At 41.6% G+C, this 558,838-nt stretch overlaps 2 protein-coding genes across 5 annotated transcripts; one reads left to right on the forward strand and one right to left on the reverse strand.

The window, feature by feature from the left end:
* Positions 1-23,740: 23,740 nt before the first annotated feature.
* Positions 23,741-345,294, reverse strand: LOC144595583 (protein diaphanous homolog 3-like). The gene is made up of 30 exons (XM_078403147.1): positions 345,065-345,294; positions 335,776-335,808; positions 332,032-332,205; positions 327,329-327,433; positions 326,456-326,592; positions 314,444-314,518; positions 314,281-314,350; positions 313,524-313,660; positions 298,728-298,833; positions 295,501-295,611; positions 292,004-292,122; positions 287,277-287,393; positions 273,032-273,150; positions 271,733-271,797; positions 270,000-270,144; positions 269,210-269,225; positions 260,254-260,479; positions 249,627-249,741; positions 232,423-232,428; positions 195,720-195,809; positions 195,516-195,610; positions 192,248-192,349; positions 173,802-174,041; positions 164,536-164,665; positions 136,692-136,816; positions 126,053-126,217; positions 125,330-125,465; positions 100,112-100,207; positions 98,497-98,556; positions 23,741-24,000 (listed from the first exon to the last, which is right to left on the reverse strand). Exons 1-30 carry the CDS (start codon positions 345,194-345,196, stop codon positions 23,741-23,743), a joined length of 3,507 nt encoding a protein of 1,168 aa, XP_078259273.1. The 5' UTR covers positions 345,197-345,294.
* A 22,035-nt stretch (positions 345,295-367,329) lies between these two features.
* tdrd3 (tudor domain containing 3) lies at positions 367,330-435,842 on the forward strand. Of its 4 annotated transcripts, none has more exons than XM_078402751.1 (15): positions 367,330-367,553; positions 372,313-372,397; positions 373,914-373,979; positions 375,235-375,267; positions 386,394-386,554; positions 389,059-389,200; positions 389,992-390,063; positions 392,832-392,978; positions 400,475-400,621; positions 402,342-402,498; positions 403,362-403,487; positions 407,908-408,761; positions 410,877-411,002; positions 431,675-431,806; positions 435,623-435,842. In XM_078402751.1, the coding sequence occupies exons 1-14, from the start codon at positions 367,516-367,518 to the stop codon at positions 431,792-431,794; spliced, it is 2,274 nt and encodes a 757-aa protein (XP_078258877.1). In that variant the 5' UTR covers positions 367,330-367,515; the 3' UTR covers positions 431,795-431,806; positions 435,623-435,842. The 4 variants fall into 4 exon arrangements, with proteins under 4 accessions (XP_078258877.1, XP_078258878.1, XP_078258879.1 ...); XM_078402754.1 differs by having other exon boundaries at positions 367,336-367,448; positions 375,164-375,267; XM_078402752.1 differs by lacking the exon at positions 375,235-375,267.
* The last annotated feature ends 122,996 nt before the right edge of the window (positions 435,843-558,838 follow it).

Here is a 558,838-nt window from a genome sequence, read left to right on the forward strand (position 1 = left end):
TCCGCGGGCTCTGCGAACCAGAGCCCTGGAGGCCGCCAGCTCCAGGAGTTGGGCCGATGGTTGGGCCGCAGCAAGAACGGAGACAACACCCAGAAAACAAAGGTCGGGTCTCTGTTCGGAAGGGACACCTATTTACAATTTTACAGTTCCCCCCTCCCCCCCACACCCACACATAGTACAAAAACACAGAAACACGACATCATATCGACAATTAAGACACAAAAAAACAACAAAACACAAAGACAAATGGACCGCAGGTAAGCCGCAGCTGCTATGGCAGCGCCGCCATTTTGCGGGGGAAAAAAAAGAAAGAAAAAAAGTTTGCTTTCTTCACTACCGATTCGACTTGCAGATTAACCTTTTGGGAATCCTGCACTAGCATTCCCAAGTCCCTTTGCACCTCTGATTTATCATATATCATATATCATATATATACAGCTGGAAACAGGCCTTTTCGGCCCTCCAAGTCCGTGCCGCCCAGCGATCCCCGTACATTAACACTATCCTACACCCACTAGGGACAATTTTTACATTTACCCAGCCAATTAACCTACATACCTGTACGTCTTTGGAGTGTGGGAGGAAACCGAAGATCTCGGAGAAAACCCACGCAGGTCACGGGGAGAACGTACAAACTCCTTACAGTACAGCACCCGTAGTCAGGATCGAACCTGAGTCTCCGGCGCTGCATTCGCTGTAAAGCAGCAACTCTACCGCTGCGCTACCGTGCCGCCTGGATTCTGGATTCTGGATTCTGGATTCTGGATTCTCTCCCCATTTAAAACATAGTCTACGCCTTTATTACTATATTACTAAATACAAGTCTCCACACTTTACTAAACTATATTCTATCTGCCATATCAAGTATCCCAATGGGGTTTGGAAGGTGACTGCCAGCTAGAGAGTGACAGAGAGATGTGCTGGGACTACAAAAATAATGAAGTACTGTGAAAACGGTCGTGTGGTTGTCCGGTGAGAGCAGAGCTGCAGATAACTTTATGGCGATAGTGAGTGTCTTGAGAAAGTGTCTTGGAATGGGTATTCTCCAAAGTGATGAGAGTGAAAATAATAACAAGCAACATTTTAATACAGAGAAATGAGAGGTGTTGCATTTTGGGAAGTCTAACATGGGCAGGACCTACAGAGTAAATGGTCGGGCTCTGGGGAGTGGTGTAGAGCAGAGGGATCTAGGAGTGTAGTGTCATGGTTGCTTGAAGCTGGCATCACAGGTATATAGGGTGATCAAAAAAGCTTTCGGCACATTGGCCTTCATCAGTCAAAGTATTAAGTATAAAAGTTGGGCAGTCATGTTCCAGTTAAATTAGACGTTGGTGAGGCCACATTTAGAGTATTGTGTTCAGTTCTGGACACTGCGTTATAGAAAACATATTGTCAAGCTGGAAAGGGTGCAGAGAAGATTTACAAGGATGCTGTCATGATTCAAGGGCCTGAGCTATGGGGAGAGGTTGAGCAGGCTAGGACTCTATTCCTTGGAGCACAGAAGGACGAGGGGTGATCTTATAGAGGTGCACAAAATCATAAGCGGTGTCCAACTGCTTGGTTATGGTCAGGCTCTGCGCAGTCTTCGCTGGAGGAACGCGGCTTCTTAATTGGTCATCATGCCGTCGGCAATGTCCTTCTTGTCCTTGGACGGTGTACATTTTAGTTCCAAAGTGAGCCATGATCCTGCCAGCGCACCATTTGTTTCGCTGGGTCGTATAATTGCGATAATATACGTAGTCGCCAATGTCGAATTTGGACTTGTTCGACTTCGTTGGCTGAGTGCGCGCCGTGTAAGAGTTACGGGTCGGGTTCAAAACTGATAGGGGAGAGTGCATTTGACGTCCGAGCATCATCTCCGCTGGAGTTCGACCGGTAGTGCAGTTTGGAACAGTTCGATACTGCTGTAAGAAATCGCGCAACGCCAATTGTTTCGATTTCTTTTCAATTTCTACAGCACGTTTCATGGCTTGCTTTGGAACATCGATGAGCCGCTCTGCCTCACCATGTGAGGGTGGATGAAAAGGTGCTGATGTCAGATACACGATTGAGTGATGTTTGCACCGGTCACTGAACATTTGCGAGGCAAATTGGGGTCCATTATCGCTTACGATTGTTAAGGGCAATCCCCAAATGGCAACAAATCGTCGAGCACAGAAGTGGTTGTTTCGGTGGTTGGATATTTATTCATTTGGATAACATGTGGCCATTTTGAATGGGTGTCCATGACGACCAGCCACATGTCCTCCAGGAACGGTCCGGCAAACTCTATGTGGATTCACTGCCATGGTTGGTCGGGGACGGGCCATGGGGACGTCTATTCCGGTGGATTCGACGCTGTTTCGCCACATGGTGTGCAGTCCTTGCAGTGGACGGCTATATCGGCCTCAATATTCGGCCACCACACATACATGCAGGCGTGCGCCTTCATTCGCACAATTCCAGTGTGTGCCTTGTGCAACATTTTCTGAATTGGCGATCGCAGTTCCGTCGGAATGATCACTCGACAGTCGCGGAGCAGAATGGCATCCTTTGAGGAGATTTCCGTTTGCGCATTCTGGAATGAGCGGAATTCCTTGTCCAGCTTTGGCCATCCCTGAGTGACAAAATGTCGTACCTTCGACAAAATGGGGTCTGTGCTCGTACAGTTGGCGACCGTCCTTGCAGAGACGGTGAAATCGGCGATGACCCGCGTGTTGAGCAAGTTCACGTCCATCTCAATTTCCATAATTGCCTCCTCTTTATCGAACGTCAGGTCGGGTCCAATCGGTAGACGAGACAGTGCATCGGCATTGGCATGCTCGGCAGACTGTCGGTAAATGATGCGGTAATCATATCCTATCATGATCAGGGCCCAACGTTGTAGACGCTGCAACGTCATGACAAGCAAACTTTTCTCCGGACTGAAAATAGTCAGCAGCGGCTTGTGGTCGGTGATGAGCAGGAAATGTCGCCCACTCAAATATTGGTGGAACTTCCGGACACCAAACACGATCGCCAGTGCTTCTTTCTCCACTTGGCTGTAGTTTTTCTCAGCGGTCGTCAGTGCTTTGGATGCGAACGCAATTGGTTCTTCCTTGCTGTTTGGCGCCTTTTGTGAGATTACAGCTCCAAGAACATATGGCGATGCATCGGCGGCCAGTGAGATCGGCTTCGATGGGTCATAGTGGACCAAACGCGTCTTCTGGGCGAGTATCTCCTTCAACCTGGTGAATGCATGGTCACACTCTTTGGACCAGTGCCATTCGACATCCTGTTTTCATAGGTTGTTCAATGGTGCGCACAAGGTCGAAAATGCTGGTATGAACTTGCCATAGTAGTTCACCTTGCCATTGAAGCTTTCAAGCTGCTTCACATTTTCGGGTGTCGGTAATTTCACAATGGCGTCCACTCTTTCTTCCGATGGCTTCAGTCCACTTGCCGAGATCACATGTCCGAGATATGTGACCTGTTTTTGGAAGAATGCGCACTTGTTCATGCGCAACTTCATGCCGTAGTTGTTCAGTGCCGTGAGGACCTGTTTTAGGTTCTGCAGGTGTTCTTCCTCTATCTGGCCAGTGATAATTATGTCATCCAGGTAGGCGGCTACATATGGAATCCCAGCAACCAGATTGTCGACCAGTTTCTGGAAGGTATTTATTCACAAAATGCTGGAGTAACTCAGCAGGTCAGGCAGCATCTCAGGAGAGAAGGAATAGGTGACGTTTCGGGTCGAGACCCTTCTTCAGACTGGAAGATGGCCGGCGCCGGTGCCGGTCCAAATGACAACCAGTTGTATCTGAACAGTCCCTTGTGTGTGTTGATCACGAGCAGGTTTTTTGTCTCGTCGTCCAGTTAAACTTGGAGATATGCGTCGGACATGTCCAATTTGGAGAAGTACTGTCCTCCTTGCAGCTTGACGAACAGCTCGTCTACTCTTGGTATGGGGTGTTGATCAATGTGTAATTGAGGGTTTACAGTCACTTTGTGGTCGCCACAGATGCGCACCTTGCCGCAAGGTTTCTGAACGACAACTATGGGTGTGACCCATTCTGAATGGTCAACATGGGTGATAATTCCCATTTCTTCAAGACGGCAGAGTTCCTTGTTAAAAGCGTCCATCCGACTGGACGGAACTGGTCTTGGTTTGAAGAACATAGGGACGGCATCGTCTTTGAGTATGAGCTGTGCCTTCATCTTTGTGCAGTGCCCGAGTCCAGGTTATTTGAAGTCCATGGTTTGCATGCATGGTTAAATAACTCGAATGCTAATAACGATTAATTGTACTGAACCTTGGTTTAGAGTCTTCTGTTCGACACATCAGTTGATATCCTCTACAGGCAGTTGGGTCAACAATGGCTTCATGCACATAATTCACACCCAAAATTCCACAATAATTTAAAACATCTAATTTTCTTGCAGAGTGGAAATCAATAAAATACAAATTCGGACGGTGCCTAGAAGCTGCAATGGACTGGATTGCAGAGTTGCAGTTTGACATACAGGTCAGTATGTGAGTTCAAACTCCATTTTTTTCCTTTCATTTTATTTTAACTGACAAAAAGTCCCATGGGCTTCAAATTGGACTTGATGACCTGCATCCAAATTCCTGATATATGTTTCCACAACTTTATCATTGCGCCAGAAAAATTACTTCAATAAAATTCCTTCATCAGCTTGCCAAGGTGAATCTTTGTAAAGTTTTAGGCATTTTACTACCTGCTCAGGATACTTAGGGACAAGATAAGAGGACACACCGAGAGAATAGTGTGAATAAAAGGCCTTGAGGTAACTTGCCTGATGTTAAAGTAATACTGAAAGCATTAACTATGAAAAAAGTTGAGAACAACTAAGGGTGGCGTAGTGGAGCCACTGGGAGAGCTGCTACCTCACAGTGCCAGAGACTTGGGTTCGATCCTGACCTCGGGTGCTGTCTGTGTGGAGTTTGCACATTCACCCTGTGTCAGCATGGGTTTTCTCCAGGTGCTCTGTTTCCTTTCACATCCCTAAGACGTGCAGAATTGAAGGTTAATTAGACTCTGCAAAATTGTCCCCGTAGTGTTTGGAATGGATAAGAAAGTGGGTTAATATAAAATTAGTGACAACGGTTGATCGATGTTTGGCATAGAATCAGTGGGCCGAAGGGCCCATTGTATCTGTTAAAATAACATTAAACTCTTCAGCCACGAAATGAGACAACTAAATGGGGACTTTGTAATGACATAGAAATTAAGTGGAACAAAGGACATTAATTCTGAGCGTATCTCATGTTGAACAAGAATAGCAGTACAAGGGCGTACGATTGCTCTTATACACGTGGAGAGACAGAGGACCAAACCTTGTGGGCATTCACTTAGAGTGTCCTCTGAGCCCAGAGGGGCAGAGGCTACAGGCAAGATTGGTCCTCCGCCCATTGGTATAAGAGCAGTTCAGTGTGAATACCAGGAAGCATTACTGCAGATAGTGAGGACTCCCAAGAATGAGCTTCTGGACAGGGTAGTGGAAACAAAGAACATGTAAATAAAAGAAGAGTGATGGAAAATTACTACAATTCTCCTTGGCCTCTGTCACATATAACAAGTACAAATTTTGAGTGAATTTCCAGTTGACTTAATGAGATAGATGTTAACAGTTATTGTGAATGGTTCTGGAAATTTTAAGAATTTAAAAAATAATAATTAATTTCAATTTTAAGTTTTCAATGTCTATAAATGCTAGAGACATTTAAAAATATATTTTTAAAAAGCTCCCTCAGATTTTACATCTGTAATGCTGGTTCAGTTTTGCCAGCTTCAACATTTGAGAGCGGTTCAAGAGTGGAAGATAGACACAAAATGCTGGAGTAACTCAGCGGGACAGGCAGCATCTCTGGAGAAAAGGAATGGGTGACATTTCACAGAGCGCTGGAGTAACTCAGCGGGTCAGGCAACATCTCTGGAGAAAAGGAATGGGTGACGTTTCACAGAGTGCTGGAGTAACTCAGCGGGTCAAGCAGCATCTCTGGAGAGAAGGAATGGGTGGCATTTCGGGTCGAGGCCCTTCGTCAGGCGTCCTCACTGGCTGCTGTCAGTGTCTGGGGTGCTTTGGGGCAGCAAGATTGGTTCTCTGCATCTGGACCAGAACTCTACGGCATAGAAGGATTTTAATCTGTGAAGGGGCAGGAGCAAAAAGGCCCGGAGCAATTCCATTCATAATTTACCAATTGTTTTACATGACATTGAGACACAATTATGTATCTTCGACCACTTCTATTTATCAGTATGCATCTTCCAAACTAGAGGCATCTATCAACTCTGTTACTGCATTGAAAATTGGTCCATGCAATAATGGTCCATATGATGACTGGCAAAGTGCAGGTCACTTGAAAGGGAAAGATGTAGGCAAAGTTAAATGCATCATCTGTGCCATCATCTGGTATTTATCGACTGATGAGTGTTCCTTTAGGTGTGTCCTGTGAACTCACACTGGTCAGGACTCCAGCAGCATGAGCTTCTTGTATTTCTGCATTGTTGGTGCTTCCTTCAAACTCACACCATGGCAATACTTCCGAAGAAAATGAAATAATTTTATCAACAGCTTGGCCAGCACTTTCACAAGGGAATTGTGACTGGTACCACTGGCATGTATGTATATATGCTTCTATGTATGTATGTGTGTATATGTATACATGCACACACTGAACTGGCATGTATGTATATATATTTATTTTTTTCGCGCTTATGATATTGTTTACAGTGTACTATGTTTACATATTCTGTTATGCTGCTGCAAGTAAGAATTTCATTGTGCTATCTGGGACATATGACAATAAAACATTCTTGACTTTTGGAGAGTGACGCAGAAGACCCAGGACTGATTACCTTCACTGCTGAGATCTGCAGCTTATATAGTTATTACATATCACTGCAGCCATTTTGTTCATGAAAGCTTTGATAATTACCTCTGGCTTTATATTGTTCTGCAGCATTCAGATAATTGCATGGAAAGTTTGTGCTTAGAAGTTATGGGGAGAAGGCATGGGAATGGGATTAGGAGGGAGAGATAGATCAGCCAAGATTGAATGGCGGAGTAGACTTGATGGGCCGAATGGCTTAATTCCATTCCTATCTCATTATCTTAAATAGCCCTTGATTCTTTACAGAGCACCGGAGGCTAACCCCTGCATCCACCAGATTCCTGCTCCTCTCCACTTAGAGCTTCACTGATCTCCATGTATGCTCAACTCAAACCATGTTAGATTGAAAGATCCATGTATGTGAAGCTCAGTAACCATTTGTGATAGTATTAGGTCGAAAGAAGAGTCATAAAAGATTGCCATACATAGTAACAAATCTGAGGCATGGAGACTCAGCTCAAAGAAGGAAAAAATAAATTGGACGGTAGCAAAATATAGAATGTGAGTAAACTTACTGGGAACATAAAAGTGGACTGTGAAAAGTCCACCAGGGGGCGCCGCACAATGGCTGCCTCGCCTACAGTCTGTCTGTCCTTTTCAAACTCCTTTTGTTATTTTTGTTAAGTTTTAAAAGTTTGTGTAAATGTTCTCTGGTGTGTTTTATGTGGGGGGTGGGTGAGGGGGTCGGGGGAAACTTTTTTTCATTCTCTTACCTTGCCGGAGATGCGATTGTTTTCCGGATCGTATCTCTGGTCACTCTGCGGCCTAACATCGTGGAGCTGGAGGTCTTGCCTGGGATTGACCTTGAGTCCCTGCGGAGGTGTGGACATCATCTGAGCCTGCGATCTCTTGCCTGATCGACGCTCCAATGCAGCCTGCGGACTTTAACATCAGGAGCTCGCAGTCTCGGGTTGAGACCGGTCGGGAGCTCCAAAAGCTGCACGAGGTTCGACTGGTCCCGACCCGGGGTAGATCGCCGGCGCGGGGGAGCCAAGATTCCCTCCCGATGAAGGAGCTTGATCGCCCCGACGAGGAAGGCTCGCTGCCGGCTACGGGAATCAAGATCATCCCGTCAATGGAAGGTTAGAGCCCCCGACCACCGGAGGACAAAGAAGGGAGAAATTGATCTTTTTTCCACCTTCTATCACAGTGAGGAATGTGGAGGAGTCACTGTGGTGGATGTTCATGTTAAAATGTATTTTGTGTGTCCTGTTGCTTTTTATTGTTATGACTGTATCGCAAATGAAGTTCCTCGTATGTTGCAAAACATACTTGGCTAATAAAGTTTTATTGTGATTGATTTATTGTGATTTTATTGTGATTGTGATTGAAAATATTGAAGTTAAATCTAGGTCCCCTACAATCAGGAACAGCCGAATTGATAATGGGGTGCAAAGAAAAGGCAGAACAATTTTGGTTCTATTTTTATGGAAAAGGACATAAGAAATGTTCCAGTAATACAAGGGAAATAAGAATCTAAAAAAGGTGAAGAACTAAGTATTTGTAAGAAAATAGTGCTGGAGACATTAATGGCACTGAAAGCTGGAAAATCTCTGGGGACGAATAATTAATATCCCAGAATATTAAAGGAGATAACTGTGGAAATAGTGACCACATTGGTTATCATTTTTCAGAATTTTGTAGGCCATTGAATAAATCCAGCAAACTGGAGAGTGATAAACGTATCCTCACCATTTGAAAAGGAGAGAGATAAAACAGGAAATGATAGATCCTTAGCCTACCATCTGTAAGAGGGAAATTGCTGTAGGCTATTGTACATATGTTGGGAGAGCTGGAGAACCAACCCTAAGTATCTAGCTTCCATATGAGCCCATGTATAAATAGTTTTGCTGGCTATCTACTTTGTGATCTTAACATCTGTGCAAACCAGATGCATGTTTCAATGTCAGCCAAATATATACTCGACCACATGTTACTGAGCTTAAAGCAAATTTGAATGCGTGCATGATACTTGGTGAGGTAGTGTCCAGGTGAGAATAAATCTGCTCGTCTGCTCCAATGTCCGAGAATGTTGGCAAGCACACTGAATTTTTCAGCTCTTCTAAACATTTCTCAATGAAGACAGATGCCACCATGTCCATATGGGACCATTCAGCTGTGCAGTATTACCCAAATACAAACTCCAGAATAAGCTCTCCAGATATTTTTTGGTATCATCTCCAGCACTTCTCAGTGAGTCTGTAACTTTTGTTTCTCAGAAATCTTGTTCAACAGAGAGTAACGCAGCAACAGCTTCAGATTATCGGATCTCATAGATATTTCACTCAATGCATCAAATCCCTACATTACTTATGCAATGCAGCTTCATTGCACAATATCCAAGCTAAATGCCTGGATCTTCGCTTTGTACCAGAGGAAGTCTTAGATGCCTACCTTCGAGGGATCTGGATTATACACACTGCACTCTCAAGTAATCAGTACCTTCTCTGAAAAAAGACTTGGATGTGTTGGGTGAGATTTTAAGGGGAGATGGATGAGAATTTTAATGAGATCCAAGACAAGATTTTAATGAGATATGACCAGCAATCTTGCTTGAAATTGTGTTCTTAGTCATAGAGTCATAGAGTGGTATAGTGTGGAAACAGGCCTTTCGGCCCAACTTGCCCGCACCGTAAACACTTGTACAACTAACCCCTGAAATTAAACTTAACTTTTATTTTGCAATGTGCTGTTGTTAAAAACGGGAGTTTGAACAATGTAACCAAAGAAAAAAAAGTTTAGGCCCATCATCTGTAAAGGGCCTGTCCCACTTTAGGCGATTTTAAGGCGACTGCCGGTGACTAGGCTGTTGCCGACAGTTTGCCGGGTGTCGCGGGCATGATCGTGAGGAGTCTTCCAAGAATCGTAGTGGATCTCAGCGCGTCGCTGAGAAATCATCCGGAGTGAAATTTCTCGGCGACAGCTGGCTTGTCGCCAGGTATCGTTGCTTATTGCGGGCGCTGTCGCATGCTGTCCCCAGGTTTGCTAGGTTCTCTTAGATGCATTTAGAAGCACATTATATTAAAATAAATAAAGTCATTTCAAAATACCATAAATGCTTGTGTTTAACCAATTTATTTACCGTCAGGACATTTGACAGGTAGATTGGAGGCGACAGTTTGACGGTCAGGTAAGCGTGGGAATTTCGCGATGTTTATGGCCATCAGCCATTACATTTAAAGTGGGCTCCCAACCCAGATATGCAACCCAGAAACCAGATATAAATCTTCCGTACATTTTCAAATAATGCCCACACACTTTTCACAAAAATCCACTTAACCACTTTTTAAATTATTTTTTTAAATACAGCTATTAGTAAACTGGAAGTAAATCCAGTTTATGTCTTGTTACAGTGATGCTTGGTTTTTAAGTAACCCATACAAGATGTTATAGTTCAAAACTCTCAAGTACTTACCGACTTGTCAGCGATTTCAGCGAAGATTAGGATGCCAGAGAAGCATTGACAGCGTGGGAATTTCGCTATGTTTCCGAAGACGCTGTAATCTCGACCTGACTCGGCATTGTCATGGTCATTGTCGTTGGGTAAAAGAAAAGTTCGGCGATCTGCTACGACTTTGACAGTCGCCGGCAGTCTCCTTAAAATCGCCTAAATGCGACAGGCCCTTAAAGCAATCTGTTTTAAATTGTTCAAGAAGAGGGTGGCACGGTGGTGCAGTGGTACAATGCCGGGGACACGGGTTCGATCCTGACTACGGGTGTTTGTCTGTAAAGAGTTTGTGCATGCTCTCTGTGACCTGCGTGGGTTTTCTCCCATACTCCAAAGACGTACAGATTGGTTGGCTAATTGGCTTGGTATAAATGTAAATTGTCCCGAGTGTGTGTAGGGTAGTGTGAATGTGCGGGGATCACTGGTCGGTGCAGACTCAGTGGCCCGAAGGGCCTTTTTCCGCTCTGTATCTCTAAACTAAACTAAACTGAGTTGTCAAGGGTGTTTTATTGTCATATGTACCAAAATGGAACAATGAATTTCTTACTTGCAGCAGCACAACAGGTTTGTAAACACAGTACTCAATAAATAGAATAAACAAGCAAAAAAAAGAAGCTCATTAAATATAAAAACAATATAATGCAAGAACAAAACAAAGCCCAAAGTCCCTAGAACAACTAAGGAAGTCGTAGTTTGGACTTCAGCTGGAGTTGTAGTGTTTAAAAAGCTATAAGGAACTATTTACTAATTTTATCAGTGTGCATTCATAAGATTGTCAATAAATTAGGTATTTTTATTATGAAAAAACTTTTAGAAGCAACCAACTGATGCTGAAAACAAGACATAACTTGAAATAACTAGGCTCCTTGAGCAGGAGTAGAGACACAGCATGTTCAGTATTCCATGCTGGGCTCTGCACTAACTTTAAAGGTGAACAGCAACCAGCACAATAGTTCCGAAACCTCTGAGAATATGCAACTTCAATTTATGTTTGAGGAAAGCTCCTCTAAAATTGTACAACCTGTTACTTGAATTCAGATGGATTGCACAAACACCCTTCATGTATGTAGATATCTTAGCATTTTGTGTGGAGCAGTCATTGGAGCTTTTGGAAAAGGTCTACATTTAATTTTGTTGAACAGCAGCTTCATTATTTTCTGTTCGTTAACTTCTGGTTACTAGGATTTGTCTGAATTTTACGAATAGTTCTAATAAATGATAGAACTAAAAGACACAGTAGACATGGATATCTGGTATGACTTAAGAAAGTATGGACGGTCAGAATTGCTTGAGTGGGGCATTTCATGACATGCTCTGTTATTTGAAGATATAATTCTTGCATTTCCAGAAATGCAACTTTACAAGAGAGCAAAGAGAGTACAGGGTATCCAGGACATTGCAGATCAATGAATCACCAACTGTTCTTCTTTAACCAACTAAATTAAAGGATTTAAAAAGTAAACAGTAGAAGGATTAATAATAAATTGGCTAATTCATGTCAAATTAAAAACAGAAATAAAACCTGAAATTAATAAACAATTGAGACATTTCATACCCAAAATAATGTGACTCCCTCACTTTCTCAGCAATTCAGCAGGTCAGGCAGCATCTCAGGAGAGAAGGAATGGGTGACGTTTCGGGTCGAGACCCTTCTTCAGACTGATGTCAGGGGGGCGGGACAAAGGAAGGATATAGGTGGAGACAGGAAAATAGAGGGAAATAAATTTTGTGAAATAAATAAATACCTTCGATTTGTACCAGCATCTGCAGTTATTTTCTTACACTTTCTCAGCAAGATTAGTTAGTGACATTAATAACTATCCCACTATTAAAAAGGCACCCACTTGGTTAATTATGCATGTAACATAATGACATGGCCTTACTTCCTTGCTTATGTGTACAGTACATACTGTAATTGATCACCAGTATCTCTCTCCTGTCTTAATCCACATGCCTTGATTTCCCTCAAGGATGATTCCTTTCCACCAGTTGAAAAGGCTTTCAAACTATAATAAACTATTTAATATTTTTTATCAGTATGCACTTATTTAGTTTAGTTTAGTTTATTGTTGTCATGTCCATTGGTCCTGAAAGGAATAGACAGGGTAAATGTAGAGCCTTTTACCCAGAATAGGGGAATCAAGAACCAGAAGACGTAAGTTTAAGGTGAAGGGGGAAAGATTTAATAGGAATCTGAGGGGCAACTTTGTTACACAAAGGGTGATAGATGTATGGAATGAGCTGCTGGAGGAGGTAGTTGAGGCAGGTGCTATTACATTCCCTACAAAATATTTAGCCAGGCACATGGATAGGATAGGATAGGATAGGTTTAGAGAGAAATAGTGTAGACTAGTGCACACGACTGTTGTAGATGGGGCATGTTGGTCAGTGTGGACAAGTTGGGCCAAAGGGCCTGTTTCCACGCTGTATGCCTCTGTGACTCGATATGTACTAAGGTACAATGAAAAACTTTGTTTGTGTGCTGTCCAGTAAAAGAAAATACTATATATGATCATGACCGCAATACTATATATGATCATGACCACAACAACCTGACCGTGGGAGAGGACAGCAGGAGAAGGGAAAGACATTGTGGCCTTCCATCACAGTGAGGAGAGAGAGGACTGGAGGAGGAGGAGACTCACTGTGATGGATGTTTCTTTGATGGATGTTTCTTTTTTGTGTGTTTTTGGGGTTGGGTAATTTGAATGCCTATTTAATGCTTTTATTGTTGGACTGTGTTTTTGGGGGTTTTGGGGTTGTGTAATTTGAATGCCTATTTAATGCTTTTATTGTTGGACTGTGTTTTTGGGGGTTTTGGGGTTGTGTAATTTGAATGCCTATTTAATGCTTTTATTGTTGGACTGTGTTTTGGTTTTTTTTGGGGGTTGTGTAATTTTAATGCTTATTTAATGCTTTTATTGTTGGACTGTGGGTGACTGAATTTCGTCCAATATTGGATGACAAATAAAGCTATCTTGAATCTTGAATCTTGAATAAAGCCGTCCACAATGCATAAAGGATAAAGGGTGCAACATTTTGTGCAAGATAAAGTTCGATAAAAGATAGTTCAGTCTCCAAATATGTAGATGGGAGGTCAGCACCGCACTCTAGCTAATGAGAGGATAATTCAGTTGCGTGTTAACTGCTGGGAAGAAATTGGCCCTGAGGTATGTGTTATCAGACTTCTGTACCTCTTACCTAATGGGAGTGAAGAAGAGGGAGTATCTGGGTTGAGACTACTTCTTGATTATACTGGCAGCCTTGCTGAGGCAGTGTGAAGTGAATAAGATTGGAAATACTGTTTGAACGGTGCAGGGTGTCATTAATGTGACGATCATGTTGAGAAACATGGCAGGAAAGGGATATCCAGCAACTTTCCTTTAAGATTTAATTATTTTCGTTGAGACTATTCTTCATTCTTCTAAAATAGTATTATGTTCAAATTATTCAATCGCTAGACCATATCGATCATCCCAGAATTCAATTTAGTAATCTTTTGTTACACACTTATTATATCCTTGTTTAGGTAAAGAGAGCAAAATAGTGCCACATATATGCTGTAACCAAAACCTTAAAGAACACTAATATTTATTATTATGAAGAAGGGTCGCACCCATTCTTTCCACCCACAGATGCTGCCTGTCCCGCTGAGTTACTCCAGTATTTCGTGTTATCTTTGGTGTAAACCAGTATCTGCAGTTCCCTCCTACACTAATATAAATTTCTGATCTTTAAACAGCTTTTGGGTTTTTACTTCTTCACATTAAACTGAGTGAATTCATCCTTTTTTGTAACATTATCCTTAATTATACACTGCCCAACCAATGAGCAAATCTATATTGTTTTGCAATCTCTTTATATCCTCCATATTATCCTACTCAACTATGTATCATGAATATGCTTTGTTCCATAGTTCCATTCATTAATATAGGTCTTCACATTGTTCCTAGCAACTTATTTAGTTGCATTTTACTGACTTGAATATGACCTAGTTGTTCTCACTTTGGTCTCTGCCCATTAACCTGTTCCCAATAGAATTATACCCAATTTCAAGATGACCAATATTGTGCGATAACCTTTAGTGAATCACCTAATCAAATGCCCTCTGAAATTTAAATATACCATATGTACATTGTTCATTATCTGCCTTCTAAGCTACATTCTTTTAAAAAACATTAAATGTGTCACCACACAATGCATAAAATATGATGTCAGTATTTTTCCAATGATTTTGTCATTATGGTTTTCATAATATCCGCCCATTTCCTCCACCCTTCATTTCAAGCTGACAGAAGCCATTTTTCTAAACAGTATTCAAGGGACTAGTTAATGGAGAATTAATGTGGAAATGCAGAAACTTCATGAAAACTAGAAGGAAGTTAAGAAAGAGATATTGTTTTTACCTCAATTCATGGATATGGCTTCACTGCCACGTTGCTGGATAATCTGGACGTTAAGAGCACCTTGCACTGTTCAAACATTTGGAAAAAAAATCACCAATTCATTGTTTGCAACAATGAATACATTTCCAATTGCATTGCACATGTGGAGACAAATCCAGTCTTTAGATGCTGCCAAGGGAGAATTACATTAAACCTCCTCGATGTAATGCATGAAGTGTCCTGACCCTAAACATCATTTGTCTATTTCTCTACTCAGATGTTACCTCACCTGCGGACTTTCTCGTAGTTTGTTTTCTGCTCACAGACATAATACAACTTTCTTTTTAAAACTAAGCGTTATGTTCTAATTTTCAAATTTCCCAAGATAAATGCCGACATTAATAAATGGAAACTGCCCAGAAAACATGAAGATTGACACAAAATGCCTCAGCAACCCAGCGGGAGAAGCAGCCTCTCTGGAGAGAAGGAACGGGCGAGACCCTTCTTCAGACTCGGGTCGAGACCCTTCTTCAGACTCGGGTCGAGACCCTTCTTCAGACTCATGACGTGCAGAAATTATGCTGCACAGCAAATGGTGGCTATCTATACTGGTTAGGAGTCAAATGAGGTACTACATAAATACACAGTGGGTGACACAGTAGCGCAGCAGTAGAGTTATTGCCTTACAGTACCAGAGATCCGGGTTCGATCCTGACTATGGGTGCTATCTGTATGGAGTTTGTACGATCTCTCTGCGACCACGCGGGTGATCCGGTTTCCTCCCACTTTGGAAAGTGCAGGTTTTTAGGTTAATTGGCATCTGTAAATTGGCCCTAGAGTGTAGGATAGAAATAGCATATGGGTGATCACTGATCAGCACGGAGTCGGTGTGTTGAAGGGCCTGTTTCCATGCAGTATCACAAAACTAAACTAAACATGTTACTTTATGTTGATTCAGTGGTTTACAGTGCAAAGCTGACAGTAAATGTGTAAAGCTACTATCCCTAACCCTAGAGTGCCCAGAATTTACAATTGTAATTATGTTTAACTACTGACTATGCCTATCATGTCAATGGCTATACTAGCTACCATGCTGCTATAGCAACCTATGGATTTCTCAGCATTTTTAATTTAATGCTGAAATCAGTATTTAATCATGTATTTCATTCGAAACGTAAAATATTAACAAATATGACAAAATGTAATTATAAAATTAAGGTTTTCCTGTTGATTTGCTGCCTGTTAACAACTTCTTGCATGATTGACTGTTCAGCAAGCTCAATGATAGAGCTGCTGGATTTGTGAAATCCCTGTAAACAAGTGTTCAGCAGCCAACCAATGTTGGCAATGAGCAAATCCACCCCTTCAATGCAGCCAAGTTATTAAGAGGAGCTTTCCTTTCCTCCAGCATCTAAATAGATGAGGTTAACTGGGGTACTTGGCCCAGAAACCAGTTCATGCTGGCATTTTGTTCCACTTGCACCTCCTCCAATCCTGCATCATCTAAACCCAGCAGTGAGACCGTCTATTCCCCTTTTCCTTTGTGTCTCTCAAACCTTCCTTTAGTAAGTTCCATAGTATAAGTGTGTTCTGGGCCAATAATTTTTTTTCCTGAATTCTCTCGTCTTTTTTTGCGACTGCCATGTTCTGATGGTTTTCACTTATGCTTTTCCCTATAACATTATGTCAGAAACTATCATGTTAAAGGCCTCTATACAACATACCATCCAAGCTTATCACCAAACTCGTGGGACTTGGTGTCAGCACTCATCTCTGCAACTGGATCCTCGACTTCCTGACCAACAGACCACAATCAGTTTGGATAGGGAACAAATCATCCTCTACGGTAATCAACACTGGTTCTCCACAAGGTTGTGTTCTCAGCCCCCTTCTTTACTCCTTGTACACTCACGACTGTGCAGCCATGTACAAATCTAATTCAATTTTCAAATTTGCAGACGACACCACCATTGTCCAGCAATGTGATCAGCCATGATCACATTGAATGGCGGTGCTGGCTCGAAGGGCCAAATGGCTTACTCCTGCACCTATTTTCTATTGTCGGCCAGATATCAAATAATGACGAGAAGGAGTACAGGAAGGAGATCGAGAAACTTGTGTCCTGGTGTAAAGACATCAACCTTTCTCTCAATGTCAGCAAGAGAAAGGAGATAGTGATCGACTTCAGGAAATGAAGCATTATACTTTACATATCCCAGTTTGCATTGATGGTGCCGAGGTAGAGATGGTTGAAAGCTTCAAATTCCTTGGAGTCAATATCACGAGCAACTTCTCCTGGACCACCCCTATTGAAGCAATGACCAAGAAAGCACACCAATGCCTCTACTTCCTTAGAAGGCTTAGGAAATTTGGCATGTCCCCTACAACTCTCACCACCTTCTACAGATGCGTCATAGAAAGAATTTTATCAGGATGCATCACAGCTTGATTTGGGAACAGCTCCATCCAAGGCCGTAAGAAATTGCAGCTAATTGTGGACGCAGCCCAGACCATCACAAACCAACCTCCCTTCCATTGACTCCATTTGTACCTCATGCTGCCTCAGCAAGGCCAGCAGCATAATCAAGAATGAGTCACACCCTGGCCACTCCCTCTTCACCCCTCTCTCAACAGGCAAAAGGTATAAAAGTGTGAAAGCGCACACCTCCAGATTCAGGGACAGTTTCTTCCTAGATGGTATCAGGCAACTGAATCATCCTACCACAACCAGAGAGCAATGCTAAACTACTGTCTTCCTCATTGGTGACCCTCGGACTATCCTTGATCGGACTTTACTGGCTTTACCTTGCACTAAACATTATAACGGCAGCGGCTGACTAGCAGTCTGTCCGTCTTTTTTTTCCCCTTTTTTTGTTGTGTGTCGGTGTTGGGATGGTTTTTATATATATTTTTTGGTTGTGTATGTGTGGGAGGGGGTGGTGGTGTGGGTGGGTGGGTGTGGGGGGGGGGGGGGAACTTTTCTCTTCCTCACGGCGCGGGGTGCGGCTTGGCTGCGGGGCCTAACATCGCCCGCTGCGGCTCGGCCGCTGGACTTTACAGCACCCGGTGCGGCTTGGCCGCTGGACTTTACATACCGGTGCGGCTTGGCTGCTGGACTTTACATCCCGGTGCGGCTTGGCCGCTGGACTTAACAGTGCCCGGTGCAGCTCGGCTGCGGGGCTTAACATCGCCCGGTGCAGCTCGGCTGCGGGGCTTAACATCGCCCGGTGCAGCTCGGCTGCGGGACTTTTCACCGCTGGTGCGGCTCGGCTGCGGGACTTAACATCGCTCGGTGCGGCTCGGCCGCGGGGCTTAACATCGCCCAGTGCAGCTCGGCTGCGGGGCTTTTCATCGCTGGTGCGGCTCGGCTGCGGACTTGACATCGCCCGGTGCGGCTCGACCACGGGACTTAGCTGCGCAAAGCTTGGTCGCGGGCCTTTCATCGCCCGGTTCGGCCGCGAGACGTTTCAGCGCCCGGTGTGGGGACTGTGCGGGTCGGTCGGGGACGAGCTGTCTGTCCGTGGGCGTGGGGAAGAGAGTGGAAGTTTTGTTGCCTCCATCACAGTGAGGGGGTGTTTGGAGTCACTGTGATGGATGTTTGTGTTGGGGTTATGTGTCTTGTGGTCTTTTTTTTTTCTATGACTGCTATGTAGTTTCGTTCGGTACTTCGGTACCGAACGACAAATAAAGCTCTGTTATATCTGTTATGTATCTATATTATAAATCGCTCGATTGTAATCATGTATTGTCTTTCCGCTGACTGGATAGCAAGCAACAAAAAGATTTTCACTTGGTCCACGCGATAATAAACTAAACTGAACTCTATTCAGCCATTCCTTCAGCTTTTTTTCCCAAGAGAAAGGAGGCTCAGTCTGATCAACCTTTCCAGATGTGTCCTCATATGTTTGGCATCAAACCTCTGTAGTCCATTCACTCTTTCCATTGCCTCGGTACCCCTGTTATAATATCACAACCAGAACCAGACAGTATCTTAAGTTTAATCAAGTCCTCCATTCCTGGTTTCTAACTTAACGTCTTAGGTTAAGAGAACTTCACACAATACTCAAAGTGTGCTCTCATTAATCTGAGTTTTTTGAAGATGTCACCAAAAAGGTTGATGAGGGCAGAGCTGCAGACGTTGTATATATGGATTTCACAAGGCATTTGGCAAGATTCTGCATGGTAGGCTGCTCTGGAAGGTTAGATCGCATGGGATCCAAAGAGAGATAGCCGACTGGATAGGAAATTAGTTTCATGGAAGGGGAGCAGAAGGTGATGGTAGAAGGTTGTTTTTCGGACTGGAGGCCGAGGACTAGTGTGCCTCAGGGTTTTGTGCTGGACCATTGCTGTTTTTCATTTATATCAATGATTTGGATGAGAACGCATTAGAATGTATTTGATTAGTAAGTTTGCAGATGACCCTAAAGTGGGTGGTATTATAGATAGTGAAGATGGTTTCATTTGTGGCTCAGCGGTGAAGAGAGTTAGCAGGCTCAAGTTCCTGGGTGTGAACAAGTCAGACATTTTGTCCTCGGCCCAGCACGTAATAGAAACACAAAGAAGGCATGGCAGCACCTCTACTTTTTTTAGAAATTTAAAAAGATTTGGCATGCCACGGACTACCCTGACAAGCTTCTACAGATGTATGGATGAAGGTATCCCAACTGGTTTCACATTGGTCTGGCATGGCAATTCCAACGCAAGAGATTGCAGAGTGGTGGACTCAGCCCGGTCCATCACAGGCACAGCCCACCCCAACAACAAGTGCATCTACAAGAGGTGCCATTTCAAGAAGGTGGCATCAATCATCAAGGATTGCCATCATCCAGGCCATGCTCTCATCTTGCTGCTACCATTGTGAGGAGATGCAGAAACCTTAAGTCCCACACCACCAGATTCATGTGACTTTCCAACAACCATTATGTTCCTAAACTGACTTGCACAATCCTAATCCTATCTCACCACCGGAACACTATGGACCTCACATTACCTTGGTCTAGTTTTCTACATGTTTTGCATTAATGTCTTGGTTTCTTGCATTGTCTTTTTCCTTTCACTGTTGTTCAGAATTTCTGTAATTTATGTGTTTTGTATGTTGTTTTTGTGTTTGTCTGCATCTACATGACTGTGATGCTACTCCACGCAAGATTTTCATTGTACCTGTATCTTATATAGCAATAAACATAACTTGACTCATCCTTACCTATCTCAGTTCAGGTAGATCCTGTCTCTCAGACTTCCCTCCAGTAACTTTCCCACCACTGATGTTAGTCTCACTGGCCTATAGTTTCCAGGGTTGTTCTTGCACCCCTTCTTAAAAAAAAGGAACAGCACTAAACACCCTCCAGTCTTTTAGTACCTCACATCTGGCTAAAATTGATGCAAGTATCCCTGCCAGGGCTCCAGCAATTTCTTACCTGACTTCCCACAATTTGCTATGATACACTTGGCCAGGGCCTGGGGATTTATCCTCCTTTATGTGTTTAAAGATCACCAAAACCACCCTTTTTCCAATGTGGATATGTTTAAAATACATCCCTGAGCTTTCATAACCTTCACCATGGTAAATACATATGAGAAATATTCATTGATAACCTCACCCATCTCTTGTGGCTCCTCACATAGAAAACCACATTGATCCTTTGAGGGCCTGGTTACCCTTTTGCTCTTAATATACTTACAGATTCTCTTAGAATTCCTCCTTTAATTTCTTGGAGTCATCCTCAGTGGTGACTATCCCTGCAATTTTGTATGTGCAAATTTAGAAAATGTGCTCTTGGTGTAATTGTGAACAACAGTGGCCATGTGCTGACCCCCTGCAAAATCATAATTTACTTACTTCCACTGTAAACAGCAACTCTTTACTGAGTGAGAAGTTTTTTTTCAGCTTATGGACACTTTTGGTTCATAATCCTCTGCTTCTTGCATTGAACTCAGCTAGCAATTCATTCTGGTTCTCGACTCTACATTTTTTTATCCTTATGTACCACTCTATTATGGGGTACCTCACTGAAAGCCTTTTAAAAATCTAGGTAAATTACATCTGCTACTTCATCATTCACTATGTTATCTCTTTAAAAAAAATAATGTTAGACAAGTAGGATTTTCCCCTTTGAAATATATGCCGACTATTCATTATTATACTATTCATCATAACATTTGGGGTAATTTGATCACTGAGCAAGACATTGAAAAATTTCAGCTTTAAGCATCTTCCCCTTGGAACCTTTCAAAGCAATAAATCTTGAGCAAAATTATAAGATGGACCATCATATATCTTCATGTCAATACATTAACGAATACATGATATTTAGTATTTGTAATGGGCTAAATAGCATTTGATTTAGTCTAGCTCGGGCTAAATTGCATTTGATTTAGTCAATAAATGTGCTAACGTTGTGTGTTTGACTGGATCCAATTGCCTGAGCTCCCTGATCCTGTCGTCTGGTGACAATTTGAAGTAATGCCTTCGCTGATATACCATTGGGGTCCACCCTTAGAATCGCCTTGTAGGATCAGAGAAGACCAGGGTACAGTATTGTCTATTACCAAAATAGGTGTATTTTCGGAGTTGTTATACTGTCCTTAATGCTCAGAGTAAGTGAAGGACACCTTTATCTGCGAGTAGGTGAACACCAGTCAGAGTCACCTTAATTTTGCTAATTAGCTAATGTAGTCATGCATTCATGGTAAATGTAAGTATGCATCTATTCTGATGCTTTTGGCAGTATGGACAATAATGGAAGGATCCAATAAAGCAATGGGCTGTGACATGTTTAGTTTAAAGACAATATTATTTGGTGTTTCAGAGACACCTATCTGAAACTAGAATACAGCTCAGTTTATCTTGTAAATGTGACAGGAACAGGATTTCATTTGTTATTAATATGTGGAAAAGACCTTTTGCAATGGAAATATCAAGTTTATTTTGATAGAAAAGACCAAGAAATCTCTATTTAACTGCTAATTGCTACTCAAAAGAGTAATTGGAATTTATCCAGCTAATGTTTCTATTTTATCACTGCTGTTATATACCCTGTGAAATTAAAAAAAGTCATATAATTGGTGTTTATGTTAAAGAATTATATCAATTCTACACAATATTCCTTGTTCCTTAATCAACTAAATTATCTATTACCTATTACATTTAGGAATTAAGACAGGAAATCAGATCAGCAAGCAATGCACATATCTTTGGATCTTGTAAATGTCTACTGAGCCTATTTTACAATGGTGCACATACAAATGTTATATGTAAGAATTTTATTCGTATTTATGTTTTACAGCAAAAACTGTTTGAATAATATGCAAATATTACATTTCCTCGTGAAGTTTGTTTGCAATGCTAATCACAGAAAAAAAACCATAATTCTATACAAAACACATCAATGGTTTGAAATAGATTATGAATACATTCATTAATTCACAATATTTGGGTATGTAATAATGGATGTGCATACTGAACTACAAATTTGTGTGCAATTGCATGTTAGTGCTGGTCTGGGTCTGAAAAAGGATCCCGACCTGAAACATCACTTCTCCATGTACTCCAGGAATGTTGCCTGACCCGCTGAGTTACTCCAGCACTTTGTCTTATTTTGTAAACCAAAATCTGTGGCATCCATCCTTGGTGCCACATTTAGCACTGGTATACCATTTGGTCCAAACAAACCCAAATTCAAAGGGTAGTTTTTAAAGCTTTCTGCTCTGCATTCTTAGATCTTTATTAATTTGCATAATATATGCAAAGGTATTTTTTCCTTCTTATCAAAACCGTTCCTGAAAAGTGGATGATAACCAATTGATAGTGTAAGGAGGGATGAGCAGCCTGCTTGCTATGAAAAACAACGCATATACAAACTCAGAAAGGACATGGAGAGAATTAATAGAAGTCTAATAGGAAGAATCCTTGTGATCAGATGTAATCCATCGCAAGCTCGGAATATATGTGGAATAAATTACCTTACATATCAAATTCTAATCGATAGCAAAGGCATTTATCTAATGATAGTAAACAGCATTTTGCACTACTTTGAACCAAATGACCTAGATGCTTATATATTTTTCATTCAAACAATAAAAGTACTTTAAAAATTAACAATAAAAAGTTGCTCCAATCAGTGTAAAATGACCTGAAATAATGAATATAAAGAATATATTTTGTATATGTAGAGGTAGAAAATGAATATTTTAGAGAACACTCTTCTACGATTGTTATATGAATCATATTTTAAACACAATTTTAAGCATTTATAATATTCTTTGGTACATAAGCAATGTTTCTATTGTGCAATCCCTGCTGAACATGCAACCCACTATAATGTATGTTTCAGAGAAGTATTGTTGCGATAGGTGGCAAAAAAAGTACAGTACTATTTATATTGGGTTTTAATCAGTATTTGCCTCATCCAGCATTGTTAAAAACAAAATATATTCCACTATGAAGCAAGTAATTGAACAATTGAAACATCTGTTCACATTTTAGGTGCTAAGTTAGTCCCCTATCTAATTTTTATGATTATGTATTGGAGAATTCACTGTTGCAGTTGAATTACATTTAGTATTTGATTTAAAAGTGATTAAAATTAAAAATGATATGAGCAAAGTTTGTGTTAATGGTCCAATTTGAAATCTTGCTTATTTTCTGAAACTAACCTCAATGAGTTACATTGAAAATAGTTAAAACATTATCTGATTTTGAAGCAAGATCCTGGATAAAAAGCAAGGAAAACGGAAGTCAATTTTGATCAATACATTTCCCAGATAAATAGGATCAATAGATTTCCCCAGATAAATGGATAAATAATAGCAAGCACACAAGGCAGACAGGCACAAAATCCTGCAGCTTTGCTATCCCAAAACTGAAAATGGCTTCATCTCAAATTCAGTCATTTACTGGCTTCTCTCAATTTACAAAGCGTCCATACCAATAGTTTGGGAATTTGCATCTAACAGGAGCCATTGGCGAGATGTAATTGTGACTTTAACATTGTTGAGCTTTTTTGGTATAATAGATCTGTATTACGCTCAGCTCTATAAAGCACGTAACCTAGCCAGAAGAGCTTCTACTTCAGGAACAGCATCACTCTTAGCATTGGAACTAATAGCTTTCATTTCCTTCTTCCCGATGTCCAAAACAGCATGTCCCTCCCTTTTTCTGACGACTTTGCTCCTTGCAGTAGATGAATGAGCCTCTACTTCATAACTGAGCTCCTTGCCGATTGGAATTCTTGTTGCGTTTAAGAGGATATTCTGGCGAGAACGTGACCTTTCCATTTGTGCCTTTTGATTTTCTGCAGTGAGAAAGAATTTAAAGGGATATTAAATCGCAGAACTGCGTTCAACGTATTAAAAAAAAAGCAAAGAAATTAGGATCAAACAACATGCATGCAGCAGGGAAGAAAACTGTAAACGTGACAGAAACTAGATGAAATGTCAATTAAATATCACCAGGTGAGTGGAGGGTTGATATCACAAATCCGATTATTTTATTTCAGAGGTTTGTCCCTCATCGAGTGGCTCGCAAGAGAATGCTTCCACTGCAAAAATGCTCCTCTGGTAAATTGATTGGCATCCATACTAACATCTACATGTTGAATATGGTGGACATATGATAGGACGAACATAATAAAACAATGATAGCACCAACTTCCAAACATAACTCCGCAACTGAAGATAATTTGTTTCGCAACTGCAAGGTTTTTAAGATTTGCCTTTGAATCTTAAAGGGTTAGAGATCTAACAAAAGCAAAATTTAATTTTGATACATAATCCATTCTCTATCTATCAGATATCTTTGCAGCATGTTACTAATGGGTGACAGTGATCTTGACTTATCACACTTCCTGTAGAAGTCAGCTGTACAGTTAATGATTAAATGGCTTTGGCTGATTGACTTTCCATTGGAGCAAGAGACAGAAATTTTATCTGCCAGCTTGCAGACATCTAACAAACATTATGAATGATCCTCTTTCACATCTACAACTATAAAAAACGGACACTCCATATTCATGTAACCTTCAGCATAGCCTGAAAACTGCTTCAACAAACTTGACATGACATTTAAAGTTTTTGGTTATTCTCTGAAAGATGTTCTATCATCCAAATAGTAATGACTTTGGAACAGAAAGCAGTCACTCATGACGGTATGTTTTATGTGAAAGCTGAAAATTCCTACAGAAAATAGCTTGTACTTTAAAAGGCAACTGCTGAAGATATTTACCGCACTGTCATTTCATGACCAGGGGGTTCGTAGTGATGGATGAGTACTTTACTCAGTAGCTTGGATAATCTTGGCAAACCTTTGCAGTATGATCATCTTTAACCCAGAAGGAAATAAATAAATGCCTTTTCCAAAACTCCATCGCCTTGCTAGTTATCGATATATTACAGTTACTTTTTTGGTGGGGAGTAAGCATTAGCCATAAAGGGGTTTGGGGGAGCAGCATGAAATACTGAACTGTAATGCACTGCCATCTGCCAGGATAACTCCCCTCACGACATCAGTGAAGTCCTCCTCTTTGCACTTATTCGAGCGTATTCAGGCAGGAAGGAAACACACATGTGTTCCAGATGTGCTCGTGCATATTTACATATTAAAGATGGAATCTCTATATTTTTGAAGATTTATTATCAATAATTCCAGTGAGTTATCTTCAATTGATTTTGATTGAACAAATAATATTAAAAATATTACAGCATTGATGTTGACATTACAAAATCCCAAGAGGCTACATGGCCCATTCCAGCTTATATTTCTGATGTCCTTAAAATGGCAGCGCAACGTAGCCAGCTGGACTCTTGCAGATATTTTCAAATAAAAGCTTCTGTTTGGCATTTTGAAGACAATTTAATTGCAGGATTCTACAATTATTTGTCTCAGACTTTCTTTGGATAGAATTAGAATGCTGTAATTTTTCAAGCAGTAAAATATTCGCAAGGAAAAAACAAAACAACCTTATGAAATGGCACTTTACTTGTTGTAGAGGAAGAATAAAATAACATTATGCTGTTCACCTGCAATTCATGCCTGGAATGCTAATTATTATTGTGTAGATTGTGTAAAATCTATTTCAATTTCTCTTCACATACTGCATGCTGATTGTTAAGACTGGCATGGATTTTGCCTGGACCAACATTTGATATTAGAAAGAAAGGTTAGGCATCATCAAGGGACTTTAATTATGCAAAAGCAAGCAAAACGAATTTGATCAGAAACAGATAGGAAGCTTTTATTCCTCTCCGACAGCTGAGGTTAGAAAAACATTTATGTTAATACTGGAGCATCTGCTGATTACATCTGAAGCTGTGGGACACTGACATTAAATCACTGAACCATTTTGGCAGCTTCTAGGTTCTTCAGCTCTACAGGGGCCTAATTTCACTGGTAATTTGCAAAAGATTTCACCAAAGTTTGACAGACAGCCAAAAAAAAACTTCATCATAGAAAGATATTGTTGGCCATTTAAACATCAGACAATTAAAATACGAAATTTAAAAATTGACCAAATGGATTCAAGTCTTCATAAATTGCTGTACTTACCATATCATTAAAATATCAAAAGGTCCTTTAAAAGTTAGAACACAGTTTGTTGATGACCTCATGCAGTTTAAAAAAAATAAGATTTATGATAATACATTTTGCACTTGTTTAGAAAAGGGCTATTTTACTGTCTATGACAAATCTGGTACTTTCATCACATCTTCAGAGAGGATGCAGAAATCCACAGGCATTTTTCAAAAGATTAGAATATGAAAAAGCAGAGAGAATTGCATTTAAATACAAAGAGCATTTAAGTTGAAAGTTGCACCTATTATGACTAAACAAGAATAAACCCAGAAAATTAGATTGGATTGCAAATCCAAGTTCCCATTGGAGCCATGTGAAAACAATAAAGTTCTAGTTTAAACATCTCTTGTTCAGGATTAATAAATTTAGGGTATTTATTCACAAAATGCTGGAGTAACTCAGCAGGTCAGGCAGCATCTCGGGAGAGAAGGAATGGGTGACGTTTCGGGTCGAGACCCTTCTTCGACCCGAAAGGTCACCCATTCCTTCTCTCCCGAGATGCTGCCTGACCTGCTGAGTTACTCCAGCATTTTGTGAATAAATACCTTCGATTTGTACCAGCATCTGCAGTTATTTTCTTATACTACTTAATAAATTTAGGGAATTAGTTGGAACAATTAGAATGCTGTGATGCAAAGTTATGATCTTTATCATAATATATAATTATCACAGTAACATATTGCAAAAGTCTTTGACATTAGATTCAACTTAAAGAAATAGGCAGATTACATGTTTTTAATAATCACCAAATGTAAATAAAACAAAAAAATCATAAATTTTGTAAAAACTGGTAGTGTGCACACATCAGCTGTAATATATTTAGGTAATGATGCATGTAATAAAGATCAGAAGAGATAACAGCTTATTTTTCTCTCATGCATAACAGTTTTGGATAAATGGCAAAAAACAGTGCTGGAGGAACTCAGTGGGTCAGGCAGCATCTGTGGAGGGAAATGGATTGATCCCTTCACAGATGCTGCCTGACCCGCTGACTTCCTCCAGCATTTTGTTTCTGCAGTCTCTTGTGTCTCCATTTGGAAATATGGCAGCATGAAAACCTTACCGTGCCGAAAAATCAGGTTGCTGATCTGCCTTCTAAGTTCATCGAAGCCAGAACACAAGAGATTAGTTCAACAAAATATTGTTTTATACAATGGACTTCATACATGATTAATGTAGACTTCCAATCTGGTCAGAAAGCAATTTTAACAAGCATTTCATCTGGGTCATCTGATATGCATGAGCCTGTTAAAATGAGAATTTACTTTCTTTTCGTTTTGGAGAATGATCATACGGCAGCTTGTGCATCTAGCCCCACCTGTCCCTGTTCATAAGTTCATAAATGATAGGAGCAGAATTAGGCCATTCGGCCCATCAAGTCTATGCCACTATTCAATTATGGCTGATCTATCTCTCCCTCCTGACCCCATTTTCCTGCCTATTCCCCATAACCCCTGACATCTGTACCAATCAAGAACCTATCCGTCTCCGCCTTGAAAATATCCATTGACGGCCTCCACAGCCTTCTGTGGCAATGAATTCCACAGATTTGCCGCCCTCTGACTAAAGAAATTCCTCCTCATCTCCTTTAAGGTCCTTACAAGGTAAAATGCAACTACTCTCAGCTTTAGTAGCAACAATGAATGGATCGACTGGAATTTTGCAGGATGAGAGGGGATCTTCTCGAAACATATAAAATTATTAAAAGACTGGACCGGCTAGATGCAAGAAAAATGTTCCCGATGTTGGGGAAGTCCAGAACTAGAGGGGTCACAGTGTAACAATAAGGGGTAGGCCATTTAGCCAAAGAGTTGTGAATCTGCGGAATTTTCTGCCACAGAAGGCAGTGGGGGCTAATTCACTGGATGTTTTCAAGAGAGAGTTGGATATAGCTCATAGGTCTAACGGAATCAAGGGATATGGGGAGAAAGCAGGAACGGGGTACTGATTCTGGATGATCAGCCATGATCATATTGAATGGTGGTGCTGGCTCGAAGGGCCGAATGGCCTACTCCTTCACCTATTTTCTATGTCTAACATTGACAATATTTTATAAAATATCACCATTATTCTAGGATATTAAAGAATTAAGTATGGAAATTAAATTTGCATTTGATGTGAACCAAAAGTAAACGTGGAGCATTTTTGAATATAATGTCAAAAATACATTATGAGGAACAGGATTGAACAAAAACATGCTTGTAAATATTCTATATAATACCCCAACATTTAGCTCTCATCCCAATATTTGTGTCAGTATAATCACAAAAATGTTCAAAGTAATTTGATAAACAACCCACAGCCAGCAAACTCATCCCTGTTCAGAAAGTTCTCCTGCTAGGCCTCACATCTCACCTCACCATTAAAAATGTTGGCAAGGGGCTGATTGACGCTGTTGGAAAGCATAGGTTATTATCAGCATAAACATCACACTCTAAACTTGCAGTAAGGAACTATCTATGCTCATGGTGACCCATGATAAAACATTGCAGTTGCTTTACTGGATGCCTCCCCTCCCCAGTCTGAATCTGGATGATGCTAATAATCTTCTCATCAGGTAGAGCCATGTGAGATAAAGCTTACTGGGACATAAAAGGGCAGGAAAAGCCTTGCCCACAAACCTGCTGAGAAAAAGTTAAACAGTGAATCCAAGATCACAACAGAAAATGATGCAATTACTCGGTGGGTCAAGCAACATCTGAAACATTAACTCAGTTTTCTGCTTCGTACAGCACTGCATTAACCTCCTTACTATCTCCAATTATCTCCTATTTTCTGATTTCATTTTAGATGTTCAGCATCTGTCGCATTTTGTTTTCCAGGCTAAACGAAGGTTCAGTTGGCTATTAAGTCTGTGAAAATCATGAATGCTTTTGAATCATCCTGACTTTGAGGAACATTTCAAACCAAATTCAAAATGAAATAATCTACTGAAAAAGGTGATAAAAATTAAAAACTGAAACACGATAAACTCAAACAATTTTCCACCAAAATCAATGGGACTACCTTCCATATCAGGCCAAAGCAACGTCTGTTGTTTCAGGGATATAAACTTTGGTGTGTATGACAATAAACTAAACTAAACTAATCAAACAATTGTCTTTAAAAAAGAATCTCAGGCAAATGAAAAGCTGGATATCTCTCTTTTGTCATTATTGTTTCTTTAATCCAGTGCAAGAAAAAAGTGCATATTTTTTGCTTGATTTTGAATAATGTTCAATTTGTTGACATTTGCATTTGACTTATCAACCCTGATCAAGTTTAAACTATGTATCTATGTATTTATGAAAGTGGGACTTGGGCACTAATGTTGGAACAGGAAGGAACCATATCGATAAGATGGGCTCCTACTGAATTGCAATAGAACTGGTGTCCCAGCAGGTAGGGATGTTTCCCAACATAGCATGTAGTGGAGGAGGAGGAGGAGGCTAGATGGAGAAAGCTGCAAGAACTGAAACAAACCTTAAATATGAAACAAACTAGAAAGACAAACTGAGCAATGTGAGGACAGAAGTTGGGAGTTCTAGTTACTGAAAATAAATTAAAAATTGAAAAGTTCCACAAGATGTCCATGATAAAACATACATGTGGGAGGCAATAATACATCACAAAGAACCAAATAAAGTCAGAATTACTGAGAAAAATCAGAACTAGGATGTAAACACTGCAAGACATAAATTTGAAAAGAGGAGAGTGGAAAACGGGAGGGTGGTTTAGCTGTTCTTGTTAGAAATAACACAACAGTAGCACAATGAGGCATAGTTATATGCAAAACATAAATATAGAACTGAGGATCGAATCATATCAAGCTGCTGATCAGTTAGAATTAGAAATGAGGTGGCAAAAACTGCATACAAGGAAAAATTATGTTATGTAGAATTTTAACATGAGGGATTTCAATAATCCTAAAAAAAATGTTTGTCTAAGATGTCAACTAAACCCCAAAAAAGTTGATGGAGACAATTCCATCCAACAAAATGCACAAGATAATAAGTGTAAAACAACCAATGTCACAGAATGAATTAACGACTGGACTCTGACAGTGGAGGAGGCTCAGGGCAGAAAGGTCAGTTTGGGAATGGGTGGGGAGTTCAAGTGTTTAGCAAACGGTGGACTGAGCAGAGGTGTTCAGCGAAATGATCGCCGAGCCTGCGCTTGGCCTCACTGATATTTAGGAGCTCACACCTGGAACAGCAGATACAGTAGATGAGGTTGGAGGAGATGCAAATGAACATCTGCCTTACCTGAAAGGACTGTCGGGGTCCTTGGACAGAGTTGAGGGAGGAGGTACAGAGACAGTTGTTGCATCTCCTGTTGTTGCAGGGGAAAGTACCTGGGGAGGGGTTGGTTTGGGTGGGAAGGGATGAGTTAACCAGGAGGTTGCGGAGGGAATGGTCTCTGTGGAAAGCGGAAAAGGGTGGAGCTGGGAAGGACATTGTTCTTCATGCTGAGAGAGATGCCAGGAATGGTCAGGATAATACAAAACTGGTAATAGCAAAGTAGCAAAAATCTTTAAACAATAACTTAGCTTCACTATTGACCAATGAATTGCAGTCCATGGACATGATACAACAGTACGGAATAAAAAAGTAATAAACTCATCAAGCTGTATTTCATTTTGATTGATGAAATTTTAAATGATTAAATTCTGAGATTAGAGTTTTACATCCATGGATTCCAAATGAATCTAGGTAATAGATAGCAATGAATCTGTTAGGCATTAACTAGTTCTTTAGTAAAAAGTGCAGTGTGAGAGAATTTAAATGCTAGTTTTAAGAAAGGATATAGAATATCTCCAAGGAACGATTAGTCAGACAACTTAAAATTGGCAGTTGGAAAAAGATAGTTCCAATAAATGAGAATAAAGAAAACTATCTGGAAATTTGAAATGTCATGATGACTACTCAATATGGGCTTCAAAAGCTAAAGTCTTGCTTCAGCACCTTTATTAAATCCTTTGAAGAGATAACAAAGAAAGTTCGAAAAAAGGCATTGCAGTAAATGCAGACATCATGGTTCGAAGACATTATGCTTCAAAGAGGTTTTAAGAGTCTCACAGCAGTCTAGAATTCAACAGATCATAAGGATTGCTCAAGCACCAAGAAGCACAAATTGGAATGATAGTATTTGTGATACAACTATTGTCACTCAAGCAATGCCCTTGCTGTTGTATAACAACCATCTATTACTGTTCTTGACATTATGGCAACATTTGAAACTGGGCCACCTGGTCATGGAACAGATGCCTTTTGTTTTTCAAGACTATTTTCAATTTCCCCCAATTGCTACAATGGAGTGGGCTTCCAATAACCGTTCTGCAGCAATTTACATTCACAAACACAACACTTTATGTACAATTCAATGGCTAATGCTGCAATTGTAGCACTTGGCATATCTCTAGCAACCTCTACCTCCAGTACCTCCTCCTTCGACTCTCTCCAGGGACCCCGAGTCCTTCAGGTGAGGCAGAGGTTCATTTGCACCTCCTCCAACCTCATCTACTGTATCCGTTGTTCAAGATGTGGACTCTTATACATCAGCGAGAACAAACGTAGACTGGCCAATCGTTTCGCTGAACACCTTCGCTCAGTCCGCCTGGACCTACCTGATCTCCCGGTTGCCAAACACATTAATTCCCTTTCCCATTCCCACACTGACCTTTCTGTCCTAGGCCTCCTCCAATGTCAGAGTGAGGCTAATCACAAATTGGAGGAACAGCATCTCATATTTCGCTTGGGCAGCTTTCAACCCAGTGGTAAAAATGTGATTTCTCTAACTTCAAGTAGCCCTGGCATTCCCTCTCTCTCCATCCCTCCACCACCCAAGTCGCACAAGGTCTCACCTAACAAACTGCTAACAATAGCTTGTTTCCTGTCATCGTTACTTCTTTGCATATCTTTTGCATTTGTTCTATATCTCTCTACATCACTGTCTATATCACTTGTTTCCCTTTCCCCTGACTAGTCTGAGAAGGGTCTCGACCTGAAATATCACCCATCCCTTCTCTCCAGAAATGCTGCCTGTCCCGCTGAGTTACTCCAGCATTTTGTGTATATCTCTAGCAACCACCTTTGAGAAGCAGAATCATCCAACTTATATCCTTCAGTTAAGGTGCACCGTGGGAATTTAAGTGGGAGTTCACAGACTCTTGCAAGTCAGAATAATTCTCCAGCCTCATCTGTTAGGTTACCCTGTTTTTTTGCGGACCTCATTTTTTCCTTCCTGTCAAGCCTATCCTTGTCCACCAGAGATGCTGCCTGACCTGCTGAGTTACTCCAGCACTTTGTGTTCTGCCCCTAGTGTAAGTAGGTGATTGGAGAATCATGGGGGTGTTGATAGCACAATGATAGCTCCATGGCAAAATGGTCTCTTATGTTGCACTTTCTATGGTAAATCAGAAGATGCGCACCCTACAGACTTTTGCATTGCCTGTAAAATTCATCCATCACCACATTATTTCATTCGTTATGTAAGGAGTTGAACTAAATATCATGTGTTTATAATAGTGAACAAAAAATTGGAAGGTGTTTGTAACTGAAGCATCAAAGAAATGGTAATAAGCAACACATTCATTTGGCCTAAGAGTGGTTATTAATTTGTATGGAAGAGCAAATCAAGAGCTCATCACAGAAAACACTAATAAACAAATAAATAATTTGTTTCTAGTAACATAATTAGGTGCCAGAAAGGTCTCAGACATACGCATAGAGTCATAGAGTGTGGAAAAGACCCTTCGCCCAACTTGCCCACGCCGACCAACATGCCCCATCTACAATATTCCCACTTGCCTGCGTTTGGCCCATATCCCTCTAAACCAGGGGTCAGCAACCTTTTTTTGTAAAGGGCCAGTTTGAAATCATTTAGGCTTTGCGTGCCCAGAGACAAAATCGAAGATATTATGTTGGTACTTATACAACAAGGAAATCAAACACGATTTTATTAACTCACCATCGGTAAACAGTTTTCCTTGCTTAGCGAACAAATGCACCACTCGGAAACTTACTTTGGTTGCAGCCTAATTTTCATTTGCTATTTCTTTGAAAAAATTCTGCCGTGATGAGATATTACGTTTTAAATTTTTAATTTTTCTGACCGTTGCTTTCCTGAGAGTTGGGAATATCGTGATGAGTGCTTAGTCTAGTAATGTTGACGTATATTGTATTCTTTTAGCATCTATCGTGTCACTGCAAAATCAACACAATGCTGTCATCTAATTCGGCAACAAAATAATCCACACTCCACTGTTCTTTAAAAGCACGACATTCCAAGTCTACTTTTCTCTTCTTTTCTTGTTTTGACATGATGGGTATAAACTGGTTAAATAATTTTTAAAAGTGGAATGTAGTTGTACAGAGAGGAGTGTAGCACTCCAAACGCTCTCGAGTTATATTTGGTCACTGAGCGCCTTCAGTTTTGTAGTGCGCAATGCGAAGCGATGAGAACATGTCTAATACGTGAACGATAGGTACACAATATGTAGACAATACATAAACGAATGATCTTGGCTGTGTTCCAATAAAACTATCTATGGTCACTGAAATTAGAATTTCATATCATTTTAACGTCTCATGATATATTATTCTTCTTTTGATTTTTTTAACCTTTTAAAACTGCAAAAATACTTCTTAACTCACGGGCCGTACAAAAACAGGCGGATTTGGCCCGTGGGCCGGAGGTTGCTGACCCCTGCTCTCAACCGATCCTATCCTGGTACATGTCCAAATGATTTTTAAACATTGTCATCGTACCTGCCTCAACCCTACCTTCTCTGCCAGCTCGTTCCATATATCAACCACCAATTGTGAAAAAATTGGCCTCTCAGGTTCCCTTTAAATCTTCAAGGAAATGTTGGCACTCCAAGGAATAAAATCCTAACCTGCCCAACCTTTCGCTATAGCTCGGGCCCTCAAATCCTGAGATACTAAGATGTATTGTAACAGAAAACCTGAGAAAAAGTACCACTGGGCATAATTTTATCCCAAAGTAATTGCTTTTATAATCTAATCAGGGATAAATTGCTTTGATCAGTGATTTGTATGCAAAACAAAAACAGGTATTTCAACTGATCAAAATTTTCAGCTAAATTTCTGTATCCAGAGACTGGTGAGTATGTGGAACTTAGCAACACAGGCAGTTATTAAGGTAAATAGTACAGATGCACCAAGAAAAGAATCGGAGGGAGAAGTGAAGAGGCAATTGTACTGAAAAGAGTGCACATGACACATTTAAGGAATAAATATCAACAAAGATTGCTTGGTCCGAATAGGCCTATACGTTCCGCATGTAGATTTAATTCAAAATAAATTGCAGTGAATGCCACGTGAGGGATAGAGTAATCTTTCAAAGACAAATAGTTCAGCTCCATTGTCTGTGTCAATTTCTAGAATGGATTCTGCACAAAATAAGCAAGGCCAGGAATTTTGCATCCATTTCATCCTCAGAAAAGAGAACTCCAAGCAACTCTGCTTTCAAACAGATGTTTTGAACAGTGAACTTTATACCTTTCTGAGACGATGATATTGAATAGTTTAGTTTAGTTTAGATACAGTGAGGAAACAGGCCCTTCGGCCCACCGAGTCCGCACCGACCAGCAATCTCCGCACATTAACACGATTCTACAACTAGGGACAATTTACACATACACCATGCCAATTAACCTACATACCTGTACGCCTTTGGAGTGTGGGAGGAATCAGAAGATCTCGGAAAAAACCCTCGCGTTCACGGGGAGAATGTACAAACTCCATACAGACAGCACCTGTAGTCAGGATCGAACCCGGGTCTCCAGCGCTGCAGGCACTGTAAGGCAGCAACTCTACTGCTGCTCCACCGTGCCGCCCAGGTGTTGCATAATTACTTTCCAAAAGCTGCAAAATCTAATTGATGCCCTCAGATGTTAGTTGTCAGATGTCCAGCTCAAATAACATTACTATATCAAGCTTTTAAACAGCTATACTCCCTGTTTTTGCATGCTCATGAAGTTATCAAATTTAATGACTTGACTGTTCAAGTATTTGTTGAAAATTTATCTTTGGACTCAGAAAAATGCCACTGTTTTCAGAAGGTTCAGTTACTGCAGAAAAGCCATAAAAGCTGCTTATCTACGGCACTCAGTTCCCACCTCAGTGGTGCATCTGGGTCAGTTTTAGAACAATACAAAAGTACCATCAGAGATAAGCCAATAACTTTGTGAAATAAAGTTCTTGTGGCGCAGCGATTAGGCCCGAAATGAAGGCGAGGAGCCAGGTGCTTTGGGAGGAATTTTATTTGCTGTCATTCTCTTGTCCAGATGGGTCTGCAAGAGAACGATCGCGCCTAAACCCCTGGCATTTATCCCTGTAGCTAGGGGCCGCCCCCGGACTAGTCCATTCCCGTGCCGAAGGATTCGATAATGGAATGGCCCGACCCTTGGGAGCCGCCACATTTTTTAATTAAAAATATGTTTTTTTGTGCTTAAGAGGCTACTTAAAAGTGACCTAATTTATTTTGACAGACTTCTTTAGAACCATTTTTAATCAATTTGTATGGTATGCAAGTTCCGGTGAAACTACCCCAATAAAAGTCTTAAAACGTAGAACAGGACAGTATTGGATAGGGCCTTTGGCCTATCTTGACTGCGCCGACCAAAACTAATTCCATCTGCCTACAATAGTCTGTACCACTTTATTCCCTGCCTGGTTATGTGCCCGTCTAATCGTTTCTTAAACATTGCTATCGTATCTGATTCCAGCACCTTTTGGCGCAAGTTCCAAGCTCCTTCTCACTTTAATTCCATGCATTTTAATATGTGGTATTTCCACCCTCTGAAAATCTATGTCTCTTATAATTTTTTATACTTGTACTAAGTCGCACCTCAGCCTCCAACACTGCAGAGAAAGCAATTCAGGTTTTTCCAACCTCCTGTTATAGCAAGTACACCCCAATCCAAGCAATATCCTTCTTACCACTTTCTGCACTCTCCCCAAAGCTTCCACATCCTTCCTGTGGCGTGGCAACCAGGGGGTCTCCAATGAGGCCTAACAAAGTTTTATGCAGCTGCAACATGATATGCAAACTTTTACACATGATATCCCAAGTGATGAAGACAAATACAGACGCTCCCCAACTTTACGCAATCTATCTAGGCCCCCTCAAAATGTTATGCAATTGAATAATGTTGCCCCTCATTATCCTCTGGTTGAAGAGACGGTTCCTGGTTTTCCTTTATTTAACTAGCATGCAATCTTTTATGATCATTGAACATAGATTCCAAAGTCTCTCTGTTGCCCCACATCTCTCAGTTTCCTTGTCTTTCCTGTGTATACCCTTTCCTTGTTGCACCCCACCTTGAATACCTCAAATTGTTCTGGATTTTCTATTTGCTATTTTTTTGCTGAATTCACCAGACCAGATTTTCCTAGAGTCAAAATCCTTCCTTCTCATAGTCAATCACAAACCGATTTTTTTTCCGTATTAACTGCAAATATCATGCCCTCTAAAGTTTACAACATTAATATATTCTTCAAAAAGCAAAGGACCAGGTTTTTGATGACTTGAAACCCAATTTGTAAATGTCTTTCTGTCAGAAAAATACTTTACAACTATTACTCTTTGCATCCAGCTATTGAGTTAATTTTGGATCTTCAGTATATTTTACTGATTTGTTTTTGCAGACTACCATGGAGGACTCTGTGAAAGGTCTTACTAAAATTCATAAACAATTATATCAATGACCTGACTCGATACCGCCTCCAAAAATCCAATCGTTAGTCAGTCATGACCTTCACTGAACAAACACATTCTGCCTGTCCCTAATTAATCTGCACCTTTCAAACTGAAGATTAACACTATTACATAGAATGGTTTCCAACAACAATGGTAGTTATCACAATTCCATTTAATGGTAATGAAAAAAAGGACAAAGAAAGACTTAAGTTCTCAAGATGGGAAAGGTCAATTTTACAAGACTGGATAAAGGTGGACTGCGAACAGCTGTTTGAAAATAAATTCATGTCAGAGCACTGGGAAGTGCTCAAGTAGGAGAAGGTAAGGATTGAGATCAAATATCTTTCCACAAAGGAAAAGTATAGACTACCAAAACTAAAGCCCTGTGATGTCAAGGCAAAAATAGTGGGGAAGACAAAAAAAAAGAAATGTATGTAAATACCAAGAGTACAATAAATGAATATTAGAGAAGTAACCAAGGGGCAGAACAAATAAAGGAAGATTCAAAGTCACATAATAAGTTTATAAAGACCAGGGGGATGACTGTAATGATGCCCAATGAGAGATTGAAGAAAACTAACTTCTGTGTAGAGATGGAAGGCATGGACATGATTTTCAATATAAATCCCTGGCAGGAAATAATAAAATACATTAACAGTGCTCTCTGGCTACATGCATGCGTAATAGTGATCTGCTAACGATTTTGGGTGAAATGGATGAAATGAGTGATTAGTGGCAGTCATTCTAAAGGATGCCAGGCAAACATTACCTGGTGTGCCAGATGCTGAAACATTGGGATTTCCGAATAGTCAGTATGCTGGTTATTTGAGTTCTACTGTCTAGGTTTATTGTCACAAGGAATGTACCGTACCCATTAATCAAGGCAGTCAGTATGGATTTGTTTTGGGAAGGGCTTTTCACCATGTAGATTAAATTTTTGTCAGTCGATGCAGATGGCATATTTATGTGGTCTACATGAATACTGCAAGGATCTGGATAAGGGTTTATTTGACGCAGCAGTTAATAAAGTAAATGCTTAGGGAACCCAAGGAAAATGTCTTCTGAATCAAAATTAGCTCCATGATCAGTAGGAAATAGTACTGGGCAATGAATGCTTGTGACTGGCACACTGAGTGTAGTGAGGCTCAATATAAAATCACTTGCTTATTGTGTAAAAATCAACAATTTGGACATGTATCTAAAGGACATGCTTATGGACATGCAGATGATACTGAAATTTGCTACATGGTTGATAATGCAAATGCCTGAATGTAAAAGGCAAGTAGATATCAATTGGCTAGATCTCTGAATGTAGTTGGTAGTGAAAGTAGTTCAGGTAGCATACCAGGGATTCAGCCCAGGCTTAAAACATAAGGGTGGAGTGATTATGCCAAAACTACTAATTAAAACTCTAGTTAAGGCAACCCTGTAAAATAGCAAAGCTCAGGTCTGCACAGATGGTGTAAAAGCAATTTATGATTGACTGTGACTGTGATTCCCAGTTGACTGTGCCTGTGGATCATCAACTTCCTGACAGACAGGAAGCAGCACGTGAGGCTGGGGAAGCACATCTCGGACCCGCAGACCCTCAGCATAGGAGCACTACAAGGCTGTGTACTCTCCCCTCTCCTTTACTCTCTCTCCACCAACGACTGCACCTCCAGACTCCTCTGTCAAGCTTCTCAAGTTTGCGGATGACACAACCCTGATTGGACTGATCCAGGATTGGGAGGAATCTGCCTACGGACAGGAAGTGACACAGCTGGCATCCTGGTGCCTTCGTAACAACCTGGAGCTCAATGCTCTTAAGACAGTGGAACTGATTGTAGACTAGGAGAGCTCCTACTCCCCTCACCATCAACAACACCACAGTCACATCTGTGGTCATTTAAGTTCCTTGGAACCATCATCTCCAAGGACCTTATATGGGGGGGCCACCATCGACTCCACAGTAAAAAAGGCCCAACAGAGGATGTACCTCCTGCAGCAGCTGAGGAAACACAATCTGCCACAGGAAATGATGGTCCAATTCTATACTGCCATCGTAGAGTCTGTCCTCACCTTCTCCATCATGGCCTGGTTTGGCTCAACCACCAAGCACGATATCCGGAGGCTGCAACGAATCGATCAATCAGCTGAGAACGTTGTTGGCTGCAACCTTCCCCCCATTGATGAACTGTACACTGCAAGGGCCAGGAAGCAAGTGGGCAAGATCATCTCTGACCCCTCTGACCCTGGCCACAAACTCTTTGAAGCACTTCCCTCTGGAAGGTGACTCCGGACTGTCAAAGCAGCCACAGCCAGACATAAAAACAGCGAGTAGTAGCTCTACTCAATAACCAAAAGTCAGTAGTCTCTTTTTGCTCTGGTTTATTTCACTCACATGTTTAAACTGTAATGTTGTATTCTTAATGTTTTATGTTTTGTGCTTTATTTTTAATTGTTTACTGTATGTTCGTGTTGTTACTTGCGAGCGGAGCATCAAGGCACATTCCTTGTATGTGTACATACTTGGCCAATAAACTTCTTTATTCAATCATTCATTTATTCAATCATTCATTCATTCGTTACCATGAGCGTAGAATTTTAGCTACGAGGAAGAATGAGATACACAATAGTTTTAAGGGTCCTGTTTGGATTTGGTGTTAACTTCTCTATTAAAGGCAACATTATGGGATATTTAAAGTAGCAGGTAGTTGTGCACAGGGAGCAAGAGAAGAAATCTTTACACCCGCAGATTGGTAGGGGATTGTATTTGTTGCAAGGGTATTAAAAGTAGAAACCTTTGCCATCCTTTAAACAGGAATTTGATGTTGAATTTTTGTTCTTTAGCCTATGAGCCTGAAAGTGGAATTGAACTCATTTTTGCTTTTATGACATACAGAAAACGGCTGTATATCTTCCTTCCATGCCATGAATTTCTGAAAATACTCCCACATCCTCTTTGACCCAAGTATTATCTACTCCATTCATTAGGTTTGCAAAATCTCTGAACATGGAGTAATATTATATAGACTTTTCTGCCACTCTCTTAAAATGTACCATTCTGATAATCTAGACAGGTTCTTAATGTAATCCATTAAATTGTCGTCAAGTATGACAGGTAGTTATTAGTGTGAATCCCTTAAATACTGTTGTTGCAATGCATTCACACCAGAATATTTAAGTAGATAACACTTAGTCTAAATGGAACATTTTAACTTTAACTGAATTATGCACCTACTTTTACAAGATTGAACATTGAAATATGTTTTGAATGTATTTACTTTCCACTGGAATTATTCTGGAAACATTAAAGGCAATACAATAACAATAATAATAAAGCATTGGATAGCTGTATATTCTGTAATGTTTCAAGCATTATTCAAATGCACCCATAGATTGTATCTCTAATTAAACAGTGCAATTTACAGATATTGTACTGAGATTTGTTGCCTCATCGGTCACATTTGGATGAAGGCATTTTAGCTGAAACATTTCTGAAATGCTTTTCCATAAAATTTACAATAAATGTACATCAATTAAAGCCAAAAGGAAATTGGACAAAATTATTTTTAGAGTAATTTAAATAAATTATAAACAATCTTAAACTTTACAAGTAAACGTATTAAGACTTTGACAGCTGGGTGGCACGGTGGCAGAGCGGTAGAGTTGCTACAACGCTTGCAGCGCCAGAGACCTGGGTTCGATCCTGGTTACGGGTGCTATCTGTACTGAGTTTGTACCTTCTCCCTGCGACAGTGTGGGTTTTCTCCTAGATCTTCGGTTTCCCCCCACACTCCAAAGATGTACAGGAGTGTAGGTTAATTGGTTTTGTATAAGTGTAAATTGTCCCTACTGTGTGTAGGATAGTGTTAGTGTATGGGGATTGCTGGTCGGTACAGACTCGGTGGGCCGAAGGGCCTGTTTCCTCGCCGTATCTCTAAACTAAACTGTTGTCTTTCTTGATAGGAAAAAAATAGGTGATTACAAGAACTGCTTAAATCACTTTTGTGGCTCTTTTTCATATTTCATGGCTGATGTAAATATAGCATACAGCTACATTCTCCAAATGTACAATGCTAGGTGTTCGTACTGCAGGAAGCTAAAGTAGGGAAAAGAATTTTGCAAAATATTTGCTGATCAATTGAAATGAGCAATGCAGTGGGTTAATGTTGCTGATTCACAGATCCTGGGTTTAATACTGACTTCAGGCACTATTTGAGTGGAGTCTACATGCTTTCCCCATGACTGTGTTGATTTCTATGAGTGCTCTGGTTTCCACCCACATGTCAAAAGAATGTTGGTTGGTAGGTTAATATGTTGCTGTAAACTGCCCCTAACCTAGGTAGCTGACAAGAGAGTTGGGGCGAGGGTGAGCTGATGTGGATGTGAAAAGAAAAATAGAAATAGAGTGGATGGGCACTTGATGGTCAGCACAGATGTGGATGGCTGGAGAGCCTGTATCCATGCCACGGAGAAAGTCTGTTTAAATACCAGTGCATATTTTTACAATCTTAGAATAATGTAAGAATTAATTTGTCACTTTTAGAATTAATAAAGTCACCCATTCCTTCTCTCCTGCGATGCTGCCTGACCTGCTGAGTTACTCCAGCATTTTGAGAATAAATACCTTCGATTTGTACCAGCATCTGCTGTTATTTTCTTACATATTTAATAGGGAGTTAAGTTTAAAAGTAAGTTGTGAAAGAATAGGTACATAGATAGCTCTGATGTGGAAGTTGACATGCAGCAAAGCCACAAGAATCTGAATAATTATGTTTATGCTGAAATCTCTTTAAATCTAAAATATCATCTTTATTTTAGCATTGCTTAAAAATAAATATGGTCTTAAAGTTCAGTTCATGTCACTTGCTTTATCCAAAGAAAATGGGCTGCTTGCTCTGGTTCAGAGATTGACAGTTATCTTAAAAGCAATGTTAATAGAAACAATGGTAATTGTCTATTGGATAAAATAAATAGTTGACAGGGAGTAATTAAGATGGAAGCTGGATCTGATGAACAAGAGCTGGTATGGAGTGCTTAAATGGGGACAATTTGACATGGAGAACAGAAATAGTCCTCAGATATTGAAATAAAACATTAAAAAAGGCAGTAAATACTTAACAAAGTTAACGTTGCTACCATCACATGCAGTTTTTTGTTTTATAATTATTAAATGATGCATATTGATGGTAGGTAGATAGGTGAGAGTGTTCATGTGTGCTTGAGTGTGTTATTAATAATACTACATTTTTAATTAGTCTCCAACCTGAAGCCGTTTCATTCAGTAGAAGTAGAATTTTGAGAAACGATTGCAGACATTAATTCAACTGCAGTTTCAAATGATCTGCATCTTAAATAATATTTGTATTCCTTTCAAAACAAGAATCTATGGCAAATGTGAAGTTGCTGAAAACATACCTCACAGAATATTTTTTAGTTAAAGATGATAGCATGGAAAAGGGAACCTCAAAAGTGAGAGTAGACACAAAGTGAGAGGATGACCAAAAGCAAACTGAGATCACTGTGGAAGGAAAATCTATTCCCCAGATCATGCCATCTTGCGAATTGAGAAAAACACATTTTTGTGCTTCTTTCTTAGCAGTAGACAAACTGGAAAACATAACAATCACGAGGAAATCTATAAAATCACCATACTTTTTTGACATTTATTTTTCAATGCTGACCTGTTGAGTTTATTTGGTGCTAGAGCAAAGAAAAAACTTTGCTAAGTGCGGTGCCGGTGACTACAGTGATTAGTGGGGTGCCGCAAGGCTTGGTGCTGGGACCCGTTATTTACAATATATATAAGATTTCGACAAGGGAATTAAATGTGACATCTCCAAGTTTGTGGATGACACAAAGCTGGGTGGCAGAGTGAGCTGCGAGGAAGATGCTATGAGGCTGCAGGGTGACTTGGATAGGTTTGGTGAGTGGCAGATGCACTATAATGTGGATAAACGTGAGGTTATCTACTTTGGTGGCAAGAACAGGAAGGCAGATTATTTTGAATGATGTTAGATTAGGAAAAGGAGAGGTGCAACAAGACCTGGGTGTGCTTGCACATCAGTCAATGAAATTAAGCATGCATGTACAGCAGGCAGTGAAGAAAGCTAATGGCATGTTGGCCTTCATTGCGAGAGGATTTGAGTTTAGGAGCAAGGAGGTCCTACTGCAGTCGTACAGGGCCCTGGTCAGACCGCACTTGGAGTATTGTGTGCAATTTTGGTCTCCTAATTTGAGGAAGGACATTATTGCTATTGAGGGAGTGCAGTATAGATTCACTAGGTTAATTCCCGGGATGGCGGGACTGACGTATGATGAAAGAATGGGTCGACTGGGCTTGTATTCGCTGGAATTTAGAAGAATGAGAGGGGATCGTATAGAAACATGTAAAATTCTTAAAGGATTGGACTGGCTAGATGCAGGAAAAAATTTCTCGATGTTGGGGGAGTCCAGAACCAGGGGTCACAGTTTAAGAATAAGGTGTAGGCCATTTAGGACTGAGATGAGGAAAAACTTTTTTTACCCAGAGAGTTGTGAATCTGTGGAAATGTCTGCCACAGAAGGCAGTGGAAGCCAATTCACTGGATGTTTTCAAGAGAGAGTTAGATTTAGTTCTTAATGCTAAAAGAAACAAGGGATATGAGGGAAAGCCAGGAACGCGTACTGATTTTAGATGATCAGCCATGATCATATTGAATGGCGGTGCTGGCTTGAAGGGCCGACTGGCCTACTCCTGCACCTATTTTTCAGTTTCTATGTTTCTAAAAAGAGCATTTGACTCACAGACCCTGACCTCTAGTGCTGTGTGTGGAGTTTGTACACTCCTCAGGCAAAGATTTAATCTTATATTCCAAAGAAGTGCAAGTTAACTGGCCACTATAAATTGCCATGATTGCATAGGTGAATGGTAAAAGGAACTGCAGCTGCTGGTTTACACAGACCCAAAAAGCAAGACAAGCAGCATCTCTGGATAGGAATGGTTGATGTTCCGGGTCAAGATCTAAAGCATCACCCATTCCTTCCATCCAGAGATGCTGCGTGTCCCGCTGAGTTACTCCAGCTTTTTGTGTCTAACTTCAGCTGACTTGAGATGGAGTGCAAAGAGAGGGTTGGCTGAGACAAAATAAACATTCAAACTTAATCCTGCCACAAGATGAACTACTGGTCCAGAAACTTACAGTGTGTCAGGAATCCAGAAATGGGATCTTCAGTGAATTACGAGGAAGCAATGTTGTGCAGGAGAGACCATCACTCCATGGAACAGAAATCTGCTATAGTTTCTCAGGTTAACAACATTCCTTCTATCCATGCCCTTTTCTGACATCTGTCAGCCCAGTCTGTTGTCCTCTCTGGTGAGATGCAGTTGAAAGCTACGCCTCTTGGCCACTGTTTCCATTCTGAAAAGGATAGGCTCCACCTTCTTTCAACCTCGTGGCAAGTTTGCACTGACCCTCTGGTAGGTTTTCCATGGCACTTGATATTGATCATCTACCAGCCACGTTCTGTAGTCTTCCCAAAATATGTTTTCAGCAACAGAACTCATGTTTGACCTTGTTTTCCATTAAACCAGCATCCAGTCCTTTCCTTTGTCCTTTCCTTAGTGGTAGACCACTTATGCCTGGTGTCTCACCCAATGCAGATGCTTATGGTATCCTCTGATTTGAAGACAACGTCTGTCTGAACTAGCATTCTACATCATCACTCTTTCTCCTTTTTCTCTGTGAGGTTCTAAACCATCGGGTTGGATTTTTGCCTTTGCTCCTCTGCTCATGAATTTTGTGCAGTCATTTTGTGTGAATTTAGTCATGGTTGAACATTTGGCAGCTTGTGCAAGTTCTGAAACCTACGTGCAAGGCGTGAAGTTGTATGAGATAGCACGGTGGCACATTATTTGGTGTGAGCCTCGATTGATAAAGATGATGGCTGAGTGATGTGTGTTTATTGTATATAGAGTAGTGTCTGAGGTCAGCAATTCCATTTTAAGACGCATTCACAGACCTCAACCAATTTCTGCAATGTTATTCAACATATTCTGGCATTGGATCAAGGTTTTTGGAGAACTCCAAAACAATCAATTCCCGCTGGAGGCCTTACAGTTAAGGGCCTGTCCCAGTTACGCGATTTTTAAGGCGACTATCGGCGACTGTCAAAGTCATAGCCGATCGCTGAAATTTTCTTTTACCCTACGACAATGACCACGACAATGCCGAGTCAGATCGATACAAGTTACTTTTTTTGTGGAACTAGCACCTGGCTAAGAGATTACACCGTCTTCGGAAACATCGCAAAATTCCCACGCTTACCTGACCGTCAAACTGTCGCCTCCAATCTACCCGTCAAATGTCCTGACGGTAAATAAATTGGTTAAAGAAAACTATCTTCTGGTGTCTTCAAATGCCTTTTCTTAATTTAATATTACGTGCTTCTAAATGCATCTGCGACAACCTAGCAAACCTGGGAACAGCATGTGACAGTGTCCGCATTAAGCTACGATACCTGGCGACAAGCCAGCTGTCGCCGAGAAATTACTATCTGGAAAAAATTTCCGCGACGCACCGAGATCCGCTACGATTCATTAAAGACTCCTCACGATCATGCCCGCGACACCCCGGCGAACGTTCGGCGACAGCCTAATTGCCGGCAGTCGCCTTAAAATCGCCTAAGTGGGACAGGCCCTTAAGCCAGCTGAGCGAGCATAGCCTGCAGCAATGGCATGGAATGGCATGGAAGGAACCAACACCATCGCGCTGGGCCAGGCCAATCCCTACATCATCAATCCAGTGCTGCCAGGACACCTGGCTTTGAAGTGAGAAAGCAATAACTTCTGAGGACAAGATCAGACTTGTTTTCAAAGACCTCAGAAATGAAAGTTACAAGATGGCGTCAGGACATAGCGACTCTTTTCAAACTGTACCTGAACAGGATGTACTATTATCCATTACGATTGTTTCATTCTTAGACGTGTATGACGGTACTCATGATTTGATTTGAATGGCAAGGAAAACAAAGCTCTTCACTGTACATGTGACAATAAAAAACTAACTAATACTAAAGTTGAAAAGAGCGCAGAAAATTCATGAAGGATTCAAAAGGAGTTTATTTGGACTAGCAGACGAGTTATAGGGAGAGGTTGGATGGGCTGGGACTTTTTCTTTGGAGACTGAGGAGTGACCACATTGAAATAAACAAAACCATGAAGGGTATGGATAAGATGACACTCGTGTTTTTCCCCAGGTTGGAGGATTCTAAAACTGGAAGTCACAGCTTTAAGGTGAGCAGGGAGATATTTAAGAGAACCTCAGGGACAGCATTTTCATTCAGAGAATAGTCTGCATCTGGAACAAGCTGCCAGAAGAAGCGGATACAATTCTGGCTTTCCAAAGACTTTGGACTGACGGATAGGAAGGGCTTAAGAGTGAAATGGGCTAAATACAGACAAATGGGACCAGCTCAGAATGCTGGCTTGATCAATATGGACAAGTTGGTGTGACAGGCCTGTTTCTCAGATGAAGCCTGAGAAATCCAGTAATCCCATAGTAAGTGTTGCTGGATGTGAGAAGTTATTATATTAGGAGCCACTCCAGCACAAAGATCTCCAAAGAATTCCACATGCGGGACCAAGGACCCAACATAATTTATAATTCTATTATGGTGTTGCTACCACAGTTGTAATAAGAGCATTTAAAATGTAGTTGGAAAAACAACACAGATTCAGATTAGTTTATTGCAGATCCAAGAAACTGCAGATGCCGGTTTACAAAACAACACAAACTGTTTGAGTAACATAGCGGCTCAGGCAGCATCTCTGGAGAACATGGATAAATGATGTTTCAGGTCGGGACCGTTCTTCAATGGTCTGAAGAAGGGTGCCGACCCGAAACATCATCTATCCATGCCCTCCTGAGATGCTGCCAGACCCGCAGAGTTACTCCTGCACCTTGTGTTTATTTTCAGATTAGTTTATTGTCATACACACCAGGATGCAATGAAAATCTATAGGGGCCTGAGGAGTCACACTGGTATTCTCCCTTTCGAAGCGAGGGCAGAACACATTGAGCTTGTCCATGAGTGTTGCTTCACAGCCACTTGAGCTGCCACTTGGTTTTGCCTTGTCGGAAGGAAATTCACACCAAGGAAGTGGAAGAATGGAGATGGAAAGATTGACGTAACATCTGAACACATTTAGGTCAGCACATACTTAGGGTTTATTTCAGCTTCAAGGCAAAAAACATCATCTTTTAAAAGATTTGTTTCTATTCTGATGTGAACAAATACACAGATATTGTGACATATCCAAAATGTCCTCTATTTAGCCTGCACAGGAAGAAATATCTGTAATGGGGAAGCATGCTGAGACATATTTTATATTATTTGGGAAATGCTGCTTAAAATGCAACTACACATACATTCATAGATCTTGGTCACCTCATAATTCTTTGCTGTGCAAATCTTTGATCTGGCACCAGTTTCAGATCACACTTGAATGATTCTTTGCTCATCGCTGGATGAAATGCATATTGAACCTTAAAACACAGGTACTCAAAGAAACATAGAAAATAGGTGCAGGAATAGGCCATTTGGCCCTTTGAGCCAGCACCGCCATTTAATATGATCATGGCTGATCATCCAAAATCAGTATCCCGTTCTGGCTATTTCCCCATATCCCTTGATTTCCTTAGCCCTAAGAGGTAAATCTAACTCTTGAAAACATCCAGTGAATTGGCCTCCTTTGCCCTCTGTGGCAAAGAATTCCACAGATTCACAACTCTCTGGGTGAAAATGTTCTTTCTCATCTCAGTTCTAAATGGTCTACCCCGTTATTCTTAAACTGTGACCCCTGGTTCTGGACTCCCCCGACATCGGGAACATTTTTACTGCATCTACCCCGTCCAATCCTCCGAGAATTTTATGTTTCTGTAAGATCCCCCTCTCATCCTTCTAAATTCCAGCGAATACGTCAGTCCCGCCATCCCAGGAATTAACCTGGTGAACCTATGCTGCACTCCCTCAATAGCAATAATGTCCTTCCTCAAATTAGCACACAATACTCCAGATGTGGTCTCACCAAGGCTGAGTACAACCGAGTAGGCCATTGGCTTTCTTCACTGCCTGCTGTACCTCATACTTACTTTCAGTGACTGATGTACAAGCACATCAAGGTCTCATTGCACCTCCATTTCTCCTAATCTGACACCATTCAGATAATAATCTGCCTTCCTGTTCTTGCCACCAAAATGGATAATTTCACATTTATCCACATTATACTGTATCTGCCATGCTTCTGCCCACTCACCCACCTATTCAAGTTACCATGCAGCCTCATAGCATCCTCCTTGCAGCTCACACTACCACCCAGCTTTGTGCCATTCGCAAACTTAGAGATTTTACATTTAATTCCCTCGTCTAAATCTGTGGATCTACTCAACTATAATGTGCGGTCATTATAATTAATGCTCTTAAGCAAAATACAAACATTCTGTTTTACATTTTGGTTTAATCGTAATTTAACCATCAATTCATTCCATAATAACACTGGTACTATAGCACTGGTATAATATTCCAGAGGCATCATCTGGTGATAAATTGAAATTAAAATATATATTTTCCACCAGTGACATGTTGTCCCAAAAGTTCAAGCTAGTTACATTTTCAAAGTTTACTCTCATTTCTTGGGTAATTAAATAAAAAATAAAATAGTAACATGTAGTATTAATGTATGTGCTGTTTATTTATCCTTAAAATTGTCTTCACTGTGTATCCAGTAAAAGCCAGGGTCTTGATTTTAACCCCAAAAGGTCTTCCTGGTCTCCGACCACATTGTTCCCACCTGCGATGTCACGTCCAAGAATTTGTTATCAAAGGAGCCGAAAAGTATTATCAAATGAGTAAAGGATTCTGCAGCTTCAGATAAGGATACAAAAGAAAAGGGTCCTACACCAAAACGTTACCTATCCATGTTCTTCAGAAATGCTGTCTGACCCGCTGAGTTACTCGAGCACTTTGTGTCTTGTTTTAAAAAAACAACTAATTGTAGGTATTTAAGGTTAATGGCCAGAAGAGCAAGTTGTATTTAAACAACATAATTGTTATTTGCTAACAATTTATTTTGAATATTAAATCATTCATTCAGTTTCTGAATGTTTCAGGATGATTGTAAAATTGCCAAATCTTATCTTTAATTCATGTTTGCTCTCTTAATGTTCATGCTCTCTCCTTATTTCTCTTTCTGCAATGTTGCTGTCTAAACTCTTCCTGTTGCAGGCAGAACTCTCTAAACTGCAGCAATGGTTAATTCTAGGTTTATTTCCCCTTTTTGGGGTGACGATAGTGATATTGCTAGCCATCTTGTCCGTTTTAGCAGTTGTGCGCTTCTAGTGCAAAAACGTATTGTACTCTAGTCACATCACGTGTGCCTTAATAGATTGGGTTTAACACATACAGATTGCCAACGGAACAAAAATTTCCTGCATATTTTCATGAGTTTCTAAGTCACGCACTTCTTTCTCTTGTCAGCAGAAAGATAATAGCTCAATTACTCTACAAGTGAAGGGCAGCATAAAAAAATATAACACGTTGACCAAATAATTTCTTTTCAGATAGAAATGAGAACTTGAATTCAATGAAGAGATATGCTCAGGTGACCCCTATCAGACAAATATATTTTCTTTAGTTTTACATAAGAATTCAACAAGCTATAAAAGAAGTCTAAAGAACCTTCTGAAAGGAATCTGACCTGTCAAATGCAGCAACTAACATCAGCATATGATAAGATGAATTTACTTAATGCAAGGGAAACAAAATCAATTCTAGATGTAATTACTTTTATTCTAATCACCATTTCTTATTCAGAACGATCATTTTGGTTAACCTTATCTGTCTTCTTTCAAACAAATATGCTCTGGTGGGAATATGAACAAAATGAAATTTCATAAAAAACTTCAATCTTTTCATACAAATTTAATTTTCATTCAAATCAAACAGGAATCATGTCTAGTATTTTTATGTTAATTAAGTAGCTCCCAGTGGCATTTCATGATTCTTACTAATTTATTAAAAAATAATTTGTGAACAAATGAAAAGTAGAAGTATGAACAAACATTCCCTGTAAACCTGACCACAATGTTATAAAGGAATCGCAAAATGCAGGACAGCAAAACTATGCATTGTGCTTAATGATCTTGGATCTTTCATCTATATTCCAATGTCAGAAATCTGAACGAGCGTCCCTTGTGAGATTCAATGAGATAGAGATCCATATTAGGTTCTTGTATTAAATGCACAATTTAGTATTCTGGTTCTAAGACACAGTCCCACTAAAGTTAACGATTCTCAATTTTGCAAGCAGATACAATCATTTCAAATTGAATTCATGCTGTCAGCATGTATGCGGGTATTTTTTAAAAGTATTAAGTTTTGTCATGCGTCTGAAGAAGGGTCCAAACCGATAACATCACCAATCCTTGTTCCCAGAGATTCTGCATGAACCCATTAATTTACTCCAGCATTGTCTTTTTTTGTAAACCAGCATCTGTAGTTCTTTGTGGCTCTCTTAAGATTTTTCACACTAGGATTTCAGAACATGAGGTATGAAAGATCCTTACTCAGCCTAAGCTTGTAGGTATTTTCAACTTTGCACTAAAAGCATTACAACTCACGTCAGTTGATAATGAAAAAAATCCCCAAAGAAACACTTTTCAAATGTATCCCTTAAATATGTGCATATCAAACAGAACAGAACATTAATGCAAAATAGACTTCTACAATTGTACATTTTGTTTCAGGCTGGATAAATGGACCCTAGATTCATCTGCTTCTATGAATATGTGACCAGGATGCAGTGTGCAAATGGAGAAATATTTATTTTTAGGCAGCACCTCAGGGTTAAGGATGACATGTTTAGACTATGAATTTGTAGGTTATGAAATGTGTATATATCAAACCATTGAAGTTCTTCGTGGAGATATGAGAGAGAACCAGCTGTATTTGGATTTTCAGATGGCTTTCAATAAGATCCCATACTGAATGTTTATATATAACATTGGAAGGCATGGAATTGGGAGCAACATACCATCACGAATTGAGAAGTAGATAAAAAAAATACAGGTAATAAGGTCATTCTCAAGTTGGCAGGCCTTTACCTATCGAATATTACACTTGGATCCCAAATAAATCTTTATCAATGATTTGGATGAAGGGATCAAACATTCTTTCCAGGTAAAGCAGCAATTCACTTGTTCTTTCAACTTAGTATACTGCTGTTGCTCAACAGCTGGTCTCCTCTAATGGAGAACCAAAAGAAAATTGGATGACCACTGTAACTTCCTCCCACAAAATTGAACATTAGCATCCAGTTGCATGTCACTTCAATTCTCTATCATACACCCCCATTTTGAACTCTATCATTGGACTGTTACCAACCACTAATGTAAGCTTAAGGACCACATCTCATCTTCTGACCTGACAAATTGCAGCCCTCAGGACTCAATACTGAACTAAATTATTTCAGATAACCACCTTCTCCAGATTTCATCAGAACTGCATGCTCTGCTGAATATTTCCAGCATCTTGCATTTTTATTATAACATTTAACAAGTTTTCCTTCTTGTGTTTTGTAACTCATAGATCCAGCATCACCAATGCCTTTTTTAATCTTAGTTTCCTTTCCCTCCTGTTCCCTCTTTTCCTTTATCACCATCTCCTTCAGAAAGGTCATCTGCGATTAACAATCCCTCACTACCCTCCCTCAGTTGGCAGCACCACAACCATCTGTGTCATTCAGTCACTGACCGATCATGGGCATTTCATTTGTTCATCAGCCTTACGTTAAGTCAATTTCTCTTTCCACAGATGCAGCTTGAACTATCATTTCCAGCTTTTTGTTTCTATTTTCTATTTTCTAGCATCACATTTTTTGCTTTGCTGGCCTACCGTGATGAAAATAACTGTCAGCACTGAAGGTTGCACCTGCTGTGCATGTTTCAGATTGCGAGGGTTTTAAAAAAGGTAAAAGATCATACTTTTTTTCCAAAGGTTATCTTTGTTCTCAAATAATCCTGTATAATATTGTGAATCTCACCCCAAAATTAAATCCCATAGTTTTTAAAGGGAGAAGGCAACAAAGTACAGTTAGTTGTATTTTTAAAGTCACAATTCTGGTTCTGATAAGAACTGTATTGAATCCCATTGGGCTTATGAATCAATCCTTAGATTAATTTTTTTCCTAAAAATTAACATCCTTGATTTAATTTCTTTATTTTTCTTTCCAATTTTCACAATAATAGGTGTAGGCATTTTCCGCAGGCTCAGCATATGGTACAATGTGCACAGCTCTTCAACCGTTACAGATTTTTGCAATCCAGGTAATTCAATTTGTGAAGAAAAATGGATGCAAGTATAAAGCAGTCCAGTTCATCAAACTTATGCAGGAGACAACAGCTGGGGCTTCCAGCAAGAATAATAGATCTTGATAAAAGCCCCCATGATCATTCCCTATCACATGAGAGAGCTGTACTCGCACCAACGCAGTAACTCACGAGCTACGTTTTGGCTAAATGCCAAAATGCTTTGAAGTAGGATTTCAAAAACAGTAACAACAAATTGTATTCAGATGCCTTCTTTACAGAAAAAGACTCTAAAGATAAAGACGAATCCATGCCAAAGAAATAAATACTTGGTTATATAACTAAAAGGTTGATCAAAAAGATGAGTTTTACTTTAGGCTGCAGGATCCTATTCTTATTTATTTTCAGCTAACAGCATCCCAAATAGAACACTGAAAGAAAAGCATGGAAAACAGGAAAATATTGAATCAATCAGGAACTGTCCTATTGCAATATGATTTAATAAGTCAGAGCGCAAGATGTTTAACTTCAAGCATTAACAATCAAAAATCTACATCCTTTGCAAACCAGGGGTAAATTGACAAAGTAATTACGACATATGACCATGGAACCTGTTTGAACAAATAAATACCAAAATATTCTGCGCAGCACAGCAGCAATGTGCATCTTGAATGACTTCTACTGGAGGGCCACACGTGGCTCAGAACAAACTTCAGAAGTTGGCAATATTTGTCAAAATGACAATTTCCTCAATAAAAAGCACCACAACCACACTTTAAAATCAATTATTCACAGATGCTATTTGTGAAGGAACAGAACAACCAATGATTCTGGAAGCAGAGAAACACCAACGTTTCTAGTCAGAGGCACAAGGATCAATAAAAGTCATATTTCAGCCTGGTGAAATAGTTTGCTTACTAAGCAACAAAAAATATATATTTCTTTACATTTCATCTTGATATGCAATGCAAAAATAATTATTTAAGGAAACACTAAAATCCAATAGTGTAGGGAGGAGCAGCAGATGTTGGTTTAAACAGCAAACTGAAGCTGGAATAACTCAGCGGGTCAGGCAACATCTCTAGAGAAAAGGAATAGGTGATGTTTTGGGTCGAGACCCTCCTTCAGACTGAGAGTCAGGGGAAAGGGGAGCGAGAGATATAGACGGTACTTAGGAAAAATGAATGGAAGATATGCATAGAGCAACGATAATCAAGGAAATGTGGGGCACACAATCGGCCATTGTTTGCCATGGGATAGGTGACAACGAGTATACAGACAGAGGAACTCAACTGGATGACAGTAAACCTAGTGCGATGATGAGGGGGGGGAGGAACGGAGAGAGAGGGTTGCGAGGGTTACTTGAAGGGAGAGAAATTAATATTCATATTGCAGGGTTGTAAGCTGCCCAAGCGAAATATGAGATGCTGTTCTTCCAATTTACGTTTGGCCTCACTTTAACAATGGAAGAGGCCCAGGACAGAGAATTGCCTTTGCTTTTGTGAGATTATTGTTGAGGTCATGCAAACATTATTCAGTAGGAATTGTAAGAGTGTGGGGAACAAATAATACACGAATGTGTTGACCATTTGTCAGCTGTGCTTTGCTACCAAGTTGCACAGTGGATTGACGAAGGCGCAATACAATGAGTTCATAAGCACAAAAACATGTTTTGTTTGTCTTAATTTGAAACTCTTCAGACATTTGATAGTACGTGTCTGGAGAAAAGGAATAGGTGATGTTTCGGGTCACATGGCACGTGTCCTGTTAAGATAAACCTTGAGATCTAAAGATACGACCTACTTGTTGTATTCTTGTTACAAAGAAGTAAGGCAAGAGATCTCTAGCGGAGCATTGAAGCACAGAGGCCTTATTCAGATTCATAGTTCAGACATCATGACACGTAACTCATTATAAACTACCCAATTTCATGGATTTATACCTACTACTCAAATATTTTCTATGATCATTTGAAAACAAGCCACAGAAATGGAGACTAAAATAACATGATGGGGAATGCCATTTGGGTTGACAAAATGCAATTTATTGCCTGGACCATTCAAGCAAAATTTGTAGTATAAATCTATAGATGGTCTCCTGTTATACTTTGGTCACAACATTATTATAAGGCAGCCATAGTCCTTGCCAAGTGCAAAAGAGCAGCAGGAAGAGGTGGAGGCAGGAACAGGAAGAAGTCATACCGCCACGGAGGGAGATCATCTCTTGATATACTGCCAGGGGGCATCTAATCTCTATGCAGTTGAGATTAGAATCCATGGATTAAGGGCACAGAGAGGTAAACCATTTATGAATTCAGCAAGACCATCTTTACGACTTTGAATATAATCGGTGATATTTAATACCTGTGCAGTGCCATTTGAGGTGCAGAGACAAAATCAAGGTCTAGAAGTTAGACACATACCTATGAGTAAATAAAAACGCCCCACAAAACTGATGTGCAAGAGGAACACAGTAAACAGTTTTTGAAGTGGACTTCAGATCTGCAATCTGAAAGTGAGTCTTTCACAGGTTCCTGACAGTTCCTGGAGCATAAGGAGTTCTAACTAACCAACTTTTTCACACTCCCTTCCCAGAGGTGCTGCCATGTAACCGTACTCTGAAATCTTTTCTCATGCGGTTTTCTGTTGTCGCACTTTAGTACTTTTTTTGTACAACTTCAGTTTACAAGGCAATCTTTGCACTATTCACCTGTTTTTACAATTAACGAGGTGTGTATTGTGTACTTATTGAATATGCTGGCATTCACATGAACAAGACATTTCATTGTACCTTCATGTATATGCCAATAAATTAATCTAAACCTAATGTGCGGTATATATATATATGCACAGAATGAGTGGATGCATAACCCAAGGTACTAGATTATCAGTGCCCAATTGTTGAGTGAGAAATAGCATACAAATTAGTGAATGATGATAAATTTGCTTTTAAGTTGCCACATGAATTCTAAATGCTACCACTTTTGAAATGTGATCATCTCCAACACAAAATATAGATACAATATAAGATTGATGAAGATGGACACATGCTCGCGCATACAAACAGTATCAAAACAAAAAACATTTAAAAAATGACATTTGTCGATTGCACTTCCAATCATGTTTGAATTATTAGAAAGTAATTTCCTGTATTCTCTGAATCATGAAAATTCATGTGTTGGAAACTGAGCATTTTCTAAATTTGCAAAATTAGCAAACAATAAAAATCTTTAAATGTTAATAGCAAGAGAGACTTGCTCCCTCTTTTTGTTTTCAGTACCCTCAGAAACCTACATGTCATTGCACTTAATAATCTAATGTGTGTGAGAAAGATAATTTGCTCTGACATCTCTGACCTAGCTCCAGTGACATGTTTCATACAGGAGAGCATCTTCATTCACCAGTCCTGAGATGGATTACCATCATGCCCTATAACTTACATTGTGAATGACCTGCACTGTGCTATCTGACATGTCGTGTGACTGCGATGTTCCTTGTACCTACTCCAATTGTCAGTAACACTCCCTTCCGCTAATCTACTTTGCAGGTACTCTCCTCTTCAGACCTGCATTTTAGATCAATGATTTTGAGGCAACTGACATCTTAATCTATCATTCAGGATTTTGAATATTGCCGGAACTATAACCAATTTGTTTACTTCCCTCTCCAATTATATGATTGGCATCGTGCCCATTCATCTGCGTGATGAAGAAAATGGACAGTATTGTGTGAATGTCTGTATTTTCAGTCACTCATAGCTAACCTGTGAAGCATTAAAGATATTGCTACAGCTGCAACTGCACTCACCTGAAGATCCCCTGATTACCTGTCCACGAAGGATTACATGTCCAGAATTACTGGTGGAGAGAATCCTCTTTCTTGTAAACATGCATCTCGGTTGTTACTGCCAGTGATAGCAATAAACTTACAATTCTGTTTAATATTAAACCAAAGAATAAAATATCAGGTAGGTAAGGGTATAACAAGTGTAGAAGAATGCAAGTAAACGATGTGTCACATTGCACTATATTAAACTTACATCAAAGTTGCCCTGTGAATTATTTGCAGATTTTCTAAGGACAATCATTAATAAACTGAGAACCCTTCTGGTAACTTACATATTTAACCAAATAACCCTTCATATAACCTAAAGGTAATTTGTAGTCTTTGGTTTAAAAAAAGGCATGTCCTCACAGATATTTCTAATTAGTTTTTTCCATTCCTTCTATTTGAAATATGCTGTATCAAAAATTGCAGTGTGAATCAGTGTACTATTAATTACCATTTGCATGCGGATTCCTATGTGCCAGTTATTCCCATTTTGTCGTTAGTTATTTATTTGCACTGGGATTTTATGTTTCTGTGCTGCACTTGTTAGTTTTCCATCAATCTATTATTTATATGCACTATTGACTGAATTTTTCTATTCGATGTTTGCAAAACTATCTATTTACCTTCCTTTCATAAATTGTTCATTGCTCTCCCACCATGGCACATAAAGAAATAATTTGCCTCCGAAGAAATAGTTAATCGCTTTTTCTGTCACTTCTCTGAACTAATATCTCTTTGTGTTCTATTGCAAATACCGTTGCTCACGACAGACTAAAAATACATAATTAAGATCAAGACAAGCTGACGCTTGACAGGCAAATAGTTCCCTGAAATATCTTCATGTGTTACCTTCACCATAGCTGTATTATTGAGATTATATGAAATAAATTTATTAACACAAATAGAATAAATATTCTATATCATTTTCATGTTTTTTTTTCAGTCATTTCTTTGAACTAAAATTTCTATCACGCTTAAATTTACTCTTACATTTCAGTTATTTGCAATGCCATTAAGTGAATTTTATATTAATTTTATACCATGAAGTTAAGGTAATTTTGGAATTATATTTTCTTGGTGCCAAATGCATGAATTTTCTTTTTCCTTAAGATTACCCCAATGGCCCCAACTGACACTGGAGAGTCTGAAACCTACGGCATCTGCACTTAATCCCTCCTGGGTATTTCTTTTGTTTACTGCTGCTCTGCCGTCTTATAAAACTGTTGTTCCAATTTGACATGGGTTCATCTCAGAAGGCCTAATGTCAAATTAATCTTCCCGTCATCACTCATTTTCTCCCAAAAGGTTCTAACCAGTATCCGTTTGCAAATCCCCGATCAACAGTTGGCAGTGGTGAAGCCAAGATATCCTTCTGCCCACACAGCAGTATTGCAAGCAATCCTGGCTGCTTGAACAACTTTGAACAGAGCAGCCGGTTGCCTTCAGCATGTGCTTTCAGGAACAGTTTCATGCTTATTTTTAATGCTGCGAGCTTGGAGATTTGGGCAACCCTGCAACTGTGCAAGTTAAAAGAATGACAGAAGGATCAACAAATGGCTACAATGAGCATTTGCCTTGTTCCACGGCAGAATTGCAGCACCATGGCAACCAGAGTAACCAGGTGATGCAGAATTCTAACTGAAAACGGAGTACTTCTCGGGCTTCATGCTTTGCATAACCTTGATATATGGCCTGATAATGTTGTGATAAAGCACTGATAATGGAAATATGGCCATTCATGCTCTGCTTACAGCAACTGGAATTGGCTTTCAAGGAGCCATAAAACGAAGCATTGAGATGTTAATTGTCATAACTGGGAGCAATTTTATACTCTTAATATACATTGGTCTCTAGAACACACATCAGGGTTGGCATTTCACCAGTCTGTCTAATACAGATTTTTTTTCAGAAAATGTAAAACCATTTGCAGGTACTGCGCTCTTGTTTCATAGAGTTTTGGAAAGGAAAGTATTGATATGAAAGCAGCAAAGTCACATAACACAAGTGTTAGCAGCAACAAAATCTGCCTGATCTATGTGGTTGGGCAGTAGCTTGCATAGAAAACAGAGATAAGAACCAAGCACAATTTAATTATCTTGAAGCAAAGCAGCAATTAATTTGTCATCGAATACCATAGCCTGCAAATATATTCCTGGATTTTTTAAACTGTATGTAAAATTTATCAGGACTTGGCATAACAAATCATGAACTGAACAATAGGCAATGCAAAATAAAAAGAGAATGTTGGAAATGTTCAACAGGTCAAGCAGCATTTGCAGAAAGAGAAGCAGCGGTAACATTTTAGGTAAATAATCTATCAGTAGAACAAGGAAAAGTTTAAAATCAGTCCTTTTAATTGCAGAGAAACGGAAGGCTTGGACCCATTGGGCCGAAGGGCCTGATACCATGCTGTATCTCTATACTAAACTAAACAAAACGAAGGGAATTGAATTGAAATGAATACTTTATTGTCACACGTGATAAGCCATAGAGAAATTCTTTGCTTGGAATACCCAAGGTATGCAAGAGTCGCCACATAAAGGGCGTTGAACGTGGTTTGTGGTAGGGTGGCACAAAAAGTGACTGAATGACATAAATGGGGTTGGAGCCAGCTAGGAGTGGAGATTAAATCAGTTCTGGTCACCTTATTGCAGGGAGGATCACATCCTTTGGAGAGGGTGCAGAAGAGTTTTATAAGAATACGGCCTGGATTAGGGGTTATTAGCTACAGGGAAAGGTTGGACAAACTTAGATTGTTTTCTGTGGAACGAACGAGGTTGAGGGTAGACCGAACTTTATAGTATACAAGTATATAAAATTATGAGAAGCATAGATAGGATAGACAGCCGGATCCCTTTTCCCAGGGTAGAAACATCAAAGACGAGGACGCATTATTGAGAATTTAAAGGAGATATGTGTGGCAAGTTTTCTTTTTACAGAGAATGGTGGGTGTCTGGAACATGCTGTTGGGCGGTGGTGGAGGCAGATACGATAATGGCATTTAAGAGTCTTTCAGATAGGGCACATGAATATGCAGGGAATGGGGGGACATGGACACAGGCAGATGAATTTATCTTGGCATCGTGTTCGGCACAGACATTGTGGGTCAAAGCATTTGTTCTCGTGCTGCACTGCTCTACTATGTTCTTTAAATATAAGAGATGAATGAGAAGAGCAGAGAGATAAAATGCTGGAACTATTAAACACAGAACAATGCAGCTGTGGAAAGTTGACATTAGAGAGAATGCTGCAAGTACCCAGTAGATCAGGCAGTATCTAAGGAAAATAAATGTTAATGTTACAGATAGATGACGTTTCATCAGAAGAAGCATTGCTGATTTAATTGCTCCACAGGTTGTAGTGTACCTGGCTGGAAGATGAAATGCTGTTGCTTAAGTTTTCGTTGAGGTTCATTGGATTGGAGGGAGAGGTCAGAGTGGGATTGGGATTAAAATGTAAAGTGACAGGGAAAGGCACACTCAGGGCTACCTTCCAGACTGAACGCAAGGGTTTTCTATAAAACAGTTACTTTATACAATAGAGAAATTCGATCAGGTTTTGCATGGTAGGCTGCTCTGGAAGATTAGATCGCATGGGATCCAGGGAGAGCTAGCAAACTGGATATAGAATTGGCGTCATGGAAGGAAGCAGAAGGTGGTTGAGGAAGGATGTTTTTCGGACTGGAGGCCAGTGAATAGTGGTGTGCCTCAAGGATCGGTGCTGGGCTCAGTGCCTATATCAATGATTTGGATGAGAATGTATAAGGCATGATTAGTAAGATTGTAGATGACACTAATGTGGGTGGTATTGTGAATAGTGAAGGAGGCTATCAAAAATTACAGCAGGCTTTTGATCTGCTGGGCAAGTGGGCTGAGGAATGGCTAATAGGGTTTAATGCAGATAAGTGCGAGATGGTGTATTTTGAGAAGTTAAACCAGGGCAGGACCTTCACAGTGAACGGTTGTGTCCTGGTGAATGTTGTAGAGCAGAAGGATCTACAAGCACATGGGCATAGTTCCCTGAAAGTGGCATCACAGGCAGATAGGGTGCTCAACAAGATCTTTGTTGCATTGACTTTCATTATTCAGGGCATTAAGTATAGAAGCTAGAGCATAGAACAGTACAGCACAAGAACAGGCCCTTCGGTCCACAATGTGCCGATCATGCCAAAACCATCAAAAATCTACATGCACTTAACTTGGATAGGTACATGGATAGGAAAGGTTTAGAGGGATATGGGGCAAACGTGGGTGGATGGGACTAGCTTAGATGGGCCAGAGCATGGACAAGTTGGGCTGAAGTGCCTGTTTCTGTGCTGTATGGCGTTAACTGTTCAAATTGTACACTTAACCAACAGAGAAAATTTCACTCATATTAGCTGTGTCCTGGTCCACATTCCACCATATTCAACGTAACATCTGCTAAATATATATACAAATAAAAATCAGGTAAATTTAAAAGAGAACGGCTATACTCAAAACTACTTCGTTCAATTCAATCAAATCAACCCCACACTCAACCCAGACCAACATAGCAAAGTACTCCCAACTCCACTAATTAGCAGAGATCCTTTATATTCCATTCATTTCCTTGATGCATATGTATTTATATGTCATGTGCATAAAAAGTCACCAAACTGCTGAGAATACCAAGTGATTTTCAGTGATTCAGAGGTGGAGAATTGGATATCCTATTTGAAAGTGCTTGTATTGCTGCTAAACTCAATTTCAGCTGAAATAAGTAAAACTGCTCAATAGTATTACTATTAACGGGAAGAAAGTAAAATAAATGCTTACGCCTGATTATACTGGCAGGTTGCTTTGATTCGTGAGAGAATATGTAAATGAATTATTGCAGAATCTTGAACCATAGGAGTGCAATTTCAAATCAAATGCTGGAAGTACTCAGCAGCTCAGCTAGCATTTAGGGTAAAAGAAACAGTTACCAATTCAGGAAGATGATCTTTCATTTGATCTAGGGTGTTACAGATATAATACCTTTTATATAAGTACAGCAGGAAGAAAAAATAGAATGGGCAGCATGCAGTTCGGTGATAGGAACAACAAATATCAAAGGAGTCAAAGACAGCAAAATAAAACAGAACTAAGGAAACAGTATATGATAACACAGATGATGTGCAAAATATAAATAGGTGTTGGTAATGATATTAAGTTGTTGGCCTCAATGTTTAGTGTGGAAGGTTATATTGTTCCACAGTAAAAGATGAAGGACTGTTCCGTAAGCTGTATTTTAGCATAGAAGCTGTTGACACGATGGAGAATTAAAATGACCAGTGGCTGTGAGCTCCGAGTTATATTTACAGACAAAACAAAGATATTCAGCAAAGTGACAAATCAACTGGTTTCCAAATTAGATGCAAAATTTGTGATCAATGGATAGGAGTTGTATTTGATAGTGTCATCACGTTGCAAGAGAAACTGTGGTGGATGAACTGTTGAATATGGACTCTGGTGAAATGCCTGGTGAGGCCAAGGAAACATTTCTGTGAGGATGGGAATACTACGGAGAGAGAAATGAAGCAGATACATTTAAGTGCCTCATTGATCACACTGGAGGGAGGAAGTTTGGTTGGAAGCAATTTCAACCACAGCTTGAATGTAATTTCTCCATTGCACACAAAACAGAAACTGTGCCAATTATTTTCCAAGCTAACTGGTAGTAGTGCCAAACATCTTTTCACAGATCACCCTAACAGATTTCATATGGAAGTTATGCAGACACTTCAAAAACTTAAAAGGAATGTTATTTAATCCTCGAGAAATCATAGTTCACAGACATACTACAGTGATATAAATGCACAAATATTGAATGAGAGCTGTTAAATGTAAATGTCTTTTACATAACAATAATAATAATAATAATAATAATAATAATAATATTCATTTATTGTCATTGCAACGAGTACAACGAAATTAAAAAACAGCCAATCCTGACGGTGCGTACAAACATATATGCAATAAATGCAAAAACAAATAAATACATAAATACAATTAAATTAAGTACAAGATTTTTTAACGGTGTTGCCTAGTGCACAGGTAGTGTTCAGTTCTCGTATGGCCCTGGGGTAAAAACTGTTCTTAAGTCTGTTTGTTCGGGATTTGATTGACCTGAAACGTCGACCAGAGGGCAGATGAACAAACAGACGGTGGCCGGGGTGGGATGGATCTTTTATTATTTTGCCTGCTCTACTGAGGCAGCGCAGGCTGAACAGGTGCTCCAGGGAGGGCAGTGAGCAGCCGATGATTTTCTGGGCCGTCGTGATGACCCTCTGAAGGGCCTTCCTGTCCTTTTCTGAGCAGCTGGCATACCATGTGGTTATACAGTATGCCAGCACACTCTCGATGGAGCAGCGATAGAAGGACAACATGAGCTTCTCCTGCAGGTTGGTTTTCCTGAGGATCCTCAGGAAGTGGAGTCTCTGCTGTGCCTTCTTTACTGTGGTGATGGTGTTGGTAGACCAGGTGAGATCCTCTGCGATGTGCGTACCCAGGAACCTGAAAGCTGGTACCCTTTCCACGCAGACCCCATTGATGTAGAGTGGGTCGTAATCTCCACTGGTTTTTCTAAAGTCAATTATAAGTTCCTTTGTTTTGGAGGAGTTCAGGACCAGATTGTTCACTGAACACCATGCTGCCAGCCTTTGGATTTCATCCCTATAGGCTGTCTCATCTCCTTCTGAGATAAGTCCAACCACAGTCGTGTCATCCGCGAACTTGATGATGGTGTTGGTGGGATGGGTGGGGGCGCAGTCGTGAGTGTAGAGGGAGTAAAGGATGGGGCTCAACACACAGCCCTGTGGTGAGCCGGTGCTCAGTGTAATGGTGGAGGAGAGGTGAGGGCCTATTTTGACTGTCTGGGGGCGGTTGGTCAGGAAGTCCTTGATCCATTTGCAGATGGTTAGGGAAAATCCAAGGTCGGAAAGTTTGGTGACCAGTCTGCTCGGGATGACCGTGTTAAAGGCAGAGCTGAAGTCGAGAAAGAGCATCCTCACATAGCTCCCCTGGTGTTCAAGGTGGGTCAGTGCAGTGTGAAGAGCAGTGTCGATGGCATCCCCTGTAGACCTATTTGCTCTGTAGGCAAACTGGTATGGGTCGAAGGTGGGTGGGAGGCTGGCTTTGATGTGCTGCAGGACCAGTCTCTCGAAGCACTTTGTGATGACCGGTGTGAGTGCTACCGGACGGTAGTCGTTAAGACCGCTGATGACAGGCTTTTTCGGCAGTGGGATGATTATGGCGGACTTCAGGCAGGGAGGGATGGTGGATTTTAAAAGGGACAGGTTGAAGATTTTTGTGAAGACCTCAGATAATTGGTCTGCACATTCCCTCAGCACTCTGCCCGTCACACCATCGGGGCCTGCAGCTTTCCTGGGATTCACTGCTCTGAGCACTCGCTTAACGTCATACTCCTGCACAGTGAAGGTGTTGCTCTCAGGTGCTGGAGAGGGTGTAATGTCTGCCACTGTAGCTTTCACCTCGAAACGAGCAAAGAAACAGTTAAGTTCCTCAGCCAACGAGGCGTCGCCGTCGGCAGTCGTGCGGTTGCTGGTCTTGTAATTGGTGATGTGCTGGATGCCTTGCCATACCCGCCGTGGGTCATTGTTGGAAAAGTGGTCCTCAATCTTCCTCTTGTAGGACGCTTTGGCATCCTTGATGCCTCTCTTCAGGTTGGTTCTAGCAGCACTGTATAGAGCTCTGTCACTAGACCTGAAGGCGGTGTTACGGTCCTTGAGGAGAGACCTGACATCCTTTGTCATCCAGGGTTTTTGATTGGGGTACAACCGGATGCGTTTGTCGACGGTGACATTGTCAACGCAGTTTTTGATGTAGCAAAGTACAGTTGATGTGTACTCCTCCAAGTCCTGATCCTCAAAAATATCCCAGTTGGTCCTTTCGAAGCAATCCTGCAGCTGCGAGGAAGCTCCTTCAGGCCATGTCTTCACAGTCTTTATGGTGACTGGAGCTTTCCTCCTGAGTGGGGTGTATGCTGGGGTTAGGAATATGGACAGGTGATCTGACTGCCCCAGGTGTGGTAGTGGTGCTGACCTGAACCCCTTCTTAATATTTGAGTAAACCTTGTCTAGTGTGTTTTTCCCCCTGGTAGCACATCTTATGTGTTGTTCAAGTTTCGGGAGAACTGACTTTAGGTCTGCATGGTTGAAGTCCCCGGCTATGATGTGGGCTGCTTCTGGATATGTGCTCTGTTGTGAGTTTATTGCACCTAGCAGGTAGCCTAAAGCTGTGCTAGCGTTAGCATTCGGTGGGATGTAGACTGCTGTTACTATAACCCCTGTAAATTCGCGAGGAAGGTAAAAAGGCCTGCATTTAACTGTTAGGGACTCCAGATCAGGAGAACAGTGGCTATCTATGGTTTGGATATTAGTGCACCAGCTGTTGTGCACATAAATGCATAACCCCCCCCCCCTTGCTCTTACCGGAGTCGATGTTTCTGTCCCAACGAAACGCTGTGCGCCCGGCTAGCTCAATGGCTCCGTCTGGGATAAGTGGATGAAGCCATGTCTCTGTTACTAAGAGAATGCAACAGTCCTCCACGAGTTTGTTTGCTGATATCTGTAGTTTAAGTTCGTCCATTTTGTTGATGATGGATCTGGCGTTGGTGAGGAACATGCTAGGTAGCGGTGGTTTGTGTGGCTGTCTCTTTAGCTTGGCAAGTATACCGGACCGGCATCCTCGCTTTTGCTTCCTGTTTCTCCTCCGTCTGCGACGCCTGTTCGCGCCGACAACTATCCACGGAGCGCCCGGTGTCCTGGCAATCTCTTCCGGTATATTTCGCGGGTGTGGAAATTCGCGCACAAGGTCCCGATTGCACTGGAATCCGATGATCAGAAGGTCCTTTCGGTTGTAGGTAGGATTTGCCTGATTTTCCTGGTTTGAATGACTAAATTTGACTAACAGACATAACACAGATAACACACATAAAACGCACCGAAAGGGAGAGCTGTGAGCCGCTGTGCTGTGAGCCGCTGCGTCCGTGCGCGCCGCCATTAAAGTTCTTATATACTTAGCCGAGTTTTCTTTTTAGAGTTTACAAATGCCAAATGCAAACTATTTTCTTTACACTTTTGGAAGTTGTTTAAGTTACAGTAAGCTGAGCAATTCATAAGTTGTGCACTTTTTTGCAAAATATTACTGATGCTGATGAACTTTATAAGAATAAATTAATTCAGTTTAATAGTGCAAAATAATTGTACAATGTGTTTTCATGAATAAAGCTATGGATAGCATCTAAATGACCTCTTCAATGTGATGATCAAGTTCCAATTTACCTTTTTGTGAACTTAATAGCTAACTTCCAACTTCAGACACTTCAAAACAATCAGCAGTTTGTGTACTCCTCCTCTCTGGAGATGATTGATTTTTTTTAGACAGACATCTATTTTGAGGCAAAAGGAAAGTAATTTTTTTAATGTTCAATGTAGTCTACTGAGTTTACTTGCTTAGATTTTTTTAGTGATATATTGGAATAAAGTGGACCCGTTGGGTCCAATTCTCTCCTGAGGGAGCCACTCACCCCGGCCCCGGCTCCGGGCGGCCATCGCGGCAGGTCCGCCTCTTCTGCTCTCCTCCCCCCCGTCCTCATTGGCCGCCATTCCCGTCACTCGGGGGGGAGGGCCGCCCCCGGAGGCCAACATGGGCCCCGCCCCCAGAGGCCAACATGGGCACCCCCCTTCCATCATTGGCCGCCACTCCCGTCACTCTTTTTATAATGATATGCTCCCTTGGGATATGATGCCAGAAATGTGCTGTAAACTGAGTTCACATTCTTTTTGCCAATGCTACTTTAAAGATTTCTTACGCTGAAATCCATACGATTAGCAAAAAAGATACCTAGTTTTAATCTCAGTATCCCGAGTAGCACTGAGTAGAGTGGAATGCTGCACATACATAAGCAGCTTCAATATGTCATTGGTGCACATATAAAAGTAATTGGGTTAGAATTCTTTAATTAGAAACACACACTCCGGTCCCAAATTGTGGTCAGCAGTAACTGAGTGATTGCCACTGACCAGAAGGAAATCTTCCCACAAAAATTAAATGAGTTCTGCAGTGAAAACTTTACTGATGTGTGTTGTTGTCAGATATTACCTAAACGATGTAGCTTCCCAGATCGTTTTATGTTACTATTTTGGAATGCAGATAAAAAAGTTGAAGTCAGATAGTAAATGTAGAACACTTAAATCCAGGTAAAAGATAGTGAACCACAGCAGGCATGAGGATGATTTACAGAGATTCGGTTGGGAAACAGGTCCTATCGGCCCACAGAGGCCATACCGATCATCAACTACCCATTTACATTAGTCCTTCCCCAACCCATTGTACTCTGCCCAAAGTCCATTCACTTGCCTCAAAGCTTCTACCCCTCACCTAAACACTAGAGGCAAATAAACAGTGGCCAATAAACCTGCCAATCCTTCCCATTTTCGGCGTGTGGGAGGGAAACCAGAAGACCTGAAGGAAACCCGCACCATCAGAGGGAGAACAGGCAACTTCCACACATACAGAACCAGAGGTCAGGTTCAAACCCGGCTGGCTGGAGTTGCGAGACAGCGGCTTTACTATACGCATCATTTTACTGCCCTATTGACTAAAACATGTTTAAGTTCTTTTATTTGCGTTATAAGTTCTTATGAATACACCAGCACAAACTAACAAATCTGAGGAAGGCATCATTCTAATCAATGATCAAACACCATTTTCACCTAGTAGTAGGTGCATCCAGAACAAAATTTAGCAGCGTAATGAAATTACAATGAATATAATGGAAGACATAGCTGTAAAAAGTATTTGCACACTCAATATGGGGTGCTGAATTTTGTTCTGGATGCACCTTCTACTCAGGATAAAGGAAAATGGTGTGGCGCCCGTTGGTATTACTGCATGAACTGCTGTGCATCATCATGAAAGTTTGATAATGTAATAAGTGCAATGAACAAGGTTATTCTTGATTTGAATGATACCCTCCTTAGGTCAATGCTGCACAGCAGAAACCCCTTGAATTGTGAGGTCTTCCGAGCTCCAAGGTTATTTTCTTCAATCCAAATTTTCTCCCCTGCTAGTTTTTAACCTGCATATTAATTACCATTGCTTCTTCTTAGGCGGGGGCTTATGGCAGAGGCAATAAAATAAGAGCAACATTACTTGCTGAAATGGAAAATATTTTGTAATGTGCCCCTGAAGCCTGGACTCCCTTTTCTCACAGGAGAATTCAATGGGGAATCTCAGGTGAAAGAGCTAAGTGATGGATTTTGCAGAGAAGTTGCACAGTGCATTGATCTGATCAATTGCTGGGAGCTCAGTGCAACACAATGTGCTTACACCTATGATTATCACCAGTTTTGCCTCCCTGGAATGGTCCATTTGTGCAATGGATTGACAAGGCCTTCAATTGGACTCGAGGGATTTCTCTTTCGTGAATGATGTCGACCTTGATCAGCTTGAAATGTTAATCCCTCAGCATCTCTGTACCCAGTGAATGCCAATCTGATCAACCTGCTGTAAAGTGTATTAGTCTCAGCTGCTGTGTCCACATAGATTACTACCAGTCATCTATGTTGAACAGCAGTCAAATGCGTTCAGCACCTGAAACAATGTAATCACTTGCTGAGCATACAAAAGTTTTCCTTATATTTGAAAAGGTCAGTTAAGTAGGTGGCACCTGCAGCAAACTACTGAAATTTTGGGTAATTGATCGCTTCATATTTGTGTAATGAACTGCACAAGAAAGGTTATAAAGGATAAACAAATGTAATCCCTGCAGTTGTGACTTACTTTGATAAAATATCTGGATGAGAGAGATTGTTTTGTGTGGAAAGTCACCTGGTCTGGAACAATTCAGAACGTTTCTTCTGCCACTTCTAGTGGTGACGGCGGGCTGTTCAGCAGTGAATTTCCTCCTACCTGCAATTTCTTTACTCATCCTCTCCTCAATTCTTCAAATTCTAGATTCCCTCAAAAACATTATTTTCTTTTGATCTATATTGATATTTGGAAGGCTTTCAGCAAAGTTTTACAATGAAAATTGAGGCCTGGAATAAAAGGAGCATTGCTAAGAAAGTACAGCATGCGAAGTATCATAAGAATGAATTCATAATAAATAGGAACATAAATAGGAACATAAATAGATAGTATGACTCCAAAGCCTGTTCTACTATCCAATGAGCACATATGATCATTGGACCGCTGATATGGATGAGATCACCCATATCACCAATGTTCATTAGTTTTGCACCTTTTAAATAATATTCTTCTCACCATTCTTTCAACTAAAGTGATGAACTCACATTTCCTACATATCGCATCTGCGATCTTATTACACTTGGTATACTTCCCTCTGCAGATTAATTGCATTTTCACAATTCATGCTTTCCTTACCACTCTGGTTCAGCAAAATGGAAACAATACAGGTAGTAAACAATTTTTTGGACTAGATGAAATGTATACACTGATGAGGCAAAACTTTATGACCACCTTGTGGCGCGTCGAAGGAGACAAAGATTCAAAGAAATGGTGAAGAGATATGGTGTCGGGGTCAGGAAAGAGGTGTGAAGGTTGAGAGGAACCTTTTTTTCCTCAAGCATTGGTCACACGTGGAACTCACTGTAAGGGTGACAGAGAAAGTCAAATAGAATTTCAAAAGAGAATTTGATAGCTACGCAAAGTATAATAATTTGAATGGCAATAGACAAAATGCTGAGGATTGGGACTGATTTGATTGTTTCATAAAGATTTAACATGGCCTCAATTGGTTGAGTTTCTGTTTTCTCCAATGCAATTTTTCTATGATGCTATATTTAAGAATTATTTTATTACTTTAAATAGAAGCAAGAATAAATTAGAAGAACCAAACATAACAAAAACAAATATACATTTACAAGAATTGAGACTAATTTGAACCATAAGGCACAGTCAGAGAGAAGATTTGACAATATAATATTAAGAAACTGTAGATAGACACAAAATGCTGGAGTGACAGCGGGACAGGCAGCATCTCTGGAGAGAAGGAATGGGTGATGTTTCAGGTCGAGACCCTTCTTCAGTCTGAGGATCAGGGGAGAAAGAGTCTAGAAATATGGAAGGGTACGGTGTGAAAATGACAGATCAAAGTAGATGCTGATAAAGAAAATGTTGATTAGTTCATTGTTAGCTGGAGGAAGGTGACAATGTGGCATACAATCAGTAATGATTAATCAGAAGGACAGCAGATGCTGGTTTACCAAAGACACAAAATGCTGTAATAACAGCAGGTCAGGCAGCATCTCTGGAGAACATGGATAGGTGATGACAGGTTGGGACCCTTCATCAGACTGATTACAGGGGAGCGGAAAGAAAGCTGGAAGAGAGGAGGGGCAGGATAGAGCATTGCCAGTAATAGGTGGACACAGGTGATGGGTTTCTTCTATCGGTAGTTTGTTGGACAAAGGCCAGATATGAAAAAAACAGGTTGTGAGATCACGTTGACGATAATGTCAGAGGATGTTCCCGATGCACAGTTCCTTGTTTCTACGCTTGTTGCATCTGAGGGGAAGGGGAGCGAGTGCACAACTACGGGACAAAGTGGTGAAGCAGGTGAGGGATCAATCTGTAACAGCTGGGGTGGAACCACGCTCACTGAAGAATGAGAACACCTCGGATGTCCTCAAATGGAAAGTCTCATCTTGGGATCAGATGCGGCAGAGGTGGAGGAATTGAGAGTAAGAGATAGCATCTTAGCAAGAAGCAAGGTGGGGGGAAGTGTCGTCCAGATAACTGAGGAAGTCGGTAGGTTTGTAGTAGACATCAGTCGATAATCTGTCCCCTATGATTGAAACAGAGAGGTCAAGAAAGGGGAGAGAGATGTTGAATTTGTGGGCAGGATGGAAGTTAGTAATGAAGCTAATTAAATCAATGTGTTCTGCACAGGTGGTAAAGAGGCAGCCCCAATGCAGTCGTTGATATCGTAGAGAAAGCGTTGGGGGATGGTGCTGGTGTATGTATGGAACAAGGATCGTTTGACATAATCAACAAAAAAAATTGACGATGTAGTTCAATGCATGGAATGGCCTTGCAGAGCCATTAACTGGAGACTCATGTAAGAAACAGTCAGTCTAATGTCAGAAGGGTTTGACTCTGATTCTGTCTGCAGAATAGTTGCAAATATCCAGCAGAGAGGAAGGAGAAAAATGATGGACACACAAGAAACTGCTGATGCAGGTTTACAAAAAAAGACACGAAGTGTCTGGAGTAACTCAGCAGATCCAGCAGCATCTCTGGAGATCATGGATAGGTGACGATTCGGGTCAATACCCTTCAGACTTCAGAAAAATAATTACTTGATCATTGATTAGTATCTAAAAAAACAAATTGTATCTGCATCAATAATGTGGTCTAAGAATACAGCAGGTGAGGAAAAACCAAGACATTTCTTTTTGAACAACAAATCTGATTCACTTATTTGATCAACGATGAGGTTTCTACACAGATTTAAAATATCATTTATGACCACGTGAATATGTAATCATAATAAAAGCATATAGACAGAGGACTATGGAATATTTTGAAAGGAATATAGATGACACCAGACGTTTAATTATTTTAGCCCATCTTTCAATTGGTCTTTGAGCTAAAATAGAATACAGATCTAAGTAAATGACAAAGGGAAACATCAAAATTAGTTTTTCTTAAAAAAATGCTGGATTATGCCTGTAGACAGTTCTGTTCTTTAAAGCTTTACATGAATAAAAAATCAATTACGACAGCCTGTAGCATTTTCACATTTCTTGCTGAACTAACCGAAATAAGAGAAAACGTTTTGAGTTAATATTTTAGGTGCCAGGTAGCAATCGGTTAACTGGGAACCCTAGTCCAGTAATAGAAATCAAGATACGGAGTTTAATGAAACATTAAACAGAAAGTCACAACAAAGCAGAAGCAGGAATATCAATGAATAGAAAATCTCAACTGTATGATGGCCACAATAACTGTAAATCAAATATAAGTGAATATTGAAAACTAGTGAAAAGCTTAGAGTTACCAGAATATTACAAAAAGTGAAAGAGCAAAAGAAAAGTGATTGTGACTAATAGTGTTCTGGCAAATTTTAGTTATGCAAAGAAATAAAGGTTTGCTCTGGGCACCACAAAAATAGGTTCTGACCACAAAGAATTAATATCCCTTTCCAGATAAGTCAATAACTAAGAGGATTCTTATCTTGATATAAGATAACTGATAGAAAGATTAGAGAATCTGAGGAAATGAGAAAGAAACAGTCCACGTCATATTTAGAAAATATTGGGAAGAAGTGTTGAAATGCTGTCAACAGCAGCCTGAAATTTGGGAAATGGGTTCAAATTAATTAACTTTGCTAGCCACTGTGGACATGATGGACCGAATAGCCATTTTAATAGATTAAAACACAACCACTAGGTAACATATGGAGAGTTTTCCTCTCTAATTTGACTGTTTGCATCCCCATGTTACTGAAATCTTTAAAGAATAACTGGCATACAGTATTTTATTAGTTTAAAATTCAGCACCCAACTGCCTGCTTTGAAATCACTCACATAACATTCATCACATTCACTTTCTTCTCTGCAATGAAATTCTGCTCCATTGAAATAACAGTTGCTGCAAAAGCTATGGTAGCACATGACCCCCCCCCCCCTTGCATACAGTCAGATCACAAATGAGCCAAGGGGTGCACATCCTCCCTGCTGAGATCTTTTGAGGAACTTGATTCCATAACCTAATGCAAAAGAGGGACTCATTCCTGCAGAAAAGGACAGATGGGACATCAAAGAAAATAGTGAGACAAAAAGATACTGAAGATAGTAAGTCCGAGTTCAATGAAGACACAAAGAACTGCAATTGCTGGAATCTAAAGCAAAAAACAAAGTGCGAATGAAAGTAGCATGTCAGGGAACATCTGTGGAGGAAATGAATAAGCAACATGTCAGGTTGGGACCTTTCTTCAGAGTGATTATAGTGAGGCGGGAGAGAGCTGGGAAAGAAGAGTAGAGGCAGGACAAAGCATGGCAAGGTGATACAGGTGATGGGGGTTTGATTGACAAATGTGTGCAGAGGATACTAAGGCTAGAGATGAAAAGGAGACAAAAGGGTGTCAGATGAGAGAAAATGAATGAGATCAAGGCCAGAAGGAGGGATATAGGTGGAAGGGGATGGGGCGGGGTGGGAATAAAATGGAAATGAGGGACTTGTAATGGGAGAGGAGTGTACGAAGGAGAAATGAGCAGGGTGCCTAGAGCGGGATAGTGGAAGGAACGGGTATGCATAGAGTTGGGGTTGTGGGTGGGTGGGTGGGGGGGCTGAGCACAGGAAAGAGAGCGGGTAGGGGGTATTATTTAAAATTGGGGAATTCAATGTTTATACCTTTGGGTTGTAAGCTATCAAAGTGGAATATGAGGTCTTCGACTCCACCTCCTCCCACACTGTCTCTTGCAAGGACACCAAACCTTACTCTCAATTTCTCCATCACTGCACATATGCTCCCAAGATGAGGCTTTACATTCTAAGAGATCCGAGATGCCCTCTTCAGTAAATGTGGTTTCCCCCCTGCTGTTGTGGATGGATCCCTAACCTGCATCTCCTGTGTCCCACATACCTAATGCTCCCCCTCCCACCAGACAGAACAAGGTTACTGACCTGGACTTCACCTTTCACCCCACCTCCCTCCGCATCCAATACCTCATTCTCCAAGATTTCTTCCCCCTTCAACGTGATCCCACCACCAGTCCCTTCTGCTTTTTGCAGAAACCACTCACTCTGCAATGCCTTGGGTTTCGTCATCCCTTTTCATCCAACCCAATCCCGACCCAGATACTTTCCTCTGCAACCACAGAAAATATAACATATATTATTGCACCTCTTTGCTCATCTCCATCCAGGGACCCCAGCAGGCCTTCCAGGTGAAATAAAGATTCATATGCACTTCCTCAAATCTCATCTAATGGGCATCTTTTACATCACAGAGACCAAGTGTAAACTAGGCAACTGTTTCATCGAACACTTATCCTCTGCCTGAGAAGCCCTCCTAGATTTCCCTGTTGCTAACCATTTTAATTCCCCTATCCATTCCCATACCAACCTTTCTGGCCTGGGTCTCCTACATTGCCAAAGTGATGCCACACTCAAACTGGAGGGACAGCACTTCATATTCCGCTTGAATAGTTTACAACCCAACGGTATGAACACTAAATTCTCCAATTTCAAGTAATTGCCCCCATACTGCCCTCTGTTTCCCATGTCCCCCTCCCCAGTCACCCTTCTCCTTTCCCATCCTTTGTAATCCACCCATCTGCCAATCAAACCCCTCTCATCTTCATCTACTTCTCACTTGCCAGGGTTTGTCCTACTCCTCCCACCTCCCCGCTCCACACTACAATCAGTCCGAAGAAAGGCCCCGACCCAAACCACCTGTCTATTCCCTCCACCGATGTTGCCTGACTCGCTGAATTCCTACAAATCTTTATGTTAAATTCAAGTTGAGTTTATTATCATATAAACAGTAACGGTGAGGTACCGGAGTTTATATGGGAGAAATTTGCTGTGAGTTACAGTTTAAAAAGCAAATCTTTGAAATGTAGAGAAAGATCTGGAGGTTTTAAGGAGAAGCTGATGAGGTTTTCAGTGAAAGCTCAAGATAGAGATAAAGAAAGAAATTGCAGCAGTTCAAGTTGGCAGCTGACCATCACCTTCTTAAGGTCAATTAATCTTTACCTACATTTTAAGTGTCACCGCATGATATGCAAGTTCAGAATAAAAGTGTGCAATGTAAGTTATTGGATACACCATTGCATAGATATAGTTTGTGCTCTGAATGGATGTAATGTAACATGCCCCAATATTCATGTCATCCATGGAACTTCACTCAAATTTTTGTTTAATGTTGATGCTGTAAGCAAAATTTCACACCAACAACTCTCAACATCCAGACTGCTTGATGAAGGTTGGCAAGATTGTGAGAAGACAGGTTTTCTTGAGAATAATTAGTACAGCCCCAAAATTCACACGACATCGATGGCTGCCAGTGTTAGTAAATATCACTCCCTTTAGGGTGAGAAGGCAGTCAGCCATACTTCGGGATACGAAAAGTTCCTGACTAACCTCAACTCTAGCTGCATGTAGATATTGTCCATCTACCCAGTAGTAGTAATATGGTTTTAGAAATAATCTATAAATTGGATGCAACTGTCCAATATCTCTAAATTAAAATAAACTAAACCTCCTGAGTAAAAATAATGTCCAACTGAACTGTAATGGCAGTTTCTATACCTTCTCAAAGTCCAACTTCGATAGCCATTACTGCTCGGGGATGTGGTGGAGATATAGCTTACGCACACACCGCACTCTAAGATCGCAAAAATTAATCTTCCAAATGCTGTTTCTTGATTAATTGGTCTTTATTAAAGTAGCACAAATCAAAAGAATAATTCATAGCTTATCGTTCTTATCAACTGCTTCCTCTTCAAACAACACAGTCGTTATCGTGTGGTAAAAAACTGTTTTCTCTCCATCCTCCGAGACTAAACTGACTCCCAATCTCTGTGGCCAGGCGAGCCTCCTCAGATGTAGACACGCCCCTCTACGTATCAAATCCCACCTTCCAAATTACAAACAGGTAGAAACTTGAAATATAAAACATGGCCATAATATAATAACAGTACCTAATCTAAACGTAAATGACTCCTACATACTGGGCCCTAATTGTTCTACGTATATAACGAAGCAATTACCAATAGATATTAAAAGGAGCTATAAAAGCTTATCAAAAACAAAAGTAATATGCATTATATGTTAACATTCAGACTTCTTTAGCGATTCTGCGATCTTCTCCTTCATCTTCTAGAACCAGACATATCTCAGTTATCGGTCCTATCAAGATGTCGTTCTTATCTGAAGTCGAACAGTACGCACAAAACCTTGTGCATCTGGTACAGTCTCCAGTACTCTGTCCATTAGACAGAATCTTCTTCAGCCTTCTTCTCTTCCAGCTTAAGAAGCGGTCTGCTGTCAATCCTCTAGAGGCTTCATCCGCAAGATTTTCCTTGATATTAACATATTTCCACTGTGATACATTATAGCATCCCTTACAAAAGTGATCCTGTTTGCTACAAATGTTTGAAAGCGTTTATTTTCATTGTTGAAAATATCATGTCATGCTATCAGTCCAGAAGGTGGATTCCTCCAGCTCAAGCTGCAGTTGTTTTTGCAGCATTATGTCAATTCTGACAGCTAAGACTGCGGCTGTGAGCTCCATTCTGGGAATTGTAATTTGCTTCAATGGTGCCACTCTGGCCTTTCCCATTAAGAATGCAACATGTAAATTGTTATCATTTTCCAGTCTCAAATATGAAACAGTACAGTAACCACTTTCACTTGCATCAGAAAAATGATGCAGCTGTGCATATTTGATTTGACCAAAATTTGTAGGCTTCAAACACCGGTCCACTCTGAACTCCGAGATCTTGTCGAGATCTGCTAACCACTCTGTCCATCGCTGGAGAAGATTTGCATTATACTCTCATCCCATCCAAGTTTCTTCTTACAGGGATCCTGCAAAATTAACTTGGCTGGTAATGTAAATGGTGCAAGAAATCCCAAAGGGTCGTAAACAGAACCAAGCATAGATAGGATGCCCCGTCTTGTACATGGTCGCTCCTGAACTTGAACACATCTGTTCCAACGCACCAGTGCAATCCCAGTGCTCTCTCCACAGGCAGATTGTCTTTGTCCAAATCCAAGTCCCGGGTCTCCTTGGCTCTGTTATCTAGCGGAATGGTTTCCAATACAGCACAGCTGTTGCTGTTCCATTTCGATAGCATGAATCCTCCCTTGTTGCAGAGGGAAGTCAGATGTTTAACCATTTGGATTGCTTCCTGTTCCGTAGACATGGATTTTAAACAATCATCCACATAGAAATTGCTCTTTGCTGTGTTTGTCACTTCTTCTGGAAAGTGAGCTTTATTGTCCTCGACGGTCTACCTCAATACTAAGTTTGCACAACTCAGTGATGATGCTGCACCAAAAAGATGTACCTTCATCCGATATTGAACGAGATCTTGTTGTGCATCACCATCAGGTCACCACAGAAATCGCAGTTATATGACATGCTTTTCCGATACCTTGACCTGATGAAACATTGCCTTGATATCCGCCATCAAGGCCATCGGCTCTTGTCTGAATCTGATGAGAACTCCAATGAATGAGTTTGTTAGGTCTGGACCCTGCAGCAGTTGACATTTAAGTGATTTACCCTTGAAAACCACAGCACAGTCGAAGACCACTCTTAATGTTTCTTTCTTCGAGTGATACACCCCGTGATGAGGAATGTACCAAAATTCTCCATCACTTCGATTCAGCTGGTTCTCTGGTACCCTTTCAGCATGACCATTATCAATCATTCTCTGTGAGGAAAGATGTGTATTCATCATGAAATTTCATATTCTTGCTAAACGTGCATTTCAGATTCTGAATGCGTTGTTCTGCAATGCAACGGTTATTTGGCAGACTAACACTTTCTTGTTTGAAAGATAAGTCGAGACAATAGTGTCCTATAATTTTTACGGTGATTCATAATACAAGAACGTTACCTCTTCTCTGAACATTTCTTCTGATTCCTTACTGGTTCTTTCATTGAAGTCGTGATTGTATTACTTGATCAACAATTCCTCTAGATTTACAGTAGATATTTGATTGACAGCAGCAGCAGGGTAGTTATTCCTTTTCCTCCTTTTTTGCTCCTTCTAAAGGAGCCATAGATAACCCATCCGAGTAGGGTCCTCATGGCAAATGGTCCATCCCCTTGACTGCTGACAAACTCCTTGGGTTCCAATGCCCTCAAAGCATTTGTTCTGATAAGTAGGCCGATACCAGAATTTATTTTAGCTATCTTAACATCCTTCAAGTAAGGCCATTGTTTCTTCTTGCTTAGGTATATTTGGATGAGAATCGGGCATAGTCTCATGTGTAAACACATCAGATATTTGTATAAAATTGTCTTCCTCCAGCTTAGATACATCCATACTTGTGATATGATGACTATCGCAGAATCTCTCTTCATTCACACACGAGTAGCTTAATCTTTTCTCCTGTGATGTCCATCAAGCTTTCCGTGCAAAAGGTAGCCGAACTTCCATGATCCAAAAATGTGTATGTTTGCAACAATGTATTCCCCTTGCTGCTCCTTACCTGTACTCGTAAGATGGAGAAAACACAGGTTTCTACTCCAGCCCCAATATGCATTTAGCTGAGGTGAGGTAACAACATCACTCATAGCTGACCTCTCCTTTTATTCTATTTGCTCCGGCGTCTTGTCCGTATTCTTCTGTTCAGCGTGAAGTAATTCAGGATGACCTTGTTTATATATATTACAAGCTATCCGACTCCTGCAGTCTTTAACCATGTGTCCTTTCTTCAAACATCCATAACAGATTCCCTTCTCCTTTAAGAAGTCCCTCTTTTCTTTATATTCCTTCTTCTTGAATTTTCGACACCACCTTATGGTGTGACCAACTTCATTACATGACAAACAAAACTCTTGTGGCCTAATGATAGATGCATCTCTTTTCATTCCGCCTTTTGTTTCTACGGGTATTAAGGCAGCAGCAAAACTGCTCCCCTTAGGTCCTGATCTTCCCTTTGCTTTAGTAAAAGTAGAACCTTTGCCAGTTACTGGTTTAGGATCTTGAATATTGCCATGGCGTAGATTTGACATTAACTGTACTTCCCTTTTCATGAAATTCACCAGGTCAGGAAGCATGGCCTCTCTGTCTTCAACTTCCTGTATCAGACCTGCTTTATCTCTCCACTTTTCTCCAAGCCGAAAGGACAATTTCAGAATGATAGCCCTCATATTACCAACGACATTCATTTCTGCCGTATGGTTGATATTTCTCGAGTTACAACCCCGAAGAAATATCGCAAGCTCATGCAACGCTTTCACATCTTCCGCCTTGATAACTGACCAAGCAAAGGCCTTCTTCATGTATGCATTAGCAATCTTCTGTTCGTTACCAAAATGCTCTTTAAGCAACTCTCTTGCCGTTCGATAGCCCAAACCGCAGGCAAATGTCGACACCTTTTAACAAGCTGGTTCGAATATCCGCTTGTGTAAGCGATCTCTGTCACTAGTAGTTTTCATTTCCACTTCTTCAAACGCTATTATGAAAGTTTCATATTGCAAAGGATCACTGCCATACTTAGGAATTTCCATTGGGGGTAAGGTGGGAGAGAGATTTTGTTGAGCTAGGAACCCACTGATTACTGTTTGATTCCTCACCAATTCATAGAATTCATTTTGAGTTTCATGGCTGGGCGCAGATGAATGATGAACAGGCCTTTGAAAAGAGTACTGGGTCGCTGGCTTATTACGAGCCTCAACAGACAGCCCAAAAGTTGTTTGCTTTGGTCTAGCACCCGGTTGCTTTGGTGAAGTATTGTCGCCCATCCACTTACTTAGTGCCAATTCTGCACCACGAGACCAGACTGGCTCTGGCTGTGGGTTGACTTTAGCTGCTGTTTCCAGCTTAGTAGCTCCTTCTTGGACTAAGGAACTCTTCTTCTGAGATACTCTCGAGCTGCATTTTGATCTTTGTCCTTCCAGTATGTCCCTCCTTGCTCCGGCAACTGCCAGCTTCATGGCTATTTCCAACCGTTCATTCCCCTTCCTCAACAGCCTTTTTTGTTCCTCAGCCTCTCTCTTCAGCTGTTCTGCTTGTCTTTTCAATAGACAATAGACAATAGGTGCAGGAGTAGGCCATTCAGCCCTTCGAGCCAGCACCGCCATTCAATGCGATCATGGCTGATCACTCTCAATCAGTACCCCGTTCCTGCCTTCTCCCCATACCCCCTCACTCCGCTATCCTTAAGAGCTCTATCCAGCTCTCTCTTGAAAGCATCCAACGAACTGGCCTCCACTGCCTTCTGAGGCAAGGAATTCCACACCTTCACCACTCTCTGACTGAAAAAGTTCTTCCTCATCTCCGTTCAGCTGTTCGTCTCATTCTTCAGCCTCCCTCTTCAGCTGTTCTGCTTGTCTTTTCAGCTGTTCATCTTGTTCTTCAGCCTCCCTCTTCAGCAGTTCTTCTTGTTCCTCAATCTCATATTTTTTCTCCAAGGCGGCAGCTTCTAGCGAGAGAGCAGCCATCTCAGCCTCGGCTTCCATTTGAGCAGAGACCCTTGTAGTTGAACTGGCTACAGAACCAGATTTATGTCTTGATCTTCGTGTTGAAACGTTCAAGACACTATCCTGAGGTGTAATTTCTTCTCCCATTTCAACACCTTGTTGAATAGCTTCTCCCACTTCAGAGCACAATGTTCGGGCTACGATTTCAGACAACCACTTCTCCGCGTCTGCCATGAAACCATCAAAAAATTCCACCCTTTCTTCGAACCACTTGATATGCCTTTCACGTTGCTCCTCTGGTAGTTGTAAACTCAGTATTGAGTGTTGATTTTCTCCAGCCTCATGGCAGAGGTAGAGTAATTGATCCAGATTAGATTGTACTTTCCTCGCATTCTCATCTGATTGCATTAGTTCCTTCTGGCATTCAATTGATTTGATGACCTGCTTCCGCAATTTGTCGCTATCCTTCTGGCATCTTTTTGCTTAAATTTCCATTCAACCTCATTTACCGATTGGTGAATATGTTCAATGAAATGTCTGGCACCATTTTCAAACGCAATGTTCAAAAGAAATGTTGTTTTTAAAATGGATATTAGAAAATCTGCAACACTTTGGTGCACAAAAAATAAATTCTTTAGAAATTTAAAAATGAAATGTACAGCTATAAAAAACACCCCATAAACCAATTGCATGATCAGCAAACAAATGCGATGAACAAAATTAGGACTGATGATTAACTTGGTCTGGGACAAGGTCAGTTTTGTTGGAAGTGTCAACTTCTGGTGAGACATTTTGAAAATGAGCTACTCAAAATACACAATTAAAAAGCAACATATGGTCAACTAATTTTTCTAAACTCGAGATTAAACGAAGAAAACAAGAAAATAAATAAGTAAACAAGTTAAATTGAAAAGAACAATTTCCAGAATAAAAGAAAATGTATTCTGGTCCATAACATGCATGGCACCAGGGAAGAAGGTACCTTAGTTCAGTAGGCCCTTGAACATTTTGATCTTGGGTCACTGTTACAAAATTCTCTCTAATCAGGGGCTCAAGACAATGATTGCTATAGGTTGGACTCTATACACTAAATACTCTTCTTTTGTGTGCTGCACCATAACAGAGAGCAAGGCTTCGATCGGCAAGGAAGAACTGAACTTTGTAAACTGGGTAGTATTATCAAGAAAATGTTAAGGATGTCAAACAACTAATTGTTGGGTTAACTATAGAAATGAAAGGATCCACCTGTGGAGGGTTCTAAACACCAGATTTCAGATGTTGGGACCTTTAGATGTGGTGGGTCTCTTTTACCCTGAAAATGGTGAAGGCCTGCTTCTGCACTGTCTTCTTTAATCCATGTGAATCCGATCAAAGGTCAATAATTGTGCATTTGTTCATATTGTGCGAAAATGCAGCGGGTTGTGGATGCTCAGTCATAGAGTCAGAGTCTCTTCAAGGCCGAGACAGATATTTGGAAGCAGAGAATATGGGGATGACGCATAGGTTCAGCCACAATCATGCTGATTGGTGGAAAAGGCTCAAGGACCCCAGTGGTAGAGCCTTGCTCCTGTTGCTTTTGTTCTTGTGTTCAAAATGTTATAAAATCATAACTGAATGGAATGTTGTTGATTTTTGAATTTATGGTTTATTGTTTTGTTTTATGGACAGAAATTTATAAAATAAGTTGGTTTCTACACTATGAAGCAGTGAAGAATAGAGTCACAATAATATGCTGAAGATTAGCCTCAGTCTCACAGACATAAATTGGGTCGGCAATGCCAATCATTAATTTTAGAAATTCAGCCGGATACATCACATAAATCCATTCTCTTTATTTGTTGCTGCTGTGGTAATTATCAACTAATCATTGCTTATTTTTTGCCATGAGACAGGAGCTATTCAGTTATTCTTTTCCTTGGGTAGTACCTCAGGAATTGTTGCACCTGCAGGCTAACTTTTTGAGTTCTATGCACAAAAATACCTGCACCTCTCTGTCCTCTGTTCATTTGCAAGCTCTCCATTCAGATAATAATAGTCTTGGCTTTTGATTCCTCCTCTACTGAAGTGCGTGAACTAATTTACGCACATGAAACTTCATTTGCCAAGTTTTTGTCCATTTACTATCTATATCCTTTTGCAGAGTTGGAATATTTTCATCATAACATATTTTCCCATCTGTTTTTGTGTCATCAGAAAACTGACACTTTTCACCTTCATATCATATCATATATATACAGCCGGAAACAGGCCTTTTTCGGCCCACCAAGTCCGTGCCGCCCAGCGATCCCCGTACATTAACACTATCCTACACCCACTAGGGACAATTTTTACATTTACCCAGCCAATTAACCTACATACCTGTACGTCTTTGGAGTGTGGGAGGAAACCGAAGATCTCGGAGAAAACCCACGCAGGTCACGGGGAGAACGTACAAACTCCTTACAGTGTAGCACCCGTAGTCAGGATCGAACCTGAGTCTCCGGCGCTGCATTCGCTGTAAAGCAGCAACTCTACCGCTGCGCCACCGTGCCGCCTCTTATTTCCTCATTTTAATAATATAGATAATAAATAAGTGAGGACTGTCTTGAAAATCTTCAACCAGTGGCGCTCCTATCTACTATAGACAATGTTGACTCATTCACTGAAGTATACAGGAGAATGGACCTTCCACTCAACATCTGCAAACCAAAAATCCTTTACCAACCTGTCCCTGTTGCTCTACACAGTTCTCTGATAACAACAGTTTAAGGCAAGATTCTGGAAAATGTGAACACTTCCCATGTCTAGGGAGCCATCCTCAGCAAAATCAAACTTCAATGAAGATTGTTGTGAATTTCATCTTTGTGCCAACACAGCCTACGGTCGATTGAGGAAAAAGGAATTTAAAGGTCAGCCTGTTCGGTGGATATACCTCCCAACAGAGCACTCAACACAATTTTCCCTTTCATTGTAATCCTGCAACTTATTCTCTATCATGTCCATGAACCTGTTTTTTTGCTATTTTACTACATGAATGGATAATTTATAATGGTCGTGTTTATGGAGAGATCATGCAAACTCCATGCAGACAGATCAGGGGCACCAGGAGCCCCCAAACATGTTTTTTTAAAAATTAGATTTGCTTCAGTTAAATATAGTGGGGAACTAGATACGGCTGCTTGAATCAGTTTCTTATGCTCCCTGGATGACATATTGCTTCCTATTTTATTTGTGTATTTTTAGCATTAGCTTATAGGCAAATTGAGCAGTGAGGCTTCACATGCTTAATGATGCACAATGAAAGTACAAAATAGGCAATGGATGTTATCCTTCTCCTGAAACATTGGCTTATTAGTCGTCCTGCCAAACTGGAGTATTCCAGTTAGTAATACGAGTTATTGCGCACAGGAACACTGTCACCCAACATGAAAGAGACATGTGAATGACACTCAGATTTTTTAGTTCTTGGATAGGAGACCAGCTCACGGATGAGAAATGTGTTGAGGAAATAGAATCACTTATCTGTATAGTGTGTCCTGGATGGGACTTGAAAAAAGTGCACTTTTCCCTTTTGTTGCCAAAAATAAGCGCTTCGCAGCAGGACAGAAACGAGGAGAGAGCAACTCAAAGAACTGGTCAGGTGGCCAAAAGGAGGCTCTCATTCTGCATTGGACTATATGGACAATAAGGACATGAACGTTAGACTGTTGTTCATCAACCACAGCTCAGCGTTCAACACCATCATCCTCTCCAAACTTGTTAACAAATTCAGGGAACTGGGTCTCAGCACATCCCTATGCAACTGGATCCTCCACTTCCTCATTAGCAGATCACGATCAGTATGGATTGGTGATAATTACTCCTTAATAGCCAGCAGCAGAGAACCTCAAAGCTAGACACAACGTGCTGGAGTAACTCAGTGGGTCAGGCAGTTTCTCTGGAAAACATAGATGGTTATCATTTCAGGTCCGGACTCTTCGTCAGACTCAAGATTGTGTGCTCAGTCCCCTGTTCTTCTCACTCCATATCCATGACTGTATTGCCAAACACAGTCTTTAAATTTGCCAACGATACCATCATTGTCAGATGAACAATGGGTAATGATGAGTCAGAGTATAGCAAAGATATTGACAATCTGATTGAATGGTGCCAGAACAACAATCCAGCAAGCCCAATGAACTGATTGTTGACTTTAGAAGGGGAAAGCTCAGAATCCACGAACCTGTATTGGATATACAGGGGGTATGGGGAGAAGGCAGGAACGGGGTACTGATTGAGAGTGATCAGCCATGATCGCATTGAATGGCGGTGCTGGCTCGAAGGGCTGAATGGCCTACTCCTGCACCTATTGTCTATTGTCTATTGTATTCACCGATGGGACAGTGGTGGAGAGATTAAACAGCCTGGGCCTGCATATCTTTGAAGATCTGTCCTGGGCTCAGCACACAGATGCAATCATAAAGAAACCCTATCAAATCCTCTACCTCCTTCGAAGATTAATGTCAACAAATACTCTCTTGAACCTCTGCAGGTGTATAGTAGAGGGCCTACTGGTTGCAATATGGCATGGTTTGGCAACTTGAATGCCCAAGAATTAAGTGAATTACAAAGAGTGGTAGAAACTGCCTGTTCCATCCCCTTATTCGTGCCCTATAACAATCATTGCAAGAGAAATTTACCAACACTCCAGCAGTATTCAAAGTTCACCTCAGGATAAATTATAATTGAAGATTGGGAAAGTTTAAAAAGAGAACAAAAAGTTGGAGAAAAAGAATCAGCATTGTGTCTTTCTCACTGCGTGAACTATGTGAAATATTCATTATTGCAAAGAAAAAGAATAACAGTAAGCATTGGCTGAATTGTGAATGATCCCATTGTTGTACTCAAAAACCTATTAAGGAGATGCAACTTTGGAGAGTTTCTATACTGCGCAGTCAGAGACAGTTTTGTATGTGATCTATGATCCAAAAGAATCCAAATGAAGTTGTTCGACCTGATTTGGTTTTCAAGAATGAGGCTTCAATGGAAAATGCAACCAAGAATGCTTGGGAATGCATCTATTGTCAGCAACAGATGTAAGAGTAGACTACATGCAAAAGTTAACTCAGAACGATTTGGATGAGAAACAAGGACAGTAACACATCGCTAAATGATGTGTCATTCCCCACACAATTGTTCTTTTAAAAGCATCTGAATTCTGTTTACATCAGAAGAAAGGGAAACTCGTAAAATGGAACACAAAAAACTGACAGGAGTTTAATCTCCAACGCAACCTCAGCACAGGAAGAATGAGTTTCTCATAAAAGTCACAAAAGGGAATTTGCACAATTATAGATGAAAGAGAATTTACTTTGTATAGTATCGATATTATGAAGTACCTATGTTATGAACATTCGCAGTAAAAGATAGCAGGACTAAAGACTAGTCTTCTGGAAGGAAAGTCTTTTAACAGCAGATGTACACAGTTCCAATCTATTCTGAAGAAGCGTCTCAACCCGAAACGTCATCTGTCCATTTCTTTCCCAAATACTGCCTGACCCACTGAGTTCCTCCAGCACTTTGTTTTGTTCAAGATTCTAGCATCTGCAATTTCTTGTGCCTGCAGTATATTCTACTGTATGGGGTATGACACAAATGACCAGAAGTTCTATCTAACTTGAACAAGGCACAGGGTTAGCCTTATGACTTTGCAGAACAAATTTTGAAAGTGTAGGGACACATATGGTGGCTCATGTCTCAAGCTACCTATACTGTGGGTGACCAGTCATAACAGGTTAAATTGGTTGACAAGGTCAGATATTGATTGGCATAAGTGCTTACTGCACAAATGTGGCTCTGAACAGAGCACCAATTCTGCTGAAGGGTCTTCAATCTAAAATATTAACTCTGTTTCTCTTTCCACAAATTTGCCAGTATTAAGGGCTTCCGATACTTTGTTTCCTCTCCAGAATCCGATTTTTCACTAAAGATCGTCTGATATTGGTACTGAAAATTCAATTTTCACAATGTAACATGAAGACTAAGATCTCACATAAAAGGCTCGAAGATTACTAAAGCAACTCGGTATGAGGTTGTATAAAAACATGCCTTGAGAAGTGAACTGTCTTGGATAAGTGTCTTCATGAAGCCCTTTCATCGTAGGATTCAACTACCAACAGACCATGTATGTTTAACATTGAACAATTGCTCTAACTGTTCTCAGGTAAAGAAATGAAGCTACAGAGTAAAAATACAAGATGAAGATCATTGCCAGCGGTGTTGTGTGTTGGCTAACATTGTTCAAGAGTTGGAGGAAACTGTTCATATTTACCATTTGCCAACACTGCCGAACAATGCCCTCAAATTCATGGACACAACCATTTAATTAGCTGATATGACCATTCCAACGTCAAATGAAACATGATCACCTTCTTGCTACACATTAAAGAGTCGAGGCAGATCTTTGCTGCGCATGGAATACCAACAGATATATTTTCCAATAAAGGACCTGTGTGCTTTACATTTAATTGAAGGTTTCATGTAAAAAATGAATGCAAGGTAATGACATGAAATGTCTACTGATTCCTCCATGTCTTCCTGCTTGGGATAACCAGAAAGAAAAAAGCCACAAATTACACCAGCTTTGCAACAAACATCGGCTGACCAGCTTCATCTTTAAATGTCATGTAATCCACACGCTATTAGTTGTTTTACATTAATGCATTATTGAGTTTGCATACAATTGAGCTAAGCACACCCAATCCTAAAGAGGAGAACAGGAAGATAACAACAGAGAAAAGGTCAACATCAAGGAAGAGAATCATAACTCCGATAGACAGAATTGAAGTCATTCAACTGGTGACCAAATACAAGCTTTAGCAATTGGATTTGAGTGTAATCATCCATATCTGTACTCTGAAAAGGTGCAATGAAACTAATTCCTCAGACATTTAGTGATACCGCAATAACAGGTTTTCCGGATTACCTCCTCCATTGCCAGAATGAGGCTACATGCAAACTGGAGAAACAACAGGTCATATTGCTCGTGGGTAGTTTACAACCCAATGGTATGGACATTGAATTCTCCAATTTTATGTATCATCATATCGTATCATATATATACAGCCGGAAACAGGCCTTTTCGGCCCTCCAAGTCCGTGCCGCCCAGTGATCCCCGTACATTAACACTATCCTACACCCACTAGGGACAATTTTTACAATTTTTACATTTACCCAGCCAATTAACCTACATACCTGTACGTCTTTGGAGTGTGGGAGGAAACCGAAGATCTCGGAGAAAACCCACGCAGGTCACGGGGAGAACGTACAAACTCCTTACAGTGCAGCACCCGTAGTCAGGATCGAACCTGAGTCTCCGGCGCTGCATTCGCTGTAAAGTAGCAACTCTACCGCTGCGTTACCGTGCCGCCCACCCCGCTTCCCCCTCTCTATTTTTTGGGCCCCCACCTCAACTCCACACCCCTGTCCACAACCATTTCTCCCAATATCCGGCTCCTCTTCTTTCCCCCCACCTATACCATTCACTCTGGCTTTATTTTTCACTGCTTTTCTCGCCTTTAATCTCTATCATTGTCACTTAGTCAACGCATCAACCTCATGTATATTCACCTATCACTTTCTAGGCTTAGTTCTACACCCCCCCCCCCCCCCCCCCCCACGTCTTTTCCATCATTTTTCCTCTTACTATAATGATTCTGAAGCAGGGTCCTGCGCCGAACGTCACTTATCCATGTCCTCCATAGATGCTGCCAGACCCGCTGCGTTACTCCAGCACTTTGTGTTTTGCTCAAGATTTTCCAAACTGTTGGATGTTGCTCTTAATATGTCAACACACCTATTTCACTTTTACATGTTACTGTATGATAATAAGTCTGCAGATACATTGGTGAACCAGAGATGGTGCCTCAGCAATCCCTGCAGTTCAAGAGCAGAAATTGCCAGAGTGCTGCATCACCTTCAAAACCCTATTGCACAATGTTACCCAGTCATGAAATTAGCAGTCTGAGCATGAATGAATGAATGCCAAAGCTTGGACTGTACCAGTCCGATGTTAGCCTATGTCTTAATCGTGTTGGAATGGGAAGTTACGTCTTGGCCATTAGATGCTGTGCAAGGGCTGGATCTACATTGCATACAGCTTGCCTCTACTTCCATGATGGAAATGTTAGACTCCAGACTCCACACAAAGGCCTGTGAAAAGATATGGAGTCAATGCTCCTTGACATTTTGCACAGACTTTTAGGTAGGTCTTATCAAGCAATTTGGTGAGTATGTCCATGAACCTTGACGAAAGCCAGATGCTTCCGAGTATTATAGTGAATGACAAGTACTCAGTCCTGATGCTCAGTTGCCATTGCATCAGGTGGGAGCTGTAGTTTACTTCAAAGAAGAATAGCACAAGGGTAGAATCGCGAAGGACAAGAACAATTGAAGGGTAAAACTTAAAGCTTCTGCAGCTTGCAAATTTCAAGAGTGTGAAGCAAACTGGAAATGATATGCAAAGAAACAGATTAGGTGCCAAGATATCAGTATCCATAATGATCCCTACCACACTGCCAGCTACACGTTCTGAGGAAGTTGCATCCATAATAGTCATGGCTCTCCACTGCAGAGTGTTTTGCCAACAAACATATATGCCTCCTGTTGGTTTATTGCTGCTGCCGCAGGTTGCGTGTCACCTAATCTTGCAAGGGAAAGCTAAGTGCTTTGGCAAGTGTCCGGTAAACTGTCTGGATATGACAGATGGCGCAACAGCCAAGAATGCACACCTCTATTTTCTGAGAGGATTGAGAAAATTCATTATGTCTCTAATGACTCTTACAAACTACTACAGATACACGACAGAAAGCAAACTGCCGGGTTGCATCGCAGCTTGGTGTGGGAACAGCTCGGCCCAAGAGCGCAGGAAATTGCAGAGTTGCAGATGTACCTCAGTTGATCACATTGACCACACTTCCCACCACTGACTCCATCTACACTTCACACTGTCTTTGGAAAAACAATTAACATATTCAAAAAATATTCCCATCCCTGTCATTCCTTCTTCACCCTTCTCCCATCCGGCAGAGAGTACAGAAGCTTGAAAGCACGCACCACCAGGCTCAGGAACAGCTTCTTCCCTTTTATTATTAGCAGACCTCCCAACATTTGATTTAACAAATTCATAATATTGATGTCCAAAATTCAGAATTTTACATCAAAATTCATAATATGGCGCATAATGCAACTTTCAGCAAAAAAAAAGTATGCACGCCAAATGCGCATACACGTTGACAACATTCATGTGTGAAAAACGACTATTATTTCCAACAGTCTGTAGTTCTTGGACTACATGTACAATGTCAGGCCTATTACGAGTATATTCTGCTATTTATAGAAAGGTTATTGAACAGAAATACCTTTTACAACACAAAGAAAAAATTGTTTTGTTTTTTCTATTTTGCTTTTTCCTTACAAATCCCAATTCGCTTGGCGTTGAATAAAAGAACAATGGTCATAAAATGTATGACTAAGTTATGAAGAAAGAGTTTCATTTAAAACCTAACTTAATTGAAGACATACTTGCTCCAGTGGTCTTCAACAGCAAATCACAACGGTTCATGTCTCACCCAGCCCCCCTATTCTCCCCCCACTACCCTCCCCCCACCCCCATTCTACCCCACACCCCTCCACCCCTACTCCCCACCTCCACTCCCATTCCTCCCCACCCCTCCTCCCCCACCCCCCCTCCCGTCCTCCGCCCCCCACCGCCTGACCCCCATTCCCCCTATCCTTCCCCCACACCCCAACCCCCCCCATTCACCAACCCCATCCCCTCTCAACATCAACGGGCCTCATGCTACGCAGCGAGGCAGGCCAGCGGCGAGGCCAGGCCAGGCCAGGTCAGCAGCGAGGCAAGGCCAGCGACAAGGCAAGACCAGGCCAGCGGCGAGGCCAGCGGCGAGGCCAGACCAGCGGCGGGGCGTGGGGCGGGGCGAGCGGCACGTGTTTTGCGGAAAAATGTGAGGTGAAATCGGAATGGCGGAAATGAAATAAGAATGCGGAAACTTTCCGCCAAATTCAGCAGGGTTGGGAGGTCTGTATTAGGATTCTGACGGTTGCTTCCATAAGCCAGGATACTGCCTGATTCACCTCTACCCTACTGTGGACATTGAGCTTTGCCCATGGAACTGAAGCGCTACAATGCTGAGGCAGTTAATGGGGATAAGTGTGAGGTTATCCACTTTGGTGGTAAGAATAGGAAGGCAGAGTATTATCTGAATGGTGTCAAGTTAGGAAAAGGGGACGTACAATGAGATCTGGGTGTCCTAGTGCATCAGTCACTGAAAGGAAGCATGCAGGTACAGCAGGCAGTGACGAAAGCCAATGGAATGTTGGCCTTCATAACAAGAGGAGTTGAGTATAGGAGCAAAGAGGTCCTTCTGCAGTTGTACAGGGCCCTAGTGAGACCGCACCTGGAGTACTGTGTGCAGTTTTGGTCTCCAAATTTGAGGAAGGATATTCTTGCTATTGAGGGCGTGCAGCGAAGGTTTACTAGGTTAATTCCCGGAATGGCGGGACTGTCATATGTTGAAGGACTGGAGCGGCTAGGCTTGTATACACTGGAATTTAGAATTTAGAGATCTTATCGAAACGTATAAGATTATTAAGGGGTTGGACACGTTAGAGGCAGGAAACATGTTCCCAATGTTTGGGGAGTCCAGAACAAGGGGCCACAGTTTAAGAATAAGGGGTAGGCCATTTAGAACTGAGATGAGGAAAAACGTTTTCAGTCAAAGAGTTGTGAATCTGTGGAATTCTCTGCCTCAGAAGGCAGTGGAGGCCAATTCTCTGAATGCATTCAAGAGAGAGCTAGATAGAGCTCTTAAGGATAGCAGAGTCAAGGGGTATGGGGAGAAGGCAGGAACGGGGTACTGATTGAGAATGATCAGCCATAATCACATTGAATGGCGGTGCTGGCTCGGGGTGGAATGGCCTCCTCCTGCACCTATTGTCTATATTCTGCACTCTGCGTCTTCCATTTTTCTCTATCTATTGTATTTGAGTTACCTAGAAAATAGGTGCAGGAGTAGGCCATTCAGCCCTTCGAGCCAGCATTGCCATTCTATTTGATCATGCTGATCATCCAAAATCAATATCCCGTTCTGGCTTTTCCCCCCATATCCTTTGATTCCCTTAGCCCAAAGAGCTAAATCTAACTAACTCTCTGTTTGAACTGATTGTATCTATATTTGGTTTATCTGATCTGTCTGGGTAGAATACATAACAAAGCTTTCCACTGCACCTCAGTACACATGACAATAATAAACTTCATCTAATAATGATACCCCTTCCACAAAACTGGCATGGTCAGTAAGTGAAGATATGGATGTGATGCTTGGAGTAATGGTATGTCTAGAATGTAATGGATCATAACAATGCTAGTGAAGGGATCTGATGGATAACGATTGTTGTTCAGTTAGTGAGTAGGTTATACTGCACAGAGCTGTGTGTGCGTTTGATGGAGCAGTTGTTTAGAAGCTGGAGCTAGACTCAAAAAGCTGGAGTAACTCAGCGGGTCAGACAGCATCTCTGGCGAAAAGGAATAGGTGACATTTCGGGTCGAGACCCTTCTTCAGTTGGTGTTCCAAATGAAACTGACCACAAGGGAATCCATTAAATATTCTTGGCTTAAGTGAAATGTTCTTACTATCTATGTGGATAATGCCTATGGCTCCCTGTAAATTAATTACATCTCTCCTACTTGTCAATCAGGCTGTCCTAAGTCACATCAAAAAATTGGAATAGCTGCTGTCACCCTAGTTCTGCCATGGCTTCTGCCAACCTCTGAATTATCAAATAACCTCCATCAGAGGATGCAGCCAGCAAGATGTCCTTCAAGTGTAAAGATGCGGACATGGTTTCAATTAGAATTTGCTAGTTTCAACATGCTTGTGGTTGCATCTTGTGAATAACCACTAAGGCAACAAATACTAGATTTGGCATAATAAAGAGATGGGTGTATAATTTACAGGAGCATCTGATATGAAGTCAAAAGAAAAGTGTAAGAAGGAACTGCAGATGCTGGTTTAAACCGAAGAGAGACACAAAAAGCTAGAGTAACAGCGGGACAGGCAGCATCTCTGGAGAAGGAATGGGTGACATTTCTGAAGAAGGGTCTCGACCCGAAACGTCACCCATTCCTTCTCTCCAGAGATGCTGCCTGTTCCGCTGAGTTACTTCAGCTTTTTGTGTCTATCTTCATGAAGTCAGAAGAGTCTGGGTTAATATGCATAAGAATTTCTATGCTTTCCTGAACTATCCAATTTAGCCCCTTTGCCTTCTGGCTCTTAGTATTGATACAATATTACTGTGTTTGCTTTTATTTAAAACAAAAGCAAAATTACTCATGTCATCCTCACAAAGTCTAGTAATCCTCGTATGTAATACAAAAGAATAAAAATTGAACATGGTCAGTAAGTATACTTAACACAAAAACTGATCTATTCTGCCAAACAAACAAATTCTGTTTTAATTCAGTGATGGACGAAAATAGAAAAAAACAGACCCGCACCAGCAGGGGAAACCTGATTAATTTGTGAGCTACAGCTAAAACCAGTGAGCAAGACATATTCAGCATGTTTTTTCCTCCTTCATAATGGTTCTTTTTGCCTTGAAAGAATGCATTGTAAACCCCTTAAACGACTTTTAGCTGCATGTAAACTTTTAAACAAAGCAAAGTAATACTTTTTTGACTACAAAATACCACAGGGGATCAAGTCATCTATATACTAAAACTCTCGCTTGTTTGTTTGTTTCTGAACTACAGCCAAAACGGTACACGATAGCGCGACAATTTTATGCCCACCTTACTCATCGTCGTTCCTTTGGTGCTAATGGAAGACTTTTCATTAAAATTGGTGTGATATTTTTAAAGTTATTCACATTTTAAAGTTTAAATCTATCTCCTAGGGAGGGTGGAGGGAAGAAGGGAGGGAGGAGGGACAGAGGGGGGGATGGAGATAGAGTGGGGGGGGGAGGAAGGGAGGGGGAGCAGAAGGGGGTGGAGGGAGGGAGAGAGGGGGGGAGAGAGGAGCGAGGGAGATGGCGTGGGGGGGAAGGGAGGGGAGGGGTGGAGGGAGAGAGAAGGGGGGATAAGAGGGGTTGAGGGGGATGGAGTGGGGAGGGCGTGGAAGGAGGGGGGAGGAAGGAGGGGGGAGGGGAGGGGGGAGGGGAGGGGGAGGGGGGAGGGGGAAGAGGGGAGGAGAGGCTGCTGCAACAATGCAGGAGCGGTTTGGGCCCAACAGGTCCATTTGGTCTCATTAAAACTGAAAGTTTACAACCCATTTCACGATTACACAAAGATAAATGGGACATTGCATTACTGTTTAGGATTAAAAATGTCCAATATCAATAGTTTAACCAAATGTACATTGTAAATCATTTTGTTCTATACACTTTTCTCAAAATAAGCTCAAGAACGATTAAACTAGAAACATTTGATTTTTTCACCATTCATTTAAACCTCTTTGTGGTGAGGAAAACCAGCAATGGAAGTTTTGAACCAGTTTATTCATATTAACATCAACAATTCCTAAATTAGATATGGCAAAGGTCCCATGTGGAGTGAGACCCACTCTTTTGTGTTCCAATAATCTTTCTGCCCCTTACTCTGCTACAATATTATTGGTCACAACAGTAAAATTGAAGTATTTGGTAAGGAGGCTTTCAATCAATAACAATAAGTTGACAAGCAGAAGAATGTATAGTTTAGAGAAGCACTGAATTCGGTTAAACTTTGCAAATATTATTTCAGATGGTATCCTCACTGCAAGTAATAGTGTTGACTCAGCAATCAGACCCAGATTCCTGAAATGACAGTGATGAAAATAACACACTGCAACACCGATTTATCATACTTCCATGCACTTTGGTATACTTCTGCAGGGTATTGATTAAGTGTACATATATGTTAGACAAAAACGATGCAAAAGACCACCGGAACTACAATCAGCTAGTTTTAATTAAATAATCACAAATGTTAAATTTATTTTTTGATGGAGATGGCAAAAGAAGAAATAATACATTTTAAGCCATCAGCAGTTATTTTTCCTGAATATAATTTTCAAAAAAAGTAGCGATTCTTTGCACCCAATTCTGCGAAAGTATAAATTCTCTAATCCTACACCCTGGGGACCTGGCAGGTGCCAGACCATAGAAAATGCAAACCACAGAAAATCTGGATAAGAGAAATTGCCCCTGATAATCTTCCTCTGAGCAAGAGATTTGTTATTTTTAAGTACAGACAGTCCTCACATCACACAAAAGCTACGAGAACCATCTGTAACCCAAAGTTTCTTTAAGTTTGAAACGCCGGCAGCTGTGATTGCAAAAGTTGCAATGGTATGTTAGTTAGCCATTGATTAACAAGTGGAATTCTCTGCCTCAGAAGGTAGTGGAGGCCAATTCTCAGAATGCATTCAAGAGAGAGCTAGATAGAGCTCTTAATGATAACGGAGTCAGGGGGTATGGGGAGAAGGCAGGAACGGGGTATTGATTGAGAATGATCAGCCATGATCACATTGAATGGCGGTGCTGGCTCGAAGGGCCGAATGGCCTCATCCTGCACCTATTGTCTATTGAAAAGAGGAGATCACAGTTCATTTTATATTTTAGCTAGAATTAATAGTTAATATAGATCTAAGCTACAGATTCAAAACATGGAGAGATAAGAAATTGCAAATGCTGGAATCTTGAGCAAAATAAAGTGCTGGAGGAACTCAGCAGGTCAGGCAGCATCTGTGGCAGGAATGGCAGACTATGTTTTAGATTAGGACAATGTAGGACAGCAGAGTTTCAACCTGCTATATAAATCACTTTGCAGAATTGGGTTTAAAGAAGCACACTGATATGCTTGTCGCTACTGTGCAGATTAGTTATATCACTCCTAATTAACCAGGGACCTCACAGAGGTCCCCCCACACCGGATTCTCCGTTGTTCCTCACGGCGATTCCCCCATGCCGGGTCCCCATTGCCTTCCTTGCGCCCTCTCCCCCACGTTCCATCACCACGGAGGCTCCCGCTGCCGCTGAGGTTCCCGTCACCGCCAAGACTACTGCTGCCTCCGAGGCCCCATCACCGCCGAGGCTCCCATTGCCGTCGAGGCTCAAGCTGTCGCCAAATCTCCCACTGCCTCCGCTGACTCTCCTTCGACCCAGGAAGGCCTCTCCGCCCGGCTTCTCCGCAGTCCCCCTGGGAGACCTGTGTGACGAGTCAGGCCAAACGGGGCGCGTTCCAGTCGTCGGCGCCATGGTTGTTCGGCGGGTGGATTGGGTGCACACGGCTGCCCGAGACTCTCCCGCCGTGCATGCGGCTCCCCAAGACACATACCGTTAAGTTCAGATGCTTTCCGAGAGTCTTCTGACGTTGGCCCAGGTGACTGAAATTGCAATGCTTTCGGGGGCCATGAGGGCCGAAGAAAGCACATCAAAAATACAAGCTTCTCGTAATATAAACCCTTCAGATCCAATAGCACCCTCATAAACCTTTGCAGTTTAATGACACCCTACGTATAGCAGGGCAACTAGAACTATACACAGTACTTCAAATGTGGCCTTCCCAACTTCTTGTACAATAGTAACATGGCATCCCAGCTCTTGCAAATAATTGACTAACATAGGCAAGCTTGCCACATCAATCCTGGGCCCACCCATCCCAGATCACTCTGAGCTCCACCCTGCTAGCACCACCTCTCACTGGCAGCCTTTCCATAACAAGCTATGGACAATTTATTGAAGCAAAAGCACCAGCACAGGAAGGGAAGGATGGGGGTGGGGGCTACGATCCACATCAGGCTCCCTCGTACAGCAGAAGTAATGGTACGGCTTTGTACCATGTTCCCAGCACCTTAGTCTTTTCAGACCTCTTATAGCACTGAAATTTATTTTGGTTCTCATTACCAGGAACATAGTATCATAATAGAAAAGGAAACCTAGAACAGGTTTTGCAGAAATGCACAAAAATGTCATGAGACTAATCGTTCAAAATGAAATATCAATAATTACTAAGTTATTGTTGGTGCTGTAATTCTTGGACCTAATGCTCATTTGTCTTGAATGTGGCATCTTACTTTTGTCAGTATTTTTGTCCATAATTAAGGAATATTTTGGAATAAATATCACATAAATAAGTTACATTAAGCTAAATGATACAAATATTATAGAGGTACAAAATGTAAAAAGTTCCTTGAATATAATGTCAAATTAAATCACTGATGAACCGACAGATGAACCAAATATGTAACTTGAAATTTGATAGGGATTCAGATATAGGCTTATAATAAGGATTTAAAGTATCTTATTAAACTGAAACCTGCTTATAAATTGCATTTTTAAACTGATAAAGCTCTTGCATTATATTTTATAATACCTATAAGAATAATATTATAATATTCTATAAGAATGCAGGAGAAAAGGATAATGTGCAAAGATCATTCTGGGCACAAAAAATGCTGATTAGGGACCTGAGTAGGTAACTTACAGACAAAAATCCATGAAATAATAAAAACACAGATGGCAAAGGATAATATTATTAATAATAAGGTCATTATTATCATTAGCAGTTATAGAATTATTTTTTTTTGCATTTTCCCAACGTTTTTTAAAATAACTAAAAGTATCACTTTCTGCCAAACAATGCTCACAATCAGAAGTGGTATAACATAGAATATGTGTACGGACGGTCGATGGTCAGCATGGACTCAGTGGGCTATATCTCTAATCTAAACTAAACCTGCAGTTAACTAGAAAAAATAAAATTTATAAACTCTCCTTAATTATATCTCACTTTAGGAAACTTCAACATTTTCCTTTGTGTACCAGAAGAAAGCATTCACTTGATCGTACATTAATTTGTTTTTGTGAATATAAAAGATATGTTGAAGTGAAGAAAGTTATGCAAACAATGAAAGAAAAAAATGGGAATTGTCAATTATTGATTTGTACATATAAGATGGAAATTACCTAATTCCAGCAAATAATCAAAAGTGCCTGCCGGCCATGGATGAGTTAGATGGAGAGCCGACGGTAGAAGAGCCTGGCCTCAGGCAAGGCCCCAGGCAGCGACAGGATTCCCCCTGACCTGATCATGCACTGCAAGACTACCTTACTGCCTCCTTTGCATGAAGTACTCTGCCAGTGCTGGCAAGAAGGAGCTGTACCGCAGGACATGAGGGATGCCACGATCATTACCCTCTACAAGAACAAGGGTGAGAGAAGCGACTGCAACAACTACAGAGGCATCTCCCTCCTCAACATCGTCGGCAAGGTCTTTGCTCGGGTCATCTTGATCCGCCTGCAGAAGCTGGCAGAACGTGTCTACCCAGAGTCACAGTGCGGTTTCCGAGCTGGAAGGTCAACAGTAGACATGATCTTCTCCCTTCGCCAGCTCCAGGAGAAGTGCAGAGAACAGCGGATGCCCCCATATGTTGCTTTCATTGACCTCACCAAGGCGTTCGGCTTCGTCAGCTGGGATGGCCTATTCAAGGCTCTCCCAAAGATCGGCTGCCCACCAAAACTGCAGAGCATGATAGAATCCTTCCACAGCAACAAGAAAGGGACAGTGCAGTTCAATGGCAGTTTCTCGGAGCCCTTCGACATCCGCAGTGGCGTCAAACAAGGCTGCGTCCTCGCTCCCAGACTCTTTGGGATTTTCTTCGCTCTGCTCCTGAAACATGCCTTCGGCACCGCAACAGAGGGGATCTACCTGCGTACTAGATCAGACCGTAGGCTCTTCAACCTCACCCGCCTCCGAGCCAAGACAAAAGTACGTGAAGCTCTCATCAGAGACATGTTGTTCGCCGATGACGCAGCAGTTGTGTCCCACACCCAGCAGGAACTACAGTCACTGATGGACCGCTTCTATTGGGCTTGCAAGAACTTCGGACTGACCATCAGCCTGAAGAAGACGAACGTCCTGGGACAGGATACAGAGGCACCGCCTGTCATCACCATCGACGACTACGAACTCGATGCCTTTCACGTACCTCGGCTCCACCATCACCGACAACCTCTCCTTGGACACAGAGATTGACAAGAGGATCCGGAAGGCAGCTACAACTATCGCTCACCACACAACTCGAGTGTGGACCAACCCAAAGCTGACAGTGAAGACAAAGACAGCAGTCTACAGTACAGGGCGGCACGGTGGCACAGCGGTAGAGTTGCTGCCTTACAGCGAATGCAGCGCCGGAGACTCAGGTTCGATCCTGACTACGGGCGCCGTCTGTACGGAGTTTGTACGTTCTCCCCGTGACCTGCGTGGGTTTTCTCCGAGATCTTCGGTTTCCTCCCACACTCCAAAGACGTACAGGTATGTAGGTTAATTGACTGGGTAAATGTAAAAATTGTCCCTAGTGTGTGTAGGATAGTGTTAATGTGCGGGGATCGCTGAGCGGCGCGCACTCGGTGGGCCGAAGGGCCTGTTTATGCGCTGTATCTCTCTAAAAAAAAAAAAAAAAAAACAACAACAAAAAAACCGCCTGTGTCAACTGCACGCTGCTGTATGGCAGTGAGACATGGACTACATATGCCAGACTGGAGAGAAGACTCAACACCTTCCACCTTGGAAGCATCCGTCGTATCCTGGGTATATCATGGCAAGACAGAGTGTCCAACGTCGAGATTCTGTCTCGCGCTGGCCTTCCTAGTACGTACACTCTACTCAGGCAGCGCAGGCTGCGGTGGCTGGGCCATGTCCACCGCATGGAGGATGGCCGTATTCCAAAAGACATCCTCTATGGAGAGCTAACATCTGGGAGGAGAACCATCGGCCGCCCCCAGCTACGTTACAAGGATGTCTGCAAGAGAGATTTGAAGGTGCTCGACATCGATGTAGAGTCCTGGGAGAGCCTTGCAGCTGACCGTACAAGGTGGAGAGGTACCCTGAACCAACATCTCAAAACGGGGGAAGAGAAACTGATGAATGCAGCGGCAGACAAGCGGGCACGCAGAAAGGAGCGCAGCAACTTCAACAGACCAGAGACCACACACAAATGTGACCTTTGTGACCTTTGCGACAGAGACTGTCACTCCCGCATTGGTCTCTTCAGCCACAGGCGACGCTGCTCTAGCCGAGGTGTGGAGCAAGCAGCCAACTAGGATGCATCACCCATGGTCAGCCATGACCGAGGGGGATTAAGAAGAGCCCGACGCAAAGAAAGAAGAACAAATATTTTTGTTTACCTTGGTTCCACGTCTTCAGAACAGCATAATGTGAATTTGGACTAGTACTCTGCCGGGTATCTGTAAAAGCCACAACATAAGAAAGTAAATTGAGATGGGATTTTCCGACTCAACATGTGTTTTTGTGCCACCAAAACGGGGAAACACATACATTTTTTTGGATTTCTCTCTGGTACTTACAAATTGCTTGTAAATACATTTAATATCTTACTCATTGGGTAACTTCCTACATTTTGAGAGTTGTATTAAAGAAACAGCGCTACAATCTATACACCTCGTGAGGGTGGACTCTTATAAGTACCTGGGTGTCTTCAATAATAAATTGGACTGGACCGAAAACAACGATGCGCTATACAGAAAGGGCCAGAGCAGACTTCATCTGCTAAGGAGACTCAGGTTCTTTGGATTGCAGGGGGCACTCCTAAGGACCTTCTACAGCATGGTGGTTGCATCAGTCATTTTCTACGGAGTGGTCTGCTGGAGCAGCAGCATCTCAGTGGGGGAAGGGAAGAGACTCGACAAGCTGGTCAGGAAGGCCAGCTCTGTCCTGGGTTGCCCCCTCGACAGTGCAGGTGGTGGGAAAGAAGAGGATGATGGCAAAGTTAACATCGTTGCTGGACAACGACTCCCACCCCATGCAGGACACTGTCACTGCACTGAGTAGCTCCTTCAGTGACAGACTCCTTCACCCCAAGTACGTGAAGGAGAGATATAGGAGGTCCTTCCTCCCGCTGCTGTGAGACTGCACAACCAGCACTGCTCCCAGCAGACGAGTCAACAGTAACAGTTAAGAACACACAGAAAACTGATGAGAATTTATCCTTGTCTTTACTTTTATTTATAATGAATGATCTCTTGCTATCCACTTCGCTGCTGTAACACTGTAAATTTCCCCGGTGTGGGACGAATAAAGGAATATATTATTATACTAAAACTCTTGTTTGTTTGTTCATGAACAACAGCCAAAATGGTACACGATAGCACGACAATTTTGGCCCACCTTACACACCGTCGTCCCTTTGGTGCTAATGGAAGAAGTTTCATTAAAATCGGTGTTATATTTTTAAAGTTATTCACATTTTAAAGTTTAAATCTATCCCCTAAGGAGGGAGGGAGGGGGAGGGAGAAGGGGTGGATGGAGGGAAGAGGGAGGGAGAGGGGGGGATGGAGGGAAGGGGGAAGGAGGGAGGGGGGATAAAGGGGGTTGAGGGGGATGAAGAGGGGGGAGGGGAAGGGGGGAGGGGTGGGGGAGAGGTTAGAGGGGGGAGGGGAGGGAAGGAGGGGGGGGAGGGAGGGAAGGAGGGGAGGGGGGGGGGAGGGAGGGAGGAGAGGGTGCTGCATCATTGCAGGAGAGGTTTGGGCCCAACGGGTCCACTTGGTCTATTGAGCACATAAAGTTTACCTCACAGCATTGATTTGTAAACAAGTACTGACAACAGCCAAGTAAAATTAACATCTTCCTGACATGAGTGATCAGAAGTGATAATTATGTAAGCTGCTGGCATTACAAGGTTTTGTGACCTACAGCACTGTGCCTCTCTATTTTAATCTATTTTCAAGGAAAGTTGGTGTCTAAGCTCCTTTGGAAATAAAATAAAAAAGATACAGCTCTTACCTTTAGGCCTTGGTATCCGCTTCCTTCGGTCTCTGAAAGCAGCACCCGATTGTAGCGCCTCCAGCAGGCTATCCATCACTCCTGTCTCATCGCCCTCTGTGAAAAAGGATTCAAGGGGTATATTAGTCCAGAGGGTTACCATAGCAATGTCAAAGGGAACAAGGTAAGACCATGGTGTCATTACTAAACCACCAATATCAGAACTAGACCTTGGTCATAAATCAGCTTTCTTTTTTACGAATATCAGGCATGTTATAGGTTTTCTCATAACCAATAAATAATGAACAAAATTGGACTGATTCAGCTGTAATTATTGCTTTCAGTTGGGCAGATCAACGGCTACATTGAATAAATTTTGTCACCGAATGAGATGCATAACAACTAGCACTGGCTGCTTCTTTTTGCATATTAAAGAGGTCTGCTGCTAATAGAATGAAGTGTTGATTGAAAAATTGTCATGGAAAATGAAAGGACTGAATCTCGCAATCAGAAATAAAGGTCAATGCAATCTACTATTTATGTCATATTCTTGTTCTGTTCTCTCTCCACTTCACTGAGCTCATGGAGATGATGAGGCTGGCATTACTACAATCAATCATTCTTTAATATATCTCAAAAGCTAATACTTCCAATATTGGCATTCTGTTTTACAGACAGACAACCTTTTACCAGGGAACAAATGCTTTATCTAAAAGAATTACCTGTGAAAGGTTGAGAACATTGTTGACCTTTATTAACTGTACTTCATTTTAAATAGAATCACTGACTCATGAATTCATCCGTCATTTCAAGCAGACAAATTATCTAAATATTCTTTGAATTTCACGTTAGCCAATCCTACCTGAACAAACTCATTAGAAAATAAAATGAGATGCAGATATTTCCTTTATAAAGTATAACATGATACCATACATTGCCTGGTCCATGATGATCCACATTAAAAGATCAGAATAGGAACTTAGTATTGATATAATGAGCAAGGTTTTCTAGCCCAGGGAAGAAACAGGACTCCAAAAATAACGATCGGAATATACATATGGGATGAAAGTAAATGAAATATTGTGAACAGGAATAAAAAGCAGAATGCCGGAGTCCTGATGCAGGGAGTCAACCCAAAATGTCAACAATACTTTTGACTCCATAGATGCTACCTGACCTGCTGAGTCCATCCAGCAGTTTGTTCTTTGCTCTATATTACAGCATCTGAAGTCTCATGCATCTCTGTTGTGAATAGTCTTTGAAATAATAAAATTAAGGCTGTATATTAATTGCATGTTAATGTCTTGTACAGATCAGAATAGGAACTTAGTATACAGTTGCACCACCAAGTGTCTACCATCACATACAATTTTCAATGTGCTTTTTGTAAATGAACAGGTGTGGTAGTTCAGTTCATTGGAATGTCTGAAGATGCTCCACCAGATCTGCTATGTGCATCATGCAGCAAATCGTTTTTTTGTCTCTCATGAAAGCTATTTATATAGCACAAGTCTTGTAGAAGATTAACCATAGGTACATGCAAAAAGCTGGAATGAATGCCAGACATTGATGAATTTAAGACTGGAGGAAGTTACAGACAGACAGGGGAGAAACAGACAGAGGGAACAAAGTGAGAATTTTAAAATATTTTATTGAATGATTTGAACACAAAGGATTTTGATTAGGTCATGCAAATTTAAGACCATAATGTTTTTTCTTCTGAGGATTTCAAAATGCTGATTTTCTGTTCATGTTAAAAAGTGCAATTTAGGTTGTTGAGCAATAAAAAAAATAATCGCGATTAAGCCTTCATTTAAAAGAACATATCTATAATAAGGGCTTCCTTGTTGTTTCTCATCACCATCACCAATCACTATTTTGAGAGACAGAAGACAAACGTAGTTAGAGCAAGGGCCGGTGAATAATCTATACTCGCTAACTAATTTATTTGCATGGCAAACTCATTTAATTACATTTTTTAAAAATCTGAGAATATATGACATTGAGTAAGGTTCACTGAAATAACTTTAAAGTGAGCTCATGGAAATGAAATCATCCAAATTAAATGTCTTAGAAATTAGCATTTTCACAAACGGGGTAAAGTATTGGATTGTATGTTAATGATTGAGAAAACAACTGGAAGAAGTAGGTATGGAAACTGCAATTTAAATGCAAAAACAAAACAAAAGCTTGTCTGCAACTAATTAGATTAAATTAAACATGAACAAGTTTGCACTTTGTGTCTTGATTGAACTTGGTAATTAGCAGATGCCCCCCAAGCACCACACATGGGTGCTCTGCTGCAAAGTGCATTGCTGCTTTTTATGTTACAATTAGCAAACAAAACTGGATCAACTGTGAAGGGATGAGATTCTGAAACTGAATTGAAGATTGTTCTGAAATAATACTACGGGCAGTATATTTGTAGAAGTCTGGATTCCTCTCAAATAAGTGACTCTACTAAGCTGCACAAAAAATAGAAACCAATTTTCTTGAACTAAAACTGCGAAGAGTATGCAGTACCTGTGTACATTTTAACCAAATGCCATGAATTTGAAACAATAGTTAACTAAGAGGTTAATACTATGCTTACGTATATGGACTGGGAGGTGCCATGGGCAGGGCCAGATCATTAGTATAACTTGCCCCACACTGACGTAATGGTTCAGTGTGACACCAGAGCCTGCTAAGATAATAAGGTCTTAGTGGCCATGCAAATCAAGCTTGCTAAGATAATAAGATTTTAGCAAGTATAACAGGATACGAAGGAGTGTCGGTGAGAAACCAAGTTTTTACTCGAAACAAATGTTAATGACAAGAGATATGTCAATATGTTTTTATTGCAACTTCAAATAAACGACTAACTAACTGCAACATCGTGAAGATCTCTCTGTTGTTATTATTTGAATCAAGGATCACCACTCCCATTCCTTCGTCAAACGGTAAGCTTGGGGCTCTATAAGGGAGACTAAACTTGCCGCTACAAAGGCTAAAGTCCCTTCACCCCTCAATGTCATTACCAACACTCCCAACCCGTCCGAATTTGGCGGAAAGTTTCCACTTTCTTATTTCATTTCTGCTATTCCGATTTTGCCTCACATTTTTCCGCAAAACACATGCCTCACCATTCGCCCTGCCCCTCGCCCCGCCCTCGCCTCGCCACTGGCCTGGCCTTGCCTCGCCACTGGCCTGGCCTATGCCGCTCGCTTGGCCTCGCCGCTGGCCTGGCCTCGCTGCGTAGCGTGAGGCCCGTTGATGTTGAGAGGGCATGGGGTGGGTGAATGGGGGGGAGTTTTGGGGTGCGAGGGAAGGGGGCAGGGGAGGGGGGACGAAGGAAGGGAGGGGGGGAGTGGGGGAGGGGAGTGGGGGAGGAGGGGGTTGGGGAAGTGGAAGTGAGGGGAGTGGGGGTGGAGGGTAGTGGTGGGGAGGGTAGTGGGGGGGGGGGGGAGGGTAGCGGGGGGGGGGCTACCATCTTAATCTGGGATAATGGAGAAGTGAGTTTAATTGTTCTATCCCAGAACGTGTCGTTCAAGGCACAAATCTATCAAAATTTGCTCCAATTTGGCTTCTACATAACACAAATTATTGCAATTCATGGGAGTTAGCTACACAATACTTTGGGCCATCCTCAGTTTGCAAAAGGCACCATATAGATACATCTCTCTTTTTGTAAACTGATCAATTTATTCATTGGCACAAAGATTAGGTGATATTAAATAAGACAATTTCACAGGAGTACTTGAGGAACAATGTTTAACGTAATACCTTGTTTTACAAACCCCATCAGATGAGCGAGTCAGACTAAATGATAATCCCTTGGACAAGTTACAGTTTGCAAAAATGAATATCGAGTCACTCCTAGGTCTACTACACTCCCCAGAGCCCTGCCTGTGTACGTTCTGCCCTGGTTTGACTTCCCAAAATGCAACACCTCACACCTCTCTGTATTAAACTCCATTAAACATTCCTCAGCCCAATTGCCCAACCGATCATGATTCTGCTACAATTTGTGATACCCATCTCTGGTATCGAAAATACCACCCACTTGAGTGTCATCTGCAAACTTAATAACCGTGCCTTGTACATTCTCATCCAAATCATTGATATAGATGACATACAGCAATGGACCCAGCATTGAACCCTGAGGCACACCACTGGTTACAGGCTTCCAGTCTGAAAAAACAACCTTCTACCATTACCTTCTGCTTCCTTCCATGAAGCCAATTTTTTATTCAGTCAACTAGCTCTCCAATCTAATCTTCCAGAGCAGCCTACCATGCATAACTTTGTCAAAGGCCTTGCTGAAATCCATATGTACGTCTACAGCTCTACCTTCATCAACCTTTTTGGTCACATCTTATCCAAGTTAATGCAATAGGTAAAGCTCAATGCATCTTATGAAGAAGTGGTAAGCATGAAAATAAATGCATTAGTATAATTGCTTATTTACCATCATGGATATTCCACAGTTAGCTACGTCATTGAATGGGACTTGGATAACGAGTAGAGATGGAATTTATTTTGAATGTTAGTTACTCTAAACCAGGACTCATTCAAGTAAGGTTGACAAACAAATTCTAAATCAAGGGATCTAATCAGGTTGACAATTCAGCATTATTTGAAGGAATGCTGCACAGTCTGTGATGCTATCATTTGGCCAAGTCTGTAACAATATCTGCTGCATTTTCATCATTAAACAATAACTAGACTTCTAAAATAGTTCATCAGCAATACAATACTCTGCATCCCCTTAAGACTGAAAGGAGTTAAGATTTTCTTTCTTTGAATATAGTTTGCTGTCTTTTACATTATCTATCGCATATCTCATACATATTAATTTATTCAATTTCTTTCACAGATTCCAAAACTATTATGAGATCGCATTAATGTGTATCAGTCAGATGTTTTGAACAGATGGATGAAATGTGTAAAGGGTTGTGGATATTACACAAGGAGTCAATCAAGGTGGAACATGAGAGAACAGCTTAGAATGGGAGGTAGTGAATGATTATTAAGACAAGATAGACAAAAAATGCTGGAGTAACTCAGCAGGACAGGCAGCATCTCTGGAGAGAAGGAAAGGGTGACCCTCGCTCTGTTTCAAGAAGCATCTCGACCCAAAACGTCACCCACTCATTTTCTCCAGAGATGCTGCCTGTCCTGCCGAGTTACTCCAGCATTTTGTGTCTATCTTTAGTTTAAACCAGCATCTGCAGTTCCTTCCTACACATTATTTAGACAACGTGGATAAAAGCAACAAGCATTCTGACCTGATAGAAAGTGAAGCAGCTGAAGATGGAAGTGCTCTTGTACAAGATGGTGAAAGAGTACGTTATATGATTGCATTAAAGGAATAATGAATCCCACAAACTAGACAACAGGATTCGGTGGATTGGTTGGGAAGTATGAGAACACCACAAAATGGGATTTACAGCCTAAGAACGGGGATCTGCAAGTTTCCCAGGGCATGGGAGGGTTTGAAGCCAATACTTTGTTGAAAAATCTCCAGTTATTAAGAGGCACAGATATTTTTTACACAGGGAGCAGAGCAGGATTCAGCTGTGAATTCACAGTACAATGACACAAGCAAATGAAGGCAGGCTTAGTCGTATCATACAAGCACCTGTGAATAAATTGAATAGCTCAAATTTCTAAGACAATTGAGATGTTTTGTGTTCAAGTTTATGTATCTCATAAAAAGTTATAAAAAGGTTGGTTACACTACATTTTTGGAGATTAATGCAGCTTGGAAAACTAATTATTACAACCATTTAACAGGTTTGAATTTGGAGTTTTCATTTTCTCCCTGTGAGGATTAGGAATTTTATCTAAGAACATGCTGACCACTGCAAGTTGTTCTTGGTGTAGCAGGTGGCAGTTAATAGAATAGGTGAGAGGGAAAATAAGCAGGAGAATGAGACCGAATTGCTGATGGACTTGATTGGTCGAAAGCATCTTTTTATGTCAATAAGAAATGTGAGATTTGGATAACTAAGTAAACCTTAAGGGCCTATCCCAGTTACGCGATTTTTAAGGCGACTGTCAAAGTCGTAGCAGATCGCTGAAATTTTCTTTTACCCTACGACAATGCCGAGTCAGGCTGATACAAGTTTTTTTTTGTGAAACTAGCACCTGGCTAAGAAATTACATCGTCTTCGGAAACATTGCGAAATTCCCACGCTTACCTGACCGTCAAACTGTCGCCTCCAATCTACCTGCCAAATGTCCTGACGGTAAATTGGTTAAACAAAACTATCTTCCGGTATCTTCAAATGCCTTTTCTTAATTTAATATTACGTGCTTCTAAATGCATCTGCAACAACCTAGCAAACCTGGGGACAGCATGCGACAGCGCCTGCAATAAGTTACGATACCTAGCGACAAGCCAGCTGTCGCCGAGAAATTTCCATCTGGAATTTTTTTCCGCCACTCACCGAGATCCGCTACGATTCATTGAAGACTCCTCACGATCATGCCCGTGACACCCCGGCGAACGTTCGGCGACAGCCTAGTCGCCGGCAGTCGCCTTAAAATCACCTAAGTGGGACAGGCCCTTTACAATGCAAACTCATTTAAAAAAAAGTTATGCAATTATAAACCTCTGAAATTATGTGCAAATAGATCATTCCAAATTACTAATTGCAAATTCTTTTGATCGTTACCTAAGTTATTGGAAAGTATGCCACTTAGGAGATACTTCAACGATTGATTTTCCAATTATGCTGCAATATATTTCCTTCATGTTATCAGCATTATAAGGTTTTTGCACTGATAAAAATCAAACCAATCGATTAGCATTCTCCTCAGAGATCTTCAATGGCGCAGGTGAATTAAAAAGTCATTCATACTAATATTGTGGGAAAAATCTAATTTGCATTGACCTGACGATCTTTCATTAGCCTTGCTTTTAATGTAGGAGCTGATCTTTCATTGCACCACAGGGCCACAGGGAAAGGTTTGGAGATGAGAGAATCTCCTGAGATATGCTAATATCATTGTTTTCAATTAACTTTGTTTTTTGTACTCCAACCTCATTCACTGTGACTGTAGTTCTTCACAGATTTCCCCCACAGTTTATGCTTAATTCCAATTTGGGCCTCTACCTATCAAATAATAATGGTCTTGATAAAAGCTTCCGACAGGACACACTGATACATTCTCCCTGCAGATTCTACCAGACCTATTTAGTGTTTCCAGCATTTTCTGATTGCGTTTCAAATTTTTCACTTCTGAAGTTTGCTTCTAGTCATTTCTTCGTACACAAACTTCTCACCAGAAGTTAATTTTCTCACGGCCCAAAATCAATTCAAATTCAGGATGATCCCCATCATCCAGCATTGAAAACGGGTCAGTAAGTAGGATTATTAAAATAGGGACATAAATAGTTTTTCCAGTTAACAGGTTGTGTTGGAAGACATGTAGCCAGTAGACATTGTGATAACAAATATTCAATAAGTTTAAAAGCCTTAGCACTGCTAATGGTGTGTTAATTATTTCTTTGTAAGACATAAATATTCAATTAATTTGACAATGCATGGCCATAGCAGACTTAACAAAATTGTATTGAGATGGATATTATCAAGTCACACAGATTGTCCCAAATGGCAATGTAATAAATTACTCCTGTAAATTGTTTCCGCAACATTAATTCAGGCAAAGTTTTGAGGAAATCATTTTCCTTTTTTTCACGATCTGTTTGCGAATATCAAAAAATTAACATGTCACTATTTATAATGAATCATTTATAATTCAATTCAACCTTTCTGTAAGTTAACATAATGTAATACCATGATTAAAAATCTACTCCTGTTACATAGAAAAAATGGTTAGAAAGAAGCAGAATTGATTTTTAACACCAAGCATGACTTTGGTCTTGAACCCAACCAGCTATCAGGGGAAGGAAATAAAATGGCAGTCTTTACTGGTTATGAGAAGGCAGTGATTGGTGAAATTGGTTAACTGAAAGAGACCTATCTGGTTGTAGGGCAGGTTGTAGGGGCTGTGCAACTTGGGAAGAAAATTGAGGAAAGTCATTTTCACGAAATAAATATTTTAGGATAACTGATGGCTGAGAGGACGACACAGGCAAGAACAGGGCTAGCCTACATTGGGAGTGCAATGCAGAACTTCCACATTACGACTCCACCAGCTGACTCAATAAAGGCAATGCTATATGTTGATGTGATTTCTTCATTTCCCACACCTTTTAATATTTTGTGACAAACTAAATAGCATAAATAGAAGTGGCAGTAAAACTGTGGTTGTAATAACGGAGATAATCATCATTTATTGTTGTTACTATGACAGTAATTTGTAATGGCTCCAATGACATAGTTAAACAAGGAAATTTAATTTAAAGTCAGTGAAACGCTGTTTTTATTTAGGGTGGACTGCTGCATTATTTTGCAGTGCAATTAACAATGGACCGACCTGAAGGGCTGCCTATCATGTCCTCCAGAGAAGTTGCCTGACCCACTGAACTACTCCAGCACTTTGCATTCTATGCGTAGGAAGGAACTGCAGATGCTGGTTTACACCATAGATAGACACAAAATACTGGAGTAATTCAGTATCAACTGGCAGTATCTATGGAGAGAAGGAATGGGAGAAGGAAGGAATATGACTAAAGGAAATATGAAAGTTGGCATGTATTTTAAGAAAGGTCTTTGGAGCAGGTTTCTTAATTCACATGAAATATCATTATGAGCACACTCCAAATACACTAAGCAATTACAAACATAATATGAAAGTAAAGGGTTATTTTGGGGTGTGAAGAATTCAAAGAGATTGCAGACTCATGAATATGATAGAAAATAAATTATTTCACCAAATCTAATAACTAACTTCCAATAATTTACTTTATGGTTGATTAAAATTTTGAACCACCAAGGTGGAAAATAAATGCACACAGGAATTGAAATAGATGAGGCACGGTCTCAATCCAGTGTCACCCATTCCTTCTCGCCAGAGATGCTGCCTGTCCCGCTGAGTTACTCCAGCTTTTTGTGTCTATCCTAGGCTTTTAACATGCTCATATGAACTTGTGCTAAAAGCAATGCTTTAAAAATAAATGATTGGGGCAGGTTTTTCATCCCGCTGCCAGCTCTTCCACGTGGTGTCACCCAAGTATGACATGAGAACTCCATGCACCGATTTCCGACGATGGTTTGCGCAAATGCCAACATCAAGCCATTCCCCCCCCCCACTCCCGCTAGCCATACAGCTCCTATATTGCTCTGGTGACTTTACTAGAGTGAGCCTATACTGGCATCAGCAGACGTCCCCACTAAAAATAATGATTAAATTCATTATTAATTTTTCACATGTAATTTATTTTAGTATTTGAAATGTACTTTTATTATTTTTAGAAACTTAAACAGCGGCATGGTGGTGTAGTGGTAGAGTTACTGCCTGACAGCACCAGAGACCCGGGTTTGATCCTGACTACGGGTGTTGTCTGTACGGAGTTTGTACATTTTCCCCGTGACCTACATGGGTTTTCTCCGGGATCTCCTGTTTCCTCCCACACTCAAAAGATGTACAAGTTTGATGGTTACTTGGCTTGGTGTAATTGTAAATAGTGTGTAGGATAGTGTTAGTGTGTGGGGATCACTGGTCGGCGCGGACCTGGTAGGCCGAAGGGCCTGTTTCCGTGCTGTATCTCTAAAAAACTAAAAATGTTTTGTTAATGTGTCACGTTACTGAAGTTCGTAGTTATTGAAGATATTCACATTCACTGGCCCTGAACAGAGTGACAACTTTGATAATCTGCTAGTCTGGTGGGGTGGAGATTTGGCAGCTGTCACTGTGGTTCTGTGAGTCCAGCCAGATGCCTCTGCTGAGACAACACTCTATGCTGAAGTGCTTGGAGCTGGGTTTCCAGTGGAAGAATATGCTGAGGGCCAAGCTGGATCAAATAGTGTGATGCAAGGTCAGGCAGACAGCTATTTTACACAAACTAAGCCAATATGGACAAGGTGCTTTGTATATCTGCCATATCAAAATCTACACTACATAAAAGATACAAATATCAAAGAGAATTCTTCAAAAATCTGTTTTCAATGCTAGTTTCAAAAGGGAATTTCAAAAGCCTTTTTTTCAACAGGTTTAAAGATGATCTGCTAGGCTGGTGGGGTAACTTTAAAATACTTATTTGTTTCTAAGATAAATTTGTCTGCTGTACAATTTTATCCAACTGATATGAAACCTAGTGCTTCACACAATCACAATCATACTTTATTAGCCAAGTATGTTTTGCAACATAAGAACTTCATTTGCCATACAGTCATAACAATAAAAAGCAACAGGACACACAAAATACATTTTAACATGAACATCCACCACAGTGACTCCTCCACATTCCTCACTGCGACAGAAGGCAAAAAAAAGTTCAATCTCCCTTCTTTGTCCTCCAGCGGTCGGGGGCCTCTAACCTTCCATTGACGGAACGATCTTGACTCCCGTACCTGGCGGCGGGCCTTCCTCGTCGGGGCGATCCAGCTCCTGCATCCGGGAGGAGGGGGGAGATCTTAGCTCCCCCGTGCTGGGCAATCTACCCTGCGACTAGTCGAACTAGTTGTGCGGCTTTTGGAGCTCCCGACCGGTCTCAACCTGAGGATGCGAGCTCCGCGACGTTAAGTCTGCAGGTTGGAGGTTGCAGGTTGGAGCGTCGATCCCTGGCAAGCGATTGTATGCTCAGATGTTAAGTCCACGGCCCCGCGGTTCCTCAAAGTCAGTCCCAGGCAAGGCCTCCAGCTCCATGGTGTTAGGCCACAGAGCGACCGGAGATACGATCCGCAAAACAATCGCATCTCCGGCAACGTAAGAGATTCAAAAAAGGTTTCCCCTGACCCCCTCCCCCACATAAAACAAACCAGAGAACATTAACACAGACTTTTAAAACTTACCAAAAACAACAAAAAAAGTTTGAAGAGAACAGACAGACGGCAGGCGAGGCAGCCATCGTGCGGCGCCCCCTGGTGGAATGCCTTACTTTTTGAGTCTACATTAACTAGAATTGCCACTTATAGTCTGTATGTTTGCACTTAGATCACTATTTCTCTGTCCCGTTGAACTCCACAATTTCCAAGTTGTGCAAAAATTTACATTACGGTGGCAGTAAGCTTCTGCTGGTGTAAGCGGCCATTTGTTACAATGGCGGCAAAAAAAACTTTAAACAATCCCATTGCATAATGGAATGTGTTACATGGTCCCATTCCGTCAATGACCTGTGTTATTGCAGCCATGTTTATAGAATAATTTCAGGGCAATCTAAATGGAGAAACTACCGATTCTTCCCAAAACCTTTTTCCATTGTAACTCTACTTTGAAGGAAAATGTTAAATTGCAGCTGTATAGAGAATCGAGCAAGTTCAGCAAAGCCCAAGCTCGCAACACTGAGGGATTTGGATGCTTTGCAGCCGGAAGGTCAGAACACAGCAGGTTTAGAGGCGTGGCGGGCGGGTTTTGCCCTGATCCGCGGATTTAGAAATGGCACTTTCAGTGCGACACTGGAAAGGCAAGCGAGAACGGGGGAGGGGGTGGAGAGCAACTCCTAGCCGTGGGTGAGAAACACAAGGTGGAAGATGTCGATGACTACGGGAGAGAAGGAGGAGGCGACGGTAAAGAGGGGAGGAGTGGACAAAGTGACAGTCGACAGGAAGTAGCCGTAGCGTCAGCGGGCGCTGCAGGAGGAGTGACAGCCCCTGGGTGACTGAATGTATCCTGTTGGTGGCGGCAGCCTGAAGGAAGCTCTGTCGGTCAGGGGCTACAATGTGAGCCGCAACAATAGTTGTGTCAACCAGACTGGTGAAGAAGGACTTGCTGGTGCAGACCAGCAGCGTTGGTGCCTAGTTTTAAGCTGATTCCAACATGTTAAACATGACTTACATAAAGGTTTATGGAACTTAAGTAAGTCAAGGTGCCTGGTATTTTGTTTTTCCTTCATTATTACATCTATTTTGTGTAAATCTTGGAAATGTCACTCTGATTTCATGTTCAAATAGCAAATGTAAATTTTGAACCAGGGATGTACTAGAGATTCTCATGGAACACCACTTCACTTCCTTTGCGGGTGTTGAGTAATTAAACTCTAATTTCTGTTTTTCTACTTACCCCAATTCCACGTTTTGCCCTTACTCGAATCTACTAAGTGACAAGTTTTGGTGTCATGTGTGGCGGCGCCTAACGGCTGCGGCTCGCTGGCAGTCTGTTTGTCTTTTTCCCTTTTTGTTTGTGTGTTGGTGTTGGGGTGGTTTTTGGTTTTGGCTGTGTATGTGTGGGTGGGGCGGGGTGGGGTGGGGGTGGGGGTGGTCGGGTGGGGTGGGGGAAACCTTTCTTTTTTTTAGGTCTCTTCCTCGGGGCGAGGCTCGGCCGCGGGGCCTTCCATCGCCCGGCGCGGCTCGGCCGCGGGACTTAACATCGCCGGTATGGCTCGGCCGCGGGGCCTTCAATCGCCCGGTACAGCCTCGGTATCGAATGACAATAAAGCTCTGTATGTATGTATGTATTGATATTCTTTTTGAAATTCAAAACACATTATATTACATTTCCTTTGTAAGTTCTTTTCTGACCTTTGTAATTTCATCAACTGACCTTTGGAATTACATCAACCGTCTGCCAGTTGTCTGGCATCTTATCCGTTTCCAATGAATTTTAATATGTATGGAATGATGCCGTAACTATATCTTCCCTAAATTCTTTTAATATTCGTGTATGCGTTCCATCAGATGAATGGTTTCACCCCTTTACATGTGATTAGACTATCAAATATTTCAAATTTCTTATCGTATATCTTAACCATTTTCTGTTTTCTTCCATCGTACCTATTCTATTAGCCCAGCTAATAAATAATCAGGTTAGAATTATCCAAACAATATTTCTGTCACTTTTTAATATTACATTTATGACTAAATGTCTCATGAATGTTATTAGGAAATAACTCACATGGAACTTATCTAATCTTATACGATACAAGCATTGGAAAGAAAACAATTGAAATCCATTAGTTTAATCACAAACCAACGCACCTCTCTTGCAATCTTTCTCCCCCCTACTCCAACCGGACCTGAAAGGCCGCCTATCCATGTTCTCCAGAGATGCTGCCTAACCCATTGAGTTACTCCAGTACTTTGTGTCTTGGTTAACCATAAACTATTTGGATTTTTGTTTCTAAATGAAGAATCCCGATGAGTGTTTTCTATCAAATCCCATTGTCACAGGAATCAGGACTAACTGAGTTCTCACATGCACAACAGCTTTTAAATAATAGATTGCATCTTGTGCATAATGCCAGCATACCAGCCTGGAAATGCTGCCTTTTACCAACATAAGTGCGCAGAAGAGATTCCCAAGGGAAGCTAGAGTCACAGCTGCTGCAGTTTTTTTTTAGTTTTTTTTAAATGATTTTAATTATAATAAAAATTTATTAAAAAAGTAAATTTATATTTTGGGTGTGTATAAATGCCAAGTATATCTCTTTGAAAGCTGCTAATCCAGGGGCAGAGGGTTAGCTGCCTCACACAGCATATCTGGGAGCAGTGCCTATCAGTTTTCATGAGAAAGGGTCTGCAGTCATCGGGGCCTTGTGTCCCACTAGGTGTGGACTTCGCATAAGAAGACAATTCCAATGGGTTTGCTGTGGCAGAAAGGGGAGATGTGGTTGTTAGACGTTACCTAAAATTGGAGAATATAATGTTCAATTCGTTGGGTTGTAAGATACCCAAATGGAATACGAGAAGCTGTTCCTCTAGTTTGCATGTGGCCTCACTCGGGCAATAGAGGAGGCCCAAGACAGAAAGGTCAGTATGGGAATGGGAAGGGGAGTTACATGGTTAGCAGCTGGGAGATCCAATAGGGCTTGACGGACTGAGCTCAAGGGTTCAGTTAAACAGTTGTCGAGTCTATGCTTGGTCTCGCCGATGTGCAGGAGGCAACATAGGGAACACCAGTTGCTGTAGATGAATCTCTGTCTCTGAAAGTAAGCATGCAGGTATAGCAGGCAGTGTAGAAAGCTAATGGCATGTTGGCCTTCGTGACAAGAGGAGTTGAGTATAGAAGCAAAGAGGTCCTTCTGCAGTTGTACAGGGCCCTAGTGAGACCACACCTGGAGTACTGCGTGCAGTTTTGACTCCAAATTTGAGGAAGGACATTCTTGCTATTGAGGGAGTGCAGCATAGGTTCACAAGGTTAATTCCCGGAATGGCGGGACTGTCGTATGTTGAAAGACTGGAGCGACTGGGTTTGTATACACTGGAATTTGGAAGGATGAGAGGGGATCTTATTGAACCATATAAGATTTATTAAGGGATTGGACACGCTGGAGGCAGGAAACATGTTTCCAATGTTGGGGGAATCCAGAACCAGGGGCTACAGTTTAAGAATAAGGGGTAGGCCATTTGGAACAGAAATGGGGAAAAACCTTTTCACTCAGAGTTGTAAATCTGTGGAATTCTCTGCCTCAGAAGGCAGTGGAGGCCAATTCTCTGGATGCCTTCAAGAGAGAGTTAGAGCTCTTAATGATAGCGGAGTCAGGGGGTATGGGGATAGGGCAGGAACGGGGTACTGATTGTGGATGATCAGCCATGATCACATTGAATGGCGGTGCTGGCTTGAAAGGCCGAATGGCCTACTCCTGCACCTATTGTCTATTGTCACCTGGAAGGACAGCTGGGGTCGCTGGATGGAGGCAAGAGCAGAGGTATGGAGACAGGTGTTACATCTCCTGCGGTTGCAGGGTAAAGTACGTGGGTTTTCCCCGAGATCATCGGTTTTCTCCCACATTCCAAAGACGTACAGGTTTGTAGGTTAATTGGTATAAATGTAAATAGTCCCTAGTGTGCGTAGGATAGTGTTAATGTGCGGGGATCGCTAGTCGGTGCAGGCTCGGTGGGCCAAAGGGCCTGTTTTGTGCTGTATCTCTAAACTAAATATAATACAAAAGGAAGCAATAAATTTTGTCCAAATCTTGACACTTGCGCAATGTGTTTTTTAAAATACGCAATTCGTAGGTCAATTTTGCTTTCAAGCAGCCCGCCCCTTCCCCCCCCACTAAAGTTTTTCATGTCATTTGCACTCATGGTCTGAAATAGGGCCAGCAAGTTTAAGTTGTAAACCTAAGTTGTAAACTTAAAGACTATTCTTACTTCTTCCTATCCTATATTTGATACGCATTGCCATCTGAAGTACATGATGCCATTCAAACTGAAGGCTGAAAGAAGATAAGCATCTACAATCGCCTGTGTCTCCAAATGCAGTTACTATCCACTTAAGAGATTACCTTATCACTTTCCAGCACAAATCTCTAAAGTGGCATGAACTAACATTTGAGGTACAGTTATTATTGTTGAGAGAAGAACAGACAGGAAAACATCTCCTGTTATAACATGGGTTTCAATGAGAAATAGGGTCTTGGATTATGCTGCACGGGTTGCCTCTGTGCATTCAGGTAAGTGAAGAAAATTATTTCCCGGGGTCATTACTCAAAGCTGGTTGGACCTGGATGGATCCTGTGTACGTACCTGTCCTCTTTCCCCCTCGATAATACAACCAAGTAAATTAAAATCCATAAAATAAAATGGACATTAAGTATTCATTGGCACTGAAAATAAGGCATTTAATTAGGTGGTTGAGGGGAAGAGACTTATAGATAGACAGAAGAAACAATTGCTGCACATGACAGAGACTAAATTGGTCCACCCACCAGTCATCAGTCCAGTCCAGAGCAGATAAGCCATTTCACGCCACAGGTTATATGTCTAGCATTACTGATGTTAATGACTGTAATGCTTGCCACTCATCAATAAACCATTTGTTATTCCTCAATACTCTGAGCGATTTATGATCCATGTAAAAAGTTATAATCTTATATAGCCAAGAAGTTTGTTTAGTAATGGAAGTTAAAGAAAAATTCATCAGCAGCTCTTCATCAGCAGCCACTTCTGGAAGGTTCTTAGGAACCGCACAGTGGTGTAGTGGTGGCGTTGCTGCCTTACAGCGCAGAGACCTGGGTTTAATCCAGACCACGGGTGCTGTCTGTAAGGTGTTTGTATGTTCTCTCTGTGAGCACGTGGGTTTTCTCCGGGCTCCTCCCACATACCAATGACGTGCAGATTTGTAGGTTGATTGGCTTCTGTAAATTGTCCTTAGTGTGTAGGATAGAACTAGCGCATGTGTTATTGTTGGCACAGCAGTAGATTTGCTGCCTTACAGTGCCACGGACCTGGGTTCCATCCTGACCACAGGTGCTGTTTGTATGGTGTTTGTACATTCTCCTTATGACTGTGTGGGTTTTCTCCAGTTTCCTCCCACACTCCAAAGACGAACAGGTTTGTAGGTTAATTAGCTTCTGTAAATTGTTCCTAATATGTGCAGGATAATGCTAGTGTACAGGGTAGTTGCTGGTTGGCATGGACTCGGTGGGGTGAAGGGCCTGTTTCCACATTGTATCTCTCAGATGTAAAACAGGGATCTCCAAACTATGGCCCGCGGGCCACATCCGGCCCGCCACAAGATTTTACCGGCCCGCAGCAAGCTCTTAGGCGGCGGGGACTGGAGGCAGAAGCTGCCGGCGAAGGTTGACCAGAGAGCGGATCGCCACCGACCCAGAGCTGGGACAAGGCGAGAGATCGCAGCGCATCAAACTCCAGGAAACTTCCCTCCTCGCCGTCACCGCTCCCCCTGGGAGAGAGAGGGGGGGGGAGAAAGTCGGGGGTAGAGGGAGCAGTGGGCGAGAGGGGGAGGGTGTCAGAGGGTCCGGTGAAGGAGCGCCGCCGCCATTCACCCTGGGGATGCGGGGCTTCTGAACAACAACTACACACGTGTTTGTTCTTATTTCGCTGCGTTAGAGGGAGACAGGGCCGGCGAAGAATGGAGGAGCGGCGCAGATCTCCCTGGTTCTGGGAGAGAGAGACGGAGGGGAGAGAGAGACGGAGGGGAGAGAGAGAGAGAGAGCAGACCCCTCAAGTGGCGTCGCTCCTTCACCTCTCACACCCTCCCCGCGCTCCCGCTCTCACCCTCTGCTCCCACTCTCTCCCTCCCACCCCTCTCTCTCTCTCCACCAGTGGTGGTCACTGTATTTTTTCTGTTTTATAAATAATTGTATACCTACGGTATATATATATTCCAATATTTCAAGCTTTTTAAAAGTTGAATATTATTTATTTGTTGCCATATAAACCTAATTTTAACTAACCTAATCTAACCTAACCTAGTTTAACCTTTCCTAATCTAATCTAATGTAACCTAGTCTAAACTTTTTTGAGGTCATTAAATTCATAAAACTCACACTTCTTTATTTTTTCCTACGGCCCGCAAAAATGTGCCAAATATATAATGTGGCCCTCATGCTGAAAAGTTTGGAGGCCCCTGGTCTAAAGTAAAGTAATGCATACCAAAGTAGCAATTCATCCCCTTGTGGCTGCTCCACCATTCAATAAGATCATGACATATTTTAATTCAGTGCTACTTTCCTGCACTGGGTCTTTATCACTTGCTTCCGTTAATATCTAAAAAATTACCAATCTCTGTCCTGAATACCCTTAACAATTGAGCGGCCTCTCCCACCGTGGTTCGAGTTTTCGAAAGATTCACTGCACCTAATCTTTCCACGTATGATAAACCCAAGAGTCAATCTGATGAACTTTTGTTGTATTTCCTCCACCGCAAGTTTACTCTTTCTATGGAAGGGGCAACAGATCTTCTAGCCGAGGCCTCAACTATTTTTGGCATCTTGCTCCAATATAATCCTCAAATTTTACAATACTTGCCAGCATATTATTTATCTTCCGAATTGCTTTCTGTACCTGATGTTATTTTTCAGGGATTAGCTTCCAAGGTCCTCAGGTCCTTCTGAAAATAAACACCTTTGAATCTCTCACCCCCTTAATAAATATATTCTGCCTTTCTATTTTTATGCACAACGTGGCTGTGTTCTGCAGCTGCGGCTCACCGGCAGTCTCTGTCTTTTTTTTTGTTTTTTGTCTATTGTCATCGTTTAATGTACGTTTTGTTCTATTTTTAACTCTGTTTATGTGGGGGGTGGTGGGGGAAACATTTTTTTCTAATCTCCTCAACGGAGATGCGACCTTTACCGTGTCGTATCTCCGTTCGCGCTACGGCCTAACACCGTGGAGTCAGCGGCCTCCAGCTGGGATCGACCTTGAAGACTCCGGTCGCAGGGCCTGGACTTACCATCTCGGAGGCTTCGGCCGTGGGCCCTGCAGACCGCAACATCGGGAGCTCGCAGGTCCCTGGCTGGCGACTGGCTTTCGGGAGCTCCAGCCGTAGCAGCTTCGACCGCCCCGGAGCGCGAGGTACGATCGACCCGCTCGCAGGCCCTTCATCGCCCTGCGTGGCCTGGCCGCGGCACTTTCCATCGCCCGGTGGGGGCTCAGGACTTTCATCGGCCTGCTCGGCTCGGTTCGGCCCTCGGACTTTCCATCGCCCGGTGGGGGCTTCAAAGGTTGGGAGCCTCGATCGCCACGGGAGAAGAATGAGGAGGAGATAATGACTTTTCTTTGCCTTCCATCACAGTGAGGGTGTGCCTGGAGCAATCACTGTGATGGCTGTTTGTGTTAAAATTGTATCTGTGTGTCCTGTGCTTTTTGTTGTCTACTGCCGGACCCTGACGTGAGAGGACGCTGGCGCTGTTTGTTCGCCGCTTCTCCGTCAGGATAGTTTGTCTGTTTGTTTTTATGTTATGACTGTTTTTGTAAAGCGCTTTGAGCACCTGGTAAAGCGCTATATAAAATAAATGCTTATTATTATTATTATATTTCTATTTATTTTTAACTTCACCTTTTCTGTCTTAATTCCATCTCAGAAACCCTTGACCAGTCATGTAACCTATCTATATCCATTTGAAGATTCATGCATCCTCCTCAAAGTCCACACTGCCATCTAGTTTTGTTTCTTCAATAAAATAGGATGTGTTGTGCCTGATCCCTTCACCCAAACCTCTGAGGTAGAATGGGAACAGTTGAAACTGCAGCATCGATCTCTGAGGCATCATCTCAAGCTATTTTCAGTTCTTTAACTAAACATCAATCCATGCAAGTATGTTACCCTAAATTACTATGTAATTTTGACAAGCTTTTATGTGGCTCATTTTGGAAGGTATTCTGAACATCCAAATACACTACAAACCATACGTTATTATGCTATAAAACCCCAAAATACATAAAAGGTCAGGCATTGTCAATGGAGAATGAAACCAGGAATTCACTTGCATAAAAGCACTTTTTGATGTTTATCTTCACATGAATTTTCATGATTTCCTTCATGTTAGAACAAAGATTCTACTTATTTCATCTCTGGTTCCTTTGTTAATATGTTAATATGTATTATCTGGTACAGACCACTTGTCAATGGAAACTGTTGATCCTCATTCACTCTTATCAAGTTTCTCCAGTCTTGCCATGTAATTGAAGTCTCACATCCCTGGTATCACTTTAGAAAGGTGATGCTGTGCCCTCTGACAGGGCTTGGCCTCTATCTAACGTGCCAGTCAGACATGATGTAAATCTTCAATTGAAGCTTCAGCAACGTTTTAAATGTTTAGCATAACATCTTTAACTTTCAACTTTAGGCTTGTATTTATAAAGAGTTCCTTATGTTTTTTAAAAAAATTGCATTGCTACCTTGCTGTACTTTTACAAATAACTCTTTGTTCCCCCATCCCCTTTGAAGATCCAACTCTTGGCTGGTATTGCATGTTCTCCTTCATCCTTCCAAAACAAACAAAACAACATGCCTTTTCAAGGAAATTAGTGTGCCTACTTCCCCATCTGTAAAATGTTATCCTCAAGCCCCCAAACAGCTCTCATATTTGTTTACTACATTTTCCAGGTATCCTGCAAGATTTGAAATTTTATCCCACATAGAAGTCTACAAAATCAAAAGAAAAGCAGACCGAACAAGACAAGAGCCCATGGAATAAGTGTGAAATACCAGCACACTTGGATGACTGGCTCACTAACAGAAAACAGAGAGTCCTGATAGATAGATTATTTTTAGATTGGCAGTCAATAATTAGTGGGTACCTAAGGGTTTCATGCTGGAACTTCCGCTACTTACATTCCATAATAATAAATTGGTAAAAGGAGTCGGGTGCTCTCGAGCCAAATGTGTTGATAATATAAAGACACTCCTCGGAGTGGGCAAGTTATGAAGACACATATAGCTTGCAAAGGGACATAGACAGGTTAGGTGAGTGGGGAAGAGGTCGGCAGAAGGAATATAACGTAGAAAATGCATGATTATCCATTTTGCAATGAAAAATGAAAGAGCAAATTATTATATTAATGGCGTGCCCGTACAATATAATGCAGTAGCAAAGAATCTGAGTGTTACAATAAGTTAGCTGAGAGGTTACTCAGAAAAGCTCATGGAATGCTAACCTTTATTACAATGAGTGTGGAGCAAAGAAAAAAGGGAGTTTTAATGCAACCTTACAGAGCATTGGTAAGACTGCACCTGGAAAACTGCATACAGTTTTGGTCCTTGTATATGGAAGTATATACTTGCACCATAGGAGTGGAGAGAAGGCACACAAGGTTGATTCCTGGGATCAAGATTGATATATGGGTCGAGAGTCATTGAAGTTTTAAAATAGACGAGCAAACAATGAAACATACAACATTTTTATGCTAAGTAAGATCGGGTGGATACTAGATCAAGGATGTGTCTCCAAATAAGTATATCTAGAAATAGGCAGTATATTTTCAGAATAAGCTTGTCCGTTTCAGATGGAGATTAAGAGGAATTTTCTCAGAGGGTTGTGGTTCTTTATGATTCTTTACCCCAGAGACCTGAGGAATCAAAGTTAACATAGAAAATAGGTGCAGGAGGAGGCCGTTTGGCCCTTTGAGCCAGCACTGCCATTCATTGTAATCGTGGCTGATCATCTACAATCAGTAACCTGTGCCTGCCTTCACCCCATATCCCTTGATTCCACCAGCCCCTAGAGTTCTATCTAACTCTCTTTTAAATTCATCCAGTGAATTGGTCTCTCCTGCCCTCTGTGGCAGAGAATTCCACAAATTCACAACTCTCTGGGTGAAAAAGTTTCTTCTCACTTCAGCTTTAAATGCCCTCTCCTTTATTCTTGGACTGTGACCCCTGGTTCTGGACCCCTCCCAACATTGGGAACATTTTTCCTGCATCTAGCTTGTCTAGTTCTTTTATAATTTTATACATCTCTATATGATCCCCTCTCATCCTTCTAAACTCCAGTGAGTACAAGCCTAGTCTTTCCAATCTTTCCTCATATGACAGTCCCTCCATCCCAGGGATTAACCCCGTGAACCTAGGCTGCACTGCCTCAATAGCAAGGACGTCCTTCCTCAAATTAGGAGACCAAAACTGCACACAATACTCCAGATGTGGTCTCACAGGACCCTATACAACTGCAGGACTTCTTTGCTCCTGTACTCAAATCCTCTCATTATGCAGGCCAACGTACCTTTCTTCACTGCCTGCTGTACCTGCACACTTACTTTCAGTGACTGGTGTACAAGGACTCCAAGGGCTTGTTGCACTTCCCCTTTACCTAATCTGACACCAGAGATAATAATCTGCCTCCTTATTTTTTCCGCCAAAGTGGATAACCTCACATTTATCTACATTATACTGCATCTGCCATGCATCTGCCCACTCACTCAACCTGTCCAAGTCACCCTGCAACCTCCTAACATCCTCTTCGCAGTTCACACTGCCACCCAGCTTTGTGTCATCTGCAAACTTGCTAGTGTTACTTCTAATTCCATCATCCAAATCATTAATATATATTATAAATAGTTGCGGCCCCAGCACTGAGCCTTGCGGCACTCCACTCTCCACTGCCTGCCATTCTGAAAAGGACCAGTTTATTCCTACTCTTTGCTTTCTGAGTGCCAACCAATTCTCTATCCATGTTAATACCCTACCCCCAATACCATGTGCTCTAATTTTGCTCACCAACCTCCCGTGTGGTACCCTAACAAAGGCTTTCTGAACATCTAGATACACTACATCCACTGGCTCTCCTTCATCTATTTTACTTGTCACATCCTCAAAAAATCCCAGAAGATTAGTCAAGCAGGATTTCCCCTTCATAAATCCATGTTGACTTGGATCAATCCTTTTACTGCTATCCAAATGTGCCGTTATTTCCTCTTTAATAATTGACTCCAGAATCTTCCCCACCACCGAAGTCAGGCTAACTGGTCTATAATTCCCCGTTTTCTCTATCTCTCCTTTCTTGAAAAGTGGGATAACATTAGCTACCCTCCAATCCACAGGAACTGGTCCTGAATCTATGCACAATCTCTGCTGAACGGTGGAGCAGGCTGAAGGGGCCAAGTAGTTTATTCCTGCCTCTGATGTAATTCTCAGAAGCTGCCACTGTATACTTCTCTTCTTATTGTAGAAACCATGTTCTACCTTCTGTGCAATAGCAATTTTGTATCATCAAATAATCTTCTAGAAGAACGCAGCAGGTTGAGCACCATCTGTGAGGCAGTGGGGGAGGGGGTGGAGGAATTGGCAATGTTTCGGGCTGATACCCTGCGAGAGTGTCAAGGGGAGATTAAGCATTAAGAGGGGAGTGGTGAATCAGGAGCTGTCAAGCGATAGGTGAATCCAGGTGAGGACAGGTTAATGGGCAGATGGTGCCAGGTGCAGAAGGGAGGCGTGCAGATTGTAACAGAGGCTGGGAGTTGACTCGTGGAGATAACAAAGAACTGCAAATGATAAAATCAGCTGAGAGCACAAGGTGGTGAGTGGAACTAGATGCCCCCTTGTCTGATTCACTCTCCATCTTCCTTTCATAGCAGATTTTATAATCTACAGCAGCTATCTCTCCCCTTTAGACTCAATACAGATGCAGTAGAGTCTCAATCAGAAATGTGGACCATTCCTAACCCCCCCCCCCCACCCCCCTTGGGAAGTATATGTGTACCAAGTCAAGCATTTTTATCAACCACTAAATTGTGCGCCCAGGGAAAAAGAAGGTGCAAAGGACATTGATCGATTCAGTAATTGGTTAAAACTGCAGCAAATGGAACATTGTGTGAATGTTGTGGACTTTGGATTAAAACAGATTAATCACAGTAGTTCCCAAACAAAAAGATGTTTCGAAAACAGAGATTAAGAGACACTGTTTTCTCAGGTGGTAGATTTCAGACCAAACAGCATAACCCTAAAATTAGACTAAGGTCATTCAATGGTGATGTCAGAAGATGCTTCATAAAGTCCAGTGAGAATCATCTGAAACTCTAGATGTAGTATAGACTTCAGCAATGCCTTTGATAAGGACCACATGATAGGCTGCTGGTAAAGGTCAGGTTGCATGAGATCCAGGCAGAGTTGGCTAATTGGGCACAGAATTGACCTCATGGTCGGAAGCAGAGTGTGGTGGTGGAAGGTTGGTTATCAGACAGGATGCCTGTGGCTCAAGGATCAATCTCGATCATTATGTTTTGTACCCACAGGGATGGATCAGATTCTGGGAATGAACTGCAGCGTGTGAAGCTTCCTTCCCTGGGAAAGCATTTAGGAACCAATGATCATGTCATTCACTTTAATGTGATTTCTAAATGGTCAAGTAAAGAAATCAAAGACAAAAGTACTCCATTGGAGTTCAGGTGATTTCAGTGAGTTCTAGAGGGATTTGACTGAGTGGGACTTGACTTCAGACAGCAGGGTGAAGGGTGACTGAGCAAAAGGAAGTCTTAAAAGGAGAATGTTGGTTACAGAATACCCACAGTTCAGAAAGAGTGACCAGAGCTAAACATAACAGAAAAATAAAGATGTATAGCAAATGCTAGGTTTATAATACTGCAGAAATTTAACCTCAATAGAAATAAATACAGAATGGCCAAAGGAAACAGGAGTTAGGGTCTGTATTTGCATAACATTAAAATTTGAACTGACCTTGGTCAGCCTGAACTAACCCCAACCCCAACCCCAGGATTTATATATTTTTTGGTACCTAACCCAACAAATGCAACCTAGCGGATAGAATGGGATCCCGTCAGATCACGGTTTGGGTGGATGGGCTTGAGAATGAGGAAATAGGAGTTGCTTCTTGTGCTACGTGCACTCTCCTGACTTTAAATGTGCAGTTGGCCATATCATGAAAGGTTGAGAGGAAAATGGGCCAAACACAGGTAAATGGGATTTGTTTAGAAGGGGCATCTTGGTCGTCATGGACGAGTTGCACCGAAGGCCCTGTTTCCATGCTGTATGACTCTATACATAATTTTTCATATATATGATTTGCATTGCAGAATAGAGAATCAAAAATATGAACAGATTTCCACGGTCAAGCAGCAATTAAAAACAACTGGAAATAAATGTGCCATATGTTAAACTGAAATAAGGATTAACTCAACGGAAAGGGAGCTAATTAGCGTCTGGGATGCGAGATTTGGCAAAGGAAAGGTGGGGAGTGGGTCGGGGGAATGAGAAGTACTCATTTGTTAAATAGATTACAGAATGAGCTCTAATGAACAGCTTATATTATTTTACATCTGACATTCTATATTTCCAAAGCCTGTCTGACATTCTATATTTCAAAAGCATGATTTTAATCGGTTCAGATAGCAATGTAAGAACAAGCTAATTATTATTTTTATTCGCACACATTTATAAATTAAGGGAAACGTCCTACACTCATGCGAGCCAAGAAAGACCATTCCATCCCAATTCAATTTCCAATCTTTGTCCATGGTCTTGAAGTTAAAGGATATCAGGCGCTAATCAAAGCAGTTTTCATGCACTTTAATGTAGCAGAAGTCAAAAGTGCCAAAATATTAATGAAATGCACCTAATCTTATGGATGAAATTTAACCAATGTGAAAATATGTCACTGCTTCGTTAAGTTAGAATCAGATGACTATACTTTGAAAATATTCTTGATAGGCCATTTACAATGAGCATAAAATTCTCAATAGGTGCCACCAATTTACAAAGCCTGATATTGAAAGAGAAAGGCTGTAAAACATTGCCATATCAAATGTGCATTACATGGTTGAGCAAACAAAATAAAGTAGAATATAAAGTAGACTTATTAACAGAATCCCATGAAAATGCAATCAATCTATAACAAGGCTGAATGCAATCTATTTTTTTTTCTTGATGATCCACACATTGTGATGCATAGGGGGCTTTAAAGCAATGAACTTGATGACAGCTAAATAAATTGAATGCTTCCTTGCTTTCCAGTTCTATTTAATGTTGGGATGCATCTTATTTTCTTACCTGAATTCTTCTCTAGTAGAAGCTGCTTCTTTTTCTGTCTCTCCTGTTTTTCTTTCTCTGCTTTCTCTCTGGCCATCCTAACACGTCTCAGCTTTTCTTCTGCTTCCCGTTGCCTCACGTTTTCTTTCACAGCTTGCTTTAGTAAAACAAAAAGTCAAAGAATCTTCAAAGAAAAAATAATTCAAAATGTGCCAAAGATGAAAAAAGGAAGAACAATTAGAATAACATGCTTTACGTTTTGATTTTAGAGGCTAAACAGCTGTTTTAAATATTGCTCTAGTTTTCAGGATATTGAAAGGAAAATAGTTTTGAGTTTTATTACGACTTGAATGAAGGGTGTTCCCTTTATTTTATGCTTAAATAAATACAACAGCATAGCTTGCTCTTCTCTGACATTCTCATATATACTCTTACAGGTCTTTGAGCAATGTACAATTATTGTACACTACTCAAAGACATGTAAGAATATATTTGGCAAATTATGGCAAATTGACTGACGGCAATTAAAAAGTGAAAAATCTCTCTGGTGATAATATTGAAGTGTTATATTAGCAAAACAAATATGCACTAATTAGTTTGCATGATCTTAACATTCCTCTACTTATTTAATTAATGTAGCATAACAAATATATGTCGTAATTTTAATCACAAAAAAAACTTCAAGTAAGCTAAATTTGAAATGCTAATACTTTACTTTCAAAGTGCTTCATCTCACAAACATACCAGAAACATAGATTTGAAGTTACTGATCTCATTGAAAACCTCCTCTACTGTGACTTTCTTTGGATTGATAACAAAATAGTGCATCAATTCATGGTAAAGCTTCTCCATGTTTTTGTGCATGTTGCCCAGTTTATGGTACTCTTCCCGAGCATAACTGGCAAAACTGTGATGTACTGTTAAGGAAAGTGTTGCCTTGCAGAGAAAACATGAGAAATAAATCAAAATATATGCTTACATTTTCATAATGTACATTCACACAGAATTGTTTCTTTTATTAATTTTTATTTCCTATTAAAATAATAGCTTTGATACTACAAGACTAGGCTGATAATACTTTCACAGTATGTAGATTGAAATACATATTTGCTTGCCCTTAATGACTTCTAACTCGCCTCTACTCCCCGTCAAATGTTTTCCAATTTCCAGATGGTGTCTGAAAGCCCAGCATATATGAAGGAAAAAACAAACGAATCCTAGGTTATCAGCAGCAAAATTAACTGCCTGAGCTATTGCATCCCTCCATACCACTGCATCCCTGTGTTGTTGCACCTGTTTGCTTTCAATACCAAGTATAAATTCACTTATTTGAAGACTTGCAACTCACAAAATTCATCCTTAAATGGTGAAGATGAATATTATCTCAGAGGATTCCTGCAATGCCTGCATCTTTCCACACTTCCTGGTGAACAAGTTCTTTTGAACTTGATCTGGTTGTGGGGTGAATACTGGTGGAACAGTGTTCCCAAAAACTATGTACGCATTTTGCAAGGAAAACACATGTTGTACAAGCTCAGAAACTCAATGACAGCAACCAATGACAGGACATAATATCAGTCTGAAGAAGGGTCTCGACCCGAAACGTCACCCATTCCTTCTCTCCCGAGATGCTGCCTGACCTGCTGAGTTACTCCAGCATTTTGTGAATAAATCGATTTGTACCAGCATCTGTAGTTATTTTCTTATACTACATAATATCATGAATCTTTCAAGGCCATGAAACATTCCTGGTTCCCACACAGTGTTAGAATTGCAGGCTACAAGACAAATTACTCGCTTCATTATAATTGTTATATAAACACTTCGGAAACAAAATATTTTTTTCCTTATTACCATTAACAAGCTACTTTTCTATTCACTCCTCAAAGTAAATTAATCAATGGCTTCATGAGGAGAAAATATGAAGAATGCCTCACAAAAAACTCCAAAAAAATGCCGAGGAAAAAAACATAAGGTACAAAGTTATTTTTAGAAATGGTTTAACAGTAAATTCTGAGTTCACCAAAGTGCAAGGAAATAACACATTTGTTGAATCCTGTTCAATAAGGTTTGCAGAATGGAAGTGGTATATCTCCCACTGTGGTTCTGAGGTAGTCTTTCACTGAGAAGCTGAGCCCCCATAGTGCAGCAATGGATATTGATGTGACTGTGACATTTGCAGGGGAGCAGCAGAAATTCCATTTTGAGGATGACACACCTGTAATCAAATTCTTCCCAAGAGACACATGCTTGCTAATTATTCTTAACAACATGGGGTTTAAAACCATATTGAAATGTTTTTGGTGCTATTGCTTTTAAAGCATGAAATTCTTTTCCTCAAACTTTTGGCACTGCGGGACTTTAAGATAGAATTATGTTCTTGCTGATTGCTTAAACTAAAGGTGCAACATAACTTCAGCTGTACATGGTATATTGCTTCCAAATGAGCTTCCATGATAATGGACTACATTGCATATTCAGTATATGAAAGCAAGATTGAAATTCTGCTCTCTAGTCTTAAGACTATTTCTTCTAAAAGAAGAAGTTAAATGAAAAAAACATATTTCGTACTTGGACATAGTCAAATCTACTTCGATAGTAAATTCAGATGCTTTCAATGACCTGAACAATGCTTTTGCATTATGGTACTGTGTGGTTAAATGCTTAATTAAAAGAAAATCAGCTAAATCTCTGCACATATTCAGTTATCAGCTGTATACCCATTAGTTGTCAGCAAAAGGAGTGTCCTAAATTAAATGAAATTAACTTAATGAGCTGATAATGTATCAGGACCTTGTTTAAAAAAATGATTTATTCAATTTTTAGAATGTCTTATGTTTTAGTGTGCAAAGCTATTCAATATACTTAATTGCAAATGTTGCTACATGACAGTAATGTAGGGAAAACCGACCAAGCCTAACTTTTGTTTTCCATGTATATACACAGATATTCACATTAAAAACATTAGATTCCATATGGAGTCTTGTTTTTGTATTCTGTTGATTCCCTATCAAAGGTTTTCCAGTCGAATGACACCCCTCCACTTCTCAGCAGATATTCTGATAGTTTTTTGAAGTTGTACTGTGAATAATTGAGGTTTTTTATTCAACATAATTATGACTTTCTTTGGAGAAAACCATTTGGTTCGACATTGCTAGTTATCAGTACCATGCTGATTGATTTTTGGAGAAGGATCTCACATCATTATTCAGTGTTTCATGCTCTGCACACAATGTACACAAAATGCTATTATACTCTTTTGGAATTGTATTACACTTCTTGTTAGCAAGCATATTCTCATTTGTGTATTTAATCAAGATTAGCAATGTTGCCACTGGGAAAATAACACTTTGAAGTTAAGACATCTGAGTTAGCGATGGCAGATGTCAACTTTGCTACTTGGAGAACTTAAAATTCAAGTATATAAAAAAAGTATAAACTGGAATAAAAAGCTATTATTATAATTAGCTATTAATGCAAAAGGCTAATATTACAAATCCGTTCCTTTAGACAAGTAAATCAGTTATCCTTACCTGCTTAGTCTATGATTACTGATTGATTGCTCAACATGAGCTTCCAGTCTAGTAAACAAAGGTTATGACTATCATACGATCACAAGTCATAGGAGCAGAATTAGGCCATTCAATACACCGCATCTGCTCCACCATTCAATTGTGACTGAATTGTTTTTCCCTCTCAAAGCCATTCTCCTGCCTTCTCCCTGTAACCTTTGACACCCTTACTAATCAATAACTATTCAAACGCCACTATAAGAATATCAAATGACTTGGCCTTCGCTGCCGTCTGTGGCTGTGCCCTCTGGTCCTAGTCCCTCTCACTGCTGGAAATGTCAAAGGTTTCAAAGGTCTGGTTATTGTCAAGTGTACCAATTAAGGTGCAGTGAAACTCGATTTACCAAATGTCCTCTCCACATTGACTCTTTCTCGGCCTTTCACTATTCGGTAGGCTTTAATGAGATCTCCTCTCATCCTTCTAAACTCAAACAAGATACCAACCTCTCTCTCAATGTAAGCAAGGCAAAGGAGATTGTGATTGACTTCAGGAAGTGAGGCTGTCAGGCATGTAAGCGCTTACAGTGGGGGTCAAAAAATTTGAATATTTTTGAAAATTTACACACAAAATTACCAGTTTCAAGCCTCTTTTAGTGCATTTCAAAGTAATAACAGACATTACAAAATAATGTGAATATGTCACTGTATACTAATAACATTTAAGTCAATTCGCACATTAATTGATAATCAGCCCAAAAAAGGTGGTAATTGGCTTTTCTGCTGTGTTTTATATTTTAAACCCGTCTTAATTAATTTAGTTATATAACCTTTCACTTAAATTTAATATTTACTCATGACAGCTCTACCACTGATTTTCTGGCACTCTTGGTTACAGAGCTTTGCTGGTTTATCCAGCTGGCCAAGGAAGACGGCTATGGGGATTGATTTGCTGGCTCCAGCTGAGCTGGAGTTCCAGAGCCCCAGCCGCAGGTTACAAATTCAACCCACTGATCGGCCCTGGAAGTCCCAATGAGGTCGAGATTGACTGCCTTGCCCAGCCTAGGTGCCACATTTTCAGGGAGATTTCCAGGGCGCGGGGGATTTCTCGTGGAACCCCTAGCAACCTCTAGCGGAACCCTAGTGTTCATTACAAGTCTATACATCGTTTCTTTTCTTTTTTTTCCCGATCCGATAAAACACGATTTTGGCAAAGTGAAAAACACGGAAATCATGCAAAAAGCGCGGAAAATGGATTTTTAAAACGCAGAAAATTCACATGCCTGGACTGTACACACTCCCATGTATACGTTGGCGCTGAGGTAGAGACAGTCGAAAGTTTCAAATCATAGGAATAAATAGCACCAACAATTTGTCCTGGACCAACCAGGTTCAAGCTATAGCCAAGAAAGCACACCTACGCTTCTATTTCCTTAAAAGGTTTAGGAAGTTTGGAAGTCCCCAACGACCCTCACCAACCTCTACAGATGTATAGTAGAAAGCATTTTATCAGGATGCATCAGCTGTGGGAACAGCACCATCCAAGACCATAAGAAATTGCTGAAAGTTGTGGACGTAGCCTAGACTATCATAGAAACCAGATTCACCCATTGACTCCATCTGCACTTCACACTGTCTGGGCAAGGCCGCCAGTATAATCAAGGACCAGTCTCACTCTGGTCACTCCCTCTTCTCCTCTCTCCCACCAAGCAAGAGGTACACAAGTTTTAAAACACATACCTCCAGATTCAGACAGTTTTTCCCAGCTGTTATTAGGCAACTTAACGGTCCTCTCATCAACTAAGGTGGTGTTCTGACCTCCCATCTACCTCATTGGAGACCATTGAACTGTCTTTAAGTGGACTTTACTGAACTTTATCTTGCACTAAATAATATACCCTATATCTGTACACTGTGGATGGCTTGATTACAATTATGTATAGTCTTTTTGCTAACTGGATAACATGCAACAAAAAGCTTTTCAGTGTACCTCTTGCACTAAATGTTGTACCCTTTATTTGTGCACTGTGGACAGCTTGATTGTAATCATGCATAATCTTTTTTTCAATGGGATAGCATTTAAATAAAAGTTTTTCACTGTACATTGGTACACAGGACAATAAAAAAACAAATTAAATGTGGTCTGACCAGCACATTACGAAACCTCAGCATTCCATCCTTCCTTTATATTCTCGTCCTCCCAAAATGAATGCTAATATTTCATTTGCCTGCAAATTTAGCTTTCGAGAATTCTGCACCAGCATTCCCAAATCCCCATTTGCACCTTCGATTTCTGAATCCTCTCATTTAGAAAATATTTTATGCCTTTATTCCTTCTATCAAACTGCATGACTGTACACTTTACTACGCTGTATTATATTTGCCACATCTTTGCCCCACTCTCCCAACCTGTCCAAGTCCTTCTGCAGACTTCCTGCTTTCTCAATACCACCTACCCTTCCACCTATCTTCGTATCATCGGCAAACGGCCACAAAGCCATCAATTTAATCATCCAGATTATTAACACAAAATGTGAGAAGTAGCGAACCCAACACCAACCTCTGTGGAACACCATGAGTCACCAGCCGGCAACCAGAAAAGGCCCCCTTTATTCCCACTCTTTGCCTTCTGACAATCAATCAATCTTCTAACCTTGCATAGGAAAAAAACTGCAGATGCTGGTTAAAATCGAAGGTGGACACAAAATGCTGGAGTAACTCAGCGGGTCAGGCAGCATCTCGGGAGAGAAGGAATGAGTGACGTTTCGGGTCGAGACTCTTCTTCAGACAGAGGGTCTCGACCCAAAACGTCACCCATTCCTTTTCTCCTGAGATGCTACTTGACTCGCTGAGTTAGTCCAGCATTTTGTGTCAATATTCTAACCTTGCCTCACGTACAACATGCCCCTATCTTGCTTATGTGTGGTACCTTATCAAAGACCTGAAAATCCAAGTAAATAACATCCACTGACTCTCCTTTATCTATCCAGCTGGTTCCTTTCTCAAAGAATTGCAATAGATTTGTCAGGTAAGATCTCCCCTTAACAAGACCATGTTAACTTTACCCTATTTTATCATGTGTTTCCAAATACCCCAAACCCTCATCCTTAATAATGGACTCTAAAATCTTACCAACCACTGAAGTCAGGCTAACCGGCCCATAATTCCCTTTCTTTCCCTTCTTAAACAGTGGAGTTACATTTGCAATTTTCGAGTCATCTGGAATCATTCCTGACTCCAGTGATTCTTGAAAGATCACGACCTATGCCTCCATTGCCTATCAGTGATGAAGTCTTTAAAATCAGGGACCTATAAGAGTCCAGAGTTTCAATTAGGTTATAGGTTTATTAGTGCATAGGTTTCAGTTGTTAGGATGGAGAAATTTACAAAGGTAGAGAGAGGCAAAATCTGAGGGAATTTATAAATAAAACTGATAAATTTAAAGTAGTGGTGCCTGAATGTACATGTGAATACACTACCAAAGCAGCAAGACAAAAAAAGGATTAGAAGTTGTCCATACTTCATCATTCAGTAGTCATTGTTGATCGTATCCTTCAAAAGCACTATCTTGCCTCATTTCCATATATTCCTTCCTGGTCCAGAAGCCTATTGCATTTAGCTTTAAATTTTGAGCAAAAGAGTGAAACGTCATTGGGATTTGTTAAGACTCCAAAGACGTACAGGTATGTAGGTTAATTGGCTTGGTGTAAATGTAAAAATTGTCCCTAGCGGGTGTAGGATAGTGTTAATGTGGGGGGATCGCTGGTCGGCGCGGACCCGGTGGACCGAAGGGCCTGTTTCCGCACTTTATCTCTAAACTAAACTAAACTGAGTGTTAAAATGCAGCAGAAGCTGCACATACAAAACCAAAGTTGCCTCCTAAACCAAAGACACTGATTTTCACATAACAACTATCACCAGATGAAAACAGGCAGAATGAATCATTGGCCAATCTGATGCAGGCAGCCCCAGGCACAGTACAGCTCCCATTAGTTTTACGTTACCAAGCTGCTCATGCTTTTGGAGGTGTTCAGTGAATGGAGGGAGTGGGAATTCCAACTGTGTATTCCAAAAGAAATGGAGATACGCCAATGCCTTTACTTCCTCAGGAGACTGAGAAAATTTAGCATGTCTCCAATGACCCTTACAAACTTCTACGAATGCACCATAAAAAGCATACTGTTGGGATGCATCACAGCATGGCTTGTGAACAGATCTGCCAAGACCACAAGAAATTGCAGAAAGCTGTGGATGCTGCCCAGTCCATCACACGAACCAGACTTCCCACCATTGACTCCATTTAAATTTCACACTGCCTCGGAAAAGTAGCGAACATAATCAAAGACTCGTCCCCACCCTAGTTATTCTTTCTCCTCTCCACTCCTGTTGGGCTGAAGGTACAGAGGCTGGAAAGCATGCACCACGAGACTCAGGAACAGTTTCTTCCCCTCTATTATCAGGCTTCTGAATGATTCTCCCATTAACCTGTCTTCATCGACAGGTTGGTGATGTAGAGTCAACAATTTTAAATTCCTGGGTATAAATGTTTCTGAAGATAGTTCCTGGGTACAGCACATTGATGCAACCATAAACAAAGCCCATCATCGCCTCTATTTCCTGAGAAGATCGAGGAGATTCGGTATGTCAACAAATATTCTTGAAATTCTACAGGTGTATGAAAGAGAGCATATTGATTGGTTGCATCACGGCCAAGTTCAGCAACTCGAATGCCCCGGAACAAAAGAAATTAAAAAAAGTTCCACGGTATTGACCTTCCCACAATCGAAGAGATCGACAGGGGTTGCAGACTCAAAAAAGCGGCCAGTATCCAAGGACCCATACCACCCTGGTCACACACTCATTTTAATCTTGCCATTGGATAGAAGGCATAGCAGTCTGAAAACTGTAAGGTCCAGGTTCAGAAACAGCTTCTTCCCAGCAACCATTGGGCTATTGAACACTACAAACTCGAACTAAACTCCGAACCACGAACTGCTTTGGTTGCACTAGGGACTACAGGCCTTGTTTTGTTTTACACTATGTTAGGTCTTTTATTTATTGTACTGCTTTTTTTAGTTTGTTTATTATATTATCTCACAGCTATCAAACTACTTTTTTTTCAAACTACTGTTTTGCTGCTGCATGTAAGAATTTAATTGTTCCCTTTTGATACATATGACAATAAAACACTCTTGACTCATAAGCTAAGGTACTGTCCTACTCACGTCTACCCCATTGCAGACATTGAACTTTCTCTGTGGCCAGATGCTCTACGATGCTGAAAATTATATTCTGCCTTCTCCTTCACTTGACCTATTGTATTTGAGTTTGGCTTGATTATATTTAAGTATAGTATTATCTGATTTGGTTTGAGAGCTGGCTCGAAGGGCCAAATGGCTTCCTCCTGCACCTATTTTCTATGTTTCTATGTTTCACACAAAACAAAGTTTTTCACTATATGTGACAATAATAAACCTAATCCTAAGATGGAGGTGGGGTGGCGAAAGGTTGTTGGAAGGAAAATCTTTGACAAGGGCCACAAAGGATCAGGCACCATCAGTCTTTGGGAAACATTAATACTTTTTACTGCACAAAAAGATTTATTTTAAAGGTGGCCTCCTTACACCATCAACTATAACAACTCAAACTAAAAGATGGCACACCTTAACTTATACCTCTAAATCTACTGATGTCCAAGGACTCAATTTTGAATGCCGTTGTTCAGCTACGAACTGTATCTGATGAATGCTTAGGCCTTACATCTGTTTGTTAGCAACATGGTCAAGATCTTGACAAAAGTAACAAAATAGTAGTACGGGTGCTGTATTCTATATTTTCACTGTGCTTCTGCACATTCTCATTCAGTGGAGAGGATGAAAACTGACTCTAATAGTTTGCAGTACTTTGGGTGTGTCCTGAAATTGCCACAATAGTTTGCAAACAGATACAAGACAACAAATGATCCTTCACTTAAATATGTGCTAAAACACCGAATTAATGAGTACTGATACTCTATCTATCCTGAAGTCGCTTATTTGGCTGCAATGAAAAAAGATCATGAGATTTAATTTAAAAATCTCTGGCCCAAATAAATTTGGTGAATGCATTATTAATCAATGAAAAAACAGCAAGATTAAAACAGAACAGATGAGACACATTCATGTAATTCAGTCCAGTTTCAGAAGATAACTAACCTTTTCTTATTGCCAACACTATTAATACATAATCAACTTAGACCCATTTATTAGATTTATTCCAATGAAACTGGCTGTGGCACATCTTTCATGTTCCCTGTCAAACTTAATTAAAGCAAATATTTTTTTGCAGTTCTTAATAAATGAAGTAAATTATATTTTAATTGATGTTTGATGTTGTGTTGCCTTGTATAAAATTACAAGCACATGATCATATCACATTTAATATTTCCCCAAAATTAAGTGTGACTACTTTATTAGTATTTAATAAATAATAATTAGTCAAGTTAAACTACAGATAACATTACATTTCACGCCCACCCAATTTATAATTTCAGTGACAAAGGTAGCCAGGTGTGATCATAGAAAGTCACTGTTTCATGAATAATGAATTGTTTCCACAAAATAAGTTTCAATCTTTCTTTCCGATTTTCCGCTGACTTCTGTCTATTCAGTCTCTTAGCAATTACCTTTGCTGTCAAAGGTTAAATTATGTTTCAATATTACCCAATACATTTTTCGTCATATAACTTCTTTGAAAAAATGATTTCAACAGAAATTAATTATTAATTTTCCTGTTTTTATGATCATTACTTAATTCCTGCAAAATCTTACTACCTGCAAAAGGTATATTCTTGTATTAGATATAAGCATATATTTTACAATATATCTTCACTCACAACAATATTTGAATTTTGTGGCGTTGCAAAGATTTCTGAAATTTAAAATTTCTCACTCTTTCTTGGCCTTCCTCCAAAAATTATTATATACTGATAGCAGGCTGCGGCAGGCTGGGACTCTATTCCTTTTAGCAGGCTGGGACTCTATTCCTTGGAGCGCATGAGGATGAGTGGTGATCTTATAGTGTATAAAATCACGAGAGAAATAGATTGGGTAGACACACAGTCTCTTGCCCACAGTGGGGGAATCGAGAACCAGAATAAGGTAAAGTGGGGAAGATTTAATAGTAATCTGAGGGGTAACCTTTTCACACAAATGGCGGTGGGTGTATGGAACAAGCTGCCATAGGAGGTAGAGGCATGGACTATCGCAACGTTTAAGAAAAAATTAGCCAGGTACAAGGATAGGATAGGTTTAGAGGGATATGGGCCAAACGCAGGTGGGTGGGACTAGTGTAGATAGGACCTGTTAGTCGGTGTAGGCAAAGTGGGCTGAAGGGCCTGTTCCAAGCTCTATGACTCGATGATGGAATGCTGACACCATTCAGCTCAGAAGACAATATGTGCATGTGTAATTATGCTCTTTTGACTGTTTATGCGTTTCTAATGCTGGAAAAACACAGACATTCCAGACATCCTTTAGCTACAAAGAATTAGGTAACTACTGGAAGTCATTAACAACCTCCCCTCCATATCTGGGGCGCTTGTGCATCATTAATGGTGTTAACCCATTGCAAACTTTAAGCAGTAGCAATGATCTACATTTTACTGAAAAATCATATTCAGACCATTTTGAATAATTAGTATTTTGTCAAATCTATTTTCAAAATTGTTCTATAATAATCCTTCACTTATTTAAACTCTTACATTGAAAGATAAACTCTGATTTTGATGGTTTAATATGAACCAGTTGCTTTACCAATGCACTTCAAAAGGTTAGATGTACATGCAACTTAACAAAATATCACTTAATGAGCTATGTAGCTGTCAGGAAGGATATGGACATCTTTGTCACAAACTTATCATGCATGTCCTCTGCTGGAGGAAAAGTCTCCAAATCCTTTTCAAGCTGTTGAAGCTGTTTCTCCATCTGCTTAAGGCTCTTGTCCAAGTTTTCTGCACATACTATAAAAGGAAGACAATAGCTATATTAAAATTTTAACCTCCAGCATGACAGGAAAACAGTCATCTTTTATCACAAAGATAAATTTAATTAAACTTTAAATATTGTTTATGTGCAATGACTTGCTTACAGATTGTGGAAAATCCTGCTGTGCTGCAGTGGTATAATTTAACCCTTAGACGACTAGCAAACTCAAAGTCTCATTTCAATTGGCTGCATTGGTTTGCAACTCACGTAATGAGGCACTGAACATTTCCACCATGTTAAAACTACAGGAACATCAGGAACAATTTACAGCCATAATATATAAGCTATAAAGCTATTATTCCACAAAAATATAATATTGCACAAAGCATTTACACATTTCATATGCTTCTATTCTATTTAAACATTTTAATTTGGGTTATTTGAGGTTAAACTGTATTTTTGCCATCCTAGGCCACTTTAAATTGTCAAGATAGAAACTACTTTTTCAACAAAATAAAAACCCTACAGACTGAGAACGTGAACAAAAGAACTAAATTATGAAGTATACTGTAACATGCAGTAGGATGAGGTCAAATCTTAAGAGCAATTTTAGGAAACTCATTAGGGGTTATCAGATAGACAGCATTGATTAAATACTGTTTGTTCCAGAATTATCCCAAAATGGTGCATAAATACAAAATAAGTTGCATGCTTATAATCTAAGGAAAGTTATTTATCAGAGAAAATTATTTGTGATGAATGTTACAAATTAATATCATGTCTTTCAAACATATAATCCACCTCACAGTAGACACTTGAATAGAATACAAAGCAGAGTACAACAATAAAATTGTAACGATTGAACTTCCATTTTCAAAAGGAGGCTACTCATTGCCACCTCCAGGTAATATTAACTGATTCTCTGCAATATTAACGATACAACTAACACAGAAATATCACAACAGTAAAAAAAAAATAGAAATGCAGAATGTAAATCAACAACAATTATTTCAGGAGACAAGAAATGGTAATTACTTTGGCCTTGAAATACAGTCATAAACCTATCCGCTTTAGATAAAAGGTTTTTAATTACCGATTGAAATACACTTGAGAATTATTTGAAAAGTTGAAACACCTTTTAGCTTTTGCCTGTGGTTACTTACACATCCATGACATTAAATTTTTAGCAGCAAGAATTGATAAGGGATTTTATAGATGCAGGAAAGTTTTCATTTTGCAGAGAATATAGAATCACAAATTCAGACAACGAAGCAGCACACAATTGTATTCATTGTAACACAGTGGCCAGTGAGGAAATAGGGTTGGGAAATAAATTTAATCCAAGAACATTTAATCCAAGAACATCTTGGGCAAAGAATGAAGACTTTTGATTTCCATTATTCAATCGGAAGATACAGTAGCTGACCAACTCATGGTACATCAGGGAAATTAAATTTTTGATGAAGATGTTGCCAGGACTAGACGGCCCGAGCTTGGGTAAACACACAGATTTTTTTGTGAGGCATACGGGAATCAAGAGCCAGAGGACACAGATTTAAGGCGAGGGGAAAAGATTAAACAGAAACCAAAGGGGCAATTTTTTTAATACAAAGGGTGGTAGGGATGTGGAATGAGCTGCTGGAGTTGAAACAGGTACAATCACAATGTTTAAAAAACATTTTGACAGGTACATGGATAGGATAGAATTAGAAGGATATGGGCCAAACACAGGCAGGTGGGACATGTAAATTGGGCATGCTTGTTGGTGTTGGCATGGTGGGCCGAAGGGCATGTTTCCATGCTGTATGATCATGCTTTGGATATGACGCAATAGCTATTAATGGAAATATATAATGCCAGTCCACTTATAGATGTGGCAATGGTAAAGCATGGTGTGCTTAACTGTATAGAACAAAATCGTGGAGGGGGTTGAAGGGAATAAATCATTTAGCGTGACTTTGTTTGAAGTTATTTTAGGGCTGTAGCAAAGGTGAAAATTAAATTGAATGGATTTAAGCAGGAGAAATTTGGAAATTCAGAAATGTGAAGTAGGTGGATATAGGTTGCAATTTGTAAGAGCCAGGGGTAAAAAGTTGACTTTTAAAGGAAGAGGTCTGAGAGCAGTTTGAAGTAAAGCAGGCAGTGAATGTATTGAGGAAATTATTTGCAGTGACATGGGGCGACAAAGGACCAAGTGGGCACATACACAATATCAAAACTGAAGCTGAATCTCATGGATGAGATGACAAGTGAGAATAAAACATAACATCAATCAGCATTCCAGTTTGGGATGGTACTAGATAGTGGATAAGCATAAGTGGGGTGACTGCTACTGAAAGATGGACCTAACTCTGTAGCAATGCCTTTGTCCTTCTGCACGATGTTTAAGGTATACAATGTTATTTAACATTATTTTGAGAAATCAAATATTTTGGACTAGATTATACTGACAAGTCGTTGGTGCCATTCTTAAGCACTGACCAACTGCAGGAGCACAGGTTTTCAGCAGCATCCCCGTTCTCTCAACTGTATCTTGAGAGGGGGTTCTCAAATGCACTAAGCAGAGGAACTCCTTTGCTGGTATTAACAGGTGTTTCATTTGAATGGGGTGTTGACCTTCACAAAGAGATTGTTTATTTTTTAAATAGAGTTATATGATTTGGAAACCGGCCATTCGGCCCAACTTGCTCACTCTGACCAACATGTCCCATTCAACACATGAGTGTTGAACATGAGATGCAGGCTAGAACCAATGTTATTTAATCCACCTTTGGACATTTTTATCAGCCACTTGAAATGAAAATACTTTAACAACCATGAACATTCTGGGCATCTTCTCCCACAGGCAACAAACCTGGGACTGCGAGTAATTACTGGAAGGTACTCCTAAAGTAGCACCATGAAGATGTTAAGTAATGATTGACAACCTGGTCTCAAGCAAAATTATTGCAATTTCATCAGACTTTATCCTAATGAAAAGGTAAAAACTGCAGCAATTGATAAAAATAAAGGTTGAAGGTTTGCACAAAAAAAAAAAATCAAGTAACTTATCCATGTAACTTCTCTGATCATATTAATAACATGTTAGTGATGAGTGCGAATGGGGAGTAGATAATCATGTGGATTAGTTTTGGAGAGATAAAGGGCAGATAAATAATTATTCCAACTTCTAAAGTGATTACATTTCCAATTTAAAACTGGTAATGTTTTTGTCAATCTAACCGTCTAAGTGAAGACATGTTCAGTTCTCTTTATACATCCTTTTTCTAAATAGGAGGAAACACTGTCAAATTGTTGGCATCAATTTTTTTTTTAAAACACCAAAAGAAGCTACTCAAAGACTGAGGTGAAAACAGTTCCAACAACAAAATAGAAGAGAGGAAGAAAATACATTTTAAATCTGTGGAGGCCGGAATGAAAAGACCTAAATAATGTCAGTTGTTTTGAAGAAAGTCTTTAATGATTAGTTAAACGTATCCCAAGGCACTCAACAAAATATCAACACATTGCTAGGTTTGAGTGGTTGGAGTTTCCTTGATACTTTCCTTCACCTGGATATCAAAGCATGTCTTTCCATTCATAATTCATGGGAAATAGTAAAGTCACATTTAGAAACACAAGAATTCAAATGTAAAGGCTCAAATATTGAGAAGAGAAAAAGATGTAAAGGCATTCCTTTTAAGGAAATAATTTTCAGGATCTGGATCAGGATCATTGTAGGACTGACATTTATTGACATTAAGAACATTATGGTGACCTTCTTAACTGGTGCAATTATTTCCATGAAAGCACTCCCAAATAGCTATGGGAGAAGTTCAGTGTTTAGACCCAACAACAACGACAATGACAAGCAAGTGATGGTGCACAGCTTTGATGGAACCTGCAGGTGATGATATCTCCATACACTTGCTGCCCTCAGTTAGTTGCAGTTTAGTTAGTCGTTTATTGAAGCAAAATACAAACAGATTAGTATATCTCCTGTCGTTAACTTGTTTGTTTGACTTGTTTGGTAAGAACTTAGTATCTCACTGTCACTCCTTCGTATCCTGTTACTGACTTACTAAACCCTATGTTAAGTAGGCTTGGCTTGTACGGCTACTAAGCCCCTATTATCTTAGCAACTCCTGGGGTCACACTGAGGCATTACGTCAGTGCTGGGCAAATTATACTCATAATTCTGGCCCCTCCCGTGGCTCCTCCCAGTCCATATACGTAAGACTAGTATGATCTCATGACAACCCCTTGGTGTCCAAAAATAAGACAGCAGGATACAAAGAATATAATAATATGCTAAAATAGCTAATAAACACAAAATGGTTCCTACACTTATGATGTCGCTGAATGTTTAAGTATAAATGACCCCCAACAGATATTGGTGCCTACGATACAAAGTAAATTCAATAACACTAGTTTAACGCATAATAGTTATGATGGTTTCTTTTTGGCTCATCAAAAACAATTTCACATTTTACAACAGGTGGCATAGTATGTATGTCTGATTAGCAGTAATCCTAAATCAAGTGAAGTTGAGTGAACTGTTGAGTTGGGTTTATTACCATATGCACAAGTACAGTGAGGTACAGGTACAATCTTGCTTGCAGCAGCATCACTGGCACATAGACTCAAACAACTCCTAAAACAAATTATACTTAAATTATAGACAGTTTAAAGAAAAGGCTACAGAAACAAAACATTACTGCTAAAACACAATTAGAAACCAAGTCCATGGTAATTCAACAGATGGTCCAAAATGTTCTGTGGTGAAGGTAGGATTAGATTTGTGCAGGTTGGTGCACAATGGACTTCATTGTTGCATGAAAGTAGCAATTCCTAAACTGGTGGTGTGGGACTTCAAGCTTATGTACCTCCTACCCTAGGTTAGCAGCAAGGAAATGGTGGGGATCTTTGATGATGAATGCTGCCTTCTTGAGGCAGCATCTCATCTAGATGCTCTTGAAAGTGGGCAGGGCTGTGCCTGTGATGGACTGGGTTGAGTCCGCTACTTTCTTCAGCCTCTTGTGTTCTTGTGCATTGGAACTGCCATACCAAGCCAGTCAGGATATTTTCTACATTGCATCTGTAGAAGTTTATTTGAGTATTCTATTTCATTCTGAATCTCCTTAAACCTCTGAAAACATCAAGACATTGGCGCACCTTCTTCATGATTACATCTATGCACTGGGCCCAAGAAAGGTCATCGATGATGTTAATGCCCAGGAACTTAAAACTGAGAACTCTCTCTACTGCCGACCCACCAACATAATTTTGTGTATTTTGCATTGTTTCATGGATTTTGTGTTTTTTATGACTGTTGGCAGATCAATTTCCCTCCTGGGATAAATAAAGTTCTGTCGTATCGTACGTATCGTAAAATGGCACATGGCCTCCCGATTTCCCCTTTCTGAAGTCAACTGAAACTGTATTGCCATTGAGTGAGAGGTGGTTGTTGCGGCACCAATAAACTAGGTGTACTATCAGTCTCCTGAATACCGACTCATCACCATGTCGACTTCCTCATCAACTGACCACAATCGGTACGCATTGGCAACAACACTTTCTCCTTGATTATCATCAGCACTGGGGCACCTCAAGGCTGAGTGCTCAGTCCTCTGCTCTACTCACTCTGCACCCATGACTGTGTAATCAAACACAGTTCCAACTCCATCTTTAAATTTGCCCACCACACCACCGTTGTTGGATAAATTACCGGTAATGACGATTCAGAGTACAGTATATCCCAATGTCAGTAAGACCAAGGAGCTGATTGTTGACTTTCAACGAAGACGGCAGACGATACACAAACCTGTCTTCATGTTTGACTAATCATTCGGTCAGATTTTAATTAATGAATCTGAATTAAGTCAATTTATAAAACTTGTCTATCCCTTGTATATCCCTCTCAGAAAATTGGCTTCATGGAAGGAAACTTAGAAGAAATGGTGACCTCTTGGACTGGAGGCCTGCGACTAGTGGTGTGTGTGCCTCAGGGGTCGGTACTGGGCCAATTGGATGCTGGGTACTGTTTATTATCTATATCAAGGATTTGGATGAGAACGTTAATGGCAAGATTAGCAAGTTTGCAGATGATACAAAAGTGGGTGGTATTGCAGACAGAAAAGAAGGATGCCAAAAATTGCATCTTGATCGGTTGGCCAGGTGGGCTGAGGAATGGTTGATGGAATTTAATACCGAGAAACGTGAGTTGTTGCATTTTGGAAAGTGGAACATGGGCAGAACCTACACAGTGCATTGTAGGGCTCTGATAAGTGTTGTAAAGCAGAGAGATCTAAGAATGTAGCTATATAGTCCTTGAAGGTGGTGTCACAGATAGAGTGATCAAAACGGCTTTTGGCACATTGGCCTTCATCAGTCAGAATAGGAGGTCATGTTGAATATAGGAGGTCATGTTACAGTTAAATAAGCCGTTGGTGAGGCCACATTTAGAGTATTGTATTCAGTTCTGTGCACCATGTTAGAGGAAATATATTGTCTGGCTGGAAAAGGTACAGAGAAGATTTAAAAGGATGTTGCCAGGACTCAGGGGTCCGAGCAACAGGGAGAGGTTGAGCAGGCTGTGACTCTATTCCTTGGAGCGCAGGAGGATGAGGGGTGATCTTTTAGAAGTGAGAAAATCATGAGAGGAATAGATTGGGTACACAAGTTGGGTTTGCCCAGAGTAACGGAATCAAGAACCAGAGGACATAGGTTGAAGGTGAAGGGGGAAAGATTTAATAGGAATCTGAGGGGCACCTTTTTCACACAAAAGATGGTGAGCGTATGGAACGAGCTCCCAGAGGAGGTAGTTGAGGCAGGGACTATTGCAGCATTTAAGAAACAATTAGACAGGTACATAGATAGAACAGGTTTAGAGGGATATGGGACAATCACAGGCAGATGTGACTAGTGTCGATGGTATTGTTGGTTGGTGTGGGCTAGTTGGACCAAAGGGCCTGTTTCCATGCTGTATGTCTCTATGACTCTATGAGATATATTTAATTTATATCTCCCAATTTATATTTCCCAGTTTTGACTCCAATGATTCAGTGAAGGTTCCTCAATCTATGTGTTTGAAGAGCAAGTAGACAATGCAGAGGATAGCATTTCTAAACACTTAAGTTGTCACTGTGATACCACTGGGGAGCCTATGCAACCTTAAATATAATGATCAGTAAATAAGATCCATTGACTATAAACTGCCTTTTTCGGCCATAGCTTACGTTCTCATAGAACATTGCAATCACTGGTTGATTTTTTTATTTTTTTAATGCAAACTATATTTATTAATAAAGAGCACAATTCCAAAATGAAAAAAATATTACATACTTTCTCTATTCTTTACTGTATTTACACAAAGATGTCATTATTCTACTCCCATCATTACTCCCATGCAGCAATTTTCTCTGCATAGAGTAAACCCTTGTTATAATAAAATATGGGTGGGTGGGGGGGAATGGTGTCCATTATTGTTGATTGTCCCCTATAACTGAGTAAGATATGATAATTCTATGTAGTTAAAAGAAAGAACTGCGGATAATGGTTAATACACAAAAGGACAGAATGTGCTGGAGTAACTCAGTGAGTCAGGCAGCATCTCTGGAGAATATAGATAGTTGATGTCGGCTTTACCTTAAAATGAGGTGACAATGCTGCTGGTCTGCACCAGCAAGACCTTCTTTACCAGCTGCCGTATGGTCCGGTTGAAGCGGCCCATGTTGTAGCCCCTGGGGACAACGGGCTCTTCAGACCACCACCACCAACAGGACACGCTCGGTCATTGTCAATCCGCACTCCACTGCCGCCTCCTCCTCCTCCACTACCACAGTCGCTGACATCTTCCAAGGTGGAGTATGTTGGTGACTCCACAGGAGAAGAAGGAGGAGGTGCCAGCGGAGGGGGGAAAGAGGCCGAATGGACAGAACCACAGGAGGTGGTGGTGGTGGAGCAGGGAGCAGACAAAGCGACGGCCCACAGGAAGAAGCAGCAGCTGGTGAGAGGGGAGGGAGCCCCACGGTGACCGAGCATGTCCTGTCGGTGGCAGTGGCCTGAAGTACGGGCTACAATGTGAGCCGCAACAATAGCCGTGTCAACTGGACCGTGCGGTGGGTGAAGGACTCGTTGGTGCACCATAGAGCCAGGGGTGGCTTCGGAGGGGGTGGCATCGGAAGTCAGGGCTGCAGGTGGAGGGGAAGGAGCACAAGCCGGGGAGGGTGTCGGCAGGTTCGTCCACTGACACCTTAATCCATTATAAAGGGGTCCTTAATATGAGGGTTTACTGTATTTGGTCTCTTTCAAAACATAGATTGCCAGGCATTTGTTCCTGAGCCCACCAGGGAGTAGTGGGCTCTCAATAAATAATGGCCATTAAGCATTAAACAGCTCTACTTCCATGGTTCCCTTCATTGTCATATCAAAGACAATAGTTTCTTATGGATGAACCATATATTGAAAGAAAACTTCTAGCATGAAATGTCATAATTTCACCCAAAAACTGTAATTAGGGTTCAGCTCTAGTTGTTTGTGATCACAAATTGATTTTGAGGTCATTTTCTGTGGTTATAACTTCACGTTTAGAAGTTACTAGATGACCCGCGGCCCCATTGGGTTCCCGTTGTGATGCCAGCGATCTCAAAATGGCAATCTCATCTTGTGTGTAATATATATATATGTAGACGACCCGCGGACACATTGGGTTCCTGTTGTGACGCCAGCGATCTCATCTTGTATATATATATGTTCCCAAAATACAGCCAAAACTGTACACGATTGCGCAACAATTTGAAGGAGATTTGATACCGCACACTGCAGGCGAATGGTGATTAAGGTGCCCCTAAAATTGTTGCGCTTTCGTGTACCATTTTGGCTGTATTTCGGGAACATACGTACATAGAAGATGAGACTTTTAGTTTTTATATATATATATATATATATATATATAAATACTAGACCAAGTGGACCCATTGGGCCCAAACCTCTCCTGCATTGGGTCCTCCCTCCCTTCCCTCACCCCCCCCCCCTCACCAACCCATCAACCCCCTTATCCTCCATCCTCCCCTTCCCTCCACCTCACTCCCTCCCTCCCTAGGAGATAAAGAGTTAAACATTAAAATGTGAATAACTTTAAAAATATAACACCGATTTCAATGAAACTTCTGCCATTAGCACCAAAGGGACGACGGCGAGTAAGGTGGGCCTAAAATTGTTGTGTTATCGTGTACCGTTTTAGCTGTAGTTCAGGAACAAACAAACAAGAGTTTTAGTATATAGATAGATAGATAGATGAGAGACGTTATACTTAGTTTAATCATTTAATCAAGTTGAACCAAAAATTGCACATAGACATGTGCCCTACTTTGGAGCACGGAAAAACATTAATACAGCATTTACATGTCAAACACAGAATATAGCTCCTTCTTTGCAGACAATGCCATGCTTATAAGCCCACTAATTACAGTGGGCTATAAGCATTGAGTACCAACAAGGATTCACAAGTGTATGATCTCAAACAGACCCGCAGATTTAGCCCGATTCCTCTTCAGAGGATTCCCACAAGATGGAGTATTCGGAAGAGAGGAAAGACATGAAGGCCGCGCCGTTGTGTTTGGCTGCCTGTCGTCGCTCATCTGGAGATCGTAGTGTTCTTCGAGCCACTTTAGTTTACGACCGCCGAACCCTCCTGTTGATCCGACCCTCCGTCGTCGACTTCTTCAGTCCAGGTCCCGGACAAAGTTTCTTCCAGCGATCGCTCCTCGATCAACTCCCGGTAGATGTGCGGGCCCAGCCTTACATCCACCGCCGCACGCACCGCGCTAGGAGGCGGGGTAAACGCGCGGGAACTTTCGAAAATTTAAAAAACCTCGCCCGCGCTCATCCAACAGCGGCCTACCTCGCCCAGCGCTGCGAAGTCGGACCTGGTCGACCTTACAGCTCCATCCACCGGCGCTCCCTCGAGCTCAGGTATGCCGCTCTTCGACCGATCATCCCGGTCCCTGGACTGCCGGCCCGTGGGCTCCCAGCAAGGCCATCTGTGAAGCGCAGCGGCATGGTCTCCCTGAACCTCCGCCCGCTGGCGTGGGAGCCGCTACCGGACCGAAGCTCACCTGTTGTCCCTACTGTCCCTACTAAAGTGGCCCTGATCAACGTAAGATCCCTCCAAAACAAGACTTTCATCCTCAACGACTTCTTCATCACCCGTGGATTGGACTTCCTACTGCTCACAGAATCCTGGCTTAACCCTGGTGAGCTTGCTCCACTCGTGGAACTCTGTCCTGATAACTGTCACTTTTTCACCTCGCCTAGGCTCTCCGGACGCGGTGGGGGCTTAGCCACTGTGTTTAAGAAACATTTCAACTGCCGCCTCCTGAACGCTGATCATTTCTCCAGTTTCGAGGTGCAACTAATTAAAGTAGGCCTAGCCTACCCCCTCTTAATTGTTCTTGTGTATCGCCCACCAAAAATGCATAAGGACTTCATCACCCAATTTGCTGATCTGATTTCTAGCATTTTGCCCAAATTTGACCGGATCATGATTCTTGGTGACTTTAATATTCATGTTTGCTGTCCCACTAAGCCTCTTGTGAGTGAATTTATGCACCTGGTTGAGTCCTTCAATCTGACTCTTCACACCACGGGACCCACTCACAAGTTAGGCCATACTCTCGACCTAGTGTTATCGTCCGGATTCCCAATCAACAACATTGAAACTACTGAAGCCTGTCTATCGGACCACAGCGCTATCATTTTTGACGCATCTCTGCCTTTATCTCCCGCAAAATCTCATCTCCCTGTTCGCTACTCCCGCGACATAAATTCATTGACTGCCAGTAAATTCTCCGAGGCTCTCACAGCTGCCCCCAACATCTGCACTATTGAGGCCTCTCCCCCCCATCTCAGCACTGAGGATCTCGCCTCTTTATTTAATATCACTTACTCTTCCATCCTGGATTCTTTCTTAAATATCACTTACTCTTCCATCCTGGATTCTATCGCTCCCCTTAAAATGAAAAAGCCTAAGCCCAAAGGTCGGCCGTGGCTCAATGACACCACCAAAGCCCTAAGAAGGGAGTGCAGAAAATCAGAAAGGAGATGGAAATGTGACAAGCTTCAAATTTCCTTCGAAATTCTGAGAAACAATCTTCTCAAATACCAGGAAGCAGTAAAGTCTGCTAGAGCACAATACTTCTCCGACCTTATTTCGAAAAACTCTCATAACTCCAAGGTCCTATTTAGAACAATTACCTCTGTCATATGTCCCGCCCCCAGTACCAGCTTAGTTGGGTCCCCTGCTAAGTGCGAAGAATTCGCTAAATTTTTCACCAACAAAGTTGAGAATATTAGAATGAACATTTCCCCTCCCACCTGTGACCTAGCTGTCTCACTAGTCTGTTCATCTAAATTGGACTGCTTCCAACCCGTCACTCTATCCTCCCTTGCAAAGCTTGTCTCCACTATGAAACCTGCAACCTGCCCCCTTGATCCTGCCCCCACTGCCCTTCTGAAGGATGTCATTGCAATAGCTGGTCCCAGCATCCTCTCTATTATCAACAGTTCTCTGGCCACTGGCACTGTTCCAACCAGTTTCAAGCACGCGGTGGTCCAGCCCCTACTGAAAAAACCTAACCTAGACCCCACCTTGCCTAGCAACTACAGACCCATTTCCAAACTGCCATTCCTGTCAAAAGTCCTTGAAAAGGCTATCCTTAACCAATTAGTGCCCTACCTGCACCAAAACACCATCCTGGAAAGTTTCCAGTCAGGTTTCAGAGCCCACCACAACACAGAGTCTGCCTTGTTGAAGGTACACAACGACCTGCTTCTCGCCATCGACACCGGCGACTGTGCAATCCTGCTCCTTCTCGACCTCAGCGCAGCATTCGATACAGTGGACCACACCATCCTTATTGACCGTCTCTGGTACGCGGTTGGCATTGATGGCACTGCCCTGAGCTGGTTCGCTTCGTACCTCAAAGATAGGAGTTTCGCCATCAACATAGGCAGTTATTCCTCTGCTCCAGCTAGCCTCTCCTGCGGAGTTCCACAAGGCTCCATCCTAGGCCCCATTCTCTTCTCTCTATACATGCTCCCCCTTGGCCAAATCATTCAAAGGCAAGGCATTTCTTTCCACTGCTATGCCGATGACACTCAGCTTTACCTCCCCCTGAAACCCAACAACCAGTCAAATTTAAACAGCCTCTCACACTGCCTTGAGGACATAAAATGTTGGATGGCACAGAACTTCCTCCAATTAAATGAGAGCAAGTCTGAGGTCATCCTATTCGGCCCCCCCGACTCCATCAAATTGATAACAGGCAGTCTTGGAAGCCTATCCTGCCTAGTCAAACCGCATGTCAAAAACCTCGGCATGATATTTGACTCTGCATTAAAATTTGATAAGCAAGTCAACGCTGTGGTAAAAGCCAGCTTCTTCCAACTTCGAACCATAGCTAAAATCAAACCTTTCCTCAAATTCGACGACACAGAAAAAATCATTCACGCTTTCATTTCCTCCCGCCTAGACTACTGCAACTCCCTATACACTGGGATCAGCCAATCTTCCCTGTCCCGCCTGCAACTGGTCCAAAACGCCGCAGCGAGACTCCTGACGGGTACCCGTAAAAGGGACCACATCACCCCGATTCTGGCCTCTCTCCACTGGCTCCCTGTACGGTACAGAATCAACTTCAAGCTCCTCCTATTCACGTATAAAGCCCTAAATGGACACTCCCCCCCCTACATCAAAAATCTTCTAACCCCCCTCTCTAACTCCAGGTCCCTCAGATCGGCCGACTTGGGGCTATTCACTATCCCGCGGTCTAGGCTTAAACTCAGGGGTGACCGCGCTTTTGCGGTTGCAGCTCCTAGACTGTGGAACAGCATCCCTCTCCCGATCAGAACTGCCCCCTCCATCGACTCCTTTAAGTCCAGGCTCAAAACATATTTCTACTCCCTAGCGTTTGAGGCTCATTGAGGAGGCGCTGTGAACTGTTTGCGTGCTACTGTATGTTTTCATTTTTTTTTCTATTGGAACCTAATCAAATGTACAGCACTTTGGTCAACGTGGGTTGTTTTTAAATGTGCTATACAAATAAAATTGACTTGACTTGACTTGACATGAGTAACAGAATACTGTACAGTGAAATGTCTCTCGATTGATGACATTCATTATAATTAAACTTAAGGCATATTTGAAAATGTTTGCAATAGTCTCCATATATACAAATTTGAAAAAAAACATTGAATACTCTATTACTCTACCAGACATGTATCTCTGCAGTATATTGTGCAAATTAAGACGGTAGTATTTATTTTATTCTCCAACATACGAGGTAGAAGACAAGGGTATCATCTTCAAGATGGTTAATGTATCTCTTGGATATTAAATATTCCAAGCAGCTTTAAATAAAGCAAACTATTTTCCCCCGAGAGGTTCTACAAATCTTTAAAATTATGATTACTGAACAATCAATTAAAACATTCAATCAATATTAGGATTCAACAACAAGGCTGGATATGTATTTATGAGGTGTCTCAGGGGTTTTAAATTATAGTCTGAAGTAGATTAATCTAACCCATTCTATCATGAATAAAATCACCTTTTAACTGGCGACACATGAGTAAAACCATCTTTTAAGTCGTGCAGCTGGTAGACCAGTTGTCTTACAGCGCCAGAGTCTCAGGTTCAATCCTGAACTCGGGTGCTGTCAATGTTGAGTTTGCAGGGAATCTACATTGTGGATTTGATTCGTACCGTTGGGTTCTAAGCTACCTCAGCGAAACGCACTGATCGTATTAAAGAAAAGTTTGACATACTTGAGAAAGAATAGCAGGATGCAGAAACAGGTTGACGATACATCATTTGAGTGATAGAAGACCAACAATATGAAGTTAGGAGTATTGTATTAGCAGTATGAATAAATTAAACCAAACCAATCACTTTATTTTCTTTTCTACAATAAACTTATTTCTCGTTAAAGAAAATCAAGATAAGAAAAGCTATGTGCATTACATCAGCTTCAAGGTGTTGAGTTATTTCCATGTCACTGGTGACACTATTATTAATATTCATAACCTTTGCTTTGGAAGAGAGAAGCAAATTTAATTACAATATTATTTCTAGGTAGTTTCCAAACAGAGAATAGAAATTTACAGACTTAAAAATGCCTGTGCAATGCTTTTCAAAATATCAGAAATAATGCAACAATCAATCATTCATACAAGACTAGATTTAAACAACACAAAAGGGTCATGTACTTTTGGGCAATGTTTCCATTGTACAAATTTATAAAAACAAATATCAGAGTTCACCAAAAATTATGAAAAAGATTTATGTGGAAAATTAACCAATTTCTTCCGGTGGAGCATATGATATTAAAAATCTAATTTGGAAACATTAATTTCCCTGTCCGCTGAAACAAATGAAGAGTCAGTGAGACTGAACTGTCATGTTGGTATAAGTTATCTAATTAAAGATGGGAGACAATCTTCACAACATATTTCACTACTTTGAGGCTGCATCATGCGTGGAAGTTGTAGATTGGTCCGCTAGTCCAACCTGACAACATTAGAAATGTAGGTTTCAAAACATTGACTTGTCGGTAAAAACTATCGCCCTGTTCTTTCTAAATATTAAAAATAGCACCTGAATTGGCCTTCTATACAAAGGCAAAACCAAGCATAGACTCGGCGACCGTTTTGCCGAACACCTGCACTCGTTCCACCAAAGCCCAATGGATCTCCTAGTTGCTAACCATTATAACTCCTCTTCCCATTCCCATACTGACCTTTCTGTCTTAGGCCTCCTCCAAAGTAAGAGTGAGGCTACATGCAAAATGGAGGAACAGCACCTCATATTTCTCTTGGATAGCTTACTGCCCAATGGAATAAATGCTGAGTTGTCCAATTTTAGGTAACTAGAACCCTCCATTTCTTCGCCAGCCCATCTTTCCCCTCCCCTGAGCCCCACCTGGAATCTCACCTATTTCTCCCCCATTCCCTTCCATCTACATCCCTTCCCCTAATTTCAACACGTCAATCCTTTCTTCTTACACCTTCTCTCTTTTCATCTCTGGCCTTTGTCCAATCATCTGTCTATCAAAAAAACCCTCACTGTATGCCGCTCCTCTCTTTTATCCTGCCTCTCCTCTCTTCCACATTTCTCTCTCCCCCCCCATTCTGAAGAAAGATTCCAACCCGATGTGTCACCAATCCATGTTCTCGGGAGATGCTGCCTGAACTGCTGAGTTACTCCAGCATTTTTTTAATTAAAAATTAGTTGATTGAAAAACAATGCATTCAGTCATAGACAATAGGTGCAGGAGTAGGCCATTCGGTCCTTCGAGCCAACACCGCCATTCAACGTGATCATGGCTGATCATTGACAATCAGTACCCCATTCCTGCCTTCTCCCCATATCCCTTGACTCCGCTATCTTTAAGAGCTCTATCTAGCTCTCTCTTGAAAGCATCCAGAGAATTGGCCTCCACTGCCTTCTGAGGCAGAGAATTCCACAGATTTACAACTCTCTGACTGAAAAAGTTTTTCCTCATCTCCGTTCTAAATGGCCTACCCCTTACTTGCTACCCCTTACTAAGTACATGCCTGTACTTAAATCTGAAACCATGGCCCAGAATTGATGAATAATCTGTTGACTTGCAAAACGTAACTCTGAAAATAGTGCTGATAGAGTATGATCAATTTTTAACCCAGAGCCTCAATTGCATACTTTTGGACTGCAGCAGAAAACAAGCATTACTGGCAACTTTTAAATGTAGTGCGACAGTTTGGAGAGAAACTGGTTCTACTTCTCTTGTAACCAGAAACAAAAGTCATTTTTGACTCAACTGATGGATGAAACCTGCTACAGGCTGGGTAGTGTATCCATTTTCTTGTGGTAATCAGTCAATTTCCGAGCAATTGTAACGATGGTATATGTAGATCAGTCACTATATTCCTGATCCATGTCGGGTATTCATTTAGACTGTTCCTGGAGTATCTTATCTAGCGCATGCGTACTATTGAGGTTCAGTCAGACAGGGAGTATTCTGATGGAATGTACAGGCTTGGTCTTTGGTCTTCAGCCTCGTGGTTAATGAGGCAGCCTGTCGTGGGAGGTGGAGAAGAGGTTGTCACCCCCACTGAATCGAAAGAGGATCCTCAATATCTCAAGAGGAAATTTCGAGTTATGCAGCCCTCAAATTAATCTCACCATGGAACGGCACAAGTTCAACACCCAGGATCAGAAGGCTGGTGAGACTATTGAGGCATACATTAACGCTTTAAAGTTACTAGCAAGGAGCTGCAGGTTTGGAGGGCTCTGTGATGAGCTTATCAAAGATAGACTGCTATGTGGTATTTAACATAGAAACATAGAAAATAGGTGGAGGAGGCCATACGGCCCTTCGAGCCCTTTGTGACGATAACCTAAGAAAGGTACTTCTGCGTGACTGTGACTTGACATTAGTTAAGGCTATTTCTACTTGTCAGGTTCACAAGATGACGGAAGAGCATAATGAAACGCTAACTATTGTGCAACAGTCTGCCACAAGTATTGATGCTGTTCAGGCTGGGTTCTGGAGAGAACGTAAGCCTGACATAACGATGAAAATCCAGTCGAAAAAGTCTGGGACACGATTTATTGCCGTCTGCAACAATTGCGGAGGCAACCATGCAGCTCAAAAGGAAAAGTGTCCAGCTTTTGGTTGGCAGTTTTCTACCTGTAGCAAACGCAATCACTTCAGGAGTTGCTGCAAATCCACACAACAGACATATCGCAGGGAGAATCCCAAACAGCTTGTTCACCAGTTGCAATCAGATCAAACCAACAGCAGTGCCAATGAGACGGCCGGTGTTGATGAGATCACACTGCAAATGGATTGGTTTGATGCACAAAGAGTAAGAACTGACGAAGCTATGGTCACCATGCAAGACAACGATGTTTCAGTAGACATGAAGGTGGACACTGGTGCTAAGTGCAACGTGATGTCGAGTAAGTCCTTTATGAGTCTGCGGGATGGTGAACAATTAAAATCATTCAGTAAAGCCACCACCCTAATTGCGTATGGTGGCACCAAAATCAAACCTGTTGGAATGGTGCAGTTGCAGTGCCACCTCGAGGGACAGGTTTACACACTTTCATTTTATGTTGTCCAGGAAGATGCTGTGCTACTGCTCGGACTTCGTGCATGCCAGGAAATGGGGCTGGTCTTGTTCAGCAAGGAAGTACACCAGTTGACCCCTATTAAAGATGAGACTCCACACCATATTCTTACGGAGTATAGCGATCTCTTTACTGACGAGCTTGGAAAGGTACCAGTGGCCTATTCAATGATACTGGACCCGGATGTGAGACCTGTTGTTCATCCTGCACTTCGCATTCCTGTGGCTATGCAGGATCGTGTCAAAGCAGAGCTGGACAGGATGCAGGCATTGGGTGTCATCATGCCGGTCACGGAGCCGACCAATTGGGTGTCGTCTATGGTTGCGGCCAGCAAAAACAAACAAGAAATCTGTATATGGGTCAATCCGAGGGACCTGAATGCTGCTCTGAAAAGGCACGGTGGAAGAAGTGGCTGCACACATGGCAAATGCAACGGTATTTTCTGTGTTGGATGCCAAGAGCTCTTTCTGTCAGATTCCGCTCAATTATAAATCTTCATTGCTAACCGCTTTCAGCACTCCTTTTGGCCGCTACAGGTTTTTACGGATGCCGTTCGGACTCAACTCTGCCAGTGAGGTGTCCCAGCGTACCATGGAACAGATTTTCGACGGGTATCCCTGTGCAGTCATCGTTGACGACATCATCATTGTGGGTAAAAACGTTGCGGAACACGATGCAAATTTGGGTGCTTAACCATGCCAGAGAGGTGTATTTGAAGCTTAATCCTCTCAAATGCAAGTTCCGGATGAATCAGGTAAGCTAGGTTGGGCACATCTTTACGAGCGAGGGCCTTAAGGCTGACCCTTCCAAAACATCGGCTATCGGTGAGATGACGGCGCCGGCAGGTGTTCCCGCTTTGCAAAGGTTTCTGGGGCTGGTCAACTACCTCGGTAAGTTTATTTCCAATTTCAGCCAGCTCCCCGCGACAGCTCACTCATAAAGATACTGCCTGGACGTGGCATGAGCAGCAGCAACATGCCTTTGATGCACTGAAATGGCATGTGTCTTGCCCGCCTGTCCTGTCTTACTGTGATGTCAATAAGGCAGTCACACTCACCTATCATGCCTCACAGTATGGCCTTGGTGTGGCATGCTTGCAGGAAGGAAGGCCTGTTGTGTATGCTTCACGGACTATGGCGGACACTGAGACTAGATATGCGCAAATTGAGAAAGAGTTGTTGGCGGTGGTCTTTGCGTGTGCCAAGTTCAACGACTACATCTATGGAAAGCCTGTGACCATAGAAACAGACCGCCAACCACTGGTCACCATTCTGAACAAGCCCATCCATGCGGCTCCAGCAAGACTTCAGCGGATGATGCTACAACTTCGGAAGTACAGCATCACCCTTGTTTACAAATGTGGAAAATTTATGTACCTGGCAGACACTCTGTCTCGGGCTCACTGGAAATCTACAGCCCAGTATGCAACCGAGAAGGACAGCTTCCATGTTATGGTGGTCAATCACATTTCTTCGTCTCGCCTGCTGGAATTGAGGATGCACACGGCAGAGGACATGTCTTTACAGATGCTCACCACCATCATCAAACATGGATGGCCCAGCAAACAACGCATGCTTCCGCATGCTATTCAACTGTATTTCCCTTTCAGGGATGAATTAACCATTGAAAATGGAGTTGTACTGAAGGCCACAAAGAGGTTATCCCGGTCTCACTACAAAAAAAGTATGTTGGCATCATGCACGGGGGGCATCCTGGGGCAGAAGCCACAGTAAGAAGAGCAAGGGACATGGTCTTCTAGCCTGCAATGACGGAATGTGTCATTCAGGATGTACAATTATGTGCGGTGTGCAACAGTACCAAACCACACCAACAAAGGGATCCGCTTCTGCTGCATCCAGTTCTAGAATTGCCCTGGTCCATGGTGGCAACTGATATTTTTGAATGGCACAGTCAACAGTACCTGGTGCTGGTCGACTCGTATTCCGGCTGGTATGAGATTGACCTGCTTTGCAACACTACTTCAACAGCGGTTATTACCAAACTAAAGAGACACATTTCGGTCTGTGGAACACCACATACTCTCTTGTCAGACAATGCTGGGCCGCTTACAAGCCAGCGATTTAAAGACTTCGCTAAACATTGTGACTTTACTCACGTCACCAGCAGCCTGGAGTATCCCCAGTCGAATGGGTTGGCTGAACGGGCAGTCTGCAGTGCGAAACAAGTCATGGAAAAATCTTCCTTGATCTCCTTAATCTCAGAAATGTGTCACGTGACGCAACGCTTGGATCTCCAGCACAAAGACTGATGTCAAGACAAACGCGCACTACTCTTCCAGTCTCAAAGAAACTGCTGGAACCGCATATGTGTGAGCCTCAAGAGGTCCAGGCTTAACCTCAATAAAAGGCTGGCACAGAAGGGTTGCTATGATTAGTCAAGTCAACCACTCCAGCCTTTGGTGGAAGGACAGGTTGGCCGGTTACAAACCCCACATGGCTACAACCGTATGTGCGTAGCAAAGGAGACATGCCAAGAACCCTGATCTTACATTGTACAATCGGAAGGAGTGTTCTACAGGAGGAATTGAAGACACCCTTTTGCCCGTTAATGAACCTGTACCGACACAGCAAAGTCCATTTAATGTTTTTACTGATTACCCGGATACCGGAATGCGGTCAGAAGATGAGAATGTTCTCATGGGTGATGGTCAAGTAACAATGGACTCTGAGCAGCCTCAGGTGCCTGTTCCTGTGGTCAAGTCACCTGCGAAGAATACCACAGAGAGGTTTTCCAGGAAATCACCTGTGAAGGATACCGCGGAGGTGTTTTAAAGGACACGTGCAGGTCATGTCTGCAAACCTAATCCTAAATACACTGATCGTTTTCTTCACGCCAGTTTTTGATTGGTGTGGCTTTGCTTTGCTGTAGTTATTGTATAGTGTGACATTTTATTAGTTTTGTCTAAGCTTTGCTATATTTTCATGTGTGCATGTTTGCTTTTATTTCAAGGAGCATTAGCTGAAAAAGAAGGATGTAGGCCAGTCACTATATTCGTGGTTCATGTCGGGTATTCGTTTAGACTGTTCCTGGAGTATGTTATCTAGCGCATTCGTGCTATTGAGGTTCAGTCAGACGGGGAGTATTCTAATGGAATGTACAGGCTTGGTCTTTGGTCTACAGCCTTGTGGTTAATAAACCACATTATGAAGTTAAACTACTTGTCATGATTCACATAACTTGATACAGTATCATCTGCATAAGTCTATATACTTAGCAATTTTTTCCTGCTAATTACTTGCGTGGAATTCTAAATGCCTCTTAATATTTAAACTGTACTCTTTGTTCATTCAAACCCTGCCAAATTAAGATCAAGGCTAATAAATGTAAAGCAGCTTCGAAACAATGGTCAACAGAAGTGGGCCACTTTCTCTTCTGATCCTTTGCAGAATCTGAAATCTTCCCCATAAACTTCTAAATATGTTGAATGAGCCACACATGCACAAAGGTTGTTTTTTAATTTAGTGGGATAAAGATGCATGAATTTGACACAATAGCTATGCAGGTGTCCATCAAACAACTAGGAAGCCGAATGGTATGTTGACCTTAATTGCAAAATAGAATAGAGTATGAAAATAAAAAAAGGCCACTTCAATTGTATGGACTTTTAAAGGCTTCAAAAAGTTGGGAGCCTCGATCACCTCGTGGCACCACGGGAGAAGAATGAGGAGGAGATAAGACTTTGCCTTCCATCACAGTGAGGGTATGCCTAGAGCAATCACTGTGATGGCTGTTTTGTGTAAAAAATTATATCTGTGTGTCTTGTGCTTTTTAATGTCCACTGCCGGACCCTGACGTGAGAGGACGCTGGCGTTGTTTATTCGCCGCTTTTCCGTCAGGATAGTTTGTCTGTTTGTTTCTATGTTAATTGTTTTTGTAAAGCGCTTTGAGCATGTGATAAGGCGCTATATAAAATAAATGGATTATTATTATTATTATTACATTGTCTTGGTGTAATAAATATTCACTGTTAATTCAAATGATCATCTCTTGTGAGAATAATCGAATAAATCTCACCTATTCTCATTACATTTTAGAAGAGAGATTATCTCACTGGGACGTGCAAGGTTCTGAAAGGGATTGACCGAGGAGCTGGTGGGATGTCCTTTTGTCTAGTTGGAGTGGTTAGAACAAGGGTCATAGTTTCAGGATAAAGAATTGGACATTTTGAACAGAGTTGGTGACAATTTGCATCATTCAGAGTGTTATGGGACTTTGGAATTTAGCTAACCATGAGGGCTGCGAATGCTTAACTGTTTTAGAATTTTAGGTATGAAAAGAATCAAGAGATGTGAAAATTGGGTGGTCAAATTTACTTATGGTAAAGGACCATTTTAGCGAATGGAATGGAATAGTTCAGTTATGAGGAGAAACTGGACACTTTTGTTTCATCCCTAAAGCAGAGTAGCTAATGAAGGAACCTGTGTAAGACATAAAATTGTGCGGGTTATTGCTGTTAGATTTCCCCTATATCAGAGGTAGGTGAAGCTAGGGTGCAGAGATTTAGGGTAAGGGGGAGTGAGATTTAGAGGGGAAATGAAAGGAAACTTCAACCAGAGAGTGATAAGTACCTGGAATGCACTATGTGAGAGCGTGTTTGAAACACGCTCATTGACAGTATTTAAGAAATGTCTGGACGAATATTTGAACCGTTTAGGCATGGAGGATTATGGACCAAATGCTAAGTAACTAACTGGGTTAATACAGAAGGATGGTCATTGGTCAGTATGGATAAAGTAGCCTGTTTCCATGCATGTGACGATAAGTATTTAGACTCAGGTTCAAACAGACTCAGGTTTAAGTTTGTCTGATGTAATTTTTTTGAGTTCTGAATAAAGAATATCACCCACTAAAATTCCATATTATGCTTTAAACCCCTTGTGTAGCATGTGCTAGTATAAAAAAAATCAATATTAAGAATATTTGCCGAATTACTCTGTGATAGCAACCAATTTTTTATTTATAGATTTTATTGACAACTGATTCTTTCCCCATGAGGCAAGTATAACAGTAATAATTATGCAGTCTGCATCACAGTCCACAGTTCCCCCTGTTGATAAGTGTGGTTTGGTGCAACCTGCAGCACTGTACAATAAGATTTGTTGTAGCAAGTCTTATTAAAATTATTGTCAAGGGTGTATCTATGAAGAATTCCTATAAGTATTCAAAAAGGTGGTTTTGAATGTTTAGATAATTCAAAGAAACACCCATGTATCCAATAAGATAAAGCTTAATAACTTCTGTCATTGTCTCCAGAATGCTCTCGCTGACAGAAAACATGTCTGTATTCATTGCATGATTTTTCGATCCTTTTGGTGGATTCTTTCATATGCCAGAAATTGATTTAATGACAGTAAAAAAAATTACCTGAACCTTGAGTGTTCACATTCTACAATATGAGTATTAGCCTTGGCCTGCCCTATTTCCCACTGGAGTTTCCCAGAACATCTGGTATGTCAGCACCATGTAGAGAACAGTAATTGTGAGATTAATCACTTCTGTTGCTTCAATTTGACGGATTTGTTTGATACAATAGGCAATACGGGATCTGATTGGAGCACAGTCATTGTAGACTAAACAGTCACATTAACACGGGTCACCATGAAGAAACTCAAGCAATTTACTTGAACATGAGATCAACAATGACTTTGGAAGCAGCACCTGGATTATATGTTGTACTTCTTAAACAGTACTTTCAGTTTAAATGAATAGTAATTTGATAAAATTTTAATTAAAAAAAATATATAAATGTAGATGGGTTGGTAAGCATGTTTGCCGACAAAACCAAGAGTTTTGGACGGTGAGGAAGGCTATCAAAGTATACAGAGGGATCGAGATCAGATACAGAAATGTGTGAAGAAATGACAGATGGGAGTTTAATCTGAGCCAATGTGAGGTGTTGCATTGAGAGGTCGAATACAAGTTGAAGATACATGATTGATGGCAAGATTCTTACATGCATTGGGATCTTGAGGCCCAGGTCAATAGGTCCCTGAGAGTGGCAACACAAGTAGATAGAGTGGAAAAGGCAGCATACAGTGTGCTTGGCTTCTTGGTCGAGGCATTGAGTATGAGTCAGTAAGTCATGATGGTTTGGCTGGCTGCATTGTGTGTATTACCACGTGCACCTCTTGGTCACCCCATTTGATGAAGAATGGGGAAGCTTTGGAGAGGGTGCAGAAGTGGCTTTCCAGAGTGCAGCCCGGATTAGGGGATATGAGCCACAAGGAGAGGATGGACAAACTTGGAATGTTTTCTCTGGAACGCCAGATATTGAGGGGAAATCAGATAGATGTACCTGTATATAAAATTCTGAGAGTTTAATAGAGGATAGACAAGGATAGGATAGTGCCCTTTCCCAAGGTTAAAATATCAAAGACTATAGGGGATAGCTCTAAGGTGAATCGGGCAATGTTTAAAGGAAATGTGTCAGGCAATTTTTTTATTACACAGAGGATGGTAAGTACTGGAATGCACTAATACCTGGGGATGGTGATGGATAGATATGATAGTGGCATTTAGTAGGCTTCTAGATAGGCACATGGATAAGCAGGGAAGAGAGGGATATTGATCATGTGCAGGCACTTGAGATTAGTTTGTCTTTGCATCATGTTTGAGCAGAAGTGCCTGTTCTTGTGCTGTACTGTTCCATGTTAATTAGGAACATAAAAAAGTAATCGAACAAAGTGAATTTTGACTAATTCACATAAATATCTAATTTCAGGCTCAAACAACCAACATGTGGTCAGTTCGGTTAAATGCCGACCGTACCAAATATGAATGAAGATTCTGTTAGTAAAAAGAAAATTAATTTCTATAGGCATAGTGGACAATATTCCCATGGAAAGGGTGAATGGTGATTTTCAACCAATCTTGTTAGTATTTTACATGAGTAGCCAAAAAAATACAATGGTCACATGGGCAACAAAAGTAGAAACGATGGAAGAACTCTGTGGTCAGGCAATGTCTGTGGAGGGAAAAATGAATCAGCATTTCATGTCAGGTACACCTCTGCAGAATTCTTCACCCTGATATGTGCAGTTCATCAAGTGTGAAAATAAAACTAACAATTAATTGACTACTTGAAATAATATTTCTGAGCTCAGAAATCTGTTTCCAGTAATGTGTCCTGTACTCTGCACTATGTACTATGCACTATGTAGCTACAACAATGCAATTGAGTTTACTATGATCCTGATGTTCTGTGTACTTATTTCTATTCTTAAAAATATAGAACAGTTTTTGCACCATACAGTATACAAGCACTGCATAATATGTTGTGGCAGAATTTTATTCAATTGTGATTTTGCCTGGGGTGTTGCCTGGCGCAATAGGATATAACGGAAAAATCTTAAACCACATTTTCTCCAATTAGCCAGTTTAAATTACTCAGACTCTTATTGGAAGTGAATAGGTTTTAATTATAATACTTTGATTTGTGTTTGCTCACACACTAGCTTGGATAAGCAATATTCAAAACATTCTAAAACATTCATCAGCAGAAAAGATAAAGGAGAATTCACAAATGTTACTCATCAATCATGTATGTATTGCACTTAACAACCATTTTGGAAGGGATGGCATAAGGAAGACCAGGTTTCAATTCCATAGCACTCTGAAAAAGTCAACATTAGGTATAAAGAGTGGTACAGAAGGTGTATGGTATACTTGCCTTCATCGGTTGGGGCATTGAATATGAGTTAGAATGTGATTTTGGTGGTGAGGGGAGGTTTGAAAGAAGTTTATTAAATTATAAGAGGCATAGATAAGATTGATAGTCAGAATCAATGATACAGAGGGGCAAGGGAGGAGGGAGAGGCAGAGGGGCAAAGGAGGGAGGCAAGACAAAAGATGGTCGGAGAGGAGGGTAGGGGAGCAGGCAGGGGATGTGAGAGGAGGGTTGGGGGTTGGCAGGAGACTTGAGAGGAGGGCGGAAGGGTTGGCAGAGGAGGAGGGCAGAAGGGGGTGGTGGGCAGGCAGGGAGCAGACAAAGAGAGAAGGGGATAGAGGAGCAGGGCAAGGGGGTTAGAGGAGCAGGGCAGGGGGCGGAGACGGGCAAGCGGGGACCGGTGGAGCGGAGCAATGTAGGAGTGTAGGGAAGGAGGACAGGGGACGAAGGCAGGGAGCGGGGGAGGTCAGGAGTGTGTGATGAGGCTGGCAAGAACGGAAGACATGGGGGTGGGGGGTAGGAGGACTGGGGCGGGAAAAAGGAGGACAGAGGGTGGAGAGAGACAGCCCAGTTTTTTTTCAAACATAGAAAAGTACACAGGAATGGGCCCTATGACCCACAATGTTTGTGCTGAACATGATGTCTAGTTAAGCTTATTATACCTGACCCGCTGAGTTACTCCAGCTTTTTGTGTCTACCTTCTAGTTAAGCTGATCTCATATGCCTGCACATGATCCATATCCCTCTATTCTTGTACTTCCATATGCCTATCTAAAAGTTTCTAAAACGCTACAATAGTATTTGTCTCCACCACCACCCCAGGCAATGCGTTCCAGGGTTCATGGCATCTTCTGCGTAAAAAACATGCCCCGCAGATCTCCCTCTCCCTTAAACTTTCTCCCTCTCACCCTATAATTATGCTCGCTCGTGTTGGACATTTCAACCCTGGTTTCTCTCGTCTTATTCACTCTTACTTCCAATAAGGTGTGAAAAGCTCTTTGGCAATGTTGTTATCTTGCTGGAGTTGTATTTGCTGCCTCCGACATTTTGTTATTGTGACAAGGTAATAAATTCTGTCTCCTCTTTCCCAGCATTTGACAGAGCAAACCACATCATCCCTCTTCAACACTTCTGCACCATTAACCTACATGATGGGACTGCACTAACTTGATTCCATACATATCTAACTGCATTCCCATCTTGCAACTAGATCACCATCACCTGTGTTTGCTTTCAGTTATGAACTGCCTTATTTTTTTGTTTTGGTTCTCCCAGTTGCCCCTACCATATACCTCTTTAATAACCCCAAAGTCTGGACTTTTGTTAATGCCTGAATGTAATCGTTCCATTATTCGTGTTTATGCATTCAGTGACAACATCCTAAACTCTGGAATCCCCACCACTATCTCCCCAATTCCCATTTCTCCTTTAAAACGCTCCATAAAATCACTTTTTTGCCCAAGACTTTGTTCTTGTATCCTACTGTTTTCTGATATGGTGCATCATCATTTTTTGAAAACCCTCCTGGACGCTATTTTGATATGTTAAAAGCAGTAGACACATAAAAGTGGTTGTTGTCCAGTGTGCAATGGAGTTATCTTGACCAAGTTTGCGATTTTTCTCTGGAAATGTATTGCTGTAATACCAGGTTCTGCCAATGCTAAGTACTTCACATAAGAACAGATGAGACTTTAGTTCAGCAGAAAGAAGGTCACGTGCAGGTTGCGTGATAACTGTCAACAGGCACAATGGTATTGTGACAGTAAGCAATTTCGTGAGTGGATTATCATGCGACCTATCATTAAAAGTCCTTCCTTCTCCTGAACTAACATGGTTGCAAACTGTAAAATATAAAATATTATTACAGCTTCAAGTGAACTAATGTAAAATGCAGGGTGGGAAATATTCTCACTGAACTCCAGGTGTACATTGGGAGGATTGCAAGCTGCATATCCAGATAATTTGACAGAATATAATTCCACCAAGTTTGTATCCCATTTCTGTCATACATAAAGGTCCAGATATTTTTTTAGCAAAAGACAGTGTTCCTTGGGAAATTAAAATTGGTCGAGTTCGAAGGTACAGTTCTTCCTACCCATGGAGGAGGTTAAGTAGTTATTTTTTCACACAATATGTTGTCGTGATCTGGAATAAACTACCTGAAGGGACAGTGGAAACAGATCCAGCTAACTTTCAAAAGGGAGTTGTACATATCTATAAACAGGACCGAGTTTAAGAAGGAACTGCAGATGCTGGTTTAAACCGAAGATAGACACAAAAGTTGGAGTAACTCGTTGGGACTTCTAATAAAAGAATGCAGCAAAAATGAGCATTGTCTATACTACATATCAAACAACCTAGAAATTATTAGAAATACTTCCAAAACAATCAGTGGAGGAAAAACACTTTTCACTTCTTTTAAAGATATTGCACATTTTTAAAAAGTGCATTACAGTTTATTATTATACCAAACTAAATCAACTGCAATATACTTACAGATTGCAATTCCTACAACATGCATTCTAACAAGGAAACAAACCATGCTGGAAATGACATTTCAATTCACAATGCAGCAGGTGGAAGAGGTATGCATTCTGAAGTTCACTGATATAACATGAAAAGTATGGTGATTCACTCACGATTTCAGCTGCAGGAATTAAAATTAATATTGCACAAACATACATGAATTGTAGTGGGAAATGCTCATTGAATTATTCACCATTTTTCAATATTACTATGATTTATACTATTTTACATTGCTTACATGATCTCGTTTTTCAAACAAACCTGTTCAAAATTAAATTATGCATTTTTAACAATCACAAAGTATTTAAAACATGATATTTGAAATATATTTCCCATCTTTGGTTGATAATATTCTTTGTGACATTGGAATGCCAAATGTAAATATGTACCTTTTGCAGCCTTGTCCACATGTTGTAGATCATCCGTAAAATTTAAAATATCTAAATATTTCTCCTCACAAACTTGTGCTAGGAAATGTAGAAATGTGATTTTCTGGTCTGTTGATTTTGTATCATTCAGCTGAGGATCATAAAAAACAGTGGGTTTTTTTAAATTTAAGAATGCCTCAATCATGTGGCATTTAATGTTAATAAATCATTTTAAACACACTTTAACATTTTTATACCAACAAACTTGTTTTCCCATCAGAGTTAGATTTTTCATCCTTGACATCTTTCTGGATTTATAGTCAGCAATGACCAGAAATTTCCAAAATGCTGGAGTAACTCAGCTGGTCCACAGCATCTCTGGAGAAAAGGGTTAGGTGACGTTTCGATTCGAGAACCTTGTTCAGACCGAGAATCAGGGGAGAGGGGAACTAGGGCTATAAAAGAACAAATGAATGAAATGTATGCAAAGAACAAATTAAGCCAGCCAGATGATCAAGGGAAGATGGAGCCCACAATGATCCATTGTTAGTTGTGGAGGTGATAACGAATCGATAACAAACAGTGAAACTAAGCAGCACCAATGAAACTAGTAGATCGATTAAGGTGGGGGAGGGACTGAGAGGGAATGCAAGGGTTACTTGAAGTTGGAGAAATCAATAATCATACGATGTAAGGGGAGAGGGGGGGAGGAGGGGAGGGGGAGGAGAGGGTGCTGCACCAATGCAGGAGAGGTTTGGCCCAATGGGTCCACTTGGTCTAGTAAGTAGCTTTATAAATCTCTTCACCTAATATCCACAATGTTAAAACTAAGAAATAATTTGCATTTTTGAGAATATGCTAAAGCTTGTTATGATAGGCTGTTGTAATTGTGGCTACTAATTTACACATATCAAGATTCCCTCCAAGCAAATAATTTGATTAGAGAATCTGATCAAAGGCAATATCTTTCTGTACTCTACTCTACCAGTCATGAATCCTGCCCACTTGCATACTTGCATTTTGCACCCTGGAGATGTGTGGTGAGGTTTCAGGCACTATTGTACTTATGCCTCATCAAGAAACATCCCTGACAGGCTTGGTAGAAAGTAAACCGGGAGCTTTAACATTGATTAAATGGCTCTACCATTCAGATCAGCATAGTGTGCATCTCTAAAGCTTTCCATCTTTTCCGGGTTAAAAACAAACCGAAAGTCGCCTTTTGTTCTCAAAAATAGACTGGGGTTTTCCCCCCCCATGAGTTCCTGTCCGAATCCCATTGGTTTGTTTACTTCCCATATCTTTTAATCTCTGTAGTTTATCGACTCTTGTTCAGCAGCAACCACCAATGATTTGCAAAACCTAACCACCTTCGACTTAAAGATCTTCTTTCTCTTAAGATTGATTGTCCCATTAACTCAAATGTGTTGTTGACTGGTGGAAGTAAATCATTTCCCTAGTTATCTTATCATAACATTCCATCATTTTTAAGAATTCTATCAGATCTTCCCCTTAACTCTTAGTAAATTATTCAAAGAGCCACTGAAGATAGCAAGTTAGGATTTGGAAAACATTCAGTGGAATTCTACTGACTTTTTCCATGCGCACAGCTGATCTCTATATATTAAAAAAGTCTTCAGATTCAGATGAGATAAAAATCTGTGGAGATTCAGATGAGAAAAATGCAGAGGATCTTCTACAAACAAATATTCCACCTGTTTGATGATCTTACATTCGGTGTCCCCTGCTATGCCCGCATAGCATGAGGAAAAAACAGGAACATGTCCTCAGAAGACTGAAATAACGTGATGGCCAATTAGATTGAAATTAAGTCAGACTGGCAGATAAACTACAATAAAATAGTTAACCATGATGGAATTTTCTACCTCCCTTTCAGACAAAATGTTAAACTGACAGTTTAGCTCTTTTCAAAAGGGTCATACAGCATGGAAACAGGCTCTTCAGCACAACTTGCCCATGCCGACCAAGGTGCCCCATTTACATGAGTCCCAACTGCCTGCATTTGACCCATTTCCCTCCAAACCTTTCCTATCTTTGAACCAGTCTAAATGTCTTTAAAATGTTGTTATTGTACCTGCCTCAACTTCCTTCTCTGGTAACTCGTTCCATTTACCCAACACCCTCTGTGTGAAAAAGTTGTCCCTTAGATTCCTATTAAATCTTTCCCATCTCACTATAAACAAATGTCCTCTGGTTCTTGATTCCCTTCTCCGAGTAAAAGACTCTGTGCACCTACCCTATCTATAACCCCCATGATCTTATACATCTCTGTAACATCACCCCTCATCCACCTGCACTCCAATGAATAATGCCTAGCCTGCCCAATCTCTGCCTATGTCTGCAGAACAAGAACAGTGAAGAAAGTCTTGGCAATATCTTCATAAATCTTCTCTGCCTTCTGTCCAGCTTTACGACATCTTTCCTATAGCAGGGTGACCGTAATTGAACACAATATCTAAATGTAGCCTCACCAATGTCTTGTACAATTGGACATCGTACATTGGTCATTGGAAGAGGAAGAAATTCTATTCCCTTACTTCCATTGGCACACTGTTCCTATTTAATTACCGTGTTTAAAGGCAAAGAAAATATAATATACTGTGATGTCTCGGGTACCAAAATAATCCTCATTCTCAAAACTTATCAAACAAAAACTTCCAAAGTTCATCAAATCAATGACGTATCTATTTATCAGTGATATGATTTTCAGCACAATTGGATGTCTGCAGAACAAGAACAGTGAAGTAAGGGTGTCAAAGGTTATGGGGAGAAGGCCCGAGTATAGGATTGAGAAGGAAAGATAGATCTGCCAAGATTGGATGGCGAAGTAGACTTGATGGCCGAATTACTTAATTCTGCTCCGATGACTTATGAACTATAAAATGATTTTCAGCCTTGCTTTGTTCTCCTTACTTTAAAAGATCCATCTACATCCTCATGAAACATCGTTCTACTTTGCACTTACAGGTAGCTAACAAAGAATAGAAAACACTTTCCTAACCCAGATAGATGGATGTGGTTTAAATATTAATCAGTAATTACAAGAATTGAGAATATGTAGTAATACATAATTTCACATGAATTCTTATAACTTGTCACCAAAATACTACTTCATTATTCTTTCAAAACATTGCTTGAATTGGAATATTTCATTTGCCTTTGCATGACATTTAAATTATGCAATAGATTTGTATAATTGTGAGGTGGAATGTTGTTTTCATTCTCCTGACATTAATCAGGTTACAAAACTAAAAAGTTTTAGCATTTTGTTTCCTGACTGAATAGCTTATGGATAGAGGGTCAGGGTTGTTGGTAGTGAAAACAGGATGATGAGAAAACATCACATAAACTCTATCTTTGAATCCAGTTTCAACTGTTCATTAGTTATATTATAACCTGAGAATTAAGTAACATTTTTTATGCATAAGTTTACAGTTTTGCTGAACAAAAAGACAGAAATTCTTCTTTGGTGAGATTTTATTCCAACTCATGGACAGATATAACATTATTCATCTTGAGTGTCCCTTCTACTTTCTACCAATTATTCATAATGTGAAATTTGAAACTAAATATTTCAACACTAAGTTTGTGCATGGTGTAATCCTTCCTCTTTATCAAGATGAAAAATAAACATATTCAGATTCAGTATGTCCCTTAGTTTACATGAAGATTATATTTTTACACTGCTGAGAATGTTAAGTATCAAACATGGCTGCCATTTCAGATCAATGAAATTGATGGTAATATTTTAGGTACACATTCTGACAGTGGATTGGATGTTTCAATTTGAGACAGAATTGAACTCATTCAATTTCAAATAAGAAAAGAAAATCAAGATGCGAGACTTGAGTAAACATAATGACAAGCATCCAATATTTCCCATGACAAATAAGGAAAACACCTGAATCACTTAAAAAAAAAAAACTATTTAGATAGGAGAGGTATAATTCCAAAATATTCTGGAGCCTGGTTCCAGACAATATTGATGGGAATGTTTCCTGTGTTGAGTAACCAGGGATACCAGATAGATTGGAGAGGCTGGGACTGGTTTAATTGGACGACAGGAGGCTGAGGTGTGATTTAATTGAGTGCATAAAATAATTAAGGGGTCTGGCCTTCCATAAAAAAAGATCATGGGTACAAAATAAAGGGGGAGGATTAAGAGGAAATTAAGAGGGAATTAGGATTTCTTTTTGAAATATAAAGTTTCATTGGAATCTCAGATATAGTTTCTGCAGATGCGGTGGAAGCAGGTTCCGCGGTTGCCTTGAAGAGGGAATTTCTTCCCGGTATGCCTACCTTGAAAATGTTCCCATCTTTCTCATGGGATTCCTTCAGTCTCTTTCACATTATACACCTCACAACCCTGGTACCCTGGTAGTCTGCTATGAAAACTAAACTACAGGTCTCATCCAAGCTCACCTCAAAACTCGTAGAACTTGGAGTCAGGTCTCACCTTTGCAATTGGATCCTCGACTTCCTGACCAACGGACCACAATCAATGAAGAGAGGTGACAAATCATCCTCTATGATAATCCTCAACATTGGTGCCCTGCAGGGATGTGTTCTCAGCCTCTTGCTATACTCCTTATACACTGATAACTGTGCAGCCAAATAATAATCCAACACATTTTACAAATTTGCAGACTACACCAATGGTGTAGGTCGGATATCAAATAATGACGAATTAAGAGTACAGGAAGGAGATTAAGAATCTCATAATGTGGTGCTAAGACAACAACCCGGCCCTCAACGTCAACAAGACAAGGAGATTGTGATTGACTTCAGGGAGTGAAGCAGCAAACATACTCTGGTATACATTGATGGCGCCAAAGTAGAGATGTTTGAAAGCTTCAAGATCTTAGGAATAAATATCACCAGTAACTGTCCTGCACCACCCATATTGAAGCAATGGCAAGGAAAGCACACCAATGCCCCTACTTTCTTAGAAGGCCTAGGAAGTTCGATATGTCCCCAACAACCCGCACCAACTTCTACAGATGTGCCGTAGAAAGCATTTTATCAGGATGTATCACATGGTTTGGGAACGGCTCCAACCAAGAGTGCAAGAAATTGTATAGAGTCGTGGACGTAGACCAGACCATCACGCATACCAACCTTCCTTTCCTGGAGTCCATCTACACTTCCCGCTGCCTCGACAAGGCCACCAGCATAATCAAAGACCAGTCTCACTCCCTCTTTTACCCTCTCCCATCAGGCAAGAGGTACAGAAGTTTCAAAATGCATACCTTCAGATTCAGCGACAGTTTCTTCCCAGCTGTTATCAGGCAACTGAACTGTCCCCTCACCAACTAGACAGTGGACCTGATCTCCCATCTACCGCAATGGAGACTTTCGAACTATCTTTAATTGGACTTGACTGGACTTTAACTTGCACTAAATGTTAAACTATTTATCCTCTATCTGTACCCTGTGGACGGCTTGATTGCAATCCTGTATAGTCTTTTCGCTGACTGGATAGCATGCAACAAAAAGCTTCTCAATGCTGGAAAAAAAACTTAAGTCAATTAATTTTTCTCAGCAGTTGCAATAGACAAGAGGACGTGGAGTACTCTGGGATAGGTGACTAATTGAGTGATCAGTTAATTCGGCTCTTTGTCTAAGTAAAAGACTAAATTAAATCTAACTTTTCTAAAGTAATCACATAAAAGTTATTATTTTGGGGCTTTCACGTCATTAGCAAATTGTTGTCTGAGAAATGAAAAGGATGGCCTGTAATGTCAGCATTGTCACTTAATGACAGAAGGTGTGAAACAAAAGGATGGAAGAGTTAAAAATTGTGAAGCTAGAGGAAGGAATGCAGGTGAAAAGAGAGGGGAAGGGGAGAAAGAAGTGGGAGTCCAGTTGGGGCAGGCGGGAAGGGGGAATAAAGGGGGAGGGGGTTTGAAGTTGCCTAAAATTAGCAAATTCATTGTTCATACCATTGGGTTAAGCCACCCAAGCGAAATATGAAAAGCTGTTCCTTCAGTTTGCGTGTGGCCTCACTGTGGCAATGGAGGAGGCCCTGGACAGCAAGGTCAGTATGGAATGGGAAGAGAATTAAAATGGTTAGCAATGAGGAGATCCCGTAGGCTTTGGCAGATCGAGTGCAAGTGTTCGACAAAATGGTTGTTGAGTCTACGCTTGGTCTTGCCAAGGCTACATCAGGGGGATGTGGTAAGGAGGCAGGGGGGCACATTGGGAACACCGGATGCAGTCGATGAAGTTAGAGGAGGGCACCTGAAAAAAATTGTAAATTGTCCCAAGTGTGTAGAATACTGCTAGTGTTTGGGGATGATCGCTCGTTGGTGTGGCCAAAGGACCTGTTGAGTGGTGGCACAGCGATAGAGTTGCTGCCTGACAGCATCGGAAACCCAGGTTCAATCCTGACTACAGGTGCTGTCTGTACAGAGTTTGTTTGTTCTTCCTGTGACAGCGATTTTTATGGTCAGTGGTGAACCCAAGGATATTGATGATAGACACAAAATGCTGGAGTAACTCAGCAGGAAAGGCAGCATCTCTGGAGAGAAGGAATGGGTGACATTTCAGGTGGAGACCCTTCTTCAGACACAAGACTCGGCAATGGAAATGTCATTGAATGCCAAAGATAGATGCTTAGAAACTCTCTTTTCGGAGATGGTCATTGCCTGGCATATTAACTAGAATATATTGCAAAGTTTTCAATTCTGTGCTGCCAAAATAATTCCTGATGAATCTTACTTGCCATTTATCAGCCCATGCCTGAACATTGCTTAGTTCACATTACATGCTGGCATTGGCTGCTTCACTCACCAAAGACTTGTGAATGAAATGGAACACTGTGCATTCATCAGTCAATATCCCCATCTCTGACCTTGGGATGGAAGAAAGGTAATTAACTAAGCAGTTAAAGATGGTTTGGCCAAGGACACTGGCCTGAGGCAGTGCAGCACAGAATAGTATACTTTACAAAATATTATAGTTGTTTTCATATTTCACAATGTAGGAGGCCATTCAGCTCATTGAGTCTTTGCCTGCTCTCGCAGCAATCGTAGTCCCATGATCCCATTTATATTCCTGCAACCTATCCTTTTTTATGTCACCATCAACCCAACCCTCCTGAAGTGATGTCCCACTAATGGGATGATGCGTAAAAACTGAAGAAAACAAGAACACTGCGATGCTAGAAATCTGAAATAAAACAGATGTACTGAGCAGAGAAAAACATATGTGGAGATTATCTTTCCTTAGAAATGTTAAAATTGCAAAAAAACACACTGCCTCAAAATAGTTTTAAGGAATAAACTGCCCAAAAACTTATGGCATGGAGAAATATCACATGAATTATGAATTGCTACATTGTTAAATATTTATATTATTCTGCTGCCTCTTCAAGAAAAAAGTCATCTCATATTTAACCTCATGCAGATTCAAGATACAGCAACATGCACTAAATTCATCTCAGTTAAATCCAGTAATTAGTCATATATGTAGCTTTTTAATGGTACAGTAACAGTCAATGATAGATGAGAAACCCTTCCAGTTCACTGAGGGAATTTCCTTCCACAAGGCACAGGTGGATGTGTTAAAAAAAAAGTCAATTTTACATTTTATTTTAATATTTCCTTTGTCTTCTTTTCCTCTCCCTTAATCCAGTCTTCCATTCTTCTTTCAGAAGCACCTTCTACCATGAATTCACTCTAATTCACTCTTATTCTCAGTCCTTCGAATTTGTATCCCAATTGGTTAAGTACAATGTGCAACTTTCACTGAGATTATAAGTACCCTATTACTTTTCACACCAATTTGTATTTCCAGTATCATTTATGAGACAAGTGCATGTAGAAATCCAGCTAATTATATACGGTACTAGATGGGCGGGGACCTGTTGGGTCCAAATTTCTCCTGCGGGCACAGCAACCCTCTGTGCAAACCCCTCACACCCCATCCCACCTCCTTCCCCCCTCACCCACTCCATCCCCCCTCAATCCCCCCACCCCTCAACCACTCCATCCCCCCTCCTCCCCCACTCATCCACTCCATCCCCCCCTTATCCCCTCCCGTCCTCCCACTCCATCCCCCTCAACCCCCCCCACTCCCCCCTTACTCACCAACTCCACACCCCCACAACCCCCCTTATTCGCCCCTCCTACCCTCCCCGCCCCCACTCGCCGTTTGGACCATTGCAAAGTTGAGATATCGTAAGTCGAAGCATCATAAGTCGGGGAGCATCTGTATTAGATCACATGGACGGAAGTGAGCTGTGACTCGCAACGGGTCACTGCCGTTTGCACATTTGCAAAGTCGAAATATCGTATGGGGTGGGGTGTGAGGGGTCGAAATATCGTAAGTCGAAATATCGTAAGTCGAGGCATCGTAAGTCAGGAAGCATCCGTATTAGATCAACAGGCCCAAGCTGTGCGTGCATGGACCTTCTCCCATTCTGATGTCCAAAATGGATGTATGCGCGGCTGGCGGGCAGGGCAAGTGGAAAAGGGATTTTTTACTGTTTAAAAAGTTTTTTAAAAAAGTTTTGGAAGTGAAAAACCTTTTAAATATAACAAACGTTTGTACCCCAGGACAATGGTGAGAAAGATGGGCCTAAAATTGTCGCACTATTGTGTACCGTTTTGGCTGTATTTCGAGAACAAACATATGCACAAACACACAAATATACAAGATGAGTTTCAGTAATATATAGATGTTATGGCTTGATTGAGTCTTAAACATTTTTATAATTATGCCTATTTGTTAAAATACTTTCGAAAGGAATTTAGACAGCACAGAACAGGATACCTTACAAAATATTATAGTTTTTTTCATATTTCACAATATAGGAGGCGCTTCGGCCATTGAGTCTTTGCCTGTCTCGGAGCAATCACCGTCCTATAATCCCATTTATATTCCTGCAACGTATTCTCTTTTATGCCGCCATACAACCCAACTTCCCCCTAACCTGCAACCACCTCCCACCAACACATGGCTTCTACCACCCATACACTGGAAGTAATTTTATGGTAGCAATTACCATTAAAAGTAATTTTATGGTAGCAATTAGCTGTCAGTATCTCTTTGTGATGTGCATTAAAACCAGAGCATCTAAAGGATATCCGAACAATCATGGGGAGTACATGCAAAGTACACAGACAGGACCAGACGTGAGGCAGCAATGTTACCTTCAGCGCCACTGTGCCATTCCTTTATCTCATTGACCTGATCCATCTATATGTTATTGTATTTGAGATGTTATTCAGTTTAGTTCAGATCAAAACTTTGATACATGGACTCACTTTGCACAGGAAGGTGATGCTGAAGCCATATGTTTGAGCATTTCGAGACCCAGCATTCATGTAATTTCCAATCAGCAACACCAGCTCCAGCAGCTTGCCAAAGTTCTTGCTCTTCTTTATCTCCTCACAAGCAGTACTGACAGCCATAATGTCAGGTTTGATGTTAGCCACTTGCTCTTCAAACTGAATCTTGAATAGAATAGCATTCAGCCGTGGACGCAGTTTCTTGATGCTGCTCACCTGATCAGAGGGAAAATAAGTTTACATTCTTAGTGATATAGCTCTAGCATAATTGAATTGAATCAGAGTTGTTTTATTAGTGTTAGCTGTAGAAGAAGTATATATTTTAAATATGAGAAAAGTAGATTAAAAAATAACATTTATTTCTGGAAGCAATTGAAATTTAATTGGTGGTTGCAAGCAACAATGACTTATTTTACACTAACTCGTGTTTTAGCGATAAAAGCCATAATTCTACCACAGATCAATACAGTCAGCTGATGTACTAAACCATACAAAAGTAAAATGTGCTTATGACCCAGAGTAACAAAGCAATAAAAAAAGGTGATGTGGTAAACCTACTGGGTTGCAAAGAAAAATTGCTTAGCCAGATATGAAAGGTGTATATTGACGGGATGTAATTAAACAGGACATTACTAATATAGAACTACAAAAAAAAGAAGGTAATTATTTCAAATCAAGGAAAGTTTGAGCATAAACTTCAATTTGTAGCCTTCATTAAGAACAGCTGGAGAGTCATGGTAAAATAACTCAAACAATTAAATATGTAGAAACAGCCAGGCAAAATGAGTGCATAGTTTAATTTCCTTTAACTTTGTATTTAAAGGGCAATCATCGGTTCATTATCAGTCATACTATATCTATTCTTATTCAATATCGAGTCTGAGCCCTTGTTGTTTTCTCCCACATTAATCACATTTTCTTTTAAGGACACTTGGATATCATGCATTGTACTTCCCGTTATCATTGTTGTCTGTAAAGCTGTAAAGTTGTCTGTAAAGCTAAAGCTCAATGTAGTTTGTTCAAAGAGCAGAAGACCACATACAAAACTCATTGAATGAGTTTGGGTTAGCAACCAAGTGAAATTGAGCACTTTTCATTGATCCATTTGACACCTTCGCAGTTGGCCTGCTGAGTTTCCAACTTAACATGAGCTGGAAGAGAGGGCCAAAGAGAGCTAGCCAGATGACTGTGAAAAAGGAAAAGGACTTGAAATAGGAACGCCTTTCCCCAAGAGTCGTCCAGAAACTGTGCCCCTACTTCTGAGAAGTACTTAAAAAATCTTCGACCTGTGAAAATGATCTGCTACTTTCAGCAAGTAAAGTTCCAGCCACTCACCTCTGCCTGCAGAGGTAAAGGTCGCAGTCAACGTGAACTTCTGAAAAGGCAACCAGCATCATCAAGCACTCACACTCCCTGGCCACACTCTCATTTCACTCCTGCCATAAGGAAGAAGGCATGAGAGTGTGAAAACCATGACCTCCAGGTTCAGGAACAGCTACTTCCCAACAAGTCAGGTTAGTGAACACTACGGACACCAACTAAATTACGAACTGTCTTGGTTGCACTCGGGAATTTGGTCTTTTATTTTGTTTTGCACTAATTTTTTTTAATTCAATAACTTTGTTGTTTGTTTAGTACGTTATCTCTTAAGTACTGTGTTTACAGACCTGTTGTGCTGCTGCAAGTAAGAATTTAACTGTTCCATTTTGGTACATATGACAATTAAACACGACTTCAGCAAGTATAGCGCAATTGTACAGGGATACTGTCTCCTCACTGGTTAATCAACGATAAAAAAATAAGCAAACAATAATAGTGCAAAGAATGGAATGTTAGGTGAGCCATGTACTGCTGCAATGAAATGCGACGAGAGGTGGAGATGGGAAGATGTGCCTGGTGGTGAGAGCACATTGAAGATGGCTGCAATATCGGAGAATAATGTATTGGAAACGGAGATGAAAGGTAAGGATCAGGGAAACTCTATCTATGTTCTGTCTGGAGGGAGAGGGTGCGAGAGTAGAACTGCGGGACACAGTGGAGACACGGGTGAGGGATCCACTAACAACTACAGGGGTGAAACCACATTTACTAAAGAAAGAGGACATCTCGGATATCCGAGAGGGAAACCTACATCTTGGGAGCAGGTGCGACAGAGATGGACAAATTGAGAGCAGAGATAGTGTCCTTGTAAGAGGCAGGGTCGGAGGAAGTGTAGTTCAAATAAGTGTGGAAGTCAGCGGGTTCATTGTAGACATCAATCGATGGAGCTAGAGAGATCAAGAAATGAAATAAAGATGTCAGAGATAATCCAAGTGAATTTGTGGACAGGGTGGAAGTTAATGGTAAAGTTGATGAAATCAATGAGTTCTGCACGGGTGCAGGAGGCAGCCCCAATGCAGTCATCATTATAGTGGAGAAAGAGTTGAGGGATAGTGCCAGTGTACATTTGGAACAAGAACTGTTCAACGTGTCAGACAATATTAGTGTTTCCCAACTGGAAACCATGAATGAGGTCCATTCCTAGCAACTGGCCCACATGGAATCTCCAGCCACATCCTCAGGACCTGTGCAGACAAGCTGGAAGGAGTATTCACAAACATCTTTAACCTCTCCACACTCCATTTTGAGGTTTCCACCGCTTTTTCATCCCGTGCTAAAGAAAAGCAAGGTAGCGTGCCTTAATGACTCTTGTCCAGTAGCCCTGACACCCGCCATTATGAAGTTCTTCGAGGGGCTGGTCATTAAAAACAATAATTGCAGACTCACAAAAAGTCTTGACCCGTTGCAATTCGCCCATCATCAAAACAGGTACACGACAGATGCCATCTCTCTGTGTCTACATCTCATCACCGGAATATCTGGATGCAAGGATACCTCTGTCAGGCTCCTATTTATTGATCATAGCTCAGCCTGCAACAACATACTACCAACCAAGCTCATCTCCAAACTCCTAGGTCTATGAATCAGCACCCACTCTGCAACTGGATCCTCAACTTCCTGATCCATAGACCACAAAACATAGGCAACAAACATCCTTCACGATAATTCACAACACTTGTTCTCAGTATGGATGCATTCATAGCTCTTTACTATACTCCTTATATGACTATGCGGCCAAAATTCTGCTCAAACGCTACTTACAATTTTACAGATTGCACCACTTTGTCCTGGACCAAAGTCTAAGGAAATCTAAAATGACTCTTACAACTTCTACAGATACACTATAAAAGCGTCCTTTTGGGGTGTATCATGGGTGGCAACAGCTCTGCCCGACTACAAGAAGTTGCAGAGCTGTGGTTGTAGCCCAGTCCATCACACAGACCAGCCTGCTTACCATCGACTCCATCTACAAATCTTGCCCCCTCGGGAAAGCTGCCAACATAATCACAGATAGATAGATAGATGGGAAAGAGTTGCCGAATAAAAAGATCAAAACACTGTTTAAAAACAGTACTTGAAATAATAATTCTAAAATTTAGGCCTAAGGATGAATTTTTGATGTGGAATGTGACGCTACTGTCTCTGAATGGTAAAGCATTGTCTATGTTAGAGAGAAAAGAAACCTTGAATGGCCATCAAGAAAGTGGCTGCCTCAAATGATATGAGGATGCCAAGAGGAGATACAGTACCTATCCCCCCAGGTTTCTCTCTTCATCCGTCTCACCTCCCCCCCCCCCCCCCCTCCCCCCCAATCACTTTGATGAAGGCTCTAGACTCAAAGTTATTCTCCTCTTTCCAACAGTTGTTCTGTGAGACATAGAAACCTAGAAATAGGTGCAGGAGTAGGCCATTCGGCCCTTCGAGCCTGCACCGCCATTCAATATGATCATGACTGATCATCCAGCTCAGTATCCCGTACCTGCCTTCTCTCCATACCCCCTGATCACTTTAGCCACAAGGGCCACATCCAACTCCCTCTTAAATATAGCCCATGAATTGGCCTCAACTACCTTCTGTGGCAGAGAATTCCACAGATTCACCACTCTCTGTGAAACAAAACTTTCTCATCTCGGTCCTAAAGACTTCCCCCTTATCCTTAAACTGTGACCCCTTGTTCTGGACTTCCCCAACATCGGGAACAATCTTCCTGCATCTAGCCTGTCCAACCCCTTAAGAATTTTGTAAGCTTCTATAAGATCCCTCCTCAATCTTCTAAATTCCAGCGAGTACAAGCCGAGTCTATCCAGTCTTTCCTCACATGAAAGTCCTGCCGTCCCAGGAATCAATCTGGTGAACCTTCTCTGTACTCCCTCTATGGCAAGAATGTCTTTCCTCAGATTAGGAGACCAAAACTGTACGCAATACTCCAGGTGTGGTCTCACCAATGCCCTGTACAACTGCAGCAGAACCTCCCTGCTCCTATACTCAAATCCCCTCGCTATGAATGCCAACATACCATTCGCTTTCTTCACTGCCTGCTGCACCTGCATGCCTACTTTCAATGACTGGTACACCACGACACCCAGGTCTCGCTGCATCTCCCCTTCTCCTAATAAGCCACCATTCAGATAATAGTCTGCTTTCCTGTTCTTGCCACCAAAGTGGATAACCTCACTTTTATCCACATATAACCTCACATTCATCCACATATTATGCCTTACATTTTGCCCAACCTCAAAATTCTTTTTAATGGTAATAGTGATGGTTAGAGTAAGTCACAGAGAGATACAGCATGGAAACAGGCCCTTTGGCCCACCATGTCTACGCTGACCATCAACAACCTATTTACATAATCCTACAATACTATGTTTCTTTTATTCTCCCAACTTTCTCAACAACTCTGTTCCAACACACAAATAGACACAAGGTATAGGTTATTGTGGACAATTAACCAACCAACCCACGCATCTTTGTGATGTGGGAGAAAACCAGAGCAGCCAGAAGAAACCCAGGCAGTCACAATAAGAATGTGCAAATTCCACACAGATAGTACCTGAGGTTAGGATTGAACTAAGGGCACTGGCACTGAGAGACAGTAGCTCCATCTGCTGCACCACAGATTTTCCAGCTGACCTGTAATGGGGCCTTTAATCCCAGTTCACCACCTTCCAATGACTAAACTCAGAATGACAGTTCACCAACAAAAGACTATATACTCTCACGTTTCCAAGACAGTATACTAAAACGTTAAATCTTCCAATTACCTTTGAAGCAGTTTTCTCAGCCCTGTGGGAATATCCAAAGATTGAGATATCATAGCAAAACGACAAATCTAATTTAAATACTATGCGAAACAGATGGCTAAGAGAGTGCTTGAAGACTCCAACACGAGCTCAGAATGCTGAGCATACAACTAATACAGTGCTTTGAATCAGCTCTTGAGGGTTAAATCACAAAGTGAACCCTTGATAATAATAATAGTCTCCTCACAAATTCGAAGCCAATATGGAATACTATTAGAAAAGAACTAATTTGATCTGGTCTTCATGTCTCCACAAAACAGTACACCGTACCTGTAAATTTATTGCTATTTTTCAGAGAGAATACATACAAAATATATTCACATTCCGTGAATACAACATCCAGTAGTGAAACTGAAGGTCTCCAAACTTCCAGGTTATTTTCCTGTTTTTTAATGTAATATTCCCATTGTTTCATATCCTGTATTGTAAGTAGTATAGATCATGGTGTGCAGCCAAAATAATGAGGTGAAGCAAACATATATAAATCTGTTTCTGTAAAGAAAAATATCAGATATGTCCCTGTGTTGCCTTGCCTTTATCTGTGACATTTTTCAATCAGGATTTCATCAAATCCTTAGGCTAATTTATACCAGAAAGATTACATTAATTTTGCAATTAAATAACTTTTTTATGTCAAATTCTGATTATGCTTATGATTTTTATCATTTATCACCCAATTAGATGGTATTCTGATGCCCCAAGTTTTTGCAGCAGAACGTGAGTAGCATTGTCCATTTGGTCACGTGTGAATTAAAAGCAAAGTAACCGTTTTTATATATATTGTTTCTTTTTTTATTGTTTATATTTTGTGCTTAAGCTTCCCATTGAAATACTTAATAATGAGTTGAACTTAAAATCATGAAATAAAAATCTAGTTTGTTCACCCATTTTAGCAATGTCTCATTCTGTAGTCCCTCCTGTTGTCTAACGTCGTCAATGCTATTGAGAGCATTATAACTGTTTATTTTGCACTCGTCGCTATTAACAAAAAAATTCAAACAACGTGATTATAATGACCCTTGCGTGAACTACGGGCCTCGTGGTGGGTTAGGTTGCCGACATTTTGTAAGGGAGCTTAGAAATTAGTATAAGAGACTGTGTCCCATATGTCTAATAAATAATATTTTTTTCAAATTTTGAAAGTATTAAATTTTGGTCGATTTTGATCACAGATTAGTTCAAAAGGATCATAGGTAGGCCCATTTTTAATGCTGTAGTATTTCATGTGATTTAATAACTTTCAAATTTGGACATCCATGTCACAGGTTGGTATCCTTATTTACGGAAACACCCATATATAATTCCTGGATTCACAAATAAAGAAAAATTACAAAAATTAAGGAAAAAGCATAACTGATGCACATTTCCTCATTTTTAAAGTCATTATAATAATGTATTATTACCTTGTTCAATGCACAATCTAGAGTTTGACTTTGAATAATTCTAACGTTGGTTTGCTGTATTAGATATATAAATTATTATGGTTGATTTTTTTCAGTTTGGAAATCCTGTTTTCAAATTGTCTTGAATTATTTTTGGTTACTTGTTATTTTTACTTTCTTATGGTTGGTTATCAATTTTCTGATAAATTTTCTGACCCGGACCTGGGTCGGCACTACGGAGGCCTCAGGAGAGAACCAGCAGCATTGTGGAGAGGTCGGTGCAGCGGTCGACGATGGCGCCGACCGACATACGAGAAGGACAGGTGAAGTATGGACATCGCTGCCGAGGGAAGGAACGAAGGAGGACCCGCCCAACGAAGGGGGATCGTCGTGAGGTGGGGGGAGTGGTAGAACAATGAACCATGGGGACCCGGCGTGGGGGGACTGCCATAAAGGAGAGAAGAACAAAGGAGGAACAAAGGGGGGTGGGATTTGTAACTTTATAAGCGCCCTTCATAAGCGACTATTGCATACCTTGGCTAGGTATGCAAGCAAATAATTTCATTGTGGCTTGTCACATGTGACAATAAAGTTTTAATTCATTCATTCATTGTAAAGACTTGCATAGTGGCACCGAAAGCAAGCACATTAGGGTTTCATCCTTGGGAAACCAATCAGACTCCATTCATGCAAAAGCAGGTGTACAAGAAATGTGAAGCCTGCTTTGGCAATCCTCGAAAGATATATACCTGAGCAACTTTTAGTCCCTCTCCCATCTTTTATATCCTGGTAATTTTTCACCATGATAACCCCCAAACCATGGTCCGGAACCTACCTGACTTCCTCTATTCAAATGCTAGTGAAGGAAATTCTTTTGGCTTCATTAAACATTAAAGGGCTGATCTAACATGCACAATATCTTGGATCTCATACACAACTGAACTCCCCAACGGCAACTTTGCACAAAAAATGCTGGCCTGCATATTCATGAGTGTAACATACTATGAAGTTAATGTACCCTTCCAAATCCAGCTAATTTCTCAGTTAACATTACCGTTAACATGGAACGGTACGTTATTATTTTAAAAAAACACATTTTCTCCTTTAATAATTCATCCATACAATGCATTCTATTTACACACTATACATTTAACTCTTAACTAGCTTTTCCACTCATGCCAAACAGAAAGATATTTGAACTTGGACATGTGCCTCCGTATTGCCAAAGATCAGATCCAATTTCAATTAAAAATTATGTAGTACCCTTGCCCAAAATCCCTTTATATAACATCCTGTAGTGGGTGCGGTCACCGCAGTAATCAGGCCAGACGCCAGGTGAGTAATTAATAACTTTATTACCTGTGGTATCAAACACCGCACTCAAGAAGAACGTGAGTCGACACACCCAAACCCTTTATAGTCCCAGACCACCTGACCCAAGGGGACTGACCCAGGAAGTGACCTAATCCCTCCCGTCCACTGAGTGCCGAGTGGAATGACCAAGGGAGTGGCCTAGCCCCCGGGTGCCGCCACAGGACCCCCCCCCCCCCCAAGAACCGAAGGCACGAAACGGACAGGGGGACGGACGAAACGGCCAGCCCGTGTGCGCGCCACAGCGGGCGCAGGAAGCAGAACCACCCCGCCAGGGGAAGGCACCCGCGGGAACTTCGGGGGTAAGGGCCGGGATGCGGGACGACCCCGAGGGCGAGGCTGCGCCAGTAGCACCGGCTGGCTAATGTCCACATGCGCCGGCTTCAGCCGTGAAAGAGAGACCGTCTCAGGACGACCCCCCATGTCCAACACAAAGGTGGCAGAGCCCCGCTCAAGCACTTTGAACGGTCCCTCATAAGGCCGCTGAAGGGTTGGCCGGTGGGCATCCCGACGCAGGAACACAAAAGGACAGTCCTGCAGGGCGGAAGGGACATGTGACCGCACCGAACCGTGGCGAGACGTCGGCACTGGCGCCAGCGAGCCCACCGACTCCCGAAGGCGTTGCAGGGCGGCTGAGGGCTGTTCTGCCTGACCCTGGGCGGAGGGAACGAACTTTCCGGGCACCGTCAACGGAGCCCCGTAAACCAATTCCGCCGAGGAGGTGGCCAAGTCCTCCTTGGGGGCGGTGCGGACACCCAGTAAAACCCACGGCAACGCGTCAACCCAGTCCGGGCCAACGAGCCGGGCCTTCAGAGCGGCCTTGAGCTGGCGGTGGAAACGCTCCACCAGGCCGTTCGCCTGCGGATGGTACGCTGTGGTGCGGTGCAGGTTAACCCCCAGCAGTTGGGCCATGGATGACCACAGCTCGGAGGTGAATTGTAGCCCCCTGTCGGACGTGATATCGAGCGGAACCCCAAATCTGGCAATCCAATTTGCCGCCAAGGCACGGGCACAAGTAGAGGCACACGTGTCCGGCAGTGGAACTGCCTCCGGCCACCGCGTGAAACGGTCCACCATTGTCAGGAGGTAGGTGAAACCCCGAGAAGGCGGCAGCGGCCCCACGATGTCCACATGGATGTGGTCAAAACGGTGGCAAGGGACGGGGAACTCCTGGAGCGGCGCACGCACATGCCGCTGTACCTTTGAGGTTTGGCACGGGATGAAGGTGCGCACCCAATGCCCAACCTGCTTGCGTAACCCGTGCCAAAGGAAACGGGAAGCCACGAGGGTCGTCGTCGCCCAAATGGAAGGGTGGGACAGCCCGTGGAGCACCTCGAACACCCGGCGTCGCCAGGCAACAGGCAAGATTGGGCGTGGCTGCCCGGTGGACACATCGCAAAGCAGCGTCGCGCCCCCAGTGCCACAGGGAACGTCCTCCAACCTGAGGCCCGAAACGGCGGTACGGTAGGCGGACATCTCGTTATCGGACAGCTGGGCCGCCGCCAGGGATGAGTAGTCGATTCCATCAGCCACTTGCAGGACGGCGTGGACCGCGGGTCGAGACAAGGCGTCGGCCACCCGGTTGTCTTTACCCCCGATGAAACGGATGGAGGTAGTAAATTCCGAGATGTAAGCCAGCTGCCGCTGCTGGCGAGCTGACCACGGGTCGGACACCTTGGCGAAAGCGAAAGTAAGGGCCTTGTGGTCCGTGTACGCGGTGAAAGTCCGCCCCTCGAGAAAATAGCGGAAGTGGCGGACCGCAAGGTAAAGAGCAAGGAGCTCGCGGTCAAAAGCACTGTAGTTCCGCTGTGCGCCGCTGAGGTGCCTACTGAAGAAGGCAAGAGGCTTCCAACACCCATCCGTGTGCTGTTCGAGCACCGCCCCAACCGCTACTTCTGAAGCGTCGACCGTCAGGCTGGTTGGTGCATCAACCCGTGGATGCACGAGCATCGTGGCCGCAGCCAGGGCTTCCTTGGCGTGTTGGAACGCCGCCACCGCATCGTCGGTCCATTCGACCTCCCTGCGCTTGCCCGCCATGAGGTGGAACAGCGGGCGCATGATCCGGGCTGCAGATGGCACAAATCGGTGGTAAAAGGCCACCATTCCCACGAACTCCTGGAGGCCCTTCACGGTGGTCGGGCGTGGAAACTGGCGCACCGCGTCCACCTTGTTGGGGAGCGGCAGCGCACCGTGCGGGGTCACGTGGTGGCCCAGGAATTCGATGGATGCCACCCCGAAACGGCATTTGGTGATGTTGATGGCCAGCCCATGATCGCTAAGGCGTTGGCATAGCTGGCGGAGATGGGCAATATGCTCCTGTCTCGAGCGGCTCGCCACCAATATGTCGTCCAGGTATACGAATACGAATTCCAAGCCACGGCACACGCAGTCCATAAGTCGCTGAAAGGCTTGCGCAGCATTCTTGAGTCCGAACGGCATGCGGAGGAATTCGAATAGGCCAAATGGCGTCACGATTGCCGTCTTGGGGACGTCGTCGGGGTGGACTGGAATTTGGTTATAGCCACGCACCAGGTCGACCTTGGAAAATACCGTGGCCCCAGCCAGGTGGGCATTAAAATCCTGGATGTGAGGGACCGGATACCTGTCGGCGATTGTGGCATCGTTAAGCCGGCGGTAATCTCCGCAAGGACGCCAACCACCGTCTGTCTTGGGGACCATATGTAGCGGGGACGCCCACGGGCTGTCTGAACGGCGCACGATCCCCAGTGACTCCATAAGGCGGAACTCCTCCCGAGCGAGACGGAGCTTGTCCGGTGGAAGACGCCCTGCCCGGGCGTACAATGGCGGGCCAGTAGTCGTTATATGGTGCACCACCCCATGCTTCGGGGCGGCGGAGTGGAACTGGGGGTCCAGAATATCGGGGAATTCGGCCAGAATTCGTGAGAACGCAGCGTCCACGGACGACAGGGGCCCATCAGGACGCACGACCGGGTCGCCCAAGCGGAGGAAAATGGGCTGCAGAGTGACAGAGTGCACTAAACGCTGCCGCTTAACGTCCACGAGCAGGGAATGTGCCCGTAGGAAATCCGCACCCAACAGTGGCTGGGACACATCCGCGATCACAAATGGCCACGAGAAGCTGCTCGCCCCGAAGTTGAGGGAGATCGTGCGCACACCATATGACCGGATTGTGGTCCCGTTGGCTGCGGCGAGGAGGGGACCGCGGTTACCACTACGGAGGTCAGCCTGCGAAGGGGGAACAACACTCACCTCCGCCCCGGTGTCTACGAGGAAACGGGCCCCGGGGCGGCGGTCCCACGCAAACACACGATGAATCTGGCCGGCCTCTGCGTTTCCCGGGAACGAACAGGGCTGCCGGCATTGACGGGCCGAAGGGCCCCACCGCCGATGGAAGTAGCACCAGCCCCCTCTGCTGGGTTCCGTGAAAACGGGCGGCTGTGCGGGCCGATCTGACCACCAGCGACCTCCGGTGGCGTATGGAGGAACTGCCGGCAGGCTGCGCGCGACCCCTGGGTCCGACCACCAGCGACCTCCGGTGGCGGGTGGGGGAACTGCAGGCGGGCCGTGCGAAAAAGACGCGCCGCTGGCTGGGTGAGCTGCTGAAGCCGGATACCGTCGGGAAGGCTGTCGGGGAGCGGTAGTGATGCGGGCGATCGAGGCTCCTACCTGCGGGTAGTCGTCGGCCGTCGGATGGACTTCCAACGCGTCGAGGGCCAGGTGACGGGCCATCGTGAGCTCATCGGCGCGCCTGCCCAACGCCTGCATGTTGGGGAACGGAGCGTCGAGGAGCTGCTGGCGGAGGTCGGACGGCAGCAGCATCAGGTAAACATGTTTAAAAAGGAACCCGGGCTCATAGTCGCCTAGCAGTGCCTAGTAGTACCGACGGGTGGCGGTCACCCAGGGGCGGCATTCAGAGGATCCGGGTTGCCCGCTCAGCCTCGCAGAGGCCGAACTGCTGACGGAGGAAGGCTTTAAGGGCCACGTATTTATCGGTTGCCGGGGGGTCGCGGAGGAAGGGTCGGACCAGGCGCGCGGTGGCCGGGTCGAGGGCGCTGACCACGTGAAAGTATTTAGTGGCGTCGGCAGTTATGCCCCGCAGGGCGAACTGTGCCTCGGCCTGGTCAAACCAGAAGTCGGGGTCCTCGGTCCACAATGGAGGCAGCCACACCGACACGGCGTGGATAGCGGCGCGGGCGGCAGGGTCCGCGGGAAGGTCCAAAAGCGGTTGTGGTTGTGGTTGACTGGAAGAGTCGGGTAGTAGCAGGTTCTGGTCCATCGCGACTTGCGAGGGAAAGTCGGGGTCACCAGTGTAGTGGGTGCGGTCACCGCAGTAATCAGGCCAGACGCCAGGTGAGTAATTAATAACTTTATTACCTGTGGTATCAAACACCGCACTCAAGAAGAACGTGAGTCGACACACCCAAACCCTTTATAGTCCCAGACCACCTGACCCAAGGGGACTGACCCAGGAAGTGACCTAATCCCTCCCGTCCACTGAGTGCCGAGTGGAATGACCAAGGGAGTGGCCTAGCCCCCGGGTGCCGCCACAATCCCTTTTTTAAATTGCACCATTACTTTAAAATGGCTTTGCAAAAATTTGAGGCCTTAGTGTCTTTCATTCGTGGTGTCCATTTTTTAAAAAAACCCAGACGCGAGTTGCCCATTATCACTGACGGCCTTATGTATACCAGCAAACACCACATTCAAAGCAACATATCTGCTCCATCCTGTAATTTATTAAGACTAAACAAGACTCTCATTGCCCCACTGCCTGACTTTTCTGAGGCAATTTTCACATCTTACATTCTGTACATTACAAAGATAATTTATTTAATCTCAGGCACAGCAAGCAAAATACAGAAAAAATGAGCATGGGGTCATAAACCTTCATGAAGTGTCACAAAGCTGCTGGATTTATGCAACGAATGCAAGGTATCTGGGGAGGCAGTTCCTAAATTAAAGATGCCATTAATGATATGATTTGTTCTCCTAACATGCCATCCAACCTTGATGGATCCTAAAAGGGAACAATGAAACCATGGAATTTCATGCTTGGAAGTCACAATTGGTCCACAGAATTTTAAAATGTATCTTTTTTTTAAAACTTCTCTTGCTGACTCATTCCTTCATATCAAACCATATCTTTATTTCCCTTCACTCCTTCACGTGATCCCAATGTGAGATTGGATATATTCACTCTAATTTTACACATCCATGACAGCATTATTAATTTTTCAGTGTTTCATTTAGAAATGGTTAAGGGTTAATGTTTCATAAGCAATGAAATGACCAAGGGCACAGATGCTCTGGTTTAGTTGAGATTTTCTTTCAGCTCATATTTTCAGAAACAGCATTAAAAATGTAAAAATCTAACAAGAGAGAATGAAACTAACAAGTCTTTGACACAGCAAATGATTCATAATTATGACATCTTGTACAATACAATGATCACTTACATTTCAAGTGAGGAAACACTCTTTACTCTGCTTTAAAAACGGTCTTTCATTTCATCTTTAAAGGTCCCAAAGAAGCCTAATTCTTACTTTATGCTTCATAAATTACAGTTTTTGTGCCACAAATGGATGGAAATACAATTTGTTAAAGGTGCAGCTGTGCATCCGGGCATTCATAACTTTCTCAGGTTCATGGCCTTCCTTCTTGTAAACCAATTAAGTTTAAGACAGAGGAAAAAAGTGCATGAGGAAAAAAAGTAAAAAGTGAATTAGAGAAATGTTAAATGTGTAAGAAATGAGAGGAAAAAAGTGAGTGAAATGGCAAGTGTGCTCTCATTATTTCAACAGCAAATTCAGTCTGAAAGGCTGCATCCAGTTTAACCCTGCACATATCTCCTATACATCCTCCGTGGTCATTTTTATAGGTACACAACTCTGCAGACCTCACTGAAACAGTCAATGCAGCATGGAACAGTTAGCATATGCAAATTCAACCACAGGACCACATCCTGAAGCACCATCCAAAACTAGGCATTTGGTGTTCTGACAGCTCATGCTGTGCAAGACCTTTTCCACTGTCTCTAAGTGTCACTGAATGGATTTGCTTAATACACAAGCTGTGGTTGGCATTTTGATGAGTGCAGAAATGCAGCAGATCATATACAACTACATCTAATATGCAGCGCATTACTACATCATATGCTGTTGTGCGTAGATATAAAAGTATGGAACATGCTTATATGTGTACATCAGATGTGGGTGCGTTCTCTATGGAAGTGCCAAGCAGCCTTCAAAATGGTCCAGCCCAATGTTGTGTGATTATTATTACAGACGCCCACTATTATGGACATTTAGATAATGTAAATTTGTCTTTATTGAATTAACAAAGCACTATCATGGTGGCGGCGCAGTGGTTAAGTTCCGTACAGCTCCAAAGACCCGGGTTCAATGCAGAGTACGGGTGCTGTCTGTAAGGAGTTTGTACATTCTCCCTGTGACCACATGGGTTTTCTCCAGGTGCTCCCGTTTCCCCCCACACTCCAAAGACGGGAGGAAGCCCCACAGTGACCGAGCGCGGTCAGTCTGTGGCGGCGGCCTGAAGAAAGCTCTGTCCCCAGGGGATTCATCATGAACCGCAAGAACAGCCATGTCACTAGACAGTGGGTGAAGAAGGGCTCGTTGGTGCCACCTTGTGAGTCTGGGGCAGCGTTGGAAGCTGGGGCTCTAAATGGCCAGGGAGATGGTGCGAGCTGGGGATGGGTCGGCAGGTCTGTCCGCTATATCCAAAAGCCGTTATAAGGATGTCCGTTAATACAAGGGTTTGAGTATTGTCGTTGAACAATTAGAAGAGAAGATTGAGACCATTGTTCAAAAGCGATTTTGGGAAGCAACCTTTGAAAGGTGCCCAGTAAATTAGAGAAGGCTCGACAGGACATTCAGAGTTCCAGAGAGTAAGAGGAAAATTGAACAGAATGGTGGGAGGAGGGGTTGTGTGGTGGTGTGTGGGGCCCAGGCAGAGCTATTACACAAAAAAACAAACACTGATCCTGCAGAGATAAAATTAGATAAGGTCAAGGAGGGATATTAATGTTTTGATTTAACAAATAACTCGTTCACGACAGAGAGACATGACCCGAAAGAGCGCTCGCCACTTGCAATGCCATTTGTGGCCGCTCAGTTTTTAATAAGTTTAGGTGTATAAATCTGTTATTTTAATTATTTCTGTGACATTGCAAATATGGAAATCCACTACATATTTTAATTTGCACATTTTTCCAATCGCAGTCTCCCATAGTTGACAATCACTATCTACTTTTTCAACAATAAACTACAACAGCTCTGACCCCAAATTTCCTGCCAGTGTTACTTCATGTATTTCCAGTTGTGCAAGGCCTCCCTTCATGTCCAAATCAATTTGATTAGCTATCAGAAAATTCACTTACCAACCAGCTGAAATTTTTACATTCAAAGAATTACAAGCCCATAGATCAAAAATATCTGGAAACAATTACTTTGCTTCACCACTTTCTGCAATGAACTTAACATTTCACTAGAAGTATCCTATTTTGTATATCTCAAATGAACAGTGAGAGAAAACAAGAGTGGAACACATCATAATAATAAAGAAAAGATATAAATGGACTGTGCGGCAAGCACTCAAGACATTGAGGTCTTTTCTCATCTTAACTAGAACTGTACTACAGCCCATAAAATCATCTTAAAGATTTTATTTCTCTGTAAGTGAATTTTTCAGTGCTACATCTATAGAAATAACTTGATTTGTTGTATTACATTGATAGGTTATGAATGCAATGTGAAACTATAACAATAGCCATTAAAAGATTTATCGATATGGTCTCAACATCACAAATTGAAAACTCATAATAATCATTAAATACAAGGAGAGAAGGAATGGGTGACGTTTCGGGTCAAGACCCTTCTTCAGACTGAAGGGTCTCGACCCGAAACGTCACCCATTCCTTCTCTCCTGAGATGCTGCCTGACCTGCTGAGTTACTCCAGCATTTTTGTGAAATAAATACCTTCGATTTGTACCAGCATCTGCAGTTATTTTCTTACATTTAATACAAGGAACTGCATTTGCTGGTTTACAAAAAAGACAAAGTGCATAAGGAACTCAGTGGATCAGGCAGCATCTCTGGGGAACATGGATAGGTGACATTTCGGGTTGGGATCTTATTCAGTGATTGTGGGGAGGAGGAACCCAATTGGCTAGCACTAAGAGAAGACATACTTCATCTCCTGAGGCAATATGGGTAGACGGGTAGAGCTCAAAAGTAAGACAGGTGCAATTAGTTTGAAGGGATTATACTATAGACCTCCCAGCAGCCAGCAGTAGATGGAGGAACAGATATGTACAGATTATGGAAAGACGTAAACAGGATTGTTGTAGTGGGTGACTAACTTCCCCAAAATTGACTGGGATTTCTTCAGTGCAAAAGGCTTAGATAGGACAGAATTTGTTAGGCATTATTACAAAGAGTGTTTCTTGAAACAGTCTGTGGAAAGTCCAACTCAAGGAGGGACCATATTGGACTTGGAACTGTGAAACGAGACGGATCAGATGACTGGCATGGGAGTGGGAGGGCATTTGGCGAAACGTGATCACAATCCCATATGTTTTACGATAGTTGTGAATAAGTGTATGTCTGGACCTTGGGGAAAGTACTAAATTGCTGTAAAGCAGATTACAGCATAATTAGGCAGGAGCTAGGTGTCATTGGGTGATCACATCTGATATGTGGGAGCCGATTAAAGACCAGCTGATCAGAGTTCAGGAGGCATGGTCCAGCAGGGAGGAGGGACAAGGAGAGCAGTGTGGGAAACTTCAAATAGTAAATTCGGACCAAAAGAAAAAGAAATACCAGACAGGACCTTTGAGGAATTTAGTTTAGTTTAGTTTAGAGATATAGTGCGGATACAAGCCCTTCAGCCCACCGTGTCCGCTCTGACCAGCGAATACTAACACTATCCTACACACACTCGAGACAATTTTACATTTATACAATGCCAATCAACCTACAAACCTGTACGTCTTTGGAGTGTGGGAGGAAACCGAAGATCTCGGAGAAAACCCACGCAGGTCACGGGGAGAACGTACAAACTCTGTACAGACAAGCACCCGTAGACAGGATCGAACCCGGATCCCTGGCGCAGTTAGGCAGTAGCTCCACTGCTACACCACCACACCACCCAGAATATAAAGAAAACTGGAAAGAATTCAAACAGGGAATAAGGTGGGCCAGATGGAGCCATGAAACGTTATTGGCAGGTCAGATCAGAGAATCCCGGCTTTTTTCATATTTAGAGGATAACTCGGGAGAGGACAGGACGACTCAAGGATGAAGAAACAAAATTTAAGCTTGATGTCAGAGGATGTGTGCAAACGAGTACTTTACATTGGTATTCACCAAGGAGAAAGACATGGATGATAGTAAGATCAGTGTGATGCTGAGGCATTTTGAGAACAAGAACGAGGTGGTGTTAGGTATCTAGAAGAATATTAAGGTGGATAGGTATCCAGGGCCAAATGGGATCTATCCAAGGTTATTGAGACAAGAGAGGAGTTTACTTGGGTGTCAAAGAAAATCTTTATCTCCTCTCCGGAGGTTCCGGAGGATGGAGAATAGTCACTGCTGTTTCTTTGTTTAAAAAGGGAAAAAAAGATGATCCAAGAAACTATACGCCAGTGAGCCACACGTCCGTCATAGGAAAGCTATTGGAGAGGATTCTTAAGGATAGAATTTACTTAAGAAGGAGGAATTTGGTGTTCAAATCCAGAGCTCGCAGAAAGTAGCAAAGCAAGTAGATAGAGTTGAACGAAACTGTATGGTATGCTTGTCTTCATCAGACAGGACATTGAGTATGAGTTACGGGTTAGGAAGTCATGTTTCAACTTTACTCAACTTTGAATTAGCCGCATTTGGAGCATTGTGTGTAGTTCTGGTCTCCTCATTCCTGGAAGGATGGGGAAGCTTCCGATAGTTTGTAGAAGTTTACCGAGTTGCTACCTGGATTAGGCAGTACTAACTCTAAGGAAAGGTTGGATAAACCTGGATTCTTTTCCCTGGAGGTTCATAGACTGTGGGGAGACTTGATAGAAGTTTATAAAATGATAAAAGGCATAAATAGGGTTAGACAATCAGAATTTATTCCCCAGGCTGGAATTGTGAAATACTAGCCAGCAGAGATGGGGAAAGTTTATAGGAGATGAGCAATACAAGATTTTTTTTGTAGAAGGTGATAGATGTTTACAACGTATTGCCAGGGATGGTGGTGGAACCAGGTACAATAGTGACATATAAGAGGCTTTTGGAAAGGCATTTAAGAGGCTTTTGGCATGGAAGAATCTCTAGACAGGAAACTTTAAATGGGATAAATAATTCCAATTTGTTTGTCTATCAAATAATGCATCTTCAGTAAAGTGAAATGAAACATAGATGAATGGAAAACTGCAAACTTGATGGAAGTTTATAGAAAGTAATAAAGACTCCTAAAATCTTATTTTGATGATTTGTACAGAATACTCACCACAACTCCAAATTGCTCTGGTTCTGACAAGTTATTATAATCATTCTTGAAACGTGCCAAGGCAACAACCTGTTCTTGTTCTGGTAGATGATGCAGCAAGTTCTGTTGACATATTAAACAAATAATATGAAAGTTGCTTCAAGAAACATGTCTTTTTGCCTTCAACCAAATTTATGCACTCATTTTAAATGACATTTTTTAATACATAGAAAGCAGACTGTGAAGAGATCCTGAAATTAAAACAAAAGGTGAGAAAAACTATTAAAGCGATCCAGTGATAACAAAACTACTTGTAGTAATCAAACACAAAATAACGATGGGAAAGTTATTTATAAAGAGCAATGTGATTATTTATAATTGGATTTAAATGATTATTATGGTTTAAAATTGCAACAACCAAAATCCTTTTATCTTAGACATGAGACTACATAAGAAAAATGCCTCATGCTGCATCCTACAGGCCTGAAGAGTCCTTCAGCACTCTTACAACAGCTATAACTGCCATGTTTGAGCACAAGACCAAAAATCAGTTACTTGGTGATAAAGGCTATCCTCAGACAACCTGACTCTGTCCTGAAGGCAGCACATACAGGGAAAATACTCCCAATACAAGAGCAATGCTGCCATTCACAACTTAACAAAGTTACTCTTGGTATTTCAAGGCATTACTTGTGTTCTTCATTTGCAATTCACTGCAAGGGAGGTCTCCAAATTCATGATCACCTATTGATCCTCCATAACCTGGCAATAATAATATGCACACAAACTCGTCAGTGAACAACAGAGCAAGTGACATCAGGTTTTTCATTCCAAATAAATTTCCAGGAAGCAGCTAATTAAATGGTAAATTCAATACTCAGAACAACAGGTGGCTGACACGCAGCCACAAGGGTACAGGAAGAGAAGGAGGAGTGAATGTTGCCATCTTGAGAGTGGTTAGAATTAGGTTCTATTAAATAACTGCCTCTCGAAGGTTTGAATGGCCTACTCCTGCACCTACTTTCTATGTTTCTCCTTCAAGGAAGCATCTCACAAATCCAATAATCAGTTTGAGAAGTGGGACACCCTCAACTCCTTTCAACACTAGAACCAGGTGCCGGAATGGCAATGCAGTACCTAAAACATTGTATGTCTTCTGCTAATACAATAATGGATTGAGATATTGCCTATCAGATGCTGCAGATATCCAGTCTACTGGCACAGCTCCTTGTTGGATACAATAGGGCCCAGGGTCTGCACAAATGGCATTTAACTCCATGACATTGAACACTTGCTCTCCAGCATGCCTGCCCTCAGGCTAAGCATATTCACCAGCTTTCTTCATATTCATCAGCCTTCTTCTCTAATCCGCCTCATTAAAATCTTCACCAGAGTCCATGGATGCAGAATTGTCATGTGTCTTTCCTCCCTGGAATAACAGGCTCTTGGGCTACCCTTTCCAATTGTTTTGGGTGTAGGTTACATGCAGCCTCAATATATATTGATCCTGTTTCCAAGGTAACATCTGAAGAATACAATTTGTCACTGTCTGGGACATTGACAATATGTCACATTATCTTCTGGTGTGCCTTTATCATCATTCGCTTTACCATTTGTACAGTGTCACCTGGACAGATAGGAGACCATAATATCTGATGGAGGTAGTTTAGAGTGACTATCAGTGTATGAGGAGTAACTAGGGCATTTGGATCATAGCCTTTTCTTGATAGAGATAGATAGCCGCTGAGTGATGGATGTATTTTGTGTGAGGTAATGTCTGTGTACGATACAGTTGAGGGTAGAAGGGATTTAATGATGCATTCATGTCTCTAATTGCACTTATGAGGTTATTAACCTTCCTATGACACTGCATATATACCGAGGAGGCTTCACTTCTCATGCTTTCTTAATTGCTGCACTACATTATGTCCTTGGCAGTCATTCTGAACCTCACTGGATACAACCTCTCTCCTTTTCCACCTGATTCGCAAGGGCCTCACATGCCATTTCAGAAAATTTGGAAGAATACTGTCATTCCCATTAAGTCATGATATCCTGCAAACAGTAACACTCAGTGTCGTCTTAATATCCAGATGATCCCAAGAAAACATCTTTGTAAAAAAAATCAAGGCTGGCTTTGATCATTTTTATTGAGCTTTAACTGACTATTGCTAGCCAAGATTGGGCCATGTGGTCGTGTTCTAGACAAGCAATAGCACAATGTGTACATGCTGATCATTGAAATGATGCATCCCAGGTGCCAATACAAATGTTATGGACTGTTTCAGCAGTCTGTTTCCCAGTGTCATCCAAAATAAGACTTGTAGCACTGGGAGGAAATGTGAACAATTTGAAATGAAACTGATCCTTCACTAACAATTGTGTAATTGACAAAATTACAGCATTATGTTCAACAAAAACCATTAAGCAGATGTGTTACTGTAAATTTGCTGAAATGTTCTTTTCACAAGTGCCCATTATAAGGAGCTGTTATAATAGTTTTAGGGTAAGGAGCGGTTGAGAGGTTTCATTTAGGATGCCAACAGCTTGGTTTTATACATTGGTGACAATCTATTCACAACATACAGGTTCAGCCAACAGCTTGGGGCAATCCTGGAGAAAATTATAATTTTATTTATCTTATTTTCATATCACCCCCCCACCCACCTAAAAAAAATCATAGATAAACATTGCTTTAAAAAGTACCGTTACCACAGTGTTATGTTACATTGAACATGTAACTCCTGGTTCCAGTGGATTGACACAATTGCAGAAGGATTACATTGAAATAGTACTGCATAAAGGTTGATTCATCGATATATGACTTAGATATGTACATTACATAAGTTCCTAAACAATTTGTGTGCTGGCCTCATCGATTCTTGAATGGAGTAATAATTAATACCATTAATGAGAATATGATAGATAGATTAATAGTGACTAATACGATGCTACATATTTATAACTGGCAAGAGTCACAACTGGCATTAGATTCATTCTACATGAAAGACAATTTACCAAGCAATTATTGTAAAGGAGTCTAAACTATCATTTGTACTAATGATTTCGAACACAAACTTAATTTAATTCAATAATATAAACAGTCAATATGCATTCATCCATGTAATCAATGTAAAAACAAGAATTTAAAATGCTACTTATTCTTTTATTGAAGAAATGGTGTGTTTAAATAATCAGCATTACAATCAGCCTTGCACTAAAAAATTATGCTCCCATGCAAGATTGAGTGAATTCATAAACTACGAATGATAAATGTTTTAAAAATTACCTGAATCATAGACTCAGTCAATTGTTCTTCGTCTACTTCCAAAATAATTTTTTTAATTTCCTCATAAGGCATTCGAAAAGATCCAAGAAAAATAGCTATGGAAAATATTGGTACAAATGTTGAAAATACATTATTTACACAAATAAAATAAAGTTCAAGTTATGTGTATATTAACACCACTTTCAGAATATAACTCGCACTTACACAGATTCTGTGCTACCTTTGCGTCAAGGACTTTAAGCTCTTTAATTTTCTTTTTAATGTTTTTTCTCTCGACATGTTCATCTTTTCCACCTGTTGATACAGATTAGTGTGTTATTATATTTCAAAACATCAGTTCTATCCATTTTTGGTTGTACTGTGCATCACCAATTTTCAGATGTTTATGTTGTCCCGATGCCAAAATATATTAAAAAAACAAGGAAATAATTACCAATACCTTTGCTCTTATAGGCAAATCATTGGGTCACTGGGAGGATGAAAGAGTTACATTTAATTAAATTACTTACATTTTGCACATTAAAGAGAATATAATTACTATAAAATAAGGGTAAAATTATTACATTCTTGAGTAGAACTCAGAAATTTGACAAAAACAATAATTTGTCCAAGTATGAATTATACAAGGAACAGCATAAATCAAGATGCTCTGCAAAACATATTCCATATTCTGCAATGCTTTAGAAGTACCTTTAAAACAGATGAAGATATCATACAATAATTTGGACAGGCAAAACTGACAGAATCACAATTATGTTATAATCAAGAAAAATAGGCTAGGTCTAAAATGAAATGAGGGGAGATCTGATAGAGGTATAACAATTGTGAAACCATAGAGAATGTAGATAGTTTGGTAAAAACCTTTCCCCACAGCAGAGATGTCGAAGATCAGATGGCATTGGTTTAGGTTTAGAGAGGGTTTGAGAAGTAATTTTATTTTATCTGGAGGGTGGTTGCAATTTGGAACATATTGGTTGGGGAGGCAGGTACTACCACATTTAAGAAGTATCTGAAAGGACACGCGAGTTGCCAAGGTAGGCCATGGACAAATTACTGGTAAATGGGATTAGCACAGATAGGACATGTTAGGTGGTACAGATATTGTGGCCAAAGTCATTGTGGCCTGTTTTTGTGTTCTATGGCTCTAATTTCAGGACCTTCTAATCTTAATGTATAAACACATTATTAATGAAGCAGAAAAACAAAGCCATTCATATCTAACGAGACAAAATCTAAATTTAACTTCATTGTCTTCAGCAAAACATCAATAACCTCAAACAGTTCCACAAACACTCAGCGATCCATTTAATACAAGTTTCTGCTTTTCCAAGATCAATTTCTGTCAGGTGTGAAGGATGTTGTCTAGCCACAGTAAAGAGCCATTCATTGAAGGATTAGGATTTCTTCCAAACAGCTCACCACGAGAAAAGATACTTTTGTAGCGAGTCCAAATCGAGCGATGTTATCAAAAGACTTTATTCTTGGTAAAAACCGTGACAAACGCAACGCACTTAGTTTGGACACACACTACTTAAGTTGCTAATCTAATCTGTCTAGTTTGGCGCCAGACACTCGAATACCTCGCGCTCCCGCACCACGTGACCCGTTAGCCAATCCGAGGGTTCGAGACCCCCCTGGCCAATCCGTATGTCCCTACATGACCCCCCCCAGAATCCTCGAAACCATACCTCACGGGCGCCCGAACCTCCACCCCGGAACGCCTACGGAGAGGGGAAGCCGATACCGCCAGCGTGACAGGAGGCGGGGAGGGCGCCGCCGCTAGAGGCGATGGAGGGGCCACGGGAATGGAGGGTGTAGGTGACGGGGAGCGCTTGATCGGCAACGGCGGTCCGGGCCCAACCATAGATGGCGGGGGGCCGAGGGGTGGCAAACAGGGCTCCGCTGGCGGGACCAGTGGGGCGGCCACAGGGCCAACCACACGGGGAGGTTGGGCCACCGACACGGGGAGGTCCTGATCCAAATGGGCCGGCTTGAGCCGGGATACCGAAACGAGCTCCTGGCGATTTCCCACCTGCAAGGTGAAGGTGACAGTCCCTCTTTTCAGCACCTGGAACGGGCCCTGGTAAACCGGCCGAAGAGGGGGGCGGTGGGAATCTTTCCGAAGGAACATGAAATCACAGTCCCGCAAGTCCGACGGAACGTGGACTGCTGTGCTTCCGTGACTGGAGGTCGGGATTGGAGCCAGAGAACCCACCCGCGCCCGGAGGGAACCCAAAACCGTCGTGACGGACGGCGGCAAGGCGGGAGTGGAAGGGAGAATGTCACCCGGCACCCGCAGGGGCGAACCGTAGACGAGCTCGGCCGAGGATGTGCCCAGCTCAGCCTTCGGGGCCGTACGAATGCCGAGGAGGACCCAAGGCAGCAGGTCAGCCCAATCGTGGCCGGTCAGGCGGGCACAGAGGGACGCCTTCAGCTGCCGATGGAAGCGCTCAACCATCCCGTTGGCTTGGGGATGATAGGCGGTGGTCTGCTGTAAGCGAGACCCATACAGCTGTGCCAGCGCGGCCCAGAGGGACGAGGTGAACCGGGCCCCCCGATCTGTGGTGATGATAGCCGGGACGCCGAAACGGGCCACCCAATGCAACGCCAGGGCCCGTGCACAGGAGGCCGCTGAGGTGTCCGACAACAGGAGCGCCTCCGGCCAACGTGTAAACCGATCAACCACCGTCAGCAGATGAGTATAACCCCTGGAATAGGGCAATGGACCCACCAAATCGATCTTAGAAAAAATTGTAGCCCCCTCCAGGCTGGCTGAGAAGTCCTGTATGTGCGGAATCGGGTAGCGGTCCGGCCATGTTGCCGCGTTGAGCCGTCGGAAATCCCCACATGGTCTCCACCTCCCAGATGCTTTGGAAACCATATGCAAGGGGGAGGCCCACGGACTACTCGAAGGCCGAACAATTCCCAGCCTCTCCAAGTTCAGGAACTCCTCTCGAGCCATGACTAGCTTGTCGGGTGGGAGGCGCCGTGCCCGGGCAAAAACCGGCGGCCCCTCGGTCGGGATGAAATGAACGACCCCATGTTTCTCGGAAGGTGCATCGAACCGCTGAACAAGGAGCTGCGGGAAGTCTGCTAGGACCGCATCAAACTGACCGGGGGCCATGGTAATGGCCTGGATCGCTGGGCTGGGTGGCGCTTGGAGGAGCCGCAGGCCCCGTACCTCGGGGCCGTACGCTAGCCGAGGGTTGCAGGCCCCTCCCGCGGACGTCTGCGACCAACGAAAACGCCCATAGGAAATCCACACCCAAAATGGCCTGGCCCACATCCGCAACGATGAAATCCCAACGGTAGGTCCTGGACTCGAAGGACAGGGACATAGCCCTTTTACCGTAAGTGCGGATGGGGCTACCGTTCACCGCAATGAGGGGCGGGCCCTTCCCCCCCGCTCGAACTTCGCAGTCATAGGGGGGCACAATACTCACAACCGCTCCAGTATCCACCAGAAAGACGATCCCGGTACCTTGGTCCGTAGCGTAGAGGCGGCAGTTACGGCCAATCGAGACTGCCTCTACATTCGATCGGCCCAGGCATTTCCCGGAAACGAACACGGGGCTCTGCAGCTTCAGGCCTCACTGCCCCACCGCTGATGGAAGAAACACCAGCCGCGCCTATTCGGCCCTGTTGCTCGAGCCCGCTGCCAATAAACAGGCGCCGCAACCCCTTCTTGGCGGGCTGACTGCGAAATAGCGGCCGATGCGTCGCTCTCTCGGCCGCTCCGCCGACTGCCGCTGGGCCTCGAGACCCGATTAACCAAGTCGTCTCGGGTGTGTCGATCCCTGACGAGCGCGTCGGCTTTCTCGGCAAACGCTACCGGATCTTCAAACGAGACGTCCGCCAACACTAACCTGACGTCCCTGGGTAGCTTCTCCCGAAAAGCCGCTTCGAAAACCATGCACGGCTGATGGTCGCCCATCAATGTCAGCATCTCGGTCATCAACTCCGACGGTAGCCGCTGCCCCAGCTCTGGTAAATGGAGGAGCTTCATAGCCCGCTGGTTCTGGCTCCAGCCGAAAGTCCTCAGTAGGAGCCTCTTGAGCCCCACGTACTGCTCTGTTTGGGGTGGACTGGTCAGGTACTGACCGACCCGCGCGGCCACCTCCGGCTGTAGACAGCTCACCAGGTGGTGGAACTTCTCCTGGTCTTCCTCCACTCTCTTAAGATGGAACTGGGATTCCGCCTGCACGAACCACAGGTGCAGCTGATGGGCCCAGAACGGCGGTAGGTGAACCTCGCCCACGCTCGCTCCCACCTGCGACATGCTGCTGTGCTCTTCAAATCTTACGTTCGAGGTCACCAATGTAGCGAGTCCAAATCGAGCGATGTTATCAAAAGACTTTATTCTTGGTAAAAACCGTGACAAACGCAACGCACTTAGTTTGGACACACACTACTTAACTACTTAACTCTAATCTCTCTAGTTTGGCGCCAGACACTCGAATACCTCGCGCTCCGTTACCCGTTAGCCAATCCGAGGGTTCGAGACCCCCTGGCCAATCCGTATGTCCCTACACTTTCCTTCTTAACCAATTTTTTAAACACTTTACAGAAAGGTAAATAAATATTGGCACACATAGATAAGATTATGGTGAAAGTTCCCAGTTCAAATAAATGTTAACAAACAAAACACTTTAGGAAACACAAATATTTGAAGTAATTATTCTGTGGCAATTAACACTAACAAACAAGGTTGTTCTAAAAAAAATGAGAAGCTGCTCAACAGCTATCATGTCACCTTATTCCTTTGAAACTCAACTCAGTGATGTATTTTTTTAGTTTTTTTTTACAGGAAATGTAACAGTACTAATGCGACTTAGTATTAATATTTTGAAACTGTTGGTACATGCTTCACCTCAATAACACATTAGCTTCAACTTATAATATTTTGTACAGGTTTTCACATCTCATTAAACAAAACCACAAAGCAGCAACTACACAACTAATGAAGATCTGTTAATGTTTTCACTTCATGATCATCAACTACCCACATGGGAAACGGGCTGAGGTGACTTTTGGCCTTCTCTACTGCTCAAAATGAAAATCTTATTTTGTCCATGCAGGAATGCACACTCTACAATATATAGACTGTTTGTTTTCTGCACTGACAAAATAACAAGATCTCAAAACTGCTTAAAAATGAACCCTGAAATTCCAATTTCTGCAATTGTTTTGGAGTAGAGAGTAAAAGAGCTGACTGATAATAGGAAGTTAAGAGACCAACAGCAAACTTGCAATTGGAAAATGTCACACACCTTCAACTGGCTGTCATAAATTATTCATCTAAACTGAAAGTAGTGTTATGGTATTTACTTTACATAGATGGCATCTACAAATAACACTAATGCTCCTTACAGCTACTTAAATCACTCTTGGCATTACCCATGGAAGTTCAAAATAAATCAGATTTCTTTAAATCCAGCATTAAAGCTGCAGGTATACATACAGGTGTGACAGGAAAGGCAATAGAACTATTAACATAGATTGTTGGAAAGTGTTAACTCTAATGTAGAACATCAGAACAGCAAAAATGTTGTTTCCTTGACTCTTCTACTTGCTAAAGATATGCTCCTTAAAAAGTTAAATATCTTAGAATATTGTCAATCTCATGTCTTTCAGAATAATAGTACAGATACATCATTATTATTACAGACCCCCACTATTATAGACATTTAGATCATGTAAATTTGTCTTTATTGAATTCACGAAGCAATACCGGGGCGGCATGGTGGCGCAGCGATAGAGTTGCTGCCTCACAGAACCAGACAACCGGGTTCAATCCTGACTACGGGTGCTGTCTGTACAGAGTTTTTGTGTTCTCCCCTTGACTTGCGTGGGTTTTCTCCGAATGCTCCGGTTTCCTCCCACACTCCAAAGATGTGCAGGTCAGTAGGCTAATTGGCTTGATATAATTGTAAATTGTCCCTCTAGTTTGTGGGATAGTGTGTGGGGATCCTTGGTCGGCGTGGACTCGTGGGCTGAGGGCCTGTTTATGCGCTGTATCTCTAAGCGAAATTAAACTACAGGAGTACAAGTGCAGAGTAGATAAGATGGAGAAGGCTTTTGCCAATATTGGCCTTCATCAGCCAAAGGAACTAAAGGGCCTGTCCCACTTTGGCGATTTTTTAGACGACTGCAATAGTCGTAGTAGGTCACCGAAAAACTTTCGACTGGACACCCCCTACGACAATGTCCATGACAAGCTAAAACAACCTACCAGCTAGTTGACGTCAAGCTACGGCAAGCTAACGACAACCGGTGACCCAATCATAGAGACCAGGACGTCCAGCTACGACCGCACCTATGACAACCTACGACCACACAGGCGGCAACCTTCAATGATCGAAGTCAACCTACGTCCACCCGCGCGCGACAAGCTACGACCCTGAGACTGAAGAAAACTGAAGACAATTCACGTCATTCTGGCCTCCAAAACAATGGAATCACCCAATTTCCCAATAAAAGGGAGTGTACGGTCGGGTTTCTAATCATTCTGCATCATGACTATTTGAAAGTGATGCCATGAGAAACTACTCTGAAATACAATAACTTCATACATCAATTTTCCATCAAAATGTTAAGAATTTCCTTTACGCCCTAGTTCCATGACCAAGGGCATTCGCCACGGAGGCGCCACTGACATAGCCTGGCCTAGCTAGTCGCGTCAACTGTCGCCGATGGTAGCCAGCTGTCGTAGGTTGCCATAGGTTGTTGCTGGTATGGTCGTAGCTTGTCGCCGGTATGGTCATACCTTGTCATCGGTATGGTCGTAGATTGTCGTAGATTGTCGCTGATATAGGCGTACATGGACTTTATTCATCAGCATCGCGACAGGCTGTTGTAGCTTGACTTCTGTGGACTTCGGTTTTCCCAATGCCTGTCGCAACTTGACTTCTCTTGACGCCGGTACCTGTCGCCGGTTGACGTAGGTAGTCGCCAATGGAATTCACTGAAGTGAGCACCGGCGACAACCTACGTCACCGGGCGACAACCTACGACAGCACCTACATCAGGATATGTCAAGCTACACTCATTGGCGTCAAACCTACTGTCGCCGAAAATTTTTCAACATTCTAAAAATCCAGCAGCGACCAGAAAGTGGCAACGACTACTCTTTGGAGACTACTCATGACCATACAGGCGACACCCCGGCGACCATGTGGCAACAGCCGAGTTGCCTGTAGTCACCTAAAAAATCGCCTAAGTGAGACAGGCCAAGTATAGAAATTGGGACATTATGCCACAGAGGTACAAGATGTGGTGAGGCCGCACTTGGAGTATTATGTTCAGTTTTGGTCACCCTGCTATAGGAAAGATACCATTAAGCTGCAAAGAGAGCAGAGAAGATTTATAAGGATGATGCCAAGACTCAAGGGCTGAGATATAGGGAATGATTGGGCAGGCGAGGACTTTATTCCTTGGAGCGCAGGGTGCTGAGAGATGATCTTATAGAGGTGTATAAAATTATAAGGAGAAATAGATAAGGTGAATGCACAGTCTTTTTCCCAGGGTACAGTAATCAGGAAGTATAGGGAATGTTTAAGAATTAGAGGGGTCAAATTTAACAGGAACCTTGGAGGCAATGGGGTTTTTTTTTCCACACAGGGGGGAATTGAGTACATGGAACAAGCTGACAGAAGTAGTAGGTAAATTTGGACAGGTACATAGAAAAAAGTAAACATGGAAATGTAACAATCGTAGATGGAGCATCTTGGTCGGCATGGACGAGTTGGGCCGATAGGCCTGTTTCTTGCTGCAAGAATCTATTACAAGGCTGAAGATAACAATAATTGCCTGTAGATCTACACTCAATAATTGCCAAACCTATGCTCAAAACTAATGAGGAACTCAAGAGGAAAATCTTTTCATGGTACTTCTACTTTGCCTGATATTTATGATCAAATGATTTTTTAAATACCAATGAAATAGATCAAAACAAAATTCAAATATTCATTTGTAATAAAACAGAATAATAACATTTTCCACATTTTTTGCCCAAGGCTAAAAATTGAGGGCAGTTAGAGGCAGATTATTTAGTTTTGATAACAGCAAGCATTTTTGAAAGGGCAAAGCATAATCTGTGGGCAGCTAACATAAATGTAATAATTTGTCCAACAAATGGACGCAAAACAATTGACTAGGCTACTATACTAAATGAAACGCATAGGTTTATATCCAAACAAATATTTACCGCAAGCAATTTAAAATTAAAGACAGCATTGTAAATTGAAGTTTTTTTTGTGGCTGTTTATTTGCATATTTTCTGATATACTTTTGGAAACACAATAAAGAAAATTGATGGAACGCTTCCAACCATGATACTTTTGTATTAACAAATCTACCTTAAGCTCAGAATAAAAGAAGGAAAATTATTATTATAAATAACAGACCTTAACTGAAATGCCAATATCCTCTCCATGTAATCTTAAGTTTCTGAAGAAATGTTTAAATTATTCATTTCACGGCCTACACAAAAAACCTGAACCTTTAAGAACAAGGACTTCTTTGTATTTGGTTAGCTCTGGAGATAGAATAAATCATACTGACGAAATGTACAAAGATGGATTGACTACTTTGTAAAGTAATACGATTTTCTTTGAACAAAATGTACAAAAATTGGTGGAATTGTATTTTGCGAAGAAGGCTGTCTCAGGATAAAGCGGGGCATAATTTTCCCAGGACAGGGGAGTCCAGAACGCGAGGACATAGATTCAAGACGAGAGGGGAGAAATTAAAAGGAAACCTCAGAAGTAAATTATTCACATGGAGAGTGGTGAATATCTGAAACCAGCTACCAAAGGGGGTAGTGGAGGCAGATAGAATTATAAGATGTAAAAAGGTATTTGGTCAGGTATTTGGAATAGGAAAAAAGAGAGGCATAGAGGTCAAATGCAGGCAAATGAGTAGATAAGCATTATGGTTAGCATGAATGGAGTAAGCCAAAAGGCAAGTTTCTGTGCTGTACACTTCTCTGATTCTGATACACATGGAGATATCTTATGATGATAAATAGTTTTAAAAATCCAATGAGGGGAAGAAAAGTATGATTATAATTAGGGTGCAATTAGATGCAATGTCTAATCATTAAAGTATCTTTATTGAAAAAGGTGGATTCACTATGCAAAGAATCAGCAAATTGAGCCACTTTTAATTCAGTAACAGTATGCTCACTAACTCACTAAACATGTGTTTAGAAATCAACACAAAATCTTCTTACATTAAAGAGAAAAGCCAAACATAGATGCCACTCATGAAATGGGGAGGGGAGACAAATGAGTGGAAAATTGAGACTTTGAAAAATCTTAAATGCAGCTGCAAGAGTTCAACCTATTTCTAGCAGCAAATACCAGTAGGATAAAGTGAACAACAAAAACACACTTGTGAATTGCAACTTGTTATGTGCCCTCTTCCTTTATGTGGTCTATTACCACTAAAATGTTTCCACTCCAGTTTAACAGGAGACAATCAGTAGTCCAGCATAAACTGTAGAAGTGCACCAACCTGCTTGCCCACCATGCCCCAGTTGTGGCAAAATGTATGTGCCCCACTTTGGCCTGTCAGTGCATCTGAAATGTTACTCTTTCCACTTTCATTGGCATGATGTAGTTTAAATATGTGAATACAGTGGGAATATTTTTGAAGGAAGTGATCTAATTCTGAAAAACCATTGTACAGTACTTATTCTCTTAAACATACTCTTGTACAGCAGAGTTAATACAAGTGATGTATTATTTGGTTTACTGCAACTGTGCCAAAATGTTTATTTTTTTGTTTATGATAAATATTGACCTGTAAATGCAGAATTTAAATCTGAGATATTAAGCTAAATTACATCAAATCTCCAAGAAAGTTATGGATTAATGGTTTAATACAAATTATATTTGTAGAACTGAAGCATAATTGACACCAATTGTAAACCTGTTTTTCCCTCTACAAATGCAGCCTGACCTGCTGAGTATCTTCGGCATTTCCAATTGGTTTCCCCCCCAGAGGTGTTACAGCACTGGCTGCAAGTCATTGCAGTAAAAATGGTAAAAATAGATATACGTTGTAGCATCTTGCATATTTTAAGTGATTACAATTTTTAAGGTGAAAGTTCTATATGACACTTTGAAGGTGGAATTCAAAAGGGCACAACGTAAGATGGGATCAAAACATTCACTTCACACTTAGAATTAGTATTTCACATTTACTTAAAATGAAGCATAACAATGGCTGCTCAGCATTTGATTTCAGAAAGAACGCAGCAGTTGATAAGTAAAATTTTCTGGAGCACATATTTCATCCTGTTATTTCTGTTTTGTGCTGGGGGATTAGGAGGGGCCCCAAGCCTAATGCGTTTTCTGACAGGTAAATGTTGATGGAAGCATCACTGCAGCAAAGAGATGGACTATAATCCCCAACTATGACTTTTCTATGTATTATATCTGAAACAAATCAAACGAAAATTGGGCATGAGCTTTGTGGTAAACCCATCTGACAGTGTGAATCCTTTAAAGATATCAATTTTGATGTTGTAAAGAATTTTGTGCCAGATATAATGTGATGTTCCATTTTTCAGTACAGCTTTTATATGAAATGGCAAGAGAAAATACCACCACTCTCCGTCATTCATACCAATTTTTATAAATCCCCAGATAAAGCTTTTGAGGTGAAAGGGCCATGAGTGTTGCACACGCCTGCCAGATTCATACTTCATGTTTGGTTTAAAACACAGGAAGGTAATAAACCTGTACTTATATTCATTGATTTTACAAATATATTTAAAAACAAAGGATTTTTCAAATTAATGAACTTAAATGATTAAACTACGTTAGTTTTTTATACAATTTTAAGAAAAACTATGTCCAACAACAAACATTGCATTAACTGGTCCAGATATCCATCAGTCTTTTTCAGGCACACTACCCCTTATTATTCCAATGTTTATGTTACGTAGACAAACAAGATAAACCAACGCTGAGATAAGATGACAAAAAAAAGGCAGAGCAGGGAAGTATAGTGCACTGGCAATGTAACAATTTTACACACACAATCTATACTAGACCTTTTGTTCCCAGTGCATATAAGTGGACTTAATCTGACTTTCCATTTTTATTTCTTTGCAGAATTAGTGACCAAATTAATGAAATGCAAAACTCACACTCACAAATGTTGGTGGCATATTTGGCCAAATACAGGCGATGAAGAATATCCTTCACTTACATATAATAGCAAAGTGCAGTTGGATCCAAGTAGTTCAAAAAGATGACAATCTTACAATATTAAAGAAAAATGTGAAACGCTGGAAATACTCAACAGTTCATGCAACATATGCGGATTTCACGTTAATTCTTGCTTAAAGTGTTGAGAACCATAAGCAGGTGTACTAAAAGTTCATTGAATTATAAAAGTATTCTGTGGTATTCCTGCACCAGTTTGACACAATGGAAATTGTTTGCAAACTTTGATTGCGACGAGTGTACAAAGACTTCAGCTTGTTTTGAGTGATAACATTTTCCTTAATGAACAGCAGCACCGGTCACATTGTTCCTACTTAGATTTCAAGCAGTCGTCAGCGATTAGCCCCACAGCAATGTGATTTATCGATGCCTAAACATTTTGAGACAGCTTGTTCCTGTGACCACACCCTTTCCCCACACTGCAAGGCCAACACAGAAGAGGAGTTGCAGCAGGACCCCAGGCAAGAACAAAACATTTTTGTTAATCCTGCTTTAGGTAGAATGGAATTGCTTCCATATCAATTATACCAACGTATCTAAGGATTGAGGCTGCAGCTCCCCAGAAGGACACAAAATAATCGGATGATTCCTTCAAGAAAAACGAATAATACTTAGCAGATATTGCTACAGATAATCATGTATCCATCCCTTTTTATTAGATAGACATCAAGAGATAGCCACTGTAGTACTGTGAAAATAGTGCAAAAGTTGATACTGGTGACAGTGCCAAAGGGAGCCCTGCAGATATTATTACATAATGTACTGGTGGATTTGGCGAGTCATGTAAGCCAAGGCCTACTGGATTTCCCAGTTGCTAACCCTTTTAATTCCCCTTCCCATATTGACCTTTCTGTGCTGAGTCTCCTCCATTGCCAGAGTGAGGCCACATGCACACTGTGCAATCTCATATTCCGCTTGGTTAGCTTACAATCCAATGGTATGAACATTGAATTCTATTTTAGATAACTTCTACAAACACCTCCCTTCCCTCCCCAACACTCACCACCCCCTTACATTTTCCTCTCCACTCCCTTCCCCTGAACCTGGCTCACCTTGCACCCCCCCCCCCCACCACCAGAATTGTAGATGGATGAGATTGTGCAGATCAAATTACATGGAACGATAACTTTCTGGACCAGCAGAAGAACATGAAATTAGTCACAAATTAGCAACAAACATGGACAAACATGAAATCAGAAATAGAATTCAAACATGAAATTACAACTTCAATTTTAAAATTCATCATTTAGGATTGTCCAAATGGAAATATGCAGTAATGCATCTTACTGTGGAGCACAATGCAGAATTATTTACTTATAATTGAGAAGCATCAAGTCTGTTTTCTCTGCAAATGAGCTATTCTCGACCACTCATGAAATGATGGAAACAAAGTTACATTATTATACTTTAACTTTTCATAATCTTGAAATCTTCATGAGAGCAGCCTTAATTTCTCAGTCCATTAAAAATACAAATATTTACAATGCAAATTCTTTCCAGAACTTAATTCAAAATGTGTTTATGTTCTTCACATTGCCAGCTTAAATCAGTCAAATGACACAGAAACAGGCACTTCAGCCCAACTCATCCATGCCGACCAAGATGCCCTTTCTAAACTAGTCCCATTTGCCCATATTTGGCCCATATCCCTCTAAACATTTTTTAATCTATGTACCTGTCCATATGACATTTAAATATTGTCATTGTGCTTGGCTCCATTACTGCCTTTTGCAGCTCATTCCACATATACACTACCCTCTAGTGAAGGAGTTGTCCCGCGGGTTACTATTAAATCTTTCTCCTCTCGCCTTAACCTGTGCCTTCTAAATTAGTTCTTAATTCCCTTCCCCTACCCTCAATTTAAAAAAACACACATTCACCTTGTCTATGCCCCTCATGATTTTATACACTCCTACAAGGTCACCATTAAGTTTCCTACACTCCAGGTCTTTTTCACCATCCTATCTTCATGCAACACCATTTTCAGGAAACTTTGTACATGTACTCTTGGACCCCTCTGTTATAGAAACATAGAAAATAGGTGTAGGAGGAGGCCATTCGGCCCTTCGAGCCAGCCATTCATTGTGACCATGGCTGATCATCCACAATCAATAACCCGTGCCTGCCTTCTACCCATATCCCTTGATTCCACTAGCCCCTAGAGCTTGATCTAACTCTCTCTTAAATCCATCCAGTGATTTGGCTTCCACTGCCCTCTGTGGCAGAGAATTCCACAAATTCACAACTCTCTGGCTGAAAAAGTTTCTTCACACCTCAGTTTTAAATGGCCTCCCCTTTATTCTAAAACTGTGGCCCCTGGTTCTGGACTCGCCCAACATTGGGAACATTTCTCCTGCGTCTAGCTTGTCCAGTCCTTTTATAATTTTATATGTTTCTATAAGATCCCCTCTCATTCTTCTAAACTCCAGTGAATACAAGCCTAGTCTTTTCAATCTTTCCTCATATCACAGTCCCGCCATCCCAGGGATCAATCTCGTGAACCTACGCTGCACTGCCTCAATTACAAGGATGTCCTTCCTCAAATTAGGAGACCAAAACTGTACACAATACTCCAGATGTGGTCTTACCAGGGCCCTGTACAACTGCAGAAGAACCTCTTTACTCCTATACTGAAGTTCTCTTGTTATGAAGGCCAACATGTCATTAGCTTTCTTCACTGCCTGCTGTACCTGCACGCCAACTTTCAGTGACTGGTGTACAAGGACACCCAGGTCTCGCTGCACCTCCCCCTTACCTAACCTAACACCATTGAGAATAATCTGCCTCCTTGTTTTTGCCGCCAAAGTGGATAACCTCACATTTATCTATCTTATACTGTATCTGCCAAGCATCTGCCCACTCACTCAACCTGTCCAGGTCACCCTGCAACTTCCTAACATCCTCTTCACAGTTTACACTGCCACCCAGCTTTGTGTCATCTGCAAACTAGCTAGTGTTGCTTCTAATTCCCTCTTCCAAATCATTAATATATATGGTAAACAGTTGCAGCCCCAACACCGAGTCTTGCGGCACTCCACTCGCCACTGCCTGCCATTCTGAAAAGGACACGTTTACTCCTACTCTTTGCTTCCTGTCTGCCAACCAATTTTCTATCCATGTCAACACCCTACCCCCAATACCATGTGCTCTAATTTTAGTCACCCATCTCCCGTGCGGGACCTTATCAAAGGCTTTCTGAAAGTCTAGATACACTACATCCACTGGCTCCCCTTCATCCATTTTACTTGTCACATCCTCAAAAAATTCCAGAAGATTAGTCAAGCCTGATTTCCCTTTCATAAATCCATGCTGACTTGGACTTATCCTTTTCTGTTACACTCCCCAAGGTGTCACAGTTCACTGTGAAGGATTATTTTACTTTTATAATGCTGATCAAGATTACCTTCCTCTGTGCTTGGAGGAGAGTTTTCAATTTAATTACTTGGGCTCTTTAAAGGATGTCGAGACAAGTGTCGTCTTGAGAACAACTGCAGTCAATCTCACCTCACCTTTCAAATTCAACTCTTCTGCTTGAGGATGTACTCAAGTCCAAAACCAAGTTGTCTTTGTAGAATCTAAAGTGAGTACTCAGTGTTCCAACAGGTTATGGGTAAGTGCTGCTTAATTGCTTCGTCGACACCACTTTGAGTCAATTTGCTGACGATTGAGAGCAGACTGATGGCGTGGTAATTAGCTGGATCAGATCTGTCCTGCTTTTGTCGACAGGACAGAGCTAGCCAATTTTCCACTTTGCTAGGTTGATGTCAGTGTGCAGCTTGGCAAAAGCCCAAAACTTCAGCAGTGCAACAGGGATGTTGCCCAAGCCCACAGATTTTGCTATAACCAGTGCATTCAATCTTGTATTGATATTAGGCACAGTAAATCAAATTGATATTAGGCTGAAGATAGTTCCAAAAGCATCAAGTATCTTCTTACACTCACTTGATGGGTTCTGTCATCACAGGAATTCTTCAGATTACAACAGATTCCCAAGAACTGTTCGCAACCTGAACTGTTCGTAAATCGTCAAATAACAAAACAGTGCACGGTAGCGGACTGTGGGAAACATGAGGGAGCGAGCCTGCACGGGAAGAGCACCGCCAACTAGCCTCACAGACTCAGTGAGTGAGCGAGTGAGTTTACTCAGCATGACCAAGCACCTGATTGTTATGGCTTGGAGTTGAGTGGGGTGGGGGGTGGTAGAAGGCACATGGAAATGCCCCATTTTCACCCAGAACATTTATCTGCATGGATGATACAATGCTGATCTCCTGGGCAAGGATATTAGCAAGACCATAGCTATTGGCAAACATATCCCTTCCCACTTCAACCCAATTTCCCATTCTCATTTTAGATTCCCAAGAATCACGGAGTCATGAAGCGTGGAAACAGGCCCTTTGGCCGAACTTGCCCATGCCAGCCAACATACCCTATCTAGACTAGTCTCACCTGCCTGTGTTTGGTCCATATCGCTCTAAACATATCTTATCTTTCGTGTTCTTGTTCTATGCCTGTATGTAACTTTGCGAGTCTTCAAGGTACAACAGAAGTCTTTATTACAGTAACTCAATGCTGGCAGCGACAACTAAAATGGCTGCCACCCCACCCTTTCCTCTGACAATTTCCACCCACATCTTTCTCTCCAGCTTTACACCTCACTCCTCTTGTGTCCTTTTCTGACACACTTTTGTTTCATTTCCATCGCAAACTTTTGTCTCTGACTCCACCCTGCTGCCAATCAATCCTCCTCACCTGTATCCACCGATCACTTGCCAGGCTTTGTCCCGCCCCCACCTCTTCTTTTCAGCTTTCCCAACCAAAACAACACCTATTCAACCTCTCCCTAGATGCTGCCTGATCCACTGATACTCCAACACTTTGACCTACAAATTGGCTGCTCCCTTTCTTAAATTACAGCTTAATTTTGTAATTACACGTTGCTCTGTAATTGTGGAACTGACTACTCCGGGGAATGCTGGAGGCATTTCACAGATGCATTTAAGGGGAAGTTAGATGTGTTCACAAGGGAGACTGGATTGCAATGGTAATAAAATTAAAGAAGAAACAATAGGTAGCTCTCATGGAACATGGCATGAAGTGTTGGGGTGAGTGGTCATTTTGTCTGCTGAGTATTCTAAGAAAAGCATTTTATTGATTGAACTGCTTTACCATGTTCAGTACATGCAGTGGTTGAGTTAAATTGGTCAAGGTAATTACAAAATAGAAATCAACAGCACTTATAACTACCGTTATTCATACAATAGTGAGGATACAATCAATAATGACAAAACGCAAAACATCAAAATCCTCTTGAAAAGTAAATAGCTACAATTAAAGTTCAACTGTTGCTGAGCACACAATTAAGTCATAATGCGTTTTCACTGCACTGAGGCTTAGATTGCAAAATTATCAAATTAGCATAATTATTAATATATAATTGTATACACTGGAATTTAGAAGGATGAGAGGGGATCTTATCGAATCTTATTGAAACATATAAGATTATTAAGGGGTTGGACACGTTAGAGGCAGGAAACATGTTCCCAATGTTGGGGGAGTCCAGAACCAGGGGCCACAATTTAAGAATAAGGGGTAGGCCATTTAGAACGGAGATGAGGAAAAACGTTTTCAGTCAGAGTTGTAAATCTGTGGAATTCTCTGCCTCAGAAGGCAGTGGAGGCCAATTCTCTGAATGCATTCAAGAGAGAGCAAGATAGAGCTCTTAAGGATAGCGGAGTCAGGGGTATGGGGAGAAGGCAGGAACGGGGTACTGATTGAGAATGATCAGCCATGATCACATTGAATGGTGGTGCTGGCTCGAGGGGCTGAATGGCCTACTCCTGCACTTATTGTCTATTAAATTTCAGTTGGTTATTTATAGACATCCCCATGTATCAGTTTAAAAAAAATAATTCTATTGTTGCATTGTGTCATCATTTACATCCGAGTATTCCATTTCTACTTGATGATTTCTTTATTTGTTAACTGTTTGAAAAGATTAATTATCGTTCATCAGAATGGATTTTACATGCAAATAACAATACAAGAATACTCGAGATGGCGAATATACAAATATAGATCCTGTAATTATCTAGATCTGTAAGAAAAACACATAGCTACATTCGTCCTTCTACAAATATTTATTTCATAATTTTCTGTCACACATTCCAGTCAACTTTTCCTTACCAAATCTGTCCATACAGATGGGAACTGCCTGCAAAAAACGATAATCTTCCAATTAAAATACCATGATGCTTTTCAGGTCTTTCACTTCTTATGTTATTCCAACAAATTATATTTCTCTACTTCCCTAACTGATATAATGTGTAAACTTAAGTAATCTGTCAGAAAGGAAAATTGCAGGGCAACAGGAAAATAAGACAAGGGAGAATAGGATCGAGGGGACTGTTCTGTTGGGAGCCCTCAATAGATCTGATGGTCCAATTAGCCCTTGCTGTGTTATAATGAGAAACAAATAAGAAACACCACCTGCTCTTCACCTAAAATTATAAAATTAAAATTAAAAGAACAATACTTACAAATTACTGAAAGATATGATGGAATGAAACATTAAATTGATAATGCTTTATTGTTATTCATTTACAAGTGTAAATTGGTTAAGTCTAATGACAGTTCAATCATGACAGCTTTTCTAAAGCTCAGAAATGTAATTGTTTTATGGGGGTATAGCTCATAATAATTCATGCCTAAATGAGTTAAAATGTATTGCACTTTTTAGCCAGAATACCTGTGAAAATCAATAATAACCTACAAAATGGATGAATGCATAATATCAATATTTAGCAATTACTCTTAATTGTGATTAATATACTAAATATGATCACAATATGATACCATACGAGACATAAAACATAAAATTGCGTAAAAAGATGAAGTTATTTAACTTGATATGAAGGCCTTTAATTATGTAATAGTTTTTAGCAAAGCTTGTAGTTGGATGGAGGCCAGATGTATTGTGGTGGCGTAGTTAGGGAGAGGATGAGAAAAAGGAAGATATCATTTGATGTCAAAGTCATAAATAAATGCAGTTGAGGTGATCACCAGATGCCAAGAAGGAATGACTTCAATTCTCATTTGATGCTGATACACCATTGGCTTCAAAGGCTTAACTACGCAATACACTCAAAACGCTTAATAATTCTCTAATAATCAGCAGTCAGAATTACATTTAGATTTTGGAATACCTCAGTATATTTATCACTACATCAATACCTACTTTGCACTGATTGTCTACAGCACACATTGGTCCTGCAGTCTGAGCATGCAGTCCACACCATATTTCACAAAATACATTTGCTCAGGCACTTTGTTGTGCTGCCGGGAATCTGACATGAACCTATAACATGTAATTCCTGCTGCTGCCGTGCCTGGAACATGGGAAACAGAAAACAAACACGAATACCTGTCTTTACTGGCACTCCAGTCCAGCTTTGATGCGTTGTCTGTGAGGACTAGCGATGTCTGTCAGGACTAGTGGGTTGGACAGAATGGTCATTCATTACTCATGTGGTGAGGTCCGGGCTGCATCGTGGCCAGCGCACTCAGGTCTAGGCACTGGCAACACAATAACCTTCAGCACCGGAAACCCACAAGGATGTGTTCTCAGTCCTTTCTGTACTTCCTATACACGCACAACTGTATGGCCAAATGTGGCTCCAACTCCATCTATGTTTGCAGATGACACCACTATGGTAGGCCAAATCACAACAGTGGCGAGACGGAGAACAGGAAGGAGATAGACAACTAAGTAACATGGTGTAAGAACAATAAGCTCTTCCCTCAATGTCAGCAAGATGAAGGAGCTAGTTATCAACTTCAGGAAGTGTGGTGGAGTACTTTCCCCAATCAGCATCAATGGTGTCGAAGTGGAAATGGTTGAGCGCTTCGTGCTTTTTGGTGCTAATATGATCAACAATCCATTATCGACCACGCACATTGATGCAACTGCTAAGAAGGCAGATCAACACCTCTACTTCCTTAGGAGACAGAGATAATTCGGCATGTCTCCAGTGACTCTTACAAACCTTTACAGATCCACTTCAGGATGCATACTGTTGTTGCAGTGCGTCACAGCCTGATTTGGGAACATCCCTGCCCAAGACCACAAGTAATTACAGAGGGTCGAGAACGTAGCCCAGTCCATTCATCAGATCAAACTTCCCACCATTACTTGAAAAAGAAGCTAACATAATCAAAGGCTTTTCCCACCCCAGTCATTCCTTTTGCTCCGTACTGCTGTCAGCAGAAGATACTGAAGCTTGAAAGTGTGCACAATTGGAGTGTTATCAGCCTTCTGAATGGTTCTTCCATAAACTGCAGTGAAGGTGTGGAATTCTCTGCCTCAGAAGGCAGTGGAGGCCAGTTCGTTGGATGCTTTCAAGAGAGAGCTGGATAAAGCTCTTAAGGATAGCGGAGTGAGGGGGTATGGGGAGAAGGCAGGAACGGGGTACTGATTGAGAGTGATCAGCCATGATCGCATTGAATGACGGTGCTGGCTCGAAGGGCTGAATGGCCTACTCCTGCACCTATTGTCTATTGTCTATTGTCTATTGTCCGACTCGCGTGTACCCCATTGCGGACATTGGACTTTGTCCATAGAACTGATGCGCTACAATGCTGAGAACTATATTCTGCACTCTGTATCTTGCACTTTGCTCTATCTATTGCACTTGAGCCGTGTCGTCACCAAGTTGTGCAAACTTTGCATTAAGGAAAACGGATGAGGACAACAAAGCTCACTTTCTAGCACAGGTGACAAACACAGTACAGAACAACTTCTATGTAGATGATTGTTTAAAATCCATGCCTTCGGAACAAGAAGCAGTTCAAATGTTAAGAGACTGCAATCTGCCAAATGGGAGGATTCATGCTGCCAAAATGGATCAGTAACTGGTGTGTTGCATTGGCATCCATTCCACAAGAAAACAGAACCAAAGAGTTCAACAAGTTGGACTTGGACAAAGACCATCTGCCGATGGAAAGAGCACTGGAATTGCACTGGTGCGTTGAAACAGATGTGTTCAAGTTCAGAGTTGCTGCACAGGAGCGACCATACACTAGACGTGGCATCTTGTCTGTGGCCGGCTCTATATACGACCCTTTAGGATTTCTAGCACCATTTACTCTGCCAGCAAAGCTGATTATGCTGGAGCTCTGCAAGGAAAAACTTGGATGGGATGAAAACATACCCCAAACCTTTTCTCAGCGATGGATGGGATAGCTAGCAGATCTCAACAAAATTGAGGAATTTAAAGCGTGAAGCCCACAAGCTTTGGTCAAATCAGATATGTACAGACAAGCTTTGGTCAAATCAGATATGCACAGCTGCATCACTTTTCAGACACCAGCGAAAGTGGCTATGGTACTGTTTCATATCTAAAACTGGAAAACGATGAAGGAGAAGTGCATATTGCATTCATTATGGGAAATTCCAGAGTGGCACCATTAAAACAAACTAAAACCAACTTGGGCCCAAACCTCTCCTGCATTGGTGCAGCACCCTCTCCTCCCCCCGCCCTCCCTTTCCCCTCCCCACCCCCTCCCCCCCACTCCATCCACCTCAACCACCTTATCCTCCCTTCTCTACCCTTCCTCCCTCCCACCCTAGGAGATAGATTAAAACTTTAAAATATGAATAACCTTTAAAATATAACACCAATTTCATTGAAACCTTACATTAGCACCTTCTTCTTGCGTTTGACGCAGCACAAATTATGTAACACCCTCCAGGCGCTGTAGCCAGTGCAATGTGCTGTTGTCAAGGGCCGTGAGGTCTACCCCTCCACCAGGGGGACGGAGGACAGTGCAGTCGAAAATGACGTGCTGCGCTGTTTGCTGGTCTGCTCCACACACGCAGGCTGCTGATGAATGCAACCCCCAACGATGCATGTTGGCATTGAACCGGCCGACCCCTGTGTGGAGCCGGTTCAGGGCGACCCACTGTTTGCGGGGCATGTCCGAGCCGGGTGGGGCTGTGGTGTTCGGTGCGATAGTGAATTGAGGAGGTCGCGATGTCTGTTCCCAGTTGGTTCTCCATGCTCCCAGTATGTTGAAACCAGAGCCACAGAGTGTCGCTGCATGACGGGAGAAAGGGCGACGAGATGACAGGTGTTGAAGTCCCAGTTGCTGTGAATTCTGGGCGAGGTGGTGCAACGGATGTTTGGCGTCCGATGGGGCCTTGCACACCAGCCTATGAGTGAAGAACTCTCTGCGAAGCTTGGCGGGTGCGATACCTGCGAGCACCAGCAGTAGATCCGTCGGAGTAGGGTGTAGGCAGCCAGTGATGATCCGTATGGTGTCGTTAAGGGCGGCGTCTAGCTTGCTGGTATGAGCGCTACAGCACCATGCTGGGGCGGCGTACTCAGCGGCGCTGTACACGGGTACAAGAGCACTGGTTCGAAGAGTAGATGTCCTGGCGCCCCATGACGATCCGGCCAAGAAACGCAGGAGGTTGTTCCGTGCTGAGACTTTAGCACGGAGAGCTTCAAGGTGTTGCTTGTAGGTCAGCTGCCGATCTAGTTTCACCCCGAGATATGTAGGAAATGGGTTGTAGGGCAGGGGTGACCCATTGGGGGTGACGGTTAGCTGGCGTTGAGATTCCTTGTTGTTCAGGTGAAAGGCCATTGTGGTGGTTTTTGCCAAACTCAGTTTTAGTCTCCAGGGCTTAAGGTAGCCCGCGACAAGTTCCATATCCGCCGAGAGCACATCCTCAACATTTGACCAACTCTTGTCCGAGTGCAGTAGCACCATCAGCACCAAAGGGATGACAGTGAGTAAACTGGGCCAAATATTGTCGTGCTATCGTATACCGTTTTGGCTGTAGTTCAGGAGCAAACAAACAACCAAACGAGAGTTTTAGTATATAGATGACGATTCCCAGAATGGAGCTTACAGCTGCAGTCCTAGCTGTCAGAGTTGACACAATGCTGCAAAAAGAATTACAGCTTCAACTGGACAAATCCATCTTCTGGACCGATCGCACAACAGTGCTTAAGTACATCAACAATGAAACCAAATGCTTCCAAACATTTGTAGCAAACAGGATCTCTTTTGTAAGGGATGCTACTGATGTATTGCAATGGAGATATGTTAACACAAAGGAAAATCCTGCAGATGAAGCTTCTAGAAGACTAATGGTAGGCCGCTTCTTAAGCTGTAAAAGATGGATCAAAGGACCAGAGTTTCTCTGTAAGTCAGACAGAATGGCCAAAACGTTACTTGGAATCTGCAATCTCTGCTAATGATCCAGAAATCAAGCAAGACATCACAATGAACATCATTGTCAAAAATCCATTGAGCCCCACAAACTCATTGATCACCTATTTCTCATCATGGAGGAATCTGAAGACTGCTGTAGCTTGGCTTCTTAAAGTAAAGACAACACTCTTGCAGTTGACTTAAACGAGAAAGGAGATTCAGACTGCTGTGAGTAGCTTTGAAAAAGATTCTGGCAAATTAAAGGAAAAGGAAAAAGAGAAGATTGAAGAATCATTAAAATAGATTAGATACCAACATATAGTACATACCGTTTTTTTGATTATGTGTAAAGCTTTTATAGCTCCTTTTAATGTTTATTGGCAATTGTTTCGTATTATACGTAGAACAATTAGGGGCCGGTGTATCAGAGCCATTTATGATTAGACTAGCTACTTTTGGCATTTTATATTATTTTGTCTAGATATATCTTGCCGTATTATTTTGGACACTTGGGGGGCGGTCGTTAGATGAACAGGGTGACGTATATATGGGCATGAGGGACTGGGAGGAGCCAGAAACAGGGAGGGAGAGTATCCCCTTTCTACCAGACCCAGGCATGTGACTGAGGTAAAAAAAAAAGAGGAAAAGAGCCGAGTGCTTGTGCGAGGCTTACAGTGGGGGTCATAAAATTGGAAAATATTTGAAAATTTACACAATAAATTACCAGTTTCAAGCCCCTTTTAGTGCATTTCAAAGTAAAAACAGATATTACAAAATAATGTGAATAGGTCACTGTATACTAATAACATTTTTTATTACTTTAATTGATTTAGTTATATAATCTTGGACTTAAATGTAATATTTACTCATTACAGTTCCACCACCGATTTTCTGGCGCTCTTGGTTCCAGAGCTTTGCTGGTTTATCCAGCCGGCCAAGGAGGTCGGCTATGGGATAGATGTGCTGGCTCCAGCTGGGCTGGGGTTCTAGTGCCCCGGCCGCAGGTTGCAAATTCAACCCATCGGCCGTGGAAGTCCCGATGAGGTCGAGATTGCCTGCCTTGCCCAGCCTAGGTGCCACATTTTCGGGGAGACTTCCAGGACGGGGGGATTTCAAGTGGGCTCTCGTAATTTTGTCCAGATTTCAATGATTAGCGGCTATTTCTCGTGGAACCCCTAGCGACCTCTAGCGGAACCCTAGTGTTCCAGGGAACCCCAGTTGAGAAACATCGTTTCTGCTATACATCGTTTATTTTCTTTTTTCCCCCTTTATTTTATTCGATTCGATTTCTCCGTTGGTAAAAGCAATTTTGGCAGTGAAAAACGCGGAAATCATGCAAAAAGCGTGGAAAACGGATTTTAAAAACGCCGAGATCCACGGAAAATTCACATGCCTGCAGACCTGCGACCAGACGGGGGAACAGACCTGGAGACCTGTGACCAGACCTGTGAGCAGACGGGGGAACAAACCTGGAGACCTGGGACCAGACCAGGGTCAGAGCAGCCAACTACGACTTATATGCGAAATAAGTACAGCTTGGTATGTTCACATCCTTGTTTGTACAACTACTTCAATAAACAACTAATTATACTGGAAAAAAGACTGGAAGATCTGTTCTGTTGAGGTTTGCATACGATCACTCCGACTCCCCGTGTAGTAATGACAAATAGAAAAGAGTTAACTGGAAAAGTCTGGAAGTTGCCATTCATGCAGTCCAATGCAAACCAAATCCTACCTATATTTATTCCAAACAACAGCTTGACCAGAAATCATAGAGGTGAACTATTTTACCAATCATATAATGCCTCAAAACATCATGATTATTGTCAGTTGCTTTCTCTCAATGGCTCTGACAAACTGATATTAACAACTACTCTAAATTTAACTTAAATATTTAAAATATTCCATTCAGAGAACAGATAAATGTTTTGAGGAAAGCAAGCTGACAAGCAATATTCGTGGATTTCATCTCAATACCAAACGCACCATCATGAATGCAATTCAACGAGTCACGTCTGTGGGAACCGTTTCTCTTTTTGTCAGAAGGCAATTTAAAAGCTACCTTGAGACTCAGGGAAACTACTAAACCTTTTCTGCTGCAATCCATCTCTGTACTGTTCTGTAATAAACAACTCCAATATAATACTTTCCTGGTTATAATTAAATGTCATGGTTAAGGAACAGGCAATGTGGGAATGGAGTATGCCACTAAGCATGTTAAGACATGTCACATAAATTACTTCTTTCATTACCCTAGCACTCAGTTGCTGTGACAAGCTTAGCAAATGTAAGGTAAGCATACCAGACCCCAAAATATGTTTATTCAACAGAATTAATTGTGAAGAAATTATAAGACCTTGAATGATTTGTGGCACATATGTATCCATTATTGGTCATGATAAATAAAAATAATTGTCCCTTATGCTTAACAATATCATCCAAATGCTCATACTGATGCAGGTAACATTCAGTGAAGATCTTGAATGTGAAATGTGACCTATTCTGAACATTACCAACATTTTCTAAATTTTCCAGACAACTAAATATCTGTAATATCACTGGAAAATGGAAATGAGATTAATCCATCTTTCTGGACGATGACTTGGTTCCAGTGAAAAGTAATATTGGGCACAACAAAGCTAACTTTAACCAATTTTTTCAATTATTAAAAATATATTTTGGATGTTTCGTTTATTTTAGTTTGGAGATACAGTGCAGAAACAGACCCTTTGGCACACCGATTCCGTGTCGACCAGCAATCCCCGTACACTAGTACTATCCTACACACAAGGAACAATTTAACACTTTTACCAAAGCCAATGAACTTACAAACCTGTGCGCCTTTGGAGTGTGGGAGGAAAACAAAGCACCCGGATAAAACCCATGCAGTGAAGGGGAGAAGTAAAAACTGTGTGCAGACAGCACCCATAATCAGGATCGAACCCAAGTCACTCGTGCTGTAAGGCAGCAATTCTACTTCTGCGCCACTGTTGTCCCCTGATGTGTAAGAGCACTATTTAGTCTAACAGTTTTGAGGGCAAATTTAGCACTTTTTTTTTTAATGTCGATGTCCCCTGTCCCTACCGTTACAAGTAACCGTAACCTAGTAAATCTCATAAGGAAACAATGCAAAGAAACAGCTTGAATCACAGACAGATGTTTAACAGCTGAGGCAGATCTTCCACGCTATAACTGCAGATGAACTCACTGCCTTTTATGCACAGGGAAATAATGACACACCTATCCAAGCTCCCACAACTCCTGATGACTCTATGATCTCAGTCTTTAAGGTTGACGTCAGAGCATCGTTCAAGAGGGCGAATCCATGCAAAGAGACCAATGCAGACAGCATACCCGGTGGGGTGCTAAAGACCTGTGCAGTCCAAATTTCTGGAGTATCCAAGGACATTTTCAACTACTAGCTTTTGCAGTCTTAGGTTCCCACTTGCTTCAAAAGGCATCCGTTCAGGAAGAGCATGGTGACCAGCCTCAATGACTTTCACTCAAAATAAGTGCTTTGATAGGTTGGTTACGGCATGAATCAACTTTAGCTTCAGAATTAACCTAGATACACCTCAATTGCTTATTCTCCAAAAAATTAACAGTAGATGCCATCTAACTGGCTCACCACTCTGTTCTGGACCATCAGCAGAGCAGGAAAACAAATGCCAGGCAGCTTTCCATTGACTACAGCTCATCGTTCAACACAATCATCCCCTCCAGATTAATCGTGAAGCTCCTTTAGATGGGTCCCTGTGCCTCCCTTTGCAATGAATCCTGAACTTCATCAGTGAGGGCAGATTGGCAACAACATCTTCTCCTCAATAACCATCAACTAAATTGTGCCCCAAGGCTACATGTTCTACTCTTTTCATACCAGTATAAGGGAGACAGAACACACAGGTGAATGATGCTGCAACAACTACTACTCGCTCATCATCAGCAAAGCCAAGGAACTAATTGTTGACTTCTGGAAAGGGAGGTAAAAAGATAACATGCCTGTTTTCTTTGGTGGGTCAGCAGTGGATGGAGTTAGCAGTTTCAAATTCCTGAGTGTTAACATCTTGGATGACCTTTCTTTTAGACAATAGACAATAGACAATAGGTGCAGGAGTAGGCCATTCAGCCCTTCGAGCCAGCACCGCCATTCAATGCGATCATGGCTGATCACTATCAATCAGTACCCCGTTGCTGCCTTCTCCCCATACCCCCTCACTCCGCTATCCTTAAGAGCTCTATCCAGCTCTCTCTTGAAAGCATCCAACGAACTGGCCTCCACTGCCTTCTGAGGCAGATAATTCCACACCTTCACCACCCTCTGACTGAAAAAGTTCTTCCTCATCTCCGTTCTAAATGGCCTACCCCTTATTCTCAAACTGTGGCCCCTTGTTCTGGACTCCCCCAACATTGGGAACATGTTATCTGCCTCTAATGTGTCCAATCCCCTAATTATCTTATATGTTTCAATAAGATCCCCCCTCATCCTTCTAAATTCCAGTGTATACAAGCCCAATCGCTCCAGCCTTTCAACATACGACAGTCCCGCCATTCCGGGAATTAATCTAGTGAACCTACGCTGCACGCCCTCCATAGCAAGAATATCCTTCCTCAAATTTGGAGACCAAAACTGCACACAGTACTCCAGGTGCGGTCTCACCAGGGCCCGGTACAACTGTAGAAGGACCTCTTTGCTCCTATACTCAACTCCTCTTGTTACGAAGGCCAACATTCCATTGGCTTTCTTCACTGCCTGCTGAACCTGCATGCTTCCTTTCATTGACTGATGCACTAGGACACCCAGATCTCGTTGAACTCCCCCTCCTCCTAACTTGACACCATTCAGATAATAATCTGCCTTTCTATTCTTACTTCCAAAGTGAATAACCTCACACTTATCTACATTAAACTGCATCTGCCATGTATCCGCCCACTCACACAACCTGTCCAGGTCACCCTGCAGCCTTATTGCATCTTCCTCACAATTCACACTACCCCCCAACTTAGTATCATCTGCAAATTTGCTAATGGTACTTTTAATCCCTCCGTCTAAGTCATTAATGTATATCGTAAATAGCTGGGGTCCCAGCACCGAACCTTGCGGTACCCCACTGGTCACTACCTGCCATTCCGAAAGGGACCCATTTATCCCCACTCTTTGCTTTCTGTCTGTTAACCAATTTTCTATCCATGTCAGTACCCTACCCCCAATACCATGTGCCCTAATTTTGCCCACTAATCTCCTATGTGGGACCTTGTCGAAGGCTTTCTGAAAGTCGAGGTACACCACATCCACTGACTCTCCCTTTGCCGAGCATCTCTACCTTCTACGAGGTTTAAAGTGGTTTGATGTGTCACCGAATACTCAACACTTTTGAAGATACCCTGCATAAAGTATCTTGACTGGTTGCATCATGACCTGGTGCAGCAATTCCAATGCACAGGGACACACGAGTGATGGATTCAGCCTTGCTCTACAAGGGCACAGCGCTCATCACCATCTGCACGAGGCACTGCCTCAAGAAGGTGACATTTATCATCAAGGATCCCCAACTTCCGGGAATGCCTTCATCCCGTTAGGTAGGACGTTCACACCACCAGCTTCAAGAAAAGCTACTTTCAAAAACCATCAGTTTCTTGAACCGACTTGCATAACGGTAATCCTACCTTAGTCACTACCTTGCACTACCAGGGCTTGTTTTCTACTTGTTTTTTGAATGATGACATGTTTTAGCAGTCTTTTTTCCTTTTCACTGACCCACATCAGTAATGTATAATGTATCTTCTTTTTTTTGTGCATTTTTCCAAGTTAATGTGTCTGTGATGCTGCTGTAAACAAGATTTTAATTGAACCTGCACCTCACTGTATTTGGTGAATAAACTGTCAATAAACTCAACTTGACTTGAAATGTGCTGGAGAGTCAACATATCAACACAGTAATACAGAATTCTGATCAATTAAAACTAAAAAAAACTACGGGTCAAGCTTCATATTGCAGTTTTATCAACAATGTGATGAAACTGTACTAGCCACTTCTATAATTTTTCATATTAGGAACACAACTAATGGTGTTATTCACAATGCAATGTAACTTGTACCACTTTAAGAAAGTCGTGCATGACAATCATAAATGCCAGAACAGCATAGTATTCCTCATACCATGCTGAACACATACTAGGCAAGTTAATAATTTGTAGTCATTTTTGCCCCTTCCCTCCCATCTGTTCGGCACAATTAATTACAGTTTCCATACCCAGCGATCATCTGGGCCCTTTAAACGCCCACCTTACCCACGGACTTTCAGTCAGGCACACCGACCGATATGCCTCTGTGCAATTCCCAACTCCACCACCAGCCATGCACTACTAATCTAATAAACCTTCCCCACACCACCCTCCCACCCCCCCCCCCCACCCCAACGTTCCCTGTCTCCGAACTGTGCACACGGCATCTTCTCCCACCTCAAAGTTCAAATATTAATAGCCTCCTGATTACCTCATGCCAATGCCCGAACCAAACATTTCTAATTTCTTGAGTTTGTTCCAACTCACCCAACACTCAATTCCCCATCCCACTGTCATCCAAACTTTACAGATGTTCCAATCTCACCAGGGCAGGCCACATGCTCAATTGGGCTTGTAGCCACCAGCAATCCCAAACCTCCTTCTGAACAGAGTGCTGGGCAACACATTTTCAATACCAATAATGTGCAGAGCTCCATCAGTTGTCTGCTAATGAACACACCTCATACAGCGATTAAGCTGCATTTGCATTTCCAGGCAAAGTTCCACATAAACACAATAACCTAACCAAGCTTAGAAACATAGAAAGTAGGTGTAGGAGTAGGCCATTTGGCTCTTCGAGCCAGCATCGCCATTTAATATGATCATGGCTGATCATCCAGAATCAGTACCCTGTTCCTGCTTTTTCCCCATATCCCTTGATTCCATTAGCCCTAACGCTTGTAACTTGTGTTTACAAGACTTATAAGTTTTTATTCTTGTCATCAACTGTATTATGCATTTTATATATTTGAAGTATGCTGGCACTGACATGATTTTAAATAACCCCAAAGACTCAAATAATTAAATATATTCATTTTGATTTTATTATTCATAGATGCTCCTAATTGGCAGACAAATGTTGCTGTAGAAACATTTGATTGCCAGTGCCTGCTTGAAACTCATAATGATATTAAAATGTAGCAAGACTGGAATGGTTTAAAGATTTAAACAAGCGAGTGTAATAACCTCATTTTCATGAAAGTGCATGAGAAAATGGTGGGTGGGGGAGGAAAGAAAGCTGGGAAAGAGGAGGAGGACACAGAATTACAAAGGGGGAGCAGTGAGAGAGGGTCTTTCGACAAGGTCCCACACAAGAGATTAGTATGCAAACTTAAAGCACACGGTATTGTGGGTTCAGTATTGATGTGGATAGAGAACTGGCTAGCAGACAGGAAGCAAAGAGTAGGAATAAACGGGTCCTTTTCAGAATGGCAGGCAGTGACTAGTGCGGTACCGCAAGGCTCAGTGCTGGGACCCCAGCTATTTACAATATATATTAATGATTTGGACGAGGGGATTGAATGCAACATCTCCAAGTTTGCGGATGACACGAAGCTGGGGGGCAGTGTTAGCTGTGAGGAGGATGCTAGGAGGCTGCAACGTGACTTGGATAGGTTAGGTGAGTGGGCAAAGACATGGCAGATGCAATATAATGTGGATAAATGTGAGGTTATCCACTTTGGTGGCAAGAACAGGAAAGCAGACTATTACCTGAATGGTGGCCGATTAGGAGAAGGGGAGATACAACAAGACCTGGGTGTCGTGGTACACCAGTCATTGAAAGTAGGCATGCAGGTGCAGCAGGCAGAGAAGAAAGCGGATGGTATGTTGGCATTCATAGCGAGGGGATTTGAGTATAGGAGCAGGGAGGTTCTGCTGCAGTTGTACAGGGCATTGGTGAGACCACACCTGGAGTATTGCGTACAGTTTTGGTCTCCTAATCTGAGGAAAGACATTCTTGCCATAGAGGGAGTACAGAGAAGGTTCACCAGATTGATTCCTGGGATGGCAGGACTTTCATGTGAAGAAAGACTGGATAGACTCGGCTTGTACTCGCTGGAATTTAGAAGATTGAGGAGGGATCTTATAGAAACTTACAAAATTCTTAAGGGGTTGGACAGGCTAGATGCAGGAAGATTGTTCCCGATGTTGGGGAAGTCCAGAACAAGGCGTCACAGTTTAAGGATAAGGGGGAAGTCTTTTAGGACCAAGATGAGAAAGTTTTGTTTCACAGAGAGTGGTGAATCTGTGGAATTTTCTGCCACAGAAGGTAGTTGAGGCCAGTTCATTGGCTATATTTAAGAGGGAGTTAGATGTGGCCCTTGTGGCTAAAGTGATCAGGGGGTATGGAGAGAAGGCAGGTACGGGATACTGAGCTGGATGATCAGCCATGATCATATTGAATGGCGGTGCAGGCTCGAAGGGCTGAATGGCCTACTCCTGCACCTATTTTCTATGTTTCTATGTCTCACAGAACAACTGTTGGAAAGAGGAGAATAACTTCTTTAAAGTAGGCATACCTTGAGGAGATTTTGCAGTGGAGCAGTCAAAATGTAACAGCAAGGAACTGCAGATATTAGTTTACAAAAAAGGACACAAAGTGCTGGAGTGTCAGGCAGCATCTCTGGATACATGGATGGGTGACATTTTGAGTCTAGAGCCTTCATCAAAGTGATTGGGGGGGAGGGGGGGGGGGGAAGGTGAGACGGATGAAGAGAGAAACCTGGGGGGATAGGTACTGTATCTCCTCTTGGCATCCTCATATCATTTGAGGCAGCCACTTTCTTGATGGCCATTCAAGGTTTCTTTTCTCCCTAACATAGACAATGCTTTACCATTCAGAGACAGTAGCGTCACATTCCACATCAAAAATTCATCCTTCGGCCTAAATTTTAGAATTATTATTTCAAGTACTGTTTTTAAACAGTGTTTTGATCTTTTTATTCGGCAACTCTTTCCCATTAGTATTAAATTCAAATTCTGTCCTTTTTATTCCAATCGCATGCACCCAACCCTCCAGAGCCCCATAACAAGGTACAAAAATTCAGCCATCTGAGTAATTTTCCCTCAGGTTTCTTCTCTAACCCTTTGCCTCCTAATATTTATATCCCTTTGGTTGAAAACTTCACAGTACCCAATCAAAGATGATTGTTATTTCACTGAATGGTCACATTCATACATTTCCAGAATGGATTGCTTAATAATTATAAAGCTGATGATTCTGACCAAATTTTCTCATTGCTACCTGCCAAATAAAGGACAAACTCTTGGCTCTCCTAATTTGAAAGTGTATTTATCATGACACAGCACAGATTTTATTGTTTGTGAAGACAATGAAATGTCTGTGCACATTTATCTTGCAAATACAGAATCACTACAGAATAGCATTACACACTTTTCTGTGTTTTTCAATCTGGCTGGTCTTTCTATGCACCTGCCCAATTGCAGTGCTTTTTTTCCATGTTGTTCCATTAGTTGCCATCTTTACTCATGTAACTGGTGGTTTTGGCAGTTATTTTCTGACTTTAGAAATTCCACAAAAAAATTGAAATTATGCAAAAAAAAATACCTTTATTTAACAATACAAACGTGAAGTTATTTCCTAACCTGAAAAATGATTGAAAAATCCCTGATAGTTCAATTGAACATGGCAGTGAAAAACCATTTTTGGTTAAAGATTTTACTTCTGCTCAATTCCTGATTTATAATTTTGTTTTGTTTGCAGTGTCCTTGGGAGATATTTGTAACTGTTTATGCTGCAAAGTGCAACAGACTAATGAATAACTTTAGAAATATAGATCAATAAGCATTAGATAAAATAAATGCCTCTTACGATGGCCGATAATGTAACTTAATCTGGAATAATCACTTAATTAATGTTTCTGCTTTTCTGTTTTGGACTTCCCACTGCCAGTGCCTTTGAAAAAAATATTTACTGCAAACTTCTCAGGAATAGCTGACATACTAACTGGTTTGAAACTATGGCTCTTAGTCATTTTTTTTAAATCAAGAACGAGAATGCATAGGTTTAAGATGAGAGTGGAAAGATTTAATAAAAACCAGAGGGGCCATTTTTTCCACAGAGGGTGGTGGGTATATGGAACAAGCTGCCAGTGGAACTAGTTGAGGCAGGCACAATAATAACATTTAGAAGTCATTTGGACAGGTACATGGATAGGAAAGATTTAGAGACATACTAGACCAAGTGGACCCGTTGGGCCCAAACCTCTCCTGCATTGGTACAGCACCTTCTCCTCCCCCTCCCCTCTCCCGCCCTCCTCCCCTCTCCCCCTCACCTCTCCTCCCCTTCCCTCCACCCCCCTCCTCCCCCTTATCCTTCCTCCCTCCCCCCCCCTCCCTCCCTAGGAGATAGATTTAAACTTTAAAATGTGAATAGCTTTAAAAATATAACACCAATTTCAATGGAACTTCTTCCATTAGCACCAAAGGGACGACGATGAGTAAGGTGGGCCTATAATTGTCACGCTAATGTGTACCGTTTTGACTGTAGTTCAAGAAAAAACAAACAAACAAACGAGAGTTTTAGTTTATAGATGGGCCAATGTGGCAAAATGAACTAGTTTAAATGTGCCATCTTGGCCAGTATGGACAATTTTGGCCTAAAAGAGCCTGTTTTCATGCTGAATTACCCATTCTCTGTGCGTAGGTGGTCATGCAGCTTGTGCCCATTAAAAGCATGTTTTCTTCATATGTGAAATGAAATTACTGATGGGCATTTCACAGTAAACTTTTCTGTTAAGGCCATTTTGTCCAAAGAGGTATGGCAATTTTATTAAGATAATGGGTGGTCTGCTGGCACCAGTACATTTCATTTGAAGTGTAAAAATGTTAGCTTTTATTCAAAAAAATGTATCACTTTTGCTGGCATTTTAACATATAACAATAACATTAACAACTACAGCATGGAAACAGGACTGTCCGGCCCTACCAGTCCACGCCGACCATTCTCCCTGACCTAGTCTCATCTACCTGCACTCAGACCATAACCTTCTAATCCCCTCTTATCCATATACCTATCCAATTTACTCTTAAATAATAAAATCGAGCCAGCCTCCACCACTTCCACCGGAAGCCCATTCCATACAGCCACCACCCTCTGAGTAAAGAAGTTCCCCCTCATGTTACCCCTAAACCTTTGTCCCTCAATTCTGAAGCTATGTCCCCTTGTTGGAATCTTCCCCACTCTCAAAGGGAAAAGCCTACCCACGTCAACTCTGTCCGTCCCTCTCAAAATTTAAAAAACCTCTATCAAGTCCCCCCTCAACCTTCTACGCTCCAAAGAATAAAGACCCAACCTGTTCAACCTCTCTCTGTAGCCTAAGTGCTGAAACCCAGGCAACATTCTAGTAAATCTCCTCTGTACCCTCTCCATTTTGTCGACATCCTTCCTATAATTTGGCGACCAGAACTGCACACCATACTCCAGATTCGGCCTCACCAATGCCCTGTACAATTTTAACATTACATCCCAACTTCTATACTCGATGCTCTGATTTATAAAGGCAAGCATACCAAACGCCTTCTTCACCACCCTATCCACATGAGATTCCACCTTCAGGGAACAATGCACAGTTATTCCCAGATCCCTCTGTTCCACTGCATTCCTCAATTCCCTACCATTTACCCTGTACGTCCTATTTTGATTTGTCCTACCAAAATGCAGCACCTCACACTTATCAGCATTAAACTCCATCTGCCATCTTTCAGCCCACCCTTCCAAAAGGCCCAAGTCTCTCTGTAGACTTTGAAAATCTACCTCACTATCAACTACTCCACCTATCTTAGTATCATCTGCATATTTACTAATCCAATTTGCCACACCATCATCCAGATCATTAATGTAAATGAAAAACAACAGTGGACCCAACACAGATCCTTGGGGTACTCCACTAGACACTGGCCTCCAACCTGACATACAATTGTCAACCGTTACCCTCTGGTATCTCCCATTCAGCCATTGTTGAATCCATCTTGCAACCTCACTATTAATACCCAACGATTTAACCTTCTTAATCAACCTTCTATGTGGAACCTTGTCAATTGCCTTACTGAAGTCCATATAGACAACATCCACAGCCTTGCCCTTATCAATTTCCCTGGTAACCTCTTCAAAAAATTTAAGAAGATTAGTCAAACATGACCTTCCAGGCACAAATCCATGTTGACTGTTTCTAATCAGGCCTTGATTATCCAAATAATTATATATATTGTCCCTAAGTATCTTTTCCATTAATTTTCCCACCACAGACGTCAAACTAATAGGTCTATAATTGCTAGGTTTACTTTTAGAACCTTTTTTAAACAAAGGCACAACATGCGCAATGCGCCAATCTTCCGGCACCATCCCCGTTTCTAATGACGTTTGAAATATTTCCGTCATAGCCCCTGCTATTTCTGCACTAACTTCCCTCAATGTCCTAGGGAATATCCTATCAGGACCTGGAGACTTATCCACTTTTATATTTTTCAAAAGTGTCCGTACCTCCTCTTCTTTAATCCTCCTAATTTCCATCACTACTCTACTTGTTTCGCTTACCTCACATAATTCAATATCCTTCTCCTCGGTAAATACCGAAGAAAAGAAATTGTTTAATATCTCCCCCATTTCTTCCGGCTCAGCACATAGCTGTCCACTCTGACTCTCTAATGGACCAATTTTATCCCTCACTATCCTTTTGCTATTGACATATCTGTAGAACCCCTTGGGGTTTACTTTTACATTACTTGCCAAAGCAGCCTCATATCTTTTTTTCGCTTTTCTAATTTCCTTCTTAAGATTCCTTTTACATTCTTTATATTCCTCAAGAACCTCATTTACTCCCTGCCACTTATATTTATTGTATATCTCCCTCTTTTTCCGAACCAAGTGTCCAATTTCCCTGGAAAACCACGGCTCTTTCAAATTATTATTCTTTCCTTTCCACCGAACAGGGACATAAAGACTCTGTACTCTCAAAATTTCACCTTTAAATATCCTCCATTTCTCTATTATATCCTTTTCATAAAACAAAAATTTCCATTTCACTCCTTTTAAATCCTTTCTCATCTCCTCAAAATTAGCCTTTCTCCAATCCAAAATCTCAACCCTTGGTCCAGATTTGACCTTCTCCAAAATGATATTGAAACTAATGGCATTGTGATCACTAGACCCAAAGTGCTCCTCAACACATACCTCCGTCACCTGACCCATCTCATTTCCTAACAGGAGGTCCAACACTGCCCCTTCTCTGGTAGGCACCTCTACGTATTGCTGCAAAAAACTATCCTGCACACATTTTACAAACTCCAAACCATCCAGCCCTTTAACAGAATGTGATTCCCAGTCTATATACGGAAAATTGAAATCACCCACAATCACCACTCTGTGCTTACTACTAATATCTGCTATCTCCTTACATATTTGCTCTTCCAATTCTCGTTACCTATTTGGCGGTCTATAATACACCCCTATAAGTGTTGCTAAACCTTTCTCATTTCTGAGTTCCACCCAAACAGCCTCCTTAATCGAGCCTTCTAGTCTGTCCTGCCAAAGCACTGCTGTGATATCCTCCCTGACAAGCAATGCAACACCCCCACCTCTTGCCCCTCCAATTCTATCACATTTGAAACAATGAAATCCTGGAATATTTAATTGCCAATCGCAACCCTCCTGCAACCATGTTTCACTGATCGCCACAACATCATACTTCCAGATGTCAATCCAGGCTCTAAGCTCATCCACCTTTCTTACAATGCTCCTAGCATTAAAATATACACATTTAAGGCACCCATCATTTCTTATTCTCAGTTTATTTCTTTTCCCTTCTTTCTCTCCTACATATTGGGTCTGAGTGTTTCCCTTTTCTGCCTCCTGCCTCACACACTGCCTATTAGCTATCTGTGTTTGAGTCCCTCCCCCCAACCGTACTAGTTTAAAGTCTCCGCAGTTATTTTAGCAAATCTTCCCGCCAGGATATTGGTTCCCCTCGGGTTCAGATGCAACCCGTCCTTTTTGTACAGGTCATACTTCCCCCAGAAGAGGTCCCAATGATCCAGAAACTTGAAACCCTGCTCCCTGCACCAGTTCCTCAGCCACGTATTTATCCTCCACCTCACTCCATTCCTATTCTCACTATCGCGTGGCACAGGCAGTAAGCCTGAGATTATTACTTTGGAAGTCCTTTTTTTTAACTCTCTTCCTAGCCTCCTAAATTCTCCTTTCAGGACCTCTTCCCTTATCCTACCTATATTGTTGGTACCTATATGTACCACGACCTCTGGCTCCTCTCCCTCCCCTTTCAGGATATCCTGGACACGCTCAGACACATCCCGGACACCGGCACCAGGGAGGCAAACCACCATCCGGGTCTCCCGACTGCGTCCACAGAAACGCCTATCTGACCCCCTCACTATAGAGTCCCCTATTACTACCGCTCTCCTCTTCCTTTCCCTACCCTTCTGAGCATTCCCTACCCTTTAGTTCATTCCCAATATTAGGGTAACTTTGCATTCAATTGACCACCACCAAAGCTAGTTGTTTATAAATCAACTGCATAATATTAAAAAATGAGAGAATAATGACCAAATTGTCACATAGTTGCCTAACAATAAAAGCAGTTGTTGGTTCTGTTGCTTTCTTCTTTTGGGTCAAACAATTGACTTGAAACTGTATCTCATCAAAGAAGGCTTTAACATTCCATTGGCATTATAAAGGTGCTGTTCTCTCCCAATATGTCTCCATTTCCCCTTTCCTTGTCGATTTACAGGTCAATGCCCTCAGCAACCTGGGAGTGCAGACCTCAGACCACCAGCTTGGCCTCTGGCTCCAGGGCAGCTTCTGAACGAAATAGTGTGGCATCAGGGCAAACCCAGGCAAAGAGCTTTGTGCTGATTACAATTACTATTCGCAATCTGTTGATGCCTTAGTAGTCACTCCTCTTGTAGAAGCAGTGACATAACAAAGGCACACTATCTACTTTGCATGGGAAACTTAAAGCCCATGACCAAGAGCAACAACAGAGATAGAGTTGGCTGAATTTTAAGAACACAGACTGCAGATGGAGTCTGTGGTGGGTGGCCAGAGAACCAAAAGGATGGAAAAAATTGCTTAATTTTATCTTCAGGAACCTTTGTGTTGCAGATGTGTCAGTCCATGACCATATTTTGTTTGAGTAGTCATTGCGCTATCTACATGGAAAGAAAATTACACTTTACACAAAGGATATTATCCATTAGTGTACAGTGTACACTCATTTTTCAGGCACATTTAGAACAGATTTAGAACAGATCTGGCAGCTCAAAACTTCACGGACAGCAGAATTAAATGATGCCTAACCTATACTAACCTAACAGTTCAGTTCAATCTGCTATTAATAATAATGCAAAAGACCAACCCTGGATCAGTGAGAAGTTTATAAATCAATTTATAACAGGTCATATCAAGATCAGCACACAGATCTGAGGATCCTTCATTGCTTCTACTCTGGGGCTGTAGAGAGCATCCTGTCCGGCAACATTACAGTCTGGTTTGGGAACAGCTCTGCCCAGGACAGGATGGCCCTGCAGAGTAGTGCGTTCGGCAGAACGCACCATGGGAACTACACTCGTCCCCCTGCAGGACCTATACATCAGGAGGTGCAGATCCAGAGCAAGCAAGATTATGAGGGACCCCTGCCACCCCAGTAACGGACTGTTCCAGATGCTACGGTCAGGCAAACGCCTCCGCTGTCACGCTGTGAAAACGGAGAGGATGAGACGGAGTTTCTTCCCACAGGCCATCAGGACTGTCAACTTTTATAACTCCAGAGACTAATATTTGTCTACACTATAGTAACTTATTAACTTTATTTATATGCTGTAACTGTAATTCTTTTTTGTGCACAATCCGCAGGCATTGCCACTTTCGTTTCACTGCACATCGTGTATGTGTATGTGACAAATAAACTTGACTTGACTTGAAAAATGAAGTGCAAAATTGGCAGGACCATAATGCACATTCTAATCACTAAAAGCAGTATCCAGCAGACAGAACTAAGAGAACCAACAGTTAACATCAGATCAAAACTCTGCAGACTTGCCACATTCGCTGAACACCTCCACTCAGTCCGCCTAGGCCTACACAATCTTCTGGTTGCTAAACTCTTTAACTCCCTCTCCCATTCCCATTCTGACCTTTCAGTCCTGGCCTCCCTCACAGTGAGGCCCGATGCAAATTGGAGAAACAGCACCTCATATTCTCAAGGGCAGCTTACAACCCAGCAGTATGAATATTGATTTCTCTAACTTCAAATAACCCTTGCTTTCCCTCTCCCTCTGTACCTCCCCCGCCCTGGTTCCCTGAGTGGTTCACTGTCCTCCTGATTAATTTTACTGATTGTATGGCTCATTGTCACCTTCCCCTCCGCTAACAATGAACCATTCTACATTTCCTTGATCAGCTGCTCCGATTTGTCATTTTCACACCTTATCCTTCCACATCTCTAGTCACCCTCTCCCTTGACTTTCTGAAGGGCCTCAACCCGAAACGTCACCCATTCCTTCTAACCAGAGATGCTGCTGCCTGTTCCGCTGAGTTAATCCAGCACTTTGCGTCTATATTCTGAGTAAACCAGCATCTGCATCTGCACAAAGCAACAATTTTGCTGTCATCTGCAAACTTATGAATCATGCCACATATATTGTCATCAAGATCACTATTATATATATGTCAAGCAACAGAGGACCCAGCACTGATCCCTGCGGCACACCACTGATTACGTCTTTAATTTGAAAAGCAACCCTCCATTACAACCTCTGCCACCTATCTCAAAGCCAATTTTGTATTTAGTTGGTTCGCTCACCCTGAATCCCATGTGATCTAACCTTCTGGACAACTTACCATGCAGGATCTCATCATATTACCTTGCTAGTGAAAATAGACAATGACTACTGCCCTGCCCTCAACAATCTTCTTGGCCATCTCTTCCAAAAAAAACCTCAAATCAGATTTGTGATATGTAATTTACCGTTCACAAAACCATGCTAACTATCCTTTCCAAATGTCCAACCCTTTCCAAATGTAAATAAATGCTCTCTCTCAAAATCCCCTTCAATAAATCTCCACCCCAGTCTGAGGTCCAGAACGCTCTGGAGCAGGCTTTCATCAAGGATCTCTCTGTACTTTGCTCCATTCTTTTTTCCCTCGATCCTGACTAGTCTCCCAGTTCCTGCCGCTGAAAAACATTCCCACAGCATGATGCTGCCACCACCATGCTTCACCGTAGGTATGGTATTGGCCAGGCGATAAGCAGTGCCTGGTTTCCTCCAGACGTGACGCTTGGCATTCAGGCCAAAGAGTTCAATCTTGGTTTCATCAGACCAGAGAATCTTGTTTTTGGTGCCTTTTGGCAAACTCCATGCGGGCTGTCATGTGCATTTTACTGAGGAGTGGCTTCCGTCTGGCCACTCTACCATAAAGGCCTGATTGGTGGAGTGCTGCAGATATAGTTGTCTTCTGAAGGTTCTCCCATCTTCACAGGGGAACTCTGGAGCTTTCAGAGTGACCATCGGGTTCTTGGTCACCTCCCTGACCAAGGCCCTTCTCCCCCGATTGCTCAGTTTGGCCGGGCGGCCAGCTTTAGGAAGAGTCCTGGTGGTTCCAAAGTTCTAACATTTAAGAATGACGGAGGCCACTGTGCTCTTCGGGACCTGCAATGCTGCAGAAATTGTTTTATACCCTTCCTCAGATCTGTGTCTCGACACAATCCTGTCTCGGAAGTCTACGGACAATTCCTTCGTCTTCATGGCTTGGTTTTTGCTCTGACATGCACTGTCAACTGTGGGACCCTATATAGACAAGTGTGTGCCTTTCCAAATCATGTCCAATCAATTTAATTTACCACTCGTGGACTCCAATCAAGTTGTGGAAACATCTCAAGGATAATCAATGGAAACAGGATGAACCTAAGCTCAATTTTGAGTGTCACAGCAAAGGGTTTGAATATTTATGTAAATATGATATTTCAGTTATTTCTTTTTAATCACTTCGCAAAAATTTCTAAACACCTGTTTTTGCTTCTTCATTCTGGGGTATTGTGTGTAGATTGATGATAAATAAATTGAATTTAATCCATTTTAAAATAAGGCTGTAACGTAACAAAATGTGGAAAAAGTGAAGGGGTCTAAATACTTTCTGAATGCACTGTACATATAGAATCTTTTAGGATCAGACTATCATCAACCCTAGTCAAACAAGGTTCTCTGATTTTGCCAGCCTTGTCCTACATTTCATTGGGAACATGCTGGCCTTGATCTCTTCTTATCTCACCGTTAAAAGCCTCTCACTTACCAGACACATTTTACCTACTTGTGTCTTCCAACTAACATTTGCAACTTCCTTGCTGATGTCATCAAAATTAGCCTTCCCCCAATTTAGAACTTTAACTTGAGAATCTTTAACATCAGTCATTGGGGTAATTTATATTAGGAACTGCAAATATGATGCCTGTGCATCCAAAAGCAGAAGTCCTGATATTTCCAAAGATTTTTAATAATCACTCCGTAAGGAGATTCTACAACTAGACTCCAAGCCAAAGGATACAAACTCAAATTTAGCAGAATTTATGCTGGTGCAGAATCTGCAAGCCCATTAATTTACATTACGCTTTATCAGCCACAAAGAAAACCAGAATGCATTAAGTAATTAAGTAAAAATTATTTTACATTATTTTTGTTTGTTGTGATATTTTTAATTATGTGAAAGCGCTTTAAGTGCTTAAACGTTTTGTTTAATATTTTGAATTGCTTCAATTATTTTAATTATTTCATTTTTAAACATTTTTGCATGATACTGAATGTGAGGGATGTTCAGAAACATTCCAAATGCTTGACAGCTTTGGCAGATAGCAGAGCTGAGGTTATAGCTTTGCCATCTGTCAAGGGTTTTCATAACAGGATTGTAAGCAGAGAATTTCTGGTCTGCTCACATGGCCCAATTATGCCACCCAGGACCAACTGAGAACAAAGATATTTCTGGCCAGTAAGTTCAGGCTTGTGAATCTGAACCAAGTAAAAGTGAAATAGTTAAGCATCTCAGTTAATTCAGCACAACCAAGTTCATTATAACAGTATAACAGAGCTTTATTTGTCATTCGGTACCGAAGTACCGAACGAAACTACATAGCAGTCATAGAAAAAAAGAACACAAGACACATAGCCCCAACACAAACGTCCATCACAGTGACTCCAAACACCCCCTCACTGTGATGGAGGCAACAAAACTTCCACTCTCTTCCCCACGCCCACGGACAGACAGCTCGTCCCCGACCGACCCGCACAGTCCCCGCAAGGGGATGGAAGTCCCCCCGGCCGAATCGCACCGGGCGCTGAAACGTCCCGCAGCCGAGCCGGGCGATGAAAGGCCCCGCGACCAAGCCTTGCGCAGCTAAGTCCCGTGGTCGAGCTGCACCAGCGATGTAAAGTCCCGCAGCCGAGCCGCACCGGGCGATGTTAAGTCCCGCAGCCGAGCCGCATCGGGCGATGTAAAGTCCCGTGGTCGAGCCGCACCAGCGATGTAAAGTCCCGCAGCCGAGCCGCACCGGGCGATGCCAAGTCCCGCAGCCGAGCCGCACCAGCGATGAAAAGTCCCGTGGTCGAGCCGCACCAGCGATGTAAAGTCCCGCAGCCGAGCCGCACCGGGCGATGTTAAGTCCCGTGGCCGAGCTGCACCGGGCACTGTTAAGTCCAGCGGCCAAGCCGCACCGGGCGATGTTAAGTCCCGCGGCCGAGCTGCACCGGGCACTGTTAAGTCCAGCGGCCAAGCCGCACCAGCGATGTAAAGTCCCGCAGCCGAGCCGCACCGGGCACTGTTAAGTCCAGCGGCCAAGCCGCACCGGGCGATGTTAGGCCCCACAGCCGAGCCGCACCCCGCGCCGTGAGGAAGAGAAAAGTTTCCCCCACCCCCCCCGCCACCCCCCACACATACACAACCAAAAAAAATACAAAAACCATCCCAACACCGACACACAACAAAAAAAAAGGAAAAAAGACGAACAGACTGCTAGCGAGCCGCAGCCGTTAGGCGCCGCCACTTCCGAATAATCTCTCCATTAAAATCTCCCTAACTGAAAGGGTAGTATTAGTTTAACATATACTGTATATGTTAAACATATAAACTTCGTGAAATAACATGGTGTTTTAGTTTGAACAGGGTGTAACTCTAATATTACTTCATAAGTAGATTTCAAGCTCACAAAATATTCTGCTGTTTTGTGAAAATCTATAAAATAATATTCATCACTGCAATTCAAATCAGTTGGTCAAAAGGTAGATCCGTTCAAATTTAGCAACTGATTGCAGAGGCCTGCATCATCATAGATGCTCCGTAAAATACATTGATAATATGAAATGAAATTAGCCCTGCGATATTGACATGGCCATTTTCTATACACTAAAAGCATATCATGCTGCAGAACTTAAACAAACTTTGCACTTTCTTCATTCTTTCACAATGTTAAAGTGAAATTATCTATCTTGTGGTTTAAATCAATTTTCTAACAGTAACAGAAATAATAACAGGCTGTTTTTTCAATATTCTGGATGTCATCTCAAAAACTAGTATAAACGAAAACTGACTTTTACTTTTAGTATCGCAATCACACAAGTCCCTCATTTATATCAACTGCTTTTGTAAAGGTTGAAGGTTGTTTTGACTGCCAATATTTTGCATATATAATTACCACTTAAAGAGGAGATGAGGAAATAACCTGGATGGAAATGATCTTTGATAATGATGGCTACTCTCCCTAGGCAGTATGAAGTATGCACGGAGTCAATGGAGGAGGGGGGCTGGTTTGCGTGAAGAACTGGGCTACAGTCTTGGGCAGAGCTATTGCCAAACCAAACTGTGATGCATCCCAATAGGATGCTTTCAATAGTGCATCTGCAGAAGTTGGTAAGAGTCAAAGGAGATACGTCGAATGCCCTTAGTCTTCTTCGGAACCAGAAGCATTGGTCCAGCTAATTGCAACATAATGAAATTCATTTTGATAATTAAATCAATTTCCCTTTCTCAAATGCATGCTGACTGTGCCAAATCAGGATTGCGCACATGCTATTGGAAAGTAAGGCTAAATTGACTGAACAATGGAGTTACATTTGTTACTTGCCGATCTGTGGCAATAATTCCAAAACCAAATGAATTTTATCAGGTCTAAAGCAATGGGTAGTGACTTTATTTCTGTTGCCACTTCTTAAAACCACTGGATGGAGGTCATTAATTAGTTGCCTCTGTTCCTTTAAAAAAAACAACCGGTTTTGTTATTCGAACAAGGGAAGTACCACATTTTCAGACATTTCTTTCTGGGATATTTTTGAGTCTTCTACTATAAAGACAGACAGGCACATGTGTCTTCCTTTTCTTTATATCCCCCATTTTTTCCGTACATGCCTATAAAGGCTCCAATGTGTTTTACTAATCCTTTCCTTAGGAAAGATTGTCAACATGTTATCTTTAAGTTTCTTGTCAACACACAATATTTAATATTTTCTTCATCAATTTCTTAATTTACCTTTACAGAACCACATACATCTTCCAATGCACAATATTATCATTCATTTTGACATTAAAATCTATTTATATGTATTATCTTTAAAATCTCTACATAATCATAATTCAACTACTTTCTAATTTGATTTAGCTATCTTGCCTCTTACATCTTTATATTTTTGCCTTACTTCGATCCCAGCCTCAGACTCAACTAAATCACTCTTAATATAAAATTCATTTTTTTCCAGAGGCTCCTCTAGAGGCTAATTAATCATGTCTCACTGCACAATGCAATAATTACTTGTACATTGGAGCAGCTCTAAGAATGCATGAGGTGTAAAAGAATATTTGTCTACGTTATGCCTAGTTAGTTTGCAAAAACATGAAAGGTTACATGCATAGATCCAACACCAGGATCTTGGTCACTATTTGAAACTGGCACTGCATAGCGATATAAATCAATAGAAAAAAGAAACAGTGACACCCTTTGCCCATTCCTTTTTTAATTTAATAGAATTGAGAACATCTTGAAAGTGCTGGGAAAAGTTTAACCGTGTCAATGTACTCAAAGAAATTCAGGGTGCAAATGTCAGATCTAAAAATAGACAACATGAAGTTAAAGTTATTTAAAAATTCACTGATTCATCATTGAACCATTATTCAGCCCGCCGAGTCCACGCCAACTTTTTTGCCAGCTACACAAATCCCATTTTCCCACAATAGGTCTACGTCCTTCTATGCCTTGTCTATTTAAGTTCTTGTCTATCTTTGAAACCCTTCTTTGACTGGATAGCATGCAAACAAAATATTTTTAATGTACCTCAGTACACATGACAAAAATAAACTGTGCATTCACATCCTTTATAAGGTATGGTGATGAGAATTACACACAATTCTGCAATTTGGCACGTCACAAATGACTCTTACAAACTTCTACAGACACAGAAAGCTTACTGTCGGGTTGCATTATAGCTTGGTTTGGGAACAGCTCTGTCCAATACTGCAAGAAAGTAGTAGATGGAGCACATTCCATCAAACAGACCCACCACTGACTCAATATACACTTCACGATGCCTTGGAAAAGCAGCCAACATAATCCAAGACTTGTTCCACCCCAGTCACTCCTTCTACTCCCTGCTCTTATCGGGCAGAAGATACAGAAACTTGAAAGTACGCACCACCATACTTGGAACAGCTCTTCCCCTCTGTTACCAGGCTTCTGAATGGTCTTTCCCCAAGTTAGGGTTTCTTTCTGATTCACCTCCACCCCAGTGCAGATATTGGACTTTGTCTCTGGAACTGGCCTGTTACTTGCTGACTACTATGTTCTGCACTCTGCATCTTCCCCTTTGTTCTACCTTTTGTACATTAGTTTAACTTGATTATATTGATGTATAGTATTATCTGATCTGATTGGATAGCATCCAATACAAAGCTTTTCACTGTACCTCAGTACATGTGACAATAATAAATCCAAAACCTATATTAAAGCCTTAATTACACAAAGTGAGGCATTATAAGAGTACATCTTAAACATCAGTAAAAATTGTGAATACCATAACATGTGAACAAAAATTATGTAATGTCCATTGGAAGAGAAAAACAATCAAACATTAAGATCAATATATTGCTAAATCAAACTGCAAAGTTCAAATCTAAGTTCAAAACCTATGAAAAAATAATAGATAGAAAAATATAGATCTGATATGCAAAACTACCAGACAAAAAGCCAAATGTCAATAATCTGGCATAATCAATTAATACCTACCTACCTACCTAAAAGGAAACAAAAGAAATAAAAATTCAACATAGAAGGAAATTTACAAGAAACATCATCAGACAATCCATAGACAGCCAACCATTCCCGCACCATATCTTGTGTTTATAAAATAAGACATTTGATGAGGGTGAGGAAGAAAGGCATCCCGCAAAAAGAATAAAATAACAGCGGAAATGGATGGAAAGCAAATGGAATGCAGATCAATGCAGAGACAACATCACACAGATGGTGAGAATGGTATTTATTCACAAAATGCTGGAGTAACTCAGCAGGTCAGGCAGCATCTCGGGAGAGAAGGAATGGGCGACGTTTCGGGTCGAGACCCTTTGTTCAGTCTGAAGAAGGGTCTCGACCCGAAACGTCGCCCATTCCTTCTCTCCCGAGATGCTGCCTGACCTGCTGAGTTACTCCAGCATTTTGTGAATAAATACCTTCGATTTGTACCAGCATCTGCAGTTATTTTCTTATATTACACAGTGAGAATGGCTCATCCTGCAAGTCAAAACCAAAAAAAACAAGAAAGAAATTTCTCTCTTCACTCAAAAAAGGCAAAATTACCCAAGGGAATTATTAACTATGGAATCATTAACTGTAAATTACATATTTATGTGAGTAGATGAAAATCAAGACACAGATTAATTTTTTTGCAGCAGTAGACACTGGAAGTGAACAGTGAGTAGAACCATCAGTTGGAGCAGGGTCATTAGATCAGAGCACACAGAATGCTGACACACTCAGTTCACTTACTTTCATAATTCCACACTTTGCATAAAAACTGCATTAAAAAAAGGAGAACTTAGTATCCAAACATTTGAACCCACTGGAGTTAATCCTCCATAACACCACCACCATTTCCCCAGTACATCCACTATTAAAGACAATAATATGTGCACAATTTGACAAGTTTAGAAAACTGCTAAGACAGAGCTATACAATTTAAACAGCTGTCTGAAATGCACAGTGTAAGGACGATCTGACTTGTCACTTCACACAAATAAAAAGACTGAAAAATTAATTGAACTAAAGTAGGAGAGAACGGGAGCAGAATGGCGAGATGGGAAGCATTGAGATCAAGGAAAGTTAATGAAAAGATAACTGCAAAGTTAAATATGGAAAAATCCAAAGATTGGCTTATTTAAAGCAGAGGAAGAAATTATGCTTACGGTTGGATGATTAAGGAGAGTAAGAATACAAAACGGCAGAGGTAATAAATGTCAAAAATTTAGTATTCATGCTGGTCAAGCATGGGGTCAAAATATATGATGCTATGCATTTTATATATGAGTGGAGCCAATAAACAAACATGCAACCCAAAACTAATTGACGAGACCATTGCTTCTTGTCTTAAAGTCAGAGACACAGAGAAACTAAATAAACCATTTATTAATGAATAACACGGATCGGAGACAACAGCTATAAGCTGTGACAAGAGGAAAATGTGGTGCTTTTCCTTATATCTGATATTCTTAAGTGACAGGTTTTCAAAATTATGGCTTTTAATAAATAGCTGTGAACTAACTGTACTAGTTGGTGTGTCAGTTAGCTACAACAAAACAAACTAAATAAACTGTGAAGAGAGGAACTGCAGATGTTGGTTTCAAACAAAGATAGGCACAAAAAGCTGGAGTAACGCAGCGGGACAGGCAGCATCTCTGGAGAGAAGGAATGGGTGATGTTTCGGGTCTGAAGAAGGGTCTCGACCCGAAACATCACCCATTCCTTCTCTCCAGAGATGTTGCCTGTCCCGCTGAGTTACTCCAGCTTTTAGTGTCTAGCTTCAAATTAAATAAACTGATTGTGTTTAAAGAAATGAAAGACTCTACCGAAACCAAGGTATTTCAAAAAGTAAGTTAATTGGCTAAAATAATTGGTTCGGTGAGTTTGTAGGGAAGTGGCTCTCCCTGAGGAAAAAAAGGTAGTTGTACAGACTAAAAAATAACATGTTACTGCAGCATTTTGTGTCTATATAAGGAACAGTGATACAAATTCCCTTGACAGGGTGCAATTTCCTCCACATACAAACAAATTTGAGCAAAGTAATATTTGTATCACTTAATAGTTGGTTTGAGAAAAGCAATTTTCTGTTTTCATAGATTTTTTTAATTGCTTATTTTAAATCATTGCAGGAAATTAACAAACATGGATTCAAAAATTTCTTATGTTGTGCCTCTTAAAAAAGCAAGACTACAATTGCTTAAAAAAGCAAGACTGGAATCTGGAGCAAATAAGCAAACTGCTGGAGGAACTTCGCAGGTCAATCAGCATCTTTGGAGGCCAAAGGATGGTCAACATTTCAGGTTGTGACCCTATATTAGGAATGAGAGTAAGAGGAAAATAGCCTGTATCTAGAAGTGAGACAGGGGCCAAGTAAAACAGGCGAGAAGGGGAATTATGGGCAGATAGGAGACTCCAAATTCCCCTCTTCCCTACCAACTCCCCTTTGAGGAAGAGAGTTCCAAAGACTCACAGCAAGTGGACAGAACAAAACTGGCTTCATCTCATTTTATATCAGTGACTGCCTAATTCTTTGAGAGGATGAATCTCTCCACATCCACTGATCAGGCAGCATTCCTGGAGGCAAAGGATGGTCAAACACTGTGGCACATCAGGGATGGGGAGAATTACATGGACCCTGGTGTTCTGGAGGCAGTCACACCCATTAGGGTAACCGCTTCCAATGTGATTCGTGGGTCAGGAGGAGGGTGTGCCTGCAAGTGAGGCAGGCAGGGGAATAGAGGTAAGGACATTGCAAGAGGAATTTCAGCTCTTAGGCTTGTCAAGCAAGTCTGAGATTTATGCTCCCTGTGCAGGCGAGTGTGGGACTGTAGGAAGGATAAGCAACATGACCAGGGCATTCAGGGGGGCATTCAAGAGGGGAGAGAGAAGAAAAGCGTATTTGTCATTGGGGATAGCATAGTTAGGGGGATAGACACTATGTCATGAAGAACGAGAGTCCCGAAGGTTGTGTTGCCTACCTGATGCTCGGGTTCGGGCAATCACATCTGATCTGCAGAGGAACTTGAAGTGGGAGGGGAAAGATCCAGTCGGCGTGGTCCACATGGGTACCAACGGCGTAGGTGGAACAAGGAAAGAGGTTCTGCTAAAGGAATTTGAGCAGCTAGGCACTAAATTTCAAAGATGAACCAAAAAGGTAATAATCTCTGGATTGTTACCTGAGCCACATGCAAATTTCATAAGAACCATGTACAGTACTTAAAATAAATTCTAAACGTTGCAGGAAAGAACCAGGATATTATGTGAATTTGATTATTTTGTTGCCAATCCTGTTAAGCTATTAGTTTTATTTAATCATATGATAGCAATGGTCTTAAACCTGAAACTTGGACTGTTTCTCTTTGTGCAGATGCTACAATACGTTGGTATGGTCACATTTGCAGTACTGTGTACAGTTTTGGTCTTCCTACCATAGGAAAGGTGTTATTCAACTGGAAAGGATGCAAAAAAAGAGTTACCAGGATGTTACCAGGACTGGAGAGTTTGAGATATAAGGAGAGGTGAGATTGGTTGTGTTTTACCCCCCTCAAGCATAGGAGGCTGAGGGGTGACCTTGTAGAGTTTTATAAAAAACATCAGGGAATTAGATCAGATGAATAGCCACAGTCTTTTAGGTTTAAGGTGAGAGTAGGATATAAAATGGACCTAAGAGGCAACATTTCACATACCTGGTGGTGCTTACTTGGAACGAGCTGCCGGTGGAAGTGTAGAAATGAGTACAATTACAACATCTAAATGACACTGGACAGAAATAAGGAAAGGAGCAGTTTTGGAGGGATACGGGCAAGGTGCAGGCAAGTGAGACTAGCTCAGTTAGAAAACGGCCGGCATGGACTGAATGGTCCATTTCTGTGTGTATAGTTCACTGGCATTATCATGTTAACCAAAAGGCTGTGTTTCTGGAATTTTCTGTTTTTTCCCAAATTTATTAAAATCACTTTCCACATCAAGTTGAGAAATTTGCAAACAAAGTTTGTTGCCTTTTTTTCTTTAAATTGCAACATAACTATTGGAAATGTATTTGGCTGGAAAGAGGATAAAACATTCTAGTTACAGATTTCCGCTGCCAATTCTGTTCCACAATCAAGTAGTGAAAAAAACTTCACTGCTGCTTTCACTTTTAAGTGGTATCTCTGTCCAGCTGTTGAACTGAAATTTGAAGTTCACTAATATACTGAGAGTTCAAAGCAGAGCTTAGGATCAGAGTTCACAATTTTTGTGTTAAATCTCATTCATCTCATTCATTATGCACTTCCAAGAAAATCGATGAATCTCAAAAATAGAAATTTCTTTCTGAAATGGTAAATTCATAATTAAATAACTAGTCTATTTTTTGTCCAACCTTAATAACAATGGGGTATTGCGTAAGTAAACTATTCCGCCTCTTCTGCTGCTCTGCATTCAGTCAGGTCACAGCTGACCTTTTTTTTTTCCAGAGCCATTTTCAAACACTAACCCCACATCCCATTTTTCCATAATTGATAACACTCAGCGATCAAGCTTCTGTGGCATTTTTGGGCCGAGAATATCAAAGATTCGCAATCTTCTGGAAGAAGTTCATTCTCACTTCTGTTCTGAATGACTGACCCCTTATTTTAAGACTGTGACTCCTAGTTCTAAATACCCAGCCAAGAGAACATCACCTCTGCATCTACCGTGCAAGCTCTGTAAAAATTGTGTACATGTTAATGAGATCTCTTCTTCTTCTGAATTCTAGGGAGCATAGATCTTAATTTCTGCTCAAAGAGCAACTTCTTCCCTCTTGGAATTCAATCAGGCAAATCAATGTGCCTACAATTCCTTCATTAGCTTGGACACCAGACCGGAAAAACCTGTACACTATTCAGTCATAAAAATTCAAATATTGTTATTTAAGTTCTTTCCAAATGAATAATAATTGAATTATTCAGGTCAATATTGGATAATATTGGCCTCTTAGTGATATTTAACCAAATGTGATCATTCAACATTCCACAACTGATTCATTTTGGCATTATGCACACACCAAATCCTTCCATTGGGAGTTTGCTGTCAATTAAACAAATTATATCAAAATGTAATTAGTTGATTTTCATTTAATGGCAGGAAGGGATCTTTAATTTTCCTGTAATCTTATCATTTCCCCTACTCTACATCTCAGGCTATTATATTAAGAAGTACATGATGTGAGGATGCTCTTTCTCGACTTCAGCTCTGCCTTTAACACGGTCATCCCGAGCAGACTGGTCACCAAACTTTCCGACCTGGGATTTTCCCTAACCATCTGCAAATGGATCAAGGACTTCCTGACCAACCGCCCCCAGACAGTCAAAATAGGCCCTCACCTCTCCTCCACCATTACACTGAGCACCGGCTCACCACAGGGCTGTGTGTTGAGCCCCATCCTTTACTCCCTCTACACTCACGACTGCGCCCCCACCCATCCCACCAACACCATCATCAAGTTCGCGGATGACACGACTGTGGTTGGACTTATCTCAGAAGGAGATGAGACAGCCTATAGGGATGAAATCCAAAGGCTGGCAGCATGGTGTTCAGTGAACAATCTGGTCCTGAACTCCTCCAAAACAAAGGAACTTATAATTGACTTTAGAAAAACCAGTGGAGATTACGACCCACTCTACATCAATGGGGTCTGCGTGGAAAGGGTACCAGCTTTCAGGTTCCTGGGTACGCACATCGCAGAGGATCTCACCTGGTCTACCAACACCATCACCACAGTAAAGAAGGCACAGCAGAGACTCCACTTCCTGAGGATCCTCAGGAAAACCAACCTGCAGGAGAAGCTCATGTTGTCCTTCTATCGCTGCTCCATCGAGAGTGTGCTGGCATACTGTATAACCACATGGTATGCCAGCTGCTCAGAAAAGGACAGGAAGGCCCTTCAGAGGGTCATCACGACGGCCCAGAAAATCATCGGCTGCTCACTGCCCTCCCTGGAGCACCTGTTCAGCCTGCGCTGCCTCAGTAGAGCAGGCAAAATAATAAAAGATCCATCCCACCCCGGCCACCGTCTGTTTGTTCATCTGCCCTCTGGTCGACGTTTCAGGTCAATCAAATCCCGAACAAACAGACTTAAGAACAGTTTTTACCCCAGGGCCATACGAGAACTGAACACTACCTGTGCACTAGGCAACACCGTTAAAAAATCTTGTACTTAATTTAATTGTATTTATGTATTTATTTGTTTTTGCATTTATTGCATATATGTTTGTACGCACCGTCAGGATTGGCTGTTTTTTAATTTCGTTGTACTCGTTGCAATGACAATAAATGAATATTATTATTATTATTATTATTATTATGTTGCATTTCTATTTTGCTTTAAAACAAAAATCATCAGTTGCACAAGCAACAAAGCAAGAAAAACTAGCGACAAACTTGAGTATGCATAAATTTTACAGTAAACTTGTAAAATGATTCCATCATTAGATGTTTGCCAAAATAAGAATAGAGATGAATAAATCTGTTTGCTGATGGTAGGATTTGGCCAGTGATACTCCCTAGTGAAGAACTAAGGATGTCAGTATTTCACCGATAATGCTGTCATGAAGTGGAATTGAGGTACAGATCTGCAAGGATCCAAGTGAATGGTGAAATATACTGAACAACTTAAGAGTATATTCTTAGTCCAGTAATGAAACTTTATATGTTAAAGAAACATATATATGAATAGAAGTATTTTTCAATCACTCTCTTTATTGAAATCTTATTTGATTTCACGGTAGCGCAGCGGTAGAGTTGCTGCTTTACAGCGAATGCAGCGCCGGAGACTCAGGTTCGATCCTGACTACGGGTGCTGCACTGTAAGGAGTTTGTACGTTCTCCCCGTGACCTGCGTGGGTTTTCTCCGAGATCTTCGGTTTCCTCTCACACTCCAAAGACGTACAGGTATGTAGGTTAATTGGCTGGGTAAATGTAAAAATTGTCCCTAGTGGGTGTAGGATAGTGTTAATGTATGGGGATCGCTGGGCGGCACGGACTTGGAGGGCCGAAAAGGCCTGTTTCCGGCTGTATATATATGATATGATATGATATGATTCAAAACAATTCAAAAATTGTTTTGGATCAAATGAAAATGAACTGTCCCCAGGTTAAATCAATTTTTATTAGGCAAAATGAAACTAAAATATACCCCCAAAAAATATCTGCAGTTCTATTGTGTCTAATATATTACAAGGATTCTGCCTTTCCAGTTCCCAACAAGTGTCTTGTGGCATTGCTGGGGATACTGTGATTACTAAAATTTTTAATAATCTTGTGACAGCCAAAGAAAGGTCTGGAGGGAAATTAGGACCATGTCATTTAGACGAGTTTCGGCAATTGGTGGGCTAGTGTCAATATGTTGATATGTCAATATATGAATATTGTCAATATATCAATATGTGTCAATATATCGATATAGTGTCAATATATCAATATGGTGATCCAAGTCTCATATGATTTATGCAGGTCTGCTTCTGCATAAATGGCAGGCATCATCTGCAGGCAATGTATGAGCAATGTTTATGATCATGGAAAGCTGGAGGGCATTTCACAACACTGTGTACATACACCGGTCAGCCAAAACATTATGACCACTGACAGGGAAAGTGAATAACATTGATTATCTTGTTACAATGGCACCTGTTAAGGGGTGGGATATATTGGGCAGCAAGTGAACAGTCAGTTCTTGAAGTTGATGTATTGGGCAGGAGTAAAGACCTGAGCGACTTTGACAAGGGCCAAATTGTTATGGTCAGACGACTGGGTCAGAGCATCTCTGAAACGGCAAGGCTTGTGGAGTGCTTCCGGTCAGCAGTGGTGAGCACCTACTGACAGTGGTCCGAGGAGGGACAAACCACAAACCAGCGACAGGGTGTTGGGCGCCCAAGGCTCATCGATGCACAAGGCCAACGAAGGCTATCCTGTCTGGTCCGAACTGACAGAAGGTCTACTGTGGCACAAGTCACAGAAAATTTTAATGGTGGTCACGGAGGAATGTGTCACAATACACAGTGCATCGCACCCTGCTGCGCATGGGGCTGCACACGGAGGACCAACAGCATATTAGGCAGGTGGTCATAATGTTTTGGCTCATCAGGTCATCATTTTTTGGCTGAATGATGTATGCCTGTCAGATGTGTTCTTTTCAAATTCTAAAAAAGATGCTCACCTCTGAAAGGATAAAATGTGATATACTTTTCCGCAAAGATCAGATATAAAAATTGTTCAGAATACTTTGGATTCTACAGATGCACAAATAGAAATTTTAGTGTTAAAAATCAACCCAATACCTCGTTTCTGTGTTCCAAAGATGTTACTTATCCGAGCAAACAGGTCCGGACTTTCATATTTGTCTTCTTTTGCTTTTATCCAGAAACAGTTCTCAGGCATTTCAAGTGGTCTGATCTGTGGGAACAAATGATACATCAAAAATCGACTGTTAAAATAACATATTCAAATTTTGATGAAATTATTTAATTATTTGAAAATTACCAACTTAAATAGATGAATGAAAAGTGTACATGGTTGCATGAAAGCAGATCTTCTGCCGAGGCACTAGATTTTCTGTGGAAGTCTGCAAGTCAAACGCTGCTAAAAGTATAAGTTGGAAAAGGCATCATGCCACTTTTGGTACTGGCTGCTCTTGCGCTGCACCACTGAACTTCCCTATGTTCAACAGGACATTGTAAACTTCCACAGAGGTTCCAGTTCTTAGGCTTGGACACTGGTCTACTGAACTTGCACACCAGGATTAAGTATTCTAGTCTAATTGGAAATATTTGCTTGGAAAAAGATAGGCAGACAATTCTTTTATTAATTTAATTTCATGGCATGAATTAATTTTTTAAAGTGTTAATTTGTTTATCATGCTTCCCAGGTATGTTGCATATTTATGACTTCCCAGACTTTGCACCTTTAGACCTTATGTTGTACTGTACACAGTACCATGCCATGCGGATGCACTGGGAGCCACACACCCAATGGAAAACTGCATAAGGATCACACAGAATGAAACAGCAGTAGAGAAGAGCAGTAACAAAGAACCAACTGCTTGCTGGCAGCTCTTAAAAAAAAATGCAAACAGACTATGTACTGGATTATGTACGATATTCTATTTACGTTTGAAATGCAAAATAAATATACAATTTCAATTTTTGGTTGATTTACATTTCAACCAGTCAATTTCATATTAGATGTCCTGCTGATAGGCATATTTTGGATCTAGAAAACTAGAATTTACACTGTCACAGTTAATGGGAATTAATTTCTGGTCTCTGAATCACCAACACATTTGTGCTTTAGGGCAAATATTTCTTCACTACTTTTCATTTTTCTAATATTTTTCCTCATTGTTTGCTTATTTTGACATCCATTTAATAGCTAATTGAAAAAAATTATTGTACATTGCTGTATCAAATAAGTGTTTTTCATATATTGCATTTAGCAAAACTGCTTAAATTTACAAAAGTAAGCAATCCCAACAAAATGTTCCAGCTGCTGATTCAACAGATTGACCACTGGTTCAGACCAAGAAATGAACCAGGAATATTCATATTCTGTACAACTCATTTATTCTCTGAGAAAAATTGCTACATCAACAGAAAAATTATATTGTGATTTGCATTGAGCATAAACTTGAACTTGCCTTATGTTATATGTTAGATAATCTGTATCACAAGACTGTGTTCCTAACCAACTAGTCTCCAACTGTCCTACATTCAAATAGACAATAGACAATAGGTGCAGGAGGAGGCCATTTGGCCCTTCGAGCCAGCACCGCCATTCAATGTGATCATGGCTGATCATTCTCAATCAGTACCCCGTTCCTGCCTTCTCCCCATACCCCCTGACTCCGCTATCCTTAAGAGCTCTATCCAGCTCTCTCTTGAATGCATTCACAACCAAAATACTTATCACAACCAAACCTCACTCATTTCTGAATGTAAATCCAAACATTTTCAATTATCCACAGGTTAAAGTGGCACTCACGTTAGTATAAATCTGGACAGTTCATGATACGATGGTCACAATCAAAAGAATCAGCAGATGGATACCACATGATTGCCTCATATCAGAAAGAAGAATTTAGATAAGATTAGAATAGTTTCTTATCACCAGAGTGCAATGAAATTCCTCAGTACACAGAACAGTACAGCACAAGAACAGCCTCTGGCCCACAATGTCTGTGCCGAGCATGTTGCCAAGACCATGACTTATCTACATGCACATAACCCATATTCATCCTTTCCCTGCATATCCACATGCCTATCCAAAAGTCTTAAATGCCACAAACTTATCTACTTCAACTACCAGCCCCCAGCAGCACGTTCCAGACACACCGCCCTCTGTGCAAAAATACTTGCCCTGCACATCTCCTTTAAACTTTGCCACTCTTACCTTAAAGTTATGCACTTTAGTCATTGTATTTTTTCTATTTTGAGAAAAAGATTCTGACTGTCTACCCTATCAATGCCTCTCATGATTTTATATTCTACTATCACATCTCCCCGTTACCTCCAACGTTCCAGAGAAAACCATCCAAGTCTCTCCCTGTAGCTAATATCCCTAATCCAGGCAACATTCTGGCAAACCTCCTCTGTACCCTTTCCAAAGCCTCCACATCCGTCCTGTAACGTGGTGACCCTGAATTGCAGACTAACCAAAGTCTTATAAAGATGCATCATGATTTCCTGACTCTTCTGCTCAATGCCCTGCCCTATGAAAGCAAACATACCACATTCCTTGCTCACACAATGCTCATGGAGTGAACAATAAATACAACTACGAATACAAAACAGCAGAACTTATGAGCCAGGCTTTTAACCTAGATCATACTATACTGCTTCCCGGTCAATCCAATGTTGTGCTTTTGCACATGCCCATGCAAATGTTTGCCCAATTTTGGACACTCCCCCAAATATCTCCCTACTGCTTTACAATTTACTCCTCTGTATTCTTTTTATGGATTAATTGCTTTCCATTGGTGTTCAATCATGAAATACACTACATTTAGAGGTATTCAATACTAGCGATAGTCGGGAGGATTTAAACTAGTCTGGCATTTAAACTAGTGGTAAGTGGGTAAGGTCCTAAAATAATACTTCACTTTAGTATTTACCAAAGAGAAGGACATGGATGATGATGAGATCAGGAGAGCTACATTGATGTTCTACAGAATGTCAGTGTTAAACAGGAGTAGGTGTTGGTCCACTTGAAAAAAAACATTAAAATGGATAAATAGTCCAGGACTAATGGACCTATATCAGAATACTGAGAGAAGTCCATGACAGAGCTCTTTGCATCCTCTTTAATCAGAGGACCGGAGAATGATCAATATTATTACATTGTTTAAAAAGGACAATAGGAATAATCCATAAAATTATAAGACAGTTAGTCTGGCATCAGTGGTAAGGAAATTACAGGGGAAGATTACTACAGGCCAGATTTACTCACATCTGGAAAAGCATGGAATTATTTGGGCTAGTCAGCATGGAATTATCAGGCATATTATGCTGGGGAAGTCCTGTCTCACTTCTTTGTTGGAATATTTGAGGAGATGACAAAGATGATTGGTGAAGATAAGGCACGGGATATTTTTCACATGAATTTACTAAAGCATTTGACAAAGTTTTTCATTATAAACTGGCCTGGAAGATCAAGTTGCAAGGATCCATGGTGAGTTGTTAAACTGGATTCAAAATTAGGTTGGACATAAAGGACAGAGGGTAATGATGGAGGATTGTTTTTTCTGTCTAGATATCTGTGCAAATATAAATGCTGGTATCTCTGGTATATAAAGAAGCTGTACGGCATGCTTCTGTTTAACATTTGGCAAATAACAGAGTATGATAGATAGACACAAATGTTCAAGTAATTCGGCGGATCAGGCAGCATCTCTGAAGAAAAGGAATTGGTGGTGTTTTGGGTCGAGACTCTTCTTCAGACTGAGAGTCAAGGGAGAAGGAAACGAGGTATGTAAAGGTTCAGAACAAATCACTGACGACTCAAGAAAGGTGGAGCCCACCCAAAAGGTGGAGCTCACAAGGTGATAATGAAGGGATAAGAACAGTGAAACCAGCAAGACGACTATGGTAGGGGAGAAACGGAGAGAGGGAATGCAACAGTTACTTGAAATTAGATAAATCAATATTATACCGCTGGGTTGTAAGCTGCCCAAGCAAAATATGAGGTGCTGTTCCTCCAATTTGTGTGTGGCCTCACTCTGACAGTGGAGGCCTAGGACAGAAAGGTCAGTATGGGAATGGGGAGTTAAAATGTTTGGCAACTGGGAGATCATGAAGGCCAAGGCAAAGTGAGTGTAGGTATTCAGCAAAATGATCGCCCGGTCTGTGGTTGGTCTCGCCGATATATAGGAATCCACACTGAGAACAATGGATACAGTAGATGAGGTTGAAGTGCAAGTGAACCTCTGACTCACCTAAAAGGACTGTCGGGGTCCCTGCATGGAGTCAAAGGAGAAGGCCTCCTCTTCCTCTCCCCTGATTCTCAGTCTGAAGAAGGGTCTCGACCCAAAAAGCCACCTATTCCTTTTCTCCAGATATACCGCCTGACCGACTGAGTTACTCCAGCATTTTGAGTCTACCTTTGGTGTAAACCATAATCTGCACTTTCTTCCTAAACTGAGTATAATAGTTGGCAAGTCATATTACGACTGTGTAAAAAGCCTGAGCTTCATTTGGATTATTGTGTGCTGTTCTGGTCAACCCCATTATTGGAAAGGTGGAAGCTTTGGTGATGCGAAGATTTACCAGATTGCCTTTTTGAATTATAATGTCTAAAAGGGGACATTGGACAAACTTCTGATTGTTTTCTCCTGCGTGTTATAGACAATAGACAATAGGTGCAGGAGTGTTGGAGGCGGAAGGTCGACCTATTCGAAATGTGTCAAATTATGAGAGGCAGAGATAGGGTAAATAGTCAGTAGGAAAGAATTGCAGAGCCAGTCTTTTTCTCGGGTAATAATGTTAAATACTAAAGGGTTTAAGTGAAGGGGAAAAAGTTTAAAAGGAGATGTGTGAGGCGATTATGTTTTTGTTTACACAGAGTGGTACGTGTCTGCTACCAAAGTAGGTGGTGGGGCAGATACAACAGTTATATTTGTGAGGCATAGATAGACACACTAGAAGAGGAAGGGGATAGAGTGATATGGACCATGTGCAGGCAGATGGGATTAGTTAGAATGGCATCATGGTTGGTATAGTGGGCGGCACGGTAGCGCAGCGGTAGAGTTGCTGCTTTACAGCGAATGCAGCGCTGGAGACTCAGGTTCGATCCTGACTACAGGTGCTGCACTGTAAGGAGTTTGTACGTTCTCCCCGTGACCTGCGTGGGTTTTCTCCGAGATCTTCGGTTTCCTCCCACACTCCAAAAGACGTACAGGTATGTAGGTTAATTGGCTGGGTAAATGTAAAAATTGTCCCTAGTGAGTGTAGGATAGTGTTAATGTGCGGGGATCGCTGGGCGGCACGGACTTGGAGGGCCGAAAAGGCCTGTTTCCGGCTGTATATATATGATATGATATGATAATAATAGACATAGTTCCTGTGCTGTTCTATGTTCTAAATTAAAGTTTTAAAAATTCCTATGAAATTTAAGATCGAGTTGGCTTTGTACTTGGCCATACAGCCATGGGTGGACAGGGAATAAAACGAGGAACTGCGCACACAACCCTGGGGGGCACTAGGATGGAGGGTTAGAGAGGAGATTTGTCAATCTGGAAGTCCAGAAGCCAGTTGCAGATGGAGGTCCCAAGGCCAAGTTCCAGAAGTTTAAAGATGAGCTTAATCAGTATTAAGGTGTTGAAGGCTGAGCTGTAGTCAATAAAGTGCATCCTGATATATATTCTTGTTGTTAAGGCAATCCAGATTATGTAATGCAAAAAAAGATGGGCTTATTGGCTCAATAAGATTATTTATCCTGTATATAAATTAGACAGTTATGATTGTCCCTAAGCCTGGTGCAAATGTGGGCCATTGCCAATCTTTCAAAGCACTATATTATGTTCAATGTTAGAACCTAAAGGTGCTAGTCATTGAGGCGGGTCACTTTATTTTTCTTAGCAACTGGAATAATCCTTGATGAAAATGGGGACAGAAGACTGTTTAAGTGAGAGGTGAAAGACGTTGGCAAAATCTGCGGCCAATTGATTGATGCACAATTTCACAACTTGTCCAGGACTCCATAAACTTTCCAAGAGTTTACCATCACAAAAGTAAATCTAACTTCCTCCACGGAGATGTTTGAGGCAGAGCAAGGGGGAGATAAGGAGGACACGTCTCAGTGGAGCTTTGTTTACCTGTTCAAAAATGGGGAAATAAATGGCTCCTAGCTAACAATGATCTTTTCTACATGGTCCTTGATCTGCATCTCTTTCGATGTCTCATTTTCACATCTTAGTTTCTTATCTCTGTGTCTCCCTCTCCCCTGACTCTCAGTCTGGAGAAGGGTCTCGACCCAAAAATGTATCTATTCCTTCTATCCAGAGATGTTGCCTGTCCTGCTGAGTTACTCCAGCATTTTGTGTCTATCTTCTATAAATGGCATCGAGTTCATCCATTGCCAGAATGTCTTCGACTTCGGATTGTAATTTATGATCGTAATTCAAGCCCTGCCACAGTCACCTGAGATCCACAACTTAATTGAAGATCCAGCTAGTTTTGGGGATCTCTACTGGTATCCCTGATTGTCTTGAGGAGATCAAACGTTGCCATTTTATAGTGTGAGATCCTCTTTCTTGAATGCCTTGGATTTGGATGTTAGCAGAGCCAGAATCTCCCTGTTCATCCAAAGTTTCTAGTTAACGTAGATCCTTACTGTCTTTGTCAGATCATAGTTGTCATTGCACTGCTTGATGAAACCAGTGACAAATGACATATACTCATTCAGGCTGGGTGAAGTGGTTTTGAACATGTTCCAGTCCATCACCTCAAGATAGTACTTCAGTAGACCCATGGCCTCCACTGCTGTATTACTCTTTTCTTGGTGCCATGTATTTCAATCTGCTGTTAAGACAGCAGAATCACTACTGATAGACGATTCGGCTGGCCAAAATGAGGGCGAGAGATGTAATGATAGGCACAGTTGATGCTATTATAGCAGTGATCAACAGTGTTAACACCTCACGTGGGGGAGGAAACATGCTGATGGTATTTCGGGTGTATGTCCTTGATGTTAGCTTGATTGGTCACAAATGGTGATGAACAAGGCATCATCGCAGTCTTGAGAGTTGATGACCAAGCATAATTTGCTCATTCAGGATTACATAGGAATGAACATCTTAAAACTGTGGTACTCAGACCAAATTAGACTCATTCTACAACATAAGTATGCAGGAAAAGTCTCTGAAAGACAAGTTCCTCGGAAAGGACATTTCACAAATAAGAAATAACAGCTTAATAGAAAACTAAGTGAGAAGGAAGGGCAAAACAGGTATTAGAAAATAGGTGTGGTAAACATCAAGAACCTGAATGTTAAATACATTCAATCACAATAAATGAGAAATAAGAATAGAAGGAGAGGGGGAGTTAGGAAGCATTGTTTTACCGAAACAAGAGGGAATCAGGAGATAGTAAAAAAACCACTATCAATGAGATTTGGAAGTTCAGAGGGACTACATAATTAATGAATAGACTAAGAGGCTTCCAATCATAAAAGCATCTCCCCTGTCTTCTATTATCAAACTGAGCTTGGATCCATTTTGTCAAATTTGCCTTGGATCCTATGGGCTCTAATTTTTTGAACTAGGTTTCCGTGTGGGACCTTGTCAAAGGCCTTACTGATGTCTATGTAGATAATATCAACCGTACTGTTATCAATACATTTTGCAACTTGTTCAAAAAACTCAATCAAATTAATCAAGTATGAACCCCAAACCCCACCTTTCAACAATTCTTTGCTGATTCACTGTAATCACCCAGGCTTCAACCATGTCATTAAGGCAGTGTATTATCTGCATTAGTCTTTTACAGCTAGGTGATTTGCTTCAGCCATCTCAGAGAACATTTAACAATCAAGCACACTGTTATAGGACTGTAAATCTATTGAACTGATGAGAACATATATTTATGAACTAGGTCGAGGTAATATATCCTGAAAATGTAGCACATTGTTGCATGAGATCAGAATGAGTTTTTAATAGAATGCTAAATGATAATCACTGCACAGAAGTTTCAATGTCTCTGAGTAAACTAACTTATGAATGTTGATAACTGCTTCATATGGGAATATAAATGAGAGCGGTAGGTCATTTAGTCACTCAAACCTGCTCTGTCACCAAGTAAGATGTTAGCTAATCTGAATTATAACCTCAACTGCATATTTTTGTTCTGTTCCTATAACTCTCAATTCACCATAAGTTTACAATAGGTCAACATCAAATCTGAATATACTTAATATGTTTCCATGCTGTATCTCCAAACTAAGCTAAATTCAACTCAAATACCTCTCACAAACGTCTACAGATGCACCATAGAAAGCATACTGTCATGTTGCATTATGGTTTAGTTTGGGAACACCTGTGGGCAAGACCGCAAGAAATTGCAAAGAGTTATAGAGATTGCCCAGTCCATCACACAGATCAGACTTCCCACCATTGATTCCATGTACACTTCACGTGGCCTCAGAAAAGCAAAAGAAGCCGACATAATCAAAAACATTTGTGATATTGCCCGGTTCCCCTTTGTAGCGTGCAAGACTTGACGCAATCTACAGGTATTCATGTCATTGCCTCAGGACTGCAGCTTCCCCCCTGGTATCCTTCGTAGCTCTGCGAAGGGCAGAGATAGATTTCTTGTGCCGCTCAGGGTCGTTTGACTGGAATGCTGCAGACCTTGACTTCACAAGGGAATGGACCTATGGTTTCCATTTATTCTAGCACTTGCCCAGACAGTGATGTCAGGTTAAGAGGTCTGCAATTTCCTATTTTCCGTCTTTCATAACATTTGTTACTTGCAATCTATGGGAACCATTTGAGCATCACTAGAATTTTTAGGAGACTATAAGCTGTGCATCACCATCACCGTCTTTTCCACAAGGTCCTGGGGAACTATTGGCATTTTGCTAATTTCTTTCAGGTCCTCATTCACTTCAAATCTCTTACTCTTCACTATTTCCAGGAAGGATTGTGTGTCATACAACATGAAGGCAGACACAAAGCATGTACTTGATTTCTTTACATTTCTTTGTTCCCTAATATAATTTCTCTGTTTTCAATCTGTAAGGGACCTACATTAACCTCAATATGAGTGGTTTTTTTCTTTTTATAGATGTGTTCTCCCATTTATCAGAATGGCCACATAGCAGAAGCATCCACGTTGCGGGGGTGGAAATTGGAAGTTTCCTGAGCTAATTCTGCTCCCACCATCATCTACTACCATTCATGGCTCCCACTGATTGTCGCCGGAACCTTGCGCCCTTTCCAGGACGGACGATGACAGTGATGTAACATTTGAAACATGGATGACAGACACAAAAGAAGAGGATTTATCAGAATTTCTTTTCAAAAGTGCTTTAAAGATTTCCATAAATCATTTCCTAAGTGCTTTCTTATCTTTTAAGCACATTACATCCAATTTTTAGCATTTGAGCTCAACAAAATAACATAGTGAAAATATTATCATTACTTGCATGAACGACAAACAATGCACAATTCAAACAATTATTGCATCCAACACTCATTTTGTTGCATTTGATGAATCGATATGCACATTTATAAGTTATACTCAATGTCCTTGGAACTACTAATTATATTTTTGATAATTTGCTTTGCACTCTTGCTACTTGATCAATTCACTGAGGCAAATATAGCAAAGTGTATTTCTAATTAGTTTCTTGCTGAAGGCAACATTTCGGTACTTTTTTCACATATTGGTTATTTACCTGTGGATTTTTCTGTTTTAATGAGAAATAAACAGTAATTGCATTTTAAAGAGAACAAAAGTTGTTGTTTTTTTAAATCATTTGACAATAATTTAAAATCCAGTTGTTCCAGGATAATAAGTGACTGGGGAAAGTAAGCACTTCATGTCTGCAACTTTGCTGTCTACAGCAATATGGTATGAATGTGTAAACTGAAAAGCATTTATGTTTCATTTATTATGTTTTCACATCCAGTGAAGCTATTAAAGAAAGACAGAATTTTGCCTTTTCACAATGAGGCCAAATGCTACATTTGTTAAACAATACATCTTGCACCCCTTTACTTCTTCAGTTAGTTGGCATAGCAGGTGGATGTGATACAGTTGTCTTTGCTCGCCAAAGGAAAACAAAGTAAGATAACAATAAGTCCTCTTTTTCTGCAACCTCTGCTTTAATAAGAATCAAACTCAAATTAATATTGAATTGCAGATTCAGCAATGATATAACGTCATTTTCAGTGAGCATAAACTTTAATTAATCTCTGTTATAACTTGTATTTAAGAATAAATTAAAGGCACAAATTTGAAATCAGCAGGAAGTACAATGGATCCATGAATTGACGATACAAGCTTCTTAAAGGCACTTTATCCAAAATGAAATTCCACAAGCAAAGCTGAATCAAAGTAGAAAAAAGGGATGAGTTGATTACTGTCAGAGTGCAGAACGAAAAGTAGTGTTGAACATCAACAGAAAGATGTTGTCAACCTGGAAAGGGTGCAGAGAAGATTTACGAGGATGTTGATAGGTACATGGATAGGACAGGTTTAGAGTGATTTGGGTCAAATGGAGGCAGGTGGGACTAGTGTAGATGGGACATGTTGGCCAGTGTTGGCACTTTGGGCCAAAGGACCTGTTTCCACACTGTAAGACTCTACAACTATAACTCTATGTGCCATGACATTCTTGAAGCTACCAGAAAGATTGCTTCCAAGCACTATTTATATCCAAGATTTTGATTACTTTTTTAAGAAGATACCTTACCTTAGACCAGTTGATTCTTTTCATAGTAATATCCAGTTTGAAATCTTTTTTAGCTTTCAATCCGTGTGGCAGTGAATGAGGAGTGGGAGACTGGTGTCCACCTGCAAAACCTAGTGGAGGTGGAGGTGGAGGAGGTGGTGGCGGTGGTGGTGGAGGTGGAGGTATTCCAGGTCCTGCTACCAATGGAGGCAATGGTGGCGTTGGCATACCAATTTGACTTGGAGAACTGCCTTTTGTGACTCCACATTCAGCACTGGTCCTTCTGGCCATCGCATTTAATGGTGATCCTGTAAGCTTCAGGAAAAAAAGACATTAGACCAAAAATTTAAATCAAAATAATCTTTTGACACAATTTGGGTTCGAGGAGCAATTAACCCTTTGATGTTCTAACATCCATAAATACTCATCATGTTTATGACTTTCTCAAGTTGTAGAGCCGTGTAATTAATTATTGACTTCGGGAAAGGAGGTGGTGTACACACCCCATTCAGCATCAATGGTGCTGAAGAGGACATGGTTGAGATCTTCATGTTCCTGGGCATAAATACCACCTACAATCTGTCCTTGAACAACTGCATTGAAGCTAAAGCCAAGAAAGCTCACAAATGGCCTCTACTTCCTCAGAAGACTACTGTCGACATGTCTCCTTTCACTCTTATGAACTTCTATAGATGCACTGCCAAAAGCATTCTATTGGGATGCATCACAGCTTAGTTTGGCAACAGCTCTGCCCAAAACCATGAGAAATTGCAGAGAGGGGGGGGGGGGGGGGGGGGGGTTTAGTCCAGTCCATCACACAAAGCAGCCTTTGACTCCATCTATATTTGACGCTGCCTCGGGAAAGCAACCAACCAAATCAGGTACCTCAATTATTCCCTCTTCTCCCCTTTCCTGTTGGGCAGAAGATACAAAAGCATGAACAACTAGGTTCAGGAACAGATTATTTCCCGCTGTCATCAGACTACCAAACGAACTGCTCACAAGCTAACGGTGAAGTCCAGATCTCCCAACCTATCTCATTGCAGCCCATATACTTTTTCTCTAAATGTAATGCTATAATGCTGCAATGCTACATTTTGCACTCTGGTATTTTTCTCTTTGTGCACGGCATGATGGTTCTCATGTATAGTATGACTTGGCTGGATAGCATGCAAGGTTACAACTGTAGGTAGAGCTAATAGGACTTGGTTTCAATTCCTGTGGTAAATCGGCACTCTTGATGTTGGCAGTAGGATTGGAGTGGTGAAAGGGAGGGTAGGTACGTCATTGGGGTCATCAGGCTCTCCTTTGACGTTTCATTGATAAGCCCACAACGTCTCCAGAGGGCTCAACGGTGATATCTGGAGTCCCAGATACACCCCCCTCAGTTCCATACCCTCCAGTCTTCATCTTACAGCCCAGTTGTTGTCTTTCCTTTTAATCCAAAGCCAATTGTTGCTTTTTTCTGCTGCATTTGACAAGGACGATTGCTTGTTGGAGGGAGCGACCCCTCACCCCCACTTTCTTCAATAGACTGGCCGTAGATGTAGCAACGAATCCCCTGCATCCCACTTCTGCAGGGAATATCTTGGCCTTCCAGACATTCTGGGCAGCTTCAGTTGCCAGTTCAGAGTACTTAGTCTTTTTCCTCTCATAAGCTTCTTCAACACCATCTTCCCATGGTACTGTCAATTCCACAACTTATGCCAGCTTGGCTGTTGTGGACCACATGTGACAAAAAAAGACCAATACAGCATCGAAACAGACTCCTCGGCCCAACTTGTCCAAGTTTCCCAACCTAGATAGTCCCACTTCCCTGTGATTGCCCCAGTTCCCTCCAAACCATTCCTATTTATGCACCTGTCCAAGTGTCATTCGAATGCTGTAACCACACCTGCCTTTACCACTAGAAAAATTACCCATCTAAATCTTTCACCTTGTACCTGTTCCCTCTAGTTTTTGATTCTTCTCCCTGAGGAAATAGTCTTTGTGCATAAACTTTATCTCTGCCCCTTTTGATTTTATATACCTCCATAAGGTCACCCCTCAGCCTCCTGATGTTCAAGGAAAAAAATCCTAGCCTATCCAGGATCCTCTCAGAACTCACTCTTCCAGTCCCAGTAACATTGTTGTACCTTTCCAGTTTAATACCATCCTTCCTATTGCAGGGCATCCAAAACTGTAAACAGTGGCCTAAAATGTTGCTTTATCAATGTCTTGTGCAACTGCAACATTATGTCCCAATTTACAAACTTAATGCTTCAACCAACGAAGGTGAGCATACCAATTTGCTTTCTTCACCACACAGTCCACCATTTCACCACTTTCATGGAACACCAACACCTCAAGGTCTTTCTAATCTACAACACTCCCCTAGGCCCTACCATTCACTGTGTAACCTGTACCATGGTTTGTATTACTGAAGTGCAACACATTTATCTGATATATTCCATCTGCTATTCATTGGTGCACTAACCCAGTTGATCAAGACCAATCTTTGAAAGCCTGTTTAACTGTACTATCAATTTTAGTGATCAATTTTCTGTAAATTTAATCATCATCCTACCTACACACTCCCCACACCATCAATATAAATAAAAAACAGTGGACCCAATACCAATCCCTGTAGCATGTCACTTGTTACAGGTCTCCAGTTTGAAAAACAACCCTGTATCAAAACCCTCTAACTCCTTTCTACAAGGTAATTTGTATCCAATTGGCTAGTTCGCCTTGGATCCATTGTGATCTAATCTTCCCGAGCAATCTACTATGTGGTACCATTTCAGAGGCCTTGCTAAATACCATGTGGTATAACAGCTACCACTTTGCCATCATCAATCTTCTTGGTCACCTGTTCAAAAAATGCAATCAAATTCACGAGACCCCATTTCTCATGCACAAATCCATGCTGACTATTCCTATCAGTTCTTGAATAAGAATAATTGTGCCTTTACTTCCTTAGAAGGTTTGGGAAGTTCAGCATGTCCCCAACAACCCTCACCAACTTCCACAAATACACCATAGAAAGCATTGTATCACGATGCCTCACAGCATGGTTTAGGAACAGCTCCATCCAAGACTGCAAGAAAATGCTGAGTTGTGGACATAGCCCAGGCCATCACACAAACCAACCTCCCGGTCATTGCCTCCATCTATACATTACGCTGCCTTGGCAAGGCCTCTGAATAATCAAGGACCAGTCCCACCCCTAGTCACTTCCTCTTCTCCCATCAGGCAAGAGGTACAGCAGTTTGAAAACACATACCTCCAGATTCAGAGATAGTTTCTACCCAGCTGTTATTTGGCAACTGAACCGTCCTCTCACCAACTAGATCCTGATCTCCCATCCCCTCATTGGAGACCTTTGAACTAACTTTAATCAAACTTTACTGTAATTTATCTTGCACTAAACGTTCTATCCTTTATCCTGTATCTGTACACTGTGGACTGCTTGATTATAATCAGGTACACTATAGTCTTTTCGCTGACTGGGTAGCACGCAACAAAAAGCTTTTCACTGTACCTCAGTAGGCGTGACAAAACTAAATATAAACAACCTCATTAATCTTTAAGAGGCCCCATTCTCTCCTTGATTACTCTTTCATCCCAGAAGTGACTCTCCAGTTCGGATAAATGGAAGCAGTGGTTGGCTGATCGAATAAATAAACCAAGGGATGTTTATTTCAACACTTTGTATTTGGAAGTGAACTTGTCCAAATGAAGTATGATTATACAATTTCAGAGCTATTTTGCATCATTCCTGAAATTTAGCTGAGCACATCAATGCCTGAAGTAGGGTCTCGACCCGAAACGTCACCCATTCCTTCTCTCCTGAGATGCTGCCTGACCTGCTGATTTACTCCAGCATTTTGTGATACCTTCGATTTGTACCAGCATCTGCAGTTATTTTCCTACATCAACGCCTGATGTACTTTCCACATCAGACAAATGAAATGACTTCATTCTCCATGCAACTCCTTCAGAACCTTACTGAGGAAATTAAACAAGATTGACCTGGAATGACATCACTGAGCAGTCCCAAAACATTCATGGATTGTTGACTAAATTTCTCTGCTGACACACCATTATTTACCTTCCATCTTTCAGGTACCAGCCCATCAAACACAATATCAAAACCATTTCTCCACCTTAATACACTCACTGATCTCAATGCCTGGTTGGCCCAGGCCAAAATCCACTCATCCCCTCCCCCCCCGCCCAATCAACCTCAACCTAATGGCTCCCCACATTGTCCCAATCCCTTGGTTGCTCAAATTGGGCCATAGTCTCCATTGCTATCACAAAATCTCACAAATCACGAATCTCCAGGTAAAAGAAACTAGTCTCTAACACAACATCACTCAGGCCCCAATCAATTTTTCAATGCTCACATATCAACACCACCGACCTGCCTGCCAGACCCCTAAAAAGAGTCTTCAAAGACCAACTTCCCGCCCGATGCGCAACAGACCCTAATCTGGCCATTATTCTGTCCCATTAGGCCCGGTTCTGGCTGCTGTACTCCTTTGCCCCTTCCAGAACTCAAATGAGAATGAGTAGCAGTTCTTCAGCATCTCTGGGCACCACTAAGGTTTGCTGCCACAGGCTCGCAATGCAAAGAGTCACTAATATGATGCACGGTGACATATTATGTATCTTTCACACTGCATAACAATTTCCAAGACGTTGTTTCTTCCAGTAAACTGAAACAAAAACTGCAAATGCTGGAAATATAAAATAAATACAGAAATATGGAAATACTCCACAGGATAGGTTGCATCTGTTCAGAGAAAAACAAATCAATGTCTCCCAGTTACGATGTTTCATCTGATGAAAAATTTACTCCAAACTTATTAACTTGAAATATTGATTCGCCACTAAAGATTTGCTGATTCTCTCAAGCATTTCCTCTTCATATTTTGTATTCCCTAAAGATCTAGATAACTGAAGATGCTTTTGCCCACTCACTTAACCTATCCATAATTCTACTGTTTGCATCCTCCTGACAATTTGCCTTTGCTTCCGTTTTTGTTTCATTCACAAATTTCACAACAGTACCTTTGCTTCCTTCCAAGTTACTAATATATATTGCAACCAGCTACAGCCCCGGCGATGTCATACTGAAAATAATCCTCTTATTCCTATTGTCTTAGCCAATCATCTATCCATTGCAAAAAAATGGTTTCCAAACTCCATGGTTCTTTTCAAATATAATCAGCTTTTTCGAACAATTTCTGATCATCCTTCTAGAGTCTACCAGTCTATCTATCGCAAAAAACTACTTCCAAACTTCATCTGGTAGCTTATCTCAATCCACCCATCACAACATTCTCAAAAAACTGAAATATTATCAAATACGAGGTCCCCTTTGTAAAGCTATGCTGAATCTGCCTGATTAGATAATGATTTTGCAGGTGTGCTGCTATTATTTCCGTCCCCAACAATAAATGTTAGGCTAATTGTCTGAATAAGGGTCTCGACTCGAAATGTCACCCATTCTTTCTCTCCAGAGATGCTGCCTGTCCCGCTGAGTTACTCCAGCTTTTTGTGTCTATCATCTTTAATTGCTATGGTTAACTGCTTTTTGTGTCACTCCCTTTTTAAATAGGGATGTCAAACTCTGTTTTCCAATCCTCTGGTACTTCTCCAGAATCTAAGGATTTGAGGAAAATTACAACTCATGCATCCACTTATAGGATCCTGTGACTCAAGCCATCACGTCCAAGATCCTTAGCAGCTATTTGCCCAATGAGATTGCCTAATATTATTTCCTTCGTGATGATGCCTGTACATTTAAGCGATTTCCCACTTAGGCGATTTTAACGCAACTGCTGGCCACTAGGCTGTCGCCGACAGTTCGCCAGGGTGTCGCGGGCATGATCGTGAGGAGTCTTCAAAGAATCGTAGTGGATCTCGGCGCGTCGCTGAGAAATCAACCGGATTGAAATTTCTCTGCGACAACTGGCTTGTCGCCAGTTATCGTTGCTTATTGCGGGCGCTGTTGCATGCTGTCCCCAGGTTTGCTAGGTTGTTGCAGATGCATTTAGAAGCACGTATTATTAAATTAAGTAGTCATTTGAAGACACCATAAAAAAACTTGTGTTTAACCAATTTATTTACCGTCAGGACATTTGATAGGTAGAATCGAGGCCACAGTTTGACAGTCAGGTAAGCGTGGGAATTTTTGGAATGATTATGGCCATCAGCGATTACATTTAAAGTAGGCTCCCAACTCAGATATGCAACCCAGAAACCAGATATGCATCTCCCATATAATTTCAAAGAATGCCCACACTCTGCACAAAAATCCATTTAAGCACGTTTAAATTAAATTTCTTAATACTGCTATTAGTAAACTGGAAGTCAATCCAGTTTATAATAATAATAATAATAATGCATTTTATTTATATAGCGCTTTTCATATACTCAAAGACGCTTTACAGAGATTTAGAGAACATAGGGAAATGAATAAATAGATAAATAAGTAAATAAGTAAATGAACAGAGAAAGGAGACAGAAGGTGAGGTGACCTTCAGTGGTTGAAGGCAGTACTGAACAGGTGAGACTTCAGCGATGTTTTGAATGTGGTGAGTGTGGAGGAGTCTCTAACGGTTTGGAGTAGTGAGTTCCATAGGGTGGGAGCAGCGATGGAGAAAGCCCTGTCCCCCCAGGATCTGAGTTTGGTCCGGATGTGGGGGGATAGGAGATTGGCAGCAGCAGAGCGGAGGGTGCAGGTGGGAGTGTGCCTGTGGAGGAGGTCGGTCAGGTAGGATGGGGCCAGGTTATGGAGGGCTTTGTAGGTTATGAGGAGGATTTTGTACTGGATTCTCTGGGGGATGGGGAGCCAGTGGAGTTTATAAAGGACGGGGGTGATATGGTCACGGATCGGGGTGTGGGTGAGTAGACGGGCAGCGGAGTTTTGAATGTATTGAAGTTTACTGATGATTTTTGAGGGTGCGCCATAGAGGAGGCTGTTGCAGTAGTCCAGACGGGAGGTGATGAAGGCGTGGATGAGGGTTTCTGCAGCTGTGGAGGAGAGGGATGGACGGAGACGGGCAATGTTTTTGAGGTGGAAGAAGGCTGTCTTTGTGATGTGTTTGATGTGTTTGTCCAAGGAGAGGGTTTGATCAAAGATGATTCCAAGATTCCGGATGTGAGGGGAGGTGGATACTGGGAGACCATCAATGTTGAGGATGAAGTTTTGGATGGATTTGGTGAGCGTTTTTGGACCAATGATGATGATTTCAGATTTGTTGCAATTGAGTTTGAGGAAATTTGATTGAAGCCTTGTTACCGTGAAGCTTGGTTTTCAAGTAACCCGGGCAAGATGTTATATTTCAAAACTCTCAAGTTTCACAACTCTCTGACTGAAAAAGTTTTTCCTCATCTCCGTTCTAAATGGCCTACCCCTTATTCTTAAACTGTGGCCCCTAGTTCTGGACTCCCCCAACATTGAGAACATGTTTCCTGCCTCTAACATGTCCAACCCCTTAATAATCTTATACGTTTCAATAAGATCCCCTCTCATCCTTCTAAATTCCAGTGTATACAAGCCTAGTCGCTCCAGTCTTTCAACATATGACAGTCCCGCCATTCCGGGAATTAACCTAGTAAACCTACGCTGCACGCCCTCAATAGCAAGAATATCCTTCCTCAAATTTGGAGACCAAAACTGCACACAGTACTCCAGGTGCGGTCTCACTAGGGCCCTGTACAACTGCAGAAGGACCTCTTTTCTATACTCAACTTCTCTTGTTATGAAGGCCAACATTCCATTGGCTTTCTTCACTGCCTGCTGTACCTGCATACTTCCTTTCAGTGACTGATGCACTAGGACACCCAGATCACGTTGTACGTCCCGTTTTCCTAACGACACCATTCAGATAATAATCTGCCTTCCTATTCTTACCACCAAAGTGGATAACCTCACACTTAGCCACATTAAACTGCATCTGCCATGCATCCGCCCACTCACACAACCTGTCCAAGTCACCCTGCAACCTCACAGCATTTTCCTCACAGTTCACACTGCCACCTAGCTTTGTCTCATCTGCAAATTTGCTAATGGTACTTTTAATCCCTTCATCCAAGTCATTGATGTATATTGTAAATAGCTGCGGTCCCAGCACCGAGCCTTGCGGTACCCCACTAGTCACTGCCTGCCATTCTGAAAGGGAGCCATTTATCCCCACTCTTTGCTTTCTGTCTGTCAACCAATTTTCTATCCATGTCAGTACCCTACCTCCAATACCATGTGCTCTAATTTTGCCCACCAATCTCCTATGTGGGACCTTGTCGAAGGCTTTCTGAAAGTCGAGGTACACCACATCCACCGGCTCTCCCGTCAATTTTCCTGGTTACATCCTCAAAAAATTCCAGTAGATTAATCAAGCATGATTTCCCCTTCGTAAATCCTGACGAAATCCAAAATGCTGACTCGGAACGATCCTATTACTGCTATCCAAATGCTCCGCAATTTCAGCTTTTATAATTGACTCCAGCATCTTCCCCACCACTGATGTCAGACTAACTGGTCTATAATTTCCCGTTTTCTCTCTCCCTCCTTTCTTAAAAAGTGGAATAACATTAGCTACCCTCCAATCCACAGGAACTGAGCCTGAATCTATAGAACATTGGAAAATTATCAACAATGCGTCCACAATTTCTAGAGCCACCTCCTTACGTACCGTGGGATGCAGACCATCAGGCCCTGGGGATTTATCAGCCTTCAGTCCCATCAGTCTACCCAAAAGAGAGTGGTCAAAAAGGCTTTTGGCATGTTGGCCTTCATCAGCCAGAGCATTGAGCATAAAGTTAGGGAAGCCATGTTGCAGTTGTACAAGACATTAGTGAGGCCACATTTAGAGTGTTGTATTCAGTTTTGGGCACCGTGTTATAGGAAAGATGTTGTCAAGCTGGAAAAGGTGAAGAGAATATTTACGAGGATATTGCAAGTACTCGAGGGCCTGAGTTACACAGAGGGGTTGAGCAGGCTAGGGCTCTATTCCTTGGAGCGCAGGTGGATGAGGGGTGATCCTATAGAGGTCTACAAAATCACGAAAGGAATAGATTGGGTAGACGCACATTGTCTCTTGTCCACAGTAGGGAAATCGAGAACCAGAGGTTATCGGTTTAAGGTGAGGGGGAAAGGTTTAATAGAAATTTGAGGGGTAACCTTTTCACACAAAGGGTGGTGTGTGTATGGAACGAGATGCCTGAGGAGGTAGTTGAGGCAGGATACAATTGAGGCATTATCGCAACATTCAAGAAACATTTAGACAGGTACATAGTAGGACAGGTTAAGAGCGATTTGGGCCAAACGCAGGCAGATGGGATGAGCGTAGATGGGACATATTGGCCAGTGTGGGCAAGTTGGGCCAAAGGGCCTGTTTCCACATTGTAAGACTCTATGACTCTAACTTCCTGGATATTGATCATAGATCACTTTGGAACTCAGAATCCAAGTGTAGCAACGCTTCATCTTTTGCGGTTAAGTATTTTGCAAATGTGTGAAACAGTAACTAAAGTTTTACCTTTTACGCACCAGGTTTATCTAACACTATTTCAAAATCTGTAATCAATTTTGGACCAAACAAGCCAAGTAACATTGCACATTCCTGGCATTGAACAGCTCATGGCATTTTGGACGGAACCTCACAAAATGGTAGCTGGCAAATTTTTGATTATCACAAAATGTAGCAGGATAGCAAAATAAATATTTTCCCTTTACATATTCTAAATTGTATCAATGGCTTTGAAACACTAACAGTTTGGAAATGAAAAAAATGATTTAGCAAGCTCCATTACCTGAGCTCTGAGACGCTGCAATTCAGTTTCAAGCTGATTGATTTTTTGTTCTTTCTTTTGCATTTGAGCCTGTGCCTCTTGCCGGGCTGTAAATTCTTCATCAAACTGGAAGATAAAATTACCTTAACATCAACTCCAACACATTCTGCTGATTCCAAACAGATCATAACATTATCATGCATGCCTTGATTTTTGGAAGTAGAGACTGTGAGACGTAGATAGTTCAACATGAAGTGGTTTTATCATATCATATCATATATATACAGCCGGAAACAGGCCTTTTCGGCCCACCAAGTCCGTGCCGTCCAGCGATCCCCGCACATTAACACTATCCTACACCCACTAGGGACAATTTTTTACATTTACCCAGCCAATTAACCTACATGCCTGTACGTCTTTGGAGTGTGGGAGGAAACCGAAGATCTCGGAGAAAACCCACGCAGGTCACGGGGAGAACGTACAAACTCCTTACAGTGCAGCACCCGTAGTCAGGATCGAACCTGAGTCTCCGGCGCTGCATTCGCTGTAAAGCAGCAACTCTACCGCTGTGCTACCGTGCCGCCCTGAATGTTATTTTATTTGGAATTCATACTGCAGTTTTAAAGAAATATCCTGCAGTTTGATTGATGAGCAGAAAAAACAGATTTCTGTGGCCTGCCGATCCTACCCCATGAAAATTTGCACCTTTTTTATCATTGAATGATTGATTGATTGAAAGATAACAGATAGGGCTGTTTGGTGAACTTTTCTAACTTTGTCGGCACCAAAACATGACGACACTTGTGTACTGCCTAGGTGAGGACAGCTACATGATTTTACTGGGTTGTATGTAAAGCAAAGCATTTCATTATACCTATGTACATGTGACAATAAATTATCATTGAACAAGCCCTTCGGCCCACCGTCCATTCCAACCATCAATCACCCATTCACCCTACTTCTGTTATCCTACTTTTGCATCCACTCTCTCCACACAAGAGGCAATTTACAGACCAAATAACCAACAAAACCGCGCATTTTGGGTATGTGGGAGAAAAATCAGAATGCCCGGGGGAAGCTTACACGGCTGCTTGGAGAATGTGCAAACCCCAGACAGATAGCAACTGAGGTAGGGTCGAGCCCAGGTCTCAGATGCTGTGAGACAGCAGCTCTACCAGCTGCACCACCCCAAATTTGCAGCGTTACTTTACATATTCAGGAAGGTATCCTCTGGTTGGACCAAAAGAATAAAATGTATTATTTCACAAAATGCTGGAGTAACTCAGCAGGTCAGGCAGCATCTCAGGAGAGAAGGAATGGGTGACGTTTCGGGTTGAGACACTTCTTCAGTCTGAAGAAGGGTCTCGACCCAAAACGTCACCCATTCCTTCTCTCCCGAGATGCTGCCTGACCTGCTGAGTTACTCCAGCATTTTGTGAATAAATACTCTTGTAATCTTCTTCTGGTTTTAACACAGCATAAAATTTTCAAATTCATATTTTCAACACCTCATGGATTCTATCCATTCCAAAAATAAAAGAGAAGTAATTTTTCCTTCAAATTATGCCCTTAAAATTGGGACAGACCTTTTCTCTGTTCAAATATTCTGTTTGTTGGCCTCACTGAAAGATATATTTTCATATTTGATATAATCAAATGTTGGAAGGGAAAATAAGTATGATAACACCACTGAAGGGATTGAAATGTTTCCTACCTTTCTCACCAATTCTGAAAGCATTTGTTCACTCTCATCGACCCTTGCTTTGTCAACACAAATATCTAAAGATAAGAAGGTAAAAATGTTATCCAGTCTGGGGTCATACTAATATTCGTAACAAAAATATTCCCTCTCTTATGGGAATGAATTAAAACTAACTGGAGCCATTCTTTACTGATATTATGTTTGCAATTAATATAAATGATGGATGAAAGCAGCAAAATCTTCGGGTAAATTTGCTGATAACACAAAGATATACAGTAAAGTTAATTGCAAAGTGGACATTGGGAGGCTACAAATGAATGTTAAGTGTGGGCAAGTTCTGGAAAAAGGAGTATGATATGGTTAAATCTGAGATTCTTCACTTTGGCAGAAAAAATAAACCAGTATAAGACCGAAATAAGGAGACTGCAGAGCTGAGATGTAGAGGGATCCAATTTTCCTGGAGCATGGTTCATAAAAGTCTAGCATGCAGATATTACAAGTGAGAATGTTTTGCCAGGGGAAATGAACAGGAAGACAAAAATGCAATGCTTCTGTTATACAGGGTACTAGTAGTAATGTGTGCAGTATTAAAAATGAGAAATTTATTTAGAGTAATGTGCGCAGTATTAAAAGTGAGAAATGTAAAGAGGAGGAGGTAAATCAGCCCTTTAAGCCTTCGCCATGCAACATGAACGTGGTTCATCCTCTATCTTAGTATCATGTACCTCCTCTCCCCATACCCTTTGATGCTGTTTGCGTCAATAATATTTTAAACGATTTGTGGCAGAGGATTCCAAATGTCCACCACCCATTAAGTTAAGAAATTTCCCATCTCAGACCTAAATGACTTGGCCTAATATTGTGAGAAACTAAATAGTTTCTAGAATTGGCATTCTTTTATGAGGAATAATTGGACAGATTAGATTTATATCTGTTTAAGTTTGGTAGAGGGCGCAGGGACTTGCAAGATCCTTAGATGTCTCAAAGATATGGACATAGAGAGGATTTCTCATCCTATGGAAGAGTTGAGAATAAAAGTCACTGTTTTAAAAGAAAGCAGTGTCCATTTAAGACAGAAGTTTGTTTTTAAAAACATCAGATTATTGAGAGTCTTTGGTACCATCTTCCTCAGTGGAAAGAGAGCTTTTGAATATCTTGACGACAAAAGTAGATATATAGTTGATAAGCAAGTTGTTCAAAGATTACTGCAGATATGCTTGAAAATAGAATTAGGATAAAATCATATCATCATGATCTTATTCGAAATGCTCCTAAATGATATATCAATCGTGTTCAAATAATCAGCCGTACCTATAAGGTGCTCAAAATCTACATCTAATCGTCTGCGGTAAGTAAAATCGGGATCCATGCCACTGCGGTGCAACACTATCTGAGAAACACATTCTTCAATTATCTTAAAATACTGTGGCCTAGAAAATAAAAGTGGAAAGTTTTAAAATGTTAGTCTAATTCAATACCTAAAATTCTTCTTCATATTTTGAGTCTTTGACTCAAATATCCCACTCAAAACAATTCAAATAATACCAAGTGAAAAAATTGTAAAAACTACAGGAGGGCATCTTGGGGGAAAAAAATTGTCTTCTTGATGTAGGCGCCATTTACGCTTAAATTAGTTGCTGTTATTATATTATGGCCATGTTTAATATTTCTAGTTTCTATTTGTCTGTACTTTGGAAGGTGGAATTTGATACGTAGAGGGGCGTGTCTGCATCTGAGGAGGCTAGCGTAGCCACAGAGATTGGGGGTCAGTTTAGTTCGGAGGATGGAGAGAAAACTGTTTTTTTACCACACGGTAACGACCACACGGTAACGACTGTTGTTTGAAGAGGAAGCAGTTGATAAGAACGATAAGTTATGAATTATTCTTTTGATTTGTGCTACTTTAATAAAGATCAATTAATCAAGAAACAGTGTTTGGAAGATTCGTTTTTGCTATCTTTGTGTGCGTAAGCTATATCTCCACCACATCCCCGAGCAGTAACGGCTATCGAAGTTGGACTTTGAGAAAGTATAGAAACTGCCATTACAAACAATGATCCAATAACAAAAGACATGCAGCTGGAAAAGCTCAGCCAGTCAAGCAGCATATATGGAAAAAGAAACTAATCAATGTTTCAGGTCAGCAAACGTTCTGAGGAAGGGTCGCTAACCTGAAAGGATTACTGATTTTTCTTCCCAGATTCTGCTTGACTAGCTGAGGTTTTACAACATATCTGTCTTTGGTTCAGACTCCAGCATCAATAGCTTTACTTGCTTTCCGCTATAACCTAATATATTGACTCTCTCAGTTACCTTCAAAAGCCAACCATGTCAACCAAAGTAATATCAATTTTTAGCCTCAGGAAGTAACAATCAATTAAATGGTTTTGATGGTTTTCAGAACCACCTCCATGATAGGTACAGGTACAAATGCATATAAAATACAAATACAGTTCTAGGTACAGGTATGACAGGTGCCGTCTCTCATAGGCACAGGTGCCATCTCCCGTATCGATTCAGCTCCACTCTTATCCAGTCCAAGGGCCTGAAGCATACACACTTCAGGACTATGGCCCCATCAATGTTAGTGCCTCTTAAAGCACCTGATAGATCTGACAGTTGGAAGAGACTGTCTCCAAGCATATCTGGTTATAAGTGACAAATTTTGATAGATTTTAACTGTCTCTAGTTTATCTTTTTTTTTAAGTCAACTAAACAAAACACGGCAATTATTTTGCTTTCATGTTTTTAATTATTTGCCAGTGTCTTAATCTTCCCCGAATTCATAGTGCAGTCTGAAATCAAAGGACATTTTCCAGTGTTACTTGTGAATCTATTCAATATTGGCCTCCTGCTCAGCTCCATGTTGAATTCAGCACCTGAAAAGTAACGAGGATAAAGGAGACAAGCCATTGTTAGCTGTGGTCTAGGTGAAAGAGTTACGTATAATGAAACTCAACAAGACGACTTTGAAATCACAGCACATGCACACTTTAACCCAGACTCGCTAACATAGCCACATTTTAATCTAAACCTGCAATCTGTTATCCTGTCTACTGTGTAATCTCATTTTGTAAACAAACGTTGTTACTTAGTCAATGCCTTACGAACAAACTGGAAAATCACAATCAAAAGGAGCAGCAGCGTGCCTTCAGTCCTTAGTTTGCTTTTGAAGTCACCCATGATTAGAATAGATTCTCAAATTCTCACTTAGAAAACACCAACCCTCGTTTGAAATCTTAAACACTCAGCATTCTTGGACTGAAAACACTATTGTGTCCTGAAAGGTTTAAAAATAGTAGACATCTGAAGCCTCAGGGCCTACAAAAAAACATACGACCTAAAGAACAGAAGGTGCGTGGGACGTTCACAGTAATAAGCTGACATTCGTGACATGCTTCAACATACTCAAGACCCTGTAAAATCCAACCATCCAAGAACTTATACATTTGAAAGCCAAAAAACAAAGTAGCACTTGTCAAGGACTTAGGTGATCTTGGCACTACCCCAGCACAGCTGGAGGCTGAAAAGGCCATTCAACAGCCTGTGAAGCAGTGCTTCAGTAGTATAAGAAAATAACTGCAGATGCTGGTAAAAATCGAAGGTATTTATTCACAAAATGCTGGTGTAACTCAGCAGGTCAGGCAGCATCTCAGGAGAGAAGGGATGGGTGACGTTTCGGGTCGAGACCCTTCTTCAGACTGAAAAAGGGTCTCGACCCGAAACGTCACCCATTCCTTCTCTCCCGAGATGCTGCCTGACCTGCTGAGTTACTCCAGCATTTTGTGAATAAAGTGCTTCAGTAGATCACTGTTCATACAGTCAGAATCATACAGCAAGGCAACAGGTCCTTCGGCCAACTTGCCCGTGACGACCAACATGCCCCATCTACACTAATCCCACCTTTCCGGACTTGGCCCAAAACCCTCCAAACCTATCCATGTATCCGTCCAAATGTCTCTTAAAAGATATGATAGTATCTCCTCCAGCAGTTTGGTCCATTTACCCACCAACTTTTGTGTAAAAATGTTACTCCTCAGGTTCCTATTAAATCTTTCCCCCCTCACCTTAAGCCCATATCCTATGTCTCTTAATTCCCCTGCTCTGGGCAAAAGACTGCATTTACTCAATCTATTCCTATCATGTTCTTGTACATCTATGTAAAACCACCCCTCATTCTCCTGCACTCGAAGGAATAAAGTCCTCGCCTGCTCAACCTTTCACTGGACCTTGCCAGGCACTTGAGTCCTGGCAACATCCTCGTAAATCTTCTCTGCACCCTTTCCAACCCTTCCATCTTTCTTCCAACGTGGTGACCAAAACTGAACATCTATATACTAAAACGCTCGTTTGTTTATTTGTTTGTTCCTGAACTACAGCCAAAACGGTACACGATTGGTAACAGAACTTTCTTCTGCCATCTCTCAACTGAAATGTGGAAAAGCCCAGGGTCCCGATAACAACCCCCCCAGAATTCCTGAAACACTGCGGTCCTAAATGCCTGGTCTGGCTCCGTGAGTTTTACTCCTCTTGCCTCATTGGTCAGTCCATTCCGAAGATCTGGCAGAAGGCCACCGTCATTGCGCTACCAAAACCAAACAAGCCTGCAGACGACCCAAGGAACTATCAGCCCATCTCACTCCTGTGTCCCGTAGAAGCTTCTCTTGGCCCAGCTCGATCTAATCGTTGACCCTCAACTACCCGCTGAACAAGCCTGATTTTGGCGTGGTCGCTGCACCACCCACCAAATAGTCAAGCTGACCAAAGACATCGAAGACAGTTTCGAAAAGGGTCACAAGGCGGGCATCTTGAAGCTCCTCCGCACCATCCCTGACCATCGTTTAGTGCGGTTTCTTGCCAACATCCTTGCCAACAGCAGTTTTGTACTCAAGACTAGCGACGGACAATCTAGCTGACTGCGACGCCTAAGAAACGGAGTTTCTTACCTAAGACCTAGCGCCAATACGGATACGCAGATGACTTGGCCCTACAGCACTCGGACAGGAGTTGAGGATGTGCTCTCGGCGGATATGGAACTTGTCGCGGGCTACCTTAAGACCTGGAGACTAAAACTGAGTGTGGCAAAAACAACCACAACGGTCTTTCACCTAAACAACAAGGAAGCTCAACACCAGCTAACCGTCACCCTCAATGGGAAACCCCTACCCTACAACCCATTTCCTACATATCTCAGGGTGAAACTAGATCGGCAGCTGACCTACAAGCAGCACCTTGAATCTCTCCGTGCTAAAGTCCCGGCACGGAACAACCTCCTGCGTTGCTTGGCCGGATCGTCATGGGGCGCCAGGACATCTATTCTTCGAACCAGCACTCGTGTACAGCGCCGCTGAGTACGCCGCCCCAGCATGGTGCCACAGCACTCATACTAGCAAGCTAGATGACACCATGCGGATCATCACTGGCTGCCTACGCACTACTCCGAAGGATCTCGTGCTGGTGCTCGCAGGTATCGCACCCGCCAAGCTTCGCAGAGAGTTCTTCACTCACAGGCTGGTGTGCAAGGCCCCATCGGACGCCAAACATCCTTTGCACCACCTCGCCCAGGATTCACAGCAACTGGGACTTCAATGCCTGTCATCGCGTCGCCCTTTCTCCCGTCATGCAGCGACCCTCTGTGGCTCCGGTTTCAACATACTAGGAGCATGGAGAACCAGCTGGGAACAGACATCGCGACCTCCTCAATTCACTGTCGCACCGAACACCACAGCCCCACCCGGCTCGGACATGCCCCGCAAAGAGTGGGTCGCCCTGAACCGGCTCCGCACAGGGGTCAGCCGGTTCAACGCCAGCATGCATCATATATAACATATATAACAACTACAGCATGGAAACAGGCCTGTCCGGCCCTACCAGTCCACGCCGACCATTCTCCCTGACCTAGTCTCATCTACCTGCACTCAGACCATAACCCTCCAATCCCCTCCTATCCATATACCTATCCAATTTACTCTTAAATAATAAAATCGAGCCAGCCTCCACCACTTCCACCGGAAGCCCATTCCATACAGCCACAACCCTCTGAGTAAAGAAGTTCCCCCTCATGTTACCCCTAAACCTTTGTCCCTCAATTCTGAAGCTATGTCCCCTTGTTGGAATCTTCCCCACTCTCAAAGGGAAAAGCCTACCCACGTCAACTCTGTCCGTCCCTCTCAAAATTTTAAAAACCTCTATCAAGTCCCCCCTCAACCTTCTACGCTCCAAAGAATAAAGACCCAACCTATTCAACCTCTCTCTGTAGCCTAAGTGCTGAAACCCAGGCAACATTCTAGTAAATCTCCTCTGTACCCTCTCCATTTTGTCGACATCCTTCCTATAATTTGGCGACCAGAACTGCACACCATACTCCAGATTCGGCCTCACCAATGCCCTGTACAATTTCAACATTACATCCCAACTTCTATACTCGATGCTCTGATTTATAAAGGCAAGCATACCAAACGCCTTCTTCACCACCCTATCCACATGAGATTCCACCTTCAGGGAACAATGCACAGTTATTCCCAGATCCCTCTGTTCCACTGCATTCCTCAATTCCCTACCATTTACCCTGTACGTCCTATTTTGATTTGTCCTACCAAAATGCAGCACCTCACACTTATCAGCATTAAACTCTTTAAACATCTTTCAGCCCACCCTTCCAAAAGGCCCAAGTCTCTCTGTAGACTTTGAAAATCTACCTCACTATCAACTACTCCACCTATCTTAGTATCATCTGCATATTTACTAATCCAATTTGCCACACCATCATCCAGATCATTAATGTAAATGACAAACAACAGTGGACCCAACACAGATCCTTGGGGCACTCCACTAGACACTGGCCTCCAACCTGACATACAATTGTCAACCATTACCCTCTGGTATCTCCCATTCAGCCATTGTTGAATCCATCTTGCAACCTCACTATTAATACCCAACGATTTAACCTTCTTAATCAACCTTCCATGTGGAACCTTGTCAAATGCCTTACTGAAGTCCATATAGACAACATCCACAGCCTTGCCCTTATCAATTTCCCTGGTAACCTCTTCAAAAAATTCAAGAAGATTAGTCAAACATGACCTTCCAGGCACAAATCCATGTTGACTGTTTCTAATCAGGCCTTGATTATCCAAATAATTATATATATTGTCCCTAAGTATCTTTTCCATTAATTTTCCCACCACAGACGTCAAACTAATAGGTCTATAATTGCTAGGTTTACTTTTAGAACCTTTTTTAAACAAAGGCACAACATGCGCAATGCGCCAATCTTCCGGCACCATCCCTGTTTCTAATGACGTTTGAAATATTTCCGTCATAGCCCCTGCTATTTCTGCACTAACTTCCCTCAATGTCCTAGGGAATATCCTATCAGGACCTGGAGTCTTATCCACTTTTATATTCTTCAAAAGTGTCCGTACCTCCTCTTCTTTAATCCTCCTAATTTCCATCACTACTCTACTTGTTTCGCTTACCTCACATAATTCAATATCCTTCTCCTCGGTAAATACCGAAGAAAAGAAATTGTTTAATATCTCCCCCATTTCTTCTGGCTCAGCACATAGCTGTCCACTCTGACTCTCTAATGGACCAATTTTATCCCTCACTATCCTTTTGCTATTGACATATCTGTAGAACCCCTTGGGGTTTACTTTTACATTACTTGCCAAAGCAGCCTCATATCTTTTTTTCGCTTTTCTAATTTCCTTTTTAAGATTCCTTTTACATTCTTTATATTCCTCAAAAACCTCATTTACTCCCTGCCGCTTATATTTATTGTATATCTCCCTCTTTTTCCGAACCAAGTGTCCAATTTCCCTGGAAAACCACGGCTCTTTCAAATTATTATTCTTTCCTTTCCACCGAACAGGGACATAAAGACTCTGTACTCTCAAAATTTCACCTTTAAATATCCTCCATTTCTCTATTATATCCTTTTCATAAAACAACAATTTCCATTTCACTCCTTTTAAATCCTTTCTCATCTCCTCAAAATTAGCCTTTCTCCAATCCAAAATCTCAACCCTTGGTCCAGATTTGACCTTCTCCATAATGATATTGAAACTAATGGCATTATGATCACTAGACCCAAAGTGCTCCTCAACACATACCTCCGTCACCTGACCCATCTCATTTCCTAACAGGAGGTCCAACACTGCCCCTTCTCTGGTAGGCACCTCTACGTATTGCTGCAAAAAACTATCCTGCACACATTTTACAAACTCCAAACCATCCAGCCCTTTAACAGAATGTGATTCCCAGTCTATATACGGAAAATTGAAATCACCCACAATCACCACTCTGTGCTTACTACTAATATCTGCTATCTCCTTACATATTTGCTCTTCCAATTCTCGTTCCCTATTTGGCGGTCTATAATACACCCCTATAAGTGTTGCTAAACCTTTCTCATTTCTGAGTTCCACCCAAACAGCCTCCTTAATCGAGCCTTCTAGTCTGTCCTGCCAAAGCACTGCTGTGATATCCTCCCTGACAAGCAATGCAACACCCCCACCTCTTGCCCCTCCGATTCTATCACATCTGAAACAATGAAATCCTGGAATATTTAATTGCCAATCGCAACCCTCCTGCAACCATGTTTCACTGATCGCCACAACATCATACTTCCAGATGTCAATCCAGGCTCTAAGCTCATCCACCTTTCTTACAATGCTCCTAGCATTAAAATATACACATTTAAGGGACCCATCATTTCTTATTCTCAGTTTATTTCTTTTCCCTTCTTTCTCTCCTACATATTGGGTCTGAGTGTTTCCCTTTTCTGCCTCCTGCCTCACACACTGCCTATTAGCTATCTGTGTTTGAGTCCCTCCCCCCAACCGTACTAGTTTAAAGTCTCCGCAGTTATTTTAGCAAATCTCCCCGCCAGGATATTGGTTCCCCTCGAGTTCAGATGCAACCCGTCCTTTTTGTACAGGTCATACTTCCCCCAGAAGAGGTCCCAATGATCCAGAAACTTGAAACCCTGCTCCCTGCACCAGTTCCTCAGCCACGTATTTATCCTCCACCTCACTCCATTCCTATTCTCACTATCGCGTGGCACAGGCAGTAAGCCTGAGATTATTACTTTGGAAGTCCTTTTTTTTTAACTCTCTTCCTAGCCCCCTGAATTCTCCTTTCAGGACCTCTTCCCTTATCCTACCTATATTGTTGGTACCTATATGTACCACGACCTCTGGCTCCTCTCCCTCCCCTTTCAGGATATCCTGGACACGCTCAGACACATCCCGGACACCAGCACCAGGGAGGCAAACCACCATCCGGGTCTCCCGACTGCGTCCACAGAAACGCCTATCTGACCCCCTCACTATAGAGTCCCCTATTACTACTGCTCTCCTCTTCCTTTCCCTACCCTTCTGAGCAACAGGGCCGGACTCCTTGCCAGAGGCCCGGGCACCGTCGCTGCCCCCAGGTAGGCTGTCCCCCCCAACAGTACTTAAACAGGAGTACTTATTTCCAAGGGGTACAGCCACCGGGGTACTCCCTAGTCCCTGCCTCTGTTCCTTGCCCCCCCTAACAGTGACCCACTTGTCTATCTCCCGTGGTCTAGGAGTGACCACCTCCCTGTAACTCCTATCTATAACCTCCTCACTCTCCCTGATCAGACGGAGGTCATCAATCTGCCGCTCCAGGTTCCTAATACGGTCCCTTAGGAGCCCCATCTCGTCACACCTGGCGCAGATGTGGATGTCTGGAAGACTATCAGACTCCCAGATTCCCCACATCTGACACCCAGAACAAAAAACTGCCCTGGCAGTCATACTCTCCAAACAAAGCCCCGCGCTCAGTTACTAAACCTACCGCCCGGCCGCTACTCCAACCGCTCCAACCGCCCACCCAAAAGAACTGAGTGATCTCCTGGGAGAGGCGAAAAACCGGATAAAAAACCCAGGCCAATTTGGGAAAAAATCCGGGAAATTCCTCTCCGACCCCAAGCTAGGCGATCGAAACTAGTCCGGGAGATCACACAGGTCTTACTCCTTACAATCCCCACACAATCCCCACACAATCCCCACACAATCCCCACACAATCCCCACACAATCCCCACACAATCCCCACACAATCCCCACACAATCCCCACACAATCCCCACACAATCCCCACACAATCCCCACACAATCCCCACACAATCCCCACACAATCCCCACACAATCCCCACACAATCCCCACACAATCCCCACACAATCCCCACACAATCCCCACACAATCCCCACACAATCCCCACACAATCCCCACACAATCCCCACACAATCCCCACACAATCCCCACACAATCCCCACACAATCCCCACACAATCCCCACACAATCCCCACACAATCCCCACACAATCCCCACACAATCCCCACACAATCCCCACACAATCCCCACACAATCCCCACACAATCCCCACACAATCCCCACACAATCCCCACACAATCCCCACACAATCCCCACACAATCCCCACACAATCCCCACACAATCCCCACACAATCCCCACACAATCCCCACACAATCCCCACACAATCCCCACACAATCCCCACACAATCCCCACACAATCCCCACACAATCCCCACACAATCCCCACACAATCCCCACACAATCCCCACACAATCCCCACACAATCCCCACACAATCCCCACACAATCCCCACACAATCCCCACACAATCCCCACACAATCCCCACACAATCCCCACACAATCCCCACACAATCCCCACACAATCCCCACACAATCCCCACACAATCCCCACACACTACTTCCCAAGCAACACAGCTTGGTGCTGCTACTGCTGATTGCTGCTGCTGCTACTGCTGATTGCTGCTGCTGCTACTGCTGATTGCTGCTGCTGCTACTGCTGATTGCTGCTGCTACTGCTGATTGCTGCTGCTACTGCTGATTGCTGCTGCTACTGCTGATTGCTGCTGCTACTGCTGATTGCTGCTGCTGCTACTGCTGATTGCTGCTGCTGCTACTGCTGATTGCTGCTGCTGCTACTGCTGATTGCTGCTGCTGCTACTGCTGATTGCTGCTGCATCGTTGGGGGTTGCGTTCATCAGCAGCCTGCGTGTGGACTAGACCAGCAAAGCATGTCATTTTTGACTGCACTGTCCGCGGTCCCCCTGAGAATCTATGCTATTAGTTGATATAGTTAATTACAGATATTGATATTTTGTTGTAGTTGAGATGGTTTATTTTGTTGTTTTAGCTAATATAAAATGAATGCTTATTTTCAGTGGAAAGCAGTAAGATGGATGCTTGTGGCAGAAATGTTATCCTTGGGAACAGAATGTGTTTGTCCCTTTATGAATGATAATGAGTATACAGAAGAGTAGGGGCTCTTGTTCTTAAATTACTCCCCCACTCCTCTGTCTGACTGTGTGAGTGGTGTATTAAAACAGTAAAGCAAGGTCGTGCAGCTGCAAGATTGCTCGTGTATAGAGATAAAGAAAGTTTCTTTCATAGTAACAACTCCTTATATGGGTGCGTGTGAAAGTAGGAAAAGTTTTGAATCCACTCTAGGTAAATTGATGCGTTTCCCCAAAAGCATGTGACTTATATTAATGGTTTGGTTTCTGAGCATGTGACCTGTATTAATGATTTTGTTTTCTCTGTAACCATGGGAATTGTATTAGATTTGTAATTGGTCCTTAATTTTATCTGTTACGCCCCTTTTTCCTTTCTGTATAAAAAAGTAAACAATCGTGGAGAAGTTGTTCTTCCCCTCTCCTAGTTAAGATCTTTTCAGACACTAGTATTGTGTCTGGAGATCCTCACGGGAAGAACCCCATGGTGGAATAAATCTGATGTGCTCATCCAGTATTACGTGTGATTATTCAGACTGAAGGTAAAGAACTTGATTTATCACCCCTGGTGGAGGGGTAGACCTCACGGCCCTCGACAACAGCACATTGCACTGGCTACAGCGCCTGGAGGGTGTTACATAATTTCTGCTGCCTCAAACGCAAGAAGAAGGTACACGATAGCACAACAATTTTAGGCCCACCTTACTCACCGTCGTCCTTTTGGTGCTAATGGATGAAGTTTCATTGAAATTGGTGTTACATGCCTTGCACATTCTCATCTAAATCATTGACATAGATGATAAACAGCACTGGGCCCAGCACCGAATCCCGAGGCACACCACTAGTCACAGGGCCTCCAGTCCGAAAAGCAACCTTCCATCATCACCCTCTGCTTCCTTCCATGAAGCCAATTTTCTATCCATTCTAAACTTCCTGAGCAGCCTACCATGTGGAACCTTGTTGAATGCCTAGCTGAAATCCATATATACAACATCTACAGCTCTGCCCTCATCAACCTTTTTGGTCACATCTTCAAAAAACTCAGACTCGTGAGGCTCGATTTCCAACGTACAAAACCGTGCTATCTCTAATCAGCTTCTGTCCATCTAAATGCCTGTATATCTTAGCCCTCAGAATACTCTCTAGTAACTTTCCGACCACAGATGTCAGGCTCACTGGGCTGTAGTTTCCAGGTCGTTTCCTGCAGCCCTTCTTAAATAGAGGCACAAAATTTGCCACTATCCAATCTTCCGGCACCTTATCCCTGCTTAATGGCACATAAATCTCAGCTAGGGTACCTCCAATTTCTTCTCTCGCTTCCCAGTGTCCTCGGATATATCTGATCAGGCCCGGGAGATTTGTCTACCTTCATACGCATCAGGACTTTCAGCACCTCCTTGAGCGTAACACTGACTGCTCTCAAGACACTTCTATTGCCTGCCCCGTTCTCCAATTCTCATGTAAAAACAGAGGAGAAATACTCTTTGAGGACTTTGCCCATCTCCTGTGGCTCCACACAAAGTTGACCGCTTGAATTCCTGAGCGGTCCCATTCTCTCTCTGGTTACCCTTTTTCCCTTTATGTACTTGTAAAGTCTCTTGGGATTATCCTAATATTATCTGCTGAAATACTAAAACAAGTTTATTTAAGAGACATATTCTGATTTTATCTTTCTCATTCAAGAGAAGCACACTGGGAGATTTCAGAGATGCCGCAATCAAGACCAACTTCAAGAAATGCATTTTTAGTTTTGTTTAGGTTATTATTGTCACACAAGCCGAGGTAGAGTGAAAAGCTTTTGTCCATAGTGCACAGATAAAAGATGCAACATTTAGTGCAAAGATGTAACATTGAAGTCCGATAATGTCCAATTAAAGAAAAATCAAAGGTCTCCAATGAGGTAGGTGGGAGGTTCGGACCACATTCTAGCTGATAAGAGGACCTTGCAGTTGCCTGATAACAGCTGGGAAAAAACTGTTCCTGTATCTGGAGGTATGCATTTTCAAACTTCTGTACTGTTTTGCCTGATGGGAGAGGAGAAGAGGGAGTGACTGGGGGTGAGATTGGTCATTGATTATGTTGGCGGCCTTGCTGAAGCAGCATGAAGTATTGAAGTATAGGTGGGTCGATGGAAGGGAGGTTGGCTTGCATGGTGGCCTGGGCTACGTCCATAGCTCTCTGCAATTTCTTACTGTCTTGATGGAACTGTTGCCAAACTAGGTTGTGATGCATCCTGGTAAGATGCTTCCTATGACGCATCTGTAGAAGCTGGTGAGGGTTGTTGGGGACATGCTTAACATTCGAAGCCTTCTAAGGAAGTAGAGGCTTTGGTGTGCTTTCTTGCCCATGGCTTCGATGCAGCTGGTCCAGACAAATTGCTGGTGATATTTATTCTTAGGAACAGGAAGCTTTCGACCATCTCTACTTCTGCGCTATCAATGTAGTAAAGTTGAAGATTCAAAATGAATAAAGCTGGGAGAGATTGGAATAGCTGGGAAAGGTAGAGCATTTAGTTTGCACCTCTTAAAGCCCAATGAAAAGATTCTCAGCACCTTAAATGTAGTCACTTTCAACATAAGCAAAATATACAGTTCATTGTGCCAATGTGGATTCACAGCCAGAGTTTAATCATTAATCAATCCTTTCCAACAACTGTATTTTCTCATGTGAGGCTTCAAAGGCATAGATGTGTCTCTATTCATTTCAATGTTTCTATCTCATCAGTGTTCCATGTGAAGAACATGTCTCTTTCCCTGTACTCAAATCCTTTTGCAATAAAGGCCAACATACCATTTGTCTTCCTAATTGCCTGCTGAAACTGCATATTGATTCTTGATGATTTCTGGGATCTCAAGAATACTAATGTGTTTCAATCTATCAACCATTTTTTTTTAAAAATCCAGCCTTTTTTAAAAATCTGCCAAAGTTTACCACATTTTTCCATGTTACATTCCAAATCATAGATGTCTAGATTCTCTCTGAAGTCTCTCTGCACTCCTCTCATAACTACCATAGCTGTCTATTTTCAACAAATTTAAACATATTATTTCTGTTCCTCACCCAACTCATCATCATACATTGGGACCCCAATCTCTGCAACACCCTGCTGGTCGTAGTCTGCCAACCCAAAAATGAAGAATCTGTTGTTTATCCATTAAAGTCCTTAAATCATGACAGCATACTACACCTAAAACAGTACATTATAATTTTGTTTAATAAGCTTGTGTGATACTTTATCAAAGAATTTTTGAAAGTTCAAATAGACCACATCAACTGTTTAGCTCCCTTTAATTCTATGTTGCAACCAAATCTAATAGATTAGGGTGATACCATGGTACAGCGGTAGAGATGGTGCCTTTCAGCGCCAGAGACCCGGGTTCGATCCTGACTACGAGTGTTGTCTGTATAAAGTTTGTACGTTCTCCCTGTAACCGTGTGGATTTTCCCAAGGGTGCTCCGGTTTCCTCTCACCTTCCAAAGACGCGCGGGTTTGTATGTTAATTGGCTTCTCTGTGGAGAATTGAACCAATGTGAATGGGTGATCGTTGGTTGGTGCAGACTAAGTAGACGAAGGGCCGTTTTCAGGATATGTCTCTAAACTAAACTAACCAAACATGTTTATTCTCATGCAAATCCTATTATTATTTCCATGCTCTCCTACCACCAAGATTCAGCACTTTCCCAATTAGTAATGCCGGGACACCAGTGGATTGTCAAGGTGGGCCTGTGCGGTATTAAAACGACTCTAATTGCATAATATACCAGCAGTTGTAATGCTGACTGACTTCCGACAGGTGTTCAGAAGATTTTTCAGGTATCTTCTGCCTGAAATGCTGAAAGGAATAGAAAGGAAAAACAAGTAAAGGAAATGAAAGTCAGAACAGTGTGAAGATGACAGCCAAGTGGAAATTAGAAAAGGTGATGAAACTTCCTAGTTCTCCAAGAGCTAGAAATTGCATCTAAAGTCATTGAGGTATCAGAAACAGTCGCAAGAGATGGTCTCTGATAAGCAACAAAATAAGGAATAAGGGTCCACATATTTTGCCAGGAGATACCCATAACTTTCATTTGAACAAATATTGCCAGACGTGCTATTTATTTCAAGCATTTTTTTCTATTTTATTTCAGTTGTACAGCATGTTTGTGGAATGTTTCTATATTTTGCAAATTAATTTAGTTTTAGTTTTAGAGATTAATGGTTGGCACAGAGTAACAAATCCAGACATAACAACACAATTAAAAACTTACCTCACATAATAGTCATTCCTGATTAATAGCAGGTGTTGAAGAATGGAAAGAAAGTAACTTTCAGCTTCTGTGTCCTTCACTGCGTTAGACAGCATATTGTACACGTCGTTTATTTCAGTACAACTGAAGTAAAGGAAAATATATTGTAGAGAGTAACAGGAGATTTGCTTTGGAAACTGACAAGGCAATCTCTAAAGTGGCCAGTGGCTGCATTTGGAGACACAAACTGCAAATGCTTACTGCCTTCAGTTTCATTGGAGCCATACACTATTGAACGGATATCAAATATAGCCATATGGTAGAGGTCTGCACAAACAATAGAGGGTTACAAAGATGAACACATCTAGAAGAGGAATCATGAATAGAGTCCGGAGTGGAGCAAAAACTTTGGCAAAGATTGTTTAGGCCAAGTAACCAGATTTTGTGCGGCACATTCTTGAATGGTTTTTTGTTGTACACAGCTGGACAACGCAGAAAGGATGAATGTGCATTTAAGACTCATTTTAGAAATGGGCCAATAGATTTAACTTCCAGCGAAAATGTTTAGATTCATAGATTTATGCAGCACAGATAAAAAGCCCTTTGATCTAACTTGTCCATGTGTATCTGAAGATAATACCATTCGTCTAAGTTAACCTCTATCCCTCTAAAGTTTCAAATCTCAGTGAAGTTTGTTGTCAAACAAGGCTGCATTATTGCCCTGACAATTCTTCAATTTTGCGCACCTCACCTCTGATAGACTACACTCAGGAATGGAGATAATCTTCAGAACGAATGGGAAACAAAAAAAAAATGCAGCAACTTCATTCCTGAACAAAACTCACCCAAACCTCCATTGTCGAGCTTCAGCACACAGATGACACTTGCCCTTGTGTGCCTTCGACGGCAGAGTTCCAAATTCTCATCAATTCTTTCTTGGCCACCACCAATGGTCCCCAGCATGATAGATCCCATCCAGTCAATTCAATGCATCCCAAATGTCATCAAGACACCGCTAAAGGAATTGGACATTGCAAAGACTGTGGTCCCTGACAGCAGACTTGCACTCCAGAACTTGCCACGCCCTTAGCCAACTTAAACCAGTACAGCTAGAACACAAGTAACTAGCTGATAATGTGAAAAATTATCCAAGTATGGTCCGTTCACAAGAGGTAAAACCAATCCAATTCGGTCAAATACTATCTCATTAGTTTAGTCTTGATCATCTACAAAGTGATGGAAGAGATGACCTGGATAGTGTTATTAAGCGGCACATGCCTAGCAACACCCTGCTCACAGAAGCTCACTTTGGATTCTGCCGAGGTTCATCAGCCTCTAACTTAATTACAGCCTTGATCCAAACAAAGACAAAAGAGCTAAACTCCAGAAGTGAAGTGAGAGTAACTGCCCCCGACATCAAGGCAGCATTTGAACGAGTATGGTGTCAAGGAACTCTGGTTAAATTGGATTTAATGGGAATCAGGGGGTCAAAACTTTCTACTGATTGGAGTTATACCTAGCACAAAGGAAGTTGGTTATACCTAGCACAAAGGAAGGAGAGATATAGGAGGTCCTTCCTTCCCACTGCTGTGAGACTGCACAACCAGCACTGCTCCCAGCAGACGAGTCAACAATAACAGCTAAGAACACCCAGGAAACTGATGACAATTTATGTATCTTTTATTTATAATGAATGATCTCTTGCTCTCTTGCTATCCACTTTGCTGCTGTAACACTGTAAATTTCGCCGGTGTGGGACGAATAACGGAATATAATGGTTGGAGGTCAACCATGTCAGCCACTGGACATCTCTGAGAGAGCTCCTAACCAAAGTTGCCCAAATTCCAACCACACTTTGGTGCTTCAATTACCTTTCAGTCATAAGGTCAGAAGTCAGGATGTTCAATGATGATTGCATCATGTTCAGCACCATTTGTGACTCCTCACTGAGGAGTCCACATTCAAACGCAATTAAATTCTGGCTCAACCTGCAAAGCACACATCCATTGAATGAATATATATATGAAAATAAGACCTCAGATCTAGCACAAACCTCGTCATCTGCAGGCAGTAGTAATCCCTGACTTATACGTATTCCTCTGGCCTGGTCTACCTACAGCAGCCACCAGGAAGATACAACCATTGTTGTCCACAAAACCATCCAGAAAGCTCTGGAAAGGTAGGTGAATCATTATCAATGTGTTTGCACAGGCCAATAGCCTCAGAATTCAACTCCAGTGGGCAGGCCTCCTCGTTCACAGGTTTAGCACCAAACTCTTAAAACATATTATTTAGAGGATTATCACAAACAGCAACGACCAGATAGCAGAGGTCAAGGATATGCTCAAAGCATTCCAAACATCCTTAACTGGCTAAACTGCTCTACGGAGATCCTTGCACAATGTTAGTGGATTATGGAGACAAACTTCTCAACATTCTTCCTCATATTAAGTACAGCTTGCATCAGTACGTTTCAACACTATCAAGATGCATTTCCCTGGTGGTCCTTTGCTGAACTCCCTTCATCATTAATGCAACTTCCAGATTACATTGCAGCAACTCCCCAATGCTACTTGAGACTTTATTTTATTTTCCTGTTCATTGTGATGTAGAAGGACAGAGCAGCTGTGTGAATGTGCCATCAACTCCATCTTCACCTTCTCACCACCATGACCTGGGGATGCACACCTCGGCTGTCATTAAATCAGAACCCATTTAATACTGCTGGAGGAACACTATCACTACACAAACTAAATCAAAGAGAATGCCCATTACCATTATTCCATTTCAATGCTCTGGAAATCTCTGAAGCAAAAATTAATCCCAGACAACAATAAATTATTCTAGTCCCAAAAAATAAAAATAGAAAAAGCTGCAAGTGAACAAGAGAGCCAACGTCTCAGATCAATGACTTACATCAGAACCTAAAATGCTGATTCTGTTTCTCTCCGGCACAAACAAAGCCAGCATTTATTATCCATTCTTCAATGCATTTCTCGAGCAGAATGAACTAGAATGAATTACTTCCCTGACTTGCATCAGTAATCAGATAGACTTTCATATTCCCACATCCTCATGAGTACTGTGACGTATAAAATTTAAGAATCTTTGTAGTAATTAACCCGAATTTTAAATTTCTTAGCTCCATTGCTTGGATTTGAAATCATGTCATTTGATCAACAAGCCACAACTCTGTTTGCAAAGCCAGTAACTTGCCCACTGTACTTCCAATCTCCTTAATTGAATCAAACCAAACCCATACAATAGTTCTAATTAATAGTCAGATACTGTAAATTGACAACAGTATTTGACTTTCTATACTTTATTGGAGCCACAGCTTTGCTGCAACATTTTTCACACGACTATAAAAAGTTAGTATGCTCCGACGTTCTGCACTTAGCATTAGTTTTTTTGCTTCATAAAGAATATCTGTATGAAATAAAAAATAACAAAGATTCCAATTGTATCTTCAGTCATCCACTATCGGTGTGCCTTAGCTCTTACATTTGAGTCTCAACTAATTAAGGAAGGCATCCCATATGTCTTTAGAATTACATGCTCGACTTATCCTGCTGACTGGGGATATAAATTCCCAAGATCCCTTTGTTCCTCCACTTTAAACCCACCATAGACAATCATTTGTGTATTTCTTGCCTTCTTGCGCTCCTCCAAATTCATGTCTCACGCGTCTATGGCTTGAATTCCTTTTGCTATTTCTCTGCCAACTGACCAGGATATCTATACCTTCCCGCAGCTCAATGTTTTTTCTTTACTGCCAAACACACAGCTAATTTGTGTGTGTGTGTGTGTGTGTGGGTGTGGGTGTGTGTGTGTACGTGTGCACATGTGTGTACAAGTGCGTCTGTGTATATATGTATGTGTGTTTATATATGTGCGTGTACACATGTGTATGGGTGCATGTGTGTGTATGTGCGTGCACGTGTGTGGGAAGGAACTGCAAATAGACACAAAAAGCTGGAGTAACTCAGCGAGTCAGGCAGCAACTCTGCAGAAAAATAGGTGACGTTTCTGGTCGAGTCCCTTCTTCAGACTGAGAGCCAGGGGAGAGGTTAACGAGCGATATTAAAAAGGAACAGGTCAAATCATAGCCGGCACCAATGACTCCAGAAAGGTGGAGCAACAATGGTCCTATGTTGGCTGTGGAAGAGGTGATAATGAAGGGATACAAACAGTGAAACTAGCAAGATGACTTGGATGGGGGGGAGACGGAGAGATGGAATGCAAGGGTTACTTGAAATTAGAGAAATCAATATTCAGATCGCTGGGTTCAAGCTACCGAAACAAAATATTAAGTGCTATTCCTCCAATTCGCAATGTGGGCACACTCAGACAGTGGAGGGGGCCCAGGTCAGAAAGGTCAGGACAGGAACAGGAAGGAGAGTTGCAACGTTTGGCAACTGGGAGATCGTGCAGGCCAAGGCAGACCAAGCGTAGGTGATCGTTTCACTGAATGTCGGCAAGATTAAGCGCAGACTGGGCGATTGTTACCCTGAATATTGGCGAGACCAAGCGCAGACTGGGCAATCGTTTCGCTGAATACATGCTCTTGCCGGACCTGGTGAGTTAATCCAGCATTTTGTGCGCGTGTATCAGCATGTATGTGTGTGTGTGTTTGTGTGTTGATACACGTCTGTACGTGCATGTGTTCTTTCCAAGGTTATTTTTGTTCTTATGTGTAATTGATATCAAATTTATAGGGCTGACATATCTTGTTATAAAAAGGATATTCCAATTCAGATCGAATGTCTCCAAGTCGATGTGAAAACTCAACCATATCTTCTTCCTTGTGCTCATTAAACACTTTCAGCTGGATATCCAGTGCATCATTTTTAATTAATGTTAACTCCTGTGGAAAATAAATGCCAAAAGGTAATACATTTTAATGTAATGCTCACAACCCAGGAGAAAAGTTTGTAATAATACAAGCACAAAAAAAATTAAAAGCTGATTCAGAATTTTGTGCAAAAAAAGCTCTTAGATTTTCAACAACTTTATGCAGGCAAATCAAAATTTGTTGTAAAATAGCAAATTTTCTCGATGAAATTATTGTTTATTCATGTCGGCATGGCTGACCATGTCAGCTTTTGCTGCTCAACCCAAACAATGCTTGTAAACGGTGGAGGCATTTTCTTGAGTGACAGGAATTCCTCTGCAGAAGGTACGGGTAGTTCTGTTATCGCATGGTTTCCATAATGCAAATTTGATATAGTATGATTGATGAAGTAGAGAGCACTACTTTCAGACCTCCCAACATTTGATTTTACAAATTCATAATTTTGATGTCTAAAATTCAGAATTTTACATTAAAATTCATAAGGGGTGTAATGCAACTTTTCAGTTAAAAAAATGTATGCACGCCAAATGCGCATACGGGTTGCGCTACATTCATGTGTGAAAAACGACTATTATTTCCAACAGTCTGTAGTTCTTGGACTACATGTACAATGTCAGGCCTGTCATGAGTATATTCTGCTATTTATGGAAAGGTTATTGAACAGAAATGCTTTTTACAACACAAAGAAAAAAATTGTTTTGTTCTGTTTTTTCTACTTTGCTTTTTCCTTACACATCCCAATTCTCTTGGTATTGAACAAAATAATAATTGTCATAAAATGTATGACTAAGTTACGAAGAAAGAGTTTCATTTAAAACTGCATACCTAATTTCATTGAACACATACTTGCTCCAGTGGTCTTCAACAGCAAGTCACAATGGTCCATGCCCCCCCCCCCCCATTCATCCACCCCATCCCCTCTCAACAACGGGCCTCATGCTACACAGTGAGGCAAGGCTAGGGGCGAGGCCAGGCCAGGGGTGAGGCCAGGCCAAGGGCGAGCAGCGAGGCAAGGCCAGTGGCAAGGCCAGTGGCAAGGCCGGGCCAGCAGCGAGGCGAGGCTGGGCGAGGCGAAGCCAGCGGCCAGGCCAGCAGTGCGAGGCGAGGCGGGGCGGGGATCGAGGAATATGTTTTGCAGAAAAAATGTGAGGCGAAACCGGAATGGCGGAAATGAAATAAGAAAGCGGAAACTTTCTGCCAAATTCGGAAGGGTTGGGAGGTCTGTACTTTTATTACATGCATCAAAAATCAAAAATAATAAATGAATAACCCTGATATTAGGTAACCATAATAGTGCAAAGAAACACAAATCTGTAACATAACCAAAGACATAGTCCAAAGAAGAACACAGTTATTGCAGTTAGTGTTTAGTTTAATTTAGAGATACAGTGCAGAAACAGGTCCTTTGGACCACTGAGTCAGTGCCGACCAGCACTAGCACTATCCTACATACCAGGGACAATTTACAATTTCTACAGAAGCCAATTAACCTATAAAACTGTACATCTTTGGAGTGTAGGAGGAAACCGGAGTACCTGGAGAAAACCCACACGGTCACAGGGAGAACGTTCAACCTCTGTACCGGCAGCACTCTTAGTCAGATCAAACCTGGGTCTCTGGCACTGTAAGGCAGCAACTCTACCCCACATTACTGAATGGTATTCAACGGCATAATTGGTGCTGGGAAGAAGCTGTTCTTGAACAGGTTGGGCACTGTTTTCCGGCTCCTTCACCTTCTCCTCAATGCCAGTCATGAAATGAGAGCAGAGGTGGTATGGATCTTGAAAATATTAATAATATTTGCTGCCTTTATGAGGCAGCGCCTCCAATAGATCACTTTGATGGTGGACAGGTATGTGTGATGGACCGGGAAGTGTCTATCACTCTCATCAGTCTCATTCATTCCTGGGTGTCCAAGTTGCTGAACCAGATTGTGACAGTGTATGCTCTCTTCTGTACTCCTGTGGCAGTTCGATGGAGTATTTGTCCACATACTAAATCTCCTCAACCTTCAAAGGAAGTAGAAGTGTGATGAGCTTTCTCTTTTGTGATTGCATCAATGTGCTGGCCCAGGACAGATCTTCAGAGATGTGCATGTTCAAAAAAATCAACAATCAGCTCCTTGGTTTTGTTGATGTTGAAAACAAGATTGTTGTTCTGGCACCATTCAATTCGATTTTCAATCTCCCTCCTATACTCTGACTATTCATTACCCGTTATTTTTCCAGCAACCATGGTATCAGTGAATTTAAAGTCAGTGTGACTGGTTACAGTCATGGGTATAATGAGAGTAGAGCAAGTGACTGAACACACAATCTTGAGGTGCATTGATGGTGAATGAGGAAGAACTGCTATGGCCTATTTGTACTGATTGTGGTCTGCCGATGAGGAAGTGGAGGATCCAATTACATAGGGATGCGCAGAAACCCAATTCCCTGACTTCATTGATAAGTTTGGAAGTGATGATGGTGGTGGTGTTGCAGAGGATGATGGTTTTAACCTAATAAGTTTAAAATAACTATAGTTAACTTTGGCCTCTACTACTGTTTGCAAAACGTCATCACACTCCGGTGACATCTGTTAACTGCCAACATTCTTTTTGGTGGTAGAGTTCAGGGTGTTTTTTAGGTGATAACCTTTCCCTACATTAATTAAAATAATGTCCTCTCCTTGCAATTTATTGGAATCTGAATCTATTTCCTACATATTTAATTTAGCAATGTTTCAAATATCAAAGGAAGAATGGGATGGTAAGACAGACGCAGAGAGACGGTCAAATTTACATTATGCAAACAATTGTAAATGCAATCAGCAAATTATATGCACGTACACTTTCAAAATACAAACTCTGTTGGCTTCATTACTCACGTTGGCCCTTACTATTGTTAAGAATATTCATATTTCACCTTCCCATTAGTAATTTAATTACTCACTGCCATTCTCAATTAGATGTGGCAGAAGTGCACAGTTTGATATGAACCACTGATCATATGACAGCTTAATTCCATTACAAGCTAGATTTTTACCTAATGCACATGTGGTCATACGCTGTAGTTTCTCCAGTGCATGTCATTTTAATGTAGGGTTGATATTGCTGCAGGTTTGCACTTCGGCATTAATTAAACCAAGAATAATAATAGTGCAGTGAAGACAATACCAAACTATGAGGTTGCTGATTGCAATGGAAACAATTTTGTCGTTGTAGATGATTCATAGTACTCATCAGATGTTCATCTGGAGTTGCTTAATTGATTCTCATTGTATTCCATCGCATAAAAGCAGTGCCACACAAGACAATGGGCATCATCTTTGGCATGAAAATGTGCAGTGTCTGCATGATGAATAATGGTGCAGTCTAAACAAAAAGATAGTCATTTATTTTGCTCTTACTTGAAGTAGATCTTTAAGTCCACAGCGTGCAAATTCATTTCGTATGTGTATCCTGAGATCTAAATCATCAGAAGTGGTCACAAGTGCATTTATGAGTTGCATACATGCCACCTAGAAACAAGATAAAATAGTTATTGTGAGAATTTGACACAAAATGTATTGCTTACATATGTATTACTTAAATAAGTGCTGATATTCTAAAGTTATGATTGAGGCATAAATGAGAACAATAATTTCCAACTTAATATACTGTACATGACCTGAGAGTGGCTTACAAAAAAAACAACAGTAAAAAAAACACAAACAATTTTTCCTGCACTTTATGGGCAGAGAAATGGCAAACATGAACAGGCAAGGAATAGAGAAACATGGACCATGTACAGATGGGATTAGTTAGTTTCATAGTTTGTGCAGACATCATGGGCCAAAGGGCCTGTAGTGCTGTTATACAGCCTGAGCTGTATTGTTCTATGTTGTGAAAAGCACTTGGTCAATTTGTAATTCCTTGATAATATGATAGACAAAAGAATTTAATATTTTGGGAGACACAAAGTGCTGGAATAACTCAATGGGTCAGGAAGCATCTCTGGGGAACATGGTAGGTTCTGTCATTATTCATGTGTTTTGGCTGAATAGCCATGGAGCATGTTATATCTGTATTTTAATACACTACCTTGCCTAACCTTATTGGTCTTTTTTATCCAGGCCTTTACATTTTCAACTACTTTTACACAAGTTCAATGCCAAGAGCAGCGGTTGCCAAACTGTACATAACATGATAGCCAGCGTAAAATTAAGATAAAGTGTGTGTTTACCGTTTCAATGGAGCACATTTAAAATATGCTTACACTTCAGCATTAAATCTGTTGAGCTCAGTTCAGAAAATGACACTGAACAACATTCTTCAGTACAATCTTGTGAAAAAAATGTTAATTTCACCCTATTTCAGTTGTGTTTAATTATGAGTTATGAACTGTTCACTGCACATGAAAAATGCTGATCAGTCATGATATGTCACTGTCCACAGAAGAGGCTAATGAACTGCTCTGATTAGTCTTCCGATCGAAAATCAACTAACAACAGGCAGATGCTACAAGTATTTCAACAAGCTTGCAAAGCTCACATTGTCAGCATGACACTTAAGCATACTTCTCAAAATGAGCATTTTAAAATCGTTTTCTAGTCTTAGAACTTGGGCTTTCTTCACGATTTCTTACTTGATTTAAATGTAATCTAATTGCAAAGGTTATTGCAATGTTTAAGCACATTTCTCTTCATTAGGGATTAATTAGCAAAACCCTTGAACATCTTTCATTAAAAAGGTCCACTAATCTTGTAGATATGAATGTTTTTAGTCGGCTACTAAACTTTTGCAGGTCTGTTTAAACGGTTGGACTTTTTTTTGTTCAAAATGGTGTTGGTTTAGTTCACAGACTTTCTATGTAAATAGATTCACAGAGCTATAAATATCAGACCCTACAGCCTCCTCCCCCACTTCCCCCATCCGAGTCTACGCTGGCGATCAATCACCCATTTACAGTAATCCCATATTAATCCCAATTCCATTATCAGAGTCCAACAGCATAAAAACAAGCCCCTTGTCCCATCCTATCCATTCCAACCATCAAGCCCATCTCAGGTGATATTTCATTGCAGTTATATGGTCAAATCACAAAACGATTTTGTTCAATTGCTAACTCAAGGCCCCTTTTATTCTCACAGAGCCAGTCTGATTATTATCACAAGAGGTTTGATGGGAGCAAGATAGACACAAATTGACTATTGCATTGCCGATATTGCAACAATTACTAACTACACTTCAGAAGTGCTACTGTACATCAGCTTGCTAAATGCTTTAAAAAGCCCTGAGTAATGTGAAAAAAGATGCTGAAATTCATGTCTTTGGTCTTCCATTCGTTAAGGTATGTATTATATACATAATTGTGTCATTTTTAATTATTATTTGGCATAATACAAATATTAACCATTGTTAGTTTAATATAGAAAATCTGAAACCAAAATAAGGTCACAATTTGAGACAGGTGAGACAAAGGTTCACGTGCACTTCCTCTCACCTCATCTACAGCATCCGGTGTTCGCGATGTGGCCTCCTGTACAACTCAATAACCGTTTCACTGAACACTTGCGCTCGATTTGTCAAGGCCTATCAAAACTCCAAGTTCTAACCATTTTAACTCTCCTCGCCATTCCCATACTGATCTTTCTATCCTGGGCCTCCTCCATTGCCAGAGTAAAGCCACAAACAAAATGGAGGAACAGCATCTCATATTCGGCTTGAGTAGCTTTCAACCCAACAGTATGAACATTGAATGCTCCAATTTTAGGTAACCTCTATCAACTAACCCCCCCCCCCACTCTCGCCCACACACCCCTCTTTCTTAACCCCCGCCCACTCGCCACTTCCCTGTACCCCACCTAGACGAGCACCTATTTCTCCCCTCCCCTTCCACCTACACTCCTTCCATGAGCTTCACAATTCGCAACACTTTAATCTTTTTGTATCACATCTTTTCTTCATCTCTGGCCTTTGTCCAACGATTTTCCTATCAAAATCCCCCCTCGTCAGTGTTCACCCATTACTAGCTATGTTTTGTCCTATCCCTCGTGTCTTCCAGTTTTCTTCCACCCCTCCCCCCGACTATCAGTCTGAAGAAGGGTTCAAACCCGAAAGCTTGATGTGTACTTCACGTGGTAAATACATCTGCAGCATAAAACAAAAACATGCTAAACAATGGAAGCCGTTCGATATAGACAGAATGATGCAGTACTAAAACAGCATGTCAGGTTGAACTTTAGGAATTCTGCAACAAATCATCTTGATGAATGGTGTAGAATTGAACATCGAAAATAAAGAGCATCTTCCAATATCCCTATCCTCAACTATGGTGGAGATTAGCAGACATGAAATCAGAACAAAGGTCTTGACCCAAAACGTCACCTATTCCTTTTCTCCAGAGATGCTGTTTAATCCACTGAGTTACTCCAGCTTTGTGTGTCTATTTACGGTTCTAACAATACGTAAAATTAGTTAAGTATATCCTTTAAATGCTTAAATGCTACGCCACATAATTAACAGTGAACATTCAATGTTTCGTTCAAAGTTCATACTATTTACATTTATGGTGTAATTATTCAATATTGTAGCCTGAAAAATATTTAGTAATCAATAATATGCTATATCTTAATAAATGAATGGCTCAACAAACCTGCAATTGCACTGGGGTACCATAAAGACCTTCCACAATGGGGTAAAATCTTTCCCATTTTCTTAGTTCTCCTGCTGTTGTTATGGCTTCTAAAATTTTTTCAAGGCTAAGAGAAAATTCAAAATAGAAAGATAAATTGAATATATTTGTAAATCTCCACTGTATATATAATACTATTGACTTTTCATCTAATATGGAAACTTAAACAGCTAATATTTTGTCATTACATAAAACAAAATGGATCCCCAATAAACTTCAGACCTTTCACATTATAAATTTCAAAGGCGATAATCCACCAACTTGGATTGTAGGTAACCTTAAATGTCATAGCCGAACTTCTTGGATGACTTGGAGTGCTAATTCACTTCAGGTCATGTATGAAGGTGTGAATAACAACAAGTAGGTAAACTTCATAATAATAATAATAATAATAATGCATTACATTTATATAGCGCTTTTCAAACACTCAAAGACGCTTTACAGGGATTACTAGAACATAGAGGAGAAAATAAATAGATAAATAAGTAAACGAACAGAAAAAGGAGACAGAAGGTGAAGTGACGGTCAGTGGTTGAAGGCAGTGCTGAACAGGTGAGACTTCAGTGATGTTTTGAATGTGGTGAGTGAGGAGGAGTCTCTGACGGTTTGGGGTAGTGAGTTCCAGAGGGTGGGAGCAGCAATGGAGAAAGCCCTGTCCCCCCAGGATCTGAGTTTGGTCCGGATGGGGGGGGGGGACAGGAGGTTGGCAGCAGCAGAGCGGAGGGTGCTTTATAATGTACTTTATTCGAGCATGTGAGCGAGGTTAAAAAAAAAGAGGAAAAGAGCCGACCGTTTGCGCGAGGCGTAGAATGAGGGTCAAAAAATTGGGAAACTTTTGAACATTTACATGCAAAATTAGCAGTTTCAAGCCTCTTTTAGTGCATTTCAAAGTAAAAACAGACATTACAAAATAATGTGAATATGTCACTGTACACGAAGAACATTTCGAAATAAATTTGCACATTAATTGATAATCAGCCCAAAAAGGTGCCAATTGGCTTTTCTGCTGTGTTTTATATTTTAACCCTGTCTTAATTAGTTTAGTTATATAACCTTGCACTTAAATTTAATATTTACTCATTACAGTTCCACCACTGATTTTCTGCCACTCTTGGTTCCAGAGAAGCATAGAAAATAGGTACAGGAGGCCATTCGGCCCTTCGAGCCAGCACCGCCATTCATTGTGATCATGACTGATCGTCCACAGAGCTTTGCTGGTTTATCCAGCCGGCCAAGGAAGACAGCTATGGGGATAGATTTGCTGGCTCCAACTGGGCTGGAGTTCTAGAGCCCCAGCCGCAGGTTGCAAATTCAACCCACCGATCGGCCGTGGAAGTCCCGATGAGATCGAGATTGGCTGTCTTGCCCAGCCGAGGTGCCATATTTCCGGGGAGACTTCCAGGGCACGCGGGGGGGGGTTCTCACGGAACCCCTAGCGACCTCTAGTGGAACCTAGTGTTCATTACAAGTCCATACATCGTTTTTTTTCCTTTCTTTTTTTCGATCCCCTTTCTCCGTTTATTTAGCAAAGTGAAAAACGTGGAAACCATGCAAAAACCACAGAAAATGGATTTTAAAAACGCGGAAATCCGCGGAAAATTCACATGCCTGGTTATTGACCACGAGGCTGTGGAACAAAGACCGAGCCTGTGCATTCCATTCGAACACTTCCCCAGTCTGTCTGAGCCTCCCAAGCACGCATGTGCCAGATAAGACATTCCAGTAACAGTCCGAGAGAACACCCGACTTTGGAACAGGAATATAGTGACTGATCTACAGGTCATAAGTGACAGGGGTAGAATTAGGCCATTCGGCCCATTCAATCATGGCTGATCTGTCTCTCCCTCCTCTCCCCATTCTCCTACCTTCTTCCCATAACCTCTGACACCTGTACTAATTAAGAATCTATCTATCTATCTATCTCTGCCTTAAAAATATCCACTGACGGCCTACACAGCCTTCTGTGGCAAAGAATTTCACAGATTCACCACCTCTGACTAAAGAAATTTATCTTCGTCTCCTACTTAAAAGAACGTTCTTTAATTCTGAGGCTATGACCTCTAGTCCTAGACTCTCCCACTACTGGAAACATCCTCTCCACATCCACTCTATCCAAGCCTTTCACTATTCTGCATGTTTCAATGAGGTCCCCCCCCTCATTCATCTAAACTCCAGCGAATACAAACCCAGTGCCGACAAACGCTCATCATAGGTTAACCTACTCATTCTTGGGATCATTCTTGTAAACCTCCTCTGGACCCTCTTCAGAGCCAGCTCATCCTTCCACAGATATGGTGTCCAATATTGCTCACAATATTCCAAATGCGGCCTTACCAGCACCTTATATATCCTCAGCATTACATCCCTGTTTTTCTATACCAGCCCTCTTGAAATAAATGGTAGGATTGAGTTTGCTTTCTTTACTGCCGATTCGACTTGCAGATTAACTTTTTGTGAATCCTGCACCAGCACTCCCAAGTCCCTTTGCACCTCAAATTTCTGGATTCTCTTCTCCCCATTTAGAAAATAGTCTACACCTTTATTCCTACTACCAAAACGCATGACTCCACATTTTGCTACACTATATTCCATCTGCCACTTCTCTGCCCACTCTTCCAACCTGTCCAGGTTGTTCTGCAGAGTCCCTGCTTTCTCTACACAACCTGCCCTTCTACCTATTTTCATATCATCCACAACCTGGCCACAAAGCCTTTTTTCCCCTCGTCCAAATCATTAATAAACAACGTGAAGCGTAGCGGTCCCAGCACCGACCCCTGCGGAACTCTGCTAGTCACTGGCAGCCACCCAGAAAAAGCCCCCTTTATTGCCACTCTTTGTCTTCTGCCAACCAGCCAATTTGCTATCGATGCCAGTATCTGCCCCGATTCCATGGGCTCTCATATTCCTTAGCAGCCTCACATGTGGTGCCTCATCAAAGGCTTTCTGAAAATCTAAGTAAACAACATCTACTGACTCTCCATTGTCTGACCTGCTATTTATGTCTTCAAAGAATGCCAGCAAATTTGTCAAGCAAGACCTCCCCTTCACAAAGCCTTGCCGACTTTGGCCTATTTTATCATGAACTTCTCAGTACTCAATCTTTATAATGGACTTTAAAATCTTACCAATCACCGAAGTCAGACTAATCGGCCCATAGTTTCCACTATTCTGCTTTGCTCCCTTCTTGTGCAGCGGGGTAATATTGGCAATCTTCCAATCATCTGGGATCTCTCCTTTCGCTAGTGATTCTTGAAATATCACTGTCAATGCTTCCACAATCTCTAAAGCCATTTCTTTCAGAACCCTAGGGTGCAATTCATCTAGTTCAGATGACTTATCCACCTTCAGCCCTTTCAGCTTCCTAAGCACCTTCTACCTAGTCATCGTCACTCTAACTTCCACCCCCTGACTCTCTTGAATTTCAGGCATGTTGCTGGTGTCTTCCACTGTGAAGACTGGTGCAAAAAAGTTAGTCAACTCCTCTGCCATTTCTTTATTCCCCATTACTTATCATATCATATCATATATATACAGCCGGAAACAGGCCTTTTCGGCCCTCCAAGTCCGTGCCGCCCAGTGATCCCCGTACATTAACACTATCCTAGGGACAATTTTTTACATTTACCCAGCCAATTAACCTACATACCTGTACGTCTTTGGAGTGTGGGAGGAAACCGAAGATCTCGGAGAAAACCCACGCAGGTCACGGGGAGAACGTACAAACTCCTTACAGTACAGCACCCGTAGTCAGGATCGAACCTGAGTCTCCGGCGCTGCATTCGCTGTAAAGCAGCAACTCTACCGCTGCGCTACCGCATCTTCTCCTGCATCATTCTCCAGCGGTCCAACATCCACTCTTGCCTCTTTCTTACTATTTATATAACTGAAGAAACTCTTGCTATCCTCTTTTATATTATTAGCTAGCTTATCTTTGTATTTCATCTTTTCTCCCCTTATTGCCTTTTTAGTTACCTTCTGTTGTTTTTCAAAAGCTTCCCAATCCTCTGGCTTCCCACTAATCTTTGCTGTGTTATTCGCCTTCTCTTTTAGTTTTATACCGTCCTTGACTTCCCTTGTCAGCTACAGACGCCTCTTATGCCCCCGAGAATCTTTCTTCCTCTTTAGAATGAAAAGATTCTGCATCTTCCGGATTATTTCCAGAAATTCCTGCCATTGCTGTTCCACCATCACCCCTGCTAAGGTCCCTTTTCAGTCAACTTTGGCCAACTCCTCCCTCTTGCCTCTGTCGCCCTTTTGCTCAGCTACAATACTGACACATCCAATTTCACCTTCTCCCTCAAATTGCAGATTAAATCTTATTATGCTGTGATCGCTACTTCCTAATGGTTCCTTTACCTTGAGTTCCCTTATCAAATCCATAACACTAAATCCAGAATTGCCTTTTCCCTGGTAAGCTCCACTACAAGCTGCTCTGAGAATCCATCTGAGATGCACTCTACAAATTCCCTTTCTTGGGGTCCAGTACCAACCTGATTTTCCTAGTCTACCTGCATGATGAAATCTCCCATCGTAGCATTGCCTTTTTTACCTGCCAATTTTATCTCCTGATGTAACCGATATCCTGGCTATTGTTTGGGGGCCTGTAAATAATTCCCATTAGTCTTTTTACCCTTATAATTTCACAGTGCTATCCACAATGACTCTGCATCTTCTCATCCTATGTCACCTCTCAGGTCTGTGGCCACAAAAGATAACTCTTTGAATAAGAACAGTTTTACTGTTTGTATTATCTGTTGACTAAAATGGCAAAGTGAGAGAATGGGTATGAAGCATAGGTCATGGGCATTATTTTCATGGTTTACAGCCTTATCGTTCATGTGGATGCGGTAGAGAAAGGAGCTGTTACACCACTAGCTCAGTCTATACACACACACAAGCCTGCACGACAAAAGAAAGTTACAATGTTTTGGAGGAGTTAGAAATAATTGTTTCTTTTGCTGTACAAACTAGTCAAATTCAATAGGCACATTATTCAACAAATAGAAGAGGGACCATTCCCTTCCCTAAAGGGTCATCAGTATGCGAGCTTATCCTCCTGATGGCTATTCAAACCACAGCTGAGGAGTCTATTAATCTCCCATCAAGTTTCTTCGGATCCTTCCTTCTAGATTGGTGTCTCTGTTAGCTAGATCATACTGACCAAACCTCCACCTAAAATGCCTAGCACTTGTTTTTACTATCTTCATCTTTGTGTCTGCAGGACAGACGACAACAGATCATCTGCAAATGACAGAATTGCAGCATATATGCACTGCATCATTGCATCTAAACAGACTAGATTAAACAGTCACATAAAGAGATATCTGGTACAGTTAGGCTTTAGCAAGAACAGGAGAAAAGAAAGCAGGTGTTCAAGTTCAATCCAAGAAGAAATGACATACAATACTACCCCAGCAGACCAACAAGCACCATCAAGAAACGGGGGTCAAGTCTGTTTAATTGTCATACTGTATGCACTGGGACTGGCACAATTCTTACTTGCTGCAGCTTTACAGCACATTAAATGCAACACCACAACAAATAAATAATAGATCATCAGTTATTCTAGGTAAGCCAGGTCATGATAGTGCAAGCCAAATAACGTCGTGCAATCTCCAGAGTAGTTCAGTGCTGAGCTCAGCTTGTTGCTAAGATTGGGCAAGGTGGTTCAAGAGCTTAATGGTTGATGGGAAGAAGTCATATTTGAACATGGAGGTAACAGTTTTTGGGCTCAGGACCCTTCTTCCTGACTAACAGTGAGTTGAGAACATGGACAGTGGATCTTTCATATTAGCTCTCTTCTTGAGGCAGCACTTCCTGTAGATCCCTTTGATGGTGGGAAGGTCAACCTGTGGAAGTTTAATTGCGTATTTGGTGGCAAGTGGAATGTTCTCTTGCTTCTGGTGAGCTTTCTTTGTGATGGGGTCAATGTGCTATGTCCAGGACAGTTCATCAAAGACATGTACACCCAGGAATTTGAAACTGTTAACTTTCTCCACCGCTGTACCACCAATCAAGACAAGTGCATGGTCCCTCAGCATAACTTGTCTGGTCGACAATCATCTCCTTCGTCTTACGAGTACTGAAAGCAAGATTGCTGTTCTGTCACCACTCAATCAAATTATTGATCTCTGATTCACTGACTTGCTGTTACCCATTATTCATCCAACAATGGTGGCATCTTCAGCAAATTTAAATATGGCATTGGAACTGTGTCTGGCTAGTGTCTGTGTCTGGCTAGTCATGCTAGACACTGTGTCTGGCTAGACACTAGTGTCTGTGTCTAGCTAGTCATGCATATAGAAAGAGCAGAGCAGGGGAATAAGCACACAGGCGTGAGGTGCCTGTGCTGATGGTCATCGAGGATAAGATAATACTGCCAATTCATACTGATTATTGTCTGTTAATGAGGAAGTCAAGGATCTAACATTGGGGTGATTAGAAACCCAGTTCCCCGAGTTTGATGATAAGCTTGGAAGGGACAATGGTGTTGGAGGGGACGAAGGTTTCAACTTAAGGTTCAAACACCTATATTTCATCTTGGCCTGTACTCCTGCTTGCAAAATGTCGCCATACTACAGCACCATCTGCCAATTCTTATTTAGGTTTATTATTGGCATGTATATAGAGGAACAGTGAAAAGCTTTGTTTTGCATGTAATGCAAACAGGACAGAGATACCATGCATAAATCAATAAATTCAAACTCAAATACAACAGATAGAACAAAACGGAAGATACAGAGTGCAGAAGATAGTTTGCAGTATTCAAGCGCATCCGTTCCATAGACAAAGACGAATGTCCTCAATCGGGTAAAGGTGAATCGTACAGTACTCTAGCTGGTGGAAGGACAGTTCAGAAGCCAGATAACAGAGGGGAAGAGGCCGTTCCCGAGTCTGGTGCTACGCGCTTTCTAGCTTCTGTACCTCTGCCGGATGGGAACAGGGAAAAGGATGAATGACCAGGGTGGGTCAAATCATTAATTACGTTGGCTGCTTTTCCGAGCCAGTGTGAAATGTAGATGGTGTCAACTGGGGAAGTCTGGTCTGTGTGATGGATGCGGCTACATCTACAACTCTCTACAATTTCTTGGGCAAAGCGGGTGCAATTGGACAGGTATATGGTAGGGAATGATCTGGAGCAGTGGTCTCCAAACTGTGGCCCACGGGCCGCATCCAGCCCGCCACGAGGTTTTATCCAGCCCGCAGCAAGCACGTTCCGTGCTGCGGGTTCTGTGGTAGAGTGGGAACTTTTTGTGGTAGCGTGGGAATGTTTTTTTAGCAGCCTTTCTGAATGGTGGTTTATTGTCACGTGTACACTGCACAACGGAATTATTTTAGTGCAGATCACACATGCACAAGTCACTACCATATTTTGGCGCTGTTTACAAAAGTCCAAAGTCGGGTCCGCGTGCTGGATGTACTGGAGCGGCTTCCGATCCAGGCGAGCCCCAGGCTACTGCATAGCCTCCTCCGTCGCCCTCAACTGGCTCGGCCTGTCGATCGACGTCCCTCTCCTCGCCTGACCGACCGCCTGTGTGTCCCGGGGGAAATGCCTTCTGCAGCCGACCTTGCAGGCGGTGGAGACATTACCCTCTCCTACTGGCCCACTGATCGTGTCCATCGTCGCCAGCGACTCCCTCCTCGGTTCTCCGGTCTTCAGTGCCGATCTCAGCAGTTTCCAAACTTATACATCAGGTAGGCTCTCAAGTTGAGGGTTTTTATGCAGCTGCCGACTTAATAATAATTTTAAATTTTAATGATTTCTTAGCGGAGTGCCCACTGTATTTTTTTCTGGTTTATAAATAATTGTATACCGACAGTATTTATATAAATCAAGCTCTTTTAAAAAATTGAATATTATTGATTTGTTGCCATATAAACCTCATTAAATTTATAAAACTGACATTTCTTTATTTTTTCGTACAGCCCGCAAAAATGTGCCAAATATATAATGTGGCCCTCATGCTGAAAACTTGAGGCCCCTGATCTAGAGGCTGGGTAGTTAAGACTTAAAGTGGCTTCAATCTCCATGGACATAACCATGCAAGCCGGAATGCATGGCTACAGCTCTGCACATAGGATGCCACAAATCTCTGTCACCACTTAATTAGAAAAACATTAATGCTCCTCAGAGACATGAAGATACAGAGCCTGAAATACTCTTGTATAAATCAGGTCAGAAGACATTATCCCTTCTCTTCTGCCTCCGTCAAGTTGGATAATGGAATTGCTCTTGAAACCAGAAAATTAAATAAAGAATTTCTTCAAACCTTCACACTGTGGAGTCTACTGAGAAGAATCTTCAATTTTCAATTCAGTGTTATCTATTTTTTTGTTAATTCACTTCTAATTACTCCCTTGTCTAATGGAAAATATTCCATTATACCACTTGCCCATAATGTTATAGACAAAAGGACTCATTTTATCCCACCCCAAGTAGTTTTGTGACTAACTGTTATTAGTGTCTCTCACAGATTTTATTCAGTGCAGTTATATCATTGGGGATAATATAACCGAGGTCGTTTCTTAAAAAGATAATGACTATTAATTATTTTAATATTTTTGATTAGGAACACCTGGACAGGAAACTTGGAAAGCAATTTTTATTTAAAGGATGACTTGTTTCTTCCACCTCAATTTTCAGTGCTCATTCAGATTATAATTCATAACTAAAAGTTGAAATTAATATACAGTAATAATACAATAAAAGCACACCACCAAAAGTGTTCAAATGCTGATCAAGCAACTACATTTCATGAATTTGTTGGTTTCAAATTTCTCTGCTTTCGTGTACCGAGAAAAAGTATGTTAAACATAATGTCATAATGTGAATAATTCCATCCCCATCACTGTCAAATGAATTCCACTTTTAAAGAAAGTAAAACCTGGAGTTAGAAATTGTGAAACCATTGGCAACAAGATAATTTCTTACCTGTTCCATACATGTCAAAAATTTCCCACATTAACACTACTTTAGCTATGCATAAGCAAAATTAATTTTCCTTCAATTTAAACCTATTCATCACAATTCATTTTGTACAGTTTATATATTGGAGAAATATGTTTAAAAAACAATACGGAGATTGACTATGATACGTATTTAAAAATAAAGATTAGCATCAGTGTGTAACCCATTCAGAAGTAAAATCTATATAATGGAGTATCACAACAGGCTTCATACATCTCAATTTCTCTGTTGTGAAATTGCTACAATGCCAATTAAAGGAAGGTGCAAACATCAATACTGTTGATGCTTGAAATGTAAAATAACAGAAAATGCTGGGAGTTTGCAGTTCGGGTAATTCATAAGTAATGAAAGTATTAGATTGATGGAGAGAAAGAGGGAAAAAAGGGCAAAATACAGAAAAGTTGGACTTCCATTGCAGAACAGATATGGAGATAGATTACCAAAATAAATGCCAGTGCAATGGAGTTGTCTTAGTGGGTGACTTAAACTTCCTCAATATTGACTCAGACATGCTCAGTTCCAAAGATTTTGATGGTGCAGAAATTGTGAGATATATCCAAGAAGGTTGTGTAGGAAGGAACTGCAGATGCTAGTTTGCACCACAAGCACAAAATGCTTGAGTAACTCAGTAGGACAGGCAGCATCTCTGGATAGAAGGAATGGGTGACGTTTTGGGTCAAGACCCTTCTTCATACTGAGAGTCAGGGGAGAGGGAAACAAAAGATATGGAAAGGTAAGGTGTGAAAACGAGAGATCAAAGGGGACAAAGCTCAAGAAAAATGCAGAATAGATCATTGTATCATTGTTAGCTAGGGGAAGGTGACAACTTTGCATACAATCAGTAACATTTAATGAGGAGGACAGGCAGACTGTTCGGAGAACTAGGATGGGGACGGATGGAGAGGGCAAAGCAAGTGTCACTTGAAGTTCGAGAAGTCAATATTCATTGGGTTGTACGCTGCCCAAGCAAAATATGAGGTGCTGTTCCTCCAATTTGCATTGGGCCTCACGCTGACAGTGGAGGAGGCCCAGGACAGGAAGGTCAGTATGGAATTGAGATGGGGAACCATGTGGAAAGATACTAAATTGGAGTATGGCAAACTTCCACGTTATTTGGCAGGAGCTCAGGCGGGTACATCAGAAGCAGTTGTTAATGGGCAAGTCCCCATCTGACATGTGGAAGTCATTAAAAGGCCAATTGATCAGTTTAGAACCAGTAAGTTCCAGTAAAGAGGAGAAATATGGATGGCAAAATAAGAAAACCTTGGATGATCAAAGAGGTTGTACATTTAATCAAACAAAATAAAGGAAGTGCATGCAGCGTTTAAAAGGATGGAATCAGACACGGCTTTTGAGGAATATAAAAAAAAGAGAGAAACCTCAAGTGGGCAACTAGAACAGCCAGAAGGGGTTGCAAAATGGCTTTGACGAGTCGAATTAAAGAAAATCCCAAAGCATTTTATCACTACATTATAAACATGATAGTAATCAGGTCACTCATTCCTCACCCATTCCTTCTATCCAGCCATACTGCCTGTCCCACTGAGTTACTCTCATATTTTGTGTCTATCTTCGATGTAAACCAGCATCTGCAATTCCTGCCTACGCACATCATATCTTACTAACTTGTTTGAGATTTTGTTTGAGGAGATTACGAAGATGATCGATGAGGGTAGGGCAGTGAATGGTGTCTACGTGGATTTTAGTAAAGCATTTGATAAAGTCCCTCATGATAAAATAATCCAAAAGATTACAGTGCACAGGATTAACAGTGACTTGGTCAAATGGATTCAGAACTGTTTTATTGATAGAAGACAGAGTGTTGTTGTGGAAGGGCAATATTCAGGCTTGAGGTCTGTGACCAGTGGAGTTACGCAGAGATTAATGCTGGGACCACCGTAGTTTATGATTATCCTAAATGACTTGGACTTAACTATAGATGGGTTGGTTTGTAAATTTGCAGACGACATCAGGATTGCTGGGGTCGCAGACTGTGAGAATGCTGCTGCTTCTTCTTGCGTTTGAGGAGATAGAGGGAGATCTGAGATCTAGGCCGCATTTGGAGAATCACGAGTTCTGAACACCCCATTACATGAAAGATGGAGAGGCTTTGGAAAGGGTGCAGAGGTAGTATACCAGAATGATGACTGGATTAGAATATTAGCTTTAGAGTCATACAATACAATACAATACAATATATCTTTATTGTCATTGTACCCAGGGGTACAATGAGATTGGGAATGCGCCTCCCATACGATGGAATAATTTAATTAATTTAGACAACAGCAACCCAACGAAACAATTGTAACAGTTTTAGACAGGATAAAGTGCAAGTTGATCTATGCGTTGTGACCATCCGGCTCAGCAGGACCGGTTCATAGCAGCTATGGCCCTGGGGATGAAGCTGTTCCTGAGTCTGGAGGTGCGGGCGTAGAAGGCCTTGTATCATCTGCCCGATGGAAGGAGTTCGAACAGACTGTTGCAGGGGTGTTGTGGATGCTGGTGGCTTTTCTGAGGCATTGTGTGTTGTAGATGTCCTCCAAGTCTGGTAGCTGTGTTCCGATGGCCCTCTGAGCTCTATGGACTACTCGCTGTAGAGCTTTCCTTTCTGCCTCCGTGCAGCTGAGATACCACACAGGGATGCCATGCGCTAGGATGCTCTCTATGGTACAGTGGTAGAAGGTCGTCAGCAGCTGTTGGGGTAGACCAGACTTTTTCAGTGTTCTTAGGTAGAACAGTCTTTGCTGTGCCTTCTTGACCAGCGCAGCAGTGTTATTGGACCATGTTAGGTCCTCCGAAATGTGAGTGCCCAGAAACTTGAAGCTGGACACTCTCTCCACACTGTCCCCGTTGATAGAGATCGGGGCATATTCCCCGTTATGTGACCTACGGAAGTTGATGATCAGCTCCTTGGTCTTGGTGGTATTTAGGGACAGGTTATTATCCGAGCACCAGTCCACCAGGTTCTGCACCTCCGCTCTGTATTTTGTTTCATCACCGTTGGTGATAAGCCCGATCACCGTTGTGTCGTCTGCAAACTTGACAATGGTGTTGGTGTCGAATGCAGGAACACAGTCGTGTGTGAAGAGGGAGTAGAGCATGGGGCTCAGAACACAGCCCTGTGGTGTGCCGGTACTCAGGGTGATAGTGGAGGACAGGTGCGGGCCCATTCTCACTGCCTGCGGTCGCTCCAGCAGGAAGTCCAGGATCCAGTCACACAATGACGAGCTGAGGCCTAGCTGGTGGAGTTTGGTGATGAGCTTGGTGGGGATGACCGTGTTGCAGGCGGAGTTATAGTCTATGAATAGCATCCTCACGTTCGTGCCCTGTCTCTCTAGGCGAGTCAGGACAGTGTGAAGAGCCAGAGAGATGGCGTTCGCTGTGGATCTTTTTGCCCTGTATGCAAATTGATGTGGGTCCAGTGAGTCAGGGATGCTGGATTTGATGTGTGAGAGGACCAGCCTTTCAAAGCACTTCATGACTATCGGCGTTAGGGCAACCGGGCGGTAGTCGTTCAGGTTGGAGATCTTTGCTTTTTTCGGAACCGGAACTATGATAGCCGACTTCAGGCACTTGGGGACCGTAGCCAGAGATAGTGACAGGTTAAAGATACAACGTGGACACGGGCCCTTTGGCCCAATTTACCCACACTGATCAACATGCCCCATTTATACTAGTCCCACCTGCGTTCATTTGGCCCTTATCCTTCTAAGCCCATTGTATCCATGTACCTGTCCAAATATTTTTTTTAACATTGCGATAGTACCTGCCTCTGGCAGCTCGTTCCATATGCCTACCATTCTTTGTGTAAAAGAATTACACTCCTCCAAGTTCCTATTCAATATTTCCCCTCCTCTCCTTAAACTTAAGTCCTCTGGTTGTTGATTCCCCAACTCTGGGTAAACTCGCTCTGGGCAAACTCTCTGGGTAAACTCACTCAACTCGATCACCCCTCATCCTCCCGCGCTAGAAGGAATAAAGTCCTAGCCTGCTCAACCTCTCCCGACAGCTCAGGCACTTGAGTCCTGGAGATGTTGGTCAGACTTCAATTGTTTTATGCTGGAAAGCTGGATGTTGTGTGGAGACCTGATAGAAGTACCTAAAATTATAGCAGGCATGGATAAGGTCAACAGTCAGAACCTTTTTCCCAGGATAAAAAAACAAATACCAGAGGGCATAGCTTTAAAGTGAGTGGGACATAGATAAAAGATGTGCAGGGCAAATGAGGTTGGCAAGTGCCTGGAACGCATTGCTGTGGGTGGTGCTGGGAGGCAGATACAATGGTGGCATTTAAGAGACTTTTGGTTAAGCATGTGGATATGCAGGCAATGGAGAGATATGTATTATTCGCAGGTAGATGAATTGGAGACCAAGTGCTGGAGTATCTCAATGTGCTGCTGATCCACAGAGTTACTCCAGCACTTTGTGTCCTATCGGGTATCCCAGCTGTTATGAGCCAACTGATCAGTCCTTTCATCAGTTCGAGTGTGGTCCTGACCTCTCATCTATCTCATTGGGGAGCATTGAACTATCTTCAAATCAGACTTCAACATTATATATATACTAGACCAAGTGGACTGGTTGGGCCCAAACCTCTCCTGCATTGGTGCAGCACCCTCTCCTCCCCCACTCCCCTCTCTCCCCCTCATCTCCCATCCTCCCCCCATCTCCCTCCCTAGGAGATAGATTTAAACTTTAAAATATGAATAACTTAAAAAATATAACAATGATTTCAATGAAACTTCTTCCATTAGCACCAAAGGGACGACGGTGAGTAAGATGGGCCTAAAATTGTCACGCTATCATGTACCGTTTTGGCTGTTGTTCAGGAACAAACAAACGAGTTTTAGTATATAGATCGCACTAAATGTTGGACTCATTACCCTTTATCTGGGCAATGTGGACATCTTGCCAGATATGTATAGTCATGTATTCATGTATAGTCTTGTCTTTAACTGGATAGCACACAAACAAAAGCTTTTCATTGTACCTCAGTACACGTAACAATAATAAACTGAAATAAAACTAAACTAACTAGCTTCTGCAGCTCCTTAGAACCAAGTTTCTAGATAAGAGTTGATCTTTGCATCATGTTCGGCCGACATTATGAGCCGAAGAACCTCCTTGTGCTGTACTGTTCTATGTTCTATTGCATTCCAACATTTTACTGCTCATGAAATACGTTTGAAATGGTCAAACCCGATCTCATTTGTTGTCTGTGTGGAATTTCCCTGTGCTCCCAGTGAATCCATGGGCTTCGCTCAAGTGCTGCCTTTTGGTAGCATATCAAAAAGGGGTACTCGGTTGGGTGACCATGCAATTACCCCAATTGTAAGTGGATGGTTGAAAAATCAACGGTTGTTCATAGGCAAGTATGAAAGAAAAGTTTATCAGGAAATCAATGAGTGAATGAGACTGCTCTCAGAGCAGGTAATGGATTTGATGGGCCAAATGGCCACCCTCCATGTTGCGAGATAATATATCTTGAATATGGAATGCAGGCAATACAGCAGCTGGCTTTCCAAACAGTAAGGTAAATATGAAAAATCGTTTTGTATAAAGTAGGTTGATAGGTAAATAGTAAGGATAAAGTATGAAACTGGGGGGGGTGAGAATGAGAGATTATGCGTACATTAATTGGAAAAATTATCCACATTAAAAATACATATCCGTACATAAACTAGAATTTATTTACTGGTTTAATGAAGATACATAAATAAATGTTCAAATGGTTCTTTCTGTGAATGTTAGTCAAGCTAACAAAAAAAATAGTGCCCACATAAACTTACATATTTTCTTCTCCAACAATACAGATTGCAGATAGGAGCTTGACTGCATCTGTCATCATAGTCGGCTGCTTGGGATCAATGGCTCTGGCTAGCAAGGATATACTTCGCTCTTCATCCAAGATTCTATCCAATCCATACTAAAATTAACAAGAGGGCAAATTTATTGCTCATCACTAATAAGCATGCTTATTTCAGAATTACTTTGTAAAATACAATCAATTCTAAATAAATGTGTATTTGTTTTCTCAGGCTGCTTGAAGTTACATTGTTCAGCTCAAGGTGTCTGATGATTTTGCAAATGCATGAACTTCATTTGTATAATTATGCATAATACATTTTAAAAATTAGAATATGTTCAATACAACTTTAGTTATCATATCATGTTATCATTATCTCCTGTAAATTTCAGTTGGAAACAAAAAGGATTTAACTTAACAGTTAAACTCAAAATCCCCCAAATCAAAACTGAACTCCATGTTCAATAGTGGAGGGTGGGGGAGGAGAGGGTTGCAGTAGTTGAAAGGGATTGGGAAATGCAAAATGGAAGGTGGGGGAAGAAGGAATTTCTCTATTCCTCTTGGTGTCTTTCAACCATCATTAGAATTTTATACATCAGGTTAAAAAGGGCAATATAGAAATTAAACCTTCGAAGGCACAACCTTTATCTACAGTAAAGAACTGAAAAATATGTAATTACCAGTAGAAAATCTAAAATTAGATCAAATTTTAGGGTAACATGTGTAAATATTTCAGTTACCTTATTGTTCATGAATGCCCTCAAACACTGAATCACTTTATGTTGACTCTTGAAGTCACTTTTTTCCTTACTGTCGGAAGTAGAAAGTAGAAATTCATTACAGTTCAGCAAGCAACACGGACATTATCAGGCAAGAAAACATGGCATTAAAAACTGTACTCACTACTTTTTATCAAGCAATTTCTCCAGGACATCCAAAAGCTGACCCAAACCTTCATTTCCAAAGCTTTCGACCCAACTATGGAAAAAATGAAATACATTTTATGACTCTTTTGAAATATGGAAGTGGAAAAGGTTGAAATAGATAAATCTCAGCACAAAATTGAACAGTTTCAGGTCATTTCAATTTGAACAATCTTCAGCGGATTTTAATTCCACTTCAACAAACATCATTTAGAATGAAGTAAACCAGATGTACATAACTCACATACTTGATGAGAATGATTGTTATGGTTTAAACTAAATAACACCTTTGAAAACCATTTTTATTTTAAATCTTCAAATCAATAAACTCCAGTACTTCAATGCAAAACACCATATCTACTCAGTGGTAAAATTGTTTCAAACAAAAACAATTACAAGAAAGTTATCTTCCTTAAAATGTGTAGTATATAATTTTGTCACAAGAAATAAAGTTAAACTAAGGCCTTTATTAAAAGGGTTATGTGCGAGTAAAATGCTTTGACAGGCAAATTTACAACTTCACAAATCTATCTTTTTTCTGGCGTAATTATTTTGCAAATGTCACAAAATATCAAACTGATAGTATTTGATGCTACTGTTCAAAGTTACAAAATATGAATAAGTAGCACATGAATGAAAGAAAACTCGGTTATGCACTCAACTCGGATCTTATTTTAGTTTTGCACTACGATTCATTAAAACTATCCTGAATGATTCTTCCAGAAGACATCTTTGAATTCCATTTTGTAAAATGATTCACCAAACCCTCAGGGATGCAGAAGGTAGTTGTAAGGAAGAGCTACGAGTCTTGCTTTTTATTCTGAAATTAGTTTATGCACTCCTGCATATTATTCACAATAAATGCAGAGAATATAATGTGTTTATTTCCCAAAGAATAAGTTAAATGAGGAGACAAGGACTGCAGATGCTGCTTGACAAAAAAAAGTGATGAGGCAACTCAGCAGGTCAAGATGCATTACTGGATAACATGGATGGGTGACATTTTGGGTCAGGACCCTTCTTCAGACTGATTAAGGGGGAGGGGGGGAAGCTGGAAGGGAGGAATGGTTAGGGTAGATACAGAGGCTGGTGGGGTGTAAGAAAGGTAAGGACCAGGGAACTTTATTGTTGTTCATCTGGGGGAAGGGGGAGCGAGAGCAGAACTACAAAACACATAAGAGAAGTGGGTGAGGGATCCGTCCATGACAGCAGGGGGAGGGGGAAACTACCGTTACTGAAGGATGAGGATATTTAAGATGTCTTAGAACGGAAAGCTTCATCTTGGGAGCAGCTGCGGCAGAGACGGCGAAATTGAGAGTAGGAGACAGCATCTTTGCAAGAAACAGGGAGGGAGGAAATGTGGATCTCAGTTGGTTTCAGGACATCAGTTGATAGTCTGTCCCTAGTGATGGAGACAGAGAGACCAAGAAAAGGGAGAAAGGTGTCAGATATAGGGCAAGTGAATTTGAAAGTAGGGTGGAAGGGAGTAGCAAAAGTTAAGTAAATCAATGGGTCCTGCACAGGTGCAGGAGACACCATGATGCAGTCATGATGTAGCAGAGAAAGAGGTGAGGGATGGTGCCAGCATATGTTTGAAACAAGGCCGTTCACATAACTGACAATGGCCTTCAGCTTGGAAAAGTGAGAATAGTCAAAGGAAAAGTTCGACAGGGTGAGGACAAGTTCTGCCAGGCAGAGGAGTGTGTTATCAGAGGGAAATTGATTGGGTTTCTGATCAAGGAAGAACCGGAGGGCCTTGAGCCCTACTTGGTGGGAAATGGTGTAAAGGGGCTGGACCCCCATGGTAAACATGAGACAATGGGAGCCCGGAAACTGAAAGTTATTGAAGAGAAGGGCACCATGAGGTGTCTTGAATGTAGGTTAAAAGGGACTGGACAAGGGAGCTGGAACAGGCAGAAAAAAATGGGTCTGCCAAGGCAATCCTGTTTGTGGATTTTGGAAAGTAAATAGAACTGGGTAATTTGGGGTTGGGGACCAAAAAGGTTGAAGGCTGTGGAGGGGAGATGGCCAGAGGCATTCACCACATATCTCCATTAGATGTATGTTCCCTCCTCACCGTAAGAATATGCCAGTGAGTCTTTGATATTTCCAACCCGGGAAAATGTTAGTTACTGTCAACCCTATCTATGCCCCTCTTAATCGTATAAACTTCTAACAGGTGTCGCCTCAACTATGACACCCTAGTGGAAAAAATATATAAATGTGTCCAATTTATAGCTAATACCTCCTTGATCCAGGTAGCATACTGCACATGTTTCCTGTAATGGGGTGACCAAAACTGCACACAATACTCAAAATGCAGCCCAACCAAACTTTATAAAGCTGCAACATGACACCCTGACTCTTAATTTCAATGCCTCGACTGATAAAGGCAAGCTTACTATATGGCTTCTTGAAGCACTCTATCTATCTGTGTTGCAACTTTCAGAAAGCTATGGACTTGGGCCCCAAGATCCCTCTGGACATCAATGCTGAGTATCGTGTGCAGGCAGGGGAGATTACTTTTATTGGCAAAAGATTATAACTTCCTAAGCTTTGTAAAAACATTGCATAGTGTAATATCGTTAATTTTAGACAAGTCAATGAAGATCCAATGTTTCATTGTAAAGCATTGTAAACTACATTATATACAAAAGACCAAGCATGAGGGACTGACATCGCACAAATCATTCATCCACGATCCCCTACGGGGGAAAAGGGTTGAGATTGAAAGGAAGAAATTGGTATGTAGAGAGAGAGGAAAAAAAAATCACAGAAAATGTCTTTTAGAAGGCCAGTGGAGAAAAAACAAAAGAAAATGAGGACAAGTAGGAATGGAACTTAATCAGCAGGGAAAAGAGGTTAAAGAGCTGGCAGGAATTGAAGGGGCGGTACTGGAGAAAACATGGCAAGAGCTTTAGAGTGGGCACAGAAAGGAGACTGAGGATATTTAGAGGAATGAAATAAGGGCACCAGACACATTGGTAGGATGAGGAAAGGAGCTGAGGATCGGATGGGATGAGGATAGAGGATGAGGAGTTGGTACGCAACAAAAGCTTTTCACTGTACCTCTGTACACGTGGCAATAAACCAAACTGAACTAAAATGAACTGGGTGATCCCTACTATAAAAGAGAGAAAATAAATCAAAAACAACCCCATTTGAATAAAAGCCTTTCATTTCTGGGCAGCAACCCTACAATACTGAAATAAGCCTTAACAATACAGTTATGGCATTTACAACGTTAGAAACCCACAGCATTTGGTCAATGACACACAAGTGACATAAAGAAATGCAAGTGGCATCCAGCGTGTGTTAAATGCTGCATGACAGTGTATCCACAAACAAAATAATATTAGAAAAAACCTGAATATAAACAGAACATGCTGAAAACACAGAGCAGCGCAGGCAACATGTGTGGAAAAATAAACAGAGTTAACTTCTGAGTCAAAGGAGCATTACATTTGTTTATCTTTCTGTGGATGCTTTCTAAGTGGGTGCAGTTCAGGTTTCATAGATAGTTTGCTCCAATAGCACTTGAATATATTGCACTGCACAAGACGACTTCAACTTAATATAGGTAAATGCCTTCTTATGCAAAGGAAGAGCCATGCTTCAGTTTGTTACAACCTAGTTTTCGTTGCTTTAATTTGTTTAACTGTTAATTGGTCAGAATTCAACATGAAACCAACCGCATTCACCATTGGCCATGCAGTGTATTCCCAACAAAAATAAAGCAAAGTCTTAAGAAGATCCTTCCCGGATTCCTAATAAAGGCTGCAATATGGCATCATTTCAAATCATTGTGTTGAGTCCAGTAGTAGTAATCCTGGAGCTAAACATATTAAAAAGTTCTCACTGATGGCACACCAAGAATCAATAAACACCATTTTTAATTAAGTTTTTAAATGTTATGCAAACTTCTAAATTAAGATTGCTAAATTAAGAACCCAGTAGAAGCTAAAATATCTGAACAAACATCTTACTGATATTTAAGACAGTTCAAGTAATAACAAAAATAACCACAATTAATTGCTTGATTTAAAATTGCATGACTTAACTTGGGAATTAATCAGTCTAAATATTACAGTGAAATGATAATAGAATATTAGTTTTTGAATGACTGAAATGAACACATTTGACCCAAAAATTAAAACATGGCATTACAGCATAGTGGTATAACTGACAGGGCTATAACTATAAGATGCAGTCTGAAGATGGGTCTCAACCTGAAACGTCACCCTTTCCTTCTCTCCAGAGATGCTGCCTGTCCCGCTGATTTACTCCAGCATTTTGTCTACCTTCGATTTAAACTGCATCTGCAGTTCTTTCCTGGACTTATGCACCATACTACACCATTCCACTGGATTAGCGTTATTTTAAACTCCCAACACCAACAGAGCTACTGAATGTAAAGAAATCCTAATGGTTGGGAATTCCTAAAGATCAGGGGGGATCCAAGGTACAGTGAAGTATAAGAAGATAACTGCAGATGCTGGTACAAATCGTAGGTTTTTAAATCACAAAATGCTGGAGTAACTCAGCAGGTCAGGCAGCATCTCGGGAGAGAAGGAATGGGTGACGTTTCGGGTCGAGACCCTTCTTCAGACTGAAGGTACAGTGAATGCAGTGCCAAGAAACAGCAGGGAGGCCTCCATTGTGTCCTGAAGCATGGTCAATGGAATTGCCTCCTAATAAGACTAAAGCACAGGGGACTATGACCCCCCCCCCCCCCCTCCCCCCCCTCCCATCTTAACATTCCACTGACCAACATACAATCCCTTGAGAATAAAGTTGCAAACTTAAGGGAACTTTGTCAAAGAGAGAGATGAGGGATTGCTGTCTGCCAGCTTCCCAGACTCGGAGCACCAGTGCAAAGGTTTCTCCATTCATTGCATCAACAAACAAAGCCATCGGGCAAAGGGAGATGTGGTGGCATCTGCCTCATGATAAACTATTTGTGGTGCTCAGACGTCCCAGTCAAATTCAACTCTGGCACTCCGCACCTACAACACCTGGCAGTGAAATGCTGACCTTGCTATCTCCCAAGGAAACTCACCCCCATCACCATGACCGGTCTACTTTCAACCCCAGGAAGATATTAGTCTAGTGGACACTGTGGACAAACACCAGATGGCGTACACAGGCACTTTTATTGCCATAACCCTGAACTTCAACAAGGCAGAAATCGCTGCTAAACTACCACTAGCACGTGTCCTGTAGCATCATCTAGTTCATATCTAGCAATGAAGTGCTACTTTACAAGGAAATTTGCAGCATCATGTCTGTAGTCTACATTCCGCCCCAGCCAGAGAAGCCTGGCTATCTCGAAAGGAGTTGCTTGTCAGTCAACAAATACGAGATGGCATACTCCAAAGCAGACAATTTAAGGGTTAGTTTGAAGAAGTCACTTCAAAACTAGCATGTTTCCTGTCGTACAAGAGGATCACACACTCCTGACCATTGGTACTACACAAAAGATGCCTATTACTCCATCCCTCACCCACACTTGGGGGGAAAAAAAATCAGACCAACAGACCGAGCTCCTTCCTCATAGAGGTAGAAACTGGATAGTGCAGATTGTAGAGCTAGTCAGGGAAGGCCAAGGTGACCTCGGGACTGCCTGGCATCGGTAGGCCAGGTAATGTTCAAGGCCTCAGGAACAAACCTGAACAAAGGCACCACAAGTGGTTATCAACTTCATAAGGAAATGTGTGGAGGAGTGCATTCCCACCAAAATCACCCAAGTGTTCTCTAACCTGATGTCTCGGATGATCAAGCGGTCTGTAATCTACTGAGCACTTGATTTCGGGCATTCAAGTCTGGCAATACAGGATAATAAAAGTACAACCTTGAGAAGTCATTGAGAAAGCCAAGAAACATTTTCAGTCTAAACTGAAGGATCATGTGGATAGTCAGCAGCTGTAAAGGAGATTTTAATTTCCTATGAGAGGAAATCCCCGAGTCGCTCAGGTGACACATCACTCCCAGACAAGCTCAACACTTTTGATGCTAGCTTCAAAAGGGAAAATATTACATCTCCTTCTGTGACCCCCAGCCCTGAACGATAATGTGATTTGAGTCTGCAAAGCAGATGTCAGAAGATCACAGAATATAGAACAGTACAGCAGAGAAACGGCCCCTTCCGCCCACAATGTTTGTGCCAACCTTTATGCCAAGACCATCTCTTATCTACCTGCACATAATCCATATCCCTCCAATCCCAGCATATCCAAATGCCTATTAAGATGCCTTAATCGCCACCCTAATATCTGCCTCCGCCACATCTTTGGCAGTACATTCCAATTACCTGGAAGATCGCAAAGCAGCAGCAGCCAGACCAGCGAGTGAGTGAGTGGATTCGCTGAAGGAAGGCTTTCTCCGAGGAATGTTATTGCCGTGCATTTGTTGGGAGGATGTGGGAAGTCAGGGACACTGCTGGTGTCACTGACCACTACACCTGTGGGAACTGTGTCCAGATGCAGCTCCTCAAGGGCCGAGTTAGGGAACTGGAGTAGCAGCTGGATGACCTGCTGTCCATCCGGGACTACGAAAGCTTCCTGGATAGGACCGACAGTTAGTTCGTCACTCCAAGAATGCAGGAGGTGCAACGGGTAGAGACAGAAAGAAAGGGGATGAAACGAGTGCAGGAGACCTCGGTGGAAGTACCTCTTGAAAACAGGTACACCCTCTTGGGAGCTGTCGGGTCAGACGACGCTTCCAGTCCGAGCAGTGGAGAGGTCTGTGACTCAAATCCTAGCGCTGAGACTCGACCGGCCAGACCGACGTCAGGCAGATGACTCCATTGTCCGATGTGTGGACAGGAGATTCTGTGACGACAGGCAAGACTCGAGGAAGGGGTGTTGCCTCCCTGGTGCCAGGATCCAAAATGTCTCAGACCGAATTAAGAACATTCTTGAGAGGGAAGGTGAACAGCCGGATGTAGTTGCGCATGTAGGCACACATGACGAGGAAGGAGGGTCTGCAACACGAGTATAGAGGACTGGTAGGAAGCTGAAAAGCAGGACTTCGAGGGTGGTTATCTCTGGGTTGCTTCCAGTACCTCGTGCTAGTAGGAATCAACAACATGGACACATATCCATGCAGCTAACGGGAAAGAGAGAGTAGGAAAGATCAGGTTTAAACTAACAGGACAGGGAGATGGGACCCAATGCAAGGAGACAGAGGGCCATAAAAGGAGGACAGAAGCAAAAGGTAGAAGGGAGATAAGAAAAACAAACCTGAAAGCTTTGTGTCCTAATGCGAGCAGCATTTGAAATAAGGTGGATGAATTGAATGCGCAGTTAGTAGTTAAGGGAAATTATATAGTTGGAATTACGGAGTCATGGCTCCAGGGTGACCAAGGCTGGGAGCTAAACATGCAGGGGTATTCGATATTCAGGAAGGATAGACAGAAAGGAAGAGGAGGTGGGGTAGCATTGCTGGTTAAAGAGGAGATTAATGCAATAGCAAGGAGAGACATTAGCATGGATGCTGTAGAATTGATATGGTAGAAATGTGAAATAGCCAAGGGCAGAAAACACTTGTTGGAGTGGTATACAGACCACCAAACAGCAGTAGGGAGGTTGGGGATCACATCATGCAGGAAATTAGGGATGCGTGTAGCAAAGGTACAGCGGATAACATGGGTGACTTTAATCTACATATAGATTGGACCAACCAAATTGGTAACAGTGCTGAGGAGGATTTCCTGGCATGTATACAGGATGGGTTTTTAACCCAATATGTCGAGGAACCGACGAGATGGCAGGCCATCCGAGACTGCGTATTGTGTAATGAGGAAGGATTAGTTAGTGATCTTGTTGTCCAAGGCCCCTTGGGCAACAGTGACCATAATATGGTGGAATTCTGCATTAGGTTGGAGAATGACACGGTTAATTCAGAAACTAAGGTCCTGAACTTGAATAAAGACTTAAGGTGTGAGATGGGAATTGGCTAGGATAGACAGGCAAATTATACTTGAAAGGTTGACAGTGGAGATGCAATGGCGAAGATTTAAAGACCGCATGGATGAACTCCAGGAATTTTTCATCCCTGTCTGGCGAAAAAATAAAACTGGGAAGGCGGCTCAACAGTGGCTGACGAGGGAAGTCAAGGATCGTGTTAAAGCCAAGGAAGAGGCATATAAATTAGCCAGAAGAAGCGGCAAAACAGACTTGGAGAAATTTAGAACTCAGGAGGACAAAAGGGGTGGGGGGAAGCATGAAATTAAGCTTGTGGGGAAATATAAAAACTGACTGTAAAAGTTTCTATAGGTATGTAAAAAGGAAAAGATTAGTGAAGACGAATGTAGGTCCCTTACAGTCAGAGACAATTGAATTTATAATGGCAAACAAGGAAATGGCAGAACAGTTAAACAAGTACTTTGGTTCTGTCTTCACTAAGGAAGACACAAACAATCTCCCGGAAATACTAGGGGACCGAGGATCTCGTGGGAGGGAGGAACTGAAGGGAATGGGAATCCACATTAGAAAATGGTGTTAATAATAATAAGAAGAATAATAATAAGCCTTTATTGTCATTGTACTTAGAGATACAATGAAATTAGGAGAGCAACTCGTGATCAGTGCAACTAAAACTAGTTAAAACAAATTAAAAACATATCCAATACATCATTTAAATGCTTAAAGTAGTAAATGAATATATATTTATCACACCTATGTAGAATATTGCACTTGGGAGAATATTGCACTTTAAAATGTAATAAATACTTTAAAATAAATTAGTGGAATGGATGACAACATTTCTCGTGGTGTTCGAATATTTGAGGAATTTAGAGTTCTGATGACCCAGGGAAATAAACTGTTCTCGAGTCTGCTTGTCCGGCTTTTGATGCACCTGTACCGCCCACCAGAGGGCAGAAGGTTGAACAGGAACTGTCCAGGATGGGAGGGGTCTTTGATTATTTTCCTGGCTCTGCAGAGGCACCGAGAGCTGGAGATGTCTTCCAGGGAAGGCAGAGGGCAGTCGATGATTTTCTGGGCAGTTTTGATAACTCTCTGTAGAGCTCTCCTGTCTGCTGCTGAGCAGCCGGCATACCACACTGATGCAATATGCCAGCATACTCTCGATGGTGGAACGGTAGAAGGCCACCAGCAGCTTCTCCTCTAGACTGTTCTTCCTTAGCACTCCCAGGAAGTGCAATCGCTGCTGGGTTTTTTTTACCACTGCTGAAGTGTTGGCAGACCAGGAGAGGTCCCAGGAATTTGAAGGTGGAAACCCTCTCGACACAGTCCCGTTGATGTTGAGCGGGGCAGGGTCCGCTCTGTGCCTCCTGTAGTCGATGACCATTTCCTTTGTTTTGCTGGTATTAAGTGCTAGGTTGTTCGCAGACCACCACTTTGACAGCTTCAGGACATCATCTCTGTTCGCTGCCTCATCTCCACCCTACAAGTCCGACCACAGTGATGTCATCCGCGAATTTAATAATGGAGTTTGTGGAGTGGATGGGAGTGCAGTCATAAGTGTACAGAGCATAGAGGAGTGCACTCAGCACATAGCCCTGTGGAGAGCCAGTACTGAGTGTGAGGGTGGAGGAGCAGTGGGGCCCATTTTGACTGTTTGTGGGCGGTTAGTGAGAAAATCCTTAATCCAGGCACAGGTGAGAGGGGAGAAGACCAAGTCCGACAGCTTGTCGACTAGTATGTCAGGGATGATCGTATTAAAAATGAGCTATAATCAATAAAAAGAATCCTTACAGAGCTCCCTGGGTGTTCCAGGTGGCTCAGTGCAGTGTGGAGGGCTGTGGCGATGGCATGCTCTGTAGATCTGTTTACTCTATAAGCAAACTGATGAGGGTCAAAGTTTGGAGGAAGGCTGGCTTTGATGTGCTGTGAAATTAGTCTTTCAAAACATTTCATGACCCGAAACATCACCCATTCCTTCTCTCCTGAGATGCTGCCTGACCCGCTGAGTTACTCCAGCATTTTGTGATACCCGGCAAAGGGATCGCAGCTCCGCGATGTTAAAGTCCGCGCCGCGCCCACAGCATGAAGCGCCGGGCCGGTCTGCAGGAAAGACCGCCAACTCCTCGATATTAGGCCGCAGTGGGGATGGAGATATGATACGGAAAAGAAAATCGCATCCCCAACGCACAAAAAAAGAAACATCCCCACCCCGCCCACATAAAACAAATCATGGAACACTAAAACATAGTTTAACTCATGCTTAAAATAACAAAATCAGAAGAAAGGATAGACAGACTGTTGGTGAGGCAGCCATTGCTGTGGCGCCACCCGGTGGATGGTTTTGTTACCACCATCCTCTGTGTAAAAAAAAAACTTTCCCTATACATCTCTTCTTTAAATTTTGCCCCTCTAACTTTAAAGCTCTATGCCCTTGAAGCACTAGATATTTACATTCTGGGAAAAATGTTCTCACTGTCTCCCTATCTATGCCTCGCATTATTTACCATACTTTAGTGGGTCTTCCCTCAACCACCATGGCGCCCAAAATGGCGGCGCTGCCCTAGCAGCTGCGGCTTACCTGCGGTCCGTTTGTCTCTGTGTTTTGTTGTTTTTTTTGTCTTAATTGTAGATGTGATGTCGTGTTTTTGTGTTTGTGTACTATGTGTGTATGTGGGGGGGAGGGGGGAAACTGTAAAATTGTAATATGTGTCCCTTCCGAACGGAGACCTGACCTTTGTTTTCTGGGTCGGGTCTCCGTTCCTGCTGCGGCCTACCATCGGCCCAACTCCTGGAGCTGGCGGCCTCCAGTTCGCAGAGCCCGCGGACCGGACTCACCATCAGCGGAGCCGGCCGTCCTCGGAGGCTGCGGGAGCGGCTGCGACTCGCCTTCGGCTCGGGCCGCGTGGATGCCGACATCGGGAGCACCGGCAGCGGTAGCGTGTTCGCCCGCCCCGGATCGTGGGGCTTGGGTCGGCCCGCCGCGGACTTTTCACCATCCGGCGCGGCCTGAAAAAGGCTGCGGGATTTTCTCTGCTTGACGGGAGCTTCAATGTCGGGAGCCACGACCGCCCAGACGTGCAGCAACAGCGGCAGCGGCAGCGTGTTTGCCCGCCCCGGATCGCGGGGCTGGGGTCGTCCCGCTGCGGACCTTCCACCGGCCGGCGCGGCCTGGAACGTGGCAACGACACCAGCCTGACCGCGGGAGAAGACGGCGGGGGAAGGGAAAAGACATTCTGGCCTTCCATCATAGTGAGGAGGGGACTGGAGGAGACTCACTGTGATGGATGTTTCTTTTTTTGTGCGTTGGGTGGGGTTGTGTAATTTGTTTGTTTTATTGCTTTTATTATTGGACTGTGGGTGACTAAATTTCGTCCAAAAGGATGACAAATAAAGATATCTTGAATCTTGAACTTCCAGTCCTTCCAGAGAGAAAGATCCTTCGCAAGGATGAACCCTCAGAAAGAGCAAGCCCTAATGGTGTACCTGGCCATGTTCTTCAAATCTGCATGGGCCAATTGGAAGACCCCTTCAACTTCAACAAGCGATTAGAACAGCTAAAAGGGGCCGTAAAATGTATTAGGCGAGACAGGTTAAGGAAAATCCCATGGCTTTTTATACGTACGTTAAAAATAAGAGGATGACCAGCGAGAAGATAGGACAACTCATAGATAAAGGTGGGAATCCATGCTTGGAGTTGGAAGATGCAGGCTAAGTACTAAACAAGTACTTTGCATCTGTATTCACTGACGAGGTGTTGAGAATACAAATATGCTACGGCTGTTTGAAATAGAGGAGGTGGTGCTGAGGCGCTTGAAGAGTATTAAGATGGATAACTCCCCAGGGCCTAATGGGATCTATCTCAGGTTATTGAGAGAGGCAAGAAAATAAATTTAAAAACAATTACAAAACCAATACTGCCAAATACACAATGAATATGAAACTTTTGTATGGGAAATTGACTGCAAAGCCGATGTCTTAACATCTCAGTAGATCATTTAGTGAAAAACTAAATGCAAATGTGGTATTATGATCGGCTTGTTGCACTCTGGGATTGTCATCATTACCTGACAGGATTGCTGGTCAACGAAATACGAAGGGATTCCAGAGAATTAAGAAGTCTTTCATCTCCAACACCTGTTTTTAATTCATGGATGAACTCATGGGGCAACGTAGAACCATACTGTTTGTTCTTCAAACTACCCTGAAAAGTAACAAAAAAATCAGATTGAGATCTTTACTATTATACAAGGATTCAAAACGTACCTTGCCCACATTTTCTCTGTGAACATTTGGAAAAAAAGTGTAGAAACTGAACCATTTGAAATATTAGACAAACTATTCAGGCATTTTATTTGGTCATATTTGCTTAATCCAATATACAAAACTATCAAGATCAGGTGAAGTTATTTCAGAATAATTTCTCAAACTGCAGTAGCATCTGACAAGGTGAAAAGTGGTGAAAAGCAGTGGAACAGTTAACTGCAAGGGCTTGTGAAGAAAAGATGACTCAGATTGCATAAAAAGATTTGGTTTTGAAGAGACCAGCACATGAGGTACCCAAGACCATAAACAGAAGTCCATTACACGATTCTCATGGCCCAGCATACTTTTCAGACTACAGTGATTGTTATTTGCCATTTTTCCATTATATATAGGAATTATGGAGCATACCAATGAAATCAATACAAATGAAAGAAATAAGAATACTGGTTTATTAATACTGTTTTGAAATGTTTTACCATACACAGGACATCGATTACTTCTACTGGATTTCATCTGAAGAAAGGCAACTTTGGATACAATGAATTGCAACAAAGACTCAACCTTCATAACATCCACAAAGACCAACAATGCACAAGTTATGACCATTTTCAAAACAATGATTATTAACTGCTCTGCAATTCATATCATACAGTCAAAAATAAATGGTCACTTACGGTATTGGAAGCTGCACCAATATACTGGACAACCATTTCTCTTTTCACATGAATATCCTTCTCTCGCAGAGGAGCCTTTCGTTCTTCATTTAAATTCATATCTTCCTGTGAAGAGAAACATTTACACATAAGCCGACTCAATAAAATATTGCATATTGCTTTTCAATCACTCTAATTTCCTCCTTTAAACTATCAGCTCCATGGCCAAAATCAAGCGACACTTGAATTTTTCCAGAATTCTTAGTAGAATTGGGACAGAAAAATAATAGAATCTTCCCCTTGTATAATACTTTACTCAAACATTCCACGTGTTACGGTCAATTAAGTTTGTTTTTAATATAATAGTAACAGTGAAGACTTTTTAGACAAATGCAATGGTCAATTTAGACACACAAAGATCTCAGCAACAGCAATCAGCAAAGAATCTGCGTTAACCGGATTGGTCAAGAAATATATAGGGTCAATGTCGTGCAGCACCAGTGGGATTAGCAGGGTATGGGGGGCAGGGGGAAAGATTTCAAATGGGGGCAGGGGTAAAGATTTAAAAACTTAAGAATCCTTTATCTGAGGTCCACTTCATATATTTCAAATAAGTCAATTATTATTTGGAATTCAAACTCATTTTTCATTTGAAAAATGATGCGCCAATCAAATTAAGCTTCAACAAAAAGTTGGAAGCTGGGCCAACCCACAAAACTGGCCATAATCCACATTTTAAAAATGAAGAGTTTGCTGACCCATCTGCAGAGCTCCAAAAAGACCCACAGCCTCTGGCACATGAATATAAAAAGGAACAGTAGAACACTTTGAATATAATTCTTATTTTAAATAGCAGAATGGGAAAAATGGATCAGCTGCGATTGAATGGCAGAGTCTGGTCCGAATGGCCCAAGTCTGGTCCTATGACTATGAACTTAAATTACTGAAAAACTAATGCAAAGCAAATTATTCTGCACAGATTCTTAAAAATATTTCCTGTTTGTTAACACAAACGGCTACTTGCGGATCACAAAATCTAAAACAAAACAGAAACTGAAAATCTGAAATTAAATATATAAAATGCTGAAGCATGAGCGGTTTCTCTCCCCGAGATCTTATCTGCCCTACTGAACATTTCCAGCTTTTTCCGATTTTATTTAATTCTATTGCTCTACAATTGACAGATATCTCCCTTCTTCAGTGGTGTTATTTCAATTTCAGTTTCCACATTCCAGTTGTGACTCTTAACCATATTTAAGATTTTTTTAATTTCTCTGAGAAGATACTCATGTTATTTGTTAAAGTCAAGATCATTAATATAATGAGTAAAGCTCAAGTTGAAACAAACAAACATACATTGAAAAAATTCATGCCACAAAAAGAGACACTGAGATTTTGGTATAGCTGAAATCATTTAGTTTAGAAACTGTAGTCTGGGTAACCAGCTGCATGACTAGAATTTATTTTCCACAGCCAAAATTAACACAATGCTTCAATTGCTATTGATCTGGCAGCACGAACCTCCAGGGAGAAAACAACGACACATTCAACTGCAAACGTGTTGGATGATTGGTTCAGATGAGAGCGTCTTTAAATTCTGAGGATAATTAGAATTCAACAATGGCCTGGCAGCTGCCTTTTGGGGGAGAGGTGGGGCAAGATAATTCGAGTTCCAATGAAGAATTAATTTAAGTAGCTTTCTATTCAATTCATGCTCTGTCCAATACAGTGCCATACAGATATTTAAAAAATATGAAATTAGACAAATTCCCTCAGGAGGGTTTTTCCCCCCATAAAAAAGAGCATTGAGAATGTTCAAAATTCATTGTTTAACAATTATTCTATACGTTAACTGATAAACATTCTTGCTCCCTCTGCACACAAGTGTGGGGGCTGTAAAAAGGATGAGCAACCTGGCCAGGGCATTGTGGTTCAGAGGGCCATTCAAGAAGGGAAAGAGAAGAAAAATGCTCTCTTTGGGGATAGTATAGTTAGGAGTATAGACATTCTTCTCTGTCACGAGGATAGAGTCCCGAAGACTGTGTTGCCTGCCTGGGCCTGGGTTCAGGACATCTCATCTGACCTGCAGGGGAACTTGGAGTGGGAGGGTAAAGATCCAGTCGTCACGGTTCATGTGGGTTCCAAAGGCAAAGGTAGAACAAGAAAAGAGGTTCTGCCGAGAGAATTTGAACAGCTAAGCACCAAATTGAAAAGCAGAACCAAAAAGGTGATAATTTCTAGATTGCTGCCTGAGCCATGTGCAAATTGGAATACGGTTGAGAAGATTAAGGAGTTGAATGTGTGGCTCACAGGTTGGTGTGGAAGAAGTGCAATTACATTTGTGGGACATTGGCACCATTGTTGGTGAAGGACAGACTCCACTTGAACCCATCTGCAATCAAACCGCATAACCAGGGCCATAGATAGGGCTTTGAACTAAATGGCTGGGTCAACAAATTGCAAATGTATGGATGAAGTTAAAGGAAAGAAGAGTGCAGGAGAGGTTATGGAAGTCTTCAGAAGTAACAGGACGAGAAGTTTAAGAAAGGATAAGAGGCAAAGGTCAGGTAAAGTTGGGGCTGATGCGAGAAGAGGGGTGGTGAACACCAAATGAAAGGTGTGAAATATGAATGCACATAGTAAATGGAATAAAGTGGATGAGCTTATTGCACAATTCGAAAATGGGAGGTATGACTTTGTGGGCATTACAGAGACTTGGCTGAGAGTGGATCTGAGCTGGGAGCTGAATATCCAAGGTTACACATGCTATCAAAAAGAGAGACAGGTGGGGAGAGGGGGTGGGGTAGCTCTTCTGGTCAGGAATGGAATTCAGTCCTTAACAAGGGGTGACATGGGATCAAAAAATGTAGAATCCTTGTGGGTAGAGCTGAGAAACTGCAAGGGTAAAAAGACCCCGATGGGAGTTATTTACAAGCATTAGCCAGGAAGTAGGGTGCAAGTTACCTCAGAAGATACAATCGGCATGTAAGAAAGGCAATGTAATGGGGGTTATAGGGGATTTCAACATGCAGGTGGGCTGGGAAGATCAGATTGGCACTGGACCCCAAGAGTGGAAATTTGTAGAGTGCTTACAAGATGGTCTCTTGGAGCAGCTTGTAGTTGAGCCTACCAGGGATATGCTGAACATCTTCACTCAGTCCGCCTGGGCCTACATGATCTCCCGGTTGACAAACACCAACTCCCCTTCCCATAAACATGCTGACCTCTCTGTCCTGGGCCTCCTCCATTGTCAGTGAGACCAAACACAAATTGGAGGAACAACACATCATATTTCACTTGTGCAGGAAGGACCTGCAGTGCTGGTTTAAACTGAAGATAGACACAAAATAGCTAATTGAAACAGGAAAACACTAGGGTACATCTATCTACATATCTAATAGTAATTCGGGGTAGCATGCAAAGAATCACCACATTCTGGCACCTCCTTGGAAGTTTCCAGTCTAAATTCTCTGAAAAGTCTATTCTTGGCCGAAGGAAATATGCAATTGCGTACTTTTCCTCACTAAGGCCTGGTATCCTGGTGGCGCCTGGATCGATGAAGATGGAATTCAGCCTAGTCAAGCCCGATGCCATCACCTCCTTGTATTGTCACTCTATGCAGCTGCCACAAGCTGCACCTAATCTGCCTGTTTACCCGGCTGTTGGAGGTCTTCCAGTGGCAACCTCTACCAACACCATGACCATAATAACTATGCTGTCTCACCTCCTGCAGCCGCCCTGCCTCTTCAATGCTTTGAGGTCACCCTGTCCTGCCCCCCAATCTGACCACGGAGCTTTAGGGCACTTTCAAAGATTGTGGGTGACGAGTTTGCAAAAGTTGATGGCGACCATCTTTAATGAGTAATTTGAGCCATACACCTAGATGCAGCTTATCTACTCACTGAAATCACTCATGGCTCTCCACGTGGTAGGCACAGACCAACAGTAGCACCCAGAGCAGACAAATGCTGCCCCTCGCTACTTTCTCCCATTTTGGGGTCGCCACTTCCATGATTGCAGCCAACATCATCCCCTCTCACTGTGACATCGGGCACATTCCAATGTACACAATAACTTAATACCAATGAAACATCTTCATCAGCTTATAAAGTACATTAAGTGAAGCGCCTCAATTCTCAAGACTTGTTTTCAATTTCGACAAAATGTAAAGATCATGCATGGCAACCTTCAAATTTTAAGCAGTTGGTCACTTCTACCATCAATTCTAAGACATTCATAAACACAGCAAAAAAACTTTAGGTGCTGGAAATCCAAAATAATATTTAGAAAAGTGAGAAATATCAGTCAGAATCTGGAGAAACAATAGTCACACAGAATGAAAGATCATGGAAGAATCAAGGGACAGACTGGGTGTTCAAGGCAATTGCTAAGAAAGAGGCTGCTGGAAAAATGCACCAGGACTGCCAATAAAGAATTAACCAAGAAACATCACCATTAGTCACCAAGATTCAGCAAATTCTGGTGTGACTGACATCACAACAATTTCTTAGATGGTGACTAGGGCACAAAATATTTCCTGTCAAAGTTAAACCACTCTTTGTTCAGAAATTATAATATCAAAGCTGTTGAATGTCTAGTTTAATCATGACTGTATCGAAAAGCTCAGAAAGACTTGGATGACTAAAAAAAATTAAATCTTCCGTGATTAGGTTCTCAAAATAATCGCATGCGCAGCAGTCCACTAAATTAAAAGGATAACTTACCATCATCTTTTCAAAGAGCAAAATAACTTCCTTCTCTGGCAGCTGGTTTGAGTTTCCATTCTCTGGGGATATTCCAGACCAGTCATTCCTGGAAAGTTGTGGCTGTCTATGATTTGGAAGAGGTGGCCGACCACGCTTACTGCCTAGGATTCGGATACTTGCAAATCTGTCCAGCTACAAAAAATGAAAAATTAAATTAAATTAACTATTTTTGTTTGTGCAGCCTGTTAATTAAAAGCAAAATATCAGACAAAAGATACACAAATTGGCAATTAGCTTAAAAATTAGTCACTTTCACTATACCAGTGACTGCTATCTAGAGAAATGCTAAATATACATCATGTACTGTAATTAGGTGATTTTAAAAGTCTTAAACTCCTTTGGTGTTATTGTCACAAGAAAGCAGTGGTACTTAATATAGGATGCACTATTTGATTTGATTTCAAAATAATCCTAATGAAAAATGTTATTGGAACCACTTAATGAAAAGTTTACAATAATTCAGAAACAATCTGTTCAGACATAATCTATAGATGGCCAAAACAAAGCATTGAAAATGCAGCATCCAATTTGCTCTTTAGCAAATATAATGAGAGGATCTCCTATGTGAAATGTTTATTATTGACCTCTTCAAGCTTGCAATGGATCATTCTCACTGATATGCCTCAGACTAATGTCAGAGAACTGGAGATTTCCAGTGGTATACGAACCATTTAGGAAATGAATCATTCTGATTTGACATAAAATTACCTTTTATTTCCAAAAGCACTTCACAAATCATGACCACCAGCATTTAAATTAACCATAGGATTGTTGTCTTGTTTCATTGCATTTAATATCTTTTAGGTACTAATTAGGTGCTTCATGAGAACGAGTCTTCAGTACACTGGGGAGAGAGGCTATGTTTGTTGGTGACACATATTTAAAATCCAACGGGTTAATGTGTAAAAATACTTTACTGGATAAAACAGCCGATAAAATAGGTCTCCATTAAATCTGGATTCACTCCAACTTGGCATAACGACCAACTAAATCTCCATATCATCCCATCATTCAGCATGGTAATGAATTCATCAACAATCCAGGAGAAAGAACCCAAGCATCATACAGTGACCGTTCACAGATGAGGCTATTCAGGGAAATGCTGGATTATATACAAATTACTGAAATTGTACTTTCTGTTGCAATTGTAATTACTGAAATTGTACTGCCAGCTGTTATTCAATAGAGCTTTGGTTTAAGGAAAGCATAAGAATCATATCCCAGGGAAAGAAAAGTAATTGAGCTATGCAATCAAAGATTTGGGACACCAAGCTGAGCAAAATCAGGAAAACTTGAACTATACAACAGATTTAAAAATTATGGTTATACTGAGAATCTATGCTATTAGCTGATATAGTCAATTAGAGATATTATATTTTGTTGTAGTAGAGATGGTTTCTTTTGTTGTTTTAGCTAATATAAAATGAATGCTTATTTTAGTGGAAAGCAGTAAGATGGATGCTTGTGGCAGAAATGTTATCCTTGGGAACAGAATGTGTTTGTCCCTTTACGAATGATAAGGAGTGTACAGAAGAGATGGGCTATTGTCCTCTCCCACTACTCTGTCTGACTGCGAGTGCTGTGTATTGAAACAGTAAAGCAAGGTCATGCAGCTACGAGATTGCTCGTCTATAGAGATAAGAAAGTTTCTTTCTTAGTAACAACTCCTTATTTGGGTGCGTGTGAAAGTAGGAAAAGTTTTGAATCCACTCTAGGTAAATTGATGCGTTTCTCTAAAAACATGTGACTTATATTAATGGTTTGGTTTCTGAGCATGTGACCTGTATCAATGATTTTGTCTTCTCTGTAACCATGGGAATTGTATTAGATGTGTAATTGGTCCTTGTATTAGATGTGTAATTGGTCCTTGATTTCTTTTTGTCACACCTCTCTTTTTCTGTATAAAAAAGTAAACAATCGTGGAGAAGTTGTTCTTCCCCTCCCCTGAGTTGAGGTCTCTTCAGACACTAGTGTTGTGTCTGGAGATCTTCTCGGGAAGAACCCCATGGTGGAATAAATCTGATGTGCTAATCCAGTATCACGTGTGATTATTCAGACTGAAGGTAAAGAATTTGATTTAACAATACTGAGAACACAGATATTTAGAGAAATGTAAAATATTGGACCAGTTGTGTATATAAACTTGTTTCCATTGACCAAATCTGTCAAGTGCCAGGACAAAAGGCAGTAAATGGCTATGGGAATCCCGTGAAGATTGTGGCTTCTGCATGCAAAATAACTCATGACATACTGATAGCCACTGTTCAGAAATTAGTGTCAAATTTTGCCTGTGTTGAAGACCAAATAACCAACGCAAAAAAGGTTTCAATTCAGTGTTCCGAGTGAAATTTAACCGATACAATATCAACACTGGGGTGAATTATTTCATCAAGTAATGACGTGGTCAAACAATATAGATGAACAGAGCCAATGCATCATTAGCACTAAAGATGGTGATATTATCCTTTGAATTTGTTGGAAATATATTAACTGTAACCTTCCACACAAATCTTGAAGGGCAAGTGCAATGAGTGCCAAAGCAATTTTAAAATTATTCAGAAAATATCTGTGTGTGCATACTTGACTGCAAACAGCATACTGTCAGTCAAACAAGTTGACAAATTTACAAACAAGCTGGAAAAAAAAAGCCATCTCTTAAGACAAAGTGAAAAGTTAGAAAAACATGCAGACTGACAGGGACTGAACAAGAAGGGACTTGCTTCTTATTATTTAAAAAAATAGCCTCTGACATGAAGATAATTCTCTTCAAATACTACAGACTGATGGTCAACTGATGAATAAGCAGTTCAATACAAGTAGAACATTTTCAGTGCTTAATATTATTTAGAATCAATCCACAAAAAGATTATAGGCTCATATTTTGTTTGTTCTTTATATATGACAATTTTTGTAGAATAGGTCATTATATTTTATCAAATCAAGTTTCAAAGCTGGACAGTAAAGACTGTAATCTTTTCATTGATGAGGTGCAAATTTAAAATTGATGCTGGAAACACTTTTTTTGACAATTCTTTTTCAGGCAAATCATTGGTTCAAGTACGTGAGTGAGTGTGTGTTTTATTGTCATGTTTTGAAATGGAACAATTAAAGTTTTACTTGTAGCAGAACATGTACGTAAACCTGTATGTCCTCTGTAAACACCACAATCAACAGCAAGAAAGTTCAATAAAACAAACAAACAATAATAGTGCAAAGACAAACACAATGCTCCAGTCTATGAAGTTTGGAGTTTATTTGGAGGTTATAATATTTCATAGCCTCATGGTTGTTGGGAAGAAGCAGCTCCTGAAACTGGACGTTACAGTTTTCAGGCTCGTATAACTTCTTCCCGATGGCAGGAGTGAAATGAGAACGTGGCCAGGGTGGTGTGTGTCTGATGATGCCGGCTACCTTTTAGAGGCAGCGATTCCTATAAATCCCTTTGACGGGAATGTCCGCCACTCTCTGTAATTTTCTTCATTGCTGGGCGTTTGAGTTGCCAAACCAGGCTATGTTTCAACCAGTCAATGTGCTCACTACTGTACATCTGTAGAAGTTCAAGAAAGTATTCTTTGACATACCGAATGTCCTCAATCATCTAAGGAAGTCGAGACATTGGGCTTTCATTATGATTGGTAATTGTGAAGTGATGATGCGACATCAATATTTATCCACCTAGAGGATATTCAGAAAAAAACTTACCACATCATCAGTCAATGTTTTGATATTCATGTTCTGAAGAGAGAAGAGAAAAAAGTACTCGTTACTAAATAGCATTACTAACTGAAACAAACTAAGATTGCTAACTCGTGCAATAAAAATTAGCATAGCACAACAAATTTAACCTTAAACTTTATTCTATTATTTAAAATTAAATAATAGAATGAAGTTTAAGGTTAAATTTGTTGTGCTGTGCTAATTTTAAATTTTAAACCACCCGAGCTCTGACCTATTTTGCAAAATTTCAGTCATCCAGGTTACTGCAGAAATTAAAATTAACATGGTGACAAGGTAACATAACAAAATTAACTGGTGACAATGTACATACCAAATATTTTTTCCTAATCAGTCTTCTGGATGTACTACACAGAGACCTGATCATTTAGGGCCATTGGTCCATTATTTACACTTATATTTTTTTTTTCATTTTCACATCAAATAATTGAGATCAGACTCAAAGATACAACAAGTAAATGGCTCATGAATGCATTTGGACATAATCGCGATTTAAATTAACTATTATCCATGTTTGAGTAAACCATGTGCAGTTGCATTTATATACTTCACAAATTCTAAAAATTGTTGAGATGAATCTTACTTTATTTTTCAAAAGAGTTTATTTTAGTCTTTATATGCATTTACTCAATATTATGCATGATTCATTGGCTAACTTAGAGCTTTATTTCACAACCTACTTATCCCTAACCAAGTGGACTATCTACACCAGCATGAGTGTGTCAGAGGCAGGGATAAGCTGTGACAAGTGACCTACCTCCTGACAAGGGCTTTCCATCAACTGCAGCTTCTGAGCCAGCACTGCTGTATAACAGACCTCCCAACATTTAATTTTACAAATTCATAATTCCGACGTCCAGAATTCAGAATTTTACATCAAAATTAATAATATGGCACGTAATACAACTTTTCAGCACAAAAGAAATTATGCACGCCAAATGCGCATAAGCGTTGCGCTACATTCATGTGTGAAAAACATTATTTCCAACAGTCTGTACTTCTTGGACTACATGTCCAATGTCAAGCCTATCATGAGTATATTCTGCTATTTATAGAAAGGTTATTGAACATAAATACTTTTTACAACACAAAGAAAGAATTGTTTTGTTTTGTTTTTTTAATTTTGTTTTTGCCTTACACATCCCAATTCTCTTGGTATTGAATAAAAGAACAATGGTCATAAAATGTATGACTGTAATGAAGCAAAAGTTTCATTTAAAACTGCACATGCCTAATTTCATTGAAGACATACTTGCTCCAGTGGTTTTCAACAGCAAATCACAAAGGTCCATGTCCCCCCCACCCCCCTTTCCTCACCCTACCCTCGCCCCACTCCCCCCTTTCCCACCACTCCCCACCCCCACTCCCCTCCTTCGCCCCCCCACCCCCCAACCCCCACTCCCCGCCCCCCAGACTTGATATTTGTGTACAGTATTATCCAATTTGATTGGATAGCATGCAAAACAAAGCTTTTCACTGTACCTCAGTACATATGACAATAGTAAACCTAAACAGCACCAGTAATTTCTCCTCATCTCACCCTCACCAAAACAAGATTAATTATCCAGTAGTTACTGTGCATCACTTTGTACAGTTTAGAACACATAAGTAAACTTTTGCATCACTTTGCAAAAGCACCAATGCCCAAAAGGGAAAAGAAAAACTAAATGTCAGAACCTCCCATTTTTTCCCTTGGCTCTCTTGACATCAAGTACATGTTATTTGACTTGGCTTTTCATAATTACTTTCACAAAAAATTTGAATTAGCAAAAATGTTCTCATTGCAATTCTCAACTCTACTAAGACAGCACACTTTAAGTTTACAATAACCTCTCCCTTTCTGGAGGGAAATATTAATTAAAAATCTTACCTAGTGCGTGGGGGGGATAAATTAAGAAACAAACAAAATTCACAAAAACACGGTTTTAATTTTTTCAGCTCATTTCTTGATGAATGCGCAGATAACATAGTTTGGTTGGTGACACTAGGTCACCCCTGAGGGAATTAATAATCTAATAATCTACATTGACAAATTGTGCACTTTGCACACTTCGTGTATCCATTTGACACTTGTGTATCCATGAGTTGTCGGCTGGGATAAATCATGGATGGGAACCTCAACCCCAAAAGTCAAGATTTCATATCAGGTTCTTATCATAATGTAACCCCACAATTAAAGAATGGAAGATGAAAGGTTCAAGAGCTATGGATCAGCTAACCCAGCATCAGTAGCAAGGAAAATGCTGTGTTCTATTATTAAAAAAGTTGTAATAGAGCACTTAAAAGTAAAACTAAATTGAACAATCAATATCAGTTTAGTGATAGATTATCTTTAACAAATATTGTGGAATTTATCAGAATTGAGGCTGAACCTGTGAATGTGGCGATTATGCAATAATTATGTGCAAGGGAACTGATAAATCCTTTTTAGTAGAAAAAAAATTGAAAATGCAGAGTGTCTTTCCAGAATGGTGAGTCACTGAAAGGAATGCTTCAGGAGGGACCTATGTATCCAAATCACTGAAAGTTAATGAGCAGATACAGTGAACAATTAGGAAGGCTAATGGTACGTTGGCTTTTGATGACTTGAGCTCAAGAATCAGAATCTCTTGTTCAGCCATCGAGAACACTGATCTGAGATATGGTCTCAGGGAAAAATACACTTGCAATAAAGAGTGTGTAAGAGGTTTACCAAATTGATCTATGGGATGACAGATTGCTCCGGAGGAGAGATTCAACAGATTTGTGCCAATATTCCCGCAAGTTCCTCAAAATGAGAAGCTGTTTCATCAAACCATGCCAAATTATATGGGGATCTTCCAGATCCATGAAGAATTGATTATTTGCTGTGTAAATATCCATAACTCAAGGTCAGTCTCAAACTAAAAGGGGTCAAGTAGCATGGTCAGAGATGGAACAGAATTTCTTCCCCCAGAGGACAGCGAATATTTGGAGTCTTCACACAAGTAGCTACGAATATATTTTAAAATTACATAGTGATTTCATAAATTAATTAAAATTATTCATGCAGTACCCGTTTTAAAGACAGCAGACACAAATAGGCTAATGAAAATCATTTCAGAGCCAAGTTAATTAAGTTATTAAACATTCCGAGTCTAACGGACATGATAATTTCTCCAGTTCACGCCTTTCAACTAAAGAATTATATGCAGCACCCGCAAGCAGCATTAAATAATTACTCAAGTTAGCAGTTGCGACAGTTTGCATCCATTCATTGAGAAGCATAAAATTTGCAACAACTGCGATGATAGATTGCTTGGTCCATACGTCCAAATGGTATATTCAATAAGGTAATGATGTCAAATTGATTATCGGTGATTTGTAAGCTACGCAGGCAGAATAGGAGGTCCTATCCTCTTGTTTGCGTTGGGTCTCCCCCATCAGTGTAACAGACCAAGGACAAAAATGTGACTTTACACAAACACTCCTACACTTTTTTTTAAAGCATTTTTTACACCAGTAATAACAGATTTCATAGTATTTATAAATGATTGGATAGATAATGTACCTCATTAGTTTAATTATGGATCGTGGCAGGATGAATATACAAGGAAATTTTGCAAGTGTATGCAGTTACACGTTATGGATCATCTAGGGCCCTTGCATGGCAGGAGAGGTCACGACCCCTGACCGGTAATGTTGCCACGCAATGCCTTCTGTGGACAAGCAGTGTACTACAGGCAAGCGTTTACGATGGCTGCCAGTACAGCGGTGACCGTCTTCGGTCCCAGCAGCCGTTGAGTTGTCGTAGCTTTTTGACAGAATTCTGCCAGAGACTCTGAAGCGAAAATCGCCATTAAAATTGCAACACCTCAGTCCCAACCAAAAATCTTTATGAATTAGCAACACATAATTACAGTGCTTAATCACATTACGCTGCTTAACTGTTGCTTCCCTTTATGTCATAAATGTGCCTTGACTTGTGTCTGTGGCCGATACCAATGCATTAAGTGAAGCCTCTCTGGCCACGGATGGCAGATCGGTTCTCCACTCATTACAATACAATGGTTGACATCACAGTTTGGAAGCCTCTTCCCCTTGAGGTAACGCTGTGGAGGACACATTAGATACAAAATGCTGGAGTAACTCGGCGGGACAGGCGGCATCTCTGGAGAGAGGGAATGGGTCCAGATTCGTGTCCACATCTTTCTCGGCCCAAGGTGTCACCCATTCCTTCTCTCCAGAGATACCTCCTGTCCCGCTGAGTTACTCCAGCATCTTCTGTCTATCTTCGGTTGACAACAGCATCTGCAGTTCCTCATTACACATTGTGGATGACAACATGTTTGAAGCCTCCAGTTCCCTGCAAATTCAAAAATGGCAAGACACGAGAAGGAAGAGGTCAGACAGACTCTGGACCTGGCCATCTTGCTCCAGGACACGCCGTGTAATTATGGCGTTGATGGGTTGATCTGTTCCAGATGCTACGGTCAGGCAAGCGCCTCCGCTGTCACGCTGTGAAAACGGAGAGGATGAGACAGAGTTTCTTCCCACAGGCCATCAGAACTGTCAACTTTTATAACTCCAGAGACTAAATTTTTGTCTACACTATAGTAACTTATTAACTTTATTTATATGCTGTAACTGTAATTCTTTTTTGTGCACAATCTGCAGGCATTGACACTTTCATTTCACTGCACATCGTGTATGTGCATGTGACAAATAAACTTGACTTGACTTGTGGACATTAAATGGGGCATTCATCCAGAGTTGCAGCATGTATTGGCTGGGTTCCTTCTGTCGTCTCAGCCCAGAGTCGCTGTGGTGTATACAGCTCTGGCAGGGCATTCGCAGCCTTGGGGGAGTGCAAACCAGAGGCATTTTGAACAGGAGACAAAATGTTCCACATCTTGTACTGCAAAGATAGTCGTTTGTTTTTGCGTGGAAGTTACACTCTCTACTCCCTTACGTCTCCATTTCCACTGGCGCCGTTGCCAATGTGACAACCACGGTGCCGATAAATGACGAGATAAATCATCATGATGAGAAACGCAGTGTAAACTTGACACCTGGTGACCCACGGCACACGATAAAGCTGGGGTGTGGAGGGGAGGATGTAAGCGAGGAGGAGCTCTAACATACTCCGAAGACTCGCTGTGCAGTAAGTGTTCAGCGTTTCAGATGCCTGACCCGCTCTAGCTTTTTGTGTCTCATCTTCTGTTGAAGCCAGCATCTGCAGTTCCTCCCTACACAAGCGTTCACCGTTGTCAGTGCGGCACCGCTGGACTGATACAAAGCCAGCTTGTAAACGCAGTCATCTCACTCAACCTTCTCTGCAATCAATTCCCGGGCACAGCCTGTTGCTAACTCGGTGCATTCTCCTCTCTCTCCCCGACAAGAGAGGAGGAGAACTTCTTCAAAGTAGACATTCCTTGAGGAGATTTTGCAGTGGAACGGACAAAATGTAGGAAAGAAGTGCAGATGCTGGTTTAAATCAAAGGTAGACAAAATGCTGGAGTAACTCTGCACGTGTCGCGTGTGTGTCCTCCAGAAAGCTTGAGCAACTCCGGGCATCACGCCCTTTGACCTTATGACCTACCATGCAAGGCCCCTATTAGAAAACAGACTTTTCTGGCATCAGGAGAAATTAACTTACAGACAGTTCTTGGGATCGTAACCCTTACTTAACCAGAAAACTACTTGTATATTATGTCATTTATTATCCCCTCTTGTTCAATTGCATTGATGTAAAAAAATAACTGAATTCTGCTATCCCAGTAGATATGCAGGTTAAGATCTTCCATTAAATCCACCTGAAAGGGTTAAATGCTTTAAATACATAATTCATGCATGAGGGGATACAGGACTATCTTTTGTAGCTTCGTAATTCTTCTTTAGCAGGCTTTCTCTAGTGGGAAAGTGCTAACTGACAAGAGATAAATCCAGACTGCTAGGCTTGGGCTGCTGTATACTGGAACCAGGACAAATGCCTTTAGAAATGCGTACTTCCTGTTCTTCCCTTGATGTACTATCAACTCATTGCTCTTGATCTGCACTGTAGTGCTAACTGATAAGAAGAGACAAAGCCAGACTGTTGGGCTTGGGCTGCTGTATATTGGAACCAAGACTAACGCCTTTAGAAATCTGTCCTTCCTTTGATGTACCTGGCTATGTAAGAGAGAAAATCTCAGACTTACCGGAAAGGTGGTAACGAACTACAGCATTTTGGGACCGTGACTAATGCCTTAAGGAAGCGCATGAGAATAACTGCAGATGCTGGTACGAATCGAAGGTATTTATTCACAAAATGCTGGAGTAACTCAGCAGGTCAGGCAGCATCTCAGGAGAGAAGGAATGGGTAACATCACCCATTCCTTCTCTCCTGAGATGCTGCCTGACCTGCTGAGTTACTCCAGCATTTTGTGAATAAATGCCTTAAGGAATGTGTCTTTTTGATCTTTACAGTATAAAACATCCGGTCTAGTCTTTGTTCTGGGGAGTGGTGGCTCGGGACAGTCAAGTGCTGGTTGCATACTTGATTGATGTACATCCGGACACTCCCACTGGCTGATCAACCAGTGAAGCTTGTGTTGGTTTGCCTAACCCATTGTGTTGTCTGTTTTAGAAGCAAACTTTAACACACCTTATTGCTGCATGTTTATGTAATTTCTTGACTATTTGATCATTACCAGCTGCTAATTAGGAATCCCACACCAACAGTTTTAAACTATTTGCTGTTATTTTAATTCGAGTTCTCTCTTGCCTTCTGTCTTCTCAATATTTTTTGTCTCATCAAGTTGATTTCAATCTTAATCACCAAGGTTCCTCTTATCTTTCATCTTTCCTGTAGATTTTAGCCTGGTCCATTAAACTCCCCAGGCCAATCATCTTCAAACCTTAGCTGAATCATGACCGCGACATCACATCAAGTAAAATGTTTGCCCCGATACATGCTTTTTTTTTCTCTTGGAACTCCATGAATTTGTGGAAAAATATTTACCTGGACAGAAGATGTAACCCATCCCTCTGCTCCAAAGTTTTACTCGTGTATTTATTAATTCCAAAGACATAAAGGTTTGTAAGTTAATTGGCTTCGGTGAAACTATAAATTATCCCTAGTGGGCAGGGATCGCTGATTGGCACGGACTCGGAGGGCCTGTTTCTGTGCTGTATCTCTAAACTAAATTCTCCCTCAAAATCATTTAACTTTTTTTGCCCTTTTTCTTTTCATATTTTCAAATTATAAAAACAAAATATTTCTGCGGCTGGAAATCTGTATGTTTTCTGACAGGTAATTCAAATGTCAAATTTTTACGGCTCAGTTCAGTGTTAACATGCTAAATCAACCTTCACCCTCTCCAAGGGCCCTCTTTCTCCACCTCCATGTGGGAGGCTTGAAAACAAACACCTTAATACACATGTAAGAAATTGGACTCATCGAGTTTGTGATCAGTCATTTTATCCAAATTTTCTGAGTTAGGAACATAACATTCTGTGTGAAAACTTTGCCTATGCTTGAATGACTGAACACAAACTTCAAAGGCTCTTTTCTTTATTCCTCCTGCCCAGTTCCCACCTCCACTTTTATTACAAATGTCCTCCTACATCCCAATTTCACGACTCTAATACAGACATTCATCATCAATTGGAAACAAAACAGCTCTTCAATGCAATAAAGGCTTTTTCACACATTTACACACCACACAGAATTTCGCTCCTTTTCATCTTACTATTTAGATACCAATCCCGATGTTTACAAACATTTGCACTATATTAAACAATGTAATTACAAGGCCATAACATTGCATAGCAGTGTAAACATTCAACCCGTAATCTACAGAAAAGAAAATGAACAAGGTAATTAAATTATGAAGGAATACGATTGGTTTGAACTAGGAATGTTAGTATTTGATGATGCCAAAATAAAAAATGACAATAGGCAAGAAATGGAAAATAGGGCAAAAATTGACACTCAGCTCAATCATTAAGATATGTTAACTAAATATCAGTGTCGATGCCCAAAACTAATCTAGCCGCAACATCCGGCTATCCTTCACGTCGGCTCTTTATTCCCAATTATTCTATTTGGTGGCATATGTGCACAGTGGAGAGGATTTGGTTAACATGTTCCCAATGTTGGGGGAATCCAGAACCAGTGGTCACAGTTTAAGAATAAGGGGTCGGCCATTTAGGACTGTAATGAGGAAAAACAATTTCACCCAAGGAGTTGTGAATCTGTGGAATTCTCTGCTACAGAAGACAGTGGAGGCCAATTCACTGGATGTTTTCAAGAGAGGGTTAGATTTAACTCTTAGGACTAACGGAATCAAGGGATATGGGGGTACTGATTTTAGATGATCAACCATGATCATTTTGAATGGCGGTGCCGGCTCGATGGGCCGAATGGCCTACTCCTGCACCTATTATTCTGTTTCTATGTGTCAAAAATCAAAACCAATCCATCCTAGTCGACGTCTAGCAAAATTTAACAAATACGCCCCTCATACATCATTCTTGGCACGAAAATGCCATTCCCGAGTTCATCTGTAACAAGCATACACCAAAATTCCATAAACCGCAGTAATTACTTATTTCTGAAAGTACGCTAACGAAAGGACAACTGTTGACTTAAACACAAGGATCTTTCAATTTGATTTTATAAAGGATCAAAGAACACATTAAGAGGTCGACTTATTTAATGACATTAAATGGATTACAGTATTAGTACTTGATAGTTTGGCAATTAGTTTCGTTAACAGAATATACATTTTTACTTTGTGGCAAGAGCGATGGACTTCCTACGATTGACCACAAACCACGAGTGTATCGATCTTGTGGAAGATTAACACAGACTAAAGTAATAATCATCTTAAAACTTGGTAAATGTTATCCGTGTTGTTACGTATACATCAGAGGGGTAACCGCCTTGTTCGGGTATCCCTTGTTCCCATTTGCAGGGAAGGAAAACACAAATTCCAAATGTCCAAAGCGTTTCATATTAGGAACTCCTATTCGGAACAGGTCTTATTGACGGCATTAGCATTGGAAGGAACTACAGATGCTGATTTACACTAGATACAAAATGTTGTTGAAGCCCAGCGGCGCAAGCAGAGTCTCTGGGGGGGGGGGGGGGGGGGGGGGGGGAGCTAATTTATCTCCAGAGATGCTGCCTGTCCCGCTGAGTTACTCCAGCATTTTGTGTCTATTTTCGGTATGAGCACTGATACAGGAGCTGATCATAAATAGGCATAAATGAACATGTGTCTTTTCAGGAAGAGCCAAGGCAAGCACTTACGAATTTGTTTTTTCCCTCTGCTTCTTCACGTTGTTGCGGCCCGAGGGCAGCCTCCCTGTTGCAGTTGCCCGGAGGTCCCAACAGTTTCTTCCGCTGGGTTTTGCCGCCGCGCTGCCCGTGGTGGCGCTCCATGTTGGCGATGCGATGGGGAGGGGCAGCGGCTGCCAACGGTTAACGACGGACGGACGACCCGCAAACGCTGAGCGGAAGGGACCGCGTCACTTACTCCGTGTCCGCGGCCTTTTTTTAAAACTGAGAACGAATAAACCGCTGCCGCGCGCACCAACCACGTCAGTCGCCAACGAACCAACGGGCGGGCACGCAGGACGCTGCTGACGTCGTGGGCTGAATGGATCAGATCAGATCAGATGAGGTGCATGTGAAGGGCTGCTGGGCTTTCCGGATTCATGCGAGGGAAGAATTAGAAGGACAGGTATTACATCTGCATTTGCAGGGGAAAGTATCTGGGGATATCTGGGAAAGTATCTGGTTTGCATGGGAAGGGATGAGTGAACCAAGGAGTGCAGAGCAAGTAATATCTGTAGAAACCAGAACAGAATGGGAAGATGTGACTGTCGGTGTGGGATTACATTGAAGATGGCAGAAGTGTCTATTGAGGGCGTGCAGCGTAGGTTTACTAGGTTAATTCCCGGAATGGCGGGACTGTCGTATGTTGAAAGACTGGAGCGACTAGGCTTGTATACACTGGAATTTAGAAGGATGAGAGGGGATCTTATCGAAACGTATAAGATTATTAAGGGGTTGGACACGTTAGAGGCAGGAAACATGTTCCCAATGTTGGGGGAGTCCAGAACCATAACCACAGTTTAAGAATAAGGGGTAGGCCATTTAGAACGGAGACGAGGAAAAACTTTTTCAGTCAGAGAGTTGTGAATCTGTGGAATTCTCTGCCTCAGAAGGCAGTGGAGGCCAGTTCTCTGTATGCATTCAAGAGAGAGCTAGATAGAGCTCTTAAGGATAGCGGAGTCAGGGGGTATGGGGAGAAGGCAGGAACGGGGTACTGATTGAGAATGATCAGCCATGATCACATTGAATGGTGGTGCTGGCTCGAAGGGCTGAATGGCCTACTCCGGCACCTATTGTCTATTGTGTCGGAGAATGATATGTTGGATGTGAAGGCGGGTGGGGTGATAAGAAACACCAAAAGTACTATATCCTTGTTCCATCTGGGAGGAGGGAGAGCAAGTGGAGAACTGTCTACAGGACACATAGGAGATACGAGTGAGGAATCCATCTACAACAGCCGGGGGAAATCACGTTTACTAAAGAAGAAGTTTATTTCCGAGAATGGAAAACTTTATCTTGGAAGCAGATGTGGCAGAGATGGAGAAATTAATAGTTGGGGGTGGTGTCTTTGCAAGTGGTAAGGTGAGAGCAGGTGTAGTCCAGATAACTATGGGAGTCATTGGGTTCATAGTAGATACCAGTCGATAGGGGGATTGCACGGCAGGCGAGGTCACGGCCCCTGACCCGTACCGTACTGTTGCCTACTGGAGGGCATGCTGTGTACGGCAGACAATCACTCACTAGGGCTTTTAGTGCAGCCCTTTGCTTCGTCTTTTTCTTCTATTTTGTGTTTGGAACGACTTCTGTTGTGGAACAGTTCGGCAGTCCTAATGAGAAGGTGTTTGTTGTGAGGCAAATGAAAATTCCAATTTACTTAAACTTTATTTAAGCTTTAAGCAACTCATTTCTGTAATACACATCTTCAAAGCGTCTGGAAATTATCGCTGATTCCGCAGGCCTCGCCCGCCCGAGAGTCCCGCACATGCCACATGCGCACACTTCACTCTCCCCTCCTATTTATAAGTTGAGACGGTCAGGAGGTTTAGTATGTCTTGATGACCGTCACTGGAGCATCAGGAGATAATAGTGTTTCAATAGCTGGTGGTACATATATTGCTTGGTCATCAACTTCACTCATATTGTTATTTACATTTTCAATTTTAAAATTACTTATAGAAGCTTTCATAGGGGATGATGGGAGTGTTGAAGGAAGTTCTCGATTAATATTATCAAGGAGTGATGGAGCTGATGGAGAAGATGGACATGGTGCAAGGTCACGAAGTGAGACAGTTGATGGTCGTCCATCCTGATACTTGATAGTTGTATAAGAAGGGTTGACATCAGTCAGTTCAACTTCATCAACAAAGGGCTCATTCTTATTTGATCGGACATATCGACGAAGCAACACAGGCCCAGGGCTAGTCAACCTGATGGCAGAGAAGTACCACTACAAGAACGCCATTTGAAGTTAAATAACCGCTCATGTGGAGTAGTATTGGTGGCGGTTGACAGTAGAGATCTGATGGAGTGTAATGCATCTGGTAGAACACATTTCCACTGCTGATCTGGTATGTCATTTGACTTTAAATCCAGTTTCACTGTTTTCCAAATGATTCCGTTATACCTCTCAACCTGACCATTTCCAATAGGATGATATGGTGTTGTTTTACTTGTTGCAATTCCCCTATTAGAAAGGTAGTCCTTTAAATCTTGTGACATGAATGAGGTGCCCCTATCAGAATGTATGTAACTTGGAAATGCACAGAATGAAAACAGTTGATCTAAACATTTGATAACCGTAGCAGCTGACATATTTGGACAAGGAAAGGCAAATGGAAACCTCGAATATTCATCAACTATGTATAAACATTTTGAGAGGAGGATGGTAAAGACCCTTTGAAGTCAATATTCAAACGTTCCATAGGTTGAGTAGCTTTGATCAATCTTCCTTCTTCAGGACGGAAAAACCTTGGTTTTAATGCAGCACAGATTCTACATGAAGCACACGTCATCTTCGCATCTTCTGTAGAGAAAGGTAAGTTTTTGGAACGAACATAGTGCAACATACGAGTGACTCCAGGATGACACAGCCCATTGTGAAGATCAGTGAGTGCAGAAGAATGAACAGAGGCACAAAATACTCGAGTTAATGTATCTGGAGCAACCAACATTATCCTTACCAGGGCAGTACTCAATTGAATAACTATATGCAGATAATTCAATCCTCCATTCATGAATTTTACTGTTTTTAATCTTCGTTCGCTTCCGATTATCTAGCATAAAAGCTACTGAACGCTGATCTGTTATCAAAGTGAAGTGCTGGCGAGCAAGGAAATTACTCAATTTTCTCACTGCTTCAATAATTGCAGTAGCTTCCTTTTCGACGGGTGGGGAATGCAATTCACTACCTTGGAGAGTACGAGACATGAAAGCCACTGGTCGTCATCCTTGATTTAATGTTGCTGATACTGCTAAATCAGAGGCATCACATTCAACAACAAAGGGGAGATTCTCATCAATAGCGCGTAATGTCACAGATTCTAATTGTTTCTTTAAAGGAGTAAAGGCACCAATTGCTGTAGAGTCAAGGGGGAAAATTTTGCTTAATCACAGGTTGAATTTTGTCAGAGAAATTTGGTGACAATTTAGCATTATATGCAAACATGCCAAGAACCCTTCGTAGAGAGTTTAATGTAGCTGGAACAGGTATCTCTTGGAGTGGGCGGAGTCTTTCTGGATCAGGCTTGATCATATCATTTCCAACCCAATAACCAAGAATATTAATTGATGACACTGATATTATTGACAGCCTCATTTAATGTTAGATTTTTAGAATGTACAACTTCTAAACACCGTTGTACATTTTTGTCATGTTCAGCTTGGTCTTTTCCTGCAATAGTTATATTATCAAGATAGGGGAAAGAATCTTTAAGGTTTTCCTGTTCAACAAGTTTGTCCATCTCTCTGAAAAACTGCCACACCATTAGTTACACCAAAAGGAACTCTGCAGTAGTGGTATAATTTTCCATTTGCTTCAAACGCAGTGTATTTTTTTTCTGATTCTTTCAAAGGAATTTGGTAGTAAGCACTTTTTAGGTCAAAAGTAGAGAATACCTTATACTTAGCTAATGTATTGATAATATCTTCTATACGAGGTAATGGATATGCATCAAGCTTCGGGAACTGGTTTATAGTTTGAGAGTAATCATTGCAGAGTCTCTTTTTATGTCTCTCCAAGGGGTCCTTAACCACGACAACTTGTGCCCTCCAAGGGGAAGAGCTGGGCTCTATGATACCTTCTCGTAAAAGATTAGTTACTTCTGTGGTGATAAAGTTGTTGTCATCCTTACTGAAATGTCTTGATTTTGTAGCAATTGGCTTGCACTTAGAGGATAAATTAGTGAATAATGAAAGACATTCAACAGATGCAGCAGAAAAAACACACAATACTGGTGGCTTTGACAAATCAGGCATAGTTCCTTCATACATTATTTGAAGTGATCTGTGCTGTTTCTGAAAATCCTGACCTAGAATTATATCACTACACAAATTTCCAAAATACCAAGACATACAGATTTATAACTAGTTTTGTTCAGAATAAAGTGTACAATACAAGATCCAATAATTTGAGTATTGAGAGATGTCAGAGCCATCAAGATTTCTCTATTTGAAGGAATTATAGTTAGATTTAGTTTAGACACAACTTGTTCACTTATAAAACTTTCTGAACTGCCAGAATCAAGTAGTACATTAAATGTATGGCCATTGATGGATACCGTTGCAGCTGCATGAGACAAGCTCTGAGGAAATGCAGCTGTAATTGCACATAGAGAAGGCATATACATGGCAGCAGTCACACTTTTAGTAGTTGCTTTGGACTTGTATACCCTAGAATAATGTCCCTTCTTGCCAAAACTATTACAAGTTGCCACTCGAGCAGGACATATCTCTCTATTATGAATATTACCCCCGCAAAAGTAACACTTCCTTTTTGGATAAGTATATGCTGCAGCAAGGGCACATTTATCAGTAGAAATTGTTTCAGCTTGCTCCATATTAGTACGGGTGAGATTCTTTTGTAGTAGTTGCAGCAGAATACACATTAGATGAGCCATAAGCATCTGAATTTCTCTGAGTCGTCTAATGCGTAAGCTTGATTGTAAGCTGACTGTAAATCCAAGGTTTTGTTTTCTAATAGTCTCTGTCGTATTAAAGGCGATGCCAAACCATTGATAAACGAGTCTCAAATAAGTTCCTGTCGATATTGATCAGCTGTAACTGCTTTGAAGGCACAGTCTTTACTGTCTTTGAAGTTCTTGTAAAAACTCATCAAGTGACTCACCAGGTTTTTGATTACGAGTAGGAAGGAGGTGTTGAGCAAATATTACATTGGGTGTCTTAACGAAGAGTCAGCTTAGTACATCAATAGCAGAATCATAAGTACATTCCTCTATGTAATCATATACATCATAAGAGACAGAGCTTATTAATGTCCTGAATTTGTCTGGTGCATTGTCGCCACTCATCAAAGAAGTTATTTAGTGTACGAAGCCTGTGCTTCCATTCCTTTGCTGCAGTAGGTGAGTTGGGATCCAGATCCAAGCGATATGGTTTCAATAGTTTCTCCATCTCGATGTCACACTGCTTAACTTCTGAGATTGAGTTGCTTAAATTGTTGTGAGGCAAATGAAAATTCCAATTTACTTAAACTTTATTAAGCTTTAAGCAACTCATTTCTGTAATACACATCTTCAAAGCGTCTGGAAATTATCGCTGATTCCACAGGCCTCGCCTGCCCGAGAGTCCCGCACATGCCACATGCGCACACTTCAGTGTTGCAGTTCAATGTTGCAGCCGCAGTTTGCTGTAGCTCGGCATCACCCGGACCCTCCAGTTGGTCTTCTCCCATCAGCGCGTCTCCGGTTCCCTCCTGGCGCTCCGAGTGTCCCGACACCTCTCCCCACTCCTCCCACCTCCAGGCTCGGAGCCCTTGGTCCGCGCCTCGCTTCCTGTGGCTCTTCGGCCCCTCACCGCTCCTGCTGGCCCTCCAGCCCCTTCTCCCCGCTCACCATCTCCGTCAGCCGGAGTCCGCTTCCACTTGGCCGGCGCTCAACACCTCGAGGCTGGGGCCGCCGAGCAGAGCTGTGGCCTGGTCCTCCGCCTATTGCCTCGGCACCCAGCGCCCAGCCCAGCTCTCGTTGCTGCTGCCGATCGGCCTCTCCCCGGCTCCTCTTCCTCCTCCTCTTCGGGCTTGACACTCCGCTCCTCGTCTTCCACCGCCTCCTCCTCCAAGGCTGTCGAGCCTTTCGTCCCTGGGCCCTTCACCCACAGGCCCCGGCGGGTCACCGACCTCCAGCGCTCGCTGCTTCCGCCCCTGCAGACCCTCCAGGCCCCTCAGCTCGGGTTCTTCCTCGCTGAATGTCCAAGTCCACCTGCACGCAGAATGGCAGACTTTTCTGAAAGAAATGTACAAACTTTTCTGAGGTTAGGTTGGATTTATTATTGTCGTGCATTCTGAGGTACAGTTCAAATAGTAAAAGGCAAATTAACAAATAAATGAAAATCATGGACTATTTTGGCTCCACTCATCTTCCTCAGACGCTTGGGCTTCAAATGCCTTAGGTTCAAGGTTTGTTTATTCTCACTAATTCCACATCCTCTCTTTCACTTGGCGCCTGTTTCTGGCCAAACTGTAATAATTGCAAGCTGTTAACAAAACATTATATTGCCACATTCTTTAATGACAATCTGACATTTTCAGTGACTAATTGCATGATTACATCAGTGACTAGCGAAGTGTGAGCATAGAGTGACTTGTTGTTCGCATGAAACAGAGAGTGAGGGTGGCAAGATGAGGTGGAGGAGCTACCAGAGCCACCTCATATCTTTCTTAGAACTATCTGGAGACAAGTATTAGAATTGGGAAGGCGGTTCCAGGAACTAATTAAGAATAAGCTTGACCCATTTATACTCACAGAATCATTCCATTTAGACAATGAACCCAACCCAATATCTGAATTGATTGAGCAGAGGGGGGGTAGCGCTCGCAGTCTTCTTCAACATTGTTCTTCGTCCATTGGATGAAACATGGAAAAGGAAACAACTTCCCGATTTCCATCTGCCATCCTCTTACTTGACGAATCTGTGCTTCTCTATTTTGAACAACAATGCATATCATGGTCACCTCCATCTTCTTGAATGGCACTGTCATCTTACTCATTGAAAAAAAGACCTCAATAAATATGGTAGCTCAAAACTGTGCATCCAATGGACAATAGACAATAGACAATAGGTGCAGGAGTAGGCCATTCAGCCCTTCGAGCCAGCACCGCCATTCAATGCGATCATGGCTGATCACTCTCAATTCACGTGGCGGCGCCTAACGGCAGCGGCTGACTAGCAGTCTGTCCGTCCTTTTTTTGTTGTGTGTTGGGATGGTTTTTATATATATTTTTTTGGTTGTGTATGTGTGGGAGGGGGTGGTGGTGTGGGTGGGTGTGGGGGGGGGGGACTTTTCTCTTCCTCACGGCGCGGGGTGCGGCTCGGCTGCGGGGCCTAACATCGCCCGCTGCGGCTCGGCCGCTGGACTTTACATCCCGGTGCGGCTTGGCCGCTGGACTTTACATCCCGGTGCGGCTTGGCCGCTGGACTTTACATCACCCGGTGCGGCTTGGCCGCTGGACTTTACATCACCCGGTGCGGCTTGGCCGCTGGACTTTACATCCCGGTGCGGCTTGGCCGCTGGACTTTACATCCCGGTGTGGCTTGGCCGCTGGACTTAACAGTGCCCGGTGCAGCTCGGCTGCGGGGCTTAACATCGCCCGGTGCAGCTCGGCTGCGGGGCTTAACATCGCCCGGTGCAGCTCGACTGCGGGGCTTTTCATCGCTGGTGCGGCTCGGCTGCGGACTTGACATCGCCCAGTGCGGCTCGACCACGGGACTTAGCTGCGCAAGGCTTGGTCGCGGGCCTTTCATCGCCCGGTTCGGCCGCGGGACGTTTCAGCGCCCGGTGCGGGGACTGTGCGGGTCGGTCGGGGACGAGCTGTCTGTCCGTGGGCGTGGGGAAGAGAGTGGAAGTTTTGTTGCCTCCATCACAGTGAGGGGGTGTTTGGAGTCACTGTGATGGACGTTTGTGTTGAGGTTATGTGTCTTGTGTTCTTTTTTTTTTTTTTTTCTATGACTGCTATGTAGTTTCGTTCGGTACTTCGGTACCGAACGACAAATAAAGCTCTGTTATACTGTTATACTGTTATCAGTACCCCGTTCCTGCCTTCTCCCCATACCCCCTCACTCCGCCATCCTTAAGAACTCTATCCAGCTCTCTCTTGAAAGCATCCAACGAACTGGCCTCCACTGCCTTCTGAGGCAGAGAATTCCACACCTTCACCACTCTCTGACTGAAAAAGTTCTTCCTCATCTCCGTTGTAAATGGCCTACCCCTTATTCTTAAACTGTGGCCCCTTGTTCTGGACTCCCCCAACATTGGGAACATGTTTCCTGCCTCTAATGTGTCCAATCCCCTAATTATCTTATATGTTTCAATAAGATCCCCCCTCATCTTTCTAAATTCCACCATGAAGTGCTGTAACCATCAGCAACAGCAGAAATGTGTATTACCACAATGTGTGGCCAACTGAACCAATGTGTGGTATTCTTCATTCTATCATGATAATTAAGTCGAGTCAATCCTGCTTTACTGAGGAGTACAGAAGGATCAGATATATCTAAAATGAGGTACTGACCTGGTGAGACTACAACACAGGATGACATGCACGTTACAGTATGCAATAAAACTGTCCTGGCAGACCCATTGTTTCTGCCTGCTGCCCACTGAAATTATTTCCACGTACTTCAAATCCATTCTATTCCCCCCCGATCCAATCTCTCCTGACCTCTGTCCAAGGTACTTTGCACACTCTCCGATTCTTTAATGACTTCTGTTTTCCAGACCCCCGTTCCCTTTTTTTTACTATGGACTTTCAGTCACTCTACACTTCCATCCCCCACCAGGAAAGACTTAAAGTCCTCAGCCTCGCGGAGCTGGTCCTCACTCTCAACAACTCCGACTGCTCCCACTTCCTCCAAATCAAAGTCGAGCCATGGGCATTCGCATGGGACCCAGCTATGCCTGCCTCTTTGTAGGGTACATCGAACAATTCCTGTTCCAGGCGTATACTTGCCCTATACCCTATTCCTGAACTTTATCTCCGCTACATTGACAACTGCACCGGGGCTACCTTGTGCACCCTTGCAGAACTCATGGACTTCATTAATTCACTACCATTAATTAATGTCCATCCTGCACCCAAATTCACTTGGACCATTTCCAACACCTCCCTCCCCTTTCTTGATATCAGATATCATCATCTCCATCACAGGAGATACACGATAGACACAAAATGCTGGAGTAACTCAGGGTCAGGCAGCATCTCTGAAGAAAAGGAATTTGATGTTTCGGGTCCTTTTCTCCAGAGATTCTGCTTGACCCGTTGAGTGACTCCAGCATTTTGCAGCATTTTGTGTCTACCTTTGGTGTAAACCACCATCTGCAGTTCCTTCCTTGACATTAATTACTAACCTACTGACTCCCACAGCTATCTAGACTACACTTCTTCCCACCCTACCTCCTGCAAAGACTATCTCCCACTCCCAATTCCTCTGCCTCTGCCGCATCTGTGCCCAAGATGAGGTGTTCCATTCAAAAACAGTCAAGATGTCCTCACTCTGTACAGAACAGGGGTTCCTCACTTCTAAGATGAGGCCCTCACACGTGTCTCCTTAGTATCCCATAGCTGCATTTTGTTCCCCCTCCCCAGTTGCAACAGTTACAGTCTCCTTAGTCCTCACCTTTCACCCCATCAGCTGTCGCATACAACACGTAATCTTCTGACATTGTCGCCACCTCGAGTAGGATCCCACCACTAGTCACCTCTTGAACCACAGGATATGCAACACTTGTCCCTACACCTTCCTCGACTCCATCCAGGGACCCCAACAGTCCTTTCAGGTGAGGCAGAGGTTTACTTGCACCTCCTCTAAGCTCATCTAATGTATACGTTGTTCTCGCCGTGGACTCCGATATATCGGCGAGCCCAAATGCAGACTGGGTGTTCAATTCGCTGAACACCTACACTCAGTCCACCTTGGCCTAAGCAATCTCCGGTTTGCCAAACATTTTAACTCCACTTCCCATTCCCATACTGACTTTACTGTCCTGGGTCTCTTCCACTGTCAGAGTGAGGCCAAACGCAAATTGGAGGAACAGCACCTCATATTTCACTTGGGCAGCTGATAACCCAGTGCTATGAATATTTATTTTTCTAATTTCAAGTAACCCCTGCATTCTCCTGCAGTCGTCCTGCCAGTTCCACTGTTCGCATCTATACACACCCTTTAGTTATCACCTCTTCTGCAGCGAACAATGAACCATTGTGGGCTCCACCTTTCCTTGGTCATCAATGCCAGCCCTGATTTGTTCTGAACCTATTCATAGCTCTAGTTTCCCTCCTACCGGACTCTCAGTTTGAAGGAGGGTTTCGACCCGAAACGGCACCTATTCCTTTTCTCCATAGATGCTGCCTGTCCTGCTGAGTTACTCCAGCATTTTGTGTCTATCTTCAGTATGCAATAGACAGTCTCACAATCAATAGATGAGATAAAAGCTCTGCAATCTTGCCACAACAAAGTTGTAAATGGCTGTAGACAATTAAACAATTAACATGAGGTGACACCAAGATCAAACAATCTCAATGGATGGCAGTCTCAGCAGGTCAGTCCCGAAAACAAGGCTGAACCATTCTCAGTCATGTTAAAGATAGAAATGCGAATGGGTGAATGAGATTAATATCGTCTGAAGTTCCAATCCACAAAAAGGCCACCAACGTCCAGTTTCATCAGAACAACTGGACTCTAGATCTCATAAAACCTTGGATAAATATGGATCAAGGAGCTGATTCTTGAGGCTAGATGAGAGTTAATCCCCTTGAGATCAAAGCAGCATCTGATTGAAAGTGGTCTTGAGGTGCCCTGGTAAAACTAAAGTCAATGTACATCAAGGAGGGCAAAAACCTGAATCATAGGAGTTCTATTATTCACAAGAAAGATGGCAGTAGTTGTGGAAAGTCAATCATCCCAGCGTCATTTCTTCACTTTATGAATTCCTCAGGACAGAAGACATGAGCCAACTCTTTTCATTTGCTTCATTGATGACCTTCTTTCCCACATTAGGTCAAAAGTGGAGATGTCTGTTGATTACTACACAATTGCTCAGCAAGTAAAGTGTCCAAGCCAGCATGTTGCAAAATCTAGACAACATTCAGGTATGGGCCGATAAGTGAGATAACACCTATACCATGCAAGTTCCAGCCAATGTTTATCTCTAACAGGAGAAAATCTAATTCCTCTGTCGTTAACATTTACTGGTATCATCATTGTCAAGTCCCACAACATCTACATTTCAAGGTCCCCATTGACCAGAAACTCACGTGGACCTGCCATATGAATACTATGGCAACAAGAGCCGATCAGAGGCTGGGCAAACTGCAATGCGTAGCTACGTTCTCATGCACTGGAGCTTTTCACCTATCTACGAGACACAATGCTGGAGTTTGATGGAATAGTCTCCATTTCTCTGGATGAATCTTGTTCCAACAATTCTCAAGAGGCTGAACACCATGCTGGAAAAAAAGGACATACTTGATTGGCACCTCATCCATTACCTGATCATTCAATTTCTTCACAACAGTGCATCTGGCTGACAAAAAAAGCCCTACAATTACATGCCTTGACTTGGCCTCCATTCGCACTTGCCATGTCCTTGATATCTACTACCAAGAAGCATCAGGACACCACCTGCAGGTTCCTCTTCAAGTCATACACCATCCTGACTTAGAAGCATGTTGCCATTCCTGCATTGTCACTGAATCTCAATCCTGAAAGTCACCACATGACAGCAAATGGGAATCCCTGTAACATAGGTATTCCAGCAGTTCCACACAATTCCAGAACAATAAATGTGCTGACTTTGCCAGCAGCATCCAAATCTCCCTCCCCCACCCCTACCCACAAATGAAAAAGTACAGCTGCTCATTGAAGCTGAAACAGTGCCTCATTTCATCAGGAAACCTGACAAAGCAATTTATTAAGAATTGCACTTGAATTCATGGCCATAAAGATGCCATTTGTAACACCATTAGCCCTATTAAAAAAACAAATTAAGAATCTGTCCGTTGAACTTGCTTTCGGTTAGATGTTGTGTAGGACCAGCAAGCCCATTCATTTGAATGGAAAATAACATTCAAGGGGGAGGAGGTATATGAAATTTGCATTTTTCAATTAATTGTATTTGCTTTAATGTATTTAATTACTTAAAACCGTTGTTGTTTTAAATGAATTGTTTTCTTTCACTTTAATGCTTGTAATCATGTGAAGGTATTAATTATTTCAAGTGATTTAAAGTTTTAAATGTCAGTATTTGAAAATCTAAATTTGAATGGAGTTTTTAATCGTTTCTGAATGTTTGTAAATGTCAGGGAGATTAAAGCAATTTTGCACTTTGGAATGTTTAAACAGTTCAGGACTTACACACTAAATGGTCGAGCCCTGGATAGTACAGGTGCATGGTTCTCTAAAAGTGGTGAGTGAGGTTGACAAAGTGGTGAAGAGGATGTTCAGCGAGGTCAACTTAATTAAGAAAGTTAGGTCGACTTCTTTGGGAAGGGTCATGAGCCTAAAGCTGGCGTATCATGATGCAACTGTACAAGTTGTTGGTGAAGCCACACTTGGAGTTCTGTATTTAGTTCTGTCCATCAGCGATGGGAAGTATGTAATTAAGTTGGGAATGGTGCAGAAAAGAGGATGTTACCTGGGCTTGGGGGTTTGAATTTTCGAGAGAGGTTGGATAGGCTGGGACTTTATCTTTGGAGCTGAGAGGTAACCTGACTGATTATAAACATTGAGGGAACACTCACAGTCTTTTTCCCAGGGTCGAGGATTCTAAAACTAGAGGGGATAGGCTTAACGTGAGAGGGGAGTGGGTTACAAGGGACCTTACAGACAACATTTTCACTCAAAGGGTAGTCCGAATGAGCTGCCAGAGGAAGATATAAAATGTAGACTGGACAGATATATGGATAGAAAGAGTTTAGAGGGTTACTAGACCAAGTGGATCCATTGGACCCAAACCCATCCTGCATTGGTGCAGCACCCTCTCCTCCCCCCTCCCCTCCCCCTCCCCCCCCATTCCACCCCCCTTATCCTCCCTCCCTCCCTCCACCCCTCCCTCCCTAGGAGATAGATTTAAACTTTAAAATGTGAATAACTTTAAAAATATATATCACCAATTTCAATGAAACTTCTTCCATTAGCACCAAAGGGACAACGGAGAGTAAGGTGGGCCTAAAATTGTCACGCTATCGTGTGCCCTTTTGGTTGTAGTTTAGGAACAATCAAACAAACAAACAAACGAGAGTTTTAGTATATAGATGGACCAAATGCTGGCAAATGTGACTCCCCCGATTGTCATCTTGGTCAAAAGGCCTGTTTCCAAGCTGAATAGCTCTCGGACTCTGATAAGAAAGTTAGGTCAACTAATTTGATGCTATCAGCAGGGTCTTATCTTGAACAGTGATTTGAGCAAAACATTCATTGACCAATTGAGTAAGGCAAGAGATAATAAAGGACCATGACCCCATTTCCCAATCCATGAGGGTTTGGTTGATTTATGATGATATTTGTCTTTTTATGATTGTTCCATAAATTCATAGTGGGACAGAGCATGGAAACTGGTTCTTCAGCCCACCAAGTTCACGCTGACCATCCGGCCATCACTGATCCATCTATTTCATGAGCTGTGTTTCCTCTGCTGACTCATGTAATTTGATGGATAGATATTGTATTTAAATAACACAGGATGTCATTTGACTTGATAATTGTCAATCTGGATACAAGTTTAAATAAAACACTCAAGAGAAAAATAAAGAACATCATTGCTGTGTGTTCTATTTAGAATTTGCTCCAGTCTTGTGACGGGATGAGTGTGACCTAATACATTAATAAAACACAAACGTTTCCTAAAAGCTAACAACCCAAGCCAATGTGATGGGAAAATGATGAAAGCACAAATTATAGATGGTACATCTCGTGTCAAGATACAAAGAAGTGCAAGGCTTTTGCAGCCAGTCATGTTACTGATCCTGCATCTATGGCATTGGACAATAAGGATAAAGAATGGGAGATATCAGCAATCAGGTCTGAAGTCAAATCAGTCAACTCAAGTAATTATGTTCAGCCCAGACTGACTATCTGAAGAATGTTTATATGCAGCATCTAGCAGCTGTCACAGTCTGAAGAAGGGTCTGCAGTTCCTTCTTACACATCTCGCAGCTGAGTTGGTGATCTGCAAATTGATAACCGCTTAAGCGATTAGATGGTAGAACAATGATTTGTGATCTTAAAACCGTTAAAGTGAGTTATAATGGCGGTAAGTGCATTGATTGTATCTGATGTTGGTAGAACACTTCAATAAAGCTTTAAAGTTAAAGTTAGTTGTCTTTCTTGCTGTAAATCACAAATTGAACTTAGGGTTAAAGAGTTTGAGAAAAATCTGGTTCTGCACCTTGGTTGCTGTCTGATTGACTATTTATTAGTACCACCAGGTGGCGCCATCAGCAATGGCAGCCTCACCAACAGTCTCTGTTTTTTCGTCTTTTTTGTTATATTTGGTGTGTTTTTAAAGTATGTGTTCATGTTCTCTGGTTTGTTTTATGTGGGGGGTGGGGGAGGGGTCGGGGGAAACTTTAAAAAAAATCTCTTACCTTGCCGTAGATGCGATTGTTTTCCGGATCATATCTCTGGTCGCTCTGCGGCCTAACATCATGGAGCTGGGATCCCTTGCCTGAGATCGACGCTCCAACTGCAGCCTGCGGATTTCAACATCGAGGAGCTCACAGTCTCGGGTAGAGACTGATGTCGGGAAGCTTATGATAATCATTATTTCCTTTCTTTCCTAAAATTTGTTTCAAAACAAATTGTTCTTTCTCTTTCTCTGTGCAGAGGTTAAGTGTTCACCACTGATTGCAAAAATAGACATTTGTGGTAAAATGTTAACTTTCAATCTCTCTTTTCCTCATCTACTTTTTACATTATACATTCTCCTATCAAACTTGACCAAGTGGTATGAGTATTAAAAGTAAGAAATGTGTTTGAAAAAATTCCGAATACAATTTTCATTTTTATTTGCAGATTATGCAGTTACCAGTAGCTGCTTTTGTTTCCCCATTGTTGTCGAGTGGAGGTGGCTTTCAACACGATATTCTGAAAATAATTAACAGGAACAAGACTTCTCTTTTCTTTTTAATTAATTAATCAAGTCTGCAATGGTAACTTTAGTCTTTTCCAGTAAACTCTTTTCTGATTGCCATTTCTCCACAGGGATTCGGAGTGATCTTAACGCAAATCCAACAGAGAGATCTTCAAGACGTTTTTCCAGTTTAATTAGTTGTTTATTGAAGTAGTTGTGCAAACAAAGAGATGAACATACCAGGCTTTACGTATTTCGCATTCAAGTCATAGCTGGCTGCTCTGTTCCCCCGTCTGCTCACAGCTCTCGTTGCAGGTCTGGTAAGAACTATATCCTCTCCTGGCTCTCTGTGTCTAACTCCTCCCAGTCTGTATCCACAGATATACCATCTTGTCTGGTTCATCTCAGTCCGTTATGCCCACATGTGTATATGGCAAGATATATCTAGACAAAATAATATATGCTAAAATCGTTCAGTAAAGCCACCACCCTAATGGTGTGGTGGCACCAAAATCAAACCGGTTGGGATGGTGCAGTTGTAGTGCCACCTGGAGGGACAGTTATACACACTTCCATTTTATGTTGTCCAGGAAGGTGTTGTGCCACTGCTAGGACTTCGTGCATGCCAGGAAATGGGGCTGGTCATGTTCAGCAAGGATGTACACCAGTTGACCCCTGTTAAAGATGAGACTCCACATAAAATTCTTACAGAGTATAATGATCTCTTTACCAACAAGCTTGGAAAGCTACCCGTAACCTATTCAATGACACTGGACCCGGATGTGAGACCTGTTGTTCGTCCTGCACATCGCATTCCTGGGACCGGGTAAAAGCCGAACTGAACAGAATGCAGGCATTGGGTGTCATCATGCCGGTAACGGAGCCGACCGATTGGGTGTCCTCTATGGTTGTGGCCAACAAAGAGAATAAACAAGAAATCCGTATATGTATCAATCTGAGGTAGCTGAATGCTGCTCTGAAAAGGCCACACCACCCCATGCACACGGTGGAAGAAGCGGCTGAACACATGGCAATTGCAACGGTATTTTCTGTGTTGGTGCCAAGAGCTCTTTTTGGCAGATTCCGCTCGATTATAAATCTTCATTGCTAACCACTTTCAGCACTCCTTTTGGCCGCTACAGATTTTTGCAAATGCCGTTTGGACTCAACTCTGCCAGTGAGGTGTCCCAGCGTACCATGGAACAGATTTTCAATGGTTATCCCTGTGCGGTCATCGTTGACGACATCATTATTGCGTGTAAAAACGTTACGGAACACGACACAAATTTGACGTGAGTGCTTGACCGTGCCAGAGAGGTGCATTTGAAGCTTTATCCTCTCAAATGCAAGTTCCAGATGAATCAGGTTAGCTATGTTGGGCACATCTTTACGAGCGAGGGCCTTAAGGCTGACCCTTCCAAAACGTCGGATATCGGTGAGATGACGGCACCGGTAGATGACCCCGCTTTGCAAAGGTTTCTGGGAATGGTCAACTATCTCGGTAAGTTTATTCCCAATTTCAGCCAGCTATCCCCTGCGACTGCTCACTCATAAAGATACTGCCTGGACGTGGCATGAGCAGCAGCAACATGCCTTTGATGCACTGAAATGGCATATGTCTTGCCCACCTGTCCTGTCTTACTATGATGTCAATAAGGCAGTCACGCTCACCTGTGATGCCTCACAGTATGGTGTGGCATGTCTGCAGCAAGTAAGGCCTGTTGTGTATGCTTCACAAATTATGATGGACACTGAGACTAGATATGCGCAAATTGAGACAGAGTTGGCGGAGGTTTTTGCGTGTGCCAAGTTCAACGACTACATCTATGGAAAGCCTGTGACCATAGAAACAGACCACCAGCCACTGGTCACCATTCTGAACAAGCCCATCCATGCGGCTCCAGCAAGACTTCAGCGCATGATGCTGCGACTTCAGAAGTACAGCATCACGCTTGTTTACAAATCTGGAAAATCTATGTACCTGGCAGACACTCTGTCTCGATCTCCCAGGAAATCTACAGCCCAGCTTGCAGAAGAGAATGACAGCTTCAATGTTATGGTGGTCAATCACATTTCTTTGTCTTGCCTGGAGGAATTGAGGGTGCACACGGCAGAGGACGCGACTTTACAGACACCTATCACCATCATCAAACATGGATGGCCCAGCAAACAATGCCTGCTCCCGCATATAATTCAACAGTATTTCCCTTTCAGGGATGAATTGACCATTGAAGATGGAGTCGTAATGAAGGGCCATAAAGAGGTTATCCCGGTCTCACTACAAAAAAAGTATGTTGGCATCATGCACAGGGGGCATTCTGGGGCAGAAGCCACAGTAAGAAGAGCAAGGGACATGGTCTTCTAGCCTGCAATGACGGAATATGTCATTCAGGACGTACAATCATGTGCTGTGTGCAACAGTACAAAACCTCACCAACAAAGGAATCCGCTTCTGCTGCATCCAGTTCCACAATTGCCCTGGTCCATGGTGGCAACTGATATTTTTGAGTGGCACAGTCAACAGTACCTGGTGCTGGTCGACTCATATTCTGACTGGTATGAGATTGACCTGCTTCGCACCACTACTTCAACAGTAGTTATTACAAAGCTAAAGAGACACTTTTCGGTCCATGGAGCACCACATACTCTCTTGTCGGACAATGCTGGGCAGTTTACAAGCCAGTGATTTAAGGACTTCGCTCAACAGTGGGACTTTACTCACATCACCAGTAGCCCGGAGTATCCCCAGTCGAATGGGTTGGCTGAACGAGCAGTCCGCAGTGCAAAACAAGTCATGGAAAAATCTTACAGACACTGGTCGGACGTCTTCCTTGATCTCCTTAATCTCAGAAATGTGCCAAGTGATGCAACGCTTGGATCTCATTGGACTAATGTTGAGACAAATGCGCACTACCCTTCCAGTATCAAAGAAACTGCTGGAACCACACATGTGTAAGCCTCAAAAGGTCCAGGCTCAGCTGGCTGGCACAGGTGTGTTATGATCAAACAAATCACTTACTCCAGCCTTTGGTAGAAGGGCAGGTTGTCAGGTTACAGACCCCATATGGCTACAATCATATTGGCGTAGTAAAGGAGACATGCCAGGAGCCCAGGTCTTACATTGTACAATCAGAAGGAGGATTCTACAGGAGGAATCGAAGACACCATTTGCCCGTAAGCGAGCCTGCACCAACACAACAAAGTCCATTTGATGTTTCTACTGATTACATGCGGTCAGATGAGAACGTTCTCATGGGTGATGGGCATGTAACAATGGACCCTGAGCAGCTTCAGGTTCAGGTGCCTGTGTCTGTGCCTGTGGTCAAATCACCTACAAAGGATACCGTGGAGGGGTTTTCCAGGAAATCACCTGTGAAGGATGCCGCGGAGCGGTTTTACAGGACTTGCGCAGGACGTGTCTGCAAACCTAAACTTAAATACAAAGACTGATTGTTTTCTTCATGTCAGTTATTGATTGGTGTTGCTTTGCTTTGCTGCAGTTATTGTATAGTATGCTATTTTATTCATTTTGTATAAGCTTTGCCATAGTTTAGTGTATACATGTTTGTTTTTATTTCATGGGGTACTAGCTAAAGAAGGATGCAGATCAGCCACTGTATTCCTGGTCCATGTCGGATATTCGTTTGGACTGTTCCTGGAATGTCGTCTTATCTAGCGCATGTGTGCAATGGGAGTTCAGTCAGATACAATAGACAATAGACGCAGGAGTAGGCCATTCAGCCCTTCGAGCCAGCACCGCCATTCAATGCGATCATGGCTGATCACTCTCAATCAGTACCCCGTTCCTGCCTTCTCCCCATACCCCCTCACTCCGCTATCCTTAAGAGCTCTATCCAGCTCTCTCTTGAAAGCATCCAACGAACTGGCCTCCACTGCCTTCTGAGGCAGAGAATTCCACACCTTCACCACTCTCTGACTGAAAAAGTTCTTCCTCATCTCCGTTCTAAATGGCCTACCCCTTATTCTTAAACTGTGGCCCCTTGTTCTGGACTCCCCCAACATTGGGAACATGTTTCCTGCCTCTAATGTGTCCAATCCCCTAATTATCTTATATGTTTCAATAAGATCCCCCCCTCATCCTTCTAAATTCCAGTGTATACAAGCCTAATTGCTCCAGCCTTTCAACATACGACAGTCCCGCCATTCCGGGAATTAACCTAGTGAACCTACGCTGCACGCCCTCAATAGCAAGAATATCCTTCCTCAAATTTGGAGACCAAAACTGCACACAGTACTCCAGGTGCGGTCTCACCAGGGCCCGGTACAACTGTAGAAGGACCTCTTTGCTCCTATACTCAACTCCTCTTGTTATGAAGGCCAACATTCCATTGGCTTTCTTCACTGCCTGCTGTACCTGCATGCTTCCTTTCAGTGACTGATGCACTAGGACACCCAGATCTCGTTGAACATCCCCTCTTCCTAACTTGACACCATTCAGATAATAATCTGCCTTTCTATTCTTACTTCCAAAGTGAATAACCTCACACTTATCTACATTAAACTGCATCTGCCATGTATCCGCCCACTCACACAACCTGTCCAAGTCACCCTGCAGCCTTATTGCATCTTCCACACAATTCACACTACCCCCCAGCTTAGTATCATCTGCAAATTTGCTAATGGTACTTTTAATCCCTTCATCTAAGTCATTAATGTAAATCGTGAATAGCTGGGGTCCCAGCACCGAACCTTGCGGTACCCCAATGGTCACTGCCTGCCATTCCGAAAGGGACCCATTTATCCCCACTCTTTGCTTTCTGTCTGTCAACCAATTTTCTATCCATGCCAGTACCCTACCCCCAATACCATGTGCTCTAATTTTGCCCACTAATCTCCTATGTGGGACCTTGTCGAAGGCTTTCTGAAAGTCGAGGTACACCACATCCACTGACTCTCCCCTGTCAATTTTCCTAGTTACATCCTCAAAAAATTCCAGTAGATTTGTCAAGCATGATTTCCCCTTCGTAAATCCATGCTGACTCGGAATGATCCTGTTACTGCTATCCAAATGCTTAGCAATTTCGTCTTTTATAATTGATTCCAGCATCTTCCCCACCTCTGATGTCAGACTAACTGGTCTATAATTACCCGTTTTCTCTCTCCCTCCTTTCTTAAAAAGTGGGAGTATTCCGATGGAATATACAGGTTTGGTTTTGTTCTACAGCCTCGTGGTTAATAAAGCACATTATGAAGTTTAACAACTTGTCGTTATTCTCACAACTTCATACACACGCATACTATTTGTACTACCGGTATCACATCACCCACCATGCTGCAATACTTTGTGTGAAAACCACATTTAGGTTCACTGGACCCTCATATGGCCCATCCCTCGAAAACAAATATTTTTTGGCAGTTAGCATGCAATGAAACTAAGCAACAGAACTTTGGGAATAACAAGACGTTATTGATGTCTGGCATTTTGTGTGAGAACAAGGAAGTTTCACTGGTTCTGTTACAGACAGCGTTCCCCAAACTGTAGTAACTTAGTGGGTCAGGCAACATCTCTAGAAAAAAAGGATAAGTGACATTTCAGGATGGGAACCTTCTTGAGACTGAATCTGAAAAAGGGATCCGACCAAAAACCTATCCTATATCTTCGGAGATTCTTCCTGACTATCTTTTGACATCTGTCTATCTTTGATATAAACCAAAAGATCTGCAGTTCTTTGTTGCTACTTTACTGCTAAATTAATTGTTTTTTGTCAAAACGTGCTGCGTTATGTTTGATTTTAAAACTATTGATGGGATGTAAACAAAATCCTCAAAACCAAACTAAAGAACAACGATACATCCAGTCATGTAAAACCTAAATTAGGAACACACTCCTTCGCAGTTCAACACATTTCAAATCCACCTCCTCCCCAGATTCATCCCTTCCTACCAAAACCACCCCATCCCCAGGTTCATCCCTCCCCAGGTACTTTCCCCTGCAACTGCAGAGATGCATCACCTGTCCCTATACCTCCCTCGATTCCAGCCAAGGACCTGACTGTCCTTTCAGGTGAGCCAGAGGTTCACGCACCTCCCCCAACCTCATCTACTGTATCCGCTGTTCCAGGTGTCGACTCCTATACATCGGCGAAATCAAGCGCAGGCTCGCGATCATTTTGCTGAACATCTCCGCTCAGTCCGCTTAGGCGTATGCGATTGCTAATCACTTTAACTCACCCTCCCATTCCCACATTGACCTTAACTGCAGATGCTGGTACAAATCGATTTATTCACAAAATGCATTTTGTGAATAAATCGATTTGTACCAGCATCTGCAGTTATTTTCTTATACTACTGGTTGCTCCACTGCGATTTCTCTTCGAGGTATGTCCACTTTGAAGAAGTTCTCCTCCTCTCCTGCTGAGTTACTCCAGCATTTTGTGAATAAACCCACATTGACCTTTCTGTCCTGTGCCTCCTCCACTGTCAGAGTGAGATCCAATGCAAATTGAAGGAACAGCACTTCATATTTCGCTTGGGCAGCTTACACCCCAGTGGTATGAATATTGATTTCTCTAACTTCAAGTAACCCTTGCTTTCCCTCTCCGTCCCTCCCCCACCGTAGTTCTCCGACTAGGTTCACTGTCCTCCTGATTCATTATACTGATTGTATGCTTCCTTGTCACCTTCCCCTCAGCTAATATTTTCCTTGATCTCGTTTTCACACCCTACTCTTTTTTATCTGTATCTCCCTTTCTCTTGACCTTCTCTCCAGAGATGCTGCCTGACTGGCTGACTTACTCCAGCATTTCGTGTCGATCTTCAAACTCCCGCCAGAGGCCGCCTGCACCCCCCCTCCCACGTCCACCTCTGGCCCCGCCCCGCCCCGCCACATATGGCCCCGCCCCATCAACAGCTGGCCCCGCCTCCCATGCCCCATCACAATCTAGCCCCGCCCCCGTCTCCAATGGCCCCGCCCCCTGATCGCCCGGTCACCGTTCACCAGTGAATGGCGGAGGGAGAGGGGGCGTGTACCCTGCTGTGATTGGGTAACGTGACCGTCCATCCCCGCAGTGCTCGCGCTGCGGCGGTTGACGCTTGTGCGTGGTGACGCTGCGGCGGTTGACGCTTGTGCGTGGTGACGCTGCGGCGGTTGACGCTTGTGCGTGGTGACGCTGCGGCGGTTGACGCTTGTGCGTGGTGACGCTGCGGTGCGGAGCTCGTGGGGCCGGGCCGTGGCGGTGGCCGGGGTCAGCGAGCTGAGGCCGCCATGGTCGCCGCTTTTTAGTATGAGGTTCGCGTCCCCCCTCTGGCCGCACTGTGGTGAGACGCAGCTTGTTGTTTCCTATATCGGTCTCGCTGTGTTCCCTCAAGAGGTGGCTCGGTGAAGATGGCGGATGTGGGCCCGGTTCTGGCCCAGGACGGCTGGTGAGTGGCGGCATGCGGCTGTAGCGCCGGCTCCGGTGCAGGGCAGTGGGTCAAGGGAGGATCCAGAGGCCGTGACAGTCGTGCACCTCCACTGGGTGCAGAACAACTCCGTACCCCTGCTTCATTTGTTCAATCAGCTTTGCCAGTGCTCGTCAAAGTGCACGCGTGCCTCTGCTCCCGCAGTGTTTGGAGTCGATGGCAGGTTGGCTCAGTGACAGGTCCTCTCCCATGATACATACGGAGAACTGTGTGTTTAAGTTCCATTGATAACTGTATTGGTGACGGAGGATGTATAAGATTAAACCGAGTTCTTTTTAGCTATTTGTTCTGCAGTGCCCAGTAAAATTCCAAAGGGCATGGAAATGTGGACATGCCCAGTTCGTAGTCGGCTTGCTTGCTTGCTTTCACAAGAAATATTTATTTCTTAAATCATCAGTTGCATTTTCTCATTTTATACACTGCTTTGTTCCTCGACATATTTTAATCAATTTTAAAAGTACATTGCTTTGGTACTGGTCAGCATTCTTTCCTCGACATTATAAAGACCAAGGCATTTCACTTTTATTGTGTGAAACTGCTGTTATATTGTCCCATTTTGTCGTCGCTAAGATTCCAAAAAAATATTATAGCTGAAATACTTGTTCTTCTAGATATGGGGAAGCTCCATTTTTATTTGAAAAACAAAACCATAGGTGTTGGAAACCTGACAGAAGAAAATAATGAACATGCTCAACAGGTCAGGCAGCATTTATAAAGAAAAACCGAGTTATTGTTGGAGATGCATTGAAGCAGGCCAATCTGACACACAGACAATCTTTGTACCAACATTGTCTTTGTTGGAAATGTAGCATGCCCAAAATATAGGTTTTTGATTTGAATGGAAGATTGAAGTGATAGCCAACTCGTAGCTTGCGGTCCCATTTGTGAACTAATAAAGGTTCTGTAAATTGGTCACCAAATCTGTGTTTGGCTCATGTGTAAAAGAGTTTCATTGGAAGGAATGTTTGGTTTACTCTGTTGTTGTATGGCAAGTTCGCCATGTCAGATGATTCTTCACTGCAGTACCTCTGAGGTGAGTATGTCTTCAGATACGAGTTTGGATTTACAAAGATTGCCACAGTTCATCGCTTGCCCGCACGTTGAAACCAAAAACAGACCAACTTAATATGCTCCTTCTTCCTGAGACCACATCTGGAGTATTGTGTGCAGTTTTGGTCTCCTAATTTGAGGAAGGACGTCCTTGCTATTGAGGCAGTGCAGAGTAAGTTCACGAGGTTAATCCCTGGGATGGAGGGACTGGTATTATGGATGTAGAATCATAGTAGTGAAAGGTTAAAGATGTCAATTAAAAACCTGAGCCAGTTGGTCCATGCAGATTTTGAGAATTGATCGGGTCACTTTTCAGGGTTCCCAATGGAAAGATCTTCCGATGTCTGCCTTGGAGATTGAGATGATAGAGTTGTGGTGGCTCATGAAAGTACATTGTTGTTCCTACTTTCAAAACAAGCATAGAATGCATTGATTTATCAGTAAGTGATGTGTCACTGCCACTTGAGCTAATATATTTCACTTTGTCGGAAGTGATGATGTGCAAGCCCTGCAATGGTTGCAAAGTATCCATCTGAGCCTCCAGGTTAGTCTGGAAGTGCCTCTTTGTATTCTAAACGGCTTCTGGCAGCTGTTCCTGGACTTCCTGTATGACATTGGTTCACCTGCCTTCAACGCTGCTGATTTGGATTAAGTTGATTTATCAATCGCCTGGTTTTTTCGAGGCTTCTGGTTGACATACACTCAGATTGTTTTCATATAGCCAAGTTCCTCCATACATTTCGTTACGAAGTCAGTACAAACCATGGCATATTCATACAGGTCAGTTGCCAGTCCTTGAACATCACCCAGTCTACCAGGTCCATGTAGTCGCAAAATCATTTCTCTGCCTCCCGTGACCATAGAAATATAGAAACATATATATAAAATATAGAAATATAAACCAGTTCTATGCAATCTTTTTCAATCGCAACCTACGTGCATAGAAACATAGAAAACAGGTGCAGCAGGAGGCCATTTGGCCCTTCGAGCCAGCTCCGCCATTCATTATGATCATGGCTAATCATCTACAATCTGTAACCAGTGCCTGCCTTCTCCCCATATCCCTTGATTCCACTAGCCCCTAGAACTCTATGTAACTATCTTTTAAATTCATCCAGTGAATTGGCCTCCACTGCCTTCTGTGGCAGAGAATTCCACAATTTCACAACTCGCTGGGTGAAAAAGTTTCTTCTCACCTCAGTTTTAAATGGCCTCCCCTTTATTCTTAGACTGTGGCCCCTGGTTCTGGACTCCCCCAACATTGGGAATATTTTTCCTGCATCTAGCTTGTCCAGTCCTTTTATAATTTTATACGTCTCTATAAGATCCCCTCTCATCCTTCTAAACTCCAGTGAATACAAGCCTAGTCTTTCCAATCTTTCCTCGTATGATGGTCCCTCCATCCCAGGGATTAACCTCGTGAACTTACTCTGCACTGCCTCAATAGCAAAGACTTCCTTCCTCAAATTAGGAGACCAAAACTGCACACAATACTCCAGATGTGGTCTCAGGAAGAAGGAGCATATTAAGTTGGTCTGTTTTTGTTTTCAATGTGCGGGCAAGCGATGAACTGTGGCAGTCTTTGTGGTTGGAAGTACTCCCACAATATATTTGGGTAGGAAGATCTAGGGTTTAAACCCAGTGACAAAAAAGTGATAGTGATGTGTTGCTACATCGGGATAGTGTGCAAATTGGAGGAAATCCTGAAATAGGTGGTATTTCTGTGCTACTTTTGCCATTATTTTGTTTGGTGATAGAGTTTGGAGGGTGATGCGGGCCTAGCCAAGGTTAATGACTTTAGTGTGCATTTTATATGTGGTGTGCATTGCAGCTATAGTGTGATGCACTTGTAGTGAATTACAGTTTTGGGTTGTGGATAGGGTGCTAATGAAGTTGGTTGCTTTGCCCTGGGTGGTGCCAAGTTGCTTGAGTTGTTATTGTATGGTTTTAGGGTGTCAGGAACAGGAAGTAAATCAGCATCCGAAATATCCCTTACAGTATTTATGTGGCTGGTGTGGTTTAGCTTTTGATGACTGGAGATGATGGTGGAGTTGGCAACAATCATTCCATTGAAAATCAAAGATTAATGTTTCATTTTTTTGTTTTAGATGATGGCATGTTTGTGCTGCAATTGTTAGTGAGGAGAACGTGTACAGAAATGAGCCTTTCAACCTATTAACCATTGATTTACACTTATCCAATAGTCCCGTTTTTAAAATTCTTCCCAATTTCTCTTTAATCCTTCTCCCCCCTCCCCACAGACATATCATTATTCTACACCTTTTCTACACATCAGGAGGAATTTAATGTGTCCAATTACCCTGTCAAACTGCACCTTTTTCGTACGTAGGAGGAAACTGGAATACTTGGTAAAAAAACATGCCTAGAAATGGAGGTTGTACAGGGCTCAAAAACATCAAATGTCAAATACAGAATTCATGTCAATTAACGTTGTTTAATTTGTCTCGGATGGTAACACATTTTTGTATTTCGTGGAGACACTTGTGTTTGGCAGAGATGGTGACACTCTTAATTTTGTCCAACATCGGGACACAAGGGATTGCTGTAAATTTGGCGATGGTCAGAACAGAAAGTAGGGATTCATTGTTGTTTTTTAAAATAAATATAAATGTTTGTTTTCGTTACTGATTGATCATGGTGAATGCCAATATTTTTGACTTGGCTGTGTTGTACTTTTCATGACAGTGACAATTCCATTTTAGTTTTTTTTCTGCAGTTGTCATTTGTCTATTGAACGATCAATGGCTGCTGTATCCACATTAAAAAAGTAGAAATCATTTCACATCACTGGAATCCATATTTTCTTCCCGGTGCTCCGTGCTACTATCACTATCCCGTGAATTTTTTAATGGATAGTAGATGAGGCCTTCTGAATGCTGCAAAATTCTACATGACTTCCATTTTGAATATTGTGTTTGCAAATAAAAAATTACATTGTACTTCATGAATAGTTAGTGTTAAGTATTCAAGATTTAGAAATAAATATGATTTGTTGTATCAATTCAATTGTTAGAACTTGCCCTCATTATTTAAAATTTCCAAAATTTTGTTTTCACGTGGATTAGGGTGTTACTTTTGTATCTGTGGAGCAATGAAGTATTGCTCTTTAGTAAGAGTGCCATTTTTTTTGTTGCTTTAAACCAAAACCTTGTGCCATTTGACGATTTTGAAGGATATGTTTTTGGGGTCCTGGTTGGCATTCTTGATCATTATCAAGGGAGGCACAGTTGCTGCCTTGCAGTGCCAGAGGCCCGAGTTCGATCCTGACTACGGGTGCTGCCTGTATGGAGTTTATACATTCTCCCCGTGACCTCCTTGGGTTTTCTCCGGGTGCTCCGTTTCTTCCCACACTGCAGAGGTTTGTAGGCTAATTGGCTTGGTAAAATTGTAAATTATCCTTAGTGTGTGTAGGTTAGTGTTAGTGTGCGAGGATCGGTGGTCGGCGCAAACTCAGTAGGCCAAAGGACCTGTTTCCGCGCTAAATATCTAAACTAAAATTAAACTAAATCACCAAATTAACTGTTGTATTGTTATGTATAAGATTTTAATTTCATCTGAAAAAGTGGAATGGATTTTCCTAAAACAGTCACTTTATGGATACCAGGAGTATTAAAAAATGTTCCTTATATGCATTTTCTTTTATAACAAGGTACCTTTCCCAAGAAGGAATTGAAGCCTGTACTAGTTTATCCACCAAGCCTGATATAAAAGATATCATTCGTATTGCACTAAATGTAAGTAACTGTGTCTTACATTTGTTTGGTCATTAATTGACATTGTACAATAATAGCCACATATTTCCACATAAATGTTTAACCATTGTTTAAGATTTAAAAAAAAAAAATATGGATTAATAAGAATAATATGCCATACTGAAAAATAGTATAAAATATTAGATTGCATTTTGTTGCTCACGTAACTTAATGCCTGACTAGATATATGCTAATTTAGGGTGCTGAAATATTTTAGGTCAGATCCTTCTGACTTTTTTAACTGGCCGTCACCTGCACAATTTGGTGTATGAGCATCATCAGTTGTTTGAGTTGTTATTTTTAGTGTTTCATTTGCATCATATGATTTGTATCGAGCAATAGATGTAAATTGAAGATATAGAGATATATCAGCGTTGCCAAAGGAGTCGGGCAATATTTTAAGTAACGTAACTTGCAAAATATCATTCATGCTCCATATTGAAAGTTAGTCTGAATTCTCATTTTGCTTATCCTGAAGTGGATCACAATCGTCTTTTGCATGTAAAATCATCATTATTCGTGTTTTATTCATAGAACCTGCAAGGGGATGAAGTCAATTTGTCTTTTGAGGCATTCAATATAGCTTAGGGAGTACATATGCCTTTATGTAATAAGAATAAAAGAACACTTCACTTAAGGCAGTGCTATCTACTTACATAATGGAAACTGGGTTTGAGGTGAAACTTGTTGTTTTCTTATTTACTTTAGGGTTAATGTGCAGTACAAATATATCACCTGGTTACGTTTTTGCTTCAGTGGACTTCCCATCAACATGATTAACTGCTTTTTTTTGTCCAATAAGCAAAAATAAAGTTTTGAGGTCCTGCCTTGGTTTTGCCAGAATTCAACTCATGCCCTTCAAATCATGAAAATTTAAATGATCAAGAACTTCTAGCTTCTTGAAACTCTTGTCTAGCAACAATCTTTAGAATCTGAAAGCTAGATCTCACATTTGTTGATCTCCAGACCTTCTTGAGCAAATTAAATTTAACTCACTGGGGCCGTGGGATCTTTGGGATGTTCCCATAACTCTGCATGTGAAGTTGGGGTTGTGGTTCTCGGCCAACAGCCTACGTTGTATTCAGTCCGCTTGCTGCCATGACTCGTGTAACATATCATCATGAAGTTAGAGTGGGTCTTTGGAGAAGTCAAGCTAACGTATGACGTGTTTGGGGGAGGATGCCGTTGGGAAGAAATAGCTTGAGTGGATTTACGAAGCAATGTCGATGACTGGTCTGGAGAATTGAGCAGAAGCTGCTAAATGCTATGTCTGCAGCCCTCAATTTTATTTTAGTTGTAAGAGAACTGCTGAATCTACACCCCTTCAAATATAATTGGAGTTTTTTAAATCATTTTTTCAAAGGACTGCAATACCTGACTCCAGTAATTGTTGTAACATTTTGCTTTGTTATTCAAATTATGAGTTACAAATGTAAAGAAAGATCTTAGTGGTTCGGTGTACGGTTTTGAATATCTTTTTCATATAATATGTCCTCAGAGCGATTTAAGAGCCATTGGGAAAAAATTCCTTCCAAATGAAATCAACGGTGGACGATTGGAACAGGTAAGTGTTAGAGCAAAATATTTAATAAACGTGTGGTTTGTGCCACTTTTTTTTGATAATACAGGTACGAACACGTACAAACTGGCCTTTCCTCAGTGAACTGTTATGCCAAAATGTCTCTGAAATGGTCATTTTGTTCACCATACCAACAAATATTTTTTTAAATGTTTACTTGGATTTTTTTAGTATTTCATTACATTCTTAATATTGCATGGGGCATTAGTGGTTTATCATTATCCATAGTAAATTGAACGCTGCCTTGTAAGTATAATGATATTGTATATTGTGTAATTATAATGCAACTTGTCTCTGACTTAAACAAATTATTGGATGACATATGAAAAAGACTTTGTATTCCAATTCTCCATCTACCATTTAAACCATTGCATGATGCAGTTCTAAAGGCATTCTTGAACTTTTTCAGCATTTACTTGTTTTTCTTATTGGTCTTAAATAAACTCTTCCATGGATTAAGTCAAATTTTAAATGGTTTTGCATTTCAAGCAGCATTTAATATCTTCATTGTGACATCAACTTGTTTGGAAAAAAAATCAGTCAAGTTCAGAGGATCAAGTATGAGAATAAAAGGACAAGTAGGCCATTTAGCTTCTGCCTCTTCTGTCATTCAGAAGGATCATAACGTTTTTTACCTTCAGTTTTATTTTCCTGCATTAACCGTTTATCTCTTAATTCCTGAAATATTGAACAATCTACAAGGTGAATAGGCCTACTTTATGATTGAGTTTCCTCAGCTATCTTGTGTAAGGAATTCCAACGATCACTATCCTCTTCTAATTTGGTTAGGATAGCCATCCCCTTAGTTTAATTCTGATCTGTTTTTAGACATGCCAGCCAGGATTAATCTCAACTTCATATCTACCCTATTTGCTTTTGAAGCCTTTTTGAATATTTGAATGAAATCATTTATTATTCTTAATTCTGGATAGAATCCCAGTTTGCTATTAACTCTTCTGTGACAAACCCACCATACTAGGAATTAGAACTGTAAATGCCTATACTCCCACTTTTAGAAGTTTAAGCAAGGAAACTGGTCCTGTACATAGCATTTCAAAGGTTTATGTGTCATTGAGCTATATACTTTTACTGTTATCCTCAAATATTCTTGCAATAAACATGCTCCTTATTGCTTTATGAGCCTGATTTAATTTGTGATTTGTCTAAAGGACTCTCAATTTTCTTTTGAACGCCAACATCTCTCGCCCTCTCCTCCACCCCAACCCCGGCGATGAGATAGCTGCAACTTAATGAGTGCGGAAAATGGAAGCATGTAAGAACAGACTGCTCTTGCAGAATTAAGTCATCATAATGAATTTGTCACAAATGAGATTGGTTTATTTATTAGTTTTCAGTTGGAAGGGAAACGTGTTAGTGCTTTTTTGTGTTGCTGAAAGCGCCTCATTTGCAAAAACGAAGCTCTATATGTAATATATGCACACTTCCATGAACTCTAGTGGTGTATCATCTGTGAAGCTGAACGTGAACTGGCCAAATGATGCACAACAAAACTTAACCAAACTGAATGCTCATTGTTTCTGCCAAGTACTTTTCTTTTATCAGCTAAAATAGTAATTGCAGCATGAAGTTGAAATTAAATCTGACTTTTTTTAAATGAAAATTATTTTATTCTACTATGTGCACAAATACATGAGAATTACTGAACATGATGAGAACTCAGTTATGGAAGGGTGCAAGATCCTAAGATTTGGAAGCTTGGTTTGATATGGGCATACTTTTAAACAGCTGTTCATCAGAATACTTATTCACTGGTTTCCATATGCTGCATAATAAAAAGTTGCAGCCATTTTCAAACCTTTTAACTGTACTTGCTGAGCAAGTGTAGAAAATAATTAAATACTTAGATTTAAAATAATATCCCAATATTTTTCTACCAGTAGTGCCTTTGTGGCGAAAGAGACCCTCTTATGACAATAGACACAAAATGCTGGAGTAACTCAGCGGGACAGGCAGTATCTCTGGAGAGAGGGAATGGGTGGCGTTTTGGGTCGAGACCATTCATCAGACTGATGTCAGGGGAGTGGGCAGGGCAGAGATAGCATGTAGTTGGAGACAGACTGGTGGGAGAACTGGGAAGGGGGAGGTGATGGAGTGAGAGGAAAAGCAAGGGCTATTTGAAGTTAGAGAAGTCAATGTTCATGCCGCTGGGATGTAAGCTACCCAAACGAAATATGAGGTGCTGTTCCTTCAATTTGCATTGGGCCTCACTCTGACAATGGAGGAGGCCCAGGGCAGAAAGGTCAGAATGGGAGGGGAGTTAAAGTGCTGAGCAACCGGGAGATCAGGTAGGTTAAGGCGGACTGAGCGGAGGTGTTCAGCGAAACGATCGCTGAGCTTGCGCTTGGTCTTGCGATGTACAGAAGTTGACACCTGGAACAATGGATACAGTAGATGAGGTTGGAGGAGGTGCAAGTGAACCTCTGCCTCACCTGAAAAGGCTGTCTGAGTCCTTGGATGGAATCGAGGGGGGAGGTAAAGGGACAGATGTTGCATCTCCTGCGTTTGCAGTGGAAAGTACCTGGGGAAGGGGTGGTTTGGGTGGGAAGGGACAAGTTGGCCAGTGAGTTGCGGAGGGAACGGTCTCTGCGGAAAGCAGAAAGGAGTGGAGATGGGAGGATGTGGCCAGTAGTGGGACCCCGTTGGAGATGGCAAATGTTTTGGAGGATTATATGCTGTATGCGATGGGATGGGGTGGAAGGTGAGGACAAGGGGGACTCTGTCCTTGTTGCGAATGGGGGGAGAGGGAGCAAGAGCAGAGCTGCTTGATATCGAGGAGCCCCCAGTGAGACCCTCATCTATAATGGAAGAGGGGAACCCCCGTTTCTAAAGAATGAGATCTCTGATGATCTAGTATAGAAAACCTCATCCTGGGCGCAGATGCGGCGTTGACGGAGGAATTGGGAGTAGGGGATAGAGGCTTCGCAGGAAGCAGGTTGGGAAGAAGTGTAGTCTAGATAGTTATGGGAGTCGGTAGGATTGTAGTAGATGTCGGTCAATAGTCTGTCTGCTGTGATGGAAAGGGTAAGATTCAGAAACGGTAGGGAGCTATCAGAGATGGTCCAAGTGAATTTTGAGTGCAGGATGGAAATTAGTCATGAAGTTGATGAAGTCAGTGAGTTCTACATGGGTGCAGGAGGCAGCACCAGTGCAGTCGTCAATGTAGAGGAGGTAGAGTTCAGTGATAGGGCGAGTGTACGCCTGGAACAGTGATTTTTCGATTTATCTATTCGACGTATTCTAAGAATAAAGGGGAGGCCATTTAAAACTGAGATGAGAAAAACGTTTTCCCCAGAGAGTTGTAAATTTGTGAAATTCTCTGCCACAGTAGTGGCCAATTCACTGGATGAATTTAAAAGAGAGTTAGATAGAGCTCTTGGGGCTAGCGGAATGAAGGGATATAGGGAGAAGGCACACATGGGTTACTGATTGTGGATGATTAGCCATGATCACAATGAATGACGGTGCTGGCTCGAAGGACCAAATGGCCTCCTCCTGCACCTATTTTCTATGTATCCGACAAAGAGGCAGACATAGCTGGGGCCCATGCGAGTGCCCATAGCCATGCCTTGGGTTTGGAGAAAGTGGGAGGAGTCGAAGGAGAAGTTGTTGATGATAAGGACCAGCTCTGCTAGGCGGAGGAGCGCATTGGTAGACAGAAATTGGCTGGTTTTGCAGTTGAGGAAGAAACGGAGGGCTTTAAAACCTTCCTGGTGGGGGATGGAGGTGTAGAGTGACTGGACATCCATGGTAAAGATGAGGGAGTGGGGGCCTGGAAAACGGAAATTGTTGAAGAGACGAAGAGCATGTGAGGTGTCTTGGAAATAGGTAGGGAGAGATTGGACCAGGGAGGATAGGATGGAAGGTAGACACAAAATGCTGGAGTAACTCAGCGGGTCAGGCAGCATCTCAGGAGAGAAGGAATGGGTGATGTTTCGGGTTGAGACCCTTCTTCAGACTGATGTCAGGGGAGGGGGTGGGACAAAGATAGAATGTAGTCGAAGACTGGAAGACTAATGGGAGAATTGGGAAGAGGGAGGGGATAGAGAGGGAAAGCAGGGACTATCTGAAGTTAGAGAAGTCAATGTTCATACCGCTGGGGTGTAAACTACCCAAGGGAAATATGAGGTGCTGTTCTTCCAATTTGCACTGGGCTTCACTCTGACAATGGAGGAGGCCGAGGACAGAAAGGTCAGATTGGGAATGGGGGGGGGGAGTTGGTGCTGAATCACTGGGAGATCAAGTAGGTTAAGTCGGACTGAGCGGAGGTCTGGATGGATCAAGGTGTGACTGAGCAGAGTGATAGGATGGAGTCGTGTTATGTGGAAATTAATTCGGTGGCACATGCGCAAGCAGAAACAATGGGTCTGCCAGATCAGTTCTGTTTGTGGATTATGGGAAGAAGATAAAATCGGACCGTGCGGGGCTGGTGAATGATAAGGTTGGAGGCTTTAGAGGGTAGAGAGCCGGAAGTAATAAAATCAGAAATGGTGTGTGATATTATGGTGTGATCCCCTCCCACTTCCTCCAAATACAATTTCTTCTTCGACTCCTCCCACTTCCTCCAAATAAGACCTTAATATCACACGCCATTTTATTACTTCCGGGTCTCTGCTTTCTAAAGCCTCCAACCTTATCGTTATCCAGCCCCACACAGCCCGATTTTATCTTCCCCCAGTTACTCCAGCATTCTGTGTCTACCTTCGATTTAAACCAGCATCTGCAGTTCTTTCCTACACACTATATCAGTACTTGTATTCCTACCACTAGAGAGTGGTATAATGTGCAATTTGTCTCTGTGGGTGTTTTCTTTCAACCACTAGCATTTTGGACCAAACATTGGTGAGATTGCATGATTCAGAAATGGATTAGATTGTCAGCGACATTTCAGGTTATTTTTCAAGAATCATACATGATCCCATTTCAGAGGTGGTGCAGTGGCTGTATTGTACTTCGTTGGACTGGAATAGTTTGCACTTTCAGTTTTTTATTCTCCCCACATTTAAACTTCGGTTAGCATTTTTTTCAGGAAAACATAGCTATTCGGCACTAGAGTCAAGAATTCACTTGGAGAATACATCTTCATCCCCTGTGGTCATGAACATGGAGGAATACAACACCAGTGCCTAACCTCTGACATTAATGATATGCTTAAAGCAAATGATATACCAAGATTCAGTCAGTTAAATGTTTGCTTGATGTCTTGTACAGGATGCAGTCAAGTTGGATATGTAAATCATGTAGCTACATACTAGAAATAGGTATACAGCACAGAACAAGTCCTTTGGTCATCCATATCCATGCCACTCATCAAGTACCCATCTATACTCATCTCATTTTCTACAGTTTGGTCCATCGTCATGTTCTGGATTGTTTTTCCAGTTGTGTGTGGTGTGTTTTGTTGGCGGGCCGACTGATTTTTGTCTGCTTCTATATTTGTACAATGTAAGTTCTGACCATTTGAACAGACAAGTCCACATTGCTGATGCAGTTGAGGTTTTGGGCCAATGTGAGAATGAGATTTGAAGTCTCATTTTGTTCATGGGAGCGCTATGGTGATAGGATCGTGAGGAGAAAGGACAAGTTATGCTCCCATGTGGGAAGTTCCCATGTGTGGAATTCTCTGCCACAGAAAGTAGTTGAGGCCAGTTCATTGGCTATATTTAAGAGGGAGTTAGATGTGGCTAAAGGGATCAGGGGGTATGGAGAGAAGGCAGGTACGGGATACTGAGTTGGATGATCAGCCATGATCATATTGAATGGCGGTGCAGGCTCGAAGAGCCGAATGGCCTACTCCTGCACCTATTTTCTATGTTTCTAAGTTGGACATAGATACATTTGTTGCTGATGTTCAGATGTTGGTGCTGGCAGAAATGTGCCTAACTGAGATCAATGGGAAAAACAGGTAAAATAAAGCTGTAGCAGGCTTGAGTAAATTGAAGTCAAACAGGCCAAAATATCAAAGTGAATTTGATGATGCACTGAATAGGGAACAAGATTCAATCCATCGCAGATTCGTGTCAGTTTATTGTCATATACACCAAAGTGCAATGGCATTCTTTGCTCATGCTAAGCTTACAGACGAAACAGCAATGAAGATAGATAAAATAATGAATGCAATGACAAATGCAAAACAGCAGATAAAGCAAAATTGTTGTGCAGTCTGAGGTAGTATGAAAAAAAAATTGAAATACAACAATGGAATACGTATGAGATAGAGTTGAGAGGAAGAGTTCATGGCAGCACCTCAAGGAAAGGTCTATGAAAGAGATGATTGGTTCAGGAGTCTGATAGGGGATGAAGCTATTCTTAAGTCTGGTCGCTGAGATTTCAAGCTCTTGTATCTTCTAGAAGCTCGAAGTGAGAAAAGGGAATGGCCAGTCTGGCAGTCATCTTTGACAGTGCTTCGAGCCTTCCTGATGTGGTGCACTGTGAAGGTGGACAAAACGGAAGAAAGTAAAGAACCTGTAACGGACTCGGCTTTGTTCACCATTCTCTGCAGGTTCCAGCAGTCAAGAAAAGAGCAGTTGCATACCATTCTGAGATACATCCCATCAAAATTCTTTCTCTTGCGCATCTATAGAGGTTGGAAAGAGTCATCGTGGATGTGCCAAATTTTCTGAGATGTGCTTTCTTAATCACCATGAAGTGGCCAGCTAGGTTGCTGGCAAAGTGAATGCCTAGGAAATTGAACTTTAACTGTTGTTAACTGATTTTGCTGCATTTTGTTTTAACAATACTTTTTTTTTAAGGTATTTACACATTAAATTGATTTCATTGTTTGTAACCACTGTAGGATTACATAATTATTTTTAAGATGCTTTAAGGCGTAAGAGTGAAATTCAATGTTGGATGTTGAATTCGGAACATAATGCTTTTTCCTTTCTTCAATGTTAACAGATAAATTGGAGGTCACAGAGTTAGTTGAAAATATTCTGGGTCAACTGCCTGCCAATGTGCACTGTTTCTGATAGAGTGAAAGCTGGAATTACAAGTCTCTCCTGCTAACACCGAATAAACATAAGCGGGTGAAATTAGAAAGGGTGTAATTCTATCTGAGAATTTGGATGACTTTTTAAAAAATTACCACGTCAACATTGGAATTTATAAAGGCTATTTTGTAAATTGTTTTGAGAAATTAAAAGTGGTGTGAATTCTACCTCCTGTTGGATTGCCCATGTTCGATTTCATGCTATACAACAATGGTAGTATTATATGGCAGTTGATTCTTTTCAAGTTTCACACTACACTTGGGAACAAGGTTTAATTTTGGCCCATTATATTGTGTGTTCAGCTTCATTTTGTGTATTTGAACCCTATTTCACTTATCTCGTTTTCATTTTCAAAAAAGCTTGCATCTAGTTCTTCTGCCATCAAGAATGTTTAATCAGGCTTCTATTAATGTATGGTGAAAGTACATCCTGTCTTGACTTTTATTCCACTACATCTTCTTTCTCTTTTGGTTAAGTAATGCACTTGAAATGGCCAATTATGTACAGGAAGCATTACAAGGCATTTCTATTAAATAATATAACATCAGTAGTGTCAAGCAGATGAATAGTAACCAAATGCATTAGTTAATGGTAAAACAGAAATTCTAGATAATATAAATATGAAATAAACAAACTGCTGAAAAGTATTCAGCCATTAGAGCAACATCTGCAGAGTGACAAATTATTCAGAGCTAATCTATGTTCAAAAACAAGTATGGGTTAAATTTCAGAATGCGGAAGGATGGAGACAAATTTTCAATTTCATTCACAGCACGAGTAAGCTTTCGGTATACCAACACCTATACATTCTTTAATGTTGCCAACAGAGTTTCTATGAAAAGGATTCCAATTTTTTTACTTGAAATTCAGAAATATATATATTTTTACATTTTCCTTGGAATGAATGCTGTTTTCTGCTAGTGCAGTTTTATATGGTTTTGAGATGGAGAACAGAAGATTTTGTAAGTCATCCATGCCTTTTAAGCTTAAAATATGAGACATGCCCTAGATCTGTGCATGCATCCTAATTTTCTGAAGAGCAGTCTACAAATATTATGGATCCATTAGTTTTGATCGTTTAAGATGCAGATATTTGGAATAGTCCCAGCAGATTTGAAAGGTAACAATATCTTCAAAGATCATTGGCCAGCTAATGAGAAGAGGATTTGCCAGTGAAGGATGGCAGCCCTTCTCTATGGTCTCATTCCTGCAGAAAATGCCATATGTGGTACAGTTTTCTCAACTCAGTGGGCCAGCAGTACGTTATAACCACATGAACACTTTACGTCTGCCCTCAGCTCAAATTCAGGTTTTTGCCATGGCCAATTTGTGAACTTTGCATTGTGCTCGTCAATGGATGGATCCATAACTTTGGGTGGTCGTGAGAAGGACAGTAGGATCAGTGTTTAAGAAAAAAAAACATGCAAAACAACAGTTGTTTACCTGATGTCAGTAGTTAAGCAGTATGAACAAAATACTATGGGCAACCAGGATGTGATTAATCAGGCCCATCATTATTTTTTCAAGGAAAACAAGCCTATGCCAATCTGAGTGTAAGATATATTGCATATAACAAATAATAAGGGGAGACAGTGGATGGACTGAATCTAGATTTTCAAATTACATTTGTTAAGCTTGTGCAAACAAGAATTTTGCCTAAAATGAAGGTTTAATTGTCAGGAGCAATGCATTTGTATGGCTGGGTTATACATTAATCAGTATGTTCTCAGAGTGCCACCAGCTGTCTGCCATCATTGTTCAGCTTCCATGCAAGGACATTGAGGCACTTAAAAACAATTCAAAGCTTCTGACACTGGCAGGTATATATGGACACAGCGCTTGAATACCAGTGAAGGTTCCGTGATGATCAGACCTATTGTTAAGGTTTGAGAATGAATGAATGGCTGGATAACCGAGTAGCAACAAATGGGTCATTACAAGCTTGGAAACATGTAAATTGTGTTATAACAGGGACCATTATTGTTAAATTTTATCGTCACAATGTTAAACTATGATTAGTGATTTAGGTGTAAAACTGTTCGAAATCTGGATTTACAATCCAGATCTATTGATAGTCATTTATCTCCCATGCAATTCACTAAGAGTTGTTTTGCAGATCCAGCACGATTGGGGGGTTGCTCAGCATCAGCTGATTGATTATTGTAGTTTAAAGGAGGGGGCAAGAAATTAATAGACGCAGTACAATGCAAGGGAAAATAAGGGTTTGGTGTCTGAGAGTGATAAAGCCAGAACAAGCTAGATACCACATGAGTACTCTAACTCCAAACTCTATCTTCCAAGATTACTTTAAGATTGATTATTTTTTAGGCATGTAATTTAATCAGCAGCAGAGCTTTCACTGCCACTGGCTGAAGATATTCAAAAGGATTGAAACTGAACAATTTAGGAAATTATTACTTGGTGGTGCCTTGAATTGTCAGTGAACTCCTTATTTTTACCCTGCTTCTAGACACTCTAGCTGAAAGAAGTATTATCTCTGTCGGGGGAAAAAAACTGCAGATGCTGGTTTAAATCGAAGGTAGACACAAAATGATGGAGTAACTCAGCGGGTCAGACAGCATCTCTGGAGAGAAGGAATGGGTGACGTTTTGGGTCGAGACCCTTCTTCAGACTGATGTCAGGGGAGGGGGCGTGACAAAGATAGGATGTAGTCGGAGACAGGAAGACTAGGGGGAGGGGATAGAGAGGGAAAGCAAGGACTATCTGAAGTTAGAGAAGTCAATGTTCATACTGCTGGGGTGTAAACTACCCAAGCAAAATATGAGGTGCTGTTCATCCAATTTGCACTGGGCCTCACTCTGACAATGGAAGAGGCCCAGGACGGAAATGTCCGATTGGGAATGGGGAGGGGAGTTGAAGTGCTGAGCCACAGGGCAATCAGGTAGGTTAAGATGGACTGAGTGGAGGTGTTCAGCGAAACGATCTCCGAGCCTGCACTTGGTCTCGCCAATGTAGAGAAGTTGACACCTGGAACTGCGGATACAGTAGATGAGGTTGGAGGAGGTGCAGGTAAACCTCTGCATCACCTGGACAGACTGGGTCCTTGGATGAGTCGAAGGGGGAGATAAAGGGATCGGTATTGCATCTCCTGCGGTTGCAGGGGAAAGTACCTAGGGAGGGGGTGCTTTGGGTGGGAAGGGACCAGTGGGCCAAGGAGTTTCGGAGGGAATGGTCTCTGCGGTAAGCGGAAAGGGGAGGAGAGGAGAAGACGTGGCCAGTAGTGGGATCCCGTTGGACGTGGCGGAAATGTTGGAGGATATGTTGTATGCAATGGCTGATGGGGTGGAAGGTGAGGTCAAGGGGGATTCTGTCCTTGTTACGAATAGGGGGAGCATGAGCGGAGCTGCGGGATATTGAGGAGACCCTAGTGAGAGCCTCATCTATAATGGAAGAGGGGAACCCCCATTTCCTAAAGAATGAGGACATCTCCGATGCCCTTGTATGGAACGCCGTATCCTGGGCACAGGTGCAGCGTAGACGGAAGAATGGGGAGTAGGGGATAGAGTCTTTACTGGAAGCAGGGTGGGAAGAAATGTCAAGATAGCTGTGGGAGTCAGAAGGTTTGTAGTAGATGTCGGTCACTAGTCTGTCTCCTGTGATGGAGATGGTGAGATCCAGAAACGGTAGGGAGATGTCGGAGATGGTCCAGATAAATTTAAGAGCAGGATGGAAATTGGTGAAATTTATGAAGTCAGTGAGTTCTGCAGGGGTACAGGAGTTAGAGTTCGGGGATAGGGCCAGTGTACACCTGGAAAGGGGATTGTTCCACGTACCCTACAAAGAGGCAGCCATAGCTAGGGCTTTCTGCTTTCCAGAGTTGCCGTTCCCTCCGAAACCCCCTGGTCCACTTGTCCCTTCCCACCCAAAGCACCCCATCCCCAGGTACTTTCCCCTGCAACTGCAGGAGATGCAACACCTGTCCCTTTATCTCTCCCCTCGACTCCATCCAAGGACCCAAACAGTCTGTCCAGGTGAGGCAGAGGTCTACCTGCACCTCCTCCAACTTCATCTACTGTATCTGCTGTTCCAGGTGTCAACCTCTCTACCTCGGCGAGACTAAGCACAGGCTCGGCAATCGTTTCACTGAACACCTCCGCTCAGTTCGTCTTAACCAACCTGATCTCCCGGTGGCTCAGCACTTCAACTCCCCCTCCCATTCCCAATCTGACCTTTCTGTCCTGGGCCTCCTCCATTGTCAGAGTGAGGCCCAGCGCAAATTGGAGGAACGGCATCTCATATTTTGCTTGGGTAGTTTACACCCCAGCGGTGTGAACATTGACTTCTTTAACTTCAGATAGTCCCTGCTTTCCCTCTCTATCCCCTCCCCCTTCCCAGTTCTCCCACTAGTTTTCCTGTCTCCGACGACATCCTATCTTTGTCACGCCGCTTCCCTTGACATCAGTTTGAAGAAGGGTCTCGACCCGAAATGTCACCCATTCCTTCTCTCCAGAGATGTTGCCTGACCCGCTGAGGTACTCCAGGTTTTTGTGTCTGCCTATTATCTCTGTATCTACTCTTGTCAAGCCCAGTAACAATATTACAAGTTTCAACGCGATTACCTCTCATTCATCAGTATGAAAGGGAGTAGAGACACCAGTGTGCTCAATTGCTCTTCAAACAATAGACTTGTTATCCCAAAAATCAATCTTGTGAATTTTTGCCATTTGTTCTTTGATCAGTAATGTATTCTTCAGTTTTGGAGTTCAGACGTGTACAGGCTGTTCCACCTAAATACTTTTTTGTACATTAGAGCACAACGCCTCTACTTGTACTCAATTACACTTCCAATAAAGGCCACTTTATCATTAGCCTTCCTAACTGCCTGCTGTACCTTGTGGTAGGAGATGTCCAGGTCTCTCACAATGCCAACATCTTTCAATCTTTCACCATTCTTCTATCTTCATGTAGAATCTTGTTTTTTTCTACATTTAACTTCCATCTGTCATATTCTTGACAATTCATTACCGCCAAACTTTAAATTATCAACAGACTTTAATATATTTTACTCTTTACTCGTTCAAATCATGGCCAGAGATTTGGAACAACTTGAATCCCAGTGCCTTTCCCTCAACCAATAGTCATAGCATACCTAGTTTTCTACCCTCAATCTATGCCAAGGTGTTATTCCCAATATCGCGTACTTCAATTGTGTTTAGTAATCTCTTGCATGACAATTTTTCAAAAGCTTGTTTGTTAAGTTTTATAAGATTCTTTTATGTTTGATGTTTCTCTTTGCTTCAAGTAATCTGCTGACGTGGGTAATGGAGAATGTTTACATTATTAGTCAAGTTAGAATTTCTATTTATAGAATGTAAAAAGCTCCAATGCACAAATCTCTAATTTGTGTGCTAATGTTTTTAACAATTAGCTGGAAGGTCCATGTGTCTTACAAATACAGAAGATCAGGAACATCTCTGCTCCAAAGGATCACGAGGAATCTCAAGCTGCACCAAGGATGTTGCGAGTGCAGTTTACAGATGGACATGTAAATTGTATAGGTGTAGAGTTCGGCCATCTGTCAAAAATCAAGTAAATATTCTATTTCACTTTCTGTCCTTTATTTTGTTAATCATAGCAACAGCATGGAAACAGGCCCTTCAGCCCCTGTTGGCCATCGTCATTGTGGTCAAGAAATTGGAAAGATTTTTAAGTTAGCGCTTGTTTGAATATATAGTTGTTTAAAATACCATACCTGTAATTTGAGGATTTGAACTATGAATGTAGATAAAAATGTTTGATTCCACTGGGGCAGCTGTGGAACTTAAATTCCGTTAATAATCTGCACTTTTTAAAAAGAAAACTTGCCTGTGGCAGTGGATACCACAAAACGCATGATTGTCATGAAAAGTCATCTTTCCTTAATTGCACTTCAACGCCTCTAATGCCTACTGCACATCAGTCCCATTACTTTATTTTTAGCACCCATCAGAAAAAGGCTTCCAGTTAACTTTAAATTTTTTTAGATATAAATGTTTATCTGTGAATACAAGGAACATTAAATCAGGTCTCATGATTGCTTTGAGTACCTGACAAAAAAATTGAATTGGAAGAAGAAAACTGCAGACCAGTTAGTTTAACATTTCTCGTCAGGGAAAAATGTTTCAACCCATTATTTAAAATGCTGTGCAGGGCACTTCAAAAAAAGATCAAGGCAATCAGGCAATGTCAATGTGTTTGTATCGATAGGAAATCATGCTTTGCCTAATTTATTGGAGCTCTTTGAAGAAATGAAGTAGGGATAAAATTGAACTGGCAAATATTGTGTACTTTGATTTCAAGGAAGTTTGATTTGGTGCTTCAAGGTTACTATAGAAAATAAAAGCTATTTCCATAGTAGTAATTCTCATCAGATCAGACATCAATTGCAGAAGGAGAAAGATTTCATCTTTGATCGAAGGTCCTTTCCTTAACAAAGTGTATGAAGAGCCAGAGAGGATTTGGTGCTTTATTCCAGAGCATGGAGGACTTAACAATTCTAAATTTGCACAGTCGGTTTGCACTAATGTTGGCAGTATTGATAGAAAAAAATTATATTGGCGCCTTGTGTTCAGCCTGACAATTCTGAGTTGATGTTTCATTTTCAGTTTTTCCATGCTAAGGAATAATGTTGTGATTTTAAAATTCGATCTGTATTTAATCCATTTGATTGTAGGATTGATGTGCAAATAAGTTACTGAACTGGAATCCATTAATTGGAATGTTGGTAAATTGAGTTTAGAATAATTTGAGAACTGTTCTTGGGTATTATTATTATTTTGTGTCTTCACACAACTGTTTGCCAATAGCAAGCAAAGTTTATTGCCACATCGTTGGCCTCTGCAAGATCCTTTACAGTGCATGTGTCATGCAGCATGTCACAGCTCAGGAGATGTTCCATAGTCTGGAGGCCCCGTCCACACTCACAGTCTGCCGCATCTTCAGTATATCCCCACTTCAGCATGTTCGATTTGCTCCTTTCCGTACCTGTCTGCAGTCTGTTGAGACTGCGCCAGGTTATGCACAGTTGGTCGGAACCTGGTGGGAGTTTCTCAGAGGGGTTGATTGCCACGTGAGTGTCTTCCAGAGATTTCTCTAGTCTCTCTTCGCAGAGTTTGAGCCTTCTGGACGATGCACTGCAGTCCAGGGGATGGACAGAAGAGAGGAAACTTCTGTGCAATTTCATACGCTGAGGTAGCAAAGGGTGGTCATGTTGGGGATGTCTTTCATCCTCTGATTGTCTGAGGGGTTCTTTTTGACTGGCTACAGCTCTTCTGATTCCAGAAGGTTTTCTTGGGTATTGCTGTAAGGGATTTTGGGGATGATGGCTTGGCCCTGAGGACTAATAAACCTGAATAATAAATTTCAAATTTGGAAGAGAGGTGTGCATATATGGTAACTCTGAGATATGACACCACAAAATACAATTCAAAGTAATTTATATTATGAACTTTTTGTTGATGGAAGTAGCAAAAGAATGAGCTGCATGGGCTAGCTAGCTTACGTGTTGAATGCTTTTCTAATTTTGATTTTTGGCTAGTGGTCCTGGCACTTGAAGTAGCTTTCAAGATTCTGATCAAGAACTGAGAAAGCCTGGTGCTGCATAATAGTTGTAAATCATGTTGATGTCATTAGTGCTGCAAAATTTCTTTTATTTGTGCTTTAACTTCTAACTTATTGTTGAATTGGGAAAAGTAGATCTTTCAAGTTTTGCTATTCCCTTTTGAGTTCGAAAAGAAACCTACTAACCTTTACTATCTTGATGATTTGTCATTACAATATGTTGCTTGAAATAATTTTGTATAGTGATGAAATTGATTCTAAATTTCTGTTTGTCACTCACTAGTACTGCATATATTGTAAGAATTTTTATGATATGCTTAAGCTGATATTGTATGAAGCAATAGAAAAAGTAAGATGTGTTACTCATGGAAATATTAAGAAATTACTTGCACTAATGTATCTGTTAATATTATTCCATTATTAAATCAATTAAAGAAATGTTAATTAAAATGTGATTCGTTATCTTTTTTTTTTGCCCACCTGTTTCCTGATAGCCTCAATACCCCACCTGGAACAAAAGTGAAGTTACTGGGAACTATTAAAATAAGAAATGGATTTCTGTTGTTGCATGACATCAACATTCTTGTCCTTGGTGGTGATGTTGAGCAGCTAATTGAAAAATGGAAGTTGCAGCGGGTAAAGTAACATTTTTAAATTCAAGAATTCGCAATTTCTTGACCAAATTTAAAACTTTTTGGTGTAAATGACAAGTAAATAAGTTGAAAAATAGAACTTATGATTATGAGTTGTATATTGCCGATGAAATTATAAATAGTTCAGTGTCTTGGATTTTCCAAATAAATTATTATATACTTTGCATCATTTTTGTAAATGTTGATATATTTGGAGAAATTACTTTGACAGATAAAAAGCGCGTACCAATTAAAATTTCATAGATATTGCAGGATCACTGCTGCATATCAATTGCAGCAACTAGATTTTATTGGCTCAAGAAATAATATATTAATATTTAAATAAAAATCTGCTGGAATCTTAATTTGTGCTATGCTCCTCGCATGGATCTTTCATTCTTAGCATTAAGATTAAGGGGAGATGTTAACTTGTCAGAAGCTTGCCACATTGAGACATAAGTGTTCACGTGCGAGGTGACTAATCATAATTTATGTGACATGTTTGAAAATTAGCATTAAAGTATAGCTGCAGTTGAAATATTGAATGATTTTGGGGGAGAGAAGATTGAATACTTTTTTTGACTGAACACTTGAAAATATTTGGCAATTAATCAGTTGTAGCTTTACATTGTTTTATATTTAGAGCAGCCCTTTATTCTGCGTTCTGCAGTCTACATTTTTAAATTTGTTCTCAGATGTTGAATTTAATTGTTCAAAAGAAAACGAAATATTAACTTTGTTTCCATTATCTATTTGAAGAGCGAGGATAATAATGATTGTTTTTTTTCCCCCTAGAGTTTAGCAAAGTACAATAGAAGTAATATTGGAGCTGAAGGTGGCCCACCTCCTTTCGTCCCCTTTGGGCAGGTATTAAATTATGCCTTTTTTTTCAGTTAACGATTTGTTGCAAGCAAAGACTTTGCAAATATGTGGTATCTTCCAAGTACTTGGAACACCAGCATAATAGATTTTAGTCACTGTAATCACCACATGAATGTTAGCTTCAAATAGTGCCACCTGTGCAGGCAGATATGATACCAGTTTGTTATATGACATTAAAGTCCATCTCTAAAACTTCTGTGAGATAATGTGCTCCTCTTTTATGTCCTGAAAATCAAAACAAAAATGGAATATGCCAAAAATGTTAAGATTAAAGCAGCAAATGTTCGAAATACTCAGCATCTATCGGAAGAGAAACATGCGGCACATATTTTACAGTTTAAGAGGGGGGGTTAGCAGTTTACAAAAGGCATTGAAAGGCTGATGTTTATTTGCTTGTAATGTGGTATCTGTCAATGTATTGAAGAGAAATGAAAAATGGATGATTGCAAGATCATATTAAAACGAAAAATCTGGCAACGCAGCACAGGTCAGTGACATTTTAGAAGCAATGGTTAAAATTTGCCAGTCCGAAATCCTTTACTGGAACTAGGAAAGCAACTTGAGTTTTAAGTACGTCAGAAGGTCAATGACAGGTGGATAGAATCAAGAAAATCTCTCAAAGGGCAAATTTAAATGGGGGCAGTTCCAACCACATTATGATGCCTTGTCTACATATTGTGTCGTAAATAGTGAGGTCATGGCCAGCAGCCAGAATAATAAGAAAAACAACTAAAATGAAGATGGTCAGAAATTTCCTGTTCTGATGGAGATGGAAAGAAATAATATATTACCACTTTCTCTTGTACTGAAATCCAACATGCTTTTCTGTCTTTCCCCATTTCTGATGAGAGTCTTGGACCTGAAATGTCAGCTATTTCTCTTTCTGCAATGTAAGAAAATAACTGCAGATGCTGGTACAAATCGAAGGTATTTATGCACAAAATGCTGGAGTAACTCAGCAGGTCAGGCAGCATCTCAGGAGAGAAGGAATGGGTGACGTTTCGGGTTGAGACCCTTCTTCAGACTTTCTGCAATGATGCCTGACCTGGGTGTTTACAGAAATTACTATTTTTATTTCAAATTTTCAGTAAACTATGGTGGTTTTTGAATTTGCACTCGTGTCCCTATAATCAATTTATAATTTTCTGTTATTGATTTCATTTCTGGCATGATGCCACCAATATTATCTAGGTAAGGTAAGGGGGAGGTGCAGTGAGAGGTGCAGAAGTCGTGCCTGATCGACTTTTTACTAGGTGCAGACTGGTCCTTGTACACCAGTCACTGAAAGTTGGCGTGCAGGTACAGCAGGCAGTGAAGAAAGCTAATGGAATGTTGGCCTTCATAACAAGAGGATTTCAGTAAAGGAGTAAAGAGCTTCTTCGTCAGTTGTATAGGGCCCTGGTAAGACCACATCTGGAGTATTGTGTACAGTTTTGGTTTCCTAATTTGAGGAAGGACATCCTTGTAATTGAGGCAGTGCAGCGTAGGTTCACGAGATTGATCCCTGGGATGGCGGGACTGTCACATGAGGAAAGATTGAAAAGACTAGGTTGTATTCACTGGAGTTTAGAAGGATGAGAGGGGATCTTATAGAAACATATAAAATTATAAAAGGACTGGACAAGCTAGATGGAGGAAAAATGTTCCCAATGTTGGGCAAGTCCAGAACCAGGGGCCACAGTCTTAGAATAAAGGGGAGGCCAATTAAAACTGAGGTGAGAAGAAACTTTTTCACCCAGAGAGTTGTGAATTTGTGGAATTCTCTGCCACAGAGGGCTGTGGAGGCCAAATCACTGGATGGATTTAAGAGAGAGTTAGATAGAGCTCTAGGGACTAGTGGAATCAAGGGATATGGGGAGGCAGGCACGGGTTATTGATTGGGGATGATCAGCCATGATCACAATGAATGACGGTGCTGGCTCGAAGGGCCGAATGGCTTCCACCTGCACCTATTTTCTATGTTTCTAAGTTTCATCAAACACCTTTTTACTCCTCCCTTTTCTGCATCATCTCTGCTGCACCCCGCTCTTCTACCTAATTGCCCTTCAACACTCCCACCTTTTCCCACAGCATGTTGACTTGATGACTTGTTCACTTCACATTCAGGGCCTCAGACAAACTTTTCAGGTTAAAATTATGATCTAGTTGCCCTTGCGATTAATTGTATTCATTGCTCGTGATGCATACTGCTACACTTTAGATGGTCAAATGCAGGTTGTTTGACAGCAGCACACTTGATGTGACTGCCATTTTTTGATTACCTGTGCACGTAATTATATGCTCTCCTCTCATACTGACCTTCCTGTCTTCATTTTAAACCTGAGCTACAATATTCTGGACTAAACATATTAGTCTTTCAAACTTGAGTTAAAAAATTTCAAAATCCATCATCTTTTTTCACTCACCTAATCACTACCATTTATTTTTTCCGTTCTGTTTTCTATTTTATAACAAATCTGAAGATGGTTCTCGACCTGAAACATCACCCATTCCATCTATCCAGAGATGCTGAGTTACTCCAGCATTTTGTCTTTGTTCCCTTATTCTACATCTACTTATAATCTGTGGAAATGGGGCATCTATTTTTAGTGTACATCTCTGATTAATAGACATCAATTTGAAGTGTTTATCCAGAAGTTGTGCCTGATCGACTTTTTACTTTGTTTTTCTTTTGTTGTTTGAGGTTTGTATTTTACCACAAAATAGTGTCAGTTGATATCTAGTGATATTGTACCAACCTGTTTTTTTTCCAGAAATGTATGACTCGTGATCAAGTTGATACCAGAGAACTTGATAAAAGGAAAACGCTTCAAGTTGTTAACCCAAATAAAACTGGGGGTGATGATGAATTTGAAAAACAAAGAACTGCTGCGATTGCTGAAATTAGCAAGAATAAGGAGGTACCATTTCACACTGATTGTTAATTATTTTCTGTTGCGGATGAAAATAACTTCAAAATTATGGATGGAAAGAGATTCTTGTTATTTTCAAGATGCAGTTTTGGATTCTCTATTTCTCACTTGAGCAAGCTTTGTCTTTGGTGGAGCTATCTGTGAAAGAAAAGCTGAGGAATGGGTGGAATGATTAAAATGCTTTTTGGATGATGTTCCAGGATATTATCACTATCCTTTTAAGAGTTCTGGTCAGACATTCCAAGCCAGCCTGGATTTTCTTATTCTGCTCAAAGTGATTTTATCAGTTTTCGCAGTTCACCTGAATATATAGTGTATATGCTGATATAAAGTAGCAGGGTAAAAATCAATAAAACCACAACAGTGATTTGGGAGAGTTAAGCATGATTTCGGTTTGTTGGGATATTTTGGATTGAAATTGAAATTTCTCTGGAGAGGCACCAAGCTTTCCTCTCAAATTTCGCAACACTCCCATTCACTTTCCACATCAGGTGAAGTTCCTGTTCCAATCATTTAGTTATGTACACAGTGTACTTGCCAATCAATTTGATTCCTTCTGAATAAGATTGAACTTATCCAGATATTCCAATTGCTTCCAAAAAAATCAGATTTATGCTGATCCCACTTATCCCTGCCACCAATCTTTTCTGTAGCCAGCAGTTTGGTTATCTGGTATGGCCTTACTTTTGATCCTGCTTATTTGTTGTGAGTGTTCAGTGAGCTTTGCTGGTTCACATTCTTGAGCCTTTGTGGCTTTGTATTTTGATTCACATTTCCTACTCCTCCTTTCATTTGGCTGACATAGCTGATTAAAACAAAGTTGGTTATGCCAGACAGTTGTATCTTGAATGTTAAAATCTGTTTGTGCCATGAAGATTATAATGATAAGTCTTGGTGCTCAGTTGAATGTCAAAACATGATTGGGTTGTGACTACGCATGATTATTATTGGTAAATCTACTTTAATGTCGACCATCGCACGGCCTGCATTGATTCTTCTGCTTGTCAGTTTCTGCAGCAAATAAGTTCCTTTTGATCCAGAGATAAAATGAGTGAAGAAGAAAGGAGGACAGCAATGAATATTAAAAGACATATCAAGCAATGAGGGGAAAGATAGAAAAAATGGGAGGGGAATAAACAGATAAATGTTGCAGGAGGAAGTCAATAACTATTGGATTCATCATGTTGCCTAATAGGAACCAGGCAGGAAAAAAAAGAGTAGGAAGTAAATGGAGTGACTGGAAGTTATAGAGAAATATAAAAGATAGGTGGAAGAGTAGGGAGAGAAATTGATATTTTTGCCAATATAAATATCAATTTTTTTAATGTTGAGAAATTATTGAGGTTCATATCAGTCATCGGGTGATAGAGTATTGGAACATGCTCTTTGGCCCAACTTGCCCACACTGGCCAACATGTCCCAGCTACACTAGGCCCACCTGCCTGCGCTTGGTCCATATCCCTCCAAACCTGTCCTATCAATGTCCCTGTCTAACCGTTTCTTAAACGTGTGGATAGTTCTAGCCTCAACTACCTCCTCAGATAGCTTGTTCCATACACCCACCACCCTTTGTGTGAAAAAGTTACTCCTCAGATTCCTATTTAATCTTTTCCCCATCACCTTGAACCTATGTCTTCTGGTCCTTGATTCCCCAACTCTGGTCAAGAGACTATGTGTATCTATCTGATCTATTCCTCTCATGATTTTATACACCTCTAGAAGATCACCCCTCATCCTCCTACTCAAGGTAGAGTAGACACACCAACTGGTCCTGGCAACATCCTCGTAAATCTTCTCTGAACCTTTCAAGCTTGACAATATCTTTCCTATAACATGGCGCCCAGAACTGAACACCATATTCTAAATGCGGTCTCACCAACATAAACATGACCTCCCAATTGCTATACTCAATTCTCTGACTGATGAAGGCCAATGTGCCGAAAGCCTTTTTGACCACCTTATCAACCTGCGACTCAACCTTCAAGGGACCAAGCACCTGCACTCCTAGATCCCTTTGCTCTACAACACTCCCCAGAGGTCGACCATTCACTGTGTAGGTCCTGCCCTTGTTAGACGTCCCAAAATGTAACACCTCACACTTATCTATATTAAATTCCATCAACCTTTCCTCAGCCCACCGTGCCAATCGATCCAGATGCTGCTGCATTCTTTCACAACCATCTTCACTATCTGTAAAACCACCCACTTTTGTATCATCAGCAAACTTGCTAATCTTGCCCTGTATGTTTTCATCCAAATCATTGATGTAGATGACAAACAGTAACAGGCCCAGCACCGAACCCTGAGGCACACCATTAGTCACAGGCCTCCAGTCGGAGAAGCAACCTTCCACTCTGCCTCCCTCTACTTCCTTCCATGAAGCTAATTTGCTATTCATTCAGCTATCTATTGCGGCCAGCTTCTCGTCTTTCTTATAAAGCTCCAAAGCTGACGTTGACGAAGGTTAGAGAAACGACATCTTCTTGACGCAAATAACCAACAATAAAGAGATCTCCACGATGATTCAGTTATTTAGTCGTTTATTTGAAGTTGCAATAAAACATATTGGCATATCTCTTGTCATTAGCTTGTTACTGATTAGCTTGGTAAAAATCCAATATCCTACCGTACCCTTCGTGACTTATACAAAGCTACCAGACCTTGTATACAGCAGGGACTAAAATAACTAATAAATGCAAAATGGCTCCTACACACCGGCCCCTAATAGTTATAAGTATATAACGCAACAATTACAAATAAATATTAAAAGGAGCCATAAAAACCTCATACATAATCAAAAGGCACGCACTATATATTGGCATCCGATCTACCATAGTGATTCTTCATTCTTTAAGGCACCAGTCTTTGCTGTACTCGGGTATCAACATATCTTGGTAGACAAAAATTGCTGGAGTAACTCAGCGGGACAGGCAGTATCTCTGGAGAGAAGGAATAGGAATGGGTGACGTTTCGGGTGGAGACCCTTCAGTCTGAAGAAGGGTCTCGACCCGAAACGTCACCCATTCCTTCTCTCCAGAGATGCTGCCTGCCCCCCTGAGTTACTCCAGCATTTTTTGTCTACCTTCGATTTATACCAACATCTGCAGTTTTTTTCCGAGACATATCTTGGTTATCGGGCTTTCCAAGATGTTGCTCTTAGTCTGGAGCCAAACTCTACGCACAAAACCTTGTGCGCCTGGTATAGTCTCCAATATTTTGCCCATCGGCCAGGAACTACGTGGTGCAGTAAAATCGACCACCAGAACAATGTCACCTGTAGCGAAACTTCTTTTCACCTTTGACCACCACTGTCGTTCCTGGATCAGAGGCAAATATTCTCGTTTCCATCGTTTCAAAAAAAGATCTGTCATATATTGTATCTGTCTCCATCGACATCTGATGTACAAATCTTCCTCCACAAATAGTTCAGGTGGCAATATTGGCTTGCTTTTTAACTGAAGATGATGGTTTGGTGTAAGTGCTTTCAGGCCCATTGGCTCATCCGAATTCTTGGTAATGGGTCGACCATTTAGGATCGCTTCTCCATCACACATTAAAGTTTGCAGTCCTTCGTCGTCCAAAACTTCTTGTTTAAGAACAGAACGCAGCACATTGTGAACCATGCGGATCAGCCGTTCCCAAACACCACCGTGATGAGATCTGCCGGAGGGTTAAAATACTATTTAATTCCTTGATGAATCATATCCTTCTGGATCTTGTCTTGCTTCGTTATTGACTGCTTCTCTCAATTCTCTTTCCGTTCTGATGAAATTTGTGCCATGATCTGATCTGAAAGACAAAACTTGATCTCGTCGACAAATGAATCTCTGTAATGTATTGATGCAGGAGTCTGTATCGAGTGTATACGCAACCTCGAGGTGTACTGCCCTGCTAGCCATGCAGGTGAAGATTACACCATACCTTTTAACCAAACTTCGTCCTCTCTTAGCCTCTCTGGGACCCCAACTCTTCCCCACTGCCGTTTACAAACAACACAGTCTGCTATAATTTTCATTGCAGAGGAGTTAGCCTTGATAATCCTGTACCTTTTACGAAGATGAACCAGCATATGATTTCTTCGTCCATGACCTAGTTGTTTATGGATATGTCGTAACAGTAACGTGGATATGTAGAAGTCCTTCGACCTTCGAAAGAATAATAGGATGTTTAGCTTCTTCAAGTATTGCGAGCCTATTCAGGCGACTCCTACTCTCAGAAGTCCATCCTGCAGCCTTGGATCAGGTTTCTATAAATTACTGCCTCCTTTGACAGGATTACCACTTTCTAGTGCTGACAGTTCTGGCTCGAATCTTTGCCTTTGACTGAAAGAGATGATTGCATTTTCTGACTGAAAAAGATCTTCTGGACATAAACATCGTCCTTAGAGTGTAGCTTTAAAGATTTGCATCTCCATTCCAACCTTTTTCAGCTTGTCAGGATCATTTTCAAGGCTACTCACAGCAGCCTGGATTTCCATTCTCTTTTGAGCCTGCCTTAAGAGCATTGTCTTTACCTTAATAAACCAAGCTACTGCAATCTTCAATTTCCTCACAATGAAAAATAAGTAATCAGAGAATTCGTGGGGTTCAATGGATCCTTTGCAATAACATTCACAATAATGTCTGGCTTAATTTCAGGATCTTCAGCAGAAATTGTGGCTTCCAAGTGATGTTTTGGCCATTCCCTATCTGATCTACGGAGAAATTCTGGTCCTTTGGTCCATCTTTCGCAGCTTAAAAAGCAGTCTGCAGTTAATCCCCTCGTTGCTTTATCTGCAGGATTTTACTTTGTGCTAACATATCTCCATTGTGACATGTCAGTAACATCCCTTACAAAGGCGATTCTGTTTGCTACAAACGTTTGAAAGCATTAGGTTTTGTTATTGATGTACTTAAGCACTTGTGCTATCGGTCCAGAAAACGGATTTGTCCAGTTGAAGCTGTAATTCTTTCCGCAGCATTACATCAACTCTGACAGCTAAGACTGCAGCTATAAGCTCCATCCTGGGAATTGCCATCTGTTTTAATGGTGCCACTCTGGCCTTTCCCAATATAAATGCAATATGCACTTCTTTGCTATCGTACCATAGCTACTTTCACTTGCGTCTGAGAAGTGGTGTGGCTGTACATATCTGATTTGACCAAAGTTTGTGGGCTTCATACACACCGGTCCACTTTAAACTCTGCAATCTTGTTGAGATCTGTTAGCCATCCTGTCCATCGCTGAGAAAAGTATGAAGCATGTCGTCATCCCAACCAAGTTTCTCCTTGCAGAGTTCCTGCATAATAAACTTAGCAGGCAAAGTAAATGGTGCTAGAAATTCTAAAGGATCGTAGATAGAGCCGACTACAGGCAAGATGCCACGTCTATTGCACGGTCGTTCCTGTACACCAATTTTGAACTTGAACACATCTGCTTCAACGCACCAGTGCAATCCTAGTGCTCTTTCCATCGGCAGATTGTCCTGGTCCAAGTCCAACTCCTTGATCTCTTTAGCTCTACTTGCTTGAGGAATGGATGTTAATACAGCACGCCTATTACTGATCCATTTTGATAGTGTAAATCCTCCCATTTGGCAGATGTCAGTCAGGGTTTTTATCATCTGAATTGCTTCCTGTTCCGACTGCATGGATTTTAAACCATCATCCACGTAGAAGTTGTTGCTTTACGTATTTGTCACCTCTTGCGAAAAGTATGCTCCGTTATCCTCAGCAATCTTTCTCAATGCAAAGTTTGCACAACTTGGTGATGACATGGCTCTGTCATGTACCTTCATCCGTTATTCAACAAGTCCTTGCTGCACATCACCGTTAGGCCACCACAAAAATCACAGATAGTCAATATGCCTTTCTAATACCTTGACCTGATGAAGCATTGCTTTGATATCTGCCATCAAAGCAACCCGCTCTTGTCCGAATCGGATGAGAACTCCTATAATGAGTTAGTTCGGTCTGGACGCTGCAGTAGTTGGCAGTTAAGTGATGTACCCTTAAAGACTGCTGCAGTCAAACACCACTCTTATTGGTCCTTTCTTCGAGTGATACACCCCGAGGGATGTACCAGAGTTTTCCATCACTTCGATTCAGCTGGTCCATTGGTACCCTTTGAGCATAACCATAATCAATCATTTCTGTGAGGAAAGATGTATATTCATTACAAAACTTCTCATTCTTATTAAACTTGCGTTTCAAGCACTGGATACGCAGCTCTGCTATGCAACGGTTGTTCGGCATGCTGATATTCTCTTGCTTAAAAGGTAAGTCTAGACAATAATGTCCATCTGTCATCCTTGCTGAACAATTCATAATATCCACGAACTTTACCTTTTCTCTGGACATTTCTTCCTTTTCCTTGCTGGATCCTTCATTGAAGTCAGATTATATTGTTTGACCAGATGTTCCTCCAGATTCGCAATGGATATTCGATTGATAACCGCAGCAGGAGAGCCACTTCCTTACCTGCTGTCATGGTCTTTTCTCAGAGGACCATAAATAACCCATCCAAACAAGGTTTTCATGGCGTATTGTCCATCTCCTTGGCTGTTGACCAGCTCCCAAGGTTCCAATACCTTAGAAGCATTAGTTCCGATGAGTAGGTCAATGCCAGAGTCTATTTCAGAAATCTTGACATCCTTCAAGTAAGGCCATTGCTTCAGGTCTTCTTGTCTGGGAATGTTTGACTGGGAAACAGGAATGGTCCTATTGGTAAACACATCGGATAGTTGAACAAAATCATTGTTGTCCAGACCAAATATTTCCAACCCCCAAATAATACAACTGGTTACAGACTTCTCTTGATTTATGGTACACAGGAGAATCCTCTTCTTTGGTCCTGAAATCTTCAGCCTTCTTACCAGGCTTTCGGTGCAGAAGGTGACAGTCTCATAATGGCTTATTTGACTTACATTGGCGCAACTTTGGTCCCCATGTTGATAAACAGCAATAAAAGTTTCCAAAGGTGGTTGAAAGATTGGAGGAAAGACTAGGTGCTGAGAGCTCTCGTATACCTGCAATAAGGAGGCAATTAAACACACCTGAACAATTACAAACGCCTGTGAAGCCATGTGTCCCAAACATTGGTGCCCTGAAATGGGGGGACTATGCATAAACACAGCTGTAATTTCTACATGGTGAAACCAAAATGGAAAAAAAATGGCCTTCATTAAAATCTGACATGGTGTACTTTGACCACATGTGATTTTTTTTCTATTACAAATCTGAAATTGTGGAGTACAGAGGCAAATAAATAAATGATGGGTCTTTGTCCCAAACATTATGGAGGGCACTGTATACATGTGGGTTTAGCTTCAGCCTTGCAACTTGACTTTCCTAATCTGAAGATATACGGATAGAATTAATGGTCAAAATCTTAAATGAAATTTTAAAAATTCAGCGCTTTTTAAACATCCCTCTGAAATCTGCATCAAAATCAAGTATGACCATAAGTGATCTTTTGTATCCTGATTCCCATGTGTTGTAATCAAGGCAAAGACATTTGGTGGAGGGAACAATGCCCGAAGCAATCTAAACTCAAGTACTGCAAACAACAGGAACAAGGATACCTTCCAGAAGTACAAAGAGGAAAGGAGTACAAGAATGGATGGGAAACATGAAGGAGTGTATCGAGAATTGGTAACATTTTAGGCTTAATACTAATTAATATATTTGTGTAAAATATTGTAATGTAAAATGTTGTCAAACATTTTGTAAATTTATTGATTGTGGAAAATGTGATTTGTTTTGGTTAAATATTATTAGCTAATTGCCTCTTAAAATAATGTTGAATACACAGAGGTAGACTTTAAATTGTAAAATTAATGACTTTATTGAATTTATTGCCTTTGTTCCTTATTTGTTTGGCTGAAGACTGATAACAAACTCCATACTGGAAAATAGTGTACTTTATCCTGAAATTAGTATATGTTCTATGAGCTAGGTAACTAATATTTCTTGATCAAATTAAGTAATAAAATAATTATCGGTTATATTTTCCTTGACCCAACCCCAGAGATTACAAATGATGAACCCATTTTTTTTGTATTCATTTATTTTTGATAAATGGACTTGACTAGCAATGCCAGCTATTATTGCTAATTCCTTATTACCCAAGAAGACGAGGTAGAGATCTATCTGCTTGAATTGCTACAGTACTTCTGGTAAAAGTACTTTTCAGTTGTGGTCATGTAGAAACTTCTAGGATTATAGACCCAGCAACAATAGAAGACATTTTTGTTACATGTTACATTTTTGAGTTGAGTATAGGTTTGACTTGTAGATGCTGCCTTACGCATGCATGTGAACTTGTAGATGCTGCCTTATGCATGCATGTTACCCTTGTCCTTGGTAGAGGAGGTCAGAGGTTTGGGAGATTTCATGATCACTTTCAGCATTTCTAATTGTTTGCTTGAGTGTTTTCCTGCTTGTTTTATATTCCTCAAAGGCCTTGTCCAATTTTCATCTTTCTAAACCATGTATACACTTTTTTCTTTGATCCAATGTATAACTTCTTTGGTCATCCAAGGCTCCCTTAATCTGCCATCCTTATTATTCTTCCTTACTGCAACATGTCCTGAACTCAGTTCAGCCAGCCTTTAAATGACTCCCGCATGTCAGATGTGGACTTGCCCAATGACAACTGATCCCAATTTAGTCTCCTTGTTTCTACCTAATAATGCTGTAATCTGCGTTACCCCAAATTTGTCCGACCCCCTCTCCCCAGGTCCAGAATTATTTATAACTATAGATGCTCCCCAGCTTACGATGCTTCAACTTGTGATATTTCGACTTTGCAATGATGCAAACGGCAGTGAGCCGCAGCCTGCTTCCGGCCACGTGATCAGGTGTATTAAATGCATTTTGACATACAATATTTTCAGTTTGTGATGGGTTTCTCGGAACGAAACCCCATCTTATGCTGAACAGCACCTGTACTGGCACAGCTGGTAAAGTTGCTGTCGCGCAGTGTCAGAGAGCTGAGTTCTGTCCTGACCTCTGGTGGTCTGGTGAAGAGTTTGCATATTTTCCCTCTGACCAAATGGGTTTCCTCTAGGTATTCTGGTTTCCTCCCACATCCCAGATGTGGCGCAGTGGTAGAGTTGTTGCCTTAGTGCCAGAGACCTGGTTTTGATCTTGACTATGGATGCTGTCTATATAGAGTTTGTTCGTTCTGCCTGTGACTGCGGGTTTCCTCCAGGTGCTCCATTTTCCTCCAACAATAAGTTGTTAATAAAATGATTTTAATGACTTTCAATAAACAGCTAAGCAGCAAAATGCAGTACAGTAGGGTTGCTTGGCACTGAGCACTAATCAAAAGTATATTTTGTATGGATTAACGAGTTCTTGTCTTTTGTAGGTTGATGAGCGAGCTTTATACGACATAATTGAAATGGGTTTTAGCAAGGAGGAAGCAAGGCAAGCTCTTATGGAGCACAGCAATAGTTTGGAAAATGCATTAAATTTTCTTCTCAGCAGCGTCAAACCACAACCTCCTGTGCATAATCCTATCAGAGGTAAAGTCTGAGGAATTGTTTATTCACAATTCAACTCAATTTTCCTTAACTTTTAATCACGCCATTAAATCTGAGTATTTCCAAACATTTAAAATATATATTATGCATTTTTCATTAGTTTGAACCAGGATGTTGGGTCTCCTGTCAATCTTATAGGTATTATTGCTACTTTTTATGAAGTTCTTCTAATGTTTACCTTTTACAATGTTAGATTAAGTTTTCAATTTACGTTTAGAGAGTCTGGGTGCATAGCACAAATGTTAAATAATTATGCAAGTACCATTTTTTACTTGCTCGATTGCTATGAGTGTTTAAATAACTATTTAAAGTTATTTATTATAAAGGGTGGCACAGTGATTTTTTGTTCCCCCTATTACAAATCTCAAATAAATAATTGACGGCTCGTTGTCCCAAACATTATGGAGGGCACTGTCTGAGTAGAATTTGAGTGCTGGATGAAGAAAAGATCTGAAAATTAGAACAAGAGATTAAATTTGACATCTTCCACAGAAGGAACCAGTGTAGGGCAGTGAGCACGTGCTTAGCAGGCAGCACGGATATGACTTGAGGTCCATGCTTAATCTACAGCAGTGGAAGAAGCTGATCTGAATAACTGTCAAGTCTGGAGATGAGTATAGAGAGGATCTGGTTTATTTGAGTCTCTGATTAAGTGCTATACTAACTGCATTTAACCATTGTGCCATTGAAGTTTTATTTTTAAACTTTCAAGCAGTCTTGTGAAACCTCAGTTAATTGTTGCATCAGATGTGTATTACTGTTGTGTATAATTTATAAGTATATTTATGCCTAATGAATGTGTGACGTAGAAATATTTTAAATTCAAATACTTTGATTTGCATTAGGAAAAGGAAGAGGTAGAGGGAGATCAAGATCTGAAGATGATGATGATCTAACTGGTGCTAGACCATCGGCACCAAGCACATTGTTTGACTTCTTAGAATCAAAGATGAGTTCCTTGACGGTTGAAGGTTAGTATTTGGAGCACTGTGTGAGAAACAAGTATAAATGGAGTAACGTGTGTATTTGAAGATATTTTTTGAATTAATTGATGTTCTTGTAATGTAATCAAGAATACTTGGCTAATGTATGTGCAAAATATTGAGCCGTACTACAGGTTGAACACCGATTTTTCCGGCATCCTCTTCCAGAGCCTTTTTGGATTATCTATTTTTCCGGACCAAGAGGTCACAAGATAATGAAAAGACAGTACACCCCTGGCCCACTAAAAACTCCCCACTCGTGTCTCTTGAGCACCATGGAGTGCCAGAAGCTTAAATAAAACAAATATAAAATGTAAACAGAATGTGAATGGAATGACCTGCCAACCCATCCCCGGCTCGCACCATCTCCCCAGCTGTTTGGGGACCCAGCTTTCAACCCCATTCCCAACTCACAAGGTGTACCCGCCATATGGTCTGGTGACACGGCTGTTGTTGTGGCTCATGTTGTAGCCCCTGAGGATAGTGCTTTCTCACCATGGAGCTCCCTCCCCTCTCCCCTGCTAATTCTTTCTGTTGATGGTGGCTTTCTCCATTCCACGCTCGACCGCCGCCACCTGCTTCTCCTGTCGCTCTTTCCAGTCGGCTTCTTCCCCCCCCTCCACCACTGCTGCCTTTTCCCCTAGAGTCCCCAACCAACTGCACCTTGGAAGTGACGGCAGGTGAGAGAGGAGGGAGCCCCACTATGACAGAGTGCGTTCTGTCAGTGGCCTGAAGAAACTGCTGTCTCCAGAGGCCATAACGTGAGCTGCAACAACAGCCATGTCACTGGAACATGCAGTGGGTGAAGAAGGCTCGCTGGTGCACCTTGCGAGTCGGGAGTGGGGTCGGAAGCCAGGGCTCTAAACAGCTGGGGTGACGGTGAGTCCGTCTGCTAAGTCTGAAATTGGTTATAAGTGGGTGCATTAAAACAAGGGTTTACTGTATTGCCTTTGCGAAACAGTTAGGTGAGAAGATTGAGAGCATAGTTGAAAAGGGATTTTGGGAAGCAGCCTTTTAAAGGTGCCCAGCAAATTAGAGTAGGCTTGACAGGAAGTTCAGAGTTCCAGAGGATAAGTGGAAAATTGAACAGAATGGTGAGAGGAGGGGTTGTGGGGTGGTGTGTGGGGATATAAATTAAGTTGAAACACTAAAAACCTAAATATTGAGCCAGATACAGAATTCGACAAAGCCAAGGAGGGATTTCAATGCTTAGATGGAAACAAATAACTCTTTCGCAACAGAGGGAGGGACCACCCCAAAGAGCGTTCCCGTATTTTGTTGGGATGACATGGGGGGGGGGGGGGTGTGATCAGTTGCCGGAAAATCTGTGTTCAACCTGTACTTGCATCGAGTGCATTCTTTGTCCCGATCGGTCATGGCTGACCATGGGTGATGCATCCTAGTTGGCTGCTTGCTCCACACCTCGGCTAGAGCAGCGTCGCTTGTGGCTGAAGAGACCAATGCGGGAGTGACAGTCTCTGTCGCAAAGGTCACATTTGTGTGTGGACTCCGGTCTGTTGAAGTTGCTGCGTTGCTTGTCTGCCGATGCGTTCATCAGTTTCTCTTCCCCCGTTTTGAGATGTTGGTTCAGGGTACCTCTCCACCTCGTACGGTCAGCTGCAAGGCTCTCCCAGGACTCTACATCGATGTCGAGCACCTTCAAATCTCTCTTGCAGACATTCTTGTAACGTAGCTGGGGGCAAACGATGGTTCTCCTCCCAGATGTTAGCTCTACATAGAGGATGTCTTTTGGAATACGGCCATCCTCCATGCGGTGGACATGGCCCAGCCACCGCAGCCTGCGCTGCCTGAGTAGAGTGTACGTACTGGGAAGGCCAGCGCCAGACAGAATCTCGGCGTTGGACACTCTGTCTTGCCAGGATATACCCAGGATACGGCGGATGCTACTAAGGTGGAAGGTGTTGAGTCTTTTCTCCAGTCTGGCATATGTAGTCCATGTCTCACTGCCGTACAGCAGCGTGCGGTTGACACAGGCATTGTAGACTGTCTTCACTGTCAGCTTTGTACAGTAGCTGCCTTCCCGATCCTCTTGTCAATCTCTGTGTCCAAGGAGAGGTTGTCGGTGATGGTGGAGCCGAGGTATATGAACTGATGGATGGCATCGAGTTCGTAGTCGTCGATGGTGATGACAGGCGGTGCCTCTGTATCCTGTCCCAGGACATTCGTCTTCTTCAGGCTGACGGTCAGCCCAAAGTCCTTGCCAGCCCGATAGAAGCGGTCCATCAATGACTGTAGTTCCTGCTGGGTGTGGGACACAACTGCTGCGTCATCGGCGAACAACATGTCTCTGATGATAGCCTCGTACTTTTGTCTTGGCTCGGAGGCGGGTGAGGTTGAAGAGTCTGCCGTCTGATCTAGTACACAGGTAGATCCCCTCTGTTGCGGTGCCGAAGGTATGTTTCAGGAGCAGAGCGAAGAAAATCCCAAAGAATGTGGGAGCAAGGACGCAGCCTTGTTTGACGCCACTGCGGATGTCGAGGGGCTCCGAGAAACTGCCATTGAACTGCACTGTCCCCTTCGTATTGCTGTGGAAGGATTCTATCATGCTCTGCAGTTTTGGTGGGCAGCCGATCGTTGCAAGAGCCTTGAACGATAGGCCATCTCTGCTGATGAAGTCAAATGCCTTGGTGAGGTCAATGAAAGCAATATACAGGGGCATCCGCTGTTCTCTGCACTTCTCCTGGAGCTGGTGAAGGGAGAAGACCATGTCTACTGTTGACCTTCCAGCTCGGAAACCGCACTGTGACTCTGGGTAGACACGTTCTGCCAGCTTCTGCAGGCGGATCAAGATGAACCGGGCAAAGACCTTGCCGACGATGTTGAGGAGTGAGATGCCCCTGTAGTTGTTGCAGTCGCTTCTCTCGCCCTTGTTCTTGTCGAGGGTAATGATCATGGCATCCCTCGTGTCCTGTGGTACAGCTCCTTGCCAGCACTGGCAGAGGACTTCATGCAAAGGAAGCAGTATGGTAGTCTTGCAGTGCTTGATCAGGTCAGGGGGAATCCCGTCGCTGCCTGGGGCCTTGCCTGAGGCCAGGCTGTCAATGACCTTGCTGAGCTCTTCTACCGTCGGCTCTCCATCTAACTCATCCATGGTCAGCAGGCACTCGATGGCGTCAAGGGCTGAGGGGGACACAGTGTTCTCTCTCATTAAGCTTCCAGGTACTCCAGTGTTGTTACTTGCATTAGATTTGATGTTTAAAACTTGGTGATTGGAATAAGCATAATTTCAGGTTGAAAGTCAGATGGTTAATACACTGAATTATATAAATGAATACTCTGAATATTGGAAGATTTTGAGGTGATTATACTAATTTTTTGAGTGTATCCATTTCAGCTGTCTCTTAATGTAGCTTCCATTTTTCTAATGGACGTTCAAAAGGCACTTTTAATCCACACTATCGTTGTAGAAAGTAAACATAGAATGTAGACCAGTACAGCACAGGAACATACCCTTTGGGCCCACAATGTTTGTGCTAAACATGATTGCAAGACAAATTCTTATTTGCCAGCATGTGATCCATATCCCACCATCCCCTGCATAACTAGGTGCCTATCCAAAAAGTATTTTAAATGCCACTATCAACCTGAATCCCAATTATAATCATTCGGACACCCGCAGAGTGCGGCATGGTCTGAATACCGCTGGTGATAGTGCAGCCGTTACCAGATGAACAATGCATTCTATGCTTGCTTTGAGCAGAAGCTCAATGGGGCGATGACATCCCTTCCATCAGACTCAAGTGTGCCTCTTCCCAGGGTCACTTGCAGAAATTAGATCGGCCTTCCTGATGGTGAATCCACGGAAAGCAACTAGCCCAGTTGTCCCTGGCCACGTCCTTGGGAACTATGCGGACCAACTAACGGGAGTATTCATGGACATCTTTAATCTCTCCATACTCCATTCTGAGGTACTCCCCTGCTTCAAGAAGACCACTATCATCTCACTGCCAAAGAAAAGCAAGATCTCTTGCCTTAACAACTACCGTCCAATGGATGTCAACATCCACTATCATGAAGTGCTTTGAGGCTGGTTATGGAATGCATTAAATCCAGTTTACCAAGTAACCTTGACCCACTGCAGTTTGCCGATTGCCACAACAGGTCCTTGGCTGATGCCATCTCCCTGGTCCTACACTTATCCTTGCACACCTGCGCCTTGACTTCCTTAGAACGCTTAGGAATTTCTTCCCCTAAATCTCTTCATACATAAAAGTAATCAACTTGCATCTATTTTATTACATATTATTGGCAACGGAGAGAGTAAAAGAGTCCTGAAGAAGTGCGAATGTTTTTATTGACATTTTCTCTATATTAATTGTACAAGTAGTGCTAATATCAGTTGCAACATGTGCTTGAGTAATGTACTGCTGTTTATATTTTATCTTAGATTCAAAAATGCAAGGTCCACATTTAGGTGCTGATAAAGATATATCCGTGAAAGGCTTTCAGCAGAAAAATATACCCTGGAATAATGATCGACCGCAAAAACATGACAGACCACCTCGTTTTCAAAGGGAGAATATACTAGCGAGGCAAGCTTCTGAAAACCCTAGCCTACAGAAGGGCAGAGGTCCTGACAGGCATTCATCTTCTGGATGCGGCCACTGGGTGGATGATGGCAGAAGAGGTGGCAGGCATTATGCTGGGCATGGACAAGTAGTTCGCTTGGATAATGAGCCAACTAGAAAGGGTAAAGGAGAGAACTCAACAAATAAATTTGGACAAATTCCAAGTACAGTGGAATTTAAAGACAGCCAGATTCAAAAAGATAAACTGGAAAACAACACACAACAGAGAGGAAAATTTGAAAATCAGCGACACAATTATAGTCTTTACAATGAGCGGAAAACCATGGAGCTTTCGCAAATAATAGGAGGTGGAATCTGTAGAAATGTGAATAGTGAAAAGGACTTCAATTTTCATGTCGATGACAACTACAATGCACAAATTGAAGGAGCATATAGCACATCTAATGGACAAACAGATCCCTTTTTGAGAAAAAGAACAGGACCTATAAAATCCACAGAATCTGTCCAGTCAAAGCCTGCTGAATATTCGCCGAGCGATAACGGAATTTATGATTCGGTGTCAAAGAAAAGAACTGGACCAATTAAGCGGGAAAGAGCATGGGAAAAACCTTATGAAACCGAGAACCCAGCTTCAGTACCGTCAAGTAAAACACAGTTTAGTGATTGGAGACCAGGGGATCAATGCTTAGCTCTCTACTGGGAAGATAACAAGGTAAAATTGGTTGGCATGGAGTTTGCTTAATTGATATAAATGACTTGCGATTTAAAAATAAATAGGTTTTCTGATCAACTTGCTGAAGAGTGCAAATAAATGGAAATTTGTACCGATTCTAGTGCTAAAATCTAGTATTAAACGTTGCTGAGTCAAATATAGCGTAATTAAAATTAACTGATCTTCTGCTACTTCACGCTAAAGTCTTTCATTCCACTTTGGGATACATATTGCAGGATTAAAAGCCAGGGAAATAAAAATTTAAAGCCATTTTTTTGAAGCAGTATTTCAAACCTATCTCATTTAATATCAAATGGTATATGCTGGAATTTACAAATGTCAGCATGCTTTCCCTTGTTTTCACCCTTTTATTTTCAGGTGAATTTACCAGTTCACCACCTTTTAAACAAATTCTTGGAATTTTTTTACATCTTCTAAACTCTGGTATAAATTTTAAATATCCACGAGAAGCATGGTCTGCCCCAAACATGGTTACTACTTCCTTTCTTGATGGTTTCTTTTTTGAAACACCATTTTGTGTTGGTTTATTTGGTTCCTGAGGGGGGATGGGGTGCAAGACTTTACATGTGCAAGTCAGCTCTTCACTTGGTTTTAGCTTCACTCAGCCCCCTCTCCTCAATCACAACCTCCCTTGTCCTTGTTCCCCCCATTTTTAATATTTGTGCTGTATGTTTTCTCTGCACTCTCAAGCCTTCTCCCTGGTTGAAGTTTTGTCGTACAGTTTTGTGATAAGCAACTGGACACCATATTGTAATGGATATGATTTTAATTGAACGTTTCTGAGACATTTATCCGGCATTTGAGCAATGGTTCGCCAGAAACAGTTGAGAATTATATGACTGTCAATGCATGGTAGGAAGTGAGACCATTCCTCACAACTCTTGTACGTTTGTACATCAGTCTGTCCTCACCCTGCTACATTCAATGTGCTTCAGACACACACAATATATCGCAAAAACATACAACAGAAAATTGCTCCCGATCATAGATATTGCAGGTGCTTTTTTTCTGTGCACATTACTTCTGCTTTTTCTTAGAACAAGCCTTTATAATTCTTATTTACACTTTCTGCAATTGATGACACAGACTGAGGCTTAGGGAAGATGAAGACTTTTACCTTTAATTGCAACATAGATTCATTTTTTTCCTTTTCCCATTATTCTACCCGAGGAAAAATATAGCTCAAATAACATGACAAGAGCTCTCGTCATACTGCAAACGAGTTACTTTCATTCGTACTCTCCAAAAACACTTTATTTTGAAGAGTAGTTCAAGCAAAAACCTTAGAGTCACTTAACTTGCACAGTGCCTGGTCACTCATCAGTGTACATTTTTACTTAATACCTGGAAGCTCAAACTCTCCCTTGTCATCACAAAATGGTCAAGATGTAACATGCATTATTGAACTTGATTCTGATGTGGATAAATATAGATACCCCATCAGTTATCATTTGCATGGTTTGGCTTCCTCCCCCCCCCTAGATATTTACTTTTTGAGATTAGAAAAAAATGAGATATTTTATTTTGTTCAGTACACTGCCACTTTATTCAGTATAGTGCTACATTTATTAAGGATACATTTTTATCTTTATGACTTCAAAATAGAACAGATAAAAAAATACTTGGTCACCCCTGGTGCTAAAATGCATGTTTTTAATAAATATTTTAGTCTAAAATTGGTGGAAGTGTGTTTTGATGGGATTTGGACTCTGCAACAGATTAAAATTTTGGCAAATTAAGTTTAATTTTTGAAAGTGCTCTTTGGAAACCTATAATCGTATGGTGGGGTTGGCTTGCGGGGCCAGGTGACCTATTCTGCTATTTTCTTGTGTTCTTGTAAATTTATATTTATCTTTTGAGGTACATATTCTTTAACTTGAACAATAAATTAAACTAAATATTCAAATACTATTGGATTTGGGTTCATTCTTATTCCTTTGGTTGAACATCATAATTTTAATTAAAGTAATAACCTAATTACATGTAGAAGATGGAAAAGCTCTGCAATGGTGTTGACATAATGTTCTACACTACCATACTTTTTGTCCAGTTCAAGTTTAATTTTAACTTATTTATATTCCCTTTTTGTTTCAGTTTTATCGTGCAGTCATCAAGGCACTTCATCCTTCTGGAGTGACAGCAGTTGTTGTGTTCAGGGGCTATGGAAACTATGAGGAAGTACTTCTAAGTAATATTAAACCACTTCAGGAAGATTTCTGGGTGGGTACACATTTGAATCATCATGATTCCGTATTTCCCAGTGTGATGTTGAAATTGCTTGGTTGCTCCAATACATTTTCTTTCCTGTAGTCTCAGTTATCCACAGAATTGAGCCTAAATTTTCTTATTAGACCTCTTGTTTTGTAATTCCTTTTAAAGGTTTCAAAGGTCTCAAAGGTCTTTTATTGTCACATGTACCAATTAATGTACAGTGATATGCGAATTACCATACAGGCATACGGGAAAAAAAGCAACAAGACACACAACTACATAAAAGTTAACATAAACATCCACCACAGTGGATTCCCCACATTCCTCACTGATGGAAGGCAAAAAAGTCCAATCTCCTTCCTCTTTATTCTCCCACGGTCGGGGCAGTCGAACCATCCATTGGGGTGGTGGAAGCTCCTGCGGCTTGGAGTTCCCGAAGTTGGTCTCTAACCAGAGACCGCGGGCTCCATGATGTGAATGTCAGCAAGCACTTGCGGTTGGAGCTCCGAGGTCGATCCCTGGCAAAGGGGTCGTGGGCTCCGCGATGGTAAGTTTGCAGGCGACCGCAGTGGAGCCCTCAAAATTGCTCTCCAGCAAAGGCCTCCAAATCCTCAATGTTAGGCTGCAGTGCGGACGGAGTTACGATACGGAAAAAAATCGAGGTTAGAGATTAGAAAAAGATTCCCCTAACCCTCCCCACCCCCCACATAAAACAAGCTAAAGAACACTAAAAACATACATTTAACACATACTATTAAAACACAAAGAAGGAAGGGACAGGCAGACTGTTGGCGAGGCAGCCATTGCTGGTGCCACCCAGTGGTTCACCTTTAAAATTGTTTTGAAATTGAAGGCCCCCACTTCAAAAAGTTGTGGTTACACGAGGCCAGGGTACACATTTCAACAAATTAACAACATTTCTACATTCCTGACTGATTAATCTATGTCATTTGTACAAAAACACCATTGGTTAGAAAAAGTGTTTATTCTGCCTTTTTCACGCCTATTATTTATTCACGCCAATCATGATCCTTTTCTGACATGCATAAAATCCTTTAATAGTCTTGCTCCTTTTTATTTTAGTGGTGCTTTGATGCCCATTTCCTATTGGCCTTAGATTTGAAGTCACAAACAATAATTTTGTTCATGCTTTTCTAAGCATCCTTAATATCAGAGAAAGAAATGGCATAGTGGACAATACTTACTTAAAACATACTAAAAAGGGCAAAGAAAGGCCGCAAAAAGTTAGGAGTGAAACCTTGAAAGTTGTTGGTGAGATGAGATGTTTTTTTGAGTAATTTTTTTGAGGCCAGAGGTCAAGTAGGATATGGAGCAGTAATGCCAATGCAGAGAAAGAAGGACGAAAAGGAAACTAAACATAATGGAAGAGCTGAAAGATCATGGGGAAAGGCAAATAGTGGAGGGCATGAGTTTTATACATTAACTAGACCAAGTGGACCCGTTGGACTCAAACCTCTCCTGCATTGGTGCAGCTCCCTCTCCCTCTAGTAGCACTAAAAGGACGACGTTGAGTAAGGTGGGCCTAAAATTGGTGCGCTATCGTGTACCGTTTTGGCTGGAGTTCAGGAACAAACGAACAAACAAACGAGAGTTTTAGTATATAGATGGTCATTTCAGCCCGTTTCCACTGCATTGTAAGTGGAAAATAACTTTTTTGCCCAAATTTGCATTAGTCTGATTATTGCACTTATGGATTTTGATAATTGGAGCCCTTCTGTGTCTTCTGCTTTTTTCTTAAGAAAAATATTTCAGTAATCCGAATGTGCGCTCCTTAAGTGTAAGATTTTATTCATCGATTTCATTATTGCCACTGAGTGAGATTATTGTGGTGCAAGCAGCACTACAGGGCACATTCTGAGCATCCACTTCATTTATTAAGGAGGTGTTACACAATATAACATTTTGATGTCTTCTGGAAGAGATGTTAAATTATTTTGACTGGGTTGTACTTCAGATAATAAAGGCAATTGATTGGTTTAATTTTTCCCCCTCGTATACCATTGAATATATTAAGATTTTGGATCCTAATATTAGTAATAAGGCTTGTCCTGTGGATGTTTTTGGCATTCTAAGGGATGGGTTTGCATAAACAATATTTTTCTATTTTAATCTATTTCTGTACCCTTTTTGTCTTCTCATCTCTTTTGAATGCATTATTTTGATTAACTAAGAGATTAAGTACACTGGGTACAATAGGTACGACTCTGTAAATGAGACGAGCATTTTTTTTCCTTCAATTTTTTGGTACCTTTATGATTTTATCAAAATTAATGTTAATGATGAAGAAAGCTGAGATGAAGCAGGACTGTAATCCAATAAGTGAATCTGTGTCGATGGTGCCTAATTTTGAAATTATTTGCACGAGTTGGGAAAAGTAATGGGCATTTATTTGTTCTGGTGATATAATAACCACTACCCAATGACCATTTGAGTAGGATTTACATTTTCAATAAACAATAACATTCCTTCTGATTCAGAAATTGAACTTTCCTTTGAGCTATGTCCAAGTTGCTCTTTCATTTCCCATACATGATTAAAATTAAAAGTCGTTTCTTATAACAATTTGCAAGTGTTCAGTTCCTCTAACTGCCTACCATACATAGGTAGCTTCAATATATTTTTATTATTATTAAAAAAATGTTGTAAGGTGTGGGTGAAATTGACTTTGGATATAAAAATCCAATACTGTCTTTTCAAAGTAAAATTATTTCCAGATAAGCAAATTGACTGTTTTTATCCATCTGAAAATGTTGACTAACCCTCAGTAATGAACTCACAAATGTATCTCTACAATATTATCATATTAACCAATGAGCCAGGAAGGTGTTTCATCTCACAATGTGTTGCATCTTGCTCAACAAAACATTATCTCAGTGGTGATTATTCATTAGTGACTTTCATTGACATTCATTGATGATTTTCCAATCCATTCCCATGGGGATAGAGGGCCTGTTACAACATTTGGATTGTTTCCAAAACAGTGAGCAAATACTCAAAAGGAGCTATAAGGTGGAATCCTTAGGCTGGTATATTTCAGTTAGTCCCATATCTTCTTGACTTTCATGAAACCCCAAGAAGGTTTATTTAAAGTAAACTCCAAACATCTGAAAGAATTTTAGTTAAAGTAGCGTAAATACTAATTCTACATTATATAAACACAAATGAAGGGGATTTTAACCCGGGTGTAGACATTGGGAGTTAAGGTTGAGTGGAGTGTGGGTACCAGTCAGTGAATTTACAAAAACATTTAAAGATTTTGTTTGTACACAACTTTCCTTAAGTGCACACTTGCAGTTTAACAGAAGCACGTTTAGATTATGCGGAGAAAGCTGCTCACTGAAATCATGAATTGCATTTAATTTATTTTGTTATTGTATAAGAATGTTATTGTTGTAATTAATCTCCGAAGGATGCAATGATATGGTATTGCGAAGGGCATTTAACATGCTGTATAAACTTAGAGGCAGTTTTTCACATGTGGGAAATTTCTCAGGAAACCAGAGAAGAGTTTGAGCAGCAGTTTAAGTTTTCATTTAAACCTTGACCCATCTGAATAAAAGTCACCCATACTCCATGTTATTTAAATTCAACTTATAGCTATATGGATACAAATCTTTTCATCTTTGAGCCTATAGTTTATTTTTCATTTTTGAATGTTTCAATTTAGCATTTGTGCCTTTTTTGACCAAATTCAAGGTGCTCAGGGAGGTGGGGTACGCGGGATTTATAGTGTGGCATTATGTAGACGTCCGCATCAGCTTGAAAGAAGACCCCTTCCAGATCAACCATTATCACTGGCTATGACTGAGATTATCATTTCTGTGTCTCGATCTATCCAGTTGGCAATAGATTGGCTTGTACTGGCAGATGCTTAACATTTTCAAATGCTGACAATAGCCAGTGAAAAAAACATTCTTTAGACTCCTACAGGTACAAACGTAGAAATCTATGAAGAAGGTTTTCTTAATCCATCAATGTTGCAGCTGCAGTGCAGAAATTGGAGGTCAATTCCAGAATTTATGGAATAAATCATAATGTCTACATGTTACAAAAATCCCAAATTCAAGATTTGTTTGTTCCAGACATGCAATTTAACGAGTGGCTCAATAGATTCAAAATATGCCCTCTTCAAAATTAGTTTTGAGACATGTAGGAATTGCACCAATTAGGAGCAGCAAATATCATACCTGGAGAGCTGACAGTGCTTTGGGCATCTACGTGGATCTGGATCCAATATTTAACAGTTCCAGTTATTAATAAACATATATGAAGTATAATCACTGTAGTAATATAGATTATAACTAAATAATTCATCAAATTAGTAAGACCCTTTATTGCATTGCTTGTAAAATGTCTTTGCTTCCTCTGTAAATAGGCTGAAAATTAGAAGGAAAAAACTACAGTGCTAAAGTAACTCAGTGGGCCAGACAGCATCTCTGGAGAAAAGGAACATCTCTGTTCCTTTTTATCCAACGATTCTGCCTGACCCACTGAGTTACTCCAGCATGTTGTGTCTATCTTCAGGGTAAACCAGCATCTGCATTTCCTTCTTGCGCATCTCTGGAGAATGTGGACAGGTGATGTTTCAGGTCAGGACCCTTCTTCAGGCTGATGGTGGCAGGGGAAGAAAGCTGGAAGAGATGAGGAACAGGACAAAGACTGAAAAGTGTGGATACAGATGAGGGCTTCTTTGATAGGCAGATGATTAGATAGTGTCCAGAGATGAAAAGACTAAAGGTGTGAGATAATGATTGAAGAATTGTGAAATCAGGGGAAGGATTGTAGGTGTAATGGAAGGAGGAGGGAAATAACAGGCAGGGCACAGAGGAGGGGAGGGGGCTTTGTTAGTTACCTAAAATTGGGGAATTCAACGTTGATACCAATGGGTTGAAACTACCGAAGTGGAATATGAAATGTTGTTCCTCCAGTTTGTGTGTGGCCTCATGCTGGCAGTGGAGGACGCCCAGGTCAGAAATGGGAATAGGAAGAATGGGAATAGGAAGAGGAGTAAAAATGGTTAGCAACCGGGACATCCAATTGACCTGGGCAGCCCGAGCTCGTTTTCAGTGCATTAAGCTCTATTTGCATTATCTATTCCCAATGACTGGCTCTGTTTTTACTTTTCATTTTAATTTTATCTTGTTAGTAACCATGCATACTACATATTTTAGTGTGAGAAATTGGTCTTCAGAGTTATTGAAGTGGGTTATAAATAGCCACGGTCCATCATTAATTCCTGCAGCATCCATTGTTAACAGTTCAATTCCCTTCAATTTAACCCACTGGCTTTCAAATTTGGGCCATTTGTGTCACTTAGGGATAATGAGATGTGCTCCTATGGGGTACATTTGAACAGCTAAAATTGACAATGATTTTCCAGACTGTTGACTTTCAATCATCAGGTGGTCAGTCAGCTATCAAGTTCAGTAAAGTCAAGGAAGATGTGCACTCTGGTTTCTGTGTCATAATTTCCAGTGATCAATTTGATCATGAATAGGAATTACATCATTTAAGCTCATTAGTCTATTTAGTGCAAATTAATACTTTGCATGAAAAGTAACAAGTTTTGATGATACTTTTCATCAGCAGCATTGATGATAACATAGGTTGACTGGCTGCAGATCTGAACAACCCATGTCAGAACTTTGACACTGAAGCTACCTGAAAGTTAGGAGTCCCTCCTTTCATTGGGTAAAATTGGTGTGCATTCTGAGGAAATGAAGGAGATGAAAACATTACTTTCACCAACAAAGCTTCTCTGGAATTGAAAATCTTTATCCTCGTAAACTAAGTTCCTTTGTAGATGAAAACCCGCCTCTGTCTGACAATTCTATCTGACAAATCTATCTGGCAATTCGCTTGCCTGAATCTGAAAGCTTTTATTTTCTCCAATTTTTGTACTTGGGTATCATCTGAACTAAAGGATAAGATAAAAGATTGTGGACTGCCATGTGAGGAATGATTGAAAAGACTAGACTTATATTCACTGGAGTTTAGAAGGATGAGAGGGGATCTTATAGAAACGTATAAAATTATAAAAGGACTGGACAAGCTCGATGCAGGAAAAATGGTCCCAATGTTGGATGAGTCCAGAACCAGGGGCCACAGTCTTAAAATAAAGGGGAGGCCATTTAAAACTGAGGTGAGAAGGAACTTTTTCATCCAGAGAGTTGTGAATCTGTGGAATTCTCTGCCACAGAGGGCAGTGGAAGCCAAATCACTGGATGGATTTAAGAGAGAGTTAGATAGAGCTCTAGGAGCTAGTGGAATCAAGGGATATGTGGAGAAGGCAGGCACGGGTTATTGATTGTGGACGATCAGCCATGATCACAATGAATGGCGGTGCTGCCTCGAAGGGCCGAATGGCTTCCTCCTGCACCTATTTTCTATGTTTCTATGACTAAAGGAAAACAAATACGCGTTCTCATTAGCTGGGATTCATTAATTTGAGAAATATTTATTCAGTAGATGTTTACTTACCAGTGATGTTAAGCAACATTAGTTCATTATAAACTGTCATTGAATTTTTTGATATTTATAAAAAAGTAACCTATTTAAATTTTACATTGTCAATGCTTTTGTCGCATTCTCAACCAAATTTGATGTCTGTTACTGATTTTTTTATTTTTGTTGTAGCCTTTAACAATGTGTATTGCCATCGTGCTTGATTATGCTAGGGCATTAGCATTTAGCCTGAGCATACCCTTGACATTGTTAATGTCCATTAATTTCATATCATAAGGCACCGTGGAACACTTGAGTGCAATGGGAATTTTTCTTAAATCTTAAAATTGAAGAACAATTTGTGCACTCTGCTTTAATATTTTAAGGCTCCTTCCTCTGTCAATTTGACCAAACATAGGGCTCGAACATCATTAAAATGCTTCATATTTTTTAAATGATGGAAATACTTGGGCCAGGCATCATCTGCAGTGAAGGAAACTGTTAAAATGTCATTAAAAAAAAATCAGAATTGGGAAATGTTAAGTAAGAGAAGAGATATTGTATGCAATGAAGTGGGGAAGGGGGGGGGGGTAAACAAAGGGAAAGTCATTTTTAATAGAATGGGAGACAGAAATATCTTCATAAAAGGAAAACTCAGCACATTTAAATAAATGACATCAAATGTCGAACTTGAGGTGTAACTAGAAGTAGAATCATTAACTAAAACGAGGAAAAGAATATTATAAATGAAATAACAATGGTGCTTTATTTGAAATAGTTATTTGATTTTAATTGGAATAGGAAACCAGACTCTGAAGGGTGGCAGTGGGATAGTGGAATATGGTAGAAGCTTTCAGTCAGACTTGTGAACAGAACAGCAGCATTCTCCAAAACGATCACCAAGCCATGATTGGTCTCCCAAATGTAACAATCACATTGTGAACAGACAGTTCAATGCAACAATTTATGATAAGTACAGGAAAACTGTCCAGAAATTGTTGAAATTTGGGAAAGGGGATTTAAAAAGTGTTTGGTGGGATCACAATTGATGGCGTTTGAAATTTTAGAAGATGATCCATTGAATATGGGCAGAAAGTGAAGGCAAGGGGATAAGTGAGAAAAATGCTTGATGAATAAAATATAATGGAATCCCGAATGTGGAAGGTGGTAATTAATGTGATGTGGAACTTGAGAGAATGAAAGAGTCCTTGCTGGAAGTGAAGTGGTGGGAAATGTTGTTTGGGTAAGCAATTTCCTACCTTGCATGCCTTGAATGTGTTTTTTTTTAATTATTGAAAAGTCACTGGCTGCTTAGAGCATTCGTAAGCTCAACACATTCACTTCTTCCAAGGGCTACCTTATTACAGCAAAATCTGAAGTTACATCAGAGTGGTGCTCAGATATTGTCAGCACTGGAAATAATTGTTTAAAAATATTATTTTTGAGAAAAGTTTGAAGTAAGCTGAAGTTTTCTTTGGAATGGAGAATGATTAAGGGAGGGAGACCTAATTGAAATATATAAAGTTATAAAGAGGGACCCAGATAAATTAGAATTTATAAAACTGGTATTGATTTGGTGCAATTTATACAAACATGTGGGGGGGGGAAGAGTTGTCTGCCTGAAAATTGAGAGCCAGAAACCTGCAAAACATTTCTTTGAATAAATATTTGGATGTTTGTGAAATACAAAGCTGAAAGCTGATCGAGGATTATTTTTGATGGGCACAAAAACAGCAGGCCATTATAGCCTGTGTCATCAGCTTCTGCAATTAATTATTTTACTTAGACTGTAATTTAAAAAAAATCAGATGCTGGAAATCTGAAATAAGAACAGAATACTCATTCAAAATTGTATTAGGTGCTGAGTATTGTGTGCCTTTTTATTTATTCTTGTAAGTATGATTTTTGAATGCTTGATATAGAATTGGCCCCTTTATTTCACAAACTTTAGTCTTTGGTTTGTGTAGCTGAAAGCACTTTGAAAGTGCATTGCACTTGGATGATTCAATTTTAATCAGCATCACGAGTATTAAAATGCTGTGACACATTACATGTTGCTATCAGATGAGGCATTGCACGACCTATTCACAAGAACAATGTGGGGATAAACTTGCTTTCCATGAATTGCAAAAAACAATTGACGGGGGGTGATGTATTAATGCTCACTGTTGCATACCAAACTTACAACTATATTAGTGTAATCATTAAATTACAATAATGCTGTTAATCTATAATAAAGCAGTTTAGTTTGGTTTGTTTAAAAGCAACATTAACCAAACAGCAGTATCGAGTTTCTGATGAATCTGATTGCACACAATTTCCACCTTGCATGAGAATTGTGCTTAATTCTGTGCTAGGATATCGATAGGATGATGATTTTGCTGATTACAATCTTTTTTAGTGCAGTGATAGTTTAAACTACAATTTTACCCTTTAAGTAAAGAGTACCTATAGGGTTACATCTGCTAATGTTACACTGCTTAAGCTTGGGGCTAAATCACAGTGAACAGAATAACGACTTGTTTCATTTTGGGTTCATTCAGTAAGCTAGTTGAACAAAACTAGCTACAACAGGTAACGTGTTATTTTATTCACCATATTTTAGAATGCCCCAATGGAGTGAAGGATCCCTAGTCCTCGACCATATCGGAGTGTGCACCGAGGATTGCAGCCTTTAAGAGATGATCCAATTTTACATCACAGCTTGAATGCTCTTTAAAAAAATAACTTGAATCTTAAACAGTGGAAAAAAAATGTATTAAAATGTATTTCTGCAATAAAAGTTTTATACATTTTGTCACAAACCTTTTCTGTTTTCTTGCAATTTCTCTTCTGTTATATGTTGAGTTGTAAACATACACATTGTTACATCAATTGAGGTAAATTTAACTACAAAAAAGGATTATTTTTTAAAGTTCAATTAGCTTCAATAGTTTGAAGTCTGTAGTTTTATTTCCTGAAATCTTCAGTTAGTTCATTTGGTGAATGCATGTTTTGATAGCTCGGCTGTTGTCATGTACATATAGCTGCTTGCACAATGCTTAGCCCCTTTTCTCCATTTTATCCCTTTCGCATTTTAATCTGATGCTATTTCCCATTTTCCTCCCTCTTTTTTCTTTGTCCCTTCTGTAAACTTGCTTTGCTCTCTATCATACTTTGTGCATCTTCCTTTGTACATCTCGCGTTCTTGTCCAAGTAGCGAGACATATTCCATTAATTAAACTGAAATAGATTTATGATCATTCAGCCATTTCGTATTTTAATTACACATATGGCCCAAAATGGAGCCAAACCAACAAACTGACGAATTGCCACATTGGGCAATCAATTAGCCAAACACAGATTAAAGATAGAAAATTGGGATGACTTATTTACATGATTCCAGTCACACTTCTCGGTTGTTGGGGACGATGAATGGTTGGGAGGTGAAATGCTACTTTGATAGAAAGGAAATTGAGTTCAGAATTTTTCTTTGTTGTAGCTTATGGATAATTTCGAAATTATTTCCCAAGCATGGGTTTGCTGCCATTAAATAATTTGTTGTGCGTGAATTTGGTACTCTTATGGCTTTGTTTTAAAGACATTTTGTGAAAGTTTCCTTTAAAAAGTTACTTGTATGTGGTTTAACTATTGTAACCCTTTTGGAATTCTGATTTTCCAAATACTCAGCAAGCATTGTCTGCTTCTAGTTTAGGAACTGAATCCCACCTCCCAAACTGCACCCTGGAACAAAAACGATATTGAACTCCACACACTTCCTGGTAGACAAACTGATCAAACTGATGTAAGTGAAATCTGTGTGTTGTTGTGACATGTTCTGGTGGCTGCAGATCAGCTGTTCATTTAAGGACACACTGAAAAGACCAGAGTAAGGGAAATGTCGGCTCATGGTGAGACATGATTTTGGAAGTGAGTCATGTATTAGTATAGATTTTAGGGAAATGGAAATCCCTTGGTGTCTTAAAGAAAATCACCACATTCTTAATCAATTTTAACGCAGCATTCCTCAGTACATGAATTTGTTTTTACCTTGAATGGGCTCTTTTTAAAAAATTGTAGTCAGACTATAATTCATGTGGCTCATGTAAGCTCTTAACAACCTGCACTTCACCTGCAGTGAACAATCAGGGTGTTGACGGTATACAAAAATTAAAGTAAGCAAATTTTCCGTTTTTAATTTGATATGTTTTATTGTAAAATTGTTTTGAATGTCAACACAATTGTATTAATCATCCATATTCAAATTTAAACATGCTCACTTTACTTGATTTTAGTTCTATGAAAATTAATGACATCAATTGCCTTCGCCTCTGTTTTGGTTAAATACAAAAAAACATTTTTTATATTTAACCAAAACAGAGGCAAAGGCAATTGCTCATTTTGCATATATTCCTGACATCTAAAGATGTAATTAATTTTCATAGAACTAAAATCAAGTAAAGTGAGCATGTTTAAATTTGAATATGGATGATTAATACAATTGTGTTGACATTCAAAACAATTTTACAATAAAACATGTCAAATTAAAAACTGAAAATGTGCTTACTTTAATTTGTGTATACTGTCAACGCCTTGATTGTTCACTGCAGGTGAATTACAGGTTGTTAAAAGCTTACAAGAGCCACATGAATTATAGTCTGACTATAAAGGAGAGCTAAAATTGGCATGTCACAAATGTAATGCTACGGTGGTTATGGGAGATTTCAACATGCAGGTAGACTGGGAAAATCAGGTTGGTAATGGACCCCAGGAAAGAGAGTTTGTGGAGTGCCTCCGAGATGGATTCTGAGAACAGCTTATACTGGAGCCTACCAGGGAGAAGGCAATTCTGGACTTAGTGTTGTGTAATGCATCTGATCTGATAAGGGGACTTGATGTAAAAGAGCCATTAGGAGGCAGTGATCACAATATGATAAGTTTTACTCTACAAATTGAGAGGGAGAAGGGAAAATCGGAAGTCTCAGTATTACAGTACAGCAAAGGGAATTACAGAGGCATGAGGCAGGAGCTGGCCAGAATTGACAGGAAGGAGGCCCTCGCAGGGAAGACAGTGGAACAGCAATGGCGGGTATTCCTGGGAATAATGCAGAAGTTGAAGGATCAATTTATCCCAAAGAGGAGGAAAGATTCTAAGGGGAGGAAGAGGCACCCGTGGCTGACAAGGGAAGTCAAGGTCAGCACAAAAATAAAAGAAGAAGTACAACATAACAAATAAGAGTGGGAAACCAGAGGACTGGGACTCTTTTAAAGAGCAACAGAAGATAACTAAAGGGAATACGGGGAGAAGAGATGAGGTACGAGGGTAAGCTAGCCAATAATATAAAGGAGGATAGTAAAAGCTTTTTTAGGTATGTGAAGAGGAAAAAAATAGTTAAGGCAAATGTGGGTCCCTTGAAGACGGAAGCTGGGGAATTTATTATGGGGAACAAGAAAATGGCAGACGAGTTGAACCGGTACTTTGGATCTGTCTTCACTAAAGAAGATACAAACAATCTCCCAGATGTTCTAGTCGCCAGAGATCCTAGTGTGACGGAGGAACTGAAGGAAATCCACATTAGGCAGGAAATGGTGTTGGGTAGACTGATGGGACTGAAGGCTGATAAATCCCCAGGGCCTGATGGTCTGCATCCGAGGGTGCTTAAGGAAGTGGCTCTAGAAATTGTGGGCGCATTGGAGATAATTTTCCAATGTTCTATAGATTCAGGATCAGTTCCTGTGGATTGGAGGGTAGCTAATGTTATCCCACTTTTTAAGAAAGAAAGGAGAGAGAAAACGGGAAATTATAGACCAGTTAGTCTGACATCAGTGGTGGGGAAGATGCTGGAGTCAATTATAAAAGACGAAATTGCGGAGCATTTGGATAGCAGTAACAGGATCGTTCCGAGTCAGCATGGATTTACGAAGAGAAAATCATGCTTGACTAATCTTCTGGAATCTTTTGAGGATGTAACTAGGAAAATTGACAGGGGAGAGCCGGTGGATGTGATGTACCTCGACCTTCAGAAAGCCTTCGACAAGGTCCCACATAGGAGATTAGTGGGCAAAATTAGAGCACATGGTATTGGAGGTAGGGTACTGACATGGATAGAAAATTGGTTGACAGACAGACAGAAAGCAAAGAGTGGGGATAAATGGGTCCCTTTCAGAATGGCAGGCAGTGACTAGTGGGGTACCTCAAGGCTCGGTGCTGGGACCGCAGCTATTTACAATATACATTAATGACTTGGATGAAGGGATTAAAAGTACCATTAGCAAATTTGCAGATGATACAAAGCTTGGTGGCAGTGTGAACTGTGAGGAAGATGCTATGAGGTTGCAGGGTGACTTGGACAGGTTTTGTGAGTGGGCGGATGCATGGCAGATGTATTTTTATGTGGATAAGTGTGAGGTTATCCACTTTGGTGGTAAGAATAGGAAGGCAGATTATTATCTGAATGGTGTCAAGTTAGGAAAAGGGGACGTACAACGAGATCTGGGTGTCCTAGTGCATCAGTCACTGAAAGGAAGCATGCAGGTACAGCAGACAGTAAAGAAAGCCAATGGAATGTTGGCCTTCATAACAAGAGGAGTTGAGTATAGGAGCAAAGAGGTCCTTCTGCAGTTGTACAGGGCCCTAGTGAGACCGCACCTGGCGTACTGTGTACAGTTTTGGTCTCCAAATTTGAGGACGGATATTTGTTGCTATTGAGGGTGTGCAGTGTAGGTTTACGAGGTTAATTCCCGAAATGGTGGGACTGTCGTATGTTGAAAGACTGGAGCGACTAGGCTTGTATACACTAGAATTTAGACGGATGAGAGGGGATGTTATCGAAACTTATAAGATTATTAAAGGTATAAGAAAATAACTGCAGATGCTGGTACAAATCGATTTATTCACAAAATGCTGGAGTAACTCAGCAGGTCAGGCAGCATCTCGGGAGAGAAGGAATGGGTGACGTTTCGGGTCGAGACCCTTCTTCAGATTATTAAGGGGTTGGACACTTTAGAGGAAGGAAATATGTTCCCAATGTTGGGGGAGTCCAGAACCAGGGGCCACAGTTTAAGAATAAGGGGTAGGCCATTTAGAACAGAGATGAGGAAAAACTTTTTCACTCAGAGTTGTAAATCTGTGGAATTCTCTGCCTCAGAAGGCAGTGGGGCCAATTCTCTGAATGCATTCAAGAGAGAGCTAGATAGAGCTCTTAAGGATAGCGGAGTCAGTGGGTATGGGGAGAAGTCAGGAACGGGGTACTGATTGAGAATGATCAGCCATGATCACATTGAATGGTGGTGCTGGCTCGAAGGGCCGAATGGCCTCCTCCTGCACCTATTGTCTACTGTCTTTGTGTAATTAATACAAATGTTTTTGCCTACTTTAATGTTTGCTCCTCTTGTGCATTTTCATACTCCTTAAATCATTCTTTCCATAGTTTTCAGAACTGAAACTATTAATCTACTCATTACTACAATTGCTAGGTTGATCATGACTTGATAAAATTATGAGCAAAGAGGAAATCTTTTGTATTTGTACTTTGCATCTTTCCGTCCATTTGAGACAATTCTAAATTCTTGATGTTCTTGTGTTTGACACCATCTCTAAGAAGCATGTGTGAGTCATGATGTACAAAATCTTGTTGTAGTTTGGTATCTTTGATTTCATCTTTGGTTTTTCACAAATGTGTAGTGTTTCTCATACTAATGCAGGTCCATCACCAATTTTCTGGCAATTAGTTATCCAGCACCTCATTTAATCTGGACAAAATTACAAGAACTATTAATCCCCCCCAAAATCACCCCGAAAATGTGGCGCATATGCCAGGCGAGGAGGCCGATCTCTAGCTCATCGGGATGTCCATGGCCGATTGGCGGGTCAAATTTGTCCCCTGTGGCAGGGGCTCTGAAAGTACAGCCCAGCCGAAGCCAGCAGATCTGTACCCATAGCTGACTTCCGAGGTCAATTTTGCAGGCTGGTATCTCTGTCTCCCGGCGGCCCAGGCGGACTATTCCGGTACTGTTCAACTCCTCTTGGAGTTGGTCCGGCAAAACCGATAATCCAGAAAGGCTCTGGAAATAAGAGTGCCGGAAAATCAGTGATGGACCTGTGGTAAATTTGTGTTAAGCTTTACTGGTAATTTCCCTTCAGTTGGCATTTATCCCACAAAGCAAAAGCAGCTTGCAGTTATTTCCTTTGGAATCTGCTAACAATGCAAACTTTCTTCGTCATAAAGAGAAGTTTAGAGTCCAACCATTCTCTGCAGAAAATTTTAGTTAGTTTTGGGACATGACACAAACTGAGATTGTTCATGACCGCACCTGGAGTATTGTGTACAGTTTTGGTCTCCTAATCTGAGGAAAGACATTCTTGCCTTAGAGGGAGTACAGAGAAGGTTCACCAGATTGATCCCTGGGATGGCAGGACTTTCATATGAAGAAAGACTGGATAGACTAGGCTTATACTCGCTGGAATTTAGAAGACTGAGGGGGGATCTTATTGAAACATATAAAATTCTTCAGGGGTTGGAGAGGCTAGATGCGGGAAGATTGTTCCCGATGTTGGGGGAAGTCCAGAACCAGGGGTCACAGCTTAAGGATAAGGGGGAAGTCTTTTAGGACCAAGATGAGAAAACATTTCTTCACACAGAGAGTGGTGAGTCTGTGGAATTCTCTGCCACAGAAGGTAGTTGAGGCCAGTTCATTGGCTATATTTAAGAGGGAGTTAGATGTGGCCCTTGTGGCTAAAGGGATCAGGGGGTATGGAGAGAAGGCAGGTACAGGTTACTGAGCTGGATGATCAGCCATGATCATATTGAATGGCAGTGCAGGCTCGAAGGGCCGAATGGCCTACTCCTGCACCTATTTTCTATGTCTATGTTTCTATATGTGTATCTGCAATTTTTGGTGTGAGGATCCAGATTACATACTTATTATAATAGCATCCTGCTTTTTTCTGTGGTGTTCGGTGGAGGAGGCCGAATATTTTTAATTTTGCAGATATGGGGAAGAGAGAGAAGGTGACATTGGCTATTGACTGGCTATTTTATGCACTTCCAGGAAATGATTGTAAACCATAGACAAAATCCCACATTTGGAAATATGTGTAAAAGAAGCCCATAGTGATAGTGCTTCCTGAAAATCAATGCTTGGTGCACTTGTGGTCCGCATGGAAAATGTCAATGCTTGTTTTAGATTGCCATGGCTGAAGGACACAGCACCATTGTAGTACAGATGGCCTGGATGCATTGAAATAAATGTTTTTGTGACCTAATTACATCAGTGCTTGGTTGACCCTCTCCAGCAATGCATGCCCTACCACTCATGGCCCTCCCAGCATTATTTACATTATTTTCATCTCTAATTATGATACATTGCATGTCTGAGACTTGTTTGTTGGCGGTTTCCTGCTTTTATTGCTGCTAACAGCATGAGACAAATCTCATTTCTGCTGGCTTGTTTAAACACCTTTCAGCAAACCTTTTCACGAGTAAGTTTTCAGAAAAGCTATGACACTAGATATTTTGCATTTGTCTATCTGTCACGGAACATGTATTTTTTACAATATCTTGCTATTCGCCTACTCTGTAGGAGGAAAAAAGAGTGCAGGATACCAGAGGGCAGCCTGGACTAGTGGAGAACCAGTGGAGTTTGTGCATGTGCTTCCTGTGGAAGAACGACTAGCTCAAGCATCCTGAAATTAGTGATGGTGAGGTTGACAGGGCCAGATGATGATTTACTCTTATGCCCGCCACCTCACATCTTGATGGATGCACCTTCTGCCCACTTCAAAAACGTACTTCATTTGTTCATTCCACTCAACAGATCTTGTTTTTTTCCATGACCTCTGCATGAAGGACATGAGGCCCTTGTTCATAATTAATGAAAGCAATTCATCAGTGGACTTAATTGCTTATGAGGAAGCACTGTCAAATGCCATATGTTCAGCTTGTTAGGTAGGTGGGCAAGCAGCCAGAGTCTCGCAAAATGAAGAGGTGCAGTTAATAACAGGTTCTGGTAAAGCATATGCAGTTCAGAAACCACAATCCTCTTTCCTGTTCAACTGAATAGAGATGTAGAAGCCTACCTAGGCAGTCATACAAAAGCTGCTGGATGTACAACGAATGGAAGATGCAAACATTGTTGACATACCTCAAACCACTGCAGCAGAATGGTTGGAGGAGTCCACTTCTAGCATCTATGTGATGCTATCTACACTGCAATCTATTTGCAGTCAATTTCCATGGGTGCAAGAATCAATGTAACTATTGATCTTTAGGCATTTCTGGTGGCTCCTCCAGCTTCAATGTCTATTTCAATCTTGAAGTTGGTGGACCAGATAGACTGTTCTGCATATTTGCAGGAGAGCAGGATTCATAAGTCACTGCCGCTGCTGAACCAATACTTGCCATGTTGCTAATATCCAGCAGTTTGATGAGGAAAAGACTATTGTAAGACCTTCAGGCTTCCGAATCCAGATTTGAGAATCTTGGCAGACTGCTCGAAGCATTGAAGCAGCATCTTGAAGAAATTGGTGATGTGATTAGCTTGATAGATTTCTTGGTAGTGGCAAGAATATTTTTCCACCCTCATTTACCCACCTTTGGGCCAATTTTTAATGCCATACATTTGGAAGCAAAATTTGGATATTCAAAGGGCAGGTTTGAGGATGGTAAAGCAACTGTGAAGATTGAAGACTTGTTAATAACAGAGCATCTGGGATCAATGATAGAATTGACAAAGATCAGAAAAAGGAACAAAATACGAGCATTTCCTGCACCCTGGGCCATTAAGGGTCCATTGTTGTGTGTCAATTTTTCATCCTTTGCTCTTTCTTGTAAAATATACTTTTGTAGCACTTTGTCCTGTTGCTGAGCAATGTTATGCAAGGACAATTACTTTGAATGCCTTCAAAATAAGTTCTGCAGCAAACTTCCAGACTTAATTGTGGTAAATGAGCCTTAACTTGACTGCATTTACCTGTACTGTGACTCATGATGATATGGGTAGTCTTAAGGTTTGGATGAGTGGTGTTCTAAAGAGGGATCTTTGCTTTCCAAATGACCACCTTGTAAAGAGAAAGGAAGTATGTTCTGGATACCATGCAGATGAGATATGAAGACATCATAATACCCTCAGTTTTGGGGACTTGTGTGCATGAGCTGCTTATGAATGTGAATGTTGATATGAACTGATCCTTCATGCAGTGAAAAACTGTGTATCCAGAAATGTATCTGGAGTGCCTCAACAGAGATGTATATACTTTCCTATTGCACTCTGTACTAATAGAAATGTAGTTACCAAGCCAAATTTCAGTGCTCTTTCCATCCATTGTGATCATATACATAACAACAAAAGGAAAACCATTCAGCTCATCTGTTTTGTGCAGTCTTTCACAGGAGCAATATTAGCCTGAGTTCATCAATATATTTCCTCAGCATCTGATAAAACATCGATCACATATCTTATTCATTGTAATGTAAATGCGGCATGTCTCGGTGCATCTCAAACAAATCTCAGACAGTTGGAGAGGTATGTGGATAAGAAAGGCTTGGATGGATTTGGACCAAAAGCAGGCAAAAGGAACTGGCTAAGATTGTGCATCTTGGTCGGCGTGGATGTGTTGGGCCAAAAGGCCTGTTTCTGTGCTGTATCATTCAAAAAGGCTTTGGGGCTCCAAAATTATCAATGGTCTATATTGCTCCTTTTGTTTTCACTTCGAATTTCTTCATGTTCTTCTCATCAGAATAGCGCTATGGAGATAGTGCAATTTGATTGCTGCAGTGCAGGTATCCTGCAGAAAGTACAGCTGTAGAAAGGCCCAATGAAGAAAACAAGACAGAAGAAATAGGTGGTTGAAACTGCAACAATATATCTTAGTCTTTTTTTTTTTTCTTTTTTTTAATATGATGTAATTGTACTTTTGACATTGGAATTCTCTTAATTCATGCTAGTTTCTAATTTCTATTTTTATTTAATATTTTTAATGCAAGGTATTTTTGTAAGTTTAGCCCATTAACTTCAGCAACATGATGGTTTCCAATGTTGCTATTCTTTTCCATTGGAAAACAAGTTGCCCTTCAAAATTGTTAACTTAAATATGATATGGAATTTAATCAGGACTTTGTATCTTAATTTGAAAAATCTGTTGAGGCTAAATTTGTTTATGCGTAATAGTCCTGTGAAAGTTTAAAAACATATATTTCATCTAACTTGGTGCTACCAAATAAAATTAGAATATTAAAATCCAATCAAAAAGGATGTAGATAGTAACCAAAGATTGGGAATATTTGGTTAGAAGGTGAGAAGATCTTTGGAATCTGCCTGGAAGTTCATATTTCCATTGTAGACCCTTCCATTTTTAATAAAAAGAGCTTCTGTCTATTTTCATATGTGGTGTGCAGTCTGAAAAGGAATAAAAGCTGTTTCATTAGCAACCTGACTAGATTTAAATAGGGTAAAGGATGTATGGAATGAGCTGCCAGAGGAGGTGGTCGAGGCAGGTGTGGTAACAGCATTTAAAAGACACTTGGACAGGTACACGGATAGGAAAGGTTTAGAAGCATATGGGCTAAATGCAGGCAAATGGGACTAGCTTAGTTGGGACATCTTGGTCAGTATGGACGTTGGGCTGAAGGCCCTTTTCCATGCAGTATGACTTTTCTCCGTGCTGCATGCCTGTATTAAAGACGGAAAACGTGAAGCTATGGGGAAGAACGGAAAAATGGAGAAACTGAATATTCTTTTAAAGTTGTGTCATTAATGGCTTCATTTTTTATTTATAAATGCTTAATCACCAGGTGAATGAAAATTCATCTCCCCTTTTTGATGCAAATAATAATCTCCTCCAGCTGCGGCCGCAACATTTTGTTATTTTTCCTACTTGAAGCAGTGAAGAACAATGTATTTAAGTTTGTCATTGGCAGTGGTGTGTGCTGTGGGAAATGGTGTTGATGGGAGCAAAATGTTAAGGGTTATTTAAAAATTCAGTAAGTGGGTGAAACTAATCGAACAGTGTAAGGAATTGTAAGATTTATGCATAAACTATCGGAAACTATATTTTCTAGATGTTAAGTAATAAGATTCAAAAGTTTTATGTGTGGAACTGCTAGAAGAAATTCAAATTCCCAATTTATTTCTAATATAGACTAGGCTTCAAGTTCTTTGAGTGCAGAATATTAACTAATGGAAGATAAAATCATAATGTTTAACATGATTAACGTTTGATTAAATACTGTGAAAAATGGGGATGTGAAAAGTAAAGCTAGGCTATTGCAAGGGTAATAAAAGGAAATGCTTTGCACAAAATTGAGAATTATTTAGACTAGAAGCAATTGACTTTGCTAGCCTTTCCTGAGACGACTGTTAAGATTTTTTTGAAAAAGCAGCCAGTGGATCGAGCAAAACACTGAGCGGTCGGTATCTCAGGGTGTCAGGCAGCATCTTTTGAGGGAATAGATAGACAACATTTCACGTCTTGTCCTCCTTTCAGACTGATTGTTGTAGAGGAGAGAAAGCTGGTAAAAAAAGGTGAGGGCAGGACAAAGCTTGGCAAGTGATGGGTGGATACAGGTGGGGGGGGGGAAAGGGGGAAGAGAGAGAGAGGGTTTCATCAGCAGTTGGGTGAAGTAAGCAACAAAGGCTAGAGTTGAAATGGAGACAGAAGGGTGCAAACAGGAAGTTACAGAGAATGCAAACACTGAGGGGAGGGTCAGTGGAAGAGGACGGGGAGGGGGTAGGGCAAAGAGGGATGAGATAGTGGGAGAAATGAGTGCACACTGGAGTGGAGGTGTGTGCTGGAAAGGATGCAGCGAAGGTGTTGAATTACTTAAGTTGGTGGCATTAAATGTATACACTATTGGGTTATAAACTATCGATATGAGGTTCTGTTCCTCCAGTTTGTGTATGGCCTCACTCTGGCAATGGAGGAGACCAAGGGTGGTATGGGAGAGGGGAATTAAAATGGTTAGTAACCAACCGGAGGATCCAGCTGACCTTTACGGACAGTGTGCAAGCGTTCAGCGAAACAGTCGCGGAGTAGATTGAGATAACATGCAATTTAATTGAATCATGGAATGTACTTGCAGGTGTTATTTAAATGAAACCATTTACCTTGTGGAATTTAAATTTTCACTTTCTGAAGTTAGAAGAGATGGATCTTAAGAATAATGCCATATTTGTCATTTCGGAAGTCTATTTTAATGAGTATTTGAAGTTTGATTGCATTCTTAAATATATGCAAACAGGAAGAGGTGGGAGAATCGTTTGAGAATACACTAGAATTTTGTCATGGTGGAAATGGACAGCCAAGACGTTCAACAAGACCTACTCAAGAGTATTATCAACCACCTCGAGCAAGAAAGTAATGCAGATAAGTGGTAAGAAATATTACTTGCAGATCGTATTCAGCCAATCTGCAGGATAAAGTCAGAGATGTGCATGCGATGTGATCATATGGACAAAAGATACTTGATTAACCTCTGGTGGATGCAAAAAAAATAATGTGATGTTTCTTGTCCTAAATTTAAAGTAAAGGAGGGGAGGGTTGGAGGGGGAAGTGTGGCTATATTTTATCATCTTTAGATCAATTAATTGCTAAATTACTTTTTTCTGTTTTCGGCACATATTATGCAAATTGCTGTTATTACATTGGCAGCAATAAAAAAACTTCAAATTTGTACGATAAGACGTGCTGGGCTATTTCTTGCATAAGTGAAATAAGGAGGTATTTTAATTGCACTGTTTAGTAATATTATAATATTTGCAGCTCTAAGCAATGCTTCAGAATAACTGGACACTTTAAAAAATGCCACAAAATAATTATATATTCAGTTTGTGTGGAAACAGATTCTTGCATGGTATATATATTTACGTAAACAGCACACTGTCAACTAGTTATAGAAATTAAAGCCTTCATCTTAAAATTCCATGGGGACCCATTTCAAGGTCTCTCGGGTATCCTGTCTGGAATCAAAAAACGAAACCTGCAGAGGTCGGAAATCTCAAATAAAAACAATACTTTTCAGCTCAGTGAACTTTTCAGCTCAGTGACCTTTCATTATATGCTTGATGGAAGATCATTAACCTGCAATATCAAGGAGCCATTAACTCCAAGCAATTTGGTATCAAATTAATTTTTTAAGTTAAATTGCTAAATTACAAAATAAAGGCTGAACAAAAAGTTGCTTGGTACATTTTTACACGTGTACCAGACATGCTTTCACCAGTGAGTTCACGTTGAAGTCTGCAGAAAGAATATGCTTCATCTTCATTTTAGCAAGTAGACCTCTGGCTGATATTGCTCCTTTATGCTACAGAGTGCTAGTGATTAATAAACCTCTTCATATTTCTATCCGTTTTTAAAATCTTGGATTGCTTTCATGGCATTCAGTGTGAAGGCACATCACAATTCATAAGAAAAGAGAATTCAGTTAGTTACAATCCAACTGGTGCCTTTTTAGAATGATTCCGAAAGCAAACTGATTTGAACAGAGTGGGTAGGAAGGAACTGCAGATGCTGGTTTAAACCGAAGATAGACACAAAATGCTGGAGTAACTCAGCAGCCAGTTGTAACTAGTGGGACAGGCAGCATCTCTGGAGAGAAGGGATGGGTGAAATTTCAGGTCGATACCCTTCTTCAGACTGACGTTTCTTGAGAAGAAGGGTCTCGACCTGAAACGTCACCCATTCCTTCTCTCCGGAGATGCTGCCTGTCCCACTAGTTACTCCAGCTTTTTGTGTCTATGAACAGAATGGGTCCTTTAATATCCTGAAAGAGCTATTGGGAATGCTTTGATTTTGTATAAGGGCAGGAAATGTTAGATGAAAGAAGACTGGGCACTGTCTGGTTTGCTTCTATCACCCTGTTAATGGCAAAATATTATCATTTATTGATTGACAAATTGTAGCATGAATACAGCAATTTGATATGAACCATGGAATATCCAAGTGAAGGGTCCAAGGGTATCCCTAATAACTGGAATTCATTTTTGAGGAAGTAATAAAATGGTTATTAATAAGATTGGCTAGAATAAACATGGATTTTTGAAAGGGAGATCATGTATCACAAATGTCGGAATTTTTTGAGGTGGTAATTAGAGATAGTTTGTGTATATGATGTTCGGAAGGCTCGGATCATGTACCTCAAAAGAGATTATTAAAATTAGATCTTGAAATCGGGAATAGCATGGATTAAGGATCGGTTAATGGACTGAGTGTGTGCATTAGGGATGAAAGGGTCATTTCAGAGTTCAGCGAATGTCACTAGTTGGGTGCCGCAGGAATAAATGCTGAGTTCCTTAGCTGTTCACAATCTGAGAGAATAATTCTAACCAGAATTCTAAACAGAATCTTTAGAATTATTTACTGAATAAACTTTTTGAATCAGAACAATACCTTTTAGGATAAAAGAGACTGAGGTACAAGAGAATACTGCAGGAAAGCAACACTGATGGACAAAGCTGGGTGGTAGTGTGAACTGTGAGGAAGATGCTATGAGGTTGCAGGGTGACTTGGACAGGTTGTGTGAGTGGGCGGGTGCATGGCAGATACAGTTTAATGTGGATAAGTGTGAGGTTATCCACTTTGGTGGAAAAGAATAGGAAGGCAGAGTATTATCTGAATGGTGTCAAATTAGGAACAGGAGACGTACAACGAGATCTGGGTGTCCTAGTGCATCAGTCACTGAAAGGAAGCATGCAGGTACAGCAGGCAGTGAAGAAAGCCAATGGAATGTTGGCCTTCATAACAAGAGGAGTTGAGTATAGGAGCAAAGAGGTCCTTCTGCAGTTGTACAGGGCCCAAGTGAGACCGCACCTGGAGTACTGTGTGCAGTTTTGGTCTCCAAATTTGAGGAAGGATATTCTTGCTATTGAGGGCGGGGAGCGTAGGTTTACTAGGTTAATTTCCGGAATGGCGGGACTGTCATATGTTGAAAGATTGGAGCGACTAGGCTTGTATACACTGGAATTTAGAAGGATGAGAGGAGATCTTATCGAAACGTATAAGATTATTAAGGGGTTGGACACGTTAGAGGCAGGAAACATGTTCCCAATGTTGGGGGAGTCCAGAACAAGTGCCATTACTTGTTTCTACAAAGGGAAGAATAGCCTGCTCTTTCCGTTTCATTTGTTCTTGTGCAATAAATTCACCTTCATAATTTGTTTAAAATATACAGTGAAGAGTTTTGAATTCCACAGTGTGTGAAATATTTGTTGCATTGAGGCAGTTCAACCTTTAAGGCACTTGTTAAAAATAGACATTTCTTTCTTTTTAAATCCCTTCTTCGGTGAGGGCAAAAAGTAAAACCATGTATCTTTTTTTATTATGACAGAAAATGGTAATCGGAGGAGATCGCTTGGCCCATTAAATCTTATCCCCATGGGAATCTTATAGACACATATTAAATGGGGATCTTATAGAAACATATAAAATTCATAATGGATTGGACAAGCTAGATGCAGGAAAAATGTTCCCGATGTTGGGGGAGTCCAGAACCAGGGGTCACAGTTTAAGAATAAGTGGTAGGTCATTTAGGACTGAGATGAGGAAAAACTTTTTCACCCAGAGTTGTGAATCTGTGGAATTCTCTGGCACAGAAGGCAGTGGAGGCATTTCACTGGATGTTTTTAAGAGAGTTACATTTAGCTCTTGGGGCTAATGGGGCAAGGGATGTGGGGAAAAAGCAGGAACGGGGTACTGATTTTAGATGATTAGCCATGATCATATTGAATGACGGTGCTGGCATGAAGTGCCGAATGGCCTACTCCTGCACCTATTTTTTTTTTCTTTCCCATTTTTCACAACATTACTATTAGTTCCATTCTACCACTTATTTCCCTATATCATGTCTGCTCTCACATGCATGTTTTCCCTTACTGACACTCTCTGACACTTTTGGGTACAAGAGAAAACCCAGGAAAAGTGTGCAAACGTAACAAAGAGAATTTGGACACGAGAGCTGTGAGACAACACTATAACTGTTGCACTAATTTGCGACCTGTCCCCTGAGACTTTCTGTAAAATATTATCATTCATATTTGATATTCATAATAAATTTTAAGTTTAGAATGATAAAGCTAATTTGCTGACTTCGGAATAGCAAGATCCTTTCGAGAGCTCGCTTTTAACAGTTTTGAGAAATACCACAAGGTGGGTACTGTGTATCTTAAGTTTCTTTTTATTTGCATTTTAGGTACTCAAGCAGATTTCCGAAGTAGAGTGTGATTTCATATGTTTCTAGCTGTATAATATACAAACAATGAAGAGATATTGTGCAAATGAAAATACTGGACTCTGGACTTTCCACAATATACAGAATAAAGAACTTTTTCTACATGTAATTATTTTTAATCCTATTAATAAAAATTGCACTGTACCATTATAATATTTTGCCTTCTGGTGTTATTCAACTGCAATATTCCATACTGCTAAAATGCTTCCTGTAATATGAATTTGTGTTTGTGCAATGAAGCTCTTAATGAAAGTGGAGTCAGGGGGTATGGGGAGAAGGCAGGAACGGAGTACTGATTGTGAATGATCAGCCATGATCACATTGAATGGTGGTGCTGGCTTGAAGGGCCGAATGGCCTATTCCTGCATCTATTCTCTATTGGCTTACTAAATATGTAAAGGGTATAGAATTCTGGATTTTGAAGATCTGACGAAGAACAAAAGGAAAACATTTACATGTGGCAAGTGGAGGGATAAGTTTAGGTAAGATTCTGTTAATTTAACATTAATTCAAAATAACCCCTTTTTTGAAGTGCACTTTAAAAAATGCAGATCACAAAATCCAATAGTTTTGGGATAACCAAATTTAAATTGCTTCCACATTATGTATCGCAACAATTATTAAACATACAAAAACAAAGTCTTGATTTAGTTGGAATTTGAATTCTATGCAATTCGTAAGGGCGGCATGGTGGCGCAGTGGTAAAGTTGCTGCTTTACAGAACCAAAGACCTTTATTTGATCCTGACTACAGGTGCTTGTCTGTACGGAGTTTGTACGTTCTCCCCGTGACCTGCGTGGGTTTTCTCCGAGTTCTTCAGTTTCCTCCCGCACTCCAAAGACGTACAGGTTTGTTGGTTAATATAAATGTAAATTGTCCCTAATGTGTGAAGGACGGCGTTAATATGCGGGGACGGCTGGTCAGTGAGGACCGATGGGCCTGTTTCTGCGTTGATCTCTAATCTAAACTCTTTCCAAATGCAATTTTTGAACCATTTGGAGCTTTAAGTTTGATTAAGGCCATATGTCACATGTATATGTAATATTTATTTTGAGATGAAACAATTCCCAAAAAGTGACTTCTGAAAAAAATACAATGGAAAGCAAATAAAAGATATTAAAGAAAAACCGAGTGGCACAGCTGCATTGGACTTTTCTGATGACCATATACAATGTTTAATGGTAACTTTTATGTGTAGCTACTAAATGTGAAATTTTACAGTTACCACTGCCATCCTCCAGTCATGCATGCTGTGATAATTTGTATGTGATATACAATTTTTCTCTGGTAATACAATTACACCGAAATAGGCTTTTTGATGTTAAGGTTTTTGTTTAAATACTTTATATGGTGTCAACGCAAGACAGATTTCGTGATGCACAATTTCCCTCCTGGGATAAATAAAGTTCTATCATATCATTTGCTGGACATTGGAATGTTTTATTAACATCGGCATTGATAATTGAGGTAAAAAGGCCAGTACTTCACTGTAAATTCTAATAATTTCTGCCCTAAAGTTTACAAGTGTTCTTGATCAAATTTTGCTTCAGTATGTAAACATTCAATGTTTATTCATTATGCTCTCTGATAATCTCTGAGAAAACTCTTGAAGACCTGGCAAGCTGTGTGGCAATAATTTCCTCTTTTCCTTTGTCTAATAGCCTTAGGTATAAATTTTGTAGGATCATTGGTGTCCATCAGGAGTAATGTCATTTAGCTGGTGGTCAGTCACTAAAGAATTTACGCAGGAAGCCAATCCACAGTTTTAATTAATTGTTTTTATGAATTATATAAGGTGCAGAATTGGAATAATTACATAGTTATGACTAATGTTGAAATTTAAACTTTTCAATAATTTAATTCTCAAATCATTTGTATTCTGGAATATATGGAAGATATATAGAATATATGGAGCATGTAAATAAAATAAATTTATATTTTAAAATATGAGCTTGCAAAGCAATAAAAGTGATCAAGTATGCCATTACAAAATCACAGCCATCTCATAACATCAAGAAAGGAAGTATTGTTTAGAACTGGTTTGTTAGAAATTCATGTATTTTTAAGTAATTTGATTCCAGTGGAGCATTCAGCCTCTGCTAAATCATTTAAGGTATTTTCTTTTAAAAATCTTGATAAATGTGTATTCGTGCAGAAAATCTGAGGTTGCTTTTGATTTCACAGTGAATGTCAACATTTTCAACATCAGAATTGCAAAATTAATCATTTTAATTGAGCTATTTTAGGTACCAAGTTTATTTTCTCCTGAATTACTTTGATATTTTCTTTAAATTTAATGCTTGCTTTAATTTTGAGTTTTTATCATTCTAATTGCTTTTCTGTTTGTATGCTTTGCTTCTCCATGTGGTCTGGGCACTAACTGAAGCAAAATCAGTTTAAAAAAATATATATTTTTGGGGGCATCAGTACAGACTGCACATTGAGCATCCTAAAATACCATCAAAATATTGTGCTGAACTGTCCCAATTTTTTCCTTTCTGAAAATAAAATGCTGGTAATAATCTGAAAGTATGCTTTTGTTATTTTTAAGTCACATTTTCTGACAGCTATCATTAATAGTGAAATGGACTTGTCAATCAATGGTTTGAGCAAAGGTTACCCAGTTTTATTTGGCCCAAGTTAATTTCACATTGTACAATAAATCACAAATATATGCAATTTTATTTATCACAATGCAGCTTGTCTGTATCAATCATTGCATCTTATCTATTGAATCTTGGCATGCACAATATTTCCCTTGTGTTACAATCTTTATCACACTTGCAAAGTACTTGATGAACTAAAACCTTCCGTTATTTTTTTTTAAGTTGGTCCACTTCAGAATTATTGCATTAGCTGTGAAGAGCTAGTGACCATATGAAATGGATATAAAAGGCCCAATGCAAGGGTAAGTCTTTCTAGGTTTCATCACGTCTCAGCAAGTTTGCTCGAGACACTGATCGAACGTTGACAGGTTCAAGTTGCTAGGTATGGTGACTAAAAAATTCAACAGGAAATCAATATTTTACAATTAGTTCATTTTTAATATGTTATATGCATGGAATCACAACAGTATGTGCAAGGTAAGGCCTATCAAAAATGAAGAAATTATGAGAAGGTAATCTGGCCTTTATTTTGCAATGTCAGTTAGTTGGTAAATATTAACTTTAATCACTGAAGAGATCTTCTCTGGTGCTTGAATAGTGCCTTTGAATCTTTTAGCTCTTTCTAAAATGGCGTTGTTTACCCACATCCCTAACATAATATTGTGCCTCTGATAGTCCAGCACTCAGTACTGAAGCGCCATTTTCTCCATTGGTTTTGAATGAACAGCTTTCTGCCTAGAATAACTGTGCCTCCACAGTTTTCGCTATCAAAAGTTGTGGTGTCATGAAAGCAAAAGGAAATAGATTTTCTAGTAATAGTGAGGAGATTAGCCACAGGCAAATAGGGCAACTGCAATAATGCTTTATTTTCTGTACTTTGGACCAACCACATAACAAATGCATTTCTTGTTTGAGGGTGACAGAAAATCAAATTATTTTTCCAGTATTTTTATGACACAAGGAAATTCAGCCATCACTGGATTTGCTGGTGTATTGATTCTACAGATGACACGGGTCTGAACAAGGGTCTCGAACCGAAACATCACCCATTCCTTCTATCCAGAGATGCTGCCTGTCCTGCTGAGTTACTCCAGCATTTTGTGTCTATCTTCATTCCGCAGATGACACCAGCTCTTCATTACCCCAACCAAGCAATTTAGAGCATTACAATAACTTGAACAGTGCAAAAGTTGCTCCTTTCCATGGTTAATTAAAAACAACCACAAAAGACGATTGACTAAATTTTTGCTGGTACTTTTATTTAGATAAATGTGATCGTTTTTAAAATGGCTCCACCCTTTTGCAGATTAAACAAGTTTGCATTGATTAAACTAGGAACCATAAAAAACACAAGATACTGCAGATGCTGCAGATGCTGGTGTACAGAAAAAAAATCACAAAGTACTGGAGTAACTCAGCGGGCTGGGCAGCATCTCCGGAGGTCATGGCAAGGTGATGTTTTGGCTTGGGTCCCATCTTTAAACAGATCACAGTGGGTGTGAGAAAGCTGGAAACGAGGCAGGGGCAGGACAAAACCTGGCAACTGATAGACGGAGATGACTTCTCTCACATCTGGTAGCCCCGGCATTCCCTCTCTCTCTATCCCCCTCCCCCACCCAAGTCGCACTAGCTCCTCGTTTTCACCCTACAAACAGCTAACAATGGCCTGTTTCCTTTATCATCATGTCTTTTTTGCGTATCTTTCATTCATTGTTCTTTATCTCTCCACATCATCGTCTTAATCTCTTGTTTCCCTTATCCCTAACCTGTCTGAAGAAGGGTCTCGACCTGAAACGTCACCCATTCCTTCTCTCCAGAGATGCTGCCTGTTCTGCTGAGTTCCTCCAGCTTTTTGTGTTTAACTGGTAGATGGATATAGGTGAGAGTGGGTTGAATGACATATGGATGGACGAAGGCTGCAGATGGAAAGGAAACATGAGTATAAGATAGAACCAGGAACCATGCTGGTTATTTGGCTTGGTGTATGCATTTTGCCTCTTGGTGTTGACTGTTTTCTGAAATTTGATCACATTTGTTCCCTAGTTAAGATGTTAATTTAGATGCTGCAGAGTTGGTAGTCTAATTAAGATGTTGCCAATTTCAGCTGTTATTAGATTAATTTTGATTAATGTGTTGAGAAGGCTTTTTAAAATCGTTTCGCAGATTGCTCTGTGGAACGCCCACTTGTTTCACTGTCTAGTTTCACATCTAATTTGTTGGCATGGAAGCTGCATGGTTAGTGATTTGCATGGTTTGCAAATCATTATCTATCAGCACCAGGAAAGGGCACATCACATGCTGGAATTCCTAACATCTCCACTATCTACAAGACACAGATTAACAATATGTTTAAATGCTCTCTGGTTGCTTGAATGAGTGTAAGTTCCATAACTCTCAAGATGCTTATCACCATTCAGGACAAAGCAACCCCTTGATTAGTACCCAATGCATTCATTCCACCCATGGCTGGTGCACAGTAACTATAGTATACACCTGCAAAATGCATTGCATTTACCTGCTTAGGCTACAGTTTCACCAAGGACAAGATGATGTTTATGCCGCCATCCAGACCTGGACTCCATCTGAAGAAGGGTCTCGACCTGAAAAGTCACCCATCCATGTTCTTCAGAAATGCTGCCTGTCCTGTTGGGTTACTCCAGCACTTTGTGTCCCTTTGTGTATTAACGAGCGTCTGCAGTTCTTTGCTTTTACAGACTTGGATTTTCTTGACTGTTCCTTCAATGTAACACGTTTCTGATCCAACACTATTGCAGGATTGCCTTCACGGATAGAACTGCAATGGCCAACTTCTCAAAAGCAATTAGGGAAGAGATATGTTCATATCCTTGAAAACAAACAAAATTTTTAATCTTGTTTTAATGCCTCTGTACAATGTGCTTTTGCATGTGTGAAAATATTGTCTTAAGTACATTAAAATAGTTGTATTTTAGTGTTATCAGTGGGCATTGATCATCTTCCTAATTTGTCTCACTTTTCATCCTGTATGACTTGGAACAGTTGATCAATGCCTTTATTCTTTGCATTTCAGTGCTCATGCTGATCGTTCTATGTTCATACTGATTTATCTTTGCAAATATATGATGGTTTGATACAGTGAGGTTCGAATACAACAGAAATTGGACTTAACAGACTTGGTTTCATTCAAGGGGTTGTGCTCTTGAAAGACTTTCTTCCTCCTTCCACCCACACACCACCCACTGTAACCTTTGATACAATTAAGAAATCCTAAATTGGATAAGGAGATTATACATCACAGAAATGAAGTGTCCTAGAATCCATGCTCAAATTCTATTTAATAGGCACTTAGATGCCAGTTGTTCACAGTTCTCTGCAGAAAGACAAATCCTACTTGCTGGAATGCACATTCTCTAATTGCTGCTTCAGGTTGCTCATTGGAAACTCAAACCATAAAATATGTTTTGCATCTGCATCACATTGTCTGAATCGGGCAATGTTAGATAGCCTGCTGTTGCCCAGACTATAAACCAATGATAAAACTACTAAAACTACTCAGCAAGTCATTCAGCAACTGTAGAAAGAGAAACAGAGCAAAGATTAACTGTGTTTCTCTTTCTACAGATCTTGTCTGACCTGCTGAGTTTCTTTTTGTCATTTTCAGAACTTTCAACTTATGTAGTTTTTATTTTCATTCTGTCCATGGGTAACAAACTGGTTCTGTCATTAAATGTCCATGAGTTGATATTGGCCCATAAATTGGAAAATACGTAAAGGTACTCTATGCTAACCATCATGTAGTATTCTTATGAGCGCATCAATGGCACTTAAGACTGATAAGAAAGAACAACTGTTAGCAAATATAGGAATCTAGTTCTGCCATTCACATGTAAGTACCAACATCGGACTTTTGAATTCAATATCTTTCTGGGAGCTTGCTTGTCTATGTGTGTCTGTTCATTGAGTGTAGCCCTAAAAGGCCTGTCTAAACAACTGAGTTGAAGACCTCTGTGTACTTTTCTGCAACTACTTTCATTTGGGATTATCCCCCTTCCAGTGCTGCTTTTATTCATCCATGCAATATATTGGGACACATTATCAGAAAAGATAACAGTAAGTATTTACTTTGACAAAACAGCATGTTGGAGGAGCTCAGTAGGTCAAGCAGAATCTGTGGAGGGAATGGGCAGGTGGTTTTTTTGTGTGGGATCCTTCTTCAGACTGATGGAGTGGGGGAGAAATCAGGGGAAGAGAGGTGGGGGTGTGGCAAAGCCTGGAAAGTGATAGGAGGATACAGATGAGGAAGGATAATTAGCAGATGGATGTAGATAGAGGTGATAAGGAGATAAAAGGATGTCGGTGGGAAAGAAAGGAGGATTGAACTGCAAAGATGAAGTGAGTGTTATGGGTTGGAAGAGAAAGAGGGAATGGGGAAAGTCAGAACGGGTATCTGGCATGGTGGGAGATGCTTTAAGAGATGTGTGCGCAGTGGGCTGGAAGGAGCAGGGGAAAGAGGGAAGGTATTGAAATTGGAGAATTCAATGTACATACCATTCAGTTGTAAGCTACCTATGTGAAATATGAAGTACTGTTCTTCCAGTTTGCATGTGCTCTCATTCTGGCAATGGAGGAGCCAAAGGACAAAAAGGTTGGTATGGGAATGAGAAGGAGATGAAAATGGTTAGCAACCAAATGCTCCAGCCGGCCTTGGCAGACAGAGCGCAAGTGTACAGAGAAATGGTCGCCTTGTCAACAGCAAGCCTTGTAGGATTGGCTGATGTTGTGCAAAGTGCAAAGTTTTGGTCCTGAGCTTCTAGTTGCCTGTTACTTTAATTTTCTAACCCATTCCCTCACTGATCTCTGACTTTGACCTACATTACAAAGGTGTCCAATGTTAATCTGAGATCCCAGGAATGAGTGGGTTAACATATGATGAGTGTTTGACAGCACTGGGCCTGTACATCGCTGGAGTTTAGAAGGATGAGGGGGGGACCTCATTGAAACTTACACTCCATCCAAGCCTTTCACAATTCGGTATGTGGAGAGGATGTTTCCACTAGTGGTCATTGCATCTGAATTAAAGGACGTTCCTTTAGGAAGGAGATGAGGAGGAATTTCTTTAGTCAGAGGGTGGTGAATCTGGAATACTTCGCCACCGAAGGCTGTGGAGGCCAAGTCAATGGATATTTTTAAGGCAGAGATAGATAGATTCTTGTTTAGTATGGGTGTCAAGGGTTATGGGAAGGCAGGAGAATGGGGCTAGGAGGGAGAGATAGAGATAATTGAATGGTGGAGTAGACTTGATGGGCGAATGACCTAATTCTGCTCCAATTCCTTGTGATCTGCAGAATCGGGATGAGTTTTTAGTGCAGTGCTTGGTTGGAGCACATTTTGCTGCAGTCATGCAGAAGAATCTTGCTGGTACATTTGATACTCTTGTACTTGGTTGTTAATGTGCTTATGTCTTGTAAGATTTTACTGAATTGTATGCAAAAAATAAGTTTATCGTACCAAGGTACATGTGACAAAGTGACATTGAAGGATGCCTCTAGATCTATTCAGCACGAGAACAGATCTGCAGTTTACTGATGTCTTATTAGATCACACAGTTAGTGACCTTCCGGTCTTCATAGAAAATAGGTGCAGGAGGAGGCCATTCGGTCCTTTGAGCCAGCACCGCTATTCATTGTGATCATGGCTGATCATCCACAATCAGTAACCTCTGCCTGCCTTCTCCCCATATCCCTTGATTCCACTAGCCCCTAGAGTTATATTTTATTCTCTATTAAATTCATCCAGTGAATTGGCCTTTACTACCTTCTGTGACAGAGAATTCCACAAATTCACAACTCTCTGGGTGAAAAAGTTTCTTCTCACCTCAGTTTTAAATAGCCTCCCCTTTATTCTTAGACTCTGTCCCCTGGTTCTGGACTCCCCCAACATTGGGAACATTTTTCCTGCATCTAGCTTGTCCAGTCCTTTTATAATTTTATACGTCTCTATAAGATCCCCTCTCATCCTTCTAACTCCAGTGAATACAAGCCTAGTCTTTCCAATCTTTCCTCATGTGACAGTCCCGCCATCCCAGGGATTAACCTCGTGAACCTACGCTGCACTGCCTCAATAGCAAGAATGTCCTTCCTCAAATTAGGAGACCAAAACTGCACACAATACTCCAGATGTGGTCTCACCAGGACCCTATACAACTGCAGAAGGACCTCTTTACTCCTGTACTCAAATCCTCTCGTTATGAAGGCCAACATGCCATTAGCCTTCTTCACTGCCTGCTGTACCTGCATGCCTACTTTCAGTGACTGGTGTACAAGGACACCCCGGTCTCGTTGCACTTCCTCTTTACCTAATCTGACACCATTGAGATAATAATCTGCCTCGTTTTTGCCGCCAAAGTGGATAACCTCACATTTATCTTCATTATACTGCATCTGCCATGCATCTGCCCACTCACTCAACCTGTCCAAGTCACCCTGCAATCTCCTAACATCCTCTTCGCAGTTCACACTGCCACCCGGCTTTGTGTCATCTGCAAACTTGCCTGTGTTACTTCTAATTCCATCATCCAAATCATTAATATATATATTATAAATAGTTGCGGCCCAGCACCGAGCCTTGCGGCACTCCACTCACCACTGCCTGCCATTCTGAAAAGGACCCGTTTATTCCTACTCTTTGCTTCCTGTCTGCCAACGAATTCTCTATCCATGTCAATTCCTACCCCCAATACCATGTGCTCTAATTTTGCTCACCAATCTCCCATGTGGGACCTTATCAAAGGCTTTCTGAAAGTCCAGATACACTACATCCACTGGCTCTCCTTCATCCATTTTACTTGTCACATCCTCAAAACATTCCAGAAGATTAGTCAAGCAAGATTTCCCTTCATAAGTCCATGCTGACTTGGACTAATCCTTTTACTGTTATCCAAATGCGCAATTATTACTTCTTTAATAATTGACTTCAGCATCTTTCCCACCACCGATGTCAGGCTAACTGGTTTCTCTTTTGCTCCTTTCTTGAAAAGTGGGATAACATTAGCAAACCACCAATCCACAGGAACTGATCCTGAATCTATTGAACATTGGAAAATGATCACCAATGCGTCCACAATTTCTAGAGCCACCTCCTTGAGTACCCTGGGATGCAGACCATCAGGCCCTAAGGATTTATCAGCCTGCAGTCCCATCAGTCTACCAATACTATTTCTCGCCTAATGCAAATTTCTTTCAGTTCCTCTGTCTCTCTAGATCCTCTGTCACTCTGGTGATGCTGAAATTAATTGTTTAGATTTAGTTTAAAGTTTATCTTCCTTGGCTTTATCAATTGTTTCTTAAGTGTGCTTCCAAATGCAAAGATACCAGGGAGCGTGGACTGCTGCAAGATAAAAGCAGAGTCCTCGTTGAAAAGTTTCATATTTTCATTGCAAGCTGGATACAAATTGATGGAGTGGAAACTCTGTTGGGGTCTGGCTTGCACAGCAGTCCCCATCACTGCAGTTTCAATCCATCACACATTGCACTTGTGAGTCTCCAATCAGAGGTGCAAAACTGATTTGCTTATCCGGTTGCTGAACACCAACTCCCCCTCCCATTCCCACACTGTCCTTTCTGTCCTGCGCCGCCTCCATTGCTGGAGAGGGGTCCAGTGCAAATTGGAGGAACAACCCTTTCATATTTTGCTTGGGCAGCTTACACCCCAGTGGTATTAATATTAACGACTCGAACTTCAAGTAAATTTTGCCTTCCATCTCTCTCCATCCATCCCCCCCTTCCCAGTTCTCCGACTAGTCTGACTGTCCTTGTTTACATTTTATCTCTGTTTGCTTTGTTATTACTTTCTCCGAGCTAACAATGATTTGTTCTACGTTTTCCTTGATTTCCATTTGTCTCATTTTCACACCTTACATTTTCTTATCTCTGTATCTCCCTCTCCCCTGATTTAGTCTGAAGAAGGGTCTGGACCCGAAACGTCACCCATTCCTTCTCTCCAGAGACGCTGCCTGCCCCGCTGAGTTACTCCAGCATTTAGTGTATAACTTGTGCAAAACTGAGTATCTGTTTGTTCTGATTTTCACGTTCAAGGCCCTTGTGAGGCATCTGTTTGCTGCCTTATGCATTTGTTGCCTCCTAGTTCTAAGATACTGGATAGGTCAAAGGCAGGGATCAGCAAGACTCAAGAGATCAGTTAGTGTCAACATCATTGATAGCCTACAGTCATGTGTGATCAAAGTGTTCAGCGGGGAGTTGGTCTTTGGAGACTGCTGTCAAATTCAGGCAGTTGCAATTTAGACATGGCAGAGAAACTTGCCCTCAACCTGTGGGCATTGTTGCATATAATGACCTGCAAACTACCCTCTCTATCTTCATTTAAAGCGTCTCAATCCTGCGATTTAGACACAGCTGAGAAACGTGGCCTCTGCCTGTGGGCTACTCCTCCCTGCCTTCATTTATCGTGTCTCAAGACCACGCTGGAGCTATTCTTGCATTTGCTGGTCGCCATATTGGTCTTTATCCAAGATCCAGCTTGAAGTAGCTAGGCTTCAAATTGTAGAAATAAAACTCAGCAAAAGCATTGTGTCATCACTTCCCACTTTTCAACTCTGTATTCTGTGTCGTATTGAGTATTTCCATGAGCTTGAATTAACCCCCTTACTCAGTAATAGAAAACAAATAAAACTGCAGATGTTGGATTCTGAAACAAAAGCAAAAAATGCCAGAAGGACTCAGCAGGCCAAGTGTCAACCATGAAAAGAGAAACCAGTTAACATTTTGCTCCAAAGGTCCTTTATCCGAACTGAAAAAGAGTTGTGATTTTGTTTCTTATTTGATATTTTGTCCCCTCATTGCTTTCTTTGGTGCATTTCATGGATATTAGGAAATCCCTAGATAGACTGAAGAAGGGTTTCGACCCTGCCTTCACCCATTCCTTCTAACCGGAGGTGCTGCCTATCCCACTGAGTTACTCCAGCATTTTGTCTATTTTTGGTGTAAACCAGCATCTGCAGTTCTTTCCTACACAATAGGAATTCCATAGATCCTTTAAATGGCCCATTGAGTCTATGAAAGTGTGTTGAAATAGACAACTGTCCCCACCACCATCATTAATCGTTTATCAGCTGTTTTATTAATTCCAGGGTTAATTGTAGAACACAACAACTTTTAAAGATTGGTTCGATAAGTGATTGTCTAGAAGGCAGTGGAGGCCAATTCTCTGGATGCATGGGGTATGGGGAGAAGGCAGGAATGGGGTACTGATTGAGAATGATCAGCCATGATCACATTGAATGGCGGTGCTGGCTCGAAGGGCTGAATGGCCTCCTCCTGCACCTATTGTCTATTGTCTATTGTCTATTGTCGCGAAGGATGACTTAAATGGCGTGAAAGCAGGAAAGGGAAATAGAACTTGGTTTACATTTACCCTGGAATCATCCAGTGACTGCCGTGAATAGAATGGCTGACAACAAGGGAAAGACCTTGTGACTGCTGACAGGAGGAAATAGACCCCACCTGGGGCAGGCATGGGCTAGCTCCCCATGTCAGCAGGATCCAATACTAATCAGTATTTTGGATTCACCCGCCTATTGCTACGAACAGAATTAAAGAAAGAATACCCCTAGAATCTGCGAGAGTGGGGGCGGAAGAAGACTCATTGACGGATAATACGGCCATAGACCTAGGAACGGAAAAGACCATGAGCAATACATGCACTCACCAAGAACCATGCGCACAATCAGCATCCGAGCGAGAAGAGGCTTCAGGTCTGCCCCTGCGGCTGGATGAAAATAACATCTTCAAAGGGCTTGAAAATACATCAAGGAAAGAAAGGGTGCTTGAGGGAGGGAAAACAGGGACCTCGCATTGATAAGTACTTCCTGAGAAGTCAATCAAGTCAGTCGAATGAAGTCCAGCGACTGGAGTCTCACCAAAGTTCGCAGGACATCAGCCCCCCCTGATGAAGGAAACTCAAGCACAGTTATGCAGACAGAGGAAAATATGGAGCCCATCCAGCCAAGAAAACCAGCAATGGAAAAAAAGATCAGCGGAAGAAAACCCCGCGTGAAATGGCCTGGAGCCTCGGAGAAGAAAGAATGGGAGACCATAAATGCAGACCTGACCAATATCCTACAGAGTGTAAGGGGTACAGTCGAAAGAAAGCTTGATAAGATGGGGGACATTATCTATGGCTATGGAGCAGAGCGATATGGAGTAAGGGAGGAAAAGGAAAGGGCACCCGCTTTGGAAAGCAAGTCCAGACGGCAAAAGGAGATGGAATGCCTAATCCGGGAGAGAATGCAGCTCAAGAAGCAGTGGAGGAAGGCTTCTGATAGTGAGAAGGAGGGCATCAACATTCTCCAGGGAAACATCAAAAGCCGTTTAGCAACCCTGAGACGAGCAGAATACCTGCGGAAGTCACGAAAAAAGAAAGAACGAACGAGATCACGCTTCTTCAAGGACCCCTATAAGTTCGTAAAATCACTTTTCATCAAAGAAAAGGGAGGAAACCTGAAAACATCAAGGCAGGAGCTAGATGAGCATCTGAAAAGAATACATGCTGATGACAAAAGACACCTGAAGACAGCTATTCCATCGGACATTCCACCAATTGAACAACCAGAGCACCAGATGGACATTAGTCCTCCAAAGTGGAGGGAGGTAGAACAGACAGTAAAGCGGGTACCAGCACTTTCCAATGGCAAATTAAATCTAAGGTTAAAGAAAGGCAACCAGAATGAAGATGATAAACTGGATAGATTAATTAAATAACTTGTTTGAGCAATAACATCATATAATATAATAACAAGAAATTGCAGATGCTGGTTTATACCAAAGGAAGACAAAATGCTGGAGTAACTCAATGGGTCAAGCAGCACCTCTGGAGAACATTTGGGTGGCATGGTGGTGCAGTGGTAGAGTTGCTGCCTTACAGCGCTTGCAGCGCCGGGAACGTGGGTTCAATCCCGATTACGGGTGGTATCTGTACGGAGTTTGTATCTTCTCCCCGTGACCTGCGTGGGGTTTCTCCGAGATCTTCGGTTTCCTCCCACACTCCAAAGACGTGTACGTTTGTAGGTTCATTGGCTTGGTTTGTATACTTTATACACGTGTGAATTGTCCCTAGTATGTGACGGATGGTGTTAATGTGCGGGGATCGCTGGTCGGCGCGAACTTGGTGAGCCGATGGTCCTGTTTCCATGCTGTGTCTCTAAACTAAAAACTAAACTAAACATGGATCGGTGATGATTCGGGCCAGGATCCTTTTTCAGACCAGTATGATAGTTACATTAAATAAGTAAATGAATTGCACAATTAATAATAAAAATTAACATGGTAAAATAATTTATTTACGATTCGTTGAATTTTGAATTCAGCAAACTTTTGGTTATATGGAGCCATCTAATGGTCTGAAATGGAACTGATATTTGGCACCTGTGCAAAAAAGGCCTAATAATATTTGGAAGGAGACGTAGTATTTTGCAGGCAATAACTTGAAGAATAGCAAAACAACAGGCAGCCTACCAAGTCACTGCTACATTTACATGGATCAACTCAACCTGTATTCCACCATACGGTGCCGGAGGTCAGTAGAGGACACGCTGCCAGGAGCAAAGAGGGACCCAGCGTGGGGGGGTGGGGGGGACGCCGAGAGAACAAAGGGGGACCCAGTGTGCAGGGGCCACCAAGAACAAAGGTTGACCATTCGGGACTAAATGGAATTCTTTAACCTTGTTGACACCCTGTAAGTGGCGACTCTTTGCATACCTTGCGTATGTTTAGCAAAACAAAGAATCTCACTGTGACATGGCACATGTGGTAATAAAGTATCATTCATTCATTGTATTCTAGAAGAGCCAATGGGTGCCTCAGTGGTGCAGCTGGTGGAACTGCTGTCTCGCAGCGCCAGAGAGCCAAGTTCACTTGGCGTGTAGGTTACATGTTCGGTTGTTGTCTGGGCGGAGTTTGTACATTCTCCCTGTGACCACATGGGTTTCCTCTGAGTTCTCTGGTTTCCTCCCACATCCCAAAGAAGAGTGGGTTTTTAGGTTAATTGGCCTTCGTAAAATTTCCCCCCCCCAGTGTATAGGGATAACATGGAATAAGTGTGGATGGGTGATCGAAGATTGGCATGGACTCGGTGGGCCAAAGTCCTTGTTTCCATGCTGTATCTCTAAACTAAACACAACGCAAACATGGGAGAAAACACAGGGAAATTCTTCTCCTTTCCTGAAAAGAGACCATGGAGAATGGAAGACAATTTTATCCCATGTCTGCACAACTCCTATATAGAGGCCATGATCATGCATGATATAAGGCATTGAAGGCAATGCTGGAAAATGGCATACTATATGAACTCTGTAAATTGAAGGGACTGTGACGAAGACAAAGGGGAATATTCAAAAATGTGCTTCAAGCTTCTTCATCTCCACTCACCATTAAGTTATCCTGGCCCACAACCAATCAATGTAAAGAAACAGCCGTTGTATGGGTATTGAGTACTCTTAGGCAATCCATCAAGATCACAGAGAAGGCCAGTGTAAACAGTGGAAGGGGGTATGTCTTCACTATCTGCCCACCTCATAAAGCAGCTGCTACATTTGTAGAAGAGTCTGTGGTCTCCTTCAGACCCCCGAAAAGGAAGTGGAAGCAAGTTATTCATGCTCCCAGAGGACTGTTGACGAAGACGAATTGGCATGGAATAAACCTTGTACAACTGAACTCAGAGACAAAGATCCTTCTTCTGTGAGGTTCTATTCTCTGCAATGTGAGAGTTCACAGAGAAAATTCATTATACTGTAAATTGGAGAAAGAGAGTGATCAGAGATGGGAAATAAATCTTCAGTCTGAAGAAGGGTCTCGACCCGAAATGTTACCCATTCCTTCTCTCCTGAGATGCTGCCTGACCTGCTGAGTTACTCCAGCATTTTGTGAATAAATACCTTCGATTTGTACCAGCATCTGCAGTTATTGTCTTATACTAGAGATGGGAAATAAATCATTTTTTGAGGGGGTGCATGTGTGGGATATCCAAAATGGAACATCTGTCCTGATGATTATCAATTGCTTAAAACAAAATAATTTGTGGAAAATGACAGATGCTTTGGCCACCCTAATAGTTGTCCAGGCAAGTCCAGGATTCCCTTACTTCATAATGAAGCCCATCTCAACCCCACACTGACAGATAGCAAGACCCTTATTCACAAAATGCTGGAGTAACTCAGCAGGTCAGGCAGCATCTCGGGAGAGAAGGAATGGGTAACGTTTCGGATCGAGACCCTTCTTCAGACTGATGTCAGGGGGGCGGGACAAAGGAAGGATGTAGGTGGAGACAGGAAGATAAAGGGAGATCTGGGAAGGAGGAGGGGGGGAAGAGAGGGACAGAGGAACTATCTAAAGTTGGAGAAGTCGATGTTCATATCACTGGGCTGCAAGCTGCCCAGGCGAAATATGAGGTGCTGTTCCTCCAATTTCCGGTGGGCCTCACTGTGGCACTGGAGGAGGCCCATGACAGAAAGGTCAGACTGGGAATGGGAGGGGGAGTTGAAGTGCTCGGCCACCGGGAGATCAGTGGGATCTCAGTGGGATCTTGCAGCCCAGTGATATGAACATCGACTTCTCCAACTTTAGATAGTTCCTCTGTCCCTCTCTTCCCCCCCTCCTCCTTCCCAGATCTCCCTCTATCTTCCTGTCTCCACCTACATCCTTCCTTTGTCCCGCCCCCCTGACATCAGTCTGAAGAACGGTCTCGACCCGAAACGTTACCCATTCCTTCTTTCCCGAGATGCTGCCTGACCTGCTGAGTTACTCCAGCATTTTGTGAATAAATACCTTCGATTTGTACCAGCATCTGCAGTTATTTTCTTATGCTAGCAAGACCCTCATCATTTCCCAGCTTTGTATAAACAAGCAATTTTGTGCATGACTTTGTGCGCAATCTGATGAATGCCCAATGTCCGGAATGTGTGTGTGTATTGCACACTCAGAAAACAGAGAACAAACCCAGGATGTTCATCAAAAGAAGATTTTGACAAAACTCTATTGTGTACTCAAAAAATATTGCACATAGAGAATCAAGTCTCTTATTTATTTAAAGCTGTCAATGAAATCTTGAAGTTTTTGTATTCCTAAAAAAAATACAGCATATAAAGTCTGTTATGGCAACCAGGAGACAAAACTAAGTGTGGTATTAATCTAATCTGCTAAATGTATTTCAGGCTTCTGAATCTTATACCACATGAGGGGGCCAGAGCCATATATAGTTTTCTAAATGAGCTAAACCCAGACATTGGAACATGACGTGCACACTAAACTCTATTGCAACTTGGTTTTGCAAAATTCTTGTAATGGTGATGATTGACCTTAAATAGTCGCTAATAGCCAAATCTTTCTGAGCTCTAACAACCATGTAAGGTGTTGAAGCACCTCACATTGAAGCGACTCAGCTGCATATCATTATATTCATTTATATTGAATGACATTTCTAGGCACAATTCCTAGCACACTTAGCTACCTGAAATCTATTTTTTATTTATTATTTGCAGGATGTGAAGGAGACTTGTGACAGTCAGATCCCATTGATATGTGTGCATAGTACCATCACTCTGATTAGTTTTTGAAAAGCCATATTCTCATCAGGAAAATTTGAGTTTTTTTCTCATGACAACATTTTCCTTTAAATCTAATTCTGCTCGGGGTCTATTATTTTGAACATGTTTTGCTTGTCATTTTCTTTACAATGTATAGTTTCTAACCTTTGGAGACAAGAATGGTTTCCCAGTGCTCTGAAGTAACTTTGATGGCATTTCATGTTGCCAGCTGGTGTTGAGGAACCCACCAATAATTTACTGTAATCAATCTAAAAAATTGCTGGCTCATTTGGAGAAATGTTTACAATTCAGGCTACCTGACGTTAGGAACAATGTGATTGACTGAAAGAAGTACTGGCAAATCTTTTTAGAATGGTTCTAGAGTTGAGGAGTTGCAACTACATGACTAGATTGAAAAAGCTCAACTTGTTGAACACCAGATGCAGTAGATGAGTTTAGAGGAGGTACATGTGAACTTTTGGCTAACCTGAAAGGACTGTTGGGGTCCCTGGGTGGAGTCAAGGGAGGAAGTATAAGGACAGATGTTACAATCTGTTAGATAGAGCTCTAGGGGCTAGTGGAATCAAGGGATATGGGGAGAAGGCAGGCACGGGGTATTGATTGGGGATGATCAGCCATGATCACAATGAATGGTGGTGCTGGCTCGAAGGGCCGAATGGCCTCCTCCTGCACCTATTTTCTATGTTTCCATCTCCTGCAGTTGCAATGGCAGTCGGTGGATTTGTAAAAAGATATCCGTCGACAGTCTCTCTTCTGTAATTGAGAAAGGAGAGAGAGGTGTCTGAGATAGTCCAGATGAATTTGAGGACAGTGAAAGTTAGTGGTGAAGTTAGTAAATGCCATGAGTTCTGCATGGGTGCAGGAGGTAGTTCCATGCAAATGGGAGGAACAGCACCTCGTATGTTGCTTGGAGAGCTTACAACCCAGTGGTATGAATATTGCATTCCCTTATTTTAAGTAACTTCCACTTACTCCCCCTTCCTTCCCCCTCCCTCTTGCCCCACTGCCTCCCGAGGTGTTTTGCCAGTTTCCCAGTTCTCCACATTACTTTCCTCTTGAGATCACACCTTCCCTAGCTGACAATGGGCCTACCGGGCACCACCCTGCCTGAAGTCATTGGTGGCCGGCCTTGATTGGTCCTGGTCTTTTCTCACCTCCAACTGTTCACCCCACCCCCCTTCAGTTTAAAGAAGGATCCCGACCCAAAGGACCACCCACCCCTTTTCTCCAGAGATGTTGCCTGACCCGCTGAGTTACACCAACATGGCGTATACTCCAGACGTGGCCTGTACAGCCATCAATGCCAAGGAATTCCACAGATTCAACACCCTTTGGCTAAAGAAATTCCTCCTCACCACCATTTTGCAGGTTTGTCCTTTTATTCTGATGCTGTGTCCTCTGGTTTTAGATTCTCCCTTTAATGGAAACATCCTTTCCACATCCACTCTATCTAGGCCTTTCATTATTTGGTCAGTTTCTATTAAATCTATCCTCATCCTTCTAAATTCCAGCAAGTATAGGCCCAGAGCCTTCAAACGCTCTTAGTATGTTAACCCAATCATCCCCGAACCTCCTCTGGGCCCTCGTCAAAGCCAGCACATCCTTCCTCAGTTGTGGGGCCCAAAACTGCTCCTGATATTCCAAATGTGGCCTCACCAGCACCTGATAAATCCTCAACATTGCATCCTTGGTTTTATTTTCCAGTCCTCTCAAAATGAAAGGGGCAAATTGTTTTTGCCTTTCTTACTGCTGACTCAATCTGCAAATGAACCTTTTGGAAATCCTGCACCATCACTCCCTAGAGGTTCCTTTGCACCTCCAATTTCTGACACCTCTCCCCATTTAGAAAGTAGTTTATGTCTTTATTTCTTTTACCAAAGTGCATGACTGCACACTTTGCTATACTGCCTTTCATTTGCCACTACTTTGCTCACTCTCCCAACCTGTCCAAGTCCTTCTGCAGCCTCCCTGCTTCCTCAACACTACCTGCACCTCCACCTATCTTCGTATCATTCGCAAACTTGGCCACAAAACCATCAATTCTCTCATCCAGATCATTAACATATAATGTGAAAAGTGGCGGACCCAACACTGACCCCCTGCAGAACACCAATAGTAACTCGTAGCCAGCCAAAAAAAGGCCCCCTTTATTCCTACACTTTGCCATTCAGCCAACTTTCTGTCCATGCTAGTATCTTCCCTCTAATACCATAGACTCTCATCTTGTTTAGCAGCCTCATGTGCAGGTCTTTGTCAATGGCCTTCTGAAAATCCAAGGACACAAAAACCACTGACTGTCTATCCTGCTTGTTACCTCCTCAAATAACTCCAACAGATTTGTCAGGCAAGATCTCTCCTTCACATAAACATGCTGACATTAGTCTATTTTATCATGTGCTTCCAAGTACCCTGAAACCTCATTCTTTATAATGGACTCTAACATTTTATGAACCGCAGAAGTCAGACTAACCAGCCTATAATTTATTTTGCCTCACTCCATTCTTAAACAGTGGAATAACATTTTCCAGTCTTCTGGAACTATTCCTGACTCTGGTGATTAAAAAAAATCAACTCGCACCCAATGTACCAATAATATTTTTTTAATTGTAGAAGAACATTTTGTCATAAATCTCTATCTGCTCCGTCATCTTCCTGTTCCACCTTCCACCCTCACGTTACAATCCCACTACTTGATATCTTGATAATTACATTATTTTCCATGACCTTGGATTTCTTTGCACCTTTTCTCACCATCCTTATCAAGATGTTTTCGTCTCTAAGTGCTTATCTGTCTATCTGATGTCTATGATTCCAAGATCAATGGATTGGTGTTCGGTGAGAGAAGGGCACGGAATGCACTTAGAGATAAATTAGATTTAAATGCAAACAATATGCAACCTGGCCAAATAGCTAACTAGTCACAACCTTCAAATGGAAATTCTACCACTTTCAACTTTGAACATTAAAATTAAAATGAGCTTTACACCAATAGATTATTTACACGTCTTGTTCCAAATCATGAATGCAGTTAGTTTATGTGTTCACCCATGTTTGATATATGAAGTGTTCTATGCTTCAGCAGACACCTCAATGAGCAGATGGTAGGTATGAATGTAGACAAATCTCCAGGGCTTGATCAGATATATCCAAGGACATTGCGGTAAACCAGAGAGGAAATTGCGGGAGCCTTGTTGAAATTTACGAGTCGTCCTTAAATACAGGAGAGGTGCCGGAAGACTGGAGGGTGGCAAATGTTTTGCCTCTTTTCAAGAAGGGCTGCAGGGAAAATGCTGGGAACTGGTAGGCCAGTGAGCTTAACATCTGTAGTTGGAAAGTTACCAGAGAGTATTCTAAGGGATAGGTTATATAGGCATTTGGACGGGCAAGGGCTGACAGTCAGCATGGTTTTGTAGGGATAGTCAGCATGGTTTTGTACGTGGGAGGTCGTGTCTCACAAATCTGATTAAGTTTTTGAAGATATGACCAAAAAGGTCGATGAGGGCAGAGCTGTAGATGTTGTGTACATGGACTTCAGTAAGGCATTCGGCAAGGTTCCGCATGGTAGGCTGCTCTGGAAGTTTAGACCGCATGGGATCCAAGGAGAAATAGCTGAATGGATAGCAAATTGGCTCCATGGAAGGAAGCAGAGGGTGATGATAGAAGGTTGCTTCTCGGATTGGAGGCCTGTGACTAGTGGTGTGCCTCAGGGTTCGGTGCTGGGCCCGTTACTGTTTGTCATCTACATCAATGATTTGGATGAGAACATACAGGGCAAGACTAGCAAGTTTGCTGATGATACAAAAGTGAGTGGTTTTGTAGATAGTGAAGATGGTTGTGAAAGATTGCAGCAGGATCTGGATCGATTGGCCAGGTGGGTGGAGGAATAGTTGACGGAATTTGGTACAGAGAAGTGTGAGGTGTTGCATTTTCGGACGTCTAACAAGGGCAGGACCTACACAGTAAATGGTAGGCCTCTGGGGAGTGTTGTAGAGCAGAGAGATCTTGGAGTGCAGGTACATGGTTTCTTGAAGGTCGAGTCGCAGATAGATAAGGTGGTCAAAAAGACTTATGACACATTGGCCTTCATCAGTGAGAGTATTGAGAATAGCAATTGGGAGGTCATGTTGCAGTTGTATAAGACATTGGTGAGACAGCATTTAGAATAGTGTGTTCAGTTCTGGGCACCATGTTTTAGGAAAGATATTGTCAACCTGGAAAGGGTTCAGAAAAGATTTACGAGGATATTGCCAGATCTAGAGGGTGTGAGCTATAGGGAGAGGTTGTGTAGGCTGGGTCTCTATTCCTTGGAGTGCTGGAGGATAAGGGGTGATCTTATAGTGCTGTACAAAATCATGTGAGAAATAGATCGGGTAGATGCACAGAGTCTCTTGCCCAGAGTAGCGGAATTGAGAACATAGGTTCAAGATAAAGGGGAAAAGATTTCATAGGAATCTGAGGGGTAACTTTCTCACGCAAAGGGTGGTGGGTGTATATAACAAGCTGCCAGATGAGGTAGTTGAGGCTGGGACTATCCCAACGTTTAAGAAACAGTTAGACAGGTACATGGATAGGACAGGTTTGGAGGGATATGGACCAAGTGCAGGCTGGTGGCACTAGTGTAGCTGGGACATGTTGGCCGGTGTGGGCAAGTTGTGCCGAAGGGCCTGTTTCCACGCTGTATCACTCTATGACTCTATCTCTGGACTTATCAAGCACCTTTTCCACTGCTTGGTAAGTTCTGTTAACTTTGATACACTTCAGAGGGAGGACTCGTATGGTTGGTTCCATGCAGCATAACTTTATCATGTCACAGGATATTGGAACATCATTGAATGATACCTTCAGTACTTGTATACTTGCAGTATACAGTACTTGCAGACCATTCCTCTAATTTAATCATCCAATTTTCCCCAAGCCCTGATGCCTTAGTTTTCCTTTCTGCAGTGGTGAGGCCACTAACAACTCTCTTAAAGGGAAGTCTACCAATGACAACTTAGGAAGAACATAATTTAAAAAAATGAGGGAACAAAAAGGAATGAACTCAATTTAAAATTGATATCAGTTTTGGACAAATTAAATAATGACCCGTTGTAGAAGCAGCAAATGGACTTCAATGTTGAACACAATTCCTATTGCAGCCTGTACATGTGGCAATCCTGGTGCATGTTAGAAGGCCCAAGAGGAGATTAATGAGAAGAATTGATAGTTAGGAAGTAAATAAGATCACAGTTGATTCTGATAACTCTCAAGAATATATTCCAATGCAGCAAAGCAAGAAGAATATAATTCAGAATGCCATTCTGAACAAGATTAATTGCTATTTGGAGCACTATGAGCATGCTGGTTCTCTTTGGTTTAGATGTGTGTGCACTCTTCATTGCTATTCAAATGATTTTCATTGCACAACGCAACCTACATTTGGTTTCTTGCGCTGAGGGTGAGAATGAGGAAAACTGAAACAGGGTGCACTATGAAATTTTGCAAAGATGAAAATAGCAGCATAAAACCAATTTGTGATAGTTATCATATTCGTGCCAGAAACTGTGAACATTTCCAGAATTTGAATCCAGAATTCACAAAGGATAATGTCATTCACAATGAATGACAAAATGCAAACTGAATGACTTACCCATGAGAAATTAGTTGTATCTCAAGTGAGTGTAGGTGCTTCCACACCTCTCCCCTATTATCATTTGTAAGTGTACATTTTAAAAATGTGATTTGTCATGGTTCATTAAAAGATTGCTGACTAGATCTGCTGAACACCACATTCTCATGAAAATAAACTGAAATGAGCCAGAATCCTTTATCTAACTCACAAGATAACAGTCATACTAATATGTCACAAACATTAGACTTTGAGACTACAGTGCAACTGAATGGTGAGAGCTGAAAGAATCTAGACTATTTTTCTTCCAGGCTAAGTCCGGGATAAATCCATCTAATCACCTCCCACCTGTCACTGAATTAATTTATCAAAAGTAACTGCATTGTGGTGAGTTGTAATTGGTTTACTTTGTTCTTAAATATCTTGTGCTTTACCGTTCAAAAGACTGGCTTGTGTTTTTATGTATATTTTAAAAAGACCAGTGATCTAAATTAAGTGTATGTAGACTGGTCATTTTAAATCTTTGATGAGTTGGGGCATGACATTGAAGGAAGAATGAAGGCGAATGGCCATTTCAGGAGACCATTTATCCTAATCTTTTTTTCAATTTAGATTGTCATACAGTGTGGAAACAGGCCCTTCTGCCCAACTTTCCCACACCAACCAACATGCTCCATCTACACTCATCCATGTGTCTGGCCCATATCCCTCTAAACCTATCCTATCCATGTACCTGCCTAAATGTTTCTTAAATGTTGTGATAGTACCTGTCTCAACTATGTCCTCTGGCTGCTCGTTCCACACACCGACACCCTTTGTGTAAAAAAGGCTCCTATTAAATCTTTCCCCCCCTGACTTTAATCCTCTGGTTCTTGATTCCCCTACTCTGGATAAAAAAACTCTGTACATTTACTCTATCTATTCCTTTCTTGATCTTATACACCTGTATAAGATCAACCCTCATCCTCCTGTGCTCCAATGAATAAAGTCCAAGCCTACTCAGCCTCTCCCTATATCTCAGAGCCTGGAGTCTTGGCAACATGCTCATAACTCTTCTCTAAACCCTTTCCAGCTTAACACCACCTTTCCTGTAACAGAGTGACCAAAACTGAACACAATATTCTAAATGTGGCCTCACCAATATCTTGTACAACTATAACATAACCTCTCAACTTCTATACTCAATATTTTGATTGATGAAAGCCAATGTGCCAAAAGCCTAATTGAACACCCTATCTAGATCCCTCTGCTCTACAACACTCCCCAGAGCCCCGCCATTCACTGTAGATCCTGCCCTGGTGTTACCTCCCAAAATGTACACCTTGCACTTCTCTGTATTAAATTCCATTAACCATTCCTCAGCCCACCTGTCCAACCGATCAAGATCCTGCAACAATTTTTGACAACCATTTTCGCTATCTACAATACCACCAAATTTAGTCTAATCTGCAAGCTTACAAATCATGCCTTATACATTCTCATTGAAATCATTGATATAGATGACAAACTGCAATGGGCCTAGCACCGAACACGGAGGCATACCACTAGTCATAGTCCTCCAGTCTGAAAAAAACTCAGCCTTCCACCATCACCTTTTGCTTCCTTCCATGAAGCCAATTTTCCATCCGGTCAGCTAGCTTTACTTGGATCCCATGTGACATAACCTTCCAGAGCAGCCTACCACGCAGAACCTTGTCAAATGCCTTACATACATCTACAGCTCTGCCCTCATCAACCTTTTTGGTCACATCTTTGAAAAACTCAGATTCGTGAGATGCAATATCCTAATTTATCTTCACCACTTCTAATATGTGATTCATTTTTAATGGCCCTGTAATAAAACTCATTGAAACATGCTAAGTAAAAATTAATTCCATCAATCTGGCTAAATAACGTCAGTTAAGTTTTCCATATCTTTCATCTGTTGAGCAGCGCAGCGGTAGAGTTGCTGCTTTACAGCGAATGCAGCGCCGGAGACACAGGTTCGATCCTGACTACGGGTGCTGCACTGTAAGGAGTTTGTACGTTCTCCCCGTGACCTGCGTGGGTTTTCTCCGAGATCTTCGGTTTCCTCCCACACTCCAAAGACGTACAGGTATGTAGGTTAATTGGCTGGGTAAATGTAAAAATTGTCCCTAGTGGGTGTAGGATAGTGTTAATGTACGGGGATCACTGGGCGGCACGGACTTGGAGGGCCGAAAAGGCCTGTTTCCGGCTGTAGATATATGATATGATATGATATGATTAGAACTGGGTAAAAAAGCAACAAAGACAGCAACAGTTAGGGGGCAGGTGCATTGGTGATAATAGTCAAGTGCTAAGAGAGTTTAATTGTCATATGTACAGACGACGCAACAATGACATTCTTACTTGCAACAGCATTACAAGCCTCTAAACACAATACACATATAATAAACAAAAATCCAATAAAGTAATAACCCCAATACCAGTGCAAAAAGATCCAGTCTTTAGTTCAACCAAAGACAAACTCCACCCACTGGGTCTCACCCAGGAATTCTTCAAAAATCAAGTGATTGTAGTTTAAGTTGCAGGTGTTTCGTATGATGCTGACAAGTATCAGCAATCTCTTTGACTGTATACAGGTCACAAAGTGAAGAACTTGCCAAGGAAGGATAAGAAATAACGGGAAATTTTAAAAAGCTTGTAGCTATTCCTGAATTTGCACTCAAATGTTTTTTATGCTCTGCTCCAACTACTCTGCACCACTCTTGCACAGTTGTGCAGGGTTTGATTGTGGTGTTTGTGTCCATCAAGAGATGATCCATAGCTTACACCCTCTCACACCCCAACATATATAAAGAGAGAGAGTCACGTGGATTTCATAAAGAAGCAATACCTGTTGATCTGTTCAGGCTCTGCAATGTTAGTCACTTGCACGGCTGCTAGATGCCAGCTGCTCACTTGGGCCAGTCCCCTTGGGAGCGTTCGATAGCTTTGTTGCCTTCTTTCTCCCATTCCTCTTGCTGGAGGGATGTTTGGGATTGATTGTGCCGATGTGTGGAGACCAAAAACTTTCCCATGAGGAGCGAAGGTGCAGGAGCTGATGATCAATGAGCAGAGAAGGCCACTGTCAATGTGTTGATGATTATCACCCACTACATTCCTGCAGGAACCAGACGATAGGCAGCAATGAACAACCTGGCCAGCTGAGAGTTCACAGTCCCCTGGTTAAATGGGACCTCAGGACAAAAGGGAGCTCTATAACACAGCCGGGCAACTGGAAATGAGAGGGAAGTGATCAAAGCATTTGACAGCAAAAGTTAACCACATACAAAGTTATTTCAGTTCAATGTAATTTCATCAAGGCTGTTGTAGAACAGGCCCTTTGGCCCGCTGATTCCACTGCCCATCATCAACCCATTTATACTAATGCACCATCAATCACATTGTTAATCACTCAACATGTCAGAGTCTACCACTCACCAACACACAGGTAATTTAAAGTGAAATGATCTCTCTCAAATCCATTTTCTGTTTCTATTTTGAGCTGAGCTGTTTTAAAAAAAAAAAACAGTGCAAGTTCTTACAAGCTCTACCAATAATTGCCCAACTTTGCTTTTGCAGCAGTGTGTTCAGCCCTTGATACGATTAAACAGGATCAGCTGAAGTGGGTGCCAATGATTCACTTTTGTGAGAAACCATCTTTGATATGCTGGGTGAGACTAATCAGCTGACCTGCATCAGATTGCTGTATTCTGAGATGCCAACTCTCTAAACTGAATGTGGGATCAAATTAACTCGGACATTTATCACACATGCATCTTAGACTCAGCACAGAAACCAGCCCTTTGGTCCAATTCTTCAATACTGGCCAAGATGCACAATCTAAACAAGTCCCATTAACTTGCGTTTGGCCCATATCTTTCCAAACCTTTCCAGTCCATGTACCTGTCCAAATATCTTAAATTTTTTGTTGTACCTCCCTCAACAACTTCCTCGTCCATATACCTACCACTGTTAATGTAAAAATTTGCCCACAGGTTTCTATTAAAACTTTCCCATCTCACCTAAAACCTATGCCCTTTAGTTCTTGATTCCCCTACTCTTGGAAAAGCACACTGTAAATTCACCCTATCTACTCCTCTCATGATTTTATACACCTCTATAAGATCATCACATCACTCCTGCCTCCAAGAAATAAAGTCCAAGCCTTCCGAAACTCTCCCTGCTACTTAGGCCCTCGAGTCCTGCAACATCCTTGAAAATCTTCTCTGCACCATTTCCAGCTTAATGACATCTTTCCTATGGCAGGTTGGCCAAAACTGAACACAATACTCCAAGTGTGGCCTTATGAACATCTTGTAACATAATGTCCCAACTTCTATACTGAATACCTTGACTGATGAAGGCCAATCTACCAAAAGCCATCCTTACCACTTTATCTACCTGTGATGTCACTTGCGGAGAATTATGTACTTGTAGTTCTAGTTCCCGCTGCTGTACAACACTCCCCAGGGACTCGCCATTCACTGTGAATATCCTTCCCTGCTTTACTACCTAAAACGTAATACATTTATCATATAACACCTATCTGAATTAAACTCTATTAGTCATTCAGTCATTCCAATGGTTCTATAGATCAAAGGTACTTTATTGTCACCAGTGAAATTCCTATTTTTGCGTACAGGTCAGTAAAAATCTTACTATGCATAGGCACAGTCATACTTAAGTATGAGTGTAACAATAGTAGATTACACTGAGGCAGTACACACACATCCAAAATACTGGGACTTCATACATTTGCACATCAGTGGTGCTGAGGATCCAGTTTGTATTTGGAGAAGTGTTCCATAAACAGCATGGAGCTAATGTTGTTTACTGATTGGATTTTGGTTAGATCTCACTTATCTGGCATACAGGAATATTTTCCTATGTGAGAATATTTCTAGTTCGGTCTGTTTCAGTGCGATTGAGAAGAGTAAACATTAGTTTAATCAGCAGGGGTGCCTCCTGAATCTTCTTTAAAATGGTGATGTGGAACTTTTGTCACTCACCAAAGAGAGCAGAGTGGGTTGTGTTTCCACAGCTCCTCTGGAAAGCAATGCTTCTGGCTGTATATCATTCCATCAATCTTCCACTGGAGCATCAGCCTAGATCTTTCTGCGCAAGTGTTTGGTGAGACTTAAATCAATTGCCTTTTTTGACACAGAGTCAAGAATGCTATTCATTGACCTGTAGTTGACATCACGATTCTACCTCTTTTCTGGTCATGGTTGATGAAGTCCTAAAAATTAGAAACTAGATAATGTGAGAGTGTGCAGACTTCTCTAATCTCGATAACATCAGATGCCCGTGTTCCCAGTTCTATGAGGGCAGATCAAGATAAGCAGATCTTCTGCAAGTAAAATTTTTGGTTGGATTCAGTGTCATCAAAAACTTGAATCTGGATCATAGTAAATCTAACGTCTTGTTTTGAAAATGGAATATAAATCAGAATATGCTCCTTGGATGAGAACAAAACAGTTATTGTAGTGAGGTGTTGTCAACAAAAGTCAAGATCAACTTACCTTCATGCAAGATGAATCTTTGACCTTTGTTAGGTGCTAGGATGCATGAAGAATTGGAGATAAGATATTATCTTAAAACAACTTGGCTTGGAATTCAACACAAATGTTTTAGCCAGACTGCTGTTGTATAAAGAAGCATGTAAGCCATCCTTTAATCTAAATGCAACAATCTTATGTGCTGTGATTTATCTGATTTGTTTCAGGTTTAAAGGGTGCTGGGTTGAAGCTATCTCACAAAAAAATCTCATACTTGCTTAAAAGCATGTTGTATATGTACACACAAGCCCATTCTGAACATTCTACTATCTTGGAGCTTGAGAATGTAATTTTTATCTTTAAAGGGGCTTGGAAAGAAATAGGCAATAACTGAGCTAAGGATGCATGTCAAAGCTCTATGGGAGGGGGGGGGGGGTGGTGGAACATCTTTAAAGGAGAAATGCTGAGGGAAATGAGCAAATACTCAAGGTGTAAGAAAATAACTGCAGATGCTGGGACAAATCGAAGGTATTTATTCACAAAATGCTGGAGTAACTCAGCAGGTCAGGCAGCATCTCAGGAGAGAAGGAATGGGTGACGTTTCGGGTCGAGACCCTTCTTCAGACCGGTCTGAAGCAAATACTCAATATGCTCAATGAACAAACTCAGTCTAAACCTAATAAGTTAGCAAAGAAACAAAAAAAAATTTGATTTAAAATTACCTTAAGTATTCTTTTGGGGAAAAATGGATGGATAAATATTGGAACAGGCAGAAATAACTTGAAACATTTTGGAGAAGCTTCAAAAAAGAATGAATTAATGGAGCTATGGACCAGAAATAGTTAATGGACATGATAGAACATAAAACAGTGCAGCACAAGAACAGGCCCTTCAGCCCACAATGCCTATGTGCGACATGATGCCAAGACCATCAAGACCTGCACATTATCCATTACCCTACATTTCCTGCATAACCATATCTCTATCCAAAGTCTCTTAAAGTCTCTAAAATGCCACTATTGTGCGACTATGCCTACTACATGCCACAACCCACCAACCCACGTTCCAGGCACTCACCACCTTCTGGGTAAAAAGGTCATCCCGCACATCTCCTTTAAACTTTGCCCTGTCACCTTAAAGCTATGCCCTCCAGTATTTGATTGGGAAAAAGGTTCTAATTGGCTACCATATCTATGGTCTCCCTGCAATCTCCGGCATTCCAGAAAATATAATCCAAGTCAGTCCCACCTCCATGTAGCTAATACCCCCAATCCAGGCATTATTCTGGTGAACCTCCTCTGCATCCTTTCCAAGATTTCCACATCCTTCCTGTAATGGGCTGACCAGAACTGCATGCAATACTCCAAATGCAGCTTAACCAAAGTCCTATAAAGCTAGAGATAGTAACAAAAAGCTGGATATAACTCAGTTGGTCAGGCAGCATTTCTGGAGAAAAGGAATAGATGACGATTCGTGTCAAGACTCTTCTTGAGACTTCTTTGTTTTGACCCGAAATATCTTTTCTCCAGAGACGCTGTGTGGCCCGAGCCTTTTGTGTCTATCTTCAGTTTAAACCAGCATCTGTAGTTCCTTCCTATACATCCTATAACGCTGGTCTTGCCTTCCTGACTTCCTGATCTTTTACTCAATGCTCTTCAAGTGCCTCAAAACCAATGATAATAGAGCAGAGCAAGATAGACCGCTCGACCCTAAAAACCGTAGTATGTCATGGCGCCATTTTAGTAGGCAGAAACTTGCAGAAACATTTTTTTTCTAAAAACAAAAATCTGTGAATTGATAGATGACATATATTCTGCATTTTTATGGTATCATCACACATCCTGTTCCTCCAAAACACTGAATACACTGCGAGAGGCATAGCGAACGGTGGGTTTTGCCTACTAAAATGGCTCCTTTGCGTACTACACTTCAGTATAGTTGATTTCAACGGAGTGGTCTATCTTGCTCCACTCTATCTTTGCTCAAAACCTCCTCCTTCTTCATCTCAAACTGTCCCTACATATTAGTATTCTCCACACTGAATTCACTGTCCTCCATGTTCTTCTCTCTGGATAACACAGTACTTATTTGGTACCCCGCCTACAGGCCCAGTCTCCAAGCACAAATGTCCTTTTTGATCCTCAAGTGGAAGCAAAATGTCGTAGAGCTTAAGGCCCAAGTTAGCGATCTTGCATGAAGAATGAAAGAAACAGGAGTAGCAGTACGCCACCTGGCCTCTCAATCCTGCCCTGCCATTCACTATAATCATGGCTGATCTGCCTCAGGCCTCAACTCCTCTGCTGTGCCAGTTCCCAAAGCCCCATTTTTCCTAATCTTTCAAAAATGTATCTTCAAGACTAAGTGCAATATGGCATCAGCCAACCGATTCATAAGATCACATGGAACAGATCAGAAGTAGGCCAACTACTCCTTGAACCTATTCATAAACATGACGGCTGATCCAGTCTTGGTCTGTACACCTCTTTCCCATTCTCTCCGTACTCCCTGATTCCACTGTAGATTAAATGTTTGTTAGTGTTGGACTTAGTGGGTTCGTAGATGGTTGACAAGACCATTGTGGAAACCACAGACCCTTCCACAGATAGAAACCACAAGTCCATCGGGCAGTGGTCAGCACGGAACGTCCTGCAGACACTGCAGGGGAATGACTCCATGGACCCTGTGGCGTGGTTCCCAGAGCAGACTGCCCAGCTTGTCTGGCAAAATGCCTCATCGCCAGAACTCACCAACAAGCACCAAGACCTGGCTTGGCTGGCGGTGAGGGGAGCCCTCCCAGTCAGATCCTTCCTGCACCGCCGGAACCTCACCACCAGCGCACGCTGCCCTCGGGACGGCTGCTATGGAGAGGAGACGGTTGCCCACCTCTTTGCAGAGTGTGGATTTGCCAAGAGAGCCTGGAGAGGTTTGCAGGGATCCCTGTCATGATTTATTCCGAGCAGCTCCGTCTCAGAGGACTCTGTGATCTCCGGACTGTTCCCAGGGACGCATTCAGAGACTGACATCGAGTGCTGCTGGAAGGTCATCAACTCAGTGAAAGACGCTCTTTGGTCTGCCCCTGTCCGTTGGGGAATGTTGCCGACTGGCCCGCTGCAGACTGCAGGAGTACGTGCTGAGGGACGCACTGAAGCTCGGTGCAGCCAACGCCAAGGCTCTGTGGGGGAGGACCACAGTCTAGGGTCCTTCCGCTGCTGGACATGGGAGGCAGGGGGTGGTGCAGACGCCCCTCCAAATAAGGGAAAGGATTCTGTATAAATTTGGCAATGAATATCTGTATTGAATGTGTAACCTCCAGGAATGTCGGATGGAGTTTTGATAAGAAAATGTTTTGTAAATATTTATTACTGGAATAAAGTATTTTTTGATATATAAAAAAAAAGTATTGATGTGTGGGGGCTGGGGAGCCTTTCATGCTATCAAGCTCTTCGCAAAAATAACAAAACTTTGGGAGCTGACAACATTCCCACTAAAATCCAAGAACTCAGTGGTGGAGGCTTCAGTCACTATTCCATGAATACTCCTGGGGTCCCCCATCTGGGGAGAAAAAAGTATGTCATGGGAACTCAGTAACCCAGCTTTCTGACTCCTGCATGTATGTCAGACACAGAGGGATCAATGTAACAGATTGGAAAATCTACTCTCTGGCATTGAATTTGTGTTGACTTCTCAGTGAATTAGATACCACTTCATAACAAGGCCGGAGAATCAATCTCCTTTTGTCGAGGAGAATTTCAAGTTGAAATTCAAGTGAATAGAAGCAAATCTATGTGATAATTTCTTTGGCCTATTTCTAAAGGACAAATGAAAATGATTTAATTGTAAATCCCTACAATCATCAAACATCAATAATATTCCAATTCATTATATTTTGATTATATTATCAAATATAATACTGTATATCCTAAAGCCTATTTACCAGCATTTTGTGAATACTCTATTATATCAACAGGTTACATCAATCTCCAACACTCAAGTTTAGTGAGTCTCCCTTAAGATTCAATGCCATCATCTTCAGGGAATGCCCCCCACCTTCAGTGTTTTGGGGATTATCAAACGCTTACTTGGAATGGCTATGTTGTAAATGATATTGACCACAAAAGCAATTTAAAGTCTAGTTATTCTGTTGCAAGAGCCTCAACTTCTGACTCTCAGCCATAGGCCGGGCAGATGAAGGGAAGTGCTCTATTAGTCTTTGCACTGAGAGTTATTCCTTGGTCACCTCGAGAATCTCAAATTTGGCATGTCTCCAATGACTTTTGCCAATTCTGACAGATGCACCATATGCAGATGCAGATGCATAATAACTTGATATGCCAACTCTTGTGCCCTAGATGGCAAGAAAATGCATAGAGTTATGAACGCAGACTAGTCTTTCACACAGACCTGCCTCCCTCCCATCGACTGCAGTTAGACTTCAAACTGCCTTGGAAAAGTGGCCAATGTAATCAAAGACCATGCACACACCAGAAATCTTCTCATCCTTTTCCCATTGAGCAGAAGATACAAAATCTTGAAAGAATGTATTTCCAGATTCAAGATCAACTTCTTCCCTTTTATCACCCGACCCATTGAATGGACCTTGATATGCTCAGAATGAATTCCTGATTTTCCAATCTATCTGGTTGTGGCCCATGAAGTTATTTATTTATCTGTACTGTCTCAGTAGCTGTAACAATATATTCTGCATTCTGTTTATTTTCTCTGTTGCACTATCTGATGTTCTCATGTGTGGTATGATTTGCATGGCAGCACAAAAAAAGTTTTTTTTAATGTATCTTGGTATATGTGACAATAATAAACCAATACCGATTCCCAAACCAAAATGATAAATGTTATTCTGGCAAATAGCTCATCAGTAAATGCATCTGTACACTTAGGCAGGTGCTATGACTCTCTGTTGCAGCAGAGTTGAGTTGGGGCATAAACCTTTAATAATGTAATGGTCTTGAATGGCATTTACAATGGCATCCCTGTGCTGGGACTAGCCAGAAGTCCATTCCAAACATAGCTGCCAATTGGATAATATGTAGATAGGTTGCCCTGGGCCAGAAAACACCTCAAGAGCAAGATGGTACAGGGCTCAGACTAAAAGGGCAATGTAATTAGGAAAATATGAACAGGAGTGGGTTATTCAGCCCATAAACATGGTGCTTCACTGAATTAAATCACAGCAGATCGCTACCTGATTTACTTACCTTAGTCATGGTTGCACAGTGGTAGAGTTGCTGCTGACAGAAAATGCAGCGCCAGAAACCCAGATTCGATCCCGACGGATGCTGTCTGTATGGAGTTTGTACGTTCTCCCCGTAACCTGCATGGGTTTTCTCCGAGATCTTCGGTTTCCTCCCACACTCCAAAGACGTATGGGTTTGTAGGTTGATTGGCTTGGTAAAATGTGAAAATTGTCCCTTGTGGGATAGAGTTAATGTGCGGGGATCGCTGGTCGGTGCAGACCCGGTAAGCTGAAGGGCCTGTTTCCGCGCTGTATCTCTAAACTAAAACATCCCGGCCATTCTTTTCTGACACTTTCCTATCCAATAAAAAAAAACAATGTATGCCCCATTTGTTGAAATTTTCTGGTAACACTTGAAAATATTATTCCAAAGTACCCCAAACCAGAGGAGACAAAATCTGAATTTATAATCCATTTTGCAAATACACAATGTTCATAAACAGCAGTCCTCTCATGAGAAGTTTAATGTCACTTTCCAGCAGCACATACACACACACTGGTTTCTATGTGCCTGCCCTCAGCAATGATTTTACACAGGCAACTTGCACATTTGGCACTTTCTGCCTTCAGCAAATTAAGGAATTTTGCCAACACTTGCCAGCATGTCATTACCATCATTAGTAATAATTAAGTTAAGCTTCTTGATGACTTGATTACTGCAATTGTCTAGTAAGAATCTGCCAAGAGAAATCCTCACCCAAGTCCTGGCACCTTCTTAATATTATCTGCCAGAGGGGCAAATATAACTGGTTGGAACATTGGCAATACATTTATTCCAATCAGTGGGATATCAGTGACAGATCAGTGAGAGAGAGTGAGTTAGATTTAGCTATTAGCGCTAAAGAAATCAAGGAATATGGGGGAAAAGCAGGAACGGGGTACTGATTTTAGATGATCAACCATGATCATATTGAATGGCGGTGCTGGCTCGAAGGGCCAAATGGCCTACTCCTGCACCTACTTTTCTATGTTTCTATCTTTCTAACATAACATAACATAACATAACATAACATAACATAACATAGCAGCAGAATCAATCTGTTCAGATAGAAGAGATTATTTTTCTCAAATTAAAATGTATAAAAACAAATTTGTGTGATCATTGCTTTGGTGTATTCCTAAAAGACAAATGAAAATTATACATTAGACCACAAAACCCTACAATTACTAAAGGGTAAACTACATTCCAATTCTGTCCCTGTCAAAGATCTAAGCAACACTTAGAGGTTTATAAGGCATATGAGCAGAATTAGTCTACTGCCCATTTCAATCATGGATGATCTATCTTTCCCTCAACCCCATTCTTCTGCATTCTCCTCATAACCTTCATAATGGACTTTAAAATCTTACCAACTTCAGTCTTTTCAGCTTCCCAAGCACCTTCTTCTTAGTGATAGCAACTTGCTATTACTAAGAACAACTTGCTTCCACCCCCTGATTCCCTTGAATCGTTTCTCACTTTATTGTCTTTTTAGTCACCTTCTGTTGATTTTTAAAAGTTTTTGTATCCTCTACTTCCCACTAATCTTTGTAATATTATATGCCTTCTCTTTTAGTTTTATGCTGTGTTTGACTTTCTTTGTCAGCTACGGTCACCTCATTCTCCCCTGGGAATCTTTCTTCCTCGTTGGGATAAAAATAGTTTTTGGGATGAATCATCTCTTTGCATTATTTCTCTCTAAAATGATTTTTGGTGAGCAAGACGTTCTGTGCTATTCAGGAATCGGAAAGTTTTAGATTTACAATTTAACCTCAATTATCAGCAGGCACCAGAAATAGGATCATTATACAAGGATGTTTGTGGGAGTTGTACTGTGGGCAGAAGTGTTTCCAAAGATAGGTGCAATCATTGTGATGCCAGATCGTCTTGAGTCCATTTAGCTTAATGCAAAGATTGTGCCTAACTAGTGCTGGCTTCCTAAAGTAATGATTCACCAGTCAGCTAGTTATAATTGCTCAGCAGGGCATCCAATTTTGGAAAAACATAGAATCAGCTATTGCTGGCTTGAATAGTTAAATGACAGCCCTCACCTTTCCAGGCCAAGAGAATGGTGGCTGCAGTAGGGGTTGGCAGCCATTGCAGAAGTGATAGCTGCCTGCCAGTAAACTAAAGGAACAAGGCAGAAGAGGGCTAGTTTTCTGATGCACGATCAGAAGCCTCAATGGAGATAATGGAGAGGCAGAGAGACACATTATAAGTATGGGAGATCTTTCAGATACAGACTTATCTGAGATGGCGCGATCCAGTCCAGTCGCCGTCGTGGTAGCTCTGCGGGAACTGTGCGTTTTAAACTGGTATGTTTACTTTAAAATTATCCCTAAGTGCTCTAGCGTGTGCTAGCACTTAGCATTAACCAATGTACGACCGGGAAACGCTCGTAAAATTAAACTCGAGCGCTACAGGAGCACTATTAAACAGAAATCTACTCACCGATATACCGATAGAGATCATCAAAGGAGCGCACCGCGGCAGCAGCAGTGGGAGCGCAGGTCAGTGGGAAAGTCGGAAAAAACACCGAGGGAAGCGAGGGGGGATTCGGAACAGGCTGAGAACCCAAGCCTTACGTCCACCTCTGCCCAGCATACTTCTGGCCAACGTCCAGTCCCTGGAGAACAAGCTGGATGACCTGAGGGCAAGGATCAGATTCCAGAGGGACATAAAGAACTGTAACATCCTTTGTCTGACCGAAACATGGCTGACCCCGCTGGTGCCTGACCAGGTGATCTGCCCATCCGAGTCCTTCACTGTTTTCCGGACGGACAGAACGGAAGAATCCGGGAAATCCAAGGGCGGAGGAGTCTGCTTCTTGACCAATAATAACTGGTGTAATCCTGGGAATATTAAGACACTTTCTCGTTCCTGCTCGCCGGACCTGGAACATCTAACTATCTTATGCCGACCATTCTACCTACCCCGGGAGTTCAGCTCGGTGATCATCACAGCCGTCTATATCCCACCGCATGCGGACACAGACGTGGCATTGTCCACCCTACACGATGTGTTGTGTCAACACCAAAACAAGAACCCTGATGCGGCTGTGCTGGTGGCTGGAGACTTCAATAGGGGAAATCTCAAAAAGGTCATGCCCAACTTCTACCAACACATCACGTGTGTCACCAGGGGGGAAAGAACTTTGGACCACTGCTACACGCCGTTCAGGAAAGGCTACAAGGCCGTTTCTCTCCCTCCTTTTGGGAAATCTGACCACGCTGCCATTTTCCTGCTGCCGGAGTACAAACAACGGATAGTACGGAAAGCGACAGTGACGAGGGACGTAAAGCGGTGGGCTGACCATTCAGAGGCCATGCTGCAGGATGCACTGAGCGAAGTCGACTGGAACATGTTCCAAGCAAGTTCCAGAGACGTAAATGAGTTTGCGGAAGCGGTTACGGACTTCATTGCCACAATAGCCGATACCATCATCCCCACGGTAAGGGTCAGTATCTTCCCTAACCAAAAACCCTGGGTGGACAGGTCTATTCGCGTGGCCTTGAATGCTCGCACCGCTGCTTACAACTCCGGCCTGGCATCCGGCAACATGGACGACTACAAGGGAGAGTCCTACCGACTGCGAAGGGCAGTGAAGGATGCAAAAAAGAGGTACCGGGACAAGATGGAGTCACAGATGGAGCAGCAGGACACCAGGCGCCTTTGGCAGGGGCTACGGACTATAACTAGCTACAGGTCCAGCACCCCCTCAACCGGAAGTGCCGGCTCCTCCTTAGCTGATGACCTGAACTCTTTTTACGCACGGTTTGAGATGGGTAACACCACCAGCTCGCCGTCTAAAAACAGCACCGAAGGGGCGCTGGCTAGCGAGGCTGGAGGGGGATCCGAGCATGAGGTGAGGTGGGCTCTGACGCGTGTGAACACGAGGAAAGCTGGAGGCCCAAATGGTATATCTGGGCGAGTACTAAAGTCTTGTGCTACTCAGCTTGCTCCAGTGCTCACCACAATATTCAACCTCTCCTTGGCAAAGTCCGTGGTCCCTGCATGCTTCAAAAGATCCATCAATGTACCGGTGCCAAAGAATGCCTCTCCAGCGTGTTTAAATGACTACCGACCGGTGGCCCTCACCTCGGTTGTCATGAAATGCTTTGAGAGGCTAGTCAAGAAGCACATCTGCGCCCTCCTTCCTCGCAACATGGACCCACTACAGTTCGCATATCGTCCGAACAGGTCCACGGATGATGCGGTCTCCCAGGTTCTACACACCGCTCTCTCTCATCTGGACAGCCAGGGGGGCTAAGTGAGGATGCTGTTCATTGACTTTAGTTCAGCATTCAACACAATAGTCCCCAGCAGACTGGTTGAGAAGCTGCTGGAACTGGGGCTTAGCACCCCTCTGTGTGCCTGGGTCCTGGACTTTCTCACTGCCAGGCCCCAAGTGGTCAGGATGGGGGAACACACATCTAGCTCCCTCACCCTGAACATAGGATCCCCCCAGGGCTGCGTCCTTAGCCCCCTACTGTACTCCCTGTACACACATGACTGTGGGGCCAGGTTCAGCTCAAACTCCATCATCAAGTTTGCTGATGACACTGTGGTGGTGGGCCGGATCTCCAACAACGATGAGAAGGCCTACCGGGAGGAGGTGGCTGATTTGGCACTCTGGTGTCAGGACAATAGCCTCCTCTTGAATGTCACTAAAGCAAAGGAGCTGATTGTGGACTTCAGAAGGGCTAAACATCCAAGGACGTACACGCCACTCGAGATAAATGGGTCTATTGTGGATAGGGTGAGCAGTTTCAAATACTTGGGAGTCCGCATCGCAGAGGATCTGACGTCGGCAACGCACATTGCCGCACTGGTGGGTAAGGCTAAGCAGCGCCTTTACCAGCTTAGACAACTGAGGAAATTCAGAGTGTCGCTGAGGATCCTTCATTGCTTCTACTCTGGGGCTGTAGAGAGCATCCTGTCCGGCAACATTACAGTCTGGTTTGGGAACAGCTCTGCCCAGAACAGGATGGCCCTGCAGAGAGTAGTGCGTTCGGCAGAACGCACCATGGGAACTACACTCGTCCCCCTGCAGGACCTATACATCAGGAGGTGCAGATCCAGAGCAAGCAAGATCATGAGGGACCCCTGCCACCCCAGTAATGGACTGTTCCAGATGCTACGATCAGGCAAACGCCTCCGCTGTCACGCTGTGAAAACGGAGAGGATGAGACGGAGCTTCTTCCCACAGGCCATCAGGACTGTCAACTTTTATAACCCCAGAGACTAAATTTTTGTCGACACTTTTTGTGCTATGTTTAGTAACTTATTAACTTTATTTATATGCTGTAACTGTAATTCTTTTTGTGCACAACCCGCAGGCATTGCCACTTTCATTTCGAGTATGTGTATGTGACAAATAAATTTGACTTGACTTGACTTGAAAAGGCAACTAGATCAGTTAATAACTTCATTCGGAGACCCCAGAAAGGCAAAACCTTGTATGTAGTAGGATAGTGTTAATGTGTGGGGATTGCTGGTCGGTGCGGACTCGGTGGGCCAAAGGGCATGTTTCCACGCTGTATCTCTAAATTAAACTAAACTAAAAATTCAATATCAAATATTTAAGATTTTTAGCAGGATTTGCAAGGTGGATGGTGAAAATATGCTTCCCATCGTGAGGATCTCTGCAGTTACGTGGCATTCTTTCAAGAAGATGATGTGCCATTCTGAAGAAGGGTCTCGACCTGAAGCATCACCTATTCCTTTTCTCCAGAGATGCTGTCTGACCCGCCTGGCTACTCCAGTTTTTTTGTGCCCATTTATCGTGGTGGTGATGAGAAATTTCTTCTTTCAAAGAGTCATGATACCTTGGAATTCTCTGTCACGGAGAGCCATGGTGGTAGCGTCATTCAATGTATTCAAGACTGAGGCTGACAAGCATTTGAACGATAAGGTAGTCCGAGTAATGGAGAAAGACCAGGAAAGTGGCATTGAGGCAAAGATTGGATCAACCAGGATCTTGTTGGATAGAGGAACAAACTCGACGGAGCTGACTGGCCGACACTGCCTCCTGCTCCTTTTATTCTTGTGTTCTTCTTAGCACTTTGAACACAAAGGAAAAGAAACGTATAAGATTATTAAGGGGTTGGACACGTTAGAGGCAGGAAACATGTTCCCAATGTTGGGGGAGTCCAGAACAAGGGGCCACAGTTTAAGAATAAGGGGTAGGCCATTTAGAACTGAGATGAGGAAAACCTTTTTCAGTCAGAGATTTGTGAATCTGTGGAATTCTCTGCCTCAGAAGGCAGTGGAGGCCAATTCTCTGAATGCATTCAAGGGAGAGCTGGATAGAGCTCTTAAGGATAGCGGAGTCAGGGGGTATGGGGAGAAGGCAGGTATGGGGAGAATCAGGGTACTGATTGAGAATGATCAGCCATGATCACATTGAATGGCGGTGCTGGCTCGAAGGGCCGAATAGCCTCCTCCTGCACCTAGTGTCTATTGTCTATTGTCTATTCCATGAATGCAACTTCTAGCTCATTTTACAGTACATCAGTGCTCAGCTTTTCTGCTCAAGCCACCAACATTGCCTGCACTTGCAACCAGAAAGGGAGTTTTCTCTGTTGACTCAGTAACATAAATCCTGCTCCACTTTGCAATTGCTGCTGACATCAGTCTGTTTTTCCAATAGACCCATTTATCACTGTAAGCCATTATTGAGAATGATCACAATGCACCACGACGTGTTGTCCTTCAACTAAGTTGCTACAAAGCAAAATGCTCTCCACCAGTCAATTTCATTCACTTTGCTTTTCATTTATTTGAATTTAAATTTTCTAAAATGAAACCAGTGCATTTGTCATTGGTAGTGTTGAACAGATCAAAGAGGCATAGGACTGAATCATACTATGGTTGTTGTCAGTCAGCAATGTAAAGATGTCTAATTCCTGGATGGTAGATTGTCGCATATCGTGCCCAAGCTAAGGTTTGTACTGACTGACAAAAAAGAGACAGCAGATGATAGACTCTTGAGCAAGATTCTCGGGGTGAGAAGGGTGAAGATGTTCTCAAAGTCTGAAGGTGATAAGTACTGTAGTGAAAACAAGAGGGCTACAGATGGCGGAATCTGATAAGAAAGATTGGTGAGAGGTGAAAATGAGAACCAGAGGAAGGGAAAGTGAGTGGCGAGGGAAAAGGGGGTGGGGTGGGGGTGGGGGGGGGGGGGGGGGGGGGGTGTTGGTCGGGGACCTGGAGAAGATAACCTACAGCCCATAGGCATGAATATTGAATTCTCCAAATTCAAGTGAATTCTCTCCCTCTGATCTGCCCATGTCCTCTCATGCACATCTTTCTTTCTACTCCCCTTCTTCCCATCATCTGGTTTCATTCTTCTCCTCCGTCTGCTCATCACATAAAACTAACCCCCCCCTGGACCTCCTATTTCCCCCACCCACTCTTTTCATCTACCCATCCTCTTTCTCTCTGGTTCCCCTCACCTCTTTCTATCTGGTATCTCTTCTCTACTCCAGTCTCGAAGAAGGGTCCAGACCTGAATCACTACGATCTGTGCTGCCTACCAGGACCTCCTTATCCATGCTTCATTGAGTACAGCGCTTCTGAACAAACGCAGACTGATTTTAGATGATTCATACTCAGTAAATGTTAACACATTGAAATAGTTTCTATTTATACATCTTTGCTAAGTGCTGATTTGTCAGTTGGTTGCATTGATGTCACTAGATGCCACCCACATCACAAATTGTGCCTCTGATGGTGAATTGGGACAATTCCGTGTCATTCCACGTCTGGTGATATTACCATTAATAGGAACAAATAAAACGTTTATTTTGGGATGAAGTTTTGAACGGATAGAAGTTGTTTAAACTTCCTGAACATGGGACTGGCTTTCCACCTGATGAACACAAAATGAGAATAGAATGAAAATGTAATGACAGGGTGCCTGAGCCACCTTCCAGCAGGTTTCAGAGTTACCTGTCTCCTGTCAGAAGGTCACCCACTGATTGCCAACCTAGCTATCTCTGCTCATTTGCTTTGCAAACAGAGTGATCCAATTCAGTGCCATAGAAAACTAGAATCTCTATTTACGACATCCAGTGACAGCTCAGCAGGGTCCATGTCTCAGTCTGGGACTCTGGATGGAGGATGAGTGCGATGAATGGGAAGGTATATATCTCAAGTAATAATGGGGGGAGGAAAAAAGTCATTTATCTACCTGCATTGTTAGACATTACCAGGTGCAAAATAATTTGTTCCTTGTTTGCTCTCGAAAACTATACCAAATGCATTCAATGAATGTGCTCTTGAGGTTACTGCCTGACTAATCGACTCAATTTCTTTCCAATAACAGAGGTTAGATTAGCCAGCTATGCTTCCCCACTTTTTGCCTCCCAGTCTTTTTGAACGAGGGTATCCCACTGGCATTTTACAGTGGAACAATGATCACAACTGGACGCTGGACGGTAGAGTTGCTGCCTTACACTGCTTGCAGCGCTGGAGACCCGGGTTCGATCCCGACTACAGGTGCTGTCTGTATGGAGTTTGTATGTTCTCCCCGTGACCACGTGGGTTTTTTCCGAGATCTTCGGTTTCCTCCCACACTCCGAAGACGTACAGGTATGTGGGTTAATTGGTTGGTATAAGTGCATGAATTGTCCCTTGTGTGTGTAGGATCGTGCTAATGTGGGGGGATTGCTGGTCGGTGGGGACTCGGTTGGCCGAAGGGCCTGTTTCCGCACTGTATCTCTAAACAACTAGAGACCCATCCTGACCTCCTACCTACCTCATTAGAGACACTCGGACTATCTTCAATCAGACTTTACTGGATATTATCTTTCACTAAACATTATTCCCTTATCGTGTATCAGTACACTGTGGAAGGCTCGATTGTAATCATGTACAGTCTTTCTGCTGACTGAATAGCAGGCAACATAAAACTTTTCACTGTGCTTCGATACATGTGACAATAAACTAAACTAAACTAAACTAGAAAAACTAAATTAAATTAAACATCCTGTGAACAAACAAAGAAATAAAATGGAAAGCAGAATATCATCAGTGTACATGTGGGAGGACACAGTGAGAAATAGATGGAGTCTGTGATAGACATTTGTGAGCTTGAGTTGTGCACTAACCAGGACTCACATTTGAAACATGTCAGTCCTTTGGAACTTGCAGGTGAGGAGCTACATGCAAAATGGTTTGGGACAGAGCCATGTTTTCAAGGTTTCAAGGTCAGTTTATTGTCACATGTACCAATACGTGGGTTTGGTATCTCGACTGGGAATGCCCAGGTTGTAGGTCACTCGTGTTAAACATTCTCACCGGCTGAGCTGCTGCGTGTATACAGACCTGTGTTACAATGCAAAAGATAATCGTCACGATCTTGCTCACTCACTGAAGCATAAAGCAATATAATCAACAAAATCATCGTAGTTTTGTACAAATTCACCATAAATACACCTAGTTAATAGTTTTGAAAGCAGTATTTTCTTACCTCGAAGAAGCAAAATTGGAAATTATGAATAAAACGCAGGTCTGCACACACACAGCAGCTCAGCCAGCGAGAATGTTAGCGCGAGTGACCTATGACCTGGGCATGCCCAGTCAAGATACAGAACTCACTTATTAAGGTTCCATGAAATTTGAGTTACCATACAGCCATACTAAGTGAAAAGCAACAAGACACACAACCACATAAAAGTTAACATAAATATTCATCACAGTGGATTCCACATTCCTCACTGTGATGGAAGGTAATAAAGTTCAATCTACTTCCTCTTTGGTCTCCCGTGGTCGGGGCAGTCAAACCATCCACAGGTGATCAAAGTCCCCAAAGCCGGCAATCGAAGCCCCCATCGGGGTGATCGAAACTCCCACGTCGGGGCGGTTGAAACTCTCTCCGCGGCATGGAGCTCCTGAATCGGCCTCTTCTTACCAGAGACCGCGGGCTTCACGATGTTAAAGTCCACAGGCCCCGCGGTTGGAGCTTCGATCCCCGGCAAAGGGATCGCAAGCTCCGTGATGTTAAAGTCCCACAGACTCCTGTGGCTTGGAGCGCCGGGTCGGTCTCCAGGAAAGGCCGCCAACTCCACGATGTTAGGCCGCAGTGGGGACGGAGATACGATACGGAAAAATATCGCAACTCCGTCGAAGTAAAAGATTGAAAAAAAGTTTACCCCAACAAACCCCCCCCCCCCAACCCCCCCCCCCCCCCCCCCCCCCCCACATAAAACAAACCAAGGAACACTAATACATACTTTTAACATATACTAAAAATAACAAAAAGAAGAAAGGACAGACAGACTGTTGGCGAGGCAGCCACTGCTGGTGGCGCCACCTAGTGTTCCTGGCTACATTTAGGAAAAATACATCTACATGTAGAAATGCAATGTTTCTTAAAGGCCTAGTGCAGGTTGTAGCCAATAATCTAGGTATTTGAAATATGCTTTCTAGATTGTGAGACTTTAACCCATCATTCTCCTTCCTGGTAACATTTTCACATGATTCTCTCCCCTCTCACACATATTTTTGATTACTTATCATCACCTCTTTCTTATTATAGTCACTTCTGCCGCGTCCCTTAGCAATCATCATTAATCCTTATAGCACCCACCTCCTACCCAACCATACCCATTCCTGAACTCACTTCCTATTCTTACCTATGCATAACTACACTTATTTCAGACTTTCCCCTTTTCCTAATACCCATTCGGGCGAAAGGTATAGAAGTGTGAAAACGCACACCTCCAGATTCAGGGACAGTTTCTTCCCAGCTGTTATCAAGCAACTGAACCATCCTACCAACAACTAGAGAGCAGTCCTGAGCTACTATCTACCTCAGGTTTATAATTGATTGGACTTTACTGGATTTTCTCTTGCACTAATTGTTATTCACGCTATTCCCTTTATCATGTATCTGTACACTGCGGATGGCTCGGTGACTGGATAGCATGCAACAAAAGCATTTCACTGTACCTCAGTACATGTGACAATAAAATAAACTCAATTTTTCCCATTTCTAATCCATCCTTTTCCCAGTCTCCTCATTCCCGAACGTGTCCCTTTAGGTCACTCTCCAAATGTAATCACTCTCTTGAAACACAGTTTCAGTCCAATTCTCTGATGAGCCTGGGATGTCCTGTTAGACATCTGCTCCTTGTTGCTCCAAGGACAAGCACACCTCAGGCCTCTCAAAGCAGACAGACAAAACTCTGCCTGCCCATTTTTACCAGAGTAAAAGTAATGCACATTTTTGTCATAATAATGTCATCATTGCTTCTTTATTGTCATGTATGCACAGCACAGTGTAATTCTTTTACACAGCCACAAATGTACAATCGCCATATATTGGCGCAGTTTACAAGGAAAGAAAACAGTCCAAAGTCCAAAGTCTGGTCCACATGTTGGAAGTACCAGAGCATCCCCGATCCACATAAGCCCCAGGCTGCTGCCGACCTGTGACCCGACGACCTTCTCCCCTACCGACCACCTCTGTGTTCCGGAGGTTGCCCCTGCAGCCGCCCTTGAAGGCGCTGGAGGCAATACTCCAGTCCCTCTCGCTCCAGCCCACTCCTCATGTTGCAGTCACCAGCAGCTCCCTCCTCGACTCTCAACTTTGGGGCTTCCGAGCTTCCCCCTGCAGGCAGCAATCTGCCGGGCCCTTCTTCGCCGCGGTGAACCAGGTTTGCCACCACACGTGGCTGTTAGGTCTTCATTCTTGTTGGTCGCTGGGTCTTTGTTTGCGTCGGCCGTCAGGTCCGTCCTCATTCTCAGCGGCCCCCAAATGTCCTCACGGTGGTCTTCAGGTGTAATCTTGCAGTTTGGAGACTTTTCAGTTAAAATAGGCCGGATTATAGATAAAATTTAAAAGAGAGGCCAAATTGATTGCTGGCAAAACAATTTCACTCATTTTTTTTCTCTGTGTCTTAATACAAGTACCATTTTAAAATCAAATGTTTACTTTTTATTTTCCAAAGCCAAAAATACAGACCAATCAAATTTAATCTGTTTCTTTTCAGCGACTGCAATATCATTTCTGTTGCTAGATCATCAAAGACTATTGCAGTGTTGCCAATGCACCGACATTTGGAACAAATACAAATTAGCCATTTTAACTTCAACAGAAATTGTAAGAAATCAGTGAAGCATAGCATGAATACATGTTAGATACTGTATTTCCATTTACTGTAACTTGCAATTCTCCTGAATACCGTTCAAAGGTAATTTCACTCTCATTAAGTAACAGATAATATTTGATATTAACTTGCAGATCATTAAGCCCTTTGATGTATGTTTCAGTACAGAAAGAATTGACTCTTTGATAATTTGGTAATTTCATAAGCTCTGGAAAGAGAGACTGGAATATGCAAGCTTTCTCCTCAACCATCAACATGATGTTTGCAGCATTTGTAACCGAGTAACTCACTCTCCAGTAACGTTCTCCAGAGGGGAGACAAAAGACTTGTTTTAACAAGATCACAGTGTTCACCGTCTGTTGTGGACCTGTGTTGTGTAGAGTGGATTGCAGCTGATGAAATACTGCTTTATAAAAAGAGAGATTTTAGCCGGCATAAAACATTTCTACTTGGGTTACTGAACCTTATCAAGTTGCATATGTTTTTCAAGTGCACCTGGGAGAGTTAATTTAGATTGAAGGATGTTTTAATCTGCTTTGCAATCAAAAAGCCAAACACACTAAAACCAACAATTAGACCTATCAGCAAATGCAAGGCTGATGGAATTTCTTTACTGACCGAGCTCTGGTTCTCATTCATCATAAAAATACTGTGGTATTCCAAGCACTGGAAGCTACACTCTTCCATTTTGCAATCCAAATGAAAAATGGCAGGTTCATCCCTAAAGGAAATATGCCACAATATCTGTGCAGCACAGCACTTTACAGATGATAATATGTAAGCGCTACAATCTCACAAAGTGATTTTTTAAATAACAGGCAACAATGAATCGAAGTGTCTCAATGCAAGGAGTATAGGTAATAAGGTGGATGAATTAAATGTGGAGATAGTTAGTAATGATTATGATATAGTTGGGATTACGGAGACATGGCTCCAGGGTGACCAAGGCTGGGAGCTCAACATCCAGGGATATTCTATATTCAGGCGAGATAGACAGAAAGGAAAAGGAGGTGGGGTAGCGTTACTGGTTAGAGAGGAGATTAAAGCAGTGGAAAGGAAGGACATTAGCTTGGAGGAAGTGGAATCGATATGGGTAGAGCTACGAAACACTAAGGGGCAGAAAACGCTAGTGGGAGTTGTGTACAGGCCACCAAACAGCAGTAGTGAGGTTGGGGATGGCATCAAGCAGGAAATTAGAAATGCTTGCACTAAAGGTGCAGCAGTTATAATGGGTGACTTCAATCTACATATAGATTGGGTGAACCAAACTGGCAGGGGTGCTGAGGAAGAGGATTTCTTGGAATGTTTGAGAGATGGTTTTCTAAACCAACATGTCGAGGAACCAACGAGAGAACAGGCCATTCTAGACTGGGTATTGAGTAATGAGGAAGGGTTAGTTAGCAGTCTTGTTGTGCGAGGCCCCTTGGGCAAGAGTGATCATAATATGGTAGAGTTCTTCATTAGGATGGAGAGTGACAAAGTCAATACAGAAACAAGTGTTCTGAACTTAAAGAAAGGTAACTTTGAGGGTATGAGGCGTGAATTGTCCAAGATAGACTGGCGATTGATACTGAAAGGGTTGACGGTGGACATGCAATGGAAGGCATTTAAAGGTCGCATGGATGAACTACAACAAGTGTTCATCCCAGTTTGGCAAAAGAACAAACCAGGAAAGGTAGTGCATCCGTGGCTAACAAGGGAAATCAAGGATAGTATTAAAACAAAAGATGAAGCATACAGATTAGCCAGAAAAAGTAGCATACCAGAGGAGTGGGAGAAATTCAGTCCAGCAGAGGAGGACAAAGGGCTTAATTAGGAAAGGGAAAATAGATTATGAGGGAAAACTGGCAAGGAACATAAAAACAGACTGCAAAAGCTTTTATAGATATGTCAAGAGAAAAAGATTAGTTAAGGTAAATGTAGGCCTCTTGCAGTCGGAAACAGGTGAATTGATCATAGGGAACAAGGAGATGGCAGACCAATTGAACAAATACTTTGGTTCTGTCTTCACTAAGGAAGACATAAACCGTCTGCCGGAAATAGCGGGGGACCGGTGGTCTAATGAGATGGAGGAACTGAGGGAAATCCAGGTTAGTCAGGAAGTGGTGTTAGGTAAATTAAATGGATTAAAGGCAGATAAATCCCCAGGGCCAGATAGGCTGCATCCCAGAGTGCTTAAGGAAGTAGCCTCAGAAATAGTGGATGCATTAGTGATAATTTTTCAAAACTCTTTAGATTCTGGAGTAGTTCCTGAGGACTGGAGGGTAGCTAATGTAACCCCACTTTTTAAAAAGGGAGGGAGAGAGAAAACGGGGAATTATAGACCAGTTAGCCTAACATCGGTAGTGGGGAAAATGCTAGAGTCAGTTATTAAAGATGTGATAGCATCACATTTGGAAAGTGGTGAAATCATCGGACAAAGTCAGCATGGATTTACCAAAGGCAAATCATGTCTGACGAATCTTATAGAATTTTTCGAGGATGTAACTAGTGGAGTGGATAAGGGAGAACCAGTCGATGTGTTATATCTGGACTTTCAGAAGGCCTTCGACAAGGTCCCACATAGGAGATTGGTGTACAAACTTAAAGCACACGGTATTGAGGGTTCAGTTTTGAGGTGGATAGAAAATTGGTTGGCGGACAGGAAGCAAAGAGTAGGAATAAACGGGTCCTTTTCGGAATGGCAGGCAGTGACTAGTGGGGTACCGCAAGGCTCAGTGCTGGGACCCCAGTTATTTACAGTGTATATTAATGATTTGGACGAGAGAATTGAATGCAACATCTCTAAGTTTGCGGATGACACGAAGCTGGGTGGCAGTGTTAGCTGCGAGGAGGATGCGAGGAGGCTGCAGATAGATTAGGCGAGTGGGCAAATGCATGGCAGATGCAATATAATGTGGATAAATGTGAGGTTATCCACTTTGGCGGCAAGAACAGGAAAGCAGAGTATTACCTGAATGGTGACCGATTGGGAGAAGGGGAGATGCAACGTGACCTGGGTGTCATAGTGCACCAGTCATTGAAAGCAAGCATGCAGGTGCAGCAGGCAGTGAAGAAAGCGAATGGTATGTTGGCATTCATAGCAAGAGGATTTGAGTTTAGGAGCAGGGAGGTTCTGCTGCAGTTGTACAGGGCCTTGGTGAGACCGCACCTGGAGTATTGTGTGCAGTTTTGGTCTCCTAACCTGAGGAAAGACGTTCTTGCCTTAGAGGGAGTACAGAGAAGGTTCACCAGATTAATCCCTGGGATGGCGGGACTTGCACATGAGGAAAGACTGGATAGACTGGGCTTGTACTCGCTGGAATTTAGAAGATTGAGGGGGGATCTTACAGAAACATATAAAATTCTTAAGGGGTTGGAGAGGCTAGATGCGGGAAGATTGTTCCCGATGTTGGGGGAGTCCAGAACTAGGGGTCACTGCTTAAGGATAAGGGGGAAGTCTTTTAGGACCGAGATGAGAAAACATTTCTTCACACAGAGAGTGGTGAGTCTGTGGAATTCTCTGCCACAGAAGGTAGTTGAGGCCAGTTCATTGGCTATATTTAAGAGGGAGTTAGATGTGGCCCTTTTTGCTAAAGGGATCAGGGGGTATGGAGAGAAGGCAGGTATAGGTTACTGAGCTGGATGATCAGCCTTCTCCTGCACCTATTTTCTATGTTTCTACGTTTCTATGAAGTACAGGAGGGAGATAAATAATTGGATTGCATGGTGCCAGAACAATAATCTTGCTCTCAGCATTAACAAAACCAAGGAGCTGATTATTGACTTCAGGTAGGTTAATCCGAGGATCCATGAACCTGTCCTTGTTGATGGGATGGCAGTGGAAAGAGTCAACAGCTTCAGGTTCCTGCGTGTGCACATTTCTGAAGATCTGTCCTAGGCCCAGCATGTTCATGCAATCACAAAGAAAACGCATCAACCCCACATTTCCTCAGATGTTTGATGAGATGCAGCATGTCAGCAAACACTTTAATGAACATCTCTGCAGTTGGACAATAGAGACCATACTGACTGGTATGCTCACAGCCTGGTTAGGTAACTCAAATGCCGAGGAACAAAGGAGGCTGTAAGAAGTGGTGGACATTGCCCAGTCCATCACGGGTATTGACCTCCACACCATTCCAAAGGTTCAAGGTTTCAATGGATATTTATTGTCACATATGCAATAGAACATTACATAGTGAAATTCATTTTGCATGCAAGACCGCGGCACCACATTTGTGCCATTTAGTTTTTTTAGTTTAGTTTAGTTTAGAGATACAGCGCGGAAACAGGCCCTTCATCCAGCCCACTGGGTCCACGCCAACCAGCGACCCCCCCACATTAACATTATCCTACACCCACTCGGGACAATTTTTACATTTACCAAAGCCAATTAACCTACAAACCTGTAACTCTTTGGAGTGTGGGAGGAAACCGAAGATCTTGGAGAAAACCCACGCAGGTCATGGGGAGAACATACAAACTCCGTACAGACAGCACCCGTAGTCAGGATCAAACCCGGGTCTCCGGCGCTGCATTCGCTGTAAGGCAGCAACTCTACCGCTGCGCCACCATGTCGACCTTTCATCAAGTTCAAAGTCCCGGCCTGGCCAAGCATGGCGTTAGTGTCCTCCCCCGCTGCTCCACCGCTGTAGGCTGCTTCCGGCCCACGTGCTCGGCCTCTTGGATTGGCGCAAGGGATCTATACTCTTGTCTCATTGCTACCATCAGGAAGAAGGTACTAAAGCCTGAGTACCTTGCCCTCCCGCTTCTTCTCATCAACCGGCCACCTCTTGAACCCTATTGCACCACCCTAACCACAACCCTACTTCAGCACTGAACTTCCATGGATTTTGTTTTGTACTTTGGTTAGCATTAATATGGCTGAGTTACCTAGTATAACTGATAATTTATTGTATGATTGATAATTGTATATTTATTTGTCGTGGTGTTAGGATAACGTTCCTGTGAAGCTGCAGCAAGTAAAACAAATATTGTTCTATTTCTGGTGCTTATGACAAGAAAACACTCTTGACATATTTCTAAAATAACAAGAGACTGCAAATTACAGCATCTGGAACAATAAAACAAAACTGCTGGAGCATCTCAATGGATTAAGCAGCTCTGTAGAGGTCAAGGGATAGTTGACAATTTAGCTCCAGACTCTGCAGTAGGAATGGATTTTTATTTCTTTCGGGTATAGTAAGCACGTCGCAGACGGAATCACATAGAGTAGCTACAACTCATCAATTAGATCATAAATTATTATATATGTATAAGTATAGAAAGTCAGAAATTATAATAGTTATAAAATTCCGTCTCTGGAGAATTGAGCTGGCTTGTAACTGCATGGATCAGTGATTCTTTTTAGTTCTGCTTGCACTCAAACATTGATCTTTTCAGTCCACAAATTACTCCAGCCAAAAGGGCATGCAATTAATAATTTCCATTTAAAGTTTCGAAGAGGTAACTTTCTTTGGAAAGTATTTATTCTCTGGAAACCGGAATATGCTATTACAATCAGGTTATACCTTGAAATAAATTAAATAAAACTAAAGCATATTTCTATGCTTTACCTCGATGCATCTTAATGTAGCAATGGCCCAGAATTTACAGTCTCAGAATTTACATGATCCCTCTGGACATCCATGCTATTAAGGGTCTTGCCTTGAACTGTATATTCTCTCCACAGATATCCAAGGATGTTGCATAGCATGAGTTCATGTTGGATACTGTACTTACATTTACAACCATCTAGGGATGTTTTCAATGCTGAGGATATTTTGTAAATACAATTTTATTGTTATCCTTTGTATCTGCTGGTCTCCCAGCCCATGCAAGATCTTTCTCGCTTCTGTTCCAACACACGTCCAGACCTCATCTCACACGCCCTTTCATTTTTTTGAAGATCAGCTCTCCTAGTTGTACATTTTAAAATAATTTCCCCTACATGCTCACCCTTTCCCTTCTTTTTCTTTCTCCCTCTCCCTCTCCCTCTCCCTCTCCCTCTCCCTCTCCCTCTCCCTCTCCCTCTCCCTCTCCCTCTCCCTCTCCCTCTCCCTCTCCCTCTCCCTCTCCCTCTCCCTCTCCCTCTCCCTCTCCCTCTCCCTCTCCCTCTCCCTCTCCCTCTCCCTCTCCCTCTCCCTCTCCCTCTCCCTCTCCCTCTCCCTCTCCCTCTCCCTCTCCCTCTCCCTCTCCCTCTCCCTCTCCCTCTCCCTCTCCCTCTCCCTCTCCCTCTCCCCCTCCCCCTCCCCCTCCCCCTCCCCCTCCCCTCCCCCCCTCCCCTCCCCCTCCCCCTCCCCCTCCCCCTCCCCCTCCCCCTCCCCCTCCCCCTCCCCCTCCCCCTCCCCCTCCCCCTCCCCCTCCCCCTCCCCCTCCCCCTCCCCCTCCCCCTCCCCCTCCCCCTCCCCCTCCCCCTCCCTCTCCCCCTCCCCCTCCCCCTCCCTCTCCCTCTCCCTCTCCCTCTCCCTCTCCCTCTCCCTCTCCCTCTCCCTCTCCCTCTCCCTCTCCCTCTCCTATGAGTCATAGAGACATACACAGCATGGAAACAGGATCATGCTGACCAAGATGCTCATCTAAACTAATCCCATTTGTCTGCATTTGGTCCATATTCCACTAAATGTTTCATACCCACATACCTGCCCACGTGTCATTTAAATGTTATTATTGAACCTGCCTCAACTACCTTCTCTGGCAGCTCATTCCATATACCTATCACCTTCTGTGTGTCCAATTCGACGACACAGAAAAAATCATTCACGCTTTCATTTCCTCCCGCCTAGACTACTGCAACTCCCTATACACTGGGATCAGCCAATCTTCCCTGTCCCGCCTGCAACTGGTCCAAAACGCCACAGCGAGACTCCTGACGGGTACCCGTAAAAGGGACCGCATCACCCCGATTCTGGCCTCTCTCCACTGGCTCCCTGTACGGTACAGAATCAACTTCAAGCTCCTCCTATTCACGTATAAAGCCCTAAATGGACACTCCCCCCCCTACATCAAAAGTCTTCTAACCCCCCTCTCTAACTCCAGGTCCCTCAGGTCGGCCGACTTGGGGCTACTCACTATCCCGCGGTCTAGGCTTAAACTCAGGGGTGACCGCGCTTTTGCGGTTGCAGCTCCCAGACTGTGGAACAGCATCCCTCTCCCCATCAGAACTGCCCCCTCCATCGACTCCTTTAAGTCCAGGCTCAAAACATATTTCTACTCCATAGCGTTTGAGGCTCATTGAGGAGGCGCTGTGAACTGTTTGCGAGCTACTGTATGTTTTCTTTTTTTTTTTATTGGAACCTAATCAAATGTACAGCACTTTGGTCAACGTGGGTTGTTTTTAAATGTGCTATACAACTAAAATTGACTTGACTTGACTTGACTCTAAATGAAGAAGCTGCCCCTCGGGTTCCTATTAAAATGTTCCCCTTTCATCTTAAACTGTAAAAAGAAGAGAGTAGGATGATGGACAGAATAACACTGTTGAATGATATAATGGACAGGTTTAAGTGAACTGGCATAAATATTAATTTTCTGCTTTATCTAACACTCTTACATGAGTAAACAATTCTACAGTTGACTCCACAGTTCTCAGGGTGTGATTTTCTCTGAATACTTTGGCCACTGGGTTAATTCCCGGAATGGCGGGACTGTCGTATGTTGAAAGACTGGAGCGACTAGGCTTGTATACACTGGAATTTAGAAGGATGAGAGGGGATCTTATTGAAACATATAAGATTATTAAGGGATTGGACACGTTATAGGCAGGAAACATGTTCCCAATGTTCCCATGTTCTGGGGATTCCAGAACCAGGGGCCACAGTTTAAGAATAAGGGGGAGGCCATTTACAACGGAGATGAGGAAAAACCTTTGCAGTCAGAGAGTTGTAAATCTGTGGAATTCTCTGCCTCAGAAGGCAGTGGAGGCCAATTCTCTGAATGCTTTCAAGAGAGAGCTAGATAAAGCTCTTAAGGATAGCGGAGTCAGGGGGTATGGGGAGAGGGCAGGGATGGGGTACTGATTGTGAATGATCAGCCATGATCACATTGAATGGCGGTGCTAGCTCGAAGGGCCCAATGGCCTACTCCTGCACCTATTGTCTATTATCTATTGTCTATTGCCTCAAATATGGCCAAGGTGCAGTCTGAAACTGGAAATCTGATTTATTGATTACTTGGTTCAAGCCACAATCCTGTAGCATGGCAGGGCATGCTCAGGAAGGCTACTCCTAGGATCATTAAAACAATTAAATTGTGCTGGGGTGCCATTTGTGTGTTGTATATACTTTTAAGAACTATGTGTACCAGGTGGTATAACTTCAGATATATTTTTGTATCAGTCACTGCTGTTGGTTAGCCACTATAAACAACTTCAATAAAGTATTTGGATAGAAGCTCCATTTAATTGACGTGCCTTATTGAAGTGGATATGAACCGACAGCACATTATAATTAGTTTAAATGCATTATAAAAATGCATTTTGTTAAAAAATGCTCATATCTTCCAAAACATTTGGTTATGAACTAGGCTGAATTTAATTTCCACATACTGCACGCCGTTAAACATGCAAATCTATCATGGAAAGTTACTTTGTGAGCTTCTCCATAGTAAACCAGTAGTTAGCTAGGTAGGTGGCTAGCTGCTTTAGAGGAATCCATGTGATGTCAGCTGTGGCTGAGAGGTCACATCTGCACCTCTGAGTCAAAAGGGTGGATGTCATTTCACTGATACTGCAGGATGTTAAGCTGTCAGAGGTGTCTTCTTTCAGATGAAACATTATGTAAAAGTTAGTATCATACAGCTCAAAGATAAGCAAAGGAATCCATGACAACCTCACCCTCAATCTATCACAATAGCATCTGTAGGATGTTCCCACCACGGTCGTATAATCATTTACTGCAAGAACCCTTGGGTTCATAAATTATACGACATAAATGGAGATTTCTTTACTGCAGTCTTTCAGAAGAAGCCTCTCAAAGACATTTGTGAAGATGATAAAATGGCATTAACACATTTTCTCAGATGTAATATCAGATGAAATAGCAGCGCATTTGGAAGGCAGTGACAGGATCGGTCAAAGTCAGCATGGATTTATGAAGGGGATATCATACTTGACTAATCCTCTGGAATTTTTTGAGGATGTAACAAGTAGAATGGATAAGGGGGAGGCAGTGGATGTGGTGTATCTGGGCTTTCAAAAAGTCTTTGACAAGATCCCACACAAGAGACCAGTGTGCAAAATTAGAGCACATGGTATTGGAGGTAAGGTATTGACGTGGATAGAGAACTGGTTGGCAGACAGGAAGCAAAGAGTAGGAATTAACGGGTCCTTTTCAGAATGGCAGGCAGTGGCTAGTGGGGTGCCACAAGGCTCAGTGTTGTGACCCCAATTATTTACAATATATATTAACAATTTAGTCAAAGGAATTAAATGTAACATCTCCAAGTTTGTGGATAACACAAAGCTGGGTGGTAGTGTGAGTTGGGAAAAGGATGTTATGAGGCTGCAGGGTGACTTAGATAGGTTGGGCAGAAGCATGGCAGATGCAGTATCATGTGGATAAATGTGAGGTTATCCACTTTGATGGCAAGATCAGGAAGGCAGATTATTATCTGAAAGGTGTCAGATTAGGAAAAGGGGAGGGGCAACGAGACCTGGGTGTCCTTGTACATCAGTCACTGAAAGTAAGCATACAGGTACAGCAGGCAGTGAAGAAAGCAAATGGCATGTTGGCCTTCAGAGCGAGAGGATTTGAGCATAGGAGCAAAGAGCTCCTACTGCAGTTGTACAGGGCCCTGGTGAGACTACACTTGGAGTAATGAGTGCAGTTTTGGTCTCCTAATTTGAGGATGGACATTCTTGCTATTGAGGGAGTGCAGCATAGGTTCACCAGGTTAATTCCCAGGATGGCAGGACTGACATATGATGAAAGAATGGAGCGACTGGGCTTATATTCACTGAAATTTAGAAGGATGAGAGGGGATATTATAGAAACATATAAAATTCTTAAGGGATTGGACAGGCTAGATGCAGGAAAAATATTCCCGAAGTTGGGGGAAGTCAAGAACAAAGGATCACTGTTTAAGATAAGGGCTTGGCAATTTGGGACTGAGATGAGGAAAAACATTTTCACCCAGAGAGTTGTGAATCTGTGCAATTCGCTGCCACAGAAGGCAGTGGAGGCCAATTCACTGGATGGTTTCAAGAGAGTTAGATATAGCTCTTAGGGCTAATGGAATCAAGGGATGTAGGGAAAATGCAGGAATGGGGTACTGATTTTGGATGATCAGCCATGATCATATTGAATAGCTGTGCTGGCTCGAAGGGCCGAATGGCCTACTCCTGCACCTATTTTCTATGTTTCTATGTAACATATTTTCATTGCTTGTTTGTCAAAAATAAAACTCACTTAATGATGATGGCCTAAACTAGTCTTGAATACAAATAGCACCCAATCCTTCCTAGACTTGCTCTTTTCCACAGAGAAGGATTCTATGACAGAATTCATTATTATATATGTTAATCATAGTCATATTAGCTATTCAGCATGAAAACAGGTACTTCAGTCCAACTTATCCATGACTTTCGCAGTTACTATTATTATGGACGCTCATCAATATGTAGGGTTGTCCAGAAGTGGGGCGTATCTCACCTGGGGATGACCTGTACATTTGGTAGTTAAACATCTTACACGAGTTTTGCAAATATCAGTGCTGGAACTATTTTTGTAGGCACACCTGCAGTAATAGTGAATTTAACTAAGTCTATATTATCCAAATTATCCTGTATTGCAAAGGCAGTTTTGTGGCCTTGGCACACCATAATTGACCATGGTTTGAACCCAACTCAAAAGGCATCATGGGGAAAACACTCCAAAGGTTGGCGATGTATCCTGTACAAAAGATAGTTGTTGTTGTTCAAGGTTAATCATTCCGACTCTCGGATATTAGTGTAGGAGTTTCTCAGAAGAGTGCCCACGGCTAAGTTATCTTCAATTGCTTCATCAATGACTTCATCCATCATAAGTATCACAAAATGCTGGAGTAAGTCAGCAGGTCAGGCAGCAGGTCAGGAGAGAAGGAATGGGTGACGTTTCGGGTCGAGACCCTTCTTCAGTCCCTTCCATCATAATGTCAGATGTGGGAATGTTCACTGATGAATGTTCAATATTGTTCAATATTGTTCAATTCCACTCATAATTCTTCAGCATATGAGCAGCCCATGCTTGCATGCAGCAAAGCCCAGACAACAAGTAACACCCATGCAACTTGTGGCAGACAATGACCAGCTCCAACGATAGAGAAGCCAGTCGCCTACCCCTGGCATTCAATGGCATTACTTTGACCAAGTTCCCCTCCATCAACATCCTAGGACTTGCTATTGACCAGAAACACAACATAAGGAGTGTTGTTAAAAGGACAGATGAGAGGCGGGGCATCATTGTTGAATGAATCAACTCTTGATACAAAGGTCATTCACCATCTACAAAGCACAAATCAGGAGCATGAATGGATGCTCACCACTTACCAGAGTGACGGCAGGACAGCGAATGCAGCGCCGGAGACTCAGGTTCGATCCTGACTACGGGTGCTGTACTGTACGGAGTTTGTACGTTCTCCCTGTGACCTGCGTGGGTTTTCTCCGAGATATTCGGTTTCCTCCCACACTCCAAAGACGTACAGGTTTGTAGGTTAATTGGCTGGGCAAATGTAAAAATTGTTTTTAAAAAATGTCCCTAGTGGGTGCAGGACAGTGTTAATGTGCGGGGATCGCTGGGCAGCGCGGACCCGGTGGGCCGAAGGGCCTGTTTCTGCGCTGTATCTCTAAATCTAAAAAAAGAAGCTCAACAGCCTCTTGCAACAGTGGCTGCTTGATTATCACCCCACTGACCTTTCTAACCATCCAATTCCTCCACCATCATTACATTGTGACTGCTGTGTTTAGCATCTACAAAATACAGTGTGGTTTCCAACGATAGCCAACAAAGCCTAATCTACCACGAAAGACAAACAGACCAGGTACATAGGAGCATCACCACCCACAGATTATCTTCCAAACCGTCCATTACTCTGACTTCTGACTTCTCTTTCTTCCATGCTGCTGGGTCTAAACACAAGAATTTCTTACAAATTGTTATTGAGAGAGTATGTTCCCAATGAATTAGACCATTGCAGATTTTGTACCTTCACTCAATGTATCTGTCTTATTTCTGTTTCAATATATATACTCTTAATAAGCCAAGGTTTTGTGTTGAATCTTGAAGATTTAAATTATCTGCCTTCTGGGAAGATGTTACAGATTTTCACTGTATTGTAAAATGATCCTTCCAATTTCATCCTTGAATAGTGTGGTTCTAATTTTACATTTAGATTTTCCCTTACAATGTGTTGTTTAAATTTATGAATCTAGACCCCTCCAGTCTCTGCTGGTGAATGTAATGATTATCGTGTCCTGACAGTAACTGTAACCTAAAAGACGTTGGAATTAATTGTCATATTTGCTGTTTGTGGGACCTATCCACATGTAAATTGACTGCCAGGTTGCAACTCCTCAGGAAGTACTTCATTATTCATTAAAAAATCTTTGGGACATAAAAGATGCTGTTTAATGCAAACATTTCCTTTTCTTTCAACGAAGAAGGATTATTGTTAATCCCAAGTAATATATTTTACAATGCAAAAAATAAACCAGCTCAGATTTTGTTGTATAAATTGTCTTGGTGATCTACAGATAGTCACAAGTTATACAACCAAATTCTATGAAAGAACGTGACACCACGTCTCATTTCTTATCTACTTCCAGCATTTGCTACCAATGTGGTTTAAATTGGGATATTTACGCAGACTTGGTCACAGGTTGGGCTTGGTCGTACGTTTGCAGATTTGAGATCATAAGATCATAAGGGATAGGAGTAGAATTAGGCCATTTGGCCCATCATGTCTACTCCACCATTCAATCATGGCTGACTATCTCTCCCTCCTACCCCCCTTCTCCTGTCTTCTCCCCATAACCTCTGACACCTGTTCTAATCAAGAATCTATCTATCTACTGACAGCCTCCACAGCCTTCTGTGGCATAGAATTCCGCAGATTCACTACCCTCTGATGAAAGACATTTCTCCTCATCTCCTTCCTAAAAGAACATCCTTTAATACTGAGGCTATGACATCTAGTCCTAGATTCTCCCACTAGTGGAAACATCCTCTCCACATCCACTCTATCCAGGCCTTTCACTATTCTAATGACATGAGATATCTGTATAAAAATGGAAGTCGAGCTTTGGGCTTGTCAGCAATCCCTCAATGAGCTGTCAGCCCTGCTCATCTCTCAACGGGTTGCTCGCTCATGGGACAAAATCAGAGTTTGGCTGCCAGCAGTTCTCAGGTAAATGTGAGAAGTCTGGGGAATGGAGAAAGGGAGGGTTGGGGCAATGAGCAGGTAGTAAATTCAGGGGCACCCCCATATTCTTGTAACTTTGCAAGTTATTCCTTTTGCCACCCAAGGTGGGGTATGAGTAATTTACAAGGTCAATTAACCTTCAAATCATCATGTTTTTGAGATATAGATGCTCCTGCAGAGCTCCCAGAGGAAACCCACATGGCCACAGGTAGAAGTTGCAAACTCCACACAGACAGCACCCGAGGTCAGGATCAACCCTGAGACTCAGGCACTCTGAGTCGGCAGCTCTACCAGCTGTGCCACTGTACTCAGTTGGGTCCTAGACGAACTGACAGTCCCTATTTTCCACAGTAAATGGGCTAAATGCTGGCTTAGATTAGAATACTGCTGCCTTGCACCCTGGGAATGCAAACAAAGTAAGATCAGTTATAACTCCAGAAACTTTTAACTCATAACCATACTGAACACTGGCAGCACAGTGGCACAGCAATTAATTTGCTATCTTACAGCGCTAGAGATCTTGACTACGGGTGCTGTTTCTACGAACGTTGTACGCTCTCCCTGTGACTGCCTGGGTTTTCTCCGGGTGCTCGATTTCCTCCCAGTCCAAAGACGTGCAGGTTTGTAAGTTAAGTGGCTTCTGTAAATTGACCCGAGTGTGTGGGATAGAACCAATGTATGGGTGATTGCTGGTCGGCACAGACTCAGTGGGCCATAGGGCCTGTTTCCATGCTGTATCTCTAAACTACTAACCACTCATTAAAATATTCACTCCATTAGCACTAATTACAATGAGACTTAGATAGTTCTTCAATAATATTGATCATGTATTGAGAAGACTTTCAATATGACCATAATGCATTTATCGACTGTAGTACAAGAGATGAAACAGACCAGAGACCATTTACCGAAAATCAAAAGTCTGGTGTAACTCAGTGGGTCAGGCAGCATCTGTGGAGGGAACGGACAGGTGATGTTTTAGGTCAGAACCCTTCAGACTAACGGAATAGGAGATAGAAAACCGGAAAGTAGAGGTGGGGATGGGGCTAAGTGTGACAAATGAAAGTTGGAGACAGGTGAGGGGGCGATTGGCAGATGGATGGAATAAGCAACAAAAGCTGGAGGTGAAATGGAGAGCAAAGGGTGTCAGATAAGGAGAGAAGTGGACACGTAAGATCTAAAGTCAGGGAGGGATATGGTCAGAAGGGGACAGGGGGAATAAAAGGGAAATGTGGGAGTTGGGGCTGGTAGATGAGTGTATAGAAATGGGGAAATGAGCTGGGTGACTAGGGTGGTGGGAGATAGTAGGAGAAATGTATGTTTGCCAGAATCAGTGAGGTGGTCGGGGAAAGAGTATTACGAAACTGGAAGATTCAAATTCATCCCATTGGGTTGTAAGTAGGATAAGAGGTGCACTTTCTTTCCAGTTTGTGTGTGGCCTTACTCAGGCAATGGAGAAGGCTGAGGACAGAAAGGTCTGTTTGGATATGGGAAGGGGAGTTAAACTGGATAGCGTAATTTGGGAGATCCAGCAGGCCTTGGTGGACAAAGCGCAAGCATTTGGCTAAATGGTACCCATGTCTATGTTTGGTCTCATCGATGTAACAATGGCCACATTGGTAGATGAGATTGGAAGAGATGCACAGGAACATATGTCATATGTTGAAAGACTGGAGCGACTAGGCTTGTATACACTGGAATTTAGAAGGATGAGAGGAGATCTTATCGAAACATATAAGATTATTAAGGGGTTGGACACGTTAGAGGCAGGAAACATGTTCCCAATGTAGGGGGGGTCCAGAACACGGGGCCACAGTTTACGAAATAAGGGGTAGGCCATTTAGAACTGAGATGAGAAAAAACTTTTTCAGTCAGAGAGTTGTGAATCTGTGGAATTCTCTGCCTCATAAGGCAGTGGAGGCCAATTCTCTGAATGCATTCAAGAGAGAGCTAGATAGAGCTCTTAAGGATAGCGGAGTCAGGGGGTATGGGGAGAAGGCAGGAACGGGGTACTGATTGAGAATGATCAGCCATGATCACATTGAATGGCGGTGCTGGCTCAAAGGGCCGAATGGCCTCCTCCTGCACCTATTGTCTATTGTCTATTGTCTATAACATTTGTCGTGCAGGATGTTGAGCTCTTCTTTGTTGCCTTTGCCTCCGTGCCTATTTCTCCAGAAAAGTGTCCTTGCTTGTCTTTCCCCCCACACCCCTTCCCCGATGAAGAACAACACCTCATATTATTCTCCAATTTCGTGTCATATGCATTCTACCCCGCTTCCTCTCTTTCCTCTCCCCTACCCCTGTGAACACACATTTCTCCCACTATCTCTCACCGCCCCACTCAGCCTTCTCCTTTCCACTCATCCATATGCTCAACTCCCATCCCCAAATCCCAAATCTCCCTTTTACCCTCCTCTCCCCAGAAAGTTAAATTCCAATAAACACACCATTTTCTTGTTCGATTTATTTCCTTGGGTAGTGTGCAGTCCATATTACATGTGTCACTGTAGGAACAGTTCCTCTAGTATTTTCTTCTATTTGCTTCTTTAAAATAACAAGTCCCTTGGTTCATCATAACATGTTAGGATATGTAGCTTGGTCAATTTTATGCAGCCATTACTTTATGCCTCAGCAGCAACCCTGGTTGAACTGAGCCCAGCTGCTCCCAAGTTGCTGCTGGACATTCCCATTTACTGATTTCACTGATTAACTCTGAGAGAAGTTATAGAGAAGGTGACAAAGTGCTGTGCAAATGTTTGCCTTTCTGTAAGGAAAATAGATCTATTAAAACAACAACTGCACTCATACAAAGGTAGTGGATTTACACTGAATAATATGAGATGCAAGACAGGGTAAACATTCCTTCCTGATTTTTCAATTATATTCCTTTGATGTGGGAGAAGGAAGGAAATACAACAGTACCTCCCTCACGAGATCAAATGAAAATGTTCTGCAATAAATAATTGCGGCAATTTGTAGAATCAACAGCTTTAATTGGCTACATGTCCCTTTCTTGTTCCAATTTCCCTGAGTGTTTTCTCCATTAATCCCTCCTTGACCTTGAATTGAACTAAGTTGTGCACCATATACATTAATCATAATCCGCTTTAAATCACTTGTCTATATGTAGATAGATGTGTGACCTTGAGAACGGTGTCAATGATTGTTCACTATTATGTAAAGGGAGACCAAACTCACTAGATATCTTGTGTGATAAACCAGAAGAGAAAGAAACCCAACATTAAATAAATTATAGAGGACTTTTAAAAATATAATCAGTTGTCCAACCTTATATAATATTAATGACAGGAAAAAGCAAGCTTGTTCAAAGGCACAATGAAGATTCAAAGGGTCATTATTATCCTTGCTCAAACTAGTTATCAAAAACATAAAGCAATTAATCCTGAAGGAATTCAATACAAATTCCGAGAAGATTACTGATCCTCACACACGAAGGTCCAGCATCTTGTATTTCAATGTTCATGATACGAGTTGAATAGTGATTACTTTTAAAATACTTTTTGCCCAGTGTTATTTTTATGTATTGGCCTGTTGATGGCCACCACTCCAAAGGTACTGCATGCAGTTATCCATATCTGTAATTGACAATGAATATGTTGTATCGTAAGAGTTGGTAATTTTCAAGTGCATTTGAGCTATGGGGGAAATTTGTTAATATGCAAGCATAGCGTATTTATCATCCACACAGCTGTATTGCTGATAGTATTTGCTAGTATAGATAGTGAGAACTTAGTTACTTTTATGACTTCCCTTTCCGAGTGGCTGGGACATGGGCTAAGCTTTCCCCCTGGCTTAGTTATAATATTCTCCAGGTGGCTGGTCCTACAAAGATCCCATCTCTAAACCCACCTGTACTGTCAGCAGTCTGCCAGTATCTAAACTGATTTCTTTGTGCTGGAGATCGACTGACATGATACCTGGCTTCTTCAGTTTCTTCCTATCCAGCACCTGGGGCTCGGCCAGCTCAGAGTTCAGATATTTGAAAGGAGAATGACACTAGCAATGGTCATGGCGATGAAAGGCTATTCACATCTTGTAAACCCAGACGCAATTATGGCATATCAAAAGGGGCACTAGATATGAACATGATGTTATCATCAACTCGCCTCTGCACAGCTACCAACCAAAGATGCCGCAATGACAACCCCCCCCTTCCTTTCTCCATCAAAACTTCAAAGGCGGCCTGCACCCAGGCCACTAACCTGTGCACAAGGTAATTGTTATTGGTGGTTGTCCTGTTGTTCGGTAATCTGTTGTTGGTGAGTATTATTTGCTCCTGCAAGAGAGAGGGAGACATATTAGTCAGCATGTTGCCCATCATGGTTAGGTAGGTGGGCATGCACAGAATCTGAAAGATGGGATGATGCTGAGGTTCAGAGAGAGTTTCTGATTGCTCTCTGCCTGGATCTTCTGATGAACTTCTTCTTTCTCTTCTTCCTCCAACTCCCACTTCTGTTGTGCTCAGTGGCTTTGCGAACAGAATGTATGGATCAGGTTGGACTCAGTGGGCAATGACAAAGCAACTGATACTCTCCAGTGTACCAGAGGCAGCAACATGCAACGCTGGGCATCTGGACATTTATTTATTGGCCCTAGGATTCATATTGGTCCCTGTTGCTCTGTGGTTTTCAAGATATTAATGCTTGGACATTTATTCTTTAATGCTGACTGATGTGAGAGGAAGGCATAGTCCATGTCCCTATTGTTCCAGAGTGGTGCTTGAAGGATGGCAGACAGTGAGTCATCTTAGCTCAGGAACACACTGTGACCATCATTATTTTCGACTGGTCGTCAAAACTACATTCAGGGCGTAAAGGCCCTTTATGTTGTTTCTTGTCTATAGAGCCTATGGTGAAAAAGGGCATATTCTAAATCGCACTGAAGCTCACTGTTTATAAATCAATGTGATCATGGACCCTTCTGCTCATCAACCAAGGAAAAGATGAGGAGGTTTCCTGTTCTTGAGTAGACAATCGAGGCAAAGTCCTGAATATATTGGCGAGCTGCAAACCATGAACCATTTCTACTAGTGTAGTTTAAGCCATATCTCTTTTCCTGCTCTTCTTCTAAAAACAAGGCCTTATCTTCAGGTTCTCCATCCCTCCCCATGTTTTAGCTGGAGTGCCCACTGGCCCATAACCAAAGCTTCTAATTTTGGGACTGATAGCCCACTTTTACGTCTGATTTACAAAATATATGAAACAAAGCTTCTGCAGCACAATTCTCCGGAACGTTCTTGCATCCCAATCAATCTAACAAAAGAAGTTGATGATCCCTTCAAATGGTGATTTCCCTTGTGTGATTCACACTGTGGTTTAGCTAGATGGATGCAGCCCAAACTGGCAGTATAAACAGTAAACCAGCACTGCGTAAGATTGGCATCAACTGTTACATCCTTGAGGCATTGTGGGTGATGGGACAGAACGATGTATTTCAAATTGACGATTAATGAGAGACTCCCTACAGTTCCATAATGGTGAGTCATGGTTGGAATTCAAACCAAACAATCAAATGCTAAAAGTTGGTGCAATGAAGTCCCATTGCGTTCGGAATCTAATTTTGATCTCTTACTCTGACTTGTTCTTTTTCTGAAAAATAAACAAGCTGAATTCAGTGATCTTGCATTTCAATGTAAAGAGTCCTAAAGAATATTTTGAGGTTACATGGTAATAAATCCTATGAAATGCTGAATAAATGGAAGTATAAATTGAACAACCAGTAGTTTTCTGCCTGGTTCTAACTCAGAGTCACAGTCATAGAGTGATACTGTGTGGAAACAGGCCCTTTGGCCAACTTGCCTACACCGGCCAACATATCCCAGCTACGCTAGTCCCACCAGCCATATCCCTCCAAACCTGTCATGTACCTGTCCAACTGTTTCTTAAACGTTGGGATAGTCCCAGCCTCAACTACCTCCTCTGGCAGCTTCCATACCCCCACCACCATTTGTGTGGAAAAAGTTACCTGCTCAGATTCCTATCAAATCTTTTCCCCTTCACCTTAATCCAATGTCCTCTGGTCCTCGATTCACCTACTCTGGGCAAGAGACTGTGCATCTACCCGATCTATTCCTCTCTTGAATACACTTCCTGAATGTGCAGAAGCATCCAAAACAAAGCTCACAAAAAGATCAACTGATCCAGTGCTCAGAAATGCTGGGCCATCACATCCAAACATTAACCACAAACCAGAAGCCTTTTAATTTGCTGGGAACAGCAAAATTAATAAAAACTATGTCTACAACAGAAAATAACAATAAAAATTAAAACATTGAGAAAAAAATGCATACAAAAATAATTAATAATGTTTACCTAAGAAAAATAGGGAAATTAATTCTGGTTTTGGTTTAACATAGGCTTCATTAAAAATAAGAAATAATTTTTACTCAAATTCAATTACTTTCCCAAGGGTTCATTTTCTCAACTGAAACACAGCTTGCATTATTTATGAAAATGATTTGTGTGTGCCTTGAGTTTCATGGCATGTATATTCCAATCACCCAGCTGCTTTTTTGATTGTACAAATGATTTACTTGCTGCAGCAACATTGATTGCAATGCACTTCAACTTCACTTCTATTGAAAATGAGCTAGGCAATTTATATTTTAGTTGTCATCTGCGAGCAAAAATAAATAGCAGACCTCGTGCTTCTTTGCAGATATTACAGATATGCCTGTGGACAATTTTCACAATTGAAAGATTTGAAGGAAAAGAACATCATCAAGCTTTTTTACCTCGTTGTCCTTTTAATCAGCTACCAGATACGCATGCAAATCCCCTAATATCTATAATAAGTTTTATGAAGATTAATTCTTGTTTGATCCTTTGCAGAGCATGCATAATCGTGAAAATAACCTGAAGATTCATCATCTGTTTTGATGCCACAGTTTGAGGTTCTAACCTTCCAGTAGAGGAAGGTGGAGTAGGGCTTCACCAGTTGAAGGTCATTCAAGATGGGGCCAATCACTAATGGTTGGAATAGTTTATGCTGAACTGGTCTTCAGAGGGCATGTCTCATTATCTGGTTATTATCCCACTGGTGCTTCTGGGTGACCTCTGCTTGTTTAATGACTGCCACATTTCTGACATTACAATAATGACCACGTTCACAACAGCTGACTGTTAAACACTTTGGAACACTTCATGATGGTAAAATGTTGTCTTTAAATGTAAATTATTTAACACATCCATCACGCTCTGCTCTGCAAAGTGAGGATACTATAGTATTTAAAGTTTTGACTGCTGCCGAGAAAAGTAAATAGTTTTTGTTTGCCGGGGCAGTTAATTGGTTCTGCTCTTTTATTTGTAACTAAGTGGAACCATACCACACCCATTTCTATTTTTTACTTGCTTCTCTAGGAGACAAATACTTACCAGCAAATTTCAGGCGTCAAGATAGATGTAAGATGGGGTGCCAATTAATTATCATCCACTTGATACTATCACTGCAATGCCAAATTAGCTCTTCATCCTGGAGATTCTGGATTGCCATCCATCAATTCAGTCCACATTACAAAAGTGGCAACAATTCGAAAATAAACATTATATGAGATAGTTCAATAGGTACAGAAAAATATAAGAAAGGAGGAATAATAATGAAAACAAATTAAGAATGGCTAGCATGTGATCCAGTGATGTATTTTTGTTGATTTCTTACCCATTTTTGGAAACAACAACACTACAGTAATTAACAAAGTTGGGTGGTCTGGTGGGTTTAAACGTGAGTTAAATACTGGTATCTACTTAGAAATATTACAAATGCAGCAGTATTGGGTAAGCACATCCAATGAATTGCACTGCAATTTAGGATTGGCTGGAAAGGATGTCAGGTGTGAATAGGTGAAAATGAGTTTAATTTGATGGAATTCTTTAAGGAAATTACTTTCTGTTTAAATATAATAAACATGCCAGTTTCTGCAATTTTTAATTTCCCCAAGAATGCTTTGAAAAGGTCAAGTGGGAGAAAGGAAAACCAGGGGAACAAATATCTTGTACCATTTTGGGATCTTTGCTTGATCTCTGCATTAATACAGAACTTGCAGAAAGGATTAGAGAATATTACTAAAAGTTGCCCATAGTCCAATTCAGGGGCATGGTAAACAATGATGAAGAGGGTAGACAACTGCCAAGTGAAAAATCTAAATAAAACCAGAAAATGCTGAATACAATCAAGTAGCATCTGCAGAGAGAGCAACTCACTTGCCTTTCATACAGAAGATTGTAGGTTTAAATCTGTCGGAAAATAACTGCAGATGCTGGTACAAATCAAAGGTATTAATTCACAAAATGCTGGAGTAACTCAGCAGGTCGGGCAGCATCTCAGGAGAGAAGGAATGGGTGACGTTTCGGGTCGAGACCCTTCTTCAGACTGATGTCAGGGGGGCAGGACCAAGAAAGGATATAGGTGGAGACAGGAAGATAGTGTGAGAACTGGGATGGGGGGGGGGAAGAGAGGGACAGAGGAACTATCTAAAGTTGGAGAAGTCAATGTTCATACCACTGGGCTGCAAGCTGCCCAAGCGAAATATGAGGTGCTGTTCCTCCAATTTCCCATGGGCCTCATTATGGCACTGGAGGAGGCCCATGACAGGAAGGTCAGACTGGGAGTTGGAGGGGGAGTTGAAATGCTCAGCCACTGGGAGATCAGGTTGGTTAAGGCGGACTGAGTGAAGGTGTTGAGCGAAACGATCGCCGAGCCTGTGTTTGTTCTCGCCGATGTAGAGAAATTGACATCTAGAGCAGCGGCTACAATAGATGAGGTTGGAGGAGGTGCAGGTGAACCTCTGTCGCACCTGGAAAGACTGTTTGGGTCCTTGGATGGAGTTGAGGGGGGAGGTAAAGGGACAGGTGTTGCATCTTCTGCGGTTGCAGGGGAAAGTGCCTGGGGATGGCGTGGTTTGAGTAGGAAGGGACGAGTGGACCAGGGAGTTATGGAGGGAATGGTTTCTGCGGAACGCAGAAAGGGGAGGGGATGGGAAGATGTGGCCAGGAGTGGGGTCCCGTTGGAGGTGACAGAAATGTTGGAGGATGATTTGTTGGATACGCTGGCTGATGGGGTGGAAGGTGAGAATGAGGGGGATTCTGTCCTTGTTACGACTGGGGGGAGGGGGAGCAAGAGGGGAGCTTCGGGATATAGAGGAGGCCCTAGTGAGAGCCTCATCTATAATGGAAGAGGGGAAGCCCCGTTTCCTGAAGAATGAGGACATCTCTGATGCCCTAGTGTGAAACACCTGATCCTGGGCGCAGATGCGGCGTAGACGGAGGAATTGGGAGTAGGGGATAGACTTTTTGCAGGGGACAGGGTGGGAAGAAGTGTAGTCCAGATAGCTGTGGGAGTTAGTGGGTTTGTAGTAAATGTCCATCACTAGTCTGTCTCCTGTGATGGAGATGGTGAGGTCCAGAAACGGTAGGGACCATGTCCAGAAATGGTAGGGAGATGTCGGAGATAGTCCAGGTATATTTAAGAGTAGGATGGAAATTGGTAGTGAAGTGTATGAAGTCAGTGAGTTCTGCATGGGTGCAAGAGGTAGCACCAATGCAGTCGTCGATGTAGCGGAGGTAGAGTTCGGGGATGTGGCCAGTGTACGTCTGGAACAGGGATTGTTCGACGTACCCGACAGAGGCAGGCATAGCTAGGGCCCATGCAAGTGCCCATAGCTATGCCTCTAGTTTGGAGGAAGTAGGACGAGTCAAAGGAGAAGTTGTTAAGGGTAAGAACCAGCTCTGCTAGGCGGAGGAGTGTGAGAAGAGAGGTTTAAATCCTACTCGATTGACAAAAGCACAAACATCTTGATTTTGCTTCATTGTAGTAGAGGGTGGTATATGTGGGGGTGTCACCTTCCAGATTAGGTATTAGAGGTCACATATGCTCTCTCTAGTAGACTTTAATGATTCCATTACATTATTCTGAATAAAACCTTGACAGTTCACCTATAAATCATGGAATAGTTAGAGCATGGAATGAGGGCATTCACAACATGGTTCAGAAAACATAGAAACATAAAAATAGGTGCAGGAGTCGGCCATTCGGCCCTTCGAGCCTGCACCGCCATTCAATATGATCATGGCTGATCATCCTGCTCAGTAACCTGTCCCTGCCTTCTCTCCATACCCCCTGATCCCTTTAGCCATAAGGGCCACATCTAACTCCCTCTTAAATATAGCCAATGAACTGGCCTCAACTACCTTCTGTGGCAGAGAATTCCGCAGACTCACCACTCTGTGTGAAGAAATGTTTTCTCATCTCGGTCCTAAAAGACTTCCCCCTTATCCTTAAGCTCTAACCCCTGGTTCTGGACTTCCCCAACATCGGGAACAATCTTCCCGCATCTAGCCTCTCCAACCCCTTAAGAATTTTATATGTTTCAATAAGATCCCCCCTCAGTCTTCTAAATTCCAGCGAGTATAAGCCTAGTCTATCCAGTCTTTCTTCATATGAAAGTCCTGCCATCCCAGGGATCAATCTGGTGAACCTTCTCTGTACTCCCTCTAAGGCTAGAATGTCTTTCCTCAGATTAGGAGACCAAAACTGTACACAATACTCCAGGTGCGGTCTCACCAAGGCCCTGTACAACTGCAGCAGAACCTCCCTGCTCCTATACTCAAATCCTCTTGCTATGAATGCTAACATACCATTCGCTTTCTTCACTGCCTGCTGCACCTGCACGCTTGCTTTCAATGACTGGTGCACCATGACACCCAGGTCACGTTGCATCTCCCCTTTTCCTAATTGGCCATCATTCAGGTAATACTCTGCTTTCCTGTTCTTGCCGCCAAAGTGGATAACCTCACAAATATCCACATTATATTGCATCTGCCATGCATTTGCCCACTCTCCTAATCTATCCAAATCACTCTGCAGCCTCCTAGCATGCTCCTCGCAGCTAACACTGCCACCCAGCTTCGTGTCATCCGCAAACTTAGAGATATTGCTTTCAATTCCTTCGTCCAAATCATTAATATATATTGTAAATAACTGGGGTCCCAGCACTGAGCCTTGTGGTACCCCACTAGTCACTGCCTGCCATTCCGAAAAGGACCCGTTTATTCCTACTCTTTGCTTCCTGTCCGCCAACCAATTCTCTATCCACCTCAACACTGAACCCCTAATACCATGTGCTTTAAGTTTGTACACCAATCTCCTATGTGGGACCTTGACGAAGGCCTTCTGAAAGTCCCGATATATAATACATCGACTGGTTCTCCCTTATCCACTCTACTAGTTACATCCTCGAAAAATTCTATAAGATTCGTCAGGCATGATTTGCCTTTCATAAATCCATGCTGACTTTGTCCGATGATTTCACCACTTTCCAAATGTGATGCTATCACATCTTTAATAACTGACTCTAGCATTTTCCCCACCCATGTTAGGCTAACTGGTCTATAATTCCCCGTTTTCTCTCTCCCTCCCTTTTTAAAATGTGGGGTTACATTAGCTCTGAGTAGCTAAAATAGCTGAATAGCTGAGTAGTACAAAAGCTCTGAGTAGGGCAGTTCACCCTTTCACCCAAAAGCCCTGCAAATGATTTTCCCTCAAGTGCCTGTCCAAATCCTTCTTCAGAGAAAGGATTGGTACTATTAGCAGTACACACATAGTGAGATTCAAATCAAAACTACCCTCTGCACAGTTGTTTTGATTTATAGGAGGAACCGAGTTTATGGCCTACATCTTAAAATGTCATGAATAAGTTGAACTTTGTTTCTTATAATGTGCACGGTCTAAATCACCCTATTAAGAGAAAGAAAATATTGAGTCAGTTGAAGAAACTACAATGTGCCATTGCACTAATCCAAGAAACTCACTTGAGTGAAAATGAACATAAAAAACTGAAAAGGGAATGGGTAAACCAAGTATTCCATGCTTCATATGGCAAGAAAAGGGGGGTGGCCATACTAATTAATAAATCCCTACCATTTTCTGTAGAGAAAGTGATTAAAGGTGATATGGGAAGATATATCATGGTGGTTGGCACAATAGGAGATATGAGTATTTCAATATTAAACATCTATGCCCCAAATGAAGAAAATGAAACATTCTTTAAAAACATAGCCAATATACTTACCAGTAACGGACGAGGGATGATAATTTTGGGAGGGGATTTTAATACCATACAGAATGGTAACTTAGACAGGTCGCCATCTGAGAGGGGACCAAAAACAAAAAAATCCAGAGTCCTAAATAATGTTATAAAAGAATTAGGTCTGGTTGATCCATGGAGACATAATAATCCTAAAGGAAGAGATTTTACCTTTTATTCTAACCCACATGGGAGTTATTCGAGAATAGACTTTTTTTGTGTGTCAAAACAACAGATACATACAGTCAGGGACTGCAGTATAGAATCCATAACTATAAGTGACCACGCCCCTGTCATACTATCCATTGAGCTGGGCAGGGAATCCTTCTTTAAGTACTGGAGACTTAATGTGTCAATCCTATCAGATGAAAAGGTTGTCAAAGAACTAAAACTAAACTTAAAGGAATATTTTCAAATAAATGACAATGGCGAGGTCTCACCATCGACATTATGGGAGGGAGGAAAAGCAGTCATGAGAGGGAAAATAATAGAGATAACTTCCAGATTGAAAAAAACCCGAATGGAAAGGCAAGGAAAGCTAGAAAGTAAAATCAGAGAGTTGGAGTTAGAACATAAAAGAACAAGAAACAACTCTATTCTCGTCGAATTAAAAAAAATGAGACAAGAGTTAGACGAACTTTTAACATATAAAGCAGAAGGAGCTCTTCGTTTTATAAATCAAAGATATTACGAGATGGGTAACAGAGCAAGCCGGTTACTGGCATTCCAACTGCGAAAAGCTCAAACAAATAGAATAGTTACAAAAATAAGACATCCCACTTCCAATTTTATTATGGCTAAGCCAAAAGAGATAGCAAAGGCCTTTGCAGAATATTATAAAAACTTATACAGTGACTCAGAATCTAATCTCACTGAGACCAAAACACAAGAATTTTTCAAAAAACTACATTTACCAGCATTAAAGGTAGAAGAAGCATCTGAAATGATAAAACCAATTTCGTCACAAGAAATAGCCGATACTATAAAAACCCTTAAAAGTAACAAATCCCCAGGTACAGATGGCTTCTCAGGGGAGTATTATAAATGTTTTGCAGAAGACATAACACCAGAATTATGTAAAGTTTTTAATTATGCGCTATCAACAGGAAACCGCCCAGATACTTGGTCAGAAGCCATAATTTCCGTATTACATAAGGAGGGCAAAGATCCGACTTCATGTGAGGGATATAGCTTGCTCTGTAACCGGTCAGCTTGCTCTGTAATGATTTAAAAATATTAACAAGCATACTAGCACAGAGAATGCAACAACATATAACTAAATTAATCAAGCCAGATCAAACGGGGTTTATCCCGGGGAGACAGGGGGCTAACAATATCAGGAGAACACTAAATCTTATATCATGTGCTAAAAATAATCCCAGACCTACCATGCTGCTTAGCCTAGATGCACAAAAAGCGTTTGACCGTGTGAAATGGAACTTTTTATATCAAACATTGAAGGTTTTTGGGTTTCACTCAACGTTTATAGACTGGGTAAGAATTATTTATAAAAATCCCAAATCACGGATCAGAATTAATGGCTGCTGCTCAGACTTCTTCTACCTCAAAAGAGGAGTCAGGCAAGGAGATTGCCTGAGCCCGCTACTGTTTGCTGCAAGTATTGAACCGTTAGCAGAGTCAATAAGACAAAATAAAAACATTAAAGGAATAAAAGATGAAGGGGGCATAGAACACAAGACGTCATTATTTGCGGACGATTTATTAACATACATAGTGGAGCCCTCCACGTCTATACCAGCTCTACTAGATAACCTAAAAGAATATGGTGAAATATCAGGATATTTGACAAATGAAGCCAAATCAATAGCAATGATGCTCTCAGGAGATTGTCCAGTGGAACTTAAAGAAAAAGTCCATTTTAAATGGACCAAAAAAGGGTTTAGATACCTTGGTATAATTATCACTTCGAATACAGCACAGCTATTTGAAGCTAATTATGGGAAACTGATATCTGAGATAAAGGATGATTTGGCTGGATGGGAGATTTTACCGTTGACTCTGGGGGGAAGAGTAGAAACAGTCAGAATGAATATATTGCCAAGACTGTTGTTTTTGTTCCAATCGTTGCCTATTATGATCTCGGGAGCTTTTCTAAAAAAACTGGATAAAATTATATCGAAATTCTTATGGCAAAGTAAAAAAGCAAGAATTAAATACAAGACGCTTCTTAGCAAAAAAGAAAAGGGAGGGTTGAACTTGCCTAATTTAAGAAATTATTATTGGGCAACGCAACTCAGAGCCTTAATCATGTGGACCACTAAAGAGAAAGATTCAATGTGGGTGGAGATGGAGCAAAACGCTTGTAAAAATTTGCCTTTAGAATCACTCCCATTTTTAAACGAGAAGGCCCTGAAGAGGCTCAGGATGGGCAACGAGTGGATTAGGGTAACAATGAAAATCTGGTCAGCAGTAAGAAAGAAGCTGAAGCTGTCAAATTCGGTAAGCAGGGCTACTAGAATAGCAAAAAACCCAGACTTTGTACCATCTACCATGGACTCAGGATTTGACAGATGGGCTGACAAAGGGCTAATATACATAGATCAAATGTTTCAGGGACAAACAATGAAAATATTCACACAACTTCAAAAAGAATTCAATTTACCTGCTCATGACTTTTACAAATTCTTACAGCTAAGAGATTACCTACAGAAACATCAGGAATGGGAGAACATCTGCAAGACTCCATCTAAATTAGAGGAAGTGTTGTGGGGGTTCTCGGAAGACAAGTCAAAAAAAGGGATTATATCAAAAATTTATGAAGCACTACAACATGAATCCAAAGAGAACAACTTACATATCAAAGAAAAATGGGAACTGGAAGCGAATATCATAATATCAGAAGAAGGGTGGGAGGAATCATTTAAAGAGGGACATAAACTAACTAAGAGCCCAACATGGAGGGAATTTGACTGGAAAGTTAAAATGCGTTACTTTTATACTCCATTCATTACATCGAAATATAGTAATACAACTGATTTATGTTGGAGGGAGTGTGGAGAAGTTGGGGACTCCACTCATATATTCTGGGATTGCCCAAAAATACAGGATTTCTGGAAGAATATTCAAAAGGAAATTAAACAGATTATGGGCATTAACTTCCCTCTGGAACCAGCACTTTACATTTTGGGTATAATTCCTGAGTTATTTGAGTGAATACTTTCTCTACTCACCGCATCCTACCTAAACTGTGCTGACCTTAACTGAAGATGGTACTCTAGTTGTGGCCTAGGCACAGTGCCCTGTAAAGGTTTATTATAACTTCCATGACTTTATATTCTGGGGCCAATAAAGACCTGAAGAAAGGACTTGAATTGGAACATTATATTCATTTCTCTCCACGGATGCTGCCTGGCTTGCTGAGATGCACCAGTGCTTTGGCTTTTGCTCAATTTGCAGCATCAGCAGTGTCTTGTGTCTCTAAAGGTCTGCGTTTATCGTGAAGAGTTTTGGAATGCATTGAGATAATGAAATCTGTAATGGAAAGACAAGGCTTGTTTTGGCCACGATATATCTCTGCCTCTACTTTCCATTGTCCACTATGTATTTGCCTCCAGAGCTTCTTGGTCTTCTGAATGTACAGAACATTAATTTTCTTCTAGTTTCGTGATTTAATGTTCTCCCTCTCATAGGAATACTGGGACATAGATATGAGCAGCAAGCCAGTTGCATTCTTTTGTCAGTCTTGATTCTCCTCTTTATCGTTACTGTCAATGAGGGGGCAGAAGATTGAATGGAAATTTACGGTTGCTATTCCATTATTTTACATATTGTCTGTCTGCACTCTGTATTGATATTACATGCACATGATAGAAACATCATTCTATTAGCACCATTTATTATTTCAGCAAAGTCAACTTTGAGTCAACAGCAATACTCTTATTATTGTTATTTTAAGAGTTGCAAACTTTAAATATTACTTCTTTACCAGTAAAACCCTACCAGTTGTCCTGAAGTGTACTGAAATTCTTTCAGGGCAATCAAACTTTTTCTGTTACTAATAACATCGGAAAGTTTAGGGATGCGTTTAACTACCCTTCTCAGCATGAAAAGAAAATGATGTCCTGTGTGGCTCAAGTTACAGATTGGGAATAGAATCAATAGCCTCCAGATTCAGGATGGCAAGTACAGCCTCTGTTAGATAATTGCTTAATTTCTTGTTGAATGCTCTTTTGATCTGCTGCTGGGGAGGCACTGCATTCTGTTTGCATGTAAAATGTGTAGCCTGCAGAAATAAATAATGAGAGCTTTAGTGTGTTACTGGCCCCGTATGATTCGATGTTCTCCAATCTGAAGTGAATGATGTTTCTCTAGTTTTTGAAATAAAGTTGCCACGTGTCCTTTTGGTAACATCATGACATTCCGCACCATTATCAACAATGCTTAGTCCCCTGTGATGGACTGCATCCAGCCATTCTTTTTCAATGATGTACGAATCCCAAAATCTATTAATTACTGATTTACTCTCAGAATTGACTTAAAATAAATCCAGATATAGTGTTTCTCATGCAGGAAGTAAATTACATTCAGGGAAGGATTAAATGTATCTCTAGTATACTGTTTTCACTGCTGATAGTAGTAAATCTTGCACAAATTTTCCCCAAGAAAGAAACATCCAATAGAATTTCAGACAACATCCTAGCGAGGCACACAATCAAAGGCATTAATCAATCTTTTTGCTTTTCAGAGCTTTTTAATTTGGTTTCCAAGCAGTTCTATTCTTAAGAGCCGTATCTATTCTTAAGAGCCGTTTACAGTGGCACATGATGACTATTAAAGAGTTCATTTCTGACATTTGCTGCATCGGATAAAGGTTGACTTGCAAGAGACGCTGTATTTATTTGTTCCACAATAAAAATGATAAGCAGTATAATTCTGATCCTATCTTATAACTATAATTCTATATTTCTGCATGTCTCAAGCTACTCAAAAATCTCATCACCAGATTAGTAGAAAATCTAAAAAAAAGAATACAAATGACCATTTATTTATCCTCCTATTCATCTTCTACTAAAGAGTGATCCTTCCTTAGGCATTAGCCTGCCACATTTCAGTCGAACATTGGCAGCTCTCACGCAAATGTGCAAACTTGCACCTGCAATTTATTCCATCATCTATTCAAATAACATTTAATCATTTAACATGCAAATAATTTACATGTAGGCAAATCTCTGAATAAAGAGAGGGCATGCATCATCTCCATGTACCATTTTGTTTCCATAAATCCAGGTCTTGGTTTCTCTGGGACATTGGCAAAAAATGAGCAATGCCAGGTGTTGAACTGTCCCTATGATTGTGATCACATCTTCTCCAGGATATTCAGTTGATATGTCATGATCCCATTCCCTTTGCCAGAGATGCAAAACCTGATGCCAGAATTTTGCTTGTTGAGATTATAAAGTAAAATACTTTTTACGTTGTTTCAAACATTAGATATTTAGGTATTTTTTTAAAGCATACTACGCAATCGTTTTATTGCAAAGATTATACACATTTGCTCACCAGCAACTGCAATTTATTGCACCAGTAGTCATATATAGCGTAGGGCAGTGGGTGTTGTCTCTGTGGACTTTGGTAAGGTATCTGATAAAGTTCCTCATAGTAGGCTGATCCAGAAGATGTATGGGTTCCATGGTGACTTGGTCATTTAGATTTACAAGGCTCCCAAGGGTCGGGCCATACCACTACTGACCCCTCGGCACGGGAATGGACCGGTCCAGGGGGGCGGCCCTTTGCTATAGTTACAAAGGACGAGGTTTTGGGCGCGATTGCATTCTGGCAGACTTGACCGGTCTGACAACCGTAATAAAATCAAACCTCCCGAAATACCCGGCTCCTCGCCTTTATTTTGGGCCACACTGACTTACTCATAGATGACAGAGGATAGTGGTGGAAGGGTATCATTCTGGAAGGAGGTCAACAACCAGTGGTGTTCTGCAGGGATCAGTGCTGGGACCTTTGTGCTTGTGATATTTATAAATGATAAATGAAATATATAATTGATCTTATAGAGCTGCATAAAATCATGAGTGGAATATCCAGGGTGAATGCACAGTATTCCTTATGTAGGTATGTAGGTTAATTTGACTGGGTAAATGTAAAAAATTGTCCCTAGTGTGTGTAGGATAGTGTTAATGTGCGGGGATCGCTGGGCGGCGCGGACTTGGTGGGCCGAAAAGGCCTGTTTCCGCACTGTATATATATGATATGATATGATATGATATGATATTTATCCTAGGGTATGGGAATCAAGAACTAGAGGACATAGGTTTAACACGAGGTGGGAAAGATTTGCTAGGAACCCAAGGAGCATTTTTTTTCACAGATGGTGACGAGTGTATGTGACGAGCAGCCAAGTGCAAGTAGTTGAGGCAGGTACAAATCACCATTTAAAAGACATTTGGACAGGTACATGGATAGGAAATGTTTAGAGGGATAAGGGCCATACGTGTGCAAATGGGACTAGCATAGATGGGGTACTTGGCTCACCACAGATGAGTTGTGTTGAAGGACCTGTTTTGCTGCTGTAGGACTCGATGTCTTGGATGTAAATGTAGATGGGTTGGTTGGAAAGTTTGCAGGTGGCAGCAAAATTGGTGGAGTTGTGGACAGTCAAGTAGGCAGTCAAAGTGTACAGCAGGACATATACCAGTTACAAATATGGCAGATATCTGGGCAGGTTTGATGTGCTGCACTTTAGAAGGTAAAATCTAAGGGAAAAGTATATAGTTAATTGCAAGAACATTAACAGCATTAATGTACTGAGGAACGTTGGGAATCAAATTCATAGTTCACTGAAAGTGGGAACACAAAGAGTTCTGAAGAAGGAACACGGCGTGTCTAATGTCTTCATTAGCCGGGGCATTGAGTATTAGAGTCAGAAAGTCATGTGGCATCTTTATAATACATTGGTTAGGCTACATTTTTGGTAATGTGTTCAGATCTGGTTGTCTCATTATTGGAAGGATGTGGAGGATTTAGAGAGGGTGCAGTAGAGGTTTACCAGAATGCTGCCTGGATTAATGAGTTATAAGAGAGTTTGGACAAAGTTGGATTATTTTCACTGGAACATGGAGGCTGAGGGGAGATCCAAATATTCTTTAACTCTTGATTTCCCCACTCAGGCCTCCAGACAGTTTTTGGACATTTGATGAGGTTTGAATCCCATGGTATTTATCTTTAGTTTTCTCAGGATTTTCTCCTATTTGCATGAGAAGCTTCTGGGTTGGGAGGTGCAACTGCATATTTCCTCTGTAATGCACTTGATGTTAAATCATTGGCGTAGATTTTTTTGTTGGTTTAGTTTCCACAGCAGAAATTAATCCCAGATTCTGTTGACCCTGAGGCAGGTTTTCAACCATTGGTTTACAGTGGAATGAGTTTTAATAGTTTGCTTCACCATTTTAATATTTATCAATAATTGTGGGTTTTACCAACTATAATTTAAAAACAGATGTTCAGTGTTATGGTTTGGTCATGTTAGTGGGATAACCTAATACATTTATACTGCACCAACAAAGCCATGATACATTGCAGTGGTATAATGATGGGCCAAATGGCCGAATTCTACTCCTATTCCTTGTGACATGAGCAAGGGAAAGAGGTATTAGGATAGATGACCAAAAGCTTTGAAAATTAGATGGATCTTATGGATGTGTAAAACAAATAGGCAACAAAATGGAGAGGTTCAGATAAGTAATGGCAGAGCTTGGTGCCTGGGCAAAGGAAAGCATCATTGCCAATAGTGGAGTGGAAAAAGATTTGAATAGGGTCAAGGTCAGAATTGGGTTAAATGATTGTTGAAGGCGAATAATCTCTTGAAGGTGGATATTTATATGTCCTGTTGGAAGGTGTTTAGTTAGTTTATCTTAATACTGTCATGTGCACTGATGGGCAGTGAAAATCTTTTGTTTGCATGCTATCCAATCAAATAAATGATTATACATGAATACACTCAAGCCATCCGCAGTGAACAGGTAAAGGATATAGGGCACAAGATTTAGTGCAGGATATGATATTGAACATTGATAAAGAACGATTAAAGATAGTTCAAAGGTCATCAATGAGGTAGGTGGGAGGCCAGGGCTGCACTCTAGCTGATGAGAGGATTGTACAGTTGCCTGATTACAGCTGGAAAGAAACTGTCCCTGAATCTGGAGGTATGTATTTTCAAACTTCTGTACCGCTTTCTTGATGGGAAAGGGGAGATGAGGCAATGACTGGGGTGAGACTTGTCCTTCCTTATGCTGCCGGCCTTGCTGAGGCAGCGTGAAGTGTAGATGGAGGCAATGGAAGGTTTATTTATGTGATGATCTGGGCTGCACCTTCAACTGCGCAAATTTTTGTGGTCTTGGATGGAACTGTTCCAAAACTAGGCTGTGATGCATCCCGATAAAATGGTTTCTACAGCACATCTGTAGAAGTTGGTGAGGTTTGTTGGGAACATGCCAAACATCCTAAGCCTTCTCAGGAAGTAGAGGCGTTGGTGTGCTTTCTCGACCATAGCTTCGATGTGGCTGGTCCACAAATTGCTGGTGATATTTATTGCTAGGAATTTGACAAATTGCTTGAGATATTTATTCTTAAGGAACTTGATACTTTCCCTATAGCATCACTAAAACCGATCACCCAACTGTTATGATAGCTTGTTAAGCAACCATTTACTATGGGATATGCACTTCAAGAAATATTTGGAGACACAAGAAACTGCTGCTGCTAGAATTTTGAGCATAAACCAAACAGATTAAATAATTCAGCGGGCCAGGCAGCATCTAAGTGAATAAATGGGCATGACAATTTTTTTTGTTACCCTTGTTCAGGCTGAGTTCCTCCAGCAGTTTGTTTTTTGTTCAAAAGCAGTTTGAGGTGTTCCGAGGTATTACATTTATTTGCTTTTTCCCCCCTTTCTTTTCTGCATGGGCAGAACCAGTCTTTTCATTCATTCGTGACTGTGATCTTTTGTTCTTAGGAGAAAAGCAGCTGAGAAGAGTGGAGCAGCATCCCCAAGTCACATTTGAGGAGCTTTATTTTGTATCAGTCTTGAAATAGATTGTGATACATGGGGCAGTTAAAACTCTTTGAAATTGCTCATAAGCAAGGTCATTCTTTTTTGTAATTTTATGCTCTCGTTCTGCAGAATTATTATTTTTTCTTACTTTGCTCTGATCCAAGCTTGAGTGAACAAGGGGCTCTGTCATTCTAGACCAAGGTTTTCCACAAAGCATCTCCAGTGTACTTTCCATTGCCATTAAATTAAATCAGTGAAGTGGAACCACAGCAGATACCCCTATCATGTTTACATACGTTTGATAGAATGGACTTGAATACTGGCATTTCTTACTGACATACGGTCATAGAGAACTTCGCATGGCACCTTTATTTCAAAATGTATCCTTTATGAATCTTACACCGAATGAAATTTTGAAATTTGTGTGAGAGTGGAAAAAATGATTATTTTGGAAACATCTGTCTTCCGAATATCTGATTTAGTTTTGTCCCATACTAACCTTCCAAGACAACACCTGCATGCAGTGGTGCAATTATTATTATGTGCTTCACATTACCAGCCTCAGTGCACTGAAGCAAAAAAGTCAAGTTGTCAGTTACAGAGCTGCATTATTATTGTAGATTCAGGCTGTTGCATTAATGTAAGGAGGAGCAGTGCGCAGTTTGCAAAATACATTCTGTTCATCATTTGCTGTGTTGACTTTGATCAGTAAGTTAGAAGAATTTTGATTTGCAATCTGCCAATATGTTATGGATATTGCACTTGATTCAAAGAAGCATAAGCACAACATTGCAAGTATAATCAGGCTGATGGCAGTGAATGCAAGATGAATATTGAGCAATTTTAGTATTTTGTTCTCAAATTTTCACATTTTCCTTTAAGCTTTGCCATCAGATCTGAGGTTTAATTGCTGCAAAAATAAATTATTTTTAAAAAAAAATTACGTGTCCAACCACACAGAATAACAAACTGCATTTGAGCTTAGAAATAGAATTAGTCCGGAAAGTAATGTTAGTGTTCATTAGCAGCTGCAGAAATGCATTAGAGAATTGAAACTGCAGAAAGATGTTGAAAAGAACAGGAATTTGTTTCTTTAGTGATGAAGGAGGAATAAAGCCAATTTTTGAACAGGGGGCCAGTGTTCTGGAAGCAGTGTCTTCATGGTCTTGGACAGGAATAGTCACTCACATTGATGATTGGTATGCAGTGAAAATGGCGATTTAAGGAGAAAATTCATATGGTTTGTAATGGAGACAAACGTTTATCAAAAGGAAGGCGAGTGAAGCTTTCTGGGAGAAAAGAGGAGAGTCACAACATCTCATACCTCCTTGGGATAGTGTGTGTCGTGTATTTGGGGAGACTGGTATCGGGGTCACAATCTGGAAGAAAGCATGAGCATGAATCCATATTGCTTTCCTTCTGGCTGTGATGTGAATGAATTGATCAGTGCCGGTACATTTGAATGTCATCTGCAACACCTGCACAAGCTTTCACCAGTTATAGTGTGAAAGTTAGTAAATAATTCATGCATTCTCATGTTTAGTTTTTAATAAAGGCAGGGGCTGTTAGGAGCTGAATGTCTTTACTGTTTGTATTGTACTGCATAGTTGAATGGCTTAAGAGCTCTTTGGCTGTTATTGCATTGTCACTGGGTGTTAAGGCTCTTTATGTGGCAACTACATGGTAATTACACAAACTTGTCAACTGACCGGTACTGTGCCACTCTATTTCTGGGGTTTCCTTTCGACAAGGTAACTTCATTGCAGATGGTAGTTAAAGCAACCAACAAAATTAAGTGGCTTGATGTAAAATAAAGAGCTCAGAAAAGGGAAATACATTCTCTTGCTTTATTAATAAGCTTTACTCAGTTTCCATAATTGGTAAATGAAGAGCACCGAAACATAGACCCAAACTAATGAGAAGGTGGTGGTCCCAAAGGCAGAATTCAGTGTGGATTAAATATAAAAGTGTCCTATAATGTGCAAACCTCTTCTGTTTCAAAGGTACTAATGAACTGAGCGTGAATTTCAGAGGGTTTCCTGAGCTTGTCCTTTTGTGATTTAGGATCAATCGCCAGTTACTACGTTTCTGAATTCTGATTCATCGGCAAAGTACACCAAATGCTGTTCATCTGATACTTGCATCATTTGCAAACTTTGAAATTATGGCCGGCGTACCCAAGAGCCGATTATTCAAATACATCGCCCCCCCCCACCACCACCCCCACAGATCATTACCCACTCCAATCTAGTTCTTCTGCACCGGTCTCTGATTTCTGTCCCTTTGTTGGTTTTGTTTCCATGCCAATTCTGTTCTCATAATCTTATGCCTTTAGTTTTGCCAAAGTGTTTATCAGGTTGTACAGACTCGAATACCTTTCAAAGGTCCACACAAATAATATCAGCTAATCAACCATCTCCACTTTTATAAAGGAACTAGACCAGATTAGTTAAACATGATTTAACTTTGATGTTCAGAAAGAGGGACCTCTGTTTATTAGTTCACAATTTTATAAACAGCAATTCATTTAGTTCTGGTTTATTGAATATAAATATCACCACTACTGATATTAAACTAAACAAGGGTATTACCTCTGCTATTCACCACCCCCATCAGCCAATCTATGTTCAAAGAAGCTTGGACTGTGCTGGGCAGAGCCACCACAACGTCCAACGTTACTTCTCTCAGTAATCTTAGTGTGCATCCAGGGATATGTGCAGGAATTTGAAATATGCCCACTTTTGAGATGCACCTTTAAAAAGGCACGTCACCGAATCAAAAGCTTATATCTCAAGCCTCACTCCAGTTGAAACAATAACACATTGTCCAGATCTATGGAAGAATTCATAGGGGCGGCACAGTGGCGCAGCGATAGAGTTGCTGCCTTGCAGCGCCAGAGACCTGGGTTAAATCCTGACTACAAGTGCTGTCTGTACGGTGTTTGTACGTTCTCCCTGTGACCGTGCGGGTTTTACCTGAGTGCTCCGGTTTCCTCCCACACTCTAAAGATGTACAGGTTTGTAGGTTAATTAGCTTTTGTAAATTATCCCTAGTGGGTAGGATAGTGCTAGTGTATGAGATGATCACTGGTTGGCGCAGACTCACTGGTCTGAAGGCCCTGTTTTCGTGTTGTATCTCTAAAATCTCAAGTCTAAACTAAAGTCTAAAGCCTGCCCGAAGCAGAGTTAGACACAGTTACAGGCATCCATTGATTAAAAAAATTGGAGAAGGTGACTTTCATGTTAAACTGTCAGGACAAAACAAAATTTGCAATGGTACTATGTCAAAGGAAATCATGGGATTTCTCTAAAACAGGTGATATATCATTAGTTTCTCCAAATATACTATATTGTGGCCAGATTAATGAAATCGCAGCTACCAACCTGCGACCAGACCTCGTCCTCTGGTCCAGCTCCTGTCGGCGTGTTTACATCATTGAGCTGACGGTGCCCTGGGAGGAGGCTGTGGACGAGGCATTTGAAAGGAAAAGGCTGAGATATTCCAACCTTGCAATAGAGGCAGAGGAGCGAGGTTGGAGTGTAAGAGTGTGTCCAGTGGAGGTGGGGTGCAGGGGCTTTGTAGCCAGTTCCACTGCAAGGCTCCTGAGGAAAGTTGGAGTCAGAGGGCAGGCCCAAAGGAGGGCAATCAAAGAACTTGCAAATGCCGCTGAACGGAGCAGTCACTGGCTGTGGCTGAAAAGAAGAGATACTGTCCGGGCTGCCACGTGACCATCTAGAGGCTAACCATAAGACACCCACCCAGGGCTGATCACCCTGTGGTGGGCCTGCCTCGACTGAGGGTGTCTTGTGATAAAAGGCCGAAACACCAGTGACGTTGAGGTACACAGCTGAAGATGTGTCGGAATGGTAGCAACATCACCTAGTGGTCACCCCCAAGAACAACACCAGTCAATTGTAGTGCAAACCTTAGGGATTGTAACATCTAGTCCTACTAATCAATCTGTGTTTTAAATACTATCCTACAAAATGCTTTTTTTTAACTGTAAGGTACTATGTTATAAATTCATCAAAGGTACTTTATGAAGGTTATTTATGCTGCTCTTTCTCTTTCCTGTTGAAGTCAAGAATGTAAGGAAACAATCATGAAATTAGAACAGGGCTATTCATGGGAGAAAATAGGAATCGCTTCCATAAAGAGTAGTAGAAGGCTGGGAAACTCCAAAATTATTTTGTTGTTGGAGCATGTGAAATCTGCAAGATCGAGAATAAATGATTTTATGTGGTAAGATTGTTAATTGAGATTGGGGAAATACCAAATTCCCCAAAAAATAGTTCCAGACGATGAATGGCCTTCCAATGTTCCTATGTTCCCAAAGAAGTGACTGGCTAAACAATGCCGATTAATTTTATTTATTGGAAAATAGACGATAGCGCTGCACTGGAATCTTCAATTGAAACTCCCACTGAGTGTTGACCAAAAGTAGCACATTGTAAGCATTTTGCCTATAATTTACAACGTGGAACAGTACAGCGAAGGAACAGGCCCTTCAGCCCACAAAGTCCATGCCAAACATAATGCCAAGTTAAACCACTCTCCTCTTCCTGCACGTGATCCATATCCCTCCATTCCCTGCATATCCATGTGCCTATTCATAAAGCCTCTTAAATGCCACTATTGCATCTGCCTCCATCACTACCCCTGGAAGCACGTTCCAGGCACATACCATTCTTGGTGTAAAAAATACTTGTTCCACACATCCCCTTAAACTTTCCCCTTAACAATAAACAATGGCTTCTAGTCTTTGACTTTTCCACACTAGGAAAAGGTTCTTACTGTCTAACCGCACTATGCTTCTCATACTTTTATATACTTCTATCAGCTCTCCCCTCAACCTCCGATGCTTCAAAGAAAACAATCCAAGTTTGTCAAACCTCTTCTTATGGCTAACAACTTCTAATCCAGGAAATGTTCTGGTAAACCTCTTCTGCACCCTCCCTGAAGCCTCCACATCTTTCCTGTAATGGGGCAACCAAAACTGCACACAAAACTCCAAATCCAGTCGCACAAAATTGCTATAGACCTGCAATATGACTGCTTATCCAGGATACAATAATACAATCCAATACAATATATCTTTATTGTCATTGTACAGGGGTACAACGAGATTGGGAATGCGACTTCCATTCGACACAATAAATTAATTAGCTAATGAACAGAAATTTAGACAACCCAGAGAAACCAAATTAGAAACAGTTAAAACAGTATAAAGTGCAAATAGGTCTGTGCCGGGTCGCTGTGTGACGTGACCATCCGAAGGAGACAGTTCATGGGGGGGACACTCAGCCAGACCGGTTCAGAGCAGCTATAGCTCTGGGGATGAAGCTGTTCCTGAGTCGGGAGGTGCGGGCATAGAAGGCCTTGTAACGTCTGCCGGATGGTAGAAGTTGGAACAGACTATTGCAGGGGTGTGAGGAGTCTTTATGAATGCTGGTGGCTTTCCTGAGGCATCGTGTATTGTAGATGCCCTCCAAGGCTAGTAGCTGTGTCCCGATAATCTTCTGAGCTCTGTAAACTACCCGCTGAAGAGCTCTCCTCTCCGTCTCTGTGCAGCTGAGATACCACACAGGGATGCCATACGTTAGGATGCTCTCTGTGGTGCAGCGGTAGAAGGTCATCAGCAGCTGTTGGGGTAGACCAGTCTTTCTCAGTGTTCTCAGGAAAAACAGTCAATGCTGTGCCTTCTTGACCAGCACAGCAATGTTATTGGACCATGTTAGGTCCTCTGAAATGTGAGTGCCCAGAAACTTGAAGCTGGACACCCTCTCCACTCTGTCCCCGTTGATAGAGATCGGAGCATATTCCCCATTATGTGTCCTTCTGAAGTTGATAATCAGCTCCTTGGTCTTAGAGGTGTTAAGGGCCAGGTTTTTATCCGAGCACCAGTCCGCCAGGTTCTGCACCTCCGCTCTGTATTTTGTTTCATCACCGTTGGTGATCAGCCCGATCACCGTTGTGTCATCTACAAACTTGACAATGGTGTTGGTGTCGAATGCAGGAACACAGTCGTGTGTGAAGAGGGAGTAGAGCATGGGGCTCAATACACAGCCCTGTGGTGTGCCGGTACACAGGGTGATAGTGGAGGACAGGTGCGGGCCCATTCTCACTGCCTACGGTCGCTCCAGCAGGAAGTCCAGGATCCAGTCACATAACGAGGAGCTGAGGCCTAGCTGGTGGAGTTTAGTGGTGAGCTTGGTGGGGTTGACTGTGTTGAAGGCAGAGGTATAGTCTATGAATAGCATCCTCACGTATGTGCCCTGTCTCTCCAGGCGAGTCAGGACTGTATGAAGAGCCAGAGAGGTGGCGTCCTCTGTGGATGTTTGCCCTGTATGCGAATTGATGCGAGTCCAGTGAGGCAGGGATGGTGGATTTGATGTGTGAGAGGACCAGCCTTTCAAAGTACTTCATGATATATAAGAAAATAACTGCAGATGCTGGTACAAATCGATTTATTCACAAAATGCTGGAGTAACTCAGCAGGTCAGGCAGCATCTCGGGAGAGAAGGAATGGGTGACGTTTCGGGTCGAGACCCTTCTTCAGACTGAAGTACTTCATGATTATTGGTGTTAGGGCAACCATACCCCGATGTATGGTCAAGCATACCATATGCCTTCCTTACCACTCTTTTGATGAGTGCCCCCACTTTGAGAGAGCAATGGATTGTTACCTGAAGACCTGCAGGGCTCTGGGGAGTATTGTAGAGCAGAAGGATCTAGGAATTCTGGTGTACAGTTCCTTGAAAGTGCCATCACAGGTAGTTAGGATGGTCAAGAAGGCTTTCGGCACATTGGCCTTCATCGGTCAGGGTATTGAGTATAAAAGTTGGCAGGTCATGTTACAATTATATGATTACATTGGTGAGGCAACCTTTAGAGTATTATGTTTCATATTGGTCACCATGTTATCAGAAAGATGTTGCCAAGCTGGAAAGAGTGCAGGGAAGATTTACGAGGATGTTGCTAGGACTCGAGGGCTTGAGCTGTAGGGCGAGGTGAGCAGGCTAGAACATTATTCCTTGGAGTGCAGGAGGATGAGGGATGATCTTATAGATGAGGTGTGATCAATGGGTTTCAATTAAAGATTCCAGTGCAGCGCTATCTTTGTTTTCCAAGAAATAAAATTAACCTGACATTGACTAGTCTTTCATTTCTTTGGGAAGATATGAACAGGGGTAGGCCATTTACCTTTTGGAACTAGTTTTTACAATTTGCTATATCCCCAATCTCGCAATCCCGATTAATAATCTTATAGTACAAGGTCATGAGAGGAATAAATTGGGAAAATACAGAGTCTTTTGCCCAGAGTTGGGGAATCGAGAACCAGAGGACAAAAGTTTAAGGTGCAGGAGGAAAAATGTAATAACTACCTGAAGGGTAGCTTTTTTACACAAAGTGGGTATATGGAACCATACGTATAAGGAGGAGGCAGGCGCTATCATAACATTTAAGAGACATTTGGACAGGTATATGGATAGGATAAGTTTAGAGGATTATGGGCAAAGCAGGTGGCACTGGTATAGATAGGGCATGTTGGTCAGCGTGGGCAAGTTGGGCCATTTCCACAATGTATGACTATGACTTTCTGACTCTCTATGCTTCTATGATCCCTCTGTACATCAGCACTGTTAAAGCTTCTGCCATTAATTGCCTACTTTCCACTTACATTTGTGCACAAAGTAGTTACAAACATGGTTCAAATATGTCACCGATTCTTTGAGCTGTTTTGGATACGGCATCTGATAAGGACTATTAATAATCTTATAGTACATAGCCACTGAGAATATGTTTGTTGAAATTTATCATCTCAAATACCCAAAGGAGATTTAGTCCATTTTTGCTTAAGGTGAGCTTTCTTCCTATAATCTTGATTTACAAGACACGCTCCTCTTTACATTGTAAAAAAATATCCTATTAATTCTGTCAGTTCAATTTTAGCCCTAGATATTGTAGCTTTAAACAATATTCCTTATAATAATTTGCAACTCGCTTAAATGTCGAGGCACCTGGTACTAGCTTTTGGAATATATATAGAAACATAAATGCAAAATATATTTTAAAAAATGTTCCATGCTATATTTGCATTAATGCAACAAAATCAATTGAGATGATCATAGACTGTACCGTTTAATGGCATTACAAAAAATCGTTTTGGGCACCAGTTGTTTTCTTCATTACAATAAAGTCAATCTTAGCTGTATTCTCACTTCTTCAATATGCATGAAAAATTCAGGAGAAACAATTTTTACATAATGAGAACTATAGAGAGATGAACAAAGTGCAAGAAACCAGATTTTGTGTAATGCAGCATATTCTAAAATAATTTGACTGGCTCACAGGCTATTTGAGTATGCACAAATGCTAACAGTGCTGCTTTAGGACACATTAATCAAGTTCATGCAACTTTGTTTAACTTTACCAATAACTTTCATCCCATTAAAAACCTGTATGATTTATTTTGGCTGCAGAAAATCTTCATATTTCAATACTTTCACCTTCTGTACCGAGATTTATGAGAATACAAAATGTTGTTTCAAAAACAAAATATCACAATTTATCTAACATCGATTAAGGAGCCTAACATATTGAGAGTTGTTTTTTTGACATTTAAGACCAAAAGCTTCTCATTCAATTCTTCTTTCTGAGAGGAATAGATTGAGTTCAGATCTGTTTACCTACATCAGCTCATGCATTTAAAATTTAAACAACACAAGCATTGTGTGTTCTGTTGCTCCCCTTTCCCTGCTTGATAATAACCTGCTGCCGTGCAGAATATCATCAGCTCTTTTGTCTTGGGAGCAAACTGTTTCTAAATATGTTTTACCATGTTCTTTTATGAATATGTTATTGTCAATATCACAAATATCTTGTTCAAGGCACTTTCAAAAATTACATGTTGGAAAATACCAGCTGGTCCATCATCAGCCACAGCATTTAGGTTTAGGGTCAATATTGTCACGTGTACCGAGGTACAGTACCAACCTTTGTTTTGCATGCTATCCAATAGAATAAGATAATACTATATATTAATACAATAAAGCCAAACTCAAAGACAATAGGTAGAGCAAAGGAACAGATACAAAGTGTAGAATATAGTTCTGATCATCATAGCGCAACTGTTCCAGTGACAAAGCCCAATGAGGTAGAGGAGAATTGGACAGTACCCCAACACAGGGGAGGAAGCTGTTTCTGAGTCTGGTGGTGCGTGCTTTCAAGCCTCTATACCTTCTGCCCGATGGGAGCAGGAATAACCAGTGTGGAAATGGTCTTTGATTATATTGACTGCCGTCCTGAGGAAGCATGAAGTGTAGGGGAGTCTGGTCTGTGTTACAGACTGGGCTACATCCACAACTCTCTGAAATTTCTTGGGGTCTTGGGAAGAACTGTTTCCAAACGAAGTGTGATGCAACCCCTTGGTATGCTTTCGGTGGTGCACCCATACAAGTGTGTCAGAGTCATTGGAGACTAATTTGGAGACTAACAGGTATGTAGGTTAATTGGCTGGGTAAAATGTAAAAATTGTCCCTAGTGGGTGTAGGATAGTGTTGATGTACGGGGATCGCTGGGCGGCACGGACTTGGTGGGCCGAAAAGGCCTGTTTCCGGCTGTATATGACTTGCTGAATTTCTTCAGTTTCCTAAGGAAGTGGAGGCTTTGGTGTGTCTTCCATCTGTCACTTCAATATGATTTGTTCATGACAGATCATTGGTAATATTTATGTTAAGGAACTTAAAGCTCTCAACCATTTTCACTTCAGCACCATTGATGCTGATCAAGGCATGTATCCTTCCTGCGCCATGCTTCCTGAATTTGATAACTAGCTCCTTCATCTTGCTGATATTGTGGGAGAGGTTGTTGACCCTGACATCATGTTACTAAATTCTTAGTCTCCTTCCTGTACTCCACCTCATCATTGCCTGTGATCACATCACAGTGGTTTCATCTGCCAAGTTCTATGTGGAATAAAAGAAGGAAAATGGCGGCGGGTCTAAGCGAGTCAGACAGCATTCCTGGAGAACATGGATATCCAATGTTTCGGTTCCGAGCCATTCCTCAGACTGATAGTAGTAAGGTGGGAGAAAGCTGAAAGAGAGGTGAGGGAAAAATAAAGTCTGGCAAGTAATAGGTGGATGCAAGTGAGGGGGGATGGTTTTGATTGCCTGATGGTTGGACAAAAGATATGAAAAGACAAGAGGTGTGGGATAAGGAGATAAAGAGAAAAGAGCTGTCAGAAACTGCCCCTCACCTATATTCAACTATCACTTGCCAGGCTTTCACCCGCCCCCACCTCTCTTCAAGGTTTATCCCCCCTTCTACAATCAGCCTGAAGAAGGGTCCCAACCCGAAACGCCACCTATCCATGTTCTCCAGAGGTGCTGCCTGACCTGCTGTGTTACTCCAGAACTTAGTGTCATCATTTTTTTGTAAATGAGCATATGCAGTTACTTGGATGTAACTTGAGATGAAGTTAGAGCAGAATTTGGCTGCACTTTTGTGAGGGTATAGGGAGTACAGTAAGTGACTGAGAAAGTATTATTGCTGAGGACCAGTGTTGAGAATTATTGTGAGGATATATGGTCACCTAACCTCACTGATGGTGGTCTGTGGGTCAGAAAGTCAAGGATCCCATGGCAGAAGAAAGTGCTGATTCCTAGGTCCAGGAGTATGGAATTGAGTTTGGATAGGATTATGATGCTGAACGTGGAGCTTTAGTTGATAAAAAGGAGTCTGATGTGGGTGTCCTTGTTGTGTCGGTCTTCTGGAGATGAACTTATGGCCATGGAGACGGTGTTTGCTGTGGACCTGTTGTGATGATAAGCAAATGTAGTGGATGAAGGCTGGCTGGGAGGCTGGAGTTAATGTGCACCATAACCGGTCTCTCAAAGCACGTCATGCTGGTGGATGTCAGAGCCACTGGACGGTAGTCATTAAGGCACGCTACCTTACTTCCTTTGGCACTGGCATGATTGTGGCCTTCTTAAAGCAGGTGGAGCCCTCAGACAGGAGTAGAGAGAGGTTAATGATGTCTATGAATACCTCTGCCAGCTGATCTGCACATGTCCTGAAGGTACTGCCAGGGACTCCATCTGGGTCAGTTGCTTCCTGTGGATTCATTCTCGGAAAGGCCAATCTTACGTCTGCAACAGTAACCGTTGGTATAGATGCACCCGAGATTGGCAGGGTTGGCGACTTTCCTTCACCGATCTTCTGTGCAAAGAATGCATAGAATGCGTTCATCTCATCGGGGAGGGACCATTGTTGCCAGTGATACTGCCTGACTTTGCCTTGCAGTCTATTATAGCACACAAGCCTTGCCACAATCACCAGGTGTCTGTTCTTTGCCTCGGTTTACTAGGTTGGTCTGGAACTCCTCTTGGCATTCTTAATGACTCAGCCAAGGTCGAAGATTGATTTCTTGTGATCGTTTGACTAGTACGCTGCAGACTTGGACTTTTTCTGGGAGTGGACCTCACGGTTCATCTAAAGTTGGGGATCACATATCATCTTTTTTGATATGCAGTTCTCTACACGCTTGCTGATGAATTCTGAGACAGTTGTGGAATATTCATCCAGGTCAGCCACATAGTCCTTGAATATGGACCAGTCCACCCACTCACAGCAGGCTATCACTGCACGATTCTCTGGACCAGATCCTCCTGGTTCAGTTTCTGCTTGTAAGCAGAGTGTAGAAGCACAGCCAGCTAATGGTGATCAGATTTACCAAAGCGTGATCTGGCATGGTTTTTGATGGTTGTGTAGCAGTGGTTGAGAGTATTTGGTCCTCCGATTGAGCAAGTTATGGGCTTCCACGCATTAATTTCCTCCCGCCTAGACTACTGCAACTCCCTATACACTGGGATCAGCCAATCATCCCTGTCCCACCTGCAATTGGTCCAAAACGTCACAGCGACTCCTGACGGGTACCCATAAAAGGGACCACATCACCCCGATTCTGGCCTCTCTCCACTGGCTCCCATTACAGTACAGAATCAACTTCAAGCTCCTCTTATTCCCATACAAAGCCCTAAACGGGCTTGCTCCCCCCCCCCCCACCCCCATATCAAAAATCTTCTAACCCACCCCTCTATCTCCAGGTCCATCAGGTCGGCCAACTTGGGGCTACTGACTATCCCGCGGTCTAGGCTTAAGCTCAGGGGTGACCGCGCTTTTGCGGTTGCAGCACCTAGACTGTGGAACAGCATCCCTCCCCCCATCAGAACTGCCCCCTCCATCGACTCCTTTAAGTCCAGGCTCAAAACTTATTTCTACTCCCTCGCGTTTGAGGCCCTCTGAGGGGTGCTGTGAACTGTTTATGTATGTGCTGTTATGTTTGTGTGCCATTGTATGTTCGTTCTTAGTACCTGAACTGATGTACAGCACTTTGGTCAACGTGGGTTGTTTTTAAATGTGCTATACAAATAACATTGACTTGACTTGACTTGACTTGATAGTATTTTGATAGCAAGCTCCTGATGTTGGCCAGATTGAAATCTCCGGGTATTATGAACAAGGGCTCAGGATACTTTATTTCAAGGCTAGTGAGGATGGTGTGTAGTTGCTCGAGTGCAAGTTTAGCATCAGCATGTGGTGGGATGTAGACTGCTGTCAGGATTGCCAAAGTGAATTCCTGCAGCTGGTAGTCGGGACAGCACCTCACCATTCAATATTCCAGGTCTGCAAAGCAGGAGCTCACCAGCATTGCCACGTCTGAGCACCTTGCGGATGTGCTGACATATTGCCTACCACCTACCTTCAGCACCAAGGCTGATCCTTTACTCCTGTGCCACTTTCACCCCTTTATCATTTGACTCTATTAACAGTCCATATTTTTACAACATAAATGGAGACCATTTGGCCCATTAAGTCAATGCTGGCTCTCAGGGCAATCGCAACAAACTCACCACCCTATTCTCTCCTATATGGTGATCGCCAGCTCCATTCCCTCCCACCTATCAGTTTCTCCCACCAGTAACCTACACCACAGTTATTTGTAGTCATCCATTAACCTAACATCTGATAGCTAAAGAATTACCCTTTCTACAATTTAAAATTAATGCATTACTCGGATGGAATAAAAAACATACTAATACAAGAATAAATTGAAAAGAAATGCTGCACAATTCAAGACAGGGAAATGAGAGTCATTCACACTGAATCTAAATAGCACAGAAGAGAATACATTTGAAATGATTATTGCATAAGGGAGTTCTAAAGTGATTTAGGAATCCATACAGGGAGATCATTAAAACAAAGAGAATAGTAAGTAATCAAAAACTACTAAAATGGTAGCCTTTATATCTCGAAGAGTAGATTACAAGCAGTTGGGATTTATATATGGAGATTGCTGGTTAGAAGGTTGTACAAATCTTAATACGACCACATCTGGGCAATTGTGAGCTGGTTTCGGCATTGCTTAGCAAGGATATTTTGGCTTTAGAGTGAGTACAACTTTGGAATGATACGTGCACGTTAGGTTAATTAAAATACGAAATATAAGCAATAATCCATATGGCTTCCTGAACCTGCATCAACATTCAATAAGAAAATGTAGCTGATCCAATCTTGGCCTCAGCACCCCTTCCCATTCTCTCCCCATCCTCTCGGATGTCTTTATGGTTCTTTTGATCTCTTCCTTGAATGTATTCATTGGGTTGAGGCATCATCTATGGAAGGGGAAAAAGTTAATGTTTCAAATCCAGGACTCTTCATGGTACTGTGCAATTAAAACTTGGCATAGACCAGAGAAGGGCAGTTTTGAACATGCTTCATGGTGTCTTATCACCTGAAAGTACAATTGATAATTTGGTGGAACTTTGGTGGAACCTGAGCACCTATTTCCTGATGCAGTCCACCCCCACCCAACTACCACACACTATATCAACAGCAAGGGCAAGAATTTAGTAAATTTTCATCCTCACAGATTTGCAAAAAACACTCGCTGTGCTAGCAGCTTTTACTAATCTTGCTTTCATCTAAAAATTGTGCTATTTAATGAACCAACACTTACACTGTACTTTCTGTCCTCATTGGTATCTTGTGTAAATGTTTTCTCTTTCAGATTGGAGCTTGGCCGGCTTCAGTACCTCAGTAATGCAGAGTTGAGCAGAAAACTGTGAATCAGCAAAAACAGTCTGGGATGACCCCGAGGCCAGGAAGCTGAAAGTTATTAAAGCACTGATCTCTGCAGGCTAGGGTGTCTCAGTACACATGAGGTCATACGTATTGTTCAGAGACAGCCTTGCCAACTATGCTGTCATGTGAAACTCACAACCATAGTTTTCATTCTTTATGCAACTTTCACAAACAGTATTAGGGTACTCCTTCACAATTTCTTAATGTCATTAAAAAATAGCAAAGTCATCTCCACCTGTAATACCATTAATTGGAAGAACAGGCGTAAAGTTCTGAATAACTTACATCTGTTCTAATGTTCTTTTACTCCTCTTGGCTTTTTGAATATACTGTGAAAATCCCAATTTTTTTTTCTAAATTTAATTGAGCTTGAATAGAAATGGAAAAGTACAAATGGCCTAAAGGAAATATTTTTCACAAGATATCTCTGATATTTTTCTAATTTTATGATAATATTGTACGTTGCAATCTTGTCATGTATACGTGATGAATATGTGCTTATCTAAGCTTCTCTTTCAGGTTGGTCATGTGCTATGATGACAATGGGCACTAAGAGGCACTGGGGCATGTTGGCCGGCATGGGCAAGTTAGGCCGAAGGGCCTGTTTCCAAACTGTATCACTCTATGACTCTATGAGTCTAAGAAGAAACTGCACTAATAAGAAATGCCTATTTGAAAATGTAGATTTGAAACATTTTTCAGTCCAAATTTTACTTCCAATTTAAAAAAATGCCTGCAGGTGCTGAATTCAATAATTGCAAACTTAGCCAGGGAGCACAAATTAGGTACAATTTTCTTACAGCCCTCTATGTAACCAGCCCTTTTCCTTGTCCAGTTAAGGAGTGGTATATGCAGGATGGCATAGAACCTAATCTCTGGTACAAGGAGAGCAGTCACCCAGATTGTCCAGTATGATGCAGTGGTCCTGGTGGAGGTAGTAGAGATGAGGTGGGATATTCTGTAACTATAGATAGGCTGCATGTGGGAGAAGATTGCCTGGGAGGTTATAGCTGAGAGATATGGTCCCAAAGCATGGGGTACAATGCCTCAAGAAATTGAATGACTGGCCATAAATATTAACGGGACAGTCCCATCCCACAGCCAGTTCACAATAACCATATTAATGCATGATCACAGCTGCAGCACACTCCATTCATCATTGAAGTGCTCACCAACATCCACAACTCCCACTTCACCAGCACTCGCCATGCCTCAGACACTTCATCCAGCACTTACAAACGTACTCAAATACAATGATCACTTTTAGTATTTCAGGGAAATATGTTGACAGAAGGCATTAGCCGGACATCGATCAACCACACCTGACTACATCCTTGAGGAGGTAATACTGGATATCCTTGGGATGGGAGCAAGGGACATCATCGTCAGGGCTGGGTATCATGGGAAGTATGCGTTACTCTAGTTTATTTATTCTGGTTTATGTATTTTAAAATTATCCTTCTCATTCGCCACCCAAAGATAGCTTCACTTTCAAGCTCTGTCTAGTTTTATTGCACATTCCCTTGTTGTATCCACACATGTTGCAGGAAGCGTGGTATTGGAAAACCAAGCAGCTTGAATCTTTCACGATAGCAAACTAATGCAAACTAATGAAGGTCAGAGACTTGCCATGGACACACAAGACATGGATTGAAAGAGAATTATTGATTGCCTCTGAAGGCCAAAGCCGTCGTTCCCCCCACCCCCAAGGTCTCTGGTGATCTGGACAGTGGTCTTGTTGGCCTGTCTCCAGGTGTTGGCATGTGTGGTTTCTCCTCACCACTGCCCCATTGCCCTAGTGTTTGCCTGTCACACTTGTGACTTAGACTGCTGAAGGCAGAATTGATAGGATGGAATATGAGGTGAGGCCATCATATGCTGCATTTTTATAAATCTATCCCAAGGGATCATCTGATTAGAATCTATGCAGCCATTCACCTCGCCTTCTATCACCACTTGGGTTACATTTCATATAACCAGCTGCTGTGTTTCTGGCATAAATAAAGAGTGGTCATGGTACTTGTGCAGCGATGGGCTGGAGAGGTCTTCATTTATTGTGGAGGAAGGAACTACAGATGCTGGAAGATAGACACAAAATGCCAGAGTAACTCAGTGAGACAGACAGCATCTCTGGAGAGAAGGAATGGGTGATGTTTCGGGTCCGAAGAAGGGTCTCAACCAGAGATCCTGAGATGCTGCCTGTCCTGCTGAGTTACTCCGGCATTTTGGGTCTATCTTCATTTATTGTGATCTTCATGAGGAAAGGATTGAAAGGATGATAAATCTGATGGACTGCCAATGCACCCTGTCATGGGATGTCCATTATCCGTAGTCCATTGTCATTACGTGGCCACCGCTTGTTTTGTAATGTGGTGGATTTTTTCCTTTGCCAACCTTTCAGTCAGGATGTTCCAGACTTCCACTGCTTATTGAGTGAAAATACTTTTCCTCAACTTTCTTTTAATCCTTTTACCAATTACTTTAATTCATGTCTCCTAGTTATTGTCCTTTCTCGTCAGATAAATAGCACATTCCTATTCATCCTCAATTAAATATACCACAATAAGCAAAATTCCTGATGGTAACCCTATTGTGTACAGTTTTCCAATAAATAAAAATCCCATTGAACATCATCTTTGTTTTCTCCCACAGAGCCATTTTCCTTTTTTTTTTTTTTTTTTTTTTTTAAATATTTTTTATTTTTGAAAAGCATATGTACAAATAGAAATAAAAAGACACATTTGTTACAAAGTTCTTACATAGCTTCAATTTTTTAATTTTTAAAGAGAGAAAGTAAAAATAAAAAGAAAAAACTATAAACTTGGGGAGAGAGAATAAGAGGGTTAAAAAAAAAAAAGGGTCTAACAATAAAAATTAAAGGGAGTAGATCCGGGAGACAATAACCACAGTTGTACATCCAACCCCTAAATCAAGTTTCAACTTTTAATTTAAATTTTTTATTTTAGTCCTGTGCCAAACCCATTTACTTTTCTAAAAATTCAATTTTTTAAAATAACTCAGGTTTGTCTATTAAGGCAAACCTTATTTTTTCCAAATGCAGGGTCTCTGTCATTTCTGTAGTCCACATTTTAATTGTGGGGGTTATTGTTTTTTTCCAAAATTTAAGTATTAATTTTTTTGCAGTTATTAGACTGTAATCAAGAAAATGTACCTGACTTACTGTAAAATTTGTAGTATTTTCTGATAATCCTAATATAATTAATTTTGGGTCCATATCTAATTTTTTATTAATAACTTTAGAAACTATTTTAAAAATCTCCAACCAGAAGTTTTGCATTTTTATACAAGTTACGAAAATATGAGTTAAATTAGCTTCTTGAAATTGACATTTATCACAAATAGGAGAGATACTAGGAAAAATCCTATTTAATTTCGTCTTCGAATAATGTAATCTATGTATTATTTTAAATTGTATTAAGGAATGTCTAGTATTCAATGAACATTGATGTATATGTTGTAAACTTTCATCCCATATATCTTGCATTATAAATTGATTCAATTCGTCCTCCCATGCTCGTCTATAAGATTCTGATGACGGAATGTCAGTGTCAAGGAGAGTATTGTAAATAAAGGATATTAATTTATTTGAATTATAATGTCGATTCAGGCATACATCAAGTGTTTCTGGACCTCTAAACTTATATTCTTGCATGTGTGATTTTACATAATCTCTAAGTTGTAAATATCTAAAATAATTATTAACATGTAATCCGTACTTCTGCTGTAAATCCTGAAAAGAAAGAAAAGTTCCCTTATGATAAAGATCTCCCACCCTTTTAATTCCATAACTTTTCCATTGAGCAAAGCCTCTATCTAAGACAGACGGTTTAAAAGAAGGATTATTCGCAATAGGAAGGAAAACAGATAATTTACTCAATTTTAACGTAAGCTTTAATTGTTTCCAGGTACGGATAACACTGTGTATAATGGGATTACCTCCATATGTTTTTTTATTTAAATTTATTGGAGCTAAGAGGATCACACCAATATCGAATGGTAAACAATCCTCTTTCTCCATCTTTAACCAATCCGGTTGTTGATCAGAATCATCCAACCAGCAGGTTATATTTTTAATATTAACCGCCCAATAATAAAATAAAAAGTTAGGTAAAGCAATTCCTCCATTAATTTTAGACTTACATAGATGTCTTTTATTTATTCTATGAGTCTTGTAGTCTTGTAGTCCCAAATAAAATTAGTAACAATTGAATCAATTTAAAAAAAAAACTTTTTTGGAAGATAAATCGGAATTGCTTGAAATAAGTATAGTAGCTGTGGAAGAAAGATCATCTTTATAGCATTACTACGACCAACTAATGATATAGGGAGTGTTTTCCAAAATTGGATATTTCTGTGTAATTTAGTGAGTAAAGGAGGAAAATGTAATTTAAATAAAGAAGTATATTTCCTAGTCACGTAAATTCCAAGATATTTAAACTTTTCATAGGCAATTTTAAAAGGAAATTGTTGATGGCTGGATTATGCTCCATTATTGGCATAATTTCACTTTTATACCAGTTAATTCTATAACCTGAAAATGAACCAAATTGAGTTATGAGATTTAATAAATTCGGAATGCAAATTTCTGGCTTTGTAATATATATTAATACATCATCCGCATATAAAGAAATTTTATTGGTTGTATGTTTAGTGTTATAGCCATGAATATCTGAATTTGATCTAATACTCTCAGCAAGTGGTTCTATAATAAGGGCAAATAGAAGCGGTGATAGTGGACATCCTTGTCTACAACCCCTAGATAAATGAAATTTAGATGACAGCATTTGATTAGTTAATATTCTAGCTGTTGGGGATGTATATAAAAGTTTCACCCATGAACAAAAATTTTCACCTAGTTGAAATTTTTCCATCACTGAGAAAAGATAGAGCCATTCTACTTGATCAACACCACTTTCCTTTGGAACTCATGGGCTTTGACTTTCTCAATCAGTTTCCCCATATGGCATTCTTTGCTAACTTGCTTGTTGGCTACAACAAATGTTCTCAATGACGTTCCTTATTATTTCCTGAAAAATAATGAATTAAGTTAGTCAGGCACAACTGCCGCTCAACAAATTTATGTCACTTTCCTTGATTAACAGCTCCACTCTAAATGCTGATTCATGTCTACTCAGCATTTTTTCAACAGTTTGCCTATCACTGTTATCAGGTTGAAGGACTTGTGACTACTCAGTCATTCCTTTCTTCTTTTAAATCTCCTCTTCCAAAAAAATTTAGTCAGCAAGTGATGTTGAAAGATGATTATGGTTTTTAAGAAGAGTTTACAGTCCTCAGTAATGAATTGTTTACTTCTGTTCAGCTGATCTGAAATGGGAGAGTTCATTAATTAAAGTCTAGCTCACCAAAATGGTGTTCTGCTTCTTTAATGGTTGCAGGTGGAGTATATAATTCAATCATTTCTTAATGATCTTCCTGGCAGCAGTTTATAGCACACCCCTAAACTCCTTTGCTAAATGTAAATGTTGTGTTAAATATGGAATAAATTAACATGGCAGCATCAAGTAACATCTTGTCCACATTGTCAGTCTTACGTACCAGTTTATTTAGCAATCTTTTACAAAGACATCGCACCATGAGAAATATATTCTATACCTGCTGAAATATATTACATTTGTTTTCTTTAATCAAGTTTCTGAATAGCGGTGCTATTACATACATTCATATACCTTATTTTCTTACTAAGAAGTGCAAACCATACAAGTTCTAGACTGATTTATTGTTGGGCACTGATTTCCATCACTGCAGCTTATTTCTGAAGATCTTCATCAACTGACAATTATATTCACTTCTAGGATGGACACGCAGCATTTTTTAAGTAAGAATGCACTTTGTCATGAGTCCAGTCTACATCGTGTAGAAAGTTGCACTACAGCATCTGAAGTAAAGCAACATTGTACACAAGGTCTTTACATATTATTTAGAATTATCTGGTATATATAAGCTGTCATAAATCCTCGTGAAGCACCCTTAAACTTCTGCTTCGAACTTACAATTGGTCAGATCAATCTTGCATTGTTGAATGAGCCAATGAACAATGAACGACCAGTGATTTGCAGGAGATATCAATTCTTACATCGAACATTCTTATATGGCAAGTTAACATGATTGTTGTTCCATCCAGCATTACATTCTCTTTCTCCTGACTTTCATTTAAAACATGGAAGCATACGGTGTAAAATTTCATTCACAGGTAAAGTCTTTTATTTCAGTGTCACACATAGTGAATTCTTCTCCCCTCTGGCATGATTATAAGGTGCACATGTTGGTTCATTGCGTGTGGATAGGATTTATTCATTCGTTTTCCCAGTGCTGTCTATGTAGCCTAAAGGATCATTTGGCATTTTGACGCAGTACTGATTCTCTATCAACTTTATCTGTTGCAGTCACAGGACAGTATTTTATGACCTCATGAAATATCACATCTATTTTGAAACTTTTCAAGGATATTTGTGTTCTTTGCAGGCAGTTAGCTTTGACTGTGTATCATCTTGCCTTCGGCATAGTTTCTGGCTAGAGTCTCTTATTTGCAATTTCCGAATGTTTTATTCAGCATTTGCCAGCCACCCTGCCTTTCGCCTTTCTCAATTTGAGAAACCTTGGTTGAACTTTACAAGGGTCAGTACAACAGTATTTTCACAAAAAAAGGTTCCAGTTTGGAACTGGTAACTTTTGTTAGGTTATTTTATCTTCAGCTTTCCTTCTTCTTCTCCCTGCTCCCATCTAGCAGAAGGTACAGAAGCTTGAACACATGCGCCACCAGACTCAGAAACACCTCTTACCCTCCATTTATCAGGTTTCTGAATGGTCCTTCTGTAAGCTTGGGCAGTGTCACCTCTACCCCTTTGTGTCTGTGGAACTGGTGTGCCACAATGCTGAGACCTATATTCTGCACTCTATATCTTCTCCTTTGCAATATCGATTGTACTTGAGTTTTACTTGATTGAAATTATGTATAGCATATCTGATCCGTTTTAATAGAATGCAAAACAAAAATATTCATTGTACATCAGTACACATGATAATAATAAACCTTAACCGAAACCTAAACTATACCTGAATTACCAGCCCTGGGGTCTGTATTAATTGCTGCAATTCTTTTCCACTAAATCTCTTCTCACAGCATGTGTTGGCATCATTATGTATTTGAGGTAAAGAGCATCAAAGGCTCACTGAAGCAGACGGACACATAGAGAGAATTATGTCTCATTCATGTCTCAATTATTCTTTTCATTTGACAAAGCGTGATCTATAACGATGTCAGTCTGAGACATAAATCCATTCGTTTAGCTCTGAGGATCTGAGAAATGCATTGGATTGGTTAGTAATTTGTAGTTAGTTAGTAAAATAAGTTGGTGAAATATGGTCTGAAACAGGAAGAAATGTGAAAGGTTAGCAGAAGGAATAAAATTTCGATGGGAGCATCATTAGGTAATGATCAGTCACATTACCTAACAACTGTGGTTCAGGCACTGCCACACTACTGTTGCATAGCAACTCCTGGACTATGACTATATCACATGATAAAATATTTGCGGTAATATATTTTATTGATTATGTCAAAAGTGATGGTGCTGAAGAAATACCAGTTTCCAAGGCAGGATGGGGCATTTGCAGATGGTGTCATGCCTGCCCTTGTCATTCAAAGTGTTGTAGGTTGTAGGGTTGGAGGCACAATCATTGAAACCTTATCAAACTCCTTCAGTGCTTTTTTAAAAACATGATAAACACTACAACTACGGGTCATTAAAAGCAGGGCGTGCGACTGCCTAAAATGTGCATATGGTGCCAATTACGTGGGTTGGTTTGTATTGGATGATGTCGATCATAAGAGTTCTTGGCTCTGCAATTTTCCATGTAAGTGGAGAGGAGTACTCTTGAATTTGCCTTGTGGACAATGGAAAAGCTGTAGAGACCAGAATCCATATTCGCCAAAGAAGGAGATATTGGGAAGTCTAAATTGAACAAAATATCACACAGTCATGAAGATGGCTAGCTGCATACAATCTCATCTGGAAAGATTTTGTTTAATTGTCTTATTGGGGGCAGCATTTGTTGACAAGAACAGTGACATTATTCTGGCATTGTGTTGAGATTAAGGCTTGCCCTCATAAGGATTGTGCACTTGTCATTTCTACTATTAACATTATGAAATAGTGTATCTGCAAAAGCTCGACTGGCAAGAACATTATGTAGACTTTCCCCTCATAATCATTCTCTCACCACCAGTGAAACCTAGCCCGGCAGTTTAATGTCTCAGTTTGGCCAGTGGTATTACTACTGATCTTCTCTTAGACAATAGGTGCAGGAGTAGGCCATTCGGCCCTTCGAGCCAGCACTGCCGTTCAATGTGATCATGGATGATCATTCACAACCAGTACTCCGTCCCTGCCTTCTCCCCGTACCCCCTGACTCCGCTATCATTAAGAGCTCTATCTAGCTCTCTCTTGAAAGCATCCAGGGAATTGACCTCCACTGCCTTCTGAGGCAGAGAATTCCACAGATTTACAACTCTCTGACTGAAAATGTTTTTCCTCATCTCCGTTCAAATTGGCCTACCCCTTATTCTTAAACTGTGGCCCCTGGTTCTGGAATCCCCCAACATCAGGAACATGCTTCCTGCCTCTAACGTGTCCAATCCCTTAATAATCATATATTTTTCAAGCAGATCCTCTCTCATCCTTCTAAATTCCAGTGTATACAAGCCGAGTCGCTCCAGTCTTTCAACATAGGACAGTCCCACCATTCCGGGAATTAACCTAGTGAACCTAAGCTGCACTCCCTCAATAGTAAGAATATCCTTCCTCAAATTTGGCACCCAAAACTGCTTACAGTACTCCAGGTGCGGTCTCACTTGGTGATGGACATTGAGATACCCCACACCCAATTCATTCTGTGCTCTTCCCACTTTCTGATTGTTTTCCAAATGATGTTCAATTAGGGGACACAAGGAATGGCAGACGCTGAAATCTTGAGAAAGCCACAAAGTGTAGGAGGGACTCAATGGGTCAAGCAAGGTCTGTGGAGGAAAAATGGACATGCGGGGGATAAAGGCTGGCCAGTGATAGATACATAGAGGTGAAGCTGGTTTTGTTGGCAGATGGTGACAGAGTAAGTGACAAAGGCTAGCGGTGAAACGGAGATGGAAGGATGTCAGGTATGGAGAGAAGGAGGAATGTAACGTCATAGGGAGGGCCATTAGTGGAAGCAGACAGCAGGGCACAGTTGGGGTTAAAATGGAAATGAGGAACACAGCGATGGGAGATGAGTGTATGACGGAGGGTAATGGAGTAGGGTGCCGGGGGGGGGGGGTTGGAGATGGTGGGAGAAATGGGTTCCCCGGGGTGGACCAGCAGAGGAAAGAGAGAGGGGTTAGGGGGTATTACATGATATTGGAGCAATCAAGCTATGAAATACTGTTCAACCAGGACTGTTCAACCTACCCTTTCTGTCCAAAGTTTTGGAACGTGCTGTAGCTTCCCAACTCAAATACCATCTCTCTACCAATAACCTGTATGAAACTTTCCAATCCGGATTCCGCTCCAACCACTGTACTGAAACTGCGCTCCTCAAAATCACAAACGACCTTTTCCTCTCCTCCGACGCTGGCAACCTCAACATCCTCATCCTACTTGACCTCAGCGCCGCCTTTGACACCATAAATCACTCCATTCTCCTCACCCGACTTGAAACCTCCTTTAACATCACCGGCACAGCCCTATCCTGGTTCAAATCTTACCTCTCTGACAGGCACCAGTTCATCTCCATTAACAACTGTAAATCCTCCACCGCTCCCCTCCCCCAAGGTGTCCCCCAAGGCTCAGTCCTTGGCCCCCTCCTCTTCATCCTCTACCTGTTCCCCCTTGGTCAATTAATCCGCCGTCATGGTCTCAACTTCCACTGCTTCGCCGATGATATCCAGCTCCTCATCTCCACCAAGTCAATCTCCACCACCACACACTCTACACTGACAAACTGCATCACTGAAATAAAATCTTGGCTTCAATCAAATTTCCTCAAACTCAACTGCAACAAATCTGAAATCATCATCATTGGTCCAAAAACGCTCACCAAATCCACCCAAAACTTCATCCTCAATATTGATGGTCTCCCAGTATCCACCTCCCCTCACATCCGGAATCTTGGAATCATCTTTGATCAAACCCTCTCCTTCGACAAACACATCAAACACATCACAAAGACAGCCTTCTTCCACCTCAAAAACATTGCCCGTCTCCGTCCATGCCTCTCCTCCACAGCTGCAGAAACCCTCATCCACGCCTTCATCACTTCCCGTCTGGACTACTGCAACAGCCTCCTCTATGGCGCACCCTCAAAAATCATCAGTAAACTTCAATACATTCAAAACTCCGCTGCCCGTCTACTCACCCACACCCCGATCCGTGACCATATCACCCCCGTCCTTTACAAACTCCACTGGCTCCCCATCCCCCAGAGAATCCAGTACAAAATCCTCCTCATGACCTACAAAGCCCTCCATAACCTGGCCCCATCCTACCTGACCGACCTCCTCCACAGGCACACTCCCACCTGCACCCTCCGCTCTGCTGCTGCCAATCTCCTATCCCCCCACATCCGGACCAAACTCAGATCCTGGGGGGACAGGGCTTTCTCCATCGCTGCTCCCACCCTATGGAACTCACTACCCCAAACCGTCAGAGACTCATCCACACTCACCACATTCAAAACATCACTGAAGTCTCACCTGTTCAGTACTGCCTTCAACCACTGAAGGTCACCTCACCTTCTGTCTCCTTTCTCTGTTCGTTTACTTATTTATCTATTTATTCACTTCCCTATGTTCTCTAAATCCCTGTAAAGCGTCTTTGAGTATATGAAAAGCGCTATATAAATGTAATGCATTATTATTATTATTATTATAGTGCAATTTTTTATGAATTCTCCACCCAAGAGGGTTGCAGATGGTCAGTTTCTGTACATATTCAAGGCAGAGATTAATTAATTTTTGGGTGTTAAGGTAAAACCTGGTCAAACTGGAAAATTAAGGAGATAATGGATACTGAATGCTGGAGGAGGCATAAAAATTTAGTTTAGTTTAGAGATACAGCGCAGAAACAGGCCCTTCAGCCCACCGAGTCCGCGCCGACCAGCAATCCCCGCACACTAACACTATCCTACACACACTAGGGACAATTGTGCCTATAGGTAGACACAAAATGCTGGAGTAACTCAGCGGGTCAGGCAGCATCTCGGGAGAGAAGGAATGGGTGACGTTTCGGGTCAAGATCCTTCTTCTGAAGAATGGTCTCGACCCGAAACGTCACCCATTCCTTCTCTCCCGAGATGCTGCCTGACCCGCTGAGTTACTCCAGCATTTTGTTTCTACCTTTGATTTTAACCAACACCTGCAGTTTTTTTTTTCCTACACAAGGACAATTTATATGTACTCCAAGCCAATTAACCTACATACCTGTACGTTTTTGGAGTGTCGGAGGAAACCGAAGATCTCAGAGAAAACCCACATGGTCACGGGAAGAACATACAAACTCCGTACAGACAGCACCCGTCGGGATCGAACCCGGGTCTCCGGCGCTGTAAGGCAGCAACTCTACCGCTGAGCCACCGTGCCACCCTTCATGTTCATGAACTAATGCTGTTTCCAAATTTCAATGTTCTTATGAGTACAGATTCACCAACTGAGAGAGAACAGTGGATGGTAGGAGTTACTATTTGATGTGCAAGTTATTCCATTGTAACAACACTTTGCTTTTACACATGATTAGATTAATTTTGTTCATGGAACTGAGGTAAGAACATAGCTGCAATTTGTGAAGTTCATTAACAATCAAAAACACTGCAGTATATAATCAACGCTCACAGGTGGTTGCTTATTTCGGGAAAGGTTTGCTTGGATTACTGATAGAATGAAATTAGTTTCTAAATTTTGACTCAGAGTAAAATGCCTCATGCCAATGCTACCTTAGACGGAATCTTAGGCAAAGATCAATGTGGGCATGAACAGTTGCAATAACCACTAGTGGTGTGCAGAGAGGGCCAAGTCATTGAGGAGTTGAATTTGTAAAAGGAGTTGCCACAACAGGGTGTACAGGCAACAGTTTGGCTTCCCTGCACTAGGACAGAGGGATGTCCAGAGGCTAACTTCATTGCATCCTGTGGTAAATTACATTTGTAGCCCTTTGAATGTGTCCCTGATTTCTGCTGGACTGATTGGGCATGAATTGGAGAAGGTTGTAACAGCAGCGATTGCTCTTAGCCTTTTCTTCTCCATTCCTTCCAGGGCTATGAAGAAATGCAGATGGGAAAATGTGCATAAAAAAAGAAGAATGAGTTTGTTTGAGAGACATGTGGGCAATATGTGTAATGGGATAGATTTGTAAAGGCTGACTGAAGTGCAGGATTAAATGTCACACCAATTTCCAGCCTGGTCAGGTTATTAAAGTACCTCAGATTCTGAGAGTGTGACACTGTGCTCTTTCTAATATTCCCTTTTTGCCTTTTCCAGCTGTGCACTCTTTAGCAGCTAGTTGTTGCTGAGGAAGACTCTCTCCCTCTGACTCTCCCTGCCTTTAGTGCCCGGAGTCTAGTCTACAGAAGCTGCCTCTGGGCAAGACCTCTCACTTCCTCCACATTGCAACCTCAGATTGACTCTCTATGGAGAGTATACGTACTGGAGTCAAGATTATGTCATTGGGTTTGTGCAACAGCTACTACCAGACATTTAATGTAAACTTGAAAGTAAAATGACAAAGAAGAAGCAGCATTAAAAAACCATTGCCTGACTAAAATCACTCCTGTTGTCCCTGCCACTTATGCCAAATACTTTCAATGTGGAATGATAAGTGACAGGGTGAAGAGTGATAGGAAATTAACACTCTTGTGTTCAAAGAGCACTGTGAATAGTACTCAATGTGCAATAATGAAAGACGTTATGAGCATTGGGCAGTAAATGAGGTCTGACTGGATTCCTCTTTTTGGTGTGGTTTGACAAGATGGGCAGAAGGGTCTCCTGTGCCATAATCCCTCTAATCCGTGTCCTTTTGACTCATAGGTAACATATATTTAAGAAAAATGATCTGAAGGATTATAGAGGGTATTCAAGACTGTAATCATAGAGAGGATTAAAATAAAGACTGGGTTAAAGAACTGCCTATTATACGACAATTAAAGTATTGGTGAACTACAGCCAGGAACTCCTTGAATGAATAACTCTTAAGCATCAGGAAAATATGCAATTTCACACTAATCTAGTCTAAACTGAATTTTCAGCGGCAGCGTCTTCGCCCGCCCCGGATCGCGGGGCTTGGGTCAGCCCGCTGTGGACCTTTCACCGTCCGGCGCGGCCTGGAACACGGCAACTTCAGCAGCCTGACCGCGGGAGAAGACGGCAGGAGAAGAGAAAATACATTCTGGCCTTCCATCACAGTGAGGAGGTGACTGGAGGAGACTCACTGTGATGGATGTTTCTTTTTTTTTGTTTTGTTTTGTGTTGGTTGTGATTGTGTGTGAAATTGCTTATTTTTATTGCTCTTTATTGCTGGACTGTGGGTGACCTTTCATTTCACTGCACATCTTGTATGTGTATGTGACAAATAAACTTGACTTGACTTGGATGCATGGAAAGTTTGCTCTTCAATTGTATTAGATATGGTAGGAATCTGTTTTATACCAAATCATTGTATCATCAGTTCCAGTTGTCACCAAGTGTTTTGAAAGAGTGTTTCTGCCTCAATAGATTTCACATATTTGTGCAGAAACTTGATAGCACAGCATCTATTTTAAAGACATTGAATGACCCAAAGTGGAGTGTGCATGCTCTTACCATGTTGTATATTTACCAAGTGGGTTTTCACCCAACAAACAGCTAACAACAGCCTTTCCTTTATCATTGTTACTTTTTTGCATATATTTCATTAATTGTTCTATATCTCTACATCATCACCTATATCTTTTGCTTCACTTTCCCGTGACTTTCAGTCTGAAGAAGGGTCTCGACCCAAAACATCACCCATTCCTTCTCTCCAGAGATGCTGCCTGTCCCACCGAGTTACTCTAGCTTTTTGTGTCTATCTTTGGTTTAAACCAGCATCTGTTGTTCCTTCTTACACACATTGGTTAGGGTGGACTGTGCACAAGCTCTCAGTAAAAGTTAGTATCCAATCAAATCCTGTCAGTTTTGTCAGATGTCCAGATGGCAACTAGCTTCCATGAAGGAGGTGCCATAGGCTACCAGGATGAAATACATTTCATTTAACCCATGTGTGGGATCAGAAGGAACAGCACTATATTCTGCTTTGCTCCACTAATCTGCACTCGCTGCCAGCTCTTCCTCTGCTGGCCATGCTTTATGCTCCCCATACCTTCAAACCTAGAAACAAAAATCGCCCTATTTCTGTCTTAAATTAAAGTAGATGAAGAGGAATTTCTTAAGTCAGAGGGTGGTCTGAAGAACAATCTGCGGAATTCTTTGCCACAGACAGCTGTGGAGGCCAAGTCAATTGACATTTTTGAGGTGAAGATTCTTGATTAGTATAGATGTCAGTGGCTATGGAGCGAAGGCAGGAGAATGGGGTTGAGAGGGAAAGATAGATCATCCATGATTGAATGGTGGAGTAGACGATGAGCTGAATAGTTTAATTCTGCTCCTAGAACTTATGAACTTATAATTTGGTGAATCTTTATTTTTAAACAGTAGCAGCTAATTCCTGTATTTACCCACAACATCTGCCATGTCCAGATCACTATGTTTCAACCATGTTCTCTTTCAATCTTTTGAACTCCAGTTGATACAAATCTAGCTTGTCCAATCTCTCCTTTGTCCATTTAGATATTAATCTCGTAAACATTCCTGGACTGCCTGCAACGTATTTGCATTTTTCCTTAAATAAGAAGACTGATACTATATGCAGTACTCCAGATATGGCCTCACCAAAGCCCGATATAATGGAAACAAAACTCTCCCATCTTTGTATTCAATTCCCCTTGCAATAAACAATAAAATGTTGTTAGCTTTACTTCTGTTAGAGTTATTAGATTTAGTTCCTTGCTGAACCCAAATACCAAACTTTTGCAAATTGTGCACTAATACTCATGGGTGTTGCTGCTCCGAAGATCTTTTCAATCCCTCACCATTTAGACGACATGTAATGTGACACCTTATCAAATACCTTGTGATAATCTAAAAATGTCATGTATACATAACCATACCTGGTTTTCGTTTATCCAGGTTTCGTTTATTCGTTTAGTAAGGACTTCTAAAGTAACTAGAAGGGCTGTGGGGAATATTGTAGAACAGAAAGACTTTGGGTTGAGGTACATAGTTTCTTGAAGCTGACCATGCAGGCAGACCCGGTGGTGAAGAAGCCATTTCGCACACTTGCCTTAATTGGTAAGGGTTTTGAGTACAGGAGCTGGGACAATCATGTTACAGTTGTACTAGATGTTGGCAAGGTCACATTTGAAGTATTGTGCACATTTCTGGTCACCCTCTCACAACAAGGATGTCACTAAAATGGAAAGGATGCAAAAAAAAGATTTATGAGGATGGTATTGGCGTGAGTTGGAATGAGAGACTGGATAGGCAGGATTTTTTTTTTCTTTTTCCAGGATAGGAGATTCTAAAACTAGAGAGCATAAGTTTAAAGTGAGAAGAGGAAGATTTCAAAGGGACCCGAGTTGAAGAAGTGGTAGAGGCAGGTACAATTACAACATTTAAAAGACACTTGGACTGATACGTAGATGTGAAAGGTCAGAGGAATATGACCCAGCTGCAAGCAAGTGGGCATAGCTCATTTAGGCAACTTGGTAGGCACGGACAATTTCGACCAAAAGGGTTTGTTTCCATGGTGTATATCTCTATTACTATGACAGGGAGCAATTTGCAGTGGCCAGTTAACCTATAAACCAATGAAAGGTATATGGGTAGTAGCGATGAGAGAAGAAATCAGAGCACCTTGAGGAAAACACCATAGTCACAGCGAGAGCGTGCAAACTCTATGACGATAACTTCAAAGGCCAGGATTGAATTTGGGTTCTCTGGATCGGTGAGGCAGCAGCTCTACCAGTGCATCACTGTGCTTCCCCCTCAGAGTGTGATCGCAGCAGAAGTTATCCTTATCAAGGTTTCCAGTTACATCAAGACTGTTTCTTTCCAATATGATTGCAAGCAGTACTGACTAGGAAACCTTGCTGCTGCCTCACGATGCCACAAACAGATGGCAGCTGGAGGAAACTGAGCTGTCAGTGAAACATATCACATTAGTAGCAGGTGTGTCAGTTAGTCAGTCAGTCAGTCACTGGGTATCATGGAGAGACAATATTATGCAAAAAGGTCACATTTCCCATTACCTGGAGAAAAGCACTACACCACAAAGAAATGGAAACTAGGAAAGGATGTATATCAATAACAAAAACAGTTTTTTGTCATGTCATTGCTGACTAGTTATTTTAGTCATGACATTTGTGACTTGGCTTGGTAGTCTCTGATATGTATTATAGCTTAATATCACACTTCAGAGATTCAAGTGTAGGATCTGGACTGATTTGAAAGTGAATTATTAAGGAACTGCTCAAACCATCAAGAGTGGTTTTTGAAAATAAAGTACAATTTTAGATGCTGGAAATCTAAACCAAAAATGAAATGTTGTAAATATTCAGCACCTTGGGCCACATCTGTGGAAAGAGAAACAGAATAAACATTTCAGGTTGAAGACCTGTTATCACAACTAAAAGAGAGAAAGCAAGTTAGTGTAAGTACAGGTAGTTCCCCACAGCCTACAGCCTTGTAATATTAAAGACTAAAACCTCCAAATAAGCTTTGAACTACCTAGGCTTAGGGGCACTGGTTTTGTCTTTATGCAGTGTGTGTGTGTGTGTGTGTGTGTGTGTCTCTGTGTGTCTGTCTGTCTGTGTGTGTGTGTCTCTGTGTGTCTGTCTGTCTGTGTCTGTGTGTCTCTGTGCGTCTGTGTGTGTGTGTGTGTGTGTGTGTATGTGTGTCTCTCTGTCTGTCTGTGTGTGTGTGTGTGTCTGTGTGTGTGTGTGTCTGTCTGTGTGTGTGTCTCTCTGTCTGTCTCTGTGTGTGTCTGTCTGTGTCTGTGTCTGTGTCTGTCTGTGTCTGTCTGTCTGTTTGTGTGTGTGTGTGTGTGTGTGTGTGTGTGTGTGTGTGTGTGTGTGTGTATAAATATATATATATTTGTGCATATATACCTATGTATATGTGTATGGGTATATATACACACTGAACTTTTTTTCTCGTTCATTATATTGTTTACAGAGACCATGTTTACATATTCTGTGGTGCTGCTGCAAGTAAGAATTTCATTGTTCTATCTGGGACATATATGACAATAAAACCCTCTTGATATAACATCTTGATCAATGTGCAGGTAGGCAGGGTGGTGAAGAAGGCATTGGGCGACACTGTGGTAGAGTTGCTGCCTTACTGCGCCAGAGACCCGGGTTCGATCCTGACCATGGATGCTGTCTGTATGGAGTTTGTATGTTCTCCCTGTGACCTGCATGGGTTTTCTCCAGGTGCTTTGGTTTCCTCCCACACTCCAAAGATGTACAGGTGTGTAGGTTAATTGGCTTCAGTAAAATAGTTAATTGTCCCTCATGTGTGTAGGAAAGTATTAGTGTGTGGGAATCGCAGGTCGGCACAGACTAGGTGGGCCGAACGACCTGTTTCTGCTCTGTATCTCTAAACTAAACTAAAATAATGAGTGTTACCAAACGGCGAGTTAGATATAATGTCGTTGCTGAACTAGAGAACATTATTTGTGGTACAAGGGCCAAAGACAATAGAACACTATTTCAAAAGAAGAGAACTAATTAAACATTACCTTGCAAATTGACAAGCAGAATAATAGCTGTCTAACAAAAAAAAAGTCGAAGGAGGAATTGTTTGTGTAATTTCCCTGCAGTAATCAAACACCATTGTTTCTTAAGAACACTGTCAGTTTCTGCATGGGTAGCCATGAAATTGACAAGTAATTGCCTCTATTGACAGTTGTGCAATGATACTCTTAAAAAATACAGTATAAAGCCTTTAATATTTTTAGCTTGCAGTGACAAAAATAAACCAGTTAAAAACATCTTAATTTTTGAAAAAGATAGGCACAAAAAGTACATCTGCCCACTTACCCAGTTGATCAAGATGTCATTGTAAACTTAAATATTGTTCCAACATACAACCAATTTTGAGGGCTCCTGCAAACTCACTAACTAACTCACTACATTCTCATCCAAATTGTTCATCAAGAAGCTGCCAATCTCCACCTTAAAAATATCAATTGACGGCCTCCACAGCTGTCTGTGGCATTGAGTTCCACAAATTCACCACCCTCTGACTAAAGAAATTCCTCTTCATCTCCTTTCATTTAAGACAGAAATAAGGCAAAATTTTGTTTTTGTAGGTTTGAAGGTATGGGGAGCATAAAGTTTGGCAACAGAGGAAGAGCCGGCAGCGAGTGCAGATTAGTCGAGCCAAGCAGAATACTGCTGCTCCTTGTGAAGCCACACATGGGTTAAATGAAACGCATTTCATCTTGGTAGCCTATGGCACCTCCTTCATGGCAGCTAGTTGCCAACTGGACATCTGTCAAAACTGACAGGATTTGAATGGATACTAACCTTTACTAAGAGCTTGTGCACAGTCCGCCCTAACCAATGTGTGTAGGAAGGAACTGCAGATGCTGGTTTAAACCGAAGAAAGACACAAAAAGCTGGAGTAACTCAGCAGGACAGGCAGCATCAGTGACAGAATGGGTGACATTTCGGGTCGAGACCCTCCCTGGGAAAAAATTGTTACTGTTAAACTGAAGTGGGTGCAATGCAAAGGAAAAAGGGAATGCAGGGGAAGAGTGTGTTTTCATATGGCCACTCAGGTAATATTAAGGATCTCTTGGCACTATTTAAAAAACAGGAGAGTTTGCTGGTGTCCATGCCAATATTTATTAACAAGCATCTGTAACAATTAAGCCATGCCTAGTTGGGACAAGTTGAGAATTCTAATGATGTTTGTGATGCTAAATAAATGCAGATAGCCTTTTCATTTCTGCAGCAGAATGTCGTTTGTAAATGCAGCTGGAATGTGGTATTAGTTCTTCTTTCTAAAATACAGGCCAAAACCAATGACAGTTAATAAACAGCAGTTGATATGAAAGATTAATTTTGAGTTAAACCTTTCTCAGTTTCTTGGAAGACTTACCAAGCTCCAGGGCCCAGTTAATTAACAGACATTTCCTGAAGCATTGGAAGTGGGCGCTTCATGGAACGGCGGTTAATTAAAATGGTCCTGAAGTTTGGTAAGTCTTTTAAGAAGCTGTGGTCGGCACAATCTACAACAACGATGAGACGAAGTGCAGGAAAGAGATTGAGCACTTTGTGTCATGGTACGAGGAGAATAACCTCACCCTAATGGAAGGACTTGTGCGTTTGGCCTACACCCCGAATGTTTACCTGGATCCTCATAGGAGTATTACAGTCTAAGTCCTATAATTCTTTACCTGGGCACTACTGCACTTTGAGTTGGAAGACCATTTCCACAGTAACCCACTCTGTTTCCATTCCTTATCTAGGGAAATTTTCAACAATAGCCATGATTCTGCTGCTTTTTAGTTCATCAAGAGCTTAAAGTCATGTCAAACTAATATATTTATTGTTACAACTCCCCAGTTACTTTAAGGACTGTAAGGTCCATCTCTATCTTAACCATTTTGTCTCATTCTCCCTGTTGCTAAACTTTTCTATCCTCCTTTTCATTACAGATCTTTGACAATGACACTGAATTGTTTTGTGACTGTTTCAGATAATCTTAGAATTCATTCTCCTTTACCCTCAAATACACTATTCTATTGAGAGGATGAAAGATAAAGTCTCTATTATATTTATGATGTTGGATAAGACAATAGATTGAGTTTATTAGGTGAACCATAGATACCCACACACATCCACTGGCAACTTGATGACATTTCCATCCTCCTAATAAACAACCTCCAGAGATATTGTACATGCACAAGGTTTTTCATTATTGAGTCTAACTTTATTCTCATTGTTAGGTGTTTCAATTTCAAAGGGTTAATTACACCCAATGCTTTTCCAACACCTCCCAAAACCATGTTTATTAAACCTTCCCTATCCTTACTTGTTGATTTCCTAAATGGAGAATTATTATCTCTGCTTTTGCCATAGCTGATGGGTAAATGATTCACAACTTATATTACATTTACCTGTTGGATCATTTGCTGATCGGTCTTGGAACTCTTTTTGTTTCCATTTTACTTCCCTCTTTTTAAAATTATTTTCAGTGTAACAAACAATTCCCTCACCCCCACCCCTTTTTGTAAAATAGAGTCTGGCATAATCAACTGGCAAACTATTCCATACATCTGGAATTTGTGTTTTCCAGGCAGATGCCAAACTTTAAGCATAACACACAATTATATTTTAAAAGACAATATTTTTCAGTTTAGTTTCAGTTTAGTTTATTGTCACGTGTACCAATGTACAGTGAAAAGCTTTTGTTGCGTGCTTTCCAGTCAGCAGAAAGGCAATATACGATCACGATCACGGGCCAAATAATGTGATTACATCAAAACAAACTTTCCCAAAAAACTCAAAATCTCTGTCAAACATCCTGCACAACATCTTTTAATATTTTGGAAACACATTGTTAAGAAAAGCAATGTTTAAGATTACTCCACAATTTTTCAAATCTATCCCCCAAGATACCAATTTCAAATTCCCAATTTAAATATGTACTAATCATCAATTTCTCTAAATGCGAATACCTTTCTGAAACATAGGCATCTCATGAGACACAAATGTTTCTTAAACCTTAACCTTGATTCCATGTGGCCAGCGTAGAATCCGGGTCTCTCTTCCTCTCTCCTCCTCTCTCTAAAATCGATTCTAATAGCAAGGAGTAATAAAAACAGTTAAATCACAGATAAAGACAATACGAATACTAAATTTAGGGTGGCACGGTGATGCAGCAATAGAGTTGCTGCCTTAGACCTGTAGACCTGGGTTTGATCCTGACTACGGGTGCTGTCTGTACGGAGTTCGTACGTTCTTCCCGTGACCACGTAGGTTTTCTCAGATATCTTCGGTTTCCTCCCACATTCCAAAGACCTACATATTTGTAGGTTAGTTGGCTTGGTATAATTATAAATTATCATATCATATCATATCATATATATATAGCGCGGAAACAGGCCTTTTGGGCCCACCAAGTCCGCGCCGCCCAGTGATCCCCGTACATTAACACTATCCTACACCCACTAGGGACAATTTTTTACATTTACCCAGCCAATTAACCTACAAACCTGTACGTCTTTGGAGTATTGTCCCTAGTGTGTGTAGGATAGTGTTAATGTGTGGGGACTGTTGGTCAGTGCAGACCTGGTGGGCTGAAGGACCTGTTTCTGCTCTGTATCTCTAAACTAAACACCAATCATGCACCTCCCTCCCTTTGGAACCTCTGAAAATGAACTGAAAAACTGAGAATAAACAAGTATTTTCCACAGTGAACAGCAAACCGGTTGCACATCGATCAGTAAAATCTTTCAGATAGTCACATCCTCTGCATGTGGACCATAGAAATCATACTTCAATATCTTCCAACACAGATTTAACAACCCAAACAGTTTTTCACTCACCTCCTCGAGTGAACTCAACTTGTCACAAATCATGCAATATTTTTTAACTCGGACTATTTACAGACTTCAAACAAAGGACAATAATCCAAGCCCGTAAGACAATGATACACAAGAATGCTGGAAGATATTAATCATGCAAAGGCATACATTTAAACATGCCCACATCAACCTAAACTTGCAGCCTCCAATTCCCATTCCTTTTAAAAATGGTGAGATTTCCTTCCTTGGTTGTTGTGACTCATTTCCTGGCAAAATTACCTGGTTTCCCACAATTAAAACACATCCCCTCTTGTTCTGCTCCTGTTCTTTTGCTGATCCCACATTTGTCTTTTTTTTTTTCTAACACCCCAGCCTTTAGTTTCTTAATGCCCCTTTTAACCAGGCTCACATCATTTTCCACAACCCCCATGCCTCCCCCATGGTTAGACAATAATTCCATATTGATTTTATAGTTTTATTACAATACATGATCAAGATCGTGTTCTTCTTAAGTGGGGATTGTGGCCATTAGTTATTGATTTATATGAACATGACAACACTTCTCCTGCTTGCTGATAACCTTTTTGGGGCTGTAATCCTGCCCTGGCCATATAGAGTGACACAGCGTGGAAAACAGGCCCTTCGGCCCAACTTGCACACACCGGCCACCGGCCGATACATATCTTGCTTCTCCAATGAATAGTCCTATTTTCTTGTTTTCGTCTGCTGCTCTTCATTTACTTTGACCAACCCTCGAACAATATTGTTTACCTTGTAATTTTTTTAATCATGAACTTGCTGGGGCATGAAAGTCTGGATTCTTACAGGGATATTACTGTGTAAGTCTCATAACTCTTACCAGCACACTATCACAATTTGATTTGGGAAACCATTTCCCACAGTAACCCACTCTGCTCCCATACCACATCTAAGGGTTTACCCACAGTTTCCAGGACTCCAATGTTCTTTAGTTAATCAAAAACATGAAGTAACGTCAAATTAATTTACTTATCGCTCTAACCCACAAGTCACTTTAAGGACACAGATATTACCCGATCTCGGATGGCCAGTCTTTACAGATTTTCTATGGGATGTTTGTGTTGATTGAAACTCCCGTCATCTGACTTGGAGACCTTTTGGCTATTTCTTACGCAGTCAAACAACAGGCTTCTGTGAATAAACAGGCATGCCCAAGCTCTCCTCTGCTTCTATTGATCTCCAGTAAGCCCAGATTTCACACATTTCTAAGCTAGACACAAAAAGCTGGAGTAACTCAGCGGGTCAGACTGCATCACTGGAGAAAAGGAATAAGTGACGTTTCGGGTCGAGGCCCTCAGTCTGAAGAAGGGTCTCAACTCAAAACGTCACCCATTTCTAGTCTCCAGAGATGCTGTCTGACCCACTGAGTTACTCCAGCTTTTTGGGTCTATCTTCGGCTTAAACCAGCATCTGCAGTTCTTTCCTACACTTTCACACATTTTGGTATACTTCACATTCCACAAGTGCACTTAATGCATGTTTGTTTGATCTTGTAATCAATGTTGCAATCAGTCTGGACAAATCCAATCATACTACATATTTAGTTGACAAACATGTCATCGTGACCTTCTCTCAGTACCATTATTCACTTCAGCACAGCAATTCCTCTCTCCCACGTTCATTACAATGAACTGATTCATTGATTCCCTGATTAGACAATGTATGACACCGCTCAGTAACCAGGGTTTGATCAATGAATACGAGTACCATATTAAACAAAACGAGCACACTAAGTCATAGACATATAGAAACATAGAAAATAGGTGCAGGAGGGGACCATTTGGCCCTTCGAGCCAGCACCGCCATTCAATGTGATCATGGCTGATCATTCACAATCAGTAACCTGTGCCTGCCTTCTCCCCATATCCCTTGATTCCATTAGCCACTAGAGCTCTCTAACTCTCTTTTAAATTCATCCAGTGAATTGGCCTCCACTGCCTTCTGTGGCAGAGAATTCCACAAATTCAGTTCTCTAGGTGAAAATGTTGCTTCTCACCTCAGTGTTAAATGGCCTCCCCTTTAGTCTTAGACTGTGCCCCCTGGTTCTGGACTCCCCTAACATTGGGATTTATTAATATATTGAAATTATTAATATATGGTAAATCGTTGCAGATCATTGATACATGATCAATATGTATTAATGATTTGGATGATGCAATTAGAAGTAACACTATTAAGTTTGCAGATAACACAAAGCTGGGTGGCAGTGTGAACTGCGAAGAGGATGTTAGGAGGTTGCAGGATGACTAGGACAGGTTGAGTAAGTGGGCAGATGCATGGAAGATGCAGTATAATATAGATAAATGTGAGGTTATCCACTTTGGCGGCAAAAATAAGGAGGCAGATTATTATCTCAATGGTGTTAGGTTAGGTATGGGGGATGTGCAGCAAGACCTGGGTGTCCTTGTACACCAGTCACTGAAAATTGGCGTGCAGGTACAGCAGGCAGTGAAGAAAGCTAATGGCATGTTGGCCTTCATAACGAGAGGATTTCAGTATAGGAGTAAAGATGTTCTTCTGCAGTTGTATAGGGCGCTGATAAGACCACATCTGGAGTATTTTGTACAGTTTTGGTCACATATATTCACTCATAATTCTACCTCATTTGATTTTCTATTATTGCTCTTTAATATTGTTTTGCACTACTTGAATTTTACACGATAATCTTGCGCCATTGTACTGGTTTGCACTTGTTGATTTATTTATTGTGCTGTTCATCATTCCTGTATGCATACTGTTTACTCTGTGAGCTTCACATGAGTAATGAGTTTCGTTGCAATCACAATAACCTAATCTGAAGAAGGATCTCGACCCGAAACACCACCCATTCCTTCTATCCAGAGATGCTGCCTGACCCGCTGAGTTACTCCAGCATTTTGTGTCTATCTAATCTAATATAATTTAGTAACCGCGAAGGAGTATCACTTTTAACGTTATTGTGCAAAGTCATTGACAACTATAAACTATTCACACTTTCAACAAGCAATTGTTTTACCTCCCAACCCTTATGTTTACTGGGGGTGTTCTTGTTTTTACCTTTGCTGCATACAACCATTACAGTTCAGCTATAACAAGAACACGAGTTATGTTCCATAGGTCAACCATGAAATGCAGGCACCAGCATTTAAATGATTATTGACGCATTATCTTTAAACTTTGTTTTGAAGGTAACATGCTGTGGTTTTTTGGTATTAATCCAGAATTAAAATCAAGATTGAAATGTCAACATTATATAGCTCAGGGTGAATAATTTCTGTCACAAAATAATAGTCTCGTTGACCACATCTGAAAAGAGGAGAATATACTAATGGACATCTAAAGGTGGAAAAAACATGATCTACACTACAGGACAGCTTCTAAATAAATGCAGGGAAAATCACCAACTGCCAGACATAGCCTTTTACAATTTCACTCTCTTCATTGATCAACAACTTCAGTTACCCACAGAAATTGGTCCCCATCTTACGCTTGCTCCATGATGACATGTAAGTTGCAATGAGTCTACAACAGAGCCATTCTCAGTAAAGGCTGCTTCATTTCCCATGCACTCTTCTAAATCATTATTCCTAGAAGTGTGGAGCAAATCTACTGAACTAATAGGAAGCTGGTTGACCGACAGCACCTTCACTCTGGAACCAAGGTCACCACATCTCAGTCGGTGAGCTGCACCAGGACGATGACATTTATGTTTGCACATGCCCAGTGGTTGAGCTTCAAGCAGCCATCATCAGTACATTCCCTGACACATGTGAGACCTTATACCTAATGTCCTCAAGCAAAGCTCCTCTACAAAATCTTCCCCCACTCCCACCACCACAATGCCTTCCAGCAATAGAATTCCACAGCAACACCTGGAAAAATGTGAACCACGTCCCATATTTCAGGAACTACTCTTGTCAAAGGCAGACACTATTGATGAAATTTGCCATCAAGGTGCCAAACTATTGAACTACAAAACTCATAGTCTACTGGCCAGCATTGATCCTAGCCGCTTATATGCTTCTAAGACTTGGTCTAACTACCGCAGGCTCAGAAATATCATCCATCCTTTCTCCATAAAATCCTTCAAATTCACTGGAAGCATAACTGAATCAGATCAATATCCCCAGTTTGGAGGATCTAATTACACAGATTTGGTTATTTTGAGCAGGCCATGTCATTCACATGCCTACCATCAGACTCCCAACACCAAAATTTAAAAATTGATCTATCATTTAATTGTAAGCCAGGTGCATCAAATGTATGAATAGTTAAGCAGATATTAAATAACATAATATTTATGTTCAACATGAAACATCAGAGAAAACAATTGTCATAGTCAATATAGAAGAGAAAGTGTCATTTAATTGTGATAAATTGTTGGAACATTGATTATCGAAGTGCCATTCAAATTAGAAATGTTTTTCCCCTAGAGATGAAAACCTGAAACTGAAAGGTCACAGTGTTGAGAATGGATCTGTTCACCAAGACCCAACGTAACACAATATCAGTCTTTGTTTGATGGACATTTGTTTCTGAGCTTGCCATTAAACCGACAGACATATAAAAGGGATGAGGAAATGTGATCATTCAACTGCTGGGCAGAATAACCTGTTTGTCTGCACAATTAATAATTTAAAGTTATTTCAGATGCTGTATTTTTCTAGAATGTTGTGTTACAAAATTGACTCGATATATCTGGTATACTGGGAGATATTGCTTTTTTTAAAATCATGTTAAATTTCAATGTTAGTCTTCTCCCTCAGCTTATTTGAAGAATTCAAAATGTTCAGTAGACTTAGAATTTTGCCTCGTTATTTTGTTTAATTTGCTGCACCAATCTATCTATTGACACTCATCAGCTTTTAATCAGGCTAGTTGTTTCTGCCCGATTGCACATTTAACAGGACCTATTGTATTTTAAAGCCTTCCCAGAATAACTGCAGAAACCTTTGCTGCTCCTTTCTGTGTAAGTCTCATTCAAGCAGTTTAATTGTCAAAAATTCAGATCCTTCTATGCAGAACTTTTGTAAGCTCTCAGTGAAAAATTCTAATCAATTTTGCAAGCCGCAGGATAAAATGACGTTTCTATGTTACATTGTCTAAAATACACAAAGCTTTCAATAAATGTAATTAAAAGCTAGTCTTGTTCATTATCACAGAATGTTACTATAACTCTGCTGTACTCACAGAAAAGAATAAAAGGAAACTGTTCACCACCTGTTAGTTGGATGTCAAATTGGTTCAGTTGAGTGACTGATGCATGCCCATGCATATTTGCGCGGCTTGTAGTGTTTGCAGTGATGCGTGCAATACAATTGCCCATGAGAAGTAGAAACAAATAATTGCAGATGATAGTTTATACCAAAGATAGACACAGAGTGCTGGAGTAACTCAGCGGGTCAGGGAGCATCTCTGGAGAAAAAGGATGGGTGACTTTTTGGGTTGGGACCTTCTGAAGAAGGGTCTCGACCCGAAACGTCACCCATTCCTTCTCTCCTGAGATGCTGCCTGACCCGCTGAGTTACTCCAGCATTTTGTGTCTACCGATAAGAAGTATGTTGAGTAGGCCAATCACAATGTCAATTAGCAAGTCATGCTGATTTCATGTGGTCATTGTTAAAATGGAGCCAGAAGCTTTAGATAACACTGCTTATCCTCACAGAGGTGAAGATGTTGGGTTCAGGAAGAATACTTTTCTTGCCTGCATCTTGCCAGCCTTTAAAGACTTTATCAACTCAATTCAGCAGAGATGCCAAGGGTCAGATATCCTCAACATTGGTATTTACGTCCCTCAAGGAGACCAGAGACTAAAGGAGGAGTCCTTCCAAGTGCTGTGTTGTCATTGCTGATGAGGTGACCAATCAACTTTGGTCTGAGGTGATGTTTGAATGTAGAAGGGCTGAAAGTTCATCTGCACTACACTGTTGCAATGTCAAAATTAGTGTTATGTAATTTTGTAAACTTTAATGAGAGAGTCAATGCTAACTCATAACATTGCATAATATTTGGCTGTTGAGTTAATTTTGTGGCTGGAAATGTTGCAATGACTCCTCTCCACCCCTCGTCCCTAGACTACCCCCCTGTTCTCTTCATCAATTATTCCATTCCCCCACCCCCTCTCCCCCCCCCCCCTCAAACATAGCATTTTCCTCTTGATTGTTCCAAAAGAAATTGGTATTCATTACTGTTTTAAAATGTGATTAAAATTCCAATTAAGTCACTTTTTTTTTACAGATTATTCACAATCGTTTTAATTATTTAGCAGCTCAAATTATAATGTTATAATTATAAAAATGCTGATAACATTATGTTACACCATGTTGTAATATTACAATGTTAATAACATTAATGGAGTTAATAATTAGTCTTTTTTTTATGTTGGCAGCATCATAAATTCTGGTGGAGAATACAGTTTTGCTTATGTGTCGTTGGATACAAATAGGAAAATATGGACACATTAGAATTAACTTTTTGAAAGTCTGAGACCAGATGTTGTTGTAATACAACCTTTGATAAACTTTCTTCCTTAATTTATTTGAAGGACCAGAATTGCACCCAGATCTCTTCTTGAAATTTGTATCTTTAAAAAGTTGACGTCTTTTTCAGAGAGTTGGAATAAGTGTTCAGTATCGTCAGCCTTCATTCCAAATACAGATTACTGAGCCACAGCTTTGACTCGTGGAGTCGTAGAGTTGAAAGCACAGAAATTTCCCCATTGACCATAACATCCATGCCGAACTTTTTACCCATCTATACTAATGCCACTTGCCCGCACAAGGGCAGGTGGCATCCATCTAAATCTTGCTGATATAAGTGTCTGTCCAAATGCCTCTTAAATATGGTAATTGTATGTTGCAAACATACTCTACATCCAGCTATCATCCACTCTCTCTGGAAAACAAAATCCCTCAGACCTCCTTTAAAACTCATCTTAAATCTATGTTCTCTTGTTTTACATACGCCTACCAGGGGAAAAATATTATGGCTAAATACCCTATCTATGCTTTTCATAATCTTATATCCTTCTTTCAGGTCATCCCTTAGTCCTCTTTGTTCCATGGGAAACAAGCCCAATCTATTAATTTTGCCCCATAACTAAATTCTTCTAATTCAGGCGAATCTCATTTGTACTCTCTCCAGTGCAATTACATCCTTCCTATAGTGTGTCAAC

The sequence above is a fragment of the Rhinoraja longicauda genome, chromosome 7 (genome assembly GCF_053455715.1).
Source record: "Rhinoraja longicauda isolate Sanriku21f chromosome 7, sRhiLon1.1, whole genome shotgun sequence".
Taxonomy (NCBI): domain Eukaryota; kingdom Metazoa; phylum Chordata; class Chondrichthyes; order Rajiformes; family Arhynchobatidae; genus Rhinoraja; species Rhinoraja longicauda.

Coding starts and splice junctions, on each gene's coding strand:
- LOC144595583 (XM_078403147.1), bottom strand. CDS start 345,196: ATGGAGCGCCACCACGGGCAGCGCGGCGGCAAAACCCAGCGGAAGAAA. Junction 295,612..298,727: donor GTACCCCAGTGCAATTGCAG/GTTTGTTGAGCC, acceptor TCTTGTTTCTAG/GTGGCATGTATGCAACTCAT. Junction 24,001..98,496: donor TCTGAAGACGTGGAACCAAG/GTAAACAAAAAT, acceptor TTCTCACTGCAG/AAAATCAAAAGGCACAAATG.
- tdrd3 (XM_078402751.1), top strand. CDS start 367,516: ATGGCGGATGTGGGCCCGGTTCTGGCCCAGGACGGCTG. Junction 373,980..375,234: donor ACGGTGGACGATTGGAACAG/GTAAGTGTTAGA, acceptor GCGATGAGATAG/CTGCAACTTAATGAGTGCGG. Junction 403,488..407,907: donor GAGTTCCTTGACGGTTGAAG/GTTAGTATTTGG, acceptor ATTTTATCTTAG/ATTCAAAAATGCAAGGTCCA.